The 573,041-nt window shown below is 42.9% G+C and overlaps 14 protein-coding genes, 1 long non-coding RNA gene and 1 other non-coding gene across 37 annotated transcripts; 9 read left to right on the top strand and 7 right to left on the bottom strand.

The window, feature by feature from the left end:
- The first annotated feature begins 694 nt into the window (after positions 1-694).
- On the top strand, positions 695-47,650 carry CDH3 (cadherin 3). Its single transcript, XM_015100512.3, has 16 exons — positions 695-807; positions 1,019-1,139; positions 28,266-28,348; positions 29,948-30,073; positions 30,305-30,460; positions 30,546-30,690; positions 31,746-31,921; positions 32,524-32,652; positions 33,544-33,729; positions 35,320-35,561; positions 35,956-36,101; positions 36,881-37,105; positions 40,287-40,499; positions 43,585-43,715; positions 44,079-44,225; positions 46,809-47,650. The coding sequence occupies exons 1-16, from the start codon at positions 748-750 to the stop codon at positions 47,016-47,018; spliced, it is 2,496 nt and encodes an 831-aa protein (XP_014955998.3). The 5' UTR covers positions 695-747; the 3' UTR covers positions 47,019-47,650.
- A 27,949-nt stretch (positions 47,651-75,599) lies between these two features.
- Positions 75,600-80,907, bottom strand: LOC121816497 (uncharacterized). The gene is made up of 3 exons (XR_006056138.2): positions 80,803-80,907; positions 79,349-79,761; positions 75,600-76,987 (listed from the first exon to the last, which is right to left on the bottom strand). It is a non-coding gene; the product is annotated as an uncharacterized LOC121816497 (long non-coding RNA).
- On the top strand, positions 77,670-78,448 carry LOC106991597 (ubiquitin-conjugating enzyme E2 C-like). Its single transcript, XM_060398452.1, has one exon. The coding sequence runs from the start codon at positions 77,714-77,716 to the stop codon at positions 78,077-78,079; it is 366 nt and encodes a 121-aa protein (XP_060254435.1). The 5' UTR covers positions 77,670-77,713; the 3' UTR covers positions 78,080-78,448.
- CDH1 (cadherin 1) lies at positions 79,737-151,619 on the top strand. Its single transcript, XM_027978118.2, has 16 exons — positions 79,737-79,889; positions 80,819-80,933; positions 126,940-127,163; positions 131,173-131,316; positions 131,442-131,597; positions 132,557-132,701; positions 134,251-134,426; positions 134,700-134,828; positions 136,294-136,476; positions 138,179-138,423; positions 143,313-143,458; positions 145,689-145,913; positions 146,226-146,456; positions 147,115-147,245; positions 147,943-148,086; positions 149,703-151,619. The coding sequence occupies exons 1-16, from the start codon at positions 79,842-79,844 to the stop codon at positions 149,910-149,912; spliced, it is 2,652 nt and encodes an 883-aa protein (XP_027833919.1). The 5' UTR covers positions 79,737-79,841; the 3' UTR covers positions 149,913-151,619.
- Positions 151,620-153,808: 2,189 nt separating this feature from the next.
- On the top strand, positions 153,809-360,406 carry HAS3 (hyaluronan synthase 3). Of its 8 annotated transcripts, none has more exons than XM_060398429.1 (20): positions 153,809-153,927; positions 166,995-167,638; positions 169,798-169,914; positions 172,057-172,198; positions 174,037-174,173; positions 176,518-176,680; positions 180,436-180,518; positions 193,124-193,236; positions 194,904-195,080; positions 197,859-197,991; positions 199,721-199,912; positions 207,719-207,853; positions 215,288-215,764; positions 216,500-216,557; positions 248,862-249,002; positions 291,830-291,981; positions 300,845-300,958; positions 352,642-353,277; positions 356,142-356,243; positions 357,065-360,406. In XM_060398429.1, the coding sequence occupies exons 1-20, from the start codon at positions 153,831-153,833 to the stop codon at positions 357,986-357,988; spliced, it is 4,737 nt and encodes a 1,578-aa protein (XP_060254412.1). In that variant the 5' UTR covers positions 153,809-153,830; the 3' UTR covers positions 357,989-360,406. The 8 variants fall into 8 exon arrangements, with proteins under 8 accessions (XP_060254412.1, XP_060254413.1, XP_060254414.1 ...); XM_060398430.1 differs by having other exon boundaries at positions 166,998-167,638; XM_060398431.1 differs by lacking the exon at positions 248,862-249,002.
- Positions 156,973-157,045, bottom strand: TRNAG-CCC (transfer RNA glycine (anticodon CCC)). Its single transcript has one exon. It is a non-coding gene; the product is annotated as a tRNA-Gly (tRNA).
- Positions 277,623-278,120, top strand: LOC121816498 (small ribosomal subunit protein eS24-like). Its single transcript, XM_042231848.2, has one exon. It carries the CDS (start codon positions 277,664-277,666, stop codon positions 278,057-278,059), a length of 396 nt encoding a protein of 131 aa, XP_042087782.1. The 5' UTR covers positions 277,623-277,663; the 3' UTR covers positions 278,060-278,120.
- A 411-nt stretch (positions 360,407-360,817) lies between the features above and the next one.
- On the bottom strand, positions 360,818-363,452 carry DERPC (DERPC proline and glycine rich nuclear protein). The gene has a single exon (XM_060398450.1). The coding sequence runs from the start codon at positions 363,249-363,251 to the stop codon at positions 361,629-361,631; it is 1,623 nt and encodes a 540-aa protein (XP_060254433.1). The 5' UTR covers positions 363,252-363,452; the 3' UTR covers positions 360,818-361,628.
- Positions 360,818-371,630, bottom strand: CHTF8 (chromosome transmission fidelity factor 8). Of its 2 annotated transcripts, none has more exons than XM_015100514.3 (4): positions 371,530-371,630; positions 364,249-364,306; positions 363,867-363,984; positions 360,818-363,472 (listed from the first exon to the last, which is right to left on the bottom strand). In XM_015100514.3, exons 2-4 carry the CDS (start codon positions 364,269-364,271, stop codon positions 363,248-363,250), a joined length of 366 nt encoding a protein of 121 aa, XP_014956000.3. In that variant the 5' UTR covers positions 364,272-364,306; positions 371,530-371,630; the 3' UTR covers positions 360,818-363,247. The 2 variants fall into 2 exon arrangements, with proteins under 2 accessions (XP_014956000.3, XP_042087783.1); XM_042231849.2 differs by lacking the exon at positions 371,530-371,630 and adding an exon at positions 371,136-371,285.
- Positions 371,631-371,658: 28 nt separating this feature from the next.
- On the top strand, positions 371,659-401,484 carry UTP4 (UTP4 small subunit processome component). 3 transcript variants are annotated; one of them, XM_042231845.2, is made up of 18 exons: positions 371,659-371,732; positions 373,350-373,510; positions 375,682-375,873; positions 376,787-376,871; positions 378,323-378,412; positions 383,194-383,405; positions 388,135-388,306; positions 388,417-388,508; positions 390,456-390,552; positions 391,330-391,394; positions 392,645-392,767; positions 393,150-393,306; positions 395,101-395,207; positions 396,510-396,605; positions 398,597-398,782; positions 399,403-399,546; positions 400,384-400,494; positions 401,288-401,484. In XM_042231845.2, exons 2-18 carry the CDS (start codon positions 373,352-373,354, stop codon positions 401,402-401,404), a joined length of 2,205 nt encoding a protein of 734 aa, XP_042087779.1. In that variant the 5' UTR covers positions 371,659-371,732; positions 373,350-373,351; the 3' UTR covers positions 401,405-401,484. The 3 variants fall into 3 exon arrangements, with proteins under 3 accessions (XP_042087779.1, XP_042087780.1, XP_004015146.2); XM_042231846.2 differs by having other exon boundaries at positions 373,404-373,510; XM_004015097.6 differs by lacking the exon at positions 399,403-399,546.
- A 10,841-nt stretch (positions 401,485-412,325) lies between these two features.
- Positions 412,326-483,970, top strand: SNTB2 (syntrophin beta 2). The gene is made up of 7 exons (XM_027978122.2): positions 412,326-412,908; positions 447,524-447,737; positions 458,753-458,963; positions 465,334-465,476; positions 472,013-472,209; positions 475,024-475,208; positions 476,935-483,970. Exons 1-7 carry the CDS (start codon positions 412,329-412,331, stop codon positions 477,025-477,027), a joined length of 1,623 nt encoding a protein of 540 aa, XP_027833923.1. The 5' UTR covers positions 412,326-412,328; the 3' UTR covers positions 477,028-483,970.
- A 2,813-nt stretch (positions 483,971-486,783) lies between these two features.
- Positions 486,784-497,529, top strand: VPS4A (vacuolar protein sorting 4 homolog A). Of its 2 annotated transcripts, none has more exons than XM_027978125.2 (11): positions 486,784-486,952; positions 490,754-490,865; positions 490,966-491,113; positions 492,370-492,431; positions 492,558-492,677; positions 493,145-493,301; positions 493,830-493,978; positions 494,326-494,407; positions 494,626-494,845; positions 495,826-495,966; positions 496,673-497,529. In XM_027978125.2, the coding sequence occupies exons 1-11, from the start codon at positions 486,932-486,934 to the stop codon at positions 496,772-496,774; spliced, it is 1,314 nt and encodes a 437-aa protein (XP_027833926.1). In that variant the 5' UTR covers positions 486,784-486,931; the 3' UTR covers positions 496,775-497,529. The 2 variants fall into 2 exon arrangements, with proteins under 2 accessions (XP_027833926.1, XP_027833927.1); XM_027978126.2 differs by having other exon boundaries at positions 492,373-492,431.
- A 3,121-nt stretch (positions 497,530-500,650) lies between these two features.
- Positions 500,651-509,329, bottom strand: COG8 (component of oligomeric golgi complex 8). Of its 3 annotated transcripts, XM_042231850.1 has the most exons (6): positions 508,909-509,329; positions 507,517-507,724; positions 505,933-506,760; positions 503,919-504,087; positions 502,965-503,138; positions 500,651-501,082 (listed from the first exon to the last, which is right to left on the bottom strand). In XM_042231850.1, the coding sequence occupies exons 1-6, from the start codon at positions 509,301-509,303 to the stop codon at positions 500,925-500,927; spliced, it is 1,932 nt and encodes a 643-aa protein (XP_042087784.1). In that variant the 5' UTR covers positions 509,304-509,329; the 3' UTR covers positions 500,651-500,924. The 3 variants fall into 3 exon arrangements, with proteins under 3 accessions (XP_042087784.1, XP_004015654.3, XP_027833924.1); XM_027978123.2 differs by lacking the exon at positions 500,651-501,082 and having other exon boundaries at positions 502,683-503,138; XM_004015605.6 differs by lacking the exons at positions 502,965-503,138; positions 503,919-504,087; positions 505,933-506,760; positions 507,517-507,724; positions 508,909-509,329 and adding an exon at positions 501,870-502,519.
- Positions 509,330-509,537: 208 nt separating this feature from the next.
- On the top strand, positions 509,538-541,138 carry NIP7 (nucleolar pre-rRNA processing protein NIP7). 4 transcript variants are annotated; one of them, XM_015100516.3, is made up of 5 exons: positions 509,538-509,643; positions 509,762-509,848; positions 509,942-510,080; positions 510,782-510,922; positions 539,336-541,138. In XM_015100516.3, exons 1-5 carry the CDS (start codon positions 509,588-509,590, stop codon positions 539,357-539,359), a joined length of 447 nt encoding a protein of 148 aa, XP_014956002.1. In that variant the 5' UTR covers positions 509,538-509,587; the 3' UTR covers positions 539,360-541,138. The 4 variants fall into 4 exon arrangements, with proteins under 4 accessions (XP_014956002.1, XP_042087789.1, XP_004015147.1 ...); XM_042231855.2 differs by lacking the exon at positions 539,336-541,138 and adding an exon at positions 511,066-516,072; XM_004015098.5 differs by lacking the exon at positions 539,336-541,138 and adding an exon at positions 511,127-516,072.
- TMED6 (transmembrane p24 trafficking protein 6) lies at positions 512,726-517,944 on the bottom strand. Its single transcript, XM_004015100.5, has 4 exons — positions 517,704-517,944; positions 516,375-516,501; positions 515,010-515,158; positions 512,726-513,116 (listed from the first exon to the last, which is right to left on the bottom strand). Exons 1-4 carry the CDS (start codon positions 517,914-517,916, stop codon positions 512,883-512,885), a joined length of 723 nt encoding a protein of 240 aa, XP_004015149.2. The 5' UTR covers positions 517,917-517,944; the 3' UTR covers positions 512,726-512,882.
- Positions 512,726-553,706, bottom strand: TERF2 (telomeric repeat binding factor 2). Of its 6 annotated transcripts, XM_060398448.1 has the most exons (11): positions 553,574-553,706; positions 543,317-545,439; positions 541,913-542,008; positions 541,137-541,267; positions 531,109-531,195; positions 529,682-529,828; positions 529,123-529,232; positions 527,501-527,893; positions 523,217-523,302; positions 521,531-521,574; positions 512,726-521,083 (listed from the first exon to the last, which is right to left on the bottom strand). In XM_060398448.1, the coding sequence occupies exons 2-11, from the start codon at positions 543,447-543,449 to the stop codon at positions 520,925-520,927; spliced, it is 1,386 nt and encodes a 461-aa protein (XP_060254431.1). In that variant the 5' UTR covers positions 543,450-545,439; positions 553,574-553,706; the 3' UTR covers positions 512,726-520,924. The 6 variants fall into 6 exon arrangements, with proteins under 6 accessions (XP_060254431.1, XP_014956001.3, XP_060254432.1 ...); XM_015100515.4 differs by lacking the exons at positions 543,317-545,439; positions 553,574-553,706 and adding an exon at positions 542,129-542,543; XM_060398449.1 differs by lacking the exon at positions 553,574-553,706 and having other exon boundaries at positions 519,931-521,083; positions 521,531-521,571; positions 543,317-549,614.
- Between the last annotated feature and the right edge of the window lie 19,335 nt (positions 553,707-573,041).

Consider the following 573,041-nt stretch of genomic DNA (forward strand, 5'->3'; position numbering starts at 1 on the left):
TGTTCGGTTGTGCCAGGGAAGTAATGAGTTTTCCGTGAGTTGTAGCAGATTTTGTAACGCGGTCCCTGGTGACCTCACTGCCAGTTTTAAACCCTGGAGACCCGGGAGCAGGCTGATGTGGGAGGTTGGAAAGAGGCAGGAGGTACCACCCCCCGCGCGCCCCCGCTGTCGCCGGGTGTGGGGCGGACACACCCGGTCTCCATCAAAGCTTTGGGTAACAGAGCGCCTCAGGGAAGCATGAACGCGGCGCCTCTGTTTCCAGTCGGGTTCAGATGCATCTCCACTTCTTTTTCCCACTCTAGCCGCAAGGCACAGAAACCTTTTTCTTCGCGTGCTGAGAGGGCTGAGGAGGGGGTGGGTTGGGGTTTTTCCCCTCTCGAACTCAGAAGCTGCAAGACAGGGCCTGGGTCCCTGCCGGGAGGAATTCCAGAAAAGCCAAGAGAACGCAGGAGGGAACGGGAAAAGACTCTGTGTGTGTGTGTGTGTGTGTGTGTGCGTGCGTGTGTGTGTGTGTGTGTGTGTGCAAGAGGTGGGGGGGTGGGGGTCTTGGGTGCCTCCACCGCGCCAACCGCGGCCCCACCTGCGAGAGGGCGGGATCTTTCGGCGCTGGACCAATCAGCACCTGCCTGCGCTCACCTGGCCCCCTCCCTCCGGCTCCCGCGGGCCGAGGTTCTCGGAGGCTCACGTTGAGCTTAGCGGAGCGCTAGCCCGCGGTTGCGGCGGCTTTTCACCCCTCTCTCTCCAGCCATGGGGCTCCGTGGTGGGCCTCTCGCGTCCCTCCTCCTCCGCCTCTTTCTCCTACTCCAGGTACTCCATTGCCTTGCCCTGGCCCCGGCCGGAACGCTCCTCCGAGGGCTGGCGGGCGGGGTCCGCACGCGGCGGCGGCGTCGGGGAGCGCGCGGGGCAGGGCTCCGTGGGGCCAGGGTTGTCCGGGACAGCCTGTGAGGACTCCCCGGGATGGGTTTGCAGGGCCGGGCACGCCTATGACCCAGCCTCCCTCTTTTCCTCCTTCCCTCAGGCGCAGGTTTACTGGCTGCCGCGCGCGGCCTCAGAACCGTGCCGGGCAGGCTTCGCGGAAGCTGAAGTGACCTTGGAGGCGCGAGGCGCGGAGCTGGAGCCGGGCCAGGCGCTGGGAAAAGGTAAGGGCCCCCCACCCCCGGGCCCGCCTGTGGAACTGCGGAGCGGGGGCCGCACGTGGGGTGTCCAGGCTGCCGCGGGAACTCCTGGCGCCGCCTCAGGTGTGGGGGAGGCGCAGACAGCATCCCGGGGACTTGAAGAGGGGTGGGCTGCCGAAGGGAAAGGCTAGAGAGCGTAGAGCCCTCTGACGTCCAGCCCCTCCCTGTCCCTCTGCGGCGGCTTACCTTGCCCCCCTCCTTCAGGGTGCGGGGCGGCTGGGCTACGCTCCCCGCCCGGACGTGGGAAGCTCTCCCCTGCTGGCCCCAGTGGAGGAATGCGCCGTCCACATTCCTCCCCAGCCCCCGCGCAGGTGTGGGGATGAGCCGTGCCCCGGGCAGCCCCCTTCGCCCCTCTAGGGCCCCCTTTGTGTACCGTGCTTTGTGTCTCCGACAGACAGACCAGGTCTGTTTCTCTTCTTCGCGCTCCCTCCCCCCGCCCCCCTTCTCCCCCGGCGGCTGGAATGCACTCTTAACCCTGCCCTTCCCGGAGGGCCTGCGCCCCTGCAGCCTGCCTGGAAACTGGGCCTGGCACACCTGAACTGGGGCCGTTACACCCTGGGGACAACCCCGACCCCCAGTGTCTCGGGACTGGAATGTTAGGATACTTAAGGGAGTGGAGATCCAGAAGCCGGAAAGTCTCCATCTGTAGGCGGATGGGGAATCAAAGCTCATTTTTGATCTCACAATTACTTGCCCCCCAACCACCAAACTTGAGGTGGAGGGCGGGTACTTTGATGAACAGAACCACTGTGTTATGAGACTCAGGCAGCTGAGGGGCAGATGGTGGCCTCTTTCCCTCCATCCAAGACAGTGGGGGCTTCTCCAACCGCTCAAACCCAAATTCTTAAACAAGTGTATCCCAGGATCCTTGGGTGGGGTCCAGAGGATCCTAAACCTGTGAAGTTGTTTAAGAGTTTCTGTGTGGATTTTTCTGGGTAGGGAATCTACAGTTAAAAATTTCAAAGCTATTTAAAAACCTGTGCCACCTAGCATTTTTTTTGATTCCCACATCAGCCTACCCTTCACCCCAGGTACAGATTCCCAGAGCTTGAATGTGGGGATGGCTGGGGGATAGAAAGGCTCACCTTTGTCTCTTCAAAAGAGGATTGGGTGCCTACAGTCTGTGAAAGCCTTTTTTCCTTCCCCCCCCCCCCCCCCCCCGCCCCCAAATAACTCTGCAGATTGACAAAACAATTAACACCCAGGCTAGGCCAAGCTCCTTAAACTCTTGGCTGCAGGGAGCTGAGGAGAAGTATTAAGAGGCCATGCCTCATAAACTTTAAATTCTTGCACATGGGTTTATTACTGACTGGCTAACAAACTGCAGCTCAGCCAACCTGTAAAAATGTTAACTTGGGCAGGGCCCCAAATCCAATTCCGGCTCCCTGAGGAAGCTTTATTGCTAACCAGACTTCTGCCAAATCTGTACCCCCTCCCCCTCACTGTCAAGTTCTCCAGCTACACTCTGGGAGAGCAGGCTTTGGCTTTGACTGTAGTCTGCACCTTATCTTTCTTAAGGAAGAAATATCAGATTAACTGTCACTTCACTAAGCTTGAGATTGTTGTGGAGAAGTGGTGATCAGGTTTTTGATTTCATGGTCTGGTTGCCAAGTGCTTGCTTCTCAGCGATGTCAGTCATGTTAAACCTTTTGAGAAAATTCCGCTTTCTCGGATGTCTGGTTTATGGTTGTAAAAATGGTGGGTTCAGGCCAGGAGCACACCTGGGTTATAAAACAAAAGGTGGGTTAACGTGCTTGGCTAACCTTGAGCAGAGCTCCCTGCAACTTGCCGAGTTCTTAGAGGAGTCTTTCCATGAAATGGGATGCTGCCTTCATTTTAAGTAAAAGCAAATTTCTGGGCCCAATTTGTCCAATAAATTGGGACTGCAGCAAAAAATAGTGGTATTTCTCCTTTTAGTCCTCAACAGCTGATATCTTTTCTACCTCCCTTCCTCCATACCAGTTCCCTATCCTTAATACATGGGAGCCCCAGCCTAGCTCCAGCCATGTTTAAAGGGTTGTCCTGAGGGTACATACAAACTCTCAAGTTTGGCCAAGCAGACAACAGTTTCCCTATAGCCAAGGAACAATTGCCCCTGTTGTTTGCCCCCAGGTTATGAACTTCACAGGTGTCTATGAAGTTGAGCTCAAAGACATTATCTGATATAATTAATACCTTGTTTGTATGTGCACTTTTCCTCTTCAAAGCATTTGCACAACTCTGAGCTTGCTTTATCCTCCTGACATTCTCTTGAAGCTGGTGAGGTACATTTAAACAACTTGAGCTCTTAATCCCAGAGCTGGGACTTCAGAAACTGTATCTCAATCCTGCTGGAGGTTTTAGAGGTGGAGAAACATAGGAACAGCTTAATGGATTCAATTCCCTAGGCTAAACTCATGAGCTTCCTTGAGGGTCACAGATATGACTCTCACTTCTAGGTCTATGCCCAGGACTTGTTACTTATAGGTCCCAGGAGGTATTTGCAAAAGTTATGACAATCTTTTGAAGTTCTGCCCATTTTACAGATAAAAACCTCAGTGGTTGTGACTTCACCAAAGTCATCTCTGCAGTGACTCAGTGGGTCTTGAATGGAGGTTTCTGACTCCCAAGTTTCCTGGAATTTTTTTTTTTTTTTAACCACCAGAAAGCGGGAGGTGGATGAAATGAAGAAGTGCAATGTTGGAACACCAAATCCCACCAACAGTAGCCTTCTACCTCAAGAAGACTTAATCATTTATTCCTTTTCATCATAGTTTTCCAGAGACACACCTGCAGAGGAAACCAGCTTGAATGCAGTCTCTTAAGTGTCCTAATGATGGGGGCTTGGGTCAGATGAAGCCAGGCTTACAGAGACCAAGAGTGAGAGGTTAATCTGGAAGGAGGTAGAGCAGGAATGTTCCCCTGCTCCATCCCCACAGTCTGGAGTCTGCCTTCCTTTGAGTGTGGTCTAAAAGTAAAGACAAAGGTGATGTGGGAAGAAGGAGGCTGTGTGGTATTGGTGCAGTGATTAAAAGTGAGTGGCTTCAAGTGGTCTATACATCCTTCACGGTGAATGGTTGAGAGAAGCAGCTTAATTACAGTAAAAGACATCCAGCACTTCATTACGGCCCCTGCACAAGTTCGACTCACCCTTAGTCAGCGTTGGGTAAGATTAAAGCTAACCCTCATTAGCTCTGGTAGGAGACTTCAAAGTTCAGTAATAAATCTGACTGAGCAGGAGTTAACTTCAAGATGGTTTTGCTTATTTCAACTTGTATAAAAATCGCCTTTTGTTTTGGAGCTGCCATTATGGGCTAGGCCCTCTATTTACATGTTATTTTTTCAGTAAACATGTATTTAACAGCTGCATGTATCAGGCACTACTCTTGAACTATGGCTAAAAAAATGAACAAAACTAAGACCCTGCCGTGGAGGAGCTGACTGTCTTAGATTAGTTATTTTTTATGCTTATAAGTACCTTACCATAAAGGTGGTGATATCTCCCCCTCAGCTGTAAAATGAGGGTAAGAAACTTGGCAAGAGGTCTCCAGGGAAGTCAGCAGTAAGGCCAGGGTTTACACCCAAGGGGATTCCGTGGTGTCCAATAAATCTGCCTCTGTGGAATGAATAGGTGGGAACTGGGGCTTCTAGCCCACCTGTCTTGCCTTCCTGGCTCAGCAGCCAAGTAGGGTTGGTTGCCAAAGCCTGACGTTTATCACCGTTAGCTGGTGCCTGGGGAGCAGGTCTCAAACCTCTAGTCTCCCTTCCCACCTCTTCACACGGCACTCTGTTCCTAGGTTACCCGTGCAGGGTGCCCTCACCTCCCTGCTTCGTGAAGAAGGCATGGCCTACCACAAGCTTGAGTTTCTAGGAAACCATAGCTCTGCAGAGTGTTTGGAGGAGGATGGGGGAGGAGGAGGAGGAGGAGGAAGAGGAAGAGAAGGGCCTCTTTCCCCAAAGCAGTGGAGTCCTCTGTCCTGAGGCTGAACCATCTCCATTCAAAGAACCACTGTAACTGAACATCACACTTAAAACACCTGTGTCCCTACAGCACACACATTAAGAAACAGCATTATCAGCACCTCAGATGCCACTTCCCTCCCCAGCTCTACCCTTCCCAAGAAAACCACTGTCAGGACTTCAAATACCATGGATTGATTCGCCTGTATTTGAACTGAATATCCTCTTGGATCTGGCTTCTTTCATTGCACATTCGGGATTCTCGCATAGTTCTGGATGTGGTTGTGGTAGACTGTCATTCCTCCATAGTGTTCGTCATGGGACCATCCACACTCCTGCTGTTGATGGACATCTGAGACGTTTCCATTTTTTTTAGCTATTACAGCTAGTGCTGCAAGAACCCCATTCCCATTGTTCAAGTGAAACTGTAGAGGCGGGTTGGTTAGGTGCATACCTGGGAGCTTAATTGCCAGGTTGACTGAGGATTACCTGGGATCTCAGCACAGTGGCCGAGTACTGAGATGTCAGCTTTTCTGTGTCTCGAAGTTGCTGAGCCTCTTCTGGATTTTATCTACCATCCCCTTCTCCCAACAGTCTCCTTCCCAGACCCATCCCCTCTGGGTTCCTGCTTCCCACCTGGCCCTGTGCTAAGAGACAGCAGTTCTTTATTAAATACCTGATCACGTCCTTTGTATTGAGGGAGAAATCCTTTCCTTTATTTGTCCTTAAGCTCATGCTTGTCATGCTCCCCCAAAGTAGAAGGGGAATCTGGAAATGGCCCTGAATTTCTGAGGTGAGAACATTTTCCTGGGTGGAGATGTCTGTCCTGACTAGCGTGTGGGTGGGTGGCAGCCTTCTCATGTGGCCAAGGTGGTCGAGTCCAGCTCCTCCCTCGTCACTGAGGTGTCTGAGACTCAAGGCCAAGCTGACTGGTTGTTGTGCTGCCAGCAAACGCCTGAGTACCTGCTGGGTGCTCGAATTTCACAGGCAAGCAAGGCCCATAGCTCCTTCACCTCAGTGAGCTCCCTAACTGCAGGAGGAAGCAGATAAGTCACCAGGCAATTTTAATAGTGAATCCTTCATTCAGCAAATATCTATTGAGCACCTACCAAGTGTGAAGCTCTAGTCTAGGTGCCAGGTATACCTTAGTGGCTTTGTAGGCCCTTCCACCTACTAGTGGGGGAGATGGACAAAATAAGTTTTTTATGTATGTATGTAATTAAGGGAGAAAAATATAGAGTCACATATGAAAGGCTGCTGGAGTCACATATGTTCTCCTGGAGGTGGAGGGCACCTGGAGGAAGTGATGTCCAAGGGAGAGGCTGGGGAAGGGGTTTGGACATGAGGGGTGGCAGGGGGTGTTCCTGCCAAGGGAATAGCATAAGAGGTCCAGGAACTTAAACACGTTTAGTCTGGCAGGACCATGGAGTGTAAAGTGTGGAGAACAAAAGCGAAGTAGAAGGGTCCAGTCCAGCCCAGAACTTCATCCCCCATGGGAGAGGCAGCATGGTGTTTGGGAAAGGCAGGAGATACGGCTGGAGTTCCAGGTGTGCCCTCATGGAGGCCAGTGTCTCGTAAGTCTCTGGATCCAGGACCCTGGGCCCACCTCCACCATCCCTTCTCGATTCCCGACTTTTCCCAGACCCGAAGACGTGGTCAGCCTCAGCTGAATCTTCCCCCTCATTTCATTTAGTTAGCTGGCATTACCAGGCAGCATGGCTGGCACGGAAGGGCTTTCAAATAAAACAAATCAGAAAAAAAAAAAAAAAAAAACCAACCTAAATACCATTTACTGGAGCACTTACTGAGTTCCAGAAACTACACTCCGTACTTTATGTAATAAGCCCCTTAATCCTCCTGAAAGCCCCATGAGGGGAGCGGAATTGGCCCCATTTCACTGGATAGGAAATCTAGGCTTGTGACTTTGTAACTCCTCCAAGGTCACCCAGCCAGTAGATTGTGGAGTCAGAACTTGAAGCAGGCTGGACTCATGTGAGGTACTTGGGAGTCAGGGCTGTGAGTCCTCTGGCCTTAGCCACGCTGGGGAACATTGGAAATGGTTAACATCTGACCTGAGACCTCTGAATTCCTGTTCCCTCCACAGGCAGGCCTCTGTTAATCACCAGGATCTGGAGTGGTGGGGGAGGGGCTGCGGAGGGGACAGTTCCATCCAGGCCCCCAGCCTCCCTTTTCGGATGTGGGGGAATAGGGAGCGCCCAGATACCAGGCCCCACAGCGGACAGTGCTCTCACTGTCAGTTCTGGTGGGTCATCTCCTCCCTCTCCTCACCCCCATATTCACCTGCTCCCAACATCAAGGACCTCCCCCAGCCCTACTCTGAGTGGGGGAGCTTGATATCAGCAGCACCCATCCTGCTCTCCCAGCCAAATTTGGGCACCCATGAGGTTGCGGGTCTCATAGAACATCAGTAGCCTGCAAATTCCTCAGACTGACCAAAATCCCTCCAGGCTGCGACTGCCAGGGTCCTGATGAACTTCGGGGTCCTGGGGTCCTGCTGTTTGCTCAGTGAACCAAAACACCTTCTCCTGGGGAGGAGAGCCCAGTGAACACTTTCCTTCCTCCCTTTACCCCGTCTTTGAGCTCACAGCTGTGGCTCTGTCACTGCCATCCGAGGAGAGGGCTCAGAGCCAGGGCCACACAGCTAGGAGGCAGGAGGGCTGGGTGCTGCTTCCCACTCTCAGAGCCTCTGTGGGCCACACAGAACCCTAGGAAGAGGAGAGAGCGGCCCTCCCTCCGGACTCTGACTGTCCCAGGGGCTAGATTGGGAATGGAGCCAGGGAGGCGTGAAACCAGGCTTTGTTCTTCCTCCTCAGTCTCAGTAACCACACTCTTCCTTGCTTGAGAGCACATGGGATCAGCTTGAAACTGCGTCTCCCTTAGCAAGAAGGCTCAAACCTGTGCTGGAGACTAGAGACAGGTTGATCTTGCCCAGCAGGGAGGTCAGACCTCAGGGTCTCACGTTAACTCTGCTTCCCCTGGAATTAATTGTATGCCTGTGGGTTTTTCTGAGAAGATTCCTCCCCCAAGTTTGGAAACTAGTATATTCCCCACTGGAACGGTCTTCCACCCTCCCCAGTTCACGTCTGTTCAGAAGTTGTTCGGGCTCTTGTCAAAGGACACGCCTGATGGCATCCATCTGGGTGCCGGCGAGGGAGACCAGGCTTCTGGGCCTCAGGCAGGTGCTCTGGTCCCAGCTCCTCAGCCTTGCGGCCCTAACTCCCCTGTGTGGGAAGCACCTCCATGGCTAGCCCTGGACGTGGTTGGTCAGATAGAGGGCAGGGCCGGAGGGCTCAGCTGCCATCCTGGGTGTCTTGCTTAAGGCCGCCTGCCTCCTCCCAACGAGCCCCATCTTGTTGTAGCTTCAGGCAGAGAGAGAAGACAGCTACTTGTGGGCTCCCCGCACACAAGCCAGAACAAGATGCCAGGCCCACACCCTGCCCTCACCCCAGAGTCAGCTTCAGCCGGGGCTTCCCACCAGGGCCTCAAGACCTACTATTTTCTGGTCTTTTATGGTCTTTTTCCGCTTCCAGAATGCTCCTGCATTCTCCAACTGGAACCCAACTGGTTTTGAGTCAGTAGTTTGCAAGCTTGGCTGACTGTCAGAATTGCCTAGGGAGCTTTCTATTTCTGTCACACCTCCTTTCATATATAGTATTTTATATAGCTTGTGTAGAGTTGGGCTCACTGGCTGGGATTTCACATTAATATTTGTTCACTGTAAAAAAAAAAAAATATTTGTTCACTGTAAAGAGTGTTTTTCAATAAAATACTAGCATGGACTATGTGACAGGTACAGCTTCTTAGCATTTTACATGTATTACCTTGTTTAATCACCATATCGTGCCTTGAAGTAGGTACTGTTACCACCCCATTTTACAGATGAGGCCTCTGAGGCCAGAGAGGTTAAATAACTTGCCCAGGATTGTGAAAATAGTAGACAGCAGAATTTGGATTCAAATCTAAGCTGCCTGAACTTTAACCATTGAGCTCCACTGCATCTCAACAGAAGCAAATTAAAAATAAACACGTGAAAGTGCTTCTCTTCCTCAGTTCTGCTCCTGTAGGATAAGCACAGTTAATAGCTGAACATGAATCCTTGTAGACCTTTTTCTTGACAATGAAATTAGGTGTGCACACAGGAATTTTTATAACAAGGATTGGACCTGTATCACACTTACAAGCATTCTACAACTTGCTTTTTCTTTTTTTTTTAAACTTACTGACTCACACACATCTTTCCAGACTGCTAAATACACTTCTATCTTGCTTTTGATAGCTCCATAGTCTTTCTACCTGCCAGATATACCATGATTTATTTAGCTAACCCCCTATTTTTATCTTCTGCAGACGTGGAAGTAGGGGGGAGTTACCGTAAAAATTGTGAGGTGTTTGGATTTTTAGAAATCTAACTCTTAGGAATCACCTTATTAGGAAAGACTGCTGCAGAAAGACGATTGGATAAATTGTTCCTCTTGACCCCATTCAGATAAATTAAACTTTTATGTTTGAATAATTCCTTCAAGACAGACTTTGCAGTAAGCCTACTAAGGTTACTATAACATTTAAAAATCATGAGTTTTCACACTAACCATTGTTTTAAGATTTAATTATCTGAATGTTTCAAAAGCATTTGAAATAAAAAATTCTAAAAATTTATATTGGAGAACTCAGATGTGAACTATCAAATGTATTAGTGCTTGTATTATTTTCCTTGGATGTTAAAAGCTTGAGAGTGTGATATTTATCAAAGTGAAATGCACTTTTTCTCAAGTTTCTCTTTAGTTTTCAAAATCTAGTTAGCAAGCATTTTGATGAATAAAACTTGATTTCCATTCCTAAAGAAAATACTATTTCTGACCTTATTTTCTAAGAGGTGCTTATGGATTTTTTCCTTAAACCCAATATCACTGCAATAAACAGTCTTGTATAGGGTGACTGCACTGATGTTAAACATTTACCTTTGAAAACCTCAAATAATTCATAACTCCCATGATTTAAGACATGTCCTTTTATGAACATATGTGAAGTGTACGTGTGTAGAATAAGGGAATTTATTTCAGTTCAGTCGCTCAGTCATGTCCGACTCTTTGCGACCCCAAGAACTGCAGCACACCAGGACTCCCTGGCAATTACCAGCTCCCAGAGCCCACCCAAACTCATGTCCATTGAGTCAGTGATGCCATCCAACTATCTCATCCTCTGTCGTCCCCTTCTCCTCCTGCTCTCAATCTTTCCTAGCATCAGGGTCTTTTCCAATGAGTCAACTCTTCTCATCAGGTGGCCAAAGTATTGGAGTTTCAGCTTCAGCATCAGTCTTTCCAATGAACACCCAGGACTGATCTCCTTTAGGATGGACTGGTTGGATCTCCTTGCAGTCCAAGGAACTCTCAAGGGTCTTCTCCAACACCACAGTTCAAAAGCATCCATTCTTCAACGCTCAGCTTTCTTTATAGTCCAACTCTCACATCCATACATGACTACTGGAAAAACCATAGCCTTGACTAGTCAGACCTTAGTCGGCAAAGTAATGTCTTTGCTTTTGAATATGCTATCTAGGCTGGTCATAACCCTCCTTCCAAGGAGTAAGCGTCTTTTAATTTCATGGCTGCAGTCACCATCTGCAGTGATTTTGGAGCCCCAAAAAATAAAGTCTGACACTGTTTACACTGTTTCTCCATCTATTTCCCATGAAGTGTTGGGACCAGATGCCATGATCTTAGTTTTCTGAATGTTGAGCTTTAATGTTAAGTTTTAAGCCAACTTTTTCACTCTCCACTTTCATCAAGAGACTTTTTAGTTCCTCTTCAGTTTCTGCCATAAGGGTGTGTCATCTGCATATCTGAGGTTATTAATATTTCTCTCGGCAATCTTGATTCCAGCTTGTGCTTCTTCCAGCCCAGTGTTTCTCATGATGTACTCTGCATAGAAGTTAAATAAGCAGGGAGACAATATACAGCCTTGACGTACTCCTTTTCCTATTTGGAACCAGTCTGTTGTTCCATGTCCAGTTCTAACTGTTGCTTCCTAACGTGCATACAGGTTTCTCAAGAGGCCGGTCAGATGGTCTGGTATTCCCATCTCTTTCAGAATTTTCCATAGTTTATTGTGATCCACACAGTCAAAGGCTTTGGCATAGTCAATAAAGCAGAAATAGATGTTTTTCTGGAACTCTCTTGCTTTTTCAATGATCCAGTGGATGTTGGCAATTTGATCTCTGGTTCCTCTGCCTTTTCTAAAACCATCAGATGCTTATAATTCACTAGTCTCTCTTGTTTTGAAATTATGTCACTTTTTACATTTTTCTCAATTTGGGAGATTTTAATTTCTTCAAACTTTGCACGCAAAGTGAGACTTTAGTATTTCCAGCAACATTTCAAATTTTGACAACTGAAATCTGCAAAAAATGTAACTGTGTGGAGCTCCAGAGCCACTGTGCCTGTGTTCAGTCTGTCTGCTCACTAGCTGTAGAACCTTGGGTAGATTTGCTCAACTTCTACGCTTCAGTTTCCTCATCTATAAAATAGAGGTAATAACGAGAATCTTATAAGGCTGAGTTAGTGTATAAAAAAGCATGAAATAAATAAATGTTAGGTGTTAGCAGTGGTAATAATAGCCATGTTGCTACAGCTAGACTAGTTGTTAGACACGTATCTTTAGACTGCATTCCTGCAGGCAAAATTGCTGGCTCAAGGGACTTTCGTAGTTCATTCAACAATTACTGAATGCCTACTTTGTGTCAAGCACTGTGCTAGGTGTTGAGATTTAGTAGTAAGCAGATTCTAACTGTCTTTGCCTTTGTGTATTATACAGACTAGTTAAGGGAGCTAGGCAATAGAGGTAAACATGTAATTACAAGTTGTAATGAAACCTGTGGAAGAGAGTTACCTGGGCTTCCCAGGTGGCTCTAGTGGTAAAGAATCTTCCTGCCAATGCAGAAGAGGCAAGAGACACAGGTTCTATCCCTGGATCGGGAAGATCCCCTAGAGTAAGAAACGGCAACCCACTCCAGACTTCTTGCTGGTAAATTCCATGGAGAGGATTCTGGTGGGCTACAGTCCTTGGAGCTGCAAAGCGTTGGACAAGACTGAGCACAGGAGAGTTTTTAACAGGGGAAACTGACCTACTTTGGGAGGGTTGAGGGAAAGTTTTCCTAAGAAAGTAATTTTTGAATTTGGATCTGGAAGATGTTGGGAGGTAACTGGGTAGCATTGGAATGGGAATGTAGGAGACACTGAAGGAGCAGGTGTGCAGATGTCCTATGGTAAGGGGTTATGATGCACTTAAGAGGGCCACTGTGGCTAGACAGTGGAGACAGGGACTGGGCACACTAGAGATTTAGAGATTTGGGGTTTTATCCTGAGAAGAGTGGCACATCACTGATAAGTTTCAAAATAGGAAGTGATCTTATTCTCTCAAATGTATCATCTATAGAATTTTTAAAAGATTCTCCTTTATTAAAATGGAGAATAATGTATTCATTTAGGCTAAAAATGATATAGTAAATACTAAGCTGGGGGAAGGAGAGATGGAGAGACATGAGTCTTGGTGATTGACTGGCAAGGAAAGTCTGAGGGAGAAATGGTCAAAGAAAAGGATGCTAGATAACCGTAGGCTATGCACTATGCTAAATAGTAACTCCTTTAACTGAAATAGGTATTGCTGGCATCGCTCCCATTTTATAGATAATGGAAACATATTGCTCAAAGTCTTGTCACTGAAACCAACATTTAAATTCAGTACTCTAGACACAGACCTTGGGCTGCTTCTGAGGCCCAGATTTTGGGTTTGTGTAGCTGAGTACATGCTGTGCCCTTCCCTGGGAGACTGGAAAAGGACCAGATTTATGCCAAGAGCAAAGAAGATCATGAATTTGCTTTTTGACATAATGATTTTAAGATTATGGATTATGCCTTTAAAGCATCAGGGGGGAGATATTGAAAAGACAGGTATATATGTTGGTCAGAAGAAGGATCTGGGCATTTAAAATTTTAATACATACTCTGGAGCGCCCTCAAAAATCCATACCAATTTACCTTACAAGAAATAAAGGTGAGAATCAGGAACTTTAAAAAACCAACAGTCTTCCCTGGATCCACCTCCAGAAACTGATTCAGTAAAAGTGATGGATGGGCTGGAAGCAGGGAATCTGAATTTTTTTTTTTTTTTAAAGTTCTCCAGGTGATTGTATCAGTTGTGTTTGGGAACATTGTTGTGTGATATCATGAAGACCATTGTGAAGAGCTAGGTGTATCTCTTTTAGAGAGTATATAAAAGAAAGGGACAGATTTGAGAGATATGAATGGAACTGTGGCTCCTCCCCGCCCCTAACCTCCTTTGGCCCCTTGGCTTGCAAGGATCTTAGTTCCCTGACCAGGGACTGAACTTGGGCCACCAGCAGTGAAAGCGCCAAGTCCTAACCACTGGACTGCCAGGGAATTTCTGAAAGCATGGCATTTTGAATTTAACTTCCAATGCTTGTCTTAATGGCAGTTGATCCATTTTTTTTTCCCTTAATTTTCTGCTTACCTCAGTATTTCAAATGACCTTTACCTTCTTGGTTTTTTTGTTTTGCTTTTAAAATCACTATCACTAGTTTTGAATACTTAATTGTGCTTTGAAAAGCACAATGCATTTTATTTGGCTTTAATCAGAGCCTGGATATGTATGTGTATGTGTGTTCTCATTTTAGAGACTAAAAATAATTTGTTGAGTGCTTACTGTTAACAGCTTGAGTATGAAGTGACCTGCCCAGGCTGCAGGGCCAATGTGCAGCACTTTTGCCCACCAGACCCTTGATTGATATCCCAGAGGTCCCAGGTCAATCTCCAGATCTCTGCTCTCATTCTTCAGGTGAGGATCACTGACAGTGTGCTAACACTGAGCTTTGAGTCAACTGTCTCTGGAACTCCCAGAGTGCCGTGGAGTACAACTCAGCTTGGGTTTCTCTCTGGAGAGTACAAGGGAGGACCCAGCTCCCATGGGTGAGAAGAACCTGAGTAACATTATTTAGGTCTTTCCAAAGAGCTTTGTGCAGAGAGGCAAAACTTCTCTAGAAAGAATTGCTTCCTCCTCAACCACATGGAGTTGCCATATAACTTTACTAGGCAGAGGTGGGCAAAATCACATCTCTTTCTGATTGCAAAACATGTTTACTGTGAAAAAAACTGGAAGAGGAGCAGAATGGAGGTCTACCACCCATCAAGGACTTTAGTCATTTCAAACAAACATTTTCAATAGATCTTCCACATCCGTTTTCCTAACCAAGTCTTCCTTGAGGATATCTGAGGGAGAGGAGTCCCATTGCTTTATCGCCCCACAGCTGGCCCTCCTGACTTGCTTTCTCAATAATCCAGCTTCATTTTCTACTTCTGTGAATCAGAGAAGGGCTTCGTAAAGCCATTCCTTGCACCAACAGGCATTTGAGAATGCCTTTCATCAAATGCTTCAGCTCTAGCTCTGTGCTTGACTCTTTAGCATTCCCCACGGGGGTGATCTGGTGGCGATGGGTCATCATGTACACATCCAAGGCAGCGGGTCCTCTTGTGCTGCTCTCAGCATTTGGGAATCAAAGTTTGGCTCCTCTGAGAATGCCAAAACAGCTATGGCAGGACACTTGGGATGCTTCGTCTTCCAACATACCATGGGACAGCCCCTTGGGCTCCCAGCATGCCTCACAGGCTCCCCATGTCCTGCCCCTGCCACCCAGCATGCCTCTTGGCCTCTGCCTATTGGCCCCCTCAGATCAGATTCTGCTCACCCTCCTCCATCTTGAACTTTGGCTTGGAAAGTCGTTGGTTGTGGAGAGAACTAGTCTGCCTTCCTGGCAGCCAAGACTCAGCTCCACCCCCACCATTTTTTTTTTTACAAGTATAAAAATATTAATATTTTATGTTGTAATTGTCAGGCTCAGGCTATAAGCTATAAATGGCTGTTTTTATGACGTGTTTTTTTCCCCTGAGCAGACCACTGTTTTTCATTGATATTTTTTACAACATTGAAGGCTGTAGATGAGACGTTTGGGCTACTGTAGCACACAGACTTCAGTATTCTTAAGTTGCTGAGACTTTTTTTTTTTTTTTAAGTTGCTGAGACTATTGAACACTATAAACAGTCAGTGAACATTGGTGCAGGCATGGTTTTGTCACATCTTGGTTGATTTCCTGGCACAATTCCTTGATCAAAAGATTTCTTTAAGGCTTAATTGCCAAAAAGTTTCTGCCAATTTATATTCCTCTAACCCTCTAACAATATTTAGCAGCATCCATTCCCCAAGTATTTCACAACACTTGTCCTTTTAATTTGTATTTCTTAGTAAGTGAACTATTTTCTATGTATGATTTTGCTCAGGAAAATGCCAGAATCTTCACCTGAAGGCAGTTCCATACACTTTCCCTCTCACCTTTCTATCCTAATCCCTCAACAAAAGATAGTTATAGCTACAAGAATAAATTTGTTTGCTTTATAAACTAGAGGTGTCCCTAAAGCAAACTAGAATGGAAACATCTTAGACAGTATCTCCCCCATTCTCCAACAAGTTGCCTTTTGGCTGTAACAATTTTAAACTGGTATTATTCTTTCCTTCTCATTAAGATGTCCAAATATCAGTAGGGAAACTGTCCAGGATTGATCATTTGAAGGACATTTACCTCAGAATGATGGGTGGTTTTATTTTGCCATAACATCCAATAAGGTTGGACATTGGGACTACATAGAACCTCTATGTCACGGCTGAGAAGACAAGCTTCTGACTTTCAAGGGTGTGCCCTTGTGAGTTTGGAGGTGTCTACTCAATTCCAACCTAAAAGCAGGCCTGGAATGAGTTCTCAGTCTAGTATCCATTAATTCTTAGAAGTCTATTTAAAAAGCAAAAGCTTTCTTCTTTCAATGGCTCTAGTACCCCAGGGACTCAACCCTTCCTGACCAGGTTTTACAGTGCTGCCTGCTCAGGATCTGAGTCCATGCTTGGCAGTATGGTCTCTAGAGAGGAGCTTTGAGATTTTTTTTTTTTTTCTCTAGAAGTAGCCTCAGGTTACTAACTCCCTTCCTCAACAGTATTCTAGGAATTGCATGTGTTGTGTTTTTTTTTTTTTTTTTAATATTTATTTATTTGGCTGCACCGGGTCTTCATTGCTGCATGTGTACTCTTAGTTGGGGCATTTTGGATTCAGTTCCCTAACCAATGATCAAACCCAGGCCCCCTGCATTTGATGCCTGGAGTCTTAACCACTGACCACCAGGGAGGACCCTGGTACTGTGTATTTAGACTCTGTGCTGAAACCTATCAATTTATATTGGTACAGATGCCTGCCTCTTCGTCAGGTTCATAGACTTTATGATTCAGAATCTGTGCGGGAGAAACAGAGTTTAAAGCTGTCAAATGACTTTAAGGTCCTACGTGGGTGTGGAAGTAAGAGCTATGTTTAGGTCTCTTGTTTTTTGGCCTTACAGTCTAAACTGTTGCCCCATGTGCTCATCAGTGCTCACCAACTTGCCCCAGAAACAGTTTGCCACAAGCCCATTCATGCCTCCATGACTTGGCCAAGATTCGTGGCTTGTGGAGATAGACTTCAATCAGGAACCGGAATCAGCTTACTTCACTAGCTGTTAGAAGGAAGGGGAGAAGGGGGATGAGTGATGACAAGACCTGGTTTCAGATCAATTTCATTTTGAAACCAGTGATACAAGCCAGGGGTGCCAGGAAGCATCTGGGAGGAAGTTGTAATGATCTGCCCCAGGGCTTATCGCTTACCAGCTTCTGTGTGACTCACAGCTTGCGGAGAACACTGCTCATGTTTCTACAGGTGCCTCAGCAAGTTTCCCTGGGTGGGTCAGCTTGCCTGTGAGACCGCCATCTTCCACGTCTCCCAGTGAAACCCTGGAGTACCCCCTACAGAACAGTCCTCTCCAAGTGCAGACTGAGCCAGCACTCCAGGACCTGGTCCTGTGTGCTCCTTTCTCCTCTCGATGGTTCAGCCTTCGGGTAAAGCTGCATGGCTGTAGCTAACCCTGTGCCTGCTTTGAGAGATGGTTTCTCTATGGTGCAGAGAGAGGCCTAGACTTGGAGTCAGAAACCCTGGTTAGTTGTGAGCAGGCTAAAGGTCCCTTTTATTGAGGGCTGACTCTGGTCCAGACATATTGCTCATTGCTGTGCGAACATTATGCCACTTATTTCTCCCAATAGTCTTACGAGCTAGGTATTATTCCCATTTTCCAGATGAGAAAACAGCTTCTGTGTGTTCATACAATATGGATGTGAACCAAGTCTTTGGGCCTCTAAACCCCACATCATTTATTTGTTTACTGGCTGCACTGGGTCTTCAGTGCTGCACTTTCTGTAGTTGCGGTGCGCAAGCTTCATCGCGGTGGCTTCTCTCGTTGTGGAGCACAGCCTCTAGGTGTGTGGGCGTCGGCTTCGGTAGCTATGGCACATGGGCCTAGTTGGCCTGAGGCATGTGGGATCTTCCTGGACCAGGGATTGAACCTGTGTACCCTGCATTGGCAGGCAGATTCTTAACCACTGGGCCACCAGGGAAGTCCCCAAATCCTATATTCTTTGTTACTCATCTGCCTCTGCCTCTCAGATTTGAAATCTGGTCCTGCCACTTCCTGGTTGCGGGGCTTCATCTACTTCGCTCTCTCTGAAACTGTTTCCTGAGACACTTCAACCCCAGGGCAGTCTCTCGTTTCCTGAGTTGTCAGAATGGGATGGTAACAGCCACCTTGCGGGTTATTCTTTGAGGACTTGGATAGGAAAACACTTAGCTGGGTGTCTCGGGCAGAGTGGGTCTTTGAAACTTGTTCCTGCCTGCCTGACTCCTTCGCCTGGATTGTATTCTGCATCCTGCTGAACGTGGGTGAGAGCCGATGGGACCAGGCCCGCTGGTGCTGCTGAAATGTGCAGTCTCAGTGGGAGGCACGTACACCTGGAGTACATGACTATTGACGTCTCCTTGATTGTTGGCACTGTCGCCTCTAAGAACAGATGGACAGCCCAGATAAAATGCTCCAAATGTTTGGAACCGTAAAGCCATGGGAATGTGCCAGCAAACAGGGTAGTGGAGTGTGCTGTACATTCCTGGGGGGCTGATTTTGTAGGCAGCAGGAACAGGGTTTCTGGGTTTCTGGCAGCTTTTAGAGTTTGGGGAATTAAGGCATCTGAGTAATAGGAGTGTCAGTCCATTAGCTCCCTGCTGGATAGGAGAAGATTGGAGAGTTCATTGAGAGTCTTTTACTAAGTGAGAAAGCTGACAGGCTTATCTGGCCAGCACCTCGGCTAGCTGAAGACTCTTCCCTTAGGAAGTGAAAGTGTTAGTTGCTCAGTTGTGTCCAACTCTTTGCAACCCCATGGACTGTAGCCTGCCAGGCTCCTCTGTCCATAGAATTCTCCAGGCAAAAATACTGGAGGAGATCTTCCCAACCCAGGGATCAAACCCAGGTCTCCTGCATTGCAGGCAGATTCTTTACTGGCTGAGCCACTGGGAAAGAGGCCTGTTTTAAGAATAGGACAAGTGATGGTTAATTTTTTTTTTAATCAGTGTTTGAATAGCTAATGCATTCATGTCAGTCAGAATTCGGAGAGGTACACAGTAAAAAGTCTCTTTACTCTTTCTCAGCTACTGACCTCTCCACCCATAAACCCAGTTTTTGGGATCACCTTCCAGAAATATTCATTTTAAAATACAAATGTTACCATGGACTATATTGTTCCATTAAAAAAAATTAACAATATATCTTAGAGGTCTTTCCATATCAACACACAGGGGCTTCCTTATCTTTTATAGCATTTTTTTAATGGCTGTATAGTGTTCTTTTGTATAGATGGTGAAGTCAAGTGAAGTGAAATCGCTCAGTTGTGTCGACTCTTTGCGACCCCATAGACTATAGCCTACCAGGCTCCTCCATCCATGGGATTTTCCAGGCAATAGTACTGGAGTGTGTTGCCATTTCCTTCTCCAGGGGATCTTCCCAACCCAGGGATTGAACCCAGGTCTCCCGCATTGTAGACAGATGCTTTACCGTTTGAGCCACCAGGGAAGTCCTTGTATAGATGGTATCATAACACAAAGTTATGATTGATGGACATCTAGGTTGTCTAGACTTTAGCTATTACAATCAATGCATTATTGATTAGTTTGGTAGATAGCTGTGGAAAGGTGATTTTGGACAAGAGGCAGTATCCTGTAAGAACTTCAAGGTACTTGGAGATACATGTTTGTGTTCCCCAATGCATCCCTAGTATTTAGAAGAATGTTGGGCACTTAAAAGCACGAGTAAATGCTAAGGAGCAGAGGCTGTGCTTTGCTGGAGCAGCTGTGAAGAGATACCCCACGCCCAAGGTAAGAGAAACCCAAGTAAGATGGTAGGTGTTGCAAGAGGGCATCAGAGGGGAGACACACTGAAACCATACTCACAGAAAACTAGTCAATCTAATCACACTAGGACCACAGCCTGGTCTAACTCAATGAAACCAAGCCATGCCTGCGGGGCAACCCAAGACGGGCGGGTCATGGTGGAGAGGTCTGACAGAATGTGGTCCACTGGAGAAGGGAATGGCAAGCCACTTCAGTATTCTTGCCTTGAGAACCCCATGAACAGTATGAAAAGGCAAAATGATAGGATACCAAAGAGGAACTCCCCAGGTCATTAGGTGCCCAATATGCTACTGGAGATCGGTGGAGAAATAACTCCAGGAAGAATGAAGGGATGGAGCCAAAGCAAAAACAACACCCAGTTGTGGATGTGACTGGTGATAGAAGCAGATCCGATGCTGTAAAGAGCAGTATTGCATAGGAGCCTAGAATGTCAGGTCCATGAATCAAGGCAAATTGGAAGTGGTCGAACAAGAGATGGCAAGGGTGAACGTCAACATTCTAGGAATCAGCGAACTAAAATGGACTGGAATGGGTGAATTTAACTCAGATAACCATTATATCTACTACTGCGGGCAGGAATCCCTCAGAAGAAATGGAGTAGCCATCATGGTCAACAAAAGAGTCCGAAATGCAGTACTTGGATGCAATCTCATAAATGACAGAATGATCTCCGTTCGTCTCCAAGGCAAACCATTCAATATCAGAGTAATCCAAGTCTATGCCCCAACCAGTAATGCTGAAGAAGCTGAAGTTGAATGGTTTTATGAAGACCTACAAGACCTTTTAGAACTAACACCCAAAAAGAATGTCCTTTTCATTATAGGGGACTGGAATGCTAAAGTAAGAAGTCAAGAAACACCTGGAGTAACAGGCAAATTTGGCCTTGGAATGTGGAATGAAGCAGGGCAAAGACTAATAGAGTTTTGTCAAGAAAATGCACTGGTCATAGCAAACACCCTCTCTCAACAACACAAGAGAAGACTCTACACATGGACATCACCAGATGGTCAACACCGAAATCAGATTGATTATATTCTCTGCAGCAAAAGATGAAGAAGCTCTATACAGTCAACAAAAACGAGAGCAGGAGCTGACTGTGGCTCAGATCATGAACTCCTTATTACCAAATTCAGACTTAAATTGAAGAAAGTAGGGAAAACCGCTAGACCTTTCAGGTATGACCTAAATCAAATCCCTTATGATTATACAGTGGAAGTGAGAAATAGATTTAAGGGTTTAGATCTGATAGATAGAGTGCCTGATGAACTATGGAATGAGGTTCGTGACATTGTACAGGAGACAGGGATCAAGACCATCCCCATGGAAAAGAAATGCAAAAAAGCAAAATGGCTGTCTTGGGAGGCCTTACAAATAGCTGTGAAAAGAAGAGAGGCGAAAAGCAAAGGAGAAAAGGAAAGATATAAGCATCTGAATGCAGAGTTCCAAAGAATAGCAAGAAGAGATAAGAAAGCCTTCTTCAGTGATCAATGCAAAGAAATAGAGGAAAACAACAGAATGGGAAAGACTAGAGATCTCTTCAAGAAAATTAGAGATACCAAGGGACCATTTCATGCAAAGATGGGCTCAATAAAGGACAGAAATGGTCTGGACCTAACAGAAACAGAAGACATTAAGAAGAGGTGGCAAGAATACACGGAAGAACTGTACAAAAAGATCTTCACCACCCGGATAATCATGATGATGTGATCACTAATCTAGAGCCAGACATCTTGGAATGTGAAGTCAAGTGGGCCTTAGAAAGCATCACTACGAACAAAGCTAGTGGAGGTGATGGAATTCCAGTTGAACTGTTTCAAATCCTGGAAGATGATGCTGTGAAAGTGCTGCACTCAATATGCCAGCAAATTTGGAAAACTCAGCAGCGGCCACAGGACTGGAAAAGGTCAGTTTTCATTCCAATCCCAAAGAAAGGCAATGCCAAAGAATGCTCAAACTACCGCACAATTGCACTCATCTCACATGCTCGTAAAGTAATGCTCAAAATTCTCCAAGCCAGGCTTCAGCAATATGTGAACCATGAACTCCCTGATGTTCAAGCTGGTTTCAGAAAAGGCAGAGGAACCAGAAATCGAATTACCAACATCTGCTGGATCATGGAAAAAGCAAGAGAGTTCTGGAAAAACATCTACTTCTGCTTTATTGACTATGCCAAAGCCTTTGACTGTGTGGATCAGAATAAACTATGGAAAATTCTGAAAGAGATGGGAATACCAGACCACCTAACCTGCCTCTTGAGAAATCTGTATGCAGGTCAGGAAGCAACAGTTAGAACTGGACTTGGAACAACAGACTGGTTCCAAATAGGAAATGGAGTATGTCAAGGCTATATATTGTCACCCTGCTTATTTAACTTCTGTGCAGAGTACATCCTGAGAAACGCTGGACTGGAAGAAACACAAGCTGGAATCAAGATTGCCAGGAGAAATATCAATAACCTCAGCTATGCAGATGACACCACCCTTATGGCAGAAAGTGAAGAGGAACTAAAAAGCCTCTTGATGAAAGTGAAAGAGGAAAATGGAAAAGTTGGCTTAAAGCTCAACATTCGGAAAACGAAGATCATGGCATCCAGTCCCATCACTTCATGGGAAATAGATGGGGAAACAGTGGAAACAGTGTCAGACTTTAATTTTTTGGGCTCCAAAATCACTGCAGATGGTGACTGCAGCCATGAAATTAAAAGACGCTTACTCCTTGGAAGAAAAGTTATGACCAACCTAGACAGTATATTCAAAAGCAGAGACATTACTTTGCTGACTAAGGTCTGTCTAGTCAAGGTTATGGTTTTTCCTGTGGTCATGTATGGACTGTGAAGAAGGCTGAGCTCCGAAGAACTGATGCTTTCGAATTGTGGTGTTGGAGAAGACTCTTGACAGTCCCTTGGACTGCAAGGAGATCCAACCAGTCCATTCTGAAGGAGATCAGCCCTGGGATTTCTTTGGAAGGAATGATGCTAAAGCTGAAACTCCAGTACTTTGGCCACCTCAGGTGAAGAGTTACCTCATTGGAAAAGACTCTGATGCTGGGAGGGATTGGGGGCAGGAGGAGAAGGGGACGACCGAGGATGAGATGGCTGGATGGCATCACGGACTCGATGAACGTGAGTCTGAGTGAACTCCGTGAGATGGTGATGGACAGGGAGGCCTGGCATGCTGCGATTCATGGGGTCACAAAGAGTCAGACACGACTGAGCGACTGAACTGAACTGAACTGGGCACTTAGGAAACACTCGGCTTGTTCTTGAATGAATGCTGTGTTGAAGAACTTGATTTTAGAATATGACCACCCTGGGTTCCAATTCTCCACCACCCCACCCACTGGCGAATTGTACCAATCAATTTTTTAGATTAATTTTTAATTGGGGGATAATTACTTTACAACATTGTGTTGGTTTATGCCATACATCAGCATGAATCAGCCATAGGTATACGTATGTCCCCTCCCTCTCAAACCTCCTTCCCACCTCTCTAAATCCACTCACTAGTTGTACAGTGTTGGGCACGCCATCTCACCTCTGAACTCCCATTCTCTCTGGTGGTGTAAGAGTCGTATAAAGTTCTGAGCTTTACACATTTGTGTTCTGTGGTTTTATCTTACTTGATATTCAAGATGACACTGTGAAGTCAGTCTAATTTTCATCTTCCAAATGAGAAAACCTGAATTCCGAATAAGTTAATTCAAATTCTGCATCAACACACTGATGGCTCCAACTTCTGTAGTTTTGAGGAACCTTGCATGTGTCCTTAACGCTTCTTTAAGCCACGCTGAATCACCTAGTGACTTGAAGTATTCCCTTTAAGCTTTTCTTCTTTTTACCTCAAGAAGAAACTGTGTTTGGTCCTACCATTCTTGAATACATCTTTTAATAGCATACTTCTCTCCTTTCAAACTAAGGGAAGGTAGGCTTTAGGCTCAAAGCTTTAACAAACAATTGATTCTGGGGCTCCAGAGAAGTCAAGTGCCTTTCCTAGGCTCACCCAGCAAGTTAAGGTCACTGCCTACACAAGAATAGGTCTTCATCTCCATTAATACTATTAACAGTAGACCCAGCAATAATGCTGGAGAAGGCAATGGCAACCCACTCCAGTGTTCTTGCCTGGAGAATCCCAGGGACGGGGTAGCCTGGTGGACTGCCATCTGTGGGGTCGCACAGAATCAGATACGACTGAAGCAACTTAGCAGCAGCAGCAGCAGCCATAATGCATTTTCCTATTTTTCAGCTCTTTACATTTAGTCCTCACAACACTAAGAGATTTACTTTTATTATCCCCAAATCTAGTACTTTTCTCCAAATATCACATTGCCCCACTGGGCATCTAAAAATCAATCTTTGCTATTTCAATAGATGGAGAAGGACAACAGGTAATGGGGGCTGGGGAGGAGATGAGAAAACATACTCTCAAGTGTATCAGAAAGATAACCATAGTGGTTTAAAAAAATAACTCCATCAGGGCAGGTCTAGGTACCACTTGTAGCTCTTCCATTTCCTAGCCATGTAACTTTAGTGAATTCGTTTAACCTCTCATTTTCCCAATTTAGAAAATGGGTGCTAAAATCTACTTCTTAGGGTGCTTGGTGAAGATTAAGTGAGAAAGTATAAACATGTTAGCTGTAAATAATAGTAATTCATGACGGGAGAGATTCCTGACTCTCAATGGATGCCTGTCGTATTCTAGGCAGCTAGGGCTGCCGTAACAAAGGAACAAGGCCTGAAGGGTTTAAACACAGAGATTTATTTTCTCACAACGCAAGAGGCTTGAGGTCCTGTATCAGCACGGGCCAGCAGGGGTGGTTTGTATTGAGGAATCTCTCCTTAGCTGGTAGATGGCAGCCTTCTCCATGTGTCTGTACATAGTCTTCTCTCTGTAACTGTCTTGTTTGCAAATTTCCTCCTCTTCTTAAAGGACACTCATCATGCTGGATTAGGGCCCACCTTCATGACCTCATTTTAATCTAATCATCTCTTCAAAGGCCCTTTCTCCAAATATGGTCACATTCTGCAGTACTGGGGGTTAGGGCTTCAACATATGAATTTGAGGGGGTGGGGACACAATCATGTTAAGAGAAAACTTGGACCTAGAGAAAAATAAGAAAATAAGTTGCTGGTAACTCCAGCCATTGGAAAGCTTCATTTCCTTCCGTGTTTTTTTTCCTGTGCAGAGTTGCATATACTATATGTGCGGTTTTACATTCTGCATACTGTATCTTCAAAGCACACGAACTTCTCTAGATAATTTAAAACTCTTACTATAGGGATTTTCCTGGTGGTCCAGTGGCTAAGACTTCACACTCCCAATGCGGGGGGCCCTGGATTCAATTCATGGTCAAGGAACTAGATCCTGCGTGCCACAACTAAGAGTTTGCATGCTGCAACTGAGGATCCTGCACACCACAAGGAAGATCCCACATGCCACAACTTAGACTCAGCACAGTCAAATAAATAAATAAATTTGGCAGGGTCCCCATGGGGATCTCCCTGTGCTTGGGGCCCTTCGGAGCTGACTCAGGCCTAGATCTCTTTTTCCCCTCCTCTCACTAGCCGAGCATGTTGTCACAGCCCAGGACTTCTCAGTGGGGATGTCATCAAGGAGGGAGAGCTGGTTTCTAAGTAATCTCTTTCTCACGGGCACATTCCAGCTTTCCCATGAAGGAGCCTGCCTTGTGTATGAGCTCTGGGGCGCTGAAGTCAGGTCTATGTGCTTTTAAGACCATTTCCTTCCCCTTCCATTTACAACTCCTCTCCCTGAAAGATGGCCAGTGTCTTTAAGTTCTTTCACCCAGTTTTACCTGCTTTTGAACTTCGTGTTGATAGAATCATGTATGTGTCCTTCTGTATCTGACTTCTATCACTTAATCATGTTTGTGAGATTCATTCATGTTGTCATATGTCCTTGTAATTGATTTATTTCATTATGTGAATATTCCACCACAGTTCTCTTCATTCTACCTTGATGGACATTGAAGCTGTTTCCAGTCTTTAGCTATGATAAATAATGCTGCTCTCAATATTATTATACTTGTCTTTGAGTGAGTGGATCTTTGTTGTGTCTATACCTCAAAGTAAAATTACTGGGACTTGGGGAGCATGTATATTTAGTTTCAGTAAATGCTGCCCAGCAGTTTTCCAAAGTGACTATCCCATCTTGCATTCCTACTTCAGATTGCTTCTTTCCTTTTTTATTGAGGTAAAACTATGCATAACAGAAAATCTACCATTTTAGCTCTTTTAAAGTAAGCAATTCAGTGGCATTAAGTACATTTAAATTGCTGTGCGACTGTCACTTCACCATAGTCCATCTCCAGAACTTTGTCATCATCCCAAACAGAAACTCCATACCCATTAAACAGTAACTACCCATTGCCCCCCCCAGCCCCACGTAACTTCTGTTCTACTCACTGTTAATTTGAGGATTCTAGGTACCTCATATAAGCACAGTCACTTTTGGGCCTGGCAGGCGGTACAGTGGTAAAGAATCTGACTGCCAGTCTAGGACATGTAGGAAGCTCAGGTTCGATCCCTGGGTCAGGAAGTTCCCTTGCAGTAGGATATGGCAACCCACTCCAGTATTCCTCCCTGGAGAATCCCATGGACAGAGGAGCCTGGCAGGCTACAGTCCGTGAGGTCACTGAGTCAGACACGACTGAGCATGCAGGCACATAATGACATTTTACCTATCATAATGTTTTCAAGATTCATACAAGTTATAGCATGTGTCAGAACTTCATTCCTTATAAAGAATGTATACTTATACATGTGTGTATATATATTCATTGTATGTTTAGACCACATTGTGTTTGTTTATTAGGTCTTCATGGACACTTGTGTTGTTTCCATCTTTTGGCTATTGTGAATAGAAAATGAAAGAAAGTGAGGTTGCTTAGTCTTGTCCTACTCTTTGCGACCTCGTGGACTGTGGTGTTCCAGACTCTTCCATCCATGGGATTCTCCAGGCAAGAATACTGGAGTGGGTTGCCATTTCCTTCTCCAGGGGATTTTCCTGACCCATAGATTGAACCCAGGTCTCCTGCATTGCAGGCAGACGCTTTACCCTCTGAGCCACGAGGGAAGTGAGTAGGGATACTATGAAAATACATATATGAGTGTCTGTTTGAGTTCCTACTTTCAGCTCTTTAGGGTGTAAACCAAGAAGTAGAATTGCTGGATCATATGGTAATTTTATGTTTACTTTTGAGCCACCAAACTTTTTCCCAGTGGCTGCAGCATTTCACATTTCCAATGCAGAAGATTTCATCTGTCTTTATATCTTATTTACCTTTTTTTTTGCCTCCCTAGTAGGTTTGAAGTGATACCTCACTGTGATTTTGATTACTGGAGTGAGTAGCCTTTCCCTTCTCCAGGATATCGTCCCAACCCGGGGATTGAACCCAGGTCTCCCGCATTGTGGCGGATTCTTTACCAGCTGAGGCACAAGGGAAGCCCCAAAATGCTGGAGTGGGTAGCTTATCCCTTCTCCAGCACATCTTCCCAACCCAGGAATTGAACCAGGGTCTCCTGCATTGCAGGCAGATTCTTTACCAACTGAATTATGAGGAAGCTCTTGTATTTCCCAAATGATAGTGGTATTTAGCATCTTTTCATATGCTTACTGGCCAGTTGTATACCTTATTTGAAAAAATGTCTTTTCACCTCCTTTGTCTTTTTCTTTTTAGACTGGGTTATGTATTTTTTGTTGTTCTTGAGATTAGGAATTCATTATATAGCAGAATATTATTTGGAATTCTGTTTTTTATGTTATATTCTTATATATTGCTTTGAATACTTCATGATGTTCACATTATTTGTGTAGTTTACAGTCTCTCATCTATTATTCTTTCTTTAGAGAAGGGTTTTTAAAACAATTATCATCATCATCTGAAACTAAAGGACAATTTTTCAAAATAGGACACTTGGGAGACCTCACCCTGACCTTTTCATGGCACAGTACTCTCCCTGTGGGCCTTGTAGTGCTGCTGCTTAGGAAACTGACATAGGCCAATGTAAAGGAACCCCTGAGTCAGAGCAGGATGCTGATGGGCCCAGAGGTACCCCCTGGCAGGTTTCCTAATTACATGCTTGTCCACAGGGAAGGGTGGGTAAGAATACTGGTTGTGAATACTCTCTAGTATATGCCGTGGGGTCAGGCTTCTGAACCTCAATTGTCTCTTCTTTGAAAAGGGGCTAATGCCTACCTTGGTAGCATAGTTGTAAAGATGAAATGGACCCAGTCTCCAGCTTAGTGAATGGTAGTTTTTAACTCAGACTGCTTATTTAAAGGGTGGCCAAGCAAGGAGAATTCAGAAAGAACATGACAAGTTGAAACAGCCAAAGGGCATCAGAATGATCAGTGTGGGTGACTGCATAGCAGGATGCATATGGCATGTAGGGAGACATGTAGCCTTCAGAAATGCATCGACTCTTCTGCCTCCAGCTGTGACCCTGGGTCAGCTCTGGGTCTCGTGAGACTCCATGGGTCTCATGTTGCTAAATATCTGTTGTCTTGGTTCTTTGTCCCACAAACCTTGGAGTGATCCTCCTTCTCAAGACCAAACTTGGGAGCCCATCTGAAACTCATATTTGGTCACACAGCTGGTTAGATGAAGTAAGTCAAGGCTCCTTCTGCACTGGCCTGGAACAGCCCTTGATCCAGTCAGGGGGCTGTTGTCAGGTCTTGGTTCCCATGAGGTAGCTTCCAGAAGCCCCCTCCTTCCTAATACTCTTTTCCTCCCTTCCCTACAGTGATCTTCACAGACTGCCCTGGGCAAGAGGCGGCCCTGCTGACTGACGATGACTTCATTGTTCTGAACGATGAAACAGTCCAGGTAAAACACCGCGTGCACCTGCAGGACAGGAGAAAGGCGTTCTCCGTGCACACCCAGCTTGCTGCGGCCAGGAGTCCGGGGCTGCCGTGCCTGTCGGGAGCCCCATTACCCCTGCAGAGCGCACAGGGTTAGCCGTCAGTTGCCCATAGCTCCGAACGTGGGCAACCATCTAAGCAGGGCAGTGCTTGTTGTTGCCCAGTAGGGGGCGCCAGAATCAGGCCAGTGGGGCTGAGAGCTGCCTTGTGAGTAATGGTCTAGTGCTCTTCCTCCCTGGAATTCCCTGTCCCATCTCCCTTTTTGTCTTTCCCACATCCTGAGGGTAAACCACAAGTGAAGGTGATCCCAACACGGGACAGTCAATCCCAAAATGGCAACCCACTCCAGTATTCTTGCCTGGAGAATCCCATGGACAGAGAAGCCTGGCAGGCTACAGTCCATGGGGTCCCAAAGAGTTGGACACGACTGAACGACTTCACTTTCACTTTCTGGGAAGATGGACCTGAAGCTCTGGGCCACATTTCTTTGTTTCTTTTAATTCTTCAAACAGCTAATATATCCACATGGTTCCAAAATTTTAAATATTGAAGTTATAGAACACATAACCTCCCCTTGTGTCTCCTCATCTGCCTAATGCCTTCTCCACCCCTCTAACAAAATACATAGGTTACCCTGTTACCAGTTTCTGTCCTTCTAGAATTGACTTATGTATTTGTTCTATATTTATATTAAATATATTTACATATATTATATGTGTAGATATAAAACAGATTTTTCCCTCCTCTTTTTTATGAAAAAAATAACATTTACACGGCTTCACTTTCTTTTTGTACTAATATACATCAGTATGTGTATGTACAACTAAGTCTCTTTTGCTGTACAACAGTAATTAAGGCAACATTGTAATTCAAACTGTACTTCAATAAAAAAATAAACTAAAATAAATAAATAAAATAAAATAAAAAAATACATTGGTAGAACCAAACATTGTAAATCAATTATAATCCAATATAAAATTAAAATTTTTTAATATTTTATAAATATTTTATAAATATTTAATATTTTATAAAATAAATAAGTGAGCAAAAACAAAAATCAGTACAAGGCCTCTCACCTTCTCACCAGTAACCACGATTATTGGTTTCTCTAGTATCCCCCAAACTGTGTAAAGGCAGATATGAATATATGCCTTATTTCCCTACCCTTTTACACAAAAGATGGAACAACGCTTAGCACATATTAAGCCCTATATAAATGTTTGTTAAATAGAGTACTAAGCTGTTAATATATTAATCTGTTCTGTACTGTGTTCTTTTTCATTTAAGTGTATATCAAAGGTTTTTCCATATCAGCACAGAGAGACTTTCCTCTTCCTCATTTTTCAAGCTGTATACTGTTTTCACTAGATGGATATATTACAGTGTATTTAATTGGGTCTTCTCTGTAAGTGAACACTTAGATTATTTTCAAGTTTTATTTTGCAATAAACCCATCTAGGCCTCTGATCTCTCTCCTCACCCTGAGCTCCTGTAGGTGAGAGGACGGTAGGTGTGTTCCAGGTGTGTTTGCACACCTGGGTTAAGACATCTTCTCTCCCTGCAGGAAAGGAAAGCACTGAAGATCTCCCCACCCACACCTGTCTTACGAAGGCGCAAGAGAGAATGGGTGGTCCCGCCAATATCTGTGCCTGAGAATGGCAAGGGTCCTTTCCCCCAGAGGCTAAATCAGGTATGGCTGTGCCTTCCCCTCAAGAGGCTTGGTGGCTGCAGGGACCCTCATTCAAAGGCCTGAGTGGGAGGCTTCTTGCTGCTGAGCCCTGGGGCCTCCAGAAGGAAAGCCTCTGTGATGCGAGCAATTTCTGATCAGGCGATGCCTCTCTACCCCTCTCCATGGAGGGTTCTTTGCTACAATTGTGAGATCGTTGTCATTTTGTCAGCTGTCATTTTCTTTTGATTCCAGCTCAAATCTAATAAGGACAGAGGCACCAAGATTTTCTACAGCATCACAGGGCCTGGGGCAGACAGCCCACCAGAGGGTATCTTTGCCATAGAGAAGGAAACAGGCTGGTTGTTGCTGAATAAGCCACTGGACCGGGAGAAGATTGCCAAGTATGAGGCAAGTAACCTTTAGCATCCAGCAGGGCCCCAGAGCCTGCTGGGGAGGGGAGTGCCAGACTGACCACAGACCTGTGCCCCCACAGCTCTTTGGCCATGCTGTGTCAGAGAACGGTGCCTCTGTGGAAGATCCCATGAACATCTCCATCATTGTAACAGACCAGAATGACCACAAGCCCAAGTTCACCCAGGATGTCTTCAGAGGGAGCGTCTTGGAAGGGGTGCTACCTGGTAAGGAGACTGGGGAGGTGAGGAGCTATAGAGGTCTCCTGGGCCCAGATCTGGCCTTGGGTCAACTTCTGGAACCATCTGGAGGTCAGCCATACTCTTAAAGGCTGGAAGAATCCTTGACATGTGATATCCTAGGCTGTACATCGCATCACCTGGGATCCTTTTAAAAATCCATATTCTCTCGCTCCATCCCCAAATCCCTGAATAAGAATGATCCTAGAGTAGGGACTTTCCTGATGGTCCAGCAGTTAAAACTCTGTACCTTCAATACAGGAGGCGTGGGTTCAACCCCTGGTTGGGGAACTAAGATCCTGCATGCCATGAGGTGCAGCTAAAAAAAAAAAGAGAGAGAGAGAAAATTAATTGGGGCAAAATACTAGAGAAATAGGTGCACATTAATGACCTCACAGACAGGTGCTATTGGGGAGGACTCCTCCTCTTCCTTTGAGTTGTAGAAAATTATAGAGAAATGTGAATTGGTGAGGCTGCAGTAGACATTTTTAAAAGAAAAACTACCTTCAGCAAGATGGAGCCTCTTCCCCCCCGTATTCCGGAAGCCTAGATGTGGTCAGGCCAGGTTGGAATGGTGCTTTAAAGTGTGGGAAACCTAGGCTCCATCTGTCTCGTTGCTCTGCTGTTTTGGCTTCGTTCCGAAGATCACCTCATGAATACTGCTGGAGCTCCAGCCGTTACTTCTGGAAGGAGGGAACGAGTGGCAAGAGTAAGCCCCTTAATTCAGAAAAATGCTTCCCCCAAAGCTATTTATCCCATTCGTCACAATTCAGTCTCATGGCCACAGCTAGCTGCAAGAAGCGGTGGGAAATGGCCTTGGTTCCTGGTGGACCTGTGCCCAACCTAGAGTGATTATGATAGTTATGTTTCTAAGGAAGTAGGGGAGAATGGGAAGTGGGCAGCAACTAACCGTCTCTGATGAGAGGGGAAGGTGGTCCAAACTGGCATGCAGGGTGGAACCTCTCAGGGTTCCAGAAGTGGATGAGGCTGAAGTTGGCACTGGGAGGGCAGGGTGCTCACTCATCAGCCCTTCTCCCCTCCAGGCACTTCCGTGATGCAGGTGACAGCCACGGATGAGGACGACGCCGTCAACACCTACAATGGGGTGGTTGCTTACTCCATCCACAGTCAAGAGCCAAAGGACCCGCATGACCTCATGTTCACAGTCCACCGGAGCACGGGCACCATCAGCGTCATCTCCAGCGGCCTGGACCGGGAAGTGAGTGGCCCTTCAGGAAGGGGCTGCCTGCCCAGTCCAGGCCCTGACACTCAGAGCAGAAGCCCCTGCCCCAGAGCCCAAGTCGGCCGGGAAGGGCTGCGGCCAGGGCCTGTATTGATGTCCTGCAGCGCCCTTGGACTGGTGGCACTCTGCCAAGCCATCTCATTAAGGCTGAGGAGGCAGCTGTAAAACACAGACATTTGATATTTTCCGTAGGTTTTCTCATTTCCTCTTGGAATGGCTTACTTAGCATGCACATTGCCCAGATTTGTCCCATGTGTACCACAAAGCAGTTAGCTCCATGGGTACTGGAGTTCCTAATTCATACCTTTGCCAAACTCCTGCTCAGAGCTCCCTTTCTGGATCTGCTGTGAGTCAGGAGATAGTGCCCAGGCTTCACCCCACGACTGACTGGCCCAGGAAAACCTTTTGGATCCACAGTTCCGCTCTCCCTCCACCCTTGGCTCCTGGTCTTTCCTGCAGTGGGCGAGCAAGGGATCAGGTGAACACTGGAAGGGAGAAACATTCCGCTCCCTCCATGTACACTCAAGGCTGTGCCCTGCTCTCAGTGGCTTCCACTCCTGCTCTCCTTTTCTCCCCAGAGAGTCCCCGAGTACACACTGACCATCCACGCCACAGACATGGATGGGGATGGCTCCAGCACCACGGCTATGGCCATAGTGGAAATCCTCGATGCCAACGACAATGCTCCCATTTTTGATCCCCAGAAGGTAACACCCTTTCCTTCATTCATTCTTTCCTTGTCAAATGATGAGGGGCTAAGTTTCTCCTTTCTGGTGAAACTTCAAAAATAAGCCTGTATTGCTTCAAGTCCCAGCCCCAGCACTTGTAAGCTTGTGTGACCTGAGGGGAAGCACCTAACCTCTCTGTGCCCTATTTCCTCATCTGTGAAATGGAGACAGTGTTAATACCTGCCACATTGTTCTGAGTTTTAAATGAAATAATCTATGTACAGTTCTTAGCATAATCCCTAGTACCTAAGTGCTCAATATGAAAATCTTTGTTGATATGGAAATTCCTAACTTGACTCACACCTACACCTGCCCACCTACCCCCGGTGAATGCTTGTCACTTCACGTGATAGAGGACTCAGTGCCAGTCAAGATGATACCCTCCCGCTTCCATCATTAGATAACTTGGGCTGCTAAATACTGTTCAGGCCTGTGGAAAATTTGTTCTGAATAGCTGATTTCATCATCACGGCCATCTGTTCTAAATTTCCGAAGAAGTCCCTGGTCAGTGCCCCGGAGCCATCAGACACCTAGCCCTTCTTGCCACCTTCCTTGTGCCTTTCTGATCTCAGCTAGATATAGGTGACTACTCTCCCTGGGGGCGTGGGCACCCAGATGGCTGAGATTCTGGGAGCATCAGGCCTTGGGATGTAGGGAAAGCAGGCCCAGGGTCACTGTGGTGTGTCTGTCCTAGCAAGCTGTGAAGTTGACTCCTGGGGCATTCTGCATCTGTGCATGTCCCAGGAAGGGTGAGCGGCATGGGGCTCCCCTGGAGTTGGGTGGAGGACTCAGCTGGTGAAAAGAGGAGAACCGCCTCTTGGAGGAGTTAGCCTCTCTGCTCTGACAGTGTTGTGTTTTCCACGCTGACAGTACGAGGCCCGTGTGCCCGAGAACACAGTGAGCCATGAGGTGCAGAGGCTGACAGTGACTGATCTGGACGCCCCTAACTCACCGGCATGGCGTGCCACCTACCGCATCGTGGGAGGTGACAACGGGGACCATTTTACCATCACTACTGACCCCGAGAGCAACCAGGGTATCCTGACAACCAAGAAGGTAAGTTGGTTTGGGCTTTGCACGAGGGCCGCACCTGGGACAGGGAGGTCTCCAGGACTAGGGGTACCACCTGCCTGGGACGCGTACCTGGGACCACTCACCAGGGAGTGCACCAGGCCCGTGGCTTGCAACACTCTTCCATCCCTCTTATGTGGGGGAATTCCTTTGTTTAAATCTTCCCCAGAGACCCAGTTCATAAAACAGAGTCACTGATCTAATTGAGGCCAGTCAGTGGGGCCCCTCATCCCAGTGTGTCTTGGAATCCTTGCTAATTTTGCCTTCAATCCATAGTTCACATCTTGGTGTTTGGATAGTAAAATGTTTTACTTTAAAAGTTTTAAATTACTTTAACTGTTGTAAATTACATCTAGGCGTACCCTTGCCTCTTGAAAAATCTTGAGTAAATTGACGCTTCAAGAAAATCGGACTAATCCTTCTTGATGTCTTTTACCTCTTGGTTTATTATAAAGAGTGGCCCAGTTTGAGAAAGAAAGTGAAAGTGAAGTCACTCAGTCATGTCCGACTCTTTGTGACCCTATGGACTGTAGTCTACCAGGCTCCTCCGTCCATGGAATTTTCCAGGCGAGAGTACTGGAGTGGGTTGCCATTTCCTTCTCCAGGGGATTTTCCCAACCCAGGGATCGAACCCGGGTTTCCGGCATTGCAGGCAGACACTTTACCATCTGAGCCACTTTAAAAGCTGTCCCCTCCTTGAAATGAAAGTTTTGTAATGCCCCTTTCACATTGTAAAATGAATTCTGTTTATAACTTCTCTATAATAACTTACGTAATTTCTAGAAAAGTGGAATGCCCTAATTAAAATAGAGGAGAATTTTCAGGAAAAGTTACTGATAATAAAATGCTTCCCTGTGTAAACCTTTGGGCACAACTACACTAGAAAACATGATGAAGTGGTCGATTTCTTGCATCTGTTTGTGGAATCAGCCAAGTGTAGTAGATACTTACTGTATGTCGCTGTAGTGAGTCATACCACAAGTGGTACTGATGTTTTTCCAGAACCTTAAATAAACAACTTGAGGAAAGGCCTGAATAAATTATGAGCTCCCCTCAGAAGTTGCATTCCTAGGAAATTTAGTATAAATTAAAACCACACCAAAAACTTGATTTGTATGGAAAACACATTCTAGACTGTAAATGTAAACAGAGCTTCACGCCCAGGAATACATGAATGTCCAGGGGGATATTAGCAAGTCCCATGGGACATGGGATAGTTCTTTGTGTCCCTGCCCCAACCAGTGGTGTTCCCTGTCATTAGGACACCTAGAAATGCCCTCTCCAAGTTCCGACAACACCCACTATGGAGCATCATCACCCCATTGGGAATCAGTTCTAGGCTTCGGGCTTACTAGTCTAGTTGCCTTTGGGGTGATGGTCTGAGAGGCCCCCACTGGGTATCCACTCCAGAAATGCAGGAGGAAACCAGGAGGCTCTATGGGGCAGGGCAGGGGCAGCATTATTGCTGGTGGGAGCCCCAGCCCCTCGTGGTGGGCCCTCTCTTCCAGACATCACAGCACAGCATGGGGCCTCTTCACAAAATGACGACTGGTCCTCCTTCCTGTTCTCTCCCAGGACTTGGATTTTGAGGCCAAAACCCAGCACACCCTGTACGTTGAAGTGATCAACGAGGTTCCCTTTGTGGTGAAACTCCCAACCTCCACAGCCACCATAGTGGTCCATGTGGAGGATGTGAATGAGCCACCTGTGTTCGTCCCACCCTCCAAAGTCATCAAAATCCAGGAGGGCATCTCCATTGGGGAGCCTGTTTGCAATTACACTGCTCAGGACCCAGACAAGGGGAGTCAGAAGATCAGGTATGCAGGGGCTCGGCTAGAGTTCAGCCAAAGACATGGGTACATTGGATGGGTTCTTTATTATATGCAGCAGTATTTGTTCTAATTGCCATAAAGACTGTTAAATATTTTGACTACCACCCCTGCACAGGGCCTTCCCTTCCTACCCTCCATACAGAGGAGGTTAAGTCCAGGGGACAGGTGTTCCCCAATCCCTCTCACATGTCCCTGCTGGCCCCCTCCCACCTTCTGCTCAGGAGCCCACTTGGGGGTGAGATGCGTTTTCCATGTGATCCTGTCTAGGAGCCCCAAGTCCCATGAAACCCTCTGCTAGTTGACATGAGGAGACTTTGAATGATGATACTAGAACTCTTAAGTATCCTGGGTGTGATTCTTTGCAACTTTTCTGCTCCAGTTACCGCATCCTGAGAGACCCGGCAGGGTGGCTAGCGATGGACCCAGACAGTGGGCAGGTCACTGCCGCAGGGATCTTGGACCGTGAGGATGAGCAGTTTGTGAGGAACAACATCTACGAAGTTATGGTCTTGGCCACAGATGATGGTGAGAGCTCCCTCCAGCCCCTCCATGTGGGCCCCTTTGGAGCCCAGGACACAGCACGTCCCCTCTGCAGGCTGAGTGTGATGTGGGGAAGGGCTGTCAGCAATCCTATCTGGGAGGTCAAAGTGGTCTCTCGGAGGAGACTTAGAGTGGTCAGTGCTAGGGTTGGCCTGTTCCAGTTTCCTTAAGACCCAGGAGTTAGGAGGTATCCTAAAGACACCTTTCAGCCTGTTTGTGCTTTACTGAGCCTTAAATTGGCCTGTTGGTTTCCCCTTGTGATTGATTGAAAGGGGCTGCCTTACAAGTGTTACAATTGATGAGTGATGTCACGCCATGACAGGGTTGGGGGTAATGATGTAATGACATCTCTATTTGACACATACTGAACTGAGACCTGGAGGCAGGCGAGAGGTTACTGCAGGGCTGGGAAGCGAAACTTCCCTGAAGCTGGTCAGCAAACGCATCAGCCCTGAGGTGGCCAATCTTTTTCTTTTGCTGATAGATTGGTAGTGGCTGTCTGGATGAAGTCTCTGTGCTGTGATCAGTTAGTAATGTCTGTTGTGGACACAAAATGAGAATGATGGCATGTTTGTCATGCATTTGCCATCACTGGTTTGAAATATAATGAAGCGAAGGCAGGAAAACTCTTGAAAGGTTACAGTTGGACAGTAAACAGGACCCTTCTGAGGTTTATTGGGTAAGTCCTGGGGGAGCTTAGTATGGATTCATTGACCCAGCCAAAGGCAGATGCTAAAAAGGGATCATATGTGTGATTTGAACAGGGAGCCCTCCCATCACTGGCACAGGGACCCTCCTGCTAACACTGATGGACATCAATGACCACGGTCCGGTCCCCGAGCCCCGTCAGATCACCATCTGCAACCAAAGCCCTGTGCCCCAGGTGCTAAACATCACAGACAAGGACTTGTCCCCCCACACTGCCCCTTTCCAGGCCCAACTCACACACGACTCGGACGTCTATTGGACAGCAGAAGTCAGCGAGAAAGGTAAGTGGGTGTTGGTGGCAGATGGGTCCTCTTTCCCCCAAGATGCAGCAGCCACCTTCCTGCTCCATCATCCTGTGGGTCACCGAGTTACCAGTCTCCTCAAGAAGGTCAGTCAGGGGAACTCCCTGGCAGTCCAGTGGTTGGGACACCTGGCTTCCACTGCAGGGAGCACAGGTTTGATGCCTGGCCAAGGAACAAGATCCTGCAAGCCGCACAGCCAATAACAAACAAAGATGATGTCAGTCAAATGCTGCTTATTAACTTAGTCTAAACCTTTGGGAATCCACAGGAATCCTTAAAGACCATTCTAGCCCAACCACTTTCCTATACAGTTGGAAGCACTGAGGCCCAGAGAGAGATGGGACATGACTTTCTCACTATGACATAATGAGAGAGTCAGGAACCCAGCACAGTAATAACAACTAATATGCCTGAGCGTGCTTGCTATGTGCGCTTCAGATACTTCACATAGATTCAGCTACTGAATCCTCACAACCACCCTGTAAAGCAGGTACTGTTAATCATACATATACATGTATGTGCACGCGTTTGACAGATAGGAAAACCAAGGCTTACAGAAGCTTAAATATCCTGCCAGAAGCATTATGGCTAGGAAATAATGGCCCCAGGATTGGGATGCAAGCAGTCTGCTCTACCAGGATCCTCTGCTGCCTACCATTCATCCACCCCTGGCAATTTGCAAGATGCTTTTTATACTTCTTATTTTAAATTTCTACCATCCCCTGTGGTCAGTATTTTTATCCCTATTTACAGATGAGAATCAGGCTCAGAAAGGTTAAATGGTGTGTCCAAAGGCACAGTGTGGGTAAGCAGTGGAAAAGAAGTTGAAGACAAGGTCCCTGGCCCTCATGCCCCAACCACCACCCTGTCCTTTCTCTTCCCCACCCCTTAACGCTCCTCAGCCTACAGTGGTTTTTCAGTTGTCACAGGACTGAAGAGGGGACTTGCTGGCATCAAATGGGCAAGAACTCAGGTGTGTAAGAACAGTGCCTCCAGGCCCAAGTGCCAGTAAGGCCCCTGGAGAAGCTCACCCTGGTTTAAAATGCCTCCCTCTTCCTCTTGGGGCTAGGGTCCCCCAAGAGGGGAATGGGGAACCAGTACATTCAGGTTCTTCCCTGAAGTAACCAAATGCCTTGTGTCTACTGCTGCTGCTGAGCCTGTCCAGAAAGGACTGAAGAGACCTGCCTCAGACACACACAGTGTCCCATTTTTATGATTCCTCTGATTTGGGGGAGTATATACCCAGCACCTTTCCTCGAAGAAGCCCAAGTTGGTCTCCTATCACCTCCTTGTGGGCTGGAAGCCGTTTTCCCCTCCCTGACTGTTTGGTTTACAGGGCATAGCCTCTGAAGTCAGAATACCTTGGTTCAGGATCCAGCCCCTCCATTTACTAGCTTGTGATTGTGGGCAAGTTACTGAACCTCACTGTTGAGCAGTTCTCCCCGCCTGGAGGGTGGTGCCAGTAACTGTACCTCTGTACAGTCACTGTGAAGGCTGAGTGCACGACAGGCACCTACCTCTTCTGCTCCATCAGTGCCCAGTCAATGCCAGTGGTCGTCTTCACCAACAGGCACAGTCTGGCTCTGCCAAGAGTGAGCGTTACCTCAAAGCCCAGTGGTACCAACGCCTGACACTACCATTGGTTCTTGGTTTTGACTTAGTCGTTTTATCTGTCTGTGTTCTATTGTGAGAGGAGTTGATCCCAGCTCTACACCCGTGTGAACTGGGCTGGTTACTTGACCTCCCTAAGCTTCAGTGTCTGTATTTGTAAAATGAGGGGTAACAGAACTTTCTCTTAAAGTTGAGGTGAAGATCAGAGTCGGGCTGGGCACGTAATAAGTGTCAGCTGAGTCCCCACTGCCACCACCAGCACCATCATCAGCTAGAAGTCAGCTCTCCAGCCTGGGAACAGGAAGGCAAGAGGGATGCTCTGGTGAAACGCCCTGCATTGGCCCCTCCACTCAGTGGACCAGACCTCCAGCCTGCAGAGCTTTCTCTGTCTGCCACTGTGAGTGAGAACAGGGCGAATTCTCCCTCTGGCCTTCCAGCTAAGAGGGGCCCACTGAGTGTGCAGAGCCTGTGAACTGAAAGTGGCTTGAGGTCAGTGCTGAAATAGGCCAGCAAGCCTGAGGGCAGGTGGGCTGGAAACACGGGGTTGTTTTTGAATGTCCCAATGATGCGTGGGGTTGAGGGGACACTGTTAGCATTTAGTGGTGAGGACTTGAGTGCTCGGGAAAGTTCCTCTTGATGAAGAACAGTTCCACCCAAGCTAATAGCGCCCTCTTTGACAAACTTGGATCTTAAACCGAAGGCCTTTCTTCAGAGAGGCCTCCAACCTTATATTTCTCACCCACAAACATAGCCCCTGTCCCCACTCCACAATGGCCAAGCAGCCTCCCCAGAGTGGCTCCCATCGTGCAGGCTGCTCCAAAGCTTTGCTTTGGCTCTGTGGCTGCCTGCTGCCTGCCCCAGGCCGTCGAAGGCCAGTTAGCATGGTGCCCAGCACAGCCTCACTGCTGGCACCTCTGAGCTTGTGTGCAGTCACTAATGCTCTGATCTGCTCCCGGCATCAGTTACATCACCAGCTCATATGCATATGGATTTCTTAATAACTGATGCTCACTCAGAAATATCCAAGTTTCAGATATATTGAAATTCTATCATAGAGCTGAGGTATAAACATTATATATACAACTGAAAGAACAAAATGCTGCCGTAACAAATGGTAGTGAACTTTCAGGTAGAAAAACAGGTGGCTAGTTAATATAAATATTAAAAGATTGTGCTAGCTGTCTCTTAGGAAGAACTTTGTTTCTTTGCTTGTTTGTTTTGAAGCAAAGAACAATCTGGCAGCTAGTGATGCTGAGAAATTATTGGCCCTGCATGCCATGAATTTTTTAAAATGTCATATTTAGAAATACTGTGATTATTGATTTTTTAAATAGAATGATGACTTTATTCTTCTATCCAAATAATCCTTCCCTCAGTGGAGGATTTGGCTTGGACCAAGTATCCGTTTGTAACGCTCGGCGTAAGTGTGCTTTGACGACATTGCTCCCTGTGGCCCAGGTGCAGTCTGCCTCCTCAAACCTCCTTCGTGGTGTGCTTGGCTCCCACCATTCGTGGCCTCCCGAGGTGAATAATTATCTGTCTGCTCCAGGAGACACAGTAGCCTTGTCCCTGAAGAAGTTCCTGAAGCAAGACAATTACGATGTGCACCTTTCCCTGTCTGACCACGGCAACAAGGAGCAGCTGACAGTGATCAAAGCCACCGTGTGCAACTGCCACGGCCACGTGGAGAAGGACACCTGTGCGGAACCCTGGAAGGGGGGTTTCCTCCTCCCCATCCTGGGCGCTGCCCTGGCTCTGCTGCGTGAGTGCTGGCACCCCCTCCCTCTGAGGTTGGGGGAGTTAGAAACCTGAGTCCACCCCAAACTTAGAGACTCGGGCCACCGACATTGCCCATCTGTTCCTTGTCCTCTTAATTCTGGAAGTGTCATTTAGTCCACAGATGTTTATGGGGCCTCTGGGAGGTGCCAGGGTTTGGGGATACATTGGGGAGCAGACATGGCCCTGCGGTCACATCGTCTGGTGGCTGCAATGGTGGTTCTGAAGGTGTAGTCTCCAGACCAAGAGCATCAGCATCACCAGGAATTGATTAGGCCAACTCCCTGGCCCACCCCTGACCTACCAAGTCAGAAGCTTAGGGGTAAGACCTGGTAGTCTGTGTTTTTACAAGCCCTTCAGTGGATTCTAATGCGTGTTTCGGCTTGAGAGACACTGGTCTAGTGAGCAGAAGTGTTTAGTTAGAAACTGATTTCTTTGCTGTCATGGTAGAACCTATCACATTCACTTTTTTCACTCTGAATTGTCCTTACACAGAAAATACCCATTCAATTACGCATGAATGCAATAAGCACAAGCTTTAATTAATCATCATACTTGCACTGAGCACTGTGTTAGGTGCTGAGAGTGCAACATTTATGAGACAGGGTGCTCAGGGCTGGTGCACTGAGGGATGGGCTGAGGAGGGAGGTGGGAGGGGGGTTCAGGATGGGGAACACATGTCCACCCATGGCTGATTCATATGAATGTATGGCAAAAACCACCACAATATTGTAAAGTAATTAGCCTCCAATTAATTAAAAAAAAACAAAAAACAGAACAGCCCCTGCCTTCATGGAGCTTACTTTCTGGTGCAGAGAGCAGATAGCAAATAAGCCAGCAGAGAAATAGGTGTTGCTATGGATTAAAAGAAAGTAAGGGGAGGAGGAGATCTGGCGTTTTATGTAGGATCGGCAAGAACAGGCTCACTGCGAAGGGGGCATTTGAGTAAAGACCTGGATGAGTTGAGGAAGCAGATCATGCAGATATCCAGGGAACAGCCAGTGCAAAGGTCCTGAGGTGGCTCTGTGCTTTGTGTGGAAACAGCACTGACTGTTGTGGAAAAAGCAAGAGGGAGAAGAGAGGTGATGGCTGTGGCGGAGCATTGTGTTGCGCATTGTGGGTTATTGCAAGCACTCTGGGTGAAATGGGAAGTCATCAGGTTTGGAGCAGAGGAGCAATGTGATCTGACTTGGATTTTGTAGGATTCCTCCTGAACAGACTGTAGAGGGCTGCTGCTACCATAATCTGGGGGTGAGGGGGGAGTTGTCGCTCAGATCCAGGGTGGCATTAGAGGTGGTGAGAGCTGGTCATATTTCAAGGTAGAATCAGTTCCGATTCAGATGAGGAAAAGAGCCATCTATGACGTCAAGGCCTGAGCAAGTAGAAACATGGAGTTTCTGTTAACCAGTGGGAAGGACCAAGGGAAAAGTCCAAATGGAGGTAACAGTAGGCAGCTGAACACAGGCTTTGGGTGCAGGTAGGCAGTCCAGGTTGCCTCCTGCCTTTCCCTAAGCTAATGGGGAGGAACGGGGAGGGAAAGGCCATAGTCTGACCCACACAGGGTGTGCATCCTAAGAATCCAGGGACTCCCACAGATGGCTCCATCAGTTTTATCTGGCTAGAGAGGACAGTGGTTCCCTCAGCAGGCGAAAAAGGGGGATAAAGCTGAGCAGTGGCTGTATCCTCCTCCATTAAACAGCCACAGAGAGGGCCAGAACTGCCCTCCTCATGTGGAATTAACTGGGGGTAGTCACAGCAGTTAGGGGCAGCAGCTGGGCACTAATAAGCCAGTCCCCACTGTATCCAAATAGACCTCCAGCCTTTTAGATCATATCACTGAAACCCAGTCCCTATCTTAAAATTCCGAAATAGTGTTTGCACCTAAATTCAGATTACTACACCTCATCAAAGTTGCATTGTTTTTAACTTAAAGTCTCTGGCTATTATGGGACACCTCGTGACTGAAAAAGTCATATTGAAAAGTAACATTTGGAAATTCCCTGGCAGTCCAGTGGTCAGAACTGGGTGCATTTATTGCCATGGGCACAGGTTCAATCTCTGGTCAGGGAGCTAAGATCCAGTAAGCCAGGGGCCCCCAAACTCCAGGATCAAATGCCTGATGATCTGAGGTGCAGCTGATCATAATAATAGAAATAAAGTGCACAATACGTGTAGTGTACTTGAAGCATCCTGAAACCATCCCCCACCTCCATCTGTGGAAGATTCGTCTTCCACAAAGAAGAAAGTAGCACTAAAACTGGTGCCAAAAAGGTTGGGGACTGCTGCCATAAGCCATATGGTGCAGGCAAAAAAAAACCAAAACATCTACTAGGAGATCCCCATCCCCACAAAGGAGGATTTCCATAAGGACCAGTACATCAATATGGGAAGACTAACAGTAAAATGATACAGAATTACAGGTGGGGGGATGAAGTCAGAATACCAGTAGGAGGAAGTGGTTTTAAGCTGAGAGCAGGAAGTTGAGAGCCATATGTATGCATGGAGAGTGTTCCAGGTGAGAAAAGAGCCAGGATGAAGGTTCTGAAGTGGGAGACTGCTGGGTGTATTCGAGGAGCCCTGAGGAAGCCAATGTGACTAGACCTGAGCAGAGAGGGAGGGTTGGAGACAGCTCGGGACCAGTCCTGTAACCTTGATGAGGAGGCGAGGGTTTTCCTAGGTGCACAGGGGCCACTGAGCAACGGCAGCCCACTCCAGTACTCTTGCCTGGAAAATCCCAGGGACGGAGGAGCCTGGTAGGCTGCAGTCCATGGGGTCGCGAAGAGTTGGACGCGACTGAGCGACTTCACTTTCACTTTTCACTTTCATGCATTGGAGAAGGAAATGGCAACCCACTCCAGTGTCCTTGCCTGGAGAATCCCAGGGACGGGGGAGCCTGGTGGTCTGCCGTCTATGGGGTCACACAGAGTCGGACACCACTGAAGTGACTTAGCAGCAGCAGCTGGCTACTGAGTGGAGGGATAAAAAATTACGTGGGACTTCAAGAGTTTGGGGGTGCTGGCCAGCCATGTGGTTGTTTGGGGGTGAATATTCACACTCCCCAACTCTTGCAGTCCTCCTGCTGGTGCTCCTGTTCTTGGTGAGAAAGAAGCGGAAGATCAAGGAGCCCCTTCTCCTCCCAGAAGATGACACCCGTGACAACGTCTTCTACTACGGCGAAGAGGGGGGTGGTGAGGAGGACCAGGTAGGGCATGCGGGGCCCTCCTGGGGTCGGGAGGTGGTGCCCCCATGGCCCCTGGCAGGCATGGTTGGGTCAACCATCTGACCATGTTAGCTGCGTCGCCCAGACCCTGGCCTGAAGTCAGTCTTCTGAGAGGGTGCCTCGTCCACTGCTCTAGTCTCTGGCCCCAGCCAGCCCAACCTCGAGCCTGTGCTTAATCTGAGAGGAAGGGGTGTGGAGTCTAGGGCTTTCAGAGATCTCTGACATTGTCTCCTAAGACCTACTCTTGAACCAAAACATCCAAGTGGCACAGAAGTGGGATGAGATGTAAATGGGGAGAGTGGGAGGGTTCTTCTCCATCCCATGTCCTCCTTCACTTTCCTGAAGGACTATGACATCACCCAACTCCACCGGGGTCTGGAGGCCCGGCCTGAGGTGGTTCTCCGCAACGATGTGGCACCATCCTTCATCCCCACACCCATGTACCGTCCTCGGCCAGCCAACCCAGATGAAATCGGCAACTTCATCATTGAGGTGAGTCGTGGGGGCCCAGCCTAGGCAGTCCTTCATTCAAGCGCCAGCAGCATGAGAGAAAGAGCACAGGCTTGGAGTCTTGGCTCTGGGTTCAAATCCTGGGTCTGTCACCAACAAGCGAGCTGTGTGATCTTTGGCATATATAGCCACTACTGGGCCTCCTGTTGCCTCCTCCATTAAACAGGTCAGGAATTCTTCCTTTTCTTTTAATTTGTTGATGTTTATCTCATCTTCCCTGGTGGCTCACATGGTAAAGAATCTGCCTGCATTGCTAGAGACCTGAGTTCGATCCCTGGGTTGGGAAGATCCTCTGGTGGAGGAAATGGCAACCCACTCCAGTATTCTTGCCTGGAGGGTTCCATGAACAGAGGAACCTAGCAGGCTATAGTCCATGGAGTCACAAAGAGTCAGACATGACTGAGTGACTAACACTATCACTTTCATTTATCATCAAGCAAAAGTAAGAGAGGACTGGGTCTGGCACAGATGAACAATTTGATCAATAAAAACCAATGAGGAAGAGCAGGCTCTGTTGCAGTCTAGATGAACTCGGAGTCAAGGCTCTTGACTTTTTTAGGTGATCTCTGGTTTGACAGGATTTTTGATGAGGAATTATTTCTTTATTCAACACATACAGTGGTTGTTAGGAGAAAACTCAGGAGCCAGACTCCCTGGCTGTGAATTTGTAAAGATCTCAGGTGATTCCAGCGTGGAGCAAAGTTGGGGGGCCTCTGGGATAGGTTGGTTTAAGGACTGGATGAGTAGGGACCTGGAGCAGTGCTGGCTCAGGGAATAAATCTCCTGGGGAACTTCAAACACTGAAGCCTCTGACCAACCCCCAACCCCACCCACCCCACCCCCTGGACTGTGATTTAATTGATCTGGATGTGGGCCAGGCTTCAGAATATTTTTTTTGAAGATTCCCAGGTAATTCCTCTTGGCTCTCTGTTTTACATATGGTAATTGTAAGTTTCCATGTTACTCTCTCCGGAAACTCAAACAGGGGCTCTGTATCAGCCTAGAGGGGTGGGATGGGGAGGGAGATGGGAGAGAGGGGATATATGTATACCTATGGCTGATTCATGTTGAGCTTTGACAGAAAACAACAAAATTCTGTAAAGCAATTATCCTTCAATTAAAAAATAAATTAATTAAAAGATTCCCAGGTAATTTAAGTTTGGGAACCACTGGCCTGGCACCTATCCTGTATTAGGTAATGATAGCTCTTGCTGCTAAGTGTCCCCCATATTCTCAATTCTGGGCACATACTTGATTTATCTAAGGAATTTTTTAAAATATCAGTGCCTTGGACCCAGATATTCTGTTTTTTTTTTTTTTTTTTATGCTCTTGTTTTTATTTTTGGCCATGCTCCACAGCATGCAGGATCTTAGTTCCCCAACCAGGGATGGAACCTGTGCACCCTGAAGTGGAATCGCAGAGTTCTAGCCACTGGATCACCAGGGAATTCATAAGCTCTGATGTTTCTTTAGTTCCCCAAGAAATAAAATATACAGGATATATGTATAAGAAATAAAATATACATAGGAGATAATGATATGAGGCTGGTACCATGAAAGTAGTCAGTAAAAGGAGGTTTTTAATAAGAGGGAGGGAGGAGGGAGCAAGAGAGGAAGGAGGGAAGGATGGATGGATTTGGGAGGTTGGAGAAAGCAGCAGTAGGCACAGGGCTCAGTGGGTGGTCAGGATACCTTACTCTGGCCTGAACCCTGCTTACCTTTCTTGCTTTCTCGAACTAGCCCGGTGGTGAGACTCTGTTCTTTAGCCTTAAGCACATTTGAGAATCCTGTACAAAGGGGAAAGTTGCTCAGGGCATCTTTGCCTTGGAGCCAAAGGCCAGGAGATCTTCTCTCCCGTTGAATGAAGACAGTTTTCAGAATATTTCTGTTGGATAGTTTGCAAATAACTGTCTCATTTAATGCCTAGCCATGTCAGCTCTGCAGAGGAGGAATTCTGTTATGGTCCCCTGTAACTCTAATATGAACTTTTATATTTACATACATTCATTTCTTCCTCTGAAACTATATGAAGTCTCCCCATTTTTGAGATGGGAGACTTCTGTGGTGGCATTGCAGGAGACATAGAGAGACGTGAGTTCGATCCCTGAGTCAGGAAGATCCCCTGGAGGAGGGCATGGCACCCCACTCCAGTATATCTTGCCTGGAGAATCCCATAGACAGAGGAGCTTGGCAGCCTACCATCTATGGGGTTGCAGAGTCAGACACAACTGAAGCGACTTAGCATGCATTTTTGAGATGAGGGAAACAAAGGCATGGAGACTTTAAGAGGCTTGCCCACGTCTACACACTCCTGTGTGAAGTCTGACTTCAGCGTCCCCACCCTGATCCGCTGGCCTGTGGCACTGAGCACTCGCTCTCAGCTGGGTCCTGTGCTAAGGATTTATGTGCATTTCATGTTCAACCTTCAAAACCTTAAGGGAGGGGAGACAGGGCTTCACAGATGAGGAAGCTCAAGCTCAGCCAGGTGAGTTCACTTTCCTGAGCTCTCGCAGCTGCCCGGTGTCTGGTCCTGCAGCTCCTAACACCCTGCTCTCCATCCCCCAGAACCTAAAGGCGGCCAACACAGACCCCACGGCCCCGCCCTACGACTCCCTGTTGGTGTTCGACTATGAGGGCAGTGGCTCCGATGCTGCCTCTCTGAGTTCGCTCACCTCCTCAACCTCTGACCAGGACCAAGACTACAACTATCTGAATGAGTGGGGCAGCCGCTTCAAGAAGCTGGCGGACATGTACGGCGGGGGCCAGGACGACTAGAACTCCCTAAACGCCGGGCTGCAGCAGCAACTCCAAGGGGTCTTTGTCCCCACGTTGGCCAAGGACTTTGCAGCTTGCTGAGAATTGGCCTTAGCAACTTGGAGGGAAGAGGCCTCGAAGCTGACCTCAAAGGGGCAGATCTCTATGCCTTTCAGAATGGAGGAACATGGGCAGTTTGCTTTCAACAGTGAGCACCTCTTAACCTAGGCCAAGGCTGCCCAATTTCTGGGAGTCTCCCCGCTTCCATAAAATGCTCAGCGCTGGGTCCTGGGTCTTGACCGACTGACTCCCCCATGATGGCTTTTGCTCTGGAATGGACCCTTCTCCTTAGTAAGAGGCCTCTTACCACAATCTGCATTTTTTTTTTTTAAGGCTATTTTCAAAAAGTGAGAGGCAGGTCCTCAACCACCCCTGGAGCACTCCAGAAGCCCAGGTGTGCCCTCACACATTTCTCTCTGGTCTCTTGGCCCCCAGGCCTCCTGTTTGATTGGATAACTGCGTTTTTATACTGAGCGCGTCTAGGTGGTCCTTTATTTTTTATTTTCCATATCGAGTGCTGTAGATGAAGAGTGATGACAATCCTGTAAATGTACTAGAACTTTTTTATTAAAGGAACTTTTTCCCAGAGGTGACAGGGGAGTGAAGTTCTGGGTTTTTTTTGATAGTTTTGTTGACGTATAATTCACATACCATACCATACTCATGTAAAGTGTACAATTCAGTGGTTTTCTAGAACTTGCAGAGTTGTGTGCTTTTATCCCTGTGGGCTTCAGCCCAGCTTCCTCCTGATAGTAGTGGAAGCTCAGGATTTGTTTACAGACCTGGGAGGAGGCAGATATCAGCTCGCCTACCTACAGATGAGAGCTGCTGTCCCTGTATGAGAACCATTAACTTCCTTACTCCTGACCAAACCGCACCACAGCTGCAGTACTGGGAGATTTCCTCTTTTCTGGATCAGCAGTATGGGGAGATTTCCTCTTTGTGCTGTGGGCTTTATGTCAGAAGGCAGGATGTTTGCAGGGTGGTGGTGGGGTGGCGGGGGCGGGGGGAGGGTCCAGCTCTACTACTTCCTAGCAGGTTGCTTAACCTCTACCTGCTCAGGTTTTTCATTTGTAAAATTGGAAGTTTCTGTGGAGATGAAGTGAGTTCATATCCAGCACATAGCAGATGATATCCATGTTCATTGATAACAGCCACCATTTAGTCAATACTTTTTAGACCCAGACAGCGCTTAACTTCCAATTATTTCCTTTCAACAAATCCTCACAATGACCCTCTGAGGGAATCTTCCTCATTTTAAGAATGGCCTCATTTTATTTTTTGTTAAATGACGCCTGTTTGTCACCAGAATCAAGCCAGAATATTAGAGTACTCACCCAGGATGTCAGTGAAATTAGAACATTCCTGGCAACAGCAGGGCACAGATGGCAGGAATAAGGATGAAGAGGCAGCAGGAATTCCATGTGTGCCCTTGTTAAAGCAAAGTTTTAAATTTATCTTTACAATGGGCTAGAAGAAAAGAATCTGAAGTGAAGCCGCGAAGATCACCAAAGTGGAAATAGATGTCTCCCTGCAAGAGAATGGCCGATTCTATAAAGAAATGATACTCCGGAGGGCTGTCCCTAGACCGGCAGCCTCAACACCACTGCCTAACCAGCAACTGCAAGCAAGTGGGACCCTGTAGTCTCATCTGACAAGCCTTCCAGGTGATTCTGATGCCCACACAATTTAAGATTGAGACTCTGAAGAGTCTTAAAGATCGAAGGCAGGAGGAGAAGGGGATTACAGAGTGTGAGATGGTTGGATGGCATCACCGATTCGATGGACATGAGTTTGAGCAAGCTCCGGGAGTTGGTGAGGGACAGGGGAGCCTGGTATGCTGCAGTCCATGGGGTTACAGAGTCAGACACGACTGAGCGACTGAATTGACTCTGAAGGGTGAGGCTGTGGATGTCCTGAAGCCTTAGACCCTGGATGGGGAAGTTTAAAGGAAGCAAAGTCTGATAAGAAAGCGTCTCACCCACCCTAGGTCCACAGCACCTCAGCCCACGCTTCTGGCTGCCTCCTGTCTCTCCCTGGAGCTGCAGCCTCTGGCTCCCTCAACCTCAGCGTCCCCTCCACCAGGGCCCTGCAGCTCTTGCTGATAGGGTTGTGTGGGAAGGATTAGGTGTCTCAACCAGCAAACACCTGCTGCCCATTATCTTAAACTCCTCTCTGAGAAGCCTGAATAAAGCCTGAAACCCTGTATCTTCACTGAGACTAATAATAAAACCAAGCAGCCACTGTCCAGGCTGGCCTTCCTCCTCTAAGATTTTTTGGAGGGGGAGTGGAGGAGAAAAAGCAGCCTTTCCTAGCCAAGCCTGCTCTCTGCAGTGGATCTGGATTCCCTTGGCAATAGAACTGCCCTGCAGCCTCTGAGTGATCTGGAAAGAAGGATCCTGGGCTCTGTGATGGGGATGGATGTTAAGTCACCTTTTCACTTGGGACCTGCGTCTCTTCTGCAAAATGGACTCTGGGCTTTAGGACCTGTAATAAGTCAGAATATTTGCAGCTAGTGACTCACCAGGGCCAGCCACTCAGAGTGAATGCTAACTGTAGATAACCAATGTGGCCAGCCATACCAGTGGGGACTACTTGAATGTTGCCCTTTGCACACACTGAACGTTAATCCTTCACATTTTGATGTGCAACAGTTGAGCGTGCATCCTTCCATCCTTTACTCCCCCAGCCCTCCAATGCACTGCATGTACATTTTGCCTTGTATCTTTTCTAACAGGATGTGCAATGATACATTGCCTTATTGTCTCCAACTCATCATGGATGAGTTAGCATGGTGTTTTTTGTTTAGCCATGCCATGCAGCATGTGAGATCTTAGTTCCCCAGCCAGGCGTTGAACCTGGGCCCCCTGCAGTGGAAGCACGGAGTCTTAACCACTGGACACCACCAGGGAAGTCTCATGTTAGCATGGATTTACGGACAGGGAGGTCTGGCGCGCTGCAGTCCATGGGGTTGTGAAGAGTCAGACACGACTGTGCGACTGAACTGAACTGACTGTGTCTCACTGCCACCCATGGGCACTAGTGATTCTAGTTTTTTGCCCGTAACAGTGTTAAAATAAATTCCCTGGAACATCCATCTCTGCAGACGCCTCAACGCCAGTCCTCCAACAACTGCAGAGAAGTGAGGGGGCCCATGGTCCTGGTTGGGATCGAGCCTGCCTGATTCTGAGTGAAGGTCCAGGATGATGGGTTGGTGCTGAAAGGACCCCTCAGGCTCATTCTGTTAAATGATTTTCGCTCCAGACTTAAAGCCAAAGTTGCGGAACCCTAGTCTAACTAAAAAAAAGATAAAACCATGGGAAGAAGGGATCAGTTCGCTTGGAGATTGGCCTTTGGCCTTGTCCTCCCAATGTTTCTCCTTAAGAACCCAAATGCAGAGCATTTTGAAAATCTGCCCCTGTCATTTTTCAGATGGTAAAAGATAGAGGTTCCAAAACCAAGCACTCCCCAAGATCCCTCCAGTGGAGCTCAGATGGGCAGATCCAAAGACTCACATCTCACCATGCCTTTTTCCCTGGTACCTGACCTGACCATCTTTTTTTTTCCTCCCAGAAAGGCTTCCAATAGGACCTGTATCACCAGGCAGGCTTTGCTCCAGGCCTGGAGGGGCCCAAAGGGATGGCTGTCATCCCTGGAAGGCTGGCAAGTAGCCGAGGCCTTGAATTCCTGGCTTCCTATGGTCCTAGACATGGACCTTCCTAACCACAGGCCCACACAGGGATGCAGCAAGAAGACCCAGGTAGGGAAATGCTGAGGGCTGGCCAGTAAGGAAGGGGCCCTGAGGTCAGCAAGGCAACAGTCCTGTCATTGAAAGGGTGGGGCGGTCACCCTCGGAAGCTTCTCGGGCAGCCCACACCCTGCGTGTCCAGTTCCAGACTCAGTGGGGGCCCCATGCCTTGTGGCTAAAGGCAGAGCCTACCTCTCACCTCCCATCAGGGAGGCATGATTCAAGGCACAGGTTCAAATCCCTGGGCCTCTAGGTGTGACCCCTTAGGCTAATCGCTTAACCTTTCTGTGCCTCGCTTTTTACCAACTGGAAGATGTAGGAGTGAGTTAATATCTGAAAAGTGCTTAGAAGGGTGTCTGGCACTGGAGTAGGTGGTGTTCTCATCACTACCATGGTGGGAGTTGAGTTACTGACAGGGCCAGTTATCTCCACACTCAAACCTTGGATGGAAACCGCCCTTCCTGACCACAGACTTCAGCCATAGCTGTTACTTCCCTGGAGGCACTTCCCCCATGAAGCCAGCAGGGGGCACCATTCACTCAAACCACTGCACGGCCAGCACCACTCAATCTGGTCACTGAGAGGGAACTGGGGGTGGAACCGTCATGCTGGCTGCCATGTGGCAGGAACTGCCTTGGACACGGTGATGGTGATAGTGATGATGAGAGTGGTGGTGGCGGTCACTGTTTATCGGGCAAAGACTGGCCAGGCTCTTCACACATGTATAGTCAGTTATGTACATTCTGCCACCAGCAACCATGTGGGGTTTTCTTTTTTAAAGGAAATTGAGCATCAGAGAGATTAACGAACATACAGAGCCAGGAAGTGACTGTTTTGGGGTCCAGGTCTCCTTGATGCCTTAGTATTACAGGCGCTTTTTTTAACTAATGACAAAAAAATTTTCAACTTCATTGGGAGTATGAGCGCAGGCAGGCAGGGGAGGAGACACTTCAGATATGGCATAGCCTCCCCTCCCGCTCCCACCATGACAGAGTTGTCCATACCTGATCCTGAGACTCTCAAGTCCTGACACAGAAAAGCCACAGCATTTCCAACTGCTTCTGGGGCATGTGGGACATCACCATAGGGCTTTTATATTCATTAATTTAACTATTTATTGAATGTGTGTTCTATGCCAGGCTGTGCAACCTATTGTAGGTTGCAGGGAATATAGAAATACAGAAAATGAAAAAGTCCTGTCCTAATATATGGAGCAGGGAGTGGCACAGGGGGAAAAATGTGAGTAGGGTCCACATTTGAAAAGACCCTGAGGCTGGGAAAGATTGAAGGTGGAGGAGAAGGGGACGACAGAGGATGAGATGGTTGGATGGCATCACCAACTCAACAGACATGAGTCTGAGTAAACACCAGGAGTTGGTGATGGATAGGGAAAGCCTGGCGTGCTGGCAGTCCACGGGGTTGCGGAGTCAGACACGACTGAGCAATTGAACTGAACTGAGGATCCACGTACCATATAAGTTGAGGTCATAAACTGTTAAATAAAAGATCCTCTCTTCCGACATGGACAAGTATATCTTCATAGCTATCTGGAAGACCAGGTTTTAATCTGGGTTCCCAGACACCTAGGGTACTAGGTGGGCAGAGTTAGCCCCTAGCCCAGGAGTGGCAGTCAGCTTGCCACTCTCCTCACCCCAGGCTCCATCCTATACCATGAGGGTCCTTGTGCACACGTGTGTGTGTATGTGTGTGTGTATTCCCCAGCCCACCCGTCCACTGATCTAAACAAGCTCAGTCCACTGATCTAAACAAACAGCCTTCCACTGACCTTGGGCCTGGGAATACACCCAGGCTGTGCTGGCTTCCCTCAGGACAGATGTGGGGAGGGCCTGGGACTATTTGTGCTGGGCAGGGTGGGAGACACAGGTTCTAGGAGTCGCAGCTCCATAGCTCCTTAGGAAGGGCAGGAGGCTAAGAGCAGGGCCTTCCTGCCCAGCCTAAGGGCCATCCTGCTGACATTCAGTGGGAGACAAACTGTAAACAAGATGAATCAGTAAGACAGAACAGTGAAAGGTGAGGCTATAGAGGAAGGTAAAGCTGGGATCAGTTCAGTTCAGTCTCTCAGTCGTGTCTGACTCTTTGCAACCCCATGGACTGCAGCATGCCAGACTTCCCTGTCCATCACCAACTCCCTTTGATGGGTATAGGAAATAAGGGGCTGGAATGAGTGTTTGATTTTAGTAGTCAGAAAAGACCTTGCTGAGAAGGGGTCATTTGAGCAAAGAATGAAGAATACTGGGGAACAACTATGCAGCTATGTCTAGGAAAAGTTGCGAATGCTAGGGCCCTGCGGCCGGAGTGCTATGGGAACTTCAGCTGAGTCCCTCAGGGAGCTGCTGGACAGAGGGAGGAGCAAGAACGCAGTGGGAGATGAGGTTGGAAGGGTACAAAGTGGGGCCCAAGTGCCCAGTCCTGAGCCGCCACCTCCACACCTGGCCTGCAGGCTGAGATGAAGGCAGGGCCTGATCCCAGCAGCCCTGGAAAAGCCGACTCAGCAGCCTCGCCTCCATCCCAGAGTTGGCGAAACCTGATTCCTCCTCTGCTCCATTCTCAGCCACCGAGAAGGCGGCCTGGACCTGTCCAGACCTGCAGGCAGCTGCAGAGTTGGCAGGCTGGAGTGGCAAGATTCTTCTCTGTCAGGGGCCCCTGGACTGAGGGAAAGGAGCTGTCACAAAGAAGCCCTGGGTCTGGGGGCACAAAGCCCTGGTGAAGAATAGAGGTCACAGAGGCGAGGGTGTGGATCACCAGCCCCCTTTCCCCCCAGACCACACCTCTCTCCAGGGGCTAACAGCAGGCCAGAGTGAGGCGATATGCGAAAAGCACTCAGTGCTCTGCCAGACAGGCAACTGGGGCTCAATAACTGGTAACCGCCACCATCACTGTGGTTGCTTGTTGTTAGACCTTCTGCAAGTCCGGGTGGAGTCCAGCCCTCAGCTGCCTCAGCATTCCTGTGCCCACTGCCCAGCATGCAGCAGGGGTGTGACGGGCCTGGAGAGGAATCTGAGAGGGGATGGGTGGGTCAGGAATGCCTGGGCTCGCTTCCATCCATTCCCGTCCCAATGCCTTCCAGTAAACCAGGGCCAGCCAACAGGGCAGCGGAGGGCAGGCCTCTTGTCACCCTGGAGCCTGACAACCCAGGGCTTCCAGTGAGGCAATGCTAAGTAATTTCGGGAATTACTACCTTTAGAGCGGCTGTGAGTTATGCACACGTACTATGTGTAAGATGATACCCTGACTGACGTTTCACTGCAAATCAAAACCAGAGTTCTAAAATGACCCAGCAGGCTCTGCAGGATCTGACCCCATAGCCCCGGGACCTCTCCTCCCACTGCTGTCCCCTCACCACTGTTCTGGCTAGTCAGCTTCCTGTTCTTCTCAGGATCGTGCAGGCTGGTTCCCACCTTGGGGCCTTTGCACTTGCTGTGCCCTCCGCCTGACATGCCCCTCACCCCAGGTATCACCCAAATGTCCACCGGTTCGAGATTCTGTCCCACTTCAGAAGTATAACCCTGCCCCCACCCACCATACCTTATTTTTCCATAGTGTTTATTACTTCTCACTGTACTGTACTGTGGGGTTTCCCTGGTGGCTTAGATGGTAAGGAATTTGCCTGCAATGCAGGAGACCCGGCTTCAATCCCTGGGCTGGGAAAATTCCCTGGAAAAGAGAATGGCTACACACTCTAGTATTCTGGACCGGAGAATCCCATGGACAGAGAATATATTTTATCCATCTGTCCTCTGCCCTCCCAAACCCCCATTTAATATAAGCTCCATGAGAACAGGGATTTTTAATTCTTTTTTTCACTCTACATCTCCAGCCCATGGAATAGTTCCTGGAACATTGTAGGTATTCAATAAATGTTTGTCAAATAAAGGAATAAAGGTGCTTTACAGCCCTCAAGGAAGGTTTTTATAAACTACCTCCCCGACCATGTGACAGGCAGGATCTTAGTTCCCTGACCAGGGATGGAACCCATGCCCCCTGCACTGGAAGTATGGGATCATGACCACTGGACCACCCAAGAAGTCCTCTATAATTTCCCTTTTGGAAGTGAGGAAGCTGAGGCCCAGGGAGGCAAGGTAAGTCACCCATGGTCATGCCCAGATGGTAAGCAGCAGAGCTGAGAGAATCCAGGGATGCCACTTGTAACATTGCTTTTTTTTTTTTTAAACATCTCATTTAACCCTGCAGCAGTCTTGGGGTGGTTATGTTCATTCCATCCTACAGACTGAGGCTAGAGAGAGGTGGAGATGAAAGATGATGCTGGTTCTGTCTGTCCTGACCAACTCCTAGAGTATAGGCTTCGGGCCTGTGTGGGATGTGAGAGGGTGTTGGGTGATGCGTGAGCAAAGTATTAAAGTCTTATGTGATCCTGAATCATACACAGAGAAAGTAATTCCATTTTCAGTTTTCTATCTTTTTTCTCCTTGGGTCAAGGAAAGAGTCCTCTTTTGTGCTTAGCAAGTCTTCAGTGACTTTAATCTTTATGGTTCTCTCTTAACCAGAGAAGCAAGGCCTAGAAATTAATGACACTGTTCCATCATTGTTGTATTTATTTTCACTTTAGTTATGGCAAAGGATGCTGTTTTTTCATTTACAATACTGTTAGTTTTTCATTTAAAATAAGTTTTTCTAAGTTTTAAATAGTGAGTTCATTTAAAGAAACAGTATTAAGTAAGGATTAGTGAAGGTGGACCTCGGATATGCCCTGAATATGTATACAAGCGAACACGTGCACAGGAAGGTGGTACTTCAAAGAATGAAGCTCCAAAATTGAAATCCACGCTCTGCTTTTTATCTTCTATGTTCTTTCAAAGAGTATCACTTTCTTTGTTGAGGAGGGCATGGGGGGAAATTTACAATCCAGGATATAAAAGAAGAATTAAGTGCTAATCTGAGCGTTAATAGTTGCCTACCTTCAGGGAAGAGTGGGAGGGAACTTTAGGGGCTGGAGAAATCTGAGAAGACTTCCTGAAGGAGAATGCTCTTTAAATTGTCCTTAAAGGATACATGGGAGTTGGATGAAGAGGCTAAAAGAAAGGAGAGTGCCATACTTTCCTTTGCCATTGACTTGTAGAGATGAGAAAACTGAGGCATAGAGAGAAATGGCTAGGAGAGCTCAGTCTGGCTCAGGTCTCAGGATCTTGTTCTGGGAGAACCCAATGAAGTAGAAAATAAACTAAGTCAAGCTGGGAGGGATGGGGATGACAAGAGAAGAAGCTCTGGGTTTGAGAGCTGATGAAGAGCCACAGTGAACTTTGGATAAGGGAGAAGCTGCCAAGACTAGTAGATAGCTCAGCAGAGTGAATAAGCGTGAGCTCTGAAGCCCCAGAGCCTGGGTTCAAGTCATCCTCTGCCATTTGTGACAAGTTATCAGTTTCTCTACCTGTAAGATGGGGATGATGGGGGTACATACCTCACAGAGTTGCTGCAACAATCAAATAAGTTAATCCATGTAACACACTTAAAGCAGCATTTAGCACATAGAAATACTTGGTAAATATTAACCTTATAGTTAATGTTAATACTATAATTTTTGTTGCTATTAACTATAAAGTGAGCTAGGAAAAAGAGATTAGAGTCAGGGAGGCTTATCCAAAGGCTGCCTGCCACCTCTGTGCTTCAGTTTCCCTTTCTGAATCAGCTGCTCACTGGGGTTCTCCTCACTAGCTCCTTGGTTCGAGAGCCCATGAAGTGCTGGAAAGAACCACTGCCAGAACTTGGTACCTGCCTCATCATTCAACAAATATTTGTTGGACCCCTAATGAGTGCCAGGCCCTGGGGATACATGGAAAAACAAGACAGCCCCACCCTGTGCATCCTTTATAAAGCTCCAGACTGAGGGAGGAGACCAGGAAGAACCAGGCAATTACAGGGCGGGTGATCTTAATCTGATGTGATGTGGAGTCAGGGAGGCTTCCTGGAAGAGGTGACATCCAAGCTGAGACCTGAGGGCTGCATAGGAGTTTGCTGTGGGCTGGAGAAGGAGATCAGGAGGAGCCGCACGTGCTGAGGAGGGGAGAGGCATGACCAAACTGATACTCTAGAATGATCCCTCATGGGTGTGTTCTAGACAGACACATGTTCACATGCAAAATTCTAGGTGGACAAGGCCATTCACTGTTGTTGCATTGTCTGTAAGAGCAAGAGATTGGCCGCAGCCCTTAGTCCATCGGGGAGTGACTGCATCAATAAACTGTGTCACGCTCACTGCGTGGAGACCAGGAGACAGGAAGAACCAGGCAAATTACAGGGCTGGAGATCTTAGTCTGACCTGAGGTGGAGTCAGGGAAGGTTTCTACAATTGAAAACAAAAAACAAAACAAAAAAAAAGCTCTTTCTGCAAAAATGTGGAAAGATCCAAGAGATATCTTGTCAAGTGAAAAAACAAGTTGAAGAACAATGTGGAATGTGTGCTACCTTTTGTATAAAAAATGAGGAAAATGAGACTACATGAATTTGTTATGTAAATTTGCCGAGAGAAACTGTAGTACAACCCCATGCAATAGAATTTTTTCTGATGATGAAAATGTTCTGTATTTCAGCTGACTAACACAGCAGCCACTAGCCACAGATGACACTTGAATTGTAGCTAATGTGACCAAGGAGCATAATTTTTAACTTAATTATTAAATTTAAATCTAATAGCCACATGTGGCTAGTAGCCACCGTACTGGACTGCACAGCTCTAGAAAAATATAAAGAAACTCCTAACAGTAGTTAACTGCTGGGAGAGGGCTGGGAATTAATTAGTTGGACAGCTGACAGGAGTGGGAGGGACACTTGTACGTCATACCTTTTTTGTGTTGTATTTTTTTTCTTGTCTTTTGTTTGGTTAGTTTGGTTTGATTTTTTTGGCCCCACAGTGAAGCACGTGGGATCTTAGTTCCCCAACCAGGGATTGAACCCTTCCCCCCTTCTTTGGGAGTGCAGAGTCTTAACCACTGGACCACCAGGAAAGTCCTCCTATTATTTTTAAACTAGGTGAATGCCTTACCCATCTCAAAAGTTAGATTTTAAAAAAGTGAAGAATGAGGCAGCGAGGCAGAGCCCTCAGGCTGCCTGTGTGGAGAATGAACTGGAGAGGGAGAAAGAGAAAAAGGGGAGACCTGATGTATCAGGATGCTGGCAAGAAACAGAAACAAATTCAAAAGATCAAGTGCGCAGAGTTGATGCAGGTACTGTTCACAGTGCGATGGGCAGGGTTGCAAGGTTTCTTGAGCTCAGCACTGTTGACTTGTGGGAGGGATAGTTCTTTGTCGAGGGGTGGGGTGGGGGCTGTTCTGTGCATTGTTAAATGTTCAGCCGAATCCCTGGCTTCCCCCCATTAGATACCGGTGGCGCCCCTCCCCAGCTGTGACAACCAAAAACCTCTCTCAGGATTGCCAGATGTTCCCAGGGAAGGGCACAGTCATCCCTAGTTGAGAATCACTGGGCTCCATCTCCAGTGTGGGATAGCTGGACACCCCTGGGACTAGCAGATGGGAAGCCATCACCACCCTTAGGTCTGATGGGACATAGGACAAGGGGAGGAAATGACTTTTCACGCCCTAGTGAGAGCTGGAGCCACAGTAGAGGGTCCACATGACAGGAGCTGTGGCCGTAGGTCGTAGAATGCAGCCACTGCCATACCTCAGCTGGCAGGGACGGGAGAGGGGAGTCTTAATCACTCTCCTCCCAGCCCCATCTTTTATGGGTTCCTTGCTGGAAGCAAAGGCAAGGATCTGGGGCTGGTGCCGCCCCTATAGACAGGTCAAGCTTCTGGAGCACAAAGCAGGGGTAGAAACAGGAGAGTGCATTTGTGGGCAAAGGGGAACCAACGAGCATACAAGGCACTGTTGCTGTCTGATTAGGGGTGAGGCTGGCTGGGACAAAGGTCGGGGGGTGGGGTGGACAGAAGTGGGTAGTGGGAATTCCCTGGCGGTCCAGCAGTTCAGACTCTGCACTTTCCCTGATAAGGGTACGGCATTTGATCCATGGTTGGGAAACTAAGATCCCGCAACCTGCACAGCACAGCCAAAGAAAAAAGAAATGGTTAGATTCAGGGATCTTTTGAAGGATTCCATGGCTGATCAGATGTAGGCAGTGAGCAAGAGGAAGGCAATAAGGACACAATATTCAGGTTTCTGCCCTGGGCAGCTGGGTTGATAATGGTGCCATTTTCTGAAATGAAGACAAGCAGAGGAGCAGGTCAGAGAAGGGCAATGGTGAGTTTTGTTCTGAACTTGCCTGTATTTTTGAGCACTTTGAGGTGCCTATTGAACGTGGAAGTGGAAATGTTCAGGTGCAGTAGGGTTCTACAGGTGCGGGGTTCTGGAGAGGGTTTTGGGCTGCCTGCAGGCCAGGGGACCTTGGAAGGTAGGGAGCCTTGGTGCCAGCTTCCCAGCGTCTGTTCTGCTTCCTTCTAGAGATGGGAGAGGGAAGTCACCACCAGCTGGAGAGGAAGGAAGAGGAAGAGTGGAGAAGTGGTTAACCCTTATCATGAAGGGAACCCACATCCTGTACTTCATATTCCTCTTCTCCTCCCATGGGTGGTTTACTGGAGAGAAGCAAAGCTGAGGGGTGAGGCCTGAGCACAGGCCATGAAAGAAAGAGCTTCAGGGCCCTTGTGTATGTCATTTCATGAGCTGCCAGGCAGTTGTGGGCAGTGGGGAGGAAGAGGAATAAGTCACCCCACTGACCCCTGGTGCTTCCTGAAAGCTGGGGATGGAGGAAGCTGTGAGCCACTGGACCTGGGGTCCTGAAGCTGTGAGAGCACCCCATCCTGGACAACCCCGTGAGAGAGGTTTAAAACAAGAGCAGTTGAATTGCTGTGGATGACATGAGGCCAATGAGAACTCCAAAAGAAAATGGTAGTCAGTAAAGCTATTAGCAGCAACAACCCCTCATCTTAAGAAATTTCTTGGGAGTTTTTGAGAATTCCCTGGTGGTCCCATGGTTTGTACCCAGCACTTTCACTGAACCCAGGTCTATGCTTTCACTGCCATGAACCTGGGTTCAGTCCTTGCTCAGAGAACTAAGACCCCACAAGCTATGCAGTCCAGCCAAAAAAAATCAAAACAAAAAAAACTTTCTTAAGAAAGTTTTTAAAAGCCAAGTAGTATGCAGAGCGCTTCCTTTTATCCCATGCTAGTTAGGTGGCCAAGACAATGGAATCTTTTTAAAATACAGATCCAATAACATTCATTGTGCCATATGAGGAGGATGTTTTTACCCCCATTTGACAAGAAAATCAGAGCTAAGAAAGGTACAAAACTTGGCTGGGCCTCCAGTCCCAAGGTTCATCCTCAGTCCACCTCCAGGCCCAGCACATTAGCCTCCCTTCCAGGCCATCTTCCTCCTCCCTCTGCCCCTGGCCCTGCCACTCCCTCTGGGCGGGATTCTCCCCTTCCTCCTCCTCCTCCTGAGATCTCTCCACTCTTTAGTCCCTCCTCTCCCTCTATGTCTATGGAAACAAAAGTCAAGATTGGTTTTGGTGGACTGCACTTTACCATCCTTGAGAATTATTTTAAATGTTGATCTCATGTATTGTTTCCGTTAAGGAAAAAACAATAAAAGTAAGTCATTTCATTTTAATATGTCTCTATTTCCCCCTAGTAATTCTGTTGACCTTCATCCTAATCAACAGGCATATTGGGTTACTATTGCTCCCGCTGCCTGGGGTCAGGAGCAGGTTTATTTTTCCAGCAATATTAGACAGCTCGGCTCAAGAGTCACCAGGGAATAACTTCAGGGGTTTGGATTGTAAGTGCTTCAGAGAGCTGCTTATACACGTGCCGCCACCCTCCCCCAACCCCAGGCTCTCTGTGCCCACCCGTTTTGTTGCTTAGACAATTGCAGTGGCCCTTGAGCGATGCTGCCTCCCAGGACTCCTCCCCCATCTGTGCCAGGGTCACCTTCCCAGAACACAGATCTCATCACGTCCCTTCTCTGATTAAATACTTCTCTTCCGTTCCCATGACCTACTAGATGTAGTCCAAGTAGCATGTCATGTGACGCCCTCCAAACCCTGGCCTCAGTTGACCTTACAGGCTTAATCCTGCCCACCCCTCACCTCTCCCCTGGTCCAGGTCCCACAAGCCACGCAATATCTTTTTAGGATGCTGGCTTTCCCATTGCCTCACCTTTGCTTGGGCCTTTTTCCCGCATCAGGGGTGTCTTACTTCTCGATTCTGCACCCCCACCGCCCCCCCAAATCTGATCAATTTGTGCAAGCATTTCCTCTGCAAACCCTTTCGCAATCCTGGAGTCTCAGAATTAGTTGCTTCCTTGATACTGTATTCCTTCCTCTAGTAGATTTCATCGGAGTCTAGCACTTGTACTAGGCTTCATGTTTCACTCTCCAGTTAGAGAGTAAACTTACCGAGTGAGAGGCTCTGCGTGATCGTCTCCAGCCTGCACTCACCCCTGGCACTGAATGCAGTACCTGGGACCAGGCTGGTACTGAGAAATTGCTGACTTAAAATCCAAGGCCTAAAAAAAAAAAAATCCAAGGCCTTCTCTGAATCCCATCTTTCTGATTCCTGGCTGGTCCCTCCTCTCTCAAAGCCACTTTGCCTCTCCTTTAGCCTACAAGTGACTTGGTTATTGCCCTGATGACAATTCTTCCAGGAAGTCTTCCAGGTTTGGCATCTACCTTAATGTACTCATCACCCTGAATTGTAAAAGCTTCCATCTCCCCCATCAGTCTGAGGATGCCTTGAGGGGAGGGGTATGAGTCTAGCCAAGGGCAGGTACCTAGGGGTAGTTCATAATTATACAGCACTTTCCTCACCAAGTGTTCCTTTGGTATGGGTTTTTTCTGGCTGTGCTAGGTCTTGGTTGGGGCATACAGGCTTTCCCTAACTGCGGTACAAAGGCTTATCATTGCAGTGTCCAGGCTTCTCTAGTTGTGGCATGCAGGCTCTAGAGCACTAATTCAGTCGTGGTACACAGGCTTAGTTGCTCTGCAGCTTGTGGGATCTTCCTGGACCAGGGATCGAACCCATGTCCCCTGCATTGGAAGGCAAATTCTTTACCACTGGACCACCAGGGAAGTCCAGGCAAGTGTGTTTTGAGTACTTTATGTCTATAACCTCATTTATGTGTCAAAACAGACATGAGCTAGGTAGCATTAGCCCCAATTTTAGGGAAGGGCAAACTTAAACTAGAGAGATTCTAAACTTGCCCAGAGTCACACAGCTAGGAAGCAGAGGAACAAAGGTTTTAACCCAGGCAATCTGACTCTCATGCTAACTTTTCCACATGGCACATTATTAACTGTATAAATTGTATAATTTAGTGACCAGAAGTGGGATATGGCAATAAGGAGCCAGGCACCCCCTGGGCTTCTGCTCATCTTTCCTCAGGAGACAGTCCCACACCAGTCCCAGAGAGTTACCCAAATGCAAGGGCAAGATCTGTGCTAATATAGCATTCTCGGTGAGTTGCATTTTAATAAAGACTCATTGTTCTCCTCTGTCCAGGGAGCCACCCCCTTTCCTGCTGCCCCACAGGGAGGTCCTGGGAATGGTTAACAGGGCTTTGCTGTTGAATAACCTCTGGTGTAGCTCCAGTAACAAAAGACCTCACAGCACCAGGCCAGCTGCCAGACCTCTCTCCTTGCTGGTGGGCACAATATATGGCTCAAAATCCTGAAATATGCACATCATTTTTGACCCAGTTTCTCCACTTGGAGAAACTTACCCTAAAGACCTCTGTAAACAATTCATCAAAGTCATGTATATAAAGGAGTTCCCCATAACACTGTTCATGAGAATAAACACTGCAAGGAGTGGGGTGGGGGCAGAAACCTAGGTCCATCAAAAAGGGAATTAGTTTAATAAAATATAGGTATCTTAAGTAGTGGAAAATTATGCAGCCATTAAAATGCTATTAGAAATCTATGTTTATTGATGTGGTAGGTTGTCCATGAACTGTTGTTGTGTAAAAACACAGTTACTCTATAGCATAGGTAGCATAAGGTTGTTTATTTCTGAGGGAAATACAGAAAGTGGTAACAGTGTTTGTCTTTAGGGAGGGGAATGGAGTGGCTGGGGCCCAGAGAGGAAGAATTCCTTTTTAATTTTTAACGCATTTCATGTGCTCAAAATGAGATGAATCATAATCCTGGATTCATGATACATTTGTATCATTGGTCTGTGCCTCCCCAGTTTTCAGTTTGATTAATTGATTATGTTTTAAAATTTTTTTATTTATTCATGGCTGTGCTGAATCTTCATTGCTGTGCTTGGGCTTTCTCTAGTTGTGGTGAGCAGACGGGCTAGGTACATAGACTAAGCATGGGCTTAGTTGCTCCACAGCACGTGAGATCTTCCCCGACCAGGGATTGAACCCATGTCCCTTGCATTGGCAGGCGGATTCTTAACGACTGGACCATTAGAGAGGCCCATTGATTCATTGATCATTTATTTTATTTTTTGATCATTTATTTTTAACTCTCCCCACAACCCAGGGGATAGAAGGACAGTACACATGGGCTCCTTCTCTATCCCAAGGTCTCCACATCCCCCAAAAGGTAACCCAATCTTCTCATGTTTGTACTTTTCCTTTGCTTGCTCCCTTTGTATAGTTGATACATGTATACTTATGATCTGAATAATATATTGTGTACTTGGATTTGTTTCTAATCTTTATGAGAAGAATATCATGCTGTATGGAATCTTTTGGAGCAAGTTTTTCCACTCGACATCACACTATGAAGATTCATTCATGCTGTTGTGTGTACCTGCAGTCCGTTTTTTTCATTGCTCTGTATCCATCCATTATATGAATGTATTGCATTTTGAGGGGCTTCCCTGGTAGCTCAGTTGGTAAAGAATCCACCTGCAATGCAGGAGACCCAGGTTCGATTCCTGGGTCAGGAAGATCCGCTGGAGAAGGGATAGGTTACCCACTCCAGTATTCTTGGGCTTCCCTTGTGGCTCAGCTGGTAAAGAATCCGCCTGCAATGCAGGAGACCTAGGTTGGGAAGGTCCCCTGGAGAAGGAAAAGGCTACCCACTCCAGTATTCTGACCTAGAAAATACCATGGACTCTATAGACCATGGGGTTGCAAAGAGTCGAACATGACTGCTCATAGTTGAGTTTTCTAACTTTGGCAATAGCATGAACGGGAGGCTTATTTCTCAATATTTACCCTTTCATTCCTTTCAGACTTTGTATCAGGTGCCTGTGTTATGTTCTCAGATAAATAAGTAAAATGCAAAGCTCAAAATGTCAGCTATGATTAACTCTAGGGTAACAGATGATCTTCAATTTTTCTTATTTTTGCTTATCTTTACATTAATTTTTTCTACTGAGGCTATTTACTACTTGTATAATTTTTGTAAAGAAGGAAGATGTATGGTGCTCCATATCAGTCATTGAGTAAATACAAATTAAAACCACAACAACATATCACTACACGGCTAAAACTTAAGACTGCCCACACTGGTGTGGAGCATGCATGGAGCAACTAGAACTTTGATGCACTGCTGATGGCATTACAGTATGGCATAGTCACTTTGGAAAAAACAGTTTGTCAATTTCTTGGAAAGTTAAACATATGGTAACCATCTGATCTGGCGATTCTATTCATAGATATTTACTCAAGAAAAATGAAAACATATGTCCACATAAAGACATCTGAATATTCCCAGCCGTTTTATTCATAATAACCCATAACTGGAAATAGCCTAAATGCCCATTAACTGGTAAATGGATAAACAGTTTGTGGTAACCTTACAGTGGAATACTGCTAAGCAAAAATGTATATATGTACAACATAGATGAATCTCAAAAATATTTCTGGAAAAGCCAAAACTGTTGAGACAGAAAAGAGCTCACTGGCTGGAGGGCCTAGGGGTGGACAGAGAGATTGTCCACAAAGGGGACAGGGGAATATTTTGGCATGATTGAAGGTGTCCTATATCTTGAGTTGGGGGGGGTCGATACATAACTGTATATGTTCATCAAAATTCACAAAATTTCACACTAGAAGGAGTGAATTTTACTATATGCAGAGCATACTTCAATGTTTAAAGATAGGTGCCCTTCTGCAAGGCTGGATCACAAGCTTGTTGTGGCGAATGGGGCTTGTGTAACTCAAAAGCTATGAGCCATGCCTAGCAGGGCCACCCAAGACAGATGGGTCATGGTGAAGAGTTCTGACAAAATGTGGTCCACTGGAGGAGGGGATGGCAAACCATTCTGGTTTTCTTGCCACGAGAATCCCATGAACAGTATGAAAAGGCAAAAGGGTATGACACCAGAAGTTGAGCCACCCAGGTCAGAGGGTGTCTAATATGCTACTGAGGTAGAGCAGAGGACAATCACTGACAGCTCCAGAAAGAATGAAGTGGCTGGGCCGAAGTGGAACTGACACTCAGTTGTGGATGTGTCTGGTGGTGAAAGTGAAGTCTGATGCTGTCAAGAGCAATATTGCGTAAGAACCTGAGATGTTAAGTCCATGAATCAAAAAAACTGGATGTGGTCAAGCAGTAGATGGCAAGAGTGAACACTGACATCTTTGAAATCAGTGAACTAAAAACAGGGAAAAGGCTTATGCAAAGAAAAAGAAAGAAGGCTTAGATCTGTGGATTCTGAGCAGTGAGGAAAGGGGGTTTCCCTTGCTTTCCCTGGAATCAACAGTTTGTAGAACCTCGTTAAAGTCTGAGGCCTGATGCCTGAAGCTCTGTCTCTGACTTGCTGGTGATCTGAAGCAAGTACCTTCCCCTCCTGAAAACTCAGTTGTCCCAGAGAGGGGGAGGAAAGCTCTGATAACCTCCAAAAAATGCCCAAATATCTCCTGAGGTCTGATTCTCTGAAGGCTACCCACAAAGTGTTATAGATGTTCTTTTCCAATAACAAAAAATGTTTTTAAAAAGTTCTTCATGGAGCATTTAGAAGTATTTAGAATGCAGGTATCCATTCACTTAACTCTCACACCATTCCTAAGAGGATAGAGTCATTTTTACCTCCATTGTATTAAGAAGGAAACCTAGGCACCTAGAGATTACATATTGATAACAAGATCAGCACAGGTCAGTATCCCTGGACTTGAACCCAGCCCTCTCCTGCCAGGGTCCAAGCTCTTATCCATCACACAAAATAAAATGCTGTTTCTTAGGTGAGGTTTATAACATCATCAGTGTCCAAGTCAGAAAAGACCGTGCTTTCATCCAGTTCAGTTTTTTAACTGTAGGTCTGTAGAAGTTAGTGAGACTTCAAATCTATTCATTGGGTCAGGATTGCATTTTTTTTTTCAAATGAAAAAGGGTAAAATCGAGTAAAACAGAAGAAAATAGAATATATCAGAGTATATTGCACACAGGAAAGTAAGTGTTATCTTGTGAAAATTTCAGTTTCGGTGTGTGTATGTCCCAGCACAATATGAATGGGGGCCCTGATTGGAAAAGTCTGAGTAACACTGGCTAATCTGATCTGTTTTAATCTGTTTTTAACCTCAGTCTCAGGTTGAGACTGAGGCACAGGAGGGGAAGCTAACCACCTAAGGTCACACGGCCAGCCTAGATTCTGGTAGTCTTTGCTCCCATGGCACTAGCCATTCAATCATTCATTCATTCAGTAGTTACCTACCTTGGCCTGCTTTGATCAGGCTCTGCAGTGAACACCACGAATATCGTGACAAGCAAGCCAGACCAGGCCCTGTCCTCCAGGGACCTCGGTCTCCTAAAAGGAATTCAAGGCAGCTGATGTGGCACATAGTAGCCACCCTCTATATGTATATAAATTGCTTATTCTGTGCAATATTGCTCATTCAGACACTGGTCTGAAAGGTACTAGCCCACTTGATTCCTAGACACCCCTACATGTGAGGGTCTACTGTCAGCACCAGCAAACCTGTTTAATAGGTGGGGAAACTGAGGCATGGGGTCAATAACTTGCACATAACTATAAATGGCAGAGCTCAGATCTGAGCCCAAACAGCCTGTCTCCAGAGTCTGTGTTCTTAAGCACTACCCAGTTCTGCTTTTGGGGGGCTTCTGCTGTGTAAACCACAGCCCAGCAACAAGTCTTACCAGGGACAGAGTGGGGGAAGGAGAGGCTTATAAGAGGGGAGACCTTACTGCAAACACAGTCTCAGCATCTATCTTTGTGCTCTTGGCTTTTTAAATTTTATTTTTAAGCTCTTTAAAAATTTTCGGTCACATCATGTCTAAGTTGTGTCTACTAAGAGGAACATCTGCAGGGAACCTAGCCTCCAATCCAGCCCCAGCAGGCACAGGCCAAAACTTGGAATTAAGAAGAAGGGAAGTGGTTCTGGGGGCTCCAAGCTGGACTGGAGCTCCCTGGCTGGCTCTAGAAAGGTGGAGCTCTGCAGAGGGGCAGGCACCAGGCAGACCATGCCCCCAACCTTTTTCAGTTCCTTGGTGAGAGAAGATCACCCTCCCCTAGGTGAGCAGCTTCCTCCTAATGCTGAAGGATCAGGCTATAGCTTAAATGTTAGTTTCTATGTGCCTAGTATCTGTTCACTCTTCTCTAGGTGACAGCACCATCATTTTTCTTTAGGGAACCACACCTCCCCTGCTCTTAGTCCATGTGGTCCTAGAAGGCTGATTCCTCTTGCATCATGCCAGGGCTGGACATATGACCTGGTCTTAGCCAATCAGAACCACCTAGCTTCTCTCTGGCCACAGACTTGGTTCATGTCTTCACATAAGCCAAGTCAGGGCATAAAAGTGAAATCTGAGACTTTTGCTGTACCTATTGGGAAAGTATGGTACTTAGTGGCTAGGCTTGCTAAACCGGTGGGTTAGTAGCCTGTTTCTGCCTTAATAGAAGAATCTAAGAAGAAAATCAACGTAGAGGAAAGCAAAGACTGAGCAAGACAGATCTATGATGACATAATTTGACCACCTGGAGCTACCCATGCCTGAAGTCCACCCATCATGTGCTTTTTAGTATGTGAGCCCTCAAATTTGCTTTTTCTACTTAGGCACATATGTTTCTGGAGTTTCTTTAGTCTGCTTTGCAGACTCTAAAGCTCCATACAAAAGGGGCAGCCTCTGATACATGTGGTATTCAATAGAAAAGGGGACCCAGAAATGAGCAGTCCTATTTATACTATATCCAACCTGCAGCATATCATCTGATAGATGTTTTAACCTCCCTGAGCCTTGGTTCATGTCTTTGGAAAAATGGGTTCCTTGGTGTTGCCTGGGGGATTTGCAAACTGGATCGGGTGACTCCCCTGATCCTAATTAAAATCCTTCAATGGCTCACCATTGCTCCGGAGATGCAGTCCAAGCCACTGAGCATGACTAACACAGCCCCTACCCTGAATCCTACAACACACACTCTCCTTACCTGCCTGCTGGGTCTAAATCTCCGCCTCTTTCTTCTCCAGCAAAACTGAATCACCTGAAAATGCTGAGCCCTCCTCCTTTTGCCCAGGCAGGCACACTCTGGCTAATTCAACTTAAAATGTCACTCCCCCAACAGAGCTTTCCCTGAGCCCCTGTGCCTTCTCTTAATGGGCCTTGTTAACCTTGAATCATTATCACCAGGTCTATCCTCCAACCAGGATCACTGATATGGCTATTCTAACGGCTAAAATACAGTATTGAAAATTTTTCACATCAGTTGGTAATCAGCTGCTTCCTTGAGTCCCTCAAGTGGCCCCCAAACCCCAGCCCCTCCCACACCCCGACGCCTCCCCACGAACCGACCCAGCAACTGAAAGGGTAAAGCTGGCACAGCAGCAGGACTGAGGACCTTATTTTGGTGTGTTGATGTGTTGGCTGGTATTCATTTTTGATTGGCCTGGGTCTACCAGTTGTTAAATATTAATGTCATCCTTGCTTATTGCCTTGGATCATAAATACCTGGTTCCCTTGTCTTATTCCACCAGACTGAAAGCTCTCTGAGGATGGGGTGGCACCTCCCTCACCAGCAAAGCACTAGGCACATGCTGAGTGTTTACTGAATAAAACGATGGATGAATGAGTAAATTAATAACTGTGCTCTAAAATGTTGGAGAGTCTTTCTAGAAAATTATGGACCCCCATCCTCAGTCTGAACTCTGGAGTTTTCTCCTAGGCTTCCGGTGAAAACCTTGCCCTTTGCCCAGGTTTTATTGCTCTATTGGTCCCCACCCCTGCAAGAAGCTGTCTCTCCAACTGCCACAGTCTGGCTCCTGTCTGGTCAGCTTCACCTTCCCTTCCTGCAAGACTTGTACTCTCTCTGAGAACTGCTGGGCCCAGGACAACCAAGATGCACCCCTTTCATGAGCCCACGAGTAGGTGAGCACATGCGTGTATGCTACACACACACATACGGTGCTCACTGACTCAGTCTCAAAAAGCTCAAAATCATAGTTTTTAGAGGCAGAAGCATACTAAAGGATCCCTCCAGCCAAGCCAACTTGCTTCAAGTCACAAGGTCAATTCCCTACACTGGGCTCTAGCTGCCTCCTGGAGTTTGGTATTAGGTTGGCCAAAAAAGTTCATTCAGGCTTTTCTATAATATCTTACAGAAAAACCTGAATGAACTTTCAGGTTAGGATTAGGGTTGTTGTTCAGTTGCCAAGTCGTGATGGACTATTCTCCACCCCATGGACTGCAACATGGCAGACTTCCCTGTCCCTCACCATCTCCTGGAGTTTGCGCAAGTTCATGCCCATTGAATCAGTGATGCCATCTGACCACCTCATCGTCTGTCTCCCCCTTCTTCTTCTGCCCTCAGTCTTTCCCAGCATCAGGGTCTTTTCCACTGAGTCACCTGTTTGCATCAGGTGGCCAAAGTATTGGAGCTTCAGCTTCAGCATCAGTCCTTCCAAAGAGTATTCAGGGTTGATTTCCTTTAAGATTGACTGGTTAAGTTTAGGCCAGGCTGAACGTGGCACAGAGTGATTTTTCTGGCTGCTGGTCTGGAGAGGGTTGGTCTTGTCCACCTGGATGTGAGACTAGAAAGAGCTCTCTCTCCACTCATCATATGGACAGGTCCCTGGCTCCAAGAGGAGGGATGGGGGCTTCTGTGTTTGAAGGTGGGAGGCAGGAGCCACAGGTCTGTAGAGCCTTATTTTGAGGTTCTATATTCTCTAGCTCTTCTGTAGCACCTTATCTTTTTGTTTTATTTTTTTATTGTAGCATCTTATCTTGAGAGACCAGCTTGTTTGTGCCAAGAGGGGGCACCCAGCCAGCTATGGAACCCCGAAGCTGTGTGCTCCCCCTCTCTCAGTGAACCAAGCGATCCTGCTGCTCATGTACTCAGGGACTCAGGGATTCCACTCAGTGAAAACCCAGCCCTTGAGCTTCGTTAATGTGGAAATAATAATAGTTAATATTTACTTAGGACTTCCTGCCTTCCACGTTTACCTAGGTTATTTTACCCAATTCCCACAGCTGCCCAACAAGGTAGGTGCTATTATTAATAGTATGCAGATAAGGAGATTGAGGTCCAAAGTGTTTTAAGTGTCTCATTCAAAGGTTTAGAGCCAGCAGGGGGAAGAGCGGGACTCAGACCCAGGCAGAGAGGCACTAACATCTGTGGTGGGAACGATTTTGTCTTACTGGTCCTGGAGCCAGAGCATCCACCTGAGGCCTGCTTCTGCCATGACCTCACTGTTCACCTTTCTGAGCATCAAGTGCCTCCTCTGCAAAATGGGGAGAATACCTTTTGCTCTGTGGGCAAGTTGGAGGACCATATGGTTCGATCCAGGACCCAGCTCTCAATATTACCCCTACCCTACCCCTCATGTACTGGAAGCTCCAGTCTGGCTAAAAAACCAGTAAAAGTGAAACTGTTAGTTGCTCAGTCATGTCTGTCTCTTTGTGACCCCAAGGACTGTAGCCTGCCAGGATCCTGTATCCATGGAATTCTCCACGTAAGAATACTAGAGTGGGTTCCCATGCCCGTCTTCAGATTTTCAACCCAGGGATCAAACCCTAGTCTCCTACATTGCAGGCAGATTCTTGACTGTCTGAGCCACCAGGGAAGCCCCCCAAAACGGTATTTGCCACCCAGGGTCTGGAATGTCAGGTCAGCTCAACAGACCATTTCTTGCTAAATTAAGCAAGGTTTGCCTCTCATTTCAAATGGCACCTGGAAATAAAAAGCTGGCCTGATCTCAGCAGTACAGCATGAAGATGAAAAGGCTTTGCTGCTGCTGCTGCAGCTAAGTTGCTTCAGTCGTATCCGACTCCTAGCGACCCCATGGACTGCAGCCTACTAGGCTCCTCCGTCCATGGGATTTTCCAGGCAAGAGTACTGGAGTGGGGTGCCATTGCCTTCTCCGGAAAAGGCTTTGAACCCATCAAATTCCAGCTCTGTCAGTTAACATGTCACCTTGGGCAGACCTCTTTACCTCTTGAGCCTCTGATTCTGAATATACAAAATGGGTGTAGTGAGAGCCCCCAAAGTGTTGTATGTTGACCGATACTACTTAGAGTATCGTGAGTTCTGACAAATGGTAGCTGTCACTTTTCTTACACACTATATTATAATTACTGGCATTTAGCACGATACTGGTACCTACTTAGCATTCAAATAATATTTAATAGATAAATGGATGAATGTTTACCTGTCTGCATCTCTCACCTTATGAGTTTCTTAAGGGCAAGAGTCATATTTTGTTTATTTCTGTGTCCTCATTGTTGAGGAGAGTAGCTGGCACATGGGAGTGCTTAATAAATGTTTGTTGTTTTCCCTAATGGTATAATAGATGTGGGCAGCCATCATCCATGGTGCTAAAACCACAAGGTGAAAGGCTGATGGAGAATGTGATAATAGAAGGATCAGGATAACACCAGCTCAATCTTGGCATCCTAAAAGTGAGTCAGCCAATTTCTTGCTTCCTGATATGATGCTATAGGGAGGACTCCATACCAGTTATGAAATATTTTTGCCTAAAAAAAATTGAATCTGACTCAAATCAAAGCTCTAGATCTGAGTACCAGTTTCCATGACATATGGGAGAGAGGGACATGGTAAATGACATCCTGAGGATGCATTCAGCCAAATATAAAAATGCAAGACCTCTAACAGGACAAGTGACCTGGCATCTTAAAATCTAAATGCCACTGAAAAACAAACAAACTCTGTAAATTTGGAATTACATCAAAACAGAAACAAGCAAGCAAACAAAAATCTAGAATTCCATCAGAACAGAAGCAAACAAACAAAAAAGAATCTGTTCATTCTCCTGATTGTGTTAATGGTTTCAGAGTATTTGTATATGCCAAAACGTCAAATTGTCTACTGAAATACATGCAGTTAATTATACTTCAAAAAAGCTGGACAAAAAAGGATGGGGAGGTTTTTACAAAGATAAAGAGATGCAAGGGACATACAGCCCAATGTAAAGTGTGACTCTTGCTTGAATTCTGATACAAAAATATTGTAGGGACTTCCCTAGTGGTCCAGTGGCAAAGACTCTATGCTCCCAATGCAGGGCGCCTGGAGTTTGATCTTGGGTCAGGGAATTAGATCCCACCTGCTGCAATGAAGAGTTTGCACGGGGCTTCCCTGGTGGCTCAAAAAATTGATGCTTTTGTACTGTGGTGTTGGTGAAGACTCTTGAGAGTCCCTTGGACTGCAAGGAGATCCAACCAGTCCTTCCTAAAGGAAATCAGTTCTGAATATTCATTGGAAGGACTGATGCTGAAGCTAAAACTCCAATACTTTGGCCACTTGATGCGAAGAACTGACTCTTTGGAAAAGACCCTGATGCTGGGAAAGATTGAAGGTGGGATGAGTAGAGGACGACAGAGGATGAGATGGTTGGATAGCATCACCGACTCGATGGATATGAGTTTGAGTAAACTCCAGGAGTTGGTGATGGACAGGGAGGCCTGGTGTGCTGCAGTCCATGGGGTTGCAAAGAGTTGGACATGACTGAGTGATTGAACTGAACTCCCTGGTGGCTCAGTGGTAAAGAATTCACCTACAAGGCAGGAGACATTGGTTCGATCCTTGAGTTGAAAAGATCCCCTGGAGAAGGAAATGGCAACCCACTCAAGAATTCTTGCCTGGGAAATGCTATGGACAGAGGAGCCTGGCATGGTATAGCTCACAGGGTCACAAAAGAGTTGGATACGACTTAACAACTAAACAACAATGCCACAAATAAAGGTCTTGAGTGCCACAACTAAGACCTGGTGTAGCAAAATAAGTAAATAAATATATTTTCTTAAGTTGTTTTAAAAAATATTTTTTAGCCTTTGGACAATATTGAGGAATTATTGGGAATTTTATCAGGCATTATGACTCAGTTGGATGATGGTCATGTTTTCAGAGATGAAGACTAAAATATTTACAGGGGAAATTATCTTGGATTTGTTTTTAAATATTCTGCAAAAATAAAAATGCAGGGGTACATACCTATTGGAATGCCCAAAATGTCTGGAATACGAACACCACCAAGTGCTGGTGAAAATGTGGCACGGTGGGAACTCTGATTCACTGCCCGTGGAAATAAAAAATGATGCAGCCACTTTGGAAGCCAGTGTGGCCTTTTTCTTTTTTTTCCAAAACTCAACAAATATTTACCATATAACCAGCAGCCATGCTTCTTGGTATTTATCCAAAGGAGTTGAAAACTTACATCCACACAGAAAACTGCACATAGATGTCTATAGCAGCTTTATTCATAACTGCCAAAACTTGGAAGCAAGCAAGATCCCCTTCAGTAAGTGAATGAATATGAAAATTGTGGTACATCTCAACAATGGAATATTATTCAGTGCTAAAAAAAGAAATTAGCTATCAAGCTAGGAAAAGCCATGCAACAACCTTGAATACATAAGTCTGAAGGTCTCTCTACTTTGTGATTCCCACTACATGACATTCTGGAAAAGGCAAAACTTTGGAGACTGTAAAAAGATCAGTAGTTGACCGGAGTTGGGAGGAGGGAGGGATGAGCAGGCAGGCCAGGCACAGTGGATTTTGAGGGCAGTTCATCAGCTGGTAAAGAATCCGCCTGCAATGCAGGAGACCTGGGTTCGATCCTTGAGTTGGCAAGATTCCCTGGAGAAGGGAAAGGCTACCCACTCCAGTATTCTGGCCTGGAGATTTCCAAGGACTATACAGTCCATGGGGTCACAAAGAGTCAGACATGACTGAGTGACTTTCACACACACACATCAGTTTTAATAAATGTACTGTTGTGGTAGGGGTTGTTGATGGGGAGGCTATGCATGTGGGGAGGAGGTATTTGGGAAATCTCTGTATCTTCTACTCAAATTTGCTATGAACCTAAAACTACTTTTTAAAAAATAGTCTTAATTTTTTTTTCAATTTGAAATGTATTTCTTTTTTTTAACTGAAGAATAATTGCTTTACAGGTGCCTTGGTTTCTGCGAAGCATCAACATGAATTAGCCATAGGTATACATATGTCCCATCCCTCTTGAACCTCCCTCCCACCTTCCTTCCCATCCCACCCCTCTTGGTTGCCACAGAGCCCCGGTTTGCGTTCCCTAAATCATACGGCAAATTCCCATAAGAAAACAGTCTTTTAACTTTCTTTTTAAACTCAAGGATGAAATTATGAAACAAGATTTGATACAATGTTCACATGTTACAAAATTATACAAATTGCAAAAAAAATAACTTTTGGAGCTGGATGATGGATACATGGTGGTTTATTATACTATATGCTGATGTGCATTATACTATTTTCCTTGTGTTTGAAATAAAAATGGTTTTTTTTGTAGACTGAGCTGGAAGAGGTGGCACCCTATCAGTTACCACATTTTAACAGGAGACTGAAGTGGGATATCCAGTTTTTTCCCCCTGCCTGCCAGCAGGCAGCCCAGCAGAGGTGTCAGGAGACCTAGAAGAGCTGGTATGGAGCCTCATCTCCCCACTCAAGGGGAGCCTGATCCAGCTGCAGTCCCCAGCAATTCCATCTTCCCTGGGGTTCCTCCCCAGTGGGCTAGGGGGTTGGGCTCCTCTTGGTAGAGGTTAGGGGAGAGGTGCCCCTCCCAGTTTGAGTACTGTTATCATCACCCCTTTGCCAGAAGATGAAAGGGGCAAGACTGCCTGGGGAGTTAATCTTTAGCCTCCAGACTGACCTGTTGCCAGGACACCCGGGAACTGAAAGTCCTCCGAGACACACCCTGCAGGCACTAAGGAAGTCTGATGTTGGATGCCAACCATGAAAACCTGGTTAGCACCAGGAGTAGTAGGGTCTGTTGTCCGCCTGGGGTGGTACCTGCAAGGCCCCAGTTAATGCCTGAAATCCTACCATTTATGGACTGGCCTTCAGAGAGACCTTGACTCCAAGATTTTGATTTTTCTTCCTCAAGGTTGAGAAGCTAATGAATGCCATGGACCTTACCTCCTGCACCAAAAGATTTGCTAACAATCTCAAGGGTTTCAGGACCTCTCACCCCATGGCGCCCACCCACAGACACCAGGTAAAGGACACTGGGTGGAGTTTACTAACTAGTTTCAAAGTTTTCCTGCCTTTGAAAGAATTATCCCAGTGCTTTCTTTAAAATGCGAATGACTCTGGGAAGGTCTAAATGACTAAACAGCCCCCATGAAAGAGATTTTCCCAGAAGAGGTCAGGGATACATAAGAGACTAACAGCCTGGGGGTGAGGTGTCTCCTTGGGGGCTCAGTTTTTCCTGGAAGCTAGAGGGGAATGCGAGGTTCCCTGGAAGCTCAGATGTAAAGCATCTGCCTGCAATGCAGGAGACCTGGGTTTGATCCCTGGTTCAGGAAGATCCCCTGGAGAAGGAAATGGCAACCCACTCCAGTACTCTTGCCTGGAGAATCCCATGGATGGAGGAGTCTGGTAGGCTACAGTCCACGGGATCACAAAGAGTCTGACACAACTGAGCAACTTTACTGGTGACCGGGGAATGCATTGAGCCTAGGGAGCTAATAGCTGACTTCATTAGCACTTCCAAGAACCTTGTGAATTAAGTACTACCAACATCCCTATTTTATGGATGAGGAAACTGAGACTGGACATGCTACCTAGCTAGTGGTAGAGTAGGATTTGAACCCTCCATCAGCCTGAGGTCAAGCAGCAGAGGCTCACCTTTGCTCATTTGAGCCTCTCAATGAGGTATCCTTTTTTGATGGAAGAAGACATTGAGGCAGTTCACGGAGGGCCACACAATGCCTTGTCTCCACAGGGACACCCCGTGGGTCCCCTGTTCACCCTGGCTCATGCTGGACAGCTGAGGGCCGGCAGCCCATTGCCTGGAGCTTGGAGTAGGGCTTGCCGAGAAGTCTGAAGTAAGCTCATGCCCAACCTGTCCTCACTGCCTCTAATTGTTCTCTAAAATCCTTTATATTGAATTATCAGAGTTTAATGGAGGAGTCGATGAGAGCCGCTGTGGAGTTGCAAGGCCAGGGCTTGCTGAGAGGAAGAAAGCAAAGCCCTAAAGACTCCCTGGGCCAAGTTATGGTATAAAATATGAATTTTTACATAACTGAGGGAAAAAAAAATAAACGGATGAGCCACCCCATGGGAGAAACGCCTCTCTGTATTTCCATTATCTTGGTTAATGTGCAGTCCTGCTGGAGCCCCAGTGGGAAAGGAAATACTGGAGCCTTTATCCTCCAAACCTCTTGGTGGGTTAAGAGGCAGAAATCCAAATGGCCTGGGCGTGTGCTCAGAAGCCCATTAAAATGGAGGGGACAGGTGGGGGCTAGGGAGCTGTACTGACCTGAAACAATGTCTTGATTTGAGACAGTGCCCCTTCTCTGGGGTTGAGAAAGTAGCTGCAGTGGCCTCAGATTCACCTTTAACCCTGGGTGAAATATTCTAAACATGGTCTTCCCCATGAGCATAGGGGATAGGGGCTGGTTCTTTCTAGAGAACAACCTCCACACTCAACACTGACTGAGCATTTGCTACCAGGTGCCAAGTACTCTGCTTAGTGATTTTCTTTCTTAAAAAAATATTATTCAGCCTTCTATTATATTTTTTTTAATTTTATTTTTTTATTGTTATTTTGGCTGTGCTGGGTCTTCGTTGCTTTTCTCCAATTGTGCTGAAAGGGGGCTACTCTCTAGTTGTGGGGCTCAGACTTCTCCTGGCAGTGGCTTCTCTTACTGCAGAGAACAGGCTCTAGGATGCGCAGACTTCAGCAGTTGCAGCTCCATGACTCTAGAACATAGGCTGAGTAGTTGTGGCCCACAGGGCTTAGTTGCTCCGAGTCACGTGGGATCTTCCCAGATCAAGGATCGAACCTGTGTCTCCTGCGATGGCAAGCAGATTCTTTACCACTGAGCCACCAGGAAAAGCCCCAGTAATTTTCTTATATTAGCTCCTAAGGACCCATTTCTACGGATGAAAATACTGACTTGCCCAAAGTCACATAGCTACACACTGTAGTTTTTGTTATTGTTACTGTATTTTTCCAGCTTTGTGTGTTTGTGTGTTAGATGCTCAATTGTGTCCAATTTTTTTGTGACCTCATGGACTGTAGCCCAACAGGCTCCTCTGTCCATGGGATTTCCCAGGCAAGAATACTGGAGTGGGTTGCCATTCTCTTCTCCAGGATATCTTCCTGACCCAGGGATTGAACCCAGGTTCTCTGGGTCTCCAGCATTGCAGGCAGATTCTTTACCACCTGAGCCACCAGGGAAACCCATTTCCAGCTTTGAGTAAGTGAGTGAAAGTCACTCAGTCGTGTCCGACTCTGCAACCCCGTGAACTATACAGTCCATGGAATTCTCCAGACCAGAATACTGGAGTAGGTAACCTTTCCCTTCTCCAGGGGATCTTCCCAACTCAGGAACTGAACCCAGGTTTCCTGCATTGCAGGCAGATTCTTAACCAGCTGAGCCACAAGGGAAGCCCAAGAATCCTGGAGTGGGTAGCCTGTCCCTTCTTCAGCATTTCCAGCTTTATTGTGATATAATTGACATATAGCCCTGCAGTTGCAACTGTGAGCTCCGCGAACCGCTTATCACACAGCCTGGATGGCTTCCCAGAACTGTGACCCAGCTGCTGGCAGCGTCGCCACCGCCAGTAAAGGAGCTGAGCCCAGCAGGGGTGCTGCCCGGGGCCCCGTGGGCAAGAGGCTACAACAGGAGCTGATGACTCTCATGATGTATGGCGATAAAGGAATTTCTGCCTTCCCTGAATTGGACAACCTCTTCAAATGGATGGGGACCATCCATGGAGCCGCTGACACAGCATATGAAGACCTGAAGTATAAACTGTCCCTGGAGTTCCCCAGTGGCTACCCCTACAATGCGCCCCCAGTGAAGTTCCTCACACCCTGCTACCATCCCAATGTGGACACCCAGGGTAACATCTGTCTGGACATCCTGAAAGACAAGTAGTCTGCCCTGTATGACGTCAGGACCATCCTGCTCTCCATCCAGAGTCTGCTCAGAGAGCCCAACATTGATAGCCCTTTGAACACACATGCCGCTGAGCTCTAGAAAAACCCCACAGCTTTTAAGAAGTACCTGCAAGAAACCTACTCAAAGCAGGTCTCCAGCCAAGACTCCTGACCTGGGATGTCCAGCTCTCCTTGTGTTCTTTTTTTCCTTAGGCGGTCTGTCTGTGCCTCAATGTCTGTATAGGACTCTGTCTTATCTGTGGTGTCATTTTTGTTTTGTTTCTGTTTTTTAAATTAAGTGTGGTTAAACCCTTGTGATGAATATATTAAATAAATACATTTTGGGGTTTTTATAGCAAAAGAAAAATAATTGACATATAACATTGTACACATTTATCAGAAACAAAATGTTGATTTGACACATATATTGCAAAATGATTACTACCATAATAGCTAACACTTAGCTAACACATACCTAACTCATTGCTAACACCCCCATCATATCACATAATTACCATTTCTTTTTAAACACACTGTAGTTCTGATCATGCTTCAAGGGTAAAAGGAAAGATAATGTCCCTTACATGAGACATTGAAGCGAGTTATTTGCAAATGACAGGTTTGGCTGATCTCTGATGGATCTCTTCCTGTCAACATTAAAGGACAGATTGAAACCTCCAGCTCCAGCTGGAAGATTATGTGGGGCCACATGAGCTGAAGCCAATAGAACAGGCGGTGGAGGTGGGTTCCAGTCTTCTATATATCAAAGTGGCTCAGTTGTGTCCCAGTCTTTGCAACTCCATGGACGGTAGCCCACCAGGCTCCTCTGTCCATGGAGTTCTGTTGGCAAGAATACTGGAGTGCGTTGCCATTCACTTCTCCAGATCTTCCTCATCAGGGGATTGAACCCAGGGTAAAAGGAAAGATAAAGTCCCTTGCATGGGACATTGAAGCTAGTTATTCTTGCAGATTCTTTACTATCTGAGCTACTACTTCCTACTGGCCTCAAATTCTTTATGCCTGGATTGTCCCTCTATTAAATGGGAATAATAGCACAACTCTTGTGTTGTTTTGAGATGAAGTAAGATGGTTAATGTCAAATGCTTAGCACAGAGCCTGTGACACAGTAACTTTTAATGCCCAGTATCAATCGTTACTTATTGTCCCTCACATCTGCATAGAGCTTTTGTGGTGCACGAAACATTGGTCTTAATTAATTGTATGACAACTTCACAACAACACAGGAAGGGATTTGTGATTATTTTACCATTTAGTAGGTGAAGAAACTGATACTTTGAAAGGGAAGATTCTGCCCAGTGAACTGATCTGTCGATTCAAGAAGCGATGGAGATCTGAAGTAGGTAAAGGGTGAAATCTCTCTGGCGCCAGATGTTGGTGAGCCACCGCGAGGCTGGTATTCAAGTCTAATGGTAACGGGAATCGTGGAGCCCCTACCATTGCGTTACTCTGACTACTCTCAGATCACCCGGTCTGCTCGCGGCTCCGGGGCGGAGCGTCCGCCCCAGTCAGCGGAGGAAGCGGAGGCCTTGCCGCGCCGCTCATTGGTTGAGGCCGGCAGGTGCATCCTCAGCCAATCCTGGTGCCGGGGGCGGGGCCGTCGAGGCTCACCTGGCTCCCGCGGCGCCCCGCAGCTCAGTGGCGTCCGGAGCCTCTTAGCACCTGTGAGTTCGTAGAAGTTCTGCCAGACTCTAGCCCGGCCCAACTCAGCTAGATCCTACTCAGCCCGCGCCCGGCCTGCCATGGGCCCTCGGTGCCGCAACCTCTCTGCGCTCCTGCTGCTGCTGCAGGTACGTTGGGTCCCCTGACTGCGCGGGATGCCTTCCGGCCCCATAAGCCGCGCCCCAGCCCCCAAACTCCTCTCTTCCCTCCTGTCGTCCCCTGCTCCCTCTTATTCTAAAAAAGTTTGGGTCCAAAGGGCCTGAATGGCCCGGAAACTGCGCCGCGCTCTGGACTCCATGGGGAAGGGAGTGGGAGAGGGAGCCAGTGAGGGTGAAGGGCGAGTACGGCTTTGCGGACGGCCTCCCGCAAAAGCCAGAGGTGGGGGCGCGCCTCGCTGCAGCCTCCGGGTACTCGGGTGGGCGACGGGCGGGGAGTAGAGGGCGTGGAGTAGGGATGGGGAGCCCCGGTGTAAGTCCGGGCGGAGCCGGGAGTAGTGGGAACGAGGAAAGGAAAGCGGAACCAACAGATAAAGTCACCTGCCCTGTAAAGTGTAGTGAATAGGTATGCCCCCCACCCTCCCCGGGATAAGAAAGGATGTGAAGAGGCTGGAGCGCCGGCGGTCTGAGGAACCGGACTTAGGAGTGCGAGCGGTCCCGGTATAGGGAGAGTGGAATTGGGAAGAGTAAAGATGCCTCCGATGAAATTGAAAAGGAGACTTTCAGGAAAGCGCTGCTGAGGCCGGAGGGGAGCCAGCAGCCTTCCCTCCTGAGAAGTCCTGAAGGCTTGGCGGCCACAGGTTTCCGAATGAAAGAGTTTGACGTGGCTGGCTGGCTGCCCTGTGGGGAGGAATGGGGGGAAATGGGGGTGGGGGAAATGCGGGAGAATGGAGGGGGTGGGGAGGTTGGGGGGGTGTGGGGAGTGGGCGGGGCGGGCCCACCCCTCCCACAGTCCTGGTGCCAGCAGAGGGAAGGGAGGCGCTGCTGGTTTCGGTGTGAATAAGAGGAGACCCCCCCCCCCCACCAAGTCACCCCGGTTTCATACCTTTCCCCTACCCCAGGTCTCATCGTGGCTCTGCCAGGAGCCGGAGCCCTGCGTGCCTGGCTTTGGCGCTGAGAGTTACACGTTCACCGTGCCCCGGCGGAACTTGGAGAGAGGGCGAGTCCTGGGCAGAGGTGAGGGCGCGCCGCCAGTGTCCCTGGGGTGGGAGTGGGCAGGGTCGGAGAAACGGCGCTCCTACGCCCGCGAGCTGGCCTGGGCGAGCACCGTCTTTCCTGGCTCTGGTGACACACCTTTGTAGATTACACAGATGCGAGGATCTAAACTTTTGCCAGGATAGACGTTGGGTTTGAGGGGCTGTCTTGTATGGTTGACTTAGTTATGGGGGGCACTTATTAGGGGCCTTCAGTGTGTTTCATATTATCCTGACCACTTTAAGTCTGTCTTTTCCAACGTCTAAAACCTGATGTGTGGGAAGAGGGTGGTGGGGGAGGTGGCAATTCCCGTTTTTTTACAGATGAGCAAATGGGAGGCTCAGGAGGGTGGAGTCCACTGGCCCCAGGGTCAAAGTAGGAATCTGATCTAGGTTCTGACTTCCAGGCCCCATTCAGCATCTCTGGGATGACTGAGGAGTCCTCTCTTGGTTACCAGGCTGTGGCTTTTGCTCATAGAGATGAAAAAAGATTTTTTTATACAGGTACTGTTTCCCCAAGGAATAGTGGCACGTGCGGTTTTTTGGTGTTTTTTTTTTTTTTTAAGCCTGGTAGCCCTGACTCAGGAATGAAAAGCAGACACAGTGTACTTCAGGGTCTTATCACTGTGATAATCAGGACTCTAGATTTTGGTTTGTTTCACTTTGCCCGGGAGTGAGAGCAAGGAAAGGTTGGTTTCTCTTCTGGTTTCACTGATCTCCAGGTGCTTATTTTCTACCAAAGGGCTTTCTCCTCCCTCTTGATTTAGTTGATTGGACGAGTATCATAACAATAAAAGAAACATTTTTTGAAAGGAAGACTCACCCACAATACCCCTAAGGGAGTTCACTGTTTATTCTTCCAGTGTTTGGTCACGTGAAAAATGCAGCAATCATGCTATAAGATTTTTTTGGAACTTTGGAAATTGTTCCAACAGTAGGCAATTTTTTTTTTTTTTAATAGACAAACTGCAGTTTGATTGATTAAACATATTTGTTTTTCTGAGGCCCGTCTGTGTTGTGTGGAGCTTTCTATTGGGTCAAAAAGGAAAAAATGAAGTGTTGTCTGCTTGATTTTGCAGTGAGTCCCCCATTTCTTGGCCCATGTCAGATTGATGTTCTGCTGGGCCCTGCTGGACCCCAGGAGTGATTGAGGACTTAAAGGAATACCCCACCCTTGCCCTTGGTATTTCCCATTCCAGCAGGTTGATGAGAAATGTCCCAAAATGTCCCAGGACCTGCTTAGAGGACACTGTGGTCTATGGGCACGTAGGTGGCAGTGTGGTGGCCGGGGATGGGTATCAGTGGGGAGCAGAGACTGGCTTCTGGGAGGAGGCAAAGTTGACTGAACCTTGAATTCAGGGCAGAGTTTAGAAACTGTGTGTACATCTGTGTGTGGGGTATTGCAACACAAGTATTGGTCACTTTGTTTTCTTTCACCAAGACATCTGGTAACACCAGAGGTGAGCTAGTCTAGTTTTTATCCCCTACCCCCACCACCAAGTTCTTATATCTGACATGATATTATTATTGTTACATGATAATATTATTACATGATAATAATACAAATATTATTATTATTATTAATAGCCACACCTGTTCACTTTTGAGCCAGACTCTGGGGCAGTTGTATCACGTGTATTTCACCTCATTGAACCTTATGATGGTGGGCACCATTGTTATTTATGTTTTGAGATGAGGAAACTGGAATTGCCTCATAAGGCATCTCCATACTCTGCTCAGGGATCAACAGCTGGCCTTTCTCCCATTCCTTCCTCATCTCAATCTCAAAAAAAAAAAAAAAAAGAAAGTGTATTTGGGGAACTCGTATGCATTGTGAAGTCCTCCTTGCTGTATGCCCTGGAGAGCAGAGGTGGTGATAGACCTGGACCCTGATGGGGGCTGGTGGTGATGGAGGTGGACCAGACCCGGTGGGAGGTGGAAGGAGCCTGTAGCTGGTGGTGTTGATGAGAGAAGCAGCCTCTGGTATACTGGTGCTAATGATGTTGGTTCCAGTTCCCTTTATGTCTATACACCTGGTGGCTCAGCAGTAAGAAATCAATGTGCCAATGTAGGGGACCTGAGTTCAATCCCTGGGTGGGGAAGATCATCTGGAGGGGCAAATGGCAACCTGCTCCAGTATTCTCGCCTGAAAAATTCCATGGACAGAGGAGCCTGGTGGGCTATAGTCCAAAGGGTGAGACATAACTGAGCACACACATGCAGAAACACACACACCTAGCCCCACTCAACAGATTTCCTGACGTTTAAGGTCTCTTTCCAACCCATTGTGGACTTGCCCCAGGATGAAAGTGCCCTTCTGGTAAAAACATGCAACTTCAGGGAACTGGCTTTGTGATTTTAAGAAGGCAACCATGATTTAGGGAGGCAGCCTCATTTCCTTTGGACAGTCCAGGAAGATGGAGGCTTGGGATATTATTAGTGCCAGGTTTAAACATTGGCCCTGTGGGAAATTTGCTGCATGCGAATGTGAGAACGAGGAGACTGATGTTATGTCCACAGGTGGCTGAAGAATGTCAGAAATAGGGTTCTGACCAAACTCAGGGGGTCTTGGGGTGTAGTTTTCTGGGTCCTGTGCCCTGTGAAATGGCTGAACCCCGCCATCTCACTCAGCTTTGTATTTATTACTTTGGTTTCTCTCCAGGTTTTAGAATGGAGAACGTTCAAACAAACAAACAAAAAACACCAAAAGCACAACTGTAAATTCGTCTTTAGAGTTTCCGATTAGTTTCCTTTTCTTTTTTTTTTAAATACAAACTTGTTTGCGAAACCCAGGCCTTAGTTTCGGGTCTCAGGAGTATTATCTTAGTGCACTCAGCTTTGAGTTGATTGAGGGGTGGTGTTAAAAAAAAAAACAAAAACCAGGCAGCCTTTCAAACTGATGGTTTCTTTGCTTCACTTCCTCCACCACCTGGCTTTCGGCAAACAGGGCTTATATTTTGCATTTGAGCTCTGACTGTTTGATGGATGGCCCTTGCTCACAGGCACCCACCTGTGCGGGTTAAATACACCCATTTCCCCCTCCTTCTAAAAGATGTGCTGAAAGGTGATGGAAATAGTATGCAGGCCCCCTAGTTAAACCAGGCTTTAAAAAGCAAATATGGAAGCCTGCTTGGGGTTACCTTACATCATAAGACCCCCCACTTCCCCGCCTCTCAAACTCCTGGACGTCACTTCCCCTTACTGGCTCTGTGACGAGGATTGGTGCCCAGACCCTGGGGAAGGAGATTAATGGACCATCATCCTGCCCTTGCCTTTGTGTCTCATGAGAAGTGGCAGAAAAGACCTGAGGAAGGCCACCTAAGGAAGACTGGTGGCCGCTGCTTCTCTACTGGCCACTAGAACTGCCTTTCCCCTCTGCTAGGGAAATCCCTGTTTGCTTTTTGGGGCTTTTTATTGGGTGAACCTTTTTCTGGAATGCTCCTTCCAGCCTCAGTATACCAGATGCTGAAATAATCAGCTCTCACATCTCCCAGAAGCTGCCAAAACCCAAAAATCCCTTAGAGGCAATCATCACAATCAGACTTCCTGGGTTTCCACTCTGTCTCCACCCCCATCTCCATTCAGGGCTGTAGGCTTTCAAGGAGGCGGTTGGGCTGGGGCTGATTAGGATAGTTCCAGGAGTTCAAAGACCAGACTTGAATTTCCGCTACTAGCTGTGTTCAGTTCAGTTGCTCAGTCATGTCCAACTCTTTGCGACCCCATGGACTGTAGCACGCCAGTCTTCCCTGTCCATCACCAACTCCCGGAGCTTACTCAAACTCCTGCCGAGTGGGTGATGCGATCCAACCATCTCATCCTATTGTCCCCTTCTCCTGCCTTCAATCTTTCCCAGCATCAGGGTCTTTTCCAGTGAGTCAGTTCTTCGCATCAAGTGGCTAAAGTATTGGAGTTTCAGCTTTAGCATCAGTCCTTCCAATGAATATTCAGGCAGTCCAAGGGACTTTTAAGAGTCTTCTCCAACACCACAGTTTAAAAGCATCAATTCTTCATCGCTCAGCCTGAAGAATCTCATGACTACTGGAAAAACCATAGCTTTGACTAGTCTAGCTGTGTGACCTTGGGGAAATCATGTTACTTCTATGAACCTGTTTCCTCATCTGTAAAACTGGGGGGCGAGAGGGCAATAATACTCAAACAGAATTGTTGTGAGAATTAAATTTGCATATTTGTTTCTTCACTTGGATTCTCTGCCCAACAAAGGTGAGTTGAGCACAGATTGAGTGTCAGCATTGGGCTGGATCTTGGATTACAGTTATGAATAAAGCTGATGTGGGTTGAACATAAAGTAAGAAGGATGTAAGGAAACAGGGAAGAGTCATTAAATGGCTCATATTTCTTAAGGACAGAGTATGCATTCATATTATTTTGAACAAATGAATGAATGAATGTTCATTACCTCTCACCCCTTGGTTTATTTTTCTCATCTCAAACTGTGGCCTGGGGCTAGCCTCTGGTTTTGATTGTAATTGTCAGGGAGAATGGGGTCTGTTAGAACTTTCTATAAGATGCTTGTGAGGGCTTCATGCCCAGCCAGTGGCTCTTGAGGCTGGGGTATAGTGATAAGTGTGTGTAGGGATATAGGGTACCTCAAACCTGATTCTGAAAATGGAAGGGCAGTTATTAGACATTAAAAAAAATTTTTTTTGGTCTTTGGTCCATTAAAAAAAAAAATTGTGTTGTCTCTCTTCTTCTCCCTCCCCGCTCTCTCCTTTTCTCTGTTACTAATTAAAGTTTTCCTTTTATATACTTTAGCTTTTACTTGTTACTGTTCAGAGCATTTTAAGCCCCCTCTTTCTGTTGTATTTCCTCTTCCCTTTCCTTCCTCATATCAACCTCAATCCTCCACTCCCCCACCTCTCAAGGCCCAAGAAGATTCAGAAGGTTCTTGAGTCAGACTGCCTAGATGGAATCAGGAATCCCTTGGCAGCTGAGACGTTGGCCCAGGACTTTCTAAACCTTAGATTCCCTTTCTGTTAAATGGGCGTAATAGTTCGCCTGTCATCTTGTGTATCAGGTGCCCATAAAGGTGACTCATTAAGGCCCCTGGACTATTTGGTGCCTTCTGTTTGAGAGACTCCCTTGTTTTACCTTTGGTCCAAACGTCTCCCTGTGTGCTCTCCCACGCAGCAAACCAGCCAAACCAGTTTCCTCACTCTCCCTGTTTCTGTGTTAAAGCAAACACTGCTCTGCAAACAGCAAACAGTGACTAGACCAAAGTGCTCTTTGCTAGGAAAGGAAATGTTGCAGTATTTTCTTGCTGCTGTGCAGTGTGCTGGGGGGTGGGAGGGGGGGCTGAGGTGGGCTTGCCTGTGGACCTGCCCATAAATATTGTTCAGAATTGGGGGGGAGGGGGTCAGTGGGCAGGGAACAATTGGATCAGGGGAGGGGCCAGAAAATGAGGATAACCTTGAACCTGGCAGCCTTTGCTTGGTTTTGAAACATATTGCATAATACACGTGGCTTAAGGGTGCCTGTCTTTTCCTGGGTTTCAAAAAATGCTATGCTCCAGCCCCTGAGACCCTGGCTAAGCATCAGATTACCTCAAAAATCTCCTGCAGGTTCACTGAGCTACAGTCTCTGAAAGGGGCAGTTCTGACAGGGTGTTTTAAAAAGCTCCCCAAAAGTCTACCTGACTCATCACCCCAGATGACTCCAGTGGCTTGATCCTGAATGTCTGATGAGTGAATACCCAGTGGCAGCCAGGGTGTGGGCATCTGTTGTCCAGGGATCCAAGGGCACCCTTGATCCAGAAGGGTAAGACTGATCTTTCTGCCATGCCAGTGAAGGAGACCTCTAGGGGTGATTTGTAGAGCCCATGGGATGGAGATGGGGGGGCTCTGGGAAGTAGCCAGTATACCAACCTCTCCCCACTGTGCACCCAGTGCTGGGGGTCTTCAGGGAGATTCCAGAAATTCTCTGAGACTCCCCACCCCCCACCAGTGGCTATTCCCATTTACTGGAGAAAATATTCATTGGTGTGGGAAAGTATTCAGAGGATTGGAGCAGCAGTCAGTTATACCCCTGGACCTTGGTGAATGAGACGGTGGTCCTTTGCTGGGAAGAGAGAGGAAAGAGCAGCAAGTTGGAGAAGGAAAATTAATTCTTGGTTAGGAGAGTGTTAGTTTCTAAAGACCCAGAAGTGGCATCATCTTGGAGGCATTTGGGAATTTCAGGTCTGGAGGCTGAGAGAACAGCAGGCGCCAGTATAAATGGGAATTTGTATAGGGCAGTGCTCCTTCTGCCTTAATCTCGCGTCAGTAGGTGCCAAGGTGTTACAGGGACCCCACACGCTGGAGGAGAACATGATGGAAGGGCTGTGCAGAGGGCATTTATCTGGAGGCGGCCAACAAATAAAATACGAGTGTTTGTTTCTAACCAGTATTAGGAGTGGGACCTGCAAAAGTGGGGTCCTCACAGACCTGACAGCTGAGCTAATTCTCCCGGTGGCCCAAGGCAGGAAGTGTTGTTACTGCCTGCAGACTCAGAAGTTGGACAGCATGTCGCCTCACCCAGCCAGGTAGTGGCAGGGCTGGACTTTTATCTTCTGAAACCTGTGCCCTTTCCCACGCCCCTCGACCGCCCTGTCGCCACACTGCATCTCCAGTGAAACTGACTCACCTTAAAAAAAATCGTTTTTTTGTTTTTGGTTGCCCTGGGTCTGCACTGCCATGTGCGGGGTTTCTAATTTCAGAAGGTGGTGGCTGCTTTTCGTTGTGGTGCTCGGGCTTCTTTCTCCTTGCGGTGACTGCTCTTGCTGAGCTTGGGCTCCAGGCGCATGGGCTCCAGTAGTTCACTAGTAGAAACTAGTAGCTTCATAGTTCTAGTGGTTTCGGACCGAGTCCCCTGCATTGCAAGAGGGACTCTTAACCCCTGGACCACCAGGGAAGCCTGCTAATTCACCTTTTTGAGGCGAATTCCTTCTCCCCTTTGAAAAACAGGTCTTTACACCTTTTGCATTTCACTACTTTTAGTTGTGATGCTAGAATTCAGCCTGTTTTTTTGAGGACCTCTTTTGTCTTTCTGCCTCTGAGCCATTTTCAGCCTCTCCCTTTTGACTTTCATTCCTAAAAATGTTAGGTGAACTGCACTTTTTTTCCCCTTTCTGTCTTTTTGACTTGCTGGGTCTCTGAAAGTGCAATTATACTGGCATTCCAGGCGGGTTGGGAGGGAAAGTGTCCTAAACAAACTCATGTTCTAACCCGGGACCAACTCAAGGTGCGAGAGCCAGGCAGAGGTCTGGCTGTGGATCTGTCCACACCAGGGAGAGGGAACACGTGCCTGGGTCCCTGGGAGCTCAGGTGTCACTGCTGGGACCGCCTGGGACCCGCCTGAAGAGTTGAACCTGTTCCCCCTGAGGAAAACCATAAATGGTGGCCAGCACAGGATCCTGTGGGATAATTGGCCAAGGTCTAGATGATCATTAGTGGGCTTTGTAATTAGAGGAGCATGTAACAGGCTGGAAGCCCTTCAGATTTACGATACCTGGGCAAGTTGAAGGCTAAGAGGAACACCTGTTTTTGTGGTTTGGCACTCAGATACACCGAAGCATCTCCTCTGTTCCCAGGAGAGTTTTCCCAAAAGACTGTTTTTTCCCCCCAGCATCTTCACATCGATATTGCAACAGCCTCCCCTCTGGTCTCCCTGCTTCCTCTGCCCCTCCCCCAACACAGTCTTCTCTCTCTTTTTTTCCCCCCAACACAGCCTTTTCTCCACTCAGCAGTCAGAGCAATGGCTTTTAAAATTTCAGTTAGAGACCATCACTCCTGTTCAATATCTGCCAATGGTTTCCCATTTTTACACAGGGTGAATTTTCTCGAATTTACAAGCATTCCACAATCTGCCTCCCTTACCCCCACCCCCTGCCCCACCCCGGACTGTACTTAGACACAGCAGGCACGCTTATGCCTCAGGGCCTTTGCACTGTCTGTCATCAGCAGCCAGCTGCATGGCTCACTCCTTTATGTTTTCAAGTCTCTGCTCAAATGTAACCCTCTCAATGAGGCCTTTCTTGAACCCCGTGTTTGAGGCGGTAACCCTTTCTCCCTTCTTTGCTTCATTTTCCTCTGTATTGCTTTTCACCATCTAACGAATATTTCACTTATTTCTCCTGTCTACCATTAGTCTCCTGCCACTAGAACAAGAGCTCCCTGAGGCCAGGGGCTTTTTGTCTTGTTGAGTTCACAGGCTGTATTGGTATTGCACCTGGAATTGTTCCTGACACATATTTGGTGTCAGTAACTATTTGTTGAATGAATGAATGAGGTTTCAGAGTGTACATATAGGTCTGTACATATCTTTTGCTTTTAGAAGTTATCCCACTGTGGTGCCTTTTTCCAAACAAATTGAGATACAATTGACATATATTAGTTTCAGGTATTATTGTGCTTTTTATTTTAAAGAAAAGAGGAAATTTTCTCAGTATCAGTCACAGAAGGGACACAAGGAGAAGAGGATGTTCTCAGGGCCTGTGTCTCCGCTTGGCACTCCCCAGTTTCTCTGAGCCCTGCACATCCCTGGTGTAACCTTACCTCATTGTCTTGTCACAAAACAGCTTGCAGACTAGAGTGGAAAGGTCAGATGAGCCATTTCTTCCCCACACTTCTTGGTGTAAAGAAGCACCTGATCAAAATCTAAACAAGAGATCTGAGCCCTCCAGAGCCATCTGTTTGGCTTCCTATTGTCTGGGTGACACCTTCCTTGAGCAGGGCTTCCAGATACACCCAGCACCTTCCTAGGTATCCTTCAGGCCCATGAATTCTTCAGGACTCAGTTTCCGTTCTTCCAGTTCTTGGCAATGCACAGGAGCCTGGAGGGAGCTGGTAGAGAACTGGAGGATGCGGAAAACTAAGACAATAATCCTTTCTTCTTATGACATAAGACTTGTTATCATAACTCTGTATGGGAAGTACGTGCTCTTCCCCAGTGCTGTCTCTTCCTTACACCTCACAAAGCCAGTGATAAGTGACAGGCCCTAAGCGGCTGCTTGTTCAGCGGCTGTTGGATTCCAAAGTCTGCACTCTTCACAGCAGGAAAAGCCAACTAAGCCGATGGTCTGTGAGCAGCCAAGTGAAGGCGATGGATAGTTCCTGCTCTGAATGACTCGGAGACATCCCTTGGGATGGCTGAGGCATTCCTTTGTCCATGGAACAAGTTCACGTTGGGCACTTACCTAGCACTGTGCTCCACACTGGGGAGCTTGCTGTTCAGTTGCTCAGTCGTGTCCTGTTCTTGGGGATCTAGCAGAGGACAACAGACAATCCCTGTCCTCGTGGATTTCCTTCCCTTCTCATTGGAGGAGGCTGGGGGAGGCAGTTGGGTCTTGATCTATGGAAGGGAAAGAAAATACTGCAGGAAGGGTGATAAGAATTGGGCGTGCTGGGGTGGGGGGATTTGAGGGAGGTCTTCACTAAAAAGAAAGACATTAGTGTAAAGACCTGAAGAAGTGAGACGCTGAATATGTAATTAGAATTGGGCTGTTTCTTGAGAGAGTGGGACTTTGCACATTCTTTCTTTCTTTTTTTTTGGCTGGGCAGCATGAGAGAGCTTAGTTCCCTGATTAAAACCCTCGCCCCTTGCAGTGGAAATGGGGAATCAACCACTGGACCACAAGGAGAGTCCCTCCCCACATTCTTTAAGGCCACATTGGTGCCAGGTAATGACCATACTCCGGGCAGGCATTTTTCTAGAAGAATAATCCTGAGAACTAATTGTCACCACAAAAACCAGGATCCAGTTTTCTTTTCATGCTACCCGCCCCCCTTCCCATGTTGGTGTGTGGCCCGAGAGGATTGTGTCTCCACATATAGTTTTTTCCTCATGGCCAGAGGGGGCCAGGACCTGACAGTTAGAATGAAGCCGGGTTTCATACGAAGGGTTTTCAGACAGCAGACTTCCTCCCCCACAAATTCTTCAGCACAACTGTGTGGGAGTCTTGAAGAGGGAATGAGTTGACCAACTTGTTTGTGGAAAAGCTGTGGCTTTTCCATACAGAACGTCACCCCTTGAGTCAGCTTGGTCTAAGAACCTGAGCCCTATTGACAGGTGGGGCAGGGCCCTGAATCACGGCCATCGAGAGGCCTCTCCCGGTGAGGTTATTGTATCAGAGACTGAATCAACTCCCTGACATCACCTCTCATGGCCACAGGTACTCTTGGTGCTGGCTCTTACTCATAAATCCCGGGAGATACTGGCCCCAGATCTCTGCATTCTTAACAAGGAGCCCACGGCCTTGCGGGAATGACTGGGTTCAACAGCTGCTGGGGAGGGTCACGTGGTTGATTTCATTCCCACTCCACCTCCTGGGCCTGTCATCATGACTAAACTTTATAGAGAAATGAGAATTTGTGGGTATGCTTCCTGTACCTTTTGCCTTCCAAGTCTGCCTTTCTAAAGAAATGCTCGTCTGTGCCTCGCAGATGGATATTTCAGAGCTTCTCAGAGTCTTTGGTTTTGAAACTTCTGTGTAAATTGTGCTGATTTTTCTTTGCACTTTGGAATTCAGTTATGGTTTCTTTTCTTTTATCTTCCCTCTGCTAATCTTCTCGCCTAAGCCATGGGAGTACTTAAGACTTTGGGAATTAAATACCTGGGGAGGCTGTTCAGCTTAGAAAACTTACATCACTTAGCAGGTGTGAGGCTTGACTCTTAGTTTCAACAGAGATTTGATATCAAGGTTGTGGCTTTCATCTTCAGCGTTTATTTCTCTTTTAACCTGTGAGATGAAGGAGTCAGCCTCCGTGAGCCTCCGAGAGTGAAGATGAATTGGGGAGGGTGGAATGAGAAACAGGTTTGCCTGGGTTCATATCCTGATTCAACTCTTGCCTTGTGTCCTTGGCAAGTTACTTAACCTTTTTGTGCCTCAGTTCCCTTACCTGTAAAAAGGGGATACAATTGTAGTTCCTACCTCATGGGACTGCTATGAAGATTCAATGAGTTAACGGACATAAAGTACTTTCAGTGCCTGGCACACAGCAAACACTCTTTCAAGTACTGAGTTTTTATTATTAGATGTTTCCACTTTAGCCTTGTGTCAAGGGGGTAAAAAAAAAAAAAAAGAAAAATGTAAAGAGCGAAGGAGCCAGATAGAAGAACTGAGGATGAGGAGAGCTACATCGCCTTGTCACTTGGCTTCCTGACCTCCCAGATCTAAGAGACTCTTGACACAGTGCCTGTTCAAGGGCTAGTTGTCTGTCTACAGTTCTTGACTCCTTGGAGATAACCAGCGATGTATTATTTATGGTTGGAAAGATAAGGGGTCTGAGATGGAGTGTGGATGTAATAAGACCACCATGCAGTTAGTTGTTGGTGCTGGGCACTCAGTACATGGGGCTCATCTTTCTATTTTCTCTGCTTAGGGATATGTTTGAAATTCTCCACTATAAAGCTTAAATAAACCATTCAAGGAAACCTAAATAATCTGTAAGAGAAAATTCAAACCCCCCCACCCCCCCTTCTCAAGTGGCTGACATAGCGATTTGGCGTGCGTCCTCCCAGACATTTTTCTAATCACTTACAGGACACATGTGCCTGCATTTGTGGGTTTTTAAAAAACTGAAGTTTTCTGCAAATGGCTACGTAAGATGTGACCATGAGTCTATGAAGCTTTTTCCTCTTATTCTAACCTCAGGAAGGTGTTTTTAGTACCACAGAAGCCAACCAAGTCCCCTCAGTACAGTGTTTGAGTGCCTACTGTGTGCTCTGTGTTAGTCACAAAGTTTCTCCTGTCCCTGGGGGTTTGGAGGCAGGCGATGAGACACAGCTGTGGAAATGAGGTGAAGAGCATCAAAATGCTGAGATGCCAAGTTATCAGACAATGGGCGCATTCACAGCTCAGGTAGGGGAAGACCTGTGTGGGCTGGAGGGGCTGGAGGAGCTGGCGGAGCTTCTGCAGGGGGAGGCAAGTCTGGGGTGTTGGGTGGCATGTGAGCAGGAAGGCGAGGGGGGAGGAGGCAGTGGCGTGTCTGTTGTTGGCCAAGGGAGGGTGGAGGGGAGGGACCTCTCATGCAGACTCTGGGGGCCAGGATATGACACAAGGGATGTTTGGGTGGTGACTCAGGTAGCCAAGGTGAAACTGAGCTTCCTGTCCTGGAGCCCCAGCAGGAGGGTGGGGGGCTACCAGGAGCACAGTGTCCTCCACAGCTCTTCCGGCCTGGCCTCTGGCTGACAAAGGCCATGAAAGGACTATATAACAGCGCTGCTGCTGGCTGGCTGGGTGGGGCCCTGTGGGCAGAGACCTGGGCAGGCTGGGTGAACCCGGGAAACAGGAGCAGCAGGTTCTCCTCCGTCTGTCTGCCCTGGGGCCACTGGACTGACTCAGTCCCAGGCTCCTCTGAGGCCATCTGGAGCGGCCTCAGAGAACCAGAAATGAGCCCCACCATCCATGTGGCCCCTCAGGCCAGCATGGTCTACCTGTCTGTCCCTCAGCCACTCCAAATGATTATCCGAAATCCACTACTGTACCCAACCTTGCTTCCCTTCTCAGCAAATGGCACACCTGTTCTATTCATCATTCACTCAAATGGCACACCTGTTCTATTCATTCATTTGTTTCTTTCATTCATTGAATAAATAATGGTAGCTCTTATGTGCTACGCACTGATCTAGGACTGAGGATACAGCAGAGAACCAGAAACATAGGAATCTCTTTCTGTGTGGAGTTTGTATTCTAGTGCGTCAATGGGAACAAGCAAGACACATAATACATATGTGAAATGTTTAGGGTATTTAAGAATGAGTGAGCAGTTGCTGAGAAGTGGTGGGTGGTCTGAGAAGAACCTCATGGAAGGGGTCCTTTGAGCAAAGACCCAGAGACGTGAAGGATCAGGATATGTGGGTAAGTGTGTTCCAGACCCTCGGAGTGGCAAGTGGAGGACTGGGGCAGAGTGGGAGACTCCAGAGCCCTGTGAGTGAAGATTCCAGGGATCGGGGCAGGGGTGATGGGAGGGGGCCTTGTGTCTCTCCACTGCAGTCCAGATCCAGTCCCCACATCCTGCCAGCTCTGTCTTCTCACTACCCACCCCCCCACCCCCCCCACCCACCAAGCTCTATTCTGGGCCCTGGGATAGTCCTCAGGGAGGACTAGGCTGGTGATTGTAGCTCGGACCTTGCCCTCTGACCGCCCAGGCTCTGGAGCTGAGCTCTCCCTTGCTTCTCATTGATGTGGCCCACGGGTCCCTCCCAGGGTATCTGGGTTCTCCACGCCTCTACCAGCGCACTTTTCCTGTGCTCCCTGCCTGACTAACTCCTCTCTCAGGGCCAGCTCAGTGGTTACTTCCTCCAGGAAGCCATCCCTGATCTTCTGCTCTCAAGTCGTGAGTCAGGACATCCCCCTGTCTCCCCAATACCTTCTCAGGTTCAGATCCCCTGGGTTCTCCTTCCTCCCCACCCACCAGGCTGTGTGCCTTGAGACATGTCCTCAGCATGGCGCCTAGAATGTAGTTGACCATAAGTAATCCTCTGAAGGGCCCATTTGCTGTGGAGAATGAGGGTGTAGGGTCCCTAGGGATTGGGGGTAGTGAATTATAATGTGGATGAGGAAGCCAAATTCCTAGGTCTCTTATCTTTTCCATTGGATTTTGATCTTCTGAAAAACAAACTAAAAAAACCCACTTTCAGCTGAGCTTAGATGTAATCCCTGTGGTCATCCTTTTAAACAATAATGGAATTTTTAAAAAAGTTTCATTCTCCCCTCCCTCCATGGCTGTTTGCTTCCTAAAGATAAATCAGTTGTTAAAAGCAGCTCAATTGAAAGTGTTCAATTCATGCTTTTTACATGGAAGGGAAGTTAGGGTGATCTGATCGCCACTGCTCTTTTGAGTGTTTGCTTAGCATCAGCCAGGGACTGAACCCAAAATTTCAACTCAAGTTTGTGATCTGTTGCGCCTGCCCTGTGCTGGGCATTCAGACCAGGCCTTGGGAAGACATAGGTCACAGGTGAAAAATCTGCCTACTGTGCCGATTGTCCATTCTAGAAGTGAAGGAGGGGGACAACAAACAGTGAGTAGAGTGTCAAAAGGTGGTTGTTACACACCTGGAAAACCTGAGTGAGCAGGGTGGGTGGGAGAGGAGTCTTGATGGGGTGGTTGCACCTGTAATTTTGCTGTGGGTCCCAGGCCCCTTCCCATTGCACAACTCAGAGGTGGGGGTGAGAGAAGGAACAGTGGGCATTACTTGGGGTGTCTGGGCAGTTGAGGAAGTGGCTGGGAGCGTGAGGGAAATGGAGGAGGGGAGACGGAACTGGAAGAGGTTTGTGGGTGTCTGTGTGGGAGGGACTCAGGGGAACTGGGAATGGGTGGGCAGGGGGAGGGGTGGGCTGATGTGGTCATTCAAGGTGGGTGTCTCTCGCTCCCCTTCCTCACTCCTTGGAATGTGGTCACCCAGGCTCTACCTTTTGAAATGCTGATGCATTAATTAGCAATTGTTTACAGGCTTTCAGCCCAAAAGTGTTAAACCCTTTATTCTGGGAAACAGGTCTCAGTCTTTATCTGCTTCAGAACCACCTGTGGAACTAATTAAAAATGCTGGCTGCTGGGTCTCACCCCCTCAGAGATGCCAGTTTATAAATCTGGGTGGGATCTAGGAATCTGCATTTTTAAATAAGCCCCACTCAGTGCTTGCTCTGGAGGATGGCACTTCAGACCTGAACTAGAGTCAGGCTCTGTGGGAAGACTTAAAGGTATAGACTCAGTGGGTCCTTCCCTCCAGAGATAGAGTCAAGAGGGCTAAGGGGACTTGAGGGGATTTTTTTCCCCTTTAACACACTCTCCAAATGATTCTTGGTGGCGGTGGTGGCGGTGAAGGGGGCAGGGTCTATGAACCCTCCCAAAGCTGTAGACAAGATGAATGTGCGTGCGTGCAGTTTTTGGCTCAGAGGGTCCATAGCTTTTATCATATTCTGAGGCACTCAAGTTTCCCCCAAATAGGTGGTCACGCCTTGGCTGTCCGCGGAACAATCAGTCTGAGGTGGGAACCAGTTCCAGGTCCATTGAGGCAGGGACGAAGTTAAGGTTGAGGGCTACAAACTCCCCTAGTGTTCTTGGAAAAGCAAATAGGAACAAAATATGTAAGTCATCTGACAAACAGCAAAAGCATTGGAGGAAGAATTTCAGTGTATTTGGAGAGGAGAGCTTGGATGGCCAAGGGGCTCCTCCCTCCCTCCTTATCATCTATCCATCCAGCCATCCTGCCATCCACCCATTATTCATTCTTCCATTTGGATAGTCACTGGGCATCTGCTTTATCCAATATCTTAGCCATCCAGGCTGCTGGAGCAGGGAGGGCAGCCCAGATAGCTCAGACTGATGGATGACTTGACAAGTTAACTTATTTAGTTTTGGACCAAGGTGTCACTTATGAGCCTACAAATACAGCTCTTTAATTTATAAGTCGCCCAGCCCAATATTAAAATGCCTCGCAAGCCCTGTTGCTATCCTGGCGAAGCCTGCATGAAACTCAAGTGGAGCAGAAAACAGATCCAATGTGGAGATAAGGAAGCTGAAGTTTCAGGTTTAGGTTGGGCCAAGAAATAGTTTTAGGGACTTTCCTTACTGTGGACAGGGAGTAAGGTTGCTTTTCTATTTTTTCTAGGGGGGGGGGTAGGAAGGAGTGGTTTATGATTAATCCGTGTGGAATGTGATAATAGATCCGGAGACTGTAAGATGTTTCAGATATTTTTATTTTGGAGAGCACAATTGATCGTGAACCTGAGGACTATTGGGTTGCCTTTGCTTGCTATTGAACAGGCTTTCCCTAAAACATATGATTCATCTCCTTTTCTGTCTTTCTTTTTTTTAATAAGTAAGATGTTACAGAATGAACTTTTTGACCAGCCCAATATTTCTGGACATGTCATGACTTTTAGATATTGACAGTTTTTAAAGATTGACTTTTCTCTCATGGGAAAGTTCCCTGTCGTAATTGGATTTGGTTTCTCCTTATATCCTGTGCCTTTTCTCAGCTAATCTACCTCAATGTCTGAATCACATAATTAAAGGGCATTATTAAGAACCCTTCAGTTCTTCATACAAACTTGGTATTATGTATTTTTCATACCAACCCTATTCCCATTTGGTGGATGAGCAGAACTGATGATCTGCAAAATGGGACTACAGAGTGTCAGGCATTCACTGGGCACTCAGAAATAGTACTGATTTTTACTATTATTGATAATGGTAAAATATAATACTTTTATTATTAGAATTGATAGAGCTCTTACTATTTGCTGGGCAGTGCCCTGAACCTTTGCAGAGCATTATATAATTTTCCCCACCACTCTTGAGGGAGTAGTAGGTTCTAGACTCGTAGCTATTTGTGGATGAGGAAATGAGGCTCAATGAGGTTCATTTAGCTTGGGGTCCACTGAGACGCAGAGATCTGCTACTTAGAAGGCCTTAAGTCTCAGCTGGTAAAGAATCCACCTGCAGTGCAGGACACCCTGGTTCAATTCCTGGGTCGGGAAGATTCACTGGAGAAGGGATAAGCTACCCACTCCAGGATTCTGGCCTGGAGAATTCCATGGACTATGCAGTCCATGGGATCACAAAGAGTTGGACATGACTGAGTGACTTTCACTTTCACTTTTCAAGGCAGTCTTATCCTCTTCATGAGAGAAGCTGGTGAACTGGATCCTCTCTTTTCCATTTTAGGCAATGGTCAATGATGGTCAAGTTAGGACCCCCCAGAGAAGGGGGGTTCTCTTTCCCATGATGCTAAATCTTCGTGAAACAATTCCTTGTTTAAGACTACTTCTTCTGCTTTAGAAGAATCATTTTATTATTATTTTATTATTTTTTGACCATGCTGAAGCTTGCAGGATCTTTTTTTTTTTTTTTTTTTGGCTGTTTTGGGTCTTAGTTGCACATGCTGGATCTTTAGTTGAGGCATATGGGATCTAGTTCCATGACCAGGAATCGAACCCGGGCCCCCTACATTGGGAGCACAAAGTCTAAGCCTCTGGGCCACTAGGGAAGTCCCCTTGCAGGATCTTAATTCCCTGACCAGGAATTGAATCCCAGCCCTTGGCAGTGAAAGCGCAGCCCTAACTACCGGACTGTCAGGGAATTCCCTTTCAAGAATTCTTTAAGAACCTCTGGCCTCTGTTGGTCTCTTTCTTCACTTTGTTCATTCTCACCTCATTCCAATGAAGAATTATAAAGATGTGTATATAATGCATGTGTCTCAGATAGGAATCAGAAATGGATTAAGGAAAAATAAAGATAAAAGTGAGGAGAGTTGAGTAGCCAAATGCTTGCCACAGAGCCTCTGTCCCAGCTAAAACCAGACCACTAATTTGACTCTGAGCTTCCTACCAGTCAAAACACAGAGCAAAATAAGATTAGTTGCGTGATTGGGTTTCTGTGCATTAAGCACAAATCAGTGCTTTAGCTGGGAATCTGGCTGTTCCAAAGAGCTTGAGCCTGCCTGAAATCCTGGCAGTACCTCTTATACTTCCCTTATCTTCCTTATACCTCTTATATTGTAGTTGTCTTCATTACTCAACTAGTACGTGTTTGCTGTGGGGAAACATTAGACAATGTAGATAGCTAAGAAGGGAAGAAGTGTACATAGCATCACTACCTAGATAACATTGCAGGGAACATTTTGGAGAAGGTTTCTGTTACTATACCTTATAGGTGGTGATATATAAATGCCTGTTAAAGCAGTAATATGCAATGGTGGAGACTTTACTAAGGCTATCATTCCCCAGCACTCTGCTGCCTCCAGCCACAGTGCCTGCTGTTTCCTGAGTCTGGGACCCCCCTCCTTCCCCCAGGGATCCCTGGGCCCCTCTTCCTACTTCATTCAGGTCATTCAGGTCTCTGTTCCAGGTTCACCCTCACCAGAGCCCATCTTGTGGAATAGTGCACGTCATCTCCCATCGCTGCACCGCCTTTCCCTGTGTGTGTGTTTCCCCCCATGGTCTTGGTTACTGTTTAACTTAATATTGTACATCATTTCCTGGTCTCCTTTTCTTAGTATGTAAGTCCCTTAAAGATGAGACTTAATCTGGTGTTTTTTTTTTTTTTAATTAATTAGGCTGCATCCGGTCTTACTGTGCCACACAAGATCTTTCAGTTGCAGCATACTAACTTGTAGTTGTGACATGTGGGATCTAATTCCCCAACCAGGGATCGGACCCAGGCCCCCTGCATTGAGAGCGCAAAATCTCAGCCACTGGCGCACCAGGGAAGTCCTGAGACGTGGTCTGTTTTATCCTTTGTTGTACTTTTAAGGCTCAGAATACTATCACACACATAGTGGTGGTTGTGGTTTAGTCACTTCTGACTTCAGTCGTTTCTGACTCCTGCAGCCCCATGGACTAGCCCGCCAGCATCCTCTGTCTGGGATTTTTCAGGCAAGAATACTGGGAGTGGGTTGCCCTTACCTTCTCTAGGGGATTCCTGACCCAGGGATCGAACCTGGGTCTCCTGCATTGCAGGCAGATTCTTTACTGACTGAGCTACCAGGCAAGTCCACATAGTAGGTCTTACATCTCTCATTTCTGTATTTATTACAGATATGATCTCTGTCAGTAACTACAGATAGAGGCCTATGTAAGTGTTTTGTAGACAGAGATGTGTGTACATGTGGGTAATTCAACACCGTGATCTTGCGATGCTGTACCTACTGAACACCTGTTGGCTGCTTCTGGGTTCCTGTCAGGAGTCTTTTGTGCACCTGGCTTTTTTAGGTAATAGTTCGTCTTGGAGACCTTTCCTCCCAATCAGTTCAATGTCCTATCTTCATCACTATTTGGTTTTCTTTGCCTCTGCCCAAGAATCACAGTTTCAGAGATGGAAAGGCTCCTGGGAGCCGAGTGGTCCAGCCCTTCTCTGGCCTAGATGGCCAAGCTTCCTACCTGCTAGCCTGAGAACCTTGCCTGCCACCACCAGGTGTGTGCCCCAGGGTGGCACTCCCTCTGCCTCCTCCTCTACAAAGCGCCTGCTTCCCCTGGCATCACTCCTGGCTAGGCCCCTGCTGACCGCATCCTTCCCGTGGGGCTTGAGGTCAGGGCTTGGGTCTCTTTTTATCCCCTCTCCCCCCACCACCCCATGCATAGAACCCAGCCCTCTACTATTTATGGGTAAATAACTATCTCCACACCCGCCTCAGTCAGTCCATGTGTATTCAGGGCCTGTGTGTGCCAGGTACTGGTCCAGGTACACGGCTACTGCAGAGGGGACACACCAGGCCTCTGCCTTCAGGAAGTTCAGTTCTAGTGTGTAAGTGGACATTAGCATGTAAATGAATAGGATTTCAGGGAGTGGGTTTCCATAGCCGATTTCCATCTATCTATGAGGAAATAAAGTGGAAAAATGGGGAAGGGAGAGACTGGGTGGGGAGGGGTCCACTGTAGCTGAGTGGGTCAGGCATGTGGCTACAGGGAAGTGTGTGTGGTTTGTAATGTCGGGAAGGAGGACCCTGTGGAAAGAACTGTAGGAAGAGAATCCCCAGAAAAGGAAGCCCCAAGGACCAAGCTTCTGAGGCCAGAGGGCTCAGTGAGCTGGAGGTGGACACGAGAGGGTCACAGGTGACCGACGACACTGGAGGGGCAGGAGGAGGCCAGAGCTTGTCTTTGGTCTGGACGGTCTCTTCTGAAGGGCAGAGGAATGTCTCTGCGTCAGCTTCCACCCAGATGAAGTGCTGCGAACCAGTCCCTGCGGCTGATGCATCCTTCTGGCTAGTCGGGGAACCTTTGCCCTCAGCCAGAGGAGGCTCTCTGTCTGTTTCTTTTGGAAATTACCATCCGGAGCCCAAGGCCATTAGGTTTGTTCAGTGAGCGTGGCTTAGCTGAGTGTGGGCTCCGTGTCAGAAGGGATTTAGGGTTGGATGGCCGATAGCAATGAGTTCCTGCCCACAGTATCCTGCCTTTTCAATTCCAGCTAGCTCACACCTCCCCTTGCTGCTTGTTCATTCCTTCAGCTTCCTGCCCCAACTCTGTTTCTGGTAGCCTCTAATTTTTTTTTTTTCCCTAGCTTTTAAGTAGTAGCTACTGTGCATTGAACTTTCCTGCTGGGTCTGTCACTGTGCTAAGGACTTGACATCTCACCTCCTCAGGAAATAGGAACCGTCAACCTCTCTGCTGTACTTGGGAGAGTGGGAGGCAGGAGGTGACATTACGGGCCTGAGGTGGCATAGTTGATAAGGGTAAAGTTCATATTGAACTCAGGTCATATGACCTCTCACCTGGGCTCTTAACCACTTAATACTCTACCAACCACTTAATACTTTACTGGGGCCCTGAATATGGTACTCAGAGTCTAGGCTCCTTGTCTCAAAATTGGCCCCATATAGCCCTGTGGTCAACAGTCCTGGACTCTTTGCACAAAAGAGACACATAGTCGCAGCTCTTATCCTCAGGCCAGTCGTGAAGGTCAGGGCTCCATCAGCTCAAATTTACAGTTTGACAACTGCTGCCCCTCCCAACCTCTTGGGAGAGAAGGATGAAAGTAAAAGTGAAATTGCTCAGTCATGTCCGACTCTTTGCGACCCCATGGACTGTAGACTACCAGGCTTCTCTGTCCATTGAATTTTCCAGGCAAGAATACTGGAGTGGGTTGCCATTTCCTTCTCCAGGAGATCTTCCCAACCCAGGGATTGAACCCGGGTCTCCCGCATTGTAGGCAGACGCTTTACCGTCTGACCCACCAGGGAACCTCTTGGGAGAGAAGGATAAACCTCTTTAATTAATCCACTAAGATTAGTGAGCCACAGACCTTTCAAGGAAAGGTTTACTGAGCACATTTCATACACCAGGCTCTGTCTGCATTCAGAGCAAGAGACCAGCATTGACTAAGCGCTTACAGCATGCCCAGCACTGGGCTACCCTCTGCCTGTGTAAGTCTTGTATACACCTCACCAGGCTCTGGGAGGCGGAAACCTCAGTCAGCTCTGCAGTAAGGTGACGGAGGCCTTCCTAATCACCACGCTTTGCAGAACTGCCCAATAAAAACCAAGGTTTATGGGGAAGTAAATGGCTAGGGGCCGGACACTCAGAAACTTCATTGTGATACTTGAAAAACAGTTTGCTTATGGGAGTAACTCTGAAGGGTTGTAGCCTATGAGTTACTGTGGAAGGTGGATAGTCTGGAAGGAAGTGGAAAGTTGTAACCCCAGATGGAATGGGTGTGGCACATACCGCGCCAGGAACTGAGGTAACTGAAAGATGCGTGTTTTATTCATTCCTACACTTGCGCCGAGTATACCTTTCCACGTTCACCTAGGGCTTCTCTCAGACAAAATCACACAACATGAACAAATTTGAAACTTTGAGTTATGCTCAAATTGTTCCCTATCATTCATGCTGAGAAAAACATCTCATTTTCAAAGCCAGCATTAGAGAATAACTGACTGTTAGTGAGTTCTCTTTTGCAGTGAGGTAAACTGAGTTTTGGCAAATTTAAGTGACTGGCCACAGGGTTATGTATCTGAGAGGTGGCAGGGCTGGGACTTACACTGTGGTCCATCATACCCTTTAACCTCTGTGCCATAGGGCTCTCCCATTCGCATTCCCGGAAAGCAAGTCGTGTGGACAGGGTTGGCCAGGAGGAGAGAATTCTGGAACCCCAAGGAGGGCATGGTCTGTGATGAATGGCCAGTAGTTGAGATGATGCAGAACTGATGTTTTGAAATGTTTAATGATGACCCGTGCAGCATGGACCCTTTGATCAAAGGGAATGCCTGCAGTTTGGTAGTCAAGCAGGTGCCAGGGTCCTGAGCATCAGCTGGAGGATGGGGGAAGCCCACTACCTGGAGATGGGGGCAACCCCCAGGAGGCTCAGGGCAGAGGCTCTTCACCAACTGAAAGGCGGCTCTTTCAATATTTGGAGCATTGGCGTATCTGTGTCAGTGAAAACTGACAGCTGAATATCGGTCAGTCCTGAATGCATTTTCAGTTAATTTGGTTAATTCTTATTTTAGAATCTTCCCCCACCCCCAGAACTTTTAATTATTAAAAACATTAAAAATACATAAAAGTTGAGAGAAAATACCGCGAACACCTGAATACCTTCATTTTATAACCAATACACTCTTGTTGGCTCTATCTGTGTGAATGGTTGCTTTGTGAGCCACTTGAAAGTATATTACAGACATTTCACCACTAAATACTTCAGCCTGCATTGTCCAAGAGTAAGGGCGCTCTCATTTTGAACCATTATCACAACAAAGAAAATTTACAGCATCATCTAACCATCTGCCCCAGATTCAAATATCCCCAAGAATCTCAAGAATGTCTCTTATTTATAGACTCTTACACTCTAGCCATTTAAAGCATTGGCTTCAGTGATCATAGCCGCCCCTATGTACACAGCAGGCAATGAGAGAAGAAAGATGGCTTCTTGCCTTCCAACCAGAGCCTGCTAGCCTCCTTTGATTCCCCCACTTTGTGGCAGAACTTGAAGCATCTGTTGGACGCTAGGAGGGGTGGGCTGGAAGTTTCTGTTTTGTGTTTATAAGCACACGAGTTTCGTGTAAGCTCTACCCACGTATACACAGCCATATATGGACTTCAAGTTTGTAGTTTTAATTTTACGAACTTGTAATTTGTAATTTTAAAAGACCTACTATATTTCCCTCCCCTGTAATACAGCTTAGCTGGCATTTCCGGATCTGAGACTTCTAAGGGTAAACAGAGCTGACGGTGTCAGCATGTTGCTTTCAAAAGGAACAAAGGGTTATGATTCAATAGATCCTGAAATTAGACCTCAAGTTCAAGACTGTATCATCTCAGATGTGAGGATTTTCCAGAGGTCTCACTTCTGATACTTGGCCTCTCTCCTTAGCTAAACATTCCCCTTTCCACTCTTCTTGTGTCTTCCACAGACCACAAAGAGGGGTTATTTAGCAGTGAAAGTAAAAAAGTCCCCCAGTAGAGCTATCTGATTCCATTTCTTTTAATACAATGGCAGGTAGCAAGCGCGGTTCACATAATTCTGCTATTTTGCATAATTGTGATCTCCATTTCCTAAACATGACTATCTCAGTGCTTGTATGACGTCTGATACACACAGAGTTGGGCATTGACCCTTGAACACGGCACTCGAAAAACATTTTGTGAATTTGAGTTAGTCAAACTTGAAGCTGTACTATAAGGTTTTGCATAGGAAAGTCTCATTTTATTTTTTTGGCTGTACCACCAAAAAACTGGGATCCCATTTCTCCAACCAGGGATCAAACTTGGGCCCCTGAAAGTGGAAGCACCGAGTCCTAACCACTGGACTGCCAGGGAATTCTCTGCATGGTAAAGTGTCATTTTATGTGCAACTTTTAAAGAGAGAGAATCCTTCACAGCTACTTTTAAGGGAAAACTTAGTACTTTTTGAGTGATGCATGGTTTTTTGCAAAACAACGTGTGGGCAGAATTGGAGTCTGCCAGGCTTGAATGTCAGCAAGCCTATTGGTCTCTTTCTTGTACTTTCTCTGATGTGTTCTGTCACTATGTCTTGCTACAGTCCTCTGAGGTCACCATTAGACCGCTCTTATGGATGAGGAACTAGGGGAGGGCAGATGGCTTCACTTTAGCTGGAGGTCTTGGTGGTCGAGCTGACACCTCAGCCCAGGTGTGTCTGCCTTCTGAGCTGTCACGTGTTACCACCATTCCGTCCCACGTCCTGTGCTGATAGTCCTGCCTGTCACAGATGGAATCTTGGTGTGTACAGGCTTTGTACCTTGAGCTGCAGAATCATCCTGGGCTTATTTTGGGTGGTGCTCAGATATGTTGATAGTATGCTTCCTATGCTACCTCCAGGCTTTCCCAACAAACTTTGTGCCAGAAAGTCATACATGAAAGCAGTGCTCCAGAGCTCTGGGGCCAGACTGCTCATGCTCAGATTCCAGGTTCATACACGTTAACTTGTAAGCTATGTGACCCTGAGCAAACTGCTCAACCCCTCTGCCCTCAGTTTTTCCCATCTGTGAAATGGAGAAAATAATACCACTCAGTTCATGCAATTATTGTGAGGATAAAATGTCTAGTATAATGAGCCTGGCCACATAGTATGTGCTTCAGAAAGTGTCAGTGGTGTTAATGGTAGTACTAGTAGCTGTTGTTAGTATTATTACGACTACTATGACGACCACTAAAGGCTTTAGCCAGGATTGCCTTCAAAATAGTATTTGTTAGGTGATAATACTCAAAGAAACATTTGTTAGGAAGTAAGATGTTCCTTTGAAAGGTCATTAGTGGGAATTCCCTGGTGGTCAAGTGGTTAGGACTTTATGCTTTTACTGATGAGGGCTCGTGTTCGATCCCTGGTCAAAAAAGAAAAAGTCATTTTATTCAACTATACTTCAATAAAAAATAAATTTTTAAAAAAGGTCATTAGCAAAGTCACAGTGAGATAACACCCCACACTCATTAGGATGTCTATAATTAAAAAACAAACCGAAAATGACAGGTGTTTTTGAGGATATGGAGGAATTAGGACCTTCGTACACTGCTGGTGGGAATGTAAAATTGTGCTGCTACTGTGGAAAACCATCTAACGTTTCCTCAAAAAGTTGAACATAGTTACCATATAATCCAGAAACTCCACTCCTAGGTATATGCTCAAGAGCCTTAAAAACATGTCTACACCAAACTGTTCATTGCATTATTTGGAGTAGCCAAAAAGTGAACACAACCCAAATGTTCATCTGCCAGTAAGTGGGTAAACACAAATGTGGTCTATCCATACAACAGGAGACTATTCAGCCACTAAAAAGGAATGAAATTTTAACACACACTGTGACATGAATGAATTTAAAAAAGTGAAAGAAGCCAGATACAAAAGTCTGTATATTGTATGATTCCATTCATATGAAACGTCCAGAAGAGGCAAATCCATAGGGACAGAAAAGAGACGAGTGGTTACCAGGGGCCAGGGGAAGAGAGGAATTGGGGCTAACTGCTGATGGGTACATGGCTTCCTTTTGGGATGATGGAAATGTTCTGGAAATTAAACAGTGATGCTGGTTGTACAACATAGGGAATAACTAAGAACCACTGAAATTGTATACTTTGAATTGGTGAAAGTTTATGTGAATTAATATCTCAGTTTGAAAATAAAATGCCAAGGGGGAGAAAATAAGATCATTGGTGAAACAGAAAGCTCTTGGCGGGAGGAGAGCTGCTGCTATGAGTTGTTAGTCACCAACCTCGAGCTGCTGGGTGGGTCCGCACCAGCCCGCTCTCTGAAGGACCTTGGTTCGCAGGCTTCACGTAAACAGAAGGGATTCCAGGAAGCCATAGCCACCTACCTGCCCAGGAAAATGGACGCTTAGATAAGTTTGACATATTGTGTAATCAAAAGGCAGGCAGGCAGGCAGGCAGACTTTCCAGATGAGTCTAAGCTAATGGCTTAAAAGGGTGTTTAGAAGAGAAAGCTGTAGCCCGACTGGTTCTCCAGCCTCCTGCCCAGTCAGCAGAAATGGCGCATTAAGAATGAGAGGGGAAGTATGAAAGCTGGCATGAGTGATATGCGTTGGCCCTGTCATATGGGGTTTAGTTAATGCCCAGTCCTCCCGTGGGCTTGACTGACTGAGGAAGGGCTTTTCCCCCCAGTCCTGGCATGTTAGCTCTAACTCCTTTATGTTAGAAAGCAAGAAGTTCTCTGGGAATTAACACCCAAAGGTGGTGCTTTCGTTTAAGCAAGTTAAAGCCTTCGGGGATGGCCAGGGGCTGCTCAGCTTTTGCTGGGGCCAGCGAGCCCCATTACCAGCCAGGGTGTTGAGCCAGCTTTATTTGCAGCTCTCAGGGCCAGTTCCTGTGCCATGGAAATTCCCCAAAGACCTCATCTAAAAGGGTCTTTTCAGATGTCTGCACACTGCCTGCTTGTCAGCACTTTAGCCTTCCACCTGCACTGCAGGTTTAGTGAGATGCCCAATGGCTGTCTCAGGAGCAAAGTGCTCCCGTCTGGAACATGACACTGCCATTCGGTGACTTTGTGCGTGGAGAGAAAAGGCAGAGTCAACCAGGGAGGAGACATATGGACAGAACACATCAGAGGGGCAAGGCGAGGTGGAGGTGGAGATGGCAGCTTCAGGGTAAGCTGGCCCGAGTTCAGTTTCCAGCTCTGCCTGTCTGCTGGCTCTGTGACCTTGGGCAAGTCACTTCACCTGTGTAAATCTTGTCTTGGTTTATTCATCTGTAAATTGAGGCCACAGTACCTGCTTGCCAGGGTGTGAGGACTGACTGAGAGTCTCCATGGTGCTTCTCGTGCCTTGCTGGTAACTGGTCACTGGCTGATCACTTGGTGGTAACTATAGCATGGAATCATTAGAATCTGCCTGCAAAGACTCGTGAAGTTGTGTGGGTATTTCTGGCTCAATGAGCATCCTTTCCTCTCTCCTCTTGGGGCTGACCGCAGGTCCCTCAGTCAGCGGGCTACAGTCCATAAGGTTGCAAAGAGTTAGATATGACTGAAGCAACTTGGCATGCACGCACACATACAGTGATGAAATGACATTTTAGAGGCAGGAAAAACCCCTGCCCTCATGGAACTTACATTCTACTGGGAGGATATACCAAATGAGTGAAGCAGGGAAGAAGGATGAGGAGTGAGTGCTGGGGGCAGGGCGGTGAGCTGTGGGGGAAGGAAAGGAGAGAGACTCATCTCTGCAGGGCTGTGAGGAGAGCAGAGGCACATCAGGATCTACCTGAGATTTTAACAAGCTCACTGGGACTTCTGTGCAGAGAAGAGGCTTTGGGGACATGGGCAAGAATTGGGAAGACAATCTGGAGGCTACTGCAGTTGTCCAGGGTGCTCCCCAGCGGCTCAGCGGTAAAGAATCTGCCTGCAATGCAGGAGACGCGGGTTCAGTTGCTGGGTTGGGAAGGTCTCCTGGAGAAGGAAATGGCAACCCACTTCCATATCTTGCTTAGAAAATCCCATGGACAGAGGAGCCTGGCGGGCTATAGCCACGACTGAGCACTTACACAAGCAATAGTTCAGGTGTCAAGAAATGAAGCAGGTCTATGGGAAGCAAAGAGTCGGGTGTTTGATGTGTCTCTCATGTCCCATTTTAACCCCTCTGCCCATCACATGTGCTTTGTTTTTATTATTTACAGGACTCAAGGTTTGGAGGTTCAAAGTGAATTTATCACCTGGTGCTCAGATCAATTGGGGTTGGGAGGCATTGGAAGCAGCCAGTCATTGTGGCCTTGGTTGAGCCCTTTTATTCTCTCCTCCTCCCTCCCAGCATCCATGATGTTAAGCCCTAAGCATGTCTAGTGTAGGGCTCCTCTTTGGGGATCTCAGGCCTCTTTATTGAAGACCATGGAGCATTCTGTAGGTCTCCATGTCTCCACTCTAATTCCAGGGGCCTGCATTTTCTCTGACACCCATTCACAGACCTGGAACCTTGGCTCAAGTCACAGGTGCTCACTGCTAAGTCCTCAGGGAGGGCATCAGACTGAGTAGAACAGTGACATGAGAAACTTCTTTCATGGCCACAGAGAGGTTTCCAGGTGGCCTGCAAAGGGGTGGACGTTGCTCCAGTTCAGTTCAGGTCAGTCGCTCAGTTGTCTTTGACTCTGACCCCATGGTTTGCAGCACGCTAGGCTTCCCTGTCCATCACCCTCTCCCGGAGCTTGCTCAAACTAATGTCTGTTGAGTCAGTGATGCCATCCAACCATCTCTTCCTCTGTTGTCCCCTTCTTCTCCCACATTCAATCTTTCCCAGCATCAGGGTCTTTTCCAGTGAATCAGTTCTTCACATCAGGTGGCCAAAGTATTGAAGCCTCAGCATCAGTCCTTCCAACGAATGTCTAGGACTGATATCCTTTAGGATGGGCTGGTTTGATCTCCTTGCAGTCCAAGGGGCTCTCAAGAGTCTTCTCCTACACCACAGTTCAAAAGCATCAGTTCTTTGGCACTCAGCTTTCTTTATAGTCCAACTCTCACATCCATACATGACTATTGGAAAAACCATAGCTTTGACTACACAGGCCTTTGTTGACAAAGTAATGTCTCTGCTTTTTAATATGCTGTCTAGGTTGGTTATAGCTTCTCTTCCAAGGAGCAAGGGTCTTTTAATTTCATGGCTGCAGTCATCTTCCTCAGTGATCTTGGAGCTCAAAAAAATAGAATCTCTGACAGGTTCCATTGTTTCCTCATCTATTTGCCATGAAATGATGGGACTGGATGCCATGGTTTTCGTTTTTTGAATGTTGAATTTTAAGCCAGCTTTTTCACTCTCTCACTTTCATCAAGTGGCTCTTGAGTTCCTCTTTGCTTTCTGCCATAAGGGTGGTGTCATCTGTATATCTGAGGTTACTGAAATATTAGTAACCTCAGATATACTGAAATATCAGTAACCTCAGATATGATGGCTTCTTTGATAGCTCAGGTGGTAAAGAATCTACCTGCAGTGTGGGAGACCTGGGTTTGATCCCTGGGTTGGGAAAATCCCCTGGAGAAAGGAAAGGCTACCCACTCCAGTATTCTGACCTGGGTGGTAAAGTAGGACATAACTGAGGCGACTTTCACTTTCAGATAAGATATTGCTCCCTCTGGGCCTAAAAGGTTGGAAGGAAGGATGGGAGCAGATTGACCTCCCATCAATCTGGTTTAGAGCATGCCCACAGGCAAGGGACCACCACACCCCACAGCAGGAGCGTGGGTGTGGATGGGCCAGAGGGAGGCACTGATAGGGTTTTGGTTTCATGACAGCATGCCAGACTCTACCTCCTTGATGGCCCTGTCTCTCCAGCAGGGTGACCTCAGACAGCTTGCAGAAGTTTCTAGTTCCATAAATCTATTGATATAACATGAATGACCACAAAGAAGGCTCTGCTGAGTTCTTGATAAGAACTCTTATCTTGTCCAAAGAGCCCATGCATAGGGACCATTCTTTGGAAAGAGGAAGCTGAAGTCACATGGCTCGAGGCATAGATGAGATTAAAATCCAGGTCGCTCAGTCAAGTCTGACTCTTTGTGACCCCATGGACTGTAGCCTACCAGGCTCCTCCATCCTTGGGATTTTCCAGTTGGATTCTCCAACACTGGAGTGGGTTGCCATTTCCTTCTCCTATGAAAACTTCAAGCTTATACACAGAACCTCAGTCCGTATAGAGGCTGCACCCGAGGAAGCCATCAGGGTATGGGAGGCAGGCAGCCCCCTTCTGTGTTTGGGGTCAGCTCTTAGCAAAAACATTTCCTTCTCTTCTCAGGTGGCCTCACTAATTCTTCTCTACTCTGGCCCTTGTCTTGCCCTCTGGTGCCAGCATCACCGACCCTTCTAGAAGGATTCTGCCCTGTGGATCTTAGGACCAGTCTGTCCCTCACTCTGCCACTTACCCTCTGTGCCCCTTTTCCTCTGGACCAGTTCCACGGGTCAATGTCCCTTTTAAAGCATGACTCTTGGGGGGAAAAAACAGCATTCGTCATTTAGACCATTAGATTGTAACCCAGAGAAGTGTACTTAGCAAACCGCAAATAGAATCGACCAGGGTGGGACCAGATGGCCTCCCCTATCCTGGGTGTCCTGTTTCGGATAATGTAACTGAAGTCAGCATTAGGGGTTTGGGGAGCCTGAGTGCAGGGCTTTCCCGTTGAAGTCAGTCAACCTAACACCTTCCCTCCTTCAGTTCAAAGAAAAGAAAAATGTCTGTTTATGTGATGATGGGAAAGCAAACATGAAGCAATTCCAGTGGTGCAGACTTGCACCCTCCCATCTTTTGCTTCCTCCACCTCCCATCTTTTGCTTCCTTGCACCCTCCCATCTTTTGCTTCCTCCACCAGCAGTTCACCCCCTGAGACAACCAGTGGTGGTGGTGGTTGTTCAGTTGCCAAGTTATGTCCAACTCTCTGCAACCCCATGAACTGCAGCACTCCAGGCCTCCCTGTCTTTCACTCTCTCCCTGAGTTTCTCAAACTCGTGTCCATTGAGTCAGTGATACAAAGCAACCATCTCATCCTCTGTCACCCCCTTCTCCAGTGGTACCAGTTTCTTGTATCGTTTGAAAGATGTTCTAAACATTTTCTCTACCGTATTATTTTGCTTCTTGACATTTCTTTAGAGATAGATTCCTCTCATGTTATTACATGTAGATTTACTTGATTCTTTTTCATGGCTACTTTGTTCTTTAAAATTTCTGCAGTGTTTCCTATTGAGTGGTTCAGTTCGGTTCAGTCACTCAGTCGTGTCTGACTCTCTGCGACCCCATGGACTGCAGCACGCCAGGCCTCCCTGTCCATCGCCAACTCCTGGAGTTTACTCAAACTCTTGTCCATTGAGTTGGTGATGCCATCCAACCGTCTCATCCTCTGTCGTCCCCTTCTCCTCCTGTCTTCAATCTTTCCCAGCATCAGGGTCTTTTCCAATGAGTCAGTTCTTTGCATCAGGTGGCCAAAGTATTGGAGTTTCAGCTTCAGCATCAGTGCTTCCAATGAATATTCAGAACTGATTTCCTTTAGGATGGACTGGTTGGATCTCCTTTTAGTCCAAAGGACTCTCAAGAATGAGTCTTCTCCAACACCACAGTTCAAAAGCATCAATTCTTCGGCACTCAGCTTTCCTTATAGTCCAACTCTCACATCCATACATGACTATTGGAAAAACCATAGCTTTGACTACACAGACTTTTATTGGCAAAGTAATGTCTCTGCTTTTTAATAATGCTGTCTAGGTTGGTCATAACCTTTCTTCCAAGGAGCAAGCGTCTTTTAATTTCATGGCTGCAATCACCATCTGCAGGGATTTTGGAGCCCAAGAAAATAAAGTCTGTTTCCACTGAAAATAAAAACAGAAAATAAAAACTATTTCCCGATCTGTTTGCCATGAAGTGATGGGACCAGATGCCATGATCTTAGTTTTCTGAATGTTGAGCTTTAAGCCAACTTTTTCACTCTCCTCTTTCACTTTCATCAAGAGGCTCTTGAGTTCCTCTTTGCTTTCTGCCATAAGGGTGGTGTCATCTGCATATCTGAGGTTATTGATATTTCTCCCTGCAATCTTGATTCCAGCTTGTCCTTCCTCTAGCCCAGCATTTCTCATGATATACTCTGCATAGAAATTAAATAAGCAGGGTGACAATATACAGACTTGACGTACTCCTTTCCTGATTTTGAACCATGTTGTTCCATGTCCAGGTCTAACTGTTGCTTCTTGACCTGCATACAGATTTTTTAGGAGGCAAGTCAGGTGATCTGTATTCCCATATCTTGAAGAATTTTCCAGAGTTTGTTGTGGTCCACACAGTCAAAGGCTTTGGCATAGTCAATAAAGCAGAAATAGATGTTTTTCTGGAACTCTCTTGCTTTCTCCATGATCCAACAGATGTTAGCAATTTGATTTCTGGTTTCTCTGCCTTTTCTAAATCCAGCGTAAAACATCTGGAAGTTCATGGTTTACGTACTGTTGAAGCTTGGCTTGGAGAATTTTGAGCTTTACTTTACTAGCATGTGAAAATGAAGCTCACTCAATTGTGTCTGACTCTTTGTGATCCTGTGGACTATACAGTCCATGGGATTCTCCAGGCCAGAATACTGGAGTGGGCAGCCTTTCCCTTCTCCAGGGGATCTTCCCAACCCAGGGATCGAACCCAGGTCTCCTGCATTGCAGGCATATTCTTTATCACCTGAGCCGCAAGGGAAGCCCAAGAATACTGGAGTGGGTAGCCAGCCTATCCCTTCTCCAGCAGATCTTCCTGACCTAGGAATCGAACTGAAGTCTCCTACATTGCAGGTGGATTCTTTACCAACTGAGCTGTGAGTAGTGTGTGAGATGAGTGCAATTGTGTGGTAGTTTGAGCATTCTTTGGCATTGCCTATCTTTGGGATTGGGATGGATTGAGTGGTCGGCCATTGTTTATTTCATCAGGCCGCTATTGATGCTGTTTCCATGTTTTGCTGCCATGGTGAGGTTCCTTGTGTATCTGTCTCATGCACATGTGTGGGTCCCTCTGTGGGATGAGGTCCTGCGTGTGGGCTCTGCTGGATGAGAGGCTGTGAGCATGTGACATCTCTACATGTGGTTTGGATGCCCTCTGAAAAAAGTCATACTGATTAATAGCTGTTCAACATGGCCTTTGAGCACTACTTCTTATACTTCAGCCTCTGTGTCACCAATGAGTAAATTAACCCTGAATGAATGAATGAAAGGGACTTGCCTGAGCACTCACTCATCTTCCTGACAAACCCCAGAGAGTATCCATCACCTGACTTAGTTCTTCCTAGACCAGCTGATCATTTCCCCCGCAGCACCTCTTCCTTCTCCAGTCATGTGTGGGTCATCCCTGCTCTTTCCCACCACTCCCACCGAGCCCTTCCTATAGTCTCCTGCATCTTAGGTTGCTGAGATTCTCAGAGGGATCGAGGTCCTCTGAATAATTGCAAAAATTAATGTTTTCCTACAAAGTAAATAGTGAGCAATTTGCCTATGCTCCCTGTGAGGTATTATTTTTTAGTCTTTTGAACGGATAATACATTTCTGGCTGGAAAATCAACCAATATAAAAAATTATACAGGAAAAATTTCTTTCCCAATCTGATCTTCTTTGGGTCCAACAACAGCCCCTCCCCCAGACTTATAATCTCAGTTACTTTGCTGAGATGCAAATACAAGGAAAGGTGAACGTGTATTCTTACTTGCCCTGCACTATTTTGCACCTTGCTTTTATCACATTAGTGTCTTAAAGTACATTCATAACAGTGCATCGGGAACTTCTCATTTGTTTTAGAGTCACATCAGATTTCATTGTAAGAAAATTCCACAGTTTAAACTAAGCCTCCTTTGATGGATGCTTGAGTTCTCTGCCATGTTTTGCTAGTGCAAACAATGCGTTAGTGAATAACCTTGTACATACGTCATTCTGCATGTACGCAAGTTTCCAACTGTTGATTGGAAAATGGGAAGAAGCCAGGTAGAGAAAGCACTGACTCTTGTAAGAACCGCAACCAGAAAAATAAAGTGTGGGAAGCACTGCTGGGGCAGGTGCCGCAGGGCCTTGTGGCAGCAAGTGTATCCTGAGAAGTAGCCCCAGGACCCTGGCTGTGCCCAACACATGCTTTCATGTGGGACCTGTGGCCTGGGGAGTCTTCATATAATTTTCTTCTTTTTGTTGTCTTGCCTACTTGGAAGTCTTGGGGTGAGCTCCCTGGCCTGAGACATTTCTGCTTTTCCCCGGGACTCAGAGAGAAGGGAATGGTTGTGTGGCTTCTTTCCCAGGAGCCTGCGCACGTGGGGGCTGAGCATTCACCTCCGGAGCCAGCTGAGCAGATCAGGCAAATGCTCTTGGAAGCAACGGCCTTTCCCATCAATGCTTATTTGTTCTTGATGAGGAGAAACGATGCTGGCCTCCATTGAAAAAGAGAAAGCCTCCTCTTGTAAGTGCTCTTGGACAAGTGAGCACTTGTTTCGGAGTCATCTGCAAGTGCATGTGATCTGGAGACTCTGTGGGAAATGCCTGAGTTGTGCAGCTTTGGCGTCCAGCTGTGCTTGGGGAGTTCTGCTCCAAAAGTCAGACGCAGAGGGCCCAAGCTTTTCCAGCACAGCCCACAGCTGGAAATGGTACAAGCCTCGTATTCATTCTTTGTGTTGGAGAAGAGGTTTCCGGACCTTGTTCATGACTTACTGAATGATTAAAAATCTCGAGCTCCGCGCTGGTGTCAGCATGTTTCCACATCCATTAGTGCTGGGGAAATGCTGCCCCCAGACTGGAAACGTCTATCTGGGTTATATCCATGTACAGAGAGTCAGTCTCTGGTTTTAGCAACCTGCCTTTGTGCCCAGCGTTGGTTTGGACCCATCTCATCTGGCAGTCACCTTCCCCTGGAGCCTCTCTCCTTCAGGGCAGAGCAGTTTTAGCCCAGTGGTTCAACCAGCCTTGGGTGGTCCTGGGTGTGTGACTCTTCGCGTCATAGACTGACTGGCTCTCTGACCTTGAACAGGTGACTCAAGCCTTTCTGGGCCTCAGGGGCTCATCAGGGTGAAGGGGATTAAGAAACCCCACCTGCTTCTTAGCAGTTTAAGAGTCAGTGTTTGTGAAGTGCTCAGCACAGTGCCTGCACATAATGACTGTCATTATATGGAATATTTACTCTTCTAATTATTATTCATTAAGAATGATTTATGGACTCTCTTCCTTCCCCACTTTTTCATCACTCTGACCTTGTGTTTTTAGATGAATGGGTTTGTGTCTTTTTTGAACCCTGGGACTTGAACTCATGGGGTCCTCCTCAAAGGAAATCCTAGTAATAACTATATTTTTACAGGTTCATTGAGATGTAATTTACATACCATAAAGTTTACCCACTGCATACAGCCAGGTCATATTTGTAAATGTACACAGCTGTGTGGTAGCTGCACAGCCTAGTTTTTTTTTTTTTTTTTTAATCCACATGTTCCAAACTTGCTTTATTAAAAGTTTTTAATTAATATAGTTGACATAACATTATATTGTTTGCTGTGTAGAACATAATGCTTATATATTTGTGTATATTGATAAATGATCACTACAGTAAGTCTAGTTATATCCATAACCATAGATTAGTTAGTTAAGTCACTCAGTCGTGTCCGACTCTTTGCGACCCCGTGGACTGTAGCCCACCAGGCTCCTCCATCCATGGGATTCTCGAGGCAAGAATCCTGGAGGGGGTGGCCATTTCCTTCTCCAGACACAGCCTAGTTTTAGAATACTCTTGCATGCATGCGTGCTAAGTTGCCAGTCGTGTCTGACTCTTTGCGACCTCATGGACTGCAGCATGCCAGGCTTCCCTGTCCATCACCAACTCCCAGAGCTTGCTCAAACTCATGTCTATCGAGTTGGTGATGCCAACTCGTCCACTTCTGTCGTTCCTTTCTCCTGCCTTCAATCTTTTCCCAGCATCAGGGTCTTTTCCAATAAATCTCTGGTTTCCTGGAATTTCTAGAACCCTGCTCCAGACTAACTGAATCCTATCTCCATGACTGGTAGTCTTTTGTCATTTTCTTTAATTTAGCATGACAACTTTGTTTATGCTATTAAATCTTTTAAAAGTATTTATTTATTTGGCCACACTGGGTCTTAGTTGCTGCATGTGAGCCCCTCCCGTTGCAGCATGCAGAATCTCTAGTTGTGATGTGCAACCCCTTAGTTGCGGCACATGGGATCTGGTTCCGTGGCCAGGGATCGAATCTGGGCTCCCTGCGTTGGGAGCGCGGAGTCTTAGCTGCTGGCCTGCAAGGGGGGTCCCTATGCTATTGTATTTTGTCCCTTTCTATTGATGAGTAGCTATGCCATATTTTCTCCATCCTAATAACTATATAGTTGGATTTTTTTTTAATGGGGAAATGGGGAGAAAGAAGAAAATGGGGAAAAAAGATGTTTAAAAATATAGTAGTGTTCATACTCTAATTTTAGAAAAACAGAGGATATCATAGGATGGATATCAGGGTTAAGTAAGCGAATCAGGAGGGGGTGGACCAGGATCTGAAGGACACATAACAGTGTTTAGACAGCGGCTTCTCTTCGTGGTTGGGTCCATCCATGAGTGCTTTGTGCTTTTGGCTCTCTCTCTCGCTTTTTTTTCCCCTCTCCTTTTTAGTTTTTTGATAATAGTTCTAAGATATAATTCACACATCTTAACATTCTCCCCTTTTAAAGTATAGGAGGATACAATGGCTTTTCCATATATTCACAGAGTTGTGCTACCATAGACAATTTTAGTTAGTTTTTGTTTTTTTTTTTTTTTAAACTAAAACCTAAGCAACTGCTTCCTCCCTATAGAGTTGCCTGTTTTAGATATTTCATATAAATTGAGCCATACAGTACATGGTCTTGTGTGACTGGTTTCTTTTAGCATAGTGTTTTCAACATTTACCCATGGTGCAGCTTGTAGTGGTAATGACTTAATGAGTAGTAATTAATTAATTACGAACAGAAAGTAATTAATTCCTCTTTTTTTATTGCAGAGTGGTTTCTATTGTGGGGATGGATATACTACCCTTTGTTTATTCTTCAACTGGACATTTGGTTTGTCTCCACTTTTTGGTGCCTCCTCTGTGCTTTGTCACTTTCTTTCCTCTAATATACACAAGTATTGTTTTTGAAATTAAAAACAAAAAACTAAGATTTGGGGAAAAGATAGGTGTGGGTGACAAAGACCTTGATAAGAAGTGACTGAGGAATGTCAGGTGTGTGCTGGCCTAACAGGTTAACATCCAACAGCCTAGAATAAACGGAAGGGAGGTCACCAGGTGGGCTCACAGAGAGACCGTAGTGGGGACTGAAGGAGACTCGGGCTGGAGAAGCAGAACAATGCCAAGGTCCCGACTATAGGTCTTGGGGCCGGCCAGACCTGGATTTGAATCCCAGCTCTGCTGCTCAGTGCTGTGTGACCTTGGGAGAGTCACTTAACATCTCTGAGCCTTTATCATTAAAACCTGAGCGATAACGTCCCTCATTGGTTGTTGTGTTATTTCTGCCTTTTGTCTCCCTGGGGAAGCTTTTGTAGGACCATTCTCCACCAAGTGCCTGCTCCAAAGTGCCTGGGGGAAAGGTTTAAAATTCAATATCCTCTAGCCTCAGAGATCAGTTTGCCTGTGGCATAGCCCAAACCTGGGTATTTTTAAGAAGCATCCTGGAGTAGTCTCTAGGATAGAGCACATGATGCAGAAAGCTGACTCATTGGAAAAGACCCTGATGCTCAGGAAAGATTGAAGGCAGGAGGAGAAGAGGGCGACAGAGGATAAGACTGTTGGATGGTATCAAATCGACTAAACGTGTGTGAGTTTGAGCAAGCTCTGGGAGATAGTGAAGGACAGAGAAGCCTGGTGTGCTGCAGTCCATGGGGTTGCAAAGAGGTCAGACACTACTGAGCAACTGAATTGATGAGGATAGTCTCTGTGCAGGGCACATTACACTAGACCCCAGATGGAGATGAGGTTGGGGTATTTTGGTCAAAGTGCTTTATTTCATAAGTGGGCAGCCAAGAACTGGAGACCCCTTCCTGGCGCATGGGGACCTAGGAGCCAGTCCCCCAGCCCAGGAATGCCAGCCGCCCCTTCCCCTGAGGAGTCAGCAGAAGGTGAAGGGAGAAGGGCGCTCCCTGGCCTCTGGGAGCCCAACAGAAAGGAAAAGTGGGCAGATTGTGTGGTGTGGGTGAAGTCTTTCTAATCAATAAGCAAACAGTTCCTGGCGATGCCCAACGTGGCCACAGGAATGTTTCCTGGGTCCCAGCCAGTGGGAATAATCAATTAGCACCTCTATTCAGGCAGGCGGGTTGGGTGTTTGTGTATTAACTGGCAGCCAGAAGCTGGATAATAAAACTCCTCCTATTTAAGTGTGTAAGCCAGAGGGCTTCTCTTGGATGAAACCAAACCAGTTTCCCTCCTCCCTGTGACAGCAAAGAGGTCTCTGTGTACTTCTGCAGTGGGCAGGCGGCCAGCTCCTTCTTAAACAGTGGGGTTCACCTGCCTCCCCTTTTAAAACCTTTGCAGTTAGTGTCCACCCTGGAAACTGAAGCCAAGGCCTCGGTCTCAGACTTGAGCAGAGAAGCAAGCCCCGCTTCTCCAGTTGAGACACCAGAGCCCCTCCCCCCATCTAGGCAGGAAGATGGTGATTGAACAGGGTGAGGTTTTTATCAATGGGTTCGTTTTTGAACTGTCCAGGACAGGCCCAGAAAGGCAAAGGATTTCAAACTGAATTCTTTTCTGGCCCTGATCTCGAGGCCAGGTGGTCTGGGGAGGCCCCCTGGTCCTTCTAAACTGGAGGGACAGGAGCCAACGCCCCTCCCAGGCCTGTGTGGGACCCACGTGCTAGTGTTACTCTCATTCCGCTACGTGAGCCCTGGGAAGGCAGGGATCGCTACCTGGGTCTTCAGTCCTGGAACAGGGCCCAGTGAGAGTGGGTATGCTGTGCTGAGCAGGCAGCCTACTGCCCCTTGCTATGTGGCTCGGTCCCTTGGTCTGGCACGCAGCCAGAAGTGGGGCCATCTCTTCAAATGCTCCCCCTCCTATTTTTCCCTAAATTATTTTATTATTCCTGTTGTTGGGTATGTGTTTAGCCTCTCAGTTGTGTCCAACTCTTTGCGACCCCATGGACTGTAGCCCACCAGGTTCCTCTGTCCATGGAATTCCCCAGGCAAGAATACTGGAGTAGGTTGCCATTTCCTTCTCCAGGGGATCTTCCTGACCCAGGGATCAAACCCAGGTCTCCTGCATTGTAGGGAGATTCTTTACCGTTTGAGCCACCAGGGAAGATTATTCATGTTCTTGTATCCATACAGTGGAATATTGTGTGTGTTAATTGTTATTTAGTTTATTTTTTGGCCACGCCTTTGTGGCATGTGGGATCTTAGTTCCCTGACCAGGGATCAGCCCATGCCCTCTTCAGTGGACACAGGAAATCTTACCCACTGGACTCCAGGGAAGTCCCTCAAATGCTTCTTTTTGAGCCTTCCCTAAATGCATTTTAATTGTCCCTTCCAGCCCTGCTGCTGCAAAGAAGCTTGGAACCCCCTTACCTATTTGTTTTTTTCTATTAACACTGTTCATTCCATTTGTTAATTGTCTCTTCCCCACTGGAATGAAAGCCCCATGAGGACAGGATGCGTGCTTTGTTCACTGCTATATTTCCCAGGCCTTAGAATGATGCTTGGCAACAAGTAAAGGCTCTGTAAATATTTGTAGAAGAAAGAATCCTTGAAGCAATCCCTTGAAGGAAATGAAGCCGCCTCCTTCTACAGAAAGGGGAAAGTGACTTGTCTACCGTAGCACCTAAAAAAGCAAAGCTGGGGTTTGACCCTACTGTGGTTGACCCTGTTCACACAAATGTAAAACCATAAAAGTATTTCCACTGGCTTGTACCCAACTGTGGAAGTGCTGTCTGTGACATTTTTCACCGTGCTGATTGTGATCAGCATCCATGGTGTTTGCTGTCTGAGAATGTTCTGTGTTAGTCCAAGTAGAAACACAATCTGGGAGCAAACATGCTTTGCTGGAGCGACCCAGGCGGCATGAGTGTAACCTTGAAACAAAGGTGGAGGGCTTCCCTGGTGGTCCAGTGGTTAAGAATCCACCTGCCAATGCAGAGCATACGGGTTCAATCCCTGGTCTGGGAAGATCCCCCATGCCACAGAGCAACTAAACCCACGTGCCGGAAGTACTGAGCCTGTGCTCTAGAGCCTGGGAGCCACAGCTACTGAAGGCCTATGCCGCAAGTCCAAGAGCTCGCGCGTTCTGCCACAGGAGGAGCCACCACAGTGAGGAGCCCACACACCTCAACTGGAGAGTAGTCTCCACTCACCGCAGCTAGAGAAAGCCCACCTGCAGCCACAAAGACCTAGCACAGCCAAAAATAAAGGAATAAATACATATACCTTTAAAAAAGAGGGGGGGATCCAGGGTGGCGATCACCCCTTTATCCTGCGGGCGCATCGTCACAGGGCTCTGGGATAACTTGCCCTTCCACCGCATCGTCACCATTTTCTCTGCACACTGTTGCCCCCTCCACCCCAATCTGTTTGGATGGAAACAGACAGGAGGAGACTTTGTTCCTTGCCTCCTTCCCAAGCGGTGCCCATTGTTGACATCTGTTTTTAGGGTGTGAGTTAAATGAAGACAGAGACCACGTATAATTTGTTCTGGGCAACAACATGCTGGGAGGCCAGGAGAAAGAACTCAATAAGCTTCATGAAAATAAACTTCCCTTGAAGATCCTGAACACCACAGATCTAGCACAGTCAAACAAATAAGTATTAAAAATAAAATTTCCCATCCCCGGGATCCCACGGGAGCTGCCTGTGGACAAGGGTGATTTGCTGGGCTGCCGGCGCCCCAGCCGAGAACGCCCTGGGGGAGCACAATGCGCAGGCTCTTGTGGACACACCCGCGAGTTGTGCTTGTGCAACGTGATATTCCAGGCTGCTTATCTTAACCAGAAAAAATGTCTGGGAGTTAAGTTAGCTGATCAAAGGAACTCCGACTTATTTCAACTTATGCAACGCAGTGACCTAAGGCAGAACATTCTTGAATCTTTAAAACTCCCTCCTTTGCTTGTCTGGTTGTCCTTATGTTTTTCTGAGGCCCTGGCACTGGATTTCCAAGGTGTTACTTTCATCTTTCATTCGAGGAGAGACGGGGTGAGTGTGTGTGTCTTGTGGAGTTAGGGACAGGGAACCTTGGCTATTTTTATTCTGGTTCCCCTCCACCTGTCCCATTCTGTCTTGTGAAATCACTTCCCTGTGGCCTTTCAGCTAGCAACCAGTCTCACAAATGGCTCATCAAAGGAGGAGGCAGGCTGCCTGGTGGTTAAGTCCTGGTGAGGTGTCAGACCACAGGCCCTGCCACTTCATAGCTAGGTGGCTTGGCCAAGTCTCTTCACTGAGACTTCTGAGCCCACTTCCTCATTTAGAAGCTGGGGCTGCTGGACTCTACCCACCAAGGCTGCTATGGCTAGTCAGGCTGTTAGGTGGTGTTACTGCCCGTAATTCTCAGTAACAAGTGGGCACACATAACTGGAGGTTTATCGGGGCTAAAATGATAGTCTTCCTGGTACAACTTGAATCTCAACAATGCCCGAGTGTGGACAAACCGGAGGCCTCATCATCCTTTCTCTCCCATTTTTCAAACATTGAATTACGTTTTCTGCTGAGCACGGGTGCCTATTAAACCTGGAATGGCTAGTAATTTCTTGAACACCCACCAAAGGAAAACATTCCAGTTACCTAGTCCATCAAAGAAAATGGAACCTAGAAAGGAACTTTCTAGGTGGTGGTACCCATGGAGATTTAGGGCTTTGTGGTTGGAGTTGGAAACACTGTGGCTCTCTAGCGAAGTGAAGGCCTACCCAGCCAGGCGGTACATGTCTGTCTCCCAGGGCTCCGTTCGTCCATCAAGTAAGACTTCTTGTTCCCTATCTTGAGTATTTAAGTTTAAAAACCGAAACCCTTGGTTTGGGTGTACACAATGGCAGTGTGGCCCCCAGGATCTCCAAGAGCCTCAGAAGGCTTATGATCTTGCCCTTGAGGTCACGTGTAAAATTTTCTCATCTGATGCTTTGTTCCAGTGGTCCCTGAAATAAATGCATTGTTCTCTGGTGTTAGCCATGGAAAATGCCTCTTGCGGAGAGGGAGACATCCCAGAAGGCATCTCTTTGTGTGTGTTGTGGGGAAAACCCCACTTGCAGATAGTTGCTTCTGAGAGATCGGGTGATCCCACTCCTTACCAAATAACTATGGGTAGCTGAATCTGATGGCAGGCCCGGTCCTTACATCTCCCTAAAATATATGGAGGCTTTGGAGAGTGTCTTGTTCCTACCCACTCACATTCCAGTTGGGCGGGGGTGAGAGAAGAAACGGGAGCCTTCAGGCAGGACTGTTTGTGGCACGACACAATTCCAAGCAAAGAATGTTGCTGCCCTAGGACTACAAAGCTTTTCATATACTTGGGTTTCATTTGTATTTGGACTTCAGGCATCTCTTCCAGGGGTCCTCAGATTAAGCTACTACTTCTGCCAAATACGCAAGAAAATGGGGTACTTGTAGGATGAATGACAACTTACAGGAGTCACAGTGTGCTGAAGATGCTTTTTAGAATATACACACATATATATTTTATTTGTTTGGTGGCTCGGCTGCACCAGGTCTTAGTTGTGGGATCTTTTGATGCAGCATGCAAATTCTTGGTTGGAAGCACAGAGTCTTTAGCCACTGGACGATGAGGGAAATCCCTAAAGGTACTTGTTACCTCACTCTTCTCTTTGTCGTTTTAAAAAGTGACTCACTGTAATTGTAACATACCATACAATACAAAAATGTTTCACGAACTTACGTTTTTAAAAAATGCCTCCAACTGTTCCTCTTTCAACCTTCCCTCCACCTCCACTCAAATTACTGTCAACCTCCTGCTGTGTAGAATTCCAACTGCTCTGGAATGTCTTTTTTCTTTTTCTTGCCCCCCCCCCCCCGCCCCCACCCAAGAAGTACTCCATCCCTATTTTGTAAATGGGAAGAGTAGTGAAGAACACTCACTCTGGGATCAGGCAGCCCGGCCCCTCCTCCCACCAGCCTTTAATTCAGGGCATAGAAAATGGGACTGGTGATGCCTGCACCACAAGATGGCCTGGGGTGGGGGATTCAATCAGAAAACTGGACGTAAGGAGCACAGGACAAGAGTCTGACTTGTAGAGAGGCAGAGTGGTCAGGAGCGTGAACTCTCAGACATACCTAAGTCCCAGTCCGGGCTCTGCCACTTAGTAACGCCTCAGTTTCCCCGTCTATAAAAAGGGGATGCTGATGACAGCAACTTCACAGAGTTCTGGGATTAGATGAGTTAGTATTTGTGAAGTGCTTAGAATAGAACCTGACACATAAAGTTCTCACATGTTTAGATGTTAAGAAAATAGTGAATAAAAGGTAGTTGGAGCTGTTGAATCTAGTTTTTGATGGTGGTGATGGTGTTATTGTGGAAAGATCTTCCCATTTAGAGATGGCCAGTGGGTTCTTGGCTCTTGTCATTAGGATCTAGTTTCGAAACCAAGTGACCAAATGACTGATTTAGGAAAGGACAACATGCTGATTTAATACTTAGTTCTTTGCTGTCTTTTTTATTTAACTTTTTATTTTAGAAATGTTCAAGTAGGACTTCCCTGGCAGTCCAGTGGCTGAGACTCTTCCACTGCAAGGGGCGAGAGTTCAATCCCTGGTCAGGGAACTAAGACGTGCCATGCAGTGCAGACAGAAAAAACAAAACTTTTTTTTTTAAAGAAATGTTCAAATATACCCAATCCTCATATACGGATCTTCTGCTTTCTATGATTTGCCAGTCTTGTTTCCCCCTACATGCTGGTGTTAGTGTTCCCTGTGGCTCTGAGACACTGTCCAGCCCTTGCCAGGGTTGAAGCCAGCTTCCCAGAGCCTTCTCAGAACTGGAGATCCCCTCAGTCTTTTCTGTAATTTCTGGCTAATCAGCCCAGAGGCTCAGGTTGCGCAGAAAGATAATGGGCCTTAATGAGCACCTGGAAATTCAGGTTGGGCCTGCCTGCGGCGCGTACACTACTTCTGTCACTTCTCACAGGGCAGGGCTTAGCCACCATTAAGACAAGATGCCCCACAGCAGGTTAAGAGCCTTGCATTAAGTTATTTGCAAAACCATTTTCATTTTTTCAGGCTGCCATGCTTGGCAAGTCCAATCATGCTCATCCCAGCTCTCACTGCCCAGGTCTGGGCTGGCTGGGGAACAGAATTCGGTGTGGAAAATGAGGGCGGCTCTTGTTCCCTGATTATATGGCAAGCCCCCCAAATACAGCCTAGTGGCCCCATCGTTTCTGCTGGGGTGTGGTTGGGAGAACGTTGTGATCACATTCACTGTCTTATTTAATCTCACAAAACCCTGAAGAGGTGGGCTCAGTCAGTGGTGGTATCCTTCAGGTGCCAGTAGAAAAAACTGAAGCCCAGAGAGGTTAAGCATTTTGTGTCGGGTAACTCTGCAAGAACATGGCAGAATCTGGGTTTATATAATCATTCCAGTCACAGACTCTGAGGCTCTTCTTGTCAACCTCTTCCTGTCATTTTTAAAAATCCTTGCCATGCTCACCTCTCCCCAACCCCTTCAAATTTGGGAAATCAGTTGTAGAACCAGACTAAAAGGTGGGGGTAGGCATGTGGCATGGTTTTGATTTTTTTTTTTTTTTTAAACAAACTGGCAAAGGAGGGTTCAGGGAGTGATTGAGACTAGGTTACTCATATTAAGGGCCATCCCAACTCTGCTGCTCACTAGTTATAGGGATCAAACAAATGTCTTAACCTCTGTGAGCCTCAGTTTCTTCATCTACAAAATGGGAGTAATCATGATGCTTATCCTCCTGCCCCCTAACAAGGTCTTATTTTCTCTAGCAAGGGTGGGGCTGTTGGTGTCAGAAAAGTTGACAATGGTCGCCCCCTAGTGGAACAAATGAAAACTGCAGCCCAGACACGATAACCGACTTGAGGGCTTTCTGGCAGAGACCTGATCCATGTCCATGTAGAAGTGTCTATGCTGTGCTTAGTTTAGCCATGTAAAATAGGCAAAAGAACAGAACTATTTTTTAAATAAAAGATATCTTGGAAAAACTAAAAATTGCACTGGAGGAATGAGAGATAATTATTTGAAAGGGAGAACAGATAATTTGAGTTTCCCAGAAGGAATTTTCTTCGACTCTTCCTTCTGCCTGGAAGGCTCTTGAGCCAAGATTTCTATAAGGCTGACTCCTTATAGGTCTCAGCTCAAACACGTACAACTTCAGAGAGGCCAGCTTTCACATCCAGTAAAAGTTATACACTCAGCATACTTCATCACTCTTATTCCCCCCGTCACTCTTATTTTATCCTCTTTTTAAATTCCTTTATGTCTAGCATTTGTCATTACCTGAGATTCAGTTTTGTTATGTGTCCATCTCTTTTCACAATTTAGTATAAGCTCAATGCAAGCAGGTGCCTTGCCTGTCTATTCACAATTTTGTCCTTATTGTCCAGCACAATGTCTGACAAATTATTTGATGGAAACTTGTTAGATGAGTCCTTTAGGACTCTGATGTTTAATGCAGACACTTTTCACCACAGCTTCTCCAGCATTGGGTATTAATACTTTTTGAGTTTTAATACTTTAATGACTGTAAAGTTTTAAGCAGCCTTGTCTCTAAGCCACTGATCCTAAGTTCCCTCATCCAAGTAGTCCTCTCTGTCTTTTGCATTTCTCTCACTGCACTGTATGATCAGGTTGAAGATTTTCCTGTGAAATCTTCACTGTCTCCCCTGAGAGTGATGAGATTCTCCACTGGGTGATCTCAGATTGCAGGCAGGCTTTACTTCTCAATGCCTCAGAAAATAAGCATGTAATCAGTTCTAAATGCATATCTGCCGTTATCAATGTCTTTTGTGGAATACTGAATAAATGAAGTATCTAGTATGTGCCAGGCACTGTTCTGGGTATCTTAAAACAACCCTAAGAAGCTGCTGTTGTCAAATACGTTCATTCTGCAGTTGGGTAAACTGGAGCATCGAGAGATTCAGTGATGTGCCCAAGGTCTCAGAGCTAATAAGCAGAGCTGGGACTTGAGCCCTACGTAAATAAGACCATGTTTGAAGAGTGAGCACTATGATTATCCTCATTTTGAACATGAAGAAAAGAAAGTCACTCGGTCGTGTCTGACTCTTTGCAACCCCTTAGACTGTAGTCTGCCAGGTTCCTCTGTCCATGGAATTCTCCAGGTCAGAATACTTGAGTGGTTAGCTGTTCCCTTCTCCAGGGGATCTTCCCAACCCAGGAATCAAACCCAGATGTCCCGCATTGTAGGTGCATTCTTTACCAGCTGAGCCACAGGGAAGCCTGATGAAGAGGCTGAGGTTAAAAAATTTTCCCAAGCCCTTACTCTTAACGATTATGTCCTGCTGGCTTCCTCTCATTATCTGCCACTGTTTATTGAAATGTAAACTGTTTGCTTATTTATCTATTTATTTTTGATTTTGGCTGCATGGGCTCTTTGTTGAGGCATGAGGGCTCAGTAGCTGTGGGCATAGCTACCCTGCGGCATGTGGGATCTTCGTTTCCCAACCAGGGATTGAACCTGCATCCCCTGCACTGGAAGTCAGATTGTTTAACCACTGGACTGCCAGGGAAGTCCCTACACTTTATTTAGATGTCGTTAATCCATAGTATCTCACTGTACCTCAGTCTCTAACTTTTGGACTCAATAGGTATTCTGTCTCAGTTATTTTTCACATAATCAGGAGTCGTCTGAAGGAGAGGCCCTTTTTTGTTACCGAAAAGGAGAAGCTACTTTCTAGGCAGGTTATCATTCTCAGTCTCCAAGTGGATGAGAAAAGAGTCACCAGAGTTAAATCGCCCTGGGCTCGTGAAGGTGGCACCTGCTACTTTGTCATCTTGGCCGTTTGTCACCAGACTCTGGTTTGTTTTCCTTGTGCCTGTTTTGTGTGAGTTAGACTTTTAGTGGGTGAATGAAGTTCAGTCTCTAGAAAAGGAATGCTGTTTCATCTCCCCAGGTTTCTAATCACTGTCATTTATGCCCTGCAGTGAGTTTTGAAGGATGTACTGGCCTACCAAGGACAGTCTATGTTTCTGACGACACCCGATTCAAAGTGCACACAGATGGCCTGGTTACAGTCAAACGGCCTGTACACCTTCATCGTCCAGAGCTAAGTTTTCTTGTCCATGCCTGGGACTCCACCCACAGGAAGCTCTCCACCAAAGTGACACTGACGGTATCAGCGCACCACCATCACCACCACCGTCATCATGTAAGTCGGAGTGTTTCTTGGAAGTTCGCTATTATTTTAGCCTGCTGCTTAATTTACATTTGGAGCTGGATAATTTCTATGGGGATTATGGGGATGTCCTCTGCGCTCTGTGAGGTTTAGCAGCATCCCTGGTCTTAACTGCTAGAAACTAGTAACACTGCCAGCTGTGACAATCAAAATTGCCTCCAGACACTGCCAGTGCCCCCTGGGGGTAGAGGGATGGGATGTAAAATAGCTGCATTCCAACTGAACTTGCTGTTGATTTGTTGTTGTTGTTGTTGCTAGGCTGATGGCAAGATACACTACCTTATTTCTGCAGATAGTGTAGAATAAGGGTAAGGGCATGGATTCTGTCTGGGATTGAGTACCAGCCCTTCCGCTAGGGAGTTACTTCTTTTTAATTATTTATTTATTGACTGTGCCAGGTCTTAACTGTGGCACTTGAGATGTTTAGTTGTATGCAGCATGCGAACTTTTAGTTGCAGCATGTGGGATCTAGTTCCCTGACCTGGGCCCCCTGCATTGGGAACACAGAGTCTTAGTCACTGGACCACCGGGAAGTGCCATGGGGGAGTTATTTAATCTGTCTGTGCTTGAATTTATCTGTAAAATGGAGATGATACTGACTATATAAATTAATACTTGTAAGATGCTGTAACTATGGAAGGCATATATCAAATAGTCAGTCATTTTTAACTTTTCTGCTCATTCTCTACCTGGAGGAAGAATTTACACAAAGTCAGTTTTCTGGTCATTTTGCCCTTCATGTCTCTAGTGGGGAGGGTCTTGGCAAAGAAGGGGAGGAATCACTATGAATCTTTGGCCTGATTGGATTGTAATCTCCACGAGCTCCTTCCCCACTGAATTTGCAATGCCTGGCCCTTGGGTCTGGCACATAGCAGGAGCCCAGAGTGAGGTGGATTGGCCACAGATAAAAGGATATAAGTCTGCCCAGGTTCTTGACAAGAATGTTTCTGAAATTGTTACCCAAAGCCAGATGCCTTTGCCAGTTTCTAAACTGCTCCCATGGTGCTTCCTATTGAACGTCTCTCTAGGGGGCTATTGTAGTTGTATCCTGGGAGTGTAGAAGTGTTGTAAGTGCCAAGGTCATTCAGGCTGGCTCTAGTTTTTCTCCCTGAAGACTGCTGAGATTCTAGGAATTTAATACTCCTGGGAGATCTTTTTTTTTCCTCTCTGATGTAATTGGACAGGCCAGAAAAATGGGGAACTTAGTAGAAATGAAGTAACATAGCTTCCTGACTCAAGTCTCCAACTGATGCCATCATTCATGTTGGTCCTATCTGGTAAGTTCTTGCTAGATAGTGGTGCATGGAGGCCTCTTGTGAGCCAAAGATGGAAACGAAGTTGGTCTTTCAACTTTGCTTCTCCACCTTTGCCTTCTGCCTTCATGATTAGGTTCAAATACATATTATAGAAAAGCACACATTGCAGTGGTTTATGTGAAACGGTATTTGCCTTTCAAGTTTAGGCTATTCAGTTGTAACTTGTGACCATTATTGAGACTCTTGCAGTCATCAGGAGGCTAGGTTCTTTCTTTTTTATTCTGTCAACCTTAGCACATATATGGCTTCTGTCCTCAATGATACCGCATGGTCCAAGATGGCTGCTGGAGCTCCAGTCATCACATCTTTCCTCTGGACAGTAGGAAGTTGAACGGGATGAAGCCCCAAAATGTATCACTTAGTTGTCCACGTTTTAAAGAAGGCTTTGTGGCATTTTGAAGTAGTATTTCCTCTTACACCTCGTTAGTCAGAACTTGGCTTCGTGGTCACACCTAGCAACAGATGTAGTGCAGGAAATGTAGTTTACTTGGGTACATTGTTGGATTATATATATAATCTCAAGAGAAAGCGTGGGAGAAAGATAGGGAAAGAAATTTTTGTGTTTAAAAAAGAATAGATATTGAGTGAAAGTGAAAATCTCTCAGTTGTGTCTGACTTTTTGTGACCCTATGGACTGTAACCTGCCAGACTCCTCTGTCCATGGAATTCTTCAGGCAAGAATACTGGAGTGGGTAGCCATTACCTTCTCCAGGGGATCTCCCCAACCCAGGCATCGAACCCAGGTCCCCCACATTGCAGGTGGATTCTTTACCATCTGAGCCACCAGGGAAACCTGGATGGTAAGGTGACAAGTCTGCCACAACTGGTTTGAGGTTGACTTTGGTTTGTCTCTAGTTCAAAGCACTCCTGTGGTGCCAGGTGACCCTACATTGGAAGGGGTGATAATCTTACCTCTCTTCATTCATATAAGAATAGATCCTATATATTTATATCAAAACATCACATGGTATACCTTAAATAGAAACAATTTTTTATTTTGTCAGTTATACCTCAACAAAGCTGGGGGAAGACTATAAATAGATCTAACTTTCCAGTTCTTTCTCTTAGGTTGGATAAGTTTTCTGGTCTGGTATCCTTTTTTCCTGAGGGATGGATCCTATGTTCAGTTTGTTTATGCTTAAGCATGATTCCCTTTAATTTCACACATGATGGGAGTTCCCTGGTGGCCTAGTCGTTAGGATTCTGGGTTGGCAAGATCCCAGGTTCAATCCTTGGTCATGGAACTAAGATCCTGCAAGCTGCATGACACAGCTAAATAAATGAATAAATATCTTTTTTTAAAAAAAAAAAAAACAATTTCACACATAAAGATATTAATGTTATGTTTTGCCAGCATAGTGTTCATCATTATTTATTATCATTCTCTGGAAATGTTCTGTAATCTTGATGTCAGCAAAGTATGCTCTTTGCCTTCCTCTTCATTATGGCAAATGAATTTGCATTCATACACCAAGGTTTGTTTGTTCACCATGGCTGTGCAAGATGGTCATTTTTGGCTTAAGATACAGTATCAAGAATCAGTTTAATATTTGTTCCTGTGTTGAGGTCATACCTCAAATTCCATTTCATTAAAACTATAACTCTGTTTTCTAACCAGTCCAACCATCATCTTTGTTAGCATTTGTCGAGCACTTACTGTTTCAAGCACTATTCTTTTTTTTTTTTGCTGCACTGGTCATGTTTCATGTCTGTCCTGTGCATTTTGAATCACATTTTTAAAGGTAAGAAATAAGGTTTGACACACACGTCATAGAGAGGCATCAGTGACAGTGTGGGAGATGGCAGATGGAATTGTCCTCTGAAACCTGTGCTGTATTACCGCCATCACTTTAACACTTAAACAATTTGGAAGATCTTTCCTTCCATCTTCAGCTATCTCATTTCGCTGTGTGTGCATAAAGCTATCTTTATCGCACATGAAAACCGTTCAATATGAGTCTCAAAGGGCGTTTTTGGTTCCCATCCCAACAACTTCTGTTAGAGCAAATGGCAACCAAACCAATAGAATAACACAGTGAGATTAAGGGATTAGTATTGATCACAAATTAGCATCAGTTCCTAAAACTTAATCTGTAGGCTAACTCCACTTCGGAGACCTATATCCCTAGGAAAAATTTAAGAGAAAAACTTTAAAACACTGGGATATCAAATTGTTGCATAAGCTCTGATATTAAGTCATTGGGGGCAGAATGTCCTTTAAAAATGACAAGTGTTGGGACTTCTCCGGTGGTCCACAGGTTAAGACTCTGTGCTTCCACTGCAGAGGGTGAGGGTTTAATTCCTGGTCAGGGAACTAAGATCCTGCATGCTATGCAGCCAAAAAACAAAAAACAACCCCAAAACAACGCGGGTGTGAGATGTGGACGTGATATAGTTCGTAACATCACATCAAACCCTCAAACCCGGAAATCTTATGTGCATGACTGCCTGAACTCTGGACACCAAGAAAGATCCAAAGAGGAAACCAGCTTGGTGATATGGTAAAGGGTTCACTGGGTTTTGTTTTGGCTGTTTCTTTTTTACTAAATGGAAACCATGTCGTCCTCTCAGAAGCCTGGAGATTCTTCTTGGGTAGTTTGAACTGTTCAGCCTGTATCATCTCGCCTAAATGATCCTGTTTTGTTCCTCACCTTCTTTCCTTTTAGGACTCTCTCTCTGGAACTCAGACGGAAGTGCTCACATTTCCTGGCTCCCACCATGGTCTCCGGAGACAGAAGAGAGACTGGGTCATTCCTCCCATCAGCTGCCCAGAAAATGAGAAAGGCCCATTTCCTAAGTCGCTGGTCCAGGTACTTCCTTCTGTACTTCCTTCTCTGGGAGGGAATTTGGCTGAGAAGGACCTAGGAGAGAAAGGGGAAACAACCAGTGTCAGGATCCTTTCTTGCTCATTCATCTCTCTCTGCTTTGTCTCCAGATCAAATCTAACAGGGAGAAAGAAACCCAAGTTTTCTACAGCATCACTGGCCAAGGAGCTGACACACCCCCTGTCGGTGTTTTTATTATTGAAAGAGAAACAGGATGGTTAAAAGTGACACAGCCTCTGGATAGAGAACACATTGCCAAGTACATTGTGAGTGTCTCTTAGAAGCTTGTTAATGATGGGGTTACATGTTTCCAAAATATTTTGGTCAATTCATGTTGATCGTAGATCAGATGCTCTGGACGTTTGAAGAGCTTGACTCGTCTAGACCTGTCAATAAGGTGAAATGACAGGAGAACCTGGGAAAAACTAGGGGCTGTTTTTGTTAGGAATAAAGTTGGAGAGAGTCTCGAGGTATCAGACATGATCTTAGACCCAAGATGTCAACCTATTCTTGGGATTAAAAGTCCCTGACATAAAGGCAGACGGGCTTCCTTGCTGGCTCAGTGGTAAAGAATCTGCCTGCCAGTGCAGGAGACATAGGTTCAGTTTCTGGGTCAGGAAGATCCCCTGGTGGTGGAAATGACAACCCACTCCAGTATTCTTGTCTGGGAAATCCCATGGATAGAGGAACCTGGCAGACTACAGTCCATGGGGTTGCAAAGAGTCAGACACAACTTAGCTACTAAACAACAATGATGACATAAAGGCAGAGGATGGTGATGATGTTGGAGAACAAAAATCATTTCTGGGCCTTGAGAGCAGTGTGAGCTCAGGGACGTTGGGAGGTAATGCCTTGATGCCAAATGCAGAAAGGTCTTGGGGAAACCCTAGACTCAAGTGTCCAGAGTAGATCTGACCCTGCTTGGAGTAAGTCAGAGAGTCTCAGGTTTCCACCTTTATCTCCTAGCCCTGGTCCTCAGCCCCCATGTGGGCAATGGGGCCTTTGACCTGGTAGGTGTGTTCTCCAGCCCATGCGTCTTCCCATGTTGTAGTCTTAACCAGTGCCATGACCTCACTGAAGCAGCAGCATGTGTGTGGGATAAGCTCTGTGCTGGGGAGTCCTTACTTGAGTGGAAGGGAGTGGGGCCCAGTGGAGCCCACACTGCTCTGGTCGGACCCCTTCTCCCATGTCCTCTTCCCGAGTAACCCTCACTTGGCTCTTGCAGCTCTTCTCTCATGCCGTATCTTCCAATGGACAAGCCATTGAAGAGCCTATGGAGATCGTGATCACAGTGACCGACCAGAATGACAACAAGCCCCAGTTCACCCAGGAGGTCTTCAAGGGGTCTGTCCTGGAAGGCGCTCTTCCAGGTGTGTCCAGCCACGAGGAGCTCAACACCCACCAAGACAATTTAGATTCTTTGGACCGCCCCCCTTCCCCAAGTGTTGGGGCTGGCATTTGGGGTCAGGCCTTTCATAGGCGCAGAACTTCTTTGGAAGATAGTGTGTGTGTGTAAAATATCCTCCTGACAGAAACATGTAGAAAATGTCCAAGAGCAGTTTAAGGAAGGAGCAATTTGGACTTGCCTGGTGGTCCAGTGGCTAAGACTCCATACTCCAGAGATCCCACATGCCACAGCTAAGACTTGGGGCAGCTAAATAAATAAACAAATACAGAGCAGTTTAAGAATAGCCTTCCCTGATTAAGAAATAGATCCTTGGGGACTTCCCTGGTAGTCCAGTGGTTTAGACTCCACACTTCCAATGCAGGGAGTGTGAGTTCAAACCTTGGTTGGGGAACTAAAGATTCCCCATGCTGCGCAGCCAAGAAAAGTTAACAGATCTTGTTAAGAGTTTACGGCCCCTGTACAGTCCCTTCCTGATCACATTTTTCTCTCTGTCCCCTAAAGGCAGCCACTACCCTGACCTTTATAGGCTTCCCTTGTGACTCAGCTGGTAAAGAATCCGCCTGCAACGCAGGAGACCTGTGTTGGGAAGATCCCTTGGAGAAGGGAAAGGCTACCCACTCTAGTATTCTGGCCTGGAGAAGTCCATAGACTGTTCAGTCCATGGGGTCACAAAGAGTCAGACATAACTGAGCAACTTTCACTCTGACTTTTGTGATAATCATTCCCTTACTTTCATTCATCTTCTGATGTGTGTACTTAATGCTGGGTAACACCTTGTGAGTTTTGCTTACTTTTCTACACGGTGACAAACAGTTTTCTAAGGTGGTTGAACCAATTTACACTCCTACCAGCAATATACCTCATGGAATTGTAAGACTTCTTTTTGGCCAGTCTGTTGAGTATATGATTATATATCAGTGTAATGTAAAATGGCATTTCTATGATTATTAATGGAGTAAAGAAGCATCATATGTTTGCTGACCATTTGGGTTTCTTTACAACTTAAATGTTCAAGTCTTTTGCCCTTTTTTTTTTCTCTTGGGCTTTTTGTCTTTCGTCTATTGGTTCTCTCCTTCTCCCCACCCTCTGCCACCCCTCCCCACCCCACTGTTCGGTTTTGGGACTTTTACTTCCCCAACCAGAGATTCAACCTAGGCCCTTGGAAGTGAGAGCACACAGTCCTAACCACTGGACAACTAGAGAATTCCCTGCCTATTGATTCTTAAAGAGTTATTTGTCATGAACGTTATCAATATTTCCTTCCACCTTGAAGGCAGTGATCTTAGATGACCATTCTCTCAGGCGGAAATGTGGCTAGGAAGCGAATTGTGGCAATTTCTGGGGTTTTTCCTCTCTTATGCACTATTCATTTAGTGTATGAGACAGAGCAAAAATGTTTCAGTTGAACCAGGTGGGTTCTGGGAACACCATTCATTCATTTGGTAGAATGCTTTCTTCCTCCACTAAGCACTTTGGTCAGAATTTTGGAAACGAATCTTCTTTGCTTCCAGGAACCTCTGTGATGCAGGTCACAGCCACAGATATAGATGATGACGTGAACACCCACAATGCTGCCATCGGTTACAAAATCCTAGCCCAAGAGCCCATGCTGCCACACAACAAAATGTTCACCATCAACAAGGAAACAGGCGTCATCAGTGTGCTCACCACCGGGCTGGACCGTGAGGTCAGGGGTCAGGAGGATCCAGAGGGTGTGGAGGGCAAATAATGTTAACTCCATTTCCTGGATGATGTAAAACTCTGCCAAGGCTGGTCACCATTTAGCATGGTGATGGTCTGAACTTTGCATCTCAGAGTTTGTCTAGAGATTTGAGGCCAGGCAGGCAGGTGGAGTTATTGGTATTTAAGCAGATGAAAAAGTAATCTGTTTCTCTGCTGGGAGCTGGGTGGGATCTGATGTAGCTGTGGGTCCTGACTCGGCTGTGTTCGATCTCTGCAGAGTTTTCCCACATACACCCTGATGGTCCAAGCAGCAGACCTTAATGGCGAAGGCTTGAGCACAACTGCAACGGCCGTGATCACAGTCCTGGACACCAATGATAATGCTCCCAGATTCGACCCGACCACGGTAACCCTGCCCCTTCTTAGACAGTCTCCAAAGAAAGGTCCTTGGTTGTTTCCCAGTATCTCAGGGGTGAACCCTTAGGTAACTTTTCCCAGACCATTCAACTTCAAGCTAAAGAACAAGCAAGTTGAGGTGCCAGTTGTCTGTCATCGTCAGCCTGATGCCTGTTGGCCTAGGTTTCTGAAGCTGCAAAATGCACCTCCTGAATCCATGTCCTCATATTGGGCATCTTAGTAGCAGATCTTACCAGGTTTTATCTATTGAATAAATATCCTCTGGGTTTATACCAGGCACTGTCTTAGACACTGGGCATATTATCACAAACACAGCAGACCATCATTCTGTTCTCATGGAGCTTAGAGTCTAGCTAGGGAGACATTAGACAACTAATAATTGTGTGTAATTTTAGTAAATGCAGTCAAGAAGAAGGTACTGAGAACCTGAAACCTTGTTGTGTTCCTTAGAAATCAGCTTAATGGTTAATAAGAGGGATTTGACTATTAACAGTTTAAACAAATAGGATTGCCTTTTTCTACACTTTAAAAGACTCAGAGGTACATAGTCCACTCTGTCAATAGAAACCAAGCCTCCTTTATCCAGTCTCCCTCCATCCTTGGTGCATGGATTCTATCCCCAGTGTCACTTTGTGGCCCAAGATGGCACATGGAGCTCCAGCTATGTCTGTGGTTTCTTCAGAAAGAAGGCAAAGTTGAGAGGTACCTACGACTTTGATGCTAAGTCAAGTTTTATTATTTCTGTGAAGACCCATCCCATAAATTTCATTTATCTCTCATTAGCTACTGCTGTCTGCAAAGGAACACTGGAAATACAGTATTTTATCTGGGCATGTTGCTGCCATCAATCATGTATTAATGTTAGAGAAGAAGAGGAAAATAGATCTTCAGTAGACAGCAGTGTCTGCCACTCTAGCCTAGGCTTTACGAGTTCAAGAGAAGCTTTGGACAGACGGTCTGATGCCCCGAATCAAGAGAAAGCTTGCTGCATAGCAAGAACTGAAAAATAGTGTAGTGAGCCAAATGAAACTGCCTCCTCCAGAACCTTGTGAAATGAATTTAGAATTTCAGGATGTATCCTAAGTGCAGTGGGATGTTATCAAAGGGCAGGAGGTTATAATGACCAGACTTTTATGAAAATTACTGGTACCACTGAGAGCGATGGGAGCAGAGGGGAGTAGGGGATAAACGACAGTGTCAGCAACTGGGCCAGAGTGTGCTGAGGGGTGTGCACGGGCAGGGCCTTGGCTCTTTCAGGTACCCACAGGGCACCTAAGTGCTGGCTGCTCCACTGACAGAAAATAAGGATCGTGCTGGTAGAGTGGGCACTTCTGCCAGACTCTTCTCAAAGTTTGGACTCAAGAAAGGACTCCTTTAGACCCCTGAGTCCTGGCTCCACTGCTGGGTCTGACTGAGTACATCCTAAGTGACCCATCTTCTCCTTTGCTCCTCAGTACACGGGGTCAGTGCCTGAGAACGAGGCTAACGTGGCCATCACCACACTCACAGTGACCGATGCCGACGTTCCCAACACCCCGGCATGGGAGGCTGTTTACACAGTATTAAACGATAATGAGAAACAATTTATCGTCATCACAGACCCAGTCACCAATGAAGGCACTCTGAAAACAGCTAAGGTTTGTATGGTTCCTGCAAGATGCAGAAATTGACCACCCAGCCAATGACCCTTGTCCCTGATGCCTTCTCCAGTATAGCCTGGTGTGGCCTGGGTGGAGTGGGGGTAGATGGCTCTCCCAGTTGCCAGTGGACCATTTGGGGTTTGCAGTGACTCTTCAGATTCATGTGGGAAGTCAGGAATCTCCTACATAGCACCCTAAATGTTTTTGCCGTTTTTTGTTTTTCCACACCTCATGACTTGTGGGATTTTAGTTCCCTGATTGGGGATTGAACCTGGGCCCTTGGCAGTGAGAGCCTAGGACTCACTGGACTACCAGGAAATACCATTTTTAAAAATACAGTTTTTTTAAAAGCTGTTTATTTTGTATTGGGGTATAGCTGGCTTCAGGTGAACAGCGAAGAGACTTAGCCATACATATCCGTCTCTTTTAACACACTCTTTCTCTGAAACATTTGCCCCACAACTGTTTTGCTGATGGGAAGAAAAATGGTTTATGGTTACTACTATTTTGCCAGATGACTTTAGAAGTGGGACAGATATGCCTGTGGAAAACGTCTAGGAAACTCAAACCCTAAGAAGCTGAGTGATTTCCTTCTTGAAGTTAGTCAGAAAGTTAACGAATCCCAAGATGAGCCCCAGAGGTTTGACCTCCCCTTGAGCAAGTGAGGAGGTGCTTCATTTCTGAATCACTTAGTATGTAGTCTTTCCTCCCACTAACATTTGATGTCAAGGTTTTCTCATGTTATTCTGTCAAAAAACAGAAAGAAGGTAGTAATTTGAGTTCCTTTCATGTGCAAGGTCCTTCATAAAAGTTCCAGTTTATTCCTTACAGTGCCTCTGTGAGATAGTTTCTTTTCCTACATGTTAATATGTGGAAACAGACCCTGAGGTTAAATTGCTTAAATCACACAGCTAGGAAATGTCCTGGCCAGAATTTGGCTCAAATTCTGAACTTGATGTTTTTGCCATTAAACTTACTGGGTTTAAAGACATGGCCAGGCAGGGTTGTCTGTCTTTCTGCTGCCACACAAACAGCTTGTCAGCATAGGATGTGAACATTCTTCCTACTCTTGGATTAATAAATGACTCAGTGGGCTATGTTTAACAGAGGCTTCCCATTTCAGATTTCATGTAGTTCATCTTTATTCTTTTCCTGGGGACCTCACCGTGAATCAGTTGCATATTAGTCATTGGGAGCTTTTTAAAAATACCAGAGTTCAGACCCCAGCCTCAGAGATTCCTGTTCACTGGCTCTCGGGTTAGGACCCAGGCATTGGTTTTCTTTAAAAGTTCTCAAGGGAATTTCTTGGCAGTCCAGTGCATAGGATTCTGTGCTGTCACTGCCAAGGCCCCAGGTTCAGTCCCTGATGGGGGAACTAACATCCCACAAGCTGCATGGCCAAAAAAATAAGTTCTCAAGTTAATTATTTTCCTTTATAAAAATTTTTTGTTTATTTGGCTGTGCTGGGTCTTAGCTGTGCCATGTAGGATCTCATTCCCTAATCAGAGATTAAACCCAGGCTCCCTACACTGGGAGCTCAGAGCCTCTGCCACTGAATCAGCAGGGAAGTCCCTCAAGTTAATTCTTACTACAGCCAGATTTCAGAACCACTGATAATATTGGTAACCAAAAAGGATTTAATGTGTTTTATTTTTAAGATAGAATGTATTTTTTTAAACTTGGTTTTTCTGTTCTTTAGGGCTTGGATTTTGAGGCCAAGCAGCAGTACATCCTGTACGTGGCAGTGACGAATGTGGCCCCCTTTGAAGTCACTCTCCCCACTTCCACAGCCACAGTCACTGTGGATGTGATCGATGTGAATGAAGCCCCCATCTTTGTGCCTCCTCAAAAGAAAGTGGAAGTGCCTGAGGACTTTGGCGTAGGCCTGGAGATCACATCCTATACCGCCCGGGAGCCAGACACATTTATGGAACAGAAGATCATGTAAGTGTGAGAGGCTTTCCATAGACTTGGAGCAACTGACTGTGTGCGTATGTATGTGTATAAACTATTTTGTTCGTGACATTGTATCATTGTTGGTCTGTGTAAGACCTTTATCTTGTTTGACTTACTTGCTTATTTATTGAATATTTATTTGGCTGCATCAGGTCTTAGTTGCAACACACAGGATCTTTGTTGCACATGTGGAATCTTTTTTTTTTTTTAACTTTTTATTTTGTATTGGGGTATAGCTGATTAACAGCCATACGTGAACTGTGAACTTCCAGATGTTCTAGCTGGTTTTAGAAAAAGCAGAGGAACCAGAGATCAAATTGCTAATATCCACTGGATCATGGAAAAAGCAAGAGTGTTCCAGAAAAACATGTATTTCTGCTTTATTGACTATGCCAAACCCTTTGACTGTGTGGATCACAATAAACTGGAAAATTCTGAAAGAGATGGAATACCAGACCACCTGACCTGCCTCTTGAGAAACCTATATGTAGGTCAAGAGGTGACAGTTAGAAGTGGACATGGAACAACAGACTGGTTCCAAATAGGAAAAAGAGTATGTCAAGGCTATATATTGTCACCCTGCTTATTTGACTTATATGTAGAGTACCTCATGAGAAACGCTGGGCTGGAAGAAGCACAAGCTGGAATCAAGATTGCCGGGAGAAATATCAATAACCTCAGATATGCAGATACCACCCTTATGGCAGAAAGTGAAGAGGAACTAAAAAGCCTCTTGATGAAAGTGAAAGAGGAGAGTGAAAAAGTTGGCTTAAAGCTCAACATTCAGAAAATGAAGATCATGGCATCTGGTCCCATCACTTCATAGGAAATAGATGGGGAAACAGTGGAAACAGTGTCAGACTTTATTTTGGGGGGCTCCAAAATCATTGCAGATGGTGAGTGCAGTCAAGAAATTAAAAAACGCTTACTACTTGGAAGGAAAGTTATGACCAACCTAGATAGCATGTTGAAAAGCAGAGACTTTACTTTGCCAACAAAGGTCTATCTAGTCAAGGCTGTGGTTTTTCCAGTAGTCATGTATGGATGTGAGAGTTGAACTGTGAAGAAAGCTGAGCGCTGAAGAATTGATGCTTTTGAACTGTGGTGTTGGAGAAGACTCTGGAGAGTCCCTTGGACTGCAAGGAGATCCAACCAGTCCATTCTAAAGGAGATCAGTCCTAGGATTTCTTTGGAAGGAATGATGCTAAAACTGAAACTCTGGTACTTTGGCCACCTCATGCGAAGAGTTGACTCATTGGAAAAAACTCTGATGCTGGGAGGGATTGAGGGCAGGAGGAGAAGGGGACGACCGAGGATGAGATGGCTGGATGGCATCACTGACTTGATGGACGTGAGTCTGAGTGACCTCTGGGAGATGGTGATGGATAGGGAGGCCTGGCGTGCTGTGATCCATGGGGTCTCAAAGAGTTGGACACCACTGAGCGACTGAACTGCACTGAATAGCTGATTAACAGTGTTGTGATAGTTTGAGGTGAACAGTGGAGGGACTCAGTCACACGTACACATCATACGTGGAATCTTTCACTGTGTTGTCTGGGCTTCTCTAGTTGGGGTGCATGGATTTAGTTGCTCCACAGCATGTGGGATCTTAGTTTCCCAACCAGGGATCGAACTGTGTCGCTTGCATTGGAAGGCAGATTCTTAACCACTGAACCACCAAGGAAGTCCCTGGCCTTTTTTTTTTTTTTCCGCCTTTTGCCCCCATTTCCCACACCTTTTCCATTTCCTCCATAGTCAGCCATTGTAGATTTACTGTGCTTCTCTCACAAAGTATAAAAGGAATGTGGTTTTAATTTATATACATGGCATTGTGTTGAAAGTAGCTTACTGTTTCTTTTTTTCCTCTAACTTGGAAGATACCTCTGTAATGTAAATCACAGCCGCAGATGCTGAAAACACATAGATGAATCAACCTACAACAAGGCCCTTGTGGCCATGTCTGAAAAAGAACGTTCTTCTTCTTTTGAGGGCTGGGTCTGATTGCATGCTGGGTGCTCCAGTGTAACAATGGTGGAAGCACCAAGGGAGGACTATAAGCACAAATCCAAGTGTGGCACGTCTGGATCTTGTTAGGAACAGCACGTTTCCAGGGATAACAGAGACCTTGATCAGTATGCCCACTTCCTCTTCTCAGAGAGAGATTCCTGTCAGTTAATATTTACTTTAGAGGAGACTGTCGAATGCTCTGAATTACTAAGAAAAAGTTATGCAAATCCAGAGTAGAGTCAGGCTTAGTGATTAACTGAGCATATTCATGTTTAGGGGAGGGGTGTTTGTATTCTAGTATCATTGTCTGTAACTTATTATATGTAAATGGAACAAAAAGAGTTTAAGTGCAACCTCAACTTTTGAGGTTATCCTGGGACATGGTTATCCTGGCACCCTGATTGGAATGACTCATAAATACCTTTAAACTGTGCGTGTGCTCAGTACAGGATGGACCAGGTAAAGGTTTCAGATAGTGATCCTCACAGCTGCTAGAAGCAATGGGATTAAGGATAATGAGAAGTTTTTAATGGAGGAACTCAGCTGGGATCATCCAAACCTCCTGATAGATTTCAACATCTGCTGAAAAAGCAAGGACAGCCCAATACGACGTGCCACTTAATGTGAGAAATATTTGAGAGAGACAAGAAAGGCTGAAACAGAATCTAATCAAGCCTTAGGATCTGATTTAGATGCAATGCAGAGAATGAACAAGTTAAATGCCACAAGGAAGCAGTCAGTCAAATACAGAACATGGGAGCTCTATGTCCAATGACTGGGTTTCTTCAACAAATAATGTCAAAAAGGTGAGGGTCTTAATCTTCCATAGATTAAGGATATTAATTAAGAGACAAATCAACCAACTGTAATGTGTAGACTGCTTGAAAACAGATTTAAACAATCCAACTATAAAAAACAGCCTTGAGGCAAATAGAGAAACTTGCATATAGAATAGACATTCAGTTCAGTTCAGTCGATCAGTCGTGTCCGACTCTTTGCGACCCCATGAATCGCAGCATGCCAGGCCTCCCTGTCCATCACCAACTCCCGGAGTTCACTCAGACTCACATCCGTCGAGTCAGTGATGCCATCCAGCCATCTTATCCTCTGTCATCCTTTTCTCCTCCTGCCCCCAATCCCTCCCAGCATCAGAGTCTTTTCCAATGAGTCAACTCTTCGCATGAGGTGGCCAAAGTACTGGAGTTTCAGCTTTAGCATCATTCCTTCCAAGGAAATCCCAGGGCTGATCTCCTTCAGAATGGACTGGTTGGATCTCCTTGCAGTCCAAGGGACTCTCAAGAGTGTTTCCCAACACCACAGTTCAAAAGCATCAATTCTTTGGCACTCAGCCTTCTTCACAGTCCAACTCTCACATCCATACATGACCACGGGGAAAACCATAGCCTTGACTAGATGTTATTAAGTACTTATTATTTTTGCTAGGTGTGTTAGTGACATGATACTATAGGATTTTTGTTTTGGAAGTAAAGCCTTGGATTCTATGTTTTCCAGGCTATGTTAATATTTTAGTTTGTGGTAGCGAAACAGATGTTCAAAGCATCTATTTGGGGCAAGTTAAAGGACCAAGTCTTAATAATGTTTGCAGAGACCCTTACCCCTGGAATAAAGACCGCTCTGTATATGTAGTTCATTGCTGTGCACTTTTTAGGTCCTGAGGATAAGTCCACGATTATCCAGGACCCTTTCCTCCTTCAGTTTCTTTATTTCCCTTTCTGGGCCTTTCCATGACCTCGATAGGTAACTGGGCAGTGTATCTGTTTTTCATGCTTATGTTTCTTCTGATTCTGGTATTCCTAATAAGATGCTGCTTAACAAGATCTTCTTGGCATTTTTATTTATTTATTTATTTATTTATTTATTTTTGACTGTGTAAGACCAGAAGGAACTTTACCCTCCCTGGTACTTCCCATTAAATGCCAATAGTGCAACATATCTCCAGGTCACTGTGTCAACACAGATCTCCAAATGCTCATGGCAGGGATGCTAGGTGCCATATTGTGACCAGTTGAGAACTATTGTACCCTCTGGGAGCTGGGCTGAGAGAAACTAAAGAAATCTGATGTCTGGGACTTCCTTGGTGGTCCAGTAGTTAAGAATCAGCCTTGCAATGCAGGAAACATGGGTTCAGTTCCTGGTTGGGGAACTAAGATCCTGCTTGGCACATGCAGAGCAGCTAAGCCCAAGTACCACAACTAATGAGCCTGCACACCACGACTAGAGAGTCCACACACCGCAACGAAAGATCCCGAGTGCCACAACTAAGACCTGGAGCAGCGAAGTAAATAAATTAAAAATAAAATGAAAAACATGGCCACAAACTGTTTATAAAGAAAAGAAAGAAATCTGACATTTAAATGCTGTGTCCAGTCCTGGATTAGATTCTGAATTGGGCAGGGGTGAGTGGGGATGCTGTGAAGGACAGTTCTGAGGAAGCTGACAGTTTGAATATGTACCATGTATGAAGTGATGTTTCCTGAAATTGAAAATCAAATTATAGTTATATAAGAGAATGCCTCTGTTATTAGGAGAAAACAAACTGAGGTATTCATCAGTAAAGGAATATGGTGTCTGCAACTTGTTCGCAAATGGTTTAGCCAAACAAGAGTTTATGTCTATGTGGGCATCCACTTATGTATACAGCAAAATACTGGCAATGGGTGAATCTGGGTGAAGGGTACGTGGATGGTCCTCAAACCTTTCTGGTAGAATTCCTATAGATGTGTTTTTTTTTTTTTTTTTTTTAATGAAATAGGGAAGCAAAGTATATATCAACAACGAGGAACCTTCACCTTCTTCAGCTATCTGCTGTTTGCTGTTCCTGTTCTAAATCAGAGCTTGTGTCTTTCCAGGTATCGGATTTGGAGGGACGCTGCCAACTGGCTGGAGATTAATCCGGAAACGGGTGCCATTTCCACTCGGGCTGAGTTGGACAGAGAGGATGTAGAGCATGTGAAGAACAGCACGTACACAGCCCTCATCATAGCCACTGACAACGGTGAGGACGCCCTTACCATCGAGTGTTTGCCGTCTCCCGCTCCTAAATAGCTTACCTCCTTGCCCCTGTCCTTTTGGAGGCATGAGTTCTTTCTTTTTCTTTCATTCTTAAAGCATTCTCAAAAGAATTGTTGAAAGTGCACAGAATTTAGGTCAAGCAGAAGTTCCTTTTTACCACTCGCTCTGTAACCCCATGGGAGCCCGACAGCCTGGGCTTAGATCCTAGGACCAAAGCTTAATACCTGTGTGAACTTGAACTTATTACCTAATTTTTATGTCTCTTACCTCTTTTATCTGACAAAATGATAATACCCTATCTAGCTTAAATTTACGTAGAAGTGTTTGGAAGAGTGCCTGCTAACCTATTCTATGCTCTGTAAGGACTGCCATTTATTTGTATTATCATCACCATTAGTGAAGCGTGGCTCCTTCCAGACTCTGTGTATTCAAATATATTTATATATATATGGAAATTGGTTTATTATAAAACTGCTGTCTGATTTATAGCCTATTTTTGTTTTTATTACCAAAAAACCCCATTATCATATGTGTGTTTAATTTTTTTTCTCTTGAACATATGCCTTGAAGACGCAGAGATCTATCTTGGCACATTATAGATCTGCCTCTTTTCAGTAAAATGTTACGCGGATGATTCTTTACCAGCTGAGCTACCAGGGAAGTCCTATGTGGATATAGCATAATTTAACTGTTTGCACATAAAAAAACCCCAGGGTTGTTTCCAGTTCTCCATTATTTCTGTGAATGATAGTAAACATCCTTGTACATGCCTCTGGGGGCAAGTGTTTCCCTCAGATACATATTCAGAAGCAGAATCACTGTTAAAGAGAACTGCTAATTCCTCTGGTTAAGTCCCTTTCCCTCTCTCTCCCCAATGGACATTGTGCTTAGTGAAATAAACCAGTCACAAAATGACAAATACTGTGTGATTCCACTTAGATGAGATTTTAATGTGGTCAGATTCATAGAAACAAAGTAGAATGGTGGTTCCCAGGAACTGGAAGGGGAAATAAGAAATTGTTTAGTGGGTACAGAATTCAGTTTTGTGAGATAAAGTTATGGAGAGCTGTTTCACAGCATGTGATTATACCAACACTATTGAACTGTACATTTTAAAAATGGTTAAAATGATAAATTTCTTTAATTCACAGTTTTTTTAAGAGGTTAAAAAAAAAATCACTATAGCCACCCAGGTATAAATATTTATGGATTTGAGATATATTCCTCTGGGCTTTTTTCCTCTATGATTCCTTGAGGACCTTCCTTTTGTATTACCAAGTGCTATGTCAGGATGTGAAAGAAATACAAACAGAAATATGTACAGATCTCCAAATTTTGTTTGAAAATTGATTTGCAGTGATTTTAAAAGGTTCAACTCTGTGATAATGACCCTAAAAGCCTTAGAAGTTCAGAGACAGTGAATGAATGAGTAGGGGGCCATGAGGATTTTTTTTTCTTTAATTTATTTATTTGGCTGCATCAGGTCTTAGTTTCCGCATGTAGGCTCTTCAATCTTCCTTGTGGCATGCAGGTTTTTAATTGTGGCATGTGGGATCTAGATTCCTGACCGGGGATTAAACCCATGAACCCTGCATTGGGAGCGCAGATTCTTTGCCACTGGACCACCTGAGGAAGTACTGTGATGAGGAATCTTAAGAGTGGTTTAAAATATATATTTTTCAAGTTTCATTGAAGTATAGTTGACTTATAATGTATTAATTTTTTCTGTACAGCAGAGTGACTTAGTTATATACATATATGTTCTTTTTCATACTCTTTTCCATTATGATTCACCATAGGATACTGAACACAGCTCCCTGCGCTGTACCGTAGGACCTTGTTGTGTACCCATCCTGTATGTAATAGTTTGCGTCCGCTAATCCCAAGCTCATCTCATTCTTTCCCTTCCCTACCCACCTCCCACCCTGGCATAGAGAGGATAAATTTAATGGATGAATAAAGTTATGTATGAAGACAGAGGGAGTCCTTGGTGTGAGGAATAACTTGAGTAACTGTTATCAAAGTGAGGAATAGCAAGTCAGAGGTCTGCCCATTCAGGGTGGCCGGGGACCGGCAGGAGGGGTGGCTCTGGAGGGCAGCTTGGGGTTGGGTGCTGTAGCCCTGAAGAGCCAGGACAAGATTTGGATTCGGTCTGATGGGAGGCAGTAGGGATTCACTGATCATCCTGAGCTGTGACATTTCCTCTGTACTAGGATCTCCACCTGCCACTGGGACAGGCACCCTGCTCCTGTTCCTCGATGATGTGAATGACAATGGCCCCGTACCAGAACCCCGGGCCATGGACTTCTGCCAGAGGAATCCCGAGCCTCACATCATCAACATCGTGGATCCTGATCTCCCCCCGAACACCTCCCCCTTCACAGCAGAACTGACACATGGGGCGAGTGTCAACTGGACCGTTGAGTACAATGACCAAGGTGAGCACCAGAGTCTTCCTTATTTTGGAAACTTTGCTCTGACCCTCTGCTTCCCTTCTCCCCCGCCCTTCTGAACTTCGCTTCTCCGTATCCACTGTCACCCCTTTTAAGGTAATGTTTCCTGGTCCCTTCTGCATTTGCGACATTGAACCAAATCATCAGCATCTGAGTCTGTGACATGCTGCCCATTAAGCTGCAGCTCAAATAGCTGTCATTTTCACTTGGTTTTGGACTGTCTCTAGTTCCTTAATCATTGTAGTCTGGAATGAACTTTTTCTCTTCCAATCCCCTCACTTTTGTTGCTCCCTCCAGAACGTGAGTCTCTGATTTTGAAGCCAAAGAAAACCTTAGAGGTGGGTGACCACAAAATCAATCTCAAGCTCATAGACAACCAGAACAAAGACCAGGTGACTACACTTGATGTGCACGTATGTGACTGTGATGGGATCGTCAGCAACTGCAGGAAGCCCAAGGCCTATGCCGAAGCAGGATTGCAAGTTCCCGCCATCCTGGGGATCCTCGGAGGCGTCCTTGCTTTTCTGAGTAAGTACTGCTGGCGAGTGTTCCAGCCTTTTGCTTCTAGAATGTTAACTGTATATAGCCCCAAATCAGATGAAAACCTTGAAAATTAATTAATAGATTTTAAAGCTTATCTTAAGATAAAGAGTATGCCAAGTAATTTTTTTGCTATCATTTATTTTTAATTAAAATTTTTTTTTATGTTTTTTCATTGTGTGCTATGTGATTTTATAGTCTGTGCCCCACCCCCATAACTGAATAAGAATAATATGTACGTATCAGTAACCTTGAGGCTGACACAGTCGTGGTCACAAACTATCAATGGCTCTAACTCACTCAGAATTAAAGCCACAGTCCCACCAGAGGTCTGCACGAGGTTTCTTTGCTGACCTGGCCTTTCCTTAATCACACCAATTTGCTCCTGCTGCAAGGCCTTTATCTGGACCATTTCTGCTCCTGGAGTACTTTGCCCCAGATTTTGAGAAATGACTGATGGGTTTAAGGTCCAATTAAAGACCACACTTGAGGTCACATGTACTTGTCTACTGTGTTGTGCTGCATATATTAACTTCAGGGCCCTGAAGACATGTAAGTTGCCTAACAGCTGTCTATCCAGTCTGTGCCGGCCGCTGCTTACAGCCTTGCTGATTTGTGGCTCTCATCTCTCTCTTCCCTACTCCAGTCCTTATTCTGCTGCTTCTGCTACTTGTTCGGAGGAGAAGGGTGGTCAAAGAGCCCTTACTGCCCCCAGAAGACGACACCCGGGACAATGTGTATTACTATGATGAAGAAGGAGGTGGAGAAGAAGACCAGGTGGGTGTTGAAAACCATGGGACAAAGCTTAATGGCAGTCTCTTTATTTGGAGGAAGCAATGATTAGGAGAAGGCAGACATGTGAAATAGTTCCACGTCACTTTGTGTATTTTTAAAGACCTTACCCAAGAAAATTGATGTCATTAACCATCACCATTAATAAACATTGTTAACATTTATTTTGTTCCTGCTGTCAGATAAGTTCCATGTAATTCCTGCCTTCTTTGTCCCAGCAAAGTACACTTAAAGCCTTTGCCTCTGTCACATGTTTTAATGTCCCATTGGTCAAAGCAAGTCAAAGGATAAAGCCCCACATAAATGGATTTCTGTTCTTTTCACAGAGGATACGGTGGGAAAGGAGTGAATATTTGTTGAATAATAATCTAATAATCATACCCTTTGAAAAGTTCTTAAAACAATCTCCATCTCTTCCCACAAGTGTTCCTCACAAGGCTTTTATGTTAAATTTCCTTCCAATGCTGTTTTGGAAACTCATAGGTTGAGAACTTTCATTTCAGGAAAAAAACAAACAAACAACTAACTGCCATTTCAGATTACATTGGTACATGGTTGTAGACATCATACAGCTGACATTTAAGGCCTCATCCAGTACTATAATATGTAAACCATATATGACTCTGTGTTTATGACTGTTTCTATTTTACTCTTTACCCTGTTTTTACCTTTTTCTCTAAAGGACTTTGACTTGAGCCAGTTACATAGGGGCCTGGATGCTCGTCCTGAAGTGACTCGCAATGACGTGGCACCAACCCTCATGAGTGTGCCCCAGTACCGACCCCGCCCTGCCAATCCTGATGAAATTGGAAACTTTATTGATGAAGTAAGTAAGCACAGTCAAAAGTCAAAGCGCAATAAGCTTATCTGTAAATTTGGAGAGAGGCAACTGCGTCCAAAGTGAGAAAAAGTCTTTAGGTTCTTTCCTTTACCGTGTTTTCATCTTGCACAATCCCTGAGCTACCTCCCGTCTTCCCACCCCCCCCCCTTTTTTTTTTTTTTTTTAATTTGTGCCTCATCTAAATTTCAGAACTAATATAATAGCACTTTGAATTAGTCTTTGGGAATTTGCAAAGTCTACACTGAAAAATTGAGACTTGCTTGAAAGGATTTAATAGAATTAGGAAGGAAAAAGAGATTCAACGTAGATTCAGTTTGGTTTCACTAATGGGTCTCTTTCCCTGCATTGCACTGGGATGTAATATTAAATGTGTAATTGCAAGGCTACTCGAGGGCCAGAAAAATAGCTTCCATTCTGTATACGTCAGAAATGCATTCAGCTATAAATACCAGAACCTTAAATAGATACGATACCTTGTGCAAATAGAAGACTGAGGGAAGTAGTCCAGGCTGGAGCATCAGCTTTTTCCATCTTTCTGCTGCATGATCTATGCATGTAGATCCTTGTTCTCATGCCTCATGCTTGTTGCCTCATGATCACAAGATGGCTGCCACGCTTCCAGGCCTTGGGCCTGTTTTCCATTCAAGAAGTAGGAAAATCACAGAAGAAGACCAAAATCTTTCTAGCAAACTGTTAGGCAAGAGAGAAATTCATCCTATAGGTTATTGTTCAGGACTTTTAAGTTAATTAGCTTCAGGGAGGATGAGGAAGAAATGGTGGGATTAAGCAAAGAACCAGGGAAAATAATAGTCCAGGGGGATCTGTTTCCTTAAACTATGTTACCTGATTACTTGGTTGGTCATTGGAATGATTTTCAGGGCTGGTCTGACGGTCCACTGGCCTTCAGTGAGTCTTTATGGCTTTTAGCTTTCTAGGGAAGTTGTCATCACCTGGAAGTTGTCATCACAGCTGTGTTGGACAGGACCAAGCCAGATCCATTCTAGCACTGGGTCTTAGAGAAAACTGGGAACAGGAGTGTCCAGTTTAAACCATCCCTTTAGATACATCTGGCTCAGGTCTTTTCCTCCATTTATGTTTATTTGTGCTTATAGCTGTTTCTTAATTACAAAAGTAAAATGTTTGTTATTTTAAAAATATAAACTATGAAATGTATATAAAGAAAAGAATGCAAATCCTATGGACAGAGAATCTCATGGACAGAGGAGCCCAGTGGGTCGCAAAGAGTCGGACACGACCGAAGTGACTTAGCAAGCACACAAGACTATCCTGGTATGACTGTTTTTAGTCTCTGTCCGTTTGGATTGGCTGGCGCTCATCTCTCCTGCCTACATATAATTTACCACTTTAAACATTCTGCTACAGACTTTTTCCTTTCATTAGAAATGTGTAATGACCATCTTCTGTTCCAGTCTGTATTAAATTTACTTTGTTGGTATTCATTGCCCCTGGTGTTCTGCAGGATGGTTACATTGTTGTGTGTTGTGTGCATTTTGCTTTATTCACCAAAAGAATGTATTTTGCTTAAGATGACAGGTGTACAATTCCTCTCAATAAAAGATCCTATTGTCTTCCTTCTTTAGAACCTGAAGGCAGCTGATAGTGACCCCACTGCCCCACCCTATGACTCTCTGCTGGTGTTTGATTATGAAGGAAGTGGTTCCGAAGCTGCTAGTCTGAGCTCCCTGAACTCCTCAGAGTCAGACCAAGACCAGGACTATGACTACCTGAATGAATGGGGCAATCGCTTCAAGAAGCTGGCGGACATGTATGGAGGCGGCGAGGATGACTAAGGGACTCAGGACTGATGGGAAGAGAGATGGGTCCCTATACTCGTGTGATGGAAAATGTGGGAAACATACTCCTGGTTATTCGCCAGCTCCCTTCACTCGGGATACGTTTCTGGAGAAGAGACTGATCAGTGATAGCATAGTCCTGATTTCTACTTTATAGATCTAATCTGTGTACTAGAACGATTTAGACTTATTCCTTGAGTAATCTTTTTCCTTTCATCACTTTTGACATGGTGATGATGTCCAAAATACCCCTAAATTTTAATACTTCAAAATAATAGTTTCAGTCTCAGAAGGTTCTGCTAGAAACTTGCAGATTCCCTTAAGGGCTTTGTCTCATTTTTAAAAGGAAGGGGAGGGGTCAGTTTCCCTATTGTGTGTGTGTGTATATATATATATAAAAGTATATATATATATATATATATAAATTGTGTGCTTCTGTCCCTCCTGTCACTGCACTGATGTCCTGTGTTCTGACATCTGCTCTTACTCCTTCTGAATTCTATTACATTTCTCTGGTGCAGACATTATTGGGCTCTTTTAGGGAAAGAGGATTATGTCTTAGGCTGGCCATGTACTGAGTGGGTATTGTGTACTCTTAAGACCTTAAAGGCTTAACGGTTTTTCATTTTTACGTAATTGTGATGGGCATCTATCCAGTTAACTTGTTCTGAGTAAGGATGTTGGTCATGTGAATGTCATTACAAGGTACTTTGGTTCTAAATAGGGAGGCTGGGCCAGAAAAGGTGGTGAGTTTCAGGCGCCACTGAACTTTTTTTTTTTTTGATCGCACTGCAGGACATGGGGAATCTTAGTTCCCTGACTAGGGGTCAGACCTGCGTCCCTTAACAGGGGAATCGAGGATTCTTAATCACTGGACCACCAGGGAAATCCCACTACTAGGCTTCTAATGTTTATTTATCTCTAAAACAAGAGTGATATATTCCAGGACTTAGAATAGTGCCTAAAGTGCTGTAGCCAAAGACAGAAGCTGGCAAGAGGGCACAGCAGAGGGCAAGTGTGAAAAATGGGCTTGGAGATGGCAGGGGCAGTTGTCACTAAGCCTGGCAATTGAGCCAACTGAGGCTGAAGACAGTTGAGGTGGCTCTACCTCCACCCCCCTGGAAATTCTGAACTAGAGGAATCTCAACATGTATTTGCCAGGATCCTTGGACCCAAAGCACAGAATCCCCGAGCCCGCTTTTGTTGGTATTTATAGAAAATGCTAGCTGGTCTGGACACATTTGCCCCAAATTTCAGCTATGAAACTTGAGAATATTTTTCAAATCCAATTTGTTTTTCCTTTGCAGAGGAAGAAAACACTCACTGAAAGGGTGTTAGCAAAGGAAGGTGGGGGTAGGGAGTACATTAATTTGGATCTTCTTTTAGTTGAAATGCATCTTTTAAGAAAATTTTGACAACCATAGACAAGAATTTAATCTGAATTACTTCCCTACCTATCAACTGTTTTTAGAAGAAAAGGAACATCTCCCAACCACTTCTTAGAACTGTCTTGATTTTTCAGCAATTTAAACTCTAATGTAGTTCTACATAGAGAATGTCACTATAGTTTTGAGTGTAATATGTGTATGGGTGCAGACAATTTTGTATTTTCTTTGGGAGTGGAAAAGGAAAGCAATTCAAGCTGCAAAAATTATTCTTATTTGTTTTTTTATAAATTTTATTAAAGAATTTTGTTACACCATTGTCAAACTTCTTTTATTTGATTGCACAATCCCAGGTCAGACAAATGGTAGGTAAGCTCATTCAAAACATGGAGAGCGAAGCTTCATATTAAAATATCTATTCCTGAACTTTGTGTCATTCTGTTGGGGCTGAATAGGGGGAAAGGGAAACTGTGTTTCTAAGGTCAGTTTATTTGAAGGATATCCATCCATGTGGCATGTGATGTGGCTTGTGGTGAAACCAATAAAATCTCTTTGTCAGGGGGAAGCTACTGTGGGTTGCACAGAGGGATAGAAAGAAGCAAGGCTGGGGTTTCCCTGGCAGTCCAGTGGCTAACACTCTGTGCTGCCAATGCAGGAGGCTTGAGTTTGATCCTTGGTCAGGAAACTAGATCCCACATGCTGCAACTAAAGATCCCACCTGCCACAACTAAGACCTGGTGCAGCCAAATAAATAAATATTTTTTGAAAAATGTAGTTTCCAGTTTAAAGGTGTTTTAGCAGGTTTTATTTAAGGAAGAGATGAAGATCCAGGTGCAATTTATTAAGCATTCCTTGTGTGGCAGACATTGCTAAATACTTGAGAACAGTATCACTTTGATTCCCCAAGATAGCCTCGTGGAAATGATTCTGTTACCTTTGAGAGTAGGAAATGGCTGTGATGACATAGGGCTGGAGTCCAGAGAAATGGGAGTGACTAGGAAGGGGCCTGACTCACGGAGGAGAGAGTTAAATGAACCATTTCTTCCCCCAGTGGCATGGTCTTGCATATGAACACATCCCATTTCCCAAGGCTTTCAGCAGCTAGGTACTGAAGAGCAGTCATCAGTCATGACGTCAGGCTAACTCAAAGGATCTCAAAAAGAAGCAGGACAGCCTCTTGGGCGCAGTCTCACAGAGTGGGTGTTGGAGCCGGTTGTGGCAATGGTAGGCGAGGTTAGTGACTTTTAATGAAAGGAGAGGCAGGCATGGTAGTCTTGCCCTCAGAAACATTGTCCTTGATTTCCAGCATGCCATTCCCTGGTGGCTCAGATGGTAAAGCGTCTGCCTGCAATGCGGGAGACCCGGGTTCAATCCCTGGGTTGGGAAGATCCCCTGGAGAAGGAAATGGCAACCCACTCCAGCACTCATGCCTGGAAAATTCCATGGATGGAGAAGCCGGGTGGGCTACAGTCCATGGGGGTAGCAAAGAGTCGGACACTACCGAGCGACTTCACTTTCACTTTCTTTCAGACAATATGAATTTTGAATGTCCCACCAGGATTTCTGTAAGTGGAAAAGTTGTTAGTGATGATATATCTCCAACCCATTCTGTTTTACATATTAACACAATTCTGATGTGGCACGATTTTAACAAACACTGAATTTTCCAGGGATGTCTGAATAGAGCAAAGAGAGAAGGCAATGGCACCCCACTCCAGTACTCTTGCCTGGAAAATCCCATGGATGGAGGAGCCTGGTGGGCTGCAGTCCATGGGGTCGCACAGAGTCGGACACGCTGAAGCGACTTAGCAGCAGCAGTAGTACTTAGTCCATTTAAGAAATCATATCAAGAACAATATTTGCAGCTATTTGCAATAGGTGTGTGTGTGTAGCAGTTTTTAAATATCACTGAAGTGAAGTGAAGTCGCTCAGTCGTGTCCGACTCTTTGCAACCCCATGGACTGGAGCCCACCAGGCTCCTCAGTCCACGGGATTTTCCAGGCATGAATACTGGAGTGGGTTGCCATTTCCTTCTCCAGGGGATCTTCCCGACCCAGGGATCGAACCCGGGGCTCCCACATTGTAGGCAGACGCTTTACCGTCTGAACTACCAGGGAAGCACAAATATCACTACTGAAGAAGTTAAACAATTTGAGTATTATTTTACATACCGAACTTCATTATAAGAAGGTGCAGCATCTGATTACTTCACTACTTCAGTGTTTTGATGACCAATTGTTTTCATACTGAATAAAATTCATATTATTTTATAAACTACTTCTCATCCTTTATACAGAAGTTAATCACGTTGAGTTTCTCAAATCGTGCACGTTGACAGTTTGCGTTAGCTATTTTTACTTCCCCTACCCCAAGGAAATACAGCTGGCGAGAGAAAAACATTTTTTCCCAAAGGGGGCGTTCCCAGCCGAGTCGATCCCGCCCCTAGTGCGTCGGCCACGCGCCACCCGGCAGCGGCACCGTTCCGCTAAGGCGCATGCGCAGCTCGCCAGTAGAGCTTTGCGCTTCAGTCATGGCGGCGGTCAGTCAGGCTGCTGGCATCAGGGTTCTGGAAAAGTGTGGTCTGGAGCAGATTTTGGAGGCGTTGAAGCTGCTGCTGAGCCCGGGAGGTGAGAGGACGGAATTCGGCGCCGGGCTGCACCTGGGGCCTTTGGGCAGGGTCTGTCCAGCGTCATTTTACCCTTGAGGAAACCGAGGTTCAAGGAGGGATGGGAACCGTTGAATATTGATACTAGCCGAAGTATCTCGAGCGGTTACCTTGGGCCAGGCACTGTGTTAAGCACCGTGGGTACGTGTTCTCATCCGTCCTTACTGCAGCTCTGTGAGGACTGCAACCACAGCCTCAGAGAGTCTCCCAGAGCTGCCTCAAAGAGGTCCGAGCTTCTTGAGAGCGCAGGATCTGATGTGGACACTGGACATTTGTACAGAGTGCCAAGGAGTCCAGAGAAAGGAAGCAGTGACGTTTGAGCTGCGTTTGGGGGAGAGGATTTAGAGATTTACAGTCAGTTTTAATCTTTCCCAGTTTAGAATCAGAAGGGACCTTGGGAGTGGTGTAGCCTGGCACTCAAAGGATCCTTTTACTCCTGAGGATACCCCTGGCTCATCAAAGAGAATAAATAACCTGATCAAGATCAGATGGTCAGGTTAGAGGCAGAACACGAACTTAGAACCGAAGTCTACCGAACCCTCTTGTCAGACCAAAGCAGATTATTCAGTATGGAGCCTCTGATGTTATCTGGAGCTTTGGGGAAGATACATATGAAATAGGGCCCTACTTTAAATTAGAGTGTACAATTTGGAGGAAGGGGTTTGTAGGGTGAGGAAGGTAAGGTACGGGAAGATTATGTTCCCAGTCTCACATTTTGAGATTCCCCCACCTCCACCCCAAACTTAGAAAAGTCGGGAAACAGTAAGTGTATCGTACTAGGGGCAAGTGAAAGCTAGTAGGGGGAATTCCCTGCCAGTCCAGTGGTTAGGACTCCCTGGTTTCACTGTGGAGGGCCCCAGTCAATCCCTGGTGGGGGAACTAAGATCCACCAGCTGAGAATTATGAGCAAAAAGGAAAAAAAAAAAAAAAAAAAAAAACTGAGTGCCTGCTAAGTGTCAACCCCTATAGTGTGCTATTTATGTATGGATCTTTTTATCCTCACAACAATTCCATGATTTAGGTATTACTTGTATTCCATTTTACAGATGAAGGAACCAAGGCTCAGGTATATTGGAAATCGCCCAATGCCAATCTCCTAAGTTGGTAGAGTTAGGATTTGAATTTCAGATGCCTTCAACTGTAGTATGGAACTATATATACTACTTTGCCACAGTGAAGAATTAAACTGCAAAATACATTTTTAACTTGTTAGTGGAGAGGTTGCTTGTCTAGCAACTACAACTATCTAGAACATTAGTGAGGACAGGGATTAAATAAGTTAAATAGTCTGGAAGTAGTCATCTGTCACAAAGCACACACACTTCGTTTTTGGAAGACCCTCTCTAACTCTCAGAGCATGTGGTGGAGTTTCTACATGTATTCATTTAGCTTAAGAGAAATCAAGCATTATTATTTGAAAAAGAATAATTTGGTAAAATGATATTATTTTCACAGAAAGACTCGGTTATGTTGTGTGAATAGGTTATGTTGTGTGAATCTTTCTGCTGTTTTCTTTTATCATATCAGCTGCTGAAGGAATTACAAAAATACCTGTGTGTAGTAAGTATTCATATGTTCCTGACGGACAGAGGGTGTTGAGACAAGATGAAAGTATTTGTAAAAGTACCTCCAGCTAGTTCAACTTCTTTTGGTCTTTTCAATTGACTGCTTGTGAGGTTATATTTACTGAGAGTCAACTGTATGTAGTATTCTGTCCCCAGTGATTTTTGGAGATAGAAATATTATTTAACAACTTGTGCTCTCAAGTATCTTGTTTGGGGAGATAGTACTCCAAATATAGTGTACTCAGTCGCTCAGTTGTGTCCAATTCTTTGAGACCCTTTGGACTGTAGCCTGCCAGGCTCCTCTGTCAGTGGTATTTCCAAGGCAAGAACACTGGAGCGGGTTGCCATTTCCTCCTCTAGGAGATCTTCCCAACCCAGGGATCACTGTGTCTCCTGCGCTGCAGGAAACAATTTTTTTTTTTTTTTTTACTGCTGAGCCCATGAGGAAGCCCCACTCCGCATACAGGCCAATATATTCAACATAGCAGATGATATTAATACTGGTGGTGAATGGAGGGTACAGGTAGCAGTTGGTTAGTTAGTTAGGAGTTATCTGAGGAAGGAGAATTCAGTCTAGATGGTAATTGAATAAACAGGAAGGAAGGAAGATACCGAGTCTTTCCCTTTTGAGCTATTAAAAGGTCTACAGGATTAAGTATTTTCTCTTCACCTGCCTTCCATTTCTGTTCTCAGTTGTGGGGCAAGTAAGAGTAATAGCTCCACTTCCCTTATTAGGAAGTGTGTTAAGCAGAATTGGAAAGGGGTTGTTAGTTTTAGTGAAGTTTTGCTTGAGGTCATCTCAGCAGTTGTTCAGTTGCTAAGTTGTGTCTGACTCTTTGTGACGCCGTGAACTGCAGCATGCCAGGCTTCTCTGTCCTTCACTACCTCCCGGAATTTGCTCAAACTCATGTCCATTGAGTTGATAATGCCATCCAACTGTCTCATCCTCTGTTCCCCACTTCTCGCCCTTGGTCTTTCCCAGCATTTTAGCAGTAGTTTTCCTAAAAAAAATAATGATAACTTGCCAGACTAAATATATGTTCATTGAACTCAGTCATTAAAATTGAATTATGTGGTGGTTGGGGGGCTTTGGCCACCTCATGAGAAGAGTTGACTCATTGGAAAAGACTCTGATGCTGGGAGGGATTGGGGGCAGGAGGAGAGGGGTCCGACAGAGGATGAGATGGCTGGATGGCATCACCGACTCGATGGACATGAGTTTGAGTGAACTCTGGGAGTTGGTGATGGACAGGGAGGCCTGGTGTGCTGCAATTCACGGGGTCGGAAAGAGTCGGACGCAACTGAACTGAACTGAACTGGGGGGCTGTAATTTTGGTGATTTGTATATGATGAAGCTGTATCACATATATATATTTGGCTGCACCAGGTCTTGGTTGTGTCATGCAGAATCTTTGATCTTTCTTGTGGCATGTGGGATCTAATTTCCTGACCAGGGGTCGAACCTGGGCCCCCTGCATTGGGAGTGCAGCATCTTAGCCACTGGACCACCAGTAAAGTCCCTTACTTTACAGTTTGAATTTACTAAAAAGTACCACAGAAATTATGAAGTCTGCTTTTAAATGTCACAAGCATAGACTTTTAAATTGGTGGTGGGAAGAATAAATAACTTTGTTTATGAGGGGAGCATTTCCCAAAGCATGGTGGGGATGGTTGTAGGCAGTATGTAGAGAAACATTTTGAGGCTGAAAAGCTTCAAATAGTGATCAAGAGCTTGGATTCTCGAACTGGGTTGCCAGAGTTGAATATGCTCTCTGGCAAATGCCTTAACCTTAGTCTTCTTATCTGGAAATAAGGATATTAATATAATACTCTACATCTCACAGAGGAGAAGGCAATGGCAACCTACTCCAGTATTCTTGCCTGGAGAATCCCCATGGACAGCAGAGCCTGGCAAGCTACAGTCCATGGGGTCGCAAAGAGTCGGACACGACTGAGCAGCCAACACACACACACACACACACCTCACAGAGTTGGTGCAAGGATTGAATTAAATACATATCCCTTAGGGTAGTATATTAACTATTACTAATTTAAGTTTAAAAGGATTAACTTGAAGAAATAAATGAATAAAGCAAATAACAATACAGCTGATGCTCAAAATAAATGGTCAAAAAGTTACGGAAGCACTAGATGACTCTAGTTTGAAAAACTTTGTTTTAAGGCTACAGATCTCAAACTTTTTGGTTTCAGTACTCCTACACTCTTAAAAAGTGTTGAGGACTTAAAAGAGCTTTTATGTGGGTTATGTATATCAATATTTACTGTATTACAAATTAAGAGTTTAAGAGAACTCTTTTAAATTTATTTAAATGCAACAGTAACAAAACCTGTTACATGTTAACATAAAAAAATATATTTTTCTGAAATAACAGTTGGAAGAGTAACATTGTTTTACTTTTGAATGGCATTGTTTTATTACACTTTTGCAAATCTTAGCTGTCTGACTTATTAGAAGAGAGCTGGGTTTTCATATTTGCTTCTGTGTTCAATCTGTCATGACAGGTTTTTTTATTGAAATGGATGGATATCTAGACTCACACATCTATATATTTAAGTGGAAAGGGAGGAAATTTCCATCATCTTTTCAGATAACTGTGTATTCGTCTTTAAAACTCAACAAGAGGTAATTTCTTAAAAGGTTGATTTTAATATAGAATATGAACTCAATGACATTATTTTCATACTTGGTACACTCAAGAAAGAATGAGAACATAAAAGGCACTGTCTTAGTATTAATATGAAAATAGTTTTGACCTTGCTGATTTTCTGAGAGAATTCTTGGGGAGGCCCTCAAAACCTGAGACCCTGTACCCCACTTTTGAGAACTGCTGCTCCCAGAATGCCATGTTTATTTTCAAGTAGCTTTTATTTCTATCACCAGAAGAGGGCAGAGGAGACCACTTTATAAGGGGCTCTTAAGAAAAAAGGGCTAGTAGCTTTTTTTAATCACTTTCTTTGTGTCCCATTTAAGTTCCAAGATCTTATAAAGTCACAGGAAGTTACTTAGAGATTGTTTATTGATCTTAATCATTAGTGGCAACAATCTATGAAAGCACTCATTTCCTGTTTAGGTGTATATTACTTAAAGACAACAGATATTCATGCCAGTGAGTCAGAACACTTGCCCTGAACAGTCTTAGAGAAGTCCTGAAAAATCTTACTCTTCTGATTCTCACTATTTTAGTGATTCTCACTAAATTGAATAACATTTTTAAATGTTATTGTTATAGTAAAGCTTTAAAAAAAAGTTAGAGAAGCTAAAAGAAGAAAATTAAAATGACCTTAATCCCACAATCCAGAGATTACATTTTGGAGATATATATATATATATATATATATATATATATGTATAATTTGTTTACAAAAATGATCTCATATACTACATACTGTTTTCTAACCTTAAAATATATTTTTAGTACAGAAACAACACATATTCACTCTGAAAAAAATTTTAATGAAGCAAAAAAGAAAAATCACCCAAAGTCCTACCATCCAGAGATCATCACTGTTAACACTTTGAAGTATAGCTTTTGAGATCTTTTTCTATGTGTGTACTGAGGCACACACACATAAGTTTTCATAGTTAGGTTCATCCTGTTCTTTTATCCATCAGTTTTCAGAAAAATACGTTAGTGTCTTAGTCTCCAAATTTAGCCAACAGAGTGATATTTTTTGGTTTTGTTTTATTATGTAATCATGTTTTTGTATATATATATTTCAATTTATTGTAGTGATTATTCTTGATACTCTTAATTGTTCCATCTGTGGCCTGTGGGAGTCATTCAGGTTAGCTGTTGGACTCTTTGATGTGACCTAGTAGTCTTGATTGCTTCTTTGCTTTAAGACATAAGATACTCAGATTCATCTTATACATTTCTTGCTCAATGCTTGAAAGCAATTCTTTTTAAGAATAAGTGATATTTAGGGACCATAAGATGGACACTAGTAATATTTGTTGCCACTGAAATGTCATTGCTTCCAGACTTTTTCAATGATTAGAGCCAGGAAATATGTGGATTTTCAGAAAACAAAAAAAAGCAAATTGAAAGTTCCTACTGATATTCCCAATTAAAATGAAATGTTACAGAGTTTAAATTTTTCCTAACATTTCATTAAGAAAAATTTTAAGCTTATAGAAAAGTTGAAGGAATTTTACCATGAAAACTCGTAACCATGACCTAGACTCTTTAATATGTGTTTGTCCACCTAGCCATTCTTCTTTACTGTATTTTATATTTTCATCTTTGTATTTCTTTTCTCTTACCTGTAAATATTGATTCCTAATAAAATCAATACAGTTATTTACTTACTTTATATATATATGCATGCAAATATATAGTCACATATTCATATATACTCACACATGCATATAATTTTTTACAATAAAAAGTCCAACATTACTATCATCAACAAACCTACTGTTTCTAAGGGATTTTGTTTGTTTTTGCCCTCAGGATGTACAAAGTTCTATATTTCAAGTCATTTGAAATATGTGTGGTTATGCTGCTAATTTGGTTTAGAGAAAGAGCTGGAACATTTTTTCTGTAAAAAGCAAGCAGTAAATATTTTGGGCTTTGTGATCCATACTGTCTCTGTTACAGCTATTCACATCTGCCATCATAGCTCGAAAGCAACCATATGTAATATGTAAATAAATGAGCATGACTGTGTTCCAGTAAAACTTTATTTGTGGAAAGAGGTGAAGGGCCAGATTTGACCTGTAGCTTGTATTTTGGCAACCTTGGACATAAAGTATAGAATTTTTAGGTTCATTTGTTTTTTATCTTTAGGAATATTTTGAATTTTCTTTTTGATTTTTCTTTTTTAAAACTATGAAAAACGTCGTGTGCTCAGTCGTGTCTAGTTCTTTGTGACCCCATGGACTGTAGCCCACCAGGTTTCTCTGTACCTGGAATTTTCCAGGCGAGAGTACTGGAGTGGGTTACTATTTCCTGCTCCAGGGGATCTTCCCGACCCAGGGATTGAACCCATGTCTCCTGCATCTCCTGCAATGGCAGGCGGATTCTTTACTAGTAGCCCACCTTTGAAGCTCATGAGAAACATTCAGTGCTTTAAGAGGAAAACTCTAAAACTGGATACATTTATCCTTGATCCTTGTCTACTCCCACTGATTATTTTCCGTTTCTGTATAGACAGTTCATTATACTGAATTTTTAATTTGTTCTTCCACTACTTTTAAAAAATAAAAATAATCTGTGTACCTTCCCATTCTAACACAAAAGTTAGCATACTATATACATTCTTCTATACCTTTTAACATTTGGTATGCCTTAGAGATAGCTGCATAGTGGTACGTGGAAATCTTCCTCTTTCCCTTTTACAGCTGTATAGTATTCCATTATGTGAATATGCCACTGTTTATTCATCAGTTCTCTATGAATGGATATTTGGGTTGTTTTAAGCCATTTGTTAATATAAAAAAATACTTTTACCAGACTCAGTGGGTTTGGGGTCCTTAGTGAACACACCAAGTACTTTCTTAAAGTAGAAGCATTTATTACAGGTGACAAGTAAGGAGTCAGGGAGATAGTGTTACCAAGTTCAAGCTATGGTGGTACCAAGAAACCATCTTAACCTAGTTAGAATTCAGGCTTCTTTTTTACTAAAAGGGGATAGGGTTTGGCTTGTTGCAGAATTGGCGCAGTTGTTGATCTAGCCATGATGTTCCTATAAACCTCCAATGGAGAGAAATGTTATTTTTTCTGCAACTTTTTATCTCTGTATAAGTGGAAAAGAGTTACACCTTTAAAGGTCAAACCTAGGAGGTAGAGAAAAGGCTATGGTGTATATTTCAGGTCCTAGGGCACAAAGATTAGAGCTAGAGGAAGAGACCCAATATGGAGTCAGGTTTGTTCTGTGTTAAATAGGCCTCAAAGCACTATCTCCCTTAACCACTGGACCAGGGTAGTTTTAAGCCTGGGAGGCATGCATATTCATGAAAGGGCAGGCATGATCATCTGTAAGCATTATAAAGAGGCAGCGGTTACTCTAGGTGGCCCAAAACTGAAAGCAAACAGGTGCTTGAGTGTTTTTGCTTGTACTCCAGTGTCTTGTTGGATGTTTTGTAACCTTTTGGAGACACTTGGTGCAATTTAAGGGTTAGCTTCTGCAAGACAAAGCGCACTTTGATTCAGTCCCATCCCTTCCCTACTGCTGCATATCTGACAGTATGGCAGTGAGAAGCTTTGTGTGTATGTCACTTTGCATTTTTGCCTGTGTGTCTATCTATAGGATAGACTCTTAAAAGAGGGATTGCTGGGCCAATGGTTAAATGCCTATATAATTTTGTTAGATATTGCCAAATTTCTCTTCTTAGGGAATGTACCATTTTAGTCTCTTACCAGCCATGTATGAAAGTGTGTGTTTCCCCAAAGCACACAATGTGTTATAAAAACATTTGGATTTTAGCCACTTGATAGACGGGAAGTGATATTTCAGTATAGTTTTAATTTACTTTTCTCTTAGGAGCAAGGTTGATCATATGTTCATGTTTAAGAGCAATTTGCATTTCTTTTTCTGTAAACTGTTCATATCTTTTCCCCATGTAGTATTTCATGCTCTGTTCACTTGAGAATATTTTTAGTGAACATGTCATTGAATAATGTTCATCATAGTATAATGGCTTCAAATAATCCATCCGTCATTCATTCATTCATTCAATAAATAACTGCTTATTTTGAATAGCTACTGTGTCAGACAGGCCTTGTTCCAGGCAAGGAGAACATAGCAGTGAACAAAACAGCAATATCCTTGTCCTCAAGGAATTTTTGTTCTCGTTGGTGGAGAGACGATAATAAGCAAAACAAATGTTACATATAAAATACAGTGTGTTAGATACAGGTAAACTATAATTTACTCAACATGTATTTCTAATTTTACACTATTATAAATAATGTATTGTTGAACACCCTTTTAGTTATCATCAGTTGCATCTTTCTTAGAAGATATATTAACTTTAGATTTGAAATCTATTGTTGTTTGATTTCATTTATGTTTTCAGCATTTTATTATGACCCACCTTTTTGCATTACATTTTTAGTAGTCATTGTAGAATTACAATATACATCGTAATTTTTCACAATCTGCTTAGAATTTATCTTGTACCACTTCATAGGACACATGAAAACCTTGTAACTGTGAGGGTTCTTTCATAGCCTTCCACCCCTTTTGGCTTTTATACTATAGTTTTCGTGTTTATTGTATCTATATAAGATATAAACCCCATAATACAGTTTTATAGATTTTAGACAGTTATATATATTTAAACAAATAAAGAGGAAACAAATGAATCTTTTATATTTAGCCACATATTTACCATTTCTGATGCTTTTCCTTCCTCCTGAAGATCCAGGTTTCCATCTAGTACTGTTTTCCTTCAGCTTGAAGAACTTCCTTTAGCATTTGTTCGTGTTCCAGATCTGCTGGCAGTCAGTTATCTTAGTTTTTCTTCCTTTTCCTTTCATTTTTGAAGGTTACTTTTTATTGGATATAGCATTGAGACTTGATAGGTGGGTTTTTTCCTCCTGTCATCACATCAGGTGGTTGTTGTTGTTTTTTGTTTGTTTTTTACCCTGTTACCACTTCAATGTTTTCCATTATCTTTTAAGTCATTGCTTGTGAGTTCACAGTCATTCATAGCATTCGTCTCCTATGCTGACTGCTTTTTTCTGACTACTTTCAAGATTTTCTCTTTGTCTAATTTTTAATTTATTTATTTTTAATTGGAGGATGATTGCTTTACAGTATTGTGTTGATTTCTGCCCTCTATCAGTGTGATCGTTATCTGATTTCAGTGATTGACTATAATATGCCTAGATGTGATTTTCTTTCTACTTATCCTGATTGGGCATCACTGAGCTTACTCAATCTGTAAATTTGTTTCTTCACTAAATTTTGGAAAATTTTTATCATTATTTCTTCACATCCTTTTGTGCTTCATTTTCTCTCCTTTTATTCTAGTTACTCTCTATTTTATTACAAATACATCATTTGAAAAAAAAACAAATACATCATTTGATGGTGTTCACAGATACTAAGGCTCTGTTTCTATAAAATCTTTTTTTCTTTGTTGTTCAGATTGGATAATTTCTAGGGGTATGTGTATCTTTAAGTTCACTTTTTTTCGGGGGGTCATCTCAAAGCTGTTAAGTCCATCCATTGAGTTTTTTAAAAAATTCAGATATTTTGTTTTTAAATTCTAGTATTTTCATTTGGGTTTTTAAAAAATGCTTGCTACTTTTTTGCTGAGAGTCTGTATTTTGTTCATTCATAATGAGTATTTTCCATCACATGCTTGAACACAGTTATAAGAGTTGCTTGAGAATCTTTGTCTGCTCAGTCTGACACCTGGGTCATCTTGGATCAGTCTCTACTTGATTGTCTTTCTCTTGAGGTGGATCACATTTTCATGTTTCTTCATCTGGTCTAGGACTTTTGGATTGTATCATTGACATCATGAAGGATATTCTGTTGAAACTCTAGATTCTGTTGCAGTCCTCTGGAGAAGATTGATCTTTGGCTTGGTTTTGTTTTAAAGTAGGCATTTTTTTTGTGTGTGTGTGATGCCATATGACGTGGGATTGTAGTTCCCTGACTCGGAATCAGACTTGGGCCTACGGCAGTGAAAGTGCTGAGCCCTAACCACTGGATCACCAGGGAGTTCCCTAAAGTAGGCAGTTCATTTGGCTGATTCATACTCTGAGCTCTGTCTCTTCTGCAATGGGCAGCAGCTCTTTTCAGTTCTTTCCATTTTAGTTGAGGTATGTAAAGTGCTTCCCATAGATGCTTAGTGCAAAGATTAGCCACAGATTTAAGCAGTTTGTATTAGATGGTTGGATGGCATCACTAACTCGATGGACATGAGTTTGAGCAAGCTCCAGCAGTTGGTGATGGATAGGGAAGCCTGGCGTGCTGCAGTCCATGGGGTTGCAAAGAGTCGTCGGACACGACTGAGCGACTGAACTGAACTGACTGAATGCAGAACTGGGAGCTCTTCCTCTCTGGTTCTATACTTTCTGAAATTTCTTATTTTCCACCTGCTGTAGTTGCCCTGAATTCTGTGCTTTGGTTCTCAAGTCAGTAAGATGAAATTCTTCTCGTGTTTTTGGTATGCAAAGACCTAATGCCAGACTGAAAAGCAGGAGGCTTCTTCAGTGCTGTTTTTTTCCTCCTGGGTGCCTTCTCTAGTTTTTGTTCCCTTTCATCACCTTCAGGCATCTTCAGATATTTGCTTTTTACTCTTTGTTCAGAGTTGATAGTTATCTGTGAGAGGCTTGGTCTTATAGGAGTTCTGAGGAGGTCGTTATTATCACTCTTCATTCATTCTTTTACTCAATCAACTACAGATACTCGTTTGGGGCTTACTTTATGTCAGCTGTGCAAAGCACCCACCAAACAAGAGAGATGTAGTACCCATTGTCATTAAGTTTAAATTCTAATAGAGAAGAAAGAAAGTAAATACCAATAAAATAATTACTGATTATGATAAGTACTATAGAGGAAAGAAATTGGGTGTTATCACAGAGTTAAGAGTGTGGGGGATGGCTTTTAGAGTGGTCAAGGAAGGCCACCTCTGAGGAGATAATATTTAGATTGAGATTACGGATATCTGTGTTTCAGCATTTCTGCTTTTAGGTGTATATATGTCAGGAATGTGTGTGCGTGCTTCTACCAAGAGAAATCTATTTTATTATTTATTTATTTTTAATTTTTGACCATACAGTGTGGCATGTGGGAATCTTAGGTTGTTCCCTGGCTAGGGATTGAACCCGTGCTCCAATATTGGAAACCACTAGACTGCCAGGGAATTCTCAAGAGAAATCTGTTTTAAATATTAAGAGGATCTGATGTGTGAAAAGTAAATTTTTGGGAGAGTGAAAGTAGGGAAGCCAGGCAAGAGGGTTCTGATGTACTTCAGTTTAAAGGTGTCAATGGCTTTGACAAAGGTTGTAGTCATGAGATGGATAAAAATGAATAAATTTGAGAATGATTTAGTAAGCAGAACAGGAAAGACTTGGTGATGGGTTGGATAAAAGAAAAAGGTGGAGATGTTACCAGTTGGTAACCAGGTTAGATTGTACTTAGGAGTGTAAGGTACCTGTGAGAGTCAGTAATTTGTTAAATTTGAAAAGCCTAAGAAATATCCAAGTGGAGATTTCATTCAGCAGTTGGAAATATGTCTCTGAAACTTAGAGTCATGGGCTCTAATTAGTCGTGGGCCAGACATGTAAGTTTGGAAGCTGTTAGCTTATAGCTCCGGAGAAGGTGATGGCACCCCACTACAGTACTCTTGTCTGGAAAATCCCATGGGTGGAGGAGCCTGGTGGGCGTGGGGTCGCTAAGAGTCGGACACGATTGAGTGACTTTCACTTTCACTTTTCACTTTCATGCATTGGAGAAGGAAATGGCAACGCACTCCAGTGTTCTTGCCTGGAGGATCCCAGGGACGAGGGAGCCTGGTGGGCTGCCGTTGATGGGGTTGCACAGGGTCGGACACGACTGAAGCGACTTAGCAGCAGCAGCAGCAGCTTTTAGCTCATTTTTAAAGACCTAGGCCTGAATAAGACTGTCAAGGAAGATAATCCAGAGTTCAGGACAAGCCTTGGAGCACTTTGATATCTAGTAGAGGAAAAGAGCCAGTAGAGGAGATGTTTCGAGATGGCCACTGAGGTAGGAGGAAAAAAACCAGGACAGGGTGCTTGCTGCCCCAGAACCTAAGAGAGGAGCGCTTCAAGGAGGGAGTCAGCAAGGATGTCCTTCGCCAGCAGAGGGCAGTAAAGACCATTTGGGGAGAGTTCAGGAAAAATTGAGACTAGATACTAGGGAGTGTGTGTGATTGAATTAATTTCTTTGCATCCCATGTCCATATTCTGTGATCTGCCTCACTGGTTGTAATTTTATGATGGAAAGGACTTTGTTTTCTTCAGTGCCTTTTCCCTGGCATCTAGAACAGCTTGAATAAGCCTTCTGTGGTAAATGTTTACCTTTTTAGATTTCTGTTCTCGCTATAGTTTCAGCCCAGTAAGTTGATTAAGATCTGGCCTCTTGGTTCTGGGGCAGCAAGCACCCTGTCCCCTCAGAATGTGTGGGGAATGGAAACAAACTCCATGAAGTATTACGTTGGCCAAAAAGTTCTCTCAGGTCTTTCCATAGGATGCTATCAAAAACCCAAGTGAATTTTTTGGCTAACCCAATATAATGTGTTATGTACATAATTCTAACTACATGCAAAGTGCTGTGGTAAGGCAGGAAATGTGGTCTTGAATTCTGCCCTGGCTGGGGAGGCCCAGTTGGGGGCCCTCTTTCTAGAAGTAATGACATCTGAGTCAGGCTTCAGAAGATGAACTGGAGTGGGCAAGGCATTCCTCATGGAGGGAAGCACAATTTGTTTTCCATGTATGTAATTTGATTGATTTTTCTTCAGAAGGATCAGGCTCAAATTCACTGCAGATCACGAAACATGATATCCTGTTGGCTACTTTAAAATCTAACCTGTCTGCTTTGGAGGACAAGTTTCTGAAAGATCCTCACTGGAAGATACTGAAACTCCTACGGGATGAAATTGCTCATGAGGCAGAATGGCCGCAAGACTCTGTGGATGTCACCTGGCGTTTTACCTCCCAGACCTTACTGCTGCTGCTGTGCTTGAAGGAAACCATGCTCCGCCTGGCAGCTGATTTCAATCCAGGTAAACCCAACCCAAAGACTCCAGAAACTGCTCCTGCCCTGAGCCCGGATACGCTTAGCATCTCCCAGCAAAAGACTGTCCAGTCGGTTTTGCAGTTTGTAGTGACCTTGGGTGTCTGCCCCTATCTCACGCCCGGCGTTGGAGTCCCTCTGAGATTCAGGACTGAGTTTGGGGCCGTTGTTCAGGACGTGGTGTGTCTCAGTACTGCTCCCAGCGCAACCCGGAGGCTGTACACAAGCTGCAGGGCCCTCCTCAGTGTTGCTCAGCACGCGTCTCTGGGGAGCCTGGTTTTCTGCCGCCATTTGGGGGATATCGCAGCAGGTCTGTGCCAGCTGGGGTTCTGCCCAAGCAAGAGGTCATCGCTGAGTCCTGAGGAAGAGGTAAGCATCCATGGGGAGAGAAAGAGAGTGTGTGAGAATCTGTGTGTCCTTGTATGTGGTTGCTATAAGAGATCATCTCAGTTCTTTGGAAAAGTGCTGATGGAAAGACCTAGAATTTTTATTAAATGCCTAAGTATCTCTGGTGGATAGACGAATCTTTTTAGGGGGTTGGATCTTTCATTTATTAAATACAAATCCTTTCACTCCTGGAGAGTCCATTTCACCTGTTCCCTTCTTTCCATTTTTTGAAACAGCTGTTGCAAGCTATTTCTTTGAATCTCTGTCTCTTTCCAACTTTGTAAAATGTGTTTATTAATGCCTGCCTTGAGAAAAAAAACAATACCCACCTTGGAAGGTGGCTGTGAGGAATAAGGATGATGTGTGTAAGTTACCTGGCCCAATACCCAGCAGTGCTCACCAAAAAGTTACTATTACTAATATTAATATTAAACTGTTTACACCTCCTTCATTAAGTTCTTGGGAAGATTAAGTGAGATGAAGTATACAAGCACTGGGTTCCCTCCACAATCCAGTCAGTTGTTGGTTGTTAGGTGTTGAGGGTACAGGCAAGTGTTTTGTTGACAGTCAGTAAGGATTTGAGCGTCTGGACGATAAAGTGATGTGAAGGATACAGAAGCGTTAGATGTGGCCCTTTTCTCCAACAGCTCACACAGTCACTGGGGAGACAAGACTCACAAGTGCGCCATAACAGGGACCACAGCTTCCCCATGAGAGCACTGCCAGCCTTAGCACAGGAACCCAAACAGAAGACGCTGTTAAGGTATAAATGTCACCAGGGTCACACGCAGTGTAACTCCTTTGCTCCTGCATCCAGATTTTATCATGTCCACTCAGCTCATCTTTCTGTCAGCCTTTCTGTGTCACCTTCCAACTTGTTCCTTTTCTGTTTGTTCCCCCTGTGCTCACAAAAGAAAATAAAACAGAAAACATTTAAAAGCCATCGTCACCTGAGTAGTCACATGAAATTATGGTCTCCTCCAGTGCCCTTATGTTTTGCAGAGCAGAGCTCTCTGCTCCTTACAACAGGGTGTGCGTCTTGACAGCTCCATCAGTGCCTGCTACCTGCACTTCCTTGAGATGAGGGGTCTGGAGCAGGTCTTATGACTATTGTTTGAGCTAAGCAGTACCCAGAGGTCTCAGGCAGAAGAGAGAAAAGAAAAGGGAAACACAGAAAGGACCAAGTGATGGGGTGGAAGGAGAAGGGGAGACATGGTGGGTGGACCGTATGAAGCTGGACAAGTTCCACAACAGCTCCTGCTCTGATCAGCATCTGCATCACAATTTACTAAATCATATCGAGCAGGATTCTGAGTCTTGACTGTGAAGCTTCCAAAGGGGTCAGTCTGTTGTGGCTTGGAGCAGGGACCCGATTAAACAGCACCCTCTTTGCTGCCCAGATTCTGAATGAATGAAAGGACAGTTAACAGAGTAAGAGATGACAAATCAGAATGTCACCTTTATTACTCATCAAGGCAGAGCTGGAAGGTCTATAGAGAGAGACCCATGGGTCTCCTAACAGTGCATTTAATGAAATGCACTTCTCACCCAGTTTTAAAGGGTGCTAGAAAACTGCAGCTCCTTCTGCCCCAGTGCAGAGGACATGCCCCTGAAAAATCTGTGGCACAGAAGAGCAGAACAGACTGTGCACTCATGCCCAAGGGACTGAAGAGGAGCGAGCTGTGTGTGCCAGAACTCAGCAATCAGATGAGTGGATGCAGTCTCCTGCCCAGAAGTGGGTGAGGGAATGGAGAGGGGGCCAGGAGTGTGTCCTTATTATAGCTTCCTCTGAATGGAAGGAAACCAAGAGGTAAAAGAATTAAAAAGGGTAACCAGCAAGGACCTACTGTATAGCACATGGAACTCTTCTCAATGTTATGTGGCAACCTGAGTGGGAGGGGAGTTTGAGAGAGAACCGATGCGTGTATATAAATGGCTGAGTCCCTTTGCTGTCCACCTGACATTATCACTGCATTGTTAATTGACTATACCCCAGTGCAAAATAGTTAAAAAAAAAAAGAGGCAAAAGAAGTTGGCCTCCTGCTCCCCTCACAAGCATCTTTGTTCACTGTTGCACAGCATTATCTTCTCTTGCTTGCCTGGTTTGTATCTCACAGAAGCCAAGGACGTGTTTCTTTTAGGTGTTAACTGAAGAAGAAAGAGCCCTATCGAGGAAGGCCCTAAGAGACATGTTGGATCAAGTGTATCAGCCATTAGCAGTCCGAGAATTACTTATCCTCCAGGGAGGACCGCCCCAGGTATGTACACCTGGGGGATTCTTGTGGGTGAAACTTTAATGATAGAGTGTAGCGTATTGTCTTCTTCCCTGGTAGCTTAGCAGTAAAGAATTTGCCTGCGATGCAGGAGGCCCAAGTTTGATCCCTGGGTGGGGAATATCCCCTGAAGAAGGAAATGGCAACCCACCCCAGTATTCTTGCCTGGGAAATGCCATGGACAGAGGAGCCTGGCTGGCTACAGTCTGTGGGGTTGCAAAGAGTTGGACACGACTGAGTGACTAAGCAACTGTCTTCTCCTGGAAATTAGTCTAAATGAATCCTGTTTCATCTTTTAGATTGTTAAATGGTATTTGCCTGGGATAATTTTAAGGAATTTTTCTTTTAATGAAAAATGGACACTTTTCCCAATAATATTGTGATAATTTTTTAGGGCTTATGACAAAAATATATTTTATTCATTCTCAAACTGGGTCTTTTTTTTTAAAACTAAAATTTGGCTGTTTTTTGATAGTATTCTTCTGGCAAAAGTAGAATGGAGTATTCTTATTCTTTGAATGGAGTATTTGAAGTCAAGGAATTAAAACTAGAGTAAAAACGTAATAGTATATATTCTGCTCAGCATAATATAGTTTCTTTTTTCCTTAAAAGTAATTATTTATCTGAAATTATTCAATTTGGTGATGTAGCTGGAATTATCTATTTTCTTTTAGTACCTAAATTTAAGTTACGAGTTTAGATGAGTAAAGCATGAAGGTCCAAAGGATGGGACTTCCCTGGTGGTCTAGGGATTAAAACCCTGTGCTCTGAATGCAGAGGGTCTGGATTCAATCCCTGGGCAGGGAACTAGATCCCACATGCTGCAACTAAGGCCTGGTTCAGCCAAATAAATAAATATGTATTTTTTTTAAAAAAGCATGAAGGGTCAAAACAGTTAACTGTAGGACCAGCTGAAGCTGACTACAAAGACATCTCCTTGCCGAAGTCATTTTCATCTCATCCCTCGAATATTACTAGAGCCTCATATTGGGACCCTGTTGCTCATGCCCTGCTTCTCTGAGTGAGTCCACAGTTTGCCAGATGAAATAAAATACATTATAAGGACATGGTGGAAAGCAGAGGCCCAGGAGTTAGGCACACTGGAATTCAACCCCAGTGTGCAGTTGTTTGAATTAGTAAGCCTTTCCATCCCTCACTTTCCTTACCCATAAAATGGGGATGACAATGGCACCTTCCTGATGAAGTCCCTTTTGAGATTGTGTGTGGGGTACTTAACACAGTGCATGGCACATCAACCCCCACAGATTTCTTTAATTATTAATGATTGGAAAAGAGAGAACAGGCTAGTGTGGAGTTAAATGTTTCCTTCACTGAGTTTTATGCTCACACATAAAACACAGTTAAACACAATGAATGACCACACTCTACTTTGCACTCCAGCCCAAAATAAGGGACAGCAAGACTGTTTTGTTGATGGTGGTGCCGCAGAACTCTCAAAAAGGAGTTCTTGAGGAAATCTAACTCTTCCTAAAGCTGCTATGTCAAAAGGAATCAGAGTAGCTACGACCTCAGAGGCCAGGAGTGCCCTCTCACCGCTGGGGACTCTCCTCTTAGTGGTGAGTCTTCTTTGGAAGCTGCATTTGATTGGAAGGACTGCATTCAGATTGGTTACATGGATCTTGTGTCCCCCAAGTCTATATTTTATTCACAAACATATTTGTATATTTCTGGGTTTGAAATTTCACTTGATATTTTTTGAAGAAGTTTCATTGTATTTTTACTTCCTTAAAAGTAAGGCTGAAGAAGATTTTATAAATGTTTACAAAGATTTTTTTTTTCTTTATAAAGATTTTTTTTTTTGCCATGATAGCTTTGCAGGATCTAAGTTCTCCAACCTGGGATTGAACCCAGGCCATGGCAGCGAAAGTCGAAGGAATCCTAGTTGAGGGAATCCTAACAACTGGGCCACCAGGGAACTCTCCCCTCTCCTTTTTTTTAAAAGAAAAAATTTTGCCCTTTTGAAGTCTGTATAGCGTACTGTTAATTATCAGTCTGACTCAGTATATTTGTATATTTTTAATTTCTGTAAATCCTATCTGAAAAACAACAAAAAAAATCCTATCCATTACGCTGACATTCACTCACACATTTCCCTTCGTTTTTCAGTCCTGCTCAGAAGGGAAGATGCAAGTGAGGTGTTGGGCCCCAGCATGGCTCCGGCGTCTGTGTGGGCAGCTCCTCTCTGAAAGGTTGATGAGACCCAGCGGTGTTCAGGCAGTAGTCCGGGGCATTTTGGAAGGAGCAGGTGGTAAGAAATAGACGTTTGTTACTTCGGCATCCACTTTTCTTTATTGGTCTCTAGAGTTTGAATGTAAAACCTGGTGGAGACTAGACTTTGTTTGTGCCTTTGTGGGGCGTGAAAAGTTAAACTTCAGTGAACTCCTTTTCCCCAAAAAACTCATTTTTTTGCTATTTTCCCCCAAAATAGTTGTAATACACTGCTCATGTTGCATAATATTGTCAACTGTTTCAAATAAGTTATAATATCAGAGGAAAACATTGTACAGAAAATTTAAGTAAATGCTATAGAAACCAAGAAATTCTCTGTGAAAGATCCAGAGGTCTTAAGAGTACTTCACCTCAGGACTTAAAATACAAAAGCATTCTCCTCAAGCTTGAGATACCCAAGAGATAAAAGCTTTAGAATGAAATTTTAGATTCGTTTCCAGTTATACTCTCTTAGTCCTCATTAAGAGAAGAAATGTTCATTATCATACTAAGTATGGTAGTAGTTTTTAATTTATATTTTTTGACTTTTAAACAAAATTATATATGCACATAGTTTAAAGAATCAATAGGTCTATAATGCTTTTAGAGAAAATTAGCAGTTCTTAGCGGCTTTCTACTCCATTTCCCATCCCCAGAAGCAACCACTTGGAACATTTTGAGCAGGTGTCTTCTGATATTTTTTCTAACCATAATCCTTATATTAAAAAATATTTCACTGGAATGGATGTGCCTGGTAATTTTTGAATGGATAGCGGGCATTTTAATTTAACACTGCTGGATGCTCTGTTTTGTTGTGTTCCTTTGTTGAGCTTTGTGCTAGGATGCAGTTAATTTTCTTAGTATCAGTTTGAGTCCTTCGTTTTTTTTTTTTTTGAGTCCTTCAGTTCTGGCTCTTAAACCTTGTTACTGTGGGTGGATAACAGCCTTTAACTTAAGGTAATTTGGCACCAATACTAAGGTGATTGATACCTTTCTGGGATTTTACTTGATTCTGTATGTATTAAGAGGCTTTCCATGGTCACTAGTAGGAACACTAATTATTCCAAGCCCTGCATGAACTCTGGGGATTGTGCTCCCTCCTCCTTTCTGGTGTTTCTTGCCTTGGGTTTCTCTCTCTCTGTCGCTCTCCCTCTCTCTCAACACACACATACACCACACTCTGCAGAAGACTTGAGAGAGGATTCCTCTGCTGGCCTCTGGACTTCCCTCTCTGCTGTTTCACCCTGAAAGCTCTAGCTGTGTTGATGTCCCTGAAGTCTGAACAGTGTTTCTTCTTTAATTCAGCAGTGTAGCAGGCTTCACTGGATTCTCCTTTACCTGTGGTGTGGCCTCAAAACTCTCTAGGGACCTGCCTTGGCGGTCCAGTGGTTAAGACTCCATGCTACATGTCTTGTAGTATGGACCAAAAAAAAAAAAAAATCCTCTCTCAAGGCAGTAGGCTAGGGTGTTCATGGGGCTCGCCTTGTTTGCTTCCCTTCTCTTAGGGACCAGTGTCTTGGGCTGCTTTTGTCTGATACCTATTACTCCCTAACTCTAGTTTAAGGCAGTTTGAATGACATGATGCATATAAAGAGACAGAATAATAGAAATATTAATCATTTAAAACATGTCAGTAATAAGCACAAAGAAGAAACTAGCGTTCAAATAATATGCATACTCTAATTACAATGGTTAAGTGTTATTTTTTCCTCTGAACTTGCCGGAGACCAACATCAAAATGAAAGTACGAGGAGGTAGTTTATCTTACAGAAGAAATTAGTGACTTTCAATAGGGAAAAAAATAGTTTCTCCTCTAATTTAAGGACCTTATGTCATGAGGTGCTATGAATTTTTGACATCTGTATCCATTGCTGACAGCTGGGGCGGCTGGAGGGAGTGATGCTGAGGCCACAGCTGCGGACTGGAAGAAGTGTGACTTGATTGCAAAGATTTTAGCCTCTTGTCCTCAGCAGTCTCTTTCACCAGAGGATTATTATAGAGATATCTGCCCCCAGGTAAATCATGTTTCTTTTGTCTGTTTGAGGATTATCTGCTTATTTATAGAAAGAGGACTTTTAATGTTCACCTAATATTCAGTTAGGGGCTTTCCCAGTGGCTCAGCGGTAAAGAATATGCCTGCAGTGCTGGAGATGCGGGTTTGATCCCTGGGTGGGGAAGACGCCCTTGGAGAAGGAAATGGCAATCCAGTCTAGTATTCTTGCCTGGAAAATCCTGTCTGTCCGTGGTGTTGCAGAGTCGGATACGACTTAGTGACTAAACAACAACAACAGTATTGAGTTAATATAATGTTTATTATTCAGCGAAGGACTTTCTTAATAACATTAAAAACCCGTGGGAGAGACTGAACTGTTAGGCTTCCCTGATGGCTCAGTTGGTAAAGAATCCACCTGCACTGCAGGAGACCCCGGTTCAATTCCTGGGTTGGGAAGATCCCCTGGAGAAGGGATAGGGTACCCATTCCAGTAATCTTGGGCTTCCCCTCTGGCTCAGCTGGTAAAGAATTTGCCTGCAGTGTGGGAGACCTGGGTTTAATCCCTGGGTTGGGACAATCCCCTGGAGAAGGGAAAGGCTACCCACTCCAGTATCCTGGCCTAGAGAATTCCATAGACTGTATCAGTGGGGTTGCAAACAGTCAGACACGACTGAATGACTTTCACTTTCATCATTAGTAACTGATTAGCTTGCCCTCAAAACTGGAACATGGAACTATAGTTTTGTCATATTTATTATCTTTTCTGTGTTTTTAATTACTTTTTAAAAAATATGTAGTAAATAAAAAAGGTAAATTAGCATGGTATACAATTTTAAAAAGCACAAAAGAGTAAGCGGAAAAATAAGTCTCTCTCCTGTCTCTGTACCAATTTCTTTATTTTGCAGAGACAATCTGTGAATAATATGTATACAATTATATATGTATGTATTTGTTTTTATATTCTAATTTTTACCCAAATGATAATGTGCTGCCCACACTATTTTTCAGTTTTGCTTTTTTCACTTAACAGTGTACCTTGGAGATCATTTCATGTTAAGCTGTCTCATTCTTTTTCTTGGGTGCATAGTATGTCATCATATTATGTACCATGATTTATTTAACCAGCTTCCTATTAATGGACATTTAAATTGTTTCCATTGTTTTGCTGTTACAATGCTCCAGTTAATAGGGAAAATTTTTAGAATTGAAATGATTGGCTTAAAAAGTATATGTATTTAAATTTTTGATTGATATTATATATGTATTTATTTTCCCACACCTTTGCCTACACAGTGTGTTACAAAACTTTTCTTTGTTAATCTGATAGGTGGAAATGTGGAAGGAGTGTTACCTCGCCACATGCTTTTAGATGTAAGGTATGCCTTTTGGAGAACAGTGTAAAGAAAGTCATCCAGCTGTTACGCTGGTCTTCAGGTTCTCATGGGGAAGCATGCATGGGAACAAATATCATGATGTAAAATCTTACACTGGAAGATACTAAGTAGAAAGTATCTTACAGGATACAGTTACTTGCAATGATGGGTAAACGTTTTCTAAAACTAGTAGCTATAATGTTGGCACTTAAGGAAATGAGACAATCAAGTCATAGGTTTTAGTCTTGCTGAGCCTGTTTCTGGCAGCATCACAGGTCACATACAGTTTTGGGACAGCGGATTCTCCTGTCTACAAAACGTTTGAGTCATTTTTAAGCCAGGAACAGAATGCACTTTTCTGTTGGATACTTAGACTCAAACATGAGAGATCAGTGGTTTGTTTGTTTGGTTTTTGTCTTTTAATGTTTATTTTTTGAGAATAAAGTAGACCCTTGGTCAGATCTGACAGGCTCTTCAGATTCTGAATATATTTATATGCCTTTACCCCGTAATTGCTATTTATCATAGCACAATTTAGGGGGAAAGCTGAATATCTGGAAATAATATTTTTGAGGAATTTATAACAATATGAGGAGGTTTCAGCAATACACAAAATTGAGTATTAAGTATGGTCTCAGATGAAAAGAGGAAAGAATTATATAGGGAACATATTGGAAAAAATACACCAAAAGTGTTCATAGTAATTTGGAATTTTTTTTCTTAAAAATTATTCTCCAAATTTTCTACAAATTACACATATTTTATAAATCTGATAAAATTGTTTAATAAAAACATAGCTCCTTCAGTTCTCATACCCTTTGGTGCCGGGTAGTTAAATTAGTTAAAAAAACAAACAGTTCTGTTGGATCAGTGTTACTGCAGTGAATTTATTTCTTGGTGTAAAGAAATTAATGTGAACTGTGTTCTTTTCTTAGTTGTTGTAGTGCTTCTTACAAAGACTCTGGTATTTACCTTATGGAATTTTTCTTTTAGATTTTGGATTTATTTCACTTTCAAGATAAATTGGCAGCACGGCAGTTTCAGAGAGTTGCCACCACAACCTTTTTAACTATGTCAAGAGAACAGCCACAACTGGCAGCCAAGTACTTACTTCAGCCCATGTTAGCTCCTCTTCATCGATGTTTAAATACAGCAGGTAAACAAGGAAGTCTGGTGGTTTGGGGTCCCTCTAAAGGACCTTCTTCTGTGTTTTGGATTTAAATGACTTAAGTAAAAAAAAAAAAAAATGACTTAAGTCTATGTGGTTAAGTGTCTTTAGTTTTGTTTTTTTCTCCTCAAATTTTTATTTTGAAAAATCCACTTCAGGGAAGTTCTGAGAAGAATACATTGTCTCATCCCTATATGCTTCACATAATTAACATTTTGGCATGTTCGCTTTCTCTTTCTCTGTTCCTACACATATACATATTTTTTTTCCTGAAGCATTTGAGAGTTAGTTGCAGATATCCTCAAATATATAGACTTAATTCAGATTTCTTACTTGTCCGAAGAATTTCCTTTATATCTGTTTTTTAAAAATTACATTGCATTTACTTGTTACATTAATTCTTTAATGTAGAATAGATCCCTGATGGTCTTTCACTCTGACACTTTTGAAGCCCAGGTTATAGACAGTTCTGCAGTTTGTATTTGTCTAATTGTTTCCTCGTGATTAGATCCAGGTTAAACATTTTGGCAGGAATACCGTATACGATTTTATTTTTCAGTCCATCAGATTATGGACACATGTCATCAGTTTATTCCATTAGTGAAGTTAAATGTGATTAGTTGATTAAGGTGGTAGCAACCAGATTTCTCCACTGTAAAAATACCTTCCTCCCTTTTTAATTAATAATGATCTGTGGGATGGTCGACATATGAGACAGTGTGAATATCCTGTCTCCAAACAGTTCTTCATACTGTGGTTTGGTATCCCCTGATAATTTTTGCCAGTAAAATGGTGACATTCTTTTTTTTTTTCTTCTTTAAATTGTTTTTATTTTGTTAGTTGATATTCTTCTGTAAGGAAGAGCTTTTGTTTTCTCCTTGCCTTATCTCTTTGAAAACAGATTCAGTGGATGTCTGAATATTCCTATATTCATTTAGATGCTCAGATTTTCCCAGATTTGGCCAGAGAGTTTAAGTGTATTTGTTTTTTGTTTTTAATTGGAAGATAATTACTTTACAGTGCTGTGTTGGTTTCTACCCTACAACAACAAAAATCAGTCATAACTGTATATATACCTCGCCTCCCTCTTGAGCCTCCCTCCCTTGTGTTTTAATGTCTTTTAACCACTTCCCTTTGTATACTTTCATGCTTTATTGAGGTTAGTACTAGGATACAGAGTATCATTTCAGCATTTTTAGTGAGTTTTTTAAAAAAAACAAAACCTTTCCATAATAGTCTTTTCTGAGGTTAAAAATAAAGAGAAAAATTGATGTGTGGTTAAGCCCAGTTTAGTTCTGTGTAGACTTTTTATAGAAGTCATTTATAGTATAAATGTTTCTGAATCTGTGTAGAGGGGTTTAAGTTCAGTTCAGTTGCTCAGTTGTGTCCGACTCTTTGCCACCCCATGGACTGCAGCACGCCAGGCCTCCCTGTCCATCACCAACTCCTGGCGTTTCCTCAAACTCATGTCCATTGAGTCGGTGATGCCATCCAAACATCTCATCCTCTGTCGTCCCCTTCTCCTCCCACCTTCAATCTTTCCTAGCACAGGGTCTTTTCAAATGAGTCAGTTCTTTTGCATCAGATGGCCAAAGTATTGGAGTTTCAGCTCCAGCATGAGTCCTTCCAGTAAATATTCAGTGGGTGAGAATAAAGAAAGCCTAATTCTTGTGCTTGTAAAGCTTCACCAAATTGAGCTTTGGTGAAGTGGAACTTGTGATTATTCAAACATGATAAACATGATATTTGAATAAATAATTAAAATTCCTTTATGTATTTAATAGAAATCTAGTCTGGGATTAGTGTATTCCTCAAAAAATGACTCAAAAAATGAAGTATTATTTCTATTGGCACTCGTCATCAAGGCCTAGGACTTCATTTGTATGTAATTTCATGTGAGACCATACTTCATTCCTAATCTATTTATCTTCTTGCCTGTGACTGACCAGGTATTTCCTTTACTCTGGAGCAGTTGTTCTCAGTGTGTGGTCCCAAGACCAGAAGCATCAGCATCACCTGGGAATTGATAAGAAATACAACTTTTTGGGCTCCGCCTGAGACCTACAAAGTTAGAAACTCTAATGTTGTGCCCAGCACTGCTTTGACTGGCCCACTAGGGAATTCAAGTGTGTGTTCCAGTTTGAGCCCTGGGCTAGAGCACCAGGGCTTCCCAGGTAGTGCAGTGGCAAAGAATCTGCCTGGAGTGCGGGAGACCGGGGTTTAGTCCCTGGGTTGGAAAGATCCCCTGGGGAAGGGAATGGCGACCCACTCCAGTATTCTGGCCTAGAGAATTCCATGGACAGAGGAGCCTGCCAGGCTATAGTCTACGGGGTCGCAAGAGTCAGACAGGACTGAGTGACTGACGCTACTGCTAGAGCACTATGCTTGGGAGGCCTAGATTCAGTCCAGTTGTGGGCCAGTTATCTTTGTCCTGGACGTTATTCATTCATTCAAAGAATATTTATTGGGCATCTCTTTACCACGCATTCTTACACGTTAGGTTACATCTGTAATGCCAGCTACATGTTTTGCATATAACATCTGTTGATAACAAAAAGGACTGAGTGAGAATATGACTGTTCTTATACGTAAACCCCATCATTGCCGCTAGAAAAACAATCTAACGTATACGCTTTCTTATTTGGTTTTTCATATTGCAGCATATTTTTTAGGGATATATAGCAAGTATGATGAATTACCATATTTTATCAATTTCAAGATGCACTTTTTTCTCACATTAAAAAAACTTTATTTTGGAAATCTCTTTCACATTGTAGTAACTCTAATATCTAGATGCATCTCACTATCATTGTTGGCCAGGTAGCAACTGTGGTATTGTGTATGTCTGCAAGTGAGTGTTAAAACTTGTAGAATGGATGTCGGTGACTTTGAAGAAAATTGTGATGACAGTAATAAAACCAAGGGCTCTTGAGGATATCACATCACTGCACTCTGTGGGTCAGAAGTCAATATATTATGGCACAACACAGATACCAAAAATGTTTCAGAAGAGTTGGACACTAATTAATGTGAAGTTTTAATTCTTTATCCTGTTTATTCCAACTATTTAGCTTTTATCAGGAATGATAGGGACTTCCCCTGGTGGTCCAGTGGCTAGGGCTCCATGCCTCCATTGTAGGGGGCATCAATCCTGTAGGTTCAATCCCTGGTCAGGGAACTAAGATCCTACATGCCATGCAGAATAGCAAAGAAAAAAATGATATATAACAAAACTGTAAAATAAATCTAAGTTCGATTAATAATTTTTTTAAAAAAGCTCTGTTTTAAAAGTTCAGCTTTTAAATTTTTATATTTAAAATTTTTTAATTAAAATTTTTAAATTAAAAAAATTTTACATTTTATAGGGAAATTTTCAAATACATGTACAGAGAATAGTAAAATAAACATCTGTGTACCAAGTAACCCAGATACAGCTATTAATTCTGCCATTTTCATTTAATTTAATTTCCAACTTCCCATTCATTAATTTAGAATTAGAATTCTAAGTGATAATGTTTCATAGGTTACTTGTAAGTGCTTTTTTTTCTTATTGATATATAAAATAACAATGCATGTTTGTAATCAGTGAAACATTCTGTGAAATATTGTATTTGAATGGTGCTGTATTGTAACCATGTTGATTTTCTAATTTCAGCTGTTACTTCCCAAACTTTCTAATAAAGCATTTTTCCTTAGGCTCATTGAGATGCTGAGCATGAATAATTTTGTTTTTTGCCCTTTAGAGATTCCAGAGAGTGATATGGTGCCAGGGACCATTTTGGTGACAGAACAACAACTTAGTAGATGTATTGAGGATATATATAAGGTTGGTAATTTAAGTCACTATTATTTTTAGTTAATCTTTATACTTAGTCTTTTAAAATAATTTTGTCTTTTAAACTGATTCTTCAAGATTGGAATTACTAATTTAAATTCCAAACCATCAAAATCTTTTTACTTTGAAAATTGGAAACTATAAGCTGTTAATTTAATCATTTACTTTGAATCTTAAGCAGTTCAGATTCTCTTACGTGCATATGCCACTGATGAAAGCATATCCTTAGAAGAAATTGACAAAGACATTTGCAATACTGTAGGCTTCCTAAACATGTATGATAATATTGAATCTACTTTATAATTTTTGATAGAATCACCATCATGAAGAAATATGTTTGAGTAAATGAGTTATGGAAATGACTTCCTAAATATACAGTAAAGGTGAAAAAATACTTATATAAATTATATGTTCTCTATGATTATAATCTTAAATATATATATTTTTAACAAAAATGAAATCCATTACTGTTAGGCCCAGATGGCATTGGGGTAAATACTCTTCTTTAAAGTTTATTTCAATGCATTTATAATGATATCATACTATTAAAAACATTTACAAGAGTAAGGAGCTTTCAGAATTATATTTCATGTAAAAAGGTAAAGCTGCATTGGGAATATCATTTGGCAGTTCGTTAAAAAGTTAAATGTGGAGTTATCATCAGTTCAGTTCAGTTGCTCAGTCATGTCCGACTCTGCAATCCCGTGTATCGCAGCACGCCAGGCCTCCTTGTCCATCTCCAGGTCCCAGAGTTTACCCAAACTCATGTCCATTGAGTTGGTGATGCCATCCAGCCATCTCATCCTCTGTTGTCCCCTTCTCCTCCTGCCCCCAATCCCTCCCAGCATCAGGGTCTTTTCCAATGAGTCAACTCTTTGCATGAGGTGGCCAAAGTATTGGAGTTTCAGCTTCAACATCTGTCCTTCCAATTAACACACAGGACTGATCTCCTTTAGAATGGACTTGCTGGATCTCCTTGCAGTCCAGGGGACTCTCAAGAGTCTTTTCCAGCACCACAGTTCAAAAGCATCAATTCTTCGGCACTCAGCTTTCTTCACAGTCCAACTCTCACATCCATACATGACCACAGGAAAAACCATAGCCTTGACTAGACGGACCTTTGTTGGCAAAGTAATGTCTCTGCTTTTTAATATGCTTCTAGGTTGGTCATAACTTTCCTTCCAAGGAGTAAGCATCTTTTAATTTCATGGCTGCAATCACCATCTGTAGTGATTTTGGAGCCCAAAAAAGTAAAGTCAGCTACTGTTTCCATTGTTTCCCCATTTATTTGCCATGAAGTGATGGGACCAGATGCCATGAATAATGGTGCTCTGGATGTTCATGTATAAGTTATTGTGTGTTTATACGTTTTTATTTCTCATCCCTGGAAGTGGAATTGCTGTATCGTATGGTAATCCTGTGTTTTAATCATTTGAGGTACTGTCAGATCATTTTCCAAAGTGTCTGTACCATTTTACCTTGCTCCCAGCAGTGTATAAGGGTATAAAGTTAATATTAGGTCATGTTCTTTCAGATAAGGCAGATGTGGACTTCTCTGGTGGTCCAGTGGTTAAAACTCTGCACTTCCAATGTAGGGGGCTCAGGTTCAATCCCTGGTCGGGGAGCTATGATCCCAAATGCCACGTGGCACGGCCGAAAAAAAACCAAAGAGAAGGCATTTGCTTTTGGTTTGGTTAGGTTTACGCTTTATGTATGATACTAATAAATTGGTGGATATAAATGCATGCTGCTTAAAAATTCAAAATTCATTCTCTGTAACAGTCACTTTTTCCTAAAGTTTAATGTTCACTAACCTTTTATTAAATTTTGCTGTTGAAAAAAATTGAGTATAACCTTCATAACATTGACCTGGCACACAAGTAGAGAATTAAATTGTTCATGGATAAAATAAGACATGATGATTTAGTGGCTATAATACTGTTTGCTTTTATTTAATGCCTCATTTAGAGACTTATGAAAAGGAAGTTCTTATATCCTGTTCTTCCTGTTAGTAGGCAAGTACTTTTCAGATAACATGAAGATAAGAAATTATACAGAACAGTCTAGAAAGCAAAAGTTCTGAATTAGAGAATAAGGCCCAAATAACTTTTAGAAAGATTATCTTCAGTCATATTCCAGCTAAGAAATACTATGATGAAAAATAATAAAATAGTCAGGTGTGGAATGTTAGAAAGACTTAAAAGTGCTGGTAGGGATAGGACTAATTTTGACTAAACTTTGGTACAAACTCCTCGTAGTGTTCAGTGAAAGTCAATAAATTGCTTTTAGAAGAAAAAGCAAGACAGCTTCTTTCTGGCAAGTGAATTAGCCTCTAAAAATCAAAGAGATGGAGAAATAGTGAGTCCTGTCCATTTCTCCTATTCTTGCCCCCCGTGAAGGGGGAAAATCCCCTCATAATGAACAGCTGAGTGAAGTAAAAACTTCCTGAAGAGACAGGCAAAACATTAGTTTGCTGTGGACACTTGATTATGCATAAGGACTGGGACCGTCTTGAAAGCAGGAAGGGGTACAGAAGGGTAATTATTCCCTCTACAAGGTTTTGGCAGCTCAGCTGCAGAGGGAAAACAGAGGAAATGTGTATGTTGGAGGAAAATGGTAAACATGGTGTAAAATTGAGCAACAAAGAGTATGTTGTCTTTATTAACTTTCTGCTAATACTAAATTATAGAGTACCGCTCAAAGGCAGGAAATAAGGAAAACATCTGGGGTGGTTGAATTGATCCAGCAACTCACTCGGAAACAAGAGAGGGTACAAGAGGGTGTTTTAATTTTAGAGAGGCATTTGGGAACGTTTCCAGCTCTGGTGTTTGCTCTCTTTCTTTTTGTGTCTTTTTAACAGACTAATTGAGATGGCACTCACATACCACACAATTTACCCATTTACATGCTTGATTCAGTTTTTTTGGTATATTCACAGTGTTGTGCAGCCATTACCACAATCTAAGTTTACAATATTTTTATGCCTCTAAAGAAATCTATTAGCTGCTATCTCCCATTCTCCTTGCTTTGCCCCTAACCCTAGGCGATCACCTATCTACTTTCTATTTCTATAGATTTGCCTATTCTGGATATTTTATGTAAATGAAATTATATAATATGTGGTCTTTTGTAGTTGACTCTTCAGTGTTTGATGGTTTTTTAAAAAAATATTTATTTGGCTTTGATTTATGTTTCCCTCATGGCTAATGAGGCATACATACTTCCCTGGTGGCTCAATGATAAAGAATCTGCCTGCAGTGTAGGAGACACAAGTTCAGTCCCTGGGTTGGAAAGATCCCCTGGAGAAAGAAATGGCTTCCCATTCCAGTATTGCCTGGGAGATCCTGTGGACAGAGGAGCCTGGAAGGTTATAGTCCATGGGGTCACAAAAAGAGTCAGACTCGACTTAGCAACTAAATAACAACGTGGCTAATGATGTTGAACAGCCTGTCTGTCTTACTGGCCATTTGCATGTTTTCCTTGGAGAAATTTCTATTAAGAGCCTTTGCCTGTTTTTATATTGGGTTATTATCTTTTTGTTATTGGTGGATTGTGGAGTGGGACTCACTCTCACCAGCAGCTTTTTCTGAAGAAATCCTCCTCATAAGTCACTTCTCGGTATCCGCACCTTTGATCTTTCCTTCCCTCTTTCCGAATGAGGAGTTTTTATGGTCTTGATCGCATCAAAGTCTGGTGTCTTACTTTGGAGTTTTAAGTGCATTTTATCTTGTTGCTTTACTTGACATTTCCAATTTAACATCCCATGTCAGCTGTGTTACGACAGATGTCCAACTGGCTGCCCTCTTAGTCTTGCTCAAAGTCCCTTAGTCCTCAGAGCCAGTTTCATCTCTGCTTTATACGCAGTCCTGATCAGACTGGTTATCTTTTAAAGACCACAGCAGAATTAGAAGTAACAGAAGTTAGACTGACTAAGGCACAGTGACAAGAGCATAGAAGATCAAGAAAGGAGACATAAAAATATACCCCCAAAGAGTATATTATCAGTTGAAAAACAAAGTATTTTGTGTTCTGTGCACTTTGTTTAAGAAGGCAAAGGTTACACACAATTCATCTTAGGTATAATTCCTTCCAGAATTGTTAGAATATAAATACGTTTTGGTATTTAGAGGAATCAGCTACCAGCTCTCTGAATGAAAATCTTATGGCAGGAGCAGTGACAAGGGAAGGCCTTCTTATGCTTGCATCCTTCACATGCGGCGCGGGCTGGGGCCGGGTGATCCTTGTGGGCCCGGTGGAATGTTCTTAGCAGAACAGGTAGTGTATGTACAGGCGCTGGTCGAGTGAAGTGAACACTTGGCGTAGCCACTTGTACTTAGTCTGCATAAGTAACTGTCATCATTGCTATGTGTGTGCTTTATTTCTGGTAAAATTAAGCTGAAAAAGGTATATGCCTCTCAAATAGCTTTTAGTTCAGTGGCATTCCTTTCTGTCTTCTGCCTCTGAGTGTCTGGAGCCTGATCTCTAGAATGTTTATATTCTTTTGTCCTCCCTAGTATGAAAGGGATTCATGTATTTTTCTTTACCTACAGAGGTGAAGAGAGGCCCAGATGGCATGGAGATTGGTTCTGGGTAGGACAGGATAGAAGAATTCCAGTTCTGGGAACTCCCTGGCATTCCAGTGGTTAAAACTCTTCACTCCCAATGCAGGGGGCCTGGTTTGATACCTGATAGGGAAACTAAGATCTCACATGCTGTGTGGCCCAGCCAAAAAAAGAATTCCAGTTCTTTCTGATTAGCACATTTCTTGCTTTTAAGAGAACTGGCCAGCATCCAATACTGGAGGTGGAGGGATGTTGCCTGTCTGTATTCCTCACTGTGCTTGCCCAAGACTCCCTAATGGCAGAATAAGTTTTAGGATTGGAAAGGCTAGAAACGACCTAGTTTATTTTCTACATTCTTATTTCCATTTTATCTCTCTGTTTCCAGGTTTAGGAAATCATGACTTTAATTATCCAAGTCTTTGTCCCACCCCACCCCTGCATCTAATCTTAATGAATTTCTAATGAAAGATTGACCAGTTTATTCCGCCTTCTGAATTTTTAATGATTTGTGTGGAGTACATTAAAATATTGAAATCTTAGAGCTGGAAGGAATTTTAGAAATTATTTAGTGTAATCCTTTTTTTTTCTGAATAGATTTTATGTTGTAGAGCAGTTTTAGGTTCACAGAAAGATTGAGTGAAAAGTATAGAGTTCCCATGTATCCCCTGCCCCTACATGTGCAAAGCTGCCCCCACTGTCAACATCCTACACCGGATGGTGTATTTGTCATGGTGGATGAACTGACATTGACATGTCAATATCACCCTAAGTCCATAGTTTACATTAAGGTTCACCTTTGATGTGGTACATTCTTTGGGTTTTGACAAATTAATCCCTCCTTTTACAGTAAAGGTAACAAAATCCAAAAGATTGTGAAGTGACTTGTCCCAAACCATATGAGTGAGTGGCAGAGCTGGTCCCAGGACCAATGTTTCCTTCTCTCTTTCTCTCTTACTCTTTCTTTGTTTAGAAAGATAATATTTGCACAAGGTACGAATTTAATAAGTGCCAAAGGCTCTGCAGTGAGACATTAGTCTCCTTTCACCTGTGGACGCTCCCTAAAGGCAGTCATTCTTTCTGGATGTTTCCATCTCCTGTTGAACTGTAACCTTGAATAACATGCAGAGAACTGGAAAAAAAAAAAAAATCCTTCAAGGATGTGGGAGATTCAAACAGTAAATTTTTTAAATGCTGCAGTTCAGATTCTGTGGTATAATGTAGTGAAAAGCACTTGGCTTTTTGAGTCAAATGGACTTAAGATTGGAATTTCACTCCAGGGTTGACTGTCTAGGTGATGTTAGGTCACTTAAATTTGACACTTGAGTTGCCTACTGGGTGAATAAAGTAACTTTTGGTAGGCTCATATTCTATAATAGGTGCTCAAAAAACATCAGTTCCTTTTTGGTTCAGGGAAACTCTGTTTTTAAAAGACTGTTTTATGCATTATGCTCTGAAAGCATGAACAGTGCAAAGTACTATATTAAGTAACTTGCTTGGTTCTTCTGCTTCTTACAAGTCTTAATTAAACTCAGTAAGTGCGTTAGAAATTCTGGAACACTACTAATCAAAAGGATTACTGGGATATTTTAGAAGCCAGCATTTGACTAGCTTAATCTTTAACAGGGGTAAAATCAAGTTCCAGCCTGTACTGAATTTCAGTGTTAGGATTTAGGCAGCTTGAGTCTGAATAGCCTCATCATATTTGTATTTCCATACACGTACATCTCTGCAGAAGATAAGGCCGTAAATTAAGAAAGCTGTTCCATTTACAGTAGCAGCAACAATAATAAAATATTTAGGACTAAATTTAACATTTGCACGTGGCTGTAAATTTTACAAAATATTTTAACATGAATTATCTTAATCAGTGCTTATGCTAAAAGCTTTAATGCCTACATTATACATGAGGAAGCTGGGACCTGGAGAGGTTTAAATGTGTTCACCCACTGTATAGATTTGAGCAACCATATAGGTAGCTGAAACAAAGTTCACACGCATGTTTCCTTTTTTTTCCCAATTAAAGTTTTTACTGAATTTGTTACAATATTGCTTCTGTTTTATGTTTTTTGGGGGGTGTGTGTGGCCATAAGACATGTAGGATCTTAGTTCTCCAACCAGGGATTGAACTCACACCCCCTGCATTGGAAGCTCGGAGTCTAAACCGGTGGACTACTAGATGCTCTTTCAGTGCTTCCCGGCGCTTTTGCAGCTACTCTGGAGGGGTGTCTAAAGGATGTGTTTAACAAAAGAATCAGCTGCTACCTTCAAGGAGCTCCCAATCAAGCAAAGAAAGAGTTACAGTAGAGTGTGATTTATAGTTAAGAGCGCCCAGAAACATGCCTCTCTTACTTGTCAGAGCAGCAGTCCTCTAGATTTAGATGAAGGATTGTGAGGCTTAACCACAGACGCCTCTTCCCAGGGCTGGATCTGTAATAGTAGGCCAAGATGCATTCCTAAATGGATGTGGAAATCCCTAAAAAGGAACGAGGAAATCCCGAGGCTGCCAGTGGGGTCATTGGTACCCATCTGTCTCCTTGTCTAATCTTTTCTGAGCTGTTTTGGTTTTACTAGATACATACTGGTCTCTTATTTTGCCCCTGTGTCTTGCCCTATGCATTTATACTGAAAAAGTCTAAAGTTGTTATAGAAATTCCACTTGTCTTCAAAGCACCATTTCACTTATTCTCAGAGAGGCTTTTTCATACCAAAGAATTAAAAAGATACTTTGAGAGTCTGTCTCTCCCATCCCTGCTTTAGCTTTCCCATCTCTTGGTATTTTGTCTGGTCATCCCTAGTTGTACAGATACCTTAAGTACCCTTGAGGTATGAGGAAACCTTTCAGCTAAACAGGATTTCATCTTTAGAGTATTAACTTCAGAACTGATGGAACAGAGAGCATGTGAGGAAAGGTTAGAAATTTATTGTATCTTAGTCAAGTTGAAGAGTCAGTGTTTCAAATATTGGGGGGTAGGAAGGAGTGGTTCATTTTTTTCAGCTAGTCTTACTGCTCAATGGCTGAGGTACCAGAAAAGTATAGACCACCATGAGCATACTTGCAGTCCAGTCAGAGAATGCTGGATAAGATAGGAAAGAGTTTTAAAGCGTGATTAAACCAACCTCTTTATTTTTCTGAATCTGCCTGCAATGCAGGAGACCTGTCTTTGATCCCTGGGTCAGGAAGATCCTCTGGAGAAGGGAATGGAAGTCCACTCCAGTATTCTTGCCTAGAGAATCCCATGGACAGAGGAGCCTGACAGGCTACAGTCTGTGGAATCACAGAGTTAGACATGACTGAGCGACTAACATTACTACTACTACTACTTTATTTTTCAGATAAGGGAACTAAGATTCAGAGAAGTCAATTGATTCATGTTAAATCTCTCAACAGGTCAGTGGAAGTATTTATAAGCAATCCTATGTGTAACACACCTGATAGTTTTACTGCTATAAAAAGGAAACTTCTAAATGATATGGAACATCTTTATCACAGGAAGAAATAAGACAACAAGTATTAGATTGTGTTTCAGAACTTGAATCCCCATCCCACTTTGCCTCCTAGTGAGCAGGGAAGATTGTCCACTAGAAAGAGACTGCACATAAGCATGGTTCAAGGAAATTCTACAACATTTGGGTATTAGAGTGTAGAGGTAGGGCAGTCAGATCCTCCCCTTCATTGCGCAGGAACAACTTACCTATTGTGTTTTTGTTGCTTCTTCAGTTGGTATTGTCACCAGCCTGGTGTGCATGTGATTAGAAGGAAAACTGGCCCCAGCAGTTTTTTCCACCTGTGGTATGACTTCATTGCAAGAGTTTTTTTCCCCTAGTGCATTTGGTCCTTGTCAGTGCTGGCACCAAGAGATCGCTTTGCAGCATTGGCTGAATCAGCCCAGCCTTCCGTGTCCCTTTGTGGTTCACTGAATTCCGGATACAAGTCAGGGATGTGGAACATCCACATTAAGGGGAGAGTGACCAGATTTCACTTCGGGAGTGTAAGTGGACGGTAATGTTAGATGTCAGGTGCAGACCACACTGTTAACCTGCATGTGAGGCAACAGATTGGAAGGAGGGGGCTGTCCTTGGAAGAGACTGGCTACAAAACCTTGGTAGAAAGGGGCTATATAAGATCCTCAGTAGAAGGAAGAGGAGGCCATGCAGAGGTGCTGTCCATGGTGCCACTGGGAGCTTCAGCCCTACTTTGCAGAGGTTGCAGAAACAGGGCCATAAATAGCCTAACAAGCTGGGATCCATTGATTCTGAGGGACTCCAGCAGGGACAAAGTTGGTATGGGTTAGGGCTGAAGACAGAAAAATACTATGCACAAGAGGAGATCAGTACTGGGAGGCCATGGGGTATACGCTTTGCTCTTTTTTTTTTCACTGTGATAAAACACACATAACATAAAATTATACATTTTACATATTAAAATGTATAATTCAGTGGCATTCACAGTGTTGCACAGCCACCATCACCACTGGCTAGTTCCAGAACTTTTTCATCATCCCAAATGTAAACCCCATACCCATTAAGCTTTCGGTTCCCACTTCTCCCTCCCTTCAACCCTGGGAGCTGCTAGTTTGTTTTCTGTCTCTGGGTTGTGTGTGGCTTTTATGTTAGACAGATCTGGGTTCATCCTGGCCCTGCCATTTCCTAACAGTCTACCTTTGCCCAACTAACTTCACTTCTCTGAGCCTCAGTTTTTCACAGTTTTAGAATGAGAATAAAATGCTTAACTTGCAAGACTCTTGTGAGGATTGATTATATGTTAAATGTTTAGCTGAATACCTGGTTCATTCTTGAGGAGACATGCAATAAGTGGTTGTTACTGATTGCTTAATAAAAGTGGTAACAGTGGGGTGCCTTTAAATTGTATACTGCTGCATTTCAACTGCTTATTCACCAAAAATTCAGGTAACACAACTTAATCATCTATTCTTACAGGTGCTAAAGTAGGAAACTTGACTTCTGCCTTCCAGGATAGTTGAAGAGGTCAGAGATAACTGTATATGCAAGGACCGATTATATGTTACAAGCTCTAAAATACTTTTGGGATTTATAGAAGAAAAGTCATTGATGGTGGTTAGATGCTTAATGGTTATTTGAATTAGAGAATGAATGAATGAACTGTTGAACAATGAAATAATATAGCAGGCCTATGGAAGAGGTAGAACTTAAGCTGGATCAGTTTCATAAGTACCATTGCCTGTCTTTCATCTGTAAAATGCTCTCTGGTCATTAGGATGCAGAGCAGTTATAGGGTGGATTTTAAGAAAACAGATTTTGATGATTGTCTTTAGATGGTCAGTCCAAAACTTTTGGAAAATAGATATACTTCCAGTAAGGACATGTAAAGAGAAGTAGATTGGAGCTCAGTCCAAAGAAGAATTTTAACTGAATGAATGAATGTTGAAAGGGAGGTGGCAATCCCGTTTGTGTCAAGCAAAACTCATTCAAGTTCTTTGAGCTCTCATAGAAAAAGCTAATTGATCAGTTTGAGCCAAAGGAGACTTTAAATCTTTCTACTTTGAAAAAAAATTTTTCTCTGTTCTTATCTATGAACTTAATGGTTTATTAGTTGGTGACTTGATAAGAGTTACTCTTAATTTCTCCCTCTTTTCGCATGGTCTTCCCCTCCTCACTCTCTGTCCTTTTACACTTTTTTTCTTCCTGGCATTTTCACACCTGATATTTTATATTTAGTTTCTGTCCTCTTGCTAGAATGAAGCAGATAATTTGTTTCCCACTATATCCTTAGAACCACGAATATGTCTCACAAATTGGCACTCAGTAAACATATGCTGCACCTTTATGTAAAAATGGATAAAATTTTCGTTTGTATAAGATAACTACAGTTTTTTCTGTTCCTTCTAAGAAAATACAGAAAAATATTAGAAGAGAATTTAAGCATTGTAGGAATTTATCATCAACAGCATACCTTCTGAGAGATGTGCTTGATATGAATTCATGTTAAAGTTTGAAGTGCTTTGGCTCAGTAAATAATACAGATTTAGCTTCATTTGTTTTTTAGTTTTTTAGTTTTTTGTATTGAAGATGCTGGTAAGGAAGGATGGCTCCACAGGGATTACCTCTGGGAACATACAATCCAGAGCCAAACAATAGGCCCTTACGTTATCTGGAGGATCTCCTTTTTTACCTCCTGTAATTTGTGATATCATAATTAGGCCTGCATATTATTTCTGAACACTGCCATACAATGTACCTCATTTAGCTGGGCTTATGGAGATTAGATCATGCACAGGAAGCTGGCTCCTTCGTTATCAGGCTCCACAGAGGAGTTGGGAGGCTTAAGGAGTATGAAAAATTAGGGTTGATTTAAAGGGACAGGGTTCTGTGGAAAAGCACAGAGATTTTTCCAGCTTGTGCCTCCCTTGACCTTTAGTTTCCCATAAACATTATTGATTTCCACCTCACTCCTCTTTGTGTTAATTAGGGCCTCTTCTGAGTTTTCCTTTCTTCACCCTTTAAGATAGGTCTGCGTGTAGAGAGCAGACATGTGGACACCTTGGAGAAAGGGGAGGGCGAGACAAATTGGGAGAGCAGGATTGACATACATAATACTACCGTGTGTCAAATAGCTAGTGGGAAGCTGCTGTAGGGCACAGGGAGGCTCAGCTTGGGGTTCTGTGAGGACCTAGAGGGGTGGGATGGGGAGGTTGTCAGAGGGAGATTCTCTAGGGGGAGGGGATGTATGTAAACATATAGTTGATTCACTTGTACGGCAGAAACTAGCACAATATTGTAAAACAATTATACTAAAAAAAAAATAGGTCTACTAATACAGAATTTGTGAGATTGCTATAATTTCAATGAGCCAACTCTTTAAAAGAATCTAACCTGGTACCTGGAAGATTAAAATCCTAGCATAGTTCCTGGAACACATATGTGTGTTCCATTGTCAAGTGTGTAGTCATTGTCAGAGCCTCTTTTTTCTTCTTTTATTATGATTACAGTTGACACCGTCAGGTTTTAGTTAATTTATTAGAACAGAATTAAATACATTTTAAAATCCTATTATGCTTGATTGGAGTTTTGAATAGCATTTTAGCACTTCCTAAGGTATTTTAAATTATCTACCTTGAATAATAATAACTGTATTATTGGTTTAACTCATTTTATTCTTCCTGTTAGATCACAAGCAATGAAAGAGAACAATTCTTCTTCACTTTGATATTCAGAGTAGTGCAATGCCTAGAACAGTGCTTTGATTCCAGTATGTATTCAGAAAGTTTGTTGAATCCTTTTTGAAAGGTACAAATAAAATATTTAACATAGTTATTGTTAATAAGCTTCAGCATCCTTGCACGCTTAACCCTATAAAGCCAGTGCAGATCTAGGTGCACATTGATTGAACTGGAGAGAATAGGACTTGCCCATGTGGCAGTCACATCTGGAGAATGACAAATCCAGGGACTTCCCTTGTCGTCCAGCTGCTGAGACTCTGTGCTCCCAATGCAGGGGGCCCGGGGTTCAATCCCTGGTCGGGGAACTAGATCCCACATGCCACAGGTAGAAGATTCTGCATGCTGCAACTAAGACCCAGCACAGCCAAATAAATGAATAAAAACAAATATTTAAAAAAAGGACAAACCTAGAGCAAACTTTTGTTTTGCTTTTTTTTTCTTTTAAATCTAGTCTTAAGCTTTTCTGTTTGCTTGTTAGTCCTAGTAGCAGGGCCTTTAGCAGTAAGATAATTATTGTATAGACGAATAGTAGATGAGGAGGCTCTGAGCTAGTCAGAAGTAGGAAAGGAATAGGTCAGAAAATGGAACCACCTACCTGGTTCCCCAGCAGTTCTTCAGGCTGCATGCATGAAGGGTGATGCTTCATCTCAGTCTCCCTGTGTTTCAACCTGTCTGCCAATCTCAGGTGTTTCCCTTCGCCTTAGCCTTAAAAATGTTCACCTTAGGACTAGAGTGCTGCTTAAGGTAAGTCTTCAGCCCTGCTGATAGGTGTGCGGACTTTGACTCCCATTCCTCAGGCCTTGCACTCACTGTGCCACTGTGACCTTTTCCCTAGGTGTACGTGGTCGGGAATGAACCTTTACCAGTGTTGGTGGATTCTCTGCTTCCTGTCCTGGGAGTCCTCTTCTCTCTCTACTGTTTTACCAAGCAGAGCGTGTCTCATATAAGGTAAACAACCTAGAGAACCTTCTTGTTTATAAACAGTGAAGTCTTTCTTGCATGTTGTTGTTCTTTTGAGTATGACTTATGCCCCTTCGTAGTTTTTTTTTTTTTTTTTAAGGTCAGAAAAACTTCTGACAGTCCTCTAGAAAAGAAAGAGCGCTTTGCAGATTGCAGGGGAATTGGGTCTAGTTTCTAGAATGACTTTCCTCAGCCTCTGTTTTAGACATCAGAGGGAAAATCTCTGTTTACATGTATGGGCATGCCCCTGTTTGACCAGTGAACAATACTGCTACTGTATGTCTGGGGAGGAGGAAATAGAGGTTAGACCATGAGCACCTTGTGAGCAGTTAGAAATCAAGTTTGGGAAACCTGGATCTGAATGTGGCACTCTATAATTTAGGTCTGGATTTGGTGTTTGTGCACAGTGTTAATGAGAATGAAGGAGTTCCTCAGTCATCCAGAAAATAATCTTCTGTATTGAAATTTAAGTGGGACTCATTTTGTATCAACTCTGTTCTCACAGTGATTTGTGTGGTTTCTCCCTCCTTATTAGACTTAAATTGGAAGATTGGATTTGACACATACACACTACTAGGTATAAAATAGATAATAAGGACCTGCTGTATAGCACAGGGGACTCTACCCAATACTCGATAATGGCCTATATGGGAAATGAACCTTAAAAAAGGGTGGATATATGTATGTATAACTAATTCAGGTAGCTATACACCTGGAACTAATACAACATTGCAAATCAACTATAGTCCAATAAAAATTAAAAAAATTTCTATCCTTTCTGAAGTCCTACAGAATTCTGATTTTTGGTGTTTGGAAATCCCCCCATATGTAATCTCATACACAGTAATAGTATCTTCTTCATAGGGTTATTATGAAAGCTAACTATATTGAAGTAAGTATATAGCACTGTCCTTGGCAAATTATAAGCTCAATAAATAGTCATTATCATCATCATTGTTACCTGATAAAGGGAAGTACTCAGTCTGGCATATTATTCACAGCTTACATATTGCCTTTTGGTTAGGGTGTCACTGAAGCTTACAGCCATGAGGGAAGTGACAAGAGAAAGTGCACTGGAAGATGGAGGGTATAAGTGTGTGAATTCGGGTTCTGAAGACCATTCCTGTAATAACTCTTGTTCTAGTTTTGAAATTGAAGTCCTCACAGCACTATCATGTCTCATCAGACTGAGAAGGAAGAAGCAAATGTTTATTCCACTTCTATCCTAGTTGACTGGCACAGATAAGAGGGGATAAGGACTCAGCAAGAATTTGGTGGCGTACTATTTCTTGGTCACCAGTTATTGGTCCCATTGACGGTAGATGGTTTGATCTGTGCCAACTTTCTTTCACAGTGCCTGATCCAAAGGCAGTGAGTACACTTGGAATAAAAAAAAAAAACCATGTGGGGCTCATGTGTCATATCAGAGCTGCTTCTACAGCCAGAGATTAGTCAGTCGCTCATCAAATTTCAGGATGTTTGCTTTCTGAAATTCTTAAGCAGAGTTTCCGCTCCCACACGTCAGTAATACTAGGTGATTGTGCCAGCGTTTAGAATGCATGGAACCTGACAGTCATTCTTTCTTTTTCTGTGTTAACTTGTTAGACATGTAGAGTAAGATGACAAGCTCATTTATAACTGCTTTTTTCTGCCAGGTCACTTTGCCAAGAGATCTTATTATGGATTCTGGGGAGACTGGAGAGAAACAAGGCAGTTGCTAGCCTGAAAGGATTTGCAGGGTTGGACAAATCTGTGCCCTCTCTCCATTCTCTGTGCCACTTTAGAGCTGCCCCTCAGGGCGGCATTATGATCACCATCAAGGAGGCCGTGTGGTGAGTCCACCCATTTTTTGCTCTCCTCAGATTTAATTGTACCCAAAAGGCTGTTCTGTGACTTGTCCACTAAGGGGCGCTGACAGAAAGGAAACCAGAAATTAGCAGCTGAGGTGCTATTTATAATCTCTAAGTGAAAGGTGAGCCTTAAAGGATCCTCCAGGTCTTTCCTAGATGCTAACTAATAGGTGCAGTTTACTGCAGTCTCACAGCACTGCGTCATAACAAGCCCACTTACTTCGCAGAGTCTTTGCCAGTGAATCAGAGTAATTGGCAAACACCTTTCACCCTCAACGCTATAACAATTCAGTTCTCTTTCTGACATTCAAAATAGTATATGTGTGTTCAGAGTCAGACTTATTCCTAAGGGAAATTCTCTCAGAGCACTCTTTTGTGGTGGAGGTTTGTTTCTCTTAGGGATTGTTTAGAAAGCAGCTAACTGATGTTAGTGGGATGGATAATTTATTTCTCCTATGTCTCACAAATGTATTTTATATTATTTCCTTTTTCTGGGTGATATGTGTATATGTTACCACCTCAGAACATAAGTTCTTGTTGATCAGAGTCCATGTAATATTTAACTGGTGGCAGCTGCTGTACTCAAATGTCACATCACATTCAAAGTGCTGCTGTTTGTTAAAGTGTTCAAGTCTAATATTTTTATTCATGGTTAGCTTGATTAAGTTTTTTTTGTTTTGTTTTAAAACACTTATTCAATCAGAAAATTTTTCTATTTTTCAAATAGAAAAAAAATATTGATTCCAAATAGAACCATCAGTGTAGGTTTTGCAGTTATAACTATGCTCCTGAACAAAAGGAGCTTAATATTTTCTGTCATGTTTATTTAAAACCACTTTGGAACAGTTTAGACTGGAACCAATTTAGTGACTGCATAGAAAATTTCATATTATTTGACTTATCAGCAGTTAAAACTTACTGCTATCTTAATAAATCTTTAGTGCAAGTATGTCAAAATCAACAGTTTCTATTGAAACTATAGTTTCTCTCCTTGGCAGGAAAAAAAGTAAATAGGCAGTGATTGAGTGAATCTCCATTCACTGCCAGAAGCGATAGATCCTTAAACAGGGATCTCTACATGGACTCCTGAGACTCTATAATCCCCTTGAAATTATACGCAAGGGATTTTTTATATGCAAATACAGATTCTTTGCTGAAAATAGGGTCCATAGCTTCTATTACAGATTGAAGACTCTCCATTTCTCCAGTAAGTTGACACTGTACCAGACTGGGATGGTGGGGTGGTGGTGGTGTGTGGTGTGTGTGTGTGTGTGTGTGTGTGTGTGTGTTTACGATTTCTTCTAAAACTGCTCATGGTGTTCATCCCCCAAGCCTGTGGTCTTTATCGCGACTTACCTTTCACTCCACCATTCTGCCCAGCAGCACGAATTATCAATAAGAAGTCTGATTAAAGAAACTTTAGAAGAGCAGCTTAGATTTTATCATCTTTGGATCCAGAATTGTTACTTTTCTGGAGCTAAATATGACTATTTGAAATTGATTCTTCCATTGCAGTTTTAGGAATGAATAAAACAATGCTTCTGAAGGTAATTGTTAGCATGTCTTTTTAAAATTTTTTAAAGAATCTTTGAATATGGTATTTCATTTTGATAGGATGGTTCACAGAAGCTTAGACACAATTTCAGCTTGTCTTCTAACTTAAAATGTGTTTGAGATAACATGACTGATCTCTAAAAGATATTAGGATAATATAGGAAATAATCCTAAACTTAACTTCTAGGTGATTCATTCTACTAAAGAATTATAAATACTATGTTACTAGTGAACCAGCAGATTGGGACATACTGCCCAGTGAGACTGTTTGCTAAATTAACTTTAATAATTGTACTTTTCACTGAAATGAAGCAACACCTGTCATTTTTTCCCTCAATTTAATCTGAAAGAAGCTTTGTTCTTTCATCACAAAAGTAGTAAATGTTCTTTGTATAATATAAAAAAGCATAAAGAGGAAACAAAAATTACCAACTATCCTAATCACAGTTTACACGATTTAATGTCTTGTTTTTAATGTATCTTCTGTACCTTTGTATTCATTTACATGATACAGTATAAGAATATTATATGTTGGCCTTTTCACTTATCTGATGAATGAAAACTAGAAGCTATAGTATCTTATGAGAATTTTCTTTAAACTTTTTGCAGAAATCACCACACTGTTTTTGATAATTTAGCCACATTATTACTTGGAAATTCAGCCTACTCAGTTTCCTGAATCTATGGATTTTTACAAGTCAACAATTGGCTCCCTGAGATTGACTGAATCTTTCCTATGAAGATTATGTCTTTTTTCCACTGTTCATAACCCTTAGCAGCTCATTGAAAAAAAATCCAAGCTCCTTTGAATGACATCCAACATTCTCTGTGGTCTGGCCTCGCTTTTCAGCCTTCTCTTGTCTCTTCTCTTCTTCAGGAACCAGAATATATGGATAAACCTATACTTTAATTCCTCATTACATTTGAAGCTTATTGAAATAATATCAATAGTGATGTTTCAACGTCCATCTTCAGATGAATCTTTTTCCCATTTGAGCAAATGACTATAGAAGACATGATAGCCTAGCTTCTGAGAATAAATAACTTTTTCAGCATGGAGAAACAGGAAAATAATTTAAATGTTTTTGAGCTTTATAATGATTTATTGTATGAAATTAACATGTTACTTTAGAAGATTATTAATGGGGTCTCCAAAAAAAAAAAAAAGGAATAACTCTGGGAAATAAATCTCCCCCTGCATTGCAGTGATGAAGATGAAGATGAAGCCCTGTACCAAAGGGTGTCCTCAGAGCAGTGCCAAGTGGAGCACCTTGGGGGCTTGCTGTCCCATTGCCAGGAATGTGGTTTAGCAGGTGACTTCTTCATCTTCTGCTTGAAAGTAAGAATTGTGTATAGCTCACTGTTGTTTTTATTCTAGGGTAGTATCAGGAGCTCCTTTGAATTTGCCAGGCAGTCATAATTTTAGGTTCTAAAATTAGGTCTTAATTTAGGAGAAATAAAGTCCATAGGGTAATTTTTTTTTTTTTTTAGTAGCGTTTGGTTCAGTCAAAAAGAAATTTACCTTCAGCAGTACGCATAGGGTCGAACTCCTTTGAGAGGTAATCTCCACTGAATTTTTAGAGATGACCAAAGTAAAGCGATTGAGCTAGGAAAGGGTTAACCTTTGCTCTGTGTTGACAGTAAGAACTCTTTTGAAGTTAATAGCAGGTTTTACAGCTGTAGAATAATCCCTCATCCTTTCTGACTGTTGTTTTGTCAGGTATTTGCAAAGGAGATTTAGCAGTTCTGCCTCTTTCATTTCATTTTGTAGCCACTTGAAACCTTTTCCGGGTTTGTTTCTTAGTCTGGTGGCTTTGTTTTCTTTTGCTCTAATGTCAGTAACTTACACCCTGTTACTCCTTATTTGCATTGTTAGACACCATGAGTCAGTGTCTCTGATTCCCTGTCATTGATCTCTGCCTTCTTTGGTATTTTCCCTAAAGAAAATGTCCGCTCTAAGAGAATGTCTATGGAGTTTAAGGTTGGTGTGGGTTGGGAGAATGCAAGGAGGAAATCAGGGCTAATGTTCCTAGAACTGAAGTGGGGGATACTTTTTTGAGGTTTCTCGCCTCTCTTATTTACATTCATACCCCTGTGCAGCCGCTCACTGTAAATAACATCCCAAGAAAATACTCTCCTAATTGGATGATTTCTTTAAAATTTGTTTCAAAAAGTCAAAGGGCTTTGCTTTAAACCAAAGTTCTTCTACCTTGGTGCTATTGACATGTTGGGCTAGGTATTTGTTTCTTTGAGTGGGGGCTTCCTGTCCATTGTAGGATGTTTAGCAGCATCCCTGATCTCTACCCATAGAAGTCTGTGTCATCTCCCAGTTATGACAACCAAAAATGTCTTTCAACATTGCTAAGTGCCCACTGGAGAGCAAAATTGCCCAGAAACAGTTGGGTACCACTCCTCTAAATTGTTAGTTATTAATGCTGTGGTTAAAGTATTCATTGTTATGGAACTTAAGGTTTTCCATTCCCAAGGAAATTTACAGATGAAAGCTAGGGAAAATCTCATAAAACCCACAGTAATGAATTACCTGTTAGTAGAAGTTCAGTTCTGAATATCCTAGAGAAAAAGAACTCTGGTGGTGAAAGCATCTAATAGTCACTAAAAAGGCTTTGGAAATGTTATATGACCTCAGTTCAAGGGAGGCTAGTGGTAGAGATCATAAAAATAGTGATAAAGTAAGTAGTTTGTCAGGCTAGTTCTTTGTGTGTGTTTATGATTTTTATTGTAAAGTTTATCATTTTCATATACTTGGCATCATGATATATGTATTACTCTGCAACTTACCTCTTCCATTCAGTTCTGTTTGTAAGATTATATTGATATCTGTGTAGATCTAGTTCGTTTATTTCAATTGCTGCAATATAGTAAATACATCACAGCTTATTCATTCTCTTATTGAAGGACATTTGTTTCCAGTTTTTAGCTATTATAACTAATGCTGTAATGAACAGAGACTGGTTCTCCATATATACATTTCAAATGAGTTTTCTGTTTTTAAAGTCCTTAGTTCTGTGGGATTTTTCTTTACTTTTTTTTTCCTCCCACACCGATAGGAGTTAACTCACATGGCTGTGGAAAATGAAACAGAGTTTAAAATGAAGTCTTTCTCCAACAAAAGCCTTTTGGAATTAGAGCAGCACCAGACTCTTCTGGTGGAAGGTCAGGAGCGGAAGCTGCTGGTTCTCCAACTGGTGGCTCTTCTGTGTGAGAGAATGTCTGAGCAGATATTCACCAACATCACTCAGGTCAGTGGCTGCCACATAAGGGATCCCAGCCTGGTGGTATTTGTCTGTTTTGGTTTCTTTCATTCTTTCCCAAAGATATTTTTTAAAATGTCACTCAGAGTGTGTTTTGATGACACTTGTATCAGTGCTACCTGGAATTCTGGTTAAAAGTAAATTACTGGGCCCACACCAGACTAAGGGTGTCAGTACTTTCATAGGTCCTGGGTATCGGCATGTCTAACAAGCTCCTGAAGTGGTTCTCGTGCACATGAAACAGAACTGTTTTAAATATTTATATATCTCAGTGGTTTTCAACTTTTGGTGCAAATAAATTGCCTGGGATCTTTTTCCTAATATAGATGCCCAGCCCCGTTTTAGAGATTCTGATTCAGCTTGTCTATATTAGAGTCTGGGCATATGTATTTTTTATTTTAAGCTCCATAGATGATTTTAATGTACACTAAAAGTTGAGAAGGAGGGACTTCTCTGGCAGTCCAGTTGTTAGGACTCTGGCCTTTCAATGCAGAGTGCATGGGTTCAACCCCTGGTCTGGGAACTAAGATCCTGTAAGCTGTATGTCATGGCAGGAAAAAAAAAAAAATGTTGAGAATGATTAAAACTCAAATTTGAAAAAAAAAAATCACTGATGATAAGATCACATTGAATTTTATGGCTCAGAGGTAAAGAATCTGCTTGGCAATGCAGGAGACACATAACTCTAACTCGTAGCTTATCACAACCTGTGAAGTGTTTTTGTTGCCTTTTTATTTTGCCAATGAAGTTTACAGATTTTGTGTAGTGCTTTCAGGATCAGTTAACTGTGGATCAGATCAGTGCTTGAATTTAATGGCTCAGCCTTTTTTTTTAGCCAGCGTTTTAAAATATATATATATATATATATATATATATATTTATTTATTTATTTATTTTTGGCTGTGCTGGATTTTTACTACTGAAAGGGCTTTCCTCTAGTTGCAGCGAGCAAGGGCTGCTCTTCATTGCAGTGCACAGGCTTCTCATTGCAGTGGCTTCTCTTGTTATGGAGCATGGTTTCTGGGGCCTGCAGGCTTCAATAGCTGTGGCACATGGACTCAGTGGTTGAGCTCAGGGGCTCTAGAGCATTGCTTAATAGTTGTGGTGCATGGGCTTAGCTGCTCCACAGCATGAGGGATCTTCCTGGACCAGGGAATGAATGTGTCTCCTGCATTGCCAAGCAGATTCTTTACCTCTGAGCCACTAGGGAAACCCTTTGCCAGCATTTTTTAAAAGTAGGAATTAAAAGTACTAAAGCATAGTCAGTGTAGTCATATTTTACCCTTTTACCACAGTTGGCTGTGGCTTGGTTGGTGAATAATCAGCTGTAAGATGGTCTGATTGTCACACTTAAATCTGACACTCCAGCTCTTTGTATCATCGTCATTGTCCTCTGCCTTCGGGTGTTGCTAAGCAGCATTTCACTACAGCTCCTGCTGAGAAAATTTGCAGCTGCCTGTCAGCTCTGACGTATCGTGCCTGTTTAATGAGATTTATGTTCATGATTTCTTTTCTGGCTTCTTACTCCTTCAGTTCATTGACCCTGTATTACTCAGTAGGGTGATTTGTTTCTCCTGTGTTTATATCAATTCGCTAAAGAATTTTTCACCCAGACCTTGTTTTTGTCTCAGAATGCCCGTTGGAAAGGGAAATGGCTTAAAAACTGATATGACTTAAACTTTCCCACTTATCTCCCTTTACTCCAAATTAAGGAACAATGGCATTAGGCTGATACAAGAGTGGTTTGTCCCATTAAATTTTCCTTCATCTGAGGTTGAACTGTATCACGACAAAAAGGAGCACACAAAACCCCACTGAACTGCATTTTGCAGACTTACTGATGGGGGTAATTTGGTATATTATTTTGAAATACATGCATGCATATGGATAAATTATACGTAATAAATAAATTGTAAGTAATTTTGTTAATATCATTAGGAATGAAGACTTTCAGTATAAGAAATAAAAGAGTTTAATGAATTTAAGTTAAGTAGAACCCCTGTCATATTAAATTTTTACTGGAAGTGTTGTATGAACTCAGTTAATTTTTCTCATTTTTAAAAACAGATATTTCCTAGCTCAGTCTATTGTCAGTGCCAAGAAGTAATGACAGTCCAGTAGCCTTAAGCATCACTGCTGCTGCTGCTGATGCTAAGTCGCATCAATCGTGTCCGACTCTGTGTGACCCCATAGACGGCAGCCCACCAGGCTCCGCCATCCCTGGGATTCTCCAGGCAAGATCGCTGGAGTGGGTTGCCATTTCCTTCTCCAATGCATGAAAGTGAAAAGTGAAAGTGAAGTCACTCAGTCGTGTCTGACTCTTAGCGGCCCCGTGGACTGCAGCCCACCAGGCTCTTCCGTCCATGGGATTTTCCAGGCAAGAGTACTGGAGTGAGGTGCCATCGCCCTCTGTAGTACCAGATTATAGTTTCTAATCACCACTTCCTACCAGAAGAACACAAAGCTCATTGGATTAAAGGTTCATTCAGGTCCAGGGCAGAAATTGTACAGTGTAAGCCTCAGGGCATCTTGTTGTGCCTGAAAACCAGGAAGCAATCTGAGATTAACAGGCTCATGCCAGTAGCGTTCAGAAGTTAACTTGGAGGGGCTCCCACTGACCACAGGTAGGACAATTTGAGCATGAAAAAGAATAATGCCTGCAGTGGATTGAAATGCATCAAGTTTCCCCCCAAAAGGTATCTCGTAGGACATCTTTGGAGGTTCCTTGGTGATCAGTTCACTACTTTGTAAATCGATAAATGCAGGGAAAGAATAAGACATTTATTTTCCCTGTGGGAACTATGTTTCCATGTAATTAGTCAATGAAGAAATTTTTTTCTTTGTGTAAGAGCCACAGCTGGAAAATTGAAAATGAGAACTAGAAAATTATATCAATATTTTGCAGTTCCCTAATGAAATAATTGATTGAGGTAGCAATCATCAATGTCTACAAAAACCATTAGGGATACTTTATAATGAATGTATTAGGCCAAATATACCCAAACCATCTGATCCTTTCTTCTCCCAGCATTTAATTATAAAAACTTTCAAAATTTCAAAGAATTTTGTAGTGATTATCTGGATATCCACCACCTAGTTCTGTCATTAGTCTTTTACTGTATTTGCTCTATCACATTTTTGTCTATCTCCATCTGCCTGTCCATTTTATTTTTGGTGGATTTCAGGGTTAATGCTAATATCAGTATGTTGCTGTTCAGTTGTCCAGTCATGTCCGACTCTTCGACTCATTTCAGAGAGTCAAAGAAAGAGTGTTAGTATATGTTTCCCTATATATTTCAGCTTATTCTGATTAATCTTTTTTTTTTTTTTTTGGTTGCATTGTGCGGCTTGTGGAATCTTAGTTCCCCAACCAAGGATTGAACCTGCACCCTCAGCAGCGAAAGCAAGTAGTCCCACTTACTGGACTGCCAGAGAATTCACTGGGCTGAGTAATCTTAGCATCACTATAAGAAGAGAAGCAGACGCTATTATGTGCCTCTCATGTAATGCAGTATGACGTATGCCATACCACCAGGAAGTGTTCTTCTCCAAACCCCCAAACAATATAAAACAACCCCCACCCCACAGGATAAAGGAGCAAATTAAGTGCAATGAAGAAACAATTAGCCAAATCCATGATGCAGGAAATTCCATAGTACAAATGACCCAGTTTCTTCATCAAATAAATGGCATTAAGGAGGGACAGGGCTGTTGCAGCTTAAAAGGGACTTGAGTCCTATCAGGGGAGTGTAATGAGTGGTTCTTTATTCAAACAAACCAATTTTATCAAGACATTTTTGTAAAAGTCATGGACCCAGTGTTAGAAGATAAAAGGAATTTGTATTTTGTGTATTTGTAGTATGGTAGTTACGTAAAAGGGGCTTCCCGGGTAGCTCAGTTGGTAAAGAATCCGCCTGCAGTGCAGGAGACCCCAGTTTGATTCCTGAGTCAGGAAGATTCCTGGGTCAGGAAGAGCCCCTGGAGAAGGGATAAGCTACCCACTCCAGTATTCTTGGGCTTCCCTGGTGACTCAGACAGTATAGAAGAATCTGCCTGCAATGCAGGAGACCTGGATTTGATCCCTGAGTTGGGAAGATCCCCTGGAGGAGGGCATGGCAACCCACTCCAGTATTCTTGCCTGGGGAATCCCCATGGACAGAGGAGCCTGGCGAGCTACAGTCCATGGGGTCACAAAGAGTTGGACATGACTGAGCATCTAAACACAGCACAGTTATGTAAAAAGACACATTGTTTGTTACAAATGCATATTGAAGGATTCCTGGATGAAAGATGAAAAAATTTAAAAACTGTGTTGGCAAATGGCATATTAGTATATGAGATAACGCAGAGAAGAATGAGGCATGGAATGATCTTTACTGATTCAGAGCCCTGTTTCAACTCCCAAGTTCTTTTATTCCGTAAATATGTATTGAGGGCCTACTATGTGCCACCTACTCTTCTGGGTATCAGAGACATAGCAGTGAACAAAACAGACATATCTGTGCTCTCATGGAGCTTACATTCATATATATATAGAGAGAGACAGTAAACAAGCCGAAATACACAGCATGTTAGACGGTGATAAGCACTAGAGAGAAAAAAATCTAACAAGGAAAGGGATGGTGAAGGGAGTGTGGTAAGGTAAATAGGGTGGTCGTGGAGAATCTCACTGAGAAAAGTAACTTTTGAGCAAAGATCTGAAGTGGGGAAGGAGGGAGCCATTGATATACCTAAGGGAAGAGTGTTTCAGATGAGAGGGAGTATGCCCAGAGTGTGGCAGGACCAGCAAGGGGGCCAGTGTATATGGAGTGGAATGAACCAGATTCCCTTTTTCCTGCCCTTCCAGGAAACTGCCACCGTCTGCACCATTCTGTAACTAGATCACTGTAATTGGCAGAGTAAAAGGGGTTCTACTTTCATATATTACATTTTTTAATATAAGTAACACCTGCACCTGCTCACTGTAAAAATATTTAAGCCACATCGAAGTACAAATTTTTTAAAAAGTGGAGACTTCTGATTAAAGATGCTTTATTGAACAAAAGATGGTGTTTATCTGTTCCCTCTGGAAACCACAGTGACCAGCAGAGCAGGAAAGGAGATACAGTGGGTCAAAGAGAGTAACAATATTTGGAAACTTGAAGATGGTAGCAACTTCAGAAAATGGAAAGCTAAGTGCTTGCATGAGAGAAGTCAGGAAGCAAAGCCATGTGCCTCTAAAGAGCTGTTAAAAGTTTTTTGAAAAAAAAGGGGAAAAAAAGCAAACCACTTTTCCCTGCAGAAGCCTGGAAGAACTGGGGGCAGCAAATGAGCCCTAAAGATGGAGCTGAATTTGAACCATGTTGACAAGCTCCACAAGAATCAGAAGACTATTTGATTCCTTCTTTAACTTTGTACAATCACCTCCCCTCCCCAGCAAAAGACTAGAGGTTTATTGTTGAGAGAGGTTGAACCCAAAGACTTTGAACTTGGCTGATGCAGTACGCTGCAGAATGGGAGGATTAAGTCGAAGTGTGCAGACTTAACAGTGAGGCCTCAGCTGCCTTACAGTCATCTGTAAGGGCAGTGTTGGCAACAGGTTTACATATCCCCAAAGGATCATTGTGACGATTTAAGTGAGTAAATACCTATAATAAATTCAGAACAGTACCTGGTAAATTGTAAATGCTTACTATTGTCACTAAAATAGCTAAGTAAAACCAGTTGCCTCTGTAGAATCAGATGGGGAGAAATAGAGTAGGCAACTGCCATTTTTTCATTATAAACTTTCACGAGTATTTGGCTTTTAGAGTTACATAGCTTTACAAAAATGTTTAAGTAAAAAATAAAGATGTCTTCCATTGTCTGCTCAATATACATAAATTCTAGAACCAACAGCAGTCACATACCTATCTATTCTCTTGGCTGACAGTTCATAAAATTACAGGAAATGATTAGTGGGGGAGGAGGTGTTGTCAAAATGGGTATAGAGGTTTTGTTGTTACAGGAAAGTTTAGGGGCAAAGGTACGTCATAAATAACAATAGCAGCTGGCTGTCATACCAGTTAACAGCGCCCAGGTTTTTTTTTCCTTTAATACACATATAAACTGAAAGTTTCTTTCTTAACAAAATTAGGATCATGCTACTTGTTTAGCAATATTAAGCACAGTAGATAGATCAGTCTATAGGGGAGTAGATAGATCAGTAGGTAGTTAGGCAGAGAGATAGAGGAGAGGAATTGAGAAAAAGTTGGAAGGCTAGATAATTCTGTTCCAGCATTTTAACAGTGTATTTGTGCTGAAATAGAAGCTTCCTATAATCAAGGAGTGCTTTAGAAGACTCTTTGAAGGCAAAATAGGTGGAACCCAAGATAGTAGATGCACCAGTTTCTCTGGGAAAAGCCAGTGTCCTTAACTTCTAGTTATCAATAAATTCTCAGGTTTGAGAGGGTGGTGAAAATTGCCATAACCCGTGTTGTTTATTCCAGTAAGTGGAACTTTTAATAGCCTTTCTAGTTTCCTGCCTGAGCTCCAAAAGACAAGTGTTAACAAGCCATTCTCCTGACTTTAAGTCTGCAATAAAGATTCTAGCATAGCATGTGATTTGCCTAGAGAGTTGAACACACAAGCTTGCATGTTATTTAGAGGCTTATTATGACCTATCTCAGCCATCCCATTTTCAAGTTGATTTTCCCCTTTTGAGCCATTAATCCTAAATGTAAGTGTGAGTGTGTGCACATGTATGTGTGTGCACATATATGGGTATGTGTAGGTGTCTTTTATTCAAATGTGTTTCTAATTAAGATGATTGATCAAAGCGCAGTTAAAATAATACTGACCAAATTAATTTCATTTAAGGCTTAGTTGTTATCCAGATGCTGTGTAAACTCTTATATATGAATAATCTTAATCCTTTAAAACCATTCAATATTTTGAAAAATGACTCTGGATTGGTCGTGCAGATCATTTGGGGACATTGAATTCTAAATAAAATGAATGCCTTTTTGTATATTCTTCGCCTACTAGAACTAGACTGTCAAAATGGGAGTAAGGAATATTTGAGGAGGAATCCTCATTAGGAGAAGCAGATGTAAGACACTCGGAGATGGTCAGAAATTTAACAAATTATCTTTCATTTAAATTTCCCAGCAAAAATTCACAAAAAGTAAAGGAAGGTAAGATGGTGTATTAAAGATTTGAGAATGTGTAAATAGACTTTCTCATTTATTGACTGTATGGCTTTGAGCAGATCACCTCTTTTTAAAAATTGTATGTATTTACTTATTTTTGGCTGTGCTGGGTCTTCGTTGCCGCTCAGGGGCTTTCTGTAGTGCTGGCGAGCCTGGGCTACTGTCTAGTTGCGGTACACGGGCTTCTTACTGTGGTGGATTCTCTTGTTTCAGAGCTTGGGCTCTAGAGCCCAGGCTTAGTAATTGTGGTCTAGGGCTTATGCCCTGTGGCATGTAGAATCTTCCCAGACCAGGGTTTGAACCCATGTCCCCTGCATTGGCAGGTGGATTCTCAACCGTTGAACTATCAGGGAAGTCCTCCAAATCACCTCTCTAAATCTGAGATTCTTCATCTGAAAATGAGGACCAGAGTACATCCTCGAGTTGATATGACACCTGGCTGAGCTGGTGCATGTAGAGCACTGAGCACCGTGCCTGCTGCTCAGTAGCAGTTGTTCTTGAAGCTTCTTGCTATTGTGACGTTGATGAGGGAGAAAATGAAGATGTAGACATCAGATGTAAAGAGAATTTTGAGGGTTTTTTTTTTCTTTCTCCTTGCTGATTCTAAATTTCATTTCTGTGGTAGGTTGTGGACTTTGTAGCAGCAACCCTGCAGCGAGCATGTGCAAGCTTGGCCCACCAGGCAGAGAGCACTGTGGAGTCACAGACACTGAGCATGTCCATGGGGCTGGTGGCCGTCATGCTGGGAGGAGCCGTTCAGGTGAGTTGGAGAAGTGAGCCAAACTTGAAAGGAGGGAGGAGAGGAAAACGTGTTGCTTCCCATCCATACCCTTGTGAGAAGTCAGAATGGCTACTGCACACAGGAGAACCGGGACAAACAAGTCAGGTTGTTGATAAGAATTCTCTCCAAGTAGAAGACAAGAAAACGGTGCCACTTCCTCTTTGTTACCTGGGTAGACTTCCCCATAAAAGGGCAGGGCCCTTTCTGACCGGGCATAAGCTGGATTTGGAAATACCTGTTTTGCATCTGTGGTGAGTACTAGATTCTCTGGCCTTCACTGTACTGGTTCTCTGAAGCTCAGCCCTTGTCGCTGCTGCTATTGTCAGGGAAGAAACTTTGTAACCTACTGGCTACATAGGATTCCCTGTTTTCAATAGTTCCATTTTGGCACAGGATCCATTGTTCAACTCATATCATGTGGCATGTTAAAAGTTTTGTTTCCAGTGCATATATCTTTTACATATTTAATTTATAATTTTTTAACTTTATTCACTCAAAAAATATGTATTGCCTCCTTGTTATGTGCCAAATGCTGAGCCAAGGTGCTGGAAATGGGGCAGTGGGTGAAGCAGACATGGTCCCTCCTGCCGTGAAGCTTAGAACCCATGAGGGAGTCAGGCATTAAATGATTGTGTCAAAAAATAGAATTGAGTGAAGTACCTCAAGCAAGAAGTAGAGGATACCAAGAGAACATAACATCTAACCTAGGCTGGGGAGATTTCCATAAGGACTATCTATAAGTTTAAGGTAAGACGTGATGCATAGGAGTTTGGGAGTGTGTGTAGGGCAGATGGAGGGGCCTCTCTCAATGACAGAGCATCATGTATGAGGACTGGAAGCAGGAAGGAGCTCTGTACACTTAAGACACTGATAGAAGGCTGTGTAGCTGAACTGTAGAGACAGGAGTCAGAACAAGGTGGAAAGGTAAGCACCTGTGTGTCTGACATAACCACATTAGGTTAGAAGACTGCGACAAAGTGAAATAGGATTAGTGCAAGTATTATGAAATCTTCCCTGAAATCAAACTGGACAGAACTCTTAGCAGTGAGTGGGGAACTCCTCTGGGAATGGATTTTTGAGTTTAAGGATTAAATTCTGATACTGATTCTTTTCAGGGACGGGGAAAGCCTGGTGGGCTGCCGTCTATGGGGTCGCACAGAGTCGGACATGACTGAAGTGACTTAGCAGCAGCAGCTTGTCCTTTAGGATTGATTTAGTCACTAAGTCGTGTCCGACTCTTGCGACCCCATAGACTGTAGTCTGCCAGGTTCCTCTATTCATGGGATTCTCCAAGCAAGAGTACTGGAGTGGGTTGCCATTTCCTTCTCCAGGGAGAAAAGAAATTTTATTTGGGCCTGTTGTTAATGTGAAACCCATTTTTGGTAGATTTACTTAGCACTTCTAATTTTTTATTTTTTTGGAAAAACTTTTGGTTCAGTTGCTGTATTATATTCCTCCTGTTAGAACTGTCAAGGAGGAGTTCACCAATGAAATTGTTTTTCTCTTTGGCTGCACTAAGCAGCATGTGGGAATCTTAGTTTCCCTGACCAGGGATCGAACTCGGCACCCCCTGCCTTTGGAATGTTAAGTCTTTATCATTGGACCACCAGGGAAGTCCCTGGAATAATTTTTCTTAAGTTGTACCGTTAGTGGATTTAGTTGACCTGGTTGATGTGTGTTTTTCTCGTTGAGTATTGATTTGAATAGTCTTTATTTCCATAGTTGAGAGTGTGTTTTTTTTTGCTTATTTAACACGTAGAATTTCAAACCATGTCATAAAACAGAACACAGAAATCTCCAGTCCCTTTTTGAAGTCCGTCATTGTGGGGCTGACTATGCAGATTAGTCCTGTTCTAACAGATATTCATCTGATTGATGCAGATGTAGCATAGCCTTTACCGTGACCCTGCCCTTCCATGAGCCATCCTGACTCACCGACTATATCCTGAATTCCTCTGACTTCGCAGTTCAAGTGAACATAAGACATCACCCCTATACCTTTGCCCTAGATCTATTATTTTTTTTTTGTCTTTGATTGAAGGATTTATAAGTGGCTTCTATAGTAATGCTAGGTTTTCTGTCTTTGTATTAGAGAAAACAGTCCTGAATTATGTTTTCAGATGTTCATTGTCAGGCTAGACTAGATTTTTGCTTCAAAGTCTAGATGGTTTCATTGTACCTATCCCTGATCATTATTCATTGTTTTAGCCAATGAAACAGAATCTAATAGCTTTTGAACCTTTCTTTCCTTTCTAATTTATGTAAATAAGATGATTATTAGAACATAGTGTCTAAGAAGAGGAGTTGATTTGGAGAAAGTATAGGTTTAAGGCTGCTAGCTAGACAGCTGTGATTCCAAACATATTTTCTAAATGTCAAGGCTGATCATCAGTAAAAGTATGGTGTTGATGACTTCCCTGTGCCCTCAGGAAGCAGTTTATGCATGATGTTCCAGGGCCCACAGAGTCCTCTGAAGCCCTGCCTCGTGGAGCAGACGTGGTCTTGGAGGGCTGGAACTTGAACCCAAACCTTGAGATTTCATGCAGTTAATACTTTTCCAAGAGTATCATAGGATGAACTCATTTAGGAAATGTTTATCAAGTGTCTGTTCCCTCATGGAGTTTACCTTCAAGTTCCACTTGTAAGTAAATTCAGTAACATTATGAATAAGGACCTAGACATATAAACTGCTTAGCTAAATATCTGAAGAAACATAGGTGATATACAAAAATGAGAACACAGGTAAATGTAAATATTTTTCAGTTAGGAATTTTTTCGGTCAGCATTTTATTGCTGGAAGAGACTTTTGGATTCTTCCAAAATAATAATTCTCACTGCAGCAGGTAAGGCAGAGTGAGAGTGTATTTGTCCCCCAGGGGAGCTTTGTAAAGTCTCCTGTGGGGGGTTTTCAGGTACATATGCTCTCCTCTGGCTGACCACCCAAGTTCTCCTCTGTTGCAGGGGTCCCCAACCTCCAGGCCAAAGACCAGTATCTCCTGTCAGATCATCAGTGGCATTAGATTAGAAATAAAGTGCACAATAAATGTAATGCACTTGAGTCATCCCGAAACCATCCCTCCCGTCCATGGAAAAATTGCCTTCCAGGAAAAACCAGTCCCTGATGCCAAAAAGGTTAGGGACCATGGTCTTAGAGGACATGCCCTCTCCGACCACCCATCACCCTTAATCCTACCCCTACTGATCTAACCACCAGTTTCTAAATTTGAGAATTTGCAGAAATTTAGAACAAGTCATTAATCTAACTTCTACTCCAAGTCATTACCTAACTTCCATTCCTAGAGGAGATTGTAGAAGTGGGCTGACATAGCACTGCTCATTCTGTTCCGGAAACATTCCAGAAACTGGAAAGAGGCAGCCAGATGAAGGAGTCTGTCACTCACCTGTGGGTTGCTCTTTCCAGCCTCGGGGCTTTTACACAGAGTTCTGAGATCTAGATGTGAGATCTGTGCCGAGAAGCAATGGCAGGAGGGAAAATGAGGACTACAGTCACTTCCCAATTTTGGTAGTGGCCCTTGGTGACCCTTGAAAAATAATTGATAATTAATGCTTCAGTTTTCTCATTTATCAATTAAGTAAATATTACTTTATACCTCAAAAACATTTTTGAACATTTATAAACAAATAGTTGGCACTTGTAGTCTTAGATTTCCCTGGTTATTCTCATAGTGAGAAATCTGTAGCCTTGTGAAGCTGAACAAATACGTAACTTTCATTTCCTTAGAAACTATTTGGTTCAGAATCCACGTAGCTGCCCATGGTGATTAGAGTGGAATAAGATGAATTGCACAGTGACCAAGTTTGAAAATAGGGAGAAAACTCAGTTATTTTTTAAAAATAGATATTATATTTTAGAGCAGTTTTAGGTGCAGAGCAAAATTGAGCAGGAGGTACAGAGATTTCTTGTACATCCCCTGCCCTGACACAGGCAAAGCCTCTCCTGCTGTATCAACATCTGGCTCCCAAATGGTACCTTGGTACAATCCATGAACACATATTGATACATCATTATCACCTACAGTCTGTGGTTTCCATTAGGGTTCCCTTTTAGTGTACACTATGGGTTTTGACAAATATATAATATCCACCATTATAGTGTTGTACCTAATAGCTGGCCTAACCCCCAAATCCTCTGCTTATTCATCCCTTCCTCCCCCAACTCCTCATCTTTTACTGTCTCCCTAGTTTTGCGATTTCCAGAACATTATGTAGTTGAAATCGTATACTCTGTAGCCTTCCAAGATTGACTTCCTTCACTTAGAGATACACATTTAAGGCTCCTCAGTGTCTTTTGTGGTTTGATAGCTCATTTCTTTTTAGTTCTGAATAATACTCCATTGTCTGGATATATCACAATCTGTTTATCCATTCACCTACTGAAGGACATCTGGTTGCTGCCAGGTTTTAGAAGTTATGTGTAAAGCTGCTATAAGCATCTGTGTGTAGGTTTTTGTGTAGACATAAGTTTTCAGCTCATTTGGGTAAATACCAAGGAGTTCAGTTGTTCAAGTGTATAGTAGGAATATGTTCAGTTTTGTAAGAAGCTACCAGACTGTGTTGCAAAAGTGGCTATACCATTTTGTTCTACCAGCACTGAATGAGAATTTCTTTTGTTCTTCATCCTCATCAGTGTTTGGTAGTGTTAGTGTTAGATTCTAGTTATTTTAATGGTTGTGTCATGTTGTCACATTGTTGTTTTAATTTTCAGTTCCTTGATGACATATGACGCTGAGCATATCTTCAATTGCTATCTTCTTTGGTGAGGCATCTGTTCAGGTCTTTCACCCATTTTTTAATTGAGTTGTTTGTTTTCTTATTGTTGAGTTTTAAGGATTCTTTGTGTATTTTACGTTACTGTCCATTATCAAATGTATCTTTTGCAGATACCTTCTTCTAGTTTGTGGTTTGTCTTATCTTTTCTCTTGACATTGCCTTTTGCAGAGCAGAAGTTTTAAATTTTAATGTAGCCCAGCTTATCAGTTATTTCTTTCATGAATTTCTTTGGTATTTCACCTAAAAAGGCCATCACCATTCCTGAGGTCAGCTAGATATCTCTTATGTTATTTTATAGGAATTTTATAATTTTGCAATTTTACATTTAGGTCCATGATCCATTTTTAGTTGATTTTTGTGACAGTGTAAGGTCTATGTCTAGATTCATTTCTTTGCCTATGGATGTCCAGTTGTTCTAGCACCATTTGTTAAAAAGTTGATCTTTTCTCCATTGTAGTGCCTTTGCGTCTTTGTCAAAGATCAGTTGACTGTATTTATGTGGGTCTATCTCTGGTCTCTCTGTTCTGTTCCATTGGTTTATTTGTCTTACTTTTTTTTTTAAGAAGAAATTGTTATGTATACGAGAAATGAAAAAGAAGCCCTACACTATAGGTATAAGTAGATATTCTCATTTCAGATACTTGAAGAAAAAACAAAGACACATGATACTATAGAGGCACTGAATGAAGTCCAACATGGTGATAACGCTAGCACAGTTATCCTAAAATATCTTTTCCAGTACCACAGATTTTTGATAAAATGGACCTTTTTCTTAGGTGATATATATTTTTATTGTGAAATTCCAGGTACAAACCTGACATATATCTCAAGTTTTCATTTACTTGGGAGGAAAGTGGTAGAGAAAATGAACAATAACAATTCTGTGAAGCTGAAGTGTAATAGGAGAATATTATGTAGGTCCTGTGAAAACAGTTGATTAATTGATTGGTTGGTTGGATAATGAAGTGCATGAATGAGTGAATAATAAATACTCCTCCTTGTTCTAAAGAGGATTTAAGATATGTAAGGTTTTCAAATGATCAGGGCTTCATGAAGCTTCATATGACAGTTTTTCCAGTATTTTCAGACAGAAAAGGATCACCACTGATTTTTCTTCACTGACTGCCCATGCACCTTTCCTGCTGCTGCTGCTAAGTCGCTTCAGTCGTGTCCGACTGTGCGACCCCATAGACGGCAGCCCACCAGGCTCCCCTGTCCCTGGGATTCTCCAGGCAAGAACACTGGAGTGGATTGCCATTTCCTTCTCCAATGCGTGAAAGTGAAAAGTGAAAGTGAAGTCGCTCAGTCGTGTCTGACTCTTAGCGACCCCATGGACTGCTGCCTACCAGGCTCCTCCATCCATGGGATTTTCCGGGCAGGAGTACTGGAGTGGGGTGCCAAAAGAACAAAGCTTCTAGAGAGAATAAAATCTTAAGTAGTTTTCACTCTCATTTTCTAGGGGAACTTCCCTTCTGCCAGTTACCATCACAGTCCCTTCCAGGCCTGAGGCACCCTTGTATGCTGACCAGCCACTTTAGATCTTGCAGTTAAGAATAGCGTTACTCATTCAAATGAGACTGTGTAGCATTTGTTAAAAGTGTGGACTCTGGAGCCAGATTTATTAGGTTCACATCTTACCATCTTTCAGCTGTGTGACTTTAATTTTAATTAAATTTAAAAAATTTCTGGCTGCACCATCCTGCATGTAGAATCTTAGTTTCCTGACCAGGGATTGAACCTGTATCCCCTGCACTAGAAGTGTGGAATCTTAACCTCTGGACCACTCATGAAGTCCCTACCCTGTTTAACATATAGATAGTAACTGTTTTATAGGGCTGTGAATATGTGTGTGTGTGATTTGTTTATTGTATTTATGTTTAAACCATTCACATAGTACTTACTGTGTGTCAGGCACTAAGTACTTTGCTAATGTGAGCTCATCTTTTTAGGGCAAAAGGTACTTCCTAGTAAAAAATATAATAATATAATACAATTCAAAATATAAAAGAATTTCACCATATGACTGGGTATTAAAATGTGTCATGGTAAGAATAGCTGTAGATGTTTGACAGAAAACAACAAAATTCTGTACAGCAATTATCCTTCAATTAAAAAATAAATAAAATTTTTTAAAAAAACTGTAGAGACAAACAAGTCTAAGAGGTAAGTGGGGTACAAAGGATGAAAATAGGCTGTTCCCAGAAGAAGAAATATAGACAGTTAATAAACATGGAAGGATGCTTAATAGTGCAATTAGTTTGATTAATGCAAATTAAAATAATAACAGCCAGGTTTGCCCATCAGATTATAAATATTAAGAGTAATAATATGCGAGGGAAGGGGAAAAATAGTAATAATATTTGTTCCTGATGTACTTTTTAATTTAGAAAAGTACCTGTACACGGTAAGTATTCAGTAAATGTTAATTATAAGACCATAGTGTTAGAGTGCCAGATTCAGGCTATATGTGAATTACGCCAGGAACAAGATTTGCTTCCAGCCCCTTTTTATTAGCGTCTGTTGCCTTGTGCTCATATTAGTACCATATTGTGCTCATATTGTGGTCATATTAGCATCTGCTATGTTAATTTGGGTTTGCATTTTTAAAATTTCATTTTGTAGTTGAAGTCAAGTGATTTTGCTATCCTGAAGCAATTGCTGCCTCTGTTGGAGAAGGTCTCCAGCATGTACCCTGACCCTGTCATCCAGGAACTTGCTGCTGATCTCCGCATTACCATCTCTACTCATGGAGCCTTTTCCACTGAGACTGTCAGTGTGGCCGCCCAGAGTACCCTAAACAAAAAGGATCCAGAAGGTAAAAGGGAAGAGCAGCAACAAACCAGTTATGAAAGATATAGTGATGTGTCTCATGGCCACCTTGAACCACAGCAAAGCCATGTTGCTTCTCACGAAGTCCGTGAGCCCAGCACCACTGCAAAGCAAAAATCAGGAAGTGTAACCACGAAAGAGCTCCAGGAAGCTCTTTTATCAGCTTATGATCCTCAAATTCCAACACGGGCTGCTGCCCTGCGAACTCTTTCTCGCTGGATAGAGCAGAGAGAAGCAAAAATCCTTGGTATGCAGGAGAAGCTTCTCAAGGTGAGTAGAACACACTCAGACACATAAACATGGTGAGTAGAACACACACACGCGGTGAGGCCACTGTCCAGGAGCCTTGACTGTGTATCAGGCCCTGTTCTGGGCCACCCTTGGGGAAATTGTAATTGTTCTACAGAAGCAAGACTCAGTTGAACATGAGCAGAAGGCCAGAGTTTTTACAGGCTGTTACTAATGTCAGTTGAAGAGCTGAAGTTTGCAAAAGATTTTTTTAAATAAATTAGAACAGATTCAAGGTTATCCCAGTAATAACATCTCTGTCTTGCCCTTGCATTTCCATATGCTTTCTTGAGTGCAAGAGAAAAGGATCAAATTATAGCAGATATGCCATTCATTGAACGTAGCCCCAAACCTGGCCTCTTGTGTGTCATGGCCTGTAGTCTGTCACGTCTTTTCTAAGAACGGGCTATCTACTGTGGGCTGTAGTGGAAAAAATGTGAGAATTGTTCTTCCAGAGTTTGGTTTCCATGCCTACTTTTAATGTGTACTAGATAACTTCAAGAAGTATCTCTCCCTGATCGCTACCCTTTTTTAACCATTATAAAAATGGAACTTCAAACATATATACTATTTTCCCTGCAAGAGTCACAGTCAGAGCAGTATTGAGCTACAGCAAAGAGGAGTACAAGCATTTATTCTTTTGAGTCTGCTCTAAAGGTGTCTTAAATCTCGCTTGCTGTTTGTAAATCATGTCACTGCTATATTTTGTGGTTTCAGATATTCTTGGAGAACTTGGAGCATGAAGACACCTTTGTATATCTGTCTGCTATTCAGGGTAAGTTAGTCCTGGTTAGGACTTTAAGTTTGTGAACCAAAAATTAAATCATGTGTTTTCACAAAATCTCTAAAGTCATAGAATCATAACCTGCTGGTCATTTTGTCCATTTTCCTGCCTCCTAGCTAGGACTTAATTTCAGTCATGATAGTAATATTTCTGGAGGATTCCTAAAGGGACCCTGAAGAGTTCAGTATCTCATAATGATAGGAAAGCCTTTATTAATGTTTACTTATCATTCTATAGATTAAATCCCATTTCCTCAAATTTAAGGAGGGAAAGAATGCCTCACATGTGAGCTCCCATTACATTGACGTTTTAGGTACATGGCTACTATCATGGTGCACCTTTGCTCTCTTGTTAAACTAAAAGAATCTCAGAATGTATTTCATTATCAAAACTTTTTTTGCAGTCATTTTATTTCTCATTTATGATTCTTTATTGTGATTCCGTCTTCTATTAATTTGTGGATTTTAAATCTAGAGAGGGGCTTTATGAAAAAGGGTGTGGAGAGTTAAGCACCTTTCCCCAGAAGGGTGAGAGGCAGACCTGGTAAGAAGGCAGAATTAACTCATAGTCTCTGGTCTCCGTAGTGTGCTGTAGTCCTCAGGAGCTGGGGTCTGGAAATTGATCACCAGGATGCACCATCCCTTCCCCACCCCTCCTGCTTTTCAGCTATATGAACTTTGACAAATTACTTAATCCCTCCGGGTTTCAATTTCTTACCTGTGAAAAATGGTACAGTTGCTTGCTTTATTTATTTGACTATGCCAGGTCATAGTTTTGCTATGTGGGACCTAGTTCCCTGACTAGGGATTGAACCCGGGCTCCCTGTATTAGATGAGTGGAGTCTTAGCCACTGGATTACCAGGGGAGTCCCTACAGCTGCTTTAGAACATAGTCTGGCAGGTCTTTGAAAAAAAATAAATGCAGAGTTGTCGCTTGACCCAGCAATTCTAAGTATTCACCCAAGAAAAATGAAAACATATGCTCATGCAAAAACTTGTTCATTAATGTTCATAGTAGTCAAAAGGTAGAACCCAGATGTCTACCATTTGATGAACAGATGGACAAAACGTGGTATGTATATACAGTGGAATATTATTCAGCCAATGAAAATGAAGTACTAAAACATGTGGATAAAACCTTGAAAACATAGATGAAAGAAACCATTCCCAGAAAACCGTATTTTGTGTGGTTCCTTCATATGAAATGTCCAGTATAGGTAAATTTATAGAGACAGAGAGTAGGTTAGTAGTTGTCTAGGGCTGGAGAGAAAGGGGAAAGGTTTGGGAGGTGATGGCCAAAGGGTACAGGATTTCCTTGAGGGGGTGATGAAAACTCACACAATTCTAAAATTGACTGTGGTGATAGTTGCACAACTCTGTCAGTATGGTAGAAACTATTGAATTGTATATTTTAAATTGGTGAATTTTACAGTATGTGAATTGTATCTCAATAAAGCTGTTGCCAAAAAAAAAAAGAATTTAATGAGGAGGAGAGGGATTAAACTATCAGAGCTTAAGGAGATTAACTATAATGTGGTGAATAGGATCCTGGAATAAAAGAAGGACATTAGAGAAAAACTTAAAGAATCTGAGTAAATTACGGACTTTAGTTGATAACGAAATGTCAGTACTAGTTCATTAATTGTGATAACGTACCATGCTAAAGTGAAAGTTAGTAATGGGGGCAGCTAGGTATGCAGTATACAGGAACTCTGTGTGCATCTTCTCAATAAGTCTGTAAATTGAGTACTGTTCTGTCAGTAAAAGTTTATTTATGAAGGGGGCTAACATTAAATGAGTTAGTACTTTGAAAGTGCTTAGTGCATAGTAAATGTTCAGTATGTGTTAGCTAATTATGATTTTAATGTTTTCATCATCATTGTCATCATATCACTGCTATTTCTTTTCTTTAGATTTAAACTTTTATTTTATACTGGAGTATAGCTTATTAGCAGCTGATTAACAGTGTTGTGATAGTTTCAGGTGGACAGCAGAGGGACTCAGCCATACATATACGTGTATCCATTCTCCCCGCAACTCCCCTCCTTTCCAGACTGCCACATAACATTGAGCAGAGTTTCCTGTACTGTACAGTAGGACCTTGTTGGTTATCCATTTTAATATAGCAGTGCATGTCACTACTGTTTCTTTTGTTAGATTGCTAGGTAATAACATGGTGATATGTGTAACTTCTCAGAGCTAAAGCTTGAGTAGGTGTATTCTATCAGGTAGCTTCTGCTATGTTAACAGAATACCTCAGCATTCAGTATTATTTATTTATTATCACTCATTTATGATCACTCGCATATCTGTAGACCAGTGGGGTTAGGCTGACCTAGGCTGGGCTGGGCAGTCCTGCTCTTCCCTGTACATCTCTCTGCTGTACTTGTTCCTGATCCTTCCTGGTCCAGGGCCTCCCCAGGTACATTCACATGGTGATGGCCGAAATGCACAAGAGCAAGAATATCAGAGGAGACAAAAATAACCACTCATCAAGGAAAAAGAACAGCTAGGAGAGAGCAGAAGAGTGGAGTGTGTAGAGAGAGAAAGTAATTATTGGCAGCTGAGAGGTCACGGAGGCCAGGAATTGAGATAAGCCTGAGGACTTGATGGAGCTCAGGATTCCACATGACAGTGAATAGCACTTATGGAAATAAAATAAATCAAAGAGGCAAGGATCTGAAATGCTAATAATTAGTAAGTCTCAGAAATAAGTCATCCTGTACTTTTTCCAGGAAACAGTAATACTGTTGAGGAGATGTTTCTCATTGATTTTTTTTTCTTTTGGACAGAGTTTTCGGGAAGTGGCAATGTGTCATTCTCATACAGCATCACTGCTGTATAAGCCTCTTAGCTGTTTAACCCACTGAGCTCATTAGCCTCTAGGGTCTGCTATAAAAATCACAACTGCTGGTTTTGTGTTTGTTTATAGTACTTTTAATTGGTGTGCTAATCAGTTAGTAGCTAATTTGGAGATGAAGGAATGTGGGAGGTAGAGGTCTAATTTCTGTTCTCAGTTCAGCACAGCAGACAAGTTTGAATTAATTGATGTTTTTGGTGTTTGTGCTATGCATTTCAAGGCCAAGGCTTTAGGTGAATTTCCCATTAAGAAGGGAAAGAGCTGAATTTTCCCACCTGCGTGTCAGTGTCATTTGCCTAGGTCTAACACTCCAAAGCCAAGCCATTCTGGGCTCCAGTCAGGCAGGCAGACAAGACCAGCCTGCATGTAGATATCCTGTAGTGCAGCGGGGCTGCATTAGAAGGCAGGTGCTTAACCACTGAACCACCAGGATCCCAGAAATTTCTGATGTACATATTATCTGTACATCACAACAGCCTGAGAAATAAATTCCCTATGAGTTAAAATTTAATTTTATGAAAGACCACATCTCTTTTTATTTCTACTGAGAAAGCGATGGTTGATTTAATTCTCATAGCAGCTGCTCCCAGACACTCAGTAGCAGCTTCTTCAGGCAGAGAATTCTATACAAGTTGTTGAGTTCCAGTTACAATCCAGAGTTTATAAATAGACACTTTTCTTAGACTGTGTCCTTTAAGTGTCTCTCCTTTTCAGACTTCCTTGTATATTCTTTTTCTCATTGTTTTATCATCATTATAGTACAAGTTAATACATTCTTATTGTTTTAAAAAACATTTAAATGGCAAGAAGGTATATAAGAGAAAAAGTAAAAGCCTTCCTCTTTTCAAAAATAGGAGATGAAATATGTCCTTAAGAGTCCCATAATGTATATTTGATGTTTTGAGCATTTTTCACATTTCAGTCTTGAAATACACGTTCCAGTAATGAATGTGATAAACACGTGATATTCTTCAAATAAGATATTATGGCCCAGTTATCTATCTTAGTATGGATCTACTCATGGGTCCTCATGGTCACTTTTAATTATTTAAAGAATAGTTTGAAAGCAATACCAGCAATAGATGCATTTCACAGCTCCAAGTGATCCCCATCCATGTCAAAAGAATCTTTGGGCGAAACTTCTTGGCTCATTGAAAAAAAGAAAGAAACTGTAGGCTCTGAGCCAAGCATGAGAGGTGAAAGTATGCCAGTGAGTGTCGTGCAGAGAATCTAGTCATCTCAACATAACATGCCTGAACAAATTGCACTGACTCTTCCACCCTTTTCCTTTCACAGAAGAGTTTTCATTTCTGGCAGAAGAGCCAAGAGGAGGGAAAGGCAAAAAGCCTGGAAGGCAGGAAAGTAGATACAAAGTGAAATTGTTTTTACAGAGTTTCAAACTGAGCAGGATTACATGTCTTAACTTGTCAGAGACTGAACTCCCTATCTTATTCTCAGATTTCTACTTCAAATAAAGTAAGTTGCTGCTGCTGGTGCTGCTAAGTCATTTCAGTCGTGTCCAACTCTGTGTGACCCAATGGACGGCAGCCCACCGTCCCTGGGATTCTCCAGGCAAGAACACTGGAGTGGGTTGCCATTTCCTTCTCCAATGCATGAAAGTGAAAAGTTAACTGAAAATAATTCTACCCCTTGAAGGACCACCTAATTGAGTCAGGCATTGAAATGTGGAATGTGTTCCTGGGAAATCTATCATCTCCACTTATTTCCTTGAAATGGGAAGACTCCTTTGGTGTTCTGTACCACATAATTAACAAATAGGCATTTAGAGAACATCTCTCATATATGCTAGCTCAGTAAATTCTTGAAGTTCTGGAAAATAGGCATTATCCCCATTTTTTAAACTTCTTGAGATTTAATTTATACACCTGAAATTCACTTGTCTTACAGTGTACAATTCAGTGGTTTCTAGTATTTGTACAGTCAAACCACTAATTTCAGAACTTTTCATCATTTCAAAAAGAAACCCTATATCCGTTATCAGTCGGTTCCCATTCTTCACTCCCCCTCTTCCCTGGGAACCACTAATCTCCTTTTTGTCTCTATGGAATTGCCTATTCTGGATGTCTCATAATACAGAATCATACAATGTGTGGACTTTTATGTCTGGTTCTTTTCAATTAGCATAACATTTGTGAGGTTCATCCCTGTTGTAGCATGTATCAGGGCCTCATTCTTTTTTTATGGCTGAATAATATTACATTGTACTACTAATTAAGAACATTTTGTTTATCTGTTCCTCAGTTGATGGTCATTTGCATTGTTTTCACTTCTAAGCTATCATGGACAATGCTGTAATGAATATTCATGTACAGGTTTTTGTGTGGACATACGTTTTCATTGCTTCTGGGTGTACACGTTGGAGCAGAATTACTGGGTCCTATGGTAATTCTGTGTTTAACCCTTTGAGGAGCTGTCAAACTTTTCCTGAGTGGCCACACCAATGTACTTTCCCAGGGACAATGTATGAGGGCTCCAGTTTCTCTGGGTCCTGACTGATACTTGTTATTGTCTACCCTTTTGTATAGCCGTATTAGAGTGTGAAGTTGGTATCTCATTGTGATTTTGATTTGCATTTCTCCAATGACTAGTGATGTGGAGCATCTTTTCATGAGCTTATTGTGCATTTCTAACCTTCTTTGGAAAAATACGTAGTGTCATTTGAAGCAATAAACTTTTTACTGTTGATGAAGTCTAACTTATCAGTTTCCTGTCTGATAAGGAAGGTGTCATTTCTAGGAAATCATCCAAGATAACTGAGATTTACTTCTGTGTTTTCTTCCAGTGGTTTTGTTGTTTTGGCTCTTAAATGTTTAAGTCTGTGATCCATTTCAAGTTAATTTTTGGATGTGATGAGAGATATCCTCTTTTTATAGCTAAAGATCCTGAGGCTTACATAGGTTAATCCCCTTTAGAAGATTACATAGCAAGTAATAATTTGAACCTTGTTGTTGACCTTCAAATCTTGTCGCTGCTTCCCCAATACACTTGGTTACTCTAGAACTTTCTAAATAATGGTAAAATTTGCTCCTATTATTGTGCTTTTAAAGATGGAAAACAGATATATGATTATGATTGTCAATATTTATTAAAATTGAATAATGCTTAATCATCTAGAAAACCTTTTGATTCTTTGAACAGTCTTGAAATACAATAAAAACAGATGTTAAAATTTTTTTATAAATGAAGAATTGACTTGCCTACAGTCATAAAAGTTGGGAGAACAATGGAACACCAGACCCGTGTCTTAGGGATTCCCGGTCCATTATACCTGATTTTACTGCAGTGCAGATGAAATATGTCTTTGACAAATTAGAGATTGTATATTATAGCCCCCAATACTTGCATTTTACATGAGCTCATTTTTGAAATACTGTCTAGTGATTTCCTCTATCAATTGAAAATTGATTCCCTCATATTTACATCAGAATATTTAGCAATTTGAGCTTCTCAGGTGGCACTAGTGGTAAAGAACCCACCTACCAGTGTAGGAGACATAAGATATGCTGCTTCCATCCCTGGGTCAGGGAGATCCCTTGGAGGAGGGCATGGCAGCCTACTGTAGTGTTCTTGCCTGGAGCATCCCATGGCCAGAGGAGCCTGGCAGGTTACAGTCCATAGGGTCACAAAGAGTCGAACACGACTGAAGTGACTTAGCATGTGTGCACACATTTAGCAATTTAGTACTTTTACCTACAATTAAAAGATAATTGGCTACTTCAGGTTTAGTTATTTTCACCTTCTGAGATTTCCCAGGATAACTGCTATATAAGAGATGGAAATAAGCATTATAGCAGTCACCACTTATTATTATGTGCCTGTCATAGTAACTCTACGAGTTAGAAATTTTTATCCCTGTTTTACGGATGAGGGAACTGAGGCTCAAAGAGGTTAAGCTGCTGGCCCAAAGTGACACAGATATCAAATGTTAATACTATGATTTGAATCTTAAGTCTCTACATCTCTGAAGACTGCTCTTGTCACAGGGAAAAATAATTAATTCTAAAATAGTTGTTTGTTTCCAAGGCACAAGGGCTGAGTTCTCAGATGGTCAAAGGTATGGGAGAACCAGGCCTGTCTACAAATGAACTCTTCCTATAGCTTAATAATATGCTGATCTCATGTTTGCTTGATTTTGTGTGTGTGTATGTCGTTTTACTCGTTTGGCAGTGAGTACTGTATTTTTTTTTTTTTTTAAAGATTTATTTATTTATTTTTGGCTGGGCTGGGTCTTCATTGCTGCACAGGGACTCTCTAGTAGCCAAGCTTGGGCTTTTCCTTGCTGTGGCTTCCCTTGTTGTGGAGCATGGATTCTAGGGCCTGGGGGCTTCAGTAGTTGCGGGGGCTGGGCTCAGTAGTTGCGATACATGGGCTTAGTTGCTCTGTGGCATGTGGGATCTTCTAAGAGCAAGGATCGAAACTATGTCCCCTGCATTGGCAGGCAGATTGTCAACTGCTGGACCACTGGGGAAGCCCAGTACTGTGTTATTTTTTAAGCAATCTCTATATGTATCTCTAACTCATCTTCTGTTAGTGGCGTATATACCTCACACTTCCAGTCCTTATTCCCACTATTGATCATTACTGTTTCAGCACTGGAGACACCATTCTCATTTTGGGAGCGTCAGGAGAGAGCCTTCAGAACAATCCTGGGATATATATAGTTTACTGAGATTGTGGATTAGAAAAACAGGTAGCTTTCTGTATAGGACTTTTGATATTTGTTACATTTCTGATGCCAATAAATTACATTTTAAAATTACTTACTTTAAAATAATACAACTTATGAAAGCAATGCCCATACACTGCTGGTGATAACAAAATAGTGCAGCTTCTCTGAAGAACAGTCTGGCAGTTCTCAAAAGGTTAAACATAGTTACCATATGATCCACCAGTTCCACTCCTAGATATACACCCAAGAGAAATGAAAACACATGTCCACACAAAAGCTTACATATGAATCCTCATAGCAGCATTTTTTGTAATAGCCAAAAAAGTAGTGTCGACTGAAAAAAATGCACAGCCTACAAGTTAAGAATTATGTTTTATTTGGCAGACTTTCTGAGGACTTCAAGCCTGGGACACAACATCTTAGATAACTCTGAAGAGATAAGGGCGGAACCAGGACATATAGGAGTCTTTGCCACAAAGACCAGGTAGTCAGAACATCAAAAGATTACTGTTAATTAAAGAAACCAGATATGTCAAGTTACAGAATTTAGTGCTTTTCTGTATATGGGAAGATGTAAGAGTCTGGGCTCACTGGAGTGATTCCTTTGTTATGCACCTCAGCTGTCTGTTGTCTGCATCCTGTGCCTTCTCATCCTGACTCTCTTCGGGGGCACTGTCAGGGTGGCTGCAGTCAGGGGGTGGCTGACTGCTAGATGACAGGCATCCTATTTCATCCTGAGTTCCCCCAGAGCTCACCATCAGAGAGACTGTAATGTGATGGCTTAACGGCTGTAACATCTTTTATTTACCAGTTGGGCAGGCAGTATTTTTCATTCACAGTAGAAACAACCTAAACTTCTATCACCTGATGAATGGATAAATTAAAGATGGTATATTTAAATAGTGGAATATTATTTAGCAACAAAAAAGAACAAAGTGCTGATTCATACTATAAAGTGAGTGAACCTTCAAAACATGGTAAACGAAAGGAGCCACACACAAAAGACCACATTTTGTATGAAATGTCCAGAGTAGGCAAATCCATAGAGACAGAAGGCAGTTTTGTGGTTGCCAGAGAATGGGAAATGGGAAACAGGGAGTGACTGATAATGAATATGAGGTTTCTTGGGGGAGATGATGAAATGTTTTGGGCTTAGATAGTGGTGATCATTGGACAATCTTGTAATATACTAAAGATCACTGAGTTACATACTTTTATTTCTTGTTCTCAGTTTAATAGCATTATATATACTTTAAAAAATAAACTTAGAAAAATCCAAAACAGTTTTTCATGGAGTTCTTAGGACTGTTAATAGGGATGAGCAGGATTTAGAATGTGGAGGTGAAGCAAGAGGATTGAGGCTGAAAGAAAAGCAAAGGTAGGAAGGTGGTCAAGAGCAGGGCAAGTATAAAGGCAGGTAGTACTGTAAGCAGTTCAGATTGTTACTGGAGCAAAGTGGGAAGGATGGGGAGAAGTGGGACTAGACTAGACTCCATAAGCTGTCAGAATGCCAAGACAAGGCACCTGAACTTTGTGGGCTCTAGGAGGGCTTTAAAGGCTTTTTGTTGTTGCCAGTCCACCAGTAATGTCTTTGTGATGGGGTGCCTGGATTTGAAAGCATCGTGCTTGTTGATGGTTGTTATTTTATCTCCTTGTTTCTATTGGATTGTCCAAAAAGTTCGTTCAGGTTAAGATGTTGGGCCAACCCAGTATATATTCACTCATAATTTATTGAGCACCAACCACATATCAGATGTAACTTGCATTAATTGATTTACTCCTCATAAAAACTCTATAAGAGTCAATATCTTTACTGATTTTTCAGACAAAGAAACCAAAGTTCAAAGATTGTTGCCAATAAAAGGCTAACCAGTGAGTGATGAAGTCTAGCATCAATTCCAAAGTCAAGGCCATAGGCCTCTCTGTCCTTCCCTCCTCTCTCTCCATTCCTTTTTCTCACCATCTCCAATCACCATGGCCTCTGCTCTTTCAGGCAGTAGGTTAAGCCATGGAACCAGTGAATCTTGACATTATCTGCTAAGCAATTACATACGTCTTAATTTCTTGGTTTCCAGGGCTCATTTCAAATCCTTTACCTCCTATTCGTGTAAACTAGCTGTCACTAAGGCAGAATTTATTACCTATAAGGCACTTATGAGACACCTAGGGATAAAAACTCAGTTGCTTCGATGTCTACAAGCTATTAAGAAGGTTGTAAATACCTTCCCTGCAGAACAGCTATTTAAATTTTGCCCTGGAGCCGTCCTTTCTTTAGTCAGGTTGATATTTGAAGACAAGTTAAGGATAAAAGAACAAGAGAGCTCACAACTAAAATAGCAAGTTATTCTTAAGACTTATCTTTAAGTACAGTATTCCTTTAATCTCTAAGGAATTAATCTTTTTTTACTTTTTTAATTGGAGTATAATTGCTTTACAGTGTTGTATGAGTTTCTGCTGTACAACAGTGTGAATCAGCCATAAGTATACATATATCCACTCTCTCTTGACCCTCCCTCCCATCCCCCCATCCCACCCTTCTAGGTCATCACAGAGCACCAGTTCAGCTCCCTGCACTGTACTGCAGTTTCCCACTAGCTACCTGTTTTACACGTGAAGTGAAAGTTACTCAGTTGTGTCCTACTCTTTACGACCCCATGGACTCTACAGTCCATGGAATTTTCCAGGCCAGAATACTGGAGTGAGTAGCCTTTCCCTTCTCCAAAGGATCTTCCCAACCCAGGGATCAAACCCAGGTCTCCTGCATTGTGGGTGGATTCTTTACCAGCAGAGCCACAAGGGAAGCCCAAGAATACTGGGAATATAGATCTTCCCAACCTGGGAATCGAACTGGGGTCTCCTGCATTGCAGGTGGATGCTTTACCAACTGAACTATCATGGAAGCCCTTGTTTTATACATGGCAACCCACTCCAGTACTCTTGCCTAGAGAATCCCATGGATGGAGGAGCCTGGTAGGCTGCAGTCCATGGGGTCGCTACGAGTTGGACACGACTGAGCGGCTTCACTTTCACTTTTCACTTTCATGCATTGGAGAAGGAAATGGCAGCCCACTTCAGTGTTCTTGCCTGGACAATCCCAGGGATGGGGGAGACTGGTGGGCTGCCATCTATGGGGTCGCACATAGTCGGACACGACTGAAGCTACTTAGCAGCAGCAGCAGCAGCAGTGTATATATGTCAGTGCTACTCTGAATTCATCCCACCCTCTGCTTCCCTTCCTGTCCTGTGTCCACAAGTCCGTTTTCTATGTCTGTCCCATATTTTACTGGAACTTCTTGGAGGCAACAGCTGGAGGGTCACCCTCTCTTGCTCTTCCCTCCCAAACTAAAGTGTTTATCTTACCCTTCATTTCAAATACAAATTAAAATTCCTAATCACACCTACTGTGCTTAAGATGATTCTTGAAGTTATATACACACTTAATAAGCCCAATTATATTTTTTTATTCACCTTGACATAGTTACTTGTGTTGCTGAATCACAGGTTTAACATTTTTAACTTGAAACATCAATTTCCCCCTCTGTGGTCATGTCAAGATCTTGGGCAGTGGTGGAAAAATGCACTTAACGGTGTAGTTTTGAGCAACTCACTTCTAGATATTTGCATTAGACTTTTACACTTGATTTTTTTTCCTGACCTTGTGACATCTCTTCTGTCCCGAAGGAGGCTGGAAGATAGGGAATGAACTGAGCCTCAGGAAATGCAGATCACAGACTCTGCACTACCAAAGACCTAATTAGGTCATCCTTCTGTCCACCTGTCAAGGCACGATTGCTAAACTTTTCTTTCTTAGGAGAAGGCGGTTTCTGAAGCAATTCTTTTTCTTTTCTTTTTCTTAAATTTAATTTTGCCTGTGCTGGGTCTTCATTGCTGTGAGGACTTTGCTCTAGTTGAGGCAAGCAGGGACTACTCCTTTGTTGCAGAGCGCGGGTTCTGGGGTGCTCGGGCTTCAGTAGTTGCTGCATGTGGGCTCAGTAATTGTGGCTCTTGGGCTCTGGAGCACAGGCTCAGTAGTTGTGGCGCACAAGCTTGGTTGCAGGCAGATTCTCTACCACTGAGCCACCAGGGAAACCCCTCGGAAGCACTTTTGTATTTTATGTTCCACATCTTTCCATTTTTGGTAACCTGACTTTAGACAGTGACAGAAAGACTGTAAAATATCTTTGGCTGTTGGTTTTTCCTTAATAGTTTCAAATGGTCATTCACTCAACAAATATTCATTGACCACCTACTCTATGTAAGGGTGCTGTGCTCAATATACTGCTGAGGAAAAACAGTCATACCCTGCCTCCATGGAATATATAGTTTGAGGCAGGGAGGAGATGCAGAGGACAAATGCTAATCAAAAAGTCACACAAATGGGACTTCCTCAAACAGTCCGGTGGTTGAGACTTCACCTTTCAATGCAGGGGATGTGAGTTCGATCCTTGGTTGGGGAGCTAAGATCCCACATGCCTCGGGGCCAAAGTACCCAAACATCAAACAGAAGCAGTATTGTAACAAATTCAATAAAGACTTTAAAAATGGTTCACATCAAAGAAAAAAAAGTCTTAAAAAGTTAAAAAAAGTCACACAAATGTGAAATGTGGCCTTGACAGATGCTGGGAAGACAGGTACACAGTGATATGAGAGCCTGTGTTAGGGACATTTTACCTGACAGAAAAGGGTAGGAGGAAGTGACCCTTAAGCTGAGATCTGGTGCCTAGTGAAGAAGGGAGGGACCAGTGACCCAGACCCAGGGCACAGTGAAGTAGCAGTGCTGTACCCGGGGGAGCCTGCAGACCGGACGACCCCAAAGATCAGTGAAGAAGGGGCGGGCTAGCTAGGCTCTTTTCTTTTTCTCTCTTTCATTGAGCCTCCTCTAAAAACTATGGGAAAACAAGATTCTGCTGCTTTAAAAATAACAACAAAAGGTTCAAAAAATCACTGTCCTAGGCCATCTACGTGACCTGACAAGGATGTTTTATAATCCGTGTCACATGTGATATGTTGTGTGGCACGTAACTTTCATCACCTTCTCACCCCGTCAGATTGTAACTGAATGTTTGACTGTCTGTAGAAATCTCTCAGTTCAGTTATCCAACACACAGCCCCTAAACGTTACAAAAAATGCTCTTATTGCAGATGACAAAGGCAAAAACATATGGAGTTATTTTAGGTCAGTGGGTTTCAGTTTTTTTTTTTATAGCAGCAGAATACATTTTTCAAGTGAGATCTAATATGAAGGCATCAAAAACTCAAATGACTTTTGTTTTCTTTGTGCCCTTTTCCTTACAGGTTTCATGTTCTCTAGCATGAACATTTATTGCTTTTATAACCAGAGGATAATGGCCTTTAAATTATGTGGTGGTTTAGGAAAGCTGGTAACAAGTTTCAGGGACTATCCCAGATTGAAACAGATGGCTCTCTGTTATAGTACCCTCTGCTGACCTTTTCACAACTAAGGATTACTAAGGCACAGGGTGACCATGGCTTTTTCATTGTGAAATTATATGATAACAGCAGAAACCTTACTGACAAACAGATGTTTTTCCCAAGTGGAGCTTTTCTTAATGAAATGGTTGCTTAGGAACCAGACCATAATAATAACTTTTCTATATTTAGGTTGCAAAGTGATTCAGTTTTCAGAATTACTAAGTCGAGGAATACTAATTAGATAAAATTGAATCTATCTATTATTTCTTGTCTTGCAGCTGAGCGACCAAATGGTTAAAATAGAAGCAAAATTTTGTCCAGATATGTCTATCTAGATGCTATTCATAACAAGGACATAAAAGGAAAACTATAGCTCATAGAGCTACCCTGCTCTGCTCTTAAGTGATTCTCTAGTGGCACCGTGTGTTTGGTCTTTCATCAGTTCATTTTAGAAGTTTTTGTATGTGACACTTGTTAGGTTGTTGAGTGGGTCAAAAATTGTGTGTGAAAAATGTGAAAATAACTTCAGGTTAGGCTCAGTGAGATAGCAGTATAAAGGAAAGGCACTATCACTTGTTTAGGATGACAGATTTGATAAATGGAAAATCTTACATGCTAACTGTTACTAACAACAAAGAAACCTCAATATGTACCATGTTTATCAGGTGTGTTAAAACATTAAATCTTCTATTCAGACTAGACAAAAATCCAGAAGAAAATACAGTTCTGTCTTCCATTTCCAATAATAGTGAGATGTATGCTCAGTATGTGCTCAGACTCTTTGTGACCTCCTGTACTGTAGCCCACCAGGCTCCTATCTAAGGAATTTTCTAGGCAAGAAGACTGGAGCAGGTTGCCATTTCCTCCTCTAGGGGATCTTCCTGACCCAGGGATCAAACCCGCATCTCTTGTGTCTCCTGCATTGGCAGGTAGATTCTTTATCACTGAACCACCAGGGAAGCCAATGATGAGATATTGTTCAGTTGCTCAGTCATGTACAACTCTGGGACCCCATAAACTGAAGTGCACCAGGCTTCCCTGTCCTTCACTATCTCCTGGAGTTTGCTCAAACTTATGTCCATTGAGTCAATGATGTCCCATGATGAGATACCTCAGCTGAAACAATTTTATTCAGGTTAACATATTTAAGACACTTTAAAAGCATAAAAGAGCTAATGAGAAAACAGTGAATTACCAAGCCAACATCGGAAGAGAAAGTGAAAGTGGTTCAGTCATGTCTGACTCTTTGCAGCCCCATGGATGCTACAGTCCATGGAATCCTCCAGGCCAGAATACTGGAGTGTCTTCTTAAGAGAAAGCAAAATCCTAAGAGGTAAATGGAACTTAAGAACCTGCATTTGCCCTCAGGGCATTTGCTGAAATTAAGTTTCAGTTTCCTGCTCTTAAGGTCAGACCTGTAGAAATGAAAGCCTGGCTAGTCCCAACTTGAAATGGGGAGTCTAATAGAAGACCTCTAGCGTTAAGCTTACTTAGATCCCAAAGGAATACACCTTCAGGTGAATAAAAAGTGAAAATGGTATTCCTTCACCTTATCCCCAGGGACTGGGAAGGGCATTGTCTTGTCACTGGAGAGATTGTAATCCCAAAATGGTCCACCTCTCTTGCAGATTTGTATTACTGGGATTCAGGAAAGTTCAAACTGGGAATTAGAGTTTTAAATATTTATATACTCGTGGTGTCTGTGGATGTCTTACAGAAAAGCATATCTCTATAGAAGAAGGGACCGTCACCCTAGACCTGAAAGAATCCTTATAATAACTTTTAAATTTTTAATGATTAAACATTTTATTATGGTAAATTTATTATAAAATTTGCTATTTAACCATCTTTAAATGTACAATTTAGTGGCATTAAATATATCTACAATGTTGTGTCACTTCTATTTCCAAAACTTTTTCATCAGCCCACCCAGAAACTCTTAACTATTAAGCAATAACTACCCATTCCTTCTCTCAAAATAATTATTATATATTTAGTTATGTATAATAATTAGAACATAGTCACAAAATAGCCAAGCACAAGGAAACAATGCCCCAGAAGACTCTGGATGTTGGACTTAAGTTCAGCTCAATTCATTCACTCTGTCATGTCCAACTCTTTTCAACCCCATGGACTGCAGCACACCGGACTTCCCTGTCCATCATCAGCTCCCGGAGCTTGCTCAAACCCATGTCCGTGAAGTCAGTGATGCCATTCAGCCATCTCATCCCCTGTAATCCCCTTCTCCTCCTGCCTTCAATCTTTCCCAGCATCAGGGTCTTTTCCAAGGAGTCAGTTCTTTGCATCGGGTGACCAAAGTATTGGGAGTTTCAGCCTCAACATCAGTTCTTCCAATAAATATTCAGAACTGATTTCTTTTAGGATGGACTGGTTTGATCTGCTTGCAGTCCAAGGGACTCTCAAGAGTCATCTCCAGCACCACAGTTCAAACGCAAATTCACTGATTAGCTCTAGTAATTTTCTGATACTATCTTTAGGGGTTTCTATGTACAGTATCATGTCATCTGCAAACAGTGCGAGCCTTACTTCTTTTCCAATCCGGATTCCTTTTATTTCTTTTTTTCTCTCTGATTACTGTAGCTAGGACTTCTAAAACTATATTGAGTAATGATGATGAAAGTGGCCACCCTTGTTTTGTTCCTGATCTTAGAGAGAATGCTTTCAAATGCTTTCAGTTTTTGACCATTGAGAATAATGTTTGCTATAGGCTTATCATGTATGGTCTTTACTGTGTTGAGGTAGGTTCCTTCTATGCCCATTTTATGAAAAGTTTTAATCATAAATGGGTGCTGAATTTTGTCAAAGGCTTTTTCTGCATCTATTGAGATTATCATATGGTTTTTATCTTTCAATTTGTTAATATGATGTATTACATTGATTGATTTTCACATATTGAAGAGTCCTAATTGAATAAACCCAACTTGATCATGGTGTATGAGCTTTTAGATGTGTTGCTGAATTCTGTTTGCTAAAATTTTGTTGGGAGGATTTTTGCATCTATGTTCATCAGTGATATTGGCCTGTAGTTTTCTTTTTTTGTGTTGTCTCTGTCTATTTTTGGTATCAGGGTGATGGTGGCCTCATAGAATGAGTTTGGAAGTATTCCTTCCTCTACAGTTTTTTGAAAGAGTTTTAGAAGGATAGGCATTAGCTCTTCTCTAAATGTTTGATAGAATTCTCCTGTGAAGCCATCTGGTCCTGGGCTTTTGTTTTTTGGGAGATTTTTGATCATAGCTTCAATTTCAGTGCTTGTAATTGGGTTGTTCATAATTTCTATTTCTTCTTGGTTCAGTCTTGGAAGATTGAACTTTTCTAAGAATCTGTCATTTCTTCTAGGTTATCCATTTTATTGCCATATAGTTGTTCATAATAGTCTCTTATAATCCTTTGTATTTCTGCATTGTCTGTTTAACCTCTCCTTTTTCATTTCTAATTTTGTTGGTTTGATTCTTTTTTATTGATGAGTCTGGCTAAAGGCTTGTCAATTTTATTTATCTTCTCAGAGAACCAGCTTTTAGTTTTATTAATCTTTACTGTTGTTTCTTTCATTTCTTTTTGCTTTTTTTCTGCTCACATCTTTATGATTTCTTTCCTTTTGCTAATCTTGGGTTTTTTTGTTCTTTTTTTTCCAGTTGTTTTAGGTATAAAGTTAGGTTGTCTGTTCGATGTTTTTCTTGTTTCTTGATTTAGAATTGTATTGCTATAAACTTCTCTCTTAGAACTGCTTTTGCTGTACCCCATAGGTTTTGAGTTGTTGTGTTTTCATTGTCATTTGTTTCTAGAAATCTTTTGATTTCCCTTTTGATTGCTTCAGTAACCTGTTGGTTATTTAGAAACATGTTGTTTAATCTCTATGTGTTTGTGTTTCTTACAGTTTTTTTCATGTAATTGATATCTAGTGTCATAGTGTTGTGGTCAGAGAAAATGGTTGATATGATTTCAATTTTCTTGAATTTACTGAGGTTTGATTTGTGACCCAAGATGTGGTCTATACTGGAGAATGTTCCACGTGCACTTGAGAAGGTGTATTCTTCTGCATTTGGATGGAATGTCCTGAAGATATCAATGAGATCCATCTCATCTAATCTAATGTATCATTTAAGACTTGTGTTTCCTTATTAATTTTCTGGTTTGATGATCTGTCCATTGGTGTGAGTGGGGACTTAAAGTCTCCTGCTATTATTGTGTTACTGTCAGTTTCTCCTTTTTATGTCTGTTTGTGTTTGCCTTATGTACTGAGGTGCTCTTAAATTGGATGCATAGATACTTACAACTGTTATCCCTTCCTCTTGGATTGATCCCTTGATCATTATGTAGTATCCTTCCTTATCTCTTGTAACCTTTATTTTAAGGTCTATTTTGTCTGATATGAGGCTTGCTACTCCTCCAGCTTTCTTTTGCTTCCCATTTGCATGGAATATATTTTTCCATCCTCTCGCTTTCAGTCTATATGTGTCTTGAGGTTTGAAGTGGGTTTCTTGTAGACAGCATGTGTATGGGTCTTGTTTTTGTATCCATTCAGCCAGCCTGTGTCTTTTGGTTGGAGCATTTAGTCCATTTACATTTAAAGTAATTATTGATATATATGGTCCTATTGCCATTTTCTTAATTATTTGGGGTTGATTTTGTAGGTCTTTTTTCTTCTCTTGTATTTCTTGGCTATATAAGCCCCTTTAACATTTGTTGTAAGGCTGATTTGGTGATACTGAATTCTCTTAACTTTTGCTTGTCTGAAAAGCTTTTTATTTCTCCATCAATTTTGAATGAGATCCTTACTGGGTTCAGTATTCTTGGTTGTAGATTTTTCCCTTTCAGTACTTTAAATATATCCTGCCATCCCTTCTGGCCTGCAAAGTTTCTGCTGAAAGATCAGCTGTTAAGCATATGCGGTTTCCCTTGTATGTTACTTGTTGCTTCTCCCTTTCTGCTTTTAATATTCTTTATGTCTAGTCTTTGTTAGTTTGATTAGTATGTGCCTTGGCATGTTTCTCCTTAGATTTACCCTGTATGGGACTCTTTGTGCCTCTTGAACTTGATTGACTATTTCCTTTTCCATGTTGGGAAAGAAGAAAATAAAGAGTAGGATAAAATTAGATCTTCAGTGAATGAGTTTTACAATAGACACAGCTACGAGAGAGTTAATGAACCAGAAGATAGAAAGGAAGACATTATGCAGAATGCAGCACAGAGTAATTATTTTTCTTTTTCTCCTCTTCTTCTGGGACCCCTGTAGTTCAAATATTGGTGCGTTTGATATTGTCCCAGAGGTCTCTGAGATTGTCCTCACTTCTTTCCTTTCTTTTTACTTTGTTCTGCTCTTCAGTAGTTGTTTCCACCATTTTATCTTCTAGCTCATTGATTCATTCTTCTGTTTCAGATATTCTGCTATTGATTCCTTCTAGATAAGAGTATTTTTAATTTCAGTAATTGTGTTCTTTGTCTCTGTATGTTTATTCTTTAATTCTTCTAGGTCTTTGTTAATTGATTCTTGCATTGTCTCCATTTTGTTTTCAAGGTTTTTGATCTTTACTATCATTATTCTGAATTCTTTTTCAGGTAATTTGCCGATTTCCTCTTCATTTATTTGGACTTCTGTGTTTCTAGTTTATGCCTTCATTTTTGTAGTTACCTTCCTTCCAGACTCCCTGCTCTAGGCAACAGCAAATCTATTTTCTGTCTCTGCTGGTTTATATTTTTCCTTCTTATTGCATATCTTTTTTCTTTAATTATACTTTGCATTTCAATTAAGGTTCAATTATTTTGACATTAATGAGCTTTAAACTTTTACGAGATGACATCTATTAATTTTTTCTTTTTGATTTATCCATCCAGAGACTAAACTCTGTCTCCCTGTGCTGTATTCTGCATAATGTCTTCCTTTCTGTCTTCTGGTTCATTAACTCCCTCTTAGCTGTGTAAGAGAGAGTAAAACTACTGTAAAACTCACTCATTGAAGTTTTAATTTTATCCTACTCTTTATTTTTAACATTTTCTTTGGTTTATTTTTCAAATCTGCTGAATCAGATTTGGTTATTTTCTATCCTTGGAGATATTTTCAAGCTTGTCTTATTTTTCTTTGAGTATAGGAAGCCTGGTTACTTAATAATTTGTGTGTGTTACTTCCAACATCTTAACACACACAAAAGTCCAGCCTTTGTTCATAGGAAGCATCACTATAAACAAAGCTAGTGGAGGTGATGGAATTCCAGTTGAGCTATTTCAAATCCTAGAAGATGATGCTGTGGAAGTGCCGCATTCAATATGCCAGCACATTTAGAAAACTCAGCAGCCTCCACAGGACTGGAAAAGGTCATTTTTCATTCCAGTTCTGAAGAAAGGCAATGCCAAAGAATGTTCAAACTACCGCACAATTGCACTCATCTCACACGCTAGTAAAGTAATACTCAAAATTCTCCAAGAGAGGTTACAGCAAACATTATTCTCAGTGGTGAAAAACTGAAAGCATTCCTCCTAAGATCAGGAACAAGACAAGGGTGTCCACTTTTACCACTATTCAACATAGTTTTAGAAGTCAGCTACAGCAATCAGAGAAGAAAGAGAAATAAAAGAAATCCAGATCAGAAAAGAAGTAAAGCTCTCACTGTTTGCTGATAACATGATACTGCACATAGAAACCCCTAAAGATTGTATCAGAAAATTACTAGAGCTAATTAGTGAATTTAGCAAAGTTGCAGGATGGAAAATCAATACACAGAAACACTTGCATTTCTGTATGCTAACAATGAAAATTCAGAAAGAAAAATTAAGGAATCAATCCCATTCACCATTGCAGAAAAAAAAAAAGTTCAGTATCTAGGAATAAGCTTACCTAAGGAGACAAAGAAACTGTATACAGAAAATTAGAAGACACTAATGAAAAAAATCAAAGACAATATAAACAGATGGAGAGATATTCCATGTTCCTGGGTAGGAAGAATCAATATTGTGAAAATGAGTATACTACCAAATGCAATCTACAGATTCAGTGTAATCCCTATCAAATTACCAGGGACATTTTTCACAGAACTAGAACAAAAAATTCGTATGGAAACACAAAAGACCCCAAATAGCCAAAGCAGTCTCGAGAAAGAAGAATGGAGCTGGAGGAATCAACCTTCCTGACTTTAGATTATACTATAAAGCTACAGTCATCAAGACAGTATGGTGTTGGCACAAAATCAGAAACATAGACCAATGGAAAAAGATAGAAAGCCCAGAAATAAACCCATGCAGCTATGGGTACCTTATTTTTGACAAAGGAGGCAAGAATATACAATGGGGCAAAGACAGCTTCTTCAATAAATGGGAAAACTGGACAGCTACATGTAAAAGAATGAAATTAAATACTTCCTAACACCATACCAAAGATAAACTCAAAATGGAATAGAGACCTAAATGTAAGACCAGAAACTATAAAACTCTTAGAGGAAAACAGGCAGAACAATCAATGACATAAATCAAAGCAAGATCCTCTATGACTCACCTCCTAGAGTAACGGAAATAAAAACAAAAGTAAACAAGTGGGACCTGATTAAACTTAAAAGCTTTTGTACAGCAAAGGAAACTATAAGCAAGGTGAAAAGACAACCCTCAGAATGGAAGAAAATAATGCCAATGAAACAACTGACAGAGGATTAATTTCCAATTTACACAAGCAGCTCATACAACTCAATACCAGAAAAACAAAACAACCCAATCAAAAAGTGGGAAGAAGACCTAAACAGATGTTTCTCCAAAGCAGACATACAGATTGGCTAACAAACACATGAAAAGATGCTCAGTGTTGCTCATTGTTAGAGAAATGCAAATCAAAACCACAGTGAGATACCACCTCACACTGGTCAGAATGGCCATCATCAAAAAGTCTACAAACAGTAAATGCTGGAGAAAAAGGAATGCTTTTGCACTGTTGGTGGGACTGTAAATTGATATAGCCACAATGGAAGACAGTACGGAGATTCCTTAGAAAACTAGGTATAAAACCACCGAGCAACCCCACCCCTAGGCATATACTCTGAAGAAACCAAAATTGAAAAAGATGCATGTATCCCATTGTCACTGCAGTACTAAGTACAGTAGCTCGAACATGGAAACAACCTAGATGTCCATTGACGGATGAATGGATAAAGAGGTTGTGGTACATATACACAGTGGAATATTACTCAACCATGAAAAGGAATCCATTTGTGTCAGTTCTAGTGAGGTGGATGAACCTAGAACCTATTATATAGAATGAAGTCAGAAAGATTAAGATTAGTATCATATTCTAATGCATATATACAGAATCTAGAAAAATGGTACTGGAGAATTTATTTACAGAGCAGCAGTGGAGAAACAGACATAGAGAACAGACTTATGGACATGGGGAGAGGGGAGGAGAGGGTGAGATGTATGGAAAGAGTAACATGGAAACTTACATTACCATACATAAAATAGATAGCCAACGGGAATTTGCTGTATGGCTCAGGAAACTCAAACAGGGACTCTGTATCAACCTACAGGGGTAGGATGGGGCGGGAGATGGGAGGGAGTTTCAAAAGGGAAGGGATATATGTATACCTATGGCTGATTCATGTTGAGGTTTGACAGAAAACAACAAAATTCTGTAAAGCAATTATCCTTCAATAAAAAAATAATTTAAAAAAATAGGCAGTTCATGGTAGAGGAATGTGGAAATTGCTCAGTCGTGTCCCACTCTTTGAGACCTCATGGACTGTAGCATTTTAGGCTCCTCTGTTCATGGGATTCTCCAGGCAAGAACACTGGAGTGGGTTGCCATTCCCTTCTCCAGGGAATAAAGGTTTAAGGAACTTTTTTAATAGGCAAGGAAATGTAGATTAAAATAATAATGAAATACAATTTTTTACACCATTTCAAAAAACAGATTTTTTTTTTAAACAGACTTTTTAAAGATAGGAATATTCAGTGCTGGCCAATTGTAGTGAAATAGGCACCCTTGAACTCTATTGGTAGGAAAAGTAATTGGAACATTTTAGAAAGGCAGCTTTGAAAATGTTTTTATACCCCTGGAGCCAGTTCTTTACCTTTGGGGAAATCTACCCTAAGAATATAAATAAGAGTTAGGTGCTTATACTAATTCTGTCTAACAAGGTCTATGAAATGTTTTCCATCAATGAATAATTATGCAAATGGCTCTTGGTCCCAGGGACAGCTTGCAATTGAAGAACCCAAGTGAAGAACCTTGTGCTTTCATAGCTCATTTGTCCCCTTCTCCAGGAAGCCCCACCCCTTCCTAAACCCTTCTTTCACTTTTCTCTCCCTGTGTTCTCATTACACTCAAGAATTCTGTACTAACCACACTGTCTTTTAATCGTTGTTTGATTTGTCTCTCTCTAGATAGGCACTGTCGTATTACATTTGTAACACTTAGTACCTGGCACATAGTAGAACTCTGTTAATGTGCGAGTGTGTGAAAGAATGATTTCCATTGCCTTTATTCTAAAGCTGTTTTCCAAGCTTTAGGATTTATGCCATAGCTTCAGATTACTTCTGTATGCTCTTATGTAACCAATTTGTATTTTTTAAATTGACCCCTTTCCCCCTCTTTTTAAAGAAAGTAAAATTGAAAAGAATTCTTACCATTTCTCCATGCTAAATAATAGTATTGCTATTAAAGTTTTCATTATTATTGTTAGACAACTCCAAATGACCTAGTGTGAAGGCCAAGCCATCTGGGGGAATAAATACCACCCCCAAAATCTTCCCAGAAGAAAAGAAGACTGTAAAATAAAACAGAATTGTTCACTATAAAAAGTGTGTGTGTGTACATGTGTGTGCGTGTGTGTGCATGTGTGTATTTATTCACAAGAGTGAGGTATGGATGAGAGGGCACTAAAATGCTTATGTTGATTTCAGGTTTCAAGTTTTTTTTTTTTTTTTTTAAGACAGCTTATTGAGATATAATTCACATACCATACCATTTGCTTTTTTTAGGTGTGTAATATAATAGCTTTGAGTGTATCCAGAGTTGCACATCTATTACCACAATCCATCTTAGAACATTTTCATTACCCTAAAAAGAGACTGGTTCCCCACAGCCTTTATTCCTCAATCCTCCCATATATCCATGGGTGACTTTTTTCTTATGTTTTTCTCTAGTATTTGAATCTTTTATAGTGACCATGTATTTTTTATGTATGGTCAAGGGAAAAAGTCACGTTCTTTTGATTGTGGAAATAGTTTTTCAAGGCTTCTCCTTTTCTCCTCTGTTTATAGATGGCCTGCTTAGCAGAGTGATTTTTAACCTGAGGGCCCTGACTAAAGGTCTGGTCACTTGCCAGGATTGTAGGCAGGGTGTTTAAGTATATATATGCATTTTATCAGGGAAAATTTATAGCAGCACTGCCTGGTTTCTGTATGAAACTACCGTTTATATCTTACATGTCATGGTTACTGATTTCACAACAGTCACTTTTTCTAAGCCAGTCTTCGCCCAGAGTACCTAAAGACTTATCTAATCATCTTATCAGGATATCTGCTACGTTTAACTGAAGGAAGAAAGGGAGAACTCAGGAGTTTCTGTCTTGCCTCTATTACTGCTTGGTACCCAAAGCACAGAGCAGATCTCCGAGCCTTAAGACACTGGATCATGAGAAAGATCAGTGATGTCTTGTTAGAGCTTCAGGCCAGGTGATCACTCCCCTGGGAGGCTTCGACTCACTAGTGAGAACCCTATGCATCAGTCAGCTTTGCTGATTCTGCAGCTTCTCTTTGCCAAAGTTTGAGGTGAAATGTCAGTAGAAAACTTAGAAAGAAATCAGTCTGGAGATCAGGTGGTACTCCCTCTACTGGGACCACCTAGCTTGGGGGTCTTCCAAAACTGTTTCTTGCCTAGATTCAGCTAAAAGAGAACTACAGACTGTTTTCTGGAAAATCAGAAGGCCCTCTCTTCATATTATCAGCAGTTGTTTCTTTTGATGGCATAAAGAGAATGTTAATGTTTGAAAGCTACCGTAAAGAGAACTCAGTAAATAACATCCTGCTTCTTTCTCACCCAGGATCAGCTGAAATGCAAGTTTCTCTGAATGCACAGGGCAATGATTACTCTCAAAGCAGCACTAATTGCTGTTTTCTCTTCCTTCCTTCCTCACTTATGCCTTCAGTCAGTACTAGGGCAGCTTTGTTTTTATTTCTGTACTTACAATAGAGCCCTTGATCATCGTGTTCTTAAGGCTCACTTTTCTCAGCTCCGTTCTGTATCACCCAGAAGTAATTGATAGAGGCAGTCCTAACAAGGTAGATTCCAAGTTTTTTGATGCTGACTTGGGTTTTATTTATTTGAGGGGTGGGTAGTAGAATAAGAGATTTAGGGGAATTGCAGTAGCCCATAAAGAAGTGACATGGAGATATTTCAGAATCACTGATTAAAAACAGAGACTCACTAAAATCCAAGTTTCCTTGTAGGTCTCCTCTGTTATCGCTAATGTCAGCAGCATCTCAAGTCAAAGTCATTTGTGAATTTCATTAACATTGCTACTTCCCTTTTCCACATTGAGATAAATATAAATAAGTAAATATACCAATTAAGAACAAAGCAGTTCCTATGAAGCCCAACTGGAACCCAAGAGGATTCTGCCTGTTCATACAGGAGGCAGAGTGCCTCTCCTTCCTCTGACCTTGGAGTCAAATAGAAAGTAAATCTTATAGCTGAGAAACACTTGAAAATGTATGATTTGCTGTCTTTACGTTACGGTTAGGATTTGCAAAACTGGTACTTTTTTGGTGGGATAGCAGATGTGGGCTTGCAGTCCTGTTTTTGTCACATGGCAGCTCTGTGATCATATTTTTCACCCTTCTGTTCCTCAACTTCTCCCACAGTAAAATTAGGAATGATAGTATTAATAGCATCTACTTCAAAGGATTGTTGGAAGCATTAAACAGATGAAGGCATAAAAAATGCTTAAGACCATGCCTGGCATATTGAAAACACTTATTAAACATTAAGAATTTTTACTGTCTTTGCTACGAGATTTTCATTTATTATAATAAGTAAATATTTCATAATCCAAATGGCTTCTGACTACAGTTAACTTTCACTAAATATAGATTATAGCTTTTTTCCTTCCAAAATGGGAATTAGAGAACAATGTAAGTAAATATATTTGCCTGATTTTAGTGTTTGAGTGTATTATTTAGATTTTGGTTTAAAGAGGCAGACTGTAGGTACCGTACCGCCATTCTTACAAATCTTCAACTTATTAGTCTAACCTTCTTTTTTCCTCAGGACTGAGTAACACTCACTCACCTTAAATCTTTATAAATGTGTTGGGGCTTGTCCATACTTAGCACAACTTTGGAGCTTTAGAGAAACTGAACATTATGTTGGCATGCTAGACATTATCATTTACTCTAATTAGAAAGACAACCTGGCTATTCAGTTGAGTTCCCCATACTTCCTTGATTTAATAACCCACTTCCCCAGTTTGTGCAGCTTCCTGGATTCTTGGAGCTGAAATGATTGTTAATTTCCATCATAATGAGCAGTCTCTAATGTAACAACTGAAGTATCTGCTAGAGGGTAGTAGTCTCCTTCTCTCCAGGGTCAACCTTTCTTCTCTTTGTGTCCTTGAGCTGCAGCAGGAGAGGACAGTCACAGGCTGGTGATTATCGTTTTGGAATCAGAAGGAAAAGTTCCTTGTGCATTACCTCTTCATCATCATCGTTCTTTCAAACTAGAGCGTCTTCCCAGGTTAATATACATTTTACCTTTTTTCTAGTTTTTTAAATTAGTATGTATCTGTTAATCTGTTAAATTAGTATGCATCCTTTGTGAAAAATGGAGAAGCTTGTCTCCTTCCCAGCTTACCCCTCACAGTTAGTCCTCAGTGATAATCATCCCCTCCACCCACCTTGAGTAGTTTGTTCTAGTATATTTATACGTAAAATTCTTTCACAGATCTCGATGTTAAAATTTCTGCACATTATCTACTCATTTCCTGTAGGTTGGATGGAGGGTTAACATCCACATGCACACGCATGCCCGTATACACATACCTGTGTCCCTTCTCTTCCTACCATTTCCCTTTCATAGTTTTTGGCTAAATCACTGGACAGTGTTTGCTGCTGACTCTATGAATATTATTCATGGCTACGCCTAGTTCAGTTGTCCTTTCTTGTGTATTTGCTTAGTTTTTTATCAAATAATTGCTGTTTTTCCCAAAATGATCCAACAGCTCTAGCAAATGCATATCATTATTTTGTCCCATCTTTTTTCTCTTTACCCATCAGTTCAGTTCAGTTCAGTCGCTCAGTTGTGTCCAACTCTTTGCGACCGCTTGAATCGCAGCATTCCAGGCCTCCCTGTCCATCACCATCTCTCGGAGTTCACTCAGACTTGCGTCCATCGAGTCAGTGATGCCATCCAGCCATCTCATCCTCTGTCGTCCCCTTCTCCTCCTGCCCCCAATCCCTCCCAGCATCAGAGTCTTTTCCAGTGAGTCAACTCTTCGCATGAGGTGGCCAAAGTACTGGAGTTTCAGCTTCAGCATCATTGCCTCCAAAGAAATCCCAGGGCTGATCTCCTTCAAAATGGACTGGTTGGATCTAGCAGTCCAAGGGACTCTCAAGAGTCTTCTCCAACACCATAGTTCAAAAGCATCAATTCTTTGGCACTCAACTTTCTTCACAGTCCAACTCTCACATCCATACATGACCACTGGAAAAACCATAGCCTTGACTAGACAGACCTTTGTTGGCAAAGTAATGTCTCTGCTTTTCAATATGCTATCTAGGTTTGTCATAACTTTTCTTCCAAGGAGTAAGTGTCTTTTAATTTCATGGCTGCAGTCACCATCTGCAGTGATTTTGGAGCCCCCAAAAATAAAGTCTGACACTGTTTCCACTGTTTCCCCATCTATTTCCCATGAAGTGATGGGACCGGATTCCATGATCTTCATTTTCTGAATGTTGAGCTTTAAGCCAACTTTTTCACTCTCCTCTTTCACTTTCATCAAGAGGCTTTTTAGTTCCTCTTCACTTTCTGCCATAAGGGTGGTGTCATCTGCATATCTGAGGTTATTGATATTTTTCCCGGCAATCTTGATTCCAGCTTGTGCTTCTTCCAGCCCAGCGTTTCTCATGATGTACTCTGCATAGAAGTTAAATAAGCAGGGTGACAATATACAGCCTTGACATACTCCTTTTCCTATCTGGAACCAGTGTGTTGTTCCATGTCCAGTTCTAACTGTTGCTTCCTGACTTGCATATAGGTTTCTCAATAAGCAGGTCAGATGATCTGGTATTCCCATCTCTTTCAGAATTTTCCATAGTTTATAGTGATCCACACAGTCAAAGGGTTTGGCATAGTCAATAAAGCAGAAATAGATGTTTTTCTGGAACTCTCTTGCTTTTTCCATGATCCAGCAGATGTTGGCAATTTGATCTCTGGTTCCTCTGCCTTTTCTAAAACCAGCTTGAACATCTGGAAGTTCACGGTTCATGTATTGCTGAAGCCTGGCTTGGAGAATTTTGAGCATTACTTTACTAGCGTGTGAGATGAGTGCAATTGTGCAGTAGTTTGAGCATTCTTTGGCATTGCCTTTCTTTGGGATTGGAATGAAAACTGACCTTTTCCAGTCCTGTGGCCACTGCTGAGTTTTCCAAATCTGCTGGCATATTGATTGAGTGCAGCACTTTCACAGCATCATCTTTTAGGGTTTGAAACAGCTCAACTGGAATTCTGTCACCTCCACTAGCTTTGTTCGTAGTGATGCTTTCTAAGGCCCACTTGACTTCACATTCCAGGATGTCTTACTTCAGCCTTTGATATCTATATTCTTTTCATTCTTGTTTATGAGTTTATTCCTTTTTTACTACTTGCCTGTTAACTGTAGAGAGATTTCAGGGGGAAGATGCTTGTGGTCATTCTGTTACATCTGATTGAAAATTATTTTTACATTTCACCTCTAAAAGAGGCTGTTCTATTTTAAAAGACCTTGCCCCTTAGCACAGATTTTTAACATATTTTATTTATTTATGTTGATACATTACATGCTTCAAAATTAAAAAGAAATACAAAGATACAGAGTTAAAAAATCCCTCTTATATATCCTCTAGTTACTCCTTTTCTGTCCCTAGAAAGAACCAATATCATTGGTTTCTTGTATATCTTTACAGAACTATTCATGAATATTTCCCCTTTGTACACAAATTGTTAAATTTTTATACACATTGTTTTGCACCTTGCATTTCACTTAACAATGGATCTTAGAATTTATTCCATAAAAGTTCTTTAAAAGCTTCGCATTTTCTTGTGAATATCTTTCTGTGTGACTTATTTTACTTAACATAGTTCTCTCAAGGTCCATCCATGTTGAAAATTAAAGAGTTTTCCTTTTTATGGAGGATTACCCATTGCATTGTATTTATTTACCAATGTCTTCTTTGTCCATTCACCCACTGATGGACATTTAGATTGTTTCTGTGTCTTGGCTATTGAAACAGTGTTGTAATGAACATAGAAGTGCACATATCTTTTTCAGTTTGTGTTTTCATATTCTTCAGATAAATGCCTAGGGGTAGAATTGCTAGGTCTTATGGTAGCTCTATTTTTAATTTTTTCATGAACCGCTATACTGTTTTCCATAGTAGTCATACCAGTTTACCTTCCCACCAACAGTACATGAGAATCCCATTTTGCCACATCTTCTCCAACACTTGTTATTTCTTATCTCTTTGATAAGAGCTTTCTGACAGGCGTGAGATGGCATCTCATTGTGGTTTTGTTTTATATCTCCCTGGTGATTGGTGATGATAAATATCTTTTCATGCCTCTCTTAGCCATCTGTCTGTCTTCTTTAGAAGAATGCCTATTCAGATCATCTGCTCATTTGTTAGTCAGATTTTTTTTTTTGCTATTGTGTTTTATGAATCTTACAGTTTTTAAATAACAGGTCTTTGTGATATAATTCATATTTCATACAATTCACCCATTTAAAGTATACAATTCAGTGCTTTTTATTATACTCACAGTGTGTGTAACCATCACTGTAATTAATTTTAGAATGTTTTTATCTCTTCAAAATGAAATTCCATATCATTAGCAGTCAGTCTCTATTTCTTACCCAACTCCCACAACCCTAAGCAACCACGAAATCCACTTTCTGTCTGCAGATTTGCCTATTTTGGACATTTTTATGTAAATAGAGTCATACAGTATGCAGGCATTTCTGTTTCTTACAGTTTTCAGCAGAAATTCAAGTGAGTAGGTGGTTTTCCAAGTTGATGTGGATATTTTGGGAGATAAGTTGTTATCTACTCAGGAGAGTAAGTCAGGTTAGTTTTAAAGTGGGGATGACTTAGCAGATTTCCAGGAGAGAGTTAGTCAGCAAAGATACTTGGGATTAGACTATCTTTCCTGCAATGTAAAACTCCTGTGTAAAGTGAGACTTAAACTACCGTGACTTTCCAAGGTCTGCAGATCACTGAGCAGTATGCTAAGGGATCATCTTGAAATCAACACTGGATCAGAATACATTTCTGGCTTTGTAATGAAAGTCTTTGGGGGCGGGGGAAACAGTTGTTTTACAAAATAGACTATCTCTGTTTTGTTGCATAATTACTTTCAGTAATATTTTTTCAGTTGGTTAATTTGCCTTATCCTATGCTTTGCCTCCAAACACAGATCAGAACATTTTTATGAACTCTTGCCAGAACTGATTCACCTTTGCCTTCTGTTTATCTTATCTGTTCCATCACATCTCAAAATGCCTAGTCATTTCCCTGTGATCAGAGCAGGAACAGGTATCTCTCACACAATCATTTGGTCCTTATTGCCAAAGGGATTGATGTGTCATATTTCCTTAAAGCCTGGACTGACCCAGAAATTACCCCATTTTTCAGATTACAAAGGAGGGACCAAGGGTCATAGGAAGGTTAAGGCCAGGTTTCCTCAGTTGTCAAAATTTTTAAAATCTTATCTTTTAAAAAAAAAATTGTTCTGTAGTCTTAACCATCGTATGTGATTCTCTTCACTGCTTCATGTAAGAGTAAGGAAGGAACCAGTGTTCTCTAGGGATTTATAAATTCATAGGTAGCGACTGTATCCTAGAAGGTAAATTCAAACAGAGAGCCATTTGGCAGCCCTTAGTGGAGCAGGCCAGCAGGAAGATAAACAATTGCTAACCTGAAACTGTGGGAAGCAAGGAAACTACTGTGCTGTCGGCAACCTTTTTATGAAAGATTAAAAGAATTAAAGCTCCCTGGTAGAACTGTAAGTCTAGCATTATGGGAAACTTTATTTTTTAACCTGGATTTGTTTCTTTAATCTGAAGAAAGATATATTAGGATTCCTTTGGGTGAAAAAAAAAATCAAATTGGTATACACATAAAAGGATATTTATTGGCTTATGTACCCTAAGGTTCTAATGAGTAGAAGTATAATTGGATCCAGGGGCTCAAAGCATGATACAGTTCTCTTCCTCCTTCGTCTGTTGGTTAGACCCTCCTCTGTTGACACCATTGTGGGGCAGACTTTCTCCCAATGATGGCCACTGGGAGCTCCAGGTTAATCACTTCAACAGGCAAAAACAGGAAAACAAAGAGCCAAAATAACCATCCACACAAACACACAAACTCCAGGAGCTCATCTTCCCTAGTAGTTCCAAAATTGGTTCTAGGATTGAGTCTCTTTCCTCATTCCTGAACCAGACATCGTGGTGGTGATGGGATGGAATATCCTAAGGCACCCTTGATATGAGTTTGTTCACATATGAACAGAGAGAAAGTGGGTCATTCACCCCACTCAAGCAACAGAGACTGAGTTTGGGAAGGAGTATTTCCTAAAGGAACAACAGGTGTCGCTACCAGAAGAGAGAATAGATGCTATGTGCAACCAAAGTCTGTTTGCTACAGAGAGACAATCAAGAGCTCACTTGGATTTTGTTTTGTTTCTTAATTTTGGCTGCACTGGGTCTTCGCTGCAGTACACTGACTTCTCTAGTTGTAGTGTGTGGGCTTAGTTGCTCTGTGGCACGTGGGACCTTCGTTCCCTGACCAGGGATCGTACCTGCACCTCTTGCATCGGAAGGCAGATTCTTAACCACTAGACTACCAAGGAAGTCCCAGTTCATTTGGTTTTGAAGTATACAGCAGGATATGCTCACAAAAGTAAATAACTTCTCTGCTAAAGATTAGTGAGAGAAAATTAGGCATAAATGACAGTAGAAGGGACTCTGGTAATATATATTTTTCAGAGAAGCTAGATACAGATCAAAGTTTTTTAGAGCAAATTCCCTTTCCCCACTGATTTTCATTATAAAGGTATAACTATATTCTTAAAAGGAGACAGATCCATGGAGTTGCTGAGTTGGGAACTTCTGATGGAGTAGGAGTTATGGTTGCCTCAGATCTATAACATGTACTAGGCCTTGTGATGACATCAGTGATAGAACACCTGCAGGTGTTTCTTTTTCCTCACTGTTCTTTAGAAGTACATAACCTCTCCCCAAACCTTCCCTCACCCCAAAGTAATGGAGTTTGTGTTTATATAGCTTTGAGACGAGGGTTTTTATTTCTAGTCCTGTCTTAGTCTTATCTCCCTTCTTCTCTCAGCCTCTGTGAAGTTTGCTTGCTATGGGTCTGGGCTCAGATAGTGTTACCACTGCTGCAGATTCCACCTCTAGGTGTGCTGTATGAAGAGAGAGGGTGTCGGCAAGTACTAGGAAGGAGGAATCAGGAGCAGGATCTTCTCTCCTTCTGATCCGGAAACTCAGCTGGAAGCATAAGTCTCTATTCCTCATCATGCCCAGAATTTGTATTCCTTATTTCCTTACGGAAATTGCTCTCATCATTGTCAGTTTTACAGAGAAAACTCATTCTAGGGTAAAGAACTGCAGCACAGATAGGAAGCACTGCTGTGCTCCAGGCTGATGGATTGGCAGGAGCGATACTAGGCTTAGAACCTTACTGACTCAGACCCGAAAGACTCCCTCCAGGGCATTTGATTGAGTCTGTCAGTGGATCCCTGCTGTGCTATGTAATCATCTAGCTTCAGCTTCCAGAGTCTAGAATCCATAGGTCATAGAATGTCAGTGCTGAATGTGACCTTAGAGATCATATAGGGCTGAGACCAGAAGAATCCAGGAGTGTGAACTCTAAGACCCATGTTCTTTCCACTACCAATGATGCATTTGAAATGAAGGGCAGCTCTTGCTGGTGGAATTACAGAGGTGGATTTAAATGCCTCTGTGTTCATCCCATCACAAGCTGTCTGGGCTTATTTTCCTTTCAGTGCTAAACAGTAATGAATCCTTTCTTTCTATTTTTAACCCTAGGGGTTGCCCTTCTCTCAGACGTGTACCCTGAGAAAATCTTGCCTGGCCTGCTGGCTCAGTATGACAGCAGTAAAGACAGGCACACACCGGAGACCAGAATGAAAGTGGGGGAAATCCTGATGCGAATCGTCAGGGCATTAGGTGAGTTTTCTTGTTCCAGCCTCTGAAATGGGATCAGGGAGTGGTGTGGCTGTGGAACTAAAGTCTGTACACCTTGGAGGCTTGTTATGCTAGCAAGGGGAGGACAGTTTGGGAGCTGGGATAAACTATTTTATGTTCAAGGATTTAGCAAATGTTCAGTGCACACCAAGAGATGGGCCCAGTAGTGCCCATGCTCCTGCAACTGCTTAGTCTCCTCCCCTGAGCTATGTCAGGGCCTGATTTTCCTCAGAGGTGGAATGAGAGGTTTCCCACTTGCTGAGCAGCAGTGAGAATGAAAAGAAGGGGAATGTCAGACAGAGAAGGAGGGGTGCTAACTCTGGTTAAATGGCTCTTGTGTACCTGGTCATCTACATTTATGATCTCATCTAATTTTCCCAAGACGTTCTATAAAGAGGCTGTTGTTAGGTCCATTTCATAGATGAGGAAGCTGTGGCACAAAGAACTGCAGCAATTTGTTCAAGACTCATTCAACTGATAAATAGTAGTGCTAAGAATTGAATCTGCTGGCCCTTCCCTGATGCTCCAATGGCTAAGACTCCATGCTTCCAGTGCAGAGGGCCTGGGTTCCATTCCTGGTCAGGGAACTAGATCCTCCGTGCTCCAATTAAGAGTTCACATGCCACAACTAAAGATCCTGCATGCCACAGCAAAGACCCAGCACAGCCAAATAAACAAATACTTAAAAAAAAAAAAAAGAAGTGAACCTGCCAACTCAAAGAAAGTTGCTCAAAACCACAACCACGAGCTGGGAGTATTAAGACTGTGGGCTCCAGAGTTGCACTGCCTGGGATCAGATCCCAAGCTGCTTGCTAGTGGCTCTTGATCATAGGAATGGTTCTTGACCTCGTGATGCGTCAGTGCCCTCATATATAAAAAGAAGATATTAATAACACTTAACCTTATATGCCTATTGTAAGGGTTAAATTTTACTCTTCACTCACTAGGGGAAGATTTTGGAAAACTAGCTTTTTTGCCTCTGGTATCACGAAATCTCATTGAGTTCTTCTTTCACTAGTACTTTCAAGGATTTCAAAAGATTTCACATAGTCATGCATCATGTCTGTGAATATAGCTATTTATTTTCCTATAATCTGGGTGACCCTTCTGGCTAAAGAAGATAGAACTTAGATCTCCAAACATTTAAATTCTTTCATAACTGAAAGAGAAATCTCATGAGAGTGAAATTAAAAAGATAATTTTTGTCTCTCCTCAGAAGAACGGCAAGCTTTCTATATTTGCCTTTTTCTTAAATATGGATCTGAAACATACTAGGCAAGTGAACCATTATGAGCAATGATTCTCTCACAGTAGGTGTGAGTATTAAGTTTAATGTATTGCAGGATCGAATGCAACTTCCTTCCATTTGTGTGTAACATTGTGACTGTCGATCTCAGGAAGAATGTGTCTGATACATAGATGGCATCAGCAGAACATATCTTTTCTCTGAAACTTCTGGTGAACCTCTACCATTGGGAAGATAAACACTGAAAATGCACACTTCTCTGTCTCCATGGGCCAGTCCACATCACTTCCTGTGGTGCGAGTGAAAGTGGGGATGAAGGTCTAGGTTGAGTGGGAGACAGATTTTGCTCCTCCTTACATATTTCTATAATTAGCCCAGTTTCCAAAACTGCCTTCTGGCATTTCAAAGCATATTCCATCAGTGCTCAAAGTTCTAATCTTCCTGATGTCTATTCCAACAAGTATCCAGCCGTAAACATTGCCTTAGCTTTAACTGCCACTTTCTGATTCACTTCACCAATTTGTCCAGGTGCATAGATAAGATGGCTTATTGAAATCCTTTAAGTGAAATTAAAACCCATTTTTACAATGTAGCCAATATCCTATTGGTGTGGAAATCCTTGTGACAGCCACTTTATAAGATTTCTTTAATAAGTACCCTAATTTCCCAGTGGTCCAGGCCTTGTGCTCTCTCCACCCTCTAGCTCTTCTTTGCAGCAGGGGGTGTTCCATGGGAGCATGAGGTCCACAGGTAGCAGCCAGGTGCTGTACACCACCACTTCCTCTTGGCTTTAATTCTCTAACCACCCCTTCTTTTCTTTCTACCACTAGACAATGGTGAAAAGTCAGCTGGAGCTTTTTTTTTTTACTTTCCATTGAAACAATTGAAGTATTGTATACATATAAAAAAGTATATAAAGTACACTAATTTTAATAGTATAGTTTTATTATTCTTTACGTATTTGCCACCACCCAGATCAATACAGAGAAACTTCTAGTAACCCATAACGTTTCCTTTTTTCCCTTCCTAGTCTATACCTGCCCCAGTAAGCACTCTTCTGACATTTTATCAGCATTAGTTTATTTTGATTGTCTTGTGAATCTCATTTTAATGGAATTAAATCCCCATATTTTCAGTAAGTTGATAGATAAATTTGGTAAATTTATCTTGGGTAAATTTAGGTCAGATTTTAAGGGGCCAGAATATATCACAGGCTTTGTTGTGCCTTCTGTTGCCTGTTTTCTCACATTTCGAGGTGTATGATGTCTGGTGTTCTCCTTTAGTGATGTGAAGATTGATCAGTGATGTTTCCCATAGGATAAATCCATAATAAACTTCCCCATCAACCTTCCCCTGTTGGTTTTAAGTAACCACTGGTGATTTGTTGCCTCGATTGTTGGTGTTATTTCATAGAAGTTACCTTTTTCTACACATTAGGAAACAGCTTCAGAGAGGGTTACTGACTTGCCTAATGTTACACAGCTAATTAATGAGGGATCCAAAATTTCAACCCAGACATTCTGACTCCAGACCCAGTCTCTTAGCGCACGATACTACATCCTGAAAATTTTCCCATGTCAGTAAGCATCTTTTTCCTGTCATTAACACGCACATTTTCCACATCCTCTGTAATTTTTAATGATTGCATGATAATATATCATTTGAATGTATCATAATTTTTTCAACTGACCAGCTTACAGTTCTAATTTTTCATTATTTTGAATTATATTAAGAGGAATATTCTTATAGCTAAATCTTTGTGCAGACCCATGACAATTTCCTAGGAAAATTTTCTAAAAGTAGAATTTCTTATAAAACATGTGCATATTTTAAAATATATTTATTGCTAAATTGTCTTCCCAAGAAATGTACCAGTTTATATCTTAATGTTTGAGAATATTTGTACCTTCATCAGCACTATTATGCTGTTTATTATTTTTATCAAACAGATATATAAAGAAATGTTATTGTGTTTTTATTTCCATTTATTCAATTGATAGGGTTAAATAGTTTTCGTATTTTTATTGGCTAAATTTTTGTGTGTGCATGCGCATATGAATTGCTTCTTCCTATCCTTTCTTCATTTTTCTATTGTGGTGCTTATTTTGGTATTTAATTTGTAAAGCTTTGTATACTTATAGATCTTGAACCACTAACATTATGTTGTAAATATTTTCTTTGGGGTTACATTTTAGTTTTGTTCGCATTTTCTGTTTAACTTGTTTTGAGTTGCAGAAGCTTTTTATTTTGATGTAGGCATATCTATCTTTTCCTTTATGGTTTCTCTGTTATATAGAAAGGCTTTCTTAAAGCAACATCATATAAATATGAATCTATATATTGTGTTGGCCGAAAAGTTGGTTTGTGGTTTTCTGTACAGTCTTATGGAAAACCACAAGTGAAGTTTTTGGCAAATCAATATTTTAATCTCTATTCCTTAACGTAGAAAATATGGTGGAAAAATTTTAGTTTCATTTCTTTTATTTAAAGAACTATTTAGTTTTTTAATTGTACTTTTAGAAATTTAATCTTAACACATTGCTAAATTACCAGTCACTCCAAATGTTTCTCCATCTGTTTCCTCTTATATGGCCCAGTGTCAGCAATAACCTGTGGGTTGTTATATGTCATTGCATTTTTTAAAACTTCTTTTAAATGTATAGAATTAAGTAACTGTGCTCAAGATATTGAATTGATAATTGGGACAACACCTGGCAAGTGCAATTAAAGCAAAAGGTATTGAGTTCCTCTGTGAGGATATTTCCTTCTGAGATTGCCTAGTGTTATTCCTGATCTGTTGTAGACTACACTGCTTGTTCACATATGGCAGATACAGTGTATTTGCTCTCTTCAGCAAAGCTGGACCAACGCTACCCAATTCTTTGTTCCTCTAGACCAGTGAGGCTCAAATCGGGGAGTGGAGGGAAGAATTTTGCCCCCCAGGGGACATTGGCAATGTCTGGAGACATTTTTAGTTGTTATAGCTAGGGGCAGGGAGGATGTTACTGGCATTAAGTGGGTAGACACTGGGGAAGTTTTTTTAACATCCTACAGTGCCCAGGACAACCCCCTGACCTGGCCAAGAATGTCAGTAGGCCTTCTGTTGATGTGCCCTGTTCTAGAGCTCCTGTTTCTGCTTCATAACATCACAGATATGTTAATTAAATCCAGGACTGCCACATACAGTTGTGCAGGTTGTTCACAGATCAGAAAGTCTGAGAGACATCATTGTATTGAATGGCATGCTCTGGAGCTGTCCCCGTACTCAGCTGTGCAGTCATCCTCATGGCCTTCGCTGAATTCCAGCCTATCCCCCATCTCAGTTGCAACCTAGATTGTCCTTTCACTGGAGAGAGTTGGAAAAAGTTATTCATTCATTTTTGTAATGTATTTACAAATCCTTTTGTATATGGGAGGCTCTGCACATGACTAATATTATGTATTTTATACCGGTCTTACGAGCATACTTTTTAGTGGATAGCCTTTTCTGATTTTTACTAACTACAGGAATGTGTCCTTATTAGAGCTTGTGACCACCTTTGAAGCAATTACATATGTCTCTTTTTTTGCCTTCTGTTTACATTTAATGAACCATAATGAGAACTAAAGTGTATTTTGAAATTATCTCTTGTATTTACGGAATATTTTATATCCTTTCTTAATATTTATTTCTCATTCTAAGGACAAAGGGAGAGAAATAAATAGAACTACTTTTTACTCATTTGTGGCTCTCATTTCAATCTTGAGCTTGGATCAGAAGTCTTTGGTGGAAGAAGTTTCCACCTCTGCCTGTAGTAATACCCGAACATTCTCTGAATGCTTGTTTAATTTCCTGCTTTTGTCAAGTTCTAAATCATATACATTCCTGAGTTATTTGGTAACTCTTCCTAATGCTCGAAGTTGGTTTTGTTTATCTTGAATATGGTTATTTTTTTTCCTTAATTTGGGGCGTAGAGTCATCAGTGTAGTTCAGTTTAAAAATATTTTTTGAGTATGCACTGAATGGTGGGTTCTGTGCCTGAGGCTGGAGATAAAAGCACGGGAAATCCACAGTCTCTACCTTCAAGGAGCTTATAGTTTAGTCAGAGAAGTCAGCTCATACACACATCATTGTGAGGTGACCTGCTAATTTATGGAGAGGCCTGTGTGGAGTGTTGTGAGAGCTCAGAGGAAACAGTCTCGTCTGTCCTTTTTCTACTCAGACCCTGCAGTTAAATGTGGCAGAGTGCTATGGGGCTACATCAGTTCCACATCGTTATCAAACACAGCAGGTTAGTTTTTGAAAAACAGCTTTTGTATCTCAGCTTTAAAAGATTTTCAACTAACAGCAAAGCCTGATCTAAAGTGAAAAATATGTTGAATGTGTGAATAATTGGATACCAGTCTGGGAGTTGAGTATTCATAGATTTCAGCAGCAATGAATGACTATCAAGTATTAGAGTTTACATACTTTGAAAGGAGAATTTTTCAGCAAAATTCAGAAAATCAAATGAAATGCTTCTTGCCAAGTTTACCTAGGTTAGCATCAGTATAGTTCAACAAATACTTACATTAATGTGAATTAAAAATATTAATCTGGTCAAAATTAAAAGTTGGAGCTCAGGCTGAATAATTTTTTTCTTCACTTCTCTCTGTTTTCTTTTCCTCATGTCAATTTTTTTTAGAGGTATAACTTTAAAAGTTACTTATAGGCCTTTCCTTTCCTTATTGTATTAGTAATATGTAATAATCTTGGACAATTTGGAAATTATTAAAAAGTATAAAAAAGTAATCACTGATTCACCATCCAGAAGTAACCATTCTTTGTTTATATTTTGATGTTTCCTTTAGTTTCTTTTTCTTTCTCAGAATTGTAATTATATTGTATGTATGCTGCCTTTTTTCCATTTAACGTTATTTATAAGCATTTTTCCATGTCATTAAATATTTCTTAAAAATATAAGATTTATTGGTTATTATAATTAATCACCTGAATTTATCATAATTTTATTTATCTTCTCAAAAGATATTAGTGTTTAATTAGTTGGTTCTGGTTTCTTACTTTATGAGGATTATGAAAAGTGTACTATTGATTATTCTTATACATAAATCCTTTGGTGAATCTTTGAGTCTTTCCTTAGGGTTGATTCCTACAGGGGAATTATTCGGTCAAAGTATGTACATGGACTCTTGATATTTAGTGCTAAGTTGCCCTCCAGATATGTACTCTCTTGTCAGCAGTGAAAGAGACTGCCAATTTCTTACAGAGAAATATTATTCCATGTCTTCATACCTATCCTCTAACCCTGACCTGCTGCTGCTGCTGCTGCTAAGTCGCTTCAGTCGTGTCCAACTCAGTGCGACCCCAAAGACGGCAGCCTACCAGGCTCCCCTCTCCCTGGGATTCTCCAGGCAAGAACACTGGAGTGGGTTGCCATTGCCTTCTCCAATGCAGGAAAGTGAAAAGTGAAAGTGAAGTCTCTCAGTTGTGTCCGACTCTTCTCGACCCCGTGGACTGCAGCCTACCAGGCTCCTCCATCCTTGGGATTTTCCAGGCAAGAGTACTGGAGTGAGTTGCCATTACCTTCTCCGCTAACCCCGACCAGTCATCTCTGAAATGTGTACCTTTGCTCCCAGAATGAATGGAGGAATCTGTCAGAGAATGTTGGAGGGAGGGGGCGTGGATGAAGGGAAGGAGGTCAGGGAGGGACTGATGGGTGGAAGGGTGGGTGTATGACTCAGAGCTGCCCTGGAAGAGCAACTCAGATCTGGTAGTGTCATCATGACATACAAAGCCACTTTATTTTTAGAGGCAGAACATAGTCTTCTAATCAGCAAGCTTAGACAAGTTCTAGTTTACTCTAGGTCAGAAATGTCGAAAATTGAGAGCAGAAATAGAAAGTCAAATTCACGTTGTTTCATCTGAAGAGTTTACCTTCAGGGAACGCTGTAAGAAAGCACAAGGAATTAATATTTGGAATGAAGAATGAGAGGAGAGAACTAAATTTCAGGTCTCTTTTAGACTGCGCCGTGGCAGCTAGTGACCCTGAGAGTACTGGGGCATAGCAGCTTATACTTCTTGGTTAGAAAGCACCTTTTCTCAAATTACTCTATATGCCCTGAGAAGGGTGGGTCCTGGGCTTTTAAGAGTTGTATATATGTGTGTATTTTATATATATATATATATCTTACAGCCTGCATAACACTCATTTAATGTGTTTTATCAACTCTTTCTGTATTATCTGCTTTTGTTTTAGTTCAGTGTTGCCACTTTACAGTTCATCTACATGATAAGTAGCCCATGATCCCATCCAACTGCAGGATGAAGTCAGTAGTCTGATTCTAGAAAACCTGATGATCCCTGCCCATAGAGGAGCAGATTCAGCACCAGGCTCTGCTCTGACGAACACCTCTAGCCAGTGGTAGAAAACAAAGGAAAATGGAATAATTGGATTTGCCCAGCAGGCTACTGTTTAACCCAGTTGGGTTCGCCTGGGATTTAAGATGAGGAGAGGAGCTTTTTAAAAAAAATTTTTTTTTTTAAATTTGAGTCAGTTGTTTTTTTTTTTTTTTAAACTTTATTTATTTATTTATGGGTGGGCTGGGTCTCGGTTGCTGTGTGAGGGCTTTCTCTAGTTGTGGTGAGCAGTGGCTACTCTTTGTTGTGGTGGGAGGAATTCTCATTATGGTGGCTTCTCATTGCGCAGCACAGGCTCTAGGCGCTTGGACTTCAGTAGTTGTGGCTCACAGGCTTAGTTGCTCCGTGGCACGTGGAATCATCCTGGACCATGGAACAAACACGTGTCCCCTCTATTGGCAGGCAGATTCCTACCCACTGTACCACCAGGGAAGTCCAAAGAGAGACGCTTTTAAACAGCTGCATAGAATTTTATAGTGTAGATGCACCACAGTTCACTTACTCAGCCGTTTGTGGCTGAAACTTCATTTTTTTTTTTTTCTATTTTTTTCCTATGACATCCAGTGCTGCAATATAAAGTCTCATATATGTGGGCTAATGGAAATATTTATTAGATATGAATATATGCAAAGTTCATATATATGTACATATTAGAGTACTGGGCCTTTATTTCTGTGAGATTGATCCTTGCCAAAGTGGATTCACTCAGTCACTGGCTGTTTTTATTTTAAATTGTTTATATACTAGCAGATTACTTCCTGAAATTGTAGGTGAGATAGGGCTTTTTGAAGCCCCCTGCTATGTCTGTTGTCAAATAGAGAAAAATATCTTTTGAAAATTGTTTTTCAAAGAGAGTGGACTAAAAATATCCTCTTTTGTGTTATTTTGTTGTTTGTCTTGACTGCAATGGGAAGAAAGGCATTTTAAGTAATAAATTCCTGGGAATTCCCTGGCTGTCCAGTGGTTAGGACTCCACGGTTTCATTGCCAAGGGCGTGGGTTCAATTCCTGGTTGGGGAACTAATGTCTTGCAAGCTGCACAGCAGCAGCCAAAAAAAAGTAATAAATTATTAATGTGTTTTGCTATTAAATAACATAATACTAGTCAAGGAATTACAAATCGCTTTTAGAAGTATCTTGCTCAACGAAACTTGTTTAAAGGTGCAGCATTATAATCAATCACCTTAAGGGCATTCTAATTAATTAGTTTCCAGAAATATTTAAACTTTCAATTTACAAATTTTAAAATGTTAGTTTAAGGGCTTTTTGCTTCATAGCATATGTTGTGGTTCCCTTATATGTAGTAAAAGAGTTCAGAACACAATGGCTTAAAACAGCCACCATTTGGGGACTTCCCTGGAGGTCCAGTGGTTGAGACTCTGCTTTCCAATGCGAGGGGCTCAGGTTCAATCCCTGGTTGGGGAGCTAGTGTCCCACCTGCCACGGGGTATGGCCAAAATTTAAAAACAAAACAAAAAACTACCCCTATTTATTTGTTCAGAATTCTGTGAACCACATAATACTTGGCAGGGACATCTCATCTCTGCTCCACATAGTGTTGTCTGGGTTCAGCTGGTGGCTCTTTTACTGCCTGCGGAATCGGCTAGGCTCACCCAGGAGGTTGCATTCCTTGACTGGGACACCCTAGTGCTCCTCCATATGGCTTCTGTCTGTTCTTGCGTGTGGATGGTCATTATTCAGCAGTCTAAGCAAAACTTCTTTTCAGTATGGTGAATGGTTTCCCAGAGAACAGAAACAGTAGCTGCCAGACCTCTTAAGAGCTAAACCTAGGGGCTTAGTATGATTTCTGCCACAGTTTGCTGTCAAAGTCAGTCCCCAAACCACCCCAGGTTCAAGGGGAAGGGAAGTAGCCTCTGATTCTTGATGAGACAAACCACGTTCAGGGACGGAGTATTGGTAAACATATCTGCATACTAGTGCATGCTTATTGTGTTTGTTGACAGAAGCCTAACAATACATGGATATATATGGGTATATAAAGAAAAATCCAGTCTCTGCCAAATATTATAGTTAATATTCTTACCTCCCGAGATAAACAATGGTAATAGTTTGGTATGTATTCTTTCACACATCTTCTTATGTTCCTCCAGATATAAGCAAACATATGTGGGCTTTTTATACGGGCTTTCTTTTACAAAAAACAGAATCTTAACATACTATTATTTTTACTATAATTATATACTATTACATATTATTAGTCTGCAGTTTGCTTTCTTTGAAATCAACTTTACTAAGTTGTAATTTACATCCAATAAATGCTCCCATTTCAAGTGTACATTTCAATGAGGTTTGCTGTAAACTCATGTAACCATCACTACAGTCAAAATATAGAACATTTTTGTCACCTTAGAAAGTTCCTGTGTTCCCACATCATCTCCCATTTCACACCCCAACTCAGACAACCACTGATATGCATTCTGCTACTGTAGATTAGATTTGTTTTTGAGAGTTTTATGTAAATGGAATCATAAAGTGTATACCCTTTTGTGTCTGAATTATTTTGCTCAGCAAAAGTTTTTGCGATTTATCCTTGTTGTGTATATTAGTAGTTCTGCTACTTTTTATTACTAAGTAGTAGTACTATATTTGAATGTACCACAGTCGTTCATACATTTACCTGTTGATGGATATTCACGTTGTTTCCAGTTTTGAGCTATTCTGAGTGTAGTTGCTGTGAATATTCTGGTACAAGTCTTAGTGTGAAGATACGTGGTGGTAGTGTATGCTCAGTCGTTTCCAACTCTTTACTCTGGACTGTAGCCCACCAGGCTTCTCCATATAATTTTCCAGGCAGAAATACTGGAGTGGGTTGCCATTTCCTTCTCCAGGAGATCTTCCTGACCCAGGAATCAAACCTGTGTCTACTGAGTCTCCTGCATCGCAGGCAGATTCTTTATCACCTGGGAAGCCATGTGTATGTGTGTAGGGGGGGGCGGGGTGTGCATGCGTGTGTGTGTGCGTGCGTGCGTGTTGTGTGTGTGTCTTGGGTAAGTACTGGGAGTGGACTTGCTGGATCATATAATAGGTGTATAAAAATCTACCTAAATGTTCCTTATCGCCTGGGAAGCTGTGTGCGTGTGTGTGTGCGCGTGCGTGCGTGTGTGTGTGCGTGTGTGTGTGTTTCTTGGGTAAGTACTAGGAGTGGACTTGCTGGATCATATAATAGGTGTATAAAAATCTACCTAAATGTTCTTTATCACCTGCGAAGCTGTGTGTGTGTGTGTGTGTGTGTGTGTGTGTGTGTGTGTGTTTCTTGGGTAAGTACTAGGAGTGGACTTGCTGGATCATATAATAGGTGTATAAAAATCTACCTAAATGTTCTTTATCACCTGCGAAGCTGTGTGTGTGTGTGTGTGTGTGTGTGTGTGTGTGTGTGTGTGTGTGTCTTGGGTAGGTACTAGGAGTGAACTTGCTGGATCATATAATAGGTGTATAAAAATCTACCTAAATGTTCTTTATCACCTGCGAAGCTGTGTGTGTGTGTGTGTGTGTGTGTGTGTGTCTTGGGTAGGTACTAGGAGTGAACTTGCTGGATCATATAATAGGTGTATAAAAATCTACCTAAATGTTTTCCAAAGTAATTGTACCATTTTACATTATGACCAGCAAGATATAAGAGTTCCAGCTGCTCCATATCCTTACCAACACTTAATATCATTCTTTAAAATTTTTTGCTGTTTTAAAAGGTATGTAGTGTTGTGTCATTATGGTTCTAACTTACATTTCCCTGATGACTACTTATGTTGAGCTCTTGTCTTTTCGTGTGCTTATTTTTTACTTCTGTATCTCTTTCTTGAAGTAACTGTTAAGATCTTTTTCCATTTCTTAATTGGATTATTTCTCTTTATTTCTCCAAGTATTTATTGAGTTGTAAGAGTCCTTTGTATGGAGTAAATACAAGTCCTTTGTCATATATATGTATTGCTAATAGTTTCTACCAGTGTTTTCTTTAAAGGTATCTTTTGAGGAGATACTACTTTTTCTGGTGAAAATATTTATCATAATATTAATGATGATATTAATTAAGTTAATATGGAAAAACATAAAATTAGTTATATATTTTAGCTCATTTACAGCTTAAGAACAAATTTTAAATTTTAATAGCAACAAAAAAATCAAATTGATGACATTATTTTGATATGATACATCATGTGTTGCTAAAATGAGAAATGAGATGAAGTCACTGCTCCCAGTGTAAATATGGTTCTGATGTTATGGTGAAAAATTTTTTTTTAGAGCAGCAGCATGCCCCAATTTTTATATGTTGTATGATGAATCCTTACTCCCATATTTTTCCTCTATATGAACTATTACAAAACCCTTGCTTTGAAGTCAGGCTGCCTGCATTCTTGAGTCTTGAATATGTGACCACAGGCCAGTTACTTAACATCTCTGTGTCTCAGTTTCTTCATTTGTACAATGATCATTGTAATAAGACCTATTTCATAGAGTGGATCTCCCGCCTTGCAAGCAGATTCTTGACCGTCTGAGCCACCAGGAAAGCCCCATTAGTAAATTATCGTATAAGAATTGCTTTAGTTGAATCCCATAATTTTGATATGTTTTCATTTCAAAATATTTTCTAACTTTGCTTGTGATCTCTTTTTCTACCATGGCTTACTTAGAAATGTGGTGTTTTTTGTTTAAACTTCAAGGATTTTTCCTGTCTTTTCATTCATTGTATTTTTCTTTACCTCACTGAGCACAGCTATAGTTGCTGCTTTATAATCTGTCTTTGATCATTGAAATGTCTATATCATTCAATCCTGGCTTCTGTTGAGTATCTTTCTCCTTGAGAATGGGTCATATTACACGTCAGTTTGGATTATGTCCTGGACATTATTCAATTATGTTGAGAAGGCTGTGGATTCTGTTATAGTCCTTCAAAGTGTTAAATTTTTGTTTTAGCAGGCAATTAAATTAGATTCAAACTTCAGATTTTGTCTTACCTGAAGCGGGCAGTAGTTCAAATCTCACTTCAGTTCTTCTAGTCTTAGCCGCAAGCTGCTTTGTGTCTGGTCTACACATACTTAATTTCAGCACATTTCCCTGAGATCCAAGAGAAACAATGGGAGACTATATTCAGCCACCTGAATACTTATCTTCCTCATAATCTTTGTCCTGCTTTTTTATTGCTTTTGGAGAAAATAACGTTAAAAAAGAAGAAGCCATCATTCTCATCCTTTTTTAAACCCAGGCCAGGTTGCTATGGCCTGGCTTAGGTCAGGAAACCAAAATCATAAAGAGCTATATGTGCTGTGTTAAGGGATTTGGATTTATGCTGACTTTAAATGGAAGTCAGTGAGAGATTATAAGAAGGGAAGAATTGATCGTAATTACTTTTTAGCAAAATCATTTTGGCTGCTATGTGAAGGATGAGAATGAGACAAGACTAGAAGCGGGACTGTTGTTGGACAGTCTGTTAGAGATGGTGATGGATATTGAGTGAGGGTTTACATGTGATAAAGAGGAAATGATGTCCCCAGATAGGAAAGAAAGTGTGAGAACAGAACAAAAGTGGGATGCTTGTATTGCATATGGAGAATAGAGACTTGACCTGTCTCCTTGCAGCAGATTGTGTTGGGTGCCTTGGGGAAGTGAGGCTAGATAGATAGAGAGGGTGGGGCAGACCGCAAAGAGCCTTGAAGACTGGGCAGAGGAGTTAGGACTTAATGTGATGGGCATTTGGAAATCACTATGGATTCTTAAGGAAGGAAGCAATGTGATGAGAGATGTATAGGTGTGGTTGGCAGGGGCAGGAAACATGAGTGAAGAAAGGAGAGGCTGGAGCCAGAGAGATTGCTAAGAGGCTCTTGTGGTATTCCCTGGCATAAAGAGATGAAGACTTTGATTAGAGGGATGTCTGTGAGAATGGTGAGAAAAAGTAGATATTATAGGCAATTCAGAGGAAGAAATGAGAGACTGTCATCTTTTTTAACATTTAGTGGAGATGAAGTTATAATCCACCCAGCAATTCTACTTAGTGTAGTCCACCCAGTTATTCTCATAGAAATGTTGAGAGGCTCAAATGAAATAAAATACACACACACACACACACACACACACACACACAAAATCACTTAGAAACATTTGAGTATCATTATGGCTATATTAATTCCTGTACTGAGGTTGCCAGAGACCAGTGAAGAGATGTAGGACTATCTACAATGACAGACATTGGGTAGGGAAATAGGAATTTGATGTATAGATTTAACCTTTCTCTGTCAGGAGTATGCACAGTGACCCCAGAGTCATAACGTCCTCAGTTTTATCTTGACTCTCAACATTTAATAGCTATGAACAAGTTCCATAACCTCTCTATTCCTTTTCTGTAAAATGGGGATAATAACTATGGCAGCTTCCTGATAGCATGGCTATGAAATTAAAAAGATAATATATATAAAGTGTTCACAACAAGCATCTTTCATGGTAAGGGGTGAATAAATGTTGCTATTATTTTCTTTTTGTTATTTTTGAGTTAGTACAACGTATTTCTCCAGTGTCCCATGGCCAAAGCCAACCCTGAATAAACAGCCCTTCAGACAAGTGAAATGTATGATCATCCTGTCCTATTCAAGAATACAAATCATAGTTGAATACTTATTTTATTCCAGGCTCTCCATTAATCACTTTATGTACATGTTCTCACATAATCCTTGAAATGACTCTACAAAGTGATTCCTTTTATTATCATTACCATTTTATAGAGAAAGTAGCATGTTCGGAGTACTTAGTGCTTCCCCAGGATCATAGCTAGTTGGTGCTCAATCAGGGACTCAAAGCCTGATTTTACTGATTGCAAAGATTATACCCTTAATCACAACTGTAATAAACAGTTGTTTGCTTAAACCCAAATTTTTGTTTGAATTAATGTGAAGATTGTAAAAGCCAAATTTTAGTGTGAAATTAGAAAATCAGCTGTCTGATATTGGCATAAATTCTTAGAGGTAAAATACACCTTAGTGACTGCAATAGCAACACAGAATTTCTGTAATAAAAAGCTTACAGGGACTTTTAAAAATTGAATTACAGTTAACTTACAATGTTATGTTATTTTCAAGTATACAGAAAAGTGATTCAGTTTTATATCTATAAATATTTTTTAATATATATATACATTCTTTTTCAAATTCTTTTCCATCATAGATTAGTACAAGGTATTGAATATACTTTCCTGTGTTATGCAGTAGGTCCTTGTTGTTCACCTGTTTTATATATAGTAGTAATAGTTGTTCAGTTGCTAAGTCATGTCAGACACTTTGTGACCCCATGGACTGCATGCAGCATGCCAGGCTTACCTGTCCTTCACCATCTCCAGGAATGTGTTTAAACTCACGTCTATTGAGTCAGTAATGCCATCCAACCATCTCATCTGTGATCGTCCTCTTCTCTTGCCTTTGACTTTTCCCAACATCAGAGTCTTTCCAGTGAGTCAGCTTTTTGCATCAGATGCCCAAAGTATTGGAGCTTTAGCTTCAGAATCAGTTCTTCCAATGAACATTCAGGGCTGATTTCCTTTAGGATTGACTGGTTTGTTCTTCTTGCTGTCCAAGCGATTCTCAAGAGTCTTCTCCAGCACCACAGTTTGAAAGCATCATATTCTTTGGTGCTCAGCCTTCTTTATTTTTTTCTTTGGAACCCCATGAACTGCAGCACGCCAGGCATCCACGTCCATCACCAACTCCCAGAGTTGACACAAACTCATGTCCATTGTGTCAGTGATGGCATCCAACCATCTCATTCTCTGTTGTCCCCTTCTCCTCCTACCCTCAATCTTTCCCAGCATCAGGGTCTTTTCAAATGAGTCAGCTCTTTGCATCAGGTGGCCAAAATATTGGAGCTTTAGCTTCAACATCAGTCCTTACAATGAACACCCAGGACTGATCTCCTTTAAAATGGACTGGTTGGATCTCCTTGCAGTCCAAGGGACTCTCAAGAGTCTTCTCCAACACCACAGTTCAAAAGCATCCATTCTTCGATGCTCAGCTTTCTTCACAGTCCAACTCTCACATCCATACATGACCACAAGAAAAACCATAGCCTTGACTAGGTGGACCTTTGTTGACAAAGTAATGTCTCTGCTTTTGAATATGCTGTCTAGGTTGGTCATAACTTTCCTTCCAAGGAGCAAGCATCTTTTAATCTCATGGCTGCAATCACCATCTGCAGTGATTTTGGAGCCCAGAAAAATAAAGTCAGCCACTATTTCCCCATCTATTTCCCATGAAGTGATGGGACCGAATGCCATGATCTTAGTTTTCTGAATGTTGAGCTTTAAGCCAACTTTTTCACTCTCCACTTTCACTTTCATCAAGAGGCTCTTTAGTTCTTCACTTTCTGCCATAAAGGTGGTGTCATCTGCATATCTGAGGTTATTGATATTTCTCCTGGCAATCTTGATTCCAGCTTGTGCTTCCTCCAGCCCAGCCTTGCTCATGACGTACTCTGCATATAAGTTAAATAAGCAGGGTGACAATATACAGCCTTGATGTACTCCTTTACCTATTTGGAACCAGTCTGTTGTTTCATGTCCAGTTCTAACTGTTGCTTCCTGACCTGCATACAGGTTTCTGTATGCAGACCATACCAGGTAGTCTGGTATTCCTATCTCTTTTAGAATTTTCCACAGTTTATTGTGATCCACACAGTCAAAGGCTTTGGCATACTCAATAAAGCAGAAATAGATGTTTTTCCAGAGCTCTCTTGCTGTTTCAATGATCCAGCGGATGTTGGCAATTTGATCTCTGGCTCCTCTGCCTTTTCTAAAACCAGCTAGAACATCTGGAAGTTCACGGTTCACATATTGCTGAAGCCTGGCTTGGAGAATTTTGAGCATTACTTTACTAGCGTGAGAGATGAGTGCAATTGTTCGGTAGTTTGAACATTCTTTGGCATTGCCTTTCTTTGGGATTGGAATGAAAACTGACCTTTTCCAGTCACTGCTGAGTTTTCTAAATTTGCTGACATATTGAGTGCAGCACTTTCACAGCTTCATCTTTCAGGATTTGAAATAGCTCAACTGGAATTCCATCATCTCCGCTAGCTTTATTAGTAGTCATGCTTCCTAAGGCCCACTTGACTTTGCATTCCAGGATATCTGGCTCTAGGTTAGTGTGAGTGATCACACCATCATGATTATCAGGGTCATGAAGATCTTTTTTGTACAGTTCTTCTGTGTATTCTTGCCACCTCTTCTTAATCTCTTCTGCTTCTGTTAGGTCCATACCATTTCTGTCCTTTATTGAGCCCATGAAATGTTCCCGTGGTATCTCTAATTTTCTTGAAGAGATCTCTAGTCTTTCCCATTCTATTGTTTTCCTCTATTTCTTTGCATTGATCGCTGAGGAAGGCTTTCTCATCTCTCCTTGCTATTCTTTTGGAACTCTGCATTCAAGTGGGTATATCTTTCCTTGTCTCCTTTGCTTTTCGCTTCCTTTCTTTTCACAGCTGTTTGTAAGGCTTCCTCAGACAGCCATTTTGCTTTTTGCATTTCTTTTCCATGGGGATGGTCTTGATTCCTGTGTCCTGTACAGTGTCATGAACCTCTGTCCATAGTTCATCAGGCATTCTGTCTATCAGATCTAGTCCTTTAAGTCTATTTCTCACTTCCACTGTATAGTCATAAGGGATTTGATTTAGGTCATACCTGAATGGTCTAGTGGTTTTCCTGACTTTCTTTAAGTCTGAATTTGGCAGTAAGGAGTTCATGATCTGAGCCACAGTCAGCTCCCTGTCTTGTTTTTGTTGACTGTATAGAGCTTCTCCATCTTTGGCTGCAAAGAATATAATCAATCTGATTTCGGTGTTGACCATCTGGTGATGTCCATGTGTAGAGTCTTCCCTTGTGTTGTTGGAAGAGGGTGTTTGCTATGACCAGTGCATTCTCTTGGCAGAACTCTATTAGCCTTTGTTTCATTTTGCTTCATTCTGTACTCCAAGACCAAATTTGCCTGTTACTCCAGGTGTTTCTTGACTTCCTACTTTTGCATTCCAGTCCCCTATAAGAAAAGGACATCTTTTGGGGGTATTAGTTCTAGAAGGTCTTGTAGGTCTTCACAGAACCGTTCAGCTTCTTCAGCGTTACTGGTCGGGGCATAGACTTGGATTACTGTGACATTGAATGGTTTGTCTTGCAAACGATCAGAGATCATTCTGTCGTTTTTGAGATTGCATCCAAGTATTGCATTTCACACTCTTTTGTTGACTATGATGGCTACTCCATTTCTTCTAAGGGATTCCTGCCCACAGTAGTAGATATAATGGTCATCTGAGTTAAATTCACCCATTCCAGGCCGTCTTAGTTCATTGATTCCTAGAATGTCGATGTTCACCCTTGCCATCTCCTGTTTGACCACTTCGAATTTGCCTTGATGCATGGACCTAACATTCCAGATTCCTATGCAATATTGCTCTTTACAGCATTGAACCTTTCTTCTGTCACCAGTCCCATCCACAGCTGGGTATTGTTTTTTCTTTGGCTCCATCCCTTCATTCTTTCTGGGGTTATTTCTCCAGTAACTCTTTGGAGTTATTTCACAAAGAGTTGGACGCGACTAAGTGACTCAACTGAACTGAGCAGCCTTCTTCATGATTCAACTCTTACATCTGCACATGTCTACTGGAAAAACCCTGGTTTTGACTGTATGGACCTTTGTTGGCAAAGTGATGTCTCTGCTTTTGTAATACGCTAAGTTTGTCGTAGCCTTTCTTCCAGGGAATAAGCATCTTTTAATTTTATGTCTGCAGTCACCATCTCAGTGATTTTGGAGCTCAAGGAAATAAAGTCTGTCACTGTTTCCATTGTTTCCCCATCTATTTACCATGAAGTGATGGGACCAGATGCCATGATCTTCGTTTTTTGAATGTTGAGTTTTAAGCCAGCTTTTTCACTCTCCTCTTTCATTCTCATCGAGAGGCTCTGTAGTTCCTCTTCACTTTCTGCCATTAAGGTGGTATCATCTGCATATATGAGGTTATTGATATTTATCCCAGCAGTCTTGATTCCAGCTTGTGCTTCATCTAGCCTGGAATTTCACATGATACACTCTGCATATAAATTAAATAAGCTAGGTGACAGTATACAGCATCGATGTACTCCTTTCCCAATTTTAAACCAGTCCGTTGTTCCACGTCCAGTTCTAACTGTTGCTTCTTGGCCTGCATACCGGTTTCTCAGGACGCAGGTAGGGTGGTCTGGTATTCCTATCTCTTTAAGAATTTTCCACAATTTGTTGTGATCCACACAGCAGCTTTAGTCTAGTCAGTGAAGCAGAAGTAGATGTTTTTCTGGAATTCTCTTGCTTTTTCTGTGATCCAGCAGATGTTGGCAATTTTATCTCTGGCTCCTCTACCTTTTCTAAATCCATTTTGTACATCTGAAAGTCTTGGTCCCCGTACTACTGAAGGCTAGCTTGGAGGATTTTGAGCATAACCTTACAAGCATGTGGAATGAGCGCAATTGTACAGTAGCTTGAACATTCTTAGGCATTGCCCTTCTTTGGGATTGGAATGAAAACCGACCTTTTCCAGTCCTGTGGCCACTACTGAGTTTTCCAAATTTGCTGGCATATTGAGTGTAACACTTTCACAGCGTCATCTTTTAGGATTTGAAATAGCTCAGCTGGAATTCCATCACCTCCACTATCTTTGTTCATAGTAATGCTTCCTAAGGCCCACTTGAGTTTACATTCCAGGATGTCTGGCTCTAGGTGAGTGATCACACCATCATGATTATCTGGGTCATTAAGACCTTTTTTGTGCAGTTCTTTTGTGTATTCTTGCCATTTTTTCTTAATCTCTTCTGCTTCTGTTAGGTCCTTACCATTTCTGCCCTTTTATTGTGTACATCTTTGCATGAATTGTTCCCTTTATATCTCTAATTTTCTTGAAGAGATCTCTAGTATTTCCCATTCTATTGTTTTCCTGTATTTCTTTTCTTTGTTCACTTAAGAAGGCTTTCTTATCTGTCCTCTCTATTCTTTGGAGCTCTGCATTCAGTTGGATATATCTTCCCCTTTCTGCTTTTAGTAGTGTGTGTGTGTTAATCCTAAACTCGTAATTTATCTTTCCCACTTCCCTTATTGTCACATTGATAACTACAAGTCTGTTTTCTATGTCTGTGAATCTCTTTCTGTTTTGTAAATAAGTTCATTTGTATCATTTTTTTAAGATTCCATACATAAGTGATATCATGCAGTATTTGTCTTCTGCTTTCGGATTTCATTTATTATGATAATATCTGTCATTCAGTCATGAAGTCAGATTCTTTTGCAACTCCATGGACTGTAGTGCGCCAGGCTCCTCTGTCCATGGGATTTCTCAGGCAAGAATACTGGAACCGGTTGCCATTTCCTTCTCAAGGGATCAAACCCACATTTCCTGCATTGGCAGGTGGATTCTTTACCACTGAGCCACCTGGGAAGCTCATGATAATCTCTAGATCCATTCTTGTTGCTGCAAATGGTATTATTTCATTTTTATGACTGAGTACTACTCCATTGTATGTGTGTATATGTATAAAGATAACGTGTGTGTGTGTGTGTCACACATAACATGCCATATCTTCTTTATCCACTCCTCTGTTGACAGACATTTAGGTTGCTTCCATATCTTGGCTATTGTGAATAGTGCTGCTGTGAACATAGAAGTACATATATCTTTTCAAATTATTTCAGGATCACATGGTAGCTCTATTTTTAGTTTTTTAAGGAACCTCCATACTGTTCTTCATAGTGGCTACACCAGTTTACATTCCATGGGACTTTTATGTTAGGGAATTGTAGGGGTTGACAAACCCCTACCCTTGAGCCTAATCTTACCTGCTGCCTGTTTTATATAGCCCATGAGCTGCTAATGGTTTTCACATTTTTTAAATGGTTTGGGGCAGGAGGAGGTTAAAAGACTAATAATGTTTTGTGACATGTGAAATGCAAACTTTAATGTCCATAGAAAGTTTTATTGAAACAGTCATGCTTATTTATATATCGTCTATGGCTATTTTTGTACTCCATTGGCAAAATTCAGTAGTTACAATGACAAAGATTAATTGGTCCTTGAAGCCAAAAGTATTTATTTACTGTCTGGCTCTTTATAGAAAAAGTCTGCTGACACTTTTCTAAGGTAACCATTATTCAAGTAAATACATACGTATATATTTCTTTGGCAACCTTTCATTGCTTGCTCATCAGTGAAATTTCTTTGGAAGTATAACTCATCTTTCAAAATCATTCTTAAGTTTTTCTTCCTGCTACATCAAGCTTTGTCTCTTACTTAAAACAGCAGAAACCTTACCCTTTATAATTAGAGCTCTTTAAATAGATTTGGATAGATATTACATTCCTTTTCTAAAATCACCAGCTGCAGTTATTAGCTCAGGAGATAGAAGATGTCATTGGCAAAGAGTCCTTGCTTTAAAGATGACACAGTTACAGCTGGCCCTGCTTCTGTAAACCTGCAGATATGAAGGGCCAGCTAAGAAACCTGAGCATCCATGGATTTTTATATTCTCAGGGAGTCCTGGAACAAACTTCAGTATTCCCACAGATATTGAAGGACACTGTGTACTTGAATGTTTCAGTTTTTTATTCTGCTGTTACTTTTATTTTTCCTGTCTTCATTCTTTTGTTTTCTCATCTCACACCCCTAATTCCAATTTTGTTGTTGTTGTTTAGTCGCTAAGTCATGTCCAACTGTTGGTGACCCCATGGACTGTAGCCCACCAGGCTCCTCTGTCCATGGTATTCTGTCCAAGAATACTGGAGTGGGTTGCCATTTCCTTCTCCAGGGGATCTTTCCAACCTAGGGATTGAACCTTTTTGCTTAGCAGGCAGATTCTTTCCCGCTGAGCCACCAGGAAAGACCCAATTCCACTTTAGAGTAAATTAAAGCATTAATTTGGTTTCTTTCTTACGGCTATGAAACAAAGGACAATGAAACATCTCATCTTTTATTTACAAGTTTTAAAATAGATTCTTGGATTCAAAATAGATACTTGCATTCACTTTTACTTACGGACCTGCAAGAGAGTAAGCTAGCAATCTGATTGGAATATTCCCTTTAGAAAGAAGTTGTAACTTAGTTTTCTTTTCTCTGGACCTGATGTGGTAAAGACTGATCTTATAGCACTTGAGGGATTTTCTGTTAAGAATTTATGCTTGAAGTTTTATTCTTAGGCCACAGGCTTCTTGATTTCTGTTTGTCAATATTATGAGGCTCACTAACTCTTAGGCATGCTTTAACAAGTTCAAACATTTAGGTAGCAAATTAAATTAATTAAGTCACTGGAATGGTTTTAATACTTTCGTCATTACAAAATCATAAAGAGAGTTTACTTCACTTAAAATATCTAGGTTTTTTTTTCTTCTTTCATCTTTTAAAATAACTTACCATAAACCTGGGACTTTTCCTCCCTTATGATCACATTTCTGGCTTTACTTTATTAATTCCGCCCTTCAAGAAAATTCCACCATGTTTCTGAAGTTTGTTACTGTCTCAGCACAGGTTTCAGAAGAATTAATCTCTGTCTTGTCAGTAACCTGGGGTAGAGTCATTTGTTGTAGATTATCCTTGTAGGGTAATTGTGTAAACTGAACGTTTATATACTGGTTAAACCAATCTTGGAATTCAATGACCTGTTGAGATGGAATGAGTAACCTAGTTAATACACGACGACAGAAATCTTGGCATCCTCTCTTTCAAGCTGTCTTTCTTTCTATATTACCTTAGTTCATTCGGTTGCCAAAAATCCAGTGGTACAAAGCATTTCCTGTCCATTGTTTTACATTGTCCAAAAGATATTTGTCTATGGTTCTTACTTGCACGTTGCTCTTATTTGAAGACATGGGAAGAGTCAGAATGTAAAGTACAGAGTCTTTCCCTCTCCTTTTAGTGCCCACCGTTCCCCTTTTTCTTCTCCCCCCCTCTCACTTAAAACTTTCTTCTTGACCATCACTAGAAAGTCATTAAATTTCAGAAATCACTTCAAATCATTCTTGTTTTTCCCAGCTTGTTGAAAGGAGGTGTCAGGTATATTAATACTTACTAAGGTGTGAATGATAGCCTCCTATGGTGCTGCCTTCTTGGAATGGTTTGCATTTTGAATAAGGAAGTGTTTAAGGCTAAAGAAACATAGTTCTAATGATTAAACAGATTCTGACGCAATACAGATTGCAAATAGAGATATTTGGAGACAAGATGGTCTCTGTATCTCTTTAAAGCACACTTGGTAAGTCAGTTGCACCAACAATAGTTCTACTAATGAGTTTGTTTGTTTATTTGTTTTAATACTTGTCCCACAGAAATCTTCCCTTGGTTACATCTAAGCCTGTCAAAATCTGTCTCTCTACAACTTATATCCAGATCATCCAGTCCTATGTAGTCTGTGTGATGAGGTGCAATGAAACTAGTTCCTCAGATATTTGCTGATCTATTCCTAGCTCAGGGTCACCTTTTGGTTACATTACATTAAAAAGGATAACAATATGAATAGAAAAAACAAAAAACAGCAAATCAACAATTAGCCTGAGGGAGAAAAGGGGTCCTGACATGTAGACACCAGTAGGGGAGAATCTATCCAGAGACTACCCAGCATTCTTGCCCAGTGACTCCTGCGACCTGCCTCCCTGGCAAGCCCCATCAAGACCCGAAGATGGCTTTGGCTCCAGCCCTCTAATGCCCTAATATGTGCATCAAGCATAGGGCTTTAGGAGCTTTCACAAGGCCATTTACCAGTCATCTCCTACTGTTAGGAAACCGGAAGTGTTACCACTTTGAAGATAGTAAAGAAGAGGGGAATTTTTTTGTTCTCCTCTTCAGGCTAGAGTTAGGAAATTATTCCCATTATGCCCCGTTGCTTATGCCCTTTTATAAGACATAAATCCCTGGCTTCTCTTCCACTCATGCTTTATGAGGTTAAACAAGAATGAAAATTGGTGATGACCGTGAAATGTCAGAGGTGTCAGGGAATCAGCGGGCCACACTGATATCCTTTGTTTTAGAGCGGAAGTTCCTGCTGTTGTTAATGAGCCAAGTAAATGTCCTGATGGCAGTAGAAACAGTCCTCTGCCCAGGAGACTAGAGAATGTATCTGTCTTTCTGTAGCTGTGTGAACAGGGATCAGCCTGTTAAAATTCTTTCTTTCTTTAGTACAGAGTTAAGAACACTTTTTTTCTATCACCGTCAAATTGTTATGCACTTATAGACACACAGGTGTTTTGCAGATAAAGAGGCTTACAAGTGCACACACCATATTTTTTTTCCCACTGTACTGTAGCTTCACATTTTATCATAACTAAAATCTCTTCTGTGTTTGTAAAGGGCTGTGTGGAGAAGGGAAACTAAAATCAGAAAAGAAGTGATTTCCCCAGAGCTGTAGGGAAAATTCATGGCTGAAAAGTAATTGTTGTTAATAGATCAGAATTTACCTATGAATTGTTTTAATGATGAATTTCATAAAAATTAATTGCATTTAAATTATTTAATTCTCTAAACGGCTTTAGGATCTGCTATGCCATCTAATTTCCTTCTGACCTTGATTGAAATTATTGTCTCTGTTGACTCTGGTCCACATGTGGCAATAATTTGTAATCATGAAATGTTAAAAGAAACCAGTAATAATTCTACTGTATTTGTTTCAGTAGTGAAATAGAATTCTAGGCCCTGAAATGCAAGAAAAATTAATAGATGTTACGAAGGACATAAAAGTGTCCATGAAGAGAGTCAGATCTGTATTTTGTCTCCTATTTCCTCACTGACTGAGTCAGCAGGAATATTTCTGTGAGTGCATGTGGCTCTCCACCATGTACTTACCCCAAAGATCTAGTCACTTTAGTTCCCAAATAAATGGGAGAAGAGGTAGTTTTTCTGGATCCCTTTTTCCAGTAACAGATTTAGTGAAGTCAAGTGTATATTGTGACATTTGACCTCTTTATGCCTTTATTCTTATTTTCTCTCCAGACTATCTAATATCAAATCTAAAAGTACTATCTTAGAAAAGGAAGAGACTACTTGAACTGGTAAGATTACAAAGCGGATTCAAACAATGTAATTGAGATCCTGGAACCTGGAAAGATAAGATTCAAAGATATGCACACAAAGACCCCAGTTCTCCATCTCCACTTGAGTCTCGTCCCTAAGAGGAAATGAAATAAAAAGAAGCGATTGGGACAGACTTAATAAAAAAGGCTGGAGCACAAAAGCTTTAAAACACTGGCAGGAGGTCTCAACTGGCCCTGGGTTAATGTTTGTCAAATGTGGTTTGGCATACCCAAAGATGGAGTATTGGTCCAAATGGCTATAACAACATGTAAGAACCTCTGAGTCTGTCTCTTCAATATTTTCCTTCTCTCTTTTAAGAGACTTTTATATTATACTAATTTTTTAAAGAACTGATGCAGTGAAAATTAAAAGATTTTAAAAATGTTACCCAGTAAACTGCCAGCTATGAGACAGTAAATACTGAAACTGTATTGGCACCGTCTTTTACTGGCGAATAAGGAAGCATAGAGCTAGCAGAAGCAATGCCAGTAGTAAAGCAGTGGGAAAGCCCTGGGTTCTGCTTGACTGGCGGTCAAGGGCAGGACCTGGCCCCTGTAGTGGGCATACCATCAGAGAATCCAGATCTCCCGCTTCATGTTTAGAGGGAGCCACTATTGTGAATTGTCTGTGAGATTTGCCTCAAGCCTTTGATCTCTGAGCTTTTGGAAGGCAGAGTTATGTTTCATTATCAGATTCTGCTTATATACATGTACCTCTTCTCTTCTAATATGTAAAGATTTTTCTGTTATATATTTTTCCAGCTTCAACATAAACTAGATTCTGCAGCCCTGCTTTTTTACCCGTCTTATTCAAAAACTTACTTTAAAAAAAAAAGCTTTATTGAGATATACTTCATCCTTACAATTCAACAGTTTACAGTGCACAAATCAAAATTTTTTGTATGTTCACAAGGGTGTACAACCATCACCACCACAATCAATTTTGGAACATTTCACTACCCCTAGAGAAACCTGTAGCCATTACCAGTCACGTAGTCACTGACCTACTCTCTCTCTGAGGATTTTCTTATTGTGGATATTTCCTATAAATGAAGTCATACAACATGTGCCTTTTTTTTGAACTGGCTTTTTTTTTTTTTTTGGCTTTTTATTTCTTATTTTATTATTTGAGTATAACGTTGTGTTAGTTTCTGCTGTACAACAAAGTGAATCAGCTATGTGCATGTGAATCTGACTTATTTATGTCTTTTTAATTGTGTTGTCAGAGTTCTTTATATCTTTCCCTGGTGGCTCAGATGGTAAAGACTCTGGCTGCAGTGGATTTGATCCCTGGGTCAAGAAGATCCCCTAGAAGAGGGCATGGCAACCCACTCCCACTCCAGTATTCTTGCCTGGGAAATCCCATGGACAGAGAGGAGTCTGGCAGGCTATGGTCCGTGAGGTCGCAGAGTCGGACATGACTGAAACACACACACACACACACACACACCCATCACACACACACCCATCACACACACACCCACACACACACACACCCATCCTACACTGAGAGTGAAGGAGGTATTAGCACTTCTGAGCTGATAACGCCCCACCATACAGTGATTGTGTTAATGACCTGTTTCATCTGTGACTATCATAGAAAGACTTTCTCTTGCTAAAGAATGTAAAAGTTTTCAATCGTTCCATGCATCTTAATATTTTATTTACTACCTTTATTATGTAGAGAAATCCCTTACTATTTGAATCATTGTTCATTTGAGGGGAAAAAAAAGTTGATTCCTAAAAGAGAATCCTTTGTCTGTCATATCCTTTGTCTGACTGTGACTTTACAACCAGTTAACAGAGTAAGAGTACACTGAAGGCATTGCAGTTCAGTTCAGTTCATTCGCTCAGTCGTGTCCAACTCTTTGTGACCCTGTGAACCGCAGCGCCACCAGGCCTCCCTGTCCATCACCAACTCCCATATTTCATTCAAACCCATGTCCATTCAGTCGATGATGCCATCCAACAGTCTCATCCTCTGTTGTAGAAGTGATCTATCTGGAGATAAATTCAGTTCACTTCAGTCACTCAATCGTATCTGACATTTTGCGACCCCATGAACTGCAGCATGCCAGGCCTCCCCGTCCATCACCACCTCCTGGAGTTTACCCAGACTCATCTCCATTGAGTCAGTGATGCCATCTAACCATCTCATCCTCTGTCATCCCCTTCTCCTCCTGCCCTCAATCTTTCCCAGCATCAGGGTCTTTTCAAATGAGTCAGCTCTTCGTATCAGGTGGCCAAAATATTGGAGTTTCAGTTTCAACATCAGTCCTTCCAATGAACACTCAGGACTGATCTCCTTTAGGATGGACTGGTTGGATCTCCTTGCAGTCCAAGGGACTCTCAAGAGTCTTCTCTAACACCACAGTTCAAAAGTATCCATTCTTCGGCGCTCAGCTTTCTTTATAGTCCAACTCTCACATCCATACATGACTACTGGAAAAACTATAGCCTTGGCTAGACAGACTTTGTTGACAAAGTAATGTCTCTGCTTTTCAATATGCTGTCTAGGTTGGTCATAACTTTTCTTCCAAGGAGTAAGCGTCTTTTAATTTCATGGCTGCAATCACCATCTGCAGTGATTTTGGAGCCCAGAAAAATAAAGTCAGCCATTGTTTCCACTGTTTCCCATCTATTTCCCATGAAGTGATGGGACGGGATGCCATGATGTTAGTTTTCTGAATGTTGAGCTTCTTTAAGCCAACTTTTTCACTCTCCTCTTTCACTGTCATCAAGAGGCTTTTTAGTTCCTCTTCACTTTCTGCCATAAGGGTGGTGTCATCTGCATATCTGAGGTTATTGATATTTCTCCTGGCAATCTTGATTCCAGCTTGTGCTTCCTCCAGCCCAGCGTTTCTCATGATGTACTCTGCCTATAAGTTATTGCAATGCAAACCTCACACTCCATCATAGAACAAAAGCTTTTGTTCTTTGTGAACACACATATACAATCAGATTCTCCAAACTCAGTCTGCAGTTAAACCATTCCTTTCCTCAAAACAGTATTATCAGTCTTTTCAACAAATGGTACTGGAGCAACTGGATGTGTATATGCAAAATTTCCTTCACCCTTAAATCTCTTCCCTGGTGACTCAGCTGGTAAAGAATTCGCCTGCAATGTGGGAGACCTGGGTTCCATCCCTGGATTGGGAAGATCCCTTGGAGAAAAGAACAGCTACCCACTCCAATATTCTGGCCTGGAGAATTCCATGGGGTGTATAGTCCATGGTGTCGCAAAGAGTCAGACACAACTGAGCAACTTTCACTTTCACTAAATCTCTTGTGCCCTGCAGAGTCCCTTGTGTGTAGTAGTACACATTAAGTGTTTTCATTGAATTGGGTAGTTGGAAGGGCTGAAGTATGGAGATTAAATTTTGATATAATTCAGGGATCTGTGAATTCTTTAAAAGAATTGTTTAAATGCTGTGTTTTCATTTTAATGATAATTCTGAATCACCTGGATACACATTATAATCAAGTTGGACTACGTAATTTCAGTACCCATGTTTGTGTTTGACAAACATTGATCTAAAACATTACTCAGAATGTATGTAAACTTCTGATTACAGAGGAGTGCTGGCTGTACGTGATCATTCATTCTTTGGAAAATATCATTGCCTTTACCTAGCAGCACCTTCACTAGCAGGATATGGTATTTCTTAGTTACTTCCTGTTGGTAGATAGAAGAGAGTAGCTGGAATGATTTTATTTGTACTCACTTCTATGTCTCAAAAAAAAAAAAAGGGGGGGGGGAGGGAGAGAGAAAGAGACAGAGAGGCAAGAAGGAAGGAATAGAGGCCCTCTAGACCTTCCCAGGTGGCGCAGTGGTAAAGAATCTACCTTCCAGTGTAGGAGACTTGGGAGATACAGGCTTGATCCCTGGTTTAAGAAGATCCCTTGGGCTCTTTTCCTCCCTGGCTGCTTGAAGATCAGCCGCCATCATGAACGACACAGTAACTATCCGGACTAGGAAGTTCATGACCAACCGACTGCTTCAGCGGAAACGAATGGTCATCGATGTTCTTCACCCTGGAAAGGCAACAGTACCTAAAACAGAAATTCGGGAAAAACTGGCCAAAATGTACAAGACCACACCAGATGTCATCTTTGTATTTGGATTCAGAACTCATTTTGGTGGTGGCAAGACAACTGGCTTCGGCATGATTTACGATTCCTTGGATTACACAAAGAAGAATGAGCTCAAACATAGGCTTGCAAGACATGGCCCGTATGAGAAGAAAAAGACCTCAAGAAAACAGCGAAAGGAACGCAAGAACAGAATGAAGAAAGTCAGGGGGACTGCAAAGGCCAACGTTAATGCTGGCAAAAACGAGTAAAGATTCTGCAGTGATGGTATCTGTGGTGATTGTGCAGATTTTTCATGAAAGAGAAAATAAACTGAGACCTTTTACAGAGAAAAAAAAAAAAAAAGATCCCTTGGAGTTGTGTTCAGTATTCTGAATGGCTTCAGTATTCTTGGCTGGAAAATCCCATGGACAGAGGAGCCTGACAGGCTATACAGTCCATGGGGTCACAAAGAGTCAGACACGACTGAGCACAGACATCAATGATAGAGTTTTGAAAGGATATTGTAAAGATTTGACCAAGGATGGGATCTTCTTTCTCACTTAATTCTTCTCGATATCACTTTTATGACATGTTTCAGTGAACTGGAAGAGTAGGTGAGCCCTTGAAATCAGCAGATCCTCCAGCTACAGAAGTTCACTCTGTCAGTTCAGATCCGATGGTGCGCTTTCACTGTGTAAGTGTCTCTTGTTGCAGATGATCATCTCAGATCCTTTATGAGAGAAGGGAGGATCTGATAGGCATACATGAATCCATCAATCTAGACTTTAAAGTACCATAGCAAAACTTGATTAAAAAAAAAAAAAACAACTTCTAATCCTAATTTGTTGAAGGAATCTTTTCATATAGATGATAATTGATACACACAAGTCAAAGACAGGTGAAAATTCTTTCAACTCTCTCTTTTCACTATGCACTTGATTTTTTACCTTCCAAAGAAACTCGTTTTTTAATCGTTTGTTCAAACAAATCTAGATCCTTCATTTACTCCCATGAACACACAGCTGTGTGCTTTAAAATAAGGTCGATTATTGCTGACTTCCTGAGAAGAATACAGAGATGCAAATAGCCAGGTGTTATCATTGTCATTGCACAAAGTAAAATCCATTAGAGCTGAACTAGGATAAACTTAACTAAAATCAACTTGAGAAAGTTTCTAAAAGTTGGTCTTGAGTTTGCTGCTGCTACTGCTACTGCTAACTCACTTTAGTCGTGTGCGACTCTTTGCAACCCCACGGATGGAAGCTCCCCTGTCCCTGGCATTCTCCAGGCAAGAACACTGGAGTGGGTTGCCATTTCCTTCTCCAATGCAGGAAAGTGAAAAGTGAAAGGGAAGACGCTCAGTCATGTCTGACTCTTCGCGACCCCGTGGACTGCAGCCTACCAGGCTCCTCTGTCCATGGGATTTTCCAGGCAGGAGTACTGGAGTGGGTTGCCATTGCCTTCTAGAGTTACACTATTACAGTCATTGATCATATTTCGAACTATACATTTGATCAACTGCTTCAAGTCTAGTCATCATTTCCGTTGAAGGCTCAGTCATATACTTGGTGATACAAGAAATAATAATTTGTGAAACAAGCAAAATACAAATGGTATAGTTAATAACATTAGTGGAATTAAAAGTAAATATTTTAGCCATGAGCCTCCCACACCAGTTTTTTTTAAAAGATTGTCAAGACTAGGGAATGGGTCACTTAGAGCAGAAATCTGATTTTTCATGTGGTTAAAATGTGTTACATTAAAGGATTTATCAGATTCAAAAATACAGCATTCAGTTTTAATTATAGCACACATATCTCCGTGAGATGCTGTAAGGTGTCAAGGGTCTTGCAGTTGTGTAGCACTGCCTTTCTCATCATAGAGATCTCAGAATTCAATAGGCTAATAGCCCAGTTACTATCATTTAAAGCTTATGGAAGTTGTCAAGGCTTAGATATGGTCAATTATATCCTCCAACCCCATTGAAGGCACACACACACACACAAGCTGCTAAATGGTCATACCAGTAGATACAGATCTTTGACCCATTGGGATCATACCAATGGTAGATTGGTTGGGGTTACCTGTAGTTTGTTAACATGTATGACCTTAAATTCATGGGAATCCCAGGCTACACCTTTGTATCATCCCTGTAGATGTCAAGGCCACAAATCCACTGAGTTCCATACCAATCACTCTCTCTAAGGGTAATAACAGGCATAGTTCATAAAGCACCCAGCCTTGTCTCACAATTACCAGGTTGATCATTTTTAGTATGATTTAACCATTCCCAACATAGAGGAGCCTTTAAACTTAAATGACCATAGCCTGGTATTAACCATGTAGATCCTCCCCATAATTGTAGGAGTTTTCCTTTTAATAAATGAGAAGTTAATTTTTTATTGATACTTAGCTCATCACTCCGATTGAGTTTAAATGACCCTAAGAGAAAACTTAAATCTATGGCCAGCCTCAGAGCGGGTATTTTTAATTGGCCAGGTGAGAGGATCCCATCTAGAATTATTATGAATAGATAGAACAGGAACTGAACACTCATCTAAAATTTCCTAGGGGATATCCAATCAGAGCCCTAAAGAACAGAAATCCACCAAGGTAACCCAGAAGTAATAGGCACAGGTAATTGGCCACAACCCAACAATTGGATTGAGTTTTAAAGTTTACTGTGTTCATTTCCCTGAAGCTGTTGCTAAATGCCTAAGGAAAAGATGGTGGTCTCTCCAACTTCAGTTCCATGGGTATATCTTAGTCTAAATATTGTAGTCTATGGCGAATACTTTCTGAAAATGGGGATTAGGCAGTTCAGAAATCAATACCTTTTTTTGTAAAAGCCATACAGTATGCATACTTTGAAGGAGATAGCAGGATGGTAACAAATACTTGCCCTTGTCAGGTGGCAAGTGTATGCCACCTTTTCTAACAAAAGGTGAATCTTAGAACCTTGTGGTTCAGGTAAGTTCAAACTGAAGAAATACAAACATCTCATCTGGATAAAGAAGAGCAGGAAAAGAAGCCAAAAATATATATAAACCAACACCCTCCCAGATGGGATAATTGAGATTTAGTTGCTTAATCAGAAACTAGGGAATAGCAGTGAATGTCCCAGAGCCTGAGGTTTTAGTTTATAATGAAATGGGTGGTTGGTTAGTGGTTGTGAAATACACTCAGCATGTAACCCCTTTACATGAGCTTCTACTGTAAATAGTTACTTACTTTTCTTTATTTAATAAGTTGGCAGATGTATAAAGATGACTCTGGTAAAGCTGTATATATTGGCTTGGCCAAAAGGTTTAATCAAATTTATGGAATTGTGGACACAGTGGAGGAACGAAAGCGTGGGAGGAATTGGGAGAGTAGCATTGACATATATACACTATCATGTTGAAAGAGCTTCTGTACAACACACTGGGGTGCAGCCTGGCTCTCTGTGATGACCTAGAGGGATGGGACGAGGGGGAGAGGAGGGATGCTCAAGAAGGAGGGCATAAATATATATTATGACTAATTCACATTGTTGTATGGCAGAAACCAACACAACGCAATAAAGCAACTTTCAAAAAAAGATGTTATGGAAAAAAGCCCAAATGAACCTTTTGGTCAACCTAGAATATATATACATTGATATTTTGAGTCATGCTATATACTAGGCTATTGTCCCAATTAAAATTGTAATTAGAAGAAAGAAAATTATTGGGCTTATTTTTTTCTTTTATATGTTATAAAATTGACTTCTGAATCCTTTTAAAAACACCCACAGTCTTAAGTTTCTTTGTTTGGCAAATCTAACTTTTTTGACTTTGTGTTCATAGACATAGAACTGATATTAGAAGACCTCTTCACTATTAAATTTTCATATGTCAAATCAGTTAGAATATTTTTGGCTACAGGTAGCAAATTCTCAACTGGCTTAAACAATAAGGAATAAATCATTACACATGACAAAAAGCCCTGAATTGGTTAATTCTTTGCCTCAATTACATCATTCAGGACCCCAAATCTCTTCATCTTCTACTCTGCCAACCTCATCTCCTAGTCCCTGATAGTTTCCATTGGCTGCAGCAACTCTGAGGTGTTATGTTCTTAAAATCATTTGTTGTTGTTTAATCGCTAAGTCATGTCTGACTCTGCAACCCCATGGACTATAGCCCGCCAGGCTACACATCAGTTCAGTTCAGTTCAGTTCAGTTCAGTCGCTCAGTCATGTCCGACTCTCTGCGACCCCATGAACTGCAGCACTCCAGGCCTCCCTGTCCATCACCATCTCCCGGAGTTCACTCAGACTCACGTCCATCGAGTCCGTGATGCCATCCAGCCATCTCATCCTATGTCATCCCCTTCTCCTCCTGCCCCTAACCCCCCCAGCATCAGAGTCTTTTCCAATGAGTCAACTCTTCGCATGAGGTGGCCAAAGTACTGGAGTTTCAGCTTTAGCATCAATCCTTCCAAAGAAATCCCAGGGCTGATCTTCAGAATGGACTCATTGGATCTCCTTGCAGTCCAAGGGACTCTCAAGAGTCTTCTCCAACACCACAGTTCAAAAGCATCAATTCTTCGGTGCTCAGCCTTCTTCACAGTCCAGCTCTCACATCCATACATGACCACAGGAAAACTATAGCCTTGACTAGACGGACCTTAGTCGGCAAAGTAATGTCTCTGCTTTTGAATATACTATCTAGGTTGGTCATAACTTTTCTTCCAAGGAGTAAGCGTCTTTTAATTTCATGGCTGCAGTCTGTTTCCACTGTTTCCCCATCTATTTCCCATGAAGTGATGGGACCAGATGCCATGATCTTCGTTTTCTGAATGTTGAGCTTTAAGCCAACTTTTTCGCTCTCTTTCACTTTCATCAAGAGGTTTTTTAGCTCCTCTGCCCTTTCTGCCATAAGGGTGGTGTCATATGCATATCTGAGGTTATTGATACTTCTCCCGGCAATCTTGATTCCAGCTTGTGTTTCTTCCAGTCCAGTGTTTCTCATGATGTACTCTGCATATAAGTTAAATAAGCAGGGTGACAATATACAGTCTTGACGTACTCCTTTTCCTATTTGGAACCAGTCTGTTGTTCCATTTCTAGTTCTAACTGTTGCTTCCTGACCTGCATACAGATTTCTCAAGAGGCAGGTTAGGTGGTCTGGTATTCCCATCTCTTTCAGAATTTTCCACAGTTTATAGTGATCTGTACAGTCAAAGGCTTTGACATAGTCAATAAAGCAGAAATACATGTTTTTCTGGAACTCTCTTGCTTTTTCCATGATCCAGTGGATGTTGGCAATTTGATCTCTGGTTCCTCTGCCTTTTCTAAAACCAGCTTGAACATCAGGGAGTTCACAGTTCACGTACTGTTGAAGCCTGGCTTGGAGAATTTTGAGCATTATTCTACTAGCATGTGAGATGAGTGCAATTGTGCGGTAGTTTGAGCATTCTTTTACATTGCCTTTCTTTGGAATTGGAATGAAAACGGACCTTTTCCAGTCCTGTGGCCACTGCTGAGTTTTCCAGATTTGCTGGCATATTGAGTGCAGCACTTTCACAGCATCATCTTTCAGGATTTGAAACAGTTCAACTGCAATTCCATCACCTCCACTAGCTTTGTTTGTAGTGATGCTTTCAAGGCCCAGTTGACTTCATGTTCCAGGATGTCTGGCTCTAGATGAGTGATCACATCATCATGATTATCTGGGTCGTGAAGATCTTTTCTGTACAGTTCTTCTGTGTATTCTTGCCACCTCTTCTTAATATCTTCTGCTTCTGTTAGGTCCAGACCATTTCTGTCCTTTATCGAGCCCATCTTTGCATGAAATGTTCCTTTGGTATCTCTAATTTTCTTGAAGAGATCTCTAGTCTTTCCCATTTGTTGTTTTCCTCTATTTCTTTGCATTGATCGCTGAAGAAGGCTTTTATCTCTTCTTGCTATTCTTTGGAACTCTGCATTCAGATGCTTCTATCTTTCCTTTTCTCCTTTGCTTTTGCCTCTCTTCTTTTCACAGCTATTTGTAAGGCCTCCGCAGACAGCCATTTTGCTTTTTTGCATTTCTTTTCCATGGGGATGGTCTTGATCCCTGTCTCCTGTACAATGTCACGAACCTCATTCCATAGTTCATCAGGCACTCTATCTATCAGATCTCGGCCCTTAAATCTATTTCTCACTTCCACTGTATAATCATAAGGGATTTGATTTAGGTCATACCTGAATGGTCTAGCTGTTTTCCCTACTTTCTTCAATTTGAGTCTGAATTTGGTAATAAGGAGTTCATGTTCTGAGCCACAGTCAGCTCCTGGTCTTGTTTTTGTTGACTGTATAGAGCTTCTCCATCTTTGGCTGCAGAGAATATAATCAGTCTGATTTCAGTGTTGACCATCTGGTGATGTCCATGTGTAGAGTCTTCTCTTGCTCTTGTGTTGTTGGAAGAGGGTGTTTGCTATGACCAGCGCATTTTCTTGGCAAAACTCTATTAGTCTTTGCCCTGCTTCATTCCACATTCCAAGGCCAAATTTGCCCGTTACTCCAGGTAATCTTGACTTCCTACTTTTGCATTCCAGTCCCCTATAATGAAAAGGACATCTTTTTGGGGTGTTAGTTCTAAAAGGTCTTGTAGGTCTTCATAAAACCGTTCAACTTCAGTTTCTTCAGCGTTACTGGTTGGGGCATAGACTTGGATAACTGTGATACTGAATGGTTTGCCTTGGAGACGAACAGATCGTTCTGTCGCTTTTGAGGTTGCATCCAAGGACTGCATTTTGGACTCTTTCGCTGACCATGATGGCTACTCCATTTCTTCTGAGGGATTCCTGCCCGCAGTAGTAGATATAATGGTTATCTAAGTTAAATTCACCCATTCCAGTCCATTTTAGTTCGCTGATTCCTAGAATGTCGACGTTCACCCTTGCCATCTCTTGTTTGACCACTTCCAATTTGCCTTGATTCATGGACCTGACATTCCAGGTTCCTATGCAATATTGCTCTTTACAGCATCGGATCTTGCTTCTATCACCAGTCACATCCACAACTGGGGATTGTTTTTGCTTTGGCTCCATCCCTTCATTCTTTCTGGAGTTATTTCTCCACTGATCTCCAGTAGCATATTGGGCACCTAATGATCTGGGGAGTTCCTCTTTCAGTATCCTATCATTTTGGCTTTTCATACTGTTCATGGGGTTCTCAAGGCAAGAATACTGAAGTGGCTTGCCATTCCTTCTCCAGTGGACCACATTCTGTCAGACCTCTCCACCATGACCCACCCATCTTGGGTTGCCCTGCAGGCGTGACTTGGTTTCATTGAGTTAGACAAGGCTGTGGTCCTAGTGTGATTAGATTGACTAGTTTTCTGTGAGTATGGTTTCAGTGTGTCTGCTCTCACAAAGCATTTTCTTAGGGTCTTCCATCAGATTTTCCTTCACATCTCTCTGTTCACACTGGATCACATACCGGGAGCAATTAAGACAAGAGGATATGTCCACCATGATTCATTTAGAGCAATAAAGACCTTAGCCTGAATCAGGTAAGTGGTGGCTGGACAGGGAGAAGATGCATATTTGAACGAAATTAGAGTGGTTTTACAAGGAAGAATAGGAAAATGCCAGTGAGATGTACATGAGAAAATTTGACACATAGAGATCCCTTAAGCTAAAATTAAGAACCCTTTTTGTAGGATGTTTGAATTCTGTGCTGGTGTCACATGTAGCCCCAGAAGCTGTATTCTCTGTTCACATGCATTCATTTTGTTCTGCATAGAAACCTGGTCAGGACTAACTGGCGACTGGGATCCAGTACAATCTTAAGAAACCAACCGCACAGCACAATAGGAGCAAGGGAGAGCAAAGTCCATCAGAGGTTAACACAGCCTTCAGGAAATGGGGGCAGAGCTGTAAATCCCCAAAGAAGACCAGGTGTGAGCAAGGTGCGACACGTCCTGGCTGTGTATATGAGGTCTAAGGGAGGTCAGGTTGCGGAAGACATGACGGTGCAGCACTTGGAGAAATGCAGAGTGGGTGCATGGAGTGTTCCAGCTCGCCCAGCCCAGTACCTGGAAAACGAGGCAGCAGGTGGGCCCGGAGCCAGCTGACTGGATTCAGTGTGGGCTCTCAAGATTCCGGGTCTCCACTAGCTCCTCTGGGTTCTTAGGTACGCTTGGGAGTGGGGTTGGTGGAGCATGCAGTTAAATGGATGCTCATTTGGAAAGTTGTAATGAAGCTCAGGCAAGGCAGGAATTTATATAAACAGAATGTTAAATTTTGATTTTGTTAATGTAATGGTACACCCTTAACTTTTATGGTGAGAAAGTATAGGAAGCAACCATATGATTTCTACATTGAATATAAAACTTCTGTTGTCCGTTCTGTTCTTCAGTTTCCCCCAGGTCTTCTCGTGACTTTTTCCTTCAGCTCTTCTCCTCTGATACCTTTTCCCTGAGCCCTCACCCCTGACTCTTAACTGCTCCCCCTTCCTTATTTTTCTTCATAGCTCTTATTGCTGCTGGAAAGTTTACTTGCTATTTATTGTCTTTCTCCTCCAGTAGAAGTAGGCTTCATAAAGATGGGAACTTTGCTTTCTTGTTCATGCTATATATTATCTCCAGTGCTGAGATCATACTTGGAACGTTTTAGGCACTCAATTAAGATTTGCTGAATGAATGAGTGAGATACCTCTTGGTATTCTTCCTAAAGAAGGAAATAGATGTACCTTCTTTTATTGACTAATGGGAACTATGTTTTCTGTTTCCTTTTTTGCCTTAGCTATTAGAATTGCTAAACTAAATTTGGGGTTCATTTGCAATAACCATTCTTAGCGTGGAATATTGGTACTTCCTCACTATAGAGCTTTTAACAAATATTCATTTCAGTTTCAGTATTATTTATTGAAAGTTGCCTCACATCCCATAGGGAAGTAAATGAGGCTTGAAGAACAATAAATGAACTGCTTGACTGACTGAAGGGTGACAGGGAGAAGTAAAAAATGAACACCAAGCTTTTGAGTCTGGATGAATAAGAATACTGGAGTTGTTGTTAATGGAAATTGGAACCAGATCAATACATTACTCATAAAAGTATCTTTCTCTGTCACCATTTTGGGGACATCTCACTCCAGTGTTGTTGCTTGGTCAGTATTTTTCCTTTTCCTCAGTATGCTTTGAGTACCATGGGAGGAGGGACTCTACCTGACAAATAGTACCTTTTCTTTACCACTTATTTTTAATCCATTTTTAAATTGAAATATAACTAATTTATAGCACTGTGTTAGTTTTCCACTTATTATTTTTTTAATTGAGGTATATAGTTGCTTTACAGTTTACCTCTAATTTTAAACTTTAAATCCCTACATTAATAAATAATAACTGGTTTGTCATCTGCTCTTACCTTTTTAACCTGCAATTTCCCCTCCTTATGGATTCCAGACTTCTGTCATTTCTCAGTCGGTGACTTCCTTCCAACAGAGACCTTCATTCCTTTAACCACAGCAGCCTCCCACTCCAGGGCTCATGAATAGATGCTTTTTCTTCTCTTCCTGCTCTCCTGAAACTCATTCCCCTGATGGCTAAGCCAAAGGTGACTCATCACCTCATAGACTTCCAACTGGAAGGGGCCAGGGAGACCGTCTCGTCTAATTGACTCATCTCCAGTTGGTCTGAGGAGGTGAAGGGATTTGCCCTAAGTCACACTGCTAGTTGGCTTCAGGGAAGAAATTAGAACACAGAGGGACTCTCCTAGCAGTCCAGTGGTTAAGACTCCACGTTTCTACTGTAAGGAGGTACCTATTCGATCCCTGGTTGGGTGAACCAAGATCCTGCATGCTGAGTGGTGCTGCAAAAAAATAAAAATTAAGCAAAATTAGAACGTAGAGCTCTTAACTCTAGATGCACATCTCACTGTAGAACAAGAAAGCTCCTTTCTGACTCCAGAAAAGGACAGTGTTATACCAAAAGTAGAGAAATATATTTTTCTTTTAGTTGGAAATATCTTAAATACACTGTATCATAGGAGCTAAGTGTAAGACTACCTACATTTGATCTTGGTTGTTTTGGACAAGTTATCTAACCTTTCTATTTCAATATATCCTTTTTCTCTTTCTATGCATTTGTATGTTAATATACATATTTAAATCTGTAGATGTGGTCTGTTAATATTGAGAGAAGTTATGTGTGTGCATTTTTATGTACATACATGGAATGATACTGGTTCTATTAGTTTCTTTCACTTAATATTGTCTTAAGAAAATATTTCTTCAGTAGTTTTTCTCTTTTTTTGGCCAAGAGGCCTGCGGAATGAAACTCAAGCCCCCTGCAGTGGAAGCACAGAGTCTTAACCACTGAATCACCAGGACAGTCCCAGGGATACCTTTCCAATTCTGTCTTGTTCCTTTTAATGACCATGTAGTATTCCACAATATGTATAGTTACTTAACCACTTTCATGCCAATTCATTTTAATTTATATCTTCTCATTTTTCACTATTACAGCTCTACAGAGAAGCCTTTATGCAAATTCTTGTGCATAACATGTGACTGCATTCACTAGGCCTGCTATTCAGAAGTGCAAATACTAGGTCTAAGTAGGCAGAGAGTCCCCTCTTTCCTGTTCTGAAAACAGGGTATGACTAAGTCATCACTGGTTCAATTTCTGCATTTTATGTTGATGTTAACTGGGCAGGGGGGTGAGTCTCATGCTGAATGTATTATATTAGGAACTGGGAGCATTTTAGAGAAATTACCCCTCATCTTTTTCTTACATTGTAAGGAAAGTACATTGTGTTCCTGACTTTGAGGGAAAGCAAAAAATAAACTTTCTCTTCTTCCCCCTTCCAAGTGACTAAAATTAGTGAAATTATACTAAGCAACCTCTGCTTGACTCTATGACGGCATTAACCACACAGGACTATAATTGTTGGTACTTGTCTGTTTATACCCACCCCCTAAACTTTGGGCTTTTTAAAGGGTAGAGATTATGTTTTATCAATTTTTGTATCCCTCAAATATGAGCATAATACTAGCACATAATTATATTTAGTTGAAGAAATGAGTGAATTCAAGTCAACATTTGACATTTGGCATTTGTTGAGTATCTAGGATATGCAAAGATTACTAAGAACTGATAACAACAGAGATGAAGCAGTCAAAGTTCTCCCTCAAGGAATTTACAGTCTAATGTGAGAAATAGATATAGGCTGAAAACATCTAGGAATCAAGGTGTTAGTAACAAATGTGATTTAAACCAAAGGATTGTGGGGCTTCCAAGGAGGACTAATTAAGGCTAAGAGAATATTAAGGAAGGTTTTCACAAAGGAAGTAGAATTTGAGGCATTTGAGCTGGGCCTGGAGCTTCCCTGATGGCTCAGATGGTAAAGAGTCCACCTTACTCTTTGGGCTTCCCTGGTGGCTCAGACAGACGGTGAAAAATCTGCCCACGATGCGGGAAACCTGGGTTCAATCCTTGGATTGGGAAGGTCCCCTGGAGAAGGGAATGGCTACCCAGTCCAGTGTTGTTGCCTGGAGAATTCCATGGACAGAGGAGCTTGGTGGGCTACAGTTCATGAGGTCGCAAAGAGTTGGACATGACTGAGCAACTAAGCATAGGACAGCACAGAGCTGGGCCTGACTGAGTAGGTTGTTGATTTTTCTGTGTAATTATCATTTTGGTGACTTTAAACATATGTTTCAGAAACCATTGTCACTGTTTAGATGTCATATAACCTTACGGCTACAAGTAGGCTGGAAGTGAAGTGTTACACTTGGGTTCTGGAACTAGGGCCTCAGAGCCAAGGTCAAGCCAAAACAGCTTTAGTTCTCAGCATGTCCATGGAGGAGGAAGTTGTTTCTGTTTTGTTTTTAAAGTCAATTCAGAGTGCTTTAGCATTCTATTTCTCCTCTCTTTAAAAATGAAACACAGTTTTTTCTTCCTTTGTTTTGGCTGCATGGCCTGTGGGATCTTAGTTCCCTGAGTAGGGATCGAACTCACACCTCCTGCATTGGAACTGCAGAGTGTCAACCACTGGACCGCCAGGGAAGTCCCCCCAAGCTTTTCTTGACCCTACTTCCTTGACCAGCTATCACCCCATTTCTTTGATCTGTTTTGCAGAAAAACTTAAATGATCTACTTTTTCTTTTTCTATGTTAAACCCACTTCTGTTGTGTGCTCACCCCTACCAGCCCATCAGAACTGTTCTTGTCAAGGTCAACAGTGACCTCATTGTTGCTCAATCTCATCGTCAGTTTTTAGTCTTCTTTTACCTTACTTAGCAGCATTTAATGCAGACCATTCTTTCCTCTCTGATAGACTTTATTCTCTTAATTTCTAGGATACCATGCTAATTTTCTTCCTACGTGGCTGGTTATTTCTTTTCAGTCTCCTTTGTTGGTTCTTCCCTTCCCAGACTCATCCCAGACTTAAGGTTGAAAGAAGCATACAGATTTGGTCCTTGGTCTACTTGCCTTCCTTACCTAAACTCACTTCGTTGATTATATATCTAGTTTCAAGATTTTAAGTATCATCTAAATTCCCTTGGCTCAAAAATGCATATCTTCAATCCAGACTTCTCTTTTCTGAACACTGTATGTCTTCTACTTGCTCAACATATGAAAACTGAATTCTGACTTTTCCTTCTGCCCCAAACTTGATTTCCTGGGAGCCTTTCCCATCGTAGTTGGTAGTAACTTCATCCTACCATGCAAAAGCAAAAATCCCAGGAGTCACCATTGGAGTCACCCGAAAGTCATGTTGGTACAATGTTTAGAAAATATGCAGAATCTTTCTCACCCCCTCTACTCAAGTTACCATTCACTGTCAAGCAGCTTCCTGATTTGTACCCAGTTTCCACAAGACATACACACTCACATACACTAGGGTGAGTGATCTTTTTGTACTTTTTTGCTTAAAATCCTCCAAAGGCCTCTCATTTTACTCTGAAAAAGTCCAAGTGCTTACAGAGGTCTATAAAGCCTTGCAAGATCTGCACCACCACCCGCCCTTGCCATCTCCCCTCTAGCCTCCTCTTGGTCTTTCTCTTTTTTAAAAAAAAATTATTTAATTTATTTATTTGGCTGCTTGCAGTATACAAAATCTAGTTTCCTGACCAGGCCCCTTGCATTAGGAGCACACAGTCTTAGCCAGGATTTCCAGGGAAGTCCCGTCTTGGGCCTTCTTGATGATCCTCCACAGGGTTTTTACACTGGTTGTTCCCTCTTTCTGATGTGCTCCTTCCCACCATATGCAAATGGGGACAGCCTCACCTTCTAGCCTTTGACTAAATGTCTCAACCATCTCAACGAAGAAGTCTGGGACTTCCCTGGTGGTCCAGTGGTTAAGACTTTGTGCTTCCACCACAGGAGGCAGAGGTTCAATCCTTGCTTGGGGAACTAAGATCCTGTGTACCAAAAAATAGTAATAATAAAATAAAAACAAATCTGCCACCATCCTCATTCCTTCTGATATATTTACTCTGCTTTTCTCCTGCTGCCCCTCATGGCATTTATTATCTTCTAACCTACTGTATAGTTTACTGCAATGGAAACTCCAAGAGGGCAAGGCTCTTTGTTTCTTTTGTTCACAGGTGTATCCCAGGTATTAGCAACTGTGCTTAGCACATAGTAGGTCTCTCAATAAATAAATCATTGAGCTTTCCTTGACAAGGATCCAAAATGCCTTGATTGTCTTTCACTCACTTTGCTTGAGTAGGTAGGGTGATAGTGTAGGAAAAGTACTAGGCTGATGACTGAGGTCTAGCCTAGGACCAAACTTGCTATATGTGTAACTGTGAGAGTTGTATTGAATTTGTGAAAGTTTACTAAGCTGTATACTTATGATATATACATTTTTCTTTCATATATATATATATATATTGCTTTTCCACAAAATAATTCATCATACATGTTTTCCCTAACATTATTCTTCCAGATATGATTTTTTAATGGTTATATAAGTAATTTGAAAAGGATAAAACACCATGCACTGTTCAATGGTGATATATGATTCCTTCTTTAAGAAGTTGAAAGTTTGTTTTAAAAGACTGTGATATCTTCCCTTTTACTACAGGGGACATGGTCTCAAAGTACCGAGAACCTTTAATCCACACCTTCCTCAGAGGAGCAAGAGATCCGGATAGTGCTCACAGGGCCAGCAGCCTGTCCAACCTTGGAGAGCTGTGCCAGAGGCTGCACTTCATGCTGGGCTCCGTGGTTCATGAGGTATTGCAGATTGATTCCTTTCTCTATGGCTTGTTTTTACTTGGACCTATAATGTAGCTTGGCCCTGGGAGTTAGGAGACCTGTGTTTTTTTTCTAGATCCAGAAAGTCATTTAACCTCCCTCAGGCTTGATAGTCTCATATGTATGTTGAAAGTTGTATTAGTAAGAATTTTTTAATTGCAAGTGACAGGAAGTCATCTTAACCTTCTTTAAGCCATAAAAGGGAATATACTGTAAAGATTCCAAGGAAACAGAAGAAACTTTGAGGAAGGACAAACAAAACTTTTCCCTAGATCTCTGGGCCATCTATGAGTGTCATCTCTGTTCACAGAAACATCTCAGGCAAATACATATTCTAATTGGCCCCCCTGGTCGGAGATATCCTGTGTTCGGGGAGACAGGGTCTTACTAGAAGAGACTAATTAAGTTCCATGTTTTGTTCACCACTTTATACCCACTGCCTAGTACATAGTAGGTAAAGGATAAATGAACAGCAAAATATAATAGCCATACAGATATCATCAGCACTGACTGCTCACTTCCCCCGTGTTTAGAGTTTAAAAGACTGGTGTTAGAGTTTCAGATTTAGTGAAAGGTACATCACATTGTTGTCTTCTATGAATATCTTTCTTTAGCCTCTTAAATTTTATCTTTGCCTTTGTGTTTACTTAGTCATCAGTATATTAACATGTATCTTGAACACCTACTATGTATTAGACATTCTGCTATTTGAGGATGATGGGCAAAAAGAGGACTAGTTAATATGTGACCAGGAGTCTTTTTACTACTAATAGGCTTCATCATCTTAAATCTTTTATGGAAGAAGATGGCTTATAAATTATAAATATGTAAATAGAATACAGTTTATATTACCTTTTTATTTATGAAAGACTAGATTTTTCATACGGAGCACATAACTTTACAAGAACAAAAACTTAGAAAATTTGTAGTACTGGCTTCTTTCACATTACTCAGTGTCCTAGGACTGACCATGTTGAACATCAAATCTTAAGAAGTACCTACTGAGAAGGAATTTTCTTCAGTGTCTGGTTATGTCTTATCAACAGGTGGCAAAACACACTCATGGATGTTTACATACAGTTGAATTTATGGTATTTCCTGATTCCTCAGCTTATATGCTTTGTTGAATTGATTGTAAAGGCTCCTCTTATTGTTAAATTCCAGCTTAGGATTTTTAGGAAGTTATACATCAGTTGTTTCCTTTAACTAACTTAAGAGGCATAGCCTTATGCCCAACTTGCTGTATTTGTTTGCTTGTTTTTTTAATCTAATTATTTATGTTTATTTTTTGGCCCTGCTGGGTCTTTGTTGCTACGTGTGGACTCTTCTCCAGTTGTGCCGAGCAGGGGCTACTCTTCAGTGGCAGTGTGCGGGCTTCTTGTTGCAGCGGCTTCGTTTGTGGAGCATGGCCTCTAGGTGCACAGGTTTCAGTAGTTGTGGCTCACGGGCTTAGTTGCCACACAGGATATGGGATCTTCCCAGACCAGGGATCGAACCCCTGCATTGCCAGGTGGATTCTTAATTACTGAATCACCAGGGAAGCCCCTTTGTTTTTAATAACTTAAAAACAATGGTTTTTACCAACTTAAAATCTTTCAGTGTGCTAATACACGTGAACCATTGGGCATTTGATTTTTACTTTTTTTAGATGGCACTTTGCACTCTCTTACTGTTTAGTCTATTAACTTGTAAGGACTTTGCAGGTCTGTTTTGTTATATCAGCTAAAGATTTCAGTCTGTTATAAATATTCTGGGTCCAGTATTGAAATGGCTCCCTTTTTTTTCCCCTCCGTTTATTTGATCTGATCATGTGACTCAACCCAAACTGAACCATAAACCATGAACTGAAAAGAAACTCCTGGACCATGATCTGAACCAAACCCAAATACTGTTATTCCTAATAACAGAGATAGAGTTCACATACTGCACACAATTCACCTACTTAAAGAGTACAATTCAATGGTTTTTAGTATATTCAGAGTTGAGGGAGCATCCCCCAGTTTTGTTGAACATAGCCATGAGCTGAATAGGTACTTCCCTGTAGCTCACACAGTAAAGAATCTGCCTGCAAAGCAGGAGAACCAGGTTTGATCACTGGATGGGGAAGATCCTCTGGAACGGGGCATGGCAACCCACTCCATGGGGAATGGAGTATTCCCATTCTTGCCTGGAGAATCCCGTGAACAGAGGAGCCCACAGGAGCCTGGTGGGCTACAGTCCATGGAGTTGCAAAGAGTCAGACACGACTGAATGACTAACAATGCAATATATGACCTGAATAAAAATTTCATCCAGATCTCCAAGTGAATCAGTTTAGATTTGACCATATCCCATGCATTTTCTAAAACCAATTAACTCAAACTATGCTTGACAGCATGATCTTCTCTGAACCCAGAAACTGAGACCCTTCATCTTTCCTTTCTTCTCTAAAGGAAACTGTTATTTGCTGATGGCATATGATTTCCTGTTGAAAGTGATAGAGAAATTTCTTGGTTTGGTTAATTAGAAAGATTGTGCCAAAGCATGTTTTGCAACATTTAAGAAGTGTCAAAAAAAAAAAAAAAAGAGGTGTCATCTTTCTGGAGACCCACCTGACCTGTTGGAAGAGAACCAAATTTCCAAGCATACTTGGGGATGGGAATAAATGAGGCCCCACCCTACCACCCACTTACCTGTGTGTTCACTTGGTCAGATGACAGATTCTGAGCTTGGTTTCCTGACCTAGAAAATTGGATTAAAATATCTATAATGCAGGATTGTTACAAGGATCTAGGGATAATGTATATGCCTAGATACAGTATACAATGATTCATTCAACAGTTGCTGTTGAGAGCCAAACAGCATATATGCTAACAGCATTATGGATATGTATCATTCTTCGAAATAGACATTGACTCCCATCATCTTGGATGGGATGTTCTAGTGAGAAGAGACAGACGATAAATGATATACTTGTTAAGATATATAGTATGTTAGGGACTTCCCTGGTGGTCCAGTGGTTAAGAATCCACCTTTCAATGCAGGGGACGCAGTTTCAATCCCTGATCGGAGAACTAAGACCCCATGTGCTGCGGGGCAGCTGAGCCAGCGTGCCACAACGGAGAGCCCATGCACTGTAGCTAAGACCCAACACAGCCTAAGTAAATAAATAAGAGAGATTAAATTCGTTGCCAAGGTCATGCCAGGCTGGGATTTGAATGCAGGCAGTTGGTTCCTGAACCTGTGCTCTTAACGACTCCTCTGTATTGTCTCTCAATGAATGTTTTCATTTTGTTTATAAGATTGCTTTTGTGCCCTTGAAAAAGAAGGAGAGTTGCCATATGAGAAAAGCTCCTGACAGGAAGGGTCATGCAGTTTTGTTTTAACAGCACTTGCTTTTGGCAGTGAAACTTCTGAAGACAATGTATTCCCTCTGATTTGAAAAACCAGGTGTTTCCATCCCACATAATTCCAGTCTCTTCTTTGTAGATGCTCCTTCTTATGTAGTACCCCACGCTTGCTGTGTCATCAGTGCCAAACCAGCTGCCTTGGTGGACTGCAAGTTTGAACATGATTGGATACCTGACAGTCTTAGTATTTCAGCCACTGAGTCCTCCTGTAGTCAGGCTACTCTTATCCGTTCACATCAAATAAGTGGGAGATTTGGCCTGGGTTTTTTTGTAGTTGTTCATTCATTTGTTTTTCATTTGAAAAATACTTCCTGAGCACTTACTCTGTGCCAGTTATGCGACTGGAGCCAAGCCACATGCTTGGGATCCAGCTCTGAACAGAACAGAGTTTCTGTCCTCATGAAGCTGACATTCTAAAGAGGACAGTTGGGTGACAAACAAGCAAGTGAACAAGCAAATATGTACTGTGTCAGATGGAGTACGTGCTAAGGAGATGGGTCTAAGCAGGCAAGGGCATGGAGGGAGTTTGGTATTGCAGGTGAATCTGTGAACCAGGATGAATAGGGAAAGCTTCAGTGATGAGTGACTGAAGCACACAGGAAGGAGCAGGAGCAGAACCTGGCAGATACATGGGGAGAGGGCCTTATGGGCTTTGACTGTTACTGTGAGTGAGATGGCTAACCAGAGCAGAGGAATGAAATTAGCTAACTTATTTTTTAAAAATTATTTATTTATTTTTGGCTGTGCAAAGTCTTCATTGCTGCATATGGACTTTCTCTAGTTGCGGTAAGCAGGGGCTGCTCTCCGTTGCAGTGCACAGGCTTCTCATTGCAGTGACTTAAACTGGCTACAACTTCTCTTGTTGTAGCCAGAGGCTCTAGAGTGTGGCTCTGGCACACAGGCTTCAGTTGCCTTGTGGCATGTCAGATCTTCCCAGCCAGTGATTGAGCCAGCCTCTCCTTCGTTGGCAGACAGATTTTTATCCATTGGAGCACCAGGGAAGTCCTATCTAATTTATTTTAAAAGCGTATTGTGTCTTCTTCTACAACAGTTTTTTCACTGTCTCATGAAAGCTCTTGAAGTCTTTTGTAGTCTCAGAAATGCTTGACCTCAGCATGTACTAGTGGAGAAGGAGCTTTAACTCTGGGGAAATGTGTCTTTGGCTGTGAACTGAAGGAATTCTTCTTCATTGGTGTTTGTCATGTGTCAGGTATATGAAAGGACACAAAGGACCCAATCTCTTCCCCCAAGGAAATCTCAGTAAACTGTGGCAGACAGGAATAAATAGACAGTGGAATAGAGTGATATCCCATGACAAGCCCAAGGTCCTGAGGGAACGCAGAGCTGTGACCCTCACGGAAGCCTGTTGGGGCAGCAAGGAAGTCACATGATCAAGCATGAGGCAGGCAGAGGAAAGGGGAGGGGTAACCTGTTTTGATATAAAATTGAACAAACCAGCCTCCATAGGCGCTTCTAACATGATCTGATCCAGGAATCAGAGATATGGCTCTCAGGCTTCTGAACAAAGCTGTCCACCCTATTGGGTAGTCCAGACTTGGGTACTGTCTGTGCCGTGACACTGCTTACAGGTAGAGAAGGAACATAAAAGGATATGAAAGTACCAGCCCTTTCACAGCCTCTACTGGGAATTCAGGTTTTTCCTCTCTGTTGATGTCAAGATTTAACCTGTCTGGAAACCATTATTATTTTCCCCCAATTTCTCTTTGTTCTTGTCAAGAACTGTGTTGCTTGAAACCAAATCTTGATAGTCTCTTTCATCTTTATCATTCTCCATGAAAAGTAAATATGATTTAAGCGAACTGCAGTGAGAGGCCCATTCTCAGAACAGCAGATAAGACATGCCCCAGGTGACAAGTGCAGGAGCAAGCCACTTGTAAGGTGGTGCCCAGAATTCCACAAACCCTGGCTTTGAAGGCTGATGCAGAGCTGTCACCTCTGATTCCACTGAATGATTAGATTTGATGACCAGATTTGTCACCGTCAGTGCTGTTTCCTCGATAACAGCTTGTGCGCTGAGATGAGGGCTCGTGTAGATGTCCTGGGAAACCTTGGGGAAGTGAACAGAGCCCCCACGGTTCTGTTTCTCATCAGGTTAAGTGAGCATGCAGAACACATGGGAATTAGAGGCATCCTGCCTGGTTGTTAAAGTTTCTTTTTTTTTCAATTGCAAGAGAATTTTTATTTATTTTTAATTAGAGAATAATTGCTTTACAATGTTGTGTTGACTTCTGCCATACAACAACGTGAATCAGCTATATGGACACATCTGTCTCTTCCCTCTTGAGCCTCCTTCCCACGTTCACCTCCATCCCATCCATCCCTCTTGGTTATCACAGAGCACCAGGTTGAGATCCCTGTACTATACAGTAGCTTCCTGTTAGCTATTTTACATATGACAGTATATATATGTCAGTGCTACTGTCTCAATTTGTCCCACCTTAAAGTTTCTTAGTTGACAGAAAGACAAATGATTTAGTATTGAACAAGTTAGCAGACTGACTTGATTTTAACAGAGGAAGTTTTGGGAAAGGGGAGAAAGGTGCTGTTGGAAAATTGAATCATGCTTTCTTGATACCTGAACCCTGCTACCTCTCTTCTGAAATTTTCCAAAGTTTATTTTTGACCCTCTTGCCACTTGTTTTATCTTTATTTATATAGTTCTGGTTATGCTTGGTGTGTGCCAGCTATTTGGGGAGTGATATTTTTCCATATTTCTGTTGGCTCCTATCAAGTGTCAAATTGGTTAAACTGACCTTTAGCATTTCCAAAGCAATCGTCGTTTTTCTCTCTGCATGGCTTTCAGAAGTGGAGATGATTTACATAGTTTAGCCAATTAAAAAAAAAAGCCTTCCATAGTTTGGTTTATTAGAATAGGTGCATTGACCCTTAGGGCAGGTGACATGAAGATACCATGGAATGGGTTTCTGCCCTTTGGGAAGACTTAGAAGATAAATACGATCCTAATTCATATATTAGTAAAGACCTTACATCATCTATCTGTTCTCCAAAGCTTTTAGAGTGGTGGAAGGCAGTGTTGAGTATGTCCTTGGGGCTGGAGGCGAGAGTGACCAGCCTTGAGAGTGACTTGTTCAGACTGGCCAGATGGAAGAGAGCAGCCAGGTATCTTCCCTGCTTATAGTGTTTGAGGAGGAGTCTGCCCCACTGGGCCGCCAGAGGACAGCATTCTGAGTTGGTTATGGGAGCTTGACCTGAACAGAAGAAGCTGTTTGTATCTTTTGATGGTATGTGCAAGACCGTATTAAAATTCTGATGCTTTAAAAAACATTTTGCACAACCGAACATTGTATACATGTCATGGGATTTGGTACTGTGATGAAGGTATTGAGGAAGGTCCAGAAATACTTCTGGTCACAGACCTTTGCCTGGCTGTCCTGAGTGGCTGATGCAGATGGGCTTGGTACAGTCTGGTCATAAGTCACCAAGAGCAGGAGGCCATTACAGCTGATCTCAGCAAGGTGTGGAATAACCGGCTCCTCCTATTTGCACCTTTAAGGTGGCACAGAGATTCAATGCTGGCCTTACAGCAGAAGCCCTTTTCCAGTCAAGATGCTTTTGCCTGTCCTGACTGTGGAATAAATGCCTGACATTCAGAGCTGATTCTACATTGAGCCTTGAGGCAGAAGCATTGGATCAGGCAGGGTTCCAGGCCAGGAGGCTTTTGTCCACCAAATGTAGAAATGTGGGCCAAAACTAAACCTTGAAGTAAGCAGGCAAAAGGCTTTGGAGAGTCTGTGTATTACATGGGCCTGGGCTGGCTTTCATACTTCAGTTATCAGACTGAATAAGCTAAACTTTTATGTGTCAGGAAGGCCTCGGACCTAGCTCCAACTTGTTCTCTGATTTCAGCTCTTACCTCGTAAATACTAAGCCTGCAAGTGGAGGTACCTATTATACTATTGCCTTTTTGGAGGTCACCCAAGGGACTCCTCTGAGGACTGAATTGCTTCTACCGTTAATGCCAGAGGCATGGAAGCCACTGATGGCATTGGGTTGGGGTCCCAGGTCAAAAGCAGAAGCAGCGTGCTGAGTCTTACTGAGAAACAGTCCCCAAAGAGTTGAGTTTTTCTGGGATTTCCCTTCACTTGTAAGCGTCAGGCTTGTCTAATAGATGTACAACTTGATTAAATGCCAGTGCATCACAGATGCAATTATATTTAAGAACAAGCTACTTCTTCTAATCCCTTTGCCATCGCTGATTAATTAGACACTTTGAACTATGCCCAACTGTTTGAAAGCTGTGAAAAATACAACCTGCATAGTTAAAATTTCTGCACAAGCTATTCCTCATTTGTGCCTACGTGCTTTTTTTAAACCTTTTTAAAAAACCATTCTTTAAATGTAATATGTATTTATACATGTTCCCAAGCACACAATCTGGCTATTTTCTTATCATGGTTAGCAATCCTTCCAGTTGGCCAAGATATACACTCACACAGTAAATCACATAACAAAGTATGTAAGAAACCAAGTGAATAATTTAGACTTACCTTCAGATTTTTGCTGTCATTGGTTACACTTCACAGTGTTTGTTTTTTCTTTCTTGGTCTTGAACAAATACCTCATAAAGGATCATTGCTGCTGTTTCTAGTGGTATCTTTTTATGGAGGTTTTAGAATATTTTTGTTGTGCCTACCAGGAGCTGGGTGGGAGCAGGATAGCTGGTACAAGGTATAGAAATTTTGCATTTTATGACATATAATTATTACTATATATTTTGTACCATGTTTTGCAAATAATTCCCAAGTCTTTTCTGTTATAGAACTGTCTTTTAAAGTAAATGAACACTAAAGACCCATTCCACAAGTGAAGATACCCAGACAGGGAGTCTCAGAAACTGACCCCTGGTGACTCCCATGGGCCGTACACTGGACTTGTAGGATGGGGTATCTGGACCTTCTAGAATATCAGTTTGAATATTTATGTATTTCTCTATCCCTGGACTGAAAATTTCATCAGTTGGCACATTGATCCTCATGCCAGGCCTTGAACTCGAAAGCCTGCTTGGCTCAATCTTCAAGGGCCTCAAGTCCCTATACACCGCTGTGTTTCAGACCAGTCTTTCTTTCTTCGACTTGATATCCCCAAAGTGGAGTAGGTAACAGTTCCTCCCACTTTGGAAGGGATATTTACCTCTGACCATGCCTTTATTATATGCATGTATATTTCCTTCCCACTCCCTAATCTCCCTCTTGAATTCCAAACCAGATTTTGCCCCTTTCTAGAAAAGCCAGACTAAATCAAGGTCTCCACCACTAGATCTCTCCCTCTTCATGGAGAATGAGGAAGCAGTCCATCCCTGGCTAACCCAGATTGTTTGCAATGAATGTGTAGAAAGTGGAACACAGTTGAAAGGCTTTAGGTAATTGTGCAACTCTGATTTTTATTGACTTCATCTTCCCTCACCCTCCTAGGTAACAGCTTGTCTGATTGCTGTGGCGAAAACAGACCATGAAGTTCAAGTGCGGAGAGCTGCCATCCACGTGATTGTGCTGCTGCTTCGGGGACTCAGCCAGAAGGCCACTGAAGTAAGTCAATCTCTTACCATTTGCAAATTCCCTCCCTCTTTGTTCTTTATCTGTTCATCAGTCTTCCTTTCACCAGGACAGGCCTGGAACCTTTTTCCTGGGTGAATTCATACAGATGAATCAGTCATCAGGGATTTTTATAGCAGGAAAATTCTGTTGTTTGCATCTTCAGTAAGAGTCTCTATTTTCTCTGTGTCACATTGGGCAAACTGCACACTAACCTCCAGAAAAACCAGGACACAAGTTTATAGGTTGAGGTCCTGGACCCCAGCATTCCCTTCAGAGAGACAGGTTCCAGGGTGAGCTACGGACCGTACCAAGCCTGCTTTTTATAGTGTGAACTTGAGTGATTTGTCTTCCTGACTCATTTTATTGTTCATATGGAATCACTAAAGGGCTTCATTTCAAATGTCTCCTTTCTAGCTGTGAGTGCAGTCCATGAGATTTTAGTCATTGCATAAATTAAACTTTTATTCCTCCTCCAAGTGGGTTTGGCTGGATTTCTCCCCAGTGTGTGGCCAGTCTAGGAAGAAAGTATATCTGTTCATGTGTGTGCTGAGAATGAATGACCTCTAAATTAATTTTCTGCTTGATTTTTATTGGAAGCACATTCCCAGTTGACTTTATAAAGAGAATTTGCATTAATAATTCACTTCTTGGCATCCACAATGCTTGTCTACAGCTGGCACATCAGTATTTAACCAAGTGTCAGAGAAGCCATTAGCAACATGTTTTGTTAGACAGTTGGCTTTGTTCATGCTAGAATTTTGCCAAATTGAGTTCCCGACACCATTTTTGTATAAGCATTAGTTATCCCCCAGTTATTTTATCTAGGACCTTGACTGGAGTCGGGGCAGAGAGATCATAACTTGACGTTTCAGATAATGGTTTTAGGGTACTCACTGCTCTTGTTGAGAATCTGCTGTACAAAATGGAATTTTACAAGTCAGTGGGTTTTTTTTACCCACTGTCAGAATCTACAAAACTCTTGACAAATATAGCGTTATGTAAGTTGTTAAAAACAGAGGAAACTGGGTAAGACATATACAGGAATCCTCTGTATTGTCCTTGCAGCTTTTCTATAAGTCTAAAGTTATGTCAAAATAAAAATTTATTTTAAAAATTAAGTTACAACACTATTAAATCTTTAAAACTCTGTAAGTGCACACACCCTTACTCAGTGAGAGAGAGAGAAAATGTGTGTGTATGTGTGTAGGATACCAAATGTCTGATTAGTAAAGTGCAAGAAGAAATAGAAATGCTATCCAGACTTTTTTCACATCTGTATGTAGCCACTGAAAGCAACACTGCTTGTCTCACCAGTACTGAAATAATTTGTAGCCATGGAAGGTTTGTGTCACTTTCAGAAAGCCATGTGAATGAAAAACCTCTATTCTCCAAACTGTCTCCAGTCTGTACTCACTGAAATGTATAAATTGTGCTTACTCAGTGAATAAAGAAAAGGAAATGAGATGGGATGAGTGTACGATTTCTCTTCCTGTTGCGCCCTTGAGACCAGGTGTGTTAAGTCTTGTAATCGTAGGTGTGATTATCATCAGGGACACTTTAATGAGAAGCGGAGATAACCACAGAGCTTTCAATCTAAGATTTTCTTCACTGCTCTGTTTTGCCCCCAGGAACAGCTGAAATGAAAATGCCACTTTGTTGGTGAAGTTTTGTTTTGTTTTGTTTCCTCTTAATCACTGTCTCTCAAGCTGTAGAGTGCCAAAAGATAATCCTAGGTTTCAGTGAATTCTCTGTTGCTCGTGGATGTGCCGGCCTACAAACTGTGGTCCCAGCAGCTTGAAAAGAAAGCAAAGAGTCCAGTAAGAAGTGGCAGTCCAGATCAGGAGATAGGTTGAAATCAGAGAGGGAAGACGTTACCACCCCCACTGATGGGGTAGCTTTTACCTCTTTCCCATTTGTACGTAGCTAGAATAGCCACTTTGGAGGGAAATATAGCCTTCTGTTTCGTAATGAAACACTTTCTCTGCTTAGCCTTGTTTTGCCCTTATGATCATATCTGTTTATTTACTCATTCCCAAGTATAACGTGCAGCCAGAAGGGAACCCCCTTTATAAGCTAATTTTGCCTTACCTTTGCTGAAAATTGAATTTACAAGGAATACCCAGGAGAGGAGATATGTTTAGACCTGTGCTTTCTGTTGGCCTCAGAGTTAAGAACAGCCCTCCTTATCGTGGAGATTATGAGACGGGAGACAGCATGGGAAAATTGTGCCTAACTCTCCAACTCTTCTCAAGTTAAGTCTGCAAGGTGACTTGTTTATTCTGAGAATTGTAAATGTTTACAACATCCGTATTATTAGAACATTCATTCATTCCAAAGACAGTAATGAATAATTGGAACAGTAATGGCTGAGCAACAGCATACCGGTTGTATCTGAGAGGCATGCAGTGCATTAGGGGTGCATGCCTGCTCAATTGCTAAGTCGTGTTCAGTTCTTTTGCAACCCCATGGACTGAAGCCCACCAGGTTCCTCTGTCCATGGAATTTTTCAGGCAAGAATGCTGGAGTGGGTTGCCATTTCCTTCTTCAGGGGATTTTCCCTCAGGGATCATACCCTCATCTCCTGCATTGGCTGTTGGCTTCTTTACCACTGAGCCACCAGGAAAGCCCTTTTAAAGATTTTTGAATGAGTAATTTGGTGTGACCAGAGGCTCTCAGAATCCTGACCATATATTTCCCTTAGGAGCAATCAGTATCCATTAATTCAGGATCTGTTAATTCAGTGTTCACACAATTTTATAGAACATGACTATTAATATGATGAATAACAAGAATCAACTATATATACACTGGGGAAAAGGTTGAGTATCTTGAGAAAAAGAATGAATGATTTGGGGTTTATCATAACTCTAGATTTATGTAGGTAACTAATACCACAGTCCTCTGCATAGTTTACTGAAAGTTGACTTAGAAGAACTGTGACGGACTTCCCTGGCAGTCCAGTAGGTCAGGCACTGCACTTCCACTGCAGGAGGCGTGGGTTTGAGCCGCATGGATTTGATCCCTGGTCAGGAAACTAAGATCCTGCATGGTATGGTAAAAAAAAAAAAACAAAAAACAACTGTGAAATACTTTAGAGCTTTGCACACAGGTTTGTAGTGACTAAGTATGGTGGCATTTTAATATTGAAACTTTCTCCCTTGTTTTTTAACATTAAAAAGTAATTATAGCACATACCATTTCTTCCTTCTAACCCTAATTTTAAGTGACAAAAGAATAATCTATACTCTAATGGGAGATAAATAAGTCAGCTTTAGAATTTATCCCTTCAAGATGACAACCAACCCTCAACACCATCTTGTATCTTCAAAAGTAAGCAAAATCTGGAAGCATCTTCAGGGAGAAGAGTTTGAGATTAATTATTAATTAATGGTTGAGTCAGGTTCAGAGCCAAATCCAGGCCTCCACCCAGGAATTTTCTTTTTTAATATTTATTTATTTATTTGGTTGTGCTGGGTCTTAGTTGCAGCTTATGGGACCTAGTTCCCCAACCAGGGATTGAACCCAGGCCCCCTGCATTGGGAGTACAGAGTCTTAGCCAGTGGACCACCAGAGAAGTCCCAGGAATGGTTTTTAATTCCTTCTTTTGAGTCCATTGTTGGACTCTGATACTAGAAGTCTGTTCCCAGTAACAATAGGAATAGTGGGTTCACTAACTTTTGTGCAGTTGGAAGTTGCTCTCCTACTTTTCTGTGAGAGAGAAGGCAAAAACCAAGGCTTAAAAAAGAAAAAAAAGATGTGTGTATGATATTATGTTTTTTTAATGACAGCAGTCATACATGGTTCATCCAAAAGATTAGTGAATGCGTCCTGGGTTCAACTTTGTGCCTGTCTGTCCAGACTGAGAACTAGAACCCAAGGGGGATGTGACAGTCTCTGACACAGCAGGTTATAAGTGAACTGACAGACTACATGGAATCTTTTCTTCATTTTATTGGCTTTGCTTTATCCCCAAAGTTATTTTGACATTGGTTGTGGGGTTTTTGGTGCTATGGGTGCAGTTAAACGAGCCCAGTTTCCTTCCCAGAGCTGGTTCCACAGACACTACTCCTTTTAACAGATCAGAGGTTCCATATGACGAGCAAATGAAAAGAGCATTTATTTTGAAATGACTGGGATCCAGGTAATAATTACTCCTTTGTAAACTTTGAAAAAGAGCTGGGGAGAGCCCTTTCAAGACTGAAATTAAGGAGCATCGCCCCTTCCTGGGAGCATAAATCCACTGCCAGTTGAGCAAGGCAGGAGTTCTGTCGATCATCCACTGCTGGCCTGGGCTTAGGTGTTTACCTATTGATAGTATTAATTAAAGGCATTTAATAGGAATTCAGCATTTGGGACATGTTGATGATGCCCTGGAGACAGAGGCATAGAGGGCTTTTAAAGTATGTTGTATCCCCCACAGACACTTCCCTCTGATTCACTCTTAGACATTCTTCTTGCTGTTGCTCCATTTCAGTCTTAGAGAAAAAATCCTCTTAGGCTCTGTATCAGTTTCCTAGGGCTACCATAACAAGTACCTCAAATGGGGTGGCTTAAAACAACAAAACTTTACTGCCTTGGGACTCCCCAGCGTGGTTCAGTGGTTGGGATTCTGTACTTCCACTGCAGGGGGGCATGGGTTTGATGCCTAGTGAGAGAACTAGGATCCCACATGCCACATGACACAGCCAAAAATATATAAAATGAAATGAAATAATTTTAAAATAATATAATAAAGTAAAATATTTACTGTCCTGTACTTCTGGAGGCCAGAAGTGTAAAGTCAAGGTGGGCTGTGCTCTCTCCGAGGTCAACTGAAAAACTCTTCCTTGCTTCTCCTCACCTTACAGTGGTTTGCCGGCCATCCTTGGTGTTTATTGGCTTGACACTGCTTTATTCCAGGCTCTGTCTCTATGGTGATCCGCATGCTCCCTCTGTGTCTGTCATTACATGGCTTTCTTCTTGTAAGGACACCAGTCATACTGGGTCAGGAGCCCACCCTGCTCCAGTGTGACCTTATCTTAACTAATGTATCACTCCAACTCTTTCCAAATAACGTGGGGTCACATTCTGAGGTACTGGGCATTAGGACCTAAACATAGGGGGAGCGGAAGACAAAATTTAACTCCTAACAGGCCCTTAGGATTCCATAGTCCTTTCTGTCTTGTGCTTATGCTTCTCCACCTGTTCATTATTGTTGCTTCTTGAGAAGAGCCTGTTCTGTGAAGTGTCTCAAATATCAAAGACAACAATGATGAGGATTATAGTGGGGATATTGTTATTATTACCATTACCACCATAACCACCATTAATGTCTGATCCATAGATGTGTTGGGTTGTTGAATGACTGTTGAAAACCCACCAAAGATAATTTTATATTCCATCCAAATGAATAGGAAATTTCTTTCTATCATGTCAGCCCCTCAGCCTCAGTCATCTCAGATTTTGCAGTTGAGCCTTTCAACTCTGCAAGCATCTCACAATTGCATACATCACCTCGTTCCTCCTCATGATTGGTACCAGCTTGACTGGGAAAATGCACAAGAGCCTAGAAGCTTTGTAGTTATTCAACCAAAAGGACTTATATGTTTGGACTTGACCTAACGCCCAACACTGTTGTTTTTCCCTTTCTTGCCTACCACAAGGAAGCAGTGGATACAGCACCACAAAATAAGAACAGTCATGCTATCTGCTCTCATAAAGCAGGCACTAAGCTAGTACGTTGCTGTACTGTCTCACTTGATTCCCTCAGGACCTCTGAGGATAGGTGGTGTTACCCCCATTTTACAGATAGCTAAAGGAAGCCCTTCAGAGGTGAAACAAGCCACTCAAGCTCACACAGCTAGTATTGAGTGGTAGAGGTTGAAGCCCTGGATGCATTTCTCTAAGGCCCGTGCTCTAGCTGGCTTTACTGTTCCAAACCTTAAACTGCTTATTTAAAAAAAAAAACAAAGAGTGGATAAAGATTATTTTTTAATGCAAAGAATTACACCAATAATATGTGAAAATATACAATAAGCAGTCACTGATTTAATTTCCCATGCTGAGAATGTTTAAAGCAGTGTTGCGGTTTATTGAGTGGAGACTTGGTACCAAGTTTCAGTTCCTGTTTAGCCATGTACTTTCTCTGTAAATAGCAAGTTCTCATCCCTTCCCTCTAGCAAGGTGTTGCCAAGAAATTGTGATGACTTTCTTTACTTCCTAAGACCCAGTCAGACCAGAAGCACAACTTTTCAAATGTTCATTCCCACACATTAAAAATTAAATGTTTAGTCAGTAATGAATGCTTGTTTTTCCAAGAATCTCTACCATCTCTCAAGATTTCTAAATGGGATAGTGATTCAGAAGTCATGCCTCGAAACCGCTGAGTTAAAGAGGGTTTGCAGCTAGATAACCCTGGAGATTGTCAGAGGCATTTTTTTTTTAAATATTCTAACTTTTATTAATGATTTAGCTTGATTCTTGTTTTCTACTTTTTCCAATTGAACTTCTGAGTTATGTTTACTTTTTTTTTAATTTTTATTTTTACTATATTTTACTTTACAATACTGTATTGGTTTTGCCATACATTGACATGAATCCACCACGGGTGTATATGAGTTCCCAATCCTGAACCCCCCTCCCACCTCCTACCCCATATCATCTCTCTGGATCATCCCCGTGCACCAGCCCCAAGCATCCTGTATCCTGTATCAAACATAGACTGGCGATTCGTTTCTTACATGATAGTATACATGTTTCAGTGCCATTCTCCCAAATCATCCCACCCTCTCCCTCTCCCTCTCCCTCAGAGTCCAAAAGTCCATTCTATACATCTGTGTCTATTTTGCTGTCTCCCATACAGGGTCATCATTACCATCTTTCTAAATTCCATATATATGTGTGTTAGTATACTGTATTGGTGTTTTTCTTTCTGGCTTACTTCACTCTGTATAATCGGCTCCAGTTTCATCCATCTCATTAGAACTGATTCAAATGTATTCTTTTTAATGGCTGAGTAATACTCCATTGTGTATATGTACCACAGCTTTCTTATCCATTCTTCTGCTGATATTTCCATGTTCTGGCTATTATAAACAGTGCTGCAGTGAACATTGGGGGTACATGTGTCTCTTTCAATTCTGGTTTCCTTGGTGTGTATGCCCAGCAGTGGGATTGCTGAGTCATATGGCAGTTCTATTTGCAATTTTTTAAGGAATCTCCACACTGTTCTCCATAGTGGCTGTACTAGTTTGCATTCCCACCAACAGTGTAAGAGGGTTCCCTTTTCTCCACATCCTCTCCAGCATTTATTGCTTATAGACTTTTGGATTGCAGCCATTTTGACTGGTGTGAAATGGTACCTCATTGTGGTCTTGATTTGCATTTCTCTGATAGTGAGTGATGTTGAGCATCTTTTCGTGTGTTTGTTAGCCATCTGTATGTCTTCTTTGGAGAAATGTCTATTTAGTTCTTTGGCCCATTTTTTGATTGGGTCGTTTATTTTTCTGGAATTGAGCTGCATAAGTTGCTTGTATATTTTTGAGATTAGTTGTTTGTCAGTTGCTTCATTTGCTATTATTTTCTCTGTCAGGGGCATTTTTCAGTGGTGTATTTGTTCCAGGCTCTGAGCCAGGGTCCGAGAGAGCCGCTGGAAAGTTGTCAGGAGAGGAGTAGGACCAGGCTGGAGACAGACCCAGCCTAAGGGAAGCTGGTGAGCAGAAGAGAGGCAAGGCCAGGTCCAGGCAGACAAAGACACTTCTTCAAGGCCACTGCAGCTGACCCAAAGGAAGGTAAAATGACCGTGCTCTGTCTATCAATAGCACAGTAGCCCCTTCTCCCCTCACCTTGTAGGTTTTTCTGACATAATTTCTAAAATTGAGATGTAACTGATGTAACTCATATCTATAAAATTAGTCTACAATTCAAGGTTTTTAGTATATTCATTAAGTTGTGCAAACATTACCACCATTTAATCCAGAGCATTTCATTACTCCCCAAAAGAAGCATTGTACTCATTAACAGTTATTCCCCCATGACCCCCTCCAGCCCATGGCAACCACTACTGCCTATGGATTTGCCTTTTCTAGATACTTCATATAAAAAAGAACCATAATATGCAACCTTTTGTGTCTGGCTCCTTTCACTTAGAATAATGTGGTCACGATCATCCATATTGTAACATGTATCAGGATTTCATTACTTTTTATGGCTGAATAATATTCCACTATGTGGATCTAGCATATTTGTTTACCCATTCATTCATTCATTGATGGACATTTGGGTTATTTCCACTTTTCGGCTATTTTAAATAATGTTGCTATGAGCATTTGTCTCCAGGATTTTGTGCAACATATGTTTTCAGTTTTCTTGGATGTATACCTAGGAGTGGAATTACTGGGTTGTGTGGTGCCTCTATGTTTAGCTTTTTGAGGAACTGCCAGACTGTTCTCCAGCTGCACCATTTTTTATTTCTACCAGCAGCGCATGAGGGTTCCAAATGTTCCACATTCTCATTAGCTCTTGTTATTGTCTATCACTTACCAGATTTATAGTCATCCTACTGGGTGTAAAGTGGTGTACTTTATTTATTTTAGATTTTATTATAGTTGATTTACAATGTTAAGTTAGTTTCTGATAAACAGCACAGTGATTCAGCTACATGTATTCTTCATTGTAGGTTATTACATGATACTGAATATAGTTCCCTGTGCTATACAGTAGGACCTTATTGTTTATCTGTTTTGTCTAGAGTAGTTTGTATCTGCAAATCCCAAACTCCTCATTTATCCTTCCTCCCCTTCGTCCATTTTGGCAACCATATGTTTGTTTTCTGTGTCTGAGTGTTTCTGATTCATAAATAAGTTCACTTGTATTTTAGATCCCACATGTAAGTGGTATCATACGACACTTGTCTTTCTCTGTCTGGCTTACTGCACTTAATAAAATCTCTAGGTCTATCCTTGTTGCTGCAAGTGGCATTATTTCATTCTTTTTATAGTTGTGTAGTATTCCATTGTATGTATGTGACCATATCTTCTTTATTCATTTATCTGTTGATGGACGTTTAGATTGCTTCTGTGTCTTGGCTATTGTAAACAGTGCTGCAATGAACATACATCTTTTCAAATGATGGTTTTGTCCAGGTATATGCCCATAAATGGGATTACTGAATCATATGGCAACTTTATTTTTAGTTTTTCAGGAACTTCCATATTGTTATCCATAGTGGCTGTACCAGCTTACATTCCCATCAGCAGTTTAGGAGGGTTCCCTTTTCTCCACACCCTTTCTACCATTTATTGTTTGTGGAGTTTTTAATGACGGCCATTAATGATGACCATTCTGACTGGTGTTTTCTTTTTAACTTAGTAATTTTATTTGATTTCTCTGATAATTAACAGAGAAATTAATTAATTAATCTTTTCCTATGCCTGTTGGCCATCTGTATGTCTTCGTTGATGAAATATCTATTTACATTTTATGCCTATTTTATGATTGGGTTATTTGTCTTTCTGTTATTGAGTTTCATGAGCTATTTGTATATTTGGGAAATAAAGCTCTTGTTGGTTCCATTGTTTGCATATATTTTCTCCCTTGCTGTAGGTTGTTTTATTTTTGTTTATGGTTTCCTTTGCTATTCAAAAGTTTATTAGTTTGATTAGTGCTCATTTGTTGTTGTTTTCGTTTTTTGCTTTTTTTCCTATTGCCTTGGAAGACTGACATAAGAAATATATGCATTCCTCTCCCCCATTTCCCTTATACATCTACAGTACAGTTTTTACTGTATAGCATTTAGTGTTTATATTGTTATGACTATAACTATTATCTATAACTGAGCCATGTAATATGATTATATGATTTATGTCAGATTTATGATTTATGTTCTCTTTTAAGAGTTTTGTGGTGTCATATCTTATATTTGCCTTTAAGTCGTTTTGAATTTAAGGCAGGTTAAGAAGTGTGTGATCGGAGAAGGAAATGGCAACCCACTCCAATACTCTTGCCTGGGAAATCCCATAGACAGAGGAGTCTAGCAGGCGATAGTCCATGGGGTCACAAACAGTTAGACACAACTTAGTGACTAAACAACAACAAAGATATCTATTTACACATTTATCCTTATATATAAATTTCTAAGGCCTATGTATATATATATTTCCACAATCCCTTTTTTTCTAAATTTTACAATTTAAAAAATCTGAGAGCAAACATGTTTTCTTATGATCTGTTTGGTTACCAAACCTGAGATGACCTGAATTTATTTGCTGGTGAAATAAAGACTGTTTATCCGCCCCCCCCCCCAAAAAAAAAAAGAAGTGTGTGATCACTCACCTAGAGCCAGACATCCTGGAATGTGAAGTTAAGTGGGCCTTAGAAAGCGTCACTAAGAACAAAGCTAGTGGAGGTAATGGAATTCCAGTTGAGCTATTTCAGATCCTGAAAGATGATGCTGTGAAAGTGCTGCACTCAGTATGCCAGCAGATTTGGAAAACTCAGCAGTGGCCACAGGACTGGAAAAGGTCCGTTTTCATTCCAATCCCAAAGAAAGGCAATGCCAAAGAATGCTCAAACTACTGCACAATTGCACTCATCTCACACGCTAGTAAAGTAATGCTCAAAATTCTCCAAGCCAGGCTTCAGCAATACGTGAACCGTGAACTTCCAGATTGTCAAGCTGGATTTAGAAAAGGCAGAGGAACCAAAAATCAAATTGCCAACATCTGCTGGATCATAGAAAAAGCAAGAGAGTTCCAGAAGAACATCTATTTCTGCTTTATTGACTATGCCAAAACCTTTGACTGTGTGGATCATTATAAACTATGGAAAATTCTTCAAGAGATGGGAATACCAGACCACCTGACCTGCCTCTTGAGAAACCTATATGCAAGTCAGGAAGCAACAGTTAGAACTGGACATGGAACAACAGACTGGTTCCAAATAGGAAAAGGAGTACGTCAAGGCTGTATATTGTCACCCTGCTTATTTAACTTCTGTGCAGAGTACATCATGAGAAACGCTGGACTGGAAGAAGCACAAGCTGGAATCAAGATTGCCAGGAGAAATATCAATAACCTCAGATATGCAGATGACACCACCCTTATGGCAGAAAGTGAAGAGGAACTAAAAAGCCTCTTGATGAAAGTGAAAGAGGAGAGGGAAAAAGTTGGCTTAAAGCTCAGCATTCATAAAACGAAGATCATGGCATCTGGTCCCATCACTTCATGGCAAATAGATGGGGAAACAGTGGAAACAATGTCAGATTTTATTTTGGGGGGCTCCAAAATCACTGCAGATGGTGACTGCAAGCCATGAAATTAAAAGATGCTTACTCCTTGGAAGGAAAGTTATGACCAACCTAGATAGCATATTCAAAAAGCAGAGACATTACTTTGCCAACAAATGTCTCTCTAGTCAAGGCTATGGTTTTTCCAGTAGTCATGTATAGATGTGAGAGTTGGACTGTGAAGAAAGCTCAGCACCGAAGAATTGATGCTTTTGAACTGTGGTGTTGGAGAAGACTCTTGAGAGTCCGTTGGCCTGCAAGGAGATCCAGCCAGTCCATTCTAAAGGAGATCAGTCCTGGGTGTTCTTTGGAAGGACTGATAGTAAAGCTGAAAATCCAGTACTTTGGCTACCTCATGTGAAGAGTTGACTCATTAGAAAAGACTCTGATGCTGGGAGGGATTGGGGGCAGGAGGAAAAGGGGGTGACAGAGGATGAGATGGCTGGATGGCATCACCAACTCAATGGACATGAGTTTGAGTGAACTCCGGGAATTGATGATGGACAGGGAGGCCTGGTGTGCTGCAATTCATGGGGTCACAAAGAGTCGGACACAACTGAGCGACTGAACTGAACTGAACTGAACTGAAGAAGTGTTCTGACTTCCATGCCACTGTCCTGCTTTCCCAGCATTACTTGTCAAAGAGACTGTCTTTTCTCCACTGTATATTCTTGCCTCCTTGTCAAAGATTAATTGACCATAGGATTTGGGTTTATTTCTAGGCTGTATTATGGTCCGTTGATCCATATGTCTGTTTTTATGCCAGTACCATGCTGTTTTGATTACTGTAGCTTTGCAGTAATGTCTGAAGTCTGGAAGGATTTTGCCTCCATCTTTGTTCTTTTTCCTCAGAATTGCTTTGGCAATTCTGGGTCTTTGGATTCTGTATCAATTTTAAGGTTATTTGTTCTAGTTCTGTGAAAAGTGTTGTGGGTAATTTGATATGGATCACATTAAATCTGTAGATAGCTTTGGATATTATGGTCATTTTAACAATATTCATTTCATTTCAGTCGCTCAGTTGTGTGCGACTCTTTGCGACCCCATGAATTGCAGCACGCCAGGCCTCCCTGTCCATCACCATCTCCCGGAGTTCACTCAGACTCACGTCCATTGAGTCAGTGATGCCATCCAGCCATCTCATCCTATGTCGTCCCCTTCTCCTCCTGCCCCCAATCCCTCCCAGCATCAGAGTCTTTTCCAATGAGTCAACTCTTCACATGAGGTGGCCAAAGTACTGGAGTTTCAGCTTTAGCATCAATCCTTCCAAAGAAATCCCATGGCTGATCTCCTTCAGAATGGACTCATTGGATCTCCTTGCAGTCCAAGGGACTCTCAAGAGTCTTCTCCAACACCACAGTTCAAAAGCATCAATCTTCGGTGCTCAGCCTTCTTCACAGTCCAACTCTCACATCCATACATGACCACAGGAAAAACCATAGCCTTGACTAGATGGACCTTAGTCAGCAAAGTAATATCTCTGCTTTTGAATATGCTATCTAGGTTGGTCATAAGTTTTCTTCGAAGGAGTAAGCGTCTTTTAATTTCATGGCTGCAATCACCATCTGCAGTGATTTTAGAACCCCCCAAAATGAAGTCTGACACTGTTTCCACTGTTTCCCCATCTATTTGCCATGAAGTGACGGGACCAGATGCCATGATCTCCGTTTTCTGAATGTTGAGCTTTAAGCCAACTTTTTCCCTCTCCTCTTTCACTTTCATTAAGAGGCTTTTAGTTCCTCTTCACTTTCTGCCATAAGGGTGGTGTCATCTGCATATCTGAGGTTGTTGATATTTCTCCTGGCAATCTTGATTCCAGCTTGTGTTTCTTCCAGTCCAGTATTAACATTTCTAATCCAAGAGCAGGGATTATCTTTCTGAATCATTTTCAGTTTCCTTTTTCAATGTTTTATAAAGTTCTCAGCATAAAAGTCTTCCACCTCCTTTGTCAGGTTTATTCCCAAGTATTTTTTTTCAATACTATATTAGAGGGTATTGTTTTTTACTTTCCTTTTCTGATATTTCACTATTAGTGTAAAGAAATGCAACAGGTTTCTCTATATTAATCTTGTATCCTGCTGATTAGATGCTTTTTAAAATGTTTACTTTTACATTTCTAAGTAGCATACTTATAGTTTTATTTCTTGATTTTTCAGTTCATTTAATGACTTCCTACTAGATCTAATATGTACAAGTGGGATGTAGTCATTATGTTCCTCAGGTATAAAAAACTGGCCTGCAGTGGGAAGGGATGAGACAGCAAAGTATATGTGGCTTAGACTTAGAGCATGAACTCTAGGAGTAGAATGGCTAAGATTGAGTCCCTTTGGTTTCCTCATCTGTAAAATGGGGATAATAATAGTACCATTTTATAGGGTTGTTGTGAGAATTAAATGAACTTCTTTATATAAAGTATGTGGAATGTATAGGTTCTAAAAACTCAATATGTATTAGTTATTATTAGCATGCCCCCCACAAATAAATGCGTTCCTTTTCCCCATTCTCCCTATATAACTACATTACAGTTTTTACTGTACAGCATTTAATGTTTATATTATTCTGATTATAACCGTTATTTGTAGCTGAGCCATGTAATATCATTATATTTCCTTTTGTATATGAATTTCAGCTTTCTCTGAGGTTAATAAATGTCTCAGCTTTACAGTTGTTCCTTTTCTATAAATCTATTATCAATTCATCCCCAATCTCTGCTAAATCTCTTTAGTTTATAAATCTCTTAAAAGTTTCAAATAATCAAGTACTCTAATATCTTCACGTGACTCCTACAACTCTTCATCCACTGGCTCTTCTCTGGGACCCATTACTTTCTAAACCTGTTGCAAGATTTAAGAATAGAACACTTAAAAGCTCATGATGCTCTGTGTGCATGGGGAATACTTACGAACAGGTGGACTTTATAGGAGGGTGATCTGGCCAATTCATTGGGAGATTCCGACTTATTTTGAAGTCTTGTCTTTAAGTCTGGCCAGAGAAGAACTGTCTTGTCTCCTTCCTAGAGGATGTGAGCCTGGCTGCCCGGGTTCTGAAAGACTGGTGGAAGGAGGAGGATGGCAGTCTCACCATTCAGTATGTGAACTTTCACGTAATTGTTCTGTTTTCAACATGGCAACTTCATCCTTATCTATATCTGACATCCATCTATGCAGAGTCTCTCTAATTGGACCTTAAGAAGATAAAACTCTGTTGACTTCTGCTGTGGTTGAGGAGGGGCAGTCACCTGGATATACAGAGTGGAAGGCACTAGGGGACCTAATACTACTCATACACAGTTCTAGCCAGGGCTTCTGTTCATCTCCATGTTAAGAAGTATAGCCCATCAACTCCTAAAGTTTTTTGCATTTCTGTGGTGCATTAGACTTGCTTCTGGGCTTCTTAGATTTAAGAATCAATTTACCATCCAAATCACACACTTCTGAGAGGACACTATTAATAATTATAGCATCACAGTAGATGTAATCTGTACTAACCTGCGCAAATCAGAACCATCCAGCTGCTTTCTAGCATCTAAACTTTGGTTGCCATGGCCTTGTTAGTTCTTTTTGTTCTGACAGCAGCAGGACCACTGATGGTAACCCATTGCGGCATCTTACGTCTAACATTGAGATATTCTCTCTCTGGCCGCAAATGCAAAAATTTCAGGGAAGAAACATAATGTGCCAGCTAAGATCGGACACTCATCCCAGGTCAGCCAGCATGACTGGGCCAAGTGGGGCGTGTGGGGTTGCTGATTTGTATAAAAGCCGGTTCAGCCTCCCCCGTACCCATTTATGAGAGAAGAGGCTGGAGCCAGTGCCTGGGAGTAGGGGATAGTCCTGTAAATTTTCTCAACAGTAACTTGGCCAAATCAATATGACATTAGTGATGGACTTAAGAAGTAAAACTGAAGAGATTGGGACTCAGTACCATATTGTTTCTGCTAAAATATAAGTGTACAACTTTTTCTAGTGATAACATAAGTGACAGTTTGGAAGACCTAACATTTAAAGACTGCTCCCTTTCTGCCTGTTCTGCATAATCATTTACATAGATTTACATATGTTAGAACCTGAGTTGTCTTCCTCTTCTGCATCAGACTTAAGCTATTTTATTTTCTGTAGGATAGCTCTATCCTTACCCTTCCTAATCTGATCTAAAATCGCCAAGAAGATACTATCATTTAAGCACAGAATTTTGAAATGTTCGTGGTAGAAAAGGCCTTAAAGACTATTTCATTTACAATTCACAAAAAATTTCACTTTGCTTATTAGCTCCGGGAGTTGCTCCTTTAATATGAGGTGTCCATGGTCAGATAACTTTGGAAAATGCTGTGTACTGCTGTGTACTCCCCTCCTGGAGATTCTGTGTACATTTGCCTGTTAAGGGGTTTGAGAAGTCCTGCAAAAAAGAAAGCTAGCAGCTTCCTCAGCTCCTCAGCCATTTACCAAGGAACCCTGTTTTCATTATAAGCATGCCAAGTAATAATGTTCCATGGGACATACTTTGGAAAATAATCCAACCATCCTAGTTTATGAATGAAGAAATGAAGTTCATGAAGAGATGGCAGTTACGATTTTCCAAAGGTAATGCCAGGAAGGATTAGCACTGTTTCCCTTTATTCCTTGGAGCTTACGTTGGTCAAGGGCTTGTGAGAATATAGTATCTCCCCCTCTTCCTCTTGCTTAATTCTCTCACCCGCTTGAACAAGGTTCACCTTTTTATCCACAGTGTCTTAGGTCACATCATGAAGGTGAATTGGAGCACAAGATAACCATCATATGTGAAAACATCAATATCAGCACCCTTTCTCTAGATCAGAACCAACATACTTTGATTACAACAAGTTATTTTAACAAATATTTTAGAGTTCCCCTTTTTATCCTCCTGAAATGAAATGTATAGCTCCTTAACCTGTTGCTGCTGCTGCTGCTGCTAAGTCACTTCAGTTGTGTCCGACTCTGTGCGACCCCATGGACTGCAGCCTACCAGGCTCCTCCGTCCATGGGCTTTTCCAGGCAAGAGTACTGGAGTGGGGTGCCCTTGCCTTCTCCGGCTCCTTAACCTACCTATATTTAAAAATCAATGTAATATTCAACTATAATATAAAGAAGAAATAAAAGAATAGTATTTTATAATAACATTTTAATATAGAAATATCTAGGCCAACTTTAAAGATACAATGAACTGTTCAGTTCCTCTTCTATGTAGAATCATCATGAATGTAACGGCTACAAATACAAATCAATAATAAATATCTTATACCAGCTACTGAGAAGTAAGTTGAGTAGCCTGATTTTCCAAACTGGTAAACTGCTCTCTGTAAAATTCCAAACAAATAAAAATATTATCTTCTCTCAATTTATATAGTTCTTGCTTTCTTAAAAAATTCAGTATATAATACAACCTAGTGAAAACACTTTTATTGAGCATTTATTAGATGGTAGCACATATATTTAAGTGCTATAAACTTATTCATTCATTTAATTTTCATAATGATCTCACGTAGGTATGATTAATATCCCCATTTTATACATGGGGAAACTAAGACAAAGAAGATAAGTAACTTGTTCAGCAACTATTTAATAGTAAGTTACAGCCCAGTCAATGAACCCAGGCGGTGCAGCTCCCGAACTTGTGCTCACAGGTTCTGTGACTGTCATCTGAAGGACTCAGAAACTGAGTCACTTGGGCATTTTCTACATAGAACATAGCTAATGGAAGGCGGCTTCGGATCCTGGAAACCAAAAGGAAAACAGACCAGAGTCTCTCTTTAGTGTTGGTTTACTGTCTACCCTGGAGAATGACAGAGAGGGAGAGGAGAGTGTTGGGACCAGCCTTGGACCCAGATGCCCTGCTCCTGGGACCTGCCAGAGCGAAGTGTTCAGAGAGCAGAGACAGGAAACTGCCCAGGCTTCATTTTTATTCTTCCTCATGTTCCTCTAGCCCTTGTCAAAAGCATAAGCCAACCATGGACTATGCCATCTAGCAACTTCTCATAATGGACCCAGAACTGAAAAGGAAGGGAGCTGAAAAAAACTGAAAGAGACACAGTACCTCTGGGGCTGCAGGCTGGGAAGTGAAAGGCTTGGGACTTGCCTCCTGCCTTGCAGCCTGATTGAGAATCTGCTCTTCCTCTAAGAGTGATTGTGCTAATAATCAGGCCTCTGGGTTGCAAAACCCACTTATCTTTGCTCCATCCTCTGAAAGGGCGAGGTTCTGACTAAGAGTTGTCTCCTAGGAGTAACTTACAAAGACAGTTTGGATTAACGCTCTGGGTTCTGTTCCAGCTCATTGCTCATCACCCCACAGTGTGTTTGCTCTTAGCAGATCTGCTCCAAACAAATTGTGTGTTCTCTGAGATTTAGTGTTTAATAATGATGTAACTAACTACTATATGCCAGGCAGGAGAAGGCAGTGGCACCCCACTCCAATACTCTTGCCTGGAAAATCCCATGGACGGAGGAGCCTGGTAGGAGTTGGAGTCGGACATGACTAAGCGACTTCATTTTCACTTTTCGCTTTCATGTATTGGAGAAGGAAATGGCAACCCACTCCAGTGTTCTTGCCTGGAGAATCCCAGGGATGGGGGAGCCTGGTGGGCTGCCGTCTCTGGGGTCGCACAGAGTCAGACACGATTGAAGTGACTTAGCATAGCATATGCCAGGAAAAGCACTAAGTTCTTTTTTTTTTTTTTGACTGTGTCAGGTCTTAGTTGCAGAATGCGGGCTTAGTTGCTCTGTGGCATGTGGGGTCTTAGTACCCTGACTAGGGATTGAACCTGCATCCGCTGGATTGGAAGGTGATTCTTAATCACTGGACCACCAGGGAAATCCCAAGCACTGAGTTCTTTGCATGCTTCATCTCATTGAATCCTGACAATCCTGTGAGATAATTACGCTCATAACCCTATTTATGGGTAAGAAAATTGAAGTCCGGAAAGTTTACATTTAGGTGCCCAAGTCAGACAGAAGAGAGCTGAGTTAAACCCAGGCTGCTTCATTGCCAGCTTGGCTGTTCTGAAGGAACTAAGAAGAATAGGCCTGAGATTATACTTGAGGAAGAGGAAAACTGTTACAAGCGTACTGGGACAAACCTGGATTCCTAGGACTTCTTTCCTTCACCGCAGGACTTCTCTTTAATTCTCCTGGTTAGCAGATATTCAGTTACTCAGTGTGGTAAGGGAGCAGCCAAACAGATCTTTCTGAAATGCAAATCTGAAGACCTGTCCTCAGCTAACATTTTTTCCAAAGGTTCCCTGTGGTGCCTAAAATAAAGGCCAGGCTCCGTAGCATGACGGTCAGGTCCTCTATAATCTGGACCCCTCTGGACTTTATAACTCTCTCTCCTATACTTCCCCCCACCGCCAGGAACCCTGAGAACCTCGCACCAGCCCCACATAATCAGCATACTATTTCTTGCCTCCAGATAATGGTCCATACTGTTTCTTATGCCTCAGATGCCTTCTCCTGCCCCAACTTGTCCATCTGATAAACTTGTATTCATCCTTTAGAACTCTAAATGTCAAATGTTCTGGTCTTTGTAAAAAGCCTATCCTGATTTCTCTGGCAAATTTAGTCCTCCTTTCTCCAGGCTCTACAGTAGTTTGTGTATCAGCTCAGGACCACAGTAGATATTGCACTTCTTTGTTCAACTCTGTTGTCAACAGAGCCCCTGAACACACTGATCATATATATATATATATATATATATATACATATATATATATATATTTTTTTTTTTTTAAAGAAAATGTGGTAAAGGGACTTCCCTGGTGGCCCAGTGGCTAAGAGTCTGTGCTTCCAATGCAGGGGGCCTGGTCAGGGAACTAGATCTCACATGCCACAATTAAAGACTAAAGATCCCACGTGTCGCAGCAAAGATTGAAAATGCCACAACTAAGACCCAGTGCAACAAATAAATAAATAATTTTTTAAATGTAGTAAATACACATGACACACAGCACATCAGTAGCATTAAGTACATTCACATTTTTGTACTACAACCACTGGCATCCCTCTGCAGGACTTTTCATCTCATAAAACAGAAACCCTGTACCCGTTAAATGCTAACCCTCCCCCCTCCTTCAGCCCCTTCCAACGTAGGGATCGAACTCAGGATCTTCCCAACCCAGGGATCAAACCAAGGTCTCCAGCATTGCTGGCAGTTTCTTTACCAGCTGAGCCACCAGGGAAGCCCAACAATACTGGAGTTGGTAGCCTATCCCTTCTCCAGGAGATCTTCCCAGCGCCAGGAATCGAACCAGGGTCTCCTGCATCGCAGGCAGATTCGTTACCAACTTAACTACCAGGGAAGCCTACCCTTCAGCCCCTACGTATCTCTGTCCTGTCTGTCTCTGTGAATCTGACTACTTTTCCACTCACTCTTATATTCCCCAAATCTGGCACATTGCTTTGCACAGAATAACAGTTAGTAAATGTCTGTTGAGAGAGTGCATGGAATCTTTTGTCTAAGATGAATGGTGCAACATATGTCTTAAATTTCTTTGTACCCGCTTTTGCAACAAATAGACTGCTTAGATCTTAAACTGGAAATTCTGGGGCTTCCTAACTTTTCCAGTGTTCACCTTTCCCCAGATCAGAAGTTGCCCAAATAGGTGTTCTCGTTAGAAGGGAGTTTTACCTTCCTTACTCAGAAATGCCTACAGTTTTCATTGCAGTTGGGTTATAGACATGCTGTCCCCAGATCAGCTGGGAGGGGTCCTGAGGCATGGTGACAGAAAGAATACTGACAAGCAGCCAGAACTGGCTGCATTTCAAAACTTGGCTTCACACACTCACACACATACTTGTGTGTGTGTGAGTGTGTGTGTGTGTGTGTATATATGTTGCTGTCAAAATTGTAGCATATGTATTTTCCTTACTTCCTCCCATCTGAGCAGAGGTTTTTTGCTGTAATTATAGCTAACCTAGTAATGGAGGCAGCTGCATGCATTTTGGGGGAGCCTATAACTTTCTCTGTCTTCAGAGTTGCACTCAAAAAACAAAAAAGAATTATATTCCAATGTACATGTTTAAGAACAAATTTTTTAAATATTTCAGGGGAAAAGATGCAGTATTAATTTGTGGGTCAAAATGTTTTTGACCCAGTCCCCTTGCTAGAAAATGTAAAATCTAGTAGTTGATAGTTAAGAAAATTCTATAAGGTGCAACAGGTCATGTCTTGATCCCATCACCCTTGCTCTTGGCACTTGGATTTTTCATGGCCAAAGCTGTCATAGTGAGCCTTCTTTGGAAACCATGACATGTCTCTTACAGAAATAGCAACCCACTCCTGGGAAATGGATTGCCTGGGGAAATTTCATGGGATGCCTGGGAAATCCCATGGACAGAGGAACCTGGCAGCCTGCTCCTTGGGGTTACGAAGAAATTGGGCATGATTTAGTGACTAAACAACAATGGCAACACCCAGTATTTTTGCCTAACATGTTGCATCGCTATATCCTGGCTGCTCATTAGAGTCACCTGGAGAGCATAAAAAGAAATTTAAAAAAAATTATTTTAAGCCTTTAACCCCATACCCCTAATATTCTGATTCTTAGGTGTGAAGTGGAGGCCCACACATTTTAATAGTTCTCCAGGGGATTGTAGTCTGCAGCAGAGGTAATCACTGTGTTAGAATGGTGATGTTGCTCAGAAGCAGTCTGGGCTGTGTAGCAGCACTTAAGCATTAGTGGGCAGGTTGCTTTTTCTGCTTTAGTCCATGCCGTATATATATATGAACAATACTACCAACCCTGCCAGGACTTCAGTCACTGGTTTTCTCTGACCTTTTGGTGTAACTCTACAACCTTTTATTCCTGAGGCATCTTGCACAGAGTGCTGAGTTCCACTAGTGTGTGTGCATGCGTACTCAGTCACCCAGTCGTGTCCCACTGTTTGCCCACCAGGCTGTAGCCCACCATGGACTGTAGCCCACCAGGCTCCTCTGTCCTTGGAATTTTCCAGGCAAGAATACTGGAGTGCCATTTCCTCCTTCAGGGGATTTCCCAACCTGGGGATTGAACCTGCGTCTTCTGCATTGACAGATAGATTCATTACCTCTGAGCCATCTAGGAAGCCTGAATTCCACTAGGCAGACCCTCTAAGCAGGGGTCCCCAACCTCCAGAATCTAATGCCTAATGATCTGAGGTGGAGCTGATGTAGTGATAATAGAAATAAAGGGCACGATAAATGTGCACTTGAATCATCCTGAAACCATCCCCCAACACCCCAGTCCATGGAAAAACTGTCTTCCATGAAACTGGTCCCTGGTGCCAAAAAGGTTGAGGACTGCCCTGGGTTGGGAAGAACCCTAGAGAAGGAAATGGCAACCCACTGCAGTACTCTTGCCTGGAAAATTCCATGGACTGAGGAGCCTGGTAGGCTACAGTCTGTGGGGTCGCAAAGAGTCGGACATGACTGAGCAACTTCACTTTCACTTTCACCTTAAGGGGACTGGCCTGCACTTTCCTGATGGCCAATCAAGCTGGACATGAGGCTGTGTGAGCCACAGGAGCCTGGGGTGCAGTGAGATGCCCAAGCTAAGCAGTGCCCCAGAGGAAACCCACCACCTGCAGTCAGCCAGTAATCTAGCTGCTATTCCTCCTCCTCCCTAGCCAGGCCTCGTCCAAGTCAGCTACTTTGAAAGTGCAGAAAAAAGGTCAGATTCTCTCCAGAGCATCCACCTGTGTGTTGGATTTCCTAGTAAGAGCAGGGTTTGTAGTGAGACCTGATGGATGCAGGTTTGAATTCTAGCTGTGTCCTTGAGCAAATCACTGCTGCTGCTGCTGCTGCTGCTGCTGCTGCTGCTAAGTCGCTTCGGTCGTGTCCGACTCTGTGCGACCCCATAGACAGCAGCCCACCAGGCTCCCCTGTCCCTGGGATTCTCCAGGCAAGAACACTGGATGGGTTGCTGTTTCCTTCTCCAATGCATGAAGTGAAAAGTGAAAGTGAAGTCACTCAGTCGTGTCCGACTCCTAGCCACCCCACGGACTGCAGCCTACCAGGCTCCTCCGTCCATGGGATTTTCCAGGCAAGAGTACTAGAGTGGGGTGCCATTGCCTTCTCCGAGCAAATCACTAAACCTCTCTAAATCCCCTTTCCCTATTTTGTCAACTGGGCCTCATAACACCTACCTCATAGGATTAAATGAGATAATGCGCATGAATGGCTTAGCAGTGACTGAAGCTAATAAACACTCAGTGAATGGTAGTAGTGAACCTTGACAGGCACTGTCTAATCCCACGTGGGAAGCATGAGTGTAGAAAAGGAGCAGGCCGGTGCTCCCTCAGCAGGGTGTCTGCATGGGAAGCTTCGAGAGCCAAGGAAATTGAAGCCCTTTTCCCCCAGATGCGGTAATTGAGTACAGTTTGAAAGCTGGGATTGTAATCCCCTTCCACAGACAAAGCGCCCCATCTCCTCTCCTGCAAGCAGCAGCCTGCTGCCTCTGCACATCCTCCGGCCATTTTTTCCTGCCTTCTTTGTTCTATTTCCGTGCCTGTGGGGATGTAGGAAAACTGCTGCCTTCCTCAGGTTGCTATTTAAAGACATTCTGAGCGATGCTGCCACTGCTGCTTCTAGCGCCACGGCGGCAGCTGCTCCAGTCCCTGCCACAGCGAGTGAACAGCCCCATTGCCTACGTTTTGTTTAGGATCCCTGAGCTGTTACCTCTCCCAGGGGTTCACCGTAAAGCCCGTCTTAGTCTTTGCCCCTCAACTGCACAGCCTGTCTACATCCCTGTAGCATTTTGAGCACATCACTAGTTACAAATTTCCCCTTATTCTTCAATGAAAATCATGCCTGATACCCCCTCACTCCCTCCTCACCCATCTCCACCTTGCACTTGAGATGCCCTTCTTATTTAATAGCCAGACACAACCCAGAAAGGGTAAAAATGCCATTTATCTCTAGGCCTAGCAGAGAAAAATACTTTAAGAATAAAAGGTTTTGAAAAGCTCAGTAACCTCCAGCATTAATAAGAATGCCGCCCTGAACTTCAGCATGTTTGAGATGATCTGTCAGGCACAGATAGGAATCTCTCAGCCATTAGTAATCCTGTCTTTCTCTGCTGACCCACCCAGCGCTTTTCAATGAAGTGTCTCAAAAGCCAGGTCTTTCTGTTTGAATTGGGCCTGATTTCTTTTTCATAGAGCCATCAAAGTGAAGTTTTAGGTTTTATCAGTAAAGCATCTATCCTTCTTTGGACCGAAATTCCTCAGTGAGGTTCAGATTATCTTCCTCCATCCTGCTTCCCCAGTTTATTTTGTTTCCTGCCCATTATCCAAGGGAGACCTTGGAGCTGGGCTGCTCTCTGCTTGCCCAGAAGAGCCCTTGCTGGTACTCTCAGCTCTGTGCAGGGTGCGCACTGTGTTCCCGACCACCAGAACCCGACTCTGGCCCCGATCGCATGCTCAGACTGCATCAGACCTGTTTCCCCTCTCTTACAGCCCTCCCCTTGTCTTCTGACTCTCCTCCATTTATTCATCTTCCTGACTGCTTCTTCTTTGGCTCCTGCTCTCTATTTTTCATTTTCAGAGCTGAGCCTTTCCCCTTATTTTCTTAGCCCCTGGGTGGTAAATCCAATTACCTCAATGTCAGAATAATAGTACCACTGATACTTTGAATTATTGATCACCACACTGTGATAGCAAAATACCCTCACCTGCATTATCTCTTTTGCTCTCACAGTAAACTTGTAAGGTAGGCAGTATATGTTCCCCACTCTGTAGTAGTGAAAGTAATAACCACTTGGAGAGGCAGGATAATCTAGTGGTTAATAAAGAGCATCGACTCAGATCCAGACAGCCAGGGTGTGAATCCTGCCTCCTGCTGTCACCAGCTGTGTGGACAAATTGAAGATAATAGTACCTCTCTCGTGGTGGTGTGAGGATTCAGTGAGTTACTAGAGATAAATTGCCTGGAACCACATCTGGCACATAATAGATATTATGCGGAGATTAGCTGTTGTTATCACATGTTCATTCATTCTTATGTTCGTCAAAGACTATTACCTGCCAGGCTCTGCTTGCTGTCTCAGTGATGCAAGAGCAGCGAGATGGACACAATCTGGCCTCAGAGCGGTCTCAGTATTTTTAAAAATATTTATTTGGCTGCACCTGGTCTTAGTTGGACAGCACATGGGATCTTCAGTCTTCGTTGCAACATGCAGAAACTTTAGTTGCGGCAAGTGGGATCTAGTTCCCTGACTGTGGATGGAACCTGGGCCGCCTGCATTGGGAGCTCAGAGTCTTAGTCACTGGATCACCAGGGAAGTCCCGAGATCACAGTATTAGTGCCACCTGTGCAGCTGCCACCACGTGCAAATCCTCACGCTTGGATCTTTACAGATAGTAATTCTCACAACAGCTTTAAAAGGAGGCAGTGTTATTCCCATCCCGAGAGGAAATCTTTGGTGTTCCAAAAGCCCAAGTGGTTTGCTCAGGATTCCCCAGCTGGTAATTGGGGTGCCAGGTTTCACTTCACCCAGTTCACCTGCCAGCAGATCTTAGGTTCGACTCTGCATGTCTGTCTCCCCCGTGAGTGGTGAGCTCCTGAGGGCTGGGGCTGGCCCTCGGCACGCAGCTTGCTGAGCTCGATCTCCTGCACACATTCAGGAAATGTTGGCCAGCTTGTGCTCTGTTGTTGATGCTTAACTCTGTCCCATAACTGGTCTCTTCTGATCTCGCTCACTTCCCTCAGACATCAAGCTGACATTGGTTTTTGGTTTTAATTTATTTGGCCGCCCCAGGTCTTAGTTGCAGCATGTGGGATCTTTAATCTTAGTTTTGGCATGCAGAATCTTTAGTTGTGGCATTCAAACCCTTAATTGTGGCAAGTGGATTCTTGTTCCTTCACCAGCGGTAGACCCTGGGCCCCCTGCATTGGGAGCATGCAGTCTTAGCCACTGGACACCTGGGAAGTCCCCGAACATTGGTTTTAACATGGAAGCACAGGGGTCAAGATGAGGATTCTCAAAGGTTGACCTAACTTCCTCATGCCGCACCTGATGCTTATTTCAGCCTGTCTTCAAACAGAACTAGTTGGATTCTGGGGTTGCCTCCTCTTCTGGGCCCCAGTCAGAAAATTTTTTTGTCTGCCAGGTCAGTATCCAGCCACCAACTCCAGTTCACTTATTTCTCATGTCAGATCCTGCCTTTTATTTCAATGTCTGACTTCCCTGTTCTTTCTCTGCTTTTGTCTTTGTGCCCAGCACTTATTTCTTAACCACAAAAGGAATCACAATTCTTCTAGCTCTATACGAGACTGAATTTCTAAATACAGTTAGTGTGTGCTAGCGTTTAAGTTTTTAATTCTTTCATATTTAGTAATCCATTTTTTCCTTAAATATTACAAAAATATAGGTGGAAAGTCCTCCTCTAGATCACGCTCTCTGGAATTCTTATTTTTGTAAATGTCTCATCTCTGGCCATTTGTATGTCTTATTGATCTCACATAATAATACAAAAGAATAGCAATTTCACTTACTTTAGTTTCATTTGTAAAATCACCTGGAAGTGTGACTTTTAAAATAATTTTTAAATGTAAATGAATACTAATTGCTAAATGTATTCACTCATGGAGTTTGTGTTAGAGAGGTAGTTTGACTAGAGACTATTTTCCTTCCTCTGGTTCCCAGATATTCTGGGTTGTGGTTATATTGTCCTTATAATCAAATATATAAATAAGCTTAGGAATGAAAGTGAAGAAAGCTATTGGCCATGTATTTCTTCTTTTGATCTTAACACAGAGATGTAACCACCACTCTGGGCGTGTTTGGGGTCAGGCTCATTGAAAGAGTCAAACAGTTCTCCTGGTTTTCCACTGAAAAGGCATCTGTGCGCCCAGGGCAGTCGTTTGCTCACACAGTCCCTTTCCAGCGGGTCGAGCCTCACCTGGCTTTTCTAAGCCGTGTCTGGCCCTAAAGACTGCCTGTGTCCCTGAAGCATCAGCTTTGTGTGCTGCGGGAAACTGGCCCCTGGGAGGGTGAGGTGCGGGGGGGAGTGAGTGTGTGCCACCCACACTCCTCATTCTTTCCTTAAAAGCACCTGAACCCCACCCCTTTCCCCAGAGCTTTTAGACTAGGAATCTGGGTACTTCTTGAAGCCATCCCTGGCCCACCCCACTTGCAGCCTCCACCACCTCTCCCTGGAGTCCTGGGGCCTTGCTGCGTGGGGGAGGAGAGCAGGTGTGTTGAACTCTTAATGAGAGGTTTCCTCTGTGGGATTGCCTATATCCTGCCCACCACAGAGGCTTCTGTGAGTAACTTTACCTTTGAACTCTCCTTGTATTCAGCCCCTGATCCATGGGATTTGGTGACAATCCCTGGCTGGCGGAAAGCTTTGATCCTCAGGGAGTCCAGAGGAAGTCCTGTGATGTGTGGGATCCTCAGCGCTATAGGGATTGGGGAGAAGTCTCAGGGAGGGTTGCTAAGACAGACCCATTAATTAAGAAGGAGCCTTTTTCCTAACACTCAGTTACCTAAAAAAGGAGATCCGGTAACTGATAACAAGGGACTCAGCACCCCTCAAGTATGAAGTGGTGTTTGCACAAGCATTATTGTTGTTTTAAAGACACAGCAGTGCCAAGAAAAAATTCCTACCCACACCAGGAAAGAAAAAGCACCTTAGCAACCAGAATGCCTTAGAACTCTCCTCTTTAACAAAGAAAAGCTCATCTTACTCTGTTTTTGTCTTCTTTTTTTAAATTGGAATACAATTGCTTTACAGCGTTGTTTTCGTTTTCTCCTGTACAGTGAAGTAAATCAGCCGTATGCATACATATATGCCGTCCCTCTTGGACTCCCCTCCCACACTCCCCATCCCCTCTAGGTCATGACACAGCAATGAGCTGAGCTCCCTGTGCTCTCCACAGCTTCCCACTATCTATCTGTTTTACGCATGGTCTTGTATATATGTCAATCCAAATCTCCCATTAGGAGGCTCTAGCAAAAAATCTTTAAGATATTTCTGACTAGGTGAGAGAAGAAAAAGAGATGACCGTATAATAAACAGTGGGAGCACTAGAATATCTGTATAAGAGACACTGGGCTATAATCAGTGTCGGGAGATTTGTCGTTAAGCTTTATTCACAAACAGGCATGCTGGTTTGCTTAGACTCTGCATTTATTTGAGGTGGTTTGAGGGTGAGGGGACAGACAGTAAAACTTCCCCTGGCCACTCTGTGGTGCCACCCATTGGCTATAATAAAAGTCAGAGCGAAGGCCTTTTCGCATGGCAGGGCAATGTTCCTCCTCAGCTCCACAGGCAGAAATCAATTCCTTTGCTTCCGTGCAATCACGTACACTTATCTCTTAGATTGAGGATCACAATGCCCAGTGTGGGTGTGCATGTCTGCCTCCCTGCTGGGCTATAGCTGCCGGAGGGTAGGGTTTGTACATTATTCACCTTTTATCACCAGCACACTGCCTGGGCACGAAGTAGGCCCTCAATAACGATTATTGAATGAGTGAGTAAGCATGAGGTGGTCGCTGTGGGGAGTCATCCTCTTTCCAGAATCATCTCTCCTTTTCACACTGGCAGCCTTGGGGAAGGAGAAAGCTAGGTTATGAGAGGGCAGCAAGCGATAGTGCCAGAGTCAGACACCTACCTGCGCGTCATGACCCAGCAGCTCCAGAGAACATCAGGAGACAGCCGCACGGCAGAGGCGGGGTGGCATCTTTATGGACTTTGCCTGTAGGATTCAGGCATTTAATGCTAAGACATTGGGCAAAGAGCAGAGAGAGTTGTCTGTAGGGCCAAGTGCATAATATGTGGGGCCCAGTGCAAAATGAAAATACAGGGTCACTGGTTTAAAAAAAATAATAACACAAGGAGAAGGTACCATTCAGGGTGTTTAAATATCAAGTTGTTTTCCTTTCTTCCACAGTCTCTCTGTCCTTTGACTTGTCAAGGTGTTTATTATTTGCTGTTAACACTGTTCTAAGTTGAGAACCTTTTATGTGTTAGGCCATTAGCATGGTACTGAACATCTTTATATTGTGTGATGCCAATTTCAAATGTTTAACTCATTTAAACCCACACATGTTTAACTTATATGTGGGATCATCAAAATTATACAATTTGTATTCTGTAGCTGGTACATGCATATGTATTTCCTTCCTAGCAGAACAGTGGAGAGTCTGCACAAAATTAACTGCTTTTATTTCACATCTTGATACATGCTCATCTTACCAACACCCTTTATCTTCAGTTTACTGATGGATAAGAAAAAGGTGAAAGAACAAGAACTGTGGGTGGTCCTGTTTCCTTCTCTGTCATCATTTTCAGCATAGATGGCTGGCTAACACGGGGAATCCACGCAGAGGATATGATGGATTCCTTCCTCATCCCATGTTTCTTGGAAAGTCGTCGCCTGCTTACTATGCTTGGAGCAAGTGGTGGTTTTGACGAAAGCGTGGCCTCCGCAGGATTTCAGTGCCTTCACTTTTCAGTCATGAATGTAACAGAGGCCCTCCCTGGGTAGAGGCCTCAGGACTAGCTGAACTCCCACGTGTCGCAGGTGCATCAGAGCTGAGCTCATGTGGCACCGGCAGGAATGGGGGACACACGTATGGGGCAGATCTCCTCTGCTCACTCTCAGGTTCCTGTGCCTATTGAACTTCAGTTATAAAATACAAGCTCAAAGATGCAGTTATCAAGTGTCAGGTTGCGGCAGCAGACCAGTAAACCAGGCACGGGGCCCCCTTGGTCATGGGACCCTGTGTGGCTGCACAGGTCACACACCTGTGAATCAGGCCTGGTTTCATGACACTGTTTCAGTGGATGTTCTTAGAGTTTTTAGCTTTTACCAAGTGACAGACTAGCCAGGAATAGCATGCATGTGTGCCTTCTCTCATTTATAAATAGTTTTTAGATACTTGCCATGTGCCAGTCACTTTATGAGGCATTGCGACTACACCAGAGTGTACAAGTCAAGACATGGCATCAGTATCAGTAGTACCTGTGAGCTAGTGAGGAAAATATATTTTTAGTTACACACTGAGTATTTCAATTCCAAATGTGAGAGAGGCTACAGACGCAACTCTAAAAGGCTTACCTAGGTGGGAGCTAGGATGTGGCATTTCAGGCTCAGGGTGAGGAGAGGAGGACTTGTAGGTGAAGAGAGAGCAACGGTGGTCTCCCAGGCTGAGGGAACAGCATAAGCAAAGACCTTGAGCTGAGGAGGGGCTTTGCTCAGACAAGGAAAGAAGGCCTACGCAGCTGGAGCCCAGGGACAAGAGGGAGAGCAGCAGGTGGCCTGGGGAGCTGGTTTTGTGTCCCCCACCCCCTGCCTACCTTCTTCCACTCTCCAGTGCCCATGCTGTTCAACAATATCAAATGATGGAAAGGGCTCTGTTTCTATTCTTTTCTTTTTTCATTAATTTATTTATTTGACTGTCCCGGATCCTCAGTTGCAGCATAAGGAATCCTTTTTTTTTCAGTTGCAGTATGTGGGATCTCTAGTTGAGGCATGCGAACTCTTAGTTGGAACATAAGGGATCTATTTCCCTGACCAGGGACTGAAGCCAGGCCCCCTGCATTGGAACCATGGAATCTTGGCCATCGGACCACCAGGGAGGCCCCTCATCCTCTGTTCTCTAGCAAGTTCAAGATGTGTGATGCTACATGCTTGGTGTTCTTGTGTGCAGTGTTCAGGGGATTGTGGTGCCAGATGTAAGTGTACTCACTACCCACTGAACTAACCATTTCCCATCGTTTTTGTTCACCATTTCCAATTCACTTCCTGTTCCTAAAATATGACCTTTGTTTTCTCGAACCTCTTTTCATACACTTTCTCTCAGGAACTTTCCATGTTCTGTTCTATATTGTCTTCATTTACCGCCAGAGGGTAAGCAGACTCACCACCAGAGGGTAAGCTTTTAAAAGCAGGTTCTGTGTCTCCTTTACCTATTAAATGGCCTTAAGAAAATCTTTGTCTAGTAGTTAATTCAGTTCAAAAAAGGCATATTTATTTTTAATAGATTATATATTCATAAAATACAATATTAAACTGGCACAAAAGGATATGTAATCCCCCCACATCTCTCTCCAGTTTCCCTTGCTGGAGGCAACCAGTATTTTGCAGAGGTAATCTGTGTCTATTGTATATAAACTATTATATATATATTTATTACATGGTTTTTATGAAAAGCCATAGAAGCGAAAGAATGAAAGAATTTCTCCATTCTCCTATTCCTTTTTTTATCTATTAGAAAGATGCAAATTTAAAACAGCAAGGTGCTATTTTTCCATTACTTTAATTAGCAAAGATAAAGAGTGCAGTACTTACGAGAATATGGGGAAATAGGAGTTTTCAAAGTGATAGGTAAAAATATAAATTATTACAACCTCTCTGGCCAGCTATCAAGATTTTTACTGCACATTACCCTTTGACCTTGTAATTCCATTTCTGGATATTTGTCCTGCAGATATACTTGTGCATGTCTGCAGATTAGGTATCAGAATGTTTATTGCAATAATTTTTGTAATAGGAAAAGATCTTCAAAATACACTGGGTAGAGTGAGAATCATGGTACTTAGCAGTGTAGCATATAATTTTGTGCTTTAAAAAGGGGAAGGGGAAAAAATAATAAAAAGGGGAAGAGAAAAAAAGGTGTGTGTATATATATATATATATATATATGCACTTATAAACACCTAGAATATTTCGCACAATTAAGAATGATATCCTCTGAGAAGAGAAATTAGGAGTCTTGGTAGAAGAGAGACTTATTTTTTAATATGGTCTTCTTTATACTGTATTAACTCTTCAATAAAAATGAACAGGTAAGAACACAGACTCTGAAAGTTTAAAAACTGGCTCCTCCTTTGTTTAGCGAGATGATGTTGGGAGTTTACTTAATCTTCTAATCAACTCTTGTTTCTTCATCTGTAAAGTGGGGCTAATAACTTCCCTTTATATGACTGGCATAAAAGTTAGATAATGTAAAGAAAATATCTAGTACAGTACCTGGACCAAAAAATGTAGCTTTTGAGGCAAAGAGTCCTAGACCAGAAGTAACTTTGCAGGTAGCTGCAGACAAGATATGTGACCCACTGTGACCTGGACTCTTCAGTCCTTCATTTGACCAAATGATCCCCAAGTCCGCTTATACTGAGTTTCCCTGCTCTCTTGCTAGAAGAACCCATTTCTTGCTAGAAGTTCTGACTTCCAAGCCAGGAGGATTTGGGACAAAATTAGAAGCTTCTAGGAGGAGGTGCTTTGTTCTTGACACCTTCCCAGTTCCATATGAGACCATCAGAGTAGAGTATTGGACAAGAAGAAATGGGTCTGACTGTGTCTATGGAGTCCTATCTTATTTCCCATTGCAGTGCTGGAGTTGAAAAAAAGGTACAGAGTGGCTGAGAGAATTGCACCAAAATGAAACTGGTGAAAAATTTTTAAAGGAATGGCAAGGGAAAGCATGGTTACCAAAGAATAGCCTCCTGGGTTTCATAAGCTAGATGCCAGTTCTGTGGGTATCACAGAGGGCTTTGTGAGAGTTAGTGGGGGAGGATGCTAGGAACACCTGCATCGGGCAGTATTGCCTGCCTGGGGTCCTGAGGTTGGTGCCATGCTTTGCGACTGAAGGAAGGGGTCTGGGATCTCTACTTGGGTCAGGGGCTAAAAGGGAGTAGCAACCACAAAGGCCAGCATAGTAAGGGGCCAAGAGTGCGTGAGAAACCCAAAGGGAAGCCTATCTCAGTTCAGCTGCCCCATTCCCATCTCCCCCCGGAGAGGACCACGTTTTATCTTCTTAAAGGAGCCTGTGGGTTTCCTCCCAGAATGGCTCAGGTAGGAGAAGGCAGCTAGGTCACTCGGAGAAAATCTGGCACAGTAGACAGATGGCCTTGACTCTGTCTCTCTCGTCCAGGTGCTGAGGGACGTCCTCAAGGATCTCTACCACCTGCTGAAGCACGTGGTGTGTTTGGAGCCCGATGACGTGGCCAGGCTTCATGCCCAGCTGGCCCTGGAAGAGCTGGATGAGATCATGAGAAACTTCCTGTTTCCGCCACCGAAGCTGGAGAAAAAGATCACAGTCTTGCCATAGACCAGCCTTGAAGGACTCGGAGGAGGCAGACGGACCAAGCATCCTGAGCAGTGTCCAGGCCTCCCAGCAGGTGGCTCCACTGCCCCTTTGGAGCTGGCAATATGGCTGCCCCTGAAGGTGGCTTTCTGTCTCTGGTCACGTGTGTCTTCAGGCAGACCTTCCTTGTATCATCTATTTAGTCACACTGCATCCAGCCTAAAGTGTGTACTGATGGAAGAGATTACAGGTCTCATTGATCTGAACATTTTTCACTGTCCCATAGCATTCAGAGAAGGACATCTACGTGATGGAAGTATATGTTTAACACAACTGATGGAGTTTGGTTAATTAACCATTCTCTTACGACTTCAGTATAGAAGAGGTTGACCACTCACCTATCACATACATACCTGATACTCTTCCCTGCTGATGATCCCTTTTGTGATGAGGAGCAGCCAGGGCTTGTCATCCTTGGCTGCTCAGGAGGCATTTCAGAGGATGGAAATGCAGTTGGTGGTAGGGAGGGAAAGGAATTTGTTACCAAAACGTGCAAAAATGGAATAAAATAAACTCAGCTGGAAAGAATAACAGGTCTGAATCTGGTCCTCTGCTATTGAGATGAAAAGCTGTAGCATTGAGGAGGATTTAATCTCCAGAAAAAAGAATCAAACTGGTTGAATCTTCTAGGGAAGAAGGGTAAGCGCTGTGTTTGCCCTCCCAGGCCATTTTCTTTCACTTCCTCTGCTACTGTTTGCACAGAGTTGCCCTGATAATAGGAGAAAAGAGCCATGAGCATCTCACATGAGAGTTTACATCCTGCCTTCAGTCTTATGCTCCTTTAGATTGAGGAATGCTTGGACAGCGTGCTCATACTGAATGCCTGTTGGAAGTGTGCTGTTTATTGGTGGCCTGATGCCATGTTTACTGAAGTCATTTCACATGTAGTGCTATAGATGTCTTTTTACCAATTTACATATTTCGACCTCTGAATTTTGATTGCAGCTAAAAGAGAAGATAAAAAGGAGAAACTGGATGACTGCTTCAGACAAGCCCTCTCTGTCATCAATACCTTGGTGAGGCTAACCCAGAGTCTTTAACCATTCCTCAGGGATGAATTTTGTTGGAGTTTTATCCCCACTCTCTGGTGACCAGCCAAGCAGAAGCAAAACACAGTTTCCCAAAACTCTCAAGTAACTGAAGGATCTGTCTGCAAGCAGGTCCATTTGCCAGTAAACCTCAGACTGTTTCCCTCTGGCCAAATTACAGACATAGTCCTTAGCTTAGAACCTTTGTGGTGAGCAGTGAATTAGAACGAAGGGAGTCAGGTGTTTTTAAGGAATATTTCCATTCAGCTAGGGTATTGAGATTATTCCATTCTCCAGATCAAAGATGTCTAGAACATCAGATTGGACTTTCAGATCAGAGACGAATCTCCTGTGGACCAGTTGGATAGACACTGGAAGTTTTTATTTCTTGGCCTTCCTCTAACTAAACTCCATACCACCCTCTTAAGATCTCAGATGTGTCAGACCGTTGGTTTAATTTACAACTTTATTTGCATTAAATGCATTGCAATTCTTAGGACATACCCTAATGGATCAACTTGATCAGACTGAGAAACTCTCCAGTCTAAACACCCATCTAGGGAGTGCCTCGCAGAGCATCCTGGTCCCTTTATCTCCATTTAGAAGTTGTCTCTTAATTTGAATTATTTGGTAAGTGGCTAAAAGTATCTGTTCTTTATTGATTTTGATGGATTCAGTTTCAGAGAGTGACTTTTTCTGTCCTTGTTACCAAGCTCAAAGAGTCACTGTGTGTGTTTAGTTGCTCAGTCGTGTCTATTTGTGGCCCCCTGGACTGTAGCCTGCGAGGCTCCTCTGCCCATGGAATTTTCTAGGAAAGAAAATGGAGTGGGGTGCCATTTCCTACTCCAGGGGATATTCCCAGCCCAGGGATCGAACCCATGTCTCTTGCATCTCTGCATTAGTAAGTGGATTCTTTACCATTAGCACCACCTGGGAAGCCCAAACTCAAGGAGAGGGATACCTTAACGTCACCCTCCTAAACACCAAATATGACTAAAACATTAAAAGTTTCCAAATTATAATCTCCCATGTTTATCAGTATAGACATTATATAGATATGTATGTATATATACATCTCCATCCTTGAGAAAGAGCATGAGGATTTAGAGCTTTAGGATGATAAAAACACAGAACTTGAAAAAGGTACAGAACTCCAGGGGCAGATGGCAGGAGCAGTGGTGACCGTTCCCTGCACAGGCCTGTAAGGCGTGTCTGCTTCTGTGTCACAGCTGCGTCCCTCCACTTGCCTCTGCCTCTGCCCATCTCTCCTCTTCTGGGCCATCTTCTCCTGCTGCTCCTCAGGGCTCTTCCCTCCGTCTCTGCCACTGAAGCTCTCACCTCCAGTTCCTCCACTGCATAGTGGTCTGCCCCAAGGTCCCCTGTATCACTCATGGGTCTTTTACTTGCGCCCCCTTCCCTTCCCTGCTTCTTATTCCTCTTCCAGGCCCACTGGCACGGCTCCCTTGATCTCCAGAGGATGGGACTGTGGCAAAAGACCAGCAAGGGGCCGAAAGCTGTGGCTGAAGCCAAACCCAGGCGCTCTGCCCAAGCGTCAACTGCTTCATCAGCTTAGACTTCTTGGACACTCTGGATAGCTTTCCTCTCTGGTATGCTGTCCTTCCTCCTTGGTACATACCTGCCCTTTGACACACCCTGTATTATTTATTTATGTATCTATTCATTCATTCATTTTATGCTGCACTGTGTGGCATTGGGGATCTTTAATTTCCCAACCAAGGATCAAACCCTGCATTGGGAGTGTAGAGTCTTACTGCTAGACCACCAGGGACGTCCCCACCCTCTGTTATTTAATCAGAAATCTCCTAACTTGCACTTGGCTCCGTATCATCTCTCCAAACACATACTTTTCCATATTTTCATGTTCTTGTTCTTTCTTCACCTCTCTTCTCCATTCCTTCACTTTCCTACGGCTCTGCCAATCCATCCCCAGATAACAGCCAACCAGGCATGGTGGGTAGGAAAGCAAATCACAGTGACAACAGTTTGTTGAGCACCTACTGTGGGCCAGATGCTCTACCAGGTACTGAGAACACAGCAGCGAACAAAACCCTGACCTTCAGGGAGAGCTGACAGTATAGCAGAAGGAGCCAGACAAGAAATAAGGTAAAGAATAGAATATCAAATGGTGATAATTGCCATAGGGAAAACTGAGGGCAGGAATTGGGCTGTGTATGGGCTGAGAGCTGTAAGTTTGGATAAGTTGTCTAGAGAAGGCCTCCCGAGAAGCTGGTATTTGAGTAAAGATCAGAAGGAGATGAAGGAGCAGACATAAAGACACCTGGGGGAAGAGCAGTCCAGGCAGAGGAAGTGGCGAGTGCCAGGGTCCAAGGAGAGAGGTGAAAGAGGAGGGATGGTGTTAGCCCACTGGAAATGGAGGGGAGGGGTGTGGGGCTCATAGCCTGTGGACCACTTTGAGTGAGGTAGGGGCAGCCACAGACCTATTTCCAGCTGAAGCCCCTTCAGCATGTTTTTGGTGTTTTTTGATTCTTTTCTTTTTCCTTTAAATGTGGACCATTTTAAAGTGTTTATTGAATTTGTTCAATATTACTTCTGCTTTATGTTTTGGTTTTTTGGCCAGGAGACATGTGGGATCTTAGTTCCCTGACCAGGGATCAAACCTGCACCCCCTGCATTGGACGGTGAAGTCTCTTTCAGCTTGTTTTTGGAAAGTACTTTGAGGCCAAGGTGAAGAAAGCTGTAAAATGGGAAATACATTGAGGCAAAGGGAATTCATACCCAACCACGGTTTTTTTCCCCCTCAGTCCTATGGAAGCAGTGAGCCCTGTCCCCTTTCACCACCCTCCTTCTTTGGCAGCAGAAGAAAGAGGACAGCAGCCCTGTGGGCCTGGCCTCCGTCCCCACCCTGCTCCAGCTCTTTGTCTGTGAGGCTGTGAGTGAATGGAGCCTTGCCTGCCACCTGCCTGTGACTTGCGGGCAGTCCCTCCGTGGAGGGACAGCCAGGGAGAGTGAAAGTTGATCAGTGGGTGGGAGGATAATTCATCTGACCTGTGCACAATCAGACTGGCCTCTGCAGTCTCTGCACAGAATCAAAGGCTCAGCTGGAATTTCAGTGCAAGGAGGGAGTCAGAAAACGGGAACTGAGTTTCAGGGTGGGCTGTGGGAGGCAGCCTGACCATGGAAGAGGAATAGGCATGGGCTTCTTCCCCTGCCTCCTGGACAGCAGCAGGCATGACCTCTAAGGACCCAGCTGTGTCCTCCAGCGAGTTCTGCAGCCACGGAGCTTCTGCAGTCACACGCGGCAGCCTCACTGCAGTGCGCGCTCCTCTCCCTTCCATGCACCACTTGCTCTGAGCTGCCTGGCCGCTTGGGGGTTGGGGAGTTGTCTTCTTAGAACACCGGCTGCTGCCAGGGCTCAGGGCTGTGCTCAGTGTATCCGTGCCTGCCAGCCGTGTGTGTAGAGGGAGTGCAGACCCGCATCACCAGCCCTGAAAGGGGCTGTTTCCAGTTACTCAAAGGGTCCTCCCTGTGGTCCCTCCCCACTGTCTTTCATGCTGACTCAGGGGGTCCATGCTCCCAGGAGGGCTCAGGTGTTACCTGTCCCCACCCCCAAGACACTCTGCATCCCTGGGCATAGAAGAGCAAGGTCAGTCCCTCTGGGTTTCCTTTAGTTTCCTTTCGTTTTTTATCCATGAGGTTGTTTGATTCTCAGGACAGCATCGTGGATCGGAGAGGCAAGCTATTGTTACTCCTTTTTGGTGGAATTTGGCCAGTCTCCTGGGGGGTTGAAGCAGACTCTTTTGAACATCTGTTGAATGCTAGGGAGCCTCTCCTCACAAAACTAATATAGAAGGAAAACACTTCCAACCAGAGTATAATTTGGGAAACATTCAGGGGCTCATGTACACACAGAAGCCCTGGCACATGAACCCCACAAAGCAGTGGTTGAATCTCTGAGGACCTGTGCTGAGGGATGCTGGCCCTATGCTGTCCCCTGCCCTCAGAGTGCTGACGAGCAGCAAAGCCAGCTCCTCAGGTACAAACGCCCTGGCTGCATCTGTCTGTGCATGCACATGTGTGTTACATATGTTTTATAAGTTATAATAGACTTAAAGTGTATGTGACAAAGATATACTCACCTCCACTCCTACCCAAGGTTACCACTGATCAGCAGTTGGGTGTATATCCCCAGATCTTTCCTTCCTTTCACCCTTTTCCCAAATGAACACTCAAATGTACATTACTGCTTTCCAAAGGAAAAATGGAATTGTCACCATAAATACTGTCTTGTATATTTTTTTCTTAGTCACATATCTTGGAGACATTCTCAGTACTTACAGACTCTGCCCTGTGATGTGGTGTGTCTTCCATTGTATAGATGAGCCACAGCTGGTTTAAGCATTTGCCTCTTGATTGTCAACTGAATTATCTCTAATTTCCAGTGCTTCTCAAACATAACTCTTTATATCTTCAAGTGTTTCTTTAAGTCCTAAGAGGTTGGAAGACCAGATTCAAAAGATACAAATGTTTTCAGTGTTTGTACCAAAATGTCTATCAACCCACTTGTGTTGATCATGTTCCTCCATCCTCAGCTGACATTGTGTTAAATAGCCATGCCACACAGGTTCAGTCACCACAGTGCAGTGTTAACACCATTCTCTAAAAAATACCAGCCCAAGGAGTCTTCAGAGGATGGAGTTTTCTGTGGATCAAAGCCACTAATGGGGCACAGCGACACTCTTTGCAGCTGTGCTCACCGGCAGCCATCTACGAGTACTCATCCTGGAGAGAGAGCCTGGGTCCCCACAGGTCTGTTCAGAACTGCTTGGACGAGGCTCTCCACTCTGATACTCAGTCCTATGTGTTCAGGGTGTGCCTTTTCATGGGATTAGAAGTGCCCCCTTGATAATGACCGTGGTTCCCAAAGCATGCTCAGGACCTAGGGTCTGATGGCACCTCAGAGTATCAGGTTCATCCTGTAAAACCCAGGCGAAATGATTGCTGAAGCTCCACATCACCTTAACACTGCTGCTGAGTCGCTGCAGTCGTGTCCAACTCTGTGCGACCCCATAGACGGCAGCCCACCAGGCTCCCCCGTCCCTGGGATTCTCCAGGCAAGAACACTGGAGCGGGTTGCCATTTCCTAAGAGCTTATTATGCTCTTCTGTATACCTGACCTTTATTAATCCACTAAATCCTCACACTGGGCCTATGAGGGAGGTATTATTATTATCCCTGTTTTATAGATGGGAAAACTGAGACACATACAAGGCTAATTACTTGCTCCAGATTATGTAGTTAGTGAAAAGTAGCCAAACCAGTATTTGGACTCAGTCAGTCTGACTCCCAAGGCTGGGCTTTTAGCCACTGTGCTTTGCTACCCAATAGACAGACACTATGTTTCCAAGTGGTAAAAAAACACACACACACTTTTTTTTCCTTTCCTTTTTTAATATTTATTTTATTTATTTGGCTGTGCTAGTCTTAGTTGCTGCTCTTGGATCTTCAGCCTCTGTTACGGAATGTGAATCCTTACTTGCGGCATGTGGGATCTAGTTCGCTGTCCAGGGATTTAACCTGGGCCCCTTGCATTGGGAGCATGGAGATTTAGCCACTGGACCATCAGGGAAATCAAAAAAACTGTTCTTAATATCCGTGAGGATAAAGACAGTGGTTCCCTGTCTGTTCAGATGGAGCATGTGTTTCAAGGTAAACCTCAGGCCAGACTCCCTCCAGATAATGTCCTTGTACGTCAAAACCCAACTTCAAACACCAAAACTTGTTACACATATTGTATTTGACCTTGTCCTTTGTTCAGCAGCCGGACATGAGATTTCCCCCTAGCCTGTCTGCTTCTGTACTTAGACAGCTTTTGTAAATTGCTCATTGAAGGACCTGTTCTTTCTGGGGTAGCTAAGGCAGTAGACCTTTGAGGCTGCAGAGCTGTGTGTAGGGGCATAGAAAATGTAGCAAGTCTTCCCATGAACTCGAATCAGAACCCAGAAATGTCTCCTTAAAGACTTGTTGTTTTTTGTTTTAACTTTTCACCTCCTATGAGCAGGGTTTCAGTTCTCAGATTTCAGTATCTCAGAATGATAACAATGGATGGTTTTAATTCTTGGGTATATCTTTCCTGCATATATACATTGATACCTCTATTCCATACCATTCCTTCAGAGAAAAGAAAATGAGACTGGAATTCATGGGTCTATTTTACAGAAGGGGAAAATAGGGTTCAGAGAGAGAAATTCTTAAAAATGGAAAGAGAAACGGAGAAATGAGTGCACTAGAGCAGAGAAGCTTCTGTCATTATTCGCTAGTTTTTTGTTTGTTTGTTTGTTTTGCTCTGCTGGGTCTTAGTTGCGGCACACAGGATCTCAGTTCCCTGATCTGGATGGAACCCTGGGCCTGCTGCATTTGAAAGTGAGAAGTCTTAGCCACTAGATCCTGGGGAAGTCCCTATTCGCTGGTTTTTATAGGAACCAGGTAGCCAGCACCTAACTCCATCGCAGAGATGCAGGGGCACTGAGGGTGGAGCTGCTGTTAAGAGGAGCCGCTTTGGAGCTGCAGGAGCATCCTCTCTGTTTGGGGGACTGGGGACAGCTACTGGGCCTTTAAGTGGTTTATTAAATGATGTAAGATTTAATCTTCATTGTCTGCCTTAAGAGCTAAAGCCTGCTTAGAACAGTGCCTGGGTGGGGCTTTTCAGAGGTACAGCCCTAGTCATCACACGCATAGGTAGCCAGGCGCTGGGGAGAACAAAGCTGCCTGCTCCAAGCTTTCAAGAGTCTCTAGAGCTTGAACAGGCTCCCCAACCCCTACCCTGCCCCAGCCCCCACATTCACACACACCTTTATTAGACCACACACCCACTTTCCACACTTTAAAACCTATGGTGACCATATTAATCCTAGGGAAGGGCCTGCCTGAAATTAGGCTGTCTGTACTAAAAGATATGTGGTGCTGATGCTTCAGAGAGCTGGGCCTAGGGTGAGTCTCCACCCTCCCACCACCACTTCCCAAAGAAACTGTATCAGTGTTGTTCAGAGATTGCAAAGAACAAGGCTCCAGCATCTGCCTTATGGGAGTCTCTCTGGCCAGGGCCAGGACCATGTGAGAGAGAGTCCAAAGAGAGCAGCTCAGATCCACCACCCTAACCCATCCTTCAGGGAGGAAAAGCCCTTCATGCACAGAAGTCCTGTCATTTGTGAAACAAACTCATCCTGGTTGCTCTTTGGCAACTCTCTCCTCCCTGGCTTTGCCCTGGTTATCCTGGAAGAAGCAGGCAACACTTTTGCCAATAGAAAGGTTGTATCAACCCCATTCCTGGTAGATTCAGAGATCTGGGGACTGACATGCCTCGGTAGCCCCATCCACCTCTGTTTATCTCCTCAGCTCTCCCTGCTAATTTCTACCTCAAATTAATGTCTTTTCTCCTTTTCCTTTTTACTTTGTGGCTCAGTAGTTCATTGGTTCATTGTTAAGTCTTTAAGGTCACTTCATTCAGACCAGTGTGGCCAGCAAGGTGGTGGGTAGACACTCGTCTGCTCTGGAGCTCAGACCCAGGACTGGCTGGTTGGTTGCTGTCCTCCGGGTGCCAGAGATGTGCTTGCAAACCCATGTGAGGAGAATCCACGGGATGCGTGCTCAATGCTGGATGCATAAAGAATCTCCTAGGGAATTCAATAAAAATTCAAGCCTGGAGCTCACCCCCAGTGATTGTGACTAAATTGATCCGGGATAGGGTCCAGGCATTCATGTTTTTAAAAAACCTCCTAGAGTTTTAAAAGTCTAATGTGCAGTAGCCGGACGTGAGAACCGCTGCATTAGCTTATCTGGTGAGAAAAGGGTGGCAGGGGGCAGGAAGAGAGAAAGACACAGAGTGTGTGTGTTAGGGAGGTGTCCTAACAAAAAATATGAGTGTGGGACATATTTGGGGGGGTCTCTCCCCACAGAGGACTGATGGGAACTGCCTCCATCATTGGCTCTTCTCCAGTTGCTTTTATGGATGATGGAGCTTTGGACCTCCTCTGTGACAGTGACTAACTGTGTCTTTAATCAAGAAAGAGGACATGAAGCGGAAGTACCAGCACATTTAAGAACTGTAATTGACAATACTGTAACAAAGCCCAGGTTAATGTAGAACGAGGTTATCTTAAGCAGTTTGTTCCCCTCCTGTTGATCCTTGATCCTGCAACTGGGGCTCTAGGCTGGGATTGTGTCCCGATCAGGTCTGGGAAAAGTGTGTGTGTGCCTGGGTAACGAACGAGTATGCGTATGTGTAGGTGTGGACGTGCCCATGGGTATCAGCATGGCAGTCGGTGTACAGCACCCAGAAAAGACAGCCTCTCCCTGGGCAGGAATGCGATGCTGCTGATATCACCATTCTTGGAAATACGTTTTTTTCAGGAAGCGCACCGTCTCAGGGTGCTCCTAGAGCCCACATCTAGAGTGCCTGCCTCTCTTCTCCAGGATCACCATGACCCTGGATGAGGGACTGAGTGGACGTTGACACCAGCTGGGTTATGCCAGGCAAATCCTATGTCCTGGTTCAGGGTTGTGTTGCCAAGAGGAAAGAGTCTCTGGAATTCGCTCAGAATTGCTGGATGAGCAGGCCCAGATCTACATACTCCCTTCTTCCCCGCAAAAAATCTCTTGAACAGTACAAGGGATTTAAATAAAGCAAATTACTGGAATTTTGGCGACCACTAATCCTGTATGCTGGCCCTCCTAACTTCCCTGCTTTTCCGTTAGACTGAGGTTGCCAGACCTTTTGAATGTGAACCCGTATATGATGCTGTATCCCACCCAGCACCAGTTTCTGTGAATTTACAATTTATATGATTTTATTTTATATTATTATTTTTATTTATTAATTTTTTGGATGTGCTGGGTCTCCATTGTTGCAAGGGCTTTCTCTAGTTGCAGAGAGCGGGGGCTGCTCTCTGGTTACAGTGAGATGGCTTCTCGTTGCAGTGGTTTCTCTTATTGCAGAGCATGGGCTCTAGGGCATGCAGACTTCAGTTGTTGTGGCTCATGGGCTTAGTTGCTCCGAGGCATATGGAATCTTCCCAGACCAGGGATCGAACCTATGTCCCCTGCATTGGCAAGGAGATTCCTGTCCACTGTACCATTAATAGAATATTTGGAGAGTACAGAGAAAAAGGCAAAGAGAAAAATTCATTGATCTACCACCCAAATCTGATATTAATATCTGAGTGAATTTCTCTCCTGCCTTTTAATTCATAGGATTCAAAAGAAAACAGCAACATTAAATGCAGTCATTCATACATGGTGACTTTTGTATCCTGCCTTTTCATTTAACATTGCATTATAAGTATTTTTTGCATATTCCTACATTCTCTTCCTGAACATTATATTTAGTGGCTGCACAATATTCCACCAAGAAGGTAGATTATGCTTTAAAATCGCCTTCTGGATTTCTTTTTTCATTCACCTGGGGGAGGGAGAGGAAGGAAAGATGGCCAGGAAGAGCTTTTCCTGTTCAGGATTCCAAGAAAAGCATCTCCAAGTCTGGCTTGATACTTGGTTATCGTTCTTGTGTGCCCTTCTAATCCTGACCTTCAAGCCAGCATAAAAGAACCTGGCCCCTTAGTAGGAGCTGGCAGCCCTGCCTCCAGTCGAGCAGAGGCCCCTTAACGTGAAATGAAAACGACCCTTCCAAGGAGAGAAAGACTAGAGTTAAAATCTAACCACTGTAACTGCAGGACAGAGAAGTCCTTAAGCCTCCTTCTTCAAACATAGCACCTAGAAATGGTACTGATTACAGACTACTTGTCAGTAAGAGGGGAGAGCTATGAAAGGATAACTTTGTTTGCTGGTAGCTGCCTGGCTGCTGTCAAGGCACACACCTTCCACTCTGAATTATGTATTAGCTAGTATTGTAGATTCAGAGAAGGCAACGGCACCCCACTCCAGTTCTCTTGCCTGGAAAATCCCATGGACGGAGGAGCCTGGGGTCGCGAAGAGTTGGACACGACTGAGGGACTTCACTTTCACTTTTCACTTTCATGCACTGGAGAAGGAAATGGCAACCCACTCCAGTGTTCTTGCTTGGAGAATCCCAGGGTTGGCAGAGCCTGGTGGGCTGTCGTCTATGGGGTTGCATGGAGTTGGACACGATTGAAGTGACTTAGCAGCAGCAGTATTGCAGATTAAGCTGCCTTGAGGAGAAAGCCCTATTTAGTCACCTGGGAGACATAGCCTGCTGCTCTTTGGGAGCCAGTTTACATTTCACCTTCATTAGCTTTGAGTGGTTTTGATTGTGGTCGGCCCAGAGAAAGTTGATGGGATGAAGCCTGGAGAGATTGGAGGAGACCTCGTGGCTTGGTTGCCATCCTCCATTCTGCTTTGCTTTGCTAGAAGCTGTGAGCTGGATGCCAGGGTGGAGCACTGAAGCATGAGGTCAGAGGGCACGGGGGAGCTGTGGAGATAGAACATCCCTCTGCCCCTCCTCTGCCAATGACTCAGAAGGCAACCAGTGGAGCAGAGCAGCACCTGGCAGGGCTGTCCCACAGCTTCAAGCATGAGTGATGACAACAGGGATCGAACAGCGGGCTCCTATTGGCACAGGTACTTGAATATTTCATGGGTTTGGATTTGAAAATTAGTTGAAAGGTGAGATATTTGTTTGTAGTAGTGTCAGATTCAGTTACCTCAGACCCTCCAGAGCTTTGAGAATGGCCTCTTCAGCCCTCCAGACTCTAGAAGTCTCTTTCCCTTGGTTACTCCACCTCCTGTAGTCTCACTTGTGCCTGGTAGTTGACACTGCCAGCCCTCACCTCCACTTCCTGGAGGCAGCACCAACAATTCACACAACAGCCCTTTCTCACCCCTTTGTTGTGATGTATCTGCCTCATAGGGCTTCCCAGGTATCGCTAGAGGTAAAGAACCCACCTGCCAGTGCTGGAGACTTGAGAGACTGTTTAGATTCCTGAGTTGGGAGGATCCCTTCTGCCTCCTAACAGGTCTCCTACCCAACTCCTAGTCTTTGCCCCAAAGTACCAAACAAGACATAACCTCTTACTGCTTTGCTCTGACATCTTCAGTAGGTCTCTGCTACCTACTGGATAAAACCCAGACCATTCTGTCACCCAAGGCCCTCTGGAATCCATCCCCAGCTCCCTCCTCTGCAGGTAGACTGTATCAGGCACTTTCTACATGGCAGGCAGCGATGCAGGTTCTTCAGTGTAAATTTCTTGTTTCATCCTGACTGGTCTTTGCTGGACTTCGAACATAGCTCACGCGTTCCTCTGCTGCTGCTGCTAAGTCGCTTCAGTCGTGTCTGACTCTGTGCGACCCCATGGACTGCAGCCTACCAGGCTCCTCCGTCCATGGGATTTTCCAGGCAAGAATACTGGAGTGGGTTGCCACTGCCTTCTCTGAACGCATTCCTCTACCTGCTCTCTTTTAGAATGTTTGTCTGGCTGCATCAGGTATTAGTTTGTGGCATGCCAGATCTTCTTTGTGGCTCACTGGCTTCTCTAGTTGCTATGCACAGGCTCGGTAGCTGTGCTGCCATGAGGGTTTAGTTGCCTTGTACCACCACATGGGATCCTGGGCTTCCCTGGTGGCTCAGACAGTAAAGAATCCACCTGCAATATGGGAGACGTGGGTTCGATCCCTGGGTTGGGAAGATCCCCTGGAGGAGGGCATGGCAACCCACTCCAGTATTCTTTCCTGGAGAATCCCCACGGACAGAGGAATCTGGCAGGCTACAGTCCATGGGATCACAAAGAGTCAGACACGACTGAGTGACTTAGCACAGATATGGTATCCTCGTTCCCCAGCCAGGGATGGAACCCATGTCCCCTGCTTTGGAAGGCCAATGGATTCTTAACCACCAGGGAAGTTCCTCCTCTATATACTCTTAAGTGTAAATGATGCCTTCTGTCTAGAATGCTCCTGCTGCTTTTCGTGAAACTCTGCCCAGCCCATACCCACTCAGAGATCTCTTTCCTGAAAAAACTTCAAATTCTTCTAACTGGAGTCTCTCAGCAACATTTAATTATAAACTTTCTTCTATGGTAACTTAAGTTTTCAAGTGTATTTGTCTTCAAAATGGATAACCATTTAGACAGCAGAGACCAGCCTGAGACTTTGCAGTGTCAAAGCATCCTCCTTGGCTCATAGCAGGTCATACATGAATGTTGAAATACGCCGTGAACCTTTTGCCGCAGAACTGAGTAGGAGGCTTACCCTCTGGAACCTGGGTAATAGCCAGTTCAGCACCCTCTGAAATCATGTTTTTAAGTAATTGGGTATGGAATTATTCCTATTTCTAAATCCCCAGTGGTAAGCAGAGATAAATGTGAGCTTTGTTGTATTAGCCCCTTAAATATTCCCCAACCCACCTCCCCCTGAAGAGTCAGACTAATACAAATAGGGCCCAGCAAAGTGGATGTTAATTACAGGCAAATTCTGCCTGGCCACAAGGGTAAAGCTCTCCTAACTGCCTGATCACACTAGGTCGCCTGGCCCTGAAGACCAAAAAAGAGAATTTCCCCAGGGGAAGCCATTTAGGGGGCCAAGCCAGTGGATATGGGCAAAGTGTTTACTGTTCTCATAATGGTGCCCTGGGCCTGCTGTTTATTTCGGAGGTTTTAATTGACTAGTGAGGTGGTGCTATACCAGCTCACACCTATAAACCTCCGTGGAACCAGCTGAGTGAGTTAGGCACTAAGCCTGTGGGACAAATTTGGAGTCTTGGAAATTAACTAGGCATGAGATGATCCCAGAGCAGACCCAGGAAACTTGCACCCGGAGAAGTCATGCTGCTGTGTTGCTGAGGGCAGAAGGGATCTTTCCAAACTGGCTGATCTGTTCCTTAATCGTCAGGTCACTTGCAAGCAGCCAGTTGGCTGGATCTGACTCAGACACGTTTGCCCTGACCTGTGGAGTGTTTTTTAACGTTTGAATTAGTAGCTAACACTTCAATAGGAGAAGACTTCACATAAGAATCTGAATTTCTGGTTTCTTCTAACAATAGAGCACCTGGGCCGTTGCTCTCAAAGGGACATCCCCTTTAAATGGGGCATTCACTTCCCACCAAACTGATCACTCATTTTTTGTTGCTGCCCAGCCTCTGCTTGTTTCCCCTGTTCTAAAAAATTGTAGGTTGCAGTGGGAGGTAGAATTAGATAGCTCTTCCAGTCTAGCAGCTCCAGGCTCTGTAATGCAGAGGCTTACACTCTGCCTATAGAGGGCACACCTCTGGGTGTAGAGACAGTAGTTAGAGCTCAGGGAGTCTGTAATGCAATTGAGATAAGGCATTTTTCATGAATACTGAACTTCCTGCCACCAAGTATCACACCCTGGAGGGATAGGTATGTAGAATCCAGAGTATTGGCAAGCAGATGCCATTCTCTGGTTGAAGTTGCCTGGAGTTAACCTTTACTGAGCACTTACTCTCAGCCGGTCTTTTCAATCTTTATGACAGTCCTGTCAAGTAGATAATCAGTCCCATCTCTGGGATGAAGACACTGAGGTTAGTGCCACATGGCTAGTGACAGAACTTACTCCAAGGGCTTAACCAAGGTCTTCTCTCTCCACTTAAGCTTCAGTAGCTGTGGTGCATAGGCTTAGTTGCTCCTTGGAAGATCCCCTTGTGGGATCTTCCCGGATCAGGGATCAAACCTGTGTCCCCTACATTGGCAGCCAGATTCTTAACCACTGGACCATTAGGGAAGTCCCTGAACATTTGTTATAAAAAGCACACAAAAAAGGAATGTTTAAACTATGTAGCATATTAGTGATGATTTTCTCAAGCAAGAGTCCAAAATGATTTGGTTTGTATACTGCAAGATGGGAGTGGGTGGAGATGTGTCAAGGGTCTGTTTACCTGGGGGACTGAGGGGTGAGCTCTGTGGCCCAGTGTTAGTCATGGTGAGCCCCTCAGACTTCTGAGAGGAGCAACTTGCAAACTGCAACTCACATTCCTATAAATGTTCATAGCAATTGACCCAGGGGTATCCAGGAGATATGTAAATTCATTTTTTTACTAATCTTCAATTATAATACATCCAAGATTTTCCAAGATTTAGAAACCATTGTGTTCAGCTGACTGTAAACTTCCTTCCTTGAATGCTAAGAACTCTGCATCTCTGCCCAACTCTACCCCACCCCACCTCACCTCACCAGGTCTAGCGTCAGCTTTGGGGAACTTGGAAACCTCTGGTGATAAGGTCAGTTGGGAATTTACGAAGTCATGGGTGTCGGAGGTAAAGGTGTAAAAAAGGGGAGGAGGAACTGGGTTTTGCTCTAGGACACAGGGAACTTTTAAGGTTCTTGCAAAACCGTTGCAGCTCTTGAAAGCCTTAAAGTCATCTGCGCCCCACTGCGGAATTGCGGAATTCAGAGCTTGTCACAATTGTTAACACCCTCTTTGACCAGTTTTTTTTTTTTTTTTTTTTAATTTAACGAGTATTGTCTTCTGAGCCTTTTTTACCCCCAGCAGGAAGGTTCTGCTGTTTTGGCTTTAGGGGGTGTTCTACACAAAGCGCAGCTCCTTCCCGTGCAGCAGTCGAGGGATTTCTACCTGCTTGCTCGCTTTGCAGGGTGAGTAGGGTTCGAGGCTTAGAAGACGGGGCGCCGGGCAAAGGGCAAGTGAGAGTCACAATTTTGGAAGCCCCTATGGGTTATACTGAAGTTAACTGCGCTTCAGTTTCCAGGTTGAGCTTGGACAATGACCACCTCTTCCCTGGGCAGTTGGGCCCGGGCCGAGCGCGGAGGAACTCGGCTTTTGGCTTCGGTTGGGAAACCCAGTTTCGGAGTGTGCGGAGACTGCGAGTCTTTCCGAACAGGAGGAGGCGCGTCCACTCGGGACCCTGCGTCCCACCGCGCGCCGGCCGCGTGGGGCTTCCCCCGGCCGAGCCAGGAAGGGGATGCTCCCTCGCAGCCCTCAGGGGAGCCCTCCCACTCTTCCCAACTTTCCCGGCCCCAGGGCCGGAGGAGGGCGCTTCTCCCGGCGGGGGCGCGCTGGGTACTTAAAGGCTGCTCGGCGGGGCCAGCGCTCGTCAGTCGGAGCGCGCGGTAGCAGCGGCGCACCGTGGAGCGAGGCGCGGCGGCGAGGAGCGGGAGGAGGGGCATGGAGCCGCCGCGGGCCTGCTGAGCACAGGAGCGCGGGCAGCCGGCGGCACGGTGAGCGCGGGCCTGGCCAGCCGGCCAGCCCTCTTAGAAGGGCGGGCTGCCCGAGGGACCCGGGCGCGCCGGGCTCCAGGGTGGCGCTTGCTGAGCCCTGCGGACCCCGCCGGCTCCCCCAGCCGTGTGGGTGCTGCGTGCAGCGCCGCGAGGCGGGCTGAGGGCTGCGGCATCTCCAGGCTTCCCGGCGGCGGTTCCAGTAGCCCTCTCCCCACTGACCCCTCCTCCCTTTCTTCATCCTCTCCTTCTCCAGCCTCTCCTCCCTTCCTCCCTTGCGGCTCCTGTTTTGTGAATGGATTAGGAGGTGGACGACGGTGAGGGGCACCAGGCTGGCTGGAGTCTCGCTGCCCCAGGCCCGCCCGGGTGTTCGCACCTGTCCAGGCACCAAGATGCTCGGTGCCCCGGTTACTCCCGGCCGTGGCCGCAAGTACCTGCGGCCTGGGCTCCCCTTCCCTTGCGGGCTCGGAGAGGCTGGGAGGGCGGCCGGGCGTAAAGGAAAGAGCCCCTGCCCCGCGCACAAGTTTCCGTCCCGCCGCGTATGGGCCCCGCAGCAGGGCACACCTGTCAGCTGGAGAGGCTACAGACTGGGCAGCCCCGCATAGTGTCGGGAGTAGATTGGCGGCGTTCGTCTTTGGCTGGAGGTTTTCTCTTTCCCACGTCTCTCGGGGTAGGGGGAGGGCTTAGGGAGCGTCCCCAGTCTCTTGCCCTTCAAGCCGTGTGCGTATTAACCTACAGGGGCCGAGCTCTCCTGGTTCTCCTCTGAGCAAAGGGGGTGGAGGGGGACAAGAGGCTCCTCTCGCCGGCTTGAGGGGTGACACGGTCCCCTGTCTCGGCAGGGCCACTTGAGGCGGAGCTGGCACCAGATCCTGATTGCACATGAGGTACCTGGCTGCGGGACCTTCTTGGGGCCTCTGTGGTATAGGGGTGCCAGGATAAAGCCTTTAGTTCCTGAGCAGGGAAGGAGGGGTCCTGCCCAGGAAAGGAGGGGGCCGGCGACACTGAGGATGCCGCCTTTGTCTGCAGGCACACTTTGCCAAGGTAGCGCCCGTCCCCCCTCCCCCCAGGCGGTGAGTGGGGCCTGGTCCGACTGATTGGTTTCTTCCCGGCTGGGTCGTGGGAAACGGGCACGTGGGTGTGGCCGGCACCGTCTTCGTTGGAAAGCCAGGGTCTGGCGGGGGTGAGAAGCATGGCCAGTGCCTTCCGGGCTGCGTTAACCTGGTGGGCACCGCCTCTGGCACTGCACCGAGGCGGGGCGCCAGCGCCGGGCAGGTTGCTGGGTTGGCCTCGGCGCCCCCTGCTCTTTACCAGCGCGCAGGCAGGCAGCAGTGCCCGCAGCGCCCCCGTGGCATATAAGCTCTAGAGGGGGGTGGGGGCGCTCCTGGGTGGTGGATGCAGGGCCTAGGGACCCGTGCACTGCTAGCGCGTGCGAGGCTCCCCCGGGGGGTGTGGGGCGGGGGCGACAAGGACGGCTGGGAATCCTGCAGAGGAAGCACCAGGCAGGCTCCCCGGGACAGCGGGGCAGAGCGCCCGGAGGCCGAGCTTCCCGGAGAGTTAAGGCTGCCAACAGCACTTTCCGGACCGAAGCTGCTGGAATGCTGCTGAGGCCTGAGTCTCCGGTTGATTTAGGCACCGACTACGTGTTCCTTGCCCCTCCTGTGTGAGAGGTGGCAGGGGAACCAGCTCCCTAGCAAGAAAGTATGTTTGTGTTGAGGTGGCAGTCAGGAGTCAGTTTGAGTGAGACCTAGACTTGGAGCAAGCTTGGAAGTGAGACCCCTTTGTCTGTAAAGGATGGGCGGTGGTGGTAACAGAATTCTCCAGATCAGGCGGGTGGCAAGGAGAGGAGATGGGGAGAGGGCCTCAGAGTAGCCGTCAGGGAGCTGTCCTAATCAGCCTTCCCCCAACCCCTCCCCTCCCCCACTCAGTCCTTCAGGGCTACTAACCAGTATAATGGTTTACCTGGGACCTATGGAACAAGAAACCATTGGAATCCCTCCCCGGGGAGTTGCTAAGTCCCAGAGAATTTGGGCAAGATCAGGCAGCCAGGGCGGTAGTAGGGCTGTGTCTCCAGCACAAGACTTCAAGTACCAAGTGCTAGACTCGGCTCACTGAAACACAGCTCTTTTCAGATGGGCAGATGCTGGAAGTCCCGAGTTTTCCTAACAAAACCTGCCAGCATTTCATGTAGTAGTGGGGCAGGGGTACGTGGACAGAGATTCCATGCGGCACTAGGACCAAGTGGATGGGGCTTCCTGGCAGGCGCCCGTCCCGGGCTGCTGGGCTGCTGCAGTGGCAGCTGCAGTTCCCCCTGGTGCCCCAGTGCTGGGCTTCCAGGAGGGCTGTCCACACCCCAGCTCTCATTTCCTTTTCTTTCCCTTGTCTGCTTTTCCTGGTTACTTTCCCTTTCTTTGCTGCCTCTCAAGTCAAAGAGAAAAAGGTGAGAAAGCAGAGGACATTGGTAAACTTTCTCTTATAGATTTAGTTGTTTTGAGAAAGGGAAGCTGCTTCCTCCTTTCTTCCCTCAGGCACGTCTCTATTTTTCCTGCTCTTTCTCATCTTTCCCTTCCCCACTTTCTTCATGGTGTGACCCCCTGGTGGGTATAGGGCATAAAGGCTGCCTACCTACCCTGGCCCCTCCACTTCCTCCCTCTTCTTGGCTTCTCAGATGCTCAGAGCTTCCTCTGGCCTCAGGCTCACCCCTACTGAAGCTTATCTGTGAGAGCTTTGGGTCAGGTAGATCCCAGTTCTACCACCAACTAGGTCTCTCTCAGATCTCTCTGGCTTGGGTTTAGCTAATGATAATAAATGCTGCTTTGAGTGCTTTATGTATATAACCCATTTAATCCTCAAAGATGTTAGGAGGTTAGTGCTGCAACACACATTTTACAGATGAAAAAACAAAGGGGTAGAATAGGCACCCAGTAAGTGGCGGAGCTGAGGATTCTTGCCTGGAGAATCCCACGGACAGAGGGGCCTGTCCTCTGCTACTACTACTACTGGTCTGGCTTTCGAGTCTCCAGTCTTAGTCATGCTCAATAAATGGTGATGGTTGTTATTAGTGGATCATTTCCCCAGTTCAAGGCCAGGTCCAGAGACCATGCCCCCATGGCCATTGACCAGAGAAGCTGCCTCCCGCTGACCCACTTCTCCCACCTTCTCCCACCAGATGCCGGTGCAGCTGACAACAGCCCTGCGCGTGGTGGGCACCAGTCTGTTTGCCTTGGCAGTGCTGGGTGGGATCCTGGCAGCTTATGTGACAGGCTACCAGTTCATCCACACAGAAAAACACTACCTGTCCTTTGGGCTGTACGGTGCCATCCTGGGCCTGCACCTGCTCATCCAGAGCCTGTTTGCCTTCCTGGAGCACCGGCGCATGCGACGGGCAGGCCGGACCCTGAAGCTGCCCTCCCCACTGCAGCGCTCGGTGGCGCTCTGCATCGCTGCGTACCAGGAGGACCCTGACTACCTGCGCAAGTGCCTGCGCTCAGCCCAGCGCATCGCCTTCCCCGACCTCAAAGTGGTCCTGGTGGTGGACGGCAATCGCCAGGAGGATGCCTACATGCTGGACATCTTCCATGAGGTGCTCGGTGGCACCGAGCAAGCTGGCTTCTTCGTGTGGCGCAGCAACTTCCATGAGGCGGGTGAGGGTGAGACGGAGGCCAGCCTGCAGGAGGGCATGGACCGCGTTCGGGACGTGGTGCGGGCCAGCACCTTCTCATGCATCATGCAGAAGTGGGGAGGCAAGCGAGAGGTCATGTACACGGCCTTCAAGGCCCTTGGTGATTCAGTGGATTACATCCAGGTGAGGGTGCCTCCCTAGGTGTGTGTGGATGTGTGGATGTGTCCAGCCAGCCAGGTATATCTCCTGGGGAATTTTAGGTCCAGTCTAGGTGCCTTGTGTCGTGTACTTTCCTCCCCTACACTTCAGAAGGCAGTAAACACAGTAATTTTCAACAGCTGTCCTGGGGTCAAGAAGACCTAGGCGGGAATCTTGGATCTGTGGGTACTTAGCTATGTGAATCTGGGCAGGTCTCTGGACTCTGGGCAGGTCTGTGGATTGGTATCCCCAGAGTGGCAAACAAGTGTACAGCATTTACTTTATACCAGACACTGTTATAGGTACTTCATGTGTTTTAGTTCTTTTAATCTTCATAATATTCCTAGGGGATAGGTACCATGCTTATTTCTGCTTACAGAAACTGAGCCTGAAGTGCAGTTGCCTAACTTGCCTAATGTCACACAGCAGTAGTGAGCAGAGCCAGGAGTTGAGCCCAGGTCGTTTGTCCTTGTGCAATACTGCCTCACCATTGGCAGCATGGGGATGAGCCTCGTCATAAAGTGTGGGGAAGAGCCAAAAAGAATCATGCTCCAAAGCACTCAGACAGTTTTAGTTATGGGTTGATGAAGTCTCACTCTTTCTGGTGTCAAGTTCTTGTCTGTGAGGCGGAGGGACACAAGTGTGAATCACCCCCCAGCTCAGTGCTGCAGCCATCTTGGCAGGGCCAGGACCCCAACAGACCCTGCCTCGCTTCCAGCTGAAGCAGGCATTGACACCTCCTTGGAAATTTTATTATGTTGACAAGGTAACACGGCTCCAGTTTTCATATAACAAAACCTAGAGAAAACTGATCAAAGATTATGCATCTCAGTACCAAGTAGAAACTGACACCCAGGACCCAGATTTGTGGTCCAGCATCTGTTCCCCCTTCTCTGTTCCTGCCCTTCTCCACATATGCCCATCGCTTGAATGAATAGCAGCTGCTGTGGTCGCCCAGCTACGTACCAGCACAGTCTTGCTGACAGCATGTTGTGTACTCCAATATTTAAATTTTCTATACGGTACCCACCTAAAATTAGCTTGCTGCATATTTTTTTGTCTTGGCTGTTTGGAAAGTTGCACCCTCACATAAGAGTTGGTACACCTGCCTCTTCCTGCCTTCCTAGGCCCAAGGGCCTCCTCAGTGCCAGAGAGGGAGGGCTGTGAGACAGGTCTTGATTCTGCAGTCTGTCTAGGGTCAAGGGGCCTTTGAGACTTGCCTGTGGACTCAGACGACTTAGAAAAAGCCCTTGAGCCCTGGCACAGGCTCAAGCCATAGTGACTGCTGTCTATTCCCTCGAAGCACAGGATCCCCTCAACCCTGCACTCCCACACCTATTCCTTCCAGTGTGTTCTGGTGGGTCGGCACATGGGTTCACTGCCTGGGGCAGCCGTGGGCCTGCCTGTCAGTGAACACTCTGGATTTCAGTCTGTCTTCATGAGCCCGCTTAAGTTGTCTTTCCCCCTTCAGGAGATAACCCTGCTTCAGCCAGTGGGCAAGCCCAGGCAGCCGAGAGCGCTAGCCTTTCCTAACCTTGCTCAGTTGGAAAGACCTCCCTGGGGTGAAGGAAGTGCCGCAGTGTGAGGAATGAGAGTCAGGGCTGGAATAGTTGTGTGACCAGCAGCGCTGGGAAGCTTGGCCTGTAAGCTGAGGAGGTTCTGGGAGTGTGGCCTGAGGCTCCTGCGACCTTCCCAGTCTGGGCCAGTACTGTAAGGATGTCAGTGGGGAGGCAGGTCAGAGTGGCTGCGATGACTCTACCTGGTTCCCCTCAGCCCTCCCTCCGCTGCTTGTCTGCAGTCATTGAATCTTCCAGTATGGAGAGAGAAAGCAGAGGGTTGGAGTGCAGCCCCCTTCCTGCAGGCAAGTGGGCTCTCTCAGCAACTTTAGTTAGAATTCTAGGCTTTTGTAGACTCTGGGCTCATCTGTGGATACTGTTTCTTGCTCTGTCAGGGGTCAGGAAGACGGTTCCCCTACCCATTAGCTATTTGGGATTTTCACACCATCTCAATCATTTTCTAAAATGTAAACAAGGAGTCAGGCAATAGGGAAAGTGTTTGTAGTACAGGTTCAACTATTAACAATAATCGGTCACCTAACAGAATCAAACCAGGAGTCTCCCATTGGAGGGGAGGGTGGGTGGGCAGGATTTGATCCAGATTCTGAGTGGAGGAGCTGCTACCAGCTTCTAGGCCCATCCAGAGCTAGAATCTAGGTGAGAACAGCCCTTGGCTCTGCTGGACCCTCGTCTGGGAGACCTGGCCAACAGGGCACAAATGGCCTGGCAGTCACACTGGTGGGGCTATGACTGGGCTAGATACACCGTCCACTTGGGCTGGCTGTCTAAGAGACTGAAACAGGGCAGCGCCGTTCGTGATGATCCCGTGAGCAAGCTTTGGTGGTAGCCTCTGGCAGGAGCCATTTCTCAGCCTTCTGAGCAATGCCTGCTGGCCTTGCTTGAGCCACAGTGCCTGTCAGTCTGATTTCAGTGACATTTTCCTTTCTTCCCAAGGACCCTAGAGAAATATATTAAGACCACTTCTGAGGAGCCTGGCTCAATCAGGGCTAAAGATCTGTCCAGTACTAGACACTTCTCCCTTTCTGGGCCCACCACTGAAAGTCCCCTGGGTTCCTCTCTCAGCCAAGCAGCTATCAAGTCAGTACCTAAACTCTCCTGTTTCTTACTTCCCTCGGTAATTCATCTCACCCCTTCTGTTTGGCATAGATCTCTTTGTTAGTGGTTTGAAGTGTGTCTGGTGAAGGGGTTATGTCCCTCGGGCAGTGAGCCACCAGGGTGGGGTGGATGGATGTATCTGTGTCAGAATGGACAGACAGCGCCTTCCTTCTGCAGGTGTGTGACTCTGACACTGTGCTGGATCCAGCCTGCACCATTGAGATGCTTCGAGTCCTGGAAGAGGACCCTCAAGTAGGAGGAGTCGGGGGAGATGTCCAAGTAAGAAGTAGCCAAGGATTCCTGGGGCTGGAGGGTCTGGATTCTTTCTGCTTCTTCATCTAATTGGATATACTAGGGAAGTGGGCATTTTGTTTTGGAGGGGGGTTTCCTCTTTGACAGTTTCATTGGTACCGAAGGGCTCATCTGCTACCCACCCACTTTCCTGCCTATTTCCACCAGGGGCAGGGGGGCAGAAAATTACTTGACTGGTATGTAGAGAGCCTGTACTGCTGGAAGGGCCACAGTGTTCTGAAGTCATCCATCCTAGAGGGTGCTTCCTTTTTGGCCAGTGGTGCAGCAAGCACCTCCAAAGTTAGACCCCCTGAAAAACGCTTGCTGCTGGGGACGTTGCACTGAAGAGCTCTGTGTGGTATGGTATGAATAAAGGGCCAGATCTTCTTCCAAGGGAACTGCTGGCAACATACCATGTCTTCCCAAGAAGCTTTCCAACTGCAGAAAGGGTCAGGATCGGGGGCTGGGGTGTTACTTTGCTTCTTTCTCAAGCCCTTCTCTCAGCCACCACCACAGGCTGCCTCCTGAGACTGAAGGTGGCTTTGGCTGCTAGAGCAACTTCATTGGGACAGTCGGTGCATATGACATAGAGGAGAGGCTAGGCTGGTGCTGAGAAGAGTTGACTGGGTGTGGTTGCCTCCTCTCAGCCTCTGGTTTCCCATCTCTGAGAGAGCTGGGACTTGTGGCCAGGAACCAGAGCAAAGGGCTATGGATCTCAGAGTGTAGGGAGGCCTGCTGTTCTCTGGTGTCTGTCTCCTGGGGCTCTCATCCTCAGGCAAGGAGGCCCAGAATCTCTGGTTCCCTTGCAGATACTCAACAAGTACGATTCATGGATCTCCTTCCTGAGCAGTGTGCGGTACTGGATGGCCTTCAACGTGGAGCGGGCTTGCCAGTCCTACTTTGGCTGTGTGCAGTGCATCAGCGGGCCCTTGGGCATGTACCGTAACAGCCTCCTTCAGCAATTCCTGGAGGACTGGTACCACCAGAAGTTTCTGGGCAGCAAGTGCAGCTTTGGGGATGACCGGCACCTCACCAACCGAGTCCTGAGTCTCGGCTACAGGACTAAGTATACAGCTCGTTCTAAATGCCTCACGGAGACCCCCACCAAGTACCTACGGTGGCTCAACCAGCAGACTCGCTGGAGCAAGTCTTACTTCCGGGAGTGGCTCTACAACTCTCTGTGGTTCCACAAGCACCACCTCTGGATGACCTACGAGTCAGTGGTCACAGGTTTCTTCCCCTTCTTCCTCATTGCCACGGTCATACAGCTCTTCTACCGGGGCCGCATCTGGAACATTCTCCTCTTTCTGCTGACAGTGCAGCTAGTGGGCATTATCAAGGCCACCTACGCCTGCTTCCTGCGGGGCAACGCAGAGATGATCTTCATGTCACTCTACTCCCTTCTCTATATGTCCAGCCTCCTGCCGGCCAAGATCTTTGCCATTGCTACCATCAACAAGTCTGGCTGGGGCACCTCTGGCCGAAAAACCATCGTGGTGAACTTCATTGGCCTCATCCCTGTGTCCATCTGGGTGGCAGTCCTCCTTGGGGGGCTGGCCTACACAGCTTACTGCCAGGATCTGTTCAGTGAGACAGAGCTGGCCTTCCTGGTCTCTGGGGCCATCCTGTACGGCTGCTACTGGGTGGCCCTCCTCATGCTGTACCTGGCCATCATCGCCCGGCGATGTGGGAAGAAACCAGAACAGTATAGTTTAGCTTTTGCTGAGGTGTGATGCAGCCCCCAAGCAGAGCGGGAAGAGTGCAATGGGTAAGGGAGGGAAGGGGAATGGAAAAGACAGGGTGGGAGGGAGAGGGAGTGCTGTTTTAGTTTCTTAATGGTCCAAAGTGCAAAGAATGGTGACTGTTGTATGGCCTGGGACAGCTCTGTTTCGAGGAGGCAAGTCCAGTGCAGCGGAGGAGAGGCAGAGGAGGCACACTATTTTCAGGCCGCTTGTCTGTTGCCTCCGCACATACAGGTGGCCTCTGGGCAAGATTCCATTTCCTCCCCTGAGATCCAGAGGGAACTCAGAAGTGTGCTAAAGCAAACAGTAAGTTCCATTCAGTGGCAACTTCTCACGGGTGAGTGAGCAACAAGGGCCCATGGGAAGGGGTTCTCTTAGTCCACCTGAACACAATCAGAGGTGGTGGGAGTACTTCTGAGTGATCTGGGCCAGCTAGTAACATGTCCCCACCTCAATCTAGTTATCAATGCAATAAGATTGTGCCTGAAATACAAGGCCCAGAAGCCTGATCTTTGGGCATCAGAAAACAGGGTCCGGGAATGGTGCTTTCCTATGTGAAGTACCTCATTCCGCATCTCAGCATCCCAAGGATGAGCCAGACTAGCAGGGAGTTAGCACTGTACTGTTTTTAAGTGTGTGCGTGTGTGTGTGTGTGTTAAAAAGGAAAGCAGGCCAGGAGGAACAAACCTTGGTGGTGGTGGTGCTAAAAGCCATGGGTTACATGGAGGCTGGGAGCTGACTGTATTCTACCTGGAAATTGCCCAAACATCTATCTAGATTAGCTTGTCTGTGAGCTCTTCTGAGAAGGTAAAATGTTTTGGTCATCTACCAAGAAGATTAAACCGTAACGTGATGAGAAAGGAAGTGAGGACTTGGGTATTACAAGCTGTATACTCCTGAATTCCTCTCTCAAATTCAGCTCTGAGTCTAAGCCAGCCTCCTCACTTGGCTTCCCTTCACAGTGATAAGTCACCTCTCCCACCCTCCTCCTCACCGAGTTGTTTTTCAAGTGGCGAGTGAGACAGAGCCTAGGGCTCTCATTGGCCCCTCTGCAGTAGGCCAGCCTGCCATCAGCATATGGGGGGAAAGCTATTAGCAGTCTCTGACCAAACTGGCTGCAGCCTGGAACTGCCTGGACAGGTTCCTTGGCAGCTGGACAGCACACATGACATTCAGGCTATAGTTCTTGACAATCACCTCTACTGGAAAGCTTTTCAGCATTCCCTACGTGAGCCCTCAGTCCAAGCTGGTCATCGTTGAGACTGTCCATTCTCCTCAGTGGCTTCTCCAGGGAATTCTTACAGCCAAGTTGTGGATAGTCACTACTGCACTTGCTTGCTCCTGTCCAGAAACCAAACAAGGGGATGGAACTGATATCTAAATTCTAAGGTTCTTGTCTTCTCTCACGCCTCTTGAGGATGTTTGATTTTCCTCTGCTTTTTTGGAGAGGGTGTGAGGGAAGGCCGTTTTCTACAGATTTGCAATGCACAAGACTGCTCTGAGCTCTTGGGTTTAAAACCTGGGATACTGACTAAGCCTTGGACTTAAGGGTTGCTTGCTCCAGTGTGCTCTCTCCCCAAACGTCCACTCCAGAGGGCCTGCTGACCTGTCAGAACCAGCACCAAGGTGGAGAGTAGTTGAGGGGCAAGCCTCTAGTGTGCCCAGGTGCTGCCCACAGAAGAACTAGGTGCACTCTGAGCCAGACTGGCAAACCCTGGTGCTTCCCTTCGTTGCCCGCCAACTCATGGGTTTTCCAGGTGCGCCAACACTGCTGCATCGCATAGGCCTCCAGTTTCTAGAAGACTGTTGGTTGACATCAGGCCTAATCCAGAAGGCTAGGAAGAGGCAGCAGGCATTTGCTCAAGGCAGTTGTTCCGGGCTCTTCCGTGTTTTTGCTGGCCAAGAAGTAAACTATTTTGAGCACTACAATGGAGGAAATCCGGTCAGCCAACTGCAGAGCTCAGACTTCACTAAGGGCTTGTTTTTCTTCAGCTTTTACTTGAAGGTTAACGTGGGATGGACTCCCAGATGGAGAACTCTAGGCAGTCCTCCTCTCAGCTCTGCCTTGCACTTAAGAGATTATCAACTTTTCCCAGGTCGAGCAGGCAGGTACAAGTAAGTGGGCTCACAACGTTTGACCTCGACTGGTTTTTCTAAGTTATTTTGTACATTTTTCAGCAGCGAAACCAAACTGGGTCTTCAGCTTTATTCCCGTTTCTTGCAAGGGAAGAGCCTTTATACAATTGGACACATTTTGGTTTTTCCTCAATGAGAATTTTAACCCTCTTTTGTATTATTTCTACAATTTGTAAACATATTTATTTTTACTTTTTTTTTTTTTTACTTTCTGGTGAAATTTTTTATACTGCACTTATTTGTCAAAATAAAGTATCTCACTTAAGGCTGGTATCTCTGAACTCCTCCTTCCCTCTCTGAACTAATGAAAGCTCTTTAATTCAGTTCCAACATGGGTATTTGAGGCAGAACTAGTTTTGTCAAGGTAATTCCAATGAACTCAGAAGCAGGTAAGTTGTCAAAGCTGCCTCTGGACCTGGGGAATTCCAGTAGGCCTGCTTAGTAACTGCACACCTGTGGTGGCTTAGTTTTTACTGTAGAGGATGCATAGGGTCTTTGGAGAAATTACTAAGCCAATGAGTTAGCCCTAGCTACCCAGTTAAGGCTAAAAACCAAAGCTTGCTTCCTCCTTAAATGAAAGTATATTATCTGAGAGGTCATGGAGGATTGTGGCCAAGCTGAAACAATGAAAAGCAGTGGGTAAACTTCCTTCCCTGTGGAACAGGTAATAAAAAGGGAGTGAAATCAACAGCCCTCTCGTCTCATTTATTAAAGAAACAGTAAGAAAAGATACAATGCGGGAAAAACACCAACCATCCTTTCACATCAGGCTGAACAAAGCACAGTGATTTCTCCCCTTTATCCCCCACCCCCACCCCAATTCCCATAATCCCATCCACATCAGTTTAATCTTGAGGTTCTTTGATTGGGAGTACCAGTGGAGAGGGAGTTGGATGAGCAGTGGAGCCTTGGTTCTAGCTTCCTCTAAGTCCCAGGAGAAGGAAGCTGCAGACCCAGTCAGCCAAGCGGATGCTGAGTTTGGTGGCTCTCTGAAGTGGCTGCACTTCCCTGTTCCGTGTTCAAGTCCGCAGGGGAAGAAGGTATGGCAGTAGAGGATGACCAGGTCAGTGCTGCAGAAGCATGGTCCTCTCACCAACACATTTCTAGAGAGCAGTGAGCTCATTCTCCAGTGGTGAGCAGGGGACTATGTATGAATTGGGACCTGCAGGCCAATGTATCCCTGAGGAAAGGTCCACAAGAACAATTCAAGAAACTAGTTAAGAAACAAGGGGCAGAAAGCTGTGGGACAAAAGCACAGCAGGCTCCTGAAGGCTGGAGATTCCTTCTCTCAAGGTAGGATCATTCCCACCTGCCAAAGTCCACATCCCACAGTTACAAAGTTCCTTCAGTCAAGAAAGACGCAGAGTGGGGAAAAAGGCTCATCTGAACCTGAGCCCCAGGTATGTACTTCAGATTGTAGTTCCATATCTACTACTTCACCTGTCCAGAACCACAGTGCCTGGAAACCAAGGTGGTCCTGGAGAGAAAATGGTGTTTAAGGGGGTAACATTCCATTTGGGTACATTGCAGCCATCGGCCCCCCTGGTCTGGGGAAAGCAGCTGGGTTTGTGCCAGGGAGGCTCCCTACTCTAGGAAATGGAACCAAAGTCTTGCTCACAGGGCCATTCATTCTTGGAAAGGAAGCTGGGTTTACACCCAGGGCCCCAGTTGGCCTTGCAAAAGGAGCTGGGTTGATACCCACAGGGCCTACTGGCGAAGAGCCTAGGGGCCCTGGAGCTGGCCTGGGGAAGGTAACCTGACCAGGGCCTAATGGGCCAATAGACCTGGGGAAGGTAGCTGGACTTGGACCCTGTAAGCCAGTGGCCCTTGGGAAGTTAGCTGGGTTGGGGCCTAGTGGCCCAGAGGCTCTTGGGAAAACTGCTGGACTTGAACCCTGGAGGCCAGCAGACCTCTGGAAGTTAACTGGGTTTGAAGCCAATGTGTTAGAAGACTGAGAGAAGGCAGCTGGGTTCAACCCCCCTGCACCTGTCCCCCTTGGAAAGGGATTAGCATTTACTCCCATAGGACCAGCAGGCCTTGCAAAATGAGCTGAATTAGGGCCAACAGGGCCAGGAGCCCTTGACAGGGAAGATGGGTTTGGCCCTGGAAGGCCAATTCCCCGAGAGCCAGGCCCTGAATTTGGGCCTATGGGGCCAGGAAGTCTGGCCATGGAAGATGGGCTTGTGCCCATGTTTCCAGAAACCTGTGAGAAAGAAGCTGAATTTGCTCCTAAAAGACCTGCTGCTCTCAGAATGGGAGCAAGATCTAGGCCTTGAGGCCCAGCCATTCTTAAGTTAAGACCAGATCCTGTGCCCAAGAGGCCACCTGCTCTGGCATCCAGATTAGGGCCTGGGCCCAGGCCACCTGCCCTTGGATTAGGCCCAAGGCCTGGGCCCAGGCCACTTGATCTTGGGTTGGGCCCAAGGCCAGGACCTGGAAACATACTTGACCTCGGGGCAGGGTTTGTACCTACAAAGCCTGACCTCAGATTGGGACTCGGTCCAGGGCCCAGGCCAACAGGTCTAGGATTGGGGGGACCATTTCCAGGAGTCAACAGGACACCTGCTCTCAGGCTGGGTCCAGATCCAGGGCCCATGGGGCCACCACTTCTGGGGTCAGGACCTGTTCCCAGAAGACCACTTGGCCTTGGGTTGGACACCGGACCTGGCCCTGGGAGACCCCCTAGCCTTGGGTTAGACAGAGGCCCTGGGCCTGGAAGAGCCCCTGCCCTAGGATTCAGAGTTGACCCTGGGTTTGGGCCCAAGAGCCCACCCGGCCTTGGGAAAGAAACTGCACCTGTGCTAGTGGGGTTCATCCCTCTTGGGAAAGAAGCCAGGCCTGGGTCACGAGCACCAGCAGGGAAAGGTGCTGGATTTGAAGCCAGTGAGCCTGATGAAGTGGGAAAAGGAGAGGGGTTCCTTGGAAATGGGGCCAAATTTCCACCAAGAGAACTGCTTGCCATAAGGAAGGGATCCGAGTTCAAACCCAGTGGGTGGCCTGTGTTTAGAACAGGACCCCCCTGGGGTCCCAGGGAACCGTCCAGCCGTCCTCGAGGTGGCAGGGGGGCACGAGTCCAAGGAGTTGGCCGCTCTCGAGGGAAAATCCGAGGTTCTTTCATACTTTCTTGGGGACGTTGGTGATGATGGGCTTGGGGCGAGTTTTGAAAAGGATCTTGTTTCTGATGAGTGCTGTCACCAGGTACCGGGTGCCACTCTCGCAGCTGAGTTCATCACAATCCTGCTCCCCGGGAGTGTGTTTCACAAGGACGGCAAAAGGTTTCTCCAGGTGGATGATTTTCCCATACAGGATATGATGCCCCACGATCAGCACAGGGATTCCCTTTGGCAGAACAAGAATGAGATGCCTAAGGCTCAGGGCAAAGTCATGATATCCAAGTGCCTTCCAGAGACGCTCTCAGGAGACAATGCTGGCACCTCCACTCCCTCTACCACTGCTGGGAAGCCACAACGGACAACCCACCCTCATATCCTTTTTCCTCTTTCCGGCCCCAGGTAAGAGAATTGCTACTTTCAGAACTGTGACCTTTCCAGATTCCCCAAAGCTAAATTACCCTGCTACTGCAGAGGTCGGGGGTGGGGGGGAGAACAAGTGGGGCTTGGCTAGACCCTGAATAACAAACCTGAGGGCAGTCCTCACTGTGGGTCCTGGGAGCACCACCTTGGTGTAGCTTGCTTTCCTGAGGCATTAGGCAGGGAAAGAAAAGTCCCCTCACCTCAGTGGTGTAATGTAGGTCTCCCAGGAGGTTTCCAGCTAATCCAGTGCTGTGGCGAGCCTCGATCTCCCCCTGTAGTTCCATCAGCACCCATTCTGCCAGGCCTCCAGCCCCAGCACTGCAAGCAAAGGGCTGGCGGTTACACTATTTTGGAGGGGTGAAGGATGAATCATAGTGTCCTACACCACCATTCAAGGCCCAAGGGAACTCCTTGTTGAGCAAAAATTCTTGGGAAATTGGGCAGTGCCACGCACTGAACTCAAAACTGAAAGGCTGGGATTTGTGCCGGATGCATCTGAGGACCCCAATTCTTTCAGGGAAATTTCAAACCTATATAGACTTGATCATTCAAGCTAAATTAAAACCCTCAAAATTTACTCACCTGGAAATAACAATCTGCACCATGAGCTTTACGTCTTTAAAAAGCAACAGAAAAGAAGCTGTAGAGAAAAAATATATTTTTTAGGATAATCATAACGAATACTGTGTGCCAGGCACTTTCTAAATGCTTTAGACACATTTAATTTCATTCCCCTAACAACTCCATAGCATATACATTTTTTAAACTGGTATTATACATAGAGAATTCCTTCAGATCACCAAGGGTCAACTACAGTGTGGAAAGTTGATAGGTACCACAGTGTGTTCAAGGTCACATAGCTACTAGTCAACTAGCCAAGATTTGAACCCAAGACATATACTGCAGAGCCCACCCTCTCGTCAGTATGCTAACTTGCCTTTCTCAGGGGCATTATATTTTCCATTCTGTGTATGTCTAAAAAACTAAGGAATTATTTTAGATTTAACTTTTTTCTTTGGTGATGGTGTAAGTGGATGTTTGCCACTTTGGTTATATTTCAAGATTCAAAGGATCTCTCTGAACTAAAAGCTGAGAGAATGGAAAAGGTCCTTCAGACTTTAGTGAATGGTAAAGCTTATTTCTAACGTGACTCTCATCAAACACATTGCCCATCTTTCATTTAGACACTAAAACAACCCTGATGCTTAATCCTTCATTTTATACAATGGCCCCACCTGGTGGCAAGTTTGCAGAATGAGTTAAAATGGGACATTTTTGCCTGAAACTGGCTTCTTATACTTGTCTTCCTAAGAAAGGTATATTAACGGGGGGACTAAAGGGATGGGGGATCTAAACTATGACTTCTGTACAAATCTTTCCAATGAATAGATGAAGCCTAGTGCAAGGTTATCAGATCAGTGTTTACCAACTGTAGAACAAGCTAATAGGTATTATTATTGTGCTCACCATTAGCAAACACCTGCTTAAACAGCTTTCCTTACTGACATGTCAATCTTTGTTTTGGATCTGGAGGGAAAAGTATCAATATACTCCCAGCAGCCCTGTAAGACAGCAGAACCTCTTTCTCTTGAGCACCAAACACACTTTGGAACCATGCGGCTGGTCAATTACTGGACTTCAAGTATAAATAGCAGCTATTATTTATTCCAGAGAAGGCAGTGGCACCCCCAATCCAGTCCTCTTGCCTGGAAAATCCCATGGATGGAGGAGCCTGGTAGGCTGCAGTCCATGGGGTCGCTACTGAGCGACTCCACTTTCACTTTTCACTTTCATGCATTGGAGAAGGAAATGGCAACCCACTCCAGTGTTCTTGCCTGGAGAATCCCAGGGACAGGGGAGCCTGGTGGGCTGCCATCCATGGGGTCACACCGAGTTGGACACGACTAAAGCGACTTAGCAGCAGCAGTATTTATTCAATTTTTACTATGAATCAGATCCTGTGCATATATATTATGGGTGGTATCTCATTCAACTACTGTGAGACACGGACCTCCCCGTATTTTGCAGATAAAAGTTACTGAGGGATATACTCTTGCTTATATGTGGCACAAACACAGCTAGCAGGTAGCAGAGCCAGTGTAAAAACGTAGGCCATGTGACTTCACACTTGTAATCAATACCTCTCAAACAGGGAGAAAACCAAGCGAGGACAAAAAGGCAGGAAAGCATCAGGCAGGCGCTGCTTACATGCATTTAGCAAGAGCTACATCCAGAGGCATGCTTCAATACGCCAGGCCTGCTGCAGCACTGCCAAGTGTGGTACCCCTGACCACAGGTAATACACTGGCTCAGGCGAACAAAGGTCTGACAGGTAAGAAGGCCCTACCTCCACCGTCAGCAGACCAACCAAAGCACTTTTAATATTCTCCCAAGGTCTCCTGAAGGAGAAAGACTAACAATTTAAAATTAGAAGCCCTAAGTTCAGGTTCCAGCCTGAAGTGTGGACACTCATCACATACAAGTCACTGTGGGGCTAAAACCTAGACTGTCGGCTTCATTTAACTATTACGAAGACCAAATATTATAAGATGTGGAACTGCTTTAAAAGACTAACATATAGCTAATTTTTCAAAGGATAAGTAAATCAGCATTTCCACATTATAACTATGAAACTTAAGAGCATGATAGGTACATTTTAGCCATAAATCAAAAAAGGCTCAATAACTGAAAATGAAGTTGTGATGTTTCTAAGGGTTAATAAATACATGTAGATCAAGAAAGAGTTCTTGTAAATGAGTTTTTAAAATTGTATTTATTTTTTGACTGATAACTGCTTTACAATATTTGTTTGATTTAAATAAACTTCTGGTGACTGATGATACAGTGTATTTTCCCTGATAAGTGCAAGTGATAATAAAATACAGGTAGTTTCAGAGAAGCAATAAAGTGTTCACACAGATACACATTTTAGGAAAATCATGGCAGGGAAGGAGATTAATCTTTAAGACTTCTGACTCTAAGGAATGTACGGACTATTTAGAAAAAGGGGATTTATTAATATTAATAGAAATATTATTGGTGCATTCCCTATTTCCTGGACAGTCTCCTGCCAGAACAAGAATTCAAAATAGTGGCCTACTTAGGGCTTTCATTGCCATGGGCCTGGGTCAGAGAACTAAGAGCCCACAAGCTGCAAAGTGTGGCCAAAAAAGCTAAATAAATAAAAACAAAAACCAGAAAAAAAGTGGTCAAAGTGGATAAAGGAAAACAGATCCCTGGTAGCTGGGTCAGAATAGCTGCACCTCCATACTTGCTATTGCTTCAACAAGCCTACACAGCTCTCTATCCACTTACGTAGGCGGCCCTGCCTGAGTACACCTATTGATACAGGCAGGCAGCTAGCAATTCTCCTAAAAACAAAAATCCTGTGACCTAAACACTTTAGACCTAGACCTAATGAGGCTGGAGATGTGACGACAAATGAAGTTCACACCCAGCTTGCAAGAGTCTAGCTCATAGGAACCCGTGGACTGATATGGCTGTATTTATGTACATGGGGGTGTATTTACCAAGTTAGTATTAATAAATAATGCAGGGGAACTCATCCCTTTGAATTTTAAAATTCTCCTTCAGCACCATAAAATATCCTATTGGCTGAATCAGATTATTCTCTTTCTTGCTCTGTGCTCTAAACAGCTGTTCTTAAAACTAGGTATGTTTACCTGGGCACTTCACTAATAACACACGTAATGGAGGTGCATTTCACCCAGTGTGGAGATAACTGAAAAAAACATGAGAACATGCAGTCCAATCTGTCCCCATCTCCTTGAGAGCAGGCAGAGCAAGTTAGTAGGAAAACAAAGAGGTGAAGAAGTAAAATACAAGTCAAATCCTATTGGTAACAAGTAACATTATAATGAAAAGTTTTTGTAAAACAAAGAAATTTCTAAGTCTTCAGTCTCAACTCATTCCAACTTTTACAAATAACCAAAGCAACTTTTAAATGTCTGTTCTAAGGTACTGCTTGTGTAGAAACTGCAGCTGTTATCAAGAGCAATATCTGAAGGCACAGTTTGACCAATGTACCGTATCAAATCATGAAGCTAAAAGTCAATGGAAAAGATTGCCCAGCACCTCTCTCAACAGCCTTGAGTTTAATCCCAAATTTAGATAGGATCAACTGTCTTTGGTTAAGAATAATAATTCCAAGTTCCTATAGAGCCAGAAGAATTTTATGATCTCACTTTTCAAAAAGATGTTTAAATTCAATGTATTTCAGAGTGGAGTCTCCAAGGCCACGACTACAGTATGAACTTGGAGATGGAAGGTATGGAAAAAACCAAACACCTTTTCCCTGCAATGAATTATTTTGACTCCCTATCCTCTCTTATAAAAGGGGAAATTTTTTTCTACCTAAGTTTTTGAGGCTGTTACATGGCTAAATAAATACATATGTTCTGTACTCATTAGTCAAATGACTTTAGCTATGTAAAAGAAACTTTTTAAAAAGCACTGTGTACATTTTAACTCCTATCTTTTTCCTTTATGGAAAGACAAAAACAAAATGTCTTTTGGGGGAGGCTAAAAGATTTCTGGAAATAGTATCTAAAATTTTTTTTGAAATATCTGAGGTTACCTCAGATCATTCCCAATCTTCAGACCTGGAGTTATTTTGGAGGTTACAAGTAAAGCTGAAACACTGTTGTTTCTTAAGACAGTAGTCCGGATACTTCAAGAGGCCTGAACAAACTACAGAGTAGCAAAGGAATCCCTTCTTCTCAAAACAAATGCATACTCACAATGGGAGCCCTAATCAAAACTCAAAAGGTTTGTCTGAAATCAGACCAAATCTGGGATATATCTTAACTGTCATTTTGAAGTCAGTTACTATTAAAGTTATTAAAAACCTGAAAAATCGAAGTGCCACCAGTTTCTTAATTAGGAAGAAAAGTTCAGGCAAGGCATTATATTTTTAATACAGAAAGCTTCATTTCTTACATAGCTAAACCTCTCTGAACATTTCCCTGGATTTTTTTTCATCCTGCAAACAAGGCACTGTCTGTCACTGCCTTTTTACAGTGAGGAAACAAGCGTAGAGAAGCTAAAGGTTAAGTAACTGGTCTAACACCTGAGAGTGGCTGCTTCGGAATATGACCTGACTGTAACTCCCCCACAATCCATCCTTTCCTGCGGTCCTCTCACATAGCACCCCCGCCACCCACCATGCCTCATGTCTATAGAGGAACTTGCTTTATAAACACTGCCTTTCTCACAGCATCTACCACAGGATGGCAAATAAACCACCTATGAGGAAAATCTTACACACTGCCACTATGACATCTGTGGTGTAGGCAGCTGAAATCAAGTAAGCCTGCTTTTCATCATATTCAATTGATGAGGCTTAAGTTTCTAAAATCCCTAGAGATGTACTCAAGGTCAGCTCCAGGATTCAAAATTATAGCCCAAACCCGTTTCCTTGTTAGACAGTCAGTCAAAAGAACAGAGCATTCTTTCTCACTGATTCATCTAATCTACAAAATTTTTTATCCATCGGTTTCTGAATTGTTAATATTACTAAGCGCTTAACAGAGAATAGCAATGAGCAAGGATCCTTAATAATGGTAACAGCTCCCAAAATAAGATATAGCAGAAAGTGTGGTATGTACAGTATTAAACAGAACATGCAGCTTTTATGGAAACAATGGGCTCTGACTCAATGGTTTAACCCAACTACACAGAATTAAATTTTATTAGAGCTAAAGTCTTTTTAAAATTGTTTTCATTAGGCCCTTACAAATTTATATTTGCAAATTGCTGGGCCAACAATTAGCATTTACTGAGTCCTTATTCAGTCCCAAGGACTCTTCTGTGTTCAGGGATTTAGTGAGAATTCATTGTCAGAACTGCCTTCTGAGTCTACCATCTTTCTAGCCTATGTATGATGGAGGTAATGTAATCTTATGTCACAGTTTCTCCACCAATAAACTGAACATAAAAAGAACCTATCTCAAAAAGGTTGTTTTATTAAATGAAGTTATGAATGTAAAGTCCTTAGCATGTGCCTAACATATGGTAAAACTTAGGGTCAAGCTATTGATTACCTGGAGGAACATGGCATTTTCTTAGTATATGTCCAATAGAATGACTTTACACTGTTTAATTATTAATCTTTATAGTGGACTAAAACATCTTATAAAAGCAGCATGTTGTAAGAATAAAGTCAAGTTTACTTTATTGATGGGAGAACAATTCAAACATGGCAGGCAGGGTTTACCAAGCTGCTTCAGGGATTAAGTTCTGGAAGGTTTTCTTCTCTAAGCATGGTAGCTATTTCTCTGTGTGCCTTTCCAGCAAAAGAACAATTCATGAACTTTTACATACAACTGGATACAGATTACTTTTATTAGCAGTGTTACTGTGGTTTTGTGACTGATGGGGATAATCTAAGTTTCAAGGGAAGACCTTGTCTCTTGACAGACTTATTAAGTGATAAAATCCAGTTTCTAAATGAAAAGCCTGCTCTCCTCCGACAAGGGGCCATGGAGGGTAGGTGGAACTGAATGCTTCCGAACTTTTCATTAGTGAACAGTGTGTTCAAAAACGTGTGTGGACACTATGCATACATGTGGGACTTTCCCATCATGTTTTAAGATTCCCATGATGGAGGGAATCAATTACTGGTATTCGCAGACAATAGGTAGAAAAGATGGCTTCAGTCGTTCTGAGTTACTCCAGTTTTCTCCATCTTCTGCTACTCTGCGGCCCCATCTACCCTTCCTCCTTTTACTGCCCTGAGCCCCTCCGTTGCCCAAAGTCCCTTCTTGTCTAGCTCTGCTTGAGGTCTCCCTCTATACTGGATTTCCCTCCCACGAGCCCCATCTTCACCATCTCCCCTGACCCCCTCCTCCTCTCCCTGGAAATTGAGCTACAAGCACTTCCTATTTCTAGCCCCTCCCACTTTCTGGGACTTCTCCGTCCGCTTCCCCTCTCTTCCCCACCCCCACCCCATGACCCCCCCGACTTTCTCTAGGACCTCTTACCAAGACTTTCTCCTACCTCCCAAGGAAACTATATTTTAAACTCCACCCTCCAACCCCAGAATGGTCTTTCCAAACCGTTCACCCTCCTAAAGATCGCTCTAAACGTTATTCCTCTACCACCCTCATCTTCCAAATCATTCCCTATGTCCCCCAATTCTTAAGTACTTCGCTCCTCCAGGACCCGACTCCACCCCACTCTTCTCCGGCCTCTCACTCCACCCACAAAAGCAGCTGGATCACTCTCCAGACAGTCTCTTCCTTCCAGTCACCCTCCCATCTACCGCTCCCAATAGCCTCTTCCCCCCAAGATTTAAAAATGTCCCCTCCAAAGAACTCACGGTCCTACCCCCCGCTTAGACCCTTTCTGATGTTCCCGCTACTTCCTGGGTTCCAGGTCTCCCCCACTCTCGCAAGCATCGCGTGCTGGGTTCCCTCCCCACCCAGGGAAAAGCCCCTTCCCGCACATACCTCGAGATTCCGGCCCGCGCTGCCCCCTTCTCCGTCCTCCGCCCGCGCTCGGCCACTCTTTCCGCCCTTCTCCCGCTCCGCCCAGCTCGCTCCCTTCCCTCCGCCTTCCGACTCCGCACCGCTCCCTTCTCCGCAATTCCCGGCTCTCCTACCCCGAGGGCGCCTCTGGGTCGCCCCCACCTCTGCGCGGCCCTCCCCGCTCCCCTCCCCCTTCCCGGCCTCCCCTCCCCCGCCCGCTGCTCCCCGCCCCTCAGCTCGCCATTCTTCTCCTCGAGCCGCGCGCCCCGCCCGGCCCCAGCTTCCTAGCTTCCCGCTCCCTCGCACCCTCGCCCCCCCATCCCCGGCTCAGCCCTCGCTCCCCGCGGCCTCCCGCGCTCCCTGCCCGCGGCCTGACCTGCAATGGCGGCCGCCGATCGCGGCGCCGCGCGGCCAACGGGCGACAACCGAACCTCCCGCCGCCGTCGCCGCCGCCGCGAGCACTGCCTGCGCACTTCCGGCCTTGCGCCGCGAGCACTTCCGGGGCAGAACACGCGGGCGCGCGCACGTGGGGCCGGGGCGGAGAGAGGCGAGCTCCCTAAGTGGCGAGCCCTTCCACCGGTGAGTTGGGGAAGGGGCGTAGGTAGTGGGGATGGAATGGGGTTGTATCTAGCGAGTGCGGCTTGCTCTAGGTCGGCCCCCCGGGAAACTCGCCGATTCCCCTCTGCCGAGGCCGGGTGGGGGCTACTCCAGACATCCCCGGAGAGGGAATGGGCGGCGGAGCCCTCGCGCGCCTCGGAAGCACGCATAGCCTAGCTGGGCCGAACGCGCCTTCTCTCCTGGCAGATTCTTCACCTTGAAGGGAGATGAGTAAAGGGGCGAACCTGACTCGAGTGCGTCTGTTGGCGGCGGCGGAGCTGGGGATAGAGAAAGTAATTGACAGATGCCAGATCAGTCCTGTCGCTTCATCCCGCTAAGAAGCTCTTGGTTTTTCCTGCCCATCAGCTCCACCGTCACCACCGTAGTTGAGTCTGTGATTTGCAGACTTAGCATGCAGTGGAGATGGAGATGTTTGCCAAAATGCAGGTTCCTTGACCTCCTCCCACCCCCAAAGACTGGAATTCTAGAGCTATGGATTAGTACCCGGAATCCTGCCTTGTTAGAGATCGTTTTGGTTTAGGAGTTCTGCGGACCTGACTTTGAGAGACTCCTTTAGACTGTCAACATTTCTTGCTTTCTTAGAATGATCGAGGTATTGATCCTCTTCTTAACCACCCCCAACCCCAGAAACCTCACGCACCAAATACGAAGGAGACTTTAGTTCTGCCTCGAATACAATTCCTGGAGAAGGAAGTGGCAACCCACTCTAGTATTCTTGCCTGGAAAATCCCATGGGTGGAGGAACCTGGTAGGCTACATACAGTCCATGGGGTCGCAAAGAGTTGGACACGACTGAGCGACTTCACTTTCTTTTCGAATACATTTGGTCAGCTCCTTGTGGCTCCATTCAAGCGCGCACTCCCAGTAAAAAAATGAGGTTATGTTCAGTCTTTTGCTCTAAGATCAAGTTTTAGATTCTCACCTCTCTTCCTGGAGCACTTCCTTTGGGCAGTTTGCGGGATTGCTAGGAGGCTGGGTGATGCTCTATGTGTTGCTTTTTGAATTTTTTTTTGTGGAAGAATCCTGAGCTTCTGGAGACTATTTGATAGATTCTGTGTGGACCATTAAAGCATCTTTAGTTGAATATTTTAAAATGAACCTCAGTCAGACTTCCCAGGCGGTCCAGGGATTAAGACTGGGAGCTTCTAGTGACGGAGGCAGGGGAACTAAGACCCCATATCCTCCCCACCCCCAGTTCCTGCCTGGCCTTCTCCCCACCCCCCAAAAATGGGGAAAAATAGAAATGAACCTCAGTGAGATACATTTGGAGTCTGCCACATAGAACCGTGGTACTGTGCTGCGCTTAGTCAATCAGTCGTGGCCGACTCTTTTCCACCCTATGGACTGTAGCCGGCCAGGGGCCTCTGTCCATGGGGCTTTTCCAGGCAAGAATACTGGAGTGGGTTGCCATGCCCTCCTCCAGGGGATATTCCCAACTCAGAGATGGAACCCAGGTCTCCCTCATTGCAGGCTGATTCTTTACCATCTGAGCCAGGAGGGAAGTCCAGAAGAGTGGTAATAAAAGACAGGAGATGTGATATACTGCTGTTTAACAATGATTCTTTTCTCCCCTCCTAGGAATGGGTGAATTTAATGTCCATCGAGTGCGTTTCTTTAATTATGTTCCATCAGGGATCCGCTGTGTGGCTTACAATAACCAGTCAAACAGATTGGCTGTTTCACGAACAGATGGCACTGTGGAAATTTATAATTTGTCAGCAAACTACTTTCAGGAGAAAGTAAGTCATTTGGGAGCCGGATTTGGTGGTGGTGATGTTAATTTTTTTTTCTTAAGTTTAATTCTGCAAAATCTTCTGTCTTTTTTGTATTCAAGGAGATCAGAAGAAAATGACTCTCCCCTACTCTCTCTGTTGTTTAGAAACAAAGAACAAATATACACTCTCTTGTCTGACTGATAAACTTAGAGCTTCAGTCTATGTAATGTTGGTTAGAAAGAGCCTACCTAGGAATTGTGGTGCTTACTGCCATTTGGAAACTGATGTTTACTAGATCTGTTGTCAAGATCATTGCTTCCTATCAGTCTCTGCACCATTGTAACTTTAGTAAAGTGGCTTTTCCTGCTGTGTTATTACCTATTTCACTGTTAATTCAGAAAAAAATGATGAGATGTTTTAATATCAAACTTTTTGGTGATGTGATAGCAAGAAGATGAATTCCTAAATTATCTATTTGAGAGAAGGTAGATTTATATACCTAATGTTTGGAACTAAAGACGATTTTAAATTAGGTAAAATATCATTTGGGTATATGCACAGGGCTATTACAGCAGCCTATTTTTCAAAGTCTCTGATTACAGATTTCAGATGCAGCAAAATAATTCAGTTCACATTTACTGAGTGCCTTGCATGCCCTCAACACCATGATACAGATGAATAGAAGGAAAAATGAATGCAGTGTCTTGCAGCGTAGTACTTGGAATTTAGGTACTCTGTAACTATTTCTAAATGACTGCAAGCATTAGGCATTAAGATGAATGTCAGAGGCCCTACCTTCAAAGGAGCTCAAAATCCAGTGGGGGAAAGATGAGTATACGGTTTGAAATAGTGTGGTCAGTTTTATGATAGACCTAAGCATGGGCATAGAATCTTAGTAGAGAGGTGCCTTGCTCTGATGAGGTGGGTTTAGGATTCCTGGAAAGGGATGACTTACCTGAGCTGACCCCTGAAGCAATAACAAGAGTTAAGAAATCACTGGTCACCAAAAATGAGTCCCATTCTATAGCATGAAAAACATGCTGTGATGCGCGCTTGTTGTATCCTGTGATTTTTCTTGTTATTATTGTTGCAACTATATAATTGTTTATATATTTGTTTAATGTCTTCTTCCCTCCTGAACTTCCAATTTTATGAAAAAGGGATCTTGTCAGTGATATGGCTGTATTCCCAGCATTTAGCAAGTGCTTAATACAAAGGCATCACTGAGTTAATACATGTTCAACGGGTCTTTACCTAGTACATCTTATTTTCCACTCCCATCGGTTTTCTGTTTTCTTGAACAATTAATTCAGTCTAGTCTTCCACTTTGTTTCCTTGTTCCCTTCCTGGCTATTCAAGATTGATTAGCTTGGGTGATCACTGTCAGATCATGAGAGTGAAGAGTAGGGACTAGTAGTAAGGAGAGTTATCTTCAATTTGTGTCATTGACTTTGGCAATTTGGGCAGACCATTTACAGATGCTCTGCTTTTTCAAGTTCAGCTAGGAAAAATTGTATCTCTCCCGGAGAAGGCAGTGGCAACCCACTCCAGTACTCTTGCCTTGAAAATCCCATGGACGGAGGAGCCTGGTAGGCTGCAGTCTAGGGGGTCATGAAGAGTCAGGCAGGACTGAGCAACTTCACTTTCACTTTCATTCCCTTTGGTGGCAAGCAGCTATAAGAATAAAATTCCTTGATTGTATGAATGCTTTTTGAGCAAGAAGAAAACACTTAGAAATCTGAGACTTGAATGAAAAGCTGGAGTGAGCTGCATTCATTTCTTTTATTTTCATTTTTTAGACAACATTTATTGGTGAAATTGGCCCACAGTAAGCAACATGTTTTCAAAGTATACATATTGATAACTTTTGACACATATACACCTTTGAAAGCATCGATCAAGATCACTACAATGACCTTTAAAAATCAGATGACATCAAATACAATTACTTGCAGACTTTATTGTCTGAAACATTTTGCAGAACTAGTCCTAGAAAAAGAAACAAAACCAACCGTATAACTAAAATGTGAGCCTAAAAAAATGAAAATATCAGTATCATGATCTTCAGATAGTGTGAAATTCCACACTAAGTTATTTCTAGAGGGGCATTTTAATTTTCCCCGTTTACCTGTGATCACTCAGTGCTGGCAGCTGGTGAATTCACGGTGGGTTGAGAAGTTATTGTGTTTCTGTAGTTTTTCCCAGGTCATGAGTCTCGGGCCACAGAAGCTCTGTGCTGGGCGAAAGGACAGCGACTGTTTAGTGCTGGACTCAATGGAGAAATTATCGAGTATGATTTACAGGCATTGACCATCAAGTATGCTGTGGATGCCTTTGGAGGGCCCATCTGGAGCATGGCCGCCAGCCCCAGTGGCTCTCAACTTTTGGTCAGTACGCAACTATTAGTCATCCAAACCGAGATTTCCTCTTGAGCCCATTTACACTTGCTTCCCTGTGTTCATAGGAAGGTAAAGTTATGTTGTGGCCAGTCGCAATTCCAGTCTGAGCCGAATTCCAGCAACCAAGCAATCAATTGTACCTGGATTCCAATAGGAGATACACGATTGGGGTTATTACTGGAGATGTAAAAATCCCTTGTCCTTTTGCACCCTTTCTGCTTCTACTTTGGATCTTGTTTGTTCATTAATGACACCAGAGGTTTCAGTTTGGTTCAGCATCTCCCAAACTGTGTCCTTTGGAATTGGGAGATACAGACACTGTCTTTTGTTTGGCTGCGCTTTGTGTTTTATGATACATTTTGCTTCAGAATTACCACGTGTTAAGTCCTTCCGTAGATTCACAACACACGTTAGTATATTAAGAGTTCTGATAGGTCTTTTTACAAGTCCACTTGTAGAACCATGTTTCTCAAAAATTTTTTGAGCACAGACTTAAGATTTCCCTCCTCCCCGCGCATTCTTACCATTAATTTTCTGTAATGAGTTACTGATTTTTTTTTTTGGTACTATTTTACAGTATCTTGACATATCTCCATGAAGGTGACACAGTTAACGGGTGTTTAATTCAGGCCTTCGTATCTAGCACAGACATGCCATGAAATCCTATTTCTCCTCCATGTCCTGTGCAGGAATTAGGCCACTCATTGGCCTGCTTTCTGGTTGGGATGTGATGGCTGCCAGGAACCAAATTTCTTGATACCAGTACTTTTTTCCTCTCACAAACTATTTTTCCTCTTTCAGAGCAAGTGTTAGCTTGAGGGAAGAAATGTATATATTTTAAATGTGTATATTTGGTTCTCTAAAATGCTTTCTTTGTTTTCCACCCCCTTTTCCATGATAGGTTGGCTGTGAAGATGGATCTGTGAAATTATTTCAGATCACTCCAGACAAAATCCAGTTTGAAAGAAATTTTGATCGTCAGAAAAGTAAGGGTTATTTGTCATCAGGGCAGTGAGTAGTGTTAACAAGAAGTTTTGTTTCTGTGCCACTGGAGATGGGATACTTTCCTATGGGTTCAGAGAATATTTTATCTGTGTGCCAACTTTCTGCGATGCAGGGTATATGCTAGATGCTGTCCTTAGCTCAGGTTCTCTTTACTGTGTAACATAACGTAGCTATGACTACCTGGTTAAGTAATAATAGAGAAAACTGGCAATCCAAAATAGGAAAGCAAGTGTTTCTATGTGAATCAATTTGTTAGTTCTCACTCACTTTAGTGAAGTTTTGATGAATGTGCATAAAGTCTCAAAACTAGGACTTCGCTGTTAGATAGGAGCTGTGGTTCTCAGTCCTGCTAGTACATTCAAGTTGAATGTGGGAATTTTATAGCCAGTTGTCCCTGTTCCAGCTGCACCTACTGACACTGACTTCCAGATCAGAGATTGGCAACCTGTTTCTGTAAAGACACCAGCTAATATTGTAGGCTTCAGCAAAGTAGTCCTAGATAATGCTTAAACAAATGGTCATGGTTGTTCTCACCTAAAACTTCATTAACGACAGCTCACCCCAGGTTGGCCTTTGGGTTGCAGTATGCTGACTCCTCTTCTGGAGAGTGCTGTCTGAGATGTTCTCTATGTCCAATAGTAATATTTATTCTCTGTTCATCAAATCCCTGTATGTTTGTTTTTAATATCTTGCAGGTGTTCTTTTTTTTTAATTACAAAGGTGACACAGTGTTGTTAAAAATTTCACACGTTTGGCTAAGGGTGAAAGAAAAGAATAAGTGGCTCACCTCAGTCTGTAGGCAACATTTTAAAATGAATCTAGACCTTGTTGTATCTTCGAACGGACGGATACATTTCCAGGAGTGCTTGCACTTGCTTTTCAGCTTTTTTTTTTTTTCATTTGCTATATCACAGACATCTTTCTGTGTGAGTTGAGTTGTGCCCATGTGAGTGGCATTCCATTTTATGGTGTTCCATAATTTGTTTGATCACACTCCTACTGATAGATACTATTATTAATATATATATATATTTTTACTACTCAAGCCAGTGCTGTAACGAACATTCTTTTCTTCACTTGGGCACTCTAGTAATATTTCTCTGTGGTGAAATTGACAGTGCAATTGCTGTGACAGATAGGCACGTTTAAATTTTGTTTGGTTACTGCCTGGTCACCCTCAGAAGGTTGTGCTTGTTTACAATCCTATCAACCATTTATCCATTATTAAAAGCAAGCATCAAATATGTCATGTGAGTCCCAGGAAAAAGTTGTTCCTCACCTGTTACAAAACAGTTCTTCACAAAAATGCAGCAGGTGAGCGCTAAGGCTATAGAACGCTAGTCCTGTAGATCACTGTGGAAAGAGAACTCAGTTACCGTTTGCTGTATATGTACGTGTATGTCACTTTCTCTTTGGTTGTAAAACTCCCCAGGTCGAATCCTGAGTCTCAGCTGGCATCCTGCTGGTACTCACGTTGCGGCTGGCTCCATAGACTATATTAGCGTGTTTGACTCCAAATCAGGTGACTGTTTTTCTCAGCTCATTTGGGATGTGGGTCTTGTTTGTCAAATTCACATTTCTCTGTTTCCAAAAGCTGTGTCCTTGTGCTTTTACCAACCTTCTGAGTTGTCACTGTGAATTTCATATCTTTCTTAGATTCCTACTGCTGCTTTTAGGAGAACCTTGATTCTTCAATTAAATACAGTATTTTTCATCATAAGAATTCACACTAAAATTTGCCTTCAACTCTTCATAAAAGAAAGTGTCTGTCTTTGAGGAACCTAAGTTCTTGGTAACACAGTAACGTATTTCCTCTGCTCTTGGCCTGGAGGATTGGCTGATGGATTCCTTCAGTGATGAGACTGACTTCAACCTGTTAGGTGGCTGGCTGTACTCCCCTCTAAGATGAGAGGATATACAGGACAGGGATGTCGCCTTTTTCTTCCTCTGTACTGCTTAAGCAAGTTTTTTATTGTTATCAGTCATATGCATATAGTCAAAGAATTCCTTAAGGCTTGAATCCCTTCTCCTGCTCCTCAAAGGCAATAACCTGCAACTCTTAGCTGTTTCTTTTGGTATTTGTCTCTGTGCTATACATAGTATGCTTAAAATACTGTGTTGTATTTTCTCAGTTTTAGCCCCTTATTTATTGACTTCCACTCTATTAACCCTCTTTCTTTGCACTTTGCCACATGTACCCATATTTCTTCTTGATCCTCCCAGTACGGTTATTTTGCAATTTTGTTCAGATTAGCAGTTGATGTTTTTAATCTCAGACTATATAGGTACTACTTGCAGAGTAAATGTCTTTTCCTTCCCTGTATGGTTTTTTTTTTTAATTTTATTTTTAATTGGAAAGTACCCTGTATTCTTTTCGTTAATATTGTGTGTCTGTCTCTCTCTCTCCTGTGTGTGATTGATACATATATCAGTAATTCATCTCTACATTCTTCTAGTTGTATAAGGTAGGTTCAGCTACATCTGGTTTTCTTTCTCATTTTGGGTGGGGTGGGGTACTCTGCACGGCTTGCAGGATCTTAGTTCCCTGGCCAGGGATTGAACCTGGACCCCTGCAGGGAAAGCACCAGACCGCAACTAACCACGGACCACTAGGTAATCCCCACTTCTGGTTTTCTTTCTACTGCTTTCATCTCCTTGAAGGATTCTCTCCCAGAGCCTTCTGCCCTGCCTCAGTCGAGTGGAGCCAGTTTCTGGGCCTGCTGCACAACTCTGAGATCTTGAATTCTGGTTTTTCAACCATTCCGGGAATTCCCTTTGCTTGTCTCTCACGTGGAGTTCCCCGTGGCCATGTCATGCACTTTCCTAGTTTATCACTTTGTTTGGTGGATCCTGAGAAAGGGTTTTTATGAGAAAGAATTCTAAGTTGAAAATTATTTTTCCTTAGAAGGTTGAAGCCATGGCTCTGCTGTTCAGCTTCTAGTGTTGTTATGAAATCTGATGCCTTTTTGGGAGTAGATCCTTTGTGTAGGTTTTTATGGTTTGTTTTTCCTGGGAGTTTTTAAGATCTTCCTTTTATCTTTACTGTTCTGAATTTAATAATTCTTTGTTGTGTGGATCTGTTAATATCAATTATATGGGACAACTTGATAGGTTCCTTCAATCCAAAAACCCATGTTTTCCATTTCTGAGGAAAATTCTTATAATCATTTTCTAAATGAGTTGCTCTCCATTTTTTTCTAGAATTTTATCATTTGAATGTTGGCTTTTCTCATTTATTTTCTTTCTTTCTTTTCCCTGTTACTTTTGATCTCTAACTTTTTACTCTGCTTCCTGAGAGAGTTTGTCATCTTTATCTTAGTCCTTTTCTTGAGATTTTCCTTTCTGCTGTTTGTTTCTAGACTTCTTCTTTGTTTCCTGAATGTTCTTTTTTATAGCGTTCTCTTTTTATTTCATTATATAGTATGAACTCTTGCATTATATAGTACTAACTCTTCTCCAAGACTATTCTCTTCTCCGACCATTACTTATTTTTCTCTGCCCCTCTCTTGGGCCTCTGCCTTCCATACTAAGGCTGTCCTCCAGTGTCTAGGGGTTCCTTTCATCACCAGACAAGTTTATTGCATCTAAACTTCACTGAGGAATGGTCTGGCTTGACTGTCAGTATGGGGAAGCTCTAAAGACAGGCTGTTTAGGTCTTTTGTCGTGTACAAGTCATATTTCCCAGAAGTGTTTTTTGTTCTCCTGTGGGGTGATAACAAGCAGGGCCATCAGCATTCTAAGAAAACTGGTGTTCTTAATGTTGAGAGACAAGTTTTCACTTAATCTATGCTCCATATACCGCTCCCACCCTCAGTTGCAGTGATACCCCTCTTCAGAGAATAAGTTTCTGGTCTCTGAGAAGTGGAATTTGGGGAGTTGCCTGGCTTCTTAGCTGTGAGGCAGGACCCGAGGGATATCATATCAGTTCAGTCACTCAGCCGTGTCCGACTCTTTGCAACCCCATGGACTGTAGCACGCCAGGCTTCCCTGTCCATTACCAACTCCCAAGCTTACTCAAACTCATGTCCATTGAGTCGGAGATGCCATCCAACCATCTCATCCTCTGTTGTCCCCTTCTCCTCCTGCCTTCCATCTTTCCCAGAATGAGGGTCTTTTCTAGTGAGTGAGTTCTTCACATCAGGTGGCCAAAGTATTAGAGTTTCAGCTTCAGCATTAGTCCTTCCAGTGAATATTCAGGATTGATTTCCTTTAGGATGGACTGGTTGGATCTCCTTGCCGTCCAAGGGACTCTCAAGCGTCTTCTCCAACACCACAGTTCAAAAGCATCAATTCTTTAGCGCTCAGCTTTCTTTATAGTCCAACTCTCACATCCATACATGACTACTGGAAAAACCATAGCTTTGACTAGATGTATCTTTGTTGGCAAAGTAATGTCTCTGCTTTTGAATATGCTGTCTAGGTTGGTCATAACTTTTCTTCCAAGGAGTAAGCATCTTTTAATTTCATGGCTGCAGTCACCATCTGCAGTGATTTTGGAGCCCAGAAAAATAAAGTCAGCCACTGTTTCCATTCTTTCCCCATCTATTTGCCATGAAGTGATGGGACCGGATGCCATGATCTTAATTTTCCAAATGTTGAATTTTAAGCCAGTTTCTTCACTCTCCTCTTATACTTTCATCAAGAGGCTCTTCAGTTCTTCTTCACTTTCTGCCATAAGGGTGGTGTCATCTTTATATCTGAGGTTATTAATATTTCTCCTGGCAATCTTGTTTCCAGCTTGTACTTTATCCAGCCTGGCATTTTGCATGATGTACTCTGCATATAAGTTAAATAAGCAGGGTGACAGTACACAGCCTTGACGTACTCCTTTTCCTATTTGGAACCAGTCTGTTCCATGTCCAGTTCTAAGTGTTGCTTCTTGACCTGCATACAGATTTCTCAGGAGGCAGGTAAGCTGGTCTGGTATTCCCATCTCTTTCAGAATTTTCCATAGTTTCTTGTGATCCACACAGTCAAAGGCTTTGGCGTAGTCAATAAAGCAGAAGCAGATGTTTTTCTGGAACTCTCTTGCTTTTTCGATGATCCAACGGATGTTGGCAACTTGATCTCTGGTTCCTCTGGCTCGTCTAAATCTAGCCTGAACATTTGGAAGTTCACGGTTTATGTACTATTAAAGCCTGGCTTGGACAATTTTGAGCATTACTTTACTAGCGTGTGAGATGAGTGCAATTGTGCAGTAGTTTGAACATTCTTTGGCATTGCCCTTCTCTAGGATTTGAATGAAAACTGACCTTTTCCAGTCCTGTGGCCACTGCTGAGTTTTCCAAATTTGCTGGCATATTGATTGCAGCACTTTCACAGCATTATGTTTTAGAATTTGAAATAGCTCCACTGGAATTCCATCACCTCCACTAGCCTTGTTCATAGTGATGTTTCCTAAGGCCCACTTGACTTTGCATTCCAGGATGTCTGGCTCTAGGTGAGTGGTCACACCATCGTAATTATCTGGGTCATGAAGCTCTTTTTTGTACAGTTCTGTGTATTCTTACCACCTCTTATCTTCTGCTTCTGTTAGGTCCTTACCATTTCTGTCGTTTATTATGCTCATCTTTGCCTGAAATGTTCCCTTGGTATCTCTAATTTTCTTGAAGAGATCGCTAGACTTTCACATTCTATTGTTTTCCTCTATTTCTTTGCATTGATCACTGAGGAAAGTTTTCTTTCTCTCCTTGCTATTCTTTGGAACTCTGCATTCAGATGGATATATCTTTCCTTTTCTCCTTTGCCTTTAGCATCTCAGGTTTCTTAAACTTTTTTCCAACCAGTCCCTCCTTTTAACCCCACTTTCACCTCTATTTCCAGTGTGTCTAGAGTCACCAGTTGCTGGGTCTTCCGAGGTAGAAATCAGGTGGTTTTTTGGCTCTTCCTACTGCTAATTTGGGACTTAGTTTTCAGGTTCTACTAAGTCAGTTACTACTCTGTGTCTGCTTTCCAATCCCCAAATTTTGATACTGTTGTCTTCTGTCCCATTCTCATGGAGATTTGGAAAAGAGCAGAGTAGCATATGTATGCAGAGCTGGCCATGTTTAAGTGAAGTACCAAACGTCTCTTTCCATCTCACCTCCTCACCACAAATGTCTTCTGTCAGCATGCCCCTGCCCCACCCTCCTTCTCCAGATAACATTTTGGTGTTCCATACTTGAGTTCACCATAACCACTGTTTACTGGCTCTCTGTGGTCTGGGCTCAAGCAGCTGAACTTACCAGATGCCAACACAGGCAGCTTTTCAAGACTAAGGAGAAATGAGTGCTGTTCAAACGTGGGCTTTGCTTTTTTCACCAGGAAGCGCTATTGGTAAGATGCTGGTGGATAGGCAGTACATGGGCGTGTCCAAGCGGAAGTGCATCATTTGGGGTGTGGCCTTCCTGTCAGATGGCACTGTCATAAGTGTGGACTCTGCTGGGAAGGTGCAGATCTGGGACTCAGCTACTGGGACCCTCGTGAAGAACCATCTGGTCTCGAATGCTGACGTGCAGTCCATTGCCGTATCCGCTGTGAGTATAGCCCCTGTTGGAGCAGTTCCTGTACACCCTGGGCAGGGAGGGGAGAAGGCTGTGTCAGGGATGTGCCATCAACACGGTTCCCTAATCCTAAGCTTAGGACAGTGTGTCTCAAAACGCACAGAATTTGCCAGAACTCTTATTCTCCAGCAGTTAGAGAATAGCCCCTAAAAAGTTAGTTAGCTGAGAGGTTTTTTTCAGACTCCCCTCATCCCCGGTTAACCCACCTTTTGACAGAGCGGGGTTTTTTTAATGTAAAATTTGTATTTTATAAACATATAAGCTTTTACAATATAAACTGATACAATGCTTTTTAAAATTTTTAATTGGAGGATAATTGATTTACTATGTTGCCTTGGTTTCTGCCGTACCACAACATGAATCAGCCATTAGTATCCATATATTCCCTCCCTTTTGAAACTCCCTTCCACCTCCCCCCTTCCCACCCCTCTAGGCTGTCACAGATTTGCACTCCCTGTGTTACATAGCAAGCTTCCCCCTCGCTATCTTACATATGCATATGTTTCAGCGCTGCTCTCTCTATTTGTCCCACCGTCCCCTTCCCGCACTGTGTCTACACGTCTTTTCTCTCTGTCTGCATCTCTGTTCCTGCCCTGCAAATAGGTTAATCAGTACCGTTTTTTAAATTCCATATATATGCGTTTATATTACAATGTTTGTTTTTCTGACTTACTTCGCTCTGTTACAGACTCTAGGTTCATTCACCTCACTAGAACTGACTCAAATTCATTCCTTTTTATGGCTGAGTAATACTCCTTGTATCTATGTACCACAACTTTATCCATTCATCTATGGATGGACATCTAGGTTGCTTCCATGTCCTCGCTGTTGTAAATAGTGCTGCGATGAACACTGGGGTACATGTGTTTTTTTGAATTATGATTTTCTTAGGGTATATGCCCAGTAGTATGATTGTTAGGTCATGTGGTAGTTTTATTCCTGGTTTTTTAAGGAATCTCCATACTGTTCTCCATAGGGTCTGTATCAATTTACATTCCCACTAACAGTGCCAGAGGTTTCCCTTTTCACCACATCCTATCCAGCATTTAATGTTTGTAGATTTTTTTTTGATGATGGCCATTTTGACTACAATGCTTTTTTAAATGTAGAATTTATGTTTTCTTATTGAAAAGCTGCTTGAGACTTCAACATAAATTTTTGTCATATTACTCTTACGCATTCTTAAAATGGAAAGTGTGTGAAATAAAGCAATTGGGGTATTCCTAGAGCTTTTTCACGTTCAGCTGGACTCTGCATCGCCTGGACTCAGTTCTCAGGGTCCGTGGTTCCCAGACGTGCCTCTCTGCCGTCCACAGTGTTCGCAGAAGATGCCCCACTGTGGCCACAAAGCTTTCTTTTAGGCTTTTGACAGCTCTTCCAGAAGTTCTGATATTCGTTCTTTATCTGAAGATGTCACACATACAAAGATTGACAGATATAAGATTTTTATTTCAGAGATGTTAAAATGTGGGAAAGTGTGTGCCTGAGAATCAAGGGATTGTGGTACTTTTTTTTTTTTTGAACTGAAAAAAATGCAGTGATACAAATTCCAGTCCTCAGAAGTGCTTATCGCAAACTCTGGAACTGGGCAGACTTCGGTTTGAATCCCAGTTGTGCCACTTAATATAGTTCCGTATCTTCCTTGGGCAGGTTGCTGCTTTCTACGCCTCAGTTTCTTCCCCTGTGAAAACAGGAATGTCCATAACACATGCCTCATAGCTGTCTGAGGAAAGATTCAATGGGTTGCACTTGTGAAGTGCTAGGTACAGTGTCTGGCACAGTGAGTGTGCTATTACCATTTTTACATCTCTTTTAAAACCAATCCTAATTTCAAGGCTTTTCTGCACACTCTCTTGCCAGAACAGATGGTTATTTTTAGGTTTCTTTTTTAATGGTTTTTCACTGATTAAAGAGTGAATTTTGGCAAACACCCAGTCCTTTGATACTTGGAGGCCTTGTGTGTGTCCACAATCACATACACACCTCTTCCAAGTCAGCTTTTCCCTTGCTTGGTTCCTGCTGCACTCCAAGAAAGCCCTTTAAAAAAATTTTTTTTTTTTAGTTTAACTTTTATTTTGGCTGCACTGCTTTTCATTGCAGAGCATGGGCTTTCTCTAGTTGTGGCACAAGGGCCTCTCTCATTACAGTGAGCAAGCTTCTTTCGTTGTGGAGCATGGGCTCAGTAGTTGTGGTATTTGAGCTTCTCTAGTTGTGGCCCATGGACTTCGTTCTGCCACCAAGGATGCAGGGAACCCATGTCCCCTGCATTGGCAGGCAGATTCTTAACCAGGACCACCAGGGAAGCCCCCAAGAGAGCTTTTGTTTCCTTCTCAGTGCTTTTATAATTCGACCTCAAGGAAAGAGATTGTGGAATGAGAAACTTGCCTTCCCAGTTCTTCTCTGTAGGTGGGACTTTGAGCACATGGCCACTTGATCTGTTTAGTGGAGGTAGAGGCAAAGAGCACGTGTGTTCCTAAGCAGCTCAGTATTTTACCTTTTGCTCTGGGCTGATGCCTTCACTTACTCCTTGGAAGAAAAGTTATGACCAACCTAGATAGCATATTGAAAAGTAGAGACATTACTTTGCCGACTAAGGTCCGTCTAGTCAAGGCTATTGGAGAAGGCAATGGCACCCCACTCCAGCACTCTTGCCTGGAAAATCCCATGGACGGAGGAGCCTGGTGGGCGGCAGTCCATGGGGTCGCTAAGAGTCGGACACGACTGAGCGACTTACACTATTCACTTTCATGCGTTGGAGAAGGAAATGGCAACCCACTCCAGTGTTCTTGCCTGGAGAATCCCAGGGACGGGGGAGCCTCGTGGGCTGCCGTCTATGGGGTCACACAGAGTCGGACATGACTGAAGTGACTTAGCAGCAGCAGCAGCAGCAGTCAAGGCTATGGTTTTTCCTGTGGTCATGTATGGATGTGAGAGTTGGACAGTGAAGAAGGCTGAGCGCCGAAGAATGGATGCTTTTGAACTGTGGTGTTGGAGAAGACTCTTGAGAGTCCCTTGGACTGCAAGGAGATCCAACCAGTCCATTCTGAAGGAGTTCAGCCCTGGGATTTCTTTGGAAGGGATGATGCTAAAGCTGAAACTCCAGTACTTTGGCCACCTCATGCGAAGAGTTGACTCATTGGAAAAGACTCTGATGCTGGGAGGGATTGGGGGCAGGAGGAGAAGGGGATGACAGAGGATGAGATGGCTGGATGGCATCACCAACTCAATGGACGTTGAGTTTGAGTGAACTCCGGGAGTTGGTGATGGACAGGGAGGCCTGACGTGCTGCGATTCATGGGGTCGCAAAGAGTCGGACATGACTGAGCGACTGAACTAAACTGAACTGATGCCTTTCAAACTGTAGCCTCAGAGGAGGTAAAGGAGAGAGGCCTGTGCCCAGAGCAAAGGCTTTAGCAGCAGAGAGCATGTAGCTTTGTCAAGTCTGTAAATGGACAAGCAGGTAAACTCTTGAAATTGCAGTTTCCTTATCAGGGTAGAGGCCTATTAAATGATGATTAGGCAGGGGAAAAAAAAGGTAAAATCATGATTCATACAAACATGAAATAGACATATGTCCAAGATTTTCTGTACCTCATTAATTAATGAGGGAGCCAGTAAGATGTCACAAGCAGTTCAAAGGGAGAAATCAGAGAACACAGTTATGTCAGGCCATCAGGAAGGTGAAATGTTTTATGATTTTGTTGCAAACTCAGTGTCCACAGGGCAGTCATCTACTGCATTCTACTAAGCAGAATCCCTTTGCATCTCTATGCAGGAGAATCTTTTGCATCACTCTCAGCTTTTCACAATTTGTAGAATTGTGAAATAGCTCTTGAACAATCAAAGGGCTCCCTTGACAAGGACTTGCTATGCTCATTTCAGTCCTTTACAGTTGCTCCCAGTAGGGCAAATGATACTTAACGTTCAAGCTGTTGAAAGATTAGAGATGGTATGGCTTAAAGTTCCTAGCACAGTGTGTAGTTGACGGTAGCTCCATTCTCACATGTTCAGACATCTAACTGTTCTTGATCAGTTCACCCACTCTTTACACTATTTGACTGGTTTAACTACTGATCTAGGTTCCTGATTTTTTTCTCACTACCCTATCAGGTATCCTGTTTTGTTTTTTCTTATTCAGAATTATGTGCAAAAAATAAAAAAGTTACAATGAAAATGATTTTAGAGAAATTTTAAAAAGTAGTTGTAGACACAGCAAGACCTTTTAAAACTAACAGAAATCCCCGTGCTCAACACACTGACCAGAAGGAGCCTTAAACTGGGGAGCCAGGGAGCCTGCATGTTTGTGATATTGATCAGGCCACTTCCCCTCCTCAGGCTGCCCTTGCTCCTCTAAAAAGAACAGTGAATTTTAGGGTTTTATGAACTTCTGTCTTCTGGCTGCCTCTTTTGAGGCCCCTCCTCTTTTGCCCAATATTATTGCTATTCTGTTGAGGTCTAGTTTGCATTGTATGAAAACATTCATAAGTTTAAAGTACTTCCTGTTTATTTTGTCAGCAGAGGGCGCCTTGTGACCTATTCATGGAATTGTTAGCTTCTGGAGGAAAAAAGAACCCTGCAACGTCCTGTCCCCAATTCTGGGCATTTTCCCCCATAAGCTTTCCAGGTAGAAAACCTCGGGGAATATTTTAACACTGGGCCTTGTTTTGCTCAAATGTACCTCCCTGATGATTTCCTTTCTCAGCAAGAAGACAGTTTCGTGGTGGGTACAGCCGAGGGGACAGTGTTCCATTTTCAGCTGGTCTCTGTGACTTCCAGTAGCAGCGAGAAGCAGTGGGTGCGGACGAAGCCATTTCAGCATCACACCCATGACGTGCGAGCCGTGGCTCACAGCCCCACCGCACTGATATCTGGAGGTGGGTTTTGCTCTCCGCCTGGCTGCTTCTTAACTCTGCCCATCTCCAGTTATGTTCATATGGAGCTTTTTCTAATTCTGATGCTTTTTCCCCTCTGCTTTTCACTGCAGGCACCGACACCCACTTAGTTATTCGTCCTCTGATGGAGAAAGTGGAGGTAAAGAATTATGATGCTGCTCTCCGAAAAATCACTTTTCCCCACGTGAGTATCATCGTCTAACCCCACCGCCTCCTCACCTCCCCGTCCATCTGTCACACAAGACAGCACCACTCACTCTTGGGCAAATCTGGAGGGCTTCTGTAGTTACCTGCCTTCTTCTTTCTTCCGTCTGTTTCTCAGTCAAGCCTCTGGCAAAGATATTTACAGGGGCCAAGAGATTTAGGGCAGCATTCCTAGTTCAGCTTCTGGGGAAATCACTCCTTTTTCCAGTTTGGTGTGGTTTATGGAGATTTTGTTTGTTTTTGAGGCTGGGCTGTTTATTATCCTGGATGGGAGCAGAAAAATCCAGGCTTCCAGTGTTCTTTTCTAGGTAAATTCATCATCTTTCTAGGCTAGAAACTCTTCTGCCCACTATCTGCTTCTACGTTCCATTCAACCAGTAAACCTTACCGAGTCTGTTTCCTCATCTTCTCGAATCTGGCCATTTTTCTTTGTCTACACTGCCATGATCCTAGTTTGGATCCGTGTCTTTTCTCATCTGGATTTTTTAACAATAGCTTGTTAATGATCTCCTTTTATAGTTTGTGTCATTCTAGCTTATTCTCCACATGATTTGTTCAGAAGGCAACTTTATTCATTGCTCCATGCTTAAGTGCCTTTGGTTGGCCCTCGTTGCCTTCAGTATAAAGACCTGCTTCCTTAGCATGGCTCATGACACCTGTCTCGATATGGAGAAGAGAGCTTCTTCCCTCCCCTCTACTCTTACACTCTTAGAGCGCCTCCACCCCCACCCCTACCCAGTCTGGCAGTTCTGAAGGACTTCTCTTTACTCCCCACAATGCTCTCTTATCTTTGAGATGTTTCCTGAGCCATGTGTTTGCGTAGAACGTCCTGACCTGCTTTCTTACTGAGTGATCTTTACCAGTGAACCTGGTCTGGGCTCCTGTCTTTACTGCCTTGAAAGTGAAAGTGAATTTGCTCAGTCATGTCCGACTCTTTGCAACCCCATGGACTGTAGCCTGCCAGGCTTCTCAGTCCATGGGATTTTCCAGGCAAGAGTACTGGAATGGGTTGCCATTTCCTTCTCCAGGGGATCTTCCTGATCCAGGGATCAAACCCAGGACTCCCACATTGTAGGCAGACGCCTTACCCTCTGAGCCACCAGGGAAGTCCCTTACTGCCTGGGGTTAAACTAAATATCCTTTCTACTTTTATTCATCACATATTGTGCTTGCTGCTGTTGCTGCTAAGTCGCTTCAGTCGTGTCCAACTCTGTGCGACCCCACAGACGGCAGCCCACCAGGCTTCCCCGTCCCTGGGATTCTCCAGGCAAGAACACTGGAGTGGGTTGCCATTTCCTTCTCCAATGCATGAAAGTGAAAAGTGAAAGTGAAGTCGCTCAGTTGTGTCCGACCCTCAGCGACCCCATGGATTGCAGCCTTCCAGGCTCCTCTGTCCATGGGATTTTCCAGGCAAGAGTACTGGAGTGGGGTGCCATTGCCTTCTCCTATAGTGTACTTAGCCGTGTTAAAATTCTGTGCACCTTTAGTGTAATTGCCTGTTTAATTTTACGTCAGTCCTTTAAACTGTAAGCTTGAGAGCAGTAGCTAGGTTTACGTTTGTTCATTTGGTTGCGCTGGATCCTTGTTGGGGCTCATGGGAGTCCCCTGTTTCAGCACACAGGCTGTAGAGTGCACGGGCTCAGTAGTTGCCCCCTGGCATGTGGGATCTTAGTTCCTTGACCAGGGATCAAACCCACATCCCCTATGTTGAAAAGTGGATTCTTAACTACTAGACTAACAGGGAAGTCCCAGTAGCTAGGTTTGTATTTACCACTGTGTTTTTAGATCTTATGACTGCCTGGTGTATGGTAGTACTTAGGAAATACTTGTCAAGTCAGTGGATTTCAACAGTAAAAGTGTTCTGAGGTGTTGCTGCGCTAGATGACCCCAGCTTGTTTCTGTCTTTTTGATTCCTGGATGGGTACAGCGACGGCTTGTTTCCTGTGCAAAAAAGAAGCAGCTTCTCCTCTTCCAGTTTGCTCATCACTTGGAACTCTGGCGACTGGGATCCACAGTTGCAACAGGTAAGCTGGGAGAAGGTCTTTTCACAACAAGAAAACTTGGAGAGAGAAGCCAGAAATTGCAGTTGAAATTCTGCTTGTGGAAAAATGGAAGTCGATTCTTTTGCTGTCTGTTTGACATCCTTACGGTTTCCTATCCACTAGATAGAGCAGGGGAGTTCCTCAGAGTGTGAAAATCATTAGCTGCACACCGAATCACCTCTGGAAAGTTTACAGTCCTGTACAGTGCGCTGCAGGGCATAGGGGAGGCAAGGGGCGTGGAATAGTTTGCCCTGGCTGGACCGGGATCAGAACAGGCTGTTGAAAAATGACAGACCGTCATGGTTCAAGCCTTCATGAAAAAGAAGTTCGTGCAGATCTTAGCAGGGTGAGAGCCTCATGGCCTTAGGTATGACACATATGTGTGGGTGCTGTTGTTTTATAGTAGAGGCTTTGGCTTTAGGTTCCACGATGAACAAAAGAAGTTGAAGTTGAGGCCACACAAACTTCACTTCCATCTACCTGCATGCCTGGCTGTGGGAAGCAGCTTCAGAAAAGAAGCTCCATGGCCATATTCAGGGCCCCCACGGAGAGGCTAAGAAAGTACTCATTGTTCTCCTGTTCGTATACATACCCCCAGAAAACTCTAAGCTCATTCTGTCAGACATGTTTCTGATTTCCCAGTGGTAGAGATTCCATTCTACCCAGGAATGACTTTTTAAATGAAAAAAAAAAAAAAACCAAAACATTTGTATAGCCTTCCTTTGGGAAGAAAAATATCAGAGATGTTTCTTGTTCCAGGAAAGAATGGGGATACCCTTCCACTCTCTAAAAATGCAGATCATTTACTTCACCTCAAGACAAAGGTAAGGAAGTTGAACTGGGTGTTTAGACTCTGAAATCCAGAACATATTTCCTGTTCTAAATTTGGGTGGGGGTCCTTAGCTGATATCCTAAACTGTAAAATGTAAAATTATTTGAATGAAGTACCATATCAAGAGGATTGGGTTTCCTGTGATTATAAGTCAGGCATTCAGAATTTATTAGATGAATTAATGCAAGAAATTGGTTTTTCTTATTTTGATATTATGAAGATAACATGCATATTCTTAAAAAATTCACATAATATAAAAAGAGTATGCCGTGAAAAATGAACCTCCTTCTAACCCCCTACCTCCCAGAGATGATTGCTGCCAACAGTTTCTTATATATTCTTTTAGAAAAAATGTTCACTTGTGTGTATGTGTATATATCCTTTCTTTCAGTACTGATGGGACTGTGCTATACAAACAGCTTTGCTATCTTCCTTTCAAAACATCTTCAATTGCACAATACTTGTGAATTACAGTCTTCCTATAAAGAACTCAAACAGCAGTGATAGGTCATATTTTTGTCCAGCTCTTTAATTCTAGTCACCCCTCCTGAAATGATTGCTGCTAATTGATTAGCTATATATCCTCCTTGACCTTGTTCTGCATATGAGTGTATGGATGTGTGTGTACGTACATACTTACATGTTTTTTCCCTTTTTTGGCCATGCTGGGCAGCATGGGGGATCTTAGTACCTTGAGCAGGGGTTAAACCTGTGCTCCCTGATTTGGGAGCGTGAAGTCTTAACCACTGGATCGCCAGGGAAGTACCCTTACCTACATTTAGACGTTCTTTGAGTTTTTTGAATGATAACAAATGTTACACGAAACTTTTCCTGTGTAGTGCAAATTTTCTCTCACTTAATATTTCTTAGAGGTCTTTAAAGGAGGTTGTCATTAACAAAACAGAAAACCAGTCCCCAAGTCACCAGGCCTCCAAAGCTCCCCTGCATTCAATGCCTGCCTGATCAGGTTATTAGAGTTAGGTTTAGTAGGAAGCTACTTGTGAAGTATGTGATGGGCTGCGATAAGCTGACATTATTCAGAGACCTCTGTTCTGGAAATCAAAGCCGCACCCTTCCGATGCTCCACCTGTGAAATAATCATAGTGATGCACAGCATATGACTGTAAGGATTACGTGTAGGTATTTGTGGGTTCAGAGTGGCAGTAGCTTGAGGATCCATGTCACAGTGAACCTTGTGTGAAGTTTTACTTGACCGTTTGTCCTGCTTCCTCACTCTGCCAGGGTCCTGAGAACATTATCTGCAGCTGTATCTCCCCATGTGGTGGTTGGATAGCCTGTTCTACAGCTTCTCGTTTTTTTCTCTATCGACTGAATTACGAACATGACAACATAAGCCTGCAGAGGGTAAGTGATAACCCAGGGTCTGGTTGAATAAGAAGAAACCTTATAAGTGGGTGATTGTTGTGTGAAGTGGAAATTTTCTGGATATGAATCCTTATTCAGTGAGAAAACTTAACAAAATGGTCTCTTATTGCCAAATTTAAAATTATGTTTTTGGAGGAGTAGGTAAATGCCACAAAATGGCAGTAAAAGGTTAGGCTTTTGAGGAGATGATGAGGGGAGGGGAGGGGTTACAGTAGGCACGTCGGTGTTCCAGGCCCTTGGCCAGTGGGCCTCCTTGGAGATAGGAAGTACTCATGTGATGTGAGCTTGGCGCCGCTAATTTTTTATGGGCTTTGGGTCTAACTTCTGTCTCTTTCTGACCTTTGCCACTGTTTCCCCCAAGGTTTCCAAAATGCCAGTGTTCCTTCGCTCTGCCCTCCAGATTTTGTTTTCTGAGGATTCAACAAAGCTCTTTGTGGCGTCAAATCAAGGGTCTCTTCGCGTCTTTCGGCTCCTGGAAGGAGGCTTCACGCACCTGCATTCTTTCCAGCCCCAGTCGGGTGAGAAGTTGGGACCTGGCCTCGGGAGAGAGTAGTCAGTCTCTGATGTTTCTTTTTTTTTTTTTCACTTAAATCTCAATTGTCAGGGGTTCGCTAATGCTCCTCTCAGTCCTGCAAAAACTACACACTCACATACCTGCGATTTAAAGCAGGAGATACCTGGCAAGTGAAAACGCTTGATGAGATCTGAAGTGTTGCTCATACCTACTCTTTTCTCACTGGGTTTTTGATTCCTTATTTAGGGCCAGAGAAGTTTCATCACGCTTCTTGGAGTTTTGTTAGTAGAGCAAGAAGGAACTTAAAATCATTTGTGATCCTGATAACCTCCATTATTATCTGTGTATATTTCTAGGAGGTGCTTGTATGTAGGTATTTTGTGGACACGTTAATTTGGGGTTTGTTATTTTTTTTATAAAGATGAACTTGTGTATACAGTTTCACTACCTGTCCTAATGTTTTTGGCTCCGTTTCTGTATGTTCTGAGGACATGAGTGTGCATGCATGTGTGACTCTGGGTAGATAACTCTTAGTGAGTTGACCATTAAGAACTTAGTACTCAGTACTTCCCATGGGTGTTTTTTTTTTCTCCCTTGACCAGGATTATAATGACTTCACCGTTATGTAGACTCCATCTGTCTGGATAATGAACTTTTAAGATTTTTTTTAATGTGGACCATTTTCAAAGTCTCCATTAAATTTGCCACATTGTTGTCTCTGTTTTTATGCTTTGGTTTTTCTGGCCACCAAGCATATGGGATCCTAGTTCCCTGACCAGGGATCAGACCCACGCCCCCTGAATTGAAGGTGAAATCTCAACCACTGAACCCCCAGGGAAGTCCCAGGAAAATCAGCTTTTTAAAATCAACTTAAAGTCTCACTGCTCGTAAGCTGTTCCAGAAACAAATTGGAAAAGAAACATACAAATTGGGAATCAGATGAAGTAGACTGACAGTCTTTATTGAGTGGTTTTATTTATATGTGGTTTTATTATGAAACTTAGATTCTTTACCTTGCCTTTAGCACTCATTTAAAATTGTGGTCTGCATTATGTACGTGGCTTTATTTCGTCCTCCTCTCTCATCTTACTTCCTCTGATGGTCAGGCTGGTTTCTTTACAGGCCTCAAACCTGTGTTTTCCTGTCCTTGTCACTTAGCTCACAGTGTTCTCCACCTTTTTCTACCCACCTCACTCATCCTTTAGCATCTAGTTTATGTCTAGTTGTAAAGCTTTTTCATTGTTTGGGGATGTTTTATAGGCAGCAGTTACTTTGGCATATCACATCACTGTCTGATTTTTATCCCACAAGAATCTTCATGTTGCCGAATTGGTTTAAAATTCTTTTAATGACAGATAGCTCATCCGTGCCCATGCTCCCTTAGTGCTAAATATATAGCAGGGACTTTGTAAATTAAAGATCTGCCTCAGATCTATTGAATTTGCTGCTTATAACTTTGATTAAAAACATTTGATAGGAAAGGACTTTAGAACAACTGAGGTATAGATTTTGGTGATAGTTCTTACCCTTGATTCTCCACTCTCATAGTTGAGAGCTCATCTCCTTCCCAGGCAAGTGCTGCTTTCCGGTTTCTCTCTCTCTGGCTCCTCTTTACTTGGAGAATGGCTACTTAAATTATAGTAGGCAGATTAGCACCTAGAACTTATTTGTAAAACTGTCGAGAAATTGTCCTGTCAGTAACCAGAAACTGAGGTGGCTTTTGCCGTCAGACTCAGGGCAGGGGTGGCTGGCTGTGGACACCGAATTCAGAGACTGAGCTGCTCTTCTGTCCTCGCAGGGACCGTGCAGTCCATGTGTTTGCTGGCAGTCAGTCCAGACGGAAACTGGCTCGCTGCCTCAGGCACCAGTGCCGGTGTGCACGTGTACAACGTGAAACAGCTAAAGGTGAGCATGAGGTTTGGTTGCAGCAAACAGAAGGAAGTTAGCCCTGCAGTTATAAGACTCCGGGAAGACTGAGAGGACCTGGAAGATTACTGGCCTTTTTTTTTTTTTTAAACAAAAAATTTTTTCCTGTTTTACTTGTTTGAAACCCCAAAGCTATAATCTTAAATTAAAAATCAGTCAATAGGAACAGTGAAGCCACTTGTCCTCAGAAATTTGAAATTAAGGATTTATGAGTAATGAAATCTACATCTAGGTTTTGTCTGTATTTTGAGGAGGAAAATTCTGATCTACAGAGGAATAGATACGGATAGAAACAATTTCCTTCAATAGCTTGCCTTGTATTCTCAAGATATTTTCAAATTAAACAGAACTAGGAATAGCAGGAAAACATTTTTCACTAATTAGCAATGATATTGTCATCCCCAGATTGAATTACTCATGTTCCCTTACAGGTTGTCATCTTCATCTGAAAGTCAGATGAAGAGGGGTGGGGATGGGGAGGAGAGGGTGAGATGTATGGAGAGAGCAACATGGAAACTTACATTACCATATGTAAAATAGGTAGCCAACGGGAATTTGCTATATGATTCAGGGAACTCAAACAGGGCTCTGTATCAACCTAGAGGGGTGAGATAGCGGGGGAGATGGGAAGGAGGCTTAAGAGGGAAGGGCCATGTGTATACCTATGGCTGATTCATGTTGATGTTTGACAGAAAACAACAAAACTTTGTAAAGCAGTTATCCTTCAGTTAAAAAAAGAAAATACAAAAGAAAAAAAAAGAACTTAATAACTTTATTGCATTGTGGCAAGAGCATGTACTGCTCTTTGAGCTTTGCCTGGCATTTAAAAGTGTTCTGTGTACCAGTGCACATGCCTTGTGATGGACATATATGTCCCTGCCTAGGCATTAATTTCTTTTTTTTTTAATTAATTTTTATTGGCATATGGTTGCTGTATAGGCATTAATTTCTTTTAAGTTCAGTGTAGAGCTGTAGATCCCCTGTTCAATGATGTGTTTATGTGCAGTTCATACCTGTGTAGAGACAGCAGGGGAGGCTTTACTTCCAGGTCTTCTGTGAACACTTGTCATTTTTCTTGGCAGTTAAACTTGCACTTTTTAAAAAAATGAAATTAAAGTTTATTGTTTGGGGAAATACCTGACATTTACAGGAACTTCCGTAGAATAGAACGTCTTGAGTTCCAAGGAACACTATTTTAAAACTACTGACCTAGACCATCCGGTCGTTCCCGGGGGATGGAATCCCGTTTTAGAGTTTCCTGTGTCTTTGATTTGTCCCCAGCTTCACTGCACAGTGCCTGCTTACAACTTCCCTGTGACTGCTCTGGCCATCGCACCCAATACCAACAACCTCGTCATTGCTCATTCTGACCAGCAGGTAAGAGATCCCAGTGCTTTCCAATTCCCTCCAAATGGATGGGAACTAAAAAGCTGAGATAATGACAATTTTGGAGGAGCTTTTCTTTGCAAATACTGAATGATATAAAAGTAGTTTCCTCTTGTGTGTAGTAAAGCTTTCACATAAAATAGTTTCTTTTAAAATCACATAAAAAACATAAAATACTTAGGAATAAGCATCACCAAGGAAGTGAAAGACTTCTATGCTGAGAACTATAAAACATTAATAGAGGAAATCAAAGATGACTCAGAGAAATAGAAAGATATCCCCTGCTCTTGGATGGGAAGAATTAATATTGTTAAAATGACCATACTACTGAAAGTAGTCTGTAGATTTAATGTAATTCTTATCAAATTACTTGTGACATTTTTCACAGGACCAGAACAGATAATCCTAAAGTTTATATGACCCAGAATTGCCAAAGCAGTCCTGAGGAAAAAGAACAAAAGCAGGAGGCATAACCTTTCAAGACTTCAGACATTACTACAAAGCTATAGTAATCAAAACAGCTTGGTAGTGACACAAAAACAGACATAGGGATCAATGGAACAGACAAGAGAGAGCCCAGAAATAAACCCACGCACCAATGGGTTAGTTTATCTTCAACAAAGGAGACAAGAATATACAATGGACAAAATTAGTGCTTTATCTACCACTTTTTTCCATACCAAATTTTAATGAGAATATAATTATAAGAGCTGTAGAATATCTGAGCTACAGAACACATTATGCATGAATTTATCAATACTTACAAATTTCTGGTCAAATAGGCTTGATAATACCTGCCTCACTGAGCTAGTATACAAAAGATTAAATGTGATCCAAGAAGCACTGTTTTAAAAAACCAAATTATTATAAATTCTATTAAGTTTATAAATATTAGATACAGATATACATATGACTTTATACATTATCATAAAATTCAGAAACATTTTAAAAAGCTGAACCATCTCAATGCAGGGCTCGGAGAATCACGCTTGAGTAGACCACTAGGCAGATGATGCTGGCTACTTTGATTAGCAGTTTTTAATCAAACGTATCCATTACATGAAGAAAATGGAATCTCTCATTTTAACTTCTTCTCTTGTTAAAACTAGCAGGAAACTTTTTGTACCTGCTTAATTAGAGATTAATAGTGTTACTCACACACTGCAATGAGGATACCAGGAGACATCACTTCATATAGTATGACCCCCTTGGAGAGCATTTGGAGAAACCTAAAAAAGAATTTTAATCCGCATCATCTTTGATTCAGAAGTTCCAGCTCTAGAAGTTCTCGCCGCAGGTGTATGCTTTTAGTTGTACAAAAAAGACACTGATACAGAGAGGATCATTATAGCCTCATGTGTAGTAGCCGAAGGTTGGAAATACCTCAGTGCTCATTAAACAGATAGAAAAATCCTGCTACATCCAGGAAGTGAATAGGTTATTATTATGTGTTCTTCAAAGGGAGCATAAGTGACATGTGTGGACGTTGGTATGAGTCAGTCTCCATGATACAATGCTCAGTGAAAAATGCAACCTGCAGAACAGTGTGTACTCTGTGCATAAAATATCTCTGAAAAGATACAAATAAGGAACAGGCTACTTTTGTCTTGGGGAAAAGAGATATTAAGATTGCAAGGGTGATTTTTCACTATATAAACCTTTCTGTGCTGTTTGAATTGTTTATTGTTCTGTAATTTACCTTAAATTGTTTTAATTTTAAAAAACAGCAGTTGAGACTTCCTTGGTGGTCCAGTGGTTAAAACTCTGTGCTTCTACTACAGGGGTCGTGGGTTTGATCCCCAGGTGGGGAACTAAGATCCCACATGCTGTGTAGTGCAACCAAAAAAAAAAAAAAAATAGTGAAAATGCGTATTCTGACTATGATACAGGCAGGGTTTATATAGCTGTTTTTCCAGTCAGGGATGACCTGCTGGTTTTCTGGGTACCAGCCTGTATTTCCTCTGTGTTATATCCTTTCTCAGGTATTTGAGTACAGCATCCCAGACAAACAGTACACAGAATGGAGCCGGACTGTCCAGAAGCAGGGGTTTCATCATCTTTGGCTCCAAAGGGACACTCCCATCACACACATCAGTTTTCATCCCAAGAGACCAATGCACATCCTCCTCCACGACACCTACATGTTCTGCCTCATCGACAAGTCATTGGTGAGTCCTTCACCACTGCCTCCTGTACTCTCACTGGCTTCTGCTTTCCTTAACAATCTTTCGTTCTGAAAGCAAAGGAGGACCATTAGTTAGAGGAAGGAGAATCAGAGTAAAGGTTGCTGGTACCTTCTTTGGAGGGAAGGAGCTTTTAGTTTTGCAGATTTCCTCATTTTTCTTCCCAGTCTCTGGAGGTTCTGAGGGAAGGGGCAGGCCCTGGTGTGCTGGTTTTTGCTGATTTGACTATTTCCCTGCTTTGCCTCTGAGCACATAAAATTAAGTAGGAAAAAGATGAGGTCCATATTCAGAAAGTAGCCATAATCAGGCACTCAGTCACTTCCACTTTTGCACCCTGGGGTGACTGACACAATTTCACTGAAGGATATACATACAGGCGGGGGTTTTGACTGCTTGTGCAACCCCTGGGTTGAATTTACTGGCACACCATCTGCCAGTTTGAGGAGCTGTTGTTAGCGTCTTGAGAAAAGGCCAGTTAGGAAAATTCCATCCTTCGTGGCTGTGATTTAGGTGGGATGTGAACACTTTTTTTTTCCGTTCCAGATTCCAGCCTCTGCCAGCTGCTCTTGTGATTGACCCTAAATTTCATGTCTATTTCTGGGCAGGCACTGTCTTCCCAGCAGCGGTGTTGCTGTGGCCATGCCGTAATGCAGTTTGGGCTGAGAGCACAGCCAGCACACGGTGCATTGGTGCCTTGCGAAGGTGGGGTAGGAGGAGCACGGGGAGAGCAGCAGATGGCTCTAAAGGAGGTGTGCGTGGCGATGTCACTGGAGCTCATCTCGTGGGCCCTGCGTGCTCCGGGCGTGGGAAGCAGAGCCGGCTGACAAGTGCCTTCTGCGAGATGACGATACAGGAAGGGCCCCTCCCACTCGGTTGCCTCTTTATAACTCAACCCAGATCAGCCCAAGTTGTTTTGTTCCCCCAGTATTGGTGATAACTCCATCGCCTCCTCATGAAGGGCAGAGCTATTTCCCAAGGAAGTCAGAAATGAAATAATCACTTGCTTGGCTAGAGGTCATCATCTCTCGCAGTGTCAGTGACATCAGTGGGGTGGTTTGTGTCACTTGGCCAGCCCATGATCTATTTGGGGGAGAGTCTAGAAAGCAGAGCCTGCACAGGCTGAGCTCCTATGCACACCAGTTTGTTTCTGTCTCACAAAGTGTTACTGACGAGACTGGCCAGGAGCCCCGGGCCAGCACTTTGATCTTGCTGGCAGATGGTACCAAGCTCTCTTTGCCACATATTCCCCCCGCTATACAGTAGAGCTGGGGGTGTGGCTCTAGCTTTCTCCCTGAAGTAAGAAAAGTCAGGGAGGGAGACTTCCCTGGTGATCCAGTGGTTAAGACTGCACTCCCAACACAGGGAATGTGAGTTCAGTCCCTGGTCAGGGAGCTACGGTCCCACATGCCGTGCGGCATAGTCAAAAATAAATTAATTTAAAAAAAAAAAGAATCAGAGAGGTAATAAGTGTATAATATGGTGTTTAGAAGATGGAGTTTTCCTGAAAAATCACTAGAGTCCTTTGGTCTGTAGAGGCCCAATTTAAACAATAATAATTATTAAACAACATATTTTTGTCTTTCTAGCCTCTTCCAAATGACAAAACCTTACTGTACAACCCACTGCCTCCCACAAACGAATCCGATGTCATCAGGAGGCGCACAGCTCATGCCTTTAAAATTTCTAAGAAATATAAGGTAATACATCTTCCATCATATTGTAAGTGGTTGGTTCCCTGTGATATTATCAAAATATAGTAAGTCCCACAAGAGGAAGACAAGAGTGTCTTCATTGTACATGCAGGGAACCTGGTTTGGGGAAATAAGCTGCCTTTCTGAGGCTGTTTGTCCCTTAGGTTTGTAGTTGATTGTTCTTGCCTCAGTATATTAGAGCCAGGCACCATACTTCACCATCATTTCTCACAGCCTACGTATTTCATTTAGGTTGTGAGAAATGATGGTGGAGCTCAGCTGGGTCTGTTTGGGTTAAAGCTGGGCTTTTAAATTTGACTTCCAGTGGAGAATAGTTCTTCCACAGGATAAGTTTCAAGCAAATAGAAGTCATTGAATTTATGATCCCCTTTCTGGGCCAGGCTTTCCACTCTGATAGAACACGTATTCATTGAATCCTGGAACATTTTCTTGGGGGTCTGCAGAATTTTTTTAGAGGAGGAGGTGTTTTAAATTTAAGTAATTTGTAACTTGCCATTTATCAAGTTTAGGTTCCAGAGCCCTCTGTTACTATGAATTCATAAGAAATTAGAGGCTCACAGACCTTCTTTACAGAGAAAAATGAAGAATCCTACTAAAATCTTAAATGATTGGATTCAGTTATAAAAGCTCCCAACCTTTGGAGTTCTAGGGCAGGAAGGCTCCTCGGAAATTTACTTCCCTCCAGCTCGCATGAGGCTAGCCTTTTGGCCCTCGATAGTCAGTTGAGAACTAGCCCTGGAATCTAACTCCTGGTGAGAACCTTCCCATCTTTCTCCAGCCTCTGCTGTTTGTGGATCTCCTGGATGAAAAGACCCTGGTGGCGGTAGAACGGCCTCTGGATGACATCATTGCTCAGCTCCCACCACCCATCAAAAAGAAGAAATTTGGAACCTAAAAAGGGCACTGTCTGTGTCCTTCCTTGAACTGTCTACCCTGTTTTCACAAATCATGATAATAAAACAAAGTTATTCTTTAGGACTAGTTATTATGAATGTTACTCTCTAAAATAGTGGACAGTAATTTCCCTTCATCGACTGAAAGTGAACAGAAACTGCCAGGTATTTGTCATTTGGATAATGTCCCAGTTAACCGCAAATTCATCCAACTTTTTTTAGTATCCTGTTCTTCAGACCTTACTCTCAGAGGTGGGGGAAGACGATAGTTGCCATCTGTTCCCTAACACGTGCTTGAGGCTTCCAAAGGCTGACCAACTTTCATTGTCTACCAGCCTGTAGCCCGTCAGAGGTGTGGGGACTTGGCCCAAGTTGCCTTCGAGGTTAGGGAAACTATGGTTGCTTATTCAAGCCGGCCTCACTACCAAAAGCCATAATCAGGGTTATGTTTCAAAAGTGAATTTTAACTGTAATGCTCCATCTGAAAAATAGATGCCCTTATCCATTGGTAGTGAACTATTCAATTTTATTTGAAAGGAAAGAATCAGGTTTGGGGATATGTCTCAGTAACACATCTTTTTATGTTCTAAGCCCATTCCAAGATTAGGGAAAACACTGGGCATTTTCTTACAAAGCAGGAGTGGAGGTGGGGACCCAAAAGCCTGATGTATAATATTTCACCCTTTCTGTTTTCTTCTGCTTGCGTTGACATTGTTATTCTTATAGGTGTCATTGGTTGACGAGTTTTAATGTGATCTTTTAAATTAGAACATGAAGAACTAAAGTTGACCTGAACGAAGCAGATAGGTTTCTCATCTAGGTGGATATATTCCGTTGCATGCCTGTGGAAAGCCAGTATGTGTGGTTTTGTTTGGGATAGGTGAAAGGCTGTGGTACAGACAGAGGAATATGAGAGCTCTGATGATGTCATGAGTAAAGTACTGATGAGAAACATTTTTACTGAGATGAACCCCACCCTCCAGCTTCAGTTCAGTCACTCAGTCATGTCCAACTTTTTGCGACCCCATGGACTGCAGCACACCAGTCCTCCCTGTCCATCACCAACTCCTGGAGCTTACTCAAACTCATGTCCATTCAGTCAGCGATGCCATCCAACCATCTCATCCTCTGTTATCCCCTTCTCCTCCTGCCTTCAGTCTTTCCCAGCATCAGGGTCTTTTCCAATGAGTCAGTTCTTTGCATCAGGTGGCCAAAGTATTGGAGTTTCAGCTTCAACATCAGTCCTTCCAATGAATATTCAGGACTGATTTCCTTTAGGATGGATGGGTGGGATCTCCTTGCAGTCCAAGGGGCTCTCAAGATTCTTCTCCAACACCACAGTTCAAAAGCATCAATTCTTTGGCACTCAGCTTTCTTTATAGTCCAGCTCTCACATCCATACATGACTACTGAAAAAACCATAGCTTTGACTACACAGACCTTTGTTAAAGTAATATCTCTGCTTTTTTAATATGCTCTCTAGGTTGGTCATAGCTTTTCTTCCAAGGAGCAAGCATCTTTTAATTTCATGGCTGCAGTCACCATCTGCAGTGATTTTGGAGCCCAAAAAATAAAGTCTGTCATTGTTTACCCATCTATTTGCCATGAAATGATGGGACTGGATGCCATGACCTTAGTTTTCTGAATGTCCAGTTTTAAGCCAACTGTTTCATTCTCCTCTTTCACTTTCATCAAGAGGCTCTTTAGTTCTTCTTTGCTTTCTGCCATAAGGGTGGTGTCATCTGCATATCTGAGATGTGAAAGATTGATATTTCTCCTGGCAATCTTTATTCCAGCTTGTGCTTCATCCAGCCCAGCGTTTCTCATGATGTACTCTGCATAGAAGTTAAATAAGCAGGGTGACAGTATACAGCCTTGACGTACTCCTTTCTCAATTTGGAACCAGTCTGTTGTTCCATGTCCAGTTCTAATTGTTGCTTCCTGACCTGCATACAGATTTCTCAAGAGGCAGGTCAGGTAGTCTGGTATTCCCATCTCTTTCAGAATTTTCCACAGTTTGCAGTGATCCACACAGTCAAAGGCTTTGGCATAGTCAATAAAGCAGAAATAGAAGTTTTCTGGAACTCTCTTGCTTTTTTGATAATCCAATGGATGTTGTCAATTCGATCTCTGGTTCCTCTGCCTTTTCTAAAACCAGCTTGAACATCTGGAAGTTCATGGTTCACATACTGTTGAAGTCTGGCTTGGAGAATTTTGAGCATTACTTTACCAGCATGTGAGATGAGTGCAATTGTGCAGTAGTTTGAGCATTCTTTGGTATTGCCCTCCAGCTTGGAAAGGGGGAAAAATGAGAATTTATAGTAGGAGAATTAACAGAGGTAATAAGATAGAGCCGTATAAATATATAAAAGAAAGCCTATTTTGGGTTTGCTAAGAGAACAGATATAACAAGGTGTATAATGGTTGGTTTATAATGGCCTTTCTGCACCATCTTTTTATGTCTTTTTTCCAGTGAGAAGAGTAAACAAATAGATGCAACTTTTCAGGTCATTGTGAAAAGTAACTTTCCTCTCTCTTAAGTACACCTTCTTAGTGAGACATATTCTTCCAGTCTGCATTTGACTGGACTAGCCCAGGCTTTCAGTAGACTGGAATATCCTGCCCTTCCTGAGAAATCTTTGGGGTCTTCTTTTGTGTGATTGAAAGCAAAGTTCAGGTCACTGAGCTACAGTGACTATGACCAGAAGGACGCTGCTGCTGCTGCTGCTAAGTCGCTTCAGTCGTGTCAGATTCTGTGTGACCCCATAGACGGCCTCCTACCAGGCTCCTCTGTCCCTGGGATTCTCCAGGCAAGAACACTGGAGTGGGTTGCCATTTCCTTCTCCAATGCATGAAAGTGAAAAGTGAAAAGTGAAGTCACTCATTCATGTCCAACTCTTAAAGACCTCATGGACTGCAGCCTACCAGGCTCTTCGTCCATGGGATTTTCCAGGCAAGAGTACTGGAGTGGGGTGCCATCGCCTTCTCTGAGAAGGAGGCTAGGATGCCTTAAATATTAACTCACTCGCTTTTCCCTGACTGTAGAGCTATAAATTCAGAGACTCTTTATTAACTGGAATCTAGTTTAAGACTTGATTTACTTAAACATATTCTGAAATCCTGTTGATGGTGGCAGGTGTAATTCTGATAGAGAGGGCTCACAGATCATCTGAGTGAGGAAGTAAAACTTTTCTGAAAGTAGAAAGCATTCCTTTGCAACATTTCCAGCCAATGACTTGGACTTCCATAAATGGTATGGGAAGTAAAGGCTTTGGGCCTTGAAATTCTTCCTAAGCAGAGAGTTTCTGAATTACAAATGAGGCAGAAAGTGATTGGGGCAGAAAGTTAGAGAAATTGGGGGAAGGGAAAGGGAAACAGTGTATGCAAGGGACACTTTGGGGCCTGCGTTTTAGGGTGATTTTACTTTAGGAGTTTCTGTAACCTAGACGCATTATATTTCTGTTTCAGGCATTTTGCAGACTGCTGCTCATACTCGAGTGCCACAGAAAAATTTTGAGCTGAGACCAACCTGAGAAAGGTCATATTTGCGAACCTGACTCAATTGCTTTAAAAATTCACTTTTCTCATGCAGTAACTAGTAATTGGATCTCTGAATGGATAATGAAACCTTTACCAGGGAGATTACGCCAGTTTAGACGGAGAGAAACTGAAATCTTGGACTAGTGGAAAAAAGTTAGAGATCATGTACTCTGAGGGTTTTAAAGTTTGTTTTTTTTAAGTATCAAAACTTTCTTCAAATGGAACTTTGTTCTGAACTGAAATATATGCTACAGATAAAAGTGGAGCTGTTTAGGCTTTGAGGGGTGGGGGGGTCGGGGAGCGAGGCCCAAGATTTTCTGAAAGAAACCTGTGTGGCTCTTGGCCTCATTTTTGTACTCACATTCACGGAAATGGAGAACAAGAGAAGGTGATTTTTCCATGGTTACACAATGGTTCATTAGAAGCCAAGGTAGCATCCTTAATAATTATTCTTCTACTGTCTCTTAGCAGGAGGGATGCACTCATAAATAGGATTAGCAGGCATGGTCTGCAAAGGATTTTCCATGCCACAGGCTGCAGAGAAGGTGTTTAAGGATTTCTTGCTCTGGATGAGCGCTTGATTTCACTATTAGAATGAGTTCTGTGGGCAGTCTTGTATGTAAACCAGAGAGTGTTGTAATGAACAAACTAGCATGTTGTTTGCTGGTGCTCTCATGGGGATGTTACTCATGGGTTCATTCTTAGGGCTGGACTTGCTAACTCATATGGTGCTCATTTTCTTTCAGTTTCCCTTTGGAGTTGAATATATGTCCATCAGAAGGGTTTGAAAGCACTTGCTTATTTCCTTAAAACTTTGACACTGTAGTGATAGACTTTAGTTTTAGCCTGTCCAATAGGTAAAAAATAGTATTTTGCCTTTCCTTGTTTACTCTTGAGTTTGCTCACTTTTTAGTGTGTTTTGGCTGTTTGGCTAATTGTGTAAACAGCATGACCTCTTCTCCTTTTCCTCCTAATGTGTTGTCTTTTTCTTTCATATTTCAAGGCATTTTATTGGATACTATGTATCCAATAAACTCTTCGTGGTGGTGGAAATGTTCTGTATCTGTGCTGTACCATAGCCACTTATGGCTGTTGAGCACTTGAAATGTGGCTGGTATGACAAAAAGAACTGAATTTTTAAATTTTAATTGACTTTGACCTAGGAATTCCCTAGCTATTCAGTGGTTAGGACTCTGCACTCTCACTGCTGAGGGCCCAGCTTCAGTCCCTGGTCAGGGAACTAAAATTTCATAAGCCACATAGTGCAGCCAAAAAAAAATTAAATAGCTATGTGTAGCAAGAGGGTTTCTTGGTGGACAACAGAGATATAGATATTAAGGCTTAGCTTGTGTCAGTTCTGTCTTTAGAACTTAATATCTATTTAACATACGTTTATTGAGTGTCTGCTATATGCTTTGTATCAGCCAACAGACAGAAGATGGTGTTAGCCCTCAAGAACTTCACTGCCTAGTTGAGGAGAGAAGCCCATCAACATTAGAGATGAGCACAAAGAAGGGGCACCTAACGAGGTTGAAGTCAGGAGACAGTCCTTGAGAACTGGGTAGGAATTAGCAAGGTGGAAAGGAGAAGAAAAGAGGCCTTCCTGCAGCATTCTGTATGCAAAGGTCTGAAGTGAGAGCATAGCCTGTCCAAGGGTTCACCAGTAGTTCCATGTGGTTGAAACACAGCATAGATCAGAAATGGAGGAAAGTGAGGCTGAAGGGTACCGTAGTACTGGGCGCACCCTGGAGGGTGACAGCTTCCCCAGCTGTTAGTAACAAGAAGCAGATGAAGTACCTAGGAAAGGTAAAGAATAGAGAGCGCAGAGGAGAGCTAAGCAGCTAAGGTAAGTAGATTTGGATCAAGAGCTCTTAAGCCCACGTGTAGTGAAAAATAGGGCCAGATAGGAGTAGACCTTGAAGTCTGCAGTTAAGAATTATTCAGTGGAAGACACAGTTATGAACCACTCAGATTCAAAGGGATGGCATAGTAAAAATGTCCACTTGTGTAAGTAAAGGGCAGAAGAGACTGGCAGTTAGGGAGGCAAATAACAGGCTCTTGTATAGGTTCTTGACTCGGGGTTTGTATTAGTTTGCTAGGGTTGCCATACTGCACCACAGTCACTGGGTAGCTTAAACAACAGAAGTTCATCCTCTCAAAATTCTGGAGGCTAGAAATCCAACATCAAGGAAGTAACAGGGTCAGTTTCTTCTAAGGCCTCTTTGCTTGGTTTATAGAGGGCCCTTTTCTCTGTGAGTCTTACCTGTGTGTCTGTTTCCTAATCTCGGTTTATAAAGATAGCAGTTACATTGGATCAGGGCTCACCCTAATGACTTTATTTTAATTACCTCTTTAAGAACCCTGTCTCCAAACATTCTTACTCTGAGGTGCTGTGGACCTGGACTTCAGCCTATAAATTTTGAGGAAACAAGATTCAGCCCATGACAGTGTATGTGGAAGGGCTTCAGAGGCTTTGTGAGCCCCCAGGTTTGAATGCTGAGTTTTACACAAATGTGCATTTGTCTGAGGTGGGTCCCCAGCAGGCAGCTGATTCCCAGGGAGATCCATGTGTACGTGATAAGTCCCTTCAGTCATGTCCACCTCTTTGTAACCCTGTGGATGTGGATTATAGCCCACCAGGCTCCTCTGTGTATGGGATTCTCCAGGCAAGAATACTGGAATAGGTTGCCATGCCCTTCTCGAGGGGATTTTCCCAACCCAGGGATTGAACCTGCATCTCTTTTGTCTCCTGCATTAGCAGGCAGGTTCTTACCACTAGTGCCACTTGGGAAGCTCAAAGGATCCATGATCCCTCCCCAGTTGGCTGTTCATAAGATGTGAGACAAATGCCTTACTGGAAACGCTACAGGCATCGATAAACATGATTTGTTGTTCACTTGTATGTGAAGAAAGAGAGTTTAAGCTGACTAGAAGACTACAGGTGTTAACTGTGAGGCACTGGAAATTCCGTTAGAACCGATATGGAAGGAAAGTGGATTTTTATTTTTGGACCTTATTTGAATTTCATGGGAAATGATATAATTACCATGACTGTCAATAAAAAACACTGGTGATTTTCCGTAACTTAAGTGGATTCAATGAACTAACCTTCTGCTTGTTAATGTCCTCACTAATATTTTCCTAAAAGGAAAGTCACAGAACTACAAAACTGTCACCAGCTGCTTCTCATTAGGAATGTGGTTAACAGATGTGGGTTTTCATAGTTATAACGCTTGAGATAGTTAATCCATTTTTGTGGGTTTCAGATGGATAGTGATTTATCTTGGTGGGATGAATTTTAAAATACGCTTGCATCATCTAAAGGGTGTAGGCACCTTTTCCTCTTGCACTTCATGTTTGTGCTGGAGAGAAAAACACACTCTAGGATATTTCTCCTGGAAGACAAAGTCATACTGTCAAAAGGGACAGTTGATCTCACTATTCCCTAAGGGGGGGTGGATATTTTTTCAGAGATGGAAGTTGGATTGGTTATCTTCCAAGCTGCTTTCTCCCTCTGGCCTCTTCGTTAGTAGTGACTGAGCAGCTCTTGCTTTTGTTCCTCTGGCATCAGGCCGCCTTTGTGGTGTAACCTTCAGGCTTGCTAAGGGCTGCAGTTTTGCCTGAGGCCCTCCTTCCTCATGAAATTACACAACACTCCAACCTTGGAAGCAGCCCCAGATCCACTAATTCTTTCCTTTGGCAGACTTTTGGCACTCTGTACTCCCTTTTAGCCAAGTATAGCTTTACACGAGATCTGTTTGTCACCGAAATTAATTTGGCCATTTGCCCTTTAAGCCTGGAATCAAATCATATGATGGTGGACTCATTCCTCGATAAAGTATAGACTCTCAGCTGAAGAATTTCTTCCAAAGGTTTTCATTGTGGCTGCTGCCAACGGTCAGCAGGTAATGAGAACAGCAGCAGCTCTTTTCATGCAGCTCTCGCATCAGGTACAGTGCTAAGCACTTTGCAGCCATCATCCCGATCAACCGTCCCAGCTGCGCTTTAAGGTAGAAGATGTCTGAAGTTTTTCGAAGAAGACACTGAGGCCTATGACCTCAGTCCCTTGACCATTGTCATGTAACTAGTAAGTGGCCAGACTGTGATGTGAACCTTGTGCTTTTATTTTTGTATGTTTTGAGACAAGCACCTGGTACAGGTTTGTTAATTTTTTAATTGACGTATAATTGCTTTACAACGTTGTATTAGTTTCTGCTGTGCAACAACGTGAATCAGCCGTATGTATACATATAATCCCCTCCCTCCTGAGCCTCCCTCTCACCCCTCTAAGTCATCACAGAGCTGAACCTTGTGCTCTTAATTACCATGCTATATCGCACATCTAGTATGAGAGAAAAGAAAGGGGAAAAAGGGCCATTGGCTTTTGAGAGAGCCTAGAATCAGAGCCTGAGTCAGAATTGTAGGAAATTATGGAACTGAGAGAGCTAACCCAAGCCCCTCACTTTAAAGTAGTGTAGCAATGATGCCTGCCTTGTTCTGAGAAAACGGTAAGATAACAGCTTGAGCAGAGAATACCTACTGATAGGTGACAGGAATGAAAGGTGATTAGGAATTATCACAGCCGTTCCCTTTTTTAGAGGCAGATAAAATAGCATGCTTGTTCAAAGAATTATGTGTGCTTGTCTTGCCATCCCTAAGAAACTATGGGAACAGATGTGTACTCTTTTTAATTCAGATTTCATTATCCACAGTAAGTAGATTTCCACTGACTACTTGAGATTTCCTAGATGGCAATTTTCACTCTGCAAGGAACCAATAACCTTCAGAGGGATTATTTGAAATGACTGCAGTGCAGGAGGCACTGAATTTCAGTCAATCACATGTTTAATGAGTTCCTTCTCTGCAAGGTGGTATTTTTGGAAGAGTGGGGAACAAAAGGAAGTCGATGGGTGGTTCCTGCCCTCCTGTATTCTGTAACCTACTTGGACAAACAAGCAAGGCATAGAATAAAGTTGTTCAAAGGACAAAAAAATCCCAACAAATTGGGAAGACGGCAAAACTGGGGTGAGATCTTGCAAGGTGGTTAAGTGGTTAAAAGGGGCAGGAAGCGTTTAGAAGGATGGCCTCCAGCAGGAATGTGCGGGGTGTTGTTGGGAGACTCTGGGTGAGTTTGGCCAATCTGAAAGTAGTGATGAAAGAGAATATGGAAAATTAAGTTCTGATGGAAGAGCTTACAAAACCAGTTCAATAGTTTGGAATCCCAATATCAATCTCCATTACCTTCTCTCTTCCTAGGCTTATTTTGTTATATAACTTATGTAAGTGCCCTCACCTACTGTTTAGTTGTAAGATCTATGACTTCCTTCAGTTCTGTTGACCAAAAGGTCATGACATTTTTGGAAAGAATTTCCAGCACTTCCCTTTTGCTCATCAGGGTATCTTCAAGTGCCCAACCTTTGGGTGAATATGTACGTAAAAGGTTCAAAATTGTGCTTATACTCTAAGGAATCAGCTGCCAAGTGCTCTCTAATAAGCAGAAATTTCACATAACTCAGGCCTCTGGGGGCTCACGCCTCAGCTGGAGCAAAGCCAGAAACTGACTGCAGGTGCACGTGGGCACATCGAGACCTGCCGGAACAGTGAGCTGGCCTCACTGCAGTTGATTTAGGAGAGGCTGGAGGGTTGAGCTTCTGCTGACACTTGCAGCTTGGAAAATCCTGCTCTGCTAATTGCAAAGAGGATTCTGCTGTAATGATTTTTTAGGGGTAAGATACTCTTCTCATTGTGAATTCTTTCTTCACTTGGGCGCTGGGTGATTTTCTAGTCTCTATTTTTATTGTTTTCACTTCTGGTATAGGAGGCTCTTTGAAAGTTTCTGCCCATACTTGAATGTGCATTCAGAGTGTTGCATGGACACAGCTTACGAGCTTCAACATGAACTTCATGAGCAAGCAGGTATACAAACCCCTTTTACAGGAATTGGTGTACACTCCCTGGGTTGGCATCCCCCTTTTCTCTCCCCTCCCCCCGCCAACTCCCCTCCTGCCCAAATGAAAATAGGGGAATTTTGCTTTTCCTGCCAAAAAAAAAAAGGAACGTTTGAGGGCACGGTGATCTCATGTTTTTGAGATCGATCTTCCCAGTGTGATTTCTGGACCTCATCCTTGAGGTCTGGACTTATGTTTGTTTGTTTTTTTTAAAAAAAAAGCACTGGACCAGGAGGGTGGGAGACGTGAGTTGTCTTTCTTCACTGTGAGCTTTGGGCCAGAATCTTTGACTTTCTGGGTCTCAGTTTCCTCAGCTCTTCTTTTATTGTGTAATTTTAAGGTGAGATAGCTGATTTATTCTCCCCATTCTACTAAAGCAGTGTCTTTTTTTCCTTTGAGTATAATTGCTTTACAATGTGTTACTTTCTGCTCTTCAAGCCCATGAAACTGTAAGAAGCCAGTGGATTGTATCACCTGTATCTTTGGATAAAAACCGCTGCAGGCCCTACATTGTGCAGTGTTTCTGGGGAGGCCCATGTGCACTTGCCCTAACATAAGGCCATGGCCTCCAGGGTGAGAAAGTCAGATCTACAAATTCAAGTCCAAACACTTCCAAATATGTGGTTATATTCGGCGTTTTACACTCGTATACTGTCGTTGCCACTGACCCTATCCTCTCTTGACATTGGATTCTGGCATCTCCCTAAGTAACCATCATTTTACGGATATCTTTGAGACCTACCTATCGTGACTGCGGGGCTAAAGATATTTTTCCTCTGACATTACTGGCAAGTAAACAGGGGATTACAAAGCAGAGTGACAAATGCTCTGACTTTTGAGTTTCATTGTCACCTCTATAAAGCTGACCCCAGACCCAACTAAATGTTCTCATCTGCTCACAGGGCATTTTGTACTTGACACTCACCACATACTATAACATCAGGTTAGCTGATTCTCTTTGTTTTCCTCCCCAACTAGACTCTCAGCTCTCAGCTGTGGTGCATTTTATTCATCTCATCTCCAGGCCTCAAAAAGGAGCACACTTGGCGGAGCGTTCTGTAAACCAATCAATGCAAAAGTGTACCTGCAACTGGGTCTTGCAGGCTTGCAAAGTGCCTCTCGAAGCTGATTTTACTCTCTGTGCCCAGGCAGCTCTGGCGAGTTGCACGGTAGAAGTCAGGAGCTGGGAGTGGGAAGATCGGAGGCGTACGAGGGAGAACGTGAGACAGCCCAAACCACGCGAGCTGCCCACGTCCGGTGAACTGTAACCCACTGGACCTCGGGCAACTCCTTAACCTCCCGGAAGCTGCTCGGCTGTCCTCTCCCCTCACCTCCGGAAGGTGGGCGTGGCCTCATGAATAATGAATCACCGCCGGGGGCGGGGCCGGACCCGCCCCCACGGGCGGGAAGGGGGAAGCGCCGAGGCTGCCTGACTGGAATGAGGGTAGCTGCGGCGACTGCGGCGGCGGGAGTGGGGCCGGCCATGGCGGTGTGGACGCGGGCCACCAAAGCGGGGCTGGTGGAGCTGCTCCTGAGGGAGCGCTGGGTCCGAGTGGTGGCCGAGCTGAGCGGGGAGAGCCTGAGCCTGACGGGCGACGCCGGGGCGGCTGAGTCTGAGCCCGCTCTCGGGCCCGCGGCGGCCGCCTTCAACGGCCTCCCGAACGGCGGTGGCGCCGGCGACTCGCTGCCCGGGAGCCCGAGCCGCGGCCTGGGGCCCCCGAGTCCACCCGCGCCGCCGCGGAGCCCTGCGGGCGAGGCGGGCGCGTCACCGCCGGTGCGCCGCGTCCGTGTGGTGAAGCAGGAGGCGGGCGGCCTGGGCATCAGCATCAAGGGCGGCCGCGAGAACCGGATGCCGATCCTCATCTCCAAGATCTTCCCGGGACTGGCGGCCGACCAGAGCCGGGCGCTGCGGCTGGGCGACGCCATCCTGTCGGTGAACGGCACCGACCTGCGCCAGGCCACCCACGACCAGGCCGTGCAGGCGCTGAAGCGCGCGGGCAAGGAGGTGCTGCTGGAGGGTGAGCCGGGCCGGCGGGCGGGCGGCGCTGGGCTGGGCTGGCCGGCGCTCACTTTGTTCTGCCACCCTGCCCCCTTTGCGGGGCCAGCCCCTTCCCTCCCACTCGGAGACCTCACCTTCCCCTCTGCTGGCGGCAGGCTTCCCCACAACCCCGTTGCTGGGGCTTTGGAGATGGAAAAACTGATGCTCCCTGCAGGAAAAGTTGGGCTGCCGCCGAAGTGTGGCTTGCAGTCCCCTAGGAAGGTTTTAGTTTGGAGCAGCCGTGCTTGAAGCCCCTCCTCTGCACGCTAAGCTGACACTAAGAACTAGAACAGGACTTCTGAAGGTCTCCGTTTGCCTCCTGAGTGGCGCTTTCTTCACTCACCTCTGGTTTCTTAGGCCAGGCAGGTCTGTTAAAAAAAAAAAAAAAAAAAATTTCATCCACACCGATGCCAGCGGTATGCTTGGGCAGACCACCAAAACGCTGGTTAATTTATGGGAATTTAACCCATCATTGGCTCTCAACAATAACCAAAGGAGATCATAGCACTTCATCGAAGCCAGAAAGCTGAAACAGCAAGTTTGTGTGGTTAATGAGCCTTGTTTAACAGTGGAGGCTCACGTGTTTGAACTTTTACTGTCAACTAGAATTTTGCCCCTTTTTGCAGGAGACGGGGTGCCAGCTTCCTACCATTCACAGGCTTCAAGGCTTTAAGCTTAAATTCAGAAGCCTGAAGTGTTAAATCTCAAGTCACGTTTGAATAGTCAAGATTATTCTTTTAAGTTTGAGTGTGATCTGTTACCTGAGTCTTTTATGGAACTAAGGCAAAATAAATTTTATCTTCTTGAAGGACTCATGCATGTTGGAGGTAATACTACTTCAGAAATTTTTGAGTGATCAGCCTTCTTTCACCCATTCAGTCATTTAAGAGGCATTTATTGCTGACAATACAGAAGAGAATATAAAAGATGATGTGTCTCTATTTGGTGTCTAGTTGGAAAAATGATAGAAAAATGCAAAACAACTTACAAATTATAGATTGTGGAGTGCAAACTATATGAATACCAAGGGAGTGCAAAGTTAGGAAGTAGTGGAAATCAGCTTGATCAGGGAGGAGTTTTTCAAGAAGCTGAGTCTTGAGCCAGGTCTCCAGGGAAGTGATGGACATAGGCAGGGATGAGTCAAGAGGGTATTCCTGGCAGAGGAAGAACAGAAGGGAAGGGGTGGGGAGTGGAGGTAGGAAGTGGCCAGTCATCAAACTGACTGAGAGGCCAGAAGTCTAGCTTGGCAAAGTGATTTTCACTTTTTCCTAAATCTGCTAGTAAACATTTGGGAAGGTGTTAGTTTCCAAGTAAATATTTTAATGTGCTCTAATTGTGAAATTCCAGTCTCCCACCTTATAATATCCTATTTATAAATATTTATATTTCACTTAGGTGGGGCTAGGCACTACTCAGAAATTAGTGTTAATAAAAGGAGTAAAATTATAAATTGTGGCGATGTGGGTTGTATGTGTGTAAAAAAAGAAAGAGTTGCCATAAATGTGTGTCTTGAAATTGTGCTAGCTAAGAATTTGGTTATAAATTCTTAGAGCCAGAATACTGACTGTAGTACTATTTATGTGGTGCTCAGTGGTGATGGGCAGATGTTTCAGCTCTTAACCCATATCTATATTTTTTAAATCTAGTTTTTGTTTAGATATAATTTGAACGTGGTATTCATACCACTTAAATAAAAATCATCTAGTAAACACTTCATAGTATTCATTAACCTAAAATAGGCCACATGTGCTTTTAGAAGGAGGCTTTACAAATGGCAGCATAATATTTAGTGAATGTTTGTTTACCTAACACAGGTTCTACCTTATTTTCCCATTTTCTAAAAGACAAGACATTTTTGTTCTTATATGTGTGGAGAGGTATGAAACTGAACTTTAAAAATCAAAGGATATAAAAATAAAATTGCTTATAATATGCAGAACCACTGCAAACAGTGATTTCATAGAATCAGTCAAATGTTTAAAATTGAGAACTAGTGACCCATCCAGGAAGGCTACTTTTAAAAGATAGATTTTTATGCTTAGAGTTTTAGAACTGAATGATCCTTCCATTTGATGTCTCAAAACTTGAAAAACTACCTTAACATAGCACAGTTTAACATAGCACAGTGATGCCCTTTTGTGGTGCGTGCAGGGAATTTTAGGCAACCTTTATCACCCCCAGGCAAAGCAAAGCTGTACTGTCTGGTTGCCTGTGGTTAGGGAACCCAGTGAATTGAAGGGTTTTTTGTCGTTGTTTTTAATCTCATGGATTTGTAGGAATTATTCATTCATACATCAAAGGTTTGTTCAGGTCTTCCACTTGCCAGAGTCGCTTAAAAATAGTCTGATTTCTGCCCTCAGGAAGTTTGGAGTTGAGGTAAGAGAGAGTTAAGAAATAGTACAGCTAAGGGCTAAAAACTGTGAGAATGCAACTCTGGAGAGGGTGCAGTACAAAGAAAGACCCTTGTGGGCATCAGAGGTTGAGGATGCCCAAGAAGAGATTGATGGAGAAGTTCAAGTTTGAATCAAGCCTTCCCCTAAGGAGAGAGCTACCACCAGTAAAGACAAATGAGAGACCTGAAGAAGTCAGTTTGCCCAGGGAGGTTAGAGCACACATGAGGGCTTTGTGGTCAGCTAGACCAGGCTATGTTCTGGCTAGTGGTTTGTAACCCCTAGGCAAGTTACTCAACCTTGCTGCACCTTAGTTTCCTCATCTGTAAAACCAGGATGATAATAACACCTCTTCACAGGGCTGTTGTTCATTTGACAGTTTTTGTGCCTGGAGCCTTTGGGGGAACTGGGAATAGAAGCAGTAAGCAACAGTAATGAAAACAATGAATAAGGAAGGTAGGACTGGGTCATGAAGGTATGCTACGAGTTAACAAAGACTCTCAGAATAGCCAGAATATCAAGTTGTTAAAATCCAGGGTTCCATTTTACTTGAAAAGAAATACATGATAAGAATAAGTTATTTAAGGTGAACAGGTCAAGAATGATTTTGCATTTCTTGCATGCAGACTCATTTTTCTGATCTTGTTTTCCTGTCATCCTTCGTGTAGGCCAACTTTTTTATCCTTAAATTTTGCATTTACTTTTCCATCCCTCTGATTGTTCCTGTTCCTTCACGCTTGCTGCTCAGAACCTTATAACTTGCTAATAACCTTGTACTTGTAGTTTTGACTAATGTCTGATGTTAAGATATGCAGAGATACACAGATTTTCAGCATAAAGGGGTGACTGCTCTTCCATCATATTGTATGAGTTAAACTATATCTCTGTGTTAGAGAGAGTCTATCCAGAAAGCTTCTAGAATTTATATTTGAATTAGACTACACATTGGAAAGTGTTCCAGAGGAGGTTAGGAAAGACAGAATGGTGTTAAATGTAACATCTGAAATTTGAGAAAAGAATCAGTAAAATTTTGAAGCAATTCTCGTTGGAATATTGCTGGAAAATCATCTTTTATTGTGTAAATATGATTCTAAAATTATTGTTATCAAATCTATGGAAAAGAAAATAGTTAAGTATATAGAGAAAGTAGACTGATGAGAAATTTAATTTCAGAGCTGAAAATAATTTTTGTATCTAGAATAGTTTGAGATTTTGAGTGTCATATATGACTGATGCTTTGTGTTTGTTAAAGGACATGTAACTACTGATGTTATTAGGCTGCTCATTTGAAGAAGCTAGTTTGGGTTCTTAAACTGCTGTTTTCTTCACTGTGTGTTGGAAAGTTTGAGAGTCTTCTAGAGAAAACATTTTACATTTTCTTTGAGACTTTGCCATATATATTCATCAGTCTGTGTCTTAAAGAACCACTAAATTGTCAGGGCATTTTATGTTTCCGGATTTCGGTTTTTTTGACTAGCCTCATTGTATTTCATTTGAGTGATTAAGCATGTTTATATAAGCAGCCACATGTTTGTCACCAGATTATTTCTTATAGAGTCCCCTTTATGCTGAAATATGCTCTCCAAATTATTAGAAAAATATGAGAAATTTATTGGTTCTAATACAGAGTGGTTATGAAAATTCTAAGAGCATTTTTGGAAACCATACCTGGGCTTTAATTTAGATCTCAACTGTAATTCAGAACTTCAGCTGATGTATTCCCTGGTCTATAGTCCTTCAAGGATAAAGGTTACTTTACTTTGTGATCAGATGTGTATCTTTGTACCTGAGGGATGAGGGCCTGTGCCTATGGAACAGTGTTCTGCTGGGCTTAGCAGACTGGGTCATTGGAGGATCCAATCACTGTCCTTGGATAGGCCAGCATACTCTCCTCACCAGCTAAACAGATGATGTTGCTTGCTTGCATTTCCCACTGAATAGCATGACAGTGCCTTAAAGTTTTTACCTGGGTTTTAAAATTATATGTGCATTTTCATGTGTATTTTCTCATTTGACCTTTACATTGTCCTTTGAGGCTGGTGTTGATTGCACGGAAGTTCATTCATGTTAAGTGAGTTACTGAATGTCTCAGAATTTCTCTTTATTTTTAGGGGAAAAATGTTCATGTTTCTTGTGAGCATGAGGAAACGTCTTACCTGGAGTTTAAAAAATTGTAAAATAAAAAAAAGTCTCATCTTGCAGATAAAGGATAAATGACCAAAGAGGTCAAATAAGCATGTTCAAGGTCATCTAACTAACCAGTTATGGAACTTGGACTAAGACCCAGTTAGTTCACTGCTGTCTCCCTGGCACCATGATATCTGCGGCCAGTCAGTCAGAACTTGTGGCGTCCCATGCATCATCACGTTGCAGCATGCAAAAGCAGCTGACGACGGTCGGTCCCGGGCCTCGGAGAACGTGGACTGAAACTGGGGAGAGAAAACCTCCCAACAGAGAGGAATTGCTGCAATGTACAGTGCTCACTCTTCAAGAATTCTCTGAAGAGGTGATCCTCTGGGGGATGGAAGAGTCAAGTGTGACCTCATGGGGAAAGGATACTTTTGTCTGAGCTTGAAGGATGAGTTGCTCCTCTGTAGTTGGAAGGCAGTTCAACGTGAGGCGGGTAACATGCGCAGAAGCCAAAGCAACCATGACTTGTGATAGGAAGTGACAGTAGGAATGGACTTGGGGGAAGAAAATTAAGCCAAGTAGATAAGTTGAAACCAGATTATGCAAGGACTTGAAAGCAGGCCAAGGAATTTGGACTTTTTCATTCTGTCAACCTTAAGTATCTACTGCAAGTGAGGTGTTCTGGTAGATGCTGGGAACTCAAAATTGGGAGTAACCCCTGCCCTTTAGGCTTGTAGGGAAGCAGTTATGCAGACTGTGATAAATGTTTTAAAAGAGATGAGAACATGGTGCCCTGGAAGCAGAGGTAGAAGTGCAAAGGAGATGGCCCATCAAAGGCAGGGAAGTGATGAGCAGCTGGTGTGTGGAGAGAAGTGAAGTGTGGGAAGGTGTGGGAAGGGTGTGGCAGCAGAGCAGGCTGGAAAGGTGGGCAGAGACCAGGTTGGTGGGCAGTGCCAAGCAGTGGGCTCTAAGTGGAGCTTATATTTGCAACCTAAAACCTAAAAGAAGAACTTTAGTTGCATTAGTGTTTATAGATAACCCTGGTTCTCTTCCTCAGTCTTATAAGACAGTGACATTTCATACTTGATGCACAGGGTGATGTCTCCAGGGAAGAGTGAAAGCTTCACAGAGCACAGGAGTTGAGAGTGGTGACTTTGTTCATTCTTCTGCTCCTATCATTGCAACTTATTACTTGAGCCTGGTTGAGGGGATTTATGATATATTATCTGCTTCTAACTACATTTATCTTTACAAAGTGAGCAGGTGGCTTAAAGATTTGCACAGAGAAACCTTGGATTCACGATAATTCTAGCAATACAAATAATAACAAAAAAGTCGTTTTACTTTTCTCCTGGTAGGAGCTCTTTGTCACATTTCAGGGTAATCCTGTCTGTTAAGACATCAACCTAAAAAATGAAATCATCAAGAAAAGTATTTAAAATGTGGATTAACACATTACCTTTAGTAATGAGCTATATAAGGCTGTGTTGTACTTTGAATCATACAGTAGCTAATGATGGCATGACTTCATCAGGGATATATTTAGTGTATTTATTTCATCTTTATCTCATTCATTCTTGATGTTTATGTCTTGTATATGTCTTATAATACGTATGCTTTAACGAATATTCGTAGGATGAGCACGTAGGCTCACATATTTACTGATGGGTGTGTACTATCAAGAGTTTCAGATCTGGCAAGCCACCCAGGTTGTTAAAAGTGCTTTAAATAAGGAGTGCTTTAAACAAAGGAGCAATCTGCCAGAAAGAGTGGCAGATGCGGAGTGTAGGAGCTCAAGACTATGAGGTCAGGGAAAGCACTTAGGAGCCTGTTGGGACACCGTAAAGCTAGTGAGACTGGATAGGACAGTTATGAAGCTGAAAGATACTAAGTAGATAGAAGTGGTGATTCTAAATGATATTTGGAGGAGGAAAGGAAAAGAGAGAGAGGATAACCCCTAGATGTCTGGCCTGGGAAAGTGGATAACTGTGAAACCAGAATGAATGGGGGAGGAACTCATCTTTTTGTGGGGAAGAGAAGTTTGGTTTTGGACTTGTAGAATTTGAGTCACCTGTGTGACATCCTGGTGCAGATGGCTGATACAGGTCTGTAGTCAAGAGAAATGTCAGAAATGAGCTGAAGATTCATGAGATGTTACTGTAGGAGGGATGATTGATGCCATAAGTGTCGATGTAATCGTTAGGAGAGTGCAAATTAAAGAGAAGTGGGGACAGGATGGAACCCTGCAGAACTGATCTATTTAAAAGCAAGAGTGGAGGAACAGAAATCTGGAAAGAAGTGGTTTCAAAAAGGAGGAGGTGATCAGCATCTTGAGATGCTGGCGAAGTCAAGAAGGAAACAGAAGCCCATTGGATTTGGTGATTAGAGAACAGGATCATGAGAGTTCTCTTAAGAGCAATTTCAGCTGAGTGACAGGAACAGAGAGCAGTGAATAGACTATACTTCTCAGCTTCTAAAGCTTCTCAGAAAAATAAACGCCACGAAGGTGGTAGCTAGAGTTGAATAAAGTATCCAAGAAGAATCCTACTTTTGTAGTTGTTTGGTTTTTATTTTGTTTTAAGGGAAAGAATTGCGACCTATTTGTACAGTAAGGAGAAAAGGCTGGCCGAGAAGGGAGAGGTTGAAGAGATAGAAGGGATGGGGGACTGATGCAATCCATTCTCGAGCCAGGAAGTGACATGATGGGAACAGAATTTGGGGTTGGCAGCAGTGGACGCACTGGATGCAATGCGAGAGGAAAGAGCAAAGGTAGGAAAAAGCACAGCTGTTGCAGAGAAGAGGAGTCCAACGCAGAGACGGTGACCACTGGAGGGGGTGACAGTGGTGGTGCTGGGAGCAGGGGCAGGTTCGATTCAAGAAACGCTTTAAAGCAGGTGATTTCTTGCCAGGGAACAGCAGAACCCACTAGGGACCTTTTCCTGCCCAGATAGCCTCCTTCTGACTGCCTGGGACGCCCAAAGTTTGGACACTTGTAGAGAATCTCTGGCCTCTGTCACTAGCACAGGAATTTGATCCCTCAGAGTCGTTGGAGTGGAAACTAGAGAGCCACTGTTTTGAAGGAAGAAATGACAGGATGTGGGGGTAGATTGGATATAGTGAATTAACTCTGGGACAGGGACAGGGATTGCAGAAGCACTCAGCCATGTTATAAAGCCCTTAGGCAGCGTAACTCTTGTCAGCTGGCTGTGGGGTTGAGAAGAAAAATTTTAGTTTATAAACAGCACATCTAGTCACGTGGCATAAGAACATATTCTTCCTTTAAAGGTTTTATCCCCCTAGATTGGTGAAAGGAGTTTTGGGCTTCTGGAGAAATGATGGTGTATTTGGGTGAGTTTAATATTTTGTATCTGGAGAAGTAACTGTTGATTTAGTTCCTTAAGTGCCATTCTAAGGAATATGCACTGAGTCTTTCATAAAATGTGTTTTCATTTCAGTGTGAAAACAAAAATTTGTGAAATAATTCTGTATATAAACAGTGCCAGTGATTATGATATCAGTAGATTTAAAAAGAGTAGAGTTACAAAACTCAAATTTGGTTTGGTTTCTGTGATCCGGCTCCTACGACATTGCTAGAATGATTCGACATGTAAACTAGGGAAGAATATGTGAAGTGCAACCTTTAATTTTGGCCAAACCTCGTGGCTTGCCAATCTTAGTACCCCATGAGTGAAAGTGAAAGCCCTAACCGCTAGACTGCCAGGGAATTCCCAAAATGCAGCTTTTTACAAAAATTACTTTGACTTTTCTGCAATATTTTTTTCTTTCTACTGTCTTCTACTCTTTTTTTTTTTAAATTTTTCAAGTATTTCAAAATGCTTTATGAAAATAAAGTTGATGGGATAGAGAGATGAAAAAATTGAATCTTTATCTTTAAATTTAATTAAGCTATTGTATATATAAAATATTTACTCACACTTGGAAATTGGGGAGTTTTGAGTTTTCATTGAAAGAGACAAAGGTTTATTTTTGGTAAAATCAGTTGATAACAAGGTTTTGTTTTTGTTTTAAGAAAAGATAATGCACGTGTGTTATTCAAGGCGTTTTTGGTTTCACCACCGGTTCAAATTGAAGGGTGGAATTATTGGAAAGATATAGACAGGTCTCAGGACTCCAGGAAAAGCTGAGCCTCAGAAATGTCAAGGACCCAGGCAGTGCTGAGGATTACGCTTTCCACTTTTGCTCATGTCTCCTCATCTCAGAGCTTCTCTGTTTTTCTCTGAGAACGTTCTTTTGCAACAGCTTTGTTCTAGTCCTTTTACGGTTTCACTTTTTAATCTACACCAGGTTTATTTTGACATAGGTATGCGAGAGATTCCACGTTCTGTGCTTTTCCAAATAGTTAACGATTGTCTCAGCATTTGTCAAATAAACCTCTTGTATGCACTGTCTACCCACTCCAGTGTTCTTGTCTGGAGAATCCCAGGGACAGAGGAGCCTGTTGGGCTGCCATCTATGGGGTCGCACAGAGTCAGACACGACTGACGTGACTTAGCAGCGTGCACTGTCTGCTAGATTGATGGGGCTGCCTGGAGTGCCATGTGGGGAGAGATTCCAAAGCCATATCTGGGTGCAGCAGGAGAACAGTCTATGCTTAACTAGGGACGTCTGCAATGAGTGTGCTGCGTTGAGGTATATAATACACATGCTACATACCTGTCACCTAGGAATGACCCATTCTTCCCTCACTAATTTGAATTGTACCATTGTTTATATGTTTAATTTTTATATTCTGCAATCTGATTCTGGACTTTTTATTTGAGTGTTTTGTAACCACACCGTATGTTGTAACTTTAACAGTTAATAACTGATCATTCAAGTGGATTACACCATTCAAGAAAAATTTGGAAAAATAACAATGAATAATTAGAGGCTGGTGTACTTACTTATTTATCCAGATAAATTTTGGAGTGATTTTATCATTTCTTAAATCCTTTGGGATTTTGATTAAAATTGTATTAAATCCATAAATTAATTTTTAAGAGAACTGAGATCTTTGTAATATCTCTTTCCCAGTCATTTTGCCAGAAGTATTGGACCTCACTCATATATTCCAGGCATGTACCAGGAGATAATGGGATGTTCTGGTTGGCCAGCCTAAATCACATGGGAGTTTCTCAAAAGATAATCAAGCTGATGTTACCAAAAGAAGGGGGAGTGGATGGTAGGCAGACATAAACAACCGACACCCACTCCAATGTTCTAAAACCACCAGAGGTTCATAGTAGAGATTAAATGAGAAACTACCATATAAGTGAAGAGATTTAGAAACTTTATAAACAGCTATAAAAGGAAACCAAGAAGAATACCTTTGCTTGGGTACAGGCGAGCTAGTTGGAGCATTTCAAAGATTCTTGAAACTCGAAAGTGCATAATAAATTATTAGTCTCAGCATTCTCTTTTGAACATCAATTTTATATACATTTCAAGCAACTTCTCCAGATTGTATTACGATTATCGTGTTATAACTAGGGAAAGAAAACTATCTAGAGCTTACAGACGGGACCTGGCGTCAGAGGTAGAATGGGATGGAGAAAAATCTTTGTCTATCAGAACAGACATAGACAGTTTTTTTAGTAAGAATTATTTTGGTTTGCAGAAACCCAAACCAAACGGAGCATAAGTGGAATGTACTGCCTCATATAACTGCTAAGACTGGGGGTGGATCTAGGTTTAGGTCCAGAGGGATCCAAAGGCTCAAATTATCTTGGCTGCAACATCTGCTGTGGAGAATCTAATTCTGTGGAGTCAGCTAAGATGGCGCCAGCAGTTGTAGGAATGTATTGCCCTAACTTAATAACCCCTTTAAAAAAGGACAGTTTTTATTCTAGCACCTGCAGTTTCTGGGAAGGACTCTGATTAACTCTGCTTTGTCTACCCTTGGGACATATCTCTGTTTCCACAACTGGTGGAGACTACAATCCCGGCTTGCCCCATGTACCCATCCTTGGTGTGTCGAGATCGGCAGCATCACCAAACTATGAAATGTGGAATAGAGTGGATGCTATATCCATGATAATGATGCAGACTTTGGAGCTAGAGTGCTTGAAATATTTGTGTAGCTAAATTGTAAAGTTTTTAAAAGTTAAAACAATAGAAATAAGTAATAATGACATTATTGAGACCTTTACTCTGCTAAGCAATTTACATGCATTGTCACAGTTTCTTTTAACAGCCCCTTGAGACAGGTATCATCAGGCCCATCTTAAATATGAAGAAATTGAACCCTGCAGAGATGAAATAATTTGCCCAAGGTTGCAGCACTTGGATGGTAGAGGCACAGATTTATCAGACTCCACAGCTGCTGCTATTTACTGTTTTGATAGATTGCTTCTCCAATGAATCAGTTTAAGAAGCTAGCAAGCCTGAAGACCAGTAGAATTTATCACTGTGATTGGCTTCATGTGCAGGAAGTCATGCTCTGGATTCTGGGTTGTTGCATCAGTCCTCTGAAGGGTATTATTGTTAGTGCCTCCCAGTCTCTGATTTTCCATGCCAGGCACAAATAGATAGGTGTATGTGATTAATCAGTTCATTGAATACGCACATTTCTGCTGGGCACTTGGAGAAGTAGAAAGAAAACATGAGCCCCACCACCCTTACCTCCAAATGGCTTTATAAATGCTAATAAACTGACATAAGTTAATCTAGATTGTCTCATACATATTATACAAGTGATAGACAAATGCTGAGAGAACTTGCAGTGCAGGAATGACGGACGTTAGGAATGTGTTTCTCTCAGGTGTGAGGGGGGCAGGCTGTGGTATTGGCGTGGGAGGTCTTCAGGATGAAGGTATTATTAATTTCTTCAAAGACTATTGATTACACGCTAGAATAAAACTGCATTTATTTTTATTTATCTATTTTGGCCACACTGTCGGGCTTGTGGGATTTTAATTTCCCAACCAGAGACTGAACCCAGGCTCCGGGCAGTGAAAGCACAGAGTCCTAACCACTGGACCACCAAGGAATTCTGTGAACTGCATTTATTTTTACAGTGAACGTAAAGTAACAGTAACTGAAAAAATTAAGCTGACTCTTTGTTGTTCAGTCGTTCAGTCATGTCTGACTCTTTGCGACCCTGTGGACTGCAGCACGCCAGGCTTCCCTGTCCTCCACCATCTCCTGGGGCTTGCTCAAACTCATGTCCATTGAATTGGTGATGCCATCCAACCATCTCATCTTCTGTCGTCCCCTTCTCTTCCTGCCTTTAGTCTTTCCCAGCATCAGCCAAAACAGCGACAAAAAAGACTAAAGTGAAATTCTAAAAGTCATTGCTCACAACAGATGTTTTAATATTGATCTACTTTATCCATTCACAGTATAATAGAGTTGATTTTTATACTTGTTAATTTCATCTAGGATGCAGAATAATGATATCCTCACAAGATGAGTGCAAAGCATTTATACTGGAAAATAAGTAATAGTTTTAAATGCTAGCAAGCTGGTTTGTAGCAGCCAGGTCTTACAGGTATTCTCAGAAAGCCAAATTTGTAGGTTTTTTCCCTCAATATATTTTGATAAGAAACATGTTTTCTTGAATGTTTTTCCTCTGCACTCTCTCTAAGGAGATTGTGGTTGGAGAAAGATCTCAATTTGCTCTTATTTCTCTACCACCCACCAGTTGACTCCCACTATTCTCCATTTATTTCTCGTATTCCCTCCTACTTCCTCTGTGCTTGAGACTCAAGAGAAGTCTTTGGGATCTTTAAGCATCTCCACCCTTAGGGATATAGTCATAGAAACTGAGTCTTGTACCAAAAATGCTTAGGTCCCAAACTGAAGCATGAGAGGACAACATACTTAGGAAAAATTAAAAAAAAAAAAACACAGCAAAGCATTTCTAGTGACCATTAGCTCCTTATGTGACCTTGGAAAAAATATTAGCATTACAAGCCTTGCATTTCTTATCTATTAAAAATAAAATGCCTTTTAATTCTCATATTTTATAGTTCTATAATGACACAGAGAATGCACAGTTACAGTTACTATAAACTGACTATAGAAATAGATGGATTGTCAGGGAGGATATAATCCAATTAATTTTAATAGTAGTTCAGTTCAGTCACTCAGTCGTGTCCGACTCTTTGTGACCCCATAAATCATAGCACTCCAGGCCTCCCTGTCCATCACCAACTCCCGGAGTTCACTCAAACTCACGCCCATCGAGTTGGTGATGCCATCCAGTCATCTCCTCCTCTGTCATCCCCTTCTCCTCCTGCCCCCAATCCCTCCCAGCATCAGAGTCTTTCCCAATGAGTCAACTCTTCACATGAGGTGGCCAAAGTACTGGAGTTTCAGCTTTAGCATCATTCCTTCCAAAGAACACCCAGGGCTGATCTCCTTTAGAATGGACTGGTTGGATCTCCTTGCAGTCCAAGGGACTCTTTATTATATTTATTTGTGTTGACCATTATTGTCAAGCAAATTTATTCATGGAATAAATTTAGGAATTTAGATGTCAAAGAGTAGAACACAGCTGACTGAACAGCAACAGCGAGGAAGATGAATGGAGTTGGGGAGAGGTTCATGGAGGCTTTTTGTTAGGAAATAAAGCTGAACAAATAGGACAGAATTTTAAGATTGATAAAGTTGAGTTATGTGAATGTTCATTATACTGTACTCTATGTATTTAAGCATATTTTAAATATTTCACAGCTTTTAAAATTCAGATAAAATTTAGCCAACTGTCCAGTTTTTCTTTATGCTGGATCACTTAACTATCACTTTGATTCTGACTTCTTAACATTAAAAAAACTTGAAGTATAATTAACATACAATAATGTGTTGTTGTTCATTTCAATGAATTTTTACCATTTTATACACCTGTGTAACCACTACATAAGCTATAGAACATTTCTCTCACCTCCAGAAAGTTCCCTCATGGCCATTTCCAGTCAATTCCTTTCCCCACCCCATCCCTAGGAACCATTTTTAAATTTCTTTCACCACAAATTAGTTTTGTCTATTCTTTTTTTTCTAAATTTTATTTATCTGTTTTTGGCTGTGCTAGGTCTTCATTGCTGTGTACATTTGTGTGTGTGTGTGTGTGTGTGTGTGTGTGTGTGTGTGTGTGTAGGCTTTCTCTATTTGCAGCAAGCGAGGGCTTCTCATTGCAGTGGCTTTTCTTGCGGAGCACAGACTCTAGGGCACACAGGCTCATAGCCTCTAGGGCGAGAGCTCAATGGTTGTGGCACATGGGCTTAGTTGCTCCGAGCCATGTGGAATCTTTCTGGATCATGGATGGAACTCACGTTGCCTACATTGGCAGGTGGATTCCTATCCACTGTGCCATGAGGTAAGTCCCAGTTTTGTCTGTTCTTGAAATTTATTGGAATGGAATCAAAAGTGTCGAAATCCTTTTACTAAATTTCTACTGGATTGTTTATCTCTTTGTTGTTGGTTTGTAGAACTCTTTATATATTCTAGACACAAGTCTGTTGTCAGATGTCTATGTTGTAACTAGTTTTTCAATCTTGTATCTTGTCTACTCAATTTCTTTTTCTTTTTAAAGCTGTAAAATTGCCAGTTTTATTCCTCTGGCTGATAGATCAAGAGGTAATTTGAGGTTTACATTTTTTTTAAACAATTCTTTCATCAAGAGTTTAGGTGCTCCAGTTGCCCTTATATAAACTGATTGCAAATTCTTTGATTGACTCTTAATTATGGAAAAACCTTTAATCCTTTTTGTGTGTTTGATGTATTCTTCAAGAAATACATATAAGCAAAAAGAAAAAAATACCACGCAGAAGTAGGCACAGTTAAATTTTTGATATGTGTGTCAATGTGTACACATGTGCACACACACACAATTTGAGATTTTCTTCTACATATGTAAGCTGATACTAAATATACTTCCTTGTAGCCTGTTAAATTTTACTTTATGATATGAGGTGGACATATTTTCATGCATATATGTGAAACTTCCCGATTGAAAAATAGACCTGGAGAATGTGTCAAAATAGAAAATCCAGATGCTGGTAACAAGGAAACTACCTAAAACAAAACTCCACCAGATGATTAAAAATAAAGCAAAAGTCAGAGAAACACCAGAAAATGCTAGCAGAAAGAAAGCAGGGGCCAGTTTTTAATATTAGACCAAAAGGAATTCAAGGCCAAAAGCGAACAGGATGAGGAGGGCAGTGTGAATGTCTTTGTTTCCAGTTCAGTTCAGTCACATGCGACTCTTTGTGATCCCATGGACTGCAGCACACCATGCTTCCCTGTCCATCACCAACTCCCAGAGCTTACTCAAACTCATGTCCATTGAGTCGGAGATGCCATCCAACTATCTCATCCTCTGTCATCCCCTTCTCCTCCTGCCTTCAATCTTTCCCATCATCAGGGTCTTTTCCAATGAGTCAGTTCTTTGCATCAGGTGGCCAAAGTATTGGGGTTTCAGCTTCAACATCAGTCCTTCCAATGAATATTCAGGACTGATTTCCTTTAGGATGGACTGGTGGGATCTCCTCACAGTCCAGGGGACTCTCAAGAGCCTTCTTCAACACCACAGCTCAAAAGCATCAATTCTTTGGTGCTTAGCTTTCTTTATAGTCCAACTCTCACATCCATACATGACTACTGGAAAAACCATACCTTTGACTAGACGGATCTTCATTGACAAAGTAATGTCTCTGCTTTTTAATATGCTGTCTAGGTTTGTCATAGCTTTTCTTCCAAAGAACAGGCATCTTTTAGTTTCAGGGTTGCAGTCACTATCTGCAGTGATTTTGGAGCCCCCCAAAATAAAGTCTGTCACTGTTTCCATTGTTTCCCTGTCTGTTTGCCATGAAGTGATTGGACCAGATGCCATGATGTTAGTTTTCTGAATGTTGAGTTTTAAGCCAACTTTTTCCTTTTCTCTTTCACTTTCAAGAGGCTCTTTAGTTCTTCTTCCCTTTCTGCCATAAGGGTGATGTCATCTGCGTATATGAGTTGTGAAATATTGATACTTCTCCTGGCAATCTTTATTCCAATTTATGCTTCATCCAGCCCAGCATTTCTCATGATGTACTCTACATATAAGTTAAATAAGCAGGGTGACAATATACAGCCTTGACGTTCTCCTTTCCCAGTTTTGAAGCAGTCTGTTCCCTGTCCAGTTCTAACTGTTGCTTCTTGACCTGCATACAGATTTCTCAGGAGGCAGGTCAGCTGGTCTGGTATTCCCATCTCTTGAGGAATGTTCCACAGTTTGTTGTGATCCACACAGTCAAAGGTTTTGGCATAGTCAATAAAACTGAAGTAGATGTTGTTCTGGAACTCTTGCTTTTCAATGATCTAACAGATGTTGGCAATTTGATCTCTGGTTCCTCTGGCTTTTCTAAATCCAGCTTGAACATCTGGAATTTCATGGTTCACATACTTTTGAAGCCTGACTTGGAGAATTTTGAGCATTACCTTGCTAGCGTGTGAGATGAATACAATTGTGCACTAGTTTGAACATTCTTTGGCATTGCCCTTCTTTGGGATTGGAATGAAAACTGGCCTTTTCCAGTCCTGTGGCCATTGCTAGTTTTCCAAATTTGCTGGCATATTGAGTGCAGCTCTTTCACAGCATCATTTTAGGATTTGAAATAGCTCAACTGGAATTGCATCATCTTCACTAGCTTTGTTCATAGTGATGCTTCCTAAGGCCCACATGACTTCGCATTCCAGGATGTCTGGCTCTAGGTGAGTGATCACACCATCATGGTTATCTGGATCATGAAGATCTTTTTTGTATAGTTCGTGATTTTTGCCACCTCTTCTTAATGTCTTCTGCTTCTGTTAGGTCCATACCATTTCTGTCCTTTATTTTGCCCATCTTTGCCTGAAATGTTCCCTTGGTATCTCTATAATTATCTTGAAGAGATCTCTAGTCTTTCCCATTCTGTTGTTTTCCTCTATTTCTTTGCATTGATCACTGAGGAAGGCTTTCTTATCTCTCCTTGCTATTCTTTGGAACTCTGCATTCAAATGGGTATATCTTTCCTTTTCACCTTTGCCTTTAGCTTCTCTTCTTTTCTCAGCTATTTGTAAGGCCTCCTCAGACACCCATTTTGCCTTTTTGCATTTCATTTTCTTGGGAATGGTCTTGATCACTGCCTCCTGTACAGTGTCATGAACCTCTGCCCATAGTTCTTCAGGCACTCTGTCTGTCAGATCTAATCCCTTGAATCTGTTTGTCACTTCCACTGTATAACTGTAAGGGATTTGTTTAGGTCATACATGAATGGCCTAGTGTTCTCTCTACTTTCTTCAATTTAAGTCTGAATTTGGCAATAAGAAGTTCATGATCTGAGCCATAGTCAGCTCCGTCTTGTTTTTGCTGACTGTATAGAGCTTCTGCATCTTTGGCTGCAAAGACTGATTAAGTCTGATTTCAGTATTGACCATCTGGTAATGTCCATGTGTAGAGTCTTCTCTTGTGTTGTTGGGAGAAGCTATTTGCTATGACCAGTGCCTTCTCTTGGCAGAACTCTGTTAGCCTTTGCGCTGCTTCATTTTGTACTCCAAGGCCAAACTTGCCTGTTACTCCAGGTATCTCTTGTCTTCTTATGTTCCAGTCCCCTATAATGAAAAGGATATCTTTTTTTTGGTGTTAGTTCTAGAAGGTCTTGTAGATCTTCATAGAAGTTTTCAGCTTCAGCTTCTTCAACATTATTGGTCGGGGCATAGGCTTGGATTACTGTGATATTGAATGGTTTGCCTTGGAAACGAACAGAGATCATTCTGTCATTTTTGAGATTGCATCCAGATGCTGCATTTGGGACTCTTGTGGACTATGATGGCTACTCCATTTCTTCTAAGGGATTCTTGCCCACAGTAGTAGATATAATGGTCATCTGAGTTAAATTGACCCATTCCAGTCCATTTTAGTTCACTGATTCCTAAAATGTTGATATTCAATCTTGCCATCTCCTGTTTGACCACTTCCAATTTACCTTGATTCATGTACCTAACATTCCAGGTTCCTATGCAATATTGTTCTTTATAGCATCAGACTTTACTTCCATTACCAGTCACATCCACAACTGGGTGTTGTTTTTGCTTTGGCTCCGTCTCTTCTTTCTTTCTGGAGTTATTTCTCCACTCTTCTCCAGTGGCATATTGAGCGCCTACTAACCTGGAGAGTTCCTCTTTCAGTGTCCTATCTTTTTGCCTTTTCATACTGCTCATACTGTTTCCAGTTTCTAGTCCATCATCACAAATTTATTTCTTACTTTTCTTATCTCTTTTCTGCTGCTGCTGCTGCTGCTAAGTCGCTTCAGTCATGTCCGACTCTGTGCGACCCCATACACGGCAGCCCACCAGGCTCCCCCATCGCTGGGATTCTCCAGGCAAGAATGCTGGAGTGGGTTGCCATTTCCTTCTCCAATGCATGAAAGTGAAAACTGAAAGTGAAGTCGCTCGGTCGTGTCTGACTCATCTGTTCTTCTTATCATTTCTTCATGGTCCAGATGCCCAGTGGTTTTGTCCCTGACCAGAGACAGCCCTCCTCTAAGGTTTCCTTCTGCTTCCTGGGCTTGCGCCTTTTGAGAGTTGAGAATGTCCTTCTGCCTCCTGTGGTACACTGTCCCAAGGGCTGCCTTCCTCAGCCTTTGGCATGTTCTATGGTTTTCCTCCTTTTTCTTCACAAGACTTTTGCATGCTGAGTATTTTTCTCTTATTTTCTTTTTGAGTAAATTAATTGTGCCGAGATCTAAGGGATTTTTTTTTTCCTCCCTCTTCCCTTCGACCCTTTTGTGTCCCTCCTGAAAGACCAAGAGTCCTGAAAGGATCTGAGACCCTTCTCTCCTTCTCCAGCAATAGGGAGCTTCCACAGGTCAATAGGCCCTGAACTGTAAGGCCACTCAGTTTCTTAATGGTGGATTTGGATAATCTGAAATTTTTTCTTTCATGGTAGCATTATGTTTCCTGTCCGAGAAATATTTGCCCACTTCAAGGGCACATGTTTTCTTCCAGAAGCTTTGTGATTGTGTTTCAAATTTAGAGCTACAGTCTATCTTCAAGTAATCTTTTGTATATTGACTACTTTTCTTTGCTATAGATAGCCCTCAACCTGACTGCTAAAAGTTCATCTACCTTTAATATTCTCCCTATTTCTCTTTGGAAGTAATAGCAGGGGACTGTCTATATAACTTTTACCAAACCCTTTAAACACTGCTGCTGCCTGTTTATTTCTGTATTTTCCCTCTTCTGTGGTGTCTCACTGAAATCTCAGACAAATTGAGTCATCTCTGTTTTCTTTTTTGTAATTATACCCCCATTACACCTTCAGGGCCTCCAAGGACCTTATAGCAGTGTATTCAGGAAAGCCATAGGAAAATAGCATCCTGGCCTAAGGGTTGCCATTGAGATAAGAAGTATCACATGTGACTGCATGATTATTTAAGGATTTCTTCTATGCCTTACCATTTATTTAAGCTTCTTGCGCAGTATTAGCATTGTGATGATATTAATGTCACAGAACTAGAAGGACCATTCATTAACAGTAATAAATGGGCGAGAATGCACTGAACCAAAAGTAGCAGTCTTAGAACCTAAGGCTTTCTTAAATGCAGATCTGTACTTAAAGCAGCAACTAACTTATTTTTGTAATGTTGATATACTGAATAGGGGATGGGGCCGTGGCAAAATAGAAAGGATTAAGGAGGCAAGTACACAAAATCCTTTCATACTGCTTAGTAAGGTATTCATTTTATCCATTTGTAGAAATCTGAAATTCTTTAAGAAAGGAGTATATTTTTAAGTTGGAGGTGGGGAACAGTTGGTAAATCACTGGATATTAACCAGATTAGGATACAGATTACAGCTAGAAGGAATGTTAATCCTGTGAGACCATCTTTATTGTCAACAACACCACCAAAAAACATACCAGCCTGAAATTATTCTCAGATTTTCAGGGAAAATTTTGAGCAGGTTATTTTAGATTTCTTATTTGAAGGGTAATAATCTTGAGTTTGTTTTAAAACATTTTTTTGCATAATCAACTCTTAATTATTCATGTGATATTAATCAGTTTTGCTATTATTTTCCTAATATATTTCATCTCAATCGAGTTTCTCTTGTCCTCTTTGGCTCTGGGTGAAGAGTGAATTACCATAATCTGCAGCATTTACTATTAGACGGAAGATGAATTTTAATATTTGCTTGAAAGTGAAAGAAAGTGAAAGTCGCTCAGTAGTATCAGACTCTTTTCAACCCCATGACTGGTACAGTCCATGGAATTCTGTAGGCCAGAATACTGGAGTGGGTAGCCTTTCCCTTCTCCAGGGGATCTTTGGGCAGATCTTTAGGATCTCCAGGCATATTCTTTACCAGCTGAGCCACAAGGGAAGGCCAGTCTTTGCTTGAGCAAAATGTAATTGGAGATAAAGCTGCTGCTACAAAATAACAAAAAAATCCCATAAATTTAAATTATTTTGGGAGTATCCACTATTGTGAACTCTTTCCTTATCTCTTCAACTAGTGAGAATGGTGGAATTGGAGGTCTTGACCCCATGGAATCCTGCTTTCATATGTTTTTAGCTTCCTGGCTGTTCATGCATGCCTTTTCATGATCCTGTCCCAGCAGTGTCTCCTCAGCAGCAGAAGTAAGTTGTACAGCTGTCAGCCAGTATAGGCACAGCCCAGGAGCTTTCATCAAGGCAGGAGCTAGGGAATCAGTGGCTTATGGTCTAGAAACGTGTAGGTCCACAAAATGAGGTGATCAGAAGGCCACCAGTTTTACTGTTGAGCAGAATACACCCGACTGAATCCATGCAGATGACTGTGTTGTAGAAGAAATAGCATTGGCTTTGGAACCTAGCAGACCTAGAGCTCTGCATGTTGTGGGGAAAACAGTTTACTCTCTTTAAGCCTCTGTTTCTTTCTCAGTCAAATGATTCTGAAGGTTACATAAACTATTTTATATGAATTTGTTGTTGTTCAGTCACTAAGTCATGTCCAACTCTTTGTGACCCCATGGCCTATAACATACCAGACTCCCATTTCCGTCACTGTCTCCTGGAGTTTGGTCAAATTTATGTCCATTTATATGAAGCACATAACAGGTGTTCAGACAATGTTAATTTTCCTTCCCTTCTATGCATTATACCTGGATGGAAAATTATTTTAGGATCTCTTTCTGCCTGTCTCGAGAAACTGGTGCTAGCTAGTTTAGGAGCAGGGCCTTATTTATCTCCCTCGTATACACCCACTGTTTAGGTCATCTGCTCATGTAATTTCAGCAATTACCTGAATATCTATAATGTTTAGCTATAGCTGTTTGTTCCCAGCGTTTCTGTGATACCTTACCAGCATATCAGATTTAACCCTGACCTAGGCAAACTTCTTTGCAGTCATTTATTATTTGTTTAAGGGTGTACAGCCTCTGGCCCTGTCTCCTTCCTCTCTTCTCATTGGCTTAGAGGCTTTCTCCTTGTGTTTGTCCTTCCCAGTTTTTACCTTAAGGCTTATGAAGAGCAGGAGTAAGTCCTTGAACCTCCCTGGTTAGTAGGAATTATTTTGAACAGAGAAAAATGTCTACCTTTAAGGAGCTTATAATAGAAGGTAGTGTGATGGTTCCTATTCATATACTGGAGTGGGCTGCCATTTCCTTCTCCAGGGGATCTTCCCAACCCAGGGATTGAACCTGGGTCTTCTGCGTTGCAGACAGACGCTTTACCGTCTGAGCCACTAGAGTGATCCTATAATAGAAGGTAGTGTGATGGATTCTATTCATACAACATGTAGGTTGTGAATTTTATGCACTATTGGAATTTCTAAAAATATTAACCTTTGGATTTTTGCCTTTTCCATTTAAGATAGTTCCTCAAACCCTTTCCTCCTGCTTTTTTTTTTTTAACTCCATTAGTAATCTGTTATTATTGAGATTCTTCTCTTAATGTTGTCTTATAAGCTAGAGACTGGTGAGAACTGTCCTCCTTGGCTCAGAGTGTAAGGAAGCAAGAGTGGATAGCATTGCTGTTCAGGGCTTTTGCTTCCATAGGAGCACCAGGAGCACCAGAAGTCTTTCACCTAGCACCAGATTCACTGGTTGTATTCGTCCCATCAGGTATTATTCCAAATATGGAATTTTATTGCTCCTCAAAAGAAAAACATGTTGAGACAGTAGTTTCTAAGAAGTCAGACTTTGCCACAATTCCTTTTAGATGCAACACCTCAGGCCTTTCCTAGCTTAGATTTAAAATTCTTTCAGAAGCACAGATTTTTCACAGGGACAGATGATTCATTAATTTTGCTCTATGGAAAGAAAGGATCTCAGGTTAAATACACCACCCACACCTAAATGAGCTAACTACAGATTTAAGCTTTGGGAAACCTAAAACATATTTTAAGAGCATCCAGTCTTAAACTGAAGCAAGATATTTTCAATACTCTACCAGCATATGGAAACTGGCGACTTCAGCCCCTTCAGTAGTCTCTCTCAGTTAAACAGCTCGTGGCCTAAACAAGTATTTTTCTGCTCTTCAGTTTACCACGTCTTTCTTGGCATCAAATTACATTTTTACGTAGTTCAAATCCTTAGTTTGACCGTTGGGCTGAATTCATTTATGGAAGTGGAAATGAAAATTATTTGTGACGTTACTGCTACATTGCCCACATATGGTCATGGTGTGTATATAGCTTGTTTTCCTGAAGTTATATTTTTAATTGCCTATTTACAGAGTCGTGAAGTGAAGTGAAGTTGCTCAATCATGTCCCCCATGGACTGTAGCCTACCAGGCTTCTCTGTCCATGGGATTTTCCAGGCAAGAAAACTGGAGTGGGTTGCCATTTCCTTCTCCAGGGGATCTTCCCGACCCAGGGATTGAACCCAGGTCTCCCACATTGTAGGTGGATGCTTTACCATCTGAGCCACTGGGGAAATCTTACCAAAAGGAGAATTCTCATATGCATGACCTAATTTACTTTCTTAGAGCTTAAGGGAAGTTATATGAAATACTTTCTCTACATTTGCCCTCAGATCCATCCCAGGGAAGAGGCTGTTACCAGAATTGAATTTCACAGAATTTCACAGGCTCCTAGTAAGGCAGAGAGAAAGATCTCCAGCTTTATCTTTCCTTTTTCCTTCCTTCTCTTGCCTACTGATCATTGGGGTGTTTGGAGGGGTGGTTCTGGTGTCTTGTTTGTTGGGTGTGACATAATGGCTTTTTCTTTTAATTGGATAATATTTTCCTTCCCATTTCTTCTTCCCAGTATCTAGCATTTCCAGCCTATTTCTTTCAGATTTTGCACACATAGGTGTGTAGATTAGGCTAGGGACAAACTTGAGATGTCCTGTGCAGGTGTCTTTGGAGTGCAGACAGACAATCCTTTGACTTGATTACATTTTGCCACCTGAGGACAGGCGCTCCAGAGCACACAGTTTATACTAATTCTGCTCACAATTCAAGTGATGTGTTTTTGAGTGACATCTAGGTTGTATCCTTTCTTTAACTCAGTTCTTTAAAAATATGTATTTATCCATTTTATTATGAAGTTTGTGATCTGTGTTTCAGTAGTGACCTCACTTTTTTCTTTTTGAATATTCACCTAGGTAGTTCTTTAAGGAGGAATGATGCATAACAGCCAGGGCTACCTTTCACAGTATCTGATCACCCTTAACTACATATCAACAACCTCTCTAGAACAGATCACAGCATTTTACCCTGACCCCGATTCTGGCCTTTCCTAACTGCTTACGTTTCTCTGAATGTTTCATGTCCTCGACTGGATGCTGTACCTCAGCCGGGCACACTCACTCCCACCTCGTCTGCCTGGGGTACTTCTGCTGTCATTCTCAGTGATAAGTCTCCTGTTTGTGTAATACATTCTGCATATAGTTCTGTAATGGAGCTTAATATACTGAGTTGTTATTACTTATTCATTGGTAAAATATAGTGTATTTACATGGTTGGTCTTTCTTTCTGTCTTTGTTATTTACTGGTAGAGTGGCACATGCCAAGTTTATTTTTTTCTCTAAGGTCTCAGTATCCTCATTTGTAAAATGGGAATAATAAATGTCCCTACCTACTAGGGTTATCATGAAATTCAGTGAAATTATTCACATAAAACACTTAACTCTGTTATTGAACATTAACTGAGCATTGACGTCAGTGATTGAATATTTGTGTCCTCTATTACCAGTCTGGAGACTGGTAGAGACATGGAATGTGTTTTATTCATCGTTCAGGGATGGCGGGGCTGAGAGGGGCCTGTTTCCTCTGAGATCGGGTCTGCTTTGTGAGCCTTATTCATTGACCCCCACGGTAGTTCTCTGCTGTGATTAGGGCAGACGCAGAAAGGCACAGTGGTCATTTTTCTGAGTTCACACCACATGTAATCCTTTATGTTCTATGGTAATGCTCCTGGGGAAGAGGTCTTAACCAGTTTGTACGCTCATTCATTTAACAGATGCTTTTTACCATGTGCTGTGCTGATTTCTAAAACTGGTAAAAATGATGGTCAGGTTCTGCACTAGGTCATAATAGTAATATTTCAAATTTGTATGGCTGTTATAATTCGTAAAATCCTTTTCCAGTCCATGCTTTATTTAATCTTCACAATAACTCCCTAAGGATAGACTTTATGATTTTTACATATAAGGAAGCTAAACTGCAAAAAAATGGAATTAAGCCACGAGCGTGGATGTAAATTCTTCTGAAGGATGAACACACAGAAGCACACTCTTTACCAAAAAGTAATCATTTTCTTTTGAAAAATAGCATTCTTGACTCGTGCTTTTTGTTTAGTTTTGTCTTGGCTGGGGCTTTCCAGCCGCTTTTCCGCGCTGCCGCCCGCCGCCCCACCACCCAACGCTGCCACACCCATGGCGGGGATGGAGACTGCGGCTCTGACTGTTCTGGCGCCTCTGTGCTGCTGCCGGCTCAGAGCACCATGTGCTGTCAGTGTGGGCAGGCTAGTGTTAAATATTGATCCCTGGTTGTTATTATTAAAGTCTTGTGTCTAATACAGAAAAAGTGAATTACCACAGGATGAAAGGACTCTGACCTGAGTTTTTAAAATATGCTGATAGAAAGGTCATTGTAAAGTACACACCCTTCTGCAAGGTGTTAGCCAGCCCTTTTTTCTTTTTTTTTCCCCTTATTCTTGAAACATGAATTGAAATGCTCACTTGCTTAGACACACAGTGAGATTATCCTGTTAATCTTAGATAAGACCTGGTTACTCCACTTTTTAACTGTATAGAGCCAGTGAGCAAGTTTGAGTGCTGACTCATTTGTACTGGTGGCTGATGGATTTATACAAACAGTGTTTTATGACTTTCCACTATCTCAAAAGCCAAACTGAAAGCTGAGGACATATTCAGAAAAAGATGACATGGGTTTTTAGCCGTGGCTTTGCCACAGACTGCAGCTTGGAAGAAGTTTTCTAAATTTCTTTGAGCCTCCTTTTTCTTAGAGTTTCAGTTTAGCATCCTTAAAAATGAACAGTTTGTACAAATGATCACTGAGGTCTCCTCTAGCTCTGCAGTTATGTAAATTATTTAGATTAGTATTTGTGCACAGGACACTCTGGACGGCTGTGTGTGTGTGTAAGGAGTCAAAACATAATACACATGAAATTGATAGCTATTTCATTCACCTCTAAATATGATCATTTATTTAGGCTGTATTGACTATAGTTCTATAATTCAAGGGTACATACTACACTCTACACTTGTGGATCTTTCTCCTTTCCTGGAATAATCTCTGGGAGAGAAGTGGATTTAGAATGCATGAAGATAAACATAATCTCAAGATAAGCACTCTTACTGATTATAGGAAGCTAATATTAACACAAATTGACTGTCAGTTGCAAGGGCAAACTCTCACATAACCAAAGAGTGTCTAATATTACTATGTATTATAGTAATGCACTATAATATTACTTAGTATTATTTGACAGGAACGCTTGGCATGAAATTTTGGAATTAATGTAGATGCCTTTAGAATGAAAAGGGCTTCCCTGGTGGCTCAGCTGGTAAAGAATCTGCCTACAGTGCAGGAGACCCGGGTTCGATCCCTGGAGAAGGGAATGGCCTCTCGAATGACCCTGTTATTTGGTTTTGTCATGAGTCTGACCTCTCAAATTTACTCTGACTTGTTAAGAATAAGTAAAACTAAAAGTGAGTGGAAGGAAATGCAAAGTGGTATTTGGTCAAAGGGTACAAACTTCCAATTGTAAGATGAATAAGTTCTGGGGATCTGATGTTCAATCTGATGATTATAGTTAACAAAACTGTCTTATATACTTGGAGTTGCAAAGAGAATAGATCTGAATGTTCTCACCACACTAAAATTGTAATTATGTAAAGTAATAGATGTGTTAACTAACCTCATTGTGGGAATCGATTTTGAACCATTTGAATCATTTTGTAAAATATCTATCAATTTGAATTTGTGTCACATTTTATCATGAACAAATGGACCTTGTGTATTTTTTGAGCAAGAATACTACAGAAGTGATATATCCTTCTCAGTGTATATGGGAGGGTAGTGGGCGTGATGTCAATATGTCTTAATACTAGTAAAGTAAACCTTTATAACTGTCGAATCTCTCCACATAAAGTTACCATTTCCCCCTTTGTAATTAATAAATATCTTGGTGAAGACTGAAAGTATCCTATTACTGTTTGAGCTTTCACCCTTTATCCTTTAACCTTTTCACTAATTGTAGTGTTCATTACTGGTTTGGTGAACAACAGTTATTAGTGTAGTGTCCTAATGATGATTTTCTTTTTTTCTCATTCCTTTAACACTTGTTAATTGGAATTCCTCTTCTTCTCCTTCTGCTTCTTTGCTGCACCACATGGCTTGTGAAATTTTAATTTTCAGACCAGGGATTGAACCTGGGCCCTCTGCCGTAAGAATGGACCTAAGCAGTGGATGGACCACGAGGGAATTCTCTAATTGAAATTCTTTAAGAGCTATCCCTTATCCCTCATTTATTTATTTATTCAATTATTTATATCTGTGTGGACTCATGGATATTTATAACCCCATACCACTGTTATTTATTTTGATGCTTAAATTGTTCCAGCTTTTTGAAAATTACCCTTTAATTTAAAAAGTTAATAAAACGAATTATAAGTGAAAGCCGTTATTTGTTGTGGGTTGACCAGTACATGGCATTGTAGCTTAAATTCACTACAGTAGTTGAAGTCTATGCACTCTGACAATTCTCGGTCTACCACAGCTGAACTCCTCAGTCATGTGTTATATAAGAAGGAGGGGAAAAAAAGAAGGAGGAGGAAAAGAAAATGAACACATCTTTGTCTTTTCTCCTCTTCCTGAACTCAGTTAATTCTGCCAATTTGGTCAGAAAATCCCTCGTGACAACAAAAGCTTGGCAGTTACTAATAGCAGTTCTTTTGTACAATAAAAAAAATTGTGAAATGCTTAAAGAGATGGAAACTTGGATGGCATTCTTGTTCCCCAGTGGTAACTGACTGGGTGTTCAGGATGGAATGCTTGCTGACCCCTTGAGCACAGCTATTGTGCTGGGTTAATACTGTGTTTCCGTCTATAGTTTATCACTTGGAGTGCCTATCTAAAACAAACCATCCGGTGTGTCCAGCTAGTCCAGGACATCCACTTTGCAACGGATAAGGATTTCCTTGTGCTTAAACTGCTAGGTCTTTTTTTTCTGGTCTAGTAGAAAAACATTACTTTATTAGTATTTTTATTAAATATTTTTCAGTTATTTAATTCTGTTTGCTGTTGTTATATCCAGTTTTGTGTAACATTTTATTTCTACTTCTTTAACAGCATTCATCATATAGTACCTTTTCTCATTTCTCCTTTATTAATTGGTCTTTGGGGGTGGGTGGGTTATGTATCTTTCTTTTCCTTTTCAACTAAAAAACTTGAGGTCAGAGTGTATATTAAACATTTTAAATAACCTACATGCTTTGTACATAGAGTTCATTGATGTTGAAAAGGAGGAAACATTACAATCTTTTTTTTTTTATAGTAAAAATTGTCTCCTATCATTTATGTTGGTGGTTTAGTCGCTGTTGTGTCTGACTCTTGTGGTCCCGTGGACTGTAGCCTGCCAGGCTCCCCTGTCCATGGGATTCTCCAGACGAGAACACTGGAGTGGGTTGCCATTTCCTTCTCCAGAGGATCTTCCCGACCCAGGAATCGAACCCGCGTCTCCTGAATCGCAGGCAGATTCTTTACCAACTGGGCTATGAGGGAAATACTATCATTTATGTTAGTGAAAGTGAACGTTGCTTAGTCTTGTCCTACTCTTTTCGACCCCATAGACTATATAGTCCATGGAATTCTCCAGGCCAGAATACTGGAGTGGGCAACCTTTCCCTTCACCAGGGGATCTTCGCAACCCAGGGATTGAACCCAGGTCTCCCCACATTGCAGGCGGATTCTTTACCAACTGAGCTATGAGGGAAGCTCATTCATGTTAAGAATAGATAAAAGCATATATCTTGGGTTTGTGAGAGAAGGGCTTTCTTATAGAAGTATGTTTTAAACCATTATTGACTCCCTATAATATTATATTATTTTATCACTTCAAGAATAAACTGCTCATCCGTAAACCATGTGTTTAAGTAGATAATAGTTTATTAAGTAGAATTTTGTTCTAATGGCTTATGTTTTCTAATAACAAATTCAGTTGACAAGAACCTCAACAAAGATCATTCATATGCATTTTGTGTGATAACCTTCAGTCTGTGGAGTGACCAGTTTCCACATAATCAAAAAGAAGATGACAGTGTTGAACATGGACGCTTTATTCAAATATTTGCAAACATCCTTAATCTAGAGCTATTAGCAGCAGTTTTTAACTGGATTTTTACCACCCATGCGATAAATATTTCTCATGTTTTCCCCAGGATAGGGAAATTAGGACTAAATATATCTATATTTGTGACAGAATTTTTCATAGTTTATCCAGACAATATTTGTGGTTCATCTATATGTTCATGATCCCTGTTGTGAACACTTTATCAATATACTGCCAAATTTTGACCACTGTATTACATTCATTTGTACTAAAACTAAGTACACATATTGTTACAGTGATGTCATATGGATTGGGGTAAAACTTGCTCTGAAAGGTTGGAAGCAAGTGTGATGTCAAGCCAGAGTCACAAAAAGATTGTGTATGTGTTATGAAAGTACATGAATTACACCTCATGAATGTGCAAGAAAATGTATTCAGGACCTTAAGTAGTTCTGCACAGACAGCAACACAATTCTGAGGAGTGACTAAAAAGAGTGAAGAACCGTGGACAGATAAACCCTATAGAAGTGACGTGTTGCAATTATTGTTGACTTTTGTAGTCTTGGCTTTTAATCCCTTCAGTGACCCTTGGTTAAATGGAAAAGATGAGCAAAACAGAAACTGTGACATATGTTATTGTTGTTCATTTGCTAAATCGTGTCCAACTCTTTGTGACCCCATGGACTGCAACATGCCAGGCTTCCCTGTCCTTCACTGTCTCCTGGAATTTGCTCAGATTCATGTCCATTGAGTTGGTGATGTCATCCAACGATCTCATCCTCTGCGGCCTCCTTCTCCTTTTGCCTTCAGTCTTGCCCAGCATCAGGGTCCTTTCCAGTGAATCAGCTCTCCATGACAGGTGGCCAAAGAATTTGAGCTTCAGCATTAGTCCTTCCAAAGAATATTCAGGGTCGATTTCCTTTAGGATTGACTGGTTTGATCTTGCAGTCCACCAAGATTTTGCATGATCTTCTGAGCCCCTGAGACTTTAGGGCTTAGCCTTCTTTATGGTCCCACTCTCACATCCGTACATGACTACTGGAAAAACCAGCTTTGACTATATGGACCTTTGTCAGCAAAGTGATGCCTCTGCTTTTTAATATGCTGTCTAGGTTTGTCATAGCTTTCCTTCCAAGGAGCAAGCAGCTTTTAATTTCATGGCTGCAGTCACCACCCACAGTGTAAAATTAACCCACGAAAATAGTTAATCTTACTTAATCCTCTCAGTTATTCAGGATAGTTGGTATTAAGGTTAATATTAGAGTTTTGTGGACTAGAAATTGAAATTGAAAAGTTGAATTATTTGTCCAAATCAGGAAGTTTATAATTGACAGAACTGAAATTCAAATATGGTCTGTTCAATTTCATATCTTAGCCTCTACCTACTTTGTCCAGAGTATATTGTATTAATTGCACACCCAAATACACAGTGATATTCATTGTGTGCTCAAGCACAGGCATGGGCACTTTTCTTCCATTTCTCATTCAACCGCCATAGCCATTTGAAGTTGGTATTTAATGTTTTACAAATGTGGAAACTGAGGCTTAGACAAGAAAATTATGTGCTTCAGATCTATCAAAAGATAAATGGTAATATCAAGGCTTGTACTGAATTTCATTTGACTAAAATTTGTTGCTCTGTTTTTATACTTCAGTGACTTTACAAAAATTATCCAAAGAGCATCAACTGTAGGTTAGCAAATGCATTGGAGGCTGTGAGATACAGACGTACAACAACTGCATGCTGATACTCCATTGTTCTTTCAGCATTTATGGAACAATCACTTTTCCCCATTGTTGTTGTCTCTGCCCTTGAATCTTTTTCTGAAATTGCTTTCTAATCCGTGTTTTTCTTTGTGATTTGATGGCATGTATTAAGTTGCTCAGTTGTGTCCGACTCTTTGTGACCCCATGGACTACAGTCCATGGAATCCTCTAGGCCAAAATACTGGAGTGGGTAGCCTTTCCCTTCTCCAGGGAATCTTCCCATCCCGGGAATCGAACCCAGGTCTCCCACATTGCAGGGTGTTTCAGCTAAACCACAAGGGAACCCCAGAATTAACTTTAGTATTATTTATTTAATAGAACACATGCTTATTTAAAAGTTCAAGCATTGCAGAAATAACTTTCAATAGAAGAAATCACTATAATTACAATACAGATATAACCATTATTAGCAAATGGCATATTTTCTTGAGTACTTTATGAACATACTAATTATATATAGTTTTTTAAAACATAAAAGCTTTTATTTTTCTTTTGAGAACTTACTATTTTCACCTAGTAACTCTGATATACCCTGAGTTTTGCCTTTGGTTTTATAGTGTTTGAGTCATTTTACATCGTTTTTAAAAATCTGATAAGATTAATTAATTAAAAAACAAAACTAGCCTCTACTTTCGTATTTTAGCAAGAGATTAAGAAGCAATATACATTCATTATAAACAGAAAGGAAGAATTGGAGATTCTGTGATAATAAGTGACCTACTGCATAAAAAAAAGAAGCAATATAAATTATTCCTAAGCAGCCTTATGCAAAGTGCCTTTCTTGTTGCCTCTGCTTTAGTGAAAATAAAAGTCTTTATCTTTCCATTTTTTCTAATGCTATAGGTGGTCAAGACTTTCTTACAGTTGTCAACAGTCCTCTGCTTTCTATTTTAAAATATTTATTTATTTATCTATTATTTATTTGACTGTGCCGGGTCTTAGTTGCAGCATGCAGGATCTTTAGCTGTGGCCTGTGTGATCTAGTTTCCCAACCAGGGATGGAACCTGGGCCCCTGCATGGGGAGTGTGGCGTCCTAGCCGCTGGACCAAAAGGAAGTCCCTGCTTTCGTATGTTTTGAAGTAAGCAAGAAGGGAATGACACAGATAGGAGCATTATTTCACATAAAGCAGTACTTCTTTTTAGGGGAGGGAGAAGTACTAAAAGTAGAATTGACTTATAAAAACAGAGATATGTCACAGAAAATAAACATAAATGTCAACACCAAAAAGAAAAGAAAAATATGTAACTTGAAGTAATTTTTCAAATGCACAGTGTTTTCTGGTTGTGCATGAGTTATATAAAGGATTTTCAATAAACATCTACTTACTGTTTAGCAGTTTCCACAAGGAAATTTGCTGGTAGCTGTATTCCTTACAAAAACATTTAAAAATGCAAACCTAAGATGTTTAAAACATTTTTTTGTGAAAAAATGAAAAGCTTGCATATACTTTTGCAGTTTGAAGAAACATTCCAAAGAAAATCACTTTTTAAATTCATTTTTTAAATATTTACTTTATAAATGACCCACAGTGGGTTTTACCATATAAGATTAGTAGTTGAAGAATACTACCAAGGAGAAATTATACAGAAGCAGTCCAAATACCCAAATTATTTCAACCATTTGTTCTATGTTTATATATATAAAAGCATGAAAGCTAATACTTTTGAATAAAAGTAATAGATAGCCATGTTAGAATTTAATTGAGGCCTAAAAAATATCCTTTTTTGCCAGTTTGCATAAATTTATTATAAAAGGCCATAATTTTAAAATCCTAAAATTTTAATTGTTGGGGATGAATTTAGAGCTACCTTATTTCTGGTTTGTTTGGATTTATTCCACTGTAGCTTAGAGGTTTGAAAGGAAATTTGAGTTCTCCTTCGTCATCTCAGTAGTAATTTGAGATCCTCAGAAAGGATTTTTCTCCTACTTCTGTGGACTTGGACAGGCCTTGGAGTGAAATGGAGTAGGAAGATGGGTGCTGTGCTTATTTGCTCAGTCGTGTCCGACTCTTTGTGACCCCATGAGCTGTAGCTTGCCAGGCTCCTCTGTCCATGGGATTCTCCAGGCAAGAATACTCGAGTGGGTTGTCATTTCCTTCTCCAGGGAATCGTCCCAACCCAGGTTATCGAACCCAGGTCTCCTGCATTGCAGGCAGATTGTTTACCCGCTGAGCCACCAGGGAAGCCCAGGAAGATGGGTAATGAAATTAATTGAAAATCTCAGGACAAACACAAGTGATAGTTACTTTGTTTTAAAGCAGGACAGTGAAATCACATAAGCCTGTGTACTGCTTCCCAGGTAAATTAGATATCTGTTTATGGTTCTCCAGCTATTGTGGATGGCCAGTTAGATGGGGGTATGGGTGCCATTGTCATCAACTCAAGTAAAACTAATTGCTTCTTTAATAAGGCCATGCAGTAGGCTGTGTGTTTATGTCTGTTTCATTTAAATGTGTATAGTAATAAGCTCATTGATGCTCTGTGATCAAGTGAACATCTGAGTATGTCATAAAAGGGGGCTTTTCTAACACTATAGTATTTAAGAATAGTCATTAAGAATGTCTTTAATTTGTCCCAATTGGGAGCCCAAAAGTTAGTATACTGCTTTAAATGTTTAAAAAGTAAATCTCTGCCATTAGCAGTGCCTGGAAACTTTAAGAATTTCTGCCAAAGTTGTTGTGATCTTATTCTCTCTTGAAAGCCCGGAGCTAAACTAACGCTTGTGTTCAAGTGCCCCAGTCAGCTGCTCAAGGCATATACTAGGCGCACTTCTGCTCATTTTCTAGGGTGGTAAAGTCTCCTTGGTGACCTGAAGCAGTTAACTCTTACTCTCTCCACCTAGAAAATACACGCGTTATAACTAGACATAGAAAGCACCCACATAAACACACATAAATCTTTCTAAATGTTGACATTAGTAGTATTGTATCTCCTAGAAGTACATTTAACTTTAGCAGATCTTGTTCAATAACTTATAAGAAAATAATTTTGCCTCTTCTACTGATGGCTGTTAATTTTTTTTTAACTTTTCTAGCTTTTTAATTTAGAGAAGAAGAAAGGCACCTACTGTTTATTGAAGGTTTATTATATGCCTAGAATTTTTTTACCTGCTTGCAACTAACAAACACACATAAGTACAATTTATTAGTAAAATTTCGAAGGCTTGTAAAGCTTGTAATGCTATAAAATATTAATACTAGCTATTGTGACATTGATAAGCATTGGTAATGACCGTATCTTTCTAGTTTTCCAGTTCCCTTGATACTACTCTAATGACCTTCCACAGTGTAATTTGAGAGAAGGTGAATGCCTGAAGTAACATCTATTGATGTTAGCAGAGGAAATGGTGACTGATTTATCTATATTCAACTATTTATTGACATTTTAATGCTTTTAAGATTTTAATAATGTTCACTTTATCTAGTTTTTGAAACAAGAACACCATGCCTCAAATGACAGTAGTCGCCAGTCATAAAGGAGGTAAAAGAAGTGTACATCTTAAAAGTGAACTTAAAAAGGAGAATGTTTTCTTTTGATTAAAAGCCGTATCTTAATTTGGGACTACCATTGGTAGAAAAACCCTTTAATACCATTAATAGAAAGCTACCATTAATAGGAAAACAAGTACCATATCTTTGTACTTGTTTTTCAAAGCTATGATGGTTTGTTTTCATAACTGTCTCCCTTACTAGACTGGGCATTCCTGAGGGCAGAATCCATGCCTAAGCTGCTCTTGTATTCTCAGTAGCTAGCCTAATGCCTGATACTTGGAAGGTAGCTACAAATGTTGATTGGGTTGAGTCTAATTGAAGTAGAGATACCTAGCCTGGAGGAGAGAGAGATAATCTTGAACTTCAGATGTCTGAAGGGCCCTCATATAGAAGAGATTAAGTTTGTTCTGTATGGCCTCTGTAGACAGCAAACCAATGAGTGAAAGTTTCAAGTTTCTAAATGCTAAAGTTGTTTAAAGCTAGATGGGGCTGTCTCAGGAAATAATGAGTCTATCTCCAGATTCACTCGTGTTGTCCAACTACTGAGATAATTCAAGTATTTAATTGTTCATTTTTTCCCTTTACTCGTGTATTCAAACATTTACTGAACAGGCACTGGTCTGAATGTTGGACATCAAGATTGAATAAACCATAAACCCTGCCTTTGGGGAACTTGGAGCCAGCAGGGGAACTGAAGTATTATTAACAAAGGATTACAACCCAGGGTGCTTAGAAGTTATTACAGAGGAGTGAGTAATGGCAATACCCTGGAGAGAGTAAACAGGATAGGCTGCTGAGGAGGTGAGTTGACCAGGCAGGCAAAGGGAGAAGGGAGTCCTAAGAAGAAACCGTATGCGAAGTCTCAGAATCCGGTTTTTAGAATAGAGTGGTGGCGTATCATTTGGATTACCTGTGCTCTTAAAGCACCCTCTAATCCTAAGATTCTGTGTGTGGGCTCTTTAACTTTGTGTATTTTTTTTTTTTTTCACTTCATGCCAGATAGTTCCTGTATGTATATATTTCAGTTATTTTTCATAGGAAGTAAAAATACTGACCTTCTTCTTTGACTTTTGTTCATAGTTAAATTCATCCGAGAAGTAACGCCATATATCAAGAAGCCATCATTGGTGTCAGATCTGCCCTGGGAAGGTGCCGCTCCCCAGTCACCCAGCTTTAGTGGCAGTGAGGACTCTGGTTCTCCAAAACACCAGAACAGCACCAAGGACAGGAAGGTCATCCCGCTCAAAATGTGCTTTGCTGCTAGAAACTTAAGCATGCCGGACCTGGAGAACAGGTGAGCTGTACCTAAGGAGAACATCCTACTCACAGCTTTGCAAACTTAAATGGATATATTATAATACTGCTTTTGCATATTTTATACAGTATTATGGCTGTTGACTAAATTAGGTAAAGTAAAACATCAATCTGAGATGAAAGACTCATTTCTGGGCTTCCATGTTTAAGTTACTTCACACATATGTGTGCACTGCTGTTGTTCAGCTTCTCAGTCTTGTCTGACTCTTTGCGGCCCTCTGGACTGCAGCACGCCAGGCTTCCCAGTCCTTCGCCATCTCCTGGAGTTTGCTTAAATCCGTGTCCATTGAGTCGGTGATGCCATCCAACCATCTCATCCTCTGTCGTCCCCTTCTCCTCCTGCCTTCAATCTTTCCCAGCATCAGAGTCTCTTCTAATGAGCTGGCTCTTTGCATCAGGTGGCCAAACAATTTTGGACGAACACACAAGAAACTTAATGATGGTTATCCCTGGGGAGTGAAGTGGGATTAGAAGGTAGAAGGAAAGCAGAGGCCTTTACTTTTCATTTTATACCTTTATGGAGTGTTGATATTACTCCTTCATTGTGATTATGACTTAATAACTGAAAAAAATCTTGTTCAAGAAACTTCTAAAAATATCTCCATAGAAGGAAATTCCTTATACTATGGATAGTGTAAAGAATCAGAGATCTTCATTATAGATCAGGTTGCATCAACTACTAATATCACTCTTGCAAGTTAGCTTCTCTTGACCTCAGTTTCCTCATTTGTAAAATGAGAGCATTGGATTGAATAATTTCTAATGTCCCTCCTAGTTCTATCACCATTTGGTTTCTATGACTTTGTCTTCATTAATGCCATGAAGTGGTACCATTAAATTTAGTGTTAGAATAGACATTAAGGGAAAAAGAAAGATAACGATAGTTGGGAAGATCCCCTGGAGAAGGAAATGGCAACCCACTCCCAAATTCTTGCCTGGAGAATGCCATGGACAGAGGAGCCTGGTGGGCTATAGTCCATGGGGTCACAAAGAGTCAGACACAACTGAGTGACTAACTTTCGCTTTCACAAGGACAAACTTTTTATAATTTACTTTGACTTTTATGGTCTCCTCTGATCTGATTGCATAGCCAGGTGCCTACTCAGGATGGGATGGTTCACAGAAGACAACCAGAAACTGAATGACCTTGAGCATTTTATGCCATAGGGACATAGAAGCTCCTGCTCTGTAGTATATTGTGTGTATGTCGGAAACAGCTGAGTTCTGCAATCACACAGGCCTTAGTTTGAGTCCCAACTAGGTCGCTTGCTCCAAGGAGGGCTCTGAGCAAATTCCTGCACCTCTATAAACCTTCATGTTCTCATTGATTAAGAAAAAAGGCTTAGCTGTGCAGATTAAATGAGATAACCACATACAGCCCTTTGCATAGAGTCAAACACATATCAGGATCATAAGAAATAGTAGCTTAAAAAGTCTTAACTGCTAACTTTAACTTTGTGTGTGTGCATTGCAAGCAAATTCTTTATGTCTGAGCCACCAGGGAATCCTATATATACACCTCATACAGACACACACACATACACGTTTTGTTTGGCCTTGCTTTGTGGCTTGTGGGATCTTAGTACCTGAGTCTACAGAGGTAAAAGCATGGAGTCCTAACCACTGGCTGCTGCTGCTGCTAAGTCGCGTCCAACTCTGTGTGACCCTATAGACGGCAGCCCACCAGGCTCCCCTGTCCCTGGGATTCTCCAGGCAAGAACACTGGAGTGGGTTGCCATTTCCCTCTCCAGTGCATGAAAGTGAAAAGTGAAAGTGAAGTCGCTCAGTTGTGTCCGACTCTTGGTGACCCCATGGACTGCAGCCTACCAGGCTCCTGCATCCATGGGATTTTCCAGGCAAGAGTACTGGAGTGGGGTGCCATTGCCTTCTCTGCCTAACCGCTGGACCACCAGTGAATTCTCATATATACATATTTTGAAAATTACATTCTGATATGTTTGTATTGTTTTTATTTGCTTTCTTTTAAAAGTTCAAGACATATAAATTACTTCGTGTTACAGGCATACAGGTTTATTTGTGAAAGATTATATATATATTGGATCATATATAAATACAAAACAGCTTGATCTTTGAAGAAATGCTATGTTTATTTTTTTTATACAGTAAGAATCTAATTTGTAAAGTGAATAATCACCTCTTAAATCCAAATTAAGTTTTTTTTCTCAATTGAGTTAGATTTATGTAGAGACTTTGATCATGGACTTAAAAAAAAATTAAATAGTAAGGACTAGAGTAGAGTTATAATGTGACTAAAGAACAAATACCCACTAAATTTGTCAACTGATTGTCAGGCTGAGGAAAGTATTCAGGCTATGTCCCTCCATTATAAATCCTTTCTGGAATGAGAATAGACTGTTGTCTTACTCCATTCAAGCTGCTGTTAAAAAAAAAGAAGAAAAACATAAACTGGGTGGCTTATAAACAACAGAACTTTATTTTTCATGGTTAGGGGAAAGGAGGGAAGTCCAAGATCAAGGCGCTGTAGTGTCTGGTGAAGGCCCGCTTCCAGTGGTCACTTCCTTGCCATGTCTGCAATGGCAGAGAAGGCTAGAGAGCTCTCTGGGGTCTCTCTCACAGGACAGTACTAGTCCCATCTGTGAGGGCTCTGCCCTCATGATCTAATTGCCTGCCAGAGGCCCCATTTGCTAATCTTGTCATATTCGGGTTAGAATTTTAACATATGGATTTGAGGCGGAGACACAAACATTTAGTCTATAGCACTTGGAATGCTGCTACTATATCTGAGTATTGTAAGAAAAGAAAAAGTATTACACAGTTTCTGTAGGATACTGGAGTTGTGGGAGTGAGGAAAGAAGGAAGGAGGAAGATGAAATGACTTGGCGCTATTGCTGAAAGCTGTGCTAGTTTACCATCCACGAAGACGTCTTTCAGAGCTCAATAATCTTGACCTTTATTGAAACTTGGGGCTGCATTCTCTTTAACACATATGCTAAAGATATTTGATCAATGGTCAAAGTTGAAATAGATTTTTAGAACCAAATGGAGAGGGCAGTTTGGGCTACAAGAGTGTATCAGACACCATGCTCTTTAGTAAGACCATTGATTGGTCTACTTGCCCGGAGTGTACTATACGAGGGAAGTTCTTAGAAGAGTCAGGCTGTTGCAGATTCTCAGGCTTAATTCTGCAAAGTAGTTCATTTCTGATGTTGCTTGAAATACCAAATTTGGGGACCTCCCTGGCAGTCCCGATGTTGACTCCATGCTCCCACTGCAGGGGGTGCAGTTTCAATCTTTGATCGGGGAACTAAGATCCAGTATGCACCACGGTGCTGCCGGAAAAAGAAATACCAAATTTGCAAATGATCTGCTTTTTGTAAAATATAAATCGAAAGAGATTCAAAGTTATTCTTATGTCACTCTTACTTGCATTCCAAGCGTGCTTTCTAGAGAAAAAGAAAAGCAGTAGAATTCCAGGTACCTGGAAAAATTACTTGTGACTTTGTTTATCCCCACAGGAGTGCGGATCTTTATCCTATGTGTCTTGGTAAAAAAAAAAATGTTCAGAACCATTGACTCATTAGACTGAAGTTAGGGTGATGGACTTTGACACTTCAGCCAAGCTATTTGTTTTCCATAAGCCATGGTTTCCTCCTGTAGAAAATGAAAGCTTATGTGAGGATTAAATAAGAGAATGATTATAAAATTGGCATAGAATGCTCTCAGTATATTATTATTATACCTGCTGCTGGTGTCCTTGTAACCTTAAATAAGTCCCTTAGTTTCTCTGTCCTCCTATTTTTTTCCTTCCATAAAATGAACATAATAATAGATGTTTAACTCGTTTTTTTAGAACTACTTCAAGAATAAATATGATAGTATCTATCAAATTGCTTCAAGCTCATTCATCCTTAAATTTATCTCTGCTCTGTCAAAGGGAATGTCATGACAGGTAACACAACTGCAATGTTTAAAGCAGAAACATTGTAGAGAAACAGTTCATTTAGGAACAATAAAAATAAATTTTATCAGGACATCTGTCACCAAGATATTTATCACATTGTAGCCCTAATTTTTTTCCTAATGTTTTATTGTGAAAATCTTCAAACTTACAGCAAAGTTGAAATAATTTTACAGTCAGCACTCATTTCTCCACCACCTAGATTCTACCGTTAACATTTTACTATGTTTGCTTTATCACAAATAGGCCCATTTAGCCATCCATCAGTCCATCTTATATTTTTGATTCGTTTCAAACTAACTTGCTTACATTACTATGCGTCCCTCTACTCAAACATGCATATAGAGTTCAGTGTTTTTGGTGTAACTTTTTTTCTTTTGAGATAATATCTACATACAATAAAATATACAAACCATAAGTTTTGACAGATGCATTCAATTGTGTGACCCAAGCCTGTCAAGATACAGAGTATTGCTCTTACCCTGGGAGGTTTTCTTTTGCCCTCACCAGTCAATTCCCTCTCCCACCATCCAAGGCTACTCCTGTTCTGACTTGCTGTCATATATTGGTTTCAATTATTCTAAAACTTCATAGAATTATAGTCATGTCATGTGTACTTTTTGTGATAGAATTATTTTACTCAGTGTATGATTTTTTTTAATCTATTTTTTAATTGAAGTAAGATAGCTTTACAGTGTTGTGTTGGTTTCCAGTGTAAGAGTCTCGAGCTTCATCCTTCCTGTTATGTGTAACAATAGTTCTTTCTCTTTATTGCTAAGTAGTAGCATATTTTATGGATATAACACAGTTTCACAGTTTCTTTATCAATTTTCCTATTGATGGTTACAATTCTTGTGGGCATACATTTTTAGTTCTTGTGGATAAGTTCTTAGGAGTGAAACTGCTGACTCAAAGGATAGGTGTATATTTACTTTTTTTAAAAAAAACTGCGAGACTTTTTTCCAAAGTGGTTGTGCCGTCTGACATTCCTACCAGCCACATCCATACCAACACTGATAGTGTCAGTCTTTTTAACATTAACTGAGTGTGTAGTGGAATCTCTTTGTGGTTCATCCTTTGTGTTTATGTAAAGACTTCTTTGACCGGAGAGGAAAGCAGCCTTTATTTCCCCTGTTTCACTACATTGATTTAGTTTGACTATCTAGAGCTGGAAAAAAGTGCTGACTATCAGAATATATAAGTGAGGAGGGGGAAGAAATTTATTTGCTTTTTCCACCTCTCCTCTTTCAAGACCTCACTAGATGCTTCTGATCGTTATAAGCAGTTCATTGTGGAAACTGAAAGCTAAATAAATAATGACAAACTCCAGGGAGAGAACATGAGCCTGTTCCTTAGCAAACAGCATTATGGGCAGTGCAGAGTTTATCGAGAACAAGGTGTTCTTAAAGCTGCTTTTCGGAAATGTAACTCTGTTATTGTTGAAGAGGTTCACAAGGTCTGGGTCATCTTCGCTTTGGCTGTTTTCCATGTAATAGGTAAATTTTGGCTTTATGACATACAAAACAACACGATTATTAATTGAACATTATTATAAATTGAACTCATACTTTATGACAAAGACTCTTCTGAACAGAATAAGCAGGCTAGACTTAGACAATCTTATGCTTCTGTGGACCTAACCATGATCTGATTCATCTGGTCAGAATGTAATTGCTTTTCTCAGGAAATCCTCAGTGGTTTGACTGGAGGCCAGACCTCTTCACACTGTAGCTGTCTCCTCCTCTCTCCTGTGGGCCCAAACAATGACTGGCAGACTGCCTCCAAACTCTTAGTAGTTTTCATTTGAATTTGTCTTTTAAAACAGCAGTCAACATTAGGAAACACTTTGTTCCCTTTATCAGCTCCAGGGGCTGCTTCTTCAAAGGCAGACTTCTGGATCCTAGAATCATTAGTCCTGTTGTGGAGTTTGTGTTCTGAATTCTTCTAATTTAATTTCCTATTTTACAATCACATTTTAAGAAACATTGCAAATTTTCTCTTTTGATGAAAAGTTGGTGATTATGTCCTAGGGAACTGTTTTACTTCCTGTTTTCCCCTTTTTTAGCCTAGTGGTCCCGTGATCTTCTGCTTAATCAGGTTAAGTTTATTTTATAACCGATATATTTTCCTTTCTTTCACTTATTAATAAGTAGGAACTTTAACATCTGAATTTTCAGAGTGTTAACTATGGCCAAGGACCTGTGTCTGAGGCTTTCCCAGGAACTGTATGAGGTCTGAAGGCTTTTTCAGAAGGTGAATGTTTTGTGCCCAGAGAAGGATGAGCTGATTCCTGCCTTTAGTGTTAAGTAGGTCAGTAGGAGGAGTGAAAGAAATTTTTCGTCATGGTTTTGTGACTGAACTTTTAGCATGTGATTAAGGATGTTAAGCTGGTTACAGTGCCAAAGCAACCAGGTAGAAATGAACAGCCTCTGTAGAAAATGGTCAGCCCGGAAGAGGGTCTAAACTAAGGACATCCCTGGCTCTTGCGTTCAGTTTGGTGGGATGAGGGTGGCGGTCAGGCTCCTGCTGGATTGAGGGTGGGGCAGTCACTAGCTGCTGGGTGTGGGGAGTGCTGAGCCGGTCAGCTGGCCTCTCTATTTTAGCTGCGTGCTTTACTCCCACTTTCAGAGGTAACTGGCGCCTCCAATTCCTCAGCCTCTTCAGGATTCTGCAACGTGGACTGGCTCAGATTTGACTCTCCCCTACTTTTCTTAGGTTTGCTAAATCATTTAACTGCTCTGTCTGCTTGCCAGCTTCCAAAATTTTGTTGTAGTCTCTCCTCTCATCTTCTCCCTGAGCTTGTAGGATTATGCTTTTTAAAAATTCCCTTTAAATTTGTAAATGACTCCTTAGATAAAATACCGAAAGCACAGTACATTAGAGAAAACTTTACAAGTTGAACTTTATTAATAATGAAAGCTTCTCCTGTGTAACAGACACTGTGTACTAGGGTCCCCAGAGAAACAAACAATAGAATGGATAGATAGGTTTATTTACTCATTATAGGAATTAACTCATGCAGTTGTGGAGGCAAAGTCCCATGGTCTGCAAGCTGGAGAAATAGAAAAGCCAGTCTTAAAATTCACCCCAAGTTCAAAGGCCCAAGAACCAGGAGCACCAGTGTTTGAGGGCTGGAGAAGATGAATGTCTCAACTTCAGACAAGAGCGAATTTGCCTCTCCTCTGCTTTTTTATTCTGTTTATGCCCTCGGTGAACTGGATGATACCCAGCTGCACTGGCGAGGACCATCTCCTTTACTCATTCTACTGATGATGCTAATCTGTTGCAGAAATGTTTTACCAGCTACCTGGACATACCCTAGCCCAGTCAAATCACACACTGTTAAGAGAACAAAGAGATAAGCTGAGGACTGGGAGAAAAATCTTTGTAAAATACACATGAAATAAAGGACTAACATCTGAAATATACAAGGAATTCTAAAACTCAGTAATAAGAAAACAACCCAGTTTTAAAATGGGCAACAGACACTTCACCAAAGAAGAAATAGAGATGACAAATTGGCAAATGAAAGGTATTAAAATCATATTCCATTAAGGAATTGTGAATTAAAACAATAAAATGTCACTGTACACGTACTAGAATGGCCAGAATCCAGCAAACAGTACCACATGCTGGTAAAGATGTACAACACCAGGAAGGCTTATTCATCAATGAGGGGAATGCAGAATGATACAGCTACTTTGGAAGACAGTTTAGCAGTTTCTTGCAAAGCTAAACATAGTAGTCTTACCATGTAACCCCACAATTGTGCTCCTTAGTATTTACCCAAAGGAGTCAAAACCTTAGGTCCAGACAGAAACCTACACATGAATGCTTTCATCATAATTGCCAAAATTTGAAAACAACCAAGAGGGCCTTCCATAGGTGAATGGATTAGCAAACTATGGTTCCCCCAGACAGTGGAATATTATTCAGCCTTAAAAAGAAATAAGCTCTTAAGTCACAAAAGACATGGAGGAACCTTAAATGCATATTGCTAAGTGAGAAAGTTACATACTGCAGGATTCCTAGATCAACAGCTGCCAGGAGTTCAGGGTCAGGGAGTGGGGGTAATGTGCTGTTTTAAATCATCCCATAACAAGTGTATAATTGTTTTTTTAGAGAATATAATCATTTTTTAGCCAAGAAATACCAATATTTATGTTAAGGACCATGACAGCAACAACTGATATAGTGAAAAATAACATTACAAAGAAAAAAACATTATAAAATAGTATAGAAAACTAAATAAAGGTCAATGTGAATATTAAGCTATTTGTCAGAAATCTCTTTCCTTCTCTCTACTTTTTCTGGGCTTTTTGGATGGAGGAGTTCCTCCTGCCTAGGAGTGTGTGTCCTACTGGTGACTCAGCAGGTAGTCTCATCCTTTTTGGGTCCAATTAAATCTCCCTAGGCCATTTCTCTATTGTAATCCATCTTACATCCCACCATGAAATTATTTTTTAGCTTATTATTTTTAATTGTGATAAAATACACATAACATAAGATTTACCATCATAATTATTTTTCTGGAGGAGCAAATGGCAATTCATTCCTGTGTTCTTGCCTGGGAAATCCCATGGACAGAGGAGCCTGGTGGGCTATAGTCTATCGGGTTGCAAAGATTCAGACATGACTGAGCAACTGAGCACGCACACACACACACACACACACACACACTGACAACATAAAATTTACCATCTTAACTATTTTTAAATGTATAGTTCAATTAATTGAACTATAATTATAGTTTATTTATAAAGGTATTAATTATATTCATATTACTATAATATCAACCTTCAAAACTTTTTCCTCTTGCGCAACAAAAATCGTACCCATTCAACAGCTCTCCGTTTCCCTCTCCCATCCCCTAGCCACTACCATCCTAGTTTTTGTTTCTGTGACTTTGACTACTCTAGGTACCTCATATAAGTGGACTCATATAATATTTGCCCTTTTGTGATAGGTTTGTTTCATTTAGAATAATCCTCTCAAGGTTCACGCATATTGTAGCATGTGTCAGAGTTTCTTTCCTTTTTAAAGCTGAATATTGTGTGTGTGTGTGTATCCCGTTTTGTTTATTCATCCCATTGATGGACATTTGGGTTGTTCCCACCTTTTGGTTATTGTGAATGATGCTCCTCTGAACCTAGGTATACAGATATCTCATAAAGTTAATTTTTTAATTCATTGTCTTGATCATATTGTCCCCTTGTTCAGAATCCTCAGTGATTCCACGTTGCTTACCAATTAATATCCAGACTTAACCTGCTATTCAAAACCCCCAAAATTTTAATCTCAAGCTACTTCTTGCTGTATTTAGCTATAGGATAGGAAATCAAATAAACTCATCAGAACTATAACTAAAACAGAAGCAAAATGGCTTGTGACTTGCTATCTAAAGATGCTTCAGGTATGGGCTTTGTGAAGTGTTTCGACTGGTCACAGACCTTATTTTATGTTTTGACTATTTTCTAGAACTCTCTGGCCTCTTTGGCTATTGCTGTAAAACTGAAGGCATGTGAAACATGGATAGACTGGTGGGTAGACCTTCAGGTAGCTAGCAGGGTAAGTCTAGTGGGAGGGCATGTCAGTGGATAAGTAGGTAGGTAGCATGGATAGATGTGTTTATAAGCTGTATACCAGTTTGGTAAGTGTGCCCCAGTGGGAAAGAGGCCCCCACTGCAGTCTTGCTTTGCTGCATCTCAGGAGTGCCTTTTTGAGCCAAGAATTTTGTGGTAGTCATCACAGTTCCTTATAGAAGTAGTTTTTGTAACTTGTATATTAGTTAAATATAAACTTTCTGCCTTCCCCATTAGATGATAGGCCCAGTGAGAGGAGAGACTAGTTTTTCTCTATTTTTTTTCAGTATTATATCTCTAAGACAGTGTCAAGCACAGAATCTAGAAAACAGTAGGTTTTCATTAAATGTTTATTTAAGAAAGGAGGGACTGACCAGAGCTCAAATGAGAATGAATATTTACCACATTAAGTATGGCAAGTTAAAATGGAATTATAAAGGAATCTCTAAATATGACCAGAGAGGGATGCACGCTTCAAGGCAGACATGCTGGTGTTCCTGTAAACCAGTCGTGTTTGTCAGGTAGTGTGGGATCTCGTGACAGGGCTGCAAGGAAGCGAAAACTGTCTTCAGAAAGATGAAAGAATGAAAAGTTCTCTCCTTGGTCAGTGGCAGTTTGTCAGTTTTTAGCCTACCATGAAAAACACTCCTAAGAGCTTTTAATTTTTTCCCTTTTAAAAGATATATATGTTCATTGTTAGAGCACAGCAGTGAACATATGTTAGTCATTAATTGATTGATTTTTAAAATTCATCTTGGCAAAAGCTTTGATCAAAATACAAGATAGTACCCAGCAAATTGCTTTATAAGGAACTGGTTGCATGTACCTTTAAAAAGATTTAAATAAGTCCTAATGGTTACTTTTGAAGTAGAGATTGTTCTTAGTTGAGCATTAGTAAATAACAGTCATAGAGTTGAAGATTTCTCAACTATTTTTCCTCCACTACTTGGAGGATGAATTAACCATACGACATTACCCAGACCCTAAAAAACAATTCTAAATTTTCATTGAGAGTCGTATTCTTCAGCTATTTTATTTCACACAGTGGAAATTTCAGTTCAATTTTTGGCAAAAAGTTTTACTTACCTAGCAATACTATATACCAGAATTTTCTAAGTATTTAAAAAAAAAATTCTTTCATTACAATGTGCCTGTGAGATTCAACAAGCAGGCTCTCCATTTCTTTGACTTGGAAATGAAGGCGGAGTGAAGTGCTCTTACTACAGACTCTACACTAGGCTCTCTCATTCCAGGTCATTTCATGAATACTGAGACGGCAGCCCAGCAGTTAGTCTTTCTGGTGATGATCTTTCCACACATGGATTTCTCTGGGATTGGGCTCTAAGGAATTGAGAAAAAGCATTTATATTCTGGAATGCAAAATTAAAGTTGATTTTCAGTTATATATGTTAAACCATGGCAGTTTTGATGGCTTCTGATCTAGCTCATTTTCTTTTTTCTTTTTCCACACAGATTGATAGAGCTCCATTCTCCTGATAGCAGGAACACTTTGATCCTCCGTTGCAAGGATACAGCCACAGCACACTCCTGGTTCGTAGCTATCCACACCAACATAATGGCTCTCCTCCCACAGGTGTTGGCTGAACTCAATGCCATGCTTGGTGCAACCAGTACAGCGGGAGGCAGCAAGGAGGTTAAGCACATTGCCTGGCTGGCAGAACAGGTAGGCTGGGAGGCAGGGCAAGGTCTCACCGGGTCACCGTTCAGAGCCAGGATGGTTCCCCCATTCCGTATGTCTGGAATATTTATCACACAGTCAGGTCTCCAGTGCCTAACTTGCAGATCTTTTGTTTCTCCTCCCCTAGTTTTTAGCTATTTATTGCTAATTATCACTTCCACCAGCAGAATTGACTGTCATGATAGTCATCATCATAACATAACTATGAAGAGATTCTTATCATTTCTTATCATCCTCAATGACTGGAGATAATTTTCATGATTTTAGAATGGAATCAGCAACTTATTTTGCAAAGGGCTATTAGTGCCACGACTTCTTAACTCAGCCATGATAGCAGCAAAACAGTCATAGACAACATGAATGTGAATAGATGTGGCTGTGCTTTAATAAAACTTTATTTACAAAAACAGAAAGTGGGCTGTGTTTGGCCCAGAGGTCATAGTTTCCCAATTCTCACTCTAGTCTATTGACAAGAGTTTCAGAGATCTGGGAAAAGTTTAAAATATACAAAATATTTTACAAGCTATTAAACACATGTACAGCTGTCTTCTACAACTGACAAATGGAAAGAAACCAGAAAACTTAAATAGAGGTTGGGTGAAAGGAAAGGAAGAACATAACCCTGGTTAGTTTAGATCTAAAGTTTGACAAAAGGAAGACTAAAAGTTCTACACGATGTTACAACATCCTTTTTCTTTCGGGGCCTTCACCGTCAGCTGGGCCAGAAGGAGTTGAAAACAAACAGGGTTAGGGAGTCAGAGATGAGTGTTCAAGTGCTAACTCTGTTTTTCATTGGTTTTCTTTTTTAAAGTTCCTTCCTATCTTTGCACCCTAGTTCCTTCGTGTGTGCCACGGGGGCAGGGATTGCATCAGTATCAGCCCAGAAAGGTTTTGTTCTTTTGTGTTGTTGTTTTGTTTTAAATACAGTTTCAGGGTCTGGCTCCCCGTGGTCCCCCTCAGGAGTCCCCATTTGGTAGACTGATGGTGGGGCCTGGCAATCTCATCTGCTGCCCCAGGTGATAGTGTGGTGAATCAGTTTTGGACTCCATTGATCTATTTATTTTCAGCCATGAAATTTTATGAACACTTCAAATAATGATTCTGATAAATTAGAACACAGAATTAGTACTGTGATGATTTCTAGGAGGCATGACTAGAATAAGCAGAAGAAACTAATGAAAATCGTGGTATAAGTACTTTTGACTTTGAAAGTTTTAGTATTTTATCATGGTTTCTATGTTTTTATATGCTGGTTGAAAAACTCAGTGGAGTGGTAGTTGTTCTGTGCTTTTGGCAATGTTAGAAATCTTCATGATTTAAAAAAATACATTCGTAAGGTTCTAAGATTGAAATGAGAAGTTAATAGGTGAAGTCTTACCCTCCTTCTGGTTCCCCATCCACCTAATTCCCACCCCTCAGCCCCCAGAAAGGTAATCACTTTGATTCCTTTATAATGACTCTTGAGAGTTTCTTATGCAGATAAAAGCAAATATGAAATATGTTCTTTTTCTCTTTTATAAAAGAAGAAAGCATATTATGCACACTACTTTATATCAATACTTTGCTGGTTTTTTTTTTCTTGAAACAATATATCCTGGAGATCTTTTTATATCAAACATATGGAGTGTTCTTTTTTACAACTGTATAGTTTTTCATTCTGTGGCTGTAGTTAAATAAGCATTTCCTCCAGTGTTGTTGTCATTTGTGCCCTTACACAGAATGAATAACCTTGCTATAATGAATAACCTTGTAGTTTGTCCTTTCACACGTGTGCTGTCCAAACTCTTTGGTTCCAGAGTCCAGATAGAGCAGATAATAAGAGAACACACATTATCTGAATGTATTTGGTTCTTAAGTTTCTGGTAGTAAGTTGTAAAGCTTTGGTTAGAAAAGGATTTATCCAGAATTTGAGCATCATTTCCTGAGCTTTGATCATTAGAGTTCATAGAACTGAATATTTGTATACCTGTAGGATACATCTCAGAAGTGCTGTTTCAAAGGGTTTATTAATAACCTATCTCTATAAGGCAAATGACCCCCAAGACTTAGTGTCTTTGGAATAACACTTATGTCCCACAGTTTCTAAGGATTGCGAATCTGGTAGCCATTTAGCTGGGTGGTCCTGGCCCAGGACCCTTCAGGAAGTTGCCGTCAAGCTGTTAGCCAGGGCGGCAGTCATCTGAGGGCTTGATGGGTTGGCGGGTGCACCTCCAACATGACTCATCTATATCGCTGTTGGCAGGAAGTCTCAGTTTTTTGCTGCTTGTAGACAGAAGTCTTCAGCTTCTTGCCATGCAGGCCTTTCCACAAAATTGCCTGAGTGTCCTCAGGATACAGCTATGGGTTTCCCTCAGAGCAAGTGATCTGAGAGAGAGAACAAGATGGACATTGCAATACCTATGTGGCTATGACCTAGGCTCTTCTTCTGTCTTCTTTTCATTAGAAGTGAGTTATTACTAAGTCCAGTCTACACCCCAGGGCTCCAGCTTTTAAAGGGAAGAATGGTAAAGAATGTGTGGACATCTTTTTAAACTACCACAAAAGATACAGGCATTTGTATCAGTGGGCTTCCCTGGCGGCTCAGATGGTAACAAGTCTGCCTGCAATGCAGGAGACCCAGGTTCAGTCCAGGGGTCGGGAAGATCCCCTGGAGAAGGAAATGGCAACCCACTCCAGTATTCTTGCCTGGAGAATTCCATGGACAGAGCCTGGCAGGCTGCAGTCCATGGGTGTTGCCAAGAATCGGACAGGACCAAGCCACTAGCACACACAACCACAAACACTGGGACCAACACTTTGTATCAATAATTTTGATACATATTGTCAAATTGCCTTCCATTAAGATTGAACTAAATTCCCACCAGCAGTATATGAGAGTTGCCAGACCTTTAAAGTGGAGTTTATTTGGTTTATGCTACATACAGACCAGAAGAAAGGAGAAAAAAATTAAGCCATGGATTCATCACAGTCTGCCCTTGACGGACTATATTTTATGTGTGCGTTTCCTCCACTCAGTCATGAGCTTTTCAAAGACAGGAGTACATTTCTCTCAAATCTTTCGCCCCAGAGAACTTAGCCTAATGCTTTATATATAGTAGATATTCAGTAATTTTTTCCTTTGTCTACATATATACATGCAAAAAGCAAGTAGACAAGTCATTAATTATAAAACACTATCCAGGAACACAAGCTCAGGGTTGGGAAATAATACTAAGTTGAATAGTTTCAAGTTCTTTAAAAAATAGTACTACAGAACTAATCCAAAGTGCTGTTTTTAAACTGTTCATGATTTTTACTTTTTCCATGTAGTTGTTTCAGCCGCCCAAATCAAATACACTTAGAATAAGGTGTTCAAGCAAGATTGGATATCATTTCTCAGAGGAATTTTATAATGAACTTACATATTTGATAAAAGTTGAACTAGGTAAATGCCAAAGCCTTTTTTAATTGTGATATTATTTATTTCTATGAGTGTGAAAATGGCCAATCTATTTTCAGATCATGTAATCTTTTTAAAATAGGTAAGCATTTCTTTTAGCAATAGATATATTTCCTGAAAAGCATATACATAAATGAAACTGTTTCAGTTGTACCTAGAAAAGATAGGCATTTGGGTCAGATAACTTAAGGAAGGATTATTTATTTAACTTTAAATGATCTTTCTTTATCTGTTTGTTATTTTACATTATCATAAATTGAGTTTGCCTAAAATAGGGAAAACCTAGGCTATAGATGTTTGGTAACAAATAATTTCTGTGCAAGGGACTTATCTCTTTATTGATGCTGATTTTTATGTGACTGATAACTATAACTTTTATATTCTTATGTTCTAACTATACCTCTTATATATTAAGAACTGTATATTCTTAAGAGGGAATTTTCTTTAAGTCTACCAAGTGTGGACACATACGTTATCTACAAAATAAGTATTTTAAGCATTTGAGTATTGATGGAAACGCCAAGAGAGCCAAAGAAAGATTTATTTTCACAGTTTCTACTTTGTCCCTCATGATTCTCAAAATGTGTCGATTCAAGTTAGAAACATACAGTAAATCAGGATTAATGGCACAGTTTATGTTTTGCTCTATGTTTTCTATCATAATACTAAGATGCGTAAAGAACAGAAGTATATCACCTCTTAAAAAGATTTGTAGGATGAAGAGATTTAGGGAATGAATAATAATTATGATTAATTTTTTCATCTTTAGTGCTATTCAACTCTATTTGTTAAAAAACAAAATTTGGAGAGGACTATTGTTTGGCCAGGTGTACACACGTGTGGGTGTTGAAACACAAACAAAGCAGAACCCTAACATTAGTATCCTTTTTTCCTCTGGCCAAAAACTCGATAGCAGGGGAAAAAACCACCTCAGCAGTTGAGCCCCAAGGCTGCTTGTACTGATACCACAACCGAAAGCACATGCTATATATAGCCGGCGGCATTCTGATTCCAGTGAAGGCAAACAGTACCCTTATAAGTTAAGGCAGATAGGCAAACAGAATGACTGAAACTGAGGTGTCATTTTTCTCCAGTGATTAAGTAGAAGAGGGAAAAGATATCCTCCAAAAGCGAAGGACTCCAAAGAGCTAAAGAATAAACACTTTTTAAAAATTGTTTATTGAAAACAGAAGTTCTGTCTTTAAATTGGATATTGTTTCTATTGACATTAGCAGTTTTCCTTTCTCTTCTTTGGGAAGAAATGCATTTAATTTAGATTTTCTAAATGCATATACTGGGACCTGGCATTCACAATCTGTCTTATAACTTAGCAAAAAAAAAGTTAATTTAAAAAAATCAAGTTATCATTTTATTCCTCTGGGAAGATAGACTTTTATATTATTTTCCCTATGAAATATTGTCCATAACAATCTCAGAGATGAAGACTTAGTAGTGCATATAAATTAGAAATTCCTTTTGAGTATCTGTGACCCCAAAACTGAAGAATCCAAGAGAACCTCTTTCCAGCTGATACTTTCCCTCCAGACATCACAGTCTTAGTCTTTCCCCCTAGACATATAAAATCTTAGAAAGACATCACAATCTTTACCCCTAGATATATAAAGTCTTAGAAAACTCAGGTTCACCAGTAAGGAAATAGTTAATTATATCTCCCATATTTTGCTAGAATTCTCAGGGTTGGGTCATGTATTTTGGGCTTTCAGCACATGGTTGAACATGTGTAGCTTCACTGGCTGGAATTCATTTCCTGCTCGTGGAATCCAGTCATAGCTCTAGCAAGAACAGAGACCCAGTGTAGATGTTACAGCACAGAAATGGACCACTCAGGCCACTTTTCAGATCATAGATGTATTCTTAAAATGCTCTGACATGTTCACATTACCTTCAGAAGTCATTAAGGAAGGGAAGATAAAAGGTGGATCTGAAGACAAGTGAGAGAAAAGTGATTCATCAGTTTAAATTTATCTGGAAGCTGTCAGTGACAGCAAGCTGAAAAGTTGAGGGTTGAAATACTGTTGTTACGACTCCCTGCTCAAAGGTCTCATCTTAGGAAGGCAAACATTTTGATGATACCAGGGCTTTGCTTGAACATAGTCTTTTGCTTTTTGGCCTTGGATCCTTCACAATATATATAAATAGTGGTTGTTTTCCTACGTTTTTAAACTATCACAGAGATAACTGAGCTTTATGCAATTAAATGCAATGGTACATTTGAAACTGAAACATAAACTTCCTGAACTGTAATGGGCAGCTCATTGACAGTAGTTTATATCAGTGTTTTCCAAAATAGAACATAGTTGGTCATTTTGCCATTTTAAAAAGATAAAATAGAAATTATCAGAGTGCGTTGTACAAAGGATAGGAATTATGGTTGTTTAGGAAATTTTTAAATTCAGTATTTATATATATGTGATGAGTTGCAATGTAAAATGTATTTCTTATTGTAACTCTTGATCAAAAATATTTGAAAAACACCGATGTTTAGATTATACAGACTTACTTGGTAACAGTTTCTATCCTGCACTTAGAAGATGTTACTCCCACATCAGGTATACTAAAACCATTATCATTTTGAACTGAGTGCTGTGTATTTAATTAGAATTTGTGATAATTAGTTATTGCGGAGTAGGGGAAAGAAACTGTGTCATATCATTAGAAAATGTGTGTAATTCACTCAGGGAACACTTTCTCCAGCTACACACAATCTACTTCACACCTCCCAGTGGAGAGGCCCTGCCAGTGGGAAGGAATCTGTGGGGCGTTTCCTTTGTCTCACATGGGTTAGGATGGGGAGGCAGAATGGAGACCCACTGTCTTAGGTGGTCACTGAAGGAACTTTCACAGTTACACATCATTATAGTTAGCTCTACTTTCTGGATCTCACCTCTGTAACAGGCAAAGCTAGATGGTGGAAGGCAGCAGTGGAGACCTGTCCTCATGGCCGTGACTGAGAAGGACCTGCTGCTTTATGACTGTATGCCATGGACCAGGGATGCCTGGGCATCACCATGTCATAGCTACCCTCTTGTTGCCACAAGGTAAGACTAAAGACAACAAAATATCTGTCCTACTCTGAATCTGCTGCTGCTGCTGCTGCTAAGTCGCTTCAGTTGTGTCCGACTCTGTGCGACCCCATAGACGGCCTCCTACCAGGCTCCTCTGTCCCTGGGATTCTCCAGGCAAGAACACTGGAGTGGGTTGCCATTTCCTGCTCCAATGCATCAAAGTGAAAAGTGAAAGGGAAGTCGCTCAGTTGTGTCCAACTCTTAGCGACCTCATAGACTGCAGCCTACCAGGCTTCTCCATCCATGGGATTTTCCAGGCAAGAGTACTGGAGTGGGGTGCCATTGCCTTCTCCGACTGAATCTACTAAGGAATTTTAAAATGACTTCTGTTATCTTTTAGGTGCCTAAAATAGCATTAAAGCAGCGATGTAGACGATTTAGACAAAAACTTTTCTTTCACAACCCTATTGATCATTTTTTGCAGTTCCTAGCTCAGAATATATGGTTTCTGTCACTGATATTTTTGTGTGTATTTTTTAAGTTGTCGAAGCAGCTCCCTAACTGCTCTTTTCAAGACTTGCTTACTCATGAAGATAAATAAATTGTGTTTTGGTTTTTTTTTTTCCTTATTGACTGTGACTAGAAAACCACTGAAATTGTGGCAGCATTTTGACTGAGTGATGAAATCATTTAAACCAGAATGTGGTACTGTGGACTCAGCCAAAATATTCTTCAACTTCTCTTTCTAGTATAAGAGTGCATTTGATTCCATCAAGTAAACATTTATCTGACCTGAAGCAACAGGATGTTTCTTGTATGCCAGATGTAGGGAGCTGGAAGGAAAAGAATGGAGAAATGTAGATTTGGAGGCCAATACATCTTAAGAAATAATCAGAAACTAGTTATCTAGTGTGAAACTAGGAAAGATATTCACATTCAGTGTTAATTTGGGCTTAACAGAAATCAGGTTTTGATACAGCTCAAAAACTACACATTAAAAAGGAGTCCCACAAAAAAGCACTTGATAGTCAAAAAGGTTAAATGATGGCGTCATCTAGGATGTCCCATGGGAAGCAGTGTGGGAGTTCCAGCTTTCAGGAGACAAAGATTCATGTGAGGAAGAGAATTCTTACATTACAGGAAGACTTCTACATTATGTAGAATTTCCTTCAATTTGCCAAGTTCCCTTACATATATCATTATTTTTAAAAAATATAAATTTCACATAGCTTTTCAGGAGTTTCTCCGTAATTTAGAGCTGTAGCCCATAGATCACAGAATAGAGATGAAGGATTTATTGAGCCTCAGAGTTAGAGAAGTGTGCTCTCATTAATTCCTTCAGGATATAAAGGTCCTGCAGAAAGGGCCTTGATGATTCAATAGCAAAGGTAGACAGTCTCTGATAAATAAATTAATTAATTATAGTTCAAAAATCAAAGAACAGTGCTAGGGTGATATAAATTAACATGAGTTACTATTTACATTGGCTTGCACATTTACAGATTCTTGGAAACCAAAGCTGTATGTTTGTGTTTATCTAATAGTTGATATTTTGGGATGGTCAGGGAATTGAGTAAAACATGAATGTGATAAATTAAGAGGATTTTTATTTTATTACATCATTTGACACATTTCCTGAGGTTAAATCCAAGTGCCCAATACAGGTAGAGAATTAGATACACGTGCTGTAGATTTTGCAGGATGTGCATTTTGTAGTCTTTTCCTATATGCTTTCTTTGACTGGAAAAGAAGAAGATCCAGAGAAAGCGTGGCTACTTGACAATGTGGAAAATTGAGTGGTGGTGTGCTTATGGGATTTATGGGGCCGAAGCCGCTGTACCGCCTTTGCGTGAGCTCATCAGGCCTTCCCACTAAGGGGGCCTTTTGGCAGTGTGTTCTAACCAACTGCTGTGCAGCAAGAGTCCAGCAGCTGGTTTGAATTAGATTCCCTCTGCCAGATATTTCATAATCAAATCTGTAGGAAAAATTCAGGACTTTATATTTTTTAAGGTCTGATTTGAGATTAGCAATCAAACTGAATATGGGGGATACACCCTGACACTTTGCTCACACTCTGTATTACTTGGATTGTATGTGGAGTAGTTTTGAAACTCATTTAACTCTTGCTGAGGTAGCTAACGTGTAATTGGCATGTTGGTTCTACAGGGATCAGCTCAGGGAGGTGGTTCTCAAATAATACTTTCGTGGACCTCTGGGGATACCCTCTTCAGGGGGTCTGTAAGTTCAAAACTGTTTTCACAGTAATACTAACGTGTTGTTTGCTTTTCTCACTGTTGACATTTGCACTGAGTTTGGTAAAATTGCTTGTACCTTATCATGAATCAAGGCAGTTGGCACTGAACTGTATGGCCTTGCAGGGAGAAAACATGCCACTGTAACCTCAAAATGCCTTTGTTGAGGCAGAAAATTGCTAGTTTTATTTAATCTCAGCCCTTGAGTATTCATCCTGTTGATAATCTGTGAGATGATGTGGGAAGTGCTTAGAGCCCACTTCTCCTGCATATGGAGGTGTGATGGTTTTTTACAAAGAAAAGCGTGTGTGGTTTTTATGAGCTGAACTGGCTGGTTGGTTGGTTGGGGTTTTTTAATGGAACACCACTTTCCCTTCCAAAAAAAAAAAAAAACTGACAGACTATGGCTACTCAGACTTGGGTATTTGTCAGACTTTTAATTTTTTCTAAAATAAAATTCAAAATGAATTTGTCATTTAAAGAAAACACTGATGGTATTTGTTAACAATTAAAAATTTCTATCTTTCAAACAAAAAATTAGAATTCTGGAAAACTTGTGTCTCTCACTATGAATTTTGACAGCTTCCTAGTACTTAAAGACTTACCTGATGAGATCAGTGGCGATATTACCAAATGTGACTTTTTTATATAATAAAATACTTTTAACATTTGGAAAATGTACATAACTCAATGAAAAAATATATTCCAAATGACCAATTCATGATGCTGCAAAATCATGCAAGGGTAAAAAAATCTATTCAAGCTGCAGGAGAGACCATTGGATTTTTTAATGTAACAGGATAATTGAGGGTTTCCTGGTGGCTCAGTGGTAAAGAATTTGCCTGCAATGCAGGAGCCGCAGGGAGAAGCAGGTTTGATCCCTGGCTTGGAAAGATCCCCTGGAGAAGGGCATGGCAACCCACTCCAGTATTCTTGCCTGGAAAACCCCATGGATAAAAGAGCCTGGAGGTCTACAGTCCATGGGGTCCCAGGGTCGGACACAACTGGAGCAACTTAGCACACATAAAAACTTTATTGATAAGGTTTCAGATCCTACCTTGCACCTAACCTTTAAGAAACTACTTGTTGATTTTTGGTTTGGTGGACAGAAAGATAGCCATAATTATCTGAAATAGCTATTAAAAGACTCCTTCCTTGTCCAGCTGCATACCTGTGTGAGGCTGGGTATACTTCAGCTACATGCTGTGGCAGAATGCAGATACACATAAGAGAATTCAGCTGTCTTTTATTAAGCTGTATATGAAAGAGATTTGAAAAAAATTAAAACAGTGCCAGTGTTCACATTCATTTCGTTTTGAAAAATATTATTTTTAGTATTAAAAGTATGTTATTTATATTAGCACCTAATAGGTTTGTTATTTTTATTTCTAAATGAATATTTTGAAGATTTATCAGTTTTAATTTCTCATTATAGTAAATATACTGCATTTCCTAATATAGTAAATATAGTGCGAAGAGCAGGTGGCGCATGGGCCCTCTCATCGCCGTGGCTTCTCCAGATATCAAGCACGGGCTCTGGGTGCGTGGGCTTCTGTAGCTGCGGCACATGGACTTACTAGTTGCAGCTCCCGGGCTCTAAAACACAGGCTCGGTGGTTGTGGCACTTGGGCTTAGTTGCTCTGCTGCATGTGGGATCGTCCTGGACCAGGGATCAAGCCTGTGTCTCCTGCATTGGCAGGCAGATTCTTTACCACTGAGCCAGCAAGGAAGCCCTAAAGCATAGAGCTTAATGCTCTTTGACATTTGCACAGAGTTATGCAGTTACCACAGTCACTATTAGGACGCTTGAACCACCCCAGAAAGAAACCCCTTACCCACTAGCATTCACTCTCCATTTTCCTCTCCCTCAGCTTTAAACAACCCAAAGTTAGCTATGGGTTTTTCTATAGGTACACTTCATCTGAGTGGGAAAGTTCTGTTCTATTCCACATTTGTTGAGTGTTTTCAATTTGGGGTTTAATTAAATGATTTTGGATTTGTTAAAATGTTTTTTCCATGTCTATTACAGTGGTCTTGTAGGTTCTGTCCTTTTTTCTATTTATATGGTTTTACTTATCAATTCATAAATCAATTTAAAAATAATTTTTAAATCGAATCAATTTATAAATAAATTACCATTTTGATTTTGAATATTAAACCAACCTTGTACTTCTGAGATAAATCTTACTTGGTCTTGCTAGATTCAATTTGCTTGCTAATAATTTGATGAGAATTTTGTGTCTTGTATTTATAAATTATCTTGGTCTGTAGTTTTTCTTTTCTTGAGATGTCTTTGATCTGGGTATTAGGGTGTTACTGGCCTCATAGAAAGAGTTGGGAGGTATTCCTCCTCTTCTGTTTTTTAGAAGACTTTATATAGAGTTGGTACTGATTATTCTTTAAATATTTGCTAGAATTCATCAGCAAAGCCATCTAGGATTAAGATTTTCTTTGTGGGAAGCTTTTCACTATTAGTTGAAGGGATTTTTAAAATGCTTTAACAGTCATACTTTCTTAGACAGTGTTCTGCTCTTTCCCTTTTACCTGAAAATATTTTTTAGTTCATGAATGTCCCATTTCTTATCTTTGACCTTGAAACCCTATTCTTATGAGCATCTCATGGGGCAGAATATGTAGGACACATTGTAGAAACTAAGGTTCTTTCAGGAGAAGGGGACGACAGAGGATGAGATGGCTGGATGGCATCACTGACTTGACTGGATGGACGTGAATCTGAGTGAACTCCGGGAGTTGGTGATGGACAGGGAGGCCTGGCGTGCTGTGATTCATGGGGTCGCAAAGAGTCGGACACGACTGAGCGACTGAACTGAACTGATGCTTCTCATGTTTTTTCTCTTCTCTGTTTTGTTTCATTGCTGTCCCATTCTTGATTTGACTCTTCTCCCCAAAATGATTTTTTTGGGCCATGCTGCACAGCCTGTGGGATCTTAGTTCCCTGGCCAGGATTTGAACCCAGGCCACAGTAGTGAAAGTGCCAAATCCTACCCGTTGGACTGCCAGGGAATTCCTGGAACTCACTTTTTCAAATAAAAAGATGGCACATCATTTTTTTTTTTTTTTTGGTAGTAGAGTAGTATCATATTTTAAGTGAATGAGAGTCAAGAGCTGTAGCCAAGTAGTTCCAAATTTTCTTTTTTATGACTGAATAATATTCCATTGTATATACATTCCACATTTTATCTACTCATCAATTGATGGATATTTGAGCTATTTCCACTTTTAGGCTATTAAGAATAATGCTGATATGTACATTTGTGAACAAATTTTTATTCTAATGTATGTGTTTATTTATCTTGGGTACATACCTGGGAATGGAATTGTTGGATCATATAGTACCTCTATTTAACTTTTTGAGGAACCAGTCAGTTAAAAAATAAAAGAAAAAATCATGGTCTATCTTTGGCCAATAGTAACCTCTTCAGCTGAACTTTTGAGTGTTTTTAATAGGGCTTTTATATAAAAGTATTTGAGGACTTCCCCAGTGGTCTAGTGGTTAAGACTCCATGCTTCTGCTGCAGGGAACATGGTTTCAATCCCTGGTCAAGGAAGTTCTGCATTGTGTGGCAAAAAAAAAAAAAAAAAAGATATTTGAGAATTGCCATATTCGCTGTTATGATAGAACATTCTGGACTTGTATATTTTCTGCTCTAGATCTGACGTTTTCCAAGAGACAATAAAAAGATCAAGTGTTGCCCAGGGAGAGAGAGGATAACTAGGCAGTATACTGAGGATTTTCAGAGCAGTGAAAATTCTCTGTATATTATAATGATGGCTATATGTCTTTATATTGATATATTTGTCCAAACCTGGATTTTGACTGGTTATGATGTATTGGTATACATTTATCTTTGGTAAAAAATTACCATTCTTGTGATACTGACAAGTAGGGGAGGATATGCATGTTTGTGGCTTATTTCTTAATCAAAATTGAGTCTTTTTTTTTTTTTGACATGCCTAGCCTCTTGGGACGGCTTCCCTAGTGGCATTGCAAAGAGGTGGACATGACTGAGTGACTAAGCACAGTATAGCCTTTCATGGGAGCATGAAAAAGCAAATGGGAAATTGGGGTTCTTGGGCCATCTGACCTAGTGTTCTGCTTGTGACACCAGGAGTCATTTTTATGGGAAAACAGAATAGTATCTATGTCAAAGACTATAATCTTGTTTTGAGATATACTTACCTAAAAACTGCTGCTGATGTTTATAATTTTCTGCATTTTTATCAGCATAAATTGCTGAGATTGTCCTCTGACAGTACATTAATGACTTTTGAACTTTGCTGTGTTTGTGGTCCTAGGCTGGTTCATTCTGGCTCTGGGTGTCGCTCACCCTCCCTTGGATCTGACCTGACATTCGCCACCAGGACAGGCTCTCGGCAGGGCATCGAGATGCATCTCTTCAGGGTGGAGACACATCGGGATCTGTCCACTTGGACCCGAATACTCGTTCAGGGCTGCCATGCAGCTGCTGAGTTGATCAAGGAAGTCTCTCTAGGTATAGATACTGGCATTTCATTGCTAACAGTAATTAAATGTCATTCTTTATTTTAAAGTAAAAATCATTTTCCTGTGGGCCAGACTTAAAATGTTCTGAAATAAGACACCTGAAGGTGATCATGATGGAAAGAAACTGAGTTTCTCTACTTTAGTAGCAAAGTTTTCGTTAAGTTGTTTATGTGACTCTGAACACATTCACAACAGTTTCTGTACAACATAACATGGCTGTTTTACTCTTCATTATTTAAATATTTAATAATGTGAGGACTCATTTACTAAATACTAGGTGTATTGACCCTCTTGTTAAGATTTGGAACATGGATAGACACCCTTAAAAGTGTGACCATCTGGAAGAGCTTATAGCTGTAGAAAAGTGAAGAATCTGGAATTGGAGTTTCTGTTGCAAAGTTGGAAGAGGTGTGCCCAGTAAGTACTGAAATGGGCATCTAAAGGAAATCACCCTGGTGGTCTCTTTCCATTGTTGAAGCGCCCTCTTGTGGCTAGTCTGTGTGAATTTGAAGGGATGGGTATCACATGTGTGTATCTGTGTATATGGTTATGTATAGATATTTCCAGATTGCCTTTCATTTTAAGGAGAACAGAGAGTTGTCAAAATTAAGACACAATTACAGTTTCTAATATGGTTTTAATTACTTTGAACATCTTGCCTGGAAGTTGGTTTAGTTCTGCTCCTGTTTTCTTACATTTTGTTTCCTAAACCTAGTTTTACAGGATTTATATGAAAAGAGAAAATGTTTGAGAGCAGAAGGTCTTGTGATTTATCTTCCTTTCCATTGCTTTTGGAAAGTGAGGGGTCTCTATGGCTTTAGAACTGCATGAGCAGCATTTCCATGGGTCATCTTCTAACAGTGACGCCAGACAGCTTTTTCAGTGTTGTAACAATTCTTCAGCTGTTTAGGACGTGCTCTGTATTTTCCTTATGACCACAACAATGGCTCAAGCGATGACACCAATGTCAATGACACCCGCCTTGGATTTTGACCGAAGTCACCACACCACACTGTCTTTCTCACTTGCCTGTCTCCCACCCATTGTGAATGGTCACCACATTAAGGACTGTGGGGCTCTGGTTTTTGTCTTGGCCACAGAATGTGATTTCTGGGATGGAGAAGTCTTCAGTTAAACAGGCTGGATGCCCTGTGTGCTTGTGTGGAGTCCCAGGGGTCTGGCCAGCACACTCATCACTGGCATATGGGGTCGCCATATCTTCAAGTACCTGGAGAGATATGCTTCCCAAAACAAAGAGAGTACAGTGTGACTTTTGAACATTTTTTAGTTTTGTGTTGTTCCTTTGGTGTCTGTAAACTTCATATTACAGGAAACCAAAATCTATTCAGTCTTTGGCTCACAATTGTTTAAATACAAATGGCTTGAATAGAGAGAAAATAAGGACCACCTGGTTCCTTATATTTTTAAATGGACAAAAGAAACTTGTTTTTTGGTTATTTCGAATTTTTTTGTTCTCATTCACAGCACTGTTTCAATATTTTACCTTGGTAATCCTTTCATTTCCACAGTTCAAGTCAATTGATGTACTTATTAATCACTTATTCTGTATTTAGAGCTTTCCAGACATGCTAAACTGGCTGAAAGTAAATCACTCTGCAAAGAACCAGGATTTCTTTAAAATGTGTGTGTGCATGTCCTCACGCATGGTGCAGGCGCTTAGTCTGTTACACCTTTAATAGGATGCGTGTGCCTGGTGTGCACATACACATGTATACACATACATTAATAAGCCGGCATGTCCTTCAGATGCGTGTTACCACCTTCTTCTGTTAAATTGTTGGCTCCTTTTCTGAAGTAATTAATATTCAGAGTTCATTGTGCAAAACTCTCCTCTGTGAGTTATTCCTTTTCCTTATTTCTTGAACATGCCAGCTGCCTTGACTGAGTGTTTTTCATGTCCAGTGAAAGGATACACTGGTCTCGATATGAGGACTTGCTTGTTTGGGAGCCATTCTTCCGGCTCACAGCCATGATGAACTCAGTTCTCAGAGGACTGTGTTAATTTCTATGGGGCATAGGGCCTCTCACCAGTAGCCCCTGTACTAACAATAAAACAGCTTAAATGTTGGTGAAACAGGGACTTCACCAGTCTTGACAGGAGACATTTGCCAGTCTTGATGATCAGTTCTTTTGGCCCCATCAATTCAGATGTATCTTTTTGAATTTTATCTTTGGTAGGACTGACAGCGCGACTTCCCAACTACCAACCATGTTACTGCCCCTGAAAGGTGTCTCTGCCTTTTCTCATTTGGTTGTTCCTCCTTGCGCACTCGAAACCTTCTTCCTACTTCTCACTGCCCATCAGGTTTGACCACGTTTTCGGGACTTTCTCAAGTCCCATTCCTCCAGGAAACCATTCCTCAACTTGGGCCTTATTGAGTTGGTATTTAGTCATCTTCTATACCCTTTACCTTAAGCAGTTAGGGATTTCATGTCTACGCCTGTCACTTATGAGGTCTTGAGAGCAGAGACCGTGCCTCTTACTTCTCCAGCACCACACACAGCCTACTATCTGCACAGTGTTCAGTTGATACTCACTGAATTGAACTGAATCAGATCAGATGTCAAGTAAAGTTATGGTAATTTCTTCTTCATCTCAATCAAGATGTTGCCTTGAGTGACCAAAACAGAATTCACTTCAGGACATTCCAAATAGGTTAGGTATCACACATTCTCAGAAAGATTCTTTTCCCTTCTCCCTTTTTTGAAGTCAGAAGAAGCCTTTGTCACTCTCTCAACTGCAGTAGGAACTTCATTAGTGATGTCTGTTTCTTTTCAATAGGCTGCACATTAAATGGCCAAGAGGTGAGACTCACCATCCACTATGAAAGTGGGTTCACTGTCTCCAGGGAAAACGGAGGTTCCAGTAGCATCTTATACCGCTACCCCTTCGAAAGGCTGAAAATGTCTGCTGATGATGGCATCAGAAATCTGTATCTGGATTTTGGTGGTCCCGAAGGAGAACTGGTAAGCATGTTTCTGAAAAACATGTTTATTCTAATAGGCATTCTCTTTCTTATCATTCTTACCTCTTGTCATAGAAAATTGTGGACTTACCATCTACTATTCCATTTGGAGCCAAGGAAATTCTTCTTCAGGTTCCAAACATGCATGGGTTTGGCTTTGGGGTTTTGTTTTGTGTTTTCCCCACATTAGGGAATCATTGCCTTTTTAAAGTTTTGTTTGAATATCAGCAAGAAAAATTAGATAACCCTATAAGAAACAGGCTTTTGTCAAATGTAAGATATAAAATACTAAACCTGGCACACTTTAATAAATGAGTTCTATCCATTGCTATTATCAGCAATTTGTTGGGATAAGAGTTAAAAGTAATAGTGACTTAGTTGCTATAGAAATTCTGCTAGTCAGAAAAAAAAAAGCAAAGATATGTCCATACACCCATCATCTGTTTTGACTTCCTTGTCCTTTAAAGGAAATACCCACAGGAATTCTTGAGTCCCCTTGGAGAACTAGAGAAGTGTGTCAAGGGTACTTCAGAAATCAGAAATTATGATAAAGGACTCAAAAAGTCATGCCTCTATGTCTTACGGTATTGAGCCAACAGTTCAAGTCTTATCTTATATGTGACATCTTATGTCTATTGATACAGTCACAACAGGTATAAATTTGGAAAACAGAATCTTGACATTTTAGAACTAACAGAGATCTTAGGGATAATATAGTTCAAACTCCAAATGAGAAAACTGTGACTAGAAATCTTCTTTTAAATGATGAACCTTTAGGAAACTATGGATAGCCATGGACTTCAAAAGCCTGTTGCAGCCTGTTCATCGGATGTCAGCTGTCCAAATTAGAGGCCTGTGCTTAGGAAGGTATAACTAGCCCTCCCAACCAGGTTCAAGATTTGCCATTCCCACCACAAACTGATAAGGGGTGTCAAAAATCTTAATAGATGATCACACTTCAGCTGAATTCACTATGATTCCCTGTGGGAAATATACTTACAGTTAGTGATTTCCATATAGGATATTCCTCTTCTCTTTACCTCTTCTACTTTTAAGTTCTTCCTATCTGGCATGGTGGAATCTAATTCTACCATGGTGTAATTAGAGTTGTGTAATTAGAGTACACCACTAATAGTGTCCTAATTGTGGATGTGAACTCTCACGCTAGTGTTTAATTATGCCATGGAATAGCCTTACTTCTGAGTATATTTCCATTTGCAGCTCTAATTGCCCAAGTGTGGCACATAAATCTGGCACATCCTTTATCCAAGTTCTTTTTAAAAAGTAAAACACAAAAAAGTAGTTTCCCTGGTGATCCAGTGGTTAAGAATCCACCTTGCAATGCAAGGGACACAGGTTCAATTCCTGGTTCAGGAAGATCCCACATGCCAGGGACCAACTAAGCCTGTGTGCCACAATTACTGAGCCAGCACTCTAGAGCCTGCGAACTATGGCTGCTAAAGCCCGAGCTGTCTTTTGCCCATGCTCTGCAATAAGAGAAGCCACCGAAATGAGAAGCCCGAGCACCACAGGATGGGTAGCCCCCACTCGCCACAACCAGAGAAAGTTTTCCTTCTCAAAGAAGCAAAGACCCAGCGCAGCCAAAAAATTAATGAATGAATCTTTTTTAAAAAAGTAGAATATCACGTTCAAATTTGTTTACTTTGCACGTTTGTGTATTAAAGCATCTCTGTATAGCAGTGATAATCAATGTCCTTTCTCCACAGACCATGGACCTGCACTCCTGTCCGAAGCCGGTTGTATTTGTGTTGCACACATTCTTGTCGGCCAAAGTCACTCGCATGGGACTGCTTGTATGAGCAGCAAAAAAAAAAAATCAGTTAAAGAGCCTTGAATGTCATAAGAAGTATTTACACCTCAAAAAAAAAAAAAAAAAAGCACAAAAAGAAAGCTCTTTGCTCTCTCCTCCAGCACAGTGCCTTGACAAGGACCTGCAAATCACTGCTGAACTGTAACCGTGTTTAAAGAAGAGCTTGCCTTTTACAAGCTACCTTGGCCGGAAATTCTAGGACTCTAATAAGCTCCAAAATGAATCTGTTAATTTATTGTCTAGTCTCCTAATGTGGATTTTAAGTAATTGGGTTTATTTCCCTTGTTAAGAAGGGTGGCTTATTCTTTTTCACTTTGGGCATAATCAAACATCTAAGCGTTTTCTTCTTCTCCTCCTTCCAGTAGAATTTGTTTCAGGCTTAGCCTTGACCACTTGCTTAGAACAGCCATCTATGCACAGGTGCCAGTTTGCAGCAGCCTGGGCTTCGTGGTCACTCCGTGTAGGTTAGACATTTGGTTGGAATTTACTGTCCTCATTTACTCCTCCTACCCTCGGAAGTCCTTGAATTGCATCACGAAAGGGTTCTTCACATGTTCTGGCTCTCCCTGTATCCCACTCTGACCATCATGTCCCACCACATCACTGGCTTTGTCACACCTAAGTGCTCACTTTAGGACTTAGAACTTAGGAGATTTGATTTGCCTTGCTTTCCACTCCCTTTCTAGTAGTGACCAACTTGAAGAGCAAGTTGGTAACCACTGCTCTGAAAGCAAAGTTTTGCTTGTTTTAGGATTTTGATTTTTCTCTTTGGTAGGAGCCAGGGGATAAGATTTCTTTTAAAAGAAAATCCTCATTTTAGCTGAAGCCATTTTTTTATTGCTGACCAAATGTGCCTTTGGTGAGGGTTAATGGAGCTTTATTAGTCACTGTTTGAATAACTGGATATCACTGCCATTCCAGGGAAGTCATCTATTCTAATTTTGAGGAACAGTCTTTGAGGTGGGTTTCCTTAATATGGTATCTTTTCCAACTGGTAGATCTTTTGAAGCAAGATAAATCCTGTAGAGCCAACTTGTTTAGAGTACACATCAGTGAAGCCAGCACACCTTCCGCACAAACATCATGTCGCATCGCTTTGAGCTGGGTGAGCCCGGGCAGGATCCAAGCCCAGGCCCTCTCCCTCCTGGGCAGCAGAGTGGCATCCGTCAGCACTGCTCACTCAGAGCTGGCTCAGTGATGCCTCCTGCAGTGGGCAGGGCAACGAGACCGTGGAACAGCTACCTGGGCTTCACTCAGCATCACCAGATGTCATCAGAAGATCACAGCAGCAGCGAAAGTGCTGGTTCTGCAGTACTGGAGAATCGCATTCAGCTTCTTTTTCCTAATTATGAAGGAGGTATATATCTGAAACCATTTACAACAGTATAATAGCTATATAAAATGTCAGGGTTAGTACAGTCCCCAGATCGAAAAGAAAAGATAACATTGACTTGTCTGTCCTCTGCGCTCTCTGCAGAAGGGTCTAGGAATAGTTCTCATTTACTAGAGTCATCAGGAATGCCATAGAGGATGTGTGTACTGTGGAGGGTGTTGGAGGATAGCAATCCAAAGATAGGAAAGAAGGAAAAAAAAACACCCACAAATGTACTATTTGCAAAGAGCCATTTGGTTTGAGTGCAGACAGACCTATAGGCAGGAGGACATAGAGCAGACCAATGAGCAGAGACGGTTCAAATTAGACTTTGTAAACTCATTGTCTTCCCTCGCCCCATAAGTCAGTTCTCTCAGCTCCAGTCCTCAAAATGTTCTACTTAAAACTGGAAATTAAAATCTAGGCTAGAGTATAACTTTTAAGAGCTTTTCTTATGTTTTGAAATTTCATAAATCTAAGTTTGTTTCCACCTGGGATATGTTGCAAGTCAGAGAAGAAAGAAAATACCTTGAAGATCCAGCTAAGATTTCCGGAAACAGAATGTCAACACACAAAGTGAGCTTAGACGCTTTTTGCAGTGAGAGTATTACAATACAATAATCTGAGAAGTTGAACAATACAGTCATATACTTCATAGCAAAGCCATTTGGTGAGGTTTTCTGTGTTAGTATGAAAGGCTAATAAGACACTGAGAATTTTTTCTGGGGGAACTTCTGAGCCACACTGCTCATTCTTTATATGAAAAAGATTTGTTAAAGAGGTGTGCTTTAAATGTGGGCAGGAGAGGTAAGGCATTGTGTGCATTTCGGCTCATTTTGCTCAAGCTTTAACTGTCATAGCACCAAGATCCCTAGGGTTTCTTAACATCTTTTGAGTCTTGATGCGAAATGAAAGTATATAAGGGATTTCCTATGACCACAAGCACCCCCAAGAGCAAGAGCCCTTCAGCTGCTTGTTTAACAAATGTCAGCAGCTTTCCAATCATGGGTGACCAGGTGGTTCTTCAAGTAAGTTTGTTTGTGGGACTCTCATACCACAGATGAAGTGCTTTTTATGAATGAGACAGCCTTGGTAAATAGGTATTTTGTATCAAGATGCCAAAATGTGGCAAATTATCTTCAAATAGTAACTGCAGATGGGCAGTTTTGGTATTTCACCTCTTTTCTAGAACAGCTGACTTTTCATTTCTCTTTCATTTTGAACTAGGAAGACTGTTGAGGATGTGGTGGGCTTCCCTGTGTCAAGTGGAAGGGAGCCGCAGAGTAGCATCCCCTCATTCTGATGGACCCGTCCTGTGTCCTCGGGACCCACCTGAGGGTGTGGACGTTTTCTCCACATTCCACACAGATGCCTACAAGCAGCCAGCTGGGGTGTGAGCTTTCCTCCTCCTCATTCTTTAAAACTTCTCCCCTCCCTCTCCAAAAAAAAAAAAAAAAAAGGAAGAAAGGCTCAATTATACTTTTTCTGGAAAATACAAGTCCTCTCCTCAAGTCTTCAAACAAACCTTTCCTGGAAATTAGTATCTAATATTTTATATGAAGAATAATGTATGTTTATACAGTATTTATTAGGTAGTCATAACTGTAAACTCACCTACATAGAAAAGTTTCAGATTAAATATTGGGACATGTACAGGAATCAAAAATATTACTTTGAAGGTCATTTGCCTATTTTAAAGCCATGTTTTAGCACCTTTTAGGCGAGGTGAAGTCTGATAGTGCCTATTCCTGTCATCTGTACTCTCACAAAGTTATTGAAAATTATTGCATGCAGGAGAGATCCAAGTGTTTATTTCCTATATTTTTATAAGTGGAAAAATCTCTCTGACCAACAAATGATTAAAGTTGTTACCGATTATTCTCTTAATTTATCATCCTAACAGAATGGCAACAAAGCTTTTTTCAGCCAATTACATGCACTTAGCTAATAAACCAAAATTTACTCTTTAAAAAAAATGTAAGCTGTGTGGAATCTGGACAAGACTACATTTCACTGTAATGAAATGGTTTTGATGGATAAAAGTGTGTCCACTTTTGCGAAAAGGTTATAATGGATTGTTTTTAATTTTGAGAGAACCTCCAGTCTTCTTGTTTAATTTATATCCATATTTTTAAATTCAAATTATCTTGTAAGCTGCTATGCAAAATCTATTAAAAGCCCTACCTACTTAAAAAGTTATAAACATTTTTGAAGTTTTCAGGGAAGACCTGTAGACTTAAGCACTTTCTCTGCTTTTTTTTTTTTTTTTGCTTATATCTTAGACACGCTGAATTATGTTCTTATTATTTTCACTGGTTATAAGCTATTGATTGTACATAATATTTAAACCATCCAAATAGCCAGCATACATTTCCGTGTCACCGCCATCCACTATTGATGCCGTGAATGAAATGGCTGGTTAGAAAGCCAAAGGTCATTATTTTTTTCCCCCAATATCCAATGAAGAAGTAAAATGCCAGATCTCTTTCGTCTCAAAGCACACTGAGATCTGCATATCTGTGTAAGGAAGAGAGACTGATCTGGGATTCTGCTTAAACTTTAAGTTGTGTTTGATTATAGTCATATTCATTTGTTTTACTGATGTCTATCAGATATATTACATGCCAAGTGGTACTACATCCTATTGGAAATATCTTTCATTTAAATTTGAATTCTTATTATGGCTTTTTTTTTCTCCATTAGATCAAAGTAGAGGAGTCTGCCATTTTCTACCATTCTATGTTCCTATTTTAATTACTTGGTGATCTAGAATTATTTTGTTATGCATACTGTCTTTAAAAACTGACAGCAGCAGTCTTCCCACCCGCGCCCACCTTTTTAAGCTCTATGTTTCACTGTGCTGGGCATGGAGACACTCATTAAATGTGTGATGACAGACAATTCTAAAATAATTATGCTGTATATCAGGATTATGTGTTTTTGAGCAGTATAGCTACTTCTATGGTATAATGATATTAAGTGAAATTTATTTTACACTAGTAATAGACTACATAGGTGGTTGATTTGAAACCCTTTCCCTAAAGCACACACACACAAACATACTTCTAGCAGATCAGTAATTTCCAGTTAAGGTACAATTAATAGACACATAGAACACATCTGTCTCTTTAACACTAGCTAAACTGCCAACTGGAAGAATGGTTGTTATGTATTAACTTTAAAAAATATCTTAACAAGATGTCTTCTTTTATAAACTTGAGCTGAATTTCTTGTCACCTCTGTTCTTACTTTCCACTTTAGCTGACTGAACCAAAGCTTATTCTGGTTTTAAAAGTAAATCTACCCTTGATGTAATGCATAAATATACCATTTATTGCTTGCTCTCCAATGAACATTTGATTGTATTCAACAAAAGTCTACCATATGACCTGTAATATTTGAATTGCCACAAAATAGATTGGTTGAAACTAAAAAGATGTAACAGAGAAATGATACTTCATTTTATTGTAAAATTAGGTATTCTGGTATATTTCTAACGTCTGAGTCCTGGAAGTACTTTGCTCAGTTTAATAATAATCTTACCTCCATGCCATTGATACAAATGCAGAAGTTTTGAGTCCCTCTTTAGCCTAGTCCCATATAGACCCTTGGAGCCTGATTATCACCTCTTCCAAGGTGACAGCAGTCCCTAATGAGTAGACAAAAGGTTCTTTGGGGCCCTAGAGAAATTTTTGAAATGACAAGTCTAGTTAATTATATATTAATTCATGGATTCTTTCATCTAATAAGCATTTATTCATGTGCAGTTCTTCACAGGCACTCTGAAGGGTCCAAAAGAAAATTCCTGCCCTCAAGCAACACCTCATCCATTATTTCTCAGTCATACCATGCCATCTATTCATCAACCACCTCATATTTTTACCAAAGTAAACCTCCAGTTCTGCTCACCTGGCAAACTGGAAAGTGTTTAAAAGGATGCTCAGTCATTGGTCCATGCCAGCATGAAAGAACTCCAAGCACACTTAAGAAGGTTGGTCTTTTCATCATGCATTTTTTTTTTTTTTAATGCAAAATCAGACTTAAGTTTGGGAAGGAGAATAGTGTAGAATATTCTTAGTAGGGCAAATCACAACTAAAAGTAAGCTCTATTGCCCTAAGTGGATCAATGAGAAAGTCTTTTTAAAGAAATACTTAGCTATCAACAGAAGAGATCAATGTATATTTTATCTACTCCCCTTTGTAGATTCTGCTGATCCAATCATTTCCACACAGCCTTTAAACATCTCATTTGCTCAGACTCCTTACATGTGGTAGATAGGCTGTTGCTTCATCTGATAAATCAAAATAATGAAGATATTTAAAACTTAGCAAAATTTCACTTACTCTAGAACACTTGGGCATTCAAACTCAGTAAAAAGGGCACCTTACAAAAATAAGGGAGGTTGCATGAGTTTTTCCATTTTTTCCTTCAATATCAGTCCCTTTCTATCCAGCCTGCTTCCCATCCGTCACTAGAGGCAGCCTTTCGGCCACAGCTTTTGTCATGCCCAGAGGTGCTGAGATGTCAGTGACTGGAATGGCATAGGGAACACAGTCTCCTGGGCTCCTTCTCCATGGTTTACAGTGTTCTGTAGTTGTGCACAGAATTTAGGTCATGCCTTTAATGTCTTGGTCTTTACTTTATACCACCCCCTTTGACAATCAGGTGCTAATGATTCTATTGGAACCAGCATGTATTGTGTAAATGTCTGTTCTGTGCAGGTTGGAAGAAGTGCTTTCCTTTTATCTCAGTCCTGTTCAGGTGGGTGTCAGTTACATTTTCTCACCTCTTGTTTTGTGAATTAATAGAAGTTAGAGGAAAAATGACTTAAACTACAAGTTTGGGGTTTGGCACAGTCATCAATCTTGATGACACTCTTCATACTTTAACCAAATCTTCTCTATCAAAAGAACCAATTTCCAATTGTTTTTCTCTTGTTTGGACTCCAGTGTTATGTTTTACAGTCTGGGTAACACTGTAACACTGATGGGTTCGGCATGATATGACCTGGGTACCCAAAGAATCTGTTTCCTTTGTGGTACCAGACCCAAGGTCTTTTAGAAACTAATGTGGCAAAACACCACCTATAAAGGCCTGTTTTGGCTGATCTGTGCAAACTCTGATTATACCCTCTTGTATGTATTTTGTCCCACACAACTCTTGTTTTTTAAGTATTAAGACGTAAAAAGCTAAGATAACACTTCTACAAGGAGTTAAAAGTATGTGATATTCTGATTTTTTCCTTCCTTTTGGAATCCTGTATTTAAACAAGACGTCTTTTTAAGTATTGTTTAAAATTTAGGTCTCAAGTCTTCTGGCATTACCAGACTACCAAATCAAAACCCATGGTGTAAAACAGGGCAGTATTTGTGTTCTTAATAATGAAAAAGCTTTATGTGTACTCTGTAAGTATAACGCATAGACAACACTTTCCCTTGAGTTGCACATCAACATAGAGCATTGTACATTACAATGAAGTTTGTAACTTAAGGGTATTATATATATAAATACATATATACCTTTGTAACCTTTATACTGTAAATAAAAGAATTGCTTTTAGACTTGTTTTTTCACACTTTCTAACATTAAAATCGTTTCAAACTTACAGGAAAGTTTTAAGAACAGTACAAAGGGGCTTCCCTGGTGGCTCAGTGATAAAGAATCCACCTGCAATGCAGGAGACACAGGTTCGATCCCTGACCCGGGAAGATCCCACATGCCAGTGCACCACAGCTGCTGATCACGTGCTCTTGAGCCCATGCACCACAGCAACTGAAGCCCATGTGCCTAGAGCCTTGTTCTGCAACGAGAAAGCCACTGCAATGAGAAGCCCGCACCCCACAACATGAGAAAGCCCAAGTGCAGCAATGAAGCCCCAGCGCAGCCAAAAATAAGTAAATCTTTTAAAAAAAGCACAAGGAACTCCTGCCTCCCCATCACCTGCATTTCCCAATTGTTAACATTTTGCCACATTTGTTGCATTTACCCTGTCATCTTTTTCTGACATGATGCTCATCACCCTTAAATTCTCCAGTGTGTACTTTGCAAACACAAGGACACTCTCCTGTACTGCCACCCTGCAGCCCTCCCAATCAGGAAGTCAACTTTGGTTCAGCACTGCCACCCATCTACAGACCCCATTTAATAGTGCCACTCTTCCCAGCAATGAGTGTCTCCATTTCCTTCCTGGCACAGGATCCTATCCAGTATCACATGTGTTTCGTTGTCACATCTTAAAGCCTCTTCTGATGCCATTTTTAACTAGATTTAGGGCAACTCCAAACTCTTAAAAACTTAGTTTTAGTTCTACCACTGACCATCTGTGTGACAAGAACTTAATCACTGGATCAATCTGAGCTTTATCATACATTCAGTCGCACAGAGGAAAGTGAGGTGAGAGTTTCTCAGGGATCTTGCTAGGAGAGCAGTGCTCCATTTATTTTGGCATCAGTCACTTTGTGTGATATCTCAGTATAATTTTGCCCTGGCCTTACCTCTCCAAAATGTTACTAACCTAAACCTTGTTTTTATTCCTCCTCCCCCACACTGTTCTTGCTCTCAACCAAGAAGCTCCTTAACAAATTGCTCAGAACCCATTCCTTGGCGTGAGCCAGTCTGATTTTATGAAGTCGTATGGGCTAAGCAGAGTTGACTTACTGGTCCAAGCTTGGGTTTACAACAAATGTCACACTCTCAGCGTCATCAGAACCCAATAGAGTAAAGTGCTGTGTGAGAAAGAACAAATTATGCAGCCACTGTAGAGGACAGTGTGAAGTTTCCTTAAAAAAAAAAAAAAATAGATTTACCATATGATCCAGCAATCCCACTCCTGGGCATATAGCCAGAAAAGATGAAAACTCTGATTTGAAAAGACATGTGCACCCCAATATTCATAGCAGCACTATTCACAATAACCAAATCATGGAATCAACCTAAATGGCTGTTGACAGAGGAATGGATAAAGAAGATGAGGTACATATATACAATAGAATGCTACTCATCCATAAAAAAGCATGACATAGTGCCATTTGCAGTCAAATGGAGGAACCTGATGGACCTAGAGATGATCATGTACCTTCCAGGTGACTCAATAGTAAAGAATCCACCTACAATGCTGAAAACGAGGGTTTGATCCCTGGGTCGGGAAGATCCCCTGGAGGAGGAAATGTCAACCCACTCCAGTATTCTTGCCAGGAAAATCCCACGGACAGAGAAGCCCAGAGGGCTACAGTCCATGAGGCCACAAAAGAGTCAAACACAACTTATAGACTATACAACAACAACGACAGAGGTAATCATACAAAGTGAAATCAGAAAGAGAAAGACAGATACACTACTTATAAGTGGAATCTCAAATGGTACAAGTGAATGTATTTACAAGACAGAAATAGTCATAGACATGGAAAACAAACTTACTAAAGCAGGAAAGGGGGATGGATGATAAATTAGGAATTTGGGATTAACAGATACACAAATTATCACCTCTATACATTTATAGAGTTGCCACCCTTTATTACCTTTGTTCACTTGAAATGATTTCAAACCGCCCTTACTCTCCTCAAACCACAGGCTTTCCACTTTCTCTCCCTCTATCAGCAGATTCTCTTTTCTTCTAATTCACCAAGAAAACAGAAGCCATCCAAAGGTACTCTCCTTACATCTTGTTATCTTCTGCCCAGCCGAAGTAGGCATCTATCTTCTCCGCTTCCACTTTACTGTCTGCAGCCAATCCACCCATCTAGGCTTTGGTCCCATTCCCATTGGCTAGCTTTCTTTACTGGATTCTTCCTATTGGTTTTTAAACACGCTGCACTTCTGTTAATAACCAATCTGCAATGCTTAAGATCTCCTGGGTAGAGCCTCCAGCTTTGGAGACCTAAGAAAATAACTTTCCTAGGGAGAAAAGTAATATAAAGGAAAACAGAACTGGCTTTAGACAGAGCCACTGGCATCTTAATAACAGTAACCAGGGTCTAAGACCCAGTGTGGGGTACACTGTTTACATTAGCTCGCTCATTCATTTCCTCCAAAAGGCAGACAAGGCAGATACTAATTGTTATTATTAGTATAACTTATTAAACATCAGGAACCCAAAGCTCTGAGAAGTCAGGCTTACTGTGAGAGGAAAAACCTGCCCAATAGATGATTTATTTCAAGTGGGATGCAGGACTTGATTTCATTCCAGTAAAATTCCGGCCCCGCCCCCTGGGGGGGGACCCAGTCTCGCCCCGCCCCCGACACGCCCCTTTGCTCACGCCCGGGTCCCACAGCCTCGGCTGAGAGCTGCGGCCTGCAGTGCCGGCCGTGGCCGCCGGGGGGCAGCCGCACGGCTCTGGCCCGACCGCTCTGGGCCGCGCTCCTCGCTCGCCCTCGGACTCCGCTCCGGCTGCGAGCGGCCGCCCTCCCCGCGCCCATCGCTGACCCATCGGGCTCTCCGCGCCGGACCAGCTCCTCGGCTCCCGGGGCAGGACCGAGGCCGCAAGCAGCGCCGCGGGGTGTGGGGCAGCCCCAGGAGATGAAATGACAACGTCAACCCTCCAGGTACCTCGGCGCGGCCCAGCCTGGCTTACGGAGACCGAAGGAGGCGCGGCGGGGCCTGCGGCCGGGCGGGCGGCCTCCTCCTAGCCGCGGCCTCGCGCCCCGGCCCGGTCGCTCTGTGCCCGTTTCTCTTTTCTCGCGCTCTGAACCATGGGTCGCTTCGCGTTTAGAATGCCTGGCCCGCTAGACCGGGCCGAGCCCCGAGGTCGCCGTGTGTAGCTGGCTTGGGGATCAGCCTCACCCGGGCCTCACAAGAGACGTCCGGTAAGCTCGGGCCCGCGGTCGGGCTGCTGGATCTCCCTTCTTCTCCTCCTGCCTCCCTTCGAACAGGCCCCCGTTCCTTCCCCGGTCTCCAATTTCCTCTTCTCGGCCTAAGACCCTTCATTCATTCCTTGGATCGCGTCGGGTGGTGCTGGGGTGGCGCCACCTGGATGCATGACTGACCCGTCCTCCAGGTGCTGCTGGTCCTAGCTGGGCAGGGAAACAGGAGTGCGCTCTTGTCTCAGAGCTGAGTTTGAATCTCAGTTCTGCCCCTCACTAGCATGTGACCTTGGGCTCGTTAGCTGATCTTGGAGTCTCGGGTTCCCTGTCAGTGAAATGGGGTGATGCCCTGTAGGGTTGTTGTGATAGTGGCTCTAGATCGAGTGATTCAGGTGAGGCATTCTTAACACAATGTCAGCAACGTATTAAGTGCTCATTAAGTGGTGACAGGTACAGTGCTTCGGGGAGTTGGGCAAGAGGTCGAGGAAGAAGAGGCATTTGGGTCGGTAGTCAAAGAATGGGGGGATGGCAGATACCAGCAGGGATAGTTACTCCAGGTGGAGAGAAAGAGGGGAACAGAGGCATGGAATACAGTGGGTACTAGGCCTGGAATTTGCTGGTGTCCAGAGCCAAACCTTACCAGCTACCAGTGGAAGCTGTTATCACAGGGATGGACCAACGTGGCTTGCAGATCTCACCTTCCTAGGGCTTATGAGCTAAGAATGCCTTTTCCTTTTTTTTTTTTTAAGGAAAGCTTTATTAAGATATAACTCACACGCCATACAATTCACTCATTTAAAGTGTACAGTTCAAAGCTTTTAGTATATTCAGAGGCTTCCCTGATAGCTCAGTTGGTAAAGAATCCCCCTGCAATGCAGGAGACCCCAGTTCGATTCCTGGGTTGGGAAGATCCTCTGGAGAAGGGATAGGCTACCCACTCCAGTATCCTTGGGCTTCTCTTGTGGCTCAGCTGGTAAAGAATCCGCCCACAATGCGGGAGACCTGGGTTTGATCCCTGGGTTGGGAAGATTCCCTGGAGAAGGGAAAGACTACCCACTCCAGTATTCTGGCCTGGAGAATTCCATGGAATGGACTGTATAGTCCGTGGAGTCACAAAGAACTGGACATGACTGAGTGACTTTCCCAGAGTTGTGCAGTCATCGCCACAATCACTTTTAGAACACTTTCATCACTCCAGAAAGAAATGCTGCCTCCTTGAGCAGTCACACTTCTCTAGCCCCCAACTGTCTATTTCTCTCAACCCTAGGCAACCACTAATCCATTCTCTGTCCCTAAGCATTTGTCTCATCTGGGCATTTCATATAAATGGAAGTATATATCATAACATGTGATCTTGTGTGATGGGTTCTTTCATTTTTGAAAAGAAAAATTATTTCATTTTATTTTTTGGCTGTCCTGGGTCTTCATTGCTGTGTGGGTTTTTCTCTAGTTGCAGAGAGCAGGTGCTACTCTCTGGGCACAGGCTTCTCATCGTGGTGGTTTCTGTTGCTGCAAAGCACAGGCTCTTGGGTGCGAGGGCTTCAGCAGCTGTGGCTCCCAGGCTCTAGAGCACTGGCTCAGTAGTTGTGGTGCCCATCGCATGTGAGATCTTCCCGGATCAGGGGTCAAACCCCATGTCTCCTGCACTGGCAGGCGGGTTCCTTAACCACTGAGCCAGCAGGGAAGCCCCGGTTTTTACATTTTTTAGTGTCTGGAAAAAGGGATGTTTCATGATATGTGACAGTCATGAAATTGAAATTCCAGTGTCTGTGAAGTTTTATCGGAACCCATCCCTGCTCATTTCGTTTACGTATTGTCTCTGGTTGCCTTGGGGCTACAAAGGCAGAGTTGAGTGGTTGCAACAGAGATTATAGGGCAGGAGAGTCTAAAATATCCACATTCTGGTCCTTTATGGAAAGTTTACCATCTGTTAGCATGTCTTTGTTGCCCTTTTCTTTCATCCTTATCCTCTGCCACACCTGTTACTAGAGATTGCACAGAGCTTACAGTTTTGTCGCCTTTCCCTCCTGTTAAGCTAAACTGTTTTGACTCTAAATTGCAACTCGCACCCCTTGTATGTGAAAAACTATGTATGGTTGCCGGAAGCGGTGAGTGTGCTCTGAGGTGCACTGAGGATCTTGGGGGGCAGGGGTGGGCCCGCTTTGCCACCTGAGAAGCAGAGCATTCCTATAGTATCTCTCTGAACCCCTCTTTCAAAAAAGACCCAAGCAAAGTGTGTAGAGTGGAAAAGGCCAAGGACCTGGAGGTGTGTTCTGGAGATGAGAAGCCGCCGGTGACAGGAACACCCGGTTTCATGTCTGTCTGAAGAGAGGCGTCGCGGAAGACAGTAAACACATGAAGTTTGTGTTTAAGCTGATCATCCGGGAAGGTTCAGGGCTCCCAGCCATTATCTGTTTGTAAGGAGTATAGGGAGCTAGAAAACAGTAGCTTTTCCTCATCTCTTCAAGCTGGTGAGATTGTGTGACATCAGCCTGGCCTGACCTGTCCCAGTCTGTTAGTTCTGTAGAACTCTCTGTGTCTTTCTGAGACTTCGTATTTTCAAATAAGAAAGGGCTGCACAAAGGCCCTGGGCCCTGCCAAGAGCTAGTCAGGAGGCTTATTGTTCACTGTGTGGCCAGTGGTCTCTGCCTGCCTGCTGTCTAGTGCTGTCTCAGTTTGAAGAGGATAATTCTGGTGGTGCTTCCCAGCTTGGTGAAGCCATGGTTTCTAAAACTGGATGTGTAGGTGTGGGGCAGCTGCCTGAGAGATCCAGCAGGCTTTCAGTTCGGTCCAGAGCACAGGCCTGTGGGATTTAGCAGGTTCACAAAGACACTCTTGCAGAGTTCTTAGGAGGGTCTGGAAGCTCACTCCCCACCACTGGCAGCACATAGATGCCTTTGAGGTACACAGGCGCTTTTCTTCCTTGAGGTATCCATGTATTGAGTCACGTGGCTAGGCATCCCTTCCCTAGGAATCAACTTTAAGGAAACTGTCTTTTCTTTTGAGCCTAGAGAAGTGAGTTGGGCTAATACAAAAAAGTAGAGATCCCTTTAAGTCCATATCATAAAACTGTCAGGTTGATGAAGGACTTTCCTAGCTGGCTGGGTCCTTTCTGGACCACAAGTTCAAGGGCAGTTTCTGGCCTCCATGCTGACCAGCGCAGCAATCAGTTGGTTTTGCTGTTTGCCCTGTTGCAGGCTCTCAGTCCAGCTCTATTTCTCTTTCCCCTGAAATTGTGAAATAGAAAGTGAACTCTCCTTTTGAGCCCTAACCTGATATACTTGATCAGGCTTCCTTCCGCATCACTGAGAAGGCAGTTGCTTTTAACTGTATGAGTGTATTGTGAAGCGGGACAGCTGTCTTTTAAAGCTTCCTTTCAAGGCCTTTGTAGTTGATGTTGGACAAGTAGGCCAACATAAAGGTCTGCAGCTGATGGATTCCCGGGCCTGGCAATATCTCTTATCAGTGTACTCCTGCTGCCCAGAACCCAGGGGCTTTCTGGATCTCGTGGGAAGCACTGGGTTGTGTGTTTTGCCTTCCCAGAAAGCCATTGATCTGGTGACAAAAGCCACAGAAGAGGATAAAGCCAAGAATTACGAGGAGGCGCTCCGGCTCTACCAGCATGCCGTGGAGTACTTCCTGCACGCTATCAAATGTGAGTCCCCCACAGGGCCCTCCCTAGCCTCAGAGCCCCGGTGAGAGGAGGGCAGGCACACGGAGCTCACAGGGGTCCCTCCGCGGTTCCCCTTCGGCAGATGAAGCACACAGTGACAAAGCCAAGGAGAGCATTCGAGCCAAGTGCATGCAGTACCTGGACCGGGCGGAGAAGCTGAAGGATTACTTACGAAACAAAGAGAAGCATGGCAAGAAGCCAGTCAAGGAGAATCAAAGCGAGAGTAAGGGGTGAGTACGGAGGAGTGGAGGACCCTCGGGGGCCGGCACCCCTGCGAGCAGGGTCCGTTTCCTGCGTTGCTGTCATCTTGGTGCTGTCCTTTGGGGAATTCTACTTGTAATAGAGATGATGCCTGCAGCTGCCTTCACCGAGCCCTTTTTTTTGCTTTTTTTTCACTTTTTTTTTTTTTTTCCCCCACCAAGCCCTTTACAGGAAACATACATCCGTTGTCTCACTAGATCTGTATGGAAAAGCTGTGGGCAGGGCAGGGGGTCAGCCCTGGACTCTGCAGCCAGACTGTCAGGATCCAGCCTGGCTCTGCCGCTTCCTAGTCATGTGACCCTGTACAAGCGCCATGACCCTGCTGGGCCTGCAGGTTCCTCATCTGTAGGAGGAGGAAGGTAGTGGGACTTCCCTCCCAGTGTTGCCCTAAGGAGCAAATGAGATAATGCAGGAAAAGCCCGGAGAAGAGAGCTTGGAGCACAGTAGGGATCAAATAAGTGCCAGCTGTGTTATCAGAGGTTCTCATCTTCACGTGATGGACAGCGGCAAGCTCAGAGAGGTTCAGGGATGGCCGTGGTCATAGAGCTGTTACTTAATGGAGTCTGGACCCAGACCTGGGGCCTCTGTTTTGGACTCTACAGCCAGCGTTCCCTCCACAGCCTGTCACCTCACACCTGTGGTTTGAGCACAAAGGCCAATGATGTCCTGGAGGTGAAGGGAGGGTGCGCAGCCCAGAGCTGATGGAGTAGGAGAGAGAAGGGTGACTTGTCAGCTCTGCCCCCGACCCCCGAGGGGGGAGCTCTGCTCCTGGGTTGAGAGGACCCACCCAGGGGCCTGGAAGGGTTCTGAGGATGACATGTGACTTGTGTCCAGATCGGGTTTAGCCCTGGAGACACAGCCACATCCTGTCCTGCTGGGAGTCCCTGTGAAAGGCCAGGGGCAGCTCCCAGTGCTTGCCCGGCTGCTCTTGAAGTCCAGCCAGAGCACAGGCCTTCTAGAGAGCGCATACATCTCAGTTCTCTGCCCTTCATGAAGAAGCGAGCGTTGGTGAGGAGAGTGTTTCCTGGAGGATCCAGAGGGGATTGCTGACGACGTGTAGCCCCGACATCCTTGGGGTGCCTTGTCTGCGGACCTCTCAACCACTGTCAAGAAAGGAAAGTGTCTGTTTAGCACCAGGCTGGCCGTCAGAGCCTGGCCTCACTCTCTGAGCCTCCTTGCTCGCTGCCTCTCACTCCAGCCTGTTGTCTTCTGTCTACTTTCCCAGCAGCGATAGTGACAGTGAAGGGGATAATCCAGAGAAAAAGAAATTGCAAGAGCAGCTGATGGGTAAGCAGCCTGAGGCCCGTGGTGGTGGGAGGGGGCGAGGGTGGTGGTGGTGGGTGGTGGTGGGTGGTGGCAGGGACCCCCAGATGGGTCAGGCTCCAGGTCGAAGGCTCCGTCTTGGTCCTGCAGGTGCTGTCGTGATGGAGAAGCCCAACATCCGGTGGAATGATGTGGCTGGGCTGGAGGGAGCTAAGGAGGCCCTCAAAGAAGCTGTCATTTTGCCAATTAAATTCCCGCACTTGTTCACAGGTAAGAGTTAAGCCACTTTAGGCCTCAGTGCACAAAAGTCAGGCTTCTGAGAGCTCCAGCTCAGGGCCCCCGTGATGCAGACATCCCGGGGGTAGGTGGCAACTCGGCTCCCTTCGTCCCAGCAGGTGAGGTCCAGGGCCGGCTCACCGCGCTCACCTACTCCTTGGCTTCTTTCCACGTCAGAGACACTTTTGTGACTAGAACTTTGAATCGTTCCAGTGGTAGGCAGGGTCAGGAACCAGCACCAGCCAGCGTTACTTTGCCGGGTCCCAGGGGTCAGGAGCCAGGGCCAGGACCAAGCTCTTGGCAGGTGATTTAGTTGCCTTGACTCTTCTGCTCCTACAGCAAAGTCGTCTCATAGAGCTTTTTATTCCCGGCCGTATTTTCCGTGACTCCAGCCCCTCTGCTTTTTCCTCTCCCTTTCCCCAGCCAGGAAGAAGCTCACTCAAGTTCATTCTTTCTCATAGGCAAGCGTACCCCTTGGCGGGGGATACTGCTCTTTGGACCGCCCGGCACAGGGAAATCCTACCTGGCCAAAGCAGTGGCAACGGAGGCCAACAACTCCACCTTCTTCTCTGTGTCCTCCTCTGACTTGATGTCTAAGTGGCTGGGGGAGAGCGAGAAGTGAGTCCACCCAGGCTCCGCTCCCACGGCGGCTGCTGTGGCTGCTCACGGTCCGGCTTCCCTGCCCTTGGACTCGCCTCCCAGAGGCGCCGGGAGAGGGGTGTCTTGTTAGCTTGTCAGGTGGGACACTGTCCTGACAGAGCCAGCCGAGACTGGAAGGTCACTGGGAGCCATGAGTCCACATGAGGGGAAAGGAAAGGCACTCACAGTAACTGGGTTTCAGCTAAGTGTCCTCCGTTGGGGACTTTATACAGTTAACTTATTCCCTATACCGGCTCCCATTTTGCAGATGAGGAGACTGAGGCTGAGAGGAAGGGAAGGGACTTGTCCTTGTCCAGAGCTAATGAGCACGGCTGCTGGGATTCAAGACTGATGCTGAGGCTTGCTCTTCCTCCCAGTGCAGGGCTGCCCAAGGACTTGTTACTACTGCATTTTCTGTCGACTCAGCCTCTCCAAGGGAAGGGTGAGAGGAGGGTGGTGCCAGGGGCCTGGGCTGGGCCGGGATCCCACCTGTGTCTCCCCTCACAGGTTAGTCAAGAACCTGTTCGAGCTGGCCCGGCAGCACAAGCCCTCCATCATCTTCATCGACGAGGTGGATTCGCTCTGTGGATCCCGCAACGAGAATGAGAGCGAGGCTGCCCGCAGGATCAAAACAGAGTTCCTAGTCCAGATGCAGGGTGCGTGCCAGTCCCGGGCCCCCTCCCCACTCCCTGCCCCACCTGAAGCCAGCCCTGGGCTTTGGTATTTAGCTGTAGCTGAATCTGACTGCTCTTACGGTGGAGGGACTAGCAGAGAAGCAGTTTTTAACTCCCTCTCATTGCGGCCTTGGCCACCTGCCTCTCTGCCCCTCCCGAGGTGGGCAGGGCTGTGGGGCTTGTACCCCAGTAAGCCTTGCCAGGGCCCTGATGGGGGTATCCGGGGACAGCTCCAGTTCAGGACACAGAGCCCCCAAGGTCCTTCACCCCAGGTCCTGACTGAGCCTGGCAGGTGCTGAGTTGGTGTCTGTGTTTCCCTTTGTCCACAGGGGTGGGGAACAACAATGATGGGACTCTGGTGCTAGGTGCCACAAACATCCCGTGGGTGTTGGACTCAGCCATTAGAAGGAGGTGAGTCTTCCCTGGAGGAGCCCAGGGCCGAGGTCTGTCTCCAGCCGTGGTCAGCCTGCAGCTGGCAGCAGGCATGTTAGCTGGACCCTGTTTCTCTGGCGGTTTCTCCGAGTCTGCAGAGCCCTTAGTGAGGCTGGCTTCTGGAGGGCCTCCGAGCCTCTCCGTTGAGACCGTCCCACCTTCCGCTTTCAAGTCCTGCTGTGTGCTTGGCTCTCTAGGTTTGAAAAGCGAATTTATATCCCATTGCCGGAGGAGGCTGCCCGTGCCCAGATGTTCCGATTGCATCTGGGGAGCACTCCTCACAACCTCACAGAGGCCAACATCCACGAGCTGGCCCGGAAGACAGAAGGCTACTCGGGCGCAGACATCAGTGTCATTGTGCGGGACTCCCTCATGCAGCCTGTGAGGAAAGTGCAGTCAGCAACACACTTCAAAAAGGTGAGCAGGCCCACAGGGAGCCGCTTAGAGTCACAGGAAAGGGGGTGTTGGCTCTCTGGCTGCTTGGGTGACTGCGCATCTTGGGAGCCGAGGTTAAGTGCCTTCAGGGGCAGGGCTGTACCTGCTCCACAACCCCCGCAATGCTGGCTTGAGGGCAACCACCTCAAATCGGGTGATGCCAGAGGACAGGGCGCCATGACCACCACCCCCGCCACCTGTGCCAGCCCTGTGCTAATGCTTGTGGTGGGCCCTGCTGCGTGTCTGAAAGCGAGGGGCATAAAATGGCACACCACGCAGAGGAAGTGCATGCGTGCGGTAGATGGCTATCAGGGCGCTGCGGACACTGCGGGCTCTGCTCTGCGTGTTGGGGAGACACCTGTGACCACAGCCGACGGAAACCCTTACCCGAGCCTCATTCCTAGTCTGGGAGACAGACAGCAAAGACTCCTTTCTTAAGGGTGATGGGGGAAACAGCCAGGGAGGGAGGTCTGATGTTCTGCGATTGGGAGGGGGTGTGGGTAGGTTGCACCCTTAATGGACGGGGCACCCTGGGTGAACTGAGTCAGGAATTGAAGGATGTAAGCGTTGAGCCCTGGAGATACTTGGGGAAATGTTGCCAACGGAGTAGGCAGCCTTTGGTTGGAAAAACACTTGACATCACCACGTTCATGATGAGATTTGATGGAGTTGATGAGTTAAGGAAGCTTTCTAGGCCTTTGGGTCACAGATTACGGTTCTGGAGAACAACAACTGGAACAGCATGCTGATCGCAAACCTCTGAAATTGGATTTGGAGCCACCCAGACTCCCAGAGCCCAAGAGTTTGAAGGGGCCCATCAGTCAGATCAGACTGCTGACCTAGAAACCCAAGCCTTCGTCCACATCACGCTGTCACCTTCTTCTCAGGGCTCAGAAACCCGAGGTGTCCCCAGATGCCAAGGGGCAGCCCCTCCAGCCAGTCAGGCTCCTGTTTGGTTTCAGGTCTGTGGCCCTTCCCGCACCAACCCTAGCATTATGATCGATGACCTCCTGACCCCATGCTCGCCGGGGGACCCAGGGGCCATGGAGATGACTTGGATGGACGTCCCTGGTGACAAACTCCTAGAGCCTGTGGTTTGCATGGTAAGTGGCTGGCTGGGAGAGAGGACTACAGAGAGCCCAGGAACCTGGGGGTTTCGGTCCAAGCATAAAAGCTGCTCCTCCCCTTCCATGTTCTGTGCTGTGTGGCTCCTCCTAGGCAGAATGGTCTTTGGGGCTCTGGAGCTGGCGCTCCTTATACCAGACCCAGTGGGGACCCAGGATGGAGGCCGTAGTGTTAGAATTGTATCTTCAACAGGAAGAGTAAAGGCCAGGTGAGGACTGCTTTTTTGGTCCCTTTGAGGTTGGCCTTCTTACCCAGAAGGAACCAGTAACTGTCTTTAACACTGTTGATTTGGTGTGGTTGCACAGGCAGCCACTCAGCTCACTGTTCCTGGCCTCTCCTTATCTCAGCCTTGCCAGTGGTCTTGCCTGTCCTGTGAGGCGGTGTCAGGCAAGATCACTGGGCCTGGTGTGGTGGGCGTGCACTTACAAAGAGCTTCTCACAGGAGTTGAGATAACAGGAACTTAAGATTCCCTCAACCGGAAGTAGGCCGTCTAGAAATGTCATGGGTTGCCCCAGGAGGCCTTTGGACAGAAGCCAGGCAGTGGGAGTTCTGCATCTGGGACTTGGGGGTGACCTCAGAGGCAGGGCTCTCCCACCCCTCTTCCCAGCCTGGGCTGTGTGGGGCTGAGACTCAGCTGGGCGTGGAGCCCAGCCCCCCTCACCTGCCTGCACCTCTCTTTGCAGTCGGACATGCTCCGGTCCTTGGCCACCACTCGGCCCACTGTGAATGCAGAAGACCTCCTGAAAGTGAAGAAGTTCTCAGAGGACTTTGGACAGGAGAGTTAAAAGCTTCTTCACTTGCCTGATGGTGAAGGTGGGAGGTTGATTGGGGTCAGTCCACGGTACTCCCCAGGTCAGTGGCCACACAGAGCTCCAGGGCTCGTCCCAAGGCCGCTGCAGCGAACCCCTGCTGACTGGCCGTCAGTGGGAGAGCAGGAAGGAAGGGCCTCCCCGCCGCGGAGGCGCAGAAGCACATACGGTACCCGGGGTGTACTGGCTCTTCCTGCTTCCTCCTCCTCCTCTTCTGGATGCTCACCATCTCCTCGTCCTGCCCCTTCCTATGGTGGTTTTTTCAGCCATTCTTTGTTCCCCTAAATTAATGCTGCTTGGATTTTTGACTTGTTTATAAATTTAAAACCTGCCCGAGGCATCGGGGAGTGGGAGCGGCCCCGGCCTTGGAGTTGGCGCAGCGGCCCTTCAGAATGGCTGCCCAGTGCCCCCTGCTGCCCCTCCCTTCCAGATCCAAGTATTGCTCCGAGTGAACAGAATGGCTATTGCCCGGGGTCCCCAGTCCAGACTCTGCCTCTATGGGCCACGAGTAGAGCCAAGGCATTCGCTTCCTCCGGGCCCTGTGTCCTCCCTGCAGGAGGAGGATGGTTTTTGTGAGCACAAAGCTGTGTAGATCAGACCGAGGGAATGCAGTCAGGCAGGTGTCACTGCTGCCTCTTTTTTAATCCCTCTGAATGTGAGAACACTGAGGCCAGCCACTGCCCCGGGTCCCTGTCCTGGAAGCGGGCTAATAAACCCTTTTCATTTCTTGAGCCACCTGAGAGTGCTCTCATCTTTGACTCCTGTCTGGGGGCTCCTTGTAGGCCACACTTGCTTCCCCTAGAAAGACCCTCTGGTCTCTGCTCTCTTCTCTTCAGTGGAGCTGCAAGTAAACAGGAATGTCACCAGTGGCTGCAGTTCTAGGCCTGTTCTGTCGCGTTCACAAGACCTTTCTTCCCCCAGGGCCTTGGAAGTGGTGGGTGTGCTTCAGGGACCTGGGCAGTTCCTGTTCAACCTCCAGAGGAGAGGCTGCAAGCTGAGAGGCCTGTGGTCTAGACACGGCCTGCGGTTGTGCTTTGGTTTGGTCTGCTGCTAACATTTAAAAGTCAAGAGCTGACAAAAATTGAGATCTCTGGCTTCTGAAGCAGATTAGGGAAACACTGGCCCTGCATCCAGGGTCTGCCTTCTTCGTCAGGGGACTGTGCCCCTCCGGCTCACCCTCCCGACCCGGACTGCCTCACTCCTTGGCATTTCCTGTCCAGCCCCAGTGGCCCCTTGAGTTTGTGATTCCTGGAAGTGAGGCAGCCACGGCTCTAGAGCTGGTGGCAGGCCTGGGAGTACTGTCTGTGGGGCGGCAGGAACAGCCTGGGATCCGGTTGCTCTAGCTCTCCTCTCCCTCCCAAAGTGTCAGTATCTTCGAACAGAATGGCCCACGACTGATGAGACGTGGTTTCCTCTTGATGATGTTAGCATTGCACTGTGGTGTCTCTTTGGTCTGGGTAGAGGTGTCTGCTGAATTCAGCCAGCTTTTCCTCAGTTCCATGAAGGCTTCGGCACAGTGCTCCTCTCCAGTGCAGTGGGCCAGTCCTGCTCTTGTTACCTGGAGTGTCAGCAGGCCTGACCTCCAGATGGTGCTGTGCTGGGTCGGGGGAGCTGTGTCACTTGCTGGAGAGTTTCCACATCATGTTCCTGATTAGTTAGTTATGGACCCTCAGCCACCAGTTACCATTTGAAAATACCATTCAAAAACTAACTACTGGCCACCCCCTCCCTGTACTGTTTCATTTTAGTCAGTTGTGTTTCATTACCTTTATTTGAAACGGAAGGCCCTTGCCTTTTTTTTTTTTCTTCAACCTGCTTCCTTCTTGCTGCTGCTTGAACACATTGGCAAGTCATAGGGGTTAGCAGAAACTGGAGGGCTGCTGGGGCTCATCGCCACAGTTCTCATCACAGTTGCCCTGCCTTCCCACTTCTCTCTCTACCCTGAGTGACAGGGCAAACACTTGTCTTGTTCGCTGCCAAGGCTGGCAGTGGTGACGCTCAACATGGCTAGTAAGTGCAGAGGACCTTCCTTCCCTAAGCGCTTACTCTGCACTTCACTTCCTCCCTACCTGGGGATTCCACTCTTCACCCTCTGCCTACACTGATTTACACTGTGGAAGCTGACTTCTAAAACTTTCATTAGCTCAAGGCGCTGAATCATGTGTATGGTTTTGCAGCTGATCTATCTGCCCAAGATGGAAGAGAGTTTCTTCCTCGTAAAGGCAAGGATTTGTTGTCTTTGGGTTGTACTGTCTTGGGTTAATTGAACAAATCCATCCTTGTTTATTACAACCATAAATCTCATCTATTGTCAGCAACAGAATCTCAGGCTTTCCCCGAGGTCCACATTGAGCAGTCATTTTCCTTTGGGCCTTAAGTCAGAAAGTGTCCAGCAGATAACTACCAATCTGTATAACAAAGCCATGATTAAGGACTGTTAACCTCAGGGCTTGTAAGGAACCTTCAGAATGTTTTAATGCCATCCTGCAAGGGAAAGGAGGTTCACTGAATCCTAATTTTCCTAAGGAGCCATATTTTCAGTATAAATGAGAGCTTACTACAGATTCCGAGAGGGCTGAGTCTGTCCTTAACCTCATACAGCACTAGGCCTCGTTCCTCCCTGAAGTGTGATGGACACAAAGCCAGACTTGGCGGGCTTGCGTGGCCTCACACACCCCAGACTTGGCTGTTTAGAGAAAGCACTTGGGGAGAGTGGGTCTTTCCTGGGTCATTTGATTAACTACTGTTTAAGATACATTTTCTCTATAAACAGCTTACTGGACTTCTTACTATACCTGTATTTGGATTTTGGAGGACTTCAGTAAGAGTACCTGCATGGCAAAACTCAACATAAAAATGAGTTCCTTCACCTCTTGTCAAAGCTCTGACAGAATCTTAGAGCTAAAACCGTGGTCACCATGACGCTGGTTTATTTTTTCAGAATAAGTGTGGTGACGAGGAAGCAGATATTCTGCCTCCTGTTTCTGCCCTGATTGTGACAGGAAAAGGCTCATTGCTCCTTCTCAACTACAGGCAGTCCCCACTTGTTGAAACCACTTTGCACTGCTTCACTTCTATGAAAGACCTACATTAGTACCTGTTTTCACTAATGGAAAGAAACTTGAAGAGGACTTTCACTTTTACAAAAAAAGGCAAAAGCTAAAACACCATTCAGCTTCTGTTTTGCAGCAAGCTCTTACAGAAGCAGCGAGCACTCAGAGCAGCCAGAGTGGCACCACCAAGCTCCTTCCCCAGGAGCTACACTCAGGATCTCAGCCTCAAGCCATCATCGCTTTGAACTGTGTCTGTGAGCATCTGTGTTGTATCTCGATTTATTTTGTGCACCTGTTAGCATGATGTGTCCTAAGGTAACTGCTTCTTCCATGTATGCTATTTCAGCTTAGGAAAGGCTTCATCAGAATTCTCTCAGATCGTGGGGAAACCTGTATCGCCCCTTTCCCAGCCCTGCTCCATGGCCTCCACCCAAAGAACGAGCCACATCCCAGCTACCTAAGAGATCTCAGCAGGAAAATCTGCCCCAGGCCTGTTAAAGGTGGAAAGCAAAAGCCTGAGACCTAAGCTATCTGAACCTAGAAAAACATATGACTCGGTTACCTTAATACTGGCATTGAGCTGGGGATATTCTGTCCTGTGTTTTACTTCCACAGGCAGACTGGTATCCAAAACAGAGACTATGCAAGTAACACACACAGACCCTTTGTAACATAAGAAATTGGGAAGACGAGCAACCACAGCCTTAATCTGCATTTTAAACACAGCTTTCAGATGTTTGGGAGGTTACATCATAATCTAATCTTGGCTTGGGGAATAGATGGCTACACTCTTCTGAAATCATGTCTACTGAGAGTGGCTATTTATTTTCACCCCTCACCTCCCATCTCTATACAAAATTGCCAGGAAATGCCCACTCCTTTAGGGGAGATGTTTCTCTTTTCAAGTTGAAGATATACTGTCCATAGCTCATTTCAGGGTGCACATTTTTAGCATCTTCCTCCAACTCAGTTCGGCAGCTTTGGCAGTCGGTGGTTTTCTGTCAGAGCAGAGCCAGCACCAAGTCCAGCAAGGAAGATGTGCCCAGCTCACAGCCGGAGTGTGTGCGTCTTGGTTAGTCATTCACTTCCATCCAGTGGATGTTTGTAAACGTCTTGCTGTCCATTTTGTCAATGAACAGGCAGCCCTGCAAGTGGTCCATCTCGTGCTGGATGATGCGGGCTGCCCACCCACTCGCCTGCCACACCACCTGCTCTCCTCTAGGGTCCAACCCTGCAGAGGAAGGTACAGCCTGGGTGAGGACATGCTGGAACTGCATCATTCTCAACCTGCTAAGACTTTCCCTGCCCCTGGCTGTGTTTACAAGAGGCAGCATCGGAAGGGAATGCAGACGGCAGCCCCTCTCCATCCTAAAAACGAAATCTGAACTCTGACTCTACCAAGTATTCAACCAGGTTCCCAACCCTGACAGGTGGGTTGCTAGGCTCACTATTGGGCTAAAATGAGAAATGATCTTCCCAAGTGGCTTGCTCAAGAAGAACCACCATCCCAACCCTCCAGCAAAGAATCACATTCTGCACAATATCCTGTGGTATGACAGACAGGTACTGGCTTATCACCCTGAGCTAGGCAAAGATGGGTTCCACTTCGCCCAGGCCACCACGACAGATCTAATAGTAGCAGAGATGTGTGTGTGTGTGTGTGTGTGTGTGAGAGAGAGAGAGAGAGAAGAGACACGGGGTGAGCGACAGGGCAGAGAATGGGGTGAGAGCTCATAGTGGAACCAGGCCACCCTTCCAGTCCCTACCCCTGTGCCCCAGTTGAGCTGGCCCTGCTCTCACAGGCACCTCCTGCCCCATCCGCCGTCCTGAATTTCGTCCACTCTGGGTCTGCTTTTTGTTCATGTCGGTAGGCTCCTCAGATCAGCCATCGACATGTCTACACTTCAACTGCAACTTGGCGTAAACTGTTTCGTGGAATCCGAGCCCGCCGCCTACACAGGTTGAATAGGAGCACACAGGCACCCAGTCGCCGCCCCAGGGACCCCACCTCTCCGCACCTGAGATCTGCACCGCCTGGAAGCGGGGCACGCAAGCAAGGAAGCCGGCGACACTCTCGCAGCCCTCAGGGAAGGTGACCAGGCGGCTGTCCAGCACCCGCAGGCTGGGATTCACGAACACGCGCAGGGGGAAGGGCTCCATCTGACGGGCCTCGCGCACTCGCGGCGCGCAAGCGCGGAAGAGCGCCTCGGGGAACTCCAGCGCCAGTACCTGCAGCGGCACTCCGAGTTGCGGCGCGCTCAAGCCCACGCAACGCCGGCGCCGCATCACTTGCACTAGCCGCTCCACCAGCCGCTGCAGCTCGGGTCCCGCCAGCTGCGCCGGCTCTACCGGGGCCGCCACGGCCCGCAGCGCCGGATCCCCAACCTGGCACACGCGCGGGTACGGCGGCGCCGGCGTTCCCTGCACCAGACGCCGCACGTAGCGCCAGTAGGAGCGCCGGCGCGCCGGCCCCTCGAGTCCATCCCGGGCGGGCGTGGAGCTGTAGGCTCGGGCGCCGCCGACCGCTACCCGCTCTCCCCACAGCAGGGCCGACCCAACGCACCGCGGCGCCCGCAGCCACCGCAGCAGCAGCCCAGCCCCCAGGTGACCCATGGCGCGTGGAGCAGAGTCGCCCGCCCGAACGCGTCCCTCGCCGGCCCCCGTAGCCGAGGCTCCGCCGCCAGAGACGCCGGGAAGTGAAGTTTCCGTGCACCTTCCGGGAGCGCTGGCGCCGCCCCCCGTACGCAGCCTGCCTCTCCGCAGCGGCTTTCAGCCTTATTAAGTCCCGTTTCTGGTAGTTTAACCACGCATTTACAAGAACAGCCAAGAGGTTCACTGTTTTTAAAATTTAATTGGAATATGGTTGCTTTACAGTATTGGGGGTTCTCTCTTGAATTACGCCTTTTGCAGCCTCCCCCACGCGGGGCAACACCCGTTCCCACCGGGGTTGCGTAACCTTCCCCAGCCCCACGCCCAGGTACAGGCCGCACAGGCCTGGGGGGCAGGCAGCACCGGTCAGATGCCCGCACTAGGCTCGTCCGGCTGCGGGGGCCCCGCGGACTCCACCTCCTCCTGCCCCGCGTCAGGGACAGCCGGGGTGACCGGCTCGGGGCTCGGCGCCTCGGGCGGCAGTGCTGGCGCTGGAGCCGGGAGCTCGGGGACTAGCTCCTTGTCCAGACAGAAGACCGGCTCTCTCTTGGGCAGAATAAAGGCCAGAGGCTCCTGGACGACGCTGACGTTCACGTGCCCCAGGTTTCCGTACTTGGAAAGCTGAGTAGGTGGAATGCCTGACCCAGAAGGTAAAGAACATAAGTGAAAAAAGCGTTTAATAGGTTTAAATATTTATGTGTCTACAAGGGGAAAAAAACCCAAAATACTTATTGGGAGTAACGAACACAGCACATTTCAGTAGAGTAAAAGTCACCTTTGTGATAGGGGACAGGGAGCTGTGCCGTAAAAGCCAGACTGTGAAGGTAATCGAAACAGCAGAGTGCAGGGCGGATGGAGACAGACAGTGCCAGGAGAGCCTGGACAGCCACCGGCTTCCCCGGACAGGGCCAAGGAGAAGCTGGGGGAGCCAAGAGCAGCCACTCTGCTGGTGCGACCACTGCCCACTGCCCTCCCGCATGCCCTTCGCCGCACAGAGACAGTGGACAAAGGGATACGAAGGCAAATTACAAAAAAATACTTCATAAACACCGTCTATAAGCATTTCATGGCAATAGAATCATGCATTATGGTTTTTTTGTGATTGGCTTCTTTCACTTAGCCAGATGTAAACAAACTGAATGAGTCTACTGATAAGAAATGTCCAGAAAGGAGAGTCTGCTGCAACAGAAAGTAGGTTAGTAGTTGCCAGGGGCTAAGGGTGGGATTGGGGAATGACCACAGGTGAACGCCAGGGATCTTTGGGGTGATGGAAATGTTCTAAAATTAGATAATAGCAGTGGTTGTACACACCTCTGTACATTTTTACTAAAAACTTTGAATTTTAAAAATAGGTGAATTACTTAGTATGTGAATTATGTCAATAAAAGTTTTAAAAATCTTATCTTCCCCTCTCTTACCTAAGGTCTGTGCTATCTGAGCTGGAGGAAAAAGGACTTGGAGACAGCGATTTAAATAAGGAACAAGGTCTTCCAGGAAGACAGTGCAGAACTGGACAAAGAGCTCTTGCTCCCCACTGCTGAAGGCAGCCTCTTCTGCACGATGGAAGGCCAGGATTACTTTAGTTACCTAGGAGAAAAGGGCACCACCAATTACCTGTTAATCTATCCCCATCAAAAGTGACAAAGATGTGCAGCCCTGAAGTTTTCCAAAAGAACATTCCTTCCAAACAGTACATCATTATCTTGTTTAAATTCACAACTGTGGTCAGTCTTCACAATTCTGTCACTTCAATGATGTAGTTCTTACTTAACTAGTTTTATTATTTGTGCAGTTTCCCAAGCAGGAACATCATGAAATACACAGACTACATCATTTTTGGCTCCCATGGGAGATGGACTAGAACTCTGATGGATCCAGGAAAATATCAGCAATACCATAAGAGGTTTTACTGAGTAAGGCCTCTGACGTTCCAGAATGCTAGAACCACTAGAAAACTGTAGAGGAGGAGGAAAACAGACCTGGAAAAGAACATACATTATTTCCACATATAAAGAACATTCACTATTTCCACATACAAATAACAGAGTAAGCCTAGCTAACATTACAGACAGGTGTCATGGTGACAGGGTTAAGAACAGAGACTGTGGGAAATTGCCTGGTGGTTCAGTGGTTAGGATGCCAGGGCCTGGGTTCAATCCCTGGTCACAAGCTGCAATGTACTGCCAAACAAACAAGTAAATAACAAAGAGCCTCTGGTGCCAGATGTTCTGAGCTCTAGTTCCAGCTGTGCACTCTGCTTCTGTGGCCTCTGATTACTTAAGCCCTCTGTGTCTGATAGTTCACTCATCTATAAAGCAGAGCCAGCAAAAGGACCTAACCTCAAAGAGTTGTGAGGATAAAGGCTGAATATGTATAAAGTATGATGAACTATGTGACATGAGGTAAGCTCTAGATGGATATTAGCCAATTACTATTATCTGAATTTCACTGACCCTATAAAGCTTCATTGCTCATGCTTTCTTGCTGTTTTTTACAGGAGGACATCAACAGAAAGACTTGATGCAAGCATGTCACAACTGCCACCTGGTTGACAGGGACTATAAGATGCCATCAATTATAAGAAGCACCTCAACATCTAAGATTTAATGTTTAAAAATGTGCATGATACTCAGATATTAGTGAGATCAGTAAGATGGCTCTTGTGATCCCCACCTCCTGGTACCCACTCCCTTGTGTTTTCTCCTCCTCCTTGAGCGCAGGCAGAACCAATAGGATATGGCAAAGGTGAAGGATTCTGCAGTTTTCATTAACATCCCAAATCAGCTGACTGTGAATTAATGAAAAAGGAAGTTATCCTGGGTGGGTCTGACTTAATTAGATGAGCCTCTTAAAAAGAGGGCTGAGGAAGAGACTCAGGCAGGAGAGATGCTCTCCCACTGGCCCTGAAGAATCAAAAGCTGTGAACTGCTCATGGAGTGGGGTGGTCTCTACGAGTTGAGGGCCTCAGTCCTACAACTGTAAGGAACAGGAATATGCCACTGTGAATGAACCTGAAAGGAGGGGATCCCGAGACCCAGATGAGTCCACAGTCGGGCAACAACTCGATTGCAGCCTTGTGAGCAGAAGGTCAGCCCAGTTATACTGTGCCTGGACTCCTGACCCACAGAAACTGAGACACGATAAACGTGTTGTTTTAAGCTGCTGTGTTTGTGTGAGTTTGTCATGCAGCAACAGAAATCCAATACATCACTGAAAAATGACTACAGGTGAGCCACTTCATGAAGGAGGACTAACCAGACCTTTTCAACTAGAAAAACCTCTAAAACCACACTAAACCTAAGTCAATAGACACCCTGTCACACGGACTGGTGTATTACAAAAGTCTGGCCACCTGTAACAAAAGCAGTGGCCCCGCAGCCACCCCAGCAAAAAAAAAAAGGCCCCAGTAGAGAGCCAACAGTCTGCGCTCACCTTGTCAAGGGCGTCTTCCAGGGCCCTGGTCACCTCCTGTGCCAGGGCCACAGGGCAGCAGAGGCGCAGATCATTGAAGGCGACCAGAATGCTGTTGAGGAAGCAGGCAAGGGGCGGGAAGTCTAAGAGCACCATGGGCGGCTGCAGGGTCCCCGGCTGAGTGACCGGAGCAGCAGCCGGCAGGGCACTGCTGCCCAGGACTGCTGGAGTCGAGATGAGGGTGTAAGAGTTCATTTCATCCTGGAACTTCTCGACGGCCTCCTGAATTGCTTTCTGGAAAGTGCTGATAGCCACCTGCTGGAAAACAGGCGCCAACTGACCCCGGAAATCAGCCCCCACTCGACTGAAGGACAGCCCAAAGTACATGCACTGGCCCAGCAGAGAGTCCAGACGGCTGCCAATCCCTCGGTTAAGGTCAGTCTCCAGCACCTGCAGGAACTGTGAGACTTTCTGCAGCACCCAGCCGTGGAAGATGGCACTCTCATTCACCGTGTGTTCACCCATGGCAGGAGGCAGCAGAGGGTCCTCGTCTGAGAAGATGGCACGGTACTGGGTGATAATATCGAACAGATGGACACGGCAGGCCTCGATGGTTTTTGTGATGTGGAAATAGGGATCATCATTGGGGATGGCAGTCAGGATGGAACGGAGCCAAGCATCTCGGGCCTGAAGGAACTTGACCCTCAGCTCAGCCTCAGTGAAGACATCCATTTGCCGTAGAAAGCCAATGACACGGAGGCAGGCAGGGAGCTGGATGTTGGTCCTCAGTTGTTGGATCAGCTGGCTCAGCATCAGCTGCATGGACTGGCGCACTTCGTTCACAATGCCCTGACAACACGGGGTGAGTCAGTACGCTGGGGAAGACACTCTCCGGAACCCACTCCACTAGCCCTGAATATTGCCAGCCAACATTCCCACCGCCATCCTGACCTATGAGATAGACCTCCTAAAACTGGTGCATCCAGGCTCACCAACAAAGATCTGGTTCACTGTAGCCTACAGGCCCTGCCTGGTTCTCCTGCTCTCACCTGCGTCCTAATGCTCTCCCCTTGCTCACCGCAGACCAGCCAGAATGGCTGTCTTTTTTACTTCTAAACACTCCCAACTTCTCTCCTTAGCCTGCTCTACTTGGTCAGACACTTTCTGGTTTGGTCTCTCCCACATCATGTGGCTGGCTTCTCATCATCTGGGTCTCAGCTTAAATGTTTCTTCTCTAGAAAAGCCTTTCCTGACCACTCTTCCTGGAGCAACCCACCTAGTCTCCTGGCCCACTCCCTGCTGTATTTCACTATCTGAAAGGATATTATTTATTTGCCAGTTAACAGCTTACAGTCACATGAGCCACAGCCTTGCCTTTGTTCACACTAGTTCCCCAGCACCTAGATCACTGCCTGGCCCGTGGTTAATATTTACCAACTGACTGAATAATGAATGTATGTTTTATGAGCAAGCCTGCTTGCCTCGTAACTGATGTGAAATATGCCAGGAGTTTCCCCAAGATTTCTGCCTACAGGGTCAGTGATGGCCACAGAAGTCCTGGCCATAAGCACCTCGGTCTGAGTCTTCTCTGGGCAAGTTGGCTACCTGGATGACAGGGATGGAGGAGTATTTCCTTTCTAGTCGGCGTACGTAGGCTGCCAGCTCCAGGGCCTCCTCATAATAGCTGTTCCGGACACAGGTGTCCATGAGCTGAGGGATCTCCAGGATTTCCAGGATTTCCGTGTGCCGGTTTAGAGTCAGGGTGTTCATCCGGCGATTGGAACTGATCTCCTCAGCCTCTTTCACAAAATTCCTAGCAACAGTCAGGAGAACATTTGGTGGTTCACTGCTGTGCATCCAGTTACCAAGCACTTACTGTGAACTGACCCCAGGCTAGACGATTAATCTAATCTTCACACCAAACTCAGGTACTTTTATCCCAGAGATTTAAAGCAACTTGTCTAAGATCACACAACTAGTAAGTGATTAAAAAAAAAAAAAAAAAGATTTGAATCCAGATATGCCACTTAACAAGCCATGGAAAAGTATTTAAGTCTCTCTGAACTGTTTCTTCATTGGTAAAATAGTATTACGACCCACCTCATAAGGATGTGAGGATTAAATGAGTTGATGGGTATAAACCATTTAACACAGAATCTGATATGGAGTAAATGTTCCTTTAATAACAACTGTTCTTATTTGCATGATGCCCCAAGTAGCTTTGAACTACAACCTAATCCCCAAGTTCCCTCAGCCTCTTAATCTCCTCTGCTATTATCCAACCTTAGTTCCTGCTAGTCTCCCTTTCTTTGTAACTGCAGAGGCCTGCTTTGTGAAGCCCCCTCTCTATTCTAGAGGACTGGAAGAATATGAAAGCTATTCTCAAATATTGAAAGACTCTAAAGAAAACACTTTCTCATGAAAGGGTGGAAGGCAGAATTAGGGATAATGATGGAGAGAGGCAGAATATGGTTCAAAAAGGAAGTTTGGTGGGGTTTTTGTGGGGTTTTTTTGAGGATTATAACTGCTCCCAAATGGGATTTCCTTGTCAGTCTCCTGTCAATGAAAGTTTTGGATCAGATGATCTCTGAGCCAAGCTATCGTTATGTACGTGTGTGTTGTGTGTATGTGTGAATGTTTACCTAAATATGCAAATATATTAAACTGACAATTGTAGGGTGTTAATTACGATATGTCAGACCCAATGGTAAGTGCTTTGTATGCATTCCACTTAGTGCTCACAACAGCCCTATAAGAGGAATGTGCTGCTGGGTTCCAATTCTGACTTAGAAACATCCTGGGGCAGTCTCAATTTCCTTATACACAAAATGGGAATGGCGTACCTACCTCGAAGGCTGCTGTGATGCTTAAAAGGATTAATAAAATGCTCAGAGGAGAAGCTGGCATATAGTAAGCACTAAGTGTTAAGTATTTCTATCATCATAAAGACAGCTATTACAGTTATTAGAAGCCCCTCTAGCTCCGGGCCCGCCGCACCTGCAGCTCTGTTGGAAGCTGGGCAAGCGGTCAAGCAGGCGGCCAAGCGACTCCTCCACATCCCCAAAGAGGCGGTGGATGCGCTCGGTGCACTCGGCGCCGCGGATGAAGGTCTTATAGTTGGCGAAGGCCAAGTCGCGCGTCTGCTGCAGCAGCTGCGCTCGCTCCTCGGCCAGGCGCTCGGGCTCCCGCCGCAGCCGCTCCAGTCCTGAGCCACTCAACTCCCTGAGATAGCGTCCCACGTCAGGCCGCTCGCGCCACTGGGCCTCCGGAAAGCGGTCCCGGAACAGCGACGCCAGGAGCCCTTCATCCTCCACCTCCCCGAGAGCAGCCGCGGCGGCTGTCGTCGTGGCCGAGGCCGTAGTTGAAAGTGGGATCGTCGCCGTCGCCGCCATGTTTTCGGCAACAGCGTCACTTCCTCTCCCGTCCAGGGAGGGCGCTGACTTTCTAGTCTAGAACCGGAAGTGGCTGGGGGTGGAGGTGTCACTGTCTCTATGGTTTCTCTTCAGGCCGGCTTTCTTTTCCCGAGAGTCCTCCAGATTACGGGGCGCTAGCGTGGGGAACGATTAGAAAGCAGCTAGAGAGGCCGGCTTTGGGGTTGCCAAGGAGCGGCCGGCGGCTGGGCTTCCGTTTCCGCTAACTGAGGCACGAGGATCCGGCGTTCTAACCCAGCGGGAAAATGCGGCCGCTGACTGAAGAGGAGACCCGAGTAATGTTTGAGAAGATAGCAAAATAGTAAGAGTGCTGGAGAGAAGAGGGAGTGCGTGGTTGGCGGGGAGGGGCGAGGGTGGGGCGGGGGGCGCGGTGCGTGGACGGCTCCGGGCGCAGTCTCCAGTCCTCATTTTGCTCTCAGCATCGGGGAGAATCTTCAGCTGCTGGTCGACAGGCCCGATGGCACCTACTGTTTCAGGCTGCACAAAGACCGGGTGTACTACGTGAGGTGAGGTGGCGCGGGGCCAGGTAGGCAGCGTGGAGCGGGTGCAGGCCTGGGTCCCACCGTACTCCCTCACCTCCTCCTTCCCTCTCCCTTCAGTGAGAAGATTTTGAAGTTGGCCGCCAACATCTCCGGTGACAAGCTGGTGTCGTTGGGGACGTGCTTCGGAAAATTCACCAAGACTCATAAGTTTCGGTTGCACATCACAGCTCTGGATTACCTAGCACCCTATGCCAAGGTTTGTGGGGTGGTTTCAGCTCGCCACTAGGGATGGATACAGTCAAGGCTGAAGGCCACATCAGAACGCAGAATTAGGCACATCTGCTATGCAACGGAGTCCCTGTCCATTGCCTAGGGTCAGTGCCAGCACCTGATGCTGTACATCTGCTACCTGGACGTCGTTGGGGCTGGGGGCTAACCCTGTGGGGCTGCGTAGTGGTCCTTATCTCCAGCAAAAATTGAAAAGCCTATGCAGACGCAGCTCAAGACCGAAAAGTAAATAGGTGACTATGAAGAGGAGCACAGTGGGGTACAGAAAAAGAGCTGTTAAACTTTTAGCCCATGGGAGAAATTGAAGAGTTGAGGAAAGAATCTCTTGGTAATTCTCGTCATTGAGTGAACGGTTTAAGGGAAACAGGCCTCTTTCCCTGAAAATTCATATGACAAAATAAATGATGTGTAGCAGTAACAATCACTATGTTTTGTACCTGCAACTGACATAGTATTGTAGGTCAGGGTACTTCAGTTTTGAGGTCACAAAGAGTTGGGTACGGCTGAGCAACTGAGCATACACATACACGCCCATAATTCAATGTAAAAGTAAAAAAGCTTTAGTTCATAAGAAAAATAAATTAACCACAGACGTAGTAGCTAGCTAATCTACAAAGGTGTAACTGTTAGCATTTTTATGTCTTTTGGGTTTAATTCTTTTTCTTCTAGTATAAAGTGTGGATAAAACCTGGAGCAGAGCAGTCCTTCCTGTATGGGAACCATGTGCTGAAATCTGGACTTGGGCGAATCACTGAAAACACTTCTCAGTACCAGGGAGTTGTCGTGTACTCCATGGCAGATGTCCCTCTGGTGAGTAGAGATGGTGGCTGTTAAAAAATTAAGTATCTTTCCTTTCAAGAAGGATGTGTTTTCAGTCTGCTCTTGAGAGGCTAAATTCTTGGCACCTTTTGAATTCTTCAAAAACTGTATTTTTTCATCTTTGTTGTTTCCAGACCTCAATGCGTATTTATGGAATGACTTGAGTGAATCAGTGTCTCTTCTTTTGAATCCCAGGGTTTTGGGGTGGCAGCAAAGTCCACACAAGACTGCAGGAAAGTAGACCCCATGGCGATTGTGGTATTTCATCAAGCAGACATTGGGGAATATGTGCGACATGAAGAGACATTGACTTAAAGCAAAATCGTCGCAAGGACTTGTGGCTGTGTGGAAGGGGCTAGTTTTGTTTCCTGTGTCTCTGTAGGCGCCACCGTCATGTTGAATTTTTGTCAACACTGTGACCTCTTCAGGGATTTCTTAGTTTAATATTTTCTCTATCACGGACAAATGCAGGCTGGATTCTCACTATGCAGAAATGACTCAAAAATTGGGTTTTGGATCTTTGTGATTGTGACTCAATAGATTACTTTGTTTTATATTTGAATCAGAGGGCTTCTTGTTTTGAGTAACAGGTTCTAAACTGTTGGAACTGAGGACAAGAATAGCTTGTTATTGTTATCTGTGATAACACTGTTTTCCAAACATGTGATAAGAACATAATGAATTTTCTTTTTTTTAAACAGGAAATTAATTTTAGTGGCATAATGAATTTTCTTAACTATTTATTAATATTATGAAAGATATTGCCATATCATAGTAGTAGGTCATGTTTGGGATTTTACAAATGAAATATAGATAAAATAGTAAGGGCAGTTTATTCTGTGGCTTTTCTATATGATAGGTGCTGTGTGGTGTGGAAGAAGAAACTCTGATTCAAACACCATTTCTCACATTTACCAGCTATATGGCCTTAGATGAGTCATTAAACTTCAGTAAATACCTTACCCATCTTCCTAAGAATAGTTTTTAGAATTCAGAATCATGATTGTAAAGCACCTAACACAACGCTTGGCAAATGATGGTGTTGAGTACATGCTAAGACTTGTTTTTGTAACACTTATACTGAGTATTTTTGTTACTAAGAACAGGATATTATGAATATAATTTGATTATGTTACCTTGGCTTTAACAAGCAGTTTTCTTGATCTTTTTCTTGAGTTTTATGATCCCCGGCTGAATGTTATTTTTGTCACCTTGATTTCTATTATAAATCTTTTGGTTTTTAATTAAATTTTTTTTTCTTGAAGTATGGTTGATGTACAATATTGTGTTAGTTTCAGGTGTACAGCAGAGTGATTCATTTATATGTATATTCTTATAAATCTTTAATTACCTCACTGGATTAGACAAAAAGCACTAATCAGAGACCCTGCCCTGCAATAATAATTCAGCTCTTCTGTCCTCCCCCATGCCTTCCAAAATTACTTTTAGAATTATTAAAGTATTTTTTAGCAAAAAAGCATATAGAAAAAATTTAACTCCCTGTATTGTAGTTTCTTTAGTGCATATACTGCTTATTTTAAATTTCGAAGATGACATCTCTAAAAAGAAAGCATTTTTCAGTTACAGCAAAGCACTCTACAACTCCTGTTTCAGTATGCAACATACAAAACCCAGTTTGTATATTTTTGTCCCATTTGTTTCAACTCTTCTCCCTTCCAAGTTTCTCTGTTAATTTCTAAATAGATATAGTGAAGGTTAAGAGGTTGCAATATGATGGGCAGTATTTTGATGGTAGCATTTAGTGCATACTTTACAAATAATCAGTGTCAGAACTTAACACATTTTATTATTTTATTGCTGTTTTGCCTGTGTAGATGAGAGCCATAGAGTACAACTTTCTAAAATTGATTTTTCCCCCAACAACTTTACAAAGGTTTGACAAAGCTTGTGCCCCAGAAGGAAAGAGCTAGGGCACTGTAGTCATTTGAGCTTAGCATCTTGGCTTCTGTGTTTCTGTAGTCATTGGGGTATTGAAGAGACGCTTCAAGAAATACAGCTGCAGGATCCCAGAAAGAACAATGACAAGGCTCTGGGCTGTTGACCACCAATTCACGTAGTTATAGTTTGATTGGAGAAGGAAAAAGTCAGCTGTTTTTCTCATGCGTGCGAAGTTGTAGTGTCGCCACATGTGAAAGATATTGTAATGCACCTTTCGTGTGCTCTCCTGCGGGACAGAAAATGAAATACAGAAAGGGTTCCTTTCTACCTCTCATCTAGCCTCACCTGGGTACCCACCAGCACTAACCTCCTATATTCACATGATTTTATGATATGTAAAAGTTGGCTATTGAGGGTGCAGAACAATAAAAAAAAAGGGCTATTGGAGTTGTTGGTAAATGGCTAGTTTTGTTGTATATGAAAAAATTACCTGGACTTCAGTTTTAAAAAAATAATTTTTACAATGAAAAACTTCAGTGCTGAAACCAGAAAGCTCTTCTAGAGTATGTCTAGATGTAGACATATACTTAGCACATCGATGCCGTTCTGGGCAGTGTCTTCTGTTCTTTGTATATGGTAAAAGATAAGAGCCTGCAAATTTTTTACTGAAGGGCTGGACAGTAAATATTCTAGGCTTTGCAAGTGATACAGTCTCTGTTGCAGTTACTAAACTCTGCCACTGTGGCACAAAAGCAGCCACGGACATGTGTCCAGTTAGCTGTCCCTCAGTATTTGCGGGGAGATTGGTCCCAGGACCTGCAGAGGATGCTCTGGTCCCTTTGTCAGCCCTCCATATCTTCAGATTCTCCACCTGCAGATACAGAGGGGGACTAACTGTAATTGTCAGATGAGCATTGTTTTGTTCCAGTAAAGCTTCACTTACAAAAACGGGGCTTTTGTGCATCAGGGAGACTGTCAGGAAAGTGGAGAGAGATCCCAAACAGTGGGATAAAATACTGTATTGGCTGAAAAGTTTTTCTGGAAGATAGGCTAGAAAATCCTGAACAAGCTTTTTTGGCCAACTCAATATTTGCAAACCATATATCTGATAAAGGACTGTTATCTAGAATATATAAAGGACTCTTAGTACTCCACTATTTAAAAAAACTAGATTTTAAGATGGGCAAAGGATTTGAATAGACATTTCTCTGAACTAGATATACAAAAGGCCAAAAACACATGGAACAATGTTCAGTGTCATTAGTCACTGGAGATACAACTCGAAAACCACAAGATACCACTTATACCCACTAAGGTTGCTATAACAAAGACAGTAACACATTGACAAGGATATAGAGAAATTGCAGCTCTCAACAAACACTGCTGGTGTGATGTAAAATGTGTTACCCACAGTGGAAAAGAGCAGTTCCTCATTGAAGTTAAAAATATCATACTAGCAGAGTATACCACTTTTATGTGTACAGAAATAGAAGTATGTTCACACAAAAATCTATATGCAGGTGCTCACAGCATCATTATTTATGATAGTCAAGAAGTGGAAATAACCCAGATGTCTACCAGCTGATAAGTAAAGAAACAAAATACGATGCATATATACAATAGAATATTATCCATCCAGAGAAAGGAATGAAGAACTAACACATGCTACAGTGTGGCTGAACCTTGAAAACATGCTGAGTGAAAGAAGCCAAACACAAAAGGCCACAGTGTGTGAGTCCCCTCGTATGAAATGTACGGAACAGGCAAGTCTATAGAAACAGAAAGGAGATTAGTGAGGGATTACCCAGGACTGTGGGGGCATGGAGAACAGAGTGAATAACAGGCATGCAGTTTATTTTTGGAGTGATGAAACTTCTGGAATTAGATGCTGGTAATGGTTGCAGGACCTTGTAAACCACTAAACTGTACACTGAAAGTGGTGTGTTATATCTAAATTAAAAGGCTATGAGCCATTATTTGCTGATGCCTGGTAGAAAACAAGTGAGGACTTTCAAGAGCTCCAAGGCACAAAATTAATTAAGGGCTTCAAATCTTTTTGCCGGTTTGGTTTCTACCCAAATGAGCTTTCACTAGTATGATATTATTCCCACTAATTCTAATCTTTCCTCCAAATTTAAACTTAGTTTCCAGGGATGTTTCTCTCCCACAGAACAATTACCTCAATTGCATCCAGAGTATCATTCAGTTGTTTTCTTTCATTCTCTTTGTGGTCCATCTCAGGCCCCTCATAGAAGACTCCAAAATTGAGGTATACTTGCACGGAACCAAAGCGATTTTGCTGGTTTGCTAGACAAAGCTGATAAAAACCTGTACAAATTCCGAGATCATTACCAAGTTCTTGATCTCCTGCCCTCCCACCCTCTAAATTTCCCTGGAGATAACTGTTCTCCAAAATTAAATGTGCTACTCTAGACAAAACTGCAGATTCAGTTTTTGATGTGGAAGATCCTGCTCGCTCTTGAAACACATTTACTAAATAGTATAATGTTGTTTTGCCAAATTCTAGTAACTTGAGCTCTGTATTGGATAGAAAACGTTTTCATCTTTTTCAACCTATAATTCTCACATCTAAGCTATTTCTAACCACAAGCATATTAAGAGCATATTGTTTGCCTGCTTGTACACCATTAGAGCTGGGATATCATCTTGATCTTGAAAGTAGGAAAAAGATGGATGCTGTGTGAATGAAAGAAGCTATCCAGGAGTGACTTCCTGCAAGGTGGTCTGTATGGGGGCTGCTGGTTTGGGGTATGTACTGACGCTTATTCTCAGCTGGGGCACCTCCTGCACGTGGCAGTTGGGGAGCAGTGGGGAGGAGCAGGGTTGAAAGATGCTGCAGTGTATTTGATTATCTTAATTGACTGGAAGGCACCACTGGCTTATCGGGGCCAAGATGTTAAATAATAATGCTGATAGCCTGTGCTGTGAACTGAAGGATTGTCTTATATACCTGTTGAGAAATACTGTCTTTTTTTGTGTAGCTGGCTGGTACAGAGAACAGTTCAAACTGACTAGTGCTGTCCGGAGTGAGGACAGGCTCTCTCTGGCTGTGGTAATTTTCTGGTGACTGGAGAAGTGCTTTGTTGTAGAATGTGGATATTTGTCATGGCCGTGCATTTCCTTATATTCTGAATGTGCTTTTTGGTAACTGGCTCAAGTTGTTCTGATGACTGGAGTACTATCCCATAATAAATTTATTAATTGTAATTCTGTATCATAAATGGGTCTGCCTGTTTTGATCACTTTCGCATAAGCTGGTTCACTGGAGATGATGAAATAAAATCAAGCTTCTGGAGCCCAGTCAAGGACATCTGATTAATGTCCTTGGCCATTGGCAGTCTACAGGAAATCTGGTTTCTGGTGTTCAAGGTTAATTTTTTTCTCCCTACTGTTTCACCATCAATATGTGGAAAAGTCAGGGCTTTTGCATCTCAGTACTTACTCATTTCAATATTTCCTCATTATTTTCCCAATTTCAAAGAAATACATGATGATTACAATAGCTGTGAGAATGGAAACAGACCTGTCTCGTGGGTAGAGAAGTTAATCTGGCCCCGAACATGCTTAGAGGTCTCTATAAGGAAACCCTGTGGGGTATGTGCAGTGGCAGCAACGTGCCGGTCATGTGACATTCCTAGAGTCCGCTGAACCTGCCGAGACACATTAAAGAGGGAGAAAAGCTCCTGCTACATCATCAGGAAGCTAACTGAATGGTAAGATTGACATCCAGTGACCATCGGTACAGTGGTTCTCAGTCAGGGATGGTACTGCCCAACCCCCACCTTGAATTTGGGTCAAGGTATCGCAGTGATGTTGCATGTGAGTAGGGGAGGGCAGGGAGGCAGCAATGCTGAACATCCTGCCATGTTGGAAACAGTAAGCAAGACAAAGAATTGTCCAAAATGCCAATAGCACCCCTGGTGAGAAAACATGTCTCAGACCTTGAATCTGGCCATGTAGTTCTTGGCTGAACTCACTTGGTTTTGACCTCCCCAGTGGTATACCAGACTTGGGCTTATTTGATACTTGACAGCAAGTAAGGCATTCAATAGGTACTTGTCTCCAAGCTGGATCTTGATAAGCCCAGGCTGTGAGCTTGTGTGGTAGCTACTATTCTATTATTAATTCAGAGATAAGGAAAACCTCTGATAAGTTAGTATAAAATGAATTTTAAGTTACATTGGAGTAAGATTAATATAGTTTTAAAATATGTAAACAAAATTTAGAAAGTTAATAGGTTTCCAAGATAAAGAACAAAGGAAATGAACAGCTTCTAAGTTACTGTTGAGCAGACCATCCTTGGGCACAGCATGGATTAAAGTACTTGGCTTAAAGCATTTAAGCAACAGGATTGACTACATAGAGAAACCTTGAGTCAGTGATTCTTCAATTTGCAGGAATTTGAGTAATATTGTTTCCCCAACTTCATTAACTGAAGTATCTATGAAATCTCTGGGTCTGTCTCCAAAGTCCATGTGATTTTTTTTCATTCAGCTTGGTACCATATCCATATTATTTTAATATTTAAAAAATGGACTCTCTCTTCCCCCCTCTCATATCCAAATTCAAGTAAATGTGATGATTACCTCTCCAGGAAGAGGCACCCAGTTTGTCCCATGACTTCGAGCACACTGCCACAGCCCCAAATTTGAGAAGCCAAGCCATATGTTTTAGTGATTATTCATCTATCAAGTTTCCATTTAACTGCAGACCCATTTCACTAACAGGTGGGGAGTCACAGCATAATAAAGACAACTAGAACTTTGTATTTCTTTAAAACCTGACCGACCCCCTTTATAAAAGGAAATGAACAAACAAGAAAAACAAGTCCCCAGTATGACCACGTACCTACCTCATAACTGAAATAGAAGTAGCCAGTCTGGTGGGCAAATTGCCAGAAGCATTCTGTGCCTCCTGGAGGGATCACAATGGCAAAGTCGTGTCGATCTGCTCCACGGAAGAGGGGCTGGTCCCCAGTGCCACTAAGGGGTTCTGTCTTCTGGCTCCTAGCAGAGCTCACTAGGTTCAGAACCACCAGTCCAGCCCCAAAGAGCAAAGGGAACATGCTGCTCTCTGGAGACTCCTGTGTGTGCAGCCCAGTGGAATCAAGCAGTTTAGTATATGTGTACTGTCAACCCAAGCACGGAATCGAGCAATTTAGACAACTGCTGGGGTAATGATTAACTCCACAAGTAACACTTAGGCCAGTCTCAGGGCCACGCATAAGATATTCCAGAGTAGAACTGGCATGATACCCCACATCTGGCTCACAGGAAGAATTTTTGCTTTAACTTCAAACACTCAGTGGCTTACCAAACATATTTAATGGGTTTCTGAATAGAACCTATTACTTCAGAAGAGCGATTTCCACCCTTCCTTTAGGCTGTCATTTTTCAGTTTTTACCTGTTGGGAATAAACATTAAGCAGGTTTATTTCCAACTATCTGAATGTATGGACTTATTTCTCAGTAGTCACTGGGAGATTTTTTTTTCATTCATATCAAATTGCTAGATGATAGCTGTTGCTCCTATAAGATACAAGGGGCAAAACCTGTTTCATTGGACTTCTTTCTGCCCAGTGCTACAGCCTAGGAGAGCAAAGCACAGCATGGAAGTGTGTAGAAACATTTAAATGGATGAAGAGTGAGCAAGAGACAGTGGTCAAACTCCTCCATGGATAACCCTCCTCATTCTGCTACCATCCACCTGAATGATAACAGTCACCTAAAGCTATCCAAAACCCACTGAAAGACTGTTACGTTGTTCAAACACTCGATATGTCTTCTTTTATCTGTGGCTTCTTTAGCACCCACAGGGGGAAAAAAGCCTGAACACCCACTGTCTTCATGGAGGAGAGATTTACCTGCATCTTACTCTCACATCAGCCTACAAGGGAAGCACCATTACCTACTGCATTAGAAATGAAATGGACATCCAGAGTCCAGGAGCTAATTCACCATCTACAAGCACAGCTGAGGCCCTGAGTAGGCCTCACATTCTAACCCCTCAGGACAGTGTGTCTGTCAGTCTCTGAGTTCTGACAGAGCCTACATGTTTTCCTCTCAGCCATCAACTTAAGCATACCTTCTAATCAAGTATCGCTTCAGAATGCATCATGATGAATCCAAGTGGTGATACTTTTAACTGTCACCAAGTATGTGCTGTTATGAAGAACGTACTTCATAACTGTGTTCAGTTCCAGCAAATGCCAGATGACATCACAGCAATCTGGAGGCACAGTGGCTGCAGTGTCGCTAAGGGGAAGGTAGGAGACACTGGGATCATTTCCCAGTGACACACAATGACGCCGGCACCCCTACTGGAGTCCCACCACTGCCCCAATCCTAACACTGCCCACCAGTATGTGGTAAGCAGTGACAGGGCCACCAAAACAGTCATCAGTTCATGGTAAGTGGTCTGGTTCCATAAAACTATAGGCAGAATTTTTTCTGTACACATTCCATAACATTACAGTAAAAAATAACATTGAAGTTATATTAAAAGGGGTGGGGGGTGGCTAGTGGATCTATGCACTTCTCAAATTGGAGAAACACTTACTGGAATATTTTGCTTCCTTAAGTATATCCCAGTGTCACATCTAACAATGTGAGAGTTGAAAATAAAGAAGCTTACTGGATCTTAAAGCTTGGTTTGGAGGGAGACCACGACTAGCTACCACCACATTAAGTGGAGACCAAGGTCTCACCTTCTTACTAGTTTAATCTGGGGTTAACTGTTAGAAAAACAGCAGTACCAAACCCCTAAACATGTAGTAATAGGTAATAAAGCCATACAAAGTTTCCAAATTTTAACTACAAGATGAATTTTTAAACTTTAACATTTGCTTTGTCAAAAGAAATGGACAAAAGGGAATTCTTTTGTCCTCAGAGGTGTGGTATATGAAGAAGTGAGACAGATTAAGAAGAACTTCCACATGTCTGTATGGCACAGCTTCTAAGGATTAGAACATTCAATACAGTTTGACATTAGTTTCTTAACACAAACAGCAGGTTTTACCAAAGCTTGTTCAGCATTTTGCTATCTCTGTTTTTTCAGCTGCAATTAAACAGCTACTTAAATTTGAGAGAAGCAAGACTTTAATGAATGCTACAAGTTATGGACAATAATTAGTTTTCATTTTAAAAAAAGATTACAGAAAACACTTTACTGAAATTATTTTTTTGCTAAAAAGACAGTCTTTAAGGATCTGAGAGACAGCAAGCACAACACAGTACAAAAGGAGAAGGGAATGTTGAATTCCAGTGCAAGACACTAACACAGCACAATTAGGGAACCAGGCGGAAGCAACCATTTCACAAAGAATGGAATTAGGCATTTATACTTAATCAGGATTTTTTTAAGCTTTAAAAGTCCAGCATAAGGAAGGGAATTGGGAAGAGTGGATGGGGACAGGGGCTAAGCTTATCTACAATCACCATTTTACCAAAAAACACACTGGTTCAACCACGTGAGAAGTGGAGGTTAAACCTGCCTACGGAGGCCAGCAAATAGAGCAAATGCCAAGGCAGTCACGTTTCTAGGTGTCGATGTCACAATTGGCTGAACAATGTTTAAAGGGACACTGATTCCACCAGGACTGGTCTCTCATCAACCTGGGCTCACGACAGTTGAAGTTCCTTTGCATTTGCATCAGAAGGCCAAAGCTTTACCTGGAAGAAGTTCACTCCAAATAATGCTCATGTTGCTGGTTTTAACAGGTCATGGAGTCAAAAGTGGCTCCTAATAGACTCCACCATTTCCTAGGAGAAGGTTCTACTGATTACCAGGGATTTAAATTCAAGCAAACCACTAAAGAAGGGAAATACTAATGGTATTCTGGCACTGTACAAGCTATGTGCCTGTCATCTCTGCCAAGGACATGGGGTGGACTTGGCTTTGTTTCTCAGCTCCATGATCTCCAACTGTGATGAAGTGGAACTGGGACCTCCCCCACATGAGAGGAGGATGCCCAAAATTCTCATCCCAGCCCAGCTTCTGAAAGAAACAGCAGACTACCAGGGGCTATTATTAGGAACCATGCTCCTGTGAATTCTGTGGAAATGAAAGCCTGTTTCAGTTCATGCCAAGTCTTTTCATGGTCCGCCAGCGATCCTTAATCATCACAGCTGTTCGGTTAACAAATGGGTAGTTTTTAGAAATGGCAGCCCAGTTTCCTTCTCCATACTTCTGCACTCCAGCCTTGACCCACTCACTTTCCTCTACAGTCCACTTCTGCAAGGAGAAAAGAGAGAAGCAAAGGATTTATCAACACCTGTTCTCTCCACTTACATTTTCATTCAGTGAAGAGGTCTAGGAGAATAATCTGAACCCAAAGGAAGGATTTATACTCTTTAAACATGATACAGATTATAAATTAACACCATGGATTTGAACATTTACTAATTCTCAGTGTCTTACTGTTTCGTCCTCAACTAATAATCATTTCTGCATTCAGAACTTTAAACATGCATTGTTCATGGTTGGGCAACCATGATTTCTGACCTAGATTTTTCTTCCAGAGAGTAATTATTACTTTAGTTTGGATTATCTGAAAACTACGAATAAAATTTTTTACCAGATGCATGGGTAGTCTATGTCTGTGAAATGTGGGTACCTATTTTACCTCTCTTCTATCCCTACAACCAGAAAACATTAGAAAAGACAGGTTAAAACAATTACCTGCTTTTTTGTTGTATTGGTTGCACTCTCTTCATCTGGTGCTGCTGGAAAACATTAGAAGCAGACTCACGTCAGAGCTCCCCTTTCTCAGCACAACCCACAAGATAAAGACACACAACATCCCCAAAGGGAAAACTTGATTCAGATTTTACAAACTTTGAGAGAATAAAGGATATCACTAAAGGATAATTTGTTTTTGTCCTTTGCTTGAAAGATAGCAATCACTTCAGTCCATGAGAATCTGTACAAAGCAAATACTTCACAAACAGGCATTCAGTAAACAGTCAGGATTTCAGGCTCTTTAGTAAAACCAGTATCATTTTCTAAACTTAACTGAGGAACTGTGGTATTTAAAATCCTAATATATATATTGATATATCTATATACTCCTAATATACACATAATATATATGTGTGAATATGCAATATATGCATGTATTTGTGTATATACATAGACCTATGAGTGTGTGTGTGTATATATATATAATTTGTTAACTCATTGTTAACCACTGCTTTGAAATAACCCAGTTTATTATTTTTTAATTTTCAAAATATCAGATGTCAGTAAAATTTGGCTCAATTCCTCAAACAAAAAGAACGGGGTAATAATTATTGCTTCCCACTCCAATAGACCATGTGAGATCAATTCAGATTCTACCTTTTCATCATTATGGATATAGGTCAGGCTTCATAAAACAAGGACCAAGATAATTTTTTAAAGGACCAGAGGGCTACAGGAGGGTATACAAGTGTAATGGACATGCCATCTCAAGCCAACAAGAGCCAGTTAAAAAGCTGCGTAAGGCAAAGTTGCATAAACGTGGAACCTGCTGCAGGGTCTGCCTTAGCAGACATTGCTGTCCCAGGAATGCTTCCTAAAGAATGAGGGAGGGTGACACAGAAGAAGGGGTACTTACAGGAGCAGATTATTTAAATTATGAAGTATTTCCTACTATATATAGTAGAAGCAGATTTCTGAAACAGATCTGGACTGCATCAGAAGTGGATGTTTTCTAGAACTTTGATATCCTGTTTTTAAACATATTTAATGCCACTTTTATTCATCATTATTTCTCCCATCTTCTGTGTAATCTTGATTTTGCCAACTATGTTTTTGCCAACAAAAGGTAATTCTTAAGGACAAAACCTTTGAGACCGGCAAAAGATTACTGGTTGCTGCTGTGTTACAAAAGTCTTCAGCATCTGCAAGACTAAGGTTTAGCATGTAGATGTTTTCATTAGAGTGCAAAGTATGTGGTGGCCGGGGGATCCTAGTGCAAATGCTATGAAGCTTAGCATTCATTAAGGGAAAGTAACATTTCTCATCTTGGAAAAAAACATTTATTATACAGAAACTGGTAGGAGACTATTTAGTTAAATAAGAAATGTAGGGAATGACCACTTCTTCCTTTTCTAATTAAAATACTTTGGGAAGAATATCAACTACCATTAAATATAGGATTTATTAAACCAAACCAGGAATTTTAACTGTAAAATGTTGCTTTGATAGTCTCCATTCTTTAATGGGAAAAGACATAAAACTGATTGCTCATGAATCACTATGTGGAACTTTTAAACTTTTTTCTGTTTTGGAGACAAGCAGTTTCTGGAACATTGTTGACAGTAGCATGCATCTGTACTTCAGCAAGTGTCGAGGAGAGAGACCAGTGAGAACCTTCTGGCTTACCCTGAACTTGAAACAGTTCATCCTCTTCCACCCAAGTCTCTTTTTCTTCAACCCCGTTAGAGCTGTTCCACTTGGCTTTGGGTACTCTGAGGTAAAATCAATGAGAGGACAAGGTGTAAAACAAAATCATCCCAAACTCAGCACTGAATACATCACCATCCCCTTTCAACAACCTGTTCATTTTCCTGGGCCTTTTAGTTTGGTTGGTTTGGACTCAAAGATTTCAGTGTTATTCTAACCTAGAAGCTGCAAATTCCTTCCCCCCTGTCATAGAGATGCTCTGTTCCTATCCCTGGAGTGTTCTCCTTTTCCTCCCCATTCCTCAAGCCCAAGCCCATGGTCCAGTACTTTTCACCAGTATCACACTAGCCTCTTAATTGGAATCTCTCTCCTCCAGCTCATTCTCCTTCCAAAGCCTCCAGAACAGTCATCCTAAACTTACAGATCCCTCCTCTATTCAGTGATGCTTCTCACTGTGTAAACAGTTAAGACTAAATGGCCGTATAGGGGAGCCAAGATCATCCAGTCTGGCCCATCAATTTCTCATCAGTTCCTCCTCTCCCCACCAACATCAGAGCCACACCACCCACACACCCACTCAAACAGGACAGCCTCGCCCTCTTTCCTCCTATGAGCTCTGCTTTCCTGCCTCTGTTTACTGTTCTTTCTGCTTGGGATTCCCTTCCCTGCCAAGTGAAGTCTTTCAAGGCCATCATTCTCAATGAAGACTGCCCAACACATACAAAAATCCCTTGCTCCTCTGCTGCCATTGTACTACACAACCATTTCACGACATACCTGTAACTGTAAGCACCTTGACATCAGAAACCATTATCCTCATTGTCTACCCCAAATAATTTGCACCGTAACACATACCCTAACAGAAGCTGGAGAGGTATTAACTAACCTAACAATTGGATTATCAAAGAGCCATAAAGGAATTATACTATCAAAGATTACAATAGTAAGCAAACAAGAATCCTCCCTGTGAACATGAAATTTTTAGTACCTAGTTGGAACCAAAAACAGTTCCAAAACTAAAAAGTAATCCAAAATCCAAGTTGCTAAATAAATGAAAATTATATTCAGCCTTACCGAACACAGCACAGATTATAACATGAGAATTGTAACATCCTTTACAAAACAAACATGGAAAGTATCTGAACTAAGTTTTGAAGAATTTTTATAGATCAGAATCACCTGAAAAGCCTGACAAGCGAGCACAGATAAACTGCGGTCTTCTTCCCCACTAAGAAATTCTGTTGCAGAGCCTGTCTGGGTATTTTTCAAATGAGCAATGAAAGCAGTTTGCTTAATAAATGCATATACTTGAAAAAATTTCATAAGTTTTCTATACAGTTACTTAACAAGTAACTGAGACAAATAATGGACTGTCTTCTTTATTTTTAAATTAGATCATAACCTCCAAAAGGATATTTCTAAGAATAACTGATTTGAGACAAAGTAAAAATTACATGAGGTTTATCTATCTCAGGATGTTAGCTATGTTAAGTACTACTCGTAAATAAAAGTCAGGATCAGAGTTTAAGTTTTTCATCAATTTATCCAAGTCCTGGGATAAAACTGGTTTTGACCTCTAGGTCCGTCACTTTCACCTAAGTGGCTGGTCAGTCTTCCTGTAGACTCTTTGCAGATCACTTTGTTAACTTTCTGTGCCTCCTCTGAACTCAGCATTTATTACATGTATAAATATTTCAGTATTTCCTAACTTCTCATGTTGTAGAAGGGGCTCAGACCTGGTTCTCATCTTGACTGCTAGCTGGCTGTGCAGACTCCTGGCTCACTGCGCTCCTAAGTGGTGAAGTTAGAACAACTTACTGGTCTCAGAGGGTTGGCAGACTATAGCCTATGGCTGCTGGGTTTTGTACAGCCCTTGAACTAAGAATGGTTTTATATTTTTCAAAGAGTGGTAAAAAAACAAAATAATATGCAACAGACACAAGTGGCCCACAAAGGCTAAAATGTTTCCTTTCTTACCCTTTTATAGAAGTTTTGCTGGTGTCCCCTTAAATTCCAAGAACCAAGAACTGTTACTTTGTTTGGTTAATAAAATACCTTAAGCACTAGTTCTGTGCCATGTGCCATGAGGGATATGAAAGCCTAGTAGTCGTGGCCCCATCAAGATGACAGATGCCAAGCTTGCCTTCCACGCCTCCAATTCCACTGGCTCAGCCTCCCCTTGGTCCTGACTGCTCACCAGGCAGCAGGCTCCACCACCCTCCTCTCCTTTCCCTCAATGTCGGTACAAAAGCTGTCAGTGATGTCTGCTCAGAAGCTTTCAGATTAGGTGTATTAGATTTATCTGGGGCACAGTTAGCAAAGCAGATTAGAGAGCTCTCCCCGTCCCTTCTCATTCAGTAGTCAGGAACGCAGCACTGCAGGTAACTGATGTGAAGCCCCGCTTGAGAACCTCTCCCTGATAGAACGTAAAAGGAGCCAAAATCTGGCCCATCTACCTTCCAGACCTTTCTCCCTTCATCCTCTGTGCACTGTATTCTCCTGCCATACAGACTGCATGACAGTTTCCGGAGCATACCAGGCTTTCTTGAGCTGTAAGAGGTTCCCACTGCCCAGAAGCCCACAGCTCCCAATATGCTGGATGACTTCCTACTCATTCTCCAAGGCTAGCCCCTCTGCAAGGCTGCCCACCCACAACTGCTGCCCAGGCCAGCTCTTCTTCCCTGCAGCTCCCAGGGCACCTCACCTAAGCTTCTTCTGGAGCCAGAGTCAGGGAATCCCTTTTTTCTGTAAAGTGCATATAGTATCTTAAGCTTTGAAGGCCTTACTGTCTTTGTTGCAACTACTCAACTCAAGGTAGCAGCCACAGACAATACGTAATTCATAAGTGTGGCTGTTCCAATAAAACTTTATTTACAAAAACAGGCAACAGGTGTACTTAGCTAAGAGGCCATAATTTGCCAACCTCTGCTTTAGAGTACCCATCATATCTCATACCCTTGACAGATCCTTCCATTTATAAAGCCACTGTAATCATATCTTTCCAGTTTCCTCATCTGTTCATGGGAGCAACACCTATACTTCATAGAACTGCTGTGAGAGGCAGAGATCAGGTATCAAATGAGAATAATTGTGTGTTATTCAGCTTGCCCAGCCAATGACTGACTGACTTCCAAATGCAGATAGTGGTATATAGTGCAGAACTGTGCCCAAGTATAAATCACTTATCCGATGCCACAGCCCCACACAGTACCTAGCACAAGCATGCTGGGGCATAGGTCCCCAAACAACTACAACAGAGTGCAGAAGTAGAGATGGCAGTGCCCTTAGGAGATCAGTGAGGTCGTCACTTACAGCAGGGTGACCAGGGGAAATTTATGGAGGTGAGGCAGCTTGGTGTACATGGTGTATCGACATGGGTTTTTGTGTCAAGACTAACTAGGATTTAAAAATCCCAAAGCCCAATTTTGCCACTTTATAGCTCTATGACTTCAGGTAAGTTAGTACATTTCTGAACCTTCCTCACTGATAAAATGGGGCTAAATAAATCACTCAAGAGTGAGTGTAGATATTAAGATAATTGAAAGTGCTTGGCCCACAGAAAGTATTTAGTTAACATCGCTTCTCTTCCCTTTGAAAGACAGATGGGATTCTGACAAGCGATGGAGGAATGATAGTCCAAACGTGGGGAATGAGAGGCAGCAAGAGGAGCACAGTGACAGAAACAGGGTTAGGGGAGCAAGCAACCAGTCAGCCTAAAGGAAAGATCCACAAGAGGGCACAAAGGTAGCAAAACCGAAAGCCAGGTTGGGGTCATGAAGTGGAGCGAAATGAAAGCACTCTAACCACTGCCCCACAGAGCCTAGCAGAATGTGAGAGAATAGTATTTACTGAATTTGCCAAGTTTCAAATGTCCATTGAACGTGCAAAACTATAAATATTCATAAATCTCTTTTAAGGATCAGAGTATAATGTGGCCCGATAAAAAACAAACTTCTTGTAAGAAGACTACTATTTAGTAGTCAAGGCACTCAGCAGTTCGCTAAAAGTGGAAGCAGTGGTGAGTAGGAGGCTCTGACACCCTTCCACTCCCACCTAGTGCAATGCCTGGAAGCCCAGCACAGGGCTTCAGAACTGGCAGAATGGCTATGATGTCCCTCCCCACCCTGAGTCACACTCTAACAGTCTGAGCAAGCCTTGGTGGTAAATAACGTAGCTGAAAGTTACTTCATTCACGGAAGCAATACCAGGCCTAACCAGGACCACCAACCAGCCCCCAAACTTCTACAAAGAAGGTCTTCATACTTGGGATTCTTCTCCCCAGGGAGGGGTTGGTTGAGGACAGTGGGCTTGGATGGTGATGCCGGTGTGACCTCCTGGGAAGAGTCGAGGCCTGAGCTCGGCTCAGTACTCTGGCTGTCCTCCTCCAAAACCAGTCTGCTTATTGTCATGCGCTTGGTCTTGGGCTGCAGTTCAGAGCCACCCTCACCCTCAGCGGGGACAGAACTTTCATTATCATCTTTTCTTGTTCTCTTGTTTTTGAGGGCTGGTGATGGCGGGCACACTTTATTAGGAAAGACCATATCCTTCTGGTCCAGCTTTGAGAAGGCTGCCTCAGAATCTTGTGCACTGGACAGAGTCTTGAAAGCTGCTTTCAGAGTCCTAATCCCAATGGTGGTTGGTGTGCTCTGTAGCTGCCTACAAACAACACAAACACAAAAATCAGTTTCACCACCGCTGAGGCCCATCCAAGCAGCCACAACTTTTTCAAACTGTGAAGCTTCACATTACAGACTCAAGTTGAGAACTCTTCATTTAAAAAAAGAGAAAGTGTGTGATACAGCCTTTATTTACAAGAACTTCCATTTATAAGTGTTAAGCAGAGGTTTTAAATATGATACGTAAACTGAATTATGGCGCTTAAACTTCAAGAGAACCTAAAAGGAACTAGGGCCAATGATACTCCCTCCAGAGACCTCTTCAGCGGGTGTGCTAATCCATTACTCTGCATGGACTAAAGCGATGCTCTCCTTTAATCCAAGAGCTCTGCAGAATGTCTAACAGCTACAAGTCCATCTGGGTGACCAACTGATAATCCAGCAATCTCACCTTCAAGTCTAAACTCTTCTTCCAGCTGTCCCAGTCCAACCCTCATGTGAGACTAGTTAAAGAGTGGTCTCAATTCTGCCGTTTCTCCTACAATACACTTATAAATGGGATCTTGAGAATTCTCCGTGAGAGGCGTGCCAGTCTTGGAACAATGAGAAACTGCCTTTTCAAAACAAAGTTCATCGAGCATTTGGAATAGCTAGTATGTTTTAAGTAAACACTGTAAGGAGAAGGCAAACTGGCAGCCTGCATGCCAGTCCTAGCTGGGAGATGTGTCTTGTCTAACCTATTCTTCTTTCCCCTTAACTGGGCTAACCACCAACATTCAAAAATTGGGAAATCTCAAAAAATATTTTTTGCAACAATCACACAAAGCTGGAAAGCATGCTTTCTTTGGGTTGTGCTCTCCACTGTATTATCCTGGATCCACTTTGCTCCTTTACATCTCCTACAGGCCCCTCAAAGAGATCTCTGCTTTGTTAACTGGTCTCAGGAATCTGGTTCACAAGTCTGAACACGGTATTAAGAGATAACATATCAACAGGGAAGTACTGAGGCAAAGACAGAGAAACAGAAGGAAAGAGCCTTTGAGGAATAAATAGCCAGTCGGGAACTTCTGCCAAAGACCTAACATCCTGTTTTCAATATTCACATTTTCCCAGGGTGTGCTCTGTGAAACCCACAGTGCCTTCCTTGAGTAGCCCAGTAACATGTTAGGAGGTCAAATCACCGGGAATAACTGACTGACTCTGCTCTAAGATGATGACTATGCTTCCGCTGTGTTTCATTCCAGCATCACAAAAGTGCATCCCTCTTACCTGGCAGGTTCTCTGAGTGGCTTTTCCACAGGCTCTGGTGCTGGCTGAGGTTGTGGTTCTTTCACTGTGGCTGAGGCGGAGGACTCAGATTTCAAAGCCTTTCTGGCCATCTGAGAAAGGAAAAATATCATCAAGAAGAGGAAGTCACAGAATTTCATTAACTCTCTGCTTTTACCATGAACATATTCAATATGCAAGCACGTTTCACTTACAAACCCAATTTAGGCATAGACTACACGAGGACATAAAAAGGGAGAGAACTTAAAGAATTGTCTCAAATTTCTTTCTTCTTTCCTTCCCCACACAATGGCTCATAGTTTTCTATACTAAAGGAGAACTCAACCTGAGTGGTGCTAAAAGGATCTTGATGTTGCAAGAATTCCAAACAGTTATTTTGGACAACAAACTAAGTGATTTTACTTTGTGTCTCCTCTTCTATCCTTTCAATCTCACCCCTAATCTAGTTTCTGAATCCTACATAGACCTTTGGGGTCACATGCAAAAGCCAGACTTTTGGTTTTCTTTAAAACTTAGGATGACCAATGTTTCCAAGCCCCACCGTGAGGAGGTAGGGCTCTGCGTCATCCAGGTGACTCTCCAGGAAGCGCAGCATCTTCTGCTGGAAGGTCTCATAGGAGAAGTTCTGGATCACAGGGTGGGCCAGGTTCTTTTCACGGATAATGTTTAGGAGGTCATTTCTCAGCTTCTACACAAAGGACCAATAGTTGAAACATGAGAAAGGAAAACTCCAGTAAAGATTTCAGTGATGAGTTAAGACAACACTATCAGAACTTTCTCAGTGCTGTCAATGAATAGCACTGGGGGAAAAGCAAGCCTACCACCGTGTGCTGCTGCTGCTGCTAAGTCGCTTCAGTCGTGTCCGACTCTGTGCGACCCCATAGACGGCAGCCCACCAGGCTCCCCCGTCCCTGGGATTCCCCAGGCAAGAACACTGGAGTGGGTTGCCATTTCCTTCTCCAATGCATGAAAGTGAAGAAAGTGAAGTCGCTCAGTCATGTCTGACTCTTAGCGACCCCATGGACTACAGCCCACCAGGCTCCTCCGTCCATGGGATTTTCCAGGCAAGAGTTCTGGAGTGGGGGGCCATTGCTTTCTCCACCACAGTGTAGAACAGGTCAAAAATTACTAACCAGTCACGGTTGGTTACTATATAGCTATACAAAAGGAAAAAAAAAAGATGAAGATCTTAGGATCTAAAGTATCTTTCTACTTTTACATATAAAGATTTTTAAACTTTCAAAAAAGAAAACCAAAACAGATGAAAAGCTCCCTATGTACTAATATAAAAAGATCTCCAAGATACATTAAGTGAAAATAGCAATTTAATGGTGAAGTTAGTGTGTAGAATATGCTCACATATGTATACGGGAAGACCAGGAAGACTGGATATATGTGTATGTCTGTACATACACACATGCACACTTATTTGCCTGCATATGCACAGAATCTCTTAAGGACCAAAAAGCATTGGTTCCCTCTAAGGAGAGGAATGAGATAGCCAAGTCAGAGATGAGAGAATTTTCACTAAGCTATTTTGTTATATTTATGAATGTTGTATTATATACATATATATTAACTTTTCAAAAATAAAATTTATATTTATATATTAAAAAAAGAGCAGGGTACCAGCAGAGTTTTTGACACCAGAAAACAGAGGTGTTGAGTCCTCAGTAAGGCAGATTCTCAAGTCTGCAGGATCAGCATTTATGTAAATAAAGTCAGATGTGTTAGTACCGGTGCTGATCACTAGTTTTGTCACACACCTGGTAGAAATGGTCAAGTAAATGATTTCTGTAAATTTTTCAAATTTTTGAAGAGCCTTCTAACAGTAAATTATCCTAGATATCAAAGACATGTTCAAGGTACTAAATATTAACATTCCTGACAGAGAACCCTTTCCCTATTTCCCCATAAAAAGCAATGAGGTGGACATAGGTAATGGAAGCAAAATTATATCAAATTTACCTGAGTTGTAGGGTCCTTGGACATATGTTTTTTCAAAATTTTTGAAGCCTTTTCAAATTCTTTGTTTTTGATACAAATAATGACTGCCTAAAAAAGGGGGAAAATTTTTTTTAACTGTTGTAATAATGAAGGATATAATCCGAATATCAAATATCAAAATAAGCTCTACTGAAAAGTAAAACTGAGTCTTATATACCCAAGAAATTTTCCACATTCTATCAAACTCCTGTATAAAAAACAATTATTTTTCAACCATATGAACAACTGTGTAAGGTACTACACAGTGTGTAACGTACTAGATTTTCAGTATTCAGTTCAGTTCAGTCGCTTAGTTGTGTCCGACTCTATGACCCCATAGACCACAGCACACCAGGCCTCCCTGTCCATCACCAACTCCCAGAGTCTACCCAAACCCATGTCCATTGAGTCAGTGATTCCATCCAACCATCTCATCCTCTGTTGTCCCCTTCTCCTCTTGTCCTCAATCTTTCCCAGCATCAGGGTCTTTTCAAATGAGTCAGCTCTTCACATCAGGGGGCCAAAGTATTGGAGTTTTAACATCTGTCCATCCAGTGAACACTCAGGACTGATCTTTAGAATGTATTGGTTGGACCTCCTTGCAGCCCAAGGAACTCTTGAGAGTCGTCTCCAACACCACAGTTCAAAAGCATCAATTCTTCGGGGCTCAGATTTCTTTACAGTCCAACTCTCACATCCATACATGACCACTGGAAAAACCATAGCCTTGACTAGATGGACCTTTGTTGGCAAAGTAATGTCTCTGCTTTTTAATATGCTATCTATATTGGTCATAACTTTCCTGCCAAGGAGTAAGCATCTTTTTATTTCATGGCTGCAGTCACCATCTGCAGTGATTTTGGAGCTCCAAAAAATTAAGTCTGACACTGTTTCCACTGTTTCCCCATCTACTGCCATTAAGTGATGGGACCAGATGCCATGATCTTAGTTTTCTGAATGTTGAGCTTTAAGCCAACTTTTTCACTCTCCTTTTCACTTTCATCAAGAGGCTCTTTAGTTCTTCTTCACTTTCTGCCATAAAGGTGGTATCATCTGCATATCTGAGGTTATTGATTATTTCTCCCAGCAATCTTGATTGCAGCTTGTGCTTCCTCCAGCCCAGCGTTTCTCATGATGTACTCTGCATAGAAGTTAAAGAAGCAGGGTGACAATATACAGCCTTGACTTACTCCTTTTCCTATTTGGAACCAGTCTGTTGTTCCCTGTCCAGTTCTAACTGTTGCTTCCTGACCTGCATACAGATTTCTCAAGAGGCAGGTCAGGTAGTCTGGTATTCCCATCTCTTTCAGAATTTTCCACAGTTTATTGTGATCCACACAGTCAAAGGCTTTGGCATAGTCAATAGAGCAGAAGTAGATGTTTTTCTGGAACTCTCTTGCTTTTTCGATGATCCAGCAAATGTTGGCAATTTGATATCTGGTTCCTCTGCCTTTTCTAAAACCAGCTTGAACATCTGGAAGTTCACGTATTGCTGAAGCCTGGCTTGGAGAATTTTGAGCATTACTTTACTAGCGTGTGAGATGAGTGCAATTATGCGGTAGTTTGAGCATTCTTTGGCATTGACTGTCTTTGGGATTGGAATGAAAACTGACCTTTTCCAGTCCTGTGGCCACTGTTGAGTTTTCCAAATTTACTGGCATATTGAGGGCAGCACTTTCACAGCATCATGTTTTAGGATCTGAACTAGCTCAACTGGAATTCCATCACCTCCACTAATTCAGTATTACATTGGAATAAAAAAAGACAGCTGATACAGCAGAATCTGATCTACTGGATTACAGACCATTTACTCAATCTGAATAGGGCCTCCTATGGAAAGGCAAAATGGACAGCAGACCCCTGGAACAGTTGGTTTTGTTCTTTTGGGATGCACAAGTTTGATGTAATGGGGGAATGAGAGGAGGATATACTGGGGGGTGGTGTGGGGGGAGGGACTTGCTGGTGAGTTCCACTAGTGGAACTCAGGCCAATTCTGTAGGAGAAACAGCACAGCCTTTCATACTATAAACCCCAGGGGGCTAACTCCACAAGCAGCAAAGAAAACAGGACAAAGTTCCACGTAGAATGAGAAGGTCTCCTCAGCCACAGAGGAAAAGGAGAGTCCTTCAGTCAAGAAACCTATGTTCTATGTTCCGAGAGCACACACACAGTGGGCAAATAACAGTGATTGAAAATTAAAAAGGATATTTAAAAACGTATGTGCACATTTTTTTTTAAATGAGGAAAGCCAGGAAAAAACTGGTACCACCTGGAGTTATCTAATAGGATAAAGTAGCTAATTTAAATACAGTGTCAAAAAAATAAATAGTGTCAAAGAAACATACCTCACACACAAAAAAAAAGGGAAGGAAAACTGGTCCCAGATATTTTCAGTTCTTCACAGGGAAGAGTTTAAGGAGATATGTACATACCAAAGGAAAAATGACTAGCAAGGGAATTCAGAAAATACAAATTTCCGGTGCTTCTGTCCTCAACAGGCTGAGCACAACCATATAGGGCAAAGGAAACTGGTGTCACATGCTTCTGAATAGCAGTTACAACACTAAGTTCCTGCTGCCAGGGAGGGGATGAAGTAAGTCTTTTCATTTTAATCAGACCATCATATTCACTTTTACATTATTATCAGCAGAAAAACTATACTAAGACTATACTTACTTTCTTGAAGAATACAAAGGTTTTACCTTTTATAAATCATTGAGGTCCTATTATGTCTTACCTCTTTTTGGTCATTCTGTTCTAACACGTGTCAGCTCCTGCGGCCACCACAATGATGCCAGAGAGCCACGGATCCAGTAAACCTCCCTTGTGCTGCACTCTGTAGTTAACCTCCTCCCCACCCCAACCCCTCATCTTTTCACCGTTCCATCTCTTCAGAATGTCATATAAATGGCATTATATAAATGGAGTCACTCAGCTTAATTTTTAAAGGATATAGCCTTGAGTCTGGCTTCTTCCCCTTAGTGTAATGCCCTTGAGACCTGTGTCTTTCCCTTGTAATAATGTCTTTCCCTATAATAATGCCCTTGAGATACCTTTCTGCATCCCCATCAGCAATGTATGAAGATTCCAGTTGCTCCATATTCACACTCACACGTATTACTGTTAGAGGAGTTTTAAAGTTTAGCCATTCTAATAGGTATGTGCCAGAATTTCCCCACTGACTAAACGGTGAGCCTCTTTTAATGTTATTTGCCAACAGTATATTCTCTTGAGTTGTTTTCTTTGGGGTGTTTGTTTTCTTGTTCATTTTGAAAGGTCTTTAGATATCTTGGATACAAATTCTTTGTCAGATATGTGATTTGCAAATATTTTCTCCCACTCTATACCTTGTCTTTTCATTCTCTGAACAGTGTTTTTCTCAAGTTTCAATTTTGATGAAGGTCTACTTCATGCTCTTATGGAGCATGCTTTTAGTGTCTTATCTAGAAGCTTTTTACCTTAAGTCCAAGACATAGTTGGGTTTTTTTTTTAATGTTTTCTTCTAAAAGTTTTATTGCTTAACATTTAGATTATGATCCACTTTGAATCAAATTTTTGTATGAGTTTTAGGTCAAGGTTCATTTATTTTTGCATACGGACATCCAGTTGTTTTAATTTCCATTTATTGAAGACTATCCTTTTTCCACTAAAATACCTTCACATTAAAAAAGTATATATTTATTTGGCTGCATCAGGTCTTAGCTGTGGCATGCAGGATCTTTCAGTTGCAGAATGTGGGATCCACTTCTCTGACCAGGGATGGAACCCAGGCCCCCTGCATTGGGAGCTCAGAGTCCCAGCCACTGGACCACCAGGGAAGTTGACCTTCACATTTTTTTGTTAAAAATTGATCAGTCACGTTTGTATGGGTCTGTTTCTGGACTCGATCTTCTGTTCCACTCATCTATCTATAGTCATGAATACTGTAGCTTTATAGTAATTCTTAACATTGGGTGTGAGTCCTCTAGCTTTGTTCTTCTTTTACAGAACTGTCGTGATTTTAGTGTTTTTGTTTTTTTTTAACCTTACCATGTGTCTTCTAGAATCAGTCTGTATCTAACAGAAAATCCTGCAGAGGCTGTGATTAGAATTATAGTAAATCCATAGATCTGTTGGAGAGAATTGACATCTTAACTATATTATTAGGTCTTCTAATGCACAAACAGGGTATTTCTTTCCATTTACTATGTTGTGATTTCTTCATTAGCATTTTGCAATTTTTCCACATACAGATCCTACTTTTTTTTGTTTTGTTTTTGGCTGGCTGGGTCTTCGTTGCTGTGCATGGGCTTTCTTTGGCTGTCGTGAGCGGGGACTGCCGTCTGGTTGCAGTGTTCAGGCTTCTCCTTGCGGTGGCTTCTCTGGTTGCAGAACATGGGCTCTAGGGCGTGCAGGCTTCAGCAGTTGTGGCACGTGGGTTTAGTTGGCATGCGGCATGTGGGATCTTCCTGGACCCAGATCAAACCATGTCTCCTGCATTGGCAGGCAGATTCTTAACCAATGAACACAAGGGAAGTCCCACCTACATGTTTTATTATTAGATTTATACCTAAGTATTTTTCTTCTTTGGAACTATTATAAATGATACTGTTTTGATAATTTCATTTCACTGCTAGCATTTCACTGATTTTGTGTGTTGATCGTATATCCTGCAGTCTGCCTATTTATTATATAGCTTTTTTATATATTCCATGGAATTTTCTATATGGATAGCCATGTGATCTGAAAAAAGGGACAGTTTTATTCCTTCTTTTCCAATCTGTTATTTTTCTTGACTTCACTGCACTGGCTAGGACTTCTAGTATGATGTAGAATGTAAGTGAGAACAGACAGCTTTCCCTCATTTTGGATCTTAGGGTCAAAGCATTCTGTTCTTCACCATTAACTATGATGTTCCCTGTAGGTTTTTTGTAGATGCCTTTTGTCAGGTTGAGTAAGTTTCCTTCTGTTCCTAGTTTGGTCTGTGTTTGTACCATGAACTAACGTTGAATCTTGTCAAACACTTTTTCTGCTTCAATTGGTATGACCATATGATTCTTTCTTTGGACCAGCAGGGTAAAGTACATTCATTGATTTTCAAATATTGAACCAGCCTTGCATTCCTGGGCTTTAGTTTCCCATTCTGCCACATACTAACTGTATCTGCATCCAGGACTAAGCATCAGAATAGACAAAAAAAGTGGAATCCATTTCAAGTTCTGGGAATTACAGCTCCACTGCTAAAGAAAAAAGGATCTTTTCGTTTGGTTTTAGGTGCCTGCCCTCCTGCCACTGTAATCATTACTATGTCACTGCTGCCACCGTGTAATACTGCCTGGGTGCTAGGATAGAGAAGGAGGGAAAAAGGAAGAAAAAACCCCCTGAGATTTCTTCCACCCTCTCTGACCCTTAGCCAATCCCCTTTCCTGCTCTTAAGACCAGAGAGAGCCTCTCTTGGAGTTATTTCTGTTCACACCTAGAATGTACTTCCAGGTTTCAGAATCCTTCAAGTCCAGGCCTGGTGATACTAGAAAGGGGAAAAATGGTTATCTACCCATCAGCAGTTTGGTAGACCTTCATACTCTGGTCTTCTCCATTTGCTTACTGCCCTTTACATTTCTGTGTTCTCAGATAGCTGCTCCATTCATTCTGTCCAAGATTTATACTTGCATTAAGAAAGAGAGGAGTATGCTTATCTATCTTCCCTAGAACTGGAATACAGGTCCAACTGTGTTTAAATTGTGAAACAAGAAAGGAAATGTGAATGCTTTCAAAATCTAAATTGAAAGCCTACCTTCAAAGTTTGTACTATGAGCTTTTAAAAAACTATGCATTAATTTGATTCCCAGGAAGTTTTTGTTTGCTGTTTTTTTTTACGATATGAAACTTTGCTTTTTGAAAACTTGGAAGTTGTCAGAGATAAGGATAATTTCTTCTCTTATGTATCTGTTAAGGTTCTTACCATGTAAGCAACAGCAATGGTCTCTGGCTAACTTAAACAAAAGCAAAATTCCAAGCACAGATTTTCAGTATAGCTGAGATAGGTTTATGTTGGAGGAAATGCCAGAAAGGACCTAAGAAGAAAAAGCCAAACTTGCAGAAGTGAAAGGCTAAAGAAGCAAACTCAAAGAAATCTGGATGTTAAGGAAGCACAAATGCTGAAAAAGCCTTGGCAAAGCTTTCTGTTTCAAGAAATTAAAATTTTAAGACAGTGTGAGATGCACCAGTCCCTCAAATGGGGTAAGTTCCCCCACAAAGAAAATCAAGGTGCTATTACCAAAGATGCACAGCAAAAGCAACACATAAACGCTTCCCCAAGGACATGCCATGTATGTTATTCTCCCATGTTCACAAAAACCTGAGGCCTCTTTCAGTTATAAAAAGAAAACCAACACAGTCTCAATATCATCATCAACTTACAGAAGCAGTTCTCAAACTTTTGGTCTCAGGATTCTTTATACTGTTAAATGTTAATGAGGACACCCAAAGAACTTTTGTCTACATGGGTTATACCCATTGATATTTACTATTAGAAATATAAAACATAAAAATTCAAGATATTTATTCATTCATTGAAAAATAACAATAAAGTTATTACAGGTTAATATAAATAACATATCTTTATGAAAATACTTATTTTCTAAGACAAAAGTTTAATGAGAAGGGTGGCACTGTTTTACATTTTTGCAAATCTCCTTAATATCTGGCTTAATAGAAGAAAGATGGTATTCTGCTTCTGTATTCATTCTGTTGTGGTATGTTGTTTTGGTTGAAGGATATTAAAAAATTCCAGCCTTGCACAAAGTTGAAAAAGGGAGGATTATTTTAAGAGCTCTTTTAGAAAATGTGGATTTTTTTCTTTGACTCTGCACCAAACTTTGGCAAGTGAACTTTTCATCATTATTATATTAAAATGTGATAGTCTAGCTTGCACTTTTAATAGATCTATTACCCTTGAATGATTTTGCAATACAATTCATTGGTCATTTGGAAGATGCTGGTTTACTGAGCTATGATCTTCCATGTGTTTGATACATTCATTAAAAATATTTTCAAAATCACAGTTTTAATATTACTATCAATCATCTCAGAATTAAGTATTAGAAAGATAGCCAGCATATGAATGTAGGTTTTCCAAAATTCTAATTTTCACCTGAAAAGCTTGAATTTTATCTCTGGCAACACATGCTACCAATTGTTTTCATTGACATGACAAGTTCACTCTGCTCTCTCAAGAAAATGACTACCAGATTACCACATCCAAAAAACCAAAATTTTTAAAAAACGGTGTTCCATTATAAAAGCAGCTAGGTCAGCATGCAGCCCAATCACACAAGTACTTTTCCTGAAGAAAACCATCATGTTTTGGTATGCAATAGAAATGCTACAGGAAATTTCCTATTTTGTCATGAAATATTGAAAAAACATTTTGTTCAAAGCTTAATAAAATTATAATTTTTACTGCTTCATCAGACATTCTTAGGTATATTAATAAAATTAATTAGGCTTAATAAAATTAATTTTTACTGCTTCATCAAAGACATTAACTGAAACTGGCTTTTTTTTTTTTAAACTATAAGCATGTGCCAGTGAAGAATACAATGACTACTAATACATTTTATTATTGCTTTGGTCATGCTGTGACACCAGAAATGTTACCCATCACTGCTTTTGCATCATCAGTGTAAATGTCAGTGCACTGAAAACCTCAATTAACATTTTGGCATTATTATGAAGATAGTTTTGAACCCTGAAAGGGTCCCAAAGACCTGCAAAGATCCCTGGACCATGCATGGAGAAGTTCAAACTTAACAAATAACTTATTTGATAAACTTTAAAAAATAAACTTAATAAACTTTAAGATAAATTGCAGTGATACTTTACAAAGCTTAAAAATGCAACAAAAAGCCTCCCTGAGCATAGGCATTTCAAAATATTTTCCTAAAGATGACCATTAACAGATTCTATGACTAAATAAGAAATTAAATAAATAAATAAATAAATTGAGACAAGTGATACATCATCATTTAATAACTTGGATATTACTATAGTAGCCAGCCTCTAAGATGGCTCCCAGTGATCCCCACCTCTTGCATAGTCCCATTCCATACACTAATCCAGCTGGTTAGATCTATGTTAACAAGAGCATATGGCAGAAGTGGTAAATCACTTCTGAGATTAGTTTTAAAAGACTACAGCTTTCTCTTCTCTTCCATCACTACTGCTCTAGGAGAAGCAAGCTACTATGCTCTAAGCAGCCCTAAGGAGAGACAAGGACCTGAAGTCTTCAAGCCAACAGCCAGCAAGAAAGTGAGTCCTGCTAACAACCAATGGAGTGAGCACAAAAGCGGACTCATCAGCCCCAGCTGAGTCAAAACTCAGATAGCTGTAACCGTGGCGGGCAGCTTGACTATAATCTCATGAGAGACCTCCAGTTAGAAGCACAGCTAAATCACTACCAGATTCCTGACCCTTGGAAACTGAGAGACAGTATTTATTGTTTTAACCTCCTAAAGTTTTGGCTTACTTTGTTACACAGCAGTAAGAGTAATACAGTAAGGAGAGATCTGGCACCTGGTGGAAAATGAAAAAGCAGAAGGGAGTCAACATAAGAAAATGGTTGACTGTTTTAAGGGAATCTAGATTTTGCTAACAAATTTTTCCTAAAGAAGCCTCCAAACGAGATCTATGAACTTAAATAATAAACATGCAGCTGAAGATGAAAGCCCACAGGCTCTTCCAGAAGACAGAACTATAACCCTTGGGTTCTGAAAGAGTTGCATTTCTTAATCAGCTGGCCACTTAAGAGTAGTTACCTGAATTACCCTGAACTAGCACCGTTTCTTCCCATTCAAAAGATCCTTAAGCTATTTTCCAAGTAGGCATGGATTTCTCCTCCTTTGCTAATGTCTTTTCTGGCATTTTATCTCCGACACAAACCTGACTCACCGATACTAAAAATCTATTCTTGTAATCATTCCTCCTTGGAATGGGAATTTTCTCAGCATTCTTTGCAAGACCAAACGTAGATCCTGCCCCAAGGTCCTTAACTGAATAAATAAAATATCGGCATCCCACACAGTGTTTTAACTTTTTTTTTAACATGGTGTCTGAGTACCCAGCACACAGCCAAGGGTCCAAAAGTCTTTGCTAAGCAAGGTTTTATCTCCTACCTCTCTGCTCTTGAGATCTCATCCTTTTAGGAGGTGCTCTTATCTTTTCTTACCAATTTCCTTACTTTCACCACCAAGACAATGCTGAGCTATTGTTGTTCAGTCCCCATCTCTGCATCTGCTTCCACAGCCCCAGCCTTAGTTATTGGAGAAGAAAAAACTTTTTCTGACTGGTTTCCATGGCCACTTCAGTGTTTTAAATATAAATAAGTTCCACTACTTAAAAGCTACCTGAACCATGACATAGTTCCAATCCCAAATTCCTAGACACTCTACAAGCATTTTTCTTGTCAAGAACGCTGCCTGCGTCAGCCTCCTACCATTACTATTTTTCTAACTGGATGATTATCTCAGCATCTCTGATTCTGTCTGCTCAAAAGGAATGTTCCCTAAGCCTCTCAGTAATTGCATGAAAGAGCACATTGCAGTCCCACATTTTCCAAGGCACCAGCTCTTCTCCTCAGTCTATAATAAACAAGGGTGACCAAATCCTAAGCCAGTTACTTTTAGCACTTTCAACATGCTGCTCTGAATGGCACAACCTCCCAAATGCCATTCTTCAATGCCAGCCCACTTCCTGTGTACTGTGGCCCCTCCTGTCAGGGCCACAAGGAAGAGTTACAAAAATCACAAAAGCTGAGCACTCGCCTCAACAGTCCCTTCCAAGACTGGGCTAGGAAGAAGGGTCACCTGATGAAGTAACACCTATGTGTGTGAGTTAATGTGTTCTCAGTATGCTCACTTGCTCTCTCTCCATCCCTGTCTGTCCTCCACCCCACACAGGAAAGATAAGCACTGATTCCTCAAAGAACTCTGATCTTTGTTAAAAGAAGAAAGAAATTAAAAATAGAGCCTTACAGCCTCCTTGACCAGTTTTCTACTGGATTCGATCACTGCCTCTGTCAGTGTAAATTCCGTTTTAATCATCTCCAGCACATTGATAGCAGATTCCAGTGGTGTGAGCTCAGCTTCCATATCAAAGGAACAGTCTAGGACAAAAAGCACAGTTTTCACTTTAACCTATTTTCTAAAGGGCAGAATTATGTCTATATATATATATATATATGAAAAAATCCAAATATAGTAAGACTTGCATTTAATTTGTTGATATCCTGGCTACAGGCTTACAAACATGTTAAGGGTCCAAATTCAAATCCTTGAATTTCAAGTGACCTTCAGTAATTTTCAGGACAGGTAAAAAATTGTTTTTTTAACACATGCATATGCATCTTAAATATCAGAATCAGATACAAACAGTCAGAAACTATAGATCATTTTGCTAAACAGCTGTCAAGATCAATTTAGGAAAAGAAAAAAAAAAGGTGCTCATACTTTAAAAACACTCTACTATGGAGGAAAAAATGTCCATCTTCACATAATTCAATTTAGATAGCAACAAAGTTGGGGCGAGCAAGAAACAGGTGGGAGGAAATAAACACAAAAAAGCAGCCAAGAGAATACTAAGTGGAGAAAAGTAGAGCCAGAGAATAAACTCCTCCTAGAAGGAAAAAGACCACCGTGACTGAAACAGAAGAGCCCACCTTAACCCGGAATCCTTCAGGATGTAAGTTTGAAAACAATGTAACCCTAAATAAGTAAGCTAAGAGAAGAACATTAAAAAAAAATAGCCATACCTAAATTTTCCCCTTCTTCAATGCGCGACAGACACTGCATAACCCGCAGCAGCCGAGACACGGTATGCTCCTTCCCCAAGGGCCTGACAAGCAAAGCTGGGAAAGAAGACATCATTGACTCGGCGACCCCCAGCCGCGACACGTGGGGGCGGGGGGAGTGTGCACAGATCCGCTTCCCAGGAGCCCCCAGCCTCCTTCCCCAGGGCCGGCCCTCACCCTGCATGATGTCCCGGATCTGCCTGAAGTCCCCGTACCGGCTACCCCGAAAGGCCCGCAGCGCCTCGTGGAAGTAGAACTTGAGCACCCAGCGGTTGACCGCCTCCTCCAGCCGTGCCTCCCCCGCGCCGCGCTCTGCGGCGCCCCCAAGCCCGGGCGCGTGGCGCCCCCGCCGAGCCCGCCCGCCACTACGGGACGCCCGCCTGCCGCCCGCCCGCCCGCTGCTGTCGCTGCTCCCGCCTCCTCCCGCCATCGCGTGTGATCGCCGCGCGCCCTCCCCGCCCTCCCTGCCGGGACGCTTCCTCGACTGTGACGCCGCTGGGTCACGCACGACGCCCGGGCCGGAAGCGGAGCCCGCCGTCCCGGCTCCCGCGGCCATGATACGGACGGCGTTCCGAGCCGCCCGCGGGCTTCTGGGAGGGAAAGAACCGGAGGCTCCCAGCCTCCCTCTCGGACCCCGTAGATCCCAGTGTGCTGGCTGCAATGCCTGCTGGGAGTTGAAGTCTACGTTGCCATGACGGATACACTCCACGGTTTGCGGTTGGCAACTCCGAAATTACGGAACGTTAGAGACGCTATGTGTAAACTATTGCAAAATGCTTGCATCTTAGTAAGCATTTTTAAAATCGTGAAATGTAATGTGCAGGGAGGAAACTTTATTCTAAAGTTTACGTTTTAACAAGTAAAGCAAAAGGCCAGTGTTAACCCATCAGGGATCAAGAAATAGAATATGGTCGGCACCCCAGAAATCTCTAAACACGTAAGACATATAATCTTAAAAAATTTTTTCTTTTCTTTTTAAAAATTTTCTTTTTTTTTTCTTTTTTCTAAGGCATAATTTTTTAAAATCATAAAAGCACATATGGAACAATTAGAAAAAATAAAAGGTTTAAATTTAAATCAGCTACTACTATTAACATCCCACATGAAAAGAGAGGTTGACATATAGCTTTCCAATATCTTATATACCTGTTTCGCTGTGTGTGTGTGTATGTATGTGTGTGTATATATACAAAATTGAGATTATACTATGTATATTTTATATAACCTTCAATTTGCATCCAACATGTAATGAACATCTTTGCACGTCATTGTTTTTTTTTCCTCTGGTATCTTTAGCAGCTACATAATATTTTACCAATGAACCAAAGTCTCATTTATCTAAACAACTACTGTAAGGGGGCTTACCTGGTGGTTCAGATGGTAAAGAATCTGCTTGCAATGCCTGAGAAATCCCATCGACAGAGGAGCCTGGCAGGCTACAGTCCCTGGGGTCACAAAGGATCCAACACAACCGAGAGACTGTCACTTTCTCCACCATAAGTTATTCAGTTTATTTCAAAATTTTGTAATTCTAGACTATCTCAATATTAGAAATACCCTTTTAAATGTATCATTGCACAATTCATAATTATTTCCTTACGATAATTTCCTTATAGTAGAATTATTGAGTCAAAGAATATACAGGAGAACACTGATCAGAATTTCACTCATCACTCTTCGCTTTTACTTTTGAATATGATGCAGACTCCTTAAATGGCTTTTAAAGCCTGAAGAGAAGTAGCGTATTTGCCAACTTCATTTTGGGCTCGTGTTTCGTGTGTGTGTGTGTGTGTGTGTGTGTGTGTGTGTATACAACTTCTATTATTTCCTTTTCACCTACTACTCAGTTTGCTCAGAGCCTTCACTTGGGCTTCCCTGTGGCTCACTGAAGAATCCACCTGCAATGCAGGAGACCTGAGTTCGATCCCTGCGTTGGGAAGATCCCCTGGAGAAGGGAAAGGCTACCCACTCCAGTATTCTGGCCTGGAGAATTCTGTGGACTGTGTATAGTCCATGAGGTCGCAGAGTTGGACATGACTGAGCAGCTTCCACTTCACTTGTCCATTCTAGCCTTACTAAATCCTTCCTGTCCTTCAAGTGTCACTTAAAAGACATTTCACCCCTTCTTGGTTTTCTGGGTTAGATTAAATCCCGTTTGTGCTGTGTCCGGAGCACCTCATACTTCACCCTTCCTGAAATACGTTCTCCACAGGCAGCTCATTTGGGGGCTGGCACTCTGTCTTCTTGTTTACCGTACATCCAAGAGCCCAGCCCAGGGCCTGCCACATGAGGTTGGATCGAATCGAGGAGGCACATGAGTAAGGCTTTTGATACATGTTGGAAAACTGTACCACCAGTGTATTTTTTTTTTTACTGAAATTTAAGTCTGTGTCCACCAGGAAACTATATTTACTCAAACAGGGACATTCTTGTGACTGCCTCCCCTTTCTTAAATATTTGTGTTATGATTTTCTAGCTATAGAGCCGCTGACTGCATAATCTTATGACTTTACAGGATACATACCCTGAGTTATTTTCTCCTTTTCTATCCTTGTAGATAGGCCTGGAGAGGTCCATCTCTCCTTTTCCGAGTCTTTTCTTGTCCAACCCCAGTTCCAGATCCACTTCCAGCTTGGGGTTACACGAACTGGGTTCCTGAGCCTTTCTTACTTCTTTGCATTTCTGTGTTGGGTTTGCCGCATTGGCCTTGGAGATTGGAGAGCCTTCATCATTGCATGTATCATTATCTTCCACATCTACCATATCTTCCACAGGCAGGGGAGTTAGTGAATAAGGGGCATTTCCAAAGGACTAGGTGTGCTGTGGGTGTAGGTAGCAAGGGGGGACATAGGATGTGAGCCACCTATAGGTGTCTCTGATGCGCTTGGAATTCATCGCGCATCATCGGGACTAAACAGAGAAATCCCAGTTCTGGTGGGTGTGTGTGCACCTTCTCTGGGAGGCCCAGTAACTGGTCTAGCTTCAAACGTTTTTCTACTAATGCCACTGGCCCAGAATCAGCAGAGATCTGTTTTGGGGCCACTAAAGGAGAACTCAGGAGGACAAGTGGCAGCATCATTGAGGATGTGACATGACATGCTGGATCCTTGAATGAATTAGAGTTGGACCTTATACTGTTCGGTATCCTGGTCGGACAAAATCTCCTTACGGTGGACATTCCAGAATAGGGGAAGAGGCCTCTCATTCTGTCAGGTCTTTGGTGACTGTGGCTGCTTTGTGATCCCAGCTTGCCTGCTCTATTTAGTTATTTTTGGCTGAGTTGGGTCTTCATTGCTGTGTGGGCTTTCTCTAGTTGCAACAAATGGGGGCTACTTTCTGGTTGCGGTACACAGCCTTCTTATTATGGTGGCTTCTCTTGTGATGGAGCTCAGGCTCTAGGTGCGTGGGCTCCCGTAGTTTCAGCTCATGGGCTCAGTAGCCCCACAGCATGTGGGATCTCCCCGGACCAGGGGTCAGACCGGTATCCCCTGCATTGCAGAACAGATTCTTAACCACTGGACCACCAGGGAAGCTCCAGCCTACCTGCTTCTAACCAGGAGCCAAATTACCTGCCTCAAATCCTGACTGTTCGATTTGCTAGACATGTAACCTTGAGCAAGTTATTTAACCATCTCTGTGCCTCTGTTTCCTCATCTGTCAAGCACAAATAACAGAGGTACTGCATGGGGGTTGTATAAAAATTAAATGAATTAGTATTTCCAGCACCCTTGGTAAGGGGGTCTGGCTTGTAGTGAGGACTCAGTAAGTGTGAGCTACTTTTATTAACTTATCCATTCATGGCCTGCCTGCCTGAAAAGCCTTTCCTTTCCTTCTATATCAAAAATCTTCTCATTTTTTTAAAGTTAATGTGTAACACATAAATTGCATAAATATTAAGGGAAAAGCTTGATGAGCTTTCTCATTTTTCAAAGTCCCACTATTACGTGGTTGTCCCAGCATCACTGTCTTCCTGACCACAAGTAGCCAAATCTCATCTAAGGGACCTGATGTGGGGCATTTCAGAACTTCTTGCCCTCTCAGTGGGCACCAGCAGGAGGCAGTGTGATACAGGGGAGAAGCCATGGTCAGCCTGACTGCTCAGTTGCGGTCACCTCTTTGAAACTTCATGAACTAGATAGTCCATGGAAGGGTAGCCATTCCCTTCTCCAGCGCATCTTCCCAAGGAAGGGACTGAACCTAGGTCTCCCACACTGTAGGCAGATTCTTTACCAGCAGAGCCACCAGGGAAGCCCCATAGTTAGCACGTTAAGGACCAGATAGTCTTATCCTGGCCCGATGACGTTACAGGCATACCTCAGAGAGATATATTGCAAGTTTGGTTCCAGGCCACTGCAATAAAGTGAGTCACACGAATTACCTTCAATTTGTTTAAAAAAAAAAAAAAACTCAACATCTGTGACCCACAATAAAATGAGGTATGCCTATACTGGCTTGGCTAGGACCTTAACCCCTGGAAGGCTTGTTTTCCCAATCTTCTAAGGATACCAGACTAGCAAATGGACCCTTTAGAGGGTTGTAGTGAAGAGGAAATGAGATAAGGCTTGTAAACAATGCCTGATACACTCCAGTTAAATTATCATAGTAATAGTAAAATTTTAACAAATACTAATACCCAGTGTCAGGGAGGGTCCTGTGAAATAAGCAGTTTCAGCCAGTGCTGGTGAGAGTAAATCAGTACAGCTTTTCCAGAGAGCAGCTCCAAAAAAGAAAAAGGAAAAAAAAAAAGCAAAAGCCATACAAATTTACTCTGTGGAAATAATCATGAATGAAAGCACCAAGATTTAAGTACAGGGATTTTCATCACAGCATTACTTTGTTATGTAAAAAAAAAAAATTAGAACTGAAAAGATAATAAAATTGTTAACTAAGTCATTGTGTGTGCATAGTAAGGAATTTTTGTTGGTAATAAAAATTGTACCTCACCATAAAATAATAATTATGGACCCAAAGATTATTTTATGCTCAAGATGTAATAAGAGAAAAAGGATAGAAACATATAATGTGACAACAAATTTATAGAAATAATACTCAAAAATTTTTTGCATGTTTACTGTTTATCACTCACTATGCTAAGGTGACTTAGATCTGCCATTTCATTTAATCTTAACCAAAATCCTGCAAAAGAGGTCTCATTTTGCCAGTGTTACTGTTGAGTGAACTGAGTCTCTAGGAGGTTGACTTGCCCAAGATACATAATGAATATCTTTGAGTTAGATCTTAGATCAGATATGTTTGAATTTTTAAAAATATTTATTGATATGGCTGTGCCAAGTCTTAATTGAGGAATGAGGGATCTCTGTTGTGGCACATGAGATCTCTAGTTGCAGGAGTCTTTAGTTACCACATGAAGGAATCTTTGGGGCCTCCCAGGTGGCTCCAGTGGTAAAGAATCCGCCTACCAACACAAGAGACGTAAGAGATGCGGGTTTGATCCCTGAGTTGGGAAGATCCCCTGCAGGAAGAAATGGCAACCTGTTCCAGTATTATTGCCTGGAAAACTCCTTGGGCAGAGGAGCCTGCTGGGCTACAGTCCATGAGGTCTTAAAGATTCAGACACGACGAAGGGAATCTTTAGTTGTGGCATGCAGGATCTAGTTCCCTGACCAGAGATCGAACCCAGCCCTCCGCATCAGTAATGCCAAGTCTTAGCCAATGGACCACCAGGGATATCCCCATATCTTTTTATTTTTAAGAGGATGATGGTAGATATCAGATCACTACTTCATTTATATTTCTTTGGATATATTTATGGCAGTGATATAATCATTTTATTTTTAAATGTTAAGATCTGTAATGTGCAGAAGTTACATCTTTTGTATCTAGTTAACACATAAAGAACCACTTCAGAAAATTCCCTTATGCCCCTTTCAAGCCAATCCCCATCCCCAATTGCTCTTTGGGTTTCAACGCCTTTGTTTTGTCTGTTCTTGAATTTCATATTAACAGAATCATGTAGTATAATAGCTGCTCTGTGCTGGACTTCTTTTGTATCACCATGTTTTTGAGATTCATCCCTATTCCTTTTTATTGCTGAGTAATGTTTCCATTGTACAAAAATCCACAATTTGTTTATTCATTTTGCATAGATATTTGGGCTGTTTCCAATTTGAGAGTTACAAATAAGGCTGCTATGAGCATTATTGTACAAGTTTAAAACATGTAAATAAGATGAAAAATTTTTAGATGTCAATTTATTTTTTAATTGAAGTAAAATTGCTTTATAATATTACATTCCTTTCTGCTGTACAACGTGAATCAGCTCTAAGTATAAATATATCCCCACCTCTTGAGCCTCCTTCCCAGATATCAACTTTAAAATTGACAAGGGGATACATATTCTTAGGCAGCAGTTTCTTTTCTTTTTTTCTTATGAAATATACATTCAAAGAATGCCTGTTTTCCAGTAAATCCATTTAACCATGCTGCCTAAGCTTAATAATGCAACAGTCTGTTGAGTATATGGTTACCTATTGTAAATATCTCCTCTCACTCTGTGCTTTATCTATTATTATACTCTTTAGAGAGTATACTTAAGAACCACTGGGTATCTTAATTTACTTATTAAGTATAATTTTATTTATCATTCTTATATCATGAGAGCTGACAGGCCTTGTTAAAGAAATCCTTTCATTTATAAGTCATAAAGATATATATATATAATATAATCTTCTATAAAACTGTAATTTTTGCCTTTCACATTTAAGTCTTTATCCACCTGGATTTTATGTTTGTATATGAAATGAAGAAAGGTCCAATTTCATTTTTTCCCATTAGGTATCCGGGGATCCTAGCGCTATTTTTTAAAAAGGTTTTTCCCACTCTTTGTCGTGCCTCCTTTGTTTTAAGTTACACGCCCATAGACGTGTGTCTGTTTCTAGGGACACACCATTTTCCAAAATTATTTGATGGCGTTTGTTGTGGTTTAGTCACCAGGTTGTGTCTGACTCTTTTGTGACCCCATGGACTGTAGCTAGCCAGACTGCTCTGTCTGTGCGATTTCCCAGGCAAGAGTACTGGATTGGTTTGTCATTTCCTTCTCCAAGGGACCTTCCCGACTCAGGGATCGAACCGAAGTCTCCTGCATTGGCAGGCAGATTCTTTACTGCTGAGCCACCAGGGAAGCCATGTGATGGCATTTATAAGCAGAAAAATTATGAAGACCACTCCATTAAACAAATTGTGTGGCTTTTCTCTAGCCATTTAACTTCCCTGAGTTTCCTGCACTATTGTGGGGGAATATGATGGGGTCGCCCAGTAAAGCAACTAGAAGTTTTGACATAATAAACCTCAAGTGGCAGTAGTAGCAATATACTTTTTTTTCTTTCCATTGTTATATTTCCAGTGCTATGAAGTATGTGGAAACAAACCTGCTTGTGGCAGGAACTGCCAAAGGATGTGACATTTGGGTGGGTCACGAATGACGTGGAATCTGTCATCCTTTTTTTATGACCCTGATCTGTTGGCTGTCCATGGTGCATTTCCCATGTGTGTCTCATCTGCATGCTATTTTATCTGCCTTAGAAGGGCCCAGAGGAAAAGGACTGTGCCCCACTCCACACATCACTTGTAGCGAACCCCAGTAGCAGTCGCCTCAGAGGACCTAGAATTGGACTGGCTCTGTGTTTGTCAGACACACAGACATCAAGGTCATCTTAAAAATTCTTGCCACTGTAGTGCTGCAGGATTCCTGAGTTTCACCCACATGCTGCTCCCTCCCCAAACCCCAACCACCGGCCAACACAAGTACAGCCAACAGACTCACCCACTTAACCCAGCACCGCCACCCATGGGAGTGGCGAAATCCATACCACACCCCCTGTACAGTCTTGCCTCTGGGAGAGGGAACTCAGGGTCCTGCATATAGTAGGCACTCGATAAGCATCAGGTGCATAACAAATGAGTAACCATGTTACAATCAGGATACAGGAGAGCTCATTTCCATGTGCTGCAGTGTAGCAAGAAGTGGGTAAGGTGTTTCTGGTCCTGAGTATGCATTGGAATCACGGTGTTGTGGAGGGGCTATTCAATATATATATTCCCTCCACATACACACACACACACACAACTGAATTAGAACAGAAAAGGTATGTACAGAAAGGAGTTATTTTAAATTAAATTCTCTGGAAGAATCTGAATTTTGATGCTCAGTCAGGGATGGGAATGATAGAATTATTAAACTCCTGGATCATTAAAAGTACCATCAATCAAAACTTAAAATTTGTTTGCCTTTGAACCTGTACATCTTCCTAGATTTTATCCTGCGCCCCAAAATACACACACAAACTATTCAGGGCAGCATTTTTGAAACAGAAGAATAATTGAAACTAGAAAAATGTCAAATCATTCATTAAACAACTTTTATTGAGCCTTATTCTCATTATAAGAGACAGCACTAACAAGAAAATAATAAAATCCTTACTTTTATAGAGATTTATGTTTTATTCCATCAAAGAAGTACTGAATGAATAATTTATGATACACCCAAGCAGTGAAATAAATATTGTAGGAACAAGGTTTGTCAATATATATATACTGCTTTGGAAAGGTGTTCAAGACAGTTCTTTTTTTAAAAAATTGAGGTATAATTGAAATATCATTAGATTAGTTTGAATGTATTATTCAAAAATCAGTAAATTAAAGAAAAAAGAAAAAGGTGTTGCAAAACAGTGCAACAGTGCCCTATTTGTGTGTAATACATATATACACATGTGCATATATATACATATACAAAAAATGTAGAAGGATGTTCCCCCAAAATTGTTAATGGCAGTTATTATTGGGAAGTATGACTGAAGGGAAGCAGATTTCTAATTTCTCTTTATACCCTTTCATGCTTTTTATTGAACTTTTTATTTTGTGTTGGGGTTCAGCTGATTAACAATGCGGTGATAGTTTCAGGTGAACAGCTAAGGGACCTCACCATGCAGACATGTGTCCAGCCTCCCCCGACTCCCCTCCCATCCGCCGCCACGTACCACTGAGCAGAGTTCCATGTGCTATTCGGTAGCTCCTTGTTGGTTATCCACTTTAAATACAGCAGTGTGTACATGTCCATCCCAAACTCTCTAACTGTCCCTTCCCCGCATCCTTTCATGCTGCTTAAAGTTCTTAACCTAAAGAAACATTACTTTTATAAGTTTTTTGATTAAAAAAAAATTCCCTATAAACCTGGAAAAACCTGTGAGATTTTAAACTTCCAGCAGGGGGCAGCAGTGATTCTCACATATTTCTGATGTCAGCGTAAAACAGGATCAGTGTCCACAGATTTCCAATTCCAGGCCCAAACACTATACTTGAATTACCAGATTACAAAGGAAACAAAAAGCAATATCACAGAAAGCTTAAAATTCCGTAGAAATTTGTGACAAATAATTTCTATAGGGCTCTTTCTTCCTTAACATCTGTGCGTGAGTCTGCGCTGCCTTTTTCCCGCTCTGTGAAACTCAGTTTTCTCGTCTCGTTTTAACAGATTTTAACATTCTGTTAACATCAGACAGTTTGACAAGCTAATCTTAAAAGATCTCTTTCCAGCTCTAAAACTCTTTGACTTTAAGAATCTAAATCGGCATCAGGAAGAAACAAGCCCCAGTGCCCTCTGTAATTAATTGGCTTATCAAAGAATCTGCTTTATAGCTTTTAGCTGATCAGGATGAATTATTACTGGTTTATCTGTAGTGCAGATCAAAGAATACTTTTTGGGAGGGGGTGGGAGGGGAGGATGTTGGTATTTACTCACTCCACTGATGGAGAAAAAAGGAGAACTCTCCCACTCTATAAATGTTTAGCATGTGTGTAAAGGTCGTAGGTCTGGTGTTTAGAAATTACACACAGGCTTACGAAAGAATCTTCACTGGGTTGGCCAAATTAAACAGCAGGCAGTTGTAGAGAAATAAACACAAGTTAACATTTAACCATGAGTCCCTGTTCTTGCTGCTGGGTCTTTCTCAATAGGAGGGGCCTGGGAGAGTCAGTAGGCCCCCTAGCAAGACACTGAGCTCTTCTGGAAACACAGCCACCTACCACTTTTATAAAACACATACTTAATATATGTATTTAAATCCAGAATCATAAACTTTCCTGGCTATTTTTCATGCCCCAACAGCAGTGCCTTCTTTTTTTAAGAATAATACTTTATATTAATCTTCTAAATTAGTTTTATTTAGTTTTTTGGCTGTGCCGGATCTTAGTTGCAGCATGCGGGATCTTTGATCTTCATCGTGGCATGTAAACTCATCGCAATAACATGTGAGATCTAGTTTCCCGACCAGGGTGTGAACCCAGTCTCCCTGCCTTGGGAGCGTAGAGTCTTAGCCACTGGACCACCAGGGAAGTGCCTATAAATTGTAATTTAAATTTATTTTTCCTGTTAACATTTGCCTGAGATTATACCACTAAAGTGTCTGAGTCAGGATTTAAGCCTGTGACTGTCAGGATCCAAAAGCCTTGACTGGGGTCCTCTATGAGTGAGGATTCACTCCTCCTACTTTTTCTCTGGAAGCTGTGAATGTCTGCGGGAATTGATGAGTATAAGGTGAATGATTACTTTGTCACAAAGCTCTGTCTCGCTTATGTATATTAAGTACTCACTGTGTGCTTGTCTCGGGCAAGTGCTGAGGGTAAGGGTATCAAAGGATGAATTATTAGACTTGATCATTACACTTTAAGAAACTTCTAGTTTTTGGAGCTGACAAGTATATGAACATAACACGTGAAAAATAATAAGAAAACACAATAAGCAAGAAGAGATCAAGGCAGCATAGCAAGATAGTTAAATCCATGGGCTGTGGAGTCCAGTTCTTAGCTGTGGGACCCTCTAAGCCTCATTTTTCTCTTTTGTAAAATGAGGATAGCTTAGTGTTGGTAATTGCTGTGAGGGTTAAATGATTTAATATATTGTTAAATGGCTTAAGATTGAACTTGGCAGGTGGAAACACTTATTAAAATGTATTGTTTGGTAAAGCTTAAGCACAGTGAGAATCATACATGCCACCAAATGTCTGGGGTGTTGACACCCCTTTCTTAAATTTTTCTGAGTTGCCCAACTCCAAGAGTCCCATTTCCTTGAGCTGTATTCCTTTCCCTGATGTAGTTATCTTTTGATCCTACTAGAACGTCTCCAGGAAAGAATGATGTGCCAAAGGGACCCCAACCTCTGCTCACCAAAACTTGAGCTGCATCGCAGAGAAGGAAAGCGAAGACTGGAATAGTCCTCAGGACAGGCAGATAAGGAGAATCAACCCAGGAGTGTTTGTTAGAAAATGTCTAGGACCCACTCCCCGAGATTTTCGTTCTGCTTCGAATCCAGTTTCAATACATACTTTACTAATATTTGGATTTAATTATTATCATAGGAAGGGTTTCACATGATTTTATCCTGCAAATCAACTCCCTTCCCAACCCTGCTTATGTATTATTGTTTTCTCCCAAACACTGACTCACCTCCTTCATCCTCAGTCAAGGGCACTGCTTTGATATGCTACAGTGGCTGCCCCCTTTCAACCTTGGCATGAGGATGGATGGGCTCTTTCATCTGAAACCCTCTGCCTTCTGACAGCTGTGCATAAGCTAACACATCTCCTCTCAAACCCACTAAAAACTCACCTCCTTCTGGAAACCTTCCCTGCTTGAGTTCTTTACTTTTGTACTCCTGTCCTGTGCAACAGATGCAACTGGGATTGTTGGGATGTAGACAGACAAGTGTCCTTGTGTCTTGATTGTGCGTTAAGTTATGGTTCTTCCCACTGGGGGTGGCGTGGGCTTGTGGAGAGGGCAGGGACTCTGGAATCTGGCACGAATTTGTACAGCAGCAGCACTCGTGAGTTCTCAAATTCATTCTGGCTGTCCTTTGTCACCTTGGAACTGCTGCTTTTTTTCTCCTGTGTGGTCATCTTCCATCCCTGCTTCTCCAGGCAGCTGTCCCCTCCTCGTTCCACTTTCCTTCTCTCCCAGAGTGGGCAGAGGGCCCTCTTCTAACTTTGCAAAGCACAGCTAAGACTGTCTGTGTGCCCCACCATTTCCTGTAGTATCCTCCTCTGTCAAAGGGGGTTGATTACAGGGCCTTCCTGAATTCCTATAAGAAAGCAGTGCCATCAGGCATGTTCACAGGATTTGGCATACAGCAGATCATGGCAGTTACTTTAGACTGACGGGTTTGCTCCAAACCCATTCCAGCCCTGTCTTAGCTCACTTTCTGAACTTCAGAAGGCTGGCGGGATTAACCTGCATAACATGTCACAAACTCCCTTGCAGCTCCAGTTCTGTTTATGACTTGGATTCCATTTGTGTGAGGCTTTAGAACTAGGAGCTATGTGGAGGAAGAGGCAGGTGTGAAGCATCCATTTTGCTGAGGCCGTTCATGGCCAAGGCCTTCATGATTCTAACAGCAGCTGTGGTGGCAGCTTAGCAGTTCTGAATTTTCCGGACAGTGACAGAGGCTGTGGCTTGCTTGGCACGAGTTCCACAGTATCATTTGGGGAGTGGTTCCTGGATGTTTAGCCTAGAGTCTGTTTCTTGACCTTCTTACTGATTCTGTGAGCTAAAGCCATACCCTTTAATAAGTCCCTTCATGTTTAAATTAGCAAGAGAGAAACCTGCTGTCTGCAACCAAGAGAACTGACGGTTATGTTAAGTGTTCAATAAATGTTATCTGTTATTATCATTTTAAAACTGTGTCGAAAGCTTGGTAATAAGAGCACGTAGTTAGATTTCAGGAAAGGGAATTTTAAACTACCAACTGGATACGACCATGTAAAATGATTTCTGCAGTAGTGCTGTCCCAAAGAGCTATCTTTGACGATGGGGATGTTCTGTGTTTGCATCCAGTATGGTAGCCACTAGCTACACGTGGCTACTGAACACTTGAAATGTGGCTACTATGACTGAGAAACTGAATTTTTAATCTGATTTAGTTTTTAATTCACTTATATTCAAAGACAAATAACGGCATGCAGATGGTGGCTACTGTTCTGGACAGCACAATCCTCAAGTGTCTCAGCCTCACCTTCCAGAAGGGTCTGGACAACCTTCTCTGTCTCTAGCCGGGAAACTTCTTCATTGGTTCTTCCTCAGTCCCCAGTCTCAAGCCTCATGTTGATGATCTACAGAGGTGCAACATTCCCCAACAGTGACAACTTTGATACAAGTTTAGGGTCTCATTGTCCTCAGGTTTCATTCCAGGATTGCAAATTTGCTTTTTTATTTTTTAATATTTGTTTGTTTCTTTGACCACTCTGGGTCTTTAGTTGCAGTACATGGGACCTAGTTCCCCAACCAGGGATCGAAACCCAGGCCTCCTGCACTGGGAGTGCAGAGTTTTAGCCACTGAGCCACCAGGGAGGTCCCGCAAATTGGCTTTTTATTTACAAAACCCAAAAGTTTATGGAAGTGCTTTTGCTAAAATGCAGTCCATATTGAAAGGGAAATTTCACCTTTCACTTAGAGAAAGAAAACCACTTATTATGTTAAATGTATATTTTTTTTTTCCATAACATCTAGGTATTGAGTTTTCAAAAATATTGGAGTCCTTTATCAGTTAGACAAGTGGTTCTCATACTTTGCTGAGTATTAGAATCATTGTAAGAAAGTAACTGTTAATAATTGCAAGCCTTGTAAAGTAAAATAAAAATAAAATTAAAAAAATAATAATAATTGCAAGCCACACTCCAGACCAATTAAATTAGCATTAAAGATTAAAGAGAACCAAAATTTTATCTCCAACAATCTACTTTTTTCAAAATTAGATTCCTATGTTAACTACTAATTAAAAGTTAATAAAAATATAAGAAAAATAATGATAGAATAATTTATAATGATAGGATAATAATTTATTGTGAGCTAAGATAATTATAGACCTGTTATTCAAAGCCAAACTTTTTTTCCCATTTTGGTTGACTGGAGGCCACACAGAGACTGTAGTCACAGAGCCATCATCCAATAATTCTGGGAAGCTTCTGGAATACAGGCATTCACAAAGAGTACAGATTTCAGGGATTTCCCTGATGGTCCAGTGGCTAAGACTCCACACTCCCAATGCAGGGGGCCTGGGTGGCTTCCCTGGTGGCTCAGAGGTTAAAGCGTCTGCCTGCAATGTAGGAGACCTGGGTTCAATCCCTGGGTTGGGAAGATCCCCTGGAGAAGGAAATGGCAACCCACTCCAGTATTCTTGCCTGGAGAATCCCATGGACAGAGGAGCCTGGTGGGCTACAGTCCATGTACAGTCCATGAGGTCACAAAGAGTCAGTCACGACTGAGCGACCTCACTTTCACTTTCACTTTTTCAGGGAACTTGATCCTATGCTGTAACTAAGGCCTGGCACAGCCAAGTCAGTATTAAAAATAATAATAATAATAACAGAGCTCAGTCAGGCCCCTCTTTCAGATTGCCACTTTCACATGAATAAAGCCAAACAATAATCCTTATAGACCTTCCATCCAACCAAACATATGGACAGCTCAAAGGAAGCTGAGAAAAAAGATGAGGTGTCCAAATTCAGTGTCAGACGGTCTCCCTTGCTCTTTTTTTTTTTTTTCCAGATGGTCCTTTTATTATGCTCCCATCCCTCCACTTGCCCACACACAGATGTTCCCTGTGAAAGAACTTGGCTCTATGCAGTTCATTCCAGAATGGGATGGTCCCAGAAAGTTTAAAGAAAGGAACTTGCGTTTCCTGAGATGACTTGCTCTTGACATTAATTCATATTTAGGAAGGAGCTGCCTAAGCCTTTTATAAATACCCGTGAAACTAAGTGACTCAAGATTGATTTTATTTCCTTCTGTCCCCCTGATGGCTCTTTAATCTTCCTGGAGTGATGCTATAACTTCGGTTCATGACAGCAGTGAGTGACAGCCTGGAGCTAGCCCTTTCCTCCAGCCCTGATTCAAAAGCATTTGGGCATTTCCCACAACCTGAGGGCCCAGGTGCTTGGAAATACTGCCAAGTACTTCTTCTAACTTAAAAAAAAATTGTAATTATATCCATTAGTTCTGGGTTAGGTAACACTCAAAATTTTAAAATTCAGAGGGTACGAAGAACACAAAGTGGTATTTGCCCCTCTGTCCATGTCCCCCAGATTCCCAGTTCTCTTCCCCAGTGCTACCAGTTGGAGTATCTTCTTCAAGACAGAGATTTTTTATTTTTAAAAAACACATTGGGAATCCCCTGGTGGTCCAGTGGTTAGGGCTCAGAGCCCTCACTGCCCGGGCCCAGGGTCACTCTTTGGTCAGGGAACTAAGATCATGCAAGCCTCGAGGCATGGCTGAAAATAAAAAATAAAAGAATGCGTTTATGTTTTCTTTTTCCTTTTTTCCCCTACTTTTTGGCTGTGCCTTGCAGCATGCGGGATCTTAAGTTACCCTAGCAATCAAACTCGCGCCCCCTGCAGGGAAGCATGGAGGCTCAATCACTGGACCACCCCGGTTAAGTTCCTCTTCCCCACTTTTATTCTTTTATTTTATATTAATGATAGCACACCCTACAAATATATTTTTCATCTGTCTATTTTTCCTTCTACTCCTGCCAGTAGGATTTATGCAGCACGAGGAGAGGGACTTTAATGGTATAGTGTTAGATCCTCAGTGTGTAGAATGGCTCCTGGCATACTGTAGTTTCTCCATAAATGTTCATTGAATAAAGTGAATGAACACACTGTTCCACTTCTTGCCCTTAGGAAATCATCTCATTTCTTTCCATAAGGAACCTTCTCACTTATTTTCGTGACTGGATAGGGTTCCTTTTCCGGACTCATTATTATTTATTTAATCAGATCCCTACTAATGGACATTAGTTTGTTTCTAATCCTCAGCCATGAAATATAGTACTGGCATTCATATTCTTATACAGACATCATGTTGTACATGCGTGAGTATATTTAAATGGAAGAGAAACTCCTAAATGTAAAAGAGCTAGGTCAAGGACAAGCTTTGAGTTACATTTTGCCAGCTTCTTTTTCATCAGAAGCAGCTTGCCACATCTAAACAGTGCTACTGTGGTCCATGTAGCACTTGATGTAAGCCTGTCCTAAGAAAATCCATCATTAATGAAATTGTTCTGGTTAGGCCCGAATTAATGACTTCCACTTACTCCTGCAAACCCAACAGGAAACCGTCACCCAGGTGGGAGCTGTTGGAACAACACAGATGTATTTCAAAAACACAGTGTAGAAAGACAAGTGCGCACTGCATGACTCCAAGAACAAAGGAGACAAATCTAGGTAACAGAAATCAGAACAGCGGCCGCCCAAGGTTTGGGGGGCAGAGACTTTGGAAAAGGGATACTAGGCACCTTTCTGAAGAGAAGGAAACATTATATCTTGATTTGGGTGGTGGTTTACATGAGTGTTTGCAGTTGTCAAAACTCACTGACCCACATTATAATGTAGATATTTGATTTTTGTAAAATATGCCTCAATTTTAAAAACTTGAAAAAAAAAAAGGAAAGACCTGGAGTTTGAGGGTGTAACATGTTACTCCCTGCATATTCCAGTCACGCTGGCCTTTTTTCCTTTCCCCAGGTGCACTGTGCTTTTTCTCACCTGTCAGCATGCGTGTATGCTATCCCCACTGCCTGAAACACTCCTTCCTTTTTACCAACATATAACAGCACCCGTTCACCCAGACACACACACATGCGCACGCACATCTGCCTTTTTATAATTCACAGTGCATCAAAAATGTATAAAAAATAAAAACAAATACAAAAAATATATAAAATAGTTCCCTCTTTTACTTGGGGTGCCGAGAAGGGGACGACAGAGGATGAGATGGCTGGATGGCATCACCGACTCGATGGACATGAGTTTGAGTGAACTCCGGAGTTGGTGAAGGACAGGGAGGCCTGGCGTGCTACAGTCCATGGGGTTGCAAAGACTCGGACATGACTGAGTGACGGAACTGAACTGACTGATACATGGGGTGTATGTTCTAAGACCCTCAGTGGATGCCTACAACCTCGGAGAGTACCAAGCTCCATATATAGTGTGTTTTCCCCTATACATACATACTTTTATTGTTCCGTTGCTAAGTCATGTCTGACTTTTTGTGACCCCCGTGTGCTGCAGCATGCCAGGCTTCCCTGTCCTTCACTATCTCCCAGAGTTTGCTCATCCATTGAGTCGTTGTTGCCATCCAACCATCTCATCCTCTGTCGTCCCCTTCTCCTCCCGCCTTCAATCTTTCCCAGCACTAGGGTCTTTTCCAATGAGTTGGCTCTTTGCATCAGATATCTAAAGTATTGGAGCTTCAGCATCAGTCCTTGCAATGAATATTCAGGGTGATAAAGTTTAATTTCTAAATTAGGCACAGTAAGAGAATATCCAAATTGCCAGCATCACTACTCTTGAGCCTTGGGGACATTACTAAGTAAAATAAGATTTACCTGAACAGTGTGATATGATGACAGTCTGATAACCTAGTAGAATACTAAGTGACTAACTAAGGAGTTAGCATATATATTGTGGATACTTGTCACAGCCCTGGTGGGATGAAGCAGGATGGCATGAGATATCATCAAGCTACTCAGAATGGTGCACAATTTAAAACTTGTAAGTTGCTTATTTCTGGAATTTTCCATTTAATATTATTGAACCTTGGTTGACTGTGGGCGACAGAAATGGTAGAAAGCAAAACCGTGGGGAAGGGATGGGATTAGATAGAAAATGGCTGGAATGATACATTTACTGTATGAATTACTTTGTAACCTGTATGAATTGCTTTATAAAACTCAGGCATAAGAAAATGTACATTTCTCAGGTTTGGGGAGACTTGAACTTAAATGCAACTCTATCTCTACCTTCCAAGGTGATGGTGGGTGACACAATGTTGCTCTTTTTTGGCCACACTGCCAACTTGGCCACCTGAGCCAAGAAATATCTGGAGTTTAGGAAATTCAGAAAAATTAAATGGTCTTTGGTCCACATGGTGGTCCCTGAGATGCTCATTGTTCTGTGTGGTTTACTTAAAGGTGAAAGGCTCAGCATAGTGTCAAGCTCAATCATCAGGAGCCTCTTGGAGGGTCCCAAGACCTAGGAGGTGTTTAGCACTCAATCTTCCTAAGGCCGCCAGCCACCCCCATCCTGCCACCTTCTGGGGTTCCACGTGGGGCTGAGGAATGAGCCTCTGTTGTTCTGGAGCTTGCCTTCCTTTCAACCCCCAATGGGTTTGGACTTCAGAAAATTGTCCTGCAGAGGATGGCAGCAGATAGAGTGGCTTTGGGGAGACTCCTTAAAGCTGATAAATCCCCATGTTGGAGTCAACCTCAGCTTTCATTAAATAGCAAATGGGAAAACTGAAAAAGGAGAAGGAACTTTTTTTTTAAGCTTCTAAGGATTTTGCAAACAATTGAAGTAATTAAAAGTTCTCAGAAGTAGCCGATGGTGCCCTTTTCACCGAGGGAATGTGGGCCAAGCATGATATATTAAAAGAGAGGGAGCTGCTCTATTGAAGTTAAAAATAATCTTCTGTCACATGGCTAATTTGTTGGAATGCAGCAATTAAAGGGCTCTGGGCAGAGCGAGAGCTGGAAGCAGCTGGGGAGCTTGCAGGCAGAGTGCACGCCCTGGGGACTGTTGTTTGCAGAGAGAGAAAACACTGTCACAGCTGACTTAGGGCACCTTATCAGAAAGCCCACAAAGGAGCCAGGAAGAAGGAAAAGTGGGGTTGACTTTAGACCTGTGACCTGTGGGTTTATCAGACAGTGTAGGGATGGGTCAGGACTTGTCACCTGTGCTCTGGGATGGTGATTCACTCAACAAGGATGAAGGCTTTCCAGTTTCCCCTGCACTTTGAAAACACATGCCTTTGAATCCATTTCAAAGGAACACATAACCCGAAGGAGCCCTTTGATCCTAAATCCATGGGAAAAACCAATCTATATGATCTTGAGGGGCAAAGCTCAGGCCAAGAATATAAATCCTAGATTGGGGAGTTATGTTTTAAAAGTTTTTGTTTTTGTTTGCCTGAAATTTTGAGTTGAAAGAGGCTTTTTGTTTGTTTTCACTTTTTGGCTGCCCTCGGTGGCATGTGGGATCTTAGTTCCCTGCCCAGGGAGCGAACCCACGCCCCCCGTTGGACCACCAGGGAAGTCCCAAAAGAGCTTTAAGGAAATGGTTATCTATCTGGTATAATATGAGTTTTCCAGGTGAGGCAACATGCTCAGAGAGGCTGATTTGCCCACCATCACTCAACAAGCCAGAGACAGAAGCTAGGGTTCTAATTCAGGTGTTTAACTTGAGAGGAGGACATGATCATTAGGAAGGGTAGGGTTCACATGACCATGATGTAGAGTCCTGGCTCCAGGGGTTGTGGAACCCTTCACAAGTGCCTAACCCCTCTCATCTCAGTTTCAGTGCGTGCAGAGTAGAAATAACAATAGTACCTACCACCCAGAATTGTTACAGTGCATGTGAAGTGCCTAATATCTCTCTTAAGTGTTAAATAAAGTGTTAGCTGTTATTTTTCCATGGTTTTTTCTACACTGCCCTGCATCCTAGCACCATCTTGCAAGTTAACTTGTCCACACAGCCTCTTCTTTTTGGTTGGGATTGTCTTTCTCTTCTTTCTACCTCCAGCTCTCAATCATTACATATAAAGGAAAAGAGAATCAGTCACTTTCTCCTAGCATTTTGTGCACTGCAACACACCCGTATTACTTGTCTTCTCTCAAGCTATATAGGCCCTCCAGTCTATGCTTCCAGGTTGCTGGCAAGCAGAAATGGCACCAACATGAAGAAGCAAGTATTGCTGCCCCAAATGAAGTAACCAGAGCTATCTGAATCTTTTAGAATACTTGATCAATTTTCAAGTTTATAAAGGGCACCATGGAGGGGCTCTGAATGTCCGATGGATGTTTGGGCTTCACAGCCTAAGCACCGTTGGAAAGTGGAGACCAAGTTCTGTGTGTGCGCATATATTGCAAGGAAATGACAACCTACCTGACGCTAGCTTGAGCCAGAAATGGGCAAGTTTAGTGGCTCATGTAACCACAAGACTAGATAGATTTCATTTCTGACTAGATCCAAGGGTCAACCACATCTCCAGGGCACCTTTCTGCTTTGTTGGGCTCTATTCTTTAGATTCTTGCTATTTATGCAGACAAAATAGCTGTGGAGAGCTCTGAGCTTTACTCTTTTTCCAAGTCCGGTATTCATATTAAGCAGTCTTCCTGCCTTTAGTCCTGTTTCCTGATTGGGTGCTTTAGATCAAGTGTCTCTTGCTGAAACAGTAGGGCCAGGGAAATGAACTTCTCTGATTGAACAGATTGGATCACATGTCCCAACAGCATCTGACTGGCAACACTTGCTAGCGTTGCATACACTATAGCAGGAACAGTTCCTCCTGGGAAGATGGGGTACAGAGACCAGAAGAAAGGGAAAGGCAGATAGAAACCATCGATACCAAAGCCAAGGGCACTTATGTGCACTTTTCTGAGGGGGTGGTTTATAGCTTGCTTCGTATCTTCCCAATGTTCTGTAATCCAAGAAATAGTAAAACTTTGGGAGAGGAAAATGCTTTTTCCCCCACTCCAAATATTTCCTTCCTGTAGAGGGTCATCAATTAGCATTAACGCTCCCAGCTCCTCTCCATGTCTTCCTTCTCTTGCACTTAGGGAAGAAGGAGTGTTAGCAGAAGCTGGACATGAGTCTCCCAGTGTCATCCTCCTCCCGGGCTCTCAGGGTCGAGATGCTGGGAAGCAGCATGCCTCCACCCAGGGAGGGCACCCTGGTCCAGCGTTTTCTGGGACTGTGGGAAAGTCTGTTTAATTAGGATTCAAGAAAGCTTACTGGGCACACATGCTCAGCCACATCTCTTAACATATAGCCTTATCAGAAGATAATTCATCTCCTGACCACCCAGACCCCCAACTGATTCAGAGCCTGAGTAGGGAGGAGGTGTCCTTTTTATTGAGCCCCTTCTCAAAAGTCAACATGAACCATCCACTTCGGTTATTAGGGACCCATAGATTTCATCCTTTCACGCTCCCCTTCCTGGCCGGGTCCCCCACAGGAGAAGCTGTCCACAGAGACAGTGGAGTGCTGGGAGCAGGCTCAGAGGGTGGCCACAAAAATGATAAGAGGCAAGGAAGCTAGATTTACAACAGCAGGTGAGAGAAACGGATTATTTCACACAGGCAGGTGGGGGGAAAATCCAGTGGAGGGGTGATTCAGGAGTAACTTGGACCTTCCCAGGCGGTCCAGTGGTTAGGATTCCATGTTCCAATGTAAGGGGTGTGGGCCTGATCCCTGGTCAGGGAACTAGGATCCTGCATGCTGCATAACGTGGCCAAAAAGTAAAAATTTTTTAAATAAAATAAAAAACACAAGTTAAAAATATAGTAAAAATAGTAGCCTCGACCAAAACCGTGCTAAGGGTGTGGCATCACTGGTATTTTTCCACAACCTCATTCTGACCCTGAGTGTGGTCACATGTGTGTCTCTCACCTCTCCCATCCTCCTCGGGTCCTTCCAAGCCCACCTCTTTGAAAATAAATTGTTCCAGTTCCACAGAGGTTCGGGAAGTTGGGGCACACAAATCAACTTTGAAAATAACACTATAATTTCTTTTTGATTACAGAAGTAATATACAATCTGTGAAAAGAATGGAAAAAGATACAGAAAAGTATAAAGATTAAAACTAAAATCCACTCTAAGCCCTCAACCCTAAGATAGCTGTCGTTAGGATTTTGGTCTGTTACTGTCCAGCCTACTTTCTATACATATTTTTTTTTAATGCATTCTTCATTTCTTTAAAAAAAAGATTATAAAAATATTTCAAATAAAATGGCAGCATGTAGTGTAAAAGAGGAAACTATGATGCTATTTCTTATAATATTATTTCTCTTAGTATTACGATCTACGTATACTATTAAGTGAATATTTTCTATTGCTCACTGCTCCCTTTTCCCTCTCCTGGCCTCAGCAATGGTTGGCACTGTGGCACTCAGCTGAGAGCAAAGTGAGAGTGTCATCAACACCCACTTTAGAGACAGGGATCTATGACTTAACCACAGCCACACCCAACCCCTGCCATGTGGCCAGGATCCCAGGGGACACAAACAATTTCCTAAGGTAATAGATACCTTTCTTGAGAAAAGCGAATGAAGAAGGTGGCTTCCATAAGCCAGGGTTCTTGACCTTCCTTCTCTATTCAGAAATACCTATCACATCTACCATAGTTGCCTCCAGAGCCCCAGGGTTTTGATTCTGATTCTAGGAGCATATAGCTGCAAATGAACAAAGAGCTGAGGGAAAGTTCTTTATCAGCAGGAGAATTATTTTATTCCATGTGTTTCCTTACATGAGTTGGGACAATAAGGGAAAAGAATGAGAAGAAATAAAAGGCCAGTTACTCAGGCTACTTTTAATGAATCACAACTGCCCCCCACCCCCTCCCCCCACAGTGTCATTACCCATCCCCAGTCAGGAAAGGCTTGAGTTTTTCCATGCCAAGAAAAACAGAGGGCAGGAAGAAACAAATTACGACCTTGTTTGTGTTTTGTTTCTTAACTATTTGATTTATAGGCCCAGATCCAATGATTATGGATGAAAGAAAATATCCCAGTGTCCCAAAGCTAACCTGAACTTAACCGGGGTAGATCTCACGTCCACTGCTCAAAGTTAGCACGAAGTTAAAATGCTTTAAGAATAAAGCCTCAGGGTTTGAGGCTGCCTGAGCAGCCCAGTAGCAAAGCCAGATTCCTTTCCCATCGCCCCAATTCAGATGAGTACTATGAAGAATTTAAAAATACTAAGTATTGGTGAGAATGTGGAAAAATTGGATCCCTTGTGCACTATTGATAGGAATAGGAATGTAAAATGGTATAGCTGCTATATGGAAAATAGTATAGCAGTTCCTCAAAGACTTAAAAATAGAATTACCATATGATCAGCAATTTCATTTCCAGGTACTCAAAAGAATTAAAATCAGGGTCTCAAACAAATGCCTTATACCTAAATATTATTTTTGGTTGGTCTTTTGTTTGCCCAACCATTATTTCTTGTTCTGGGAGGCAACAGCTAATACATTTGCCTTTAAATCTATCAGATGCACCCCCCGCCCCCCATAGCTGCCTCGTACTTGGAGGAATTCTGAATTAAGCAAAATGAGGGTAAAGGTTTTGAGCTGGCCCTTCAGAGAGCCACCAAACTGGTTGAAATGAACAGCCACAATTTTTAAAGAATGAGATCAGTGCTACTACCTCCAGGACTAGGAACTTGTGCTAGGAAAGGGGACTGCCATGGCCGAAGCTTTCTGCCGAACTGGAGAGCAGGGGATGGAGACAGGGCAAGTTAAAACATCACAGAGTTCTCTGACTGAGATTCATCTGTTTTCTTTTTTCCTTGATTAAGCATTCACCTGTTGTTGTAATTTTTTGCTTAGTTTCCAGAATGCCAATAAAGTTGATTTTGAGAGGGAAAAAGGAAAGAAAAATATCATGTAGCCATGAGCTCTATAGAAAGAAAGCATAATGATGTTTTGGACAGAGTAGCCACTCAGGATGTGGTGGCTCACCGAGGCCTCACCCAGGGGTTGACATTTAACCAGAGATTAGACTGATAAATCTAAATGTGAAGTTGGGCAGAGAGAATATCCCCAAAGTAGGCTTGTGCTTGGCATATAGAAATCAAACCGTCTTGACTCAAAAAAGAAATTTTTGGCCATTAGGGTTTTTTTTTTTTTGGTCAGATATGGATCTAGATGAAAGGTTGATAAATTCCTCTCTCACTCTTAACTATAGAAAAAAGATGTTTGACCTCACTCATAAGAAGAGAAATGCAGGTCAAAACCACAGTGTGATATAATTTTTAGAGTGTCTCACCATTCTGTTTTGCTGGCTGTGCTGGGTCTTCGTTGCTGCGCTCAGCTGCAGTGAGCAGTGTACAGGCTTCTCTTGTTGCAGAGCACGAGCGCTAGGGCTCGTGGGCTTCAGTATTTGCTGCTCCCAGGCTCTAGAGCTGCAGGCTCAATAGAGGTGGCGCATGGGCTTAGTTGCCCCACGGCATGTGGAAATTTCCCAGACCAGGAACTGAACCTGTGTCTCCTGCATTCGCAGGTGGATTCTTTATCACCGAGTCCACCAGGGAAGTCCTAAAAATGTCTCACTGTTACGATAACACACTCTGAGACTGTGAGGAAACCAGCACTCATGTACATCACCAGTGAGAATATAAATTGGTGCAATTGCTAACATTACAATTGCATGTGCTTTTGACTTAGAATTCCCATTTCTTTTTATACATGTGCACAGTGATAAAAGATCAGAGTTGTATTAATTGCAGCATTATTTGCAATTCCAAAACACTGGAAACCCAAATCTCCATCAGCAGGAGACTAGTTAAATTATGATATATTCACACCAAACTCTGAATACCAAACTGTAGAAAACTAGGCAACTGTAAAAACTATGTAAAAATAAATGAGGAGGCACTTTATGTATCATTATCTAAACATTTCTAAGATGTCATTAAGTAAAAAAGACAAGATACAGAAGGGTGGTGTTCACTACCTTTTATATGTAAAGAAAACTTAAGTATAAAAATGTTAGTTGCTCAGTTGTGTCTGACTCTTTGTGACCCCATGGACTGTAGCCTGCCAGCCTCCTCCATCCATGGGTTTTCCCAGGCAGGAATACTGGAGTGGGTAGCTATTGTAGCTATTCCCTTCTTAAAGGGATCTTCTTGATCCAGGGATTGAACCCACATTGCAGGCAGATTCTTTACTGTCTGAGCCACCAGGGAAGCCCTTAAAACTAAGTATAGATATGTGTATTTACTTGCATTTTGCATGGAGAAACTCAGGAAGAATACACAAAAAAATTTATTAAATGGTTTCTTTGGTGGGTGAGTGGAAGGGAATGGAAAGTAGGTAGAAAGGTGGTGGGCAAGATACTTTTTATTGAGATGTTTAATTTTATTTTTAGTTTGGAGCTATATGAATATATTGACTTAAAAATTAAATTTAAAACTTGTTCCCTTTACTACCTCTTATCTTAATTTATTAATTTATCACTTAACTCATAGCCATTGTTCACTCCTCCAGCCGCTCTCCTGAGGAAGTGTTTAGTTAAAAGAATGTGGATGATGGTTATAAAAAGTACATTAGTGCATATGTATTTTTATAAAGCTGACTTAAAAAACACATTAGAGATTAATCTAATCACGAAGGAGATTTCTGTGCTTTACCCCTTATCCTCCAGAGATTAAATAAAGGTCATTGACCAAAGACATTTGGAACATTCTGAGGGCAAAAACCAGCCTAAAGGAAACTTTGTGTTTATGGAAACATTATGATTTTTCAAAGTGGCCTTTGGCTCAGTAGATTGTAGTAAAAACAATGACATCATCCAGTCTCTGAACTGGATCATCTTTATCAAAAAGAACCCTTTACTGGGTAAAGAATTTCTAAGTGTTAACATCTTTTCACATCCATTTTTTCATTGTCTCCACGTCTGGGAAGTATTGTAGTCTTTTAATGTTTTTTGATTCCCTCCTTATGCCCTTCCCCTAAACACTAAATTAACTTTGTCTGGTTTTTCCTTAACAGCTTTATAACTCACATACTATACAAATTATCTATGAAAAGTATACAATTCAGTATCTTTTAGTGTAGTTACAGAGTTGTACAGGCATCATTGCAATCTAATTTTATAACATTGTCACCATAAACAAAAGAAGCTTTATCCCCATTAGTGGTCATTCACCATTTTCCCCAGCCAATCTCAGCCATGTACAACCACTAAATGTATTTTCTGTCGCTATAGATGTGCCTTTTAAAAAAATAACTGATTAATTAAGTAGGCTGTGTGGGGTCTTAGTTGTGGCAGGTGAGCTTAGTTGCCCTGTGGCACGTGGGATCTTAAGTTCCCTGACCAGGGATCGAACCCTCACCTCTGGCAGTGGAAGTGCAGAGTCTCAACCACCAGGCCACCAGGGAGCTCTCTAGATGTGCCTCTTTGTGAAATTATATATATATGAAGTCATACTGTATGTGGTCTGTTGTGTTGGGCTTCTTTCACTTAGCACGATGCTTTCAGGTACATTCATGTTTTAGCATGCTCTTTTTTTTTTTTTTTACTGCTGAATTATATTTCATTGTAAGGACACATACACATTTATTTATGTGCATATGGAATCCCATGGACAGAGGAGCATGGTGGGCTACAGTCCGTATGGTCGCAAAGAGTTGGGCACAACTGAAGCAACTTAGCTTAACATATCTAGATGATCATATAAAATCATATAAACATCATCCTAATAGATGCAGACAAAGTATTTGACAAGGTTTAGTCTCCTTTTATGATTTAAAGAGAAAAAAAAGACACCTCAGGAAACAAGGTGGGGGGGGGGGAATCCTATCAGATGAAGAGTAGCTACTGACAAGTCTACCGACATCATACTTAATTGTCAGAGGCAGAGTGCTTTCCTACTAAGTCTAGGAACAAGCCAGAGATGCTCGTTTCACCGTTTTTATTCAGTGTTCTACCAGAAATGCTAGTGTGCAATACTCCTTGCCAGTGACATAAGGCAAGGAAAAAGGCATATAGATTGGAAAGGAACAAGTGAAACCGTCTCTGTTAGCAGATGATATGATTGCCACGTAGAGTTTTCTAAGAAACTTACAAACAATCACTAGAACTATAAGTGAGTTTAGCAAGATTATAAGATACTAAGTCAACGTACAAAATCAATTACATTTCTCTATTATAGCAGCAAACTATTGAAAATGAAATAATTCCATTTGCAATAGCAGAAAACCATAAACAATTTAGAAACAATTTTGACAAAGGATGTAGAAGCCCTCTATGCTGTAAACCACAGATTGAAAAAATATTCAAATAAATGGAGCCGTGTACCATGTTGGTGGATTGTGAGCCTCAGGATTATCAAGGTGTTCATTCTTTATAAATTCATCTATAAGTGCTTTTACAGAAATTAACAGGCTGATTTTTAAAAGTATCCTTATTATTTGGGGATATGTTCAGATTTACAGAAAAGTTGCAAAATAGTACAGAGTTTTTATATACCTCTCACCCCACTTCCAATAATGTTAACATCTTGAATATACCATAGTACATTTGTCAAAACTAAGAAATCAACACTGGTACATTACTGTCACTTTAATCTGAATTTTACTGTTTGGTTTTTTTCCCCTGATATCCTTTTTCTTTTGTTCTAGGATCCAATCCAGGTTGCCACTTTGCATTTGAGTTCTGTCTCCTTAGTCAAAGTGGGTCTGTGACAATTTCTCCTTGTTCCCTTGTTTTTATTTTTTAAATAAGTGTGATGGTTTTGATTGCTATCGGTCAGGTATTTTGTAGAATGTTCCTCAGTTTGGGTTTGCCTAATGTTTTTCTCCTGTTTAGACTGAATTATGGGTTTGGGAGAAGAATGCCAGAGCGGGGAAGTGCTTCTGTAGCACATACCAGGGAGTACCTGCTATGAACATGATTTGTCCCTGCTGATGCTAACCTTTTTCCTTGCCTTGTTGAGAACAACAAGCTGATTTTAAAACTTTGGTGAAAACATAAAGGGTCTAGAGTAGCAGAAACAATTTTGACAACTCAGAAAAGCTTGACTCTCAGCCTTACAAAGCGATCATAACCAAGATAGTGTGGGACTGGTGTAAGGCTAGACAAATAACTGGAACAGAATAGCAAGTTGCGAAAAAGATCTACACTTACTTGGTCAGTCAGTTTTCGACAAACATGAAAACAATTCAGTAGGGAACTGTTTTCATCAAATAGTGTTGAAACCCTGAGTATCCACTTGGAAAAAAAGAGATTGAGAAAGCCAGCTGAGGTCACCAAGTTTGTGAGCAGCAGGGACACAGATTTCAAGCTAGACTTTCTGGCTTTCACGGGCTACCATTGTGAATATGAATTTATTTAAGTCATAGTATTTTCCTGAATCAAATTCAATTTGAAGCCATATTCTTAAAAAATGTCTATTGTCATGAAAAAAAAAAAAAAAAAGCAGAGGCTGAAGAACCATGCCTGATTAAAGGAAACCAAGGAGACATACATAAATGGAATACATTATCCTGACTTGGATCCCTGATCCTATAGACATACCAAAATTTCACAAAGAACTGTACTATAATGATTGGGAAACAATGTGGACAGCTTGTTAGATAATAGTTTTATCTGCATGTTAAATTCTCTGAACTTGAAAATCATACAGGGGCTTTTCATAGAAGACACGGAATTATTTGGAGGTAAAGTGTCATGAGGTTTGCAACTTAACTCTGAAATGGTTTGGTTTAACAATATTAATGACAATAATAAAAATAAATATAAATTAAATAAAATATGGAAAAATAATAACCATTGGTGAATCTAAGTTAAAGTGGGAATTGATTATATTATTCTTTCAACTTCAGTTCAGTCGCTCAGTTGTGTCTGACTCTTTGCAACCCCATGGACTGCAGCACACCAGGCTTCCCTGTGCATCACCAACTCCCAGAGTTTGCTCAAACTCATGTCCATTGAGTCGGTGATGCCATCCATCCAACCATCTCATCCTCTGTCATCCCCTTCTCCTTTTGCCTTCAATCTTTCCCAGCATCAGGGTCTTTTCCAGTAAGTCAGTTCTTCGTATCAGGTGCCCAAAGTATTGGAGTTTCAGTTTCAGCATCAGTCCTTCCAATGAATATTCAGGACTGATCTCCTTTAGGATGGATTGATTGGATCTCCTTGCAGTCCAAGGGACTCTCAAGAGTCTTCTCCAACACCACAGTTCAAAAGCATCAATTCTTCGGTGCTCAGCTTTCTTTATGGTCCATCTCTCACATCCATACGTGACTACTGGAAAAACCATTTGAAATTCTAAAAAAGAAATTTAAATATTAATTTTTAAAAACCCACTTTAATCTGATTCTAATTCCAGTTGCCATGATGATGGCAAATTGAGTCTCAGTCACTCATGAGTATTTCTCTCCTCTGCCCCAGGGATTTTACATAGTGCAGAACATTCAGGAGGGGCCCTCTAGTCTTCAGTCCACACTGGTCACTTCCTGAAGATCAGGCAGAGCTGACAGCCTCTGCACTGATGCTCAAATATGTCTACTAGCTGGGAGCAGTGGCAACAAGGGTCCAGTCTTTCTGCATACATCATGTAACCCTTCCACTTCAAAATCCTGTCACTAACCTAGGTCCCTTTGGCAAAGCTTATAGGGTTCTTGCTACTGGAGGAATCCCAAACTGCTTTCTTCTTCCCAGACTCAGGAAGCCCAATTTAGCTTTTGTGGTACTCCAAATATATTTGTCCAACCCCTCCCTTGGTGGAGAGTTTCTTCTATGCTAGCTTCTTCAGTTCAGTTCAGTCACTCAGTTGTGTCCGACTCTTTGCGATCCCATGGGTTGCAGCACGCCAGGCCTCCCTGTCCATCACCAACTCCCAGAGTTCACTCAAACTCACGTCCATCGAGTCAGTGATGCCATCCAGCCATCTCATCCGCTGCTAGCTTTTTAGGGCCTTCAAAAACACTATTGGACTCAGTTTCCTAGAGGTGGAGGTAGTAAAGGAAATGCCAGGTGATTTTGCTAATTTACTGTATGAAAGATAAACACATATTAAATATGCTTCAAAACAGACTCACAGGAATTCCCTGGCAGTCCAGTGATTAGGACCCTGTGCTTTCACTGCCAAGGGCCAGGGTTCAATCCCTGGTTGGAGATCAAAGATCCAGCAAACCTCAAGATGTGGCCAGAACAAAACCAAAATAGAATGGCTTTAAACAAAAAACAGACTCACAGATAATAGAGAACAGATTAGTGATTACCAGCAGGTGCAGGTGGGTGGGAGAGGGGCAGTATTGGGGGGAGTGGCAGGTACAAATAGTTGAGTGTAAGGTAGGCTACAAAGACGTATTGTACACCACAGGGAATATAGCCAATATTTTGTAATAACTGTAGATGAGTGAAACCTTTAAAAATTGTGTAAAAAAGTTCAGTGTTTCCCAAAGTTACCCGTAGATCACGTGCATCAGCGTCATTCAAAATACTTGCTAAAAATGTTAATTTCTGATTCTATATCCAGACTTGCTGGACCTGAAATGGGGCTGGGAATTTGCTTTTTAAAATTTTTTGTGTCTTAAAACAATGTTTTATTATCTCATAATGCTGGGGTTGATGGGGCTGATCTGCTGATATAGCCTGAACATAGTCATGGTTTGTGTTAAGTTGATTAAGGGGCAGTCTCAGCTGAGACACCCTAAGTAGCTGATCTTTGTCGACTAGGGAAAGAAAAGCACAATGTGTGAGCTGTATTTTGTCTCATTTGGGGCAAAATAGGCCCAAAGAGAGGAGAAGGCAATGGCAACCCACTCCAGTACTCTTGCCTGGAAAATTCCATGGACGGAGGAGCCTGGTAGGCTGCAGTCCATGGGGTCGCTAAGAGTCAGGCACGACTGAGCAACTTCCCTTTCACTTTTCACTTTCATGCATTGGAGAAGGAAATGGCAACCCACTCCAGTATTCTTGCCTAGAGAATCCCAGGGATAGAGGAGCCTAGTGGGCTGCCATCTATGGGGTCACACAGAGTCAGACACGACTTAGCAGCAGCAGCAGCAGGCCCAAAGAGACAGCATTTATATAGCCCAAGAGATAGCATTTCATATAGCTCTGAGAAACTGCAACAAAGAGGTAGGGGGGAATGTCAATATATATATGTGATTTTGGTGAAGGGAGAGTGCATGCAATGAAACACATAGTTTTTGCAGATTACTGCTAGTCACGAGGAGCATGTATCACCATGAAGGATTTTAGTGCATTTCTAGATTCAAGGAGATGCAAAAATTGGGCTCATAAAATCATCTCCTGAAAGTCCCTAATTATCTGAAGACTTGTTCTGCCAGTTTTTCCCAAAGCACAGAGTGCCTCATTCCTGATCTCCACCTTAACTCCTTTCATGGGGTATTGAAGGTCTGCAGCTGAGGGTGTTATAATTTGGTCCTTGTACAGGTAGGTGGCCGGAGAAGGCAATGGCAACCCACTCCAGTACTCTTGTCTGGAAAATCCCATGGAGTCTGGTAGGCTGCAGTCCATGGGATCTCGAAGAGTCGGGCGTGATTGAGCGACTTC

Source organism: Ovis aries, chromosome 14 (genome assembly GCF_016772045.2).
Source record: "Ovis aries strain OAR_USU_Benz2616 breed Rambouillet chromosome 14, ARS-UI_Ramb_v3.0, whole genome shotgun sequence".
Lineage (NCBI taxonomy): Eukaryota > Metazoa > Chordata > Mammalia > Artiodactyla > Bovidae > Ovis > Ovis aries.

Excerpts from the sequence above, each read along its gene's own strand:
- NIP7 (XM_004015098.5), top strand. The coding sequence starts at position 509,588 with ATGCGGCCGCTGACTGAAGAGGAGACCCGAGTAATGTTTGAGAAGATA. Across the intron at positions 509,644-509,761 it reads TTTGAGAAGATAGCAAAATA|CATCGGGGAGAATCTTCAGC; the intron begins GTAAGAGTGCTG and ends TTTTGCTCTCAG. Across the intron at positions 510,923-511,126 it reads CCATGGCAGATGTCCCTCTG|GGTTTTGGGGTGGCAGCAAA; the intron begins GTGAGTAGAGAT and ends TTTGAATCCCAG.
- HAS3 (XM_060398429.1), top strand. The coding sequence starts at position 153,831 with ATGGCGGCGGTCAGTCAGGCTGCTGGCATCAGGGTTCTGGAAAAGTGT. Across the intron at positions 249,003-291,829 it reads GCGAATCGTCAGGGCATTAG|GGGACATGGTCTCAAAGTAC; the intron begins GTGAGTTTTCTT and ends CTTTTACTACAG. Across the intron at positions 300,959-352,641 it reads TCAGCCAGAAGGCCACTGAA|ATGCCGGTGCAGCTGACAAC; the intron begins GTAAGTCAATCT and ends TTCTCCCACCAG.
- UTP4 (XM_042231845.2), top strand. The coding sequence starts at position 373,352 with ATGGGTGAATTTAATGTCCATCGAGTGCGTTTCTTTAATTATGTTCCA. Across the intron at positions 388,307-388,416 it reads CACCGCACTGATATCTGGAG|GCACCGACACCCACTTAGTT; the intron begins GTGGGTTTTGCT and ends TTTTCACTGCAG. Across the intron at positions 388,509-390,455 it reads GAAAAATCACTTTTCCCCAC|CGACGGCTTGTTTCCTGTGC; the intron begins GTGAGTATCATC and ends GGATGGGTACAG.
- COG8 (XM_042231850.1), bottom strand. The coding sequence starts at position 509,303 with ATGGCGGCGACGGCGACGATCCCACTTTCAACTACGGCCTCGGCCACG. Across the intron at positions 507,725-508,908 it reads AGCTTCCAACAGAGCTGCAG|GAATTTTGTGAAAGAGGCTG; the intron begins GTGCGGCGGGCC and ends GACTGTTGCTAG. Across the intron at positions 503,139-503,918 it reads TCAGATAGCACAGACCTTAG|GCATTCCACCTACTCAGCTT; the intron begins GTAAGAGAGGGG and ends CTTCTGGGTCAG.
- CDH1 (XM_027978118.2), top strand. The coding sequence starts at position 79,842 with ATGGGCCCTCGGTGCCGCAACCTCTCTGCGCTCCTGCTGCTGCTGCAG. Across the intron at positions 131,598-132,556 it reads AACACATTGCCAAGTACATT|CTCTTCTCTCATGCCGTATC; the intron begins GTGAGTGTCTCT and ends TGGCTCTTGCAG. Across the intron at positions 143,459-145,688 it reads CATCATAGCCACTGACAACG|GATCTCCACCTGCCACTGGG; the intron begins GTGAGGACGCCC and ends CCTCTGTACTAG.
- DERPC (XM_060398450.1), bottom strand. The coding sequence starts at position 363,251 with ATGAAAGAACCTCGGATTTTCCCTCGAGAGCGGCCAACTCCTTGGACT.
- VPS4A (XM_027978125.2), top strand. The coding sequence starts at position 486,932 with ATGACAACGTCAACCCTCCAG. Across the intron at positions 493,302-493,829 it reads TGGCTGGGGGAGAGCGAGAA|GTTAGTCAAGAACCTGTTCG; the intron begins GTGAGTCCACCC and ends CTCCCCTCACAG. Across the intron at positions 494,846-495,825 it reads CAGCAACACACTTCAAAAAG|GTCTGTGGCCCTTCCCGCAC; the intron begins GTGAGCAGGCCC and ends GTTTGGTTTCAG.
- CHTF8 (XM_015100514.3), bottom strand. The coding sequence starts at position 364,271 with ATGGTGCAGATTGTTATTTCCAG. Across the intron at positions 363,985-364,248 it reads GTGCAGATTGTTATTTCCAG|TGCTGGGGCTGGAGGCCTGG; the intron begins GTGAGTAAATTT and ends CTTTGCTTGCAG. Across the intron at positions 363,473-363,866 it reads ACCTACATTACACCACTGAG|GGAATCCCTGTGCTGATCGT; the intron begins GTGAGGGGACTT and ends GTTCTGCCAAAG.
- TMED6 (XM_004015100.5), bottom strand. The coding sequence starts at position 517,916 with ATGTTCCCTTTGCTCTTTGGGGCTGGACTGGTGGTTCTGAACCTAGTG. Across the intron at positions 516,502-517,703 it reads ACTTCTATTTCAGTTATGAG|GTTCAGCGGACTCTAGGAAT; the intron begins GTAGGTACGTGG and ends GTGTCTCGGCAG. Across the intron at positions 513,117-515,009 it reads ATACTCTGGATGCAATTGAG|GAGAGCACACGAAAGGTGCA; the intron begins GTAATTGTTCTG and ends TCTGTCCCGCAG.
- LOC121816498 (XM_042231848.2), top strand. The coding sequence starts at position 277,664 with ATGAACGACACAGTAACTATCCGGACTAGGAAGTTCATGACCAACCGA.
- CDH3 (XM_015100512.3), top strand. The coding sequence starts at position 748 with ATGGGGCTCCGTGGTGGGCCTCTCGCGTCCCTCCTCCTCCGCCTCTTT. Across the intron at positions 31,922-32,523 it reads CCAGCGGCCTGGACCGGGAA|AGAGTCCCCGAGTACACACT; the intron begins GTGAGTGGCCCT and ends TTTTCTCCCCAG. Across the intron at positions 40,500-43,584 it reads CGCTGCCCTGGCTCTGCTGC|TCCTCCTGCTGGTGCTCCTG; the intron begins GTGAGTGCTGGC and ends CAACTCTTGCAG.
- SNTB2 (XM_027978122.2), top strand. The coding sequence starts at position 412,329 with ATGAGGGTAGCTGCGGCGACTGCGGCGGCGGGAGTGGGGCCGGCCATG. Across the intron at positions 412,909-447,523 it reads CAAGGAGGTGCTGCTGGAGG|TTAAATTCATCCGAGAAGTA; the intron begins GTGAGCCGGGCC and ends TTTTGTTCATAG. Across the intron at positions 475,209-476,934 it reads GTGGTCCCGAAGGAGAACTG|ACCATGGACCTGCACTCCTG; the intron begins GTAAGCATGTTT and ends CTTTCTCCACAG.
- LOC106991597 (XM_060398452.1), top strand. The coding sequence starts at position 77,714 with ATGGCTTCCCAGAACTGTGACCCAGCTGCTGGCAGCGTCGCCACCGCC.
- TERF2 (XM_015100515.4), bottom strand. The coding sequence starts at position 542,507 with ATGGCCGCGGGAGCCGGGACGGCGGGCTCCGCTTCCGGCCCGGGCGTC. Across the intron at positions 542,009-542,128 it reads GATCCGGGACATCATGCAGG|CTTTGCTTGTCAGGCCCTTG; the intron begins GTGAGGGCCGGC and ends CTTCTTTCCCAG. Across the intron at positions 521,084-521,530 it reads CCAATACAACAAAAAAGCAG|AAGTGGACTGTAGAGGAAAG; the intron begins GTAATTGTTTTA and ends TTCTCCTTGCAG.